Below are 446356 nucleotides of genomic sequence, written 5' to 3'. Positions count from 1 at the left end.
ACAGAAGCCTGGCCTCTGCCAGTCTCTTGAATATGCCAAGCACACTTGTTCCAGGGACTTTACCCTGATGGTTGCCCTGCTTGGGGTGATATCCCCCTAGATCTTGTCATGGCTCATTCCAGCACTTCCTCAGGTTTCTTCTCAAATGTCACCTTATTAAACACGCCTTAGCTGACTACCCTAACCACCTGCCTCTCTGCTCCACGACTCCCCTCATGCTGTGTTTACTGTATAAATTATGACAAAGTATGTATTTGTTTGTAGTCTTCCTACACTAGGCTGTAAACTCCACTGTCTTCCTACACTAGACTGTAAACTCCGCCAGAGCAGAGACTTGTTTTCCTTACCACTATGTTCTCAGTGCCTAGAATGGTTTCTGGAAAATGAAGCAGATGCTTGAAAAACACTGATTGAATGAATAAAAGAATTTTTAAACCTTGGCACTTTACTGTACAGATTTGTTTTTGTTTTCTGTAATGTACTTGATTCTTCTGTAGCATATGGGAATGTACTTGTCATTTAGCATTAGCAATCATTTGTGTCTGTAAAATGTTTTATAAATGTGAACAAAATATACTAGGATATTTGTAAAGATTCTGTAGGAAGGTGATTAGTAAAAAATGATGCTGAAGTTCTTAGAGTATATACTTTTGATTGTGGTTTCTGTCTTTTTCTGCCTGTCACACTCAACGTTAGGTAGACAAAGATAGACCGAAATAAGATACTCAGTTCTTCATTATCCATGCTAATGAACAAACTGTAACTATTATGCTTGCATTTGTTTCTATACTTTTCCTCAGTTAAAGAAGATCAGTATTTTGGTTGACAAAGTTTGGTTACAGACTATAAAAGGGGAAAGGTAAATATGAAATAATAAGCATTGTAGCAGATGGGTTTGTTATGTATTATACTTAATGATGCCCAAGAATTTGAAAGCAAGATTTTTTATGGATCACACTTCCCCTGTTTTTTCTCCCATTTCCAATAAAAATAGATAATTAAGTTTTTTTTTGTACATAAACAAAATAATTATTATCTTGCAAGTATACTGAATGATTATGCATTATTGAGAAAAATCAGTGCAAATGTAAATATTTATGTTAATCAAGTGTGAGTTTCAGAATAATGCCTGTTTAGATAGAATGGGTCTCTTTTTGTCTCATTACTTAGAAAAACCTTGATAAGGAAAAACAAGATTTTAGAAGCTCTAAGAAAAGAGGATGCATTCTATGCAGAAAAGATAGCATGAGGAATGATTTGAATATAGGAGCACAGTGTTTCCGTAAATGGGTTCCGGAAGTTAGCCAACTCATTATGGGCTCTCAAAATGCATGAAATCCTTGTTAAATGTACAGCTGGCATTTATTAGTTTATTCGTTAATTCATTCATTCTTCATTTACTTATCAGACACTATTGAATGTCCACTGTGCTCCACATTTTTTTTTTTTACTGAAGTATAGTTGATTTGCAATGTTTCGTTAGTTTCTGATGTATGACACAGGGATTCCCTGGTTGAGGAAGGGCCTCTTGGGATCCAACTTCCTCTATAGAGACTTTCAACTTATCTTTGTTTCAGCCACACTGAGGGACAGATTCAAAATTTTTGGAGCATAAATATTATGTAATTTAGAGGTTCAGCTTTAAGAAAAAGAATATAAAATTAGTTACTTGGCTTTGGTAGAGCCTATATAAGAGAGTAAACCTTGATTGACTTCCTTCCCTTTTACTCTCATAGGTACTAAGTGCCTTCAATTTCAGAGTGGTTCCAGTGTTGAATGGTGAATTAAATGGTTTCTGTGCAGCTACTTCAGTCTCTGCTCAGTTAAGTCAGTTTCATTGGTCCATATACTTTCTACTTTTGTTTATTTTGTTAACTTATGTATGTATGCAAGCTCAGTCATGTCCTACTCTTTGTGACCCTATGGACTGTGGCTGCCAGGCTCCTCTGTCCATGGGATTTCCCAGGCAAGAATACTGGAATGGGTTGCCATTTCCTATTCCAGAGGATCTTCTTTCACTCATTTATCATTATTTTTCTGGTTGGTATCATTTTCTTTTTAGGAGGGAGCCGAGCAAAACGAGATTGTTTAATCTGACAAGTTTAAACAGATCTTCCCTAAACTCATCTTGGAGTTGGAAGAAATCTCAAAAATCATCTAGTTCAGGGATTCTTAACCTAAATCTTAAGATTTGTGACTTACCTCCTAAAATTTGGAAAACTCAGCAGTGGCCACAGGACTGGAAAAGGTCAGTTTTCATTCCAATCCCTAAGAAAGGTAATGCCAAAGAATGCTCAAACTGCTGCACAATTGCACTCATCTCACACACTAGTAAAGCAATGCTCAAAATTCTCCAAGCCAGGCTTCAGCAATACGTGAACCATGAACTTCCAGATGGTCAAGCTGGTTTTAGAAAAGGCAGAGGAACCAGAGATCAAATTGCTAACATCCACAGGATCATCAAAAAAGCAAGAGAGTTCCAGAAAAACATCTATTTCTGCTTTATTGACTATGCCAAAGCCTTGACTGTGTGGATCACAATATACTGTGGAAAATTCTTCACAAGATGGGAATACCAGACCACCTGACCTGCCTCTTGAAAAACCTGTATGCAGGTCAAGAAGCAACAGTTAGAACTGGACTGAACAACAGACTGGTTCCAAATAGGAAAAGGAGTACGTCAAGGCTGTATGTTGTCACCCTGCTTATTTAACTTATATGTAGAGTACATCATGAGAAACGCTGGGCTGGAAGAAGCACAAGCTGGAATCAAGATTGCTGGGAGAAATATCAATAACCTCAGATATGCAGATGACACCACCCTTATGGCAGAAAGTGAAGAAGAACTAAAGAGCCTCTTGATGAAAGTAAAAGAGGAGAGTGAAAAAGTTGGCTTAAAGCTCAACATTCAGAAAACTAAGATCATGACATCCGGTCCCATCACTTTATGGCAAATAGATGGGGAAACAGTGGAAACAGTGGCTGACTTTATTTTGGGGGGCTCCAAAATCACTGCAGATGGTGATTGCAGCCATGAAATTAAAAGACGCTTACTCCTTGGAAGGAAAGTTATGACCAACCTAGACAGCATATTAAAAATCAGAGGCATTACTTTACCAAGAAAGGTCTGTCTAGTCAAGGCTATGTTTTTTCCAATAGTCATGTATGGATGTGAGAGTTGGACCATAAAGAAAGCTGAGCACCAAAGAATTTATGCTTTTGAACTATGGTGTTGGAGAAGACTCTCAAGAGTCCCTTGGACTGCAAGGAGATCCAACCAGTCCATCCTAAAGGAGATCAGTCCTGGGTGTTCATTGGAAGGACTGATGTTGAAGCTGAAACTCCAACACTTTGGCCACCTGATGTGGACAGCTGACTCATTGGAAAAGACCCTGATGCTGGGAGAGACTGAGGGCAGGAGGAGAAGGGGATGACAGAAGATGAGATGGTTGGATGGCATCACCGACTCAATGGACATGGGTTCAGGTGGACTCCGGGAGCTGGTGATGGACAGAGAGGCCTGGCGTGCTGCGGTTCATGGGATTGCAAAGAGTCGGACACAACTGAGCGACTGAACTGAACTGAACCTGCTAAAATTATGTGCAGAATTTTGTATGGAAGTGTTTGTGTTTTTTTTTCTAGGGAGAAGATCTATACCTCTTATCAGAGCCTCAAAAGTTAATATCCCTTGATATTCATAGTTGAGGAAGCTATGGTTAAGAGAGACAGATGTCAGACATCTCCTTGATTCTTTGGATCTGACAATAGAACAGCCTTGATTCTTAAAGAGGTCAATCAAAGGAGGAATGGTTCAAGCTGTGAGATTTCATACTCCAGTTTTCCTAAACACACGCCAGTCCTCTCTCTTGGGTGTGTGAATATGGACCTATGCAGAATTTTTGTTCTTGCTTAGTTGAAACCCTTTTCTCTTATTTAATGAGAGTTTTGTCTTCCTTTGTGAAGAAGTCATATTCCTTGAGAAAATGATGTACATGGTCATAAATCAAGTCACCTTAACTGTACTTATCCCAGGTTTGGCCATTCCGGGAGGCCTGTGTCTCAGGCTTCCTTAAATTTACAAGGTCTCTAGAAGTCTGTCTACAAAAGGGGCTGAGCAGCGTGCTCAGCAATAACTCATCCTGAAGAAATAAGGGCTGGAGGTGGTCGGGGGTTGGTAGGGGTGGGATACTTTGGGGGCACATTGAGGATGCTTTCTTCATCTCATACTCTGTCCAGTCCCCACACGTCCTTGTCTGAGTGCTAGGGAGGGCCTGTGGAACACTGGAAGAACGAAGTGTTGCTGTTTTGAGATCTGCGTGATAATTTATGAAGGAAGTTGTGGAGAACTATCCCCTACTCTGGGCTTCCCTGGTGTCTCAGTGGTAAAGAATCTGCCTGCGGTGCAGGAGCTGCAGGAGATGCGAGTTCGATTCCTGGGTTGGGATCCTCCCTTGGAGGAGGGCATGACAACCCACTCTAGTATTCTTGCCTGGAGAATCCCATGGACAGAGAAGCCTGGCAGGTTACAGCCCATAGGGTTGCAAAGAGTCATACATGACTGAAGTGACTTAGCCCATAGGCACATCCCCTACTTTGATGGAATTGTGATGTGATGTTTGTTCTTTATCAGCTTTCAGGTGCTTCTATGGCAGAGCTGAAGCTCTCAGTGGCTTTGGCAGTCATCTCAGGGAGCCAGGACTGCAGGAAGGTGGTTGTCAGTTGTTCATTGTTGAGAACTCTGGTATTTAGAGACACTTTCTGGGGAGAGAAGGGAGCTTTGGGGTCTTGTAATTGCTAGGCATTCCTGTTCCAAACCTATGATTTGGTCAAGGCAGGGGAAACCTGAGCACATATGCAATGTGTTAGGACACCTGATATGTCCTTTTGTACGTTGAATTTCAGGCATGCTATTCCTTTAAAAAGTCTGTAGGCAGGATGGTGTCCAGGTGTTATGAAACTCTCAGGTCCAATGATGACAGGATTTGAATTTCACCAAAAGGAAGTGCTGGCATTTGATGATGGACCATTTTTCCACAGAAGCCAGGCTGCCAGCAAGTCATTGTATGTCACTGCCTGGAGACAGCCTCCTCTGTGGGTACCGCCTTTATTGGAAGCAGAAAGAAGAAGTGAAGTGCAAGGGCTATGGGCTGTCCCCACAGCTGAGTGATGCTGACAGTCTTCTCCGGTGGGATTGATATATTGATCTGCTCTTTGGAGGGCAGTGGCCTCCTAGTGGGAGAAGTCTGGCTAATCCCTCAGCTTCTCTGACAGCAGGTCCGGAAGGATCCTGTTGCCAGGAATCGAAGGTAGCTGTTACCTTGACAGCAGGAGTGCAGCAAGCGTGCGTCTCTCCTGGTCCCCTTGTGGTCCTTCGCTGTCACACTTGTGTGTTTATACCTGGGCAGAGCTCAGGAAGGTAGAGCCCTCGGGTAGCCCACATGGGTGCCACCTGCCCTCTTCAGGAGGCCGGGCCAGGCCCACTGGGGTCAGTATGCAGTCTCTATTTGCTGCCCTGTCAGACAGCACCTGATGGGACTGCGTAAGCCAGAGGGGCACTTCTCATTGAAGCCAGCATGATTCCCGATACAGGCAAAGTACTGGGTGAGTAAAGGCACCTGAGCTTTCAATAAACCAATCAGCTAAGATGCTTCTCCACGTAGGACATGTGAGAGGATGGCTAACTGCCCTTTCCACCATGTTTCTGGGCATTACTGCATCAGAATTATCTCCAGTGTTTCTGCTGCTCCTGCCTTTCCCTCTTTCATTATTTTCCTTTATTCATATATTCACATACTTTGTAAATTGAGGACTGCTTGTATTATGGGCTTTTAAGTGTCTGGGAGTGATTTGGGGGGCTTTTTAGACTTGGGGCCAGCTCTGACATCACTGTTAAGGCTCAACTCCTCTTCATCTCACCTGGATTTATATCCACTGTCATCCCTGCTTCAGGGGTGGTGTCACGTCTCCCCTTAGACCATCAGGCTTCAGGCTAAAATTCTGGTTATTACATGAAATTTCATTTAAAACAGGCTCAAGTCTCACATGTTTCTCATTGTTTGCAATTGAAGCAATTGTCATCATGATGTATCATAAGTGGATATATTTGGTCATTTGCAGTTTCTTCTTTCTTTTCCTCTTCCCTTCCCTTTCTCCCTTTTAACCAAAAAAATTCCTCTTATAAGATTCCCTATCTTAAAAGTATACAAAAATGTTGGGAAGAATGATCTAATTCAGATGTGTGTTTTATTTAATCATGATTTTCTTCCTCTGAAGCATGAGCTTCCCTTGTAGCTCAGATGGTAAAATCTGCCTGCAGTGCAGGAGACCAAGGTTTGATTCCTGGGTCAGGAAAATGCCCTGAAGAAGGGAATGGCAGCCCACTTCAGTCTTCTGGCCTGGGAAATCCCATGGACAGAGGAGCCTGACAGGCTACAGTCCATGGAGTCGCCAAGAGTTGGATACGACTGAGCAAATAAACGCATCCTCTGAAGCACAGAGTCTTTCATAAACGTGCTGTCTTTCACAGTAGCAAGTGATGGTGACTTGAACATCTCAGCTTTTTCACCCTGGGAGCACAGAAGCATTCACGTCTCAGTTCCTCCATGCCTCACCTACCCATCCTGGTTAGTGTGGAGCTCCCCTCCTCCATGCACTTGTGGAAACTCCCTCACAAGATGCTTTTCCTTTCATCCATGCTGAGCCCAGCTGGAGCTCACTTCTGAGCATTCCTATACTGAGAACCACTGCTGCCAAAACTGAGACTCTGCCATTGCTACTGCAGTTGAGCTGCAGATCCCAGCAAAAGGCTTGGTCCTGCTGCCTCACTGGTGCCAGCCTGTCACAACGCTGCCATCACTGCCTTGGTGTGGTTTTCATTTCAGACACCGCAGCCAATGGAGCATCATTTGCAAAGTGAGAGAAAGAATGCTTCCTTGCTGTATGTGAACGGTGAAGACAAAGGGATCTAGAATAGGCTTGCTTAGCCGTAAAGCACGGTGAGTTAGATAAACAGCGCTGTCCCCCTGACTTGAATGGCATTCCTCCTGCTGCAGCCAGGACTTCCACCTGGAATTAATCTGGTTGGAACTCTGATGTTGCAGCTGTCTTTGAGCCTGGTAAGTTGGGACTTTGTGGCCGCCAACACCTTCTCGTTTGGGATCCTTGCTAATAGCTTCACCAATTTTGTTTTGGAGAATGAAAAGCTGTTTTTTTCCTTCAGTTTGGGGAATGGTGCAGAGGCCTGTGCCCTAAAGTTCCTCAGTTGTGAGCCAGATGTTAATTAATATGCACAGGGCTCCAACATGCTGCTGGAATACCTGGGTGCTCCTGGGTTCTGCTGTGAGTTGCTAAATTCTCTGCCCTCTATTCAGGTCCTTTTGCTGAATTTACTGTACCAGGCACTTAGCTCCCTTTGGTAAATTTTCTGTTGTCTCTTGTTGTTTCTGATTTTATTTGAGTTTCCCTCAATTAAACAGACATAGTTGTATATGTGTGAAACCTAACTGGGGTCAGAATTTAACTATTTGCCCAGGAGGATCCACAGTCTCAAGTAATTGAGTTTATTTCAGTAAATTCTATGTCTGAAGGAGGGGATAAGTGTGGTAGATGTCCTCTTATTCTCCCTAACTTGGATGTGTCTGAGCCTTGGCTCCGGCCCAGCATCTGCATTCAGTCATCGTTCATGTTTCAAACATTTCATTTACATATGGCTCCCCCTGCAACAGGACACTGTATCCTTTCAGCACCCCCTCTCCTCCCATGCTCTATCTAATCGTGACTTTGACATCTTCCCTCTTCCCAAACTGCCTGCTCAGAATAGCCACCAAACTGCTCCATATTCCTTGCATTTACCAATGGCTGGTCAATCTCTTTCCCATGGCCTTATTTCTGTTTTCTCAGAAGAGAGCATACATTGTTTATCAATACTTTCCCTACCTCACAGTATGTAATTGTTTATTTCTGACAACTTTTCCCACCTCAGTTGTGCAGTTGAAATGATAAACTATTTCACACAGTCAGAAAATTACATTGAAGTAAAAAACTTTCAAATATTCAGGAATTTATAGAAATGAATATAACAGATACCATTAACCATCTCTTTTTTTTCATTTATTTTTATTAGTTGGAGGCTAATTACTTTACAATATTGTAGTGGTTTTTGCCATACATTGACATGAATCAGCCATGGATTTACATGTGTTCCCCATCCTGATCCCCCCCTCCCACCTCCCTCCCCATCCCATCCCTCTGGGTCTTCCCAGTGCACCAGCCCTGAGCACTTGTCTCATGCATCCAACCTGGGCTGGCCATCTGTTTCACACTTGATAATATACATGTTTAAATGCTATTCTCTCAGATCATCGCCTTCTTCCACAGAGTCCCAAACTCTGTTCTATACATCTGTGTCTCTTTTTCTGTCCTGCATGTAAGGTTATTGTTACCATCTTTTAAAATTCCATATATATGCATTAGTATACTGTATTGGTGTTTATCTTTCTGGCTTACTTCACTCTGTATAATGGGCTCCAGTTTCATCCATCTCATTAGAACTGATTCAAATGTATTCTTTTTAATGGCTGAGTAATATTCCATTGTGTATATGTACCATAGCTTTCTTATCCACTCATCTGCTGATGGGCATCTAGGTTGCTTTCATCTCCTGGCTATTATAAACAGTGCCCTAAAGTTCATTTGGGTACACATGTACATTTGGGTACATGTGTCTCTTTCAGATCTAGTTTCCTCGGTGTGTATGCCCAGGAGTGGGATTGCTGGGTCATATGGCAGTTCTATTTCCAGTTTTTTAAGGAATCTCCACACTGTTCTCCATAGTGGCTGTACTAGTTTGCATTCCCATCAACAGTGTAAGAGGGTTCCCTTTTCTCCACACCCTCTCCAGCATTTATTGCTTGTAGACTTTTGGATAGCATCCATTCTGACTGGCGTGTAGTGGTACCTCATTGTGGTTTTGATTTGCATTTCTCTGATAATGAGTGATGTTGAACATCTTTTCAGGTGTTTGTTAGCCATTTGGAGAAATGTCTGTTTAGTTCTTTGGCCCATTTTTTGATTGGGTCATTTATTTTTCTGGAATTGAGTTGCAGGAGTTGCTTGTATATTTTTGAGATTAATCCTTTGTCTGTTTCTTCATTTGCTATTATTTTCTCCCATTCTGAAGTCTGTCTTTTCACTTTGCTTATAGTTTCCTTTGTTGTGCAAAAGCTTTTAAGTTTCATTAGGTCCCATTTGTTTATTTTTGCTTTTATTTTTAATATTCTGGGAGGTGAGTCATAGAGGATCCTGCTGTGATTTATGTTGGAGAGTGTTTTGCCGATGTTCTCCTCTAGGAGTTTTATAGTTTCCAGTCTTACATTTAGATCTTTAATCCATTTTGAGTTTATTTTTGTGTATGGTGTTAGAAAGTGTTCTAGTTTCATTCTTTTACAAGTGGTTGACCAGTTTCCCCAGCACCACTTGTTAAAGGGGTTGTCTTTTCTCCATTGTATATTCTTGCCTCCTTTGTCAATGATAAGGTGTCCATAGGTGCATGGATTTATCTCTGGGCTTTCTATTCTGTTCCATTGATCTATATTTCTGTCTTTGTGCCAGGACCATACTGTCTTGATGACTGTGGCTTTGTAGTAGAGCCTGAAGTCAGGCAGGTTGATTCCTCCAGTTCCATTCTTCTTTCTCAAGATTGCTTTGGCTACTCGAGGTTTTTTGTATTTCCATACAAATTGTGAAATTATTTGTTCTAGTTCTGTGAAAAATACCGTTGGTAGCTTGATAGGGATTGCATTGAATCAATAGATTGCTTTGGGTGGTATACTCATTTTCACAATATTGATTCTTCCAATCCATGAACACGGTATATTTCTCCATCTGTTTGTGTCCTCTTTGATTTCTTTCATCAGTGTTTTATAGTTTTCTAAATGTAGGTCTTTTGTTTCTTTAGGTAGATATACTCCTAAGTATTTTATTCTTTTTGTTGCAGTGGTGAATGGTATTATTTCCTTAATTTCTCTTTCTGTTTTCTCATTGTTAGTGTATAGGAATACAAGGGATTTCTGTGTGCTTTAACCATCTCTCTACAACAAATATTTACATTTTGCCATCTTTGTTTGAGATATTTTGAAATAAATGCAGCAAAGCAGGTATAAAGTCTTCTACTTACTCTCTAGCCCACAACTCCCTAAGTTGCCCAGAAGTAATTATTCCCAAGGTAGACTTTTTTCTGCTTCCCATCAAAGTTTTATGCATTTCATTTACATGTTTGTGTCCATATCAATACATAATGTTATATTATGGGTTTAAAAATTCAATGTATAGTATTATTCAGTACATAACACATTCCAACTTGATTTCTTCATTCAAGCTTAAGTTTTTCAGACTTTTTTCCCCATGTTGCTACATTATATACAATTAATTTGTTTTAACTACTATAAAGATTACATGTGAGAATATACCACAACTGGATATATCCATTTCTTAGTTGATAGGACAATGAGCTACTTTGAAAATAGAAGTTCCTTTCTTTCCCACTCTTCCACATTTTGTCTTCAGTTCAGTTCAGTTACTCAGTCATGTCCAATGCTGTGACCACATGGACTGCACCACGCCAGGCTTCCCTGTCCATCACCAACTCCCAGAGCTTACTCAAATTCGTGTCCATCTAGCCAGTGATGCCATCCAATCATCTCATCCTCTATTGTCCCCTTTTCCTGCATCAGACTCTTCTCCAATGAGTTGGTTCTTCACATCATGTGGCTAGATTATTGGAGTTTCAGCTTTAGCATCAGTCTTTCCAATGAATATTCAGGACTGATTTCCTTTAGGATGGACTGATTTGATCTCCTTGGAGTCCAAGGGACTCTCAAGAATCTTTTCCAACACTGTAGTTCAAAAGCATCAGTTCTTTGGTGCTCAGCTTTCTTTATAGTACAACTCTCACATCCATATATGACTTCTGGAAAAACCATAGCTTTGACTGGACAGACCTTTGTCTTACTACCACTTAAAATTTCATTATTACTTTCTAATTCTAATCATTGTAGTTGTTGTTCAGTCACTAACAGGCCATCTGGACAGGCTATCCAGACGAGCCATCAAGATTAAGGGGAATACCTTGTATTTGCATCTGCCTTCAATGCAGGAGACCCCGTTTCAATTCCTGGGTTGGGGAGATCCACTGAAGAAGGGATAGGCTACTCATTCCAGCATGCTGCTTCCCTGGTGACTCAGCTGGTAAAAGAATCCGCCTACAATGTGGGAGACCTGGGTTCGATCCCTGGGTTGGGAAGATCCCCTGGAGAAGGGAAAGGCTATCACTCCAGTATTCTGGCCTGGAGAATTCCATGGACTGGATAGTCCATGGGGTCACAAAGAGTAGGACACAACTGAGAAATTTTAATTTAATTTAATTTTGGCTTAAGGGATTTTAGTGACTGTCTTCATTCTCATAACTCCTGTGTTGTATCACTGCTCCCTTGGGGTATTATTCAGTCAAATACACACAGATGTTATTGAAAAAAACATGGCTTATTCTTTTATGGGAAAAATGCTAAGGCTAAAGGTAGTATGGGAACCTCTTCAGAGTGGTTCTTTTTTCCCAACTCTCAAATGATTTGTAGAGATTACTCAGAGATTGGTTATTTCAAGTGGTTCTGGGTGTGTTAAGTCATTTCAGTCATGTCCTACTCCACGACCCTGTGGACTAGGACCAGGCTCCTCTGTCCATGGGATTCTCCAGGCAAGAATACTGGAGTGGGTTGCCATTTCCTTCTGGGGATCCTCCCAACCCAGGAATTGAACCTGCATCTGTTGGCCCTGCATTGGCAGTTAGGTTCTTTATCACTAGCACCACCTAGGAAGCTTTACTAGGACAAAACAGTGACTGTAGTGATTATAGCCAGAGACAGTAGGGGAAATAATGCTAGACACTTGCACACAAGGAAGGCTGCTCATTGTGGATATACTTTAAACAACGATGCACTAACCCTGAGGATGAGCTGAGGGTACGTGTGCTGGTTAAGTCCCCAAATCTCAAGTAATCAGCAATGGGTCATGGTCCTTTCACAGTCTGGGTTCATATTTTCTTTACTCTGTGGGAATTTAATTTCTTTTACAGGGACAGAAAATAAAGAGCTATGAGCTTTGGGAAATACTGCATGTCTATGGCTCATAATATTAGTTTTGCACCTACTTTCCAAAACTGCATGCATTATGAAAAGACTTTCCCAAGTGTGAGAACACCTTTTATAACATCTAAAATAACATGAAAACATTTTATTGCATTTGTACAATAACTATTAAATCTTTGAGAACCATATGTAGACCATATGTAGAACTACACAGTAAAGCAATATAAAGATTTTCATTAAGGGACAAGATAGGAGATCATGTATGTAAACAGGAACTGGCAGTCTGCTAAGTAAGGGAAATCTGGTCACAAATTCTATGCTAAAATTCATTTTAAGTATGAATTATTTTTTAACAGAATCAAATCCTATGGTTAATGAATTCCAGTAGATTTCTATTGTTCTATATCTGAATAGGATTCTATTTTTGTACATCTTCTTATAGGGATTTTTCATTTTGACAAACATTTAAAAATAAATATTTGTATTTATGTGTTTTAAATCTTAGTAAGAGATTAGGAATAGATAACCTTATAGAAGTTCTTATAGAGATTTGTTATGGTAAATTTTCTATATATTTTCTAGAAATAAATCTTTGTTTTTTAAGTATTTTGCCAGTTAATGGAAATTTGCACATCATATTACCTCAGCAATGAGTATAGAAATCTAAAAATAGAATGCCAAAAACAGAACCTGAAAGGGGGGCAAAAGAGAAGAAATGAAGAAGAGATTCTTATATGGATTTAGGTATCATGAGCTATCATACTCTCAAAGAAAAATTTATATCATTTGAAATTTATCAAGTAATTGTTATTTTTCTTTTTACAGATACCTGCCCCTGTTTCATAACCTCTCCTGGCTATAAACCTGAGCACCGATGCTTGACCTATTGTAAGTCAGAAAGTTATGTATGGAAAAAAAAATAGCTTTGCATTTTAACCTCTTTCCTGTCTTTATTTTAAAAAAAAAATAAGATTTAAATCAAAAATGGTTAGGAAGAGAAAACCCTTTTTGTTTCTGTAAGCAAATGTCTGATCTTGTTCTGAATTGATAAACTGCATAGGTCTAGCTTTACTAAGTTAAACTCCCAGAGTTCCTCTTGTGATACTGGTGGGTACTCAATAAATCATTGCTATTGTTGTTGATAATGGATATAGGTAATAAAGAGGGTAGAGATGCATTTTTCCCTTTTGCGACTTGGTATAAAAAATTCCTTTTCAAACTACTGTAGGAGGATATCTCTGAGGACTTTATGGTGGGTCATTTATGCATCCTCGTATAATTTGTTCTAGATACAACAATTTTTATCTTCTCATGGAAACAAATTGGAAAGAAATAATGAGACACCATTTGGAATTGTTGGCAACTTTAAATGTTCACGAAAAAAAAAAATGAAGTCACAAAAGCAGGGGAACAAAAGGCCTCATCCTGGCTGATTAGATGATTTAACCAGCAGTTGTTGTTGGCACCAAAATGTCAGCTAGAATTTAAAAAAAAAAATCTCAGAGGCCTGGTAACTCTGTCCTCTGTGGGGAAAAGATCTAAAATGTATTCCTCAGTATATCTCTTGGTATACAGATTTCCCTTATGAATTTCTAATTGGAAGAAAAATATGAGGATATGGCATTGCAAGAAAAGCCAGCAGTGAGGCAAACAGTAGTAAAAAGCAGGACTCTGCTGCAAAGGAGCTTTATCCTTTGCAGTTTGGGAGCTATCAGCGTATCAAGTCTTGTTCTATTGTGGTGTCTCCTCCTGCTGGCATTGAAATTCCTGTGGCTTACATACTGATGTTCAGAGGGAAAGACCCCAGGAAAAGTAGACTGGCAATGTACTCATATGTATTGTAAAGAGCCTCTGCAGTGGAGTAGCACATATAAGATCTTTTTCCAAACATTAAGCAGTATCTGTCTATTTTGGGCATCACATTAAAAATAGGGCTCATGTTGTTGTGATATAGAAAAAGTGCTTTCAAGGAGAATTCACGTTCAACTGTATGTACCACTTTGAAACATTTAAGGCTGCAGTGCTTTTATAGATGATGCTCATTTGTTAGTGAAGTTTATTAGCTGTATGTGTCTCAGCCCTTAGTGTACATACAAGGATATGTGGTCAGGGGGAGCTCTGAGTGTCTTCTGACAAATCTCCACGTGTTAATAGGGAATATTAACCACACACAGCAAAGTTAATGAAGCTCTTTATTCTGTGTTTTTTGTTATTTATTTATTTAGCACTTGTTGGGGGGTTATAAGAAGCTGGATATCTTGTGCTTATGTCCAGCTCATGTGACAGTTTTCAGTCTCCCAGGAGAAGAAACGTTTCTTTCTTCTCCTGCACAGTCTTCAGTGAAGTCCCCCTGAGTCAAGTTCTACATTTCTCGCTTGACTCTGTTGACTTTTGTTTCAGCTATACTCTTATCAGTTTTCAATGAACAGGCTAAAAGGTAAGCAATTGAATTTTTTTTTTAATCTATACAGTTGGACTTGTTTCAAATTGTTGATCAGTAAAATCATATGTGTCAGTTTCACACACCGTATAATATGAGCATACTGTATATAATCTTCTTGGGAGAACATTATAAACCTAACCATGTTAAGTAGCAGTTGTAAGCTTCACAGTGAGCTCTTGTGAACTATCCAGCTTGAATCTCTTCCTTACTGCTGTGTGAAGCCATTCTGTACTACTCTCCAGTGAGATGCAAGAGCCAGCAAACAGCAAGTAAAACCCTACATCTTGGAAAAGATCAATAGACAAAGCATTTGATCACAGAAGAGCAGAAATGAGTTTCAGGGGGGATTCTAAAGGCCAGATGGCCCTGCAGAGGTATGCCAAGATTTCAGAGGTCCCAGGTCAGCCAAGCCAACAAATGGATTGCACTGTGCCTATTATACACTTAGTACTAGGGTAAGGGGGCTTTCCTGGTGGCTCAGACGGTAAAGCGTCTGCCTGCAATGTGGGAGACGGGGTTCGATCCCTGGGTTGGGAAGATCCCCTGGAGAAGGAAATGGCAACCCACTCCAGTACTCTTGCCTGGAAAATCCCATGGACAGAGGAGCCTGGGGTCGCAAAGAGTCTGACACGAACGAGCAACTTCACTTTCTTTCCTTAGGGTAAGGAGTCCTGGCTATTTAGCAGAAAAGATGTGTACAGGATTAGAAAAAAAAGCTGGGAGTTTCTACTTAGCTTTTTCCTAATAGTGGCTGGATTCTGTGATCTTTGTGTCTGCTGCCTTTTGCTGATTTGCTCTGTTGCTTATTGGTTGCACCGGTTCTGCTTAGATGCTGTGTGATTCTCTCTGACTACCCCCCTTTCCTTATAGAATTACTTACTGAGTTGCTGATAAATCCTGAGCAGTGTGCTAAAGCTGTATATACGATGAACAAGATGACCGTGGCTTTCGCCTTTCTGGAGTTTATGGTCTAGTGAGGAACAAAGGAAATGGGATGAGTAGTTACAATAACACATAGAAAGGGATAAAAAAGAGAAGGTACAGAGCCCTCTAGGCACACATAGCAGGGGAGCGTAATGTAATCTAGAGGGCAGAGGTCTCTCTGGAAGGGATATTCAGGATGAGGCTTGTAGGAAAAGTACAAGTTTACTAGCAAGTAAGGGAATATGCCAGATAGAGAACCCAGTGTGCATGAAGTTGTAAAGCTGAGAGAGACTTTGGCAGAGCTGAGCAGTTGGAGGGTGAAGTGGAGGGAAGGATAAAATGGAGGGTTCTGAAGGGTTTCTATTTCATTCTCTTCTGTCCTGTATACTAGAATATGAGGTAGGCATGGTGGAGGTGGGGAGCGGGTTTTGATGGGCACAGAAATTTAAATTTTGGCAAGAGGAAGTACTTCATTGGAAGTGGAAGTATGTCTCCAGAAATGCATCGTGGGAGCAGAAACTGAATGATCTACAAGAGCAGAGGATGGGGGTTAGACTAGGATTAAGTTATCGATATACTGTGGCTCCTAGTAGGCTGAAGGGTAAAGTGAAGGGGAAATAGTTTGACAAGCAATAGAATGTAGAAGTAACTGAGATAACCCAGACAATATGTGTAGAGAAAGGAAAGAAAACTTAAGAATCCTGAAGAACATTGGCCTTGAAGTGATAGACAGAGGAAGAGCTGCAAAGAAAAGATTGAGCAGGAAGGGCCAGAAAGCAAGGGGAAAAACTAGTGAACAATGACATCACAGAAGTGACAGGAAGAGTCCTTTCAAGGCTGGGACTTACCTCAGGACACAAAATTTAAGAGGGTACCAAAAATCCCAGTGATTATGATAGGTAATGTTTTAATGCAGTGTTTGGAAAAAACCGAATGAATGTAAAAAGCCATGATGAAACATCAAACTTTTAAATAAAGACAAGATTAGAATTATTGAATTTTCCTTTTTGCCTCAGGCTTCAATAGTCTCCTCGGGATACTATTACGCAATTAGATTTAGAAATCCTTCATATTTAGACATCTAATATTTTGATCGCATAGAAAGAGAAAGTGATAAGCCATATTAAATGTAGCTGAGAAGTCAGTCAGAAAATGGGTTGAAAAGAGCTCATTGGATATGGAGACAAGCAAGCTATTACTATTAGATCTTTTCTTTACTGTGTTTTAGTAAATCATAGTGGGGGTTATCTTATGTCTCTGCAAACATGATTACCATGTGACCTTTTCTGAATTAGGAGATTATATCGATACAAGCATTCATTTTTCCCCCTTAAAATAGTTTTTTATTCTGGTAAAATACATATAATATACAATTTGTTATCCTAAGCATTTTTAAGTGTACAGTTCAGTGTTAATAAGTACCTACATATTGTTGTACAACCATCACCACCATCCACTTTCAGAACTCTCTTCATCTTGCAAAACTGAAACTCTGTACCCATTAAAAACCTATTTTGATATAAAGTCTATTTTGTCTGATACAAAATAGTATAGCAATATTCTGCTCTCTTTTGGTTACTAATTGCATGGAATATCTTTTTCCATCCTTTCACTTTCCATCTGTTACTGTCTTTGAAGTCTCTTGTAGAAAGCATGAAATTGGATCATGGTATTTTTTCCCATACTGTCAATCTCTCTCTTTTGATGGGAGAATTTAATCCAGTTACGTTAAGTAGTTACTGATAAGGAAGGAGTACCATTATTCCGTTGTTTTCTGTTTATACTTAATAGTTCTTTTGTCTTTCAGTTCCTGTGGCAAGAGCTGAAATTGATTAATACCAATAGGACTGCAATTTATTGCCCAAGTCTTCTGAAAGTTACAAGCCTTCAGTAGACTCTGGAGTTCCAAAATAGTTAAATCAGACAGATTCTGCTAGTGTGATTGTTGTCTGTGAGAAGGCAGATTCCTGGCACTTCCTATTCCATCATATTCCCAGGATCCTTTCTCCCCAAACACACATTTTTAACCTCATGGAGTTTTTGTATCAACTCTAGGGCAAAGTGAAATAATTCCTTAATGTTAAGAATCCGTCTCTTTATAAGTTCTCTGAATGAATCCTCGTTCTTGCCTAAATACATGGAGCTTGCCAAAATCTATGACCCTGTTTATCTGAGGGTCAGAAATACAGGCTGGGAAGTCAGGTAAATAGGTACAATTACTAAGCACATACCCCTGTGAGAAGTCAATTGCTGTTTCATTTTTAGGCTTTTGTAACTGGGAGGCACTAGATTCCTACTAAATAATTCACTTCCTGATGGCCTCCCCAATTTGAAGTGCCATGTATAAACCAGTGCTATGTTCAATACAATCTCCACACCCTCTCTGATAAAGGTGTTACCCACATTCCTTCCCAAGTGCTCTGTTGCTTTTTATTCAGATCATACCTCGGGTCCTTTTATGCTCAAATGCTATTTTTATTTCAATCATGGTTTGGATACCTCAGATGATTAAAAATAACTTGTCATATCCCAGCCACCTGTCTAAAATCTGGGGAGCTCCATTTTCACCTCTCAATGTGTCAAAAGCTTAACTACATTTCCAAGGTAAACATTTTTTATTTATATCTCATGAACTCAATCTTTGGCTCTAGAATGACCAACCATTGTGGTTTGGCTATGACTGTCCAGGTTTTAGCACTAAAATCCTGTGTTGTGGTTAATCTCTCAGTAGTGAGTAAACCTGGACTATGGACCACCCTATTTGGCCTAAAAATATTTCCTGGATTCCTCTATTAAAGCCACCTCTTTCTTCCAGGTCTAAGAGTAACAGGTGACTTTGGTAATTTTACATGTTCATTTTCTTGTTAAATTTCTAAGGATGTCATTCTAGGATTATGAACATTCATGGACTGCTGACAGTTTACAGTGAGAAGAGAGTTAAGAGATCCTGTGCTACAAACCATCTCATTTTACAAATGAATAAAATTTCAATTGCATTAGGAAGCTTTTGCTATCTTTGTTCCACTCTGGCTGCCATGGTACCAGTTTTCTGCAATGTCTTCGAACATCTCCTTTCCCACTAATTAAAAACAAATGATTATGTTGGAACATCAGCTGCAGTAACAGGAAAAAGTAGTATTCTGTTAGTTTTAAATTGTCCAATAATCTTTTTCTATTGCCTCTATTTGCGTCATAGGCATTTTAACTTCCCTCGTGTCTAAAATTCAGTGTCTCTCATGGATTACTCATATTATCTGAGTGTGAAAGTAAATATGGTTGGGTTAATTAGCATCAACTTTAATAAGATCCCAAAGTAATTTTATACAATGCTTCCCAAGAAAAAAGAAATTAAGCTTGATAACTGAAATGATGGGATCTAAAATAAAAGCAGTACAAGGGGTTTGAAAGAAAGAAAATAAGCACAGAAAAGATGTTGTGAGTACTATGTGTGATGGATGAAGAAGGTCTTCTTTGCAAGTTCACACAATCAGTTAGTTCAGTCGCTCAGTTGTGTGTGACTTTGCCACCCCATGGACTGCAGCATGCCAGGCTTCCCTGTCCATCACCAACTCCCAGAGCTTACTCAAACTCATGTCTATTGAGTCGGTGATGCCATCCAACCATCTCATCCTCTGTCATCCCCTTCTCCTCTTGCCCTCAATCTTTTCCAGCATCAGGGTCTTTTCCAATGAGTCAATTCTTCACATCAGGTAGCCAAAGTATTGGAGTTTCAGCTTGAACATCAGTCCTTCCAAGAATATTCAGGATTGATTTCCTTTAGGATGGACTGGTTTGATCTCCTTGGAGTCCAAGGGACTCTCAAGAGTCTTCTCCAACACCACAGTTCAAAAGCATCAATTCTTTGGTGCTCAGCTTTCTCTATGGTCCAACTCTCACATCCATACATGACTACTGGAAAAACCATAGCTTTGACTAGATGGACCTTTGTTGGCAAAGTAATGTCTCTGCTTTTTAATTTGCTGTCTAGGTTGGTCATAGCTTTTCTTCCAAGGAGCAAGCATCTTTTAAATTTCATGGATGCAGTCACCATCTGCAGTGATTTTGGAGCCAAGAAAATAACATGTCTCTTTCCATTGTTTCCCCATCTGTTTCCCATGAAGTGATGGACCCGACGCCATGATCTTAGTTTTTTGAATGTTAAGTTCTAGGTCAACTTTTCACTCTCTTCTTTCACTCAATGGCCTTTATTATTTTGTCTCCAAAGAAAATCACACAATGACCTTTGTTATTTTGCCTCCAAAGAAAGTCAGAGTCCAGTGATTTTCAAAAAGTAAATTGATCTCACCAGCTGGTTGAAAACTCAAGTACCTGACTTCCATGGTTGGTCATTCTGATTCAGTGACTCTGGAGTGGGACCTGGAAATCTCTATTTTTAGACTCAGAGATGCAACTGGTCAATAGAGTGATGTCTGGAACCACTGGGCTAAGCTATTTGAAGAGGCTTTCCTAATTTCAACTTGAGAAAAATATTCCTGACTTCACTTTTTTTGCAATGGTGGGTATCTTTATGCTTCCTTTAAAGAGAGGAAATTTGAGAAAGTTAGAGTTACATTTTAATGTAAGAATAAGAGAATTTTTACCCTCCACTTTCACTTTTAAGAGTTTATTATTGTCCTGAAATGAGACCTGCTATAAAGAATGAGGGTACATACCTCCAGAGGGCATGTAGGACTATGCAAGGCAATTTGTACATTCTACACTTGACCATAATGAAGTGATAGGGTTGGCTCCTGGGAACTGCTGAAGAGCCCAGCATCTTCAATCTTGTCTGACTTGTGCTATAGAGATTACACAGTCCTAATAGGGTGGAGAAGAAATGTCTGACATCTCTCCTGTTCACTGTCTATGGTAGAAGTATCTCTTACCAAGAGAATGTTTACATGGCCATGAAAACATACCCTGAAAACTCATCTGGGAAACTAACAGGAGGCCCTAAGTTCTTAATTAGCAGAGTGGATTCTCCCGCCCTGTCACCTAATGGTATAGCAGAAGATGTGCTTGGCAATTAATTGGATGAGCTGTAAGACTGAAATCCTGACCACTTTGGTCATTAAAGATCCCAGGATACTCTCCTTATGGCAGGTGGAGTCCTGGAATAATTTCAGCCTTGATAATTAAATTAGATTCTGCCCAGCTTCCCTTTACACTTGCTGTTGGACTCCCTTCCCTTTCTATCTTTGATTGCAGTGAACTGGTACCTTAACAGAGAGCCACTAGATTCCACAGATGATTAAAATAAGTAACAATGTCTCTCAATTTATGGAGTGAGATTCCCTGAGTTATTGGGAGGTAGGGAGCACAATTTATACAAAGAGAAATTGTTGGGTTGGCATCTAAAGAGTCATAGTGAGTGAAAGTCACTCAGTCATGTCCGACTCTTTGCGACCCCATAGACTGTCCATGGAATTCTGTTCATGGACTCTCCGTAGAATTCTCCAGAGCAGAATACTGGAGTGGGTTGCCATTCCCTTCTCCAGGGGATCTTCCCAACTCAGGGATTGAACCCAAAGATACATAGTACTACTTTTGAAAAATTAAACCTGTTCAACATTTCAACTTGTTGATGCAGAATCTGACCTCATGTTTCTTCATTTCTTCACTATATACAGTTGATTCTAATCTTCTACTACATTCTTTCAAAGTGAGGAGGTTTGTAGTATAGCATGCTTTCTCTTAACAGTTGTTTTTCATTACCACAAACTGTTTCATTAATAAAGATTTTAAGAGCAGATTATTTATTTATTTTTGGTTTCACTGGTTTCTTTGTTGCTGCAGACTTTCTAGCGTTGCGGTGAGCTGGGGCTACCCTCTAGTTGCAGTGCATGGGCTTCTAATTGCAGTGCTTTTTCTTGTTGCAGAGCACAGGCTCTAGGGTGAATGGGCCTCACTAGCTGGAGCTTTTGGACTCAGTGGTTGTGGTCTCAAGCTCTAGAGCATGGGCTCAGTAGTTGTGGAGCACTGGCTTAATTGCCCACTGGGCCACCAGGGCAGTGTAGTACAGATTTTTTTTCAAGTAAATAAAAATTTAGTGAACTGAGTTGCTGAAAATAGAGTGCTTTTACTAATATGTAAGGTGAGCAAACTCCTACAAATTATTGTTTAGCAGGCTGTCTGCTTCTGGGAATTAAATTTTTCTCTGAAATATTTTTAAAGATATGAACGAAATATTATTTTCTCATTGTGGATAATAATTTTCCATTTGAAAAGTATTTAAGCCAGACTCTGTTAATGGACCAAAATAGTCCTTTATTTGGTATGCAGATTAACTCATACATATTTGGGAAAGCAAAATGTACTCTTCAATTCTATGGTTTGTCACCATGTTTGAGATGATATCCAGCGGTAGTTTGTTTTTGTCTGCTTTGTTATTATTGTTAAGATTATTTTATGTTTCAGATAATATACCTGGCTCAAAATTTCCTCCCTTTAACACAAAATGGGTCAACACACACACACACACACACACACACACAAATACATAGGATGTTAAAAATTTGAGAATTTTGTGACCATTTTCTGTGCATCTCTTCTCTAACTCATGATAAATGTTGCTTCACTTCCATTGGATAAGAGAAAAAAAATCAGGAGGTGGACACCAGCTGGTTTTCATTACCTGAGCTAATAGGAAGAAGATTTTTTTTTTTTTGAAAGTGCATTAAGGGTGCTTATAAAAATGTTTCAAGTATAAATATATTCTTTTAATGAAAATAAGTGGAATTTTATCCTTATAAGATTCTTTCAAAATAGTGAAAATTCTCAGAAATATAGACAGCTTGTGAATGAATCTGTCCTGTACTTGAAAATAAAAATGTAGATAGAACTGATGTTTAAATGGGAAAAATTTTAAAGCTGAAGAAGAGAAAAAGAGGGAGAAATAGTACATCATAATGTGTTATATCTTATACCTGTTTAAGCAAATTAGTGGAATTTTGGCTCCAAGAGGCTGACTGAAACATGTGTTCATCCCCTTTCCCTCTAGAGACTTCTCTAAAATGAAAGTAAGCAATAAAAATTCTTATACCTGCAATGTCAAAGAGAGTAAGATAGAGGCCATCATCTAGTGGGAGAATTCCTACATTATTAATTTGTTTACCCTTCTGTGGGTAAACAGCTAGCCCTTCCAAGAACAAAGGGTCTGATGTTGCAGTATATTGTAGTTCTAGTTTCTAGTATGATTTCTTCTTTGACCAATTCAAAATTCACAAGTTTATTTATTAACTTTTAAACATATTTTCTAGTTACTTCTGTTATTGATTTTTACCTTAATTGCATTTGGAAATCCTACACTCTCTTTCTTTTGTGGTTTCCTTAGAAATTACAACATGAATCTTTAATTCATCAGAGTCTAAAGTTAACCAATATCTTTATCCTTTTTTGGACAATACAAGGTCCTTAGGACACCTTCACCTCACATACCTCGCTTCTGTGTTACATGGTACTGTTGTCAAAAACTAATTAACCCACAGGATACTGCTATTATTGTATTATATAGAAAAATGTTTATTTAGCTTTATCTACATTTTTACCATTTATTGTGCTCTTCATTTCTTTTGTCTTCTTTAACCTATCTAGGAGCATTTTCCTTATGCTCAAATTGCACCCTTTAGAGGTTGTTTTTTTTAATTGAAGATCTACTTGTGGTAAAGTATCTCTGTTTTTGTTTTTCTGAAAGTATCTTTATTATGCCTATATTATTGAACAGTTACTAGTAGACCTCAAATGGGCAAATATTTACTTTTAGCATGTTAAAGATATTACTCCACTATCCTCTGGCTTCCATTGTTGTTTTTGTGAAGGTAACTGACAGTCTACTACTCATTTTAGTCTCCTTCTTACCTCTGGATTCTTTAATGATTTTTAAAATTTATTATTATCCTTGAGGTTCTGCTCTTTCACTAGGAAATATATTGGTTTGAGTTTCTTTTTATTTATCCCATTTGCCACCTCCCAAGAGAAGCTTTGCATTGTTTCTGTCAGGCAGCAACAAATACCAGTCTGGGATTGGCTCAGCCATGTGTGTAACTCTGGGTTCCTTGATTCATCCAGATGATAATACTTCAGTATTTTCTGATGTTGCAGTCCTTTGAAACCCTAGTTTAATGAGGAGAGCTTTTACTAGAAACTTCGCAGCATGTGGGTCCTGGGACTTGAGTTTAGTCCCTTTGGTGGTCAATGCCATCATGGCAATTCTGCTTCTGTGCTAGTTTATCTCTGGAGTCTCTGCATTTCTTTCAATTTGGCTTCAAAATTGCTTAATAACTTATGATTTCTAAATAATACTGAACAAATATTTGATCTGGTCATTTTAGTCATTTTCAGTAGGAGGATGGCCTGAATAGCATTTTCTGCCATTGCTGGAAACCGGGAAGATTTTAATGTAATTCTGGAATCAGAAAGTAGATGGAATAGAAATAATCAGTAAAACTAAGAGGTGGAATTTTACTACTGAGTGTTTTCAGAAGACATAGAATCATAGAAATTGGATTTGCCTCCATAGAATTTCACAAAAGCTTTAGACTCAGCAATGCCAGGTAAAGAGGGGAGTGGAGGTGAAATGGAGGGCCTAAAAGGGATTGATTGCACAACAGTGACCAAAGGTGCCTTTCCCCTGTAGAAGTTTCTCTGAAGAAATTCAACTGTCATAGACTTCCACATGCTGACCTTGGAATTTTCCCCAGAGTATTCTCTTGGACATCTCCTTGTACGTAGTTACTGCAAAGTGAAATCCACTGATTAAAACACTGTTAACATACACAGAACTCCCAGCCATTTTTAATGTGTTTGTGCCTCATGTCAATATGAACAGCAACCAAGGAACAGCAAAAAACTGTATAGTTTAATTTGTGAAAGAAGAGACAGAGATAAACGAATAACATAAAGTCAGAGAAAACAGCTGCCTGCAATGCAGGAGACCCAGGTTCAGTTCCTGGGTTGAGACGATCCCCTGGAGCAGGGATAGTCTATCCACTCCAGTATTCTTGGGCTTCCCTTGTGGTTCAGCTTGTGAAGAATCCGCCTGCAATGCAGAAGACCTGGGTTCGATCCCTGGGTTGGGACAATCCCCTGAAGAAGGGAAAAGGCTACCTACTCCAGTATTCTGGCCTGGAGAATTCCATGAACTGTATAGTCCATGGGGTGGCAAAGAGCTGGACAAGACTGAGTGACTTTCAGAGAAAACAGCAGCAGTGCAGAACCTCAAAAGAGTAAAAAACTAATGCCTTATAGAGATAAGAAAGATACTACTTTCATAAAACAAGAAAAGGATAAACTAAAAAGATAGAACAATGAAAGTCTTTTGAAAAGCAAAAATTTAATGGCTGAAAAATATCAGCAGAAGAGTATCTCTTAGACAGTATAGCAAAAAGTCAAAGATATGGAAAGTAGAGAAGGAAAGACTTAAAGGAGCAATAAACTAATCAGTGTTCTAGGAAGAGATAACAGAGCAAATGAGGGGGAATATATCAAATATGTAAGATAAGAGCTGGAGTAAGCAGGTTTCTGGACCTAAAGGCCATATTGAATACCTTATAAAATAAATCCAAAAGACACATATCAAGGAACGTAAGTTTACATTGCAATATCCTAGGGGAAAAGAGTCAGTAATGTCCCAGGATAACTCTTGTCCCATAAGTCTAGAAAATAATCAAATTGCAGTCAAGTGCCAGAGGGCTGTAAGAAGGAGTTGCTTCTCCCAATACCTATAAAAGACTCCATAGCATTACTGATAGAGCTTTCAGAAAGAAAAATGGAGAATTATTATAATAAAAATTCTACAAGAAAAAATAACCTTCAGGAAAAACATTTCTCCAAGAAAGAAAACATATCTAGCTCTTTGGTGAACTTTATGTTATCATATTATGTAAATACTGTTTATAAACTTAAAAATAGTTGTGTAACCAATAATGTACTAGTGAATGTTTAACAAATGGCTCTCAGAAATGCATGTATTTATATACATACATTTATTATAAATTTTACCTAAATCCAAAATTATATAAAAGATACATGGGGCTTCACCAGTGGCTCAGACAGTAAAGAATCTGCCTGCAATGGAGGAGGCCTGGGTTTGATCCCTGGGTTGGGGAGACCCCCTGGAGAAGGGAATGCCTACCCACTCCAATACAGGAGACATGAGAGAGGTGGGTTAGATCCCTGGGTTGGGAGGATCCCCTGGAGGAAAACACCACAACCCACTCCAGTATTCTGACCTGGAAAATCCCATGGACAGTGGAGCCTGGTGGGCTACAGTCCATGTGGTCTCAAAGAGGCATTCACCACTGAGCAATTAAGCACAAAGGATACATAGCCCACAATATACAAATAATGATAAAATGTAAAAAACTCTATTGTGTAAATTCCACAAAGCGATTGATTCTCATATAATGTTTTGTTGATTTTTGCTGAATTCTTGAACTATAGCAAACCTATGGTTGCAACTGACAAAGGAACATACTTTTAATGTGAATGGTAGTTGAGTTTTCTTTTACCCTAACAAGTAAGAAAAAAATGAAACAGTAAAGACATATGTCAGAACTTCACTCACCAATGACATGAACAACCTCTTTGCTGAGATGAAAAATATTCTTTGAATAATGGAAAAATATTCCTTCATTTTTGTCTATTCGTAACATAATGGGTGCAAATATAACACACTTCTACATTTTATCTAAATTATAAAAGTTTTTCTCCACTATTTTCCTGACTCTAAACAAGTCTAGACAATCATCAAGCCAATAAATCAAACCTGAGATTATGGCATTGGCTGACTTATGTGGTAAAATACTCCCACCATGAGTATTTTGTGATTTATGTGGTAAAATACTCCCACCATGATCAATATCAAGCTACTATTGTGACCTCACTAAACAGGGTTGGGAAGGTATGTGTAGTAACATGCCATTATGTAGTATTTCTACCATACAGATACAATAAATATGAGTAACCTCAGAAACATAGATAATAGTAATATAAAGTAACATAATTTAGTTCAGTTCAGTCGCTCAGTCATGTCCGACTCTTTGTGACCCCATGAATCGCAGCACCCCAGGCCTCCCTGTCCATCACCAACTCCCAGAGTTTACCCAAACTCATGTACCATTGAGTCAATGATGCCATCTAACCATCTCATCCTCTGTCATCCCCTTCTCCTCCTGCCCTCAATCTTTCCCAACATCAGGGTCTTTTCAAATGAGTCAGCTCTTTGCATCAGGTGGCCAAAGTATTGGAGTTTCAGCTTCAACATCAGTCCTTCCGATGAACACCCAGGACTGATCTCCTTTAGGATGGACTGGTTGGATCTCCTTGCAGTCCAAGGGACTCTCAAGAGTCTTTTCCAACACCACAGTTCAAAAGCATCAATTCTTTCGTGCTCAGTTTTCTTTATGGTCCAACTCTCACTTCCATACATGACTACTGGAAATACCATAGCCTTGACTAGACGGACCTTTGTTGGCAAAGTAATGTCTCTGCTTTTTAATATGCTATCTAGGTTGGTCATAACTTTCCTTCCAAGGAGTAAGCGTCTTTTAATTTCATGGCTGCAATCACCATCTGCAGTGATTTTGGAGCCCAGAAAAAGAAAGTCAGCCACTGTTTCCACTGTTTCCCCATCTATTTGCCATGAAGTGATGGGACTGGATGCCATGATCTTAGTTTTCTGAATGTTGAGCTTTAAGCCAACTTTTTCACTCTCCTCTTTCACTTTCATCAAGAGGCTCTTTAGTTCTTCTTCACTTTCTGCCAAAAGGGTGGTGTCATCTGCATATCTGAGGTTATTGAAATTTTTCCCAGCAATCTTGATTCCAGCTTGTGCTTCATTCAGCCCAGCATTTCTCATGGTGTCCTCTGCATATAAGTTAAATAAGCAGGGTGACAAGAAGTGTAAATTAAGTATTAATTGCTTTTGTTTTAAATATAATTTATTTAACTTTAAGTTTGTGTAATTTAATTTTTAATAATGGTTGTGTTTAATAGTTGGCTTGTGAAATTCCTAAAACAATGGGCTCTTGCTATCTGGCACAAGATGTTTCCACCATATCACCAGATATAGTGCTGTTGGGTGGACTGGGAATGGAACAAATAGATAAATATTCATTTCTCATAGCATAAAGCAAAAATATCATGACTGATGATGTTAAATGAAAAAATAACAGTTTTCTAAAGATTTTTATATAATCACTGAATTATTTAAATATGATTATAGGGAGAAGGATTGGGAGGTAAACTGGTTGTGGGGTAGGACAAAGCTGTTATTAGAAGCCTTTCATTTAATATTTAGCCCTGAATATTTACTGATTTGAAAATAATTAATCAAAATAAAATAACTAAATTAAAAATAAGGTTTAATGATATAGACATTTTGAAATAATGTGAGATGGTATTCTTGCTCCTTCTGTCCTGTCTTATTCAATGCTCCAGTCTATCAACAAGGAAAAAGGTCTAGTTTACTGTTTGAGAATCTTCTACATCAAATCACTCTGAAGATCTAAAATTTGATATAGCCTTTGGATATTCCTAGTTGAGCTGGTTTTAACTAGTGTTTTAAAATTTGCTAATTTTTGATAAGAAGTGTCAACTGGGACAAATCTGAGATGTTGCCATTTTGAGTGTCTAATTTGCTGTTTTCTTCGGCAGTTACTGAACTCTCACAGTTCTGGCTTTTGTTGGCTCACTGGGATTTTAATTAGTAGCTGAATCCCATATGTTTATGTGTGTTCCTGTAATTTCTCTAGTATGTGGTTGTAGCACTTTAACACTCTGCTTTCCCAGAGGACATGTAGTCTGCAGTCTGGTAATTTGATATATGATGTAATCACAGGAAATATTGCAGTTAATCAAATGTCCTAGACCCACCCACACCTTCAAAACCTGTCTGATAAATGAATGTATTGTAAATTCTGTTCATTCTTCTTTTATCAAGTCAGTTTGTTGTTTCTTCTTTCTTATTTTCCTTTTCACATGACTAATTTTCATTCATGTTACCTCATTTTTATTTCTTTTTTTAAAATTAATTTTTAAGTTGTTGGCCATGCCATGTGGGATGTTTATTCCACAACGAGGGATTGAACCCATACCGCCTACAGTGCAAGCATAGCACATTAACCACTGGGCCACCAAGGAAGTCCCTCACCTCATTTTTAGATTATTGTTCTGGCCTCCTAACTCATCTTTATACCTCCAAACTCAAGCATTCAATCCATCATAGAATAATTATCATAGAAAAAAATAATTTTCTAAAAATATTGCTCTAATATCTCTCAAAAATCTTCAGTGGTTTCTCTTTTTTTACAAAATAAGTTTACACCCATTCACTAGACCAGTAATCTCCAGAATCAGGTTGGGTATGCTTAGAGGATGTGAAAGACAATTCCCTGGAGTAGGAGAATGTGACAGAACTTTTTACTCCTGTTTCCACACTATATAAGCAATTGTAAATAATTTTAAGTAAAAAAGAAATTAGCCTTTGCTAACATGTCATAGGGCTTCCCTTGTGGGTAAGCTGGTAAAGAATCCAGCAACAATGCAGGAGACCTGGGTTCGATTCCTGGGTTGGGAAGATCCCTTGGAGAAAGAAAAGGCTACCCAGTCCAGTATTCTGGCCTGGAGAATTCCATGGATTATATAGTCCATGGGGTCTCAAAGAGTTGGACACAACTGAGCAACTTTCACTCACTCACTCAACATGTCATATACAGATTGATGCAGGGACTGTTTCAGATTCTATGGCAAGTGACCATGTCACTTATGGTATCTGAAGTGATATCTTGAAGTAATAGTTGAAGTTTCAAAGTGCTTAGAGGATAGTAGTTTATCTTGGGGATTAGCTTCCAGCATACTGTGGTATTTTTCTACTTAAATGTGTCTACTTACGATTTATTGATTGTATGGTTTAATGAATGAGCAAATGGCTTACAAAGATTTCAGGAGGAAATTTCACAAAATAAACTGGCTTCCATTTTCTGTTAGAAAAAAATAAAAAACAGAACATCTGAAAAAAAGAAATCACAGATTATAGAGAAGAGTAACTGTAAGTATGATAGAACAATAAAAACGGCCAAGCTGTTACTTTTCTTCATGTAAACACTTTGTAAGCCACGTTATGCAGTAAAAATAATGCAATTAATCAGGTCTGACAAGAATTTGGTCAAAATGATTCAAAATTACTGAACTAACAATTTGAAATATGAATTCTTACATCTAATTATATGTCTTACTTTAAGTGTACATTGTGGGTGAGTTCTTAGTAATAGTATGTGTGTGTGCATGCTTAGTCACTCAGTTGTGTGTGATTCTTTGTGACCCCATGGTTTGTAGCCCACTGGGCTCCTCTGTCCATGGAATTTTCCAGGCAAGAACACTGAAGTAGGTTGCCATTTCCTGCTCCAGGGGATTTTCCTGACCCAGAGACAGAACCTGCATCTCTTGCATCTCCTGCATTTGATTGGCAGGCAGGTTCTTTACCACTGCGCCACCTGGGAAACCCCTAGCAATAGTATAGAGCCATTAAATAAGGAAGATACTTGTAAACTGAGCATGAAAAAAGAGCAGATTCAGGTTTTGTGAAGCTTGAACCTGAGTTAGTTTTGGAGGCCTCTTTAAGAATAAAAAGACAAAATTGCATATGCAAAATCAAGTGTGAAAATGACATTTATTTAGAATGAGAAAAGAAATCACAACAGATTACTCATTTTAAAAAAAGTTAGAAATACCAAAATAAGACAAGATCCAGAAAAATAACATAATGTATTTTGTAAGTGAACTGCTAACATGACTCTATAATGCTTTTTTCATATGTGGTTTTAGCTGCATCTTCTTTGAGTTCCCGTTAGAATGACAATCATTTTTTAATATTTTCTAAAGAGAAAATAGAAAGATAATTCATGCTTTCCTTTAGCATGACTGATCAAAATTTGTTTTTTATTGTTGATAATAGTTGCTGTTAATAATGTTTCACAGATTTTTGTGTTGTAGTAACTTTGGGGAACCCTCTATCATGTTTATATTTGAGCTGTAAGATTTGGGGGAGTTTCATATTTTATTATTGGTGTGGGTTCCCATTTCGTTGCATGATATTTTAACATGCAAGACTAAATACTCTTTGAATTAACAATACTAACTTATTAGAGTAAATTCAAGTGCATTTAAAAATTGCCCTTATGTTGTAGTGAGCTATATAATTGTATAATCAAATTATTCTTATGCTGTATATCCTGACTTATTGATAAATATGTGTTGGAGCTCTGTCATAGGAAAACTACTTTGTGGCAATTTTGTATGCCACTTTATCCAGAACTGCCAGATTTCACCAGAACAGGATATGTGAGACATGATAAAACATGCTCTGATAGCTAAGAACACAAAATATGTGAGTTCACATGCAGACATACTCACTGATTGCAATATTGCTGTAGGTTTGTGCCTTGAAAACCCCTGAATTATGACAATTTTGTTTCACATTGTTAGGGGAAGCACACTGACTGAAACTGCCCACCCTGGCCAGGCACCATAGTAACCATTTGCATGAATTGTTTTACGACAGGAGGTCCTGGTAAGGAACACGGAACTAATAAGCCACCACCAACCGCAATAGTTCAGGAAAGGTCAAAAGGAGACACCATGTGTCCGTCCACCTCCCAGAATCCTTCTCTCTGGCACCCGTCTTGGCTGAACAAGGCGTGTACCACCAAGAAGGACTCAGTCAGAATGATTGGCTAAGGACAACCCGGAAAATAATCCCATCAACATAAAACCTTAGACTGCGAGTCACATGTCAGAGCTGTTCTCCTGATTTCCTTTACCCTACTGCTCTCCACCCGGGTGCCCTTTCCCAATAAAATCTCCTGCTTAGTCAGCACATGTGTCTCCTTGGACAATTCATTTCTGAGTGTTAGGCAAGAGCCCAGTTTTGGGCCCTGGAAGGGGTCCCCCTTCCTGCAACAACATGAATACAATAAAAAAACAAAACTATGATTTATTTAAAGTTGAATATGATGACAGAGATAATTCCTATGGAAAACCAAACCCTTCACTTATCATCTTACACATCTAGTGACTGGAAGAATATTTCACAGACTCGCTTCTGGTTCCATAATTTCAAACCTTGTTTCTCGTCCACTTTCAAATATTTTTGTCCCTGCACATCACAGAACACACTGATATTGCATCTTCATGTCACAATCACATATCAGTACAGTGGGCAGGAACATTCCTGAAAGGCATCTTCTATTGGGATGGCTAGTGTTAACCTGAGTTCATGGAAGAGACTGGGAACCGTATAAATATATCCTATTAAACCTGAGCTATGGGCTTCCCTAGTAGCTCATGTGGTAAAGCATCTTCCTGCAATGCAGGAGACCCGGGTTTGGTCCCTGAGTCGAGAAGACCCCCTGGAGAAGGAAATGGCAACCCACTGCAGAATTCTTGCCTGGAGAATTTCCCAGACAGAGAAGCCTGGTGGGCTACAGTCCATGGGGTCACAATGTGTCGGACATGACTGAATGACTAACACACACACACAAACCTGAGCTGGGACTTCCCTGGTGGCCCATTGGTTGAGAATATGCCTTGCAGTGTGGGGGCCATGGGTTCAATCCCTGGTGTGGGAAGATTCCACATGCTGTAGAGTGGCTCAGTCCATGTGTCCTAAGTACTGAACCTGTGCTCTAGAGCCTGGGAGCTGCAAGTATTGAACTCATGCCTAGAGCCTATGCTTCACAACAAGAGAGGCTACCACAATGAGAAGCCCACGCACCACAGCTAGAGAGTACCCCCTGATTGCCACAACTAGAGACGGCACATGTGTAGCAAAAAAGATCCAGCACAGCTAAAAATAAATAAATAAAAATTAGAAAAGCAAAACAAAACGTGAGCAAAGTGTGCTCCCAACTCTATTTCCCCTTATTCAGATCCAAAAAAATGCTGGCAGCCACTTATGCCTCTTCCAACAAAAAGGAAGTGTCACAGAGGCCGTCAGAATGTAAAGAAACACAGTCTTAATTGTGGTCAAAATGCCCTACCTTTATCTCACCTCTGCAACCTTTGCTGAAATATGTGACTACATCGCTACATTCCAGGGGAGATGTCAGTCAGGTGAGGGCTCTTAAACTCAAGCTTCATTAGTTTCGTAGTAAATTTGTCTCTGTCTTCAGAAAATAAAAATATTTTATGATGCTGGGAAAGATTGAAGGCGGGAGAAGGGGACAACAGAGGATGAGATGGTTGGATGGCATCACTGTTTCAATGGACATGAGTTTGACCAAGCTCCAGGAGTTGATGAAGAACAAGGAAGCCTGGCGTGCTTCTATAAGGTTGCAAAGAGTCAGACACAACTGAATGATTGAACAACACCAAAAAGGAAGTGAAACAATAAAACATAGGATGTTGCTGAACTTAATGGTAAATTCTATTGAGAGTCCTTTCTTATTTAAAAGTGAAAAAAAAACCAAACACCCACTCACATATCTTTTGCCACTTACATCAGCCACTAAAACCAACTATCAAAATAAATGTAGAGCCAGACTTTTGATCACTATGTCACCAAACATTATTAAAAGATTAACAAAGTGTATTAAATCATACTGTTTTCATTACAGATATTGATTTTTTACTAATGACAAAAAGAATTTTTGTACCACAATTACAAAATTTAAAGAAATATAATTTTATTTCAAAATAGAATAATTATATAATTATTCACAAAGAATAATTATATTCTTTGTGACCCCATGGACTACAGTCTACCAGACTCCTCTGTTTTTGGAATTCTCCAGGCAAGAATATTGGAGTGGGTTACCAATCCTTTCTCCAGGGGTTATTCCCGACCTAGGAATTGAACTCAGGTCTCTTGCATTTCAGGCAAATTCTTTACCACTGAGCCATCAGGGAAGCCCTCTATAAAGTACCTGATATACATGTATAACATGTATTATGTGTACATGTATTATATGTATTATGTGTATACATATAATTGGAGATGTGCTGAAATATTTGCTAATTAAGATGAGCAATCCAAACTATTTGAGTATCATTGAATTAGGCATTATATCTGAGTATCATTGAATTAAGCATTAAAGAGCCTCAAAATTTGACTGCAAAGGACTCCTTCTCTAGTCTTAATTATTCCCAGTCCCTAAAAAAACTCTTTATACTCTTGTTCTAGTGTCATTATCTGAGTGAATCCCACCCCAACTTCCAACTTGGAATATCCCCTTTTCTTCTGGCTAACTCAAATTTTGTCTATCTGCAATGACCTGTTCTTCAAACACTCCCTTGGGTTCTTCAGTTTTTAGAGTTCTCTCATTTTGATATATGAATAGTACTTACTATTTTTAATATGCTCTTAGCACCAGGTGATAACATACCTTAAGGAACCTCTTTTATTGTCTTATTTTTTTAATGCATGTATATCTTATTTTGCAGTGTCTCAAAGGTAAAACCTCTTGCTCAGACTTTTGTATCTCCTCAGCACCTTACACAAGACTATGCAAATAATAGATCCTCTCTGAAGATTTGTGGAATCAATACCATTTTTGGTAAAAAGCAAGTTAAGGGGAGATATCTTTGGTGTTCACAAAACCCTTGTGGGGGAGGGCGTGTGTCATAATGACAGATTTTTTTCATCCCAATGACACAGTGGGAGAAAGTTCTCCCCTTTACACATTTATCCCATGCTGAGAGTACAGTCATCATGAAGAATATCAAGTAAGTAGTATACACTCAAATTTCAGACTATGACACTAAAGGGAAAGAATGGCTTTATTTAGAGTCACAATGCCATTAATATATTCTCATTACCAAATGAGATAATTTTATCTTCTCAGCAATTTAGTTTTCTGCCTTATTCATTGCAAGATCATGTTCACTAACAGGAGCAGATGGGAGGCAGGGGTGTGTCTGTCCACCTCACGCTGGTTTGGCAACTCGGCAGAGAGGAAACAAATTGATAAAAAAAGAAATCCTGTTTCCTTTTTGAAATTTCTGTGATGGCTCCTTAGGGTTTTACCTTTTCAGAATTGAACTTTCAGTGTCTCTGAAGATGTTGGTTCTTTTTTAACAGCAGAGGTCCTCCTAACTCAGCAGTGCTCCAGGATCAAGTAACTACTCATCCTAAAAGCGTCAGCTAGTTGGGAACTGTGTGACTTAAACGGATTATTAAAAAGTCATTGTCTGTGCTGTAGCTGGGTTTATGATGTCTTTTCATCTCGACACCTGCCGACATCTCAAGGTTCTAATTAGCTGCCAATCAGGGTAAAAAAGCTCAGAATAGGCAGCATTGTGCCTAGAATTACTATGTGGAAGTATATGCAAATTACTTGGGTTAAAGAAGAAAGACTCTGTACTTTAGAGAAGGAAAAGCTATATTAATCTAGGATTATCAAACACTGGTAAATGTGTTACTGACCTTGTCATGACGCCAGACAGAGTAATACCATGATCCAGAGCCCAGATTTCCTGGACACTGGTAAAACATGCTGGCTGTGTCCTGGCTGGTTCCATCTGAATCACCAGGAGTGGAAAGAACTGAGCTTGTACTAATCTGAGTGTGTCTGAGGTCCCAAACCCATGAGATCAGGACAGGCTCTACCCTGTGCCACCCACCTTTTCCCATCTGTATCCATCTCCTACTGTGTTATCAGACGCTCCAGATGGAGCTTCCTGTGCAATTGTTAATTATTATTATTATTTTTATCTCTTTACCCATAATGTCTCTAAATCTCCTGGCACTGCAACTGTTGTCTTTGTTGGAATGAGATGATAGCCTTCTGAGATGGAGATGGCGGTGTTTCTTTGTGAGCTCTCAGAAGCAATGTGGGTACTATTTAAGTTTTAAAAAAATAATAATTATGTCCTGACACTTTAAAAAAGTGAATTTCATTGTAATTAGTTCTCCTGTTCTGGATTGCTTTGAAATTCACTAGGGCTTTTCCTTTATACAAGGAGATGAGATTCAGCTTGTTTCCCTTGTTTGGGATTCTTTGGGATGAAAAGCACTATAGAAATGTAAGCTATTATTAATCCGCCCCTTCTCAAGACACATGTTGATGGTGGCTTTAAAATGTATATCAGCTGACAGTATGTTTCGGCTCAAAGGAAGCTGCACAATTATTTTTAAGCATGTACTTTGAATTTGCCCAAAGTCTGTCTATTGCCATGGAAATAGAAGTGGCATCCTGTGGCTAAGCATCCTTGCTGGTTTTAGAAATTACTGCAAGTTCAGTCGGACCAGTGCTACCTCTTGGATAATACCTAATGCTTGTCTCTAAATGGGCTGTATAACAAGGAGGGAGGAGCCGGTTGGGCTCTGCCTGGATGCAGAGTGGTAGATGGATCTTGCGGATTTCCTCCAAAGCTTTGCATACAATAATAGGGCCTTGATAACTGTTATCCCTTTTGTGATCACTTACAGGTATTGCAGAGAAAGAGAAAGTCATCATGTCTTGCCCCATGTAGCTTTACCAACTGTGTACCTACTTGGAATTTTTAAGTCCCACTCCCTCCCGCAATGTTACTTCACAACTACCATTGACTGACCCCAAAACCATCCAGAAATCATGATCTTTGTTACCTTTGTCCTCTGTGGGATTTTAAGTGCCTGCACGTGTGTGCCACTGTGTTGGGCACTATAAAGACCAGAGAGTTCAAGACCCCCCCATGCTAATGGAGATGTGGAGAATGTGGTGGGAAGCAAGCTAGCAAGCTCTGAGCCCCAGAGGAATAGACACAGTTGTACATTTGTGTCACTTATCAGTTACTGTACATGACATTTGGTGATTTCCATGTTTATCAGGGTGAGCTTTATGGAAATTTGGGATATTGTCATCATAGTTTGGAAATGGTGAAAGCACTTGAGCTATTTTTAGTTCCTTGTCCCTGTACTCCCCAGGGAATATTTTAGGAGCCTTAGGTTAGTTGCATGGAAGTGTCCAGCCATCTTTTCAAGGTCCTCGTTCAGCTGCTAAGTCGTGTCCGACTTTTTGCAACCCCAGGGACTGAAGACGCCAGGCTTCCCTGTCCTTCACTGTCCCTGGAGTTTGCTCAGGCTCATGTTCCTTGAGCTGGTGATGCCATCCTAGCATCTCATCCCCCACTCTGCCACCTCCTTCTCCTGCCCTCAATCTTCCCCAGCTTCAGGGTCTACTCCAAAGAGTAGGCTCTTTGCATCAAGAGGCCAAAGTGTTGGAGTTTCAGCATGAGTCCTTCCAACAAATATTCAGAGTTGATTTTCTTTAGGATCAACTGGTTTGATCTCCTTGCAGTCCAAGGGACTCTCAAGAGTCTTCTCCAGACTTCTAGGTTAGTAGCATGGAAGCATCCATTCATCTTTTCAAGGTTCCACTTGGACTTTATTTCTGGCATAGCTCTTTAAGGCAAAATGTTTCACCTGGTGTTCCAGGTATCTATTCTCCCACAAACTCAATGGTTTAAACAACAATCATTTATTTGCTTCTGATTCTTCAGTCTTTGTTCTCTTGCTTTTAAGTTTTCAGGGATTCTATCAATATATATTCTAACTCAGAGATTCTTTCCTCAGCCATGTCCAGTCAACTCATAAGCCCATCAAAGGCATTCTCTGTTTCTGTTATAGCATTTTTGATCTCCAGCATTTCCTTTGGTTCTTTCTTAAAATTTCCATCTCTTTGCTTACATTGCCCATCTGTTTTTGCTTGCAGTTTATTTTATCCATTTGAGCCCGTAGCATATTAATCATAGTTGTAAATTCCTGATCTGATAATTCCAGCATCCTTGGCATGTCTAGTTCTGATGCTTGCTCTGTTTCTTCAAGATGTGTTTTTTTGTCTTTTGGTATGCCTTGTAATTTTTTTCTTGATCTTAGGGCATGTTGTACTGAGTAAAAAGAGCTGCTACAAGTCAACCTTAATAATGTGGTGGGGAGGTATGGGGAGGGAAGTGTTCTGTAATTTGATGATTAGGTCCAGTCTTTTAGAGAGCCTTTGTCTTTGGAATGTGAACTTCACAAACACTCTTCAGGGTTTTTCTCTCTCTTTTTTTTAACCCCTCTTCCCTGATATCTCAGTTAGTACAGAATCTGCTTACAATGCAGGAGACCCCGGTTTGATTCCTGGATCAGGAAGATCTGCTAGAGAAGGGATAGGCTACCCACTCCAGTATTCCTGGGCTTCCCTTGTGGCTCAGCTGGTAAAGAATTTGCCCGCAATGAGGGAGACCTGGGTTCAGTCCCTGGGCTGGGAAGATCCCCTAGAGAAGGGAAAGGCTATCTTTCCTACCTTGCAAAGAGTCAGACATGACTGAGTGACTTTCACTTTCACTTTAGGTGAAACTGGCTAGAGCTTTCCAGGTGGCTCAGCAGTTAAGAATCTGTCTGCATTGTAGGAGCTGCAGGAAATAGGGGTTTGACTCCTGGGTGGGAAGATTCCTTTGGAGGTGGGCACCCAATCCACTCCAGTATTCTTGCCTGGAGAATCCCATGGACAGAGGATCCTGGTAAGCTACAGTCTCATAGTGTTGCAAAGAGTCAGATATGACTGAAGTGACTTAGCATGCATACACTCAGGGTGGACTAGTATTGAGTATTTCCCTTCTCCCGAATGGAAGGCCAGAGCTGTTGGATTTGTGTATTACCCTGCCCCCAAATCAGTTAGGCTGTGCTAATACCCCAGCAGCCTGGACTCTGTTTAACTTGTTTTCCCTAAGAGCAGGCCTTACTAAGAAGAACAGAATGAGGATATTTCAGAATGGTTCCTTTTCCTCTTCTCCTGCAGGAAACAAGAGGAGATTTTTCTCCTGTATTTACTATGAGAATCTGTTTTGACCTTGGTGGTGAATCTCACAATATTGTGGGAGCCCCTCCCAGACCGGGTCCCCTTGGAGTCTTTAGCTCTCTGAGTTGTCTGCCCTGAGCCTCCAGCAAGTCCTCGATTACAGTTCAGGTCTTCCTACCCAGGCACGGGTTCCCATGCTGGTATCTGCCAGGAGTCTCTGCTCCGGTAAACTCTTATCCTCTGAACTCTCCTTTGGCTCTCTAATTTGGGGGGAAGTGGTTTGCCTCATGCCCTTTCCTGTTCTATGGATCCAAGAAGAGTTGTTGATTTTCAGTCTGTTTAGTTTATTGTTAGGACCGAGTGACAGCTTCCAAGTCTCTTACATGCTGAACTGGAAAACCTGCATATGATTCTTTATTTTGACCACTTCTTGACAAGGACAGTGTGATTCTGCCCCATGTGGTGTTATCTTCCAAGAGGGCTCACTCACATGGCTGGCAAATTGGTACTTAGCTGGCGATGCCAGCCAATGGCACCTCACCTGCCAGGTTTCCTGGCATCCTCTCCATGTGGCTGGTCTGAACTTCCTTATGGCGGGGTGGCCCAGGATTGTCAGGCGTCATGCATTTTGACTATCTTCCCACAGAGTACAAAAGCAGAAACTGCAGAACCTTCTTTTTTTATGTTTGTGTGGACCATTTTTTAAGTCTTTCTTGAATTTGTTACAAAATTGCTTCTGTTTTATGTTATGGTTTTTTGGCCATGAGGCATGTAGGATCTTAGTTCCTCGACCAGGGATCAATCCCGCACCCTCTGTTCAGGAAGGTGGATTCTTAACCACTGGACCACCAGGGAAGTCCCCTGCTTTCCTCTCATCAGAACTTCCAAAGACTGAAGCCCTTCTCTTCCAACTTTGTCCTCATACTTCTTTGATACTTGATGTGTGCTCAGTCATGTCCAATTCTTTGTGACCCTGTGGACTGTAGCCCACCAGGCTCCTCTATCCATGGGGTTTTCCAGGAATGAATATTGGAGGGGGTTGCCATTTCTTTCTCAAGAGGATATTGCAGGCCCAGGGATCGAACTCTCATCTCTTGCATCTCCTACCTTGGCAGGCGGATTCTTTACCACCAGCGCCACTGCTTGATGGACATAACCATTGATTTTTCTCTGTGAAGTTTTCTGGAGGCTGTCTACCAGATTGCCTGGACCTTCACCGTGTTCCTGACTCTGAGAGGCCTAAATATAGGCATACGGAACAGTGTGCCAAGGACGTGTGGGAATTGCACGAGAAAAGCATGAATCATTTTCCCTGCAAGTTGATTTTACTCAAAAATAAAGATTAAAAAAAATTCTCATTTCAATCATTACTTTTTACATAAAAGCACATGTGAATATGGAAGAAAATGTGGTTCTATTGAGTATTTAAGGTGGAAGACAAGGCTTCAAGGACATTCAAAGTATAGTGTGGCTACTGGGGTCATGGGTATATTCTTGTATGTCACTGTAGGTCTGTTGAGGTTTTCTTTTTTTTTTTTAGTATTTATTTACTTATTTATTTGGCAGTATCAGGTCTTAGTTGGGGCCCATGGTCCTTTTGATCTTTGTTGTGGCACTCAAGATCTTTAGTTGTGCTTCAGCTGTGGCACTCAAACTCTTAGTTGCGGCATGTGGGATCTAGTTCCATGACCAGGAATTGAACCCAGGCCCCATGCATTCGAACACAAAGTCTTAGTCACTGGACCACCACTTAGCGAAGTCTCGCTAAGTTTTTGTACTAGAGATTCTGCCTATCTTGCTCATCCTGCCATCCATCCAGGTCCTGGTTAAACTTTGTTATACTCTGGGCCCTGGCTGTGGTACATGCAATGCTTGTCTACAGCAGCTTCCCTATACAGGGAGAAAGTCGTTCCATGAAGGAGGAGGAGCAGTATATTGCTTCCATACCCTCTTTCTGGAGCCCAAATCCTGTTCTAAACATCACTCTATTAAAAGCAGACCCTACCATCTGCTCTGCATATCGCCCTTGACACTTGCTTTCTCAGTCTCTCAACACCACTGATTAAGGATACTCATTCATTGCAATGCTGAATTGTATCACTTTGAGTGGGAGCCCCGGAGGCCGGGGATTTTGTTCTCCATTACTGTCCTAAGCTTGACTAAGAGACTTCAGTCGTACTACTGGGAACTTCAGCAGCTCCTTCTGTCTCATTCTCAGGTGTTCCATGAAGTCTCTGAAGGCTCTTCTGCTCCACAGGCTGAGTCAGTTACCATGGACCGCAGTCCTGTTTCCCCAGGGGGGGAACAGTGGATCCTAGTGAGATTAGTTGTGAATATTAGACAGGCCTCAGGAAGGCCCACAAGCTTTCTCCTCTGTGTGTGGCAGAGGCTGGAGTCCTCACCTCACAGACATCCAGGATGATGGTACCTCTACTGAAATGGAAGACAGGAGGCAATGGACTGTGGTCAGTGCTCACTGGGGATCGTGGTTGCTATGAGTCCATTGCTGAGCTCATTTGAGATTGCTCTTTAACATAACTCAGAGATCTTCATAGAAGCCAGAAGTGATTACTTGTCTTCTTTGAGCTGTTGAGTGGTTGAAGCCCAACCCAGTGACCATGCCCTGATTGAGATGGCTTGATACACTGGAGTCAGCTGAGACCCTCAGCACTTTTAATGCTGTTCTGTCTGATTAAGTTTTCAAACCTTCAGAGCTTCTTTCCTTGTAGTTCATAGTGCTGCAGGGCTAGGCATGATGGGCACACAGACCTTGAACCTCCTTTTCTTGTCTGGACCTTGTCCTGTCACTTGGGATGGCTTGCTTGAGAGTCTGGTGTAGCCAAGCTGTTTGTAAGCACAGGCTCAGGTGTTCATCACAGACCCTGTGTTAATCCTTCTGGATTTAGTTAGTCTCATCCCAGGGCCTTTAGCTGAGTTCTCTGGGGCTTGGGAACTTAATGCTAAGTATGTCCTTGATAACCTGGATGCCAATAGAATTGGCTACAAGCCCAATGTAGTTAGGGAAGAGCCCTCACGCATAGCTGAATGTTCTCACAAATCTTGCACAGGAATATATGTCTTGAGTTCTCTTGAGAAAGAGCCAGAAGTTTACCTGTCACTTGGAACACATTAAAGCAGAGCTAATTATTGCCCTTTAGTAACTGAAGAGTTAGGATTAGGGTGGAGTTGCCTATAAACTCCATATGTTTTATGTACCATCCTCTGAGAAGCCATCTGGGAAGGGCCATTTGAGATTCTAAAGTGGACTCAAGACTCTATTATCATGTAATACTTTCAAGGATCAGTATATTATAAGAGCAAAGGTTCTGGGGTTAGACAAGCCGGTTTGAAATACCAGTTCTTCCGGTACTAAGTTATATAATCTCTTGGGGGTCTCACTTGTCTTGTTCACAGACATGTGGCAACAAGAGCACCTACTTCAAGGGATGTTGGGTGGGCTGAATGAGATAGGGTCTGGTATGTCATAAACCCTCTGAAGTAATAATAACAACACTTTTTTGGTATAACTTAGTGTAAGTCTGGCTTTACATACAAAGAGTCTTGATATCACCAGGGTCTTGATATTAACAGCAAATAGATGAGAAAGCTGAAACTTTTGTTTATCTCCAAAGCCTATGCTCTTACTCTTGGCCAAATAGGCAACATCTCTGGTAGTCTGGTAGTGCCTTCCCATAAAACTAGCTACAGGAATCCTTGAGAGGAAGATGGTATAATGACAAATCTGGTTTCCTTGGCATTTTAACTACCATTTCCCATAATTGGAGTAAATCTCACACTTATACTAGATCTGGCTCAGACTCTGACTCAGACTTTAATCAGGGAGAATGTTAGCTCTAGGCCAAGAGGCATCTTACTGCTGATTCTGCTCTGACTCTATACCATGTACCATGGTTGTGATAGAAGCTTCCATCTTGGACCCAAGTTCTGATAACTGTCGTATTTCCTTCTGGCCACACCTTATACTTCACCCTGCACCTTACTTCCTTAAGAGTCACCCTCCACTGATTGCTAATCTGTGGAATTTCTTATCCTGATCCTTTTTCTATCAGACATCAAGCTGTTCTTTGGACAAGATACCTCAACAGTTTGCTCAGCATTCCCTCTATAGTCTAGAAAGTGATGCTTCCTGGATTAGCTTCTTACTTTGAAGAGACCTTTTCATTCATTCAGTAATTCAATAATATTTAGTGAACATGACTATAAGCTTCCTGACCTCAACATACCCACAAACTACCCTCTCTTTTAGAGCCTTCTAATTGCTTGAACAAACCCTCACTTCTCCCGAGAAATAACTCCTGGTCACAACTTCATTCTTATTTGCTTTTCACCTATCTTCTGAACATCCAACCATCTTAGGATAGAAAATTCTCAAGTCATTTCTACCTGTCCCCTTTGACCTCTGAGAGTAAGGCTCACTGCTGGTCCCACCGGACAAAAGAAGTGGAGATGAGTAAAAGTGCTGTGTTAGTATGAGAGTCCCTTGGACAGCAAGGAGATCAAACTGGTCAATCCTGAATATTTATTGGAAGGACTGATGCTGAAGCTGAAGCTCCAATACTTGGGCCACCTGATGGGAAGAACCAACTCTTTGAAAAAGACTCTGATGCTGGGCAAGATTGATGGCAGGAGGAGAAGGGGGCAACAGAGGAGATGGTTGGATGGCATCATTAACTCAATGGACATGAGTTTGAGCAAACTCAGGGAGATAGTGAAGGACAGGGAAGCCTGGCATGCTGCTGCAGTCCACGGGTTCACAAAGAGTTGCACATGACTCAGTTACAGAACAACAACACATGTTAGTACAGAGAAAGACTCTCTTGTTTCTAGTTTGTTCTGCTCACCAGCTTAAAGGCAAAGGGTATACTTTACTAGCAAGTTTTACCTGCCAAGCAATTTCACGAAATAGGTCCCAATACTTTGGCAAGAGCAGTTGCTAGCACGCAGGGAAAATGCCCTGGAGACTTTGTTTTGCTGATACTGGACTCTAATTAGAAGATCTTGTTAGTTTTTCAATGTAAGAATGCTCCATGGATGTATTTGCCAAATTTGTTTCCATTTTTAACAAAGTCAGAGCAGGTTCTAAAAGACAGACTTTGTGCATGATGTCAGTGTGGCCTCGGAATGACAGACCAGGTAGTTAAGTTGATTAATGAGGGGAATGTTTAGTCACCAATTTGAATAAAAGGAAGTCAGAGGGGTCAATAAATGAACACTTTCTGGAGGCCAGTGGTATCACTTCTATGAAAATATTAACACTATCCATTCCCTAGCCTCACTAATCAATTCTTTTTTTCATCTATTAATTTAATTTTTAGGCTAAGTTCTTTCCCAAAGCTTGCCCAGGCAAGCAAGACAAACCACAGGTGGCAATCACATCAATAATGGTCATGGCTAGTGTTGACTCTTGCAAAATTCTAAATATGGTCTATGGGTAAGAACTGTCCTTAGGGGGGAAAGAAGGGGAAACCAAGGGCACACCAACACCTTCCATCTTTTCAGTTTGAGAAATCAGTTTATTATTAAATCTCACTCAATTCATATTATCTCCAAGGATCTGTACAGTCAGTGAGCAAAGTTCTCTTGAACAAGCATATCTCAAGGTTCACAGATTATCCAAACATTGCTTCTTCTCCATACTGATTGTATCCTTCTACCTTTGTTACAGTGATTCACACTTCCCTGCCTGTGAAACTGAATTTTCTGTTTTGCAGGGGTGAGGGGGCGGGCGGGAAGGAGACTGGTAAGGTACCTTGGGGCTAGAAAAAAGAGTATAGGTAAAAAAAAAAATCAAATAAGTCAATGATTGATCTGTCTTTCTATATTCAACACAAGGGACTATCCACTTTAAAGGAAAGTGGTGATTAATCTAATTCATCAGCACAACTGCTTCTTTGGGGGATAGTAGAGGTGCTTAATTTTCTATTTCCCTTTTCTTGGATTTTCCAGCAAAACTGTTTTAAAATAGGTTGTTTTTGAATTCATCGTAGCATTTAATGGTAATAAATAAAACCTGTTAATGGTCTCCAAACTTATTTCTCCAAGTTTGACTTCTCTTTGATCTCCAGACTTCTGTATTTAATTGCCTTGCATTTCCACTTGGATTCATAACAGACATCATAAACACATTGTTTTTATTTTCCCTCCAAAACTCCCTCCCTACCTCTAACTGCCTCATCTCATTAGACGATTTCATTTATACAGCACTAAAGTGCTCAGGTTCCAAACCTAAGACTCCTTCTTGTTTCCTTTCTCCCTCACTCCCCCACAACGTGGCCATCCATGGGTGGTTTACTTTCAGAATGTGTATTAAAAATGATCAGCCCTTATGATGTTATATGCTCACTTTCTGCTCTTTTTTCCCTCATTCATGCTGGTCTATCCACATGTCCTCAAACATTTCAAGATTTCCCTGTCTTAGAACCTGGTTGGATTCTACATGCCTGGTGAAGCACAACTCTGGCCTGGGTGTCCTGAGGGCAGTTCATATCTTCTCTCGGACATTCTTCCCTCACACCTTCACTTAACTTGAGCTCTCACTTCATTTGGATCTCAGCTCAAACATCTTCCTTTCAGAAATATCTTCTACAGCACTTTTTCATAAATAAGTTTTAAAACTTTGTTTATGATTTGTTTTCCCCACTGGGAATTCCAAGAAGTCTGCCTTGAGAGAACCCTGTCTACCTTCTTCATTAGTACTGCCAGCGCTTAGAACAGTGCCTGGGACATATGAGTACTTAATACATGCCGAATGAATGGGTGGATCCATTTGTGTACATCCTATACTGGGAACTCAACTAGAGAGAATCAAATGTATTAGAGATCAGCAAAGCTCTCAAGTCAGGGTTCAATGTTTATAGACTAATAGGAGAGTGAATAAGGAAGAAGAAAATCCTGCTTGATTAGGTAACACCTTTCTAACCTTACCTATCTTTTAATCAGAAGGCGTAAACTAAACTAAGATAACATTTATTGATAATTTATTATAACCAAAGCATGTGAGAAGGGAATACAAAGTTGCATAACACATGGCCCCACATGTTTATATGAGGGATGTGTTTGTGTAAGAGGGACAAGTCATATTCAAAAAGAAGAAAAGAAACTTCCCCAAACTACAGACAGTCTTTGAGAGTTTAGCTCCAGGATGGAACTTCCCTGTGAATTTGCCAGTTATAAGTGTGTCTCACGAGCAGCCTCATCCTTTTGTGCTAAAACCAAAATAAACATATTAAAAGTAAAACTAAACACTGCATCAAAAAAAGTGGAAAGCATTTAAGCATGAAAACAGTGGAGAAAGAGACATGATTTGGAACCTGCTGGGGTAACTTTACTGGGAACTCATGGGGCCATTTCTGGACATCTTTGACATTTGAACTTAACCGTGGTTCTTGCTGTCTCTCTATTTTAGAGGAAAATAGTTCTCAGTGATGTTCCCATTGTTAACTATCCACCTATGTCATTGAAAGCAGTGGTCTCATCCTATTACAGGTAATTCACCAACCTGGCCTGAGTCCCAGCCTCCTTCCAGCAACTTCCCATGTTCTGCTTGGAGATAATATCCCGTAGTTGGAAATACAGTAGAGTAAACTCAACTCTCTGCAGTCATTCCAAAGGGGTGATTATATATATATTTATTTTTAAAGAGCATTGCATAATGGGGGGCTGGGATTAGTGTGTGTGTTGTTAACAAAAAGCTTTTTTCTTCTTCGTCTTTCAAATTTCTCCACTGACATTTCTTTTATTCTTCTTCCTCTCCTTTATCTATGTTCTCTCTCTCTCCTTCCTCTGCTCTTCCTGTCCTCACCTCTGTCTGCCATCTCCTGAATTCTCCCAGGAGTTGGCGGTCAATGACAATCAATGAGTAATAAGCAGCTGGAGAGATGAACTCCAAAGTCACCTGTGAGAAACCAAACCACACACCACAGTGATGTTTTCCTTCTTCTTTCCTTGCCCTTCTGTCCTGTACAAGCCAAGGACTTGGGTTTTTCTGCTAGTGCCCTGTGATGGAGTGAAGCAGGAGAAAGAGGAAATAGGAAACAAATGGTAGGGCTTGACTTAATCACACCAGGAGTTCATTGTCAGAATACCAACTTAATTTATAGTCCTGTGACATGGAACGTCATATTTCAGGATGTGGAATTAAATCAAGGAGGATCTGGTGGTTTTTCAGGTGTAGTCTTTCTGAAGAGGGGTCCTGAAAAGGCACTGCAGCCATCTGTCTGCATGGTAGCCAGAAAAGTAGCTGTTTTCCACAGCCCGAAGGCAGGGTTTGTTTTGGCTAGATTCCGTGTGCCTGGTAAAGCACCCGTCTGGCCCAGTTGTCCTGAGGGAGGGGAGAGTTCTTTCAATAAGCTGTGACTCGAGAGGGAACAAGTCTGATCTCTAGAAAGCCCTGGGCTTGGCCCTTAAGAGAGTCTCTTCTTTCTTCCTAGTTCTTCCTTACTTTCTGCAGTTCAGATAGGAGACTTGTTTCAGAAGGCCGGGAGGGGAGGCTCATGGAATCACAGAAACTTAGGAGTGGAAATGACTTTAGAAACCCTCATTCTCACTGCTGAGCAAAGCTTCTTCCTTCCTCTCTGCTTCAGCCCTCTATCTGAACAGTGACAGAACGCTGAGATAGCACTTCTGGTATTTATAATTTTATAGATAGCTCTTCTTCCTCTTGAGTTAACCTCTCTCTTCTGCCTAAAGTTTTCCCAATGACCCTTCTTAATGCTCTTATGTGATCCTGTGAAATGAGTTTCAGGTCAGTCTAAAAGGAAATAGGGTCTGGAGACCCTCTAGAGGAATAAATCTCCTAAGGTCCTCGGTAGAAATAGCCTCAACTCGAAGCTGGGATAGAAGAAAGTGATTGAAGCCAGATGTACCATAAGCTCAGTGAGTGTAATCAGAATGGTAACACTTTTGTTGTTGACTTTTCTCACTATTAATTCTTTAGAAGATAGCATGGAGGCACTCTTTACTGTTACTATTAGTAGTTTAAAACTAAAGGACTAAAAATGGACTAATTCCACACTAAGAAAAAGATTACATGCAAGTTCTCTCCTCCAAATGATATTCTTTTTCTGGGCTCTCTTCTGATATGACTTCAGGGCATTGGTTCAGAAAGGACATATTAATAAGACATAGCTTTTTTTTTTTTTCCTAGCAAGGAAAGCAGCAGGTGTGAGAGCATTAAATTCCTTCAGCTACTGGATCACACTAGAGAGGAGACCTCTAGATTTCTTTAAGGTGTGAGTCTGAAGTTCTGTAACTACTCATAGGCACATGAGTGCATGCTAAGTCACCGTCATGTTTGACTCTTTGCGACCCCATGGACTCTGGCCCGCCAGGCTCCTCTGTCCACTGGGATTCTCTAGGCAAGAATACTGGAGTGGGTTGCCATGCCTTCCTCCAGGGATCTTCCCAGTCCAGGGATCAAACCCAAATCTCTTTTGTCTTTCCTGTATTGGCAGGCAGGTTCTTTACCACTAGCACCATCTGGGAAGACCACTCATAGGTATGGAGAGTTTCTATACTGTTTCTCATTATTTGTTCAACAAATATTTATTAAGCCCCAATCACCTGTCAGGTTCTGTGCTCCAAATGGATGGGGGTAGGATAGGGGCAGTGTTCTCATTAACCTTCTGAAGCTTAACTTGGAAGTAGTTTTGTCAATTCTGCTGATAGGTTTGGATGAGATTTGCTGTTACCTAATGGCTTTTCTCTTCCTATCACTATGAAAATGCAAAGGGGCCAGCGATTTCCTGGCCTGCTTTCAAAGATGGCATTATTTTTTGATTCATCAAATGGAGCCCTTAAATCCAATTAGCCATCTGGCTTAATTTAATTGTTCATAAATTGAAGTGTGAAATATATTACATATTTATATTACCTGCTTATAAATAGTTACATATAGTATATGTTCATAAGACCATTTTTTTAATGCTTCAGTATCCCTACAATTTTGTGCTTGAAAAAGAAAACGCGTCGTTAGTTTTGAGTATCGTTATAGAAATAAACGCTGAGCCCTGACAATCCTAGGAGCGTCCAAGCATTGAGTTTCTGTACACAGTGATGTTGCCTAGGGAAATAGAGAGTATCTGGGAACTGAGAAACCAAACTTGGGTTTGGCTGAGAGCGGAGGGGGAGGTAGCCACTAGGTTCTGGGGAGAACCAAGAGCCACATGTAAGATGTGGCTGAGAAAACAGATGCCCTTCTCATAAATGGAGATGCTCTGCAAGTTGCCTTCCTCTGGGAACCAAGGTTTAGTTTTAGCCAGAAATAGTGGAATATAAACACCCCGATTCCCTCATGTGCAGGCAGAGGACTGAGCCAGTAAATACACAGGACTTTTTTTTAAGCCCACAAAAGGCAAAGGAAAACTCAGTTACATGGGTTACCTAAATGGAAAGGTAAATTCAATTTGCAAAATGCTGTGAAAGTCCTGCCATCCAGCAGGACTAGCAGAAAAGATGATTTAAAAAATAAAATCCTTTGCCTTATCGCATCAACTGCTTTACACTAGTGACTCTTTAAATAAGTGCAGAGATGGGAATTGGAGGAGGGCAGGTGGGGGTGCTTTGTTGGTGGGGGAGGGGCAATCTGAACGCCCCCTTCGGCAGCTTGCTTTGTCCTTCAGGCTGGCAAGGACTCTGGGACCACACTCTGGCTTTAATTGACCACGCCTTTTCCATCAGCTCTTCTCATTTTTCTTCTTATGTTTTTCTTCTGTCTTCTCGTAAGTCTAAAGGAATGTAGGGGTGATGATAGAAGAAGAGTTATGCTGTGATTCAGGTGTGTTGGAGAAATATTTTGCTGCTTGGCAATGGAGAAACAGACATAGAGAACAGGCTTATGGACGTGGGGAGAGGGGAGGAGAGGGTGAAATGTATGGAGAGTAATGTGAAAACTTGCATTACCATATGTAAAACAGATAGCTAATGGGAATTTTCTGTATGGCTCAGGAAACTCAAATAGGGGCTCTGTATCAACCTAGAGGGGTGGGATGGGGAGGGAGATGGGAGGGAGGTTCAAAAGGGAGAGGATATGTGTATACCTATGGCTGAATCATGTTAAGGTTTGACAGAAAACAACAGAATTCTGTAAAGCAACTATCCTTCAATTAAAAAATACATAAATCAAAAAATAATTTTGCTGCTTGAAAGTCCATGCCTCAAATTGTTCTCACGTGATTTTATTTCATTCCTAGTTGTGGGGAGATAGGGATACCCTGCTCTGTCCGATACAGAAACCACTAGCCACATGTAGACATTGATCTGGCTATTAGACACTTAAAATATGTAACTAAAAAGCTGAGATTTTAAAAGAAATTAGAAAACCTAAAAAGTGAAAAAGCAAAAAAGTAAAATAGCCTGAACTTTTAATTTATTGACACATTTTAGAGGAATGAAGAAAAGATGTTTGTACAAGAGAGGATATAGGAAAGAATTCTCCTATTGAAAGGCCAGTGTACAATCAATAAAGAGTCTGGGTGAGTGTTCACAGTTGGGGTTCATAGAATTAGAAAATCATTATGAAAATGTATACCGGACTTGGTTACAGGGAAAACAGCAAGAGAATAATAAATACTGTAAGCACTAACACTCTGAGGTAAAGTAAAAATGCTCAGATACATTAGAGACAACACAGGAGGACAAAAGTCATATTGGTACATATTATAGATTAAGAAGAAACTAGGGGAAAAAAGCAAATCTATGCCAATTAATGGGAGAGTAGTTATAAATAATCATTTATTATTTCTTATATTTGTGAAGGAAAGTTGGATGATCCATACTACGGAAAAGATTGGTATATAAGTCCATTTTTGTATCATTTTTAAAATGAAAAGAATTGGATTTCATCTATAATTTATGTCACTCATATAAACTGCCAAAGGCTGGAGTATGGCCTAAATTTTTAAACTGTGGGTTGAAACCCACCAGTGGGTCACAAAATCAATTTATTCAGTGACAATGAGCATTTGAAAATATAATAGAAATTCTTAGTGCCTTTAATAGGGTAGGGGCACTTACTATTTTGTGACACTGTTGTGTGTGTGTGTATGGTTGAAAAAGTTTGAAAGCCACCAACCCACATGACATCTCATAAATCCTTCCAATTCTGGCATACAGCAACTCTGGATGTGTAACAGGTTGAGTTCTGTAGACAGGAATCCTTTTGCAGGATTTCAGGTACTTCTATCTGGGAATAACACTAGTTTCTGCTGAATGGAATTTGACTTAAGGTGTCTCTCCACTTTGGACTGAATAAAGAGAGCATTTAATTATTAAAGAACCAAGGAAAGAATAAACATCATTGGCCCTATCTTGAAGCCAGTCCAGAGCTATGGAGCTGGTAGATATAATTAAGGGGAAGCTCCATCACATGAAAATATTTCTGCTATGTTTCTCTGTATGAGTTTACCAGAATTATCCATTTAATTGGAGGCATTCTAAATACATAAATTAAGGTAAAAATAAGTGATCTTTTTTTAAAGTACATTGGTGTTGCAGGTATTGGAAACATTTATTTGCATTTCTTGGCTACATATATGCATAAACTTTGCACATCCTGATTCTTTATAGAGCAGTTGGTACAGAATTTATAAGAATACACATGAGCTCTGCTGGCTTTTCACACACTAATTTAATAAAAAGGAGCTCAGTCTATCCTTCCTTATTATATTTTTTTGTTACTATCCATAAGAGCCCATTTTTGGACTTGTGGGAAGGATGATGTGCTGTGTAAACAGGCCAGTCCTGTGGCATATAATTCCAGAGCACTACCATGGAGGCTGTGATGAGGGAAGTGAGTTGGGTTTCCTAACAGCCTGTTCTGCTTGCGCGCCGGTCAGAGATTCTGGTGAACCTCAGGAAGGATTCTTGACACCTGACCACAGTTGGGTGAGATTAATTTTTTTTTTTATTTATAGCCTTAACAAAATTTCATTACACTGATGAATTTTCACTTTGTGCACACCTCATGTATATATGACATTTTTTGGGGTATGTTTTATGGTCTTTGACCAGACTATGCTCTCAGCCTTGCAAGTAAAAATTGTAGGGGTTTCATTACAAGTGACTCTGATACGACCAAACATATTCATATAAAAACAATAAAATTAAACCTTGAGAGAGTTGGTTTATGTCCAAGCAAGCACACATAGAGTGATTCTATAGGCATCTGATATAAAAATACTTTATCAAAAAATAGGAGCCTTTGAAACAACACAAGGTTTATTTTATAGTGAAGCCATCTTTGCTACCTCTAGCATTCTCCTATGGATTTCTTGCCTTTCATCAGCAGTTTTTGACCTCATTTTAGTAATGCTGAGGCAACATTTTTTTTTGCTTCAACTTAACAGTTTTAATTAATAGTACTTATTCAGCTCATGCTTAGCAGTTTTATTTTTGTGAAGCAATTTATAATCATTTTTATTAGTTATTCTAAATTGAGATTTAGAATGGAATGTCATAAAGAAAGTGCTTCATGTTTGAAAAAAGACTATTCCTACCCAGCATTTGTCTAAATAGCATAATTATGGCAGTATTACTCATAGATTGTTAATTATCTAATCTGTAGATGTAAATACCTCACACTCCAACCTGCAATTATGGAAGGTCTGCTAACCTGAATTGTGATGTTCAACTTATACCTGTAAGAATTCTTCAGGTAAAGTTGACTATGTGTCTATGGCTAAAACACTATTAAAGGTAAAGGAAGTTAGAGTAATAATATAAATGATTAGACCCTAATGACAATCCAAATTAATAGTATGTATAATGCTGCCATACCATTAGAAATCAAGAGTATAGAATAATACAACTTTTAATGATGTAAAAGTAATACATGTTAATAGTCTATGTATTGATGTGTTTGTAGCAATATCAAACTGGTAGTTGGAAAACACCTTTTCCCGTGATATGAATCAAGATTGTCACTAGAATGTTTATTTTTAAATGGAATTGCTAGATTTTGCATACAAAAAGGCAAAAAATTACCATAAGCAATATTTTTAAAAATATTTATTTATTTATGTATTTATTTGGCTGCATCAGGTCTTAGTTGTGATATGTGGGCTTAATTTCTCCATGGCATGTGGGATCTTAGTTCTTCAACCAGGAATTGAGCCCAGGTCCTCTGCGGGGCGAGGCAGATTCTTAATCACTGGACCACTGGGGAAGTCCCAGCATAAGCAATATTTTAATGATCCTGCATTGCCTACCTTTGCATACATTATAGAATTCAATGTAAAAACTCAAAGCTCTGAAGTTAGACAGTTTGAAATGAAATGTGATGTTCTAATTACATTAACTCAGTACACAATTTTTGACTCTTCAGAGACCTGCTAATCTTTGGATTATGTGTACCGCAGTTTGCCTTTTGCACCTGCCTTTTGGGCTTTTACTCTACACCTGTAAGATTTTTATGAGAGAAACCCTCCAGAGAGAGATATGGGGAAACACTGACCAGCTTCCTTGCTTGCTGGTGTCTCTGTCAAGGAGGAATGGTGGGAAGAGGAAAGCAGGACCAACCAGGAAATCTTATATAAAGGAAAACTGGCACCTTCTGACTTAGAGCCATTTTTTTTTCCAATTTTAATGCAACTTTCAGACTATGGAATGATGAAAAATGAATGTCATGAAAAGTTTTCTTTCACTGATTACCATGGCGTTTATAAGAGAATGAAACTATAAATAACAACCGAGGTTTATGGGAAAAGACCCAATTAAAAAATTGGAATGCCAGGCAAACACATCCTCAACTGTGTCTCTTTTTTAAGGAAGGATTAATATAAACATGCAGCCACATGGTATCTGAATAGATATTAAATATGATAAAGGGATTTATGAATGTACAACTGTGACCTGAATGAAAGGGCATGTCTAAACATAATGAATCCAATTTTCTGCTTACACTGGCAAAGAAACCAACTACTGTGCCTAAAAAAACAGTTTAGTTTTATTAGCTAAATAAACAGACTAATCAACACCTCTGATCCCCTGCTCCCACTTACCCAAAGCTTTCTAAAAAAGCAGGGATGTTTCTCAAAGGCAAAGTATAGATGTTAAATGCTGAATTGAGGTTTTAAATACACCCAAATTCAAGTGATGGTTTCCATGGTGACCTTCTCACAGCTATTTACTTGGAATGGCAAAGCAACACCCCTTCAAATATCATTTCCCTAAGTCCCTTTCGCCCTGTAGCTATGTGCTGAAAAACGAGGCTGAAATGGAGAAGGGTATTTGGTGTTGGCAGGCACTTCTTCTGTCAATATGGATTCAGTTTCCTTCTCAGACCTGATTCTGGGATTCTACTGGAACTCCATCTCTTTTTTGCCACCCAGGGTGTTCTGGGTCTGGGCAGAGGAGAGTGTGGGTAAAGTGTGGGCGGGCCAGCAAGAGATGAGTTAGCTTGTGTGAGTCTCAGATTGAAAGAATCTAATGGGGAATCTTTGGAAGGAAAGTTATGACCAACCTAGACAGCATATTAAAAAGCAGAGACGTTACTTTGCCAACAAAGGTCCATCTAGTCAAGGCTATGGTTTTTCCAGTGGTCATGTATGGATGTGAGAGTTGGACTGTAAAGAAAGCTGAGCGTAGAAAAATTGATGCTTTTGAACTGTGGTGTTGGAGAATACTCTTGAGAGTCCCTTGGACAGCAAGGAGACCCAACCAGTCCATCCTAAAGGAGATCAGTCCTGGGTGTTCATTGGAAGGACTGATGTTGAAGCTGAAACTCCAATCCTTTGGCCACCTGATGCAAAGAGCTGACTCATTTGAAAAGACCCTGATACTGGGAAAGATTGAGGGCAGAAGGAGAAGGGGATGACAGAGGATGAGATGGCTGGATGGCATCACTGACTCAACTGACTTGGGTTTGGGTGGACTCTGGGAGATGGTGATGGACAGGGAGGCCTGGCGTGCTGTGGTTCATGGGGTCACAAAGAGTCGGAAATGACTGAGTCACTGAACTGAACTGAATGGGGAATCTGATGTGAATTGGAAAATGGAGTCCTGAAGTAACATGTTCCAGTATTTTTGCCTGGGACATCTTAAAAGTCCAGTGTTTTAACCCATGAAACACAAGAGATGCGGGTTCCATTCCTGGGTCAGGAAGATCCTCTGGAGAAGGAAATGGCAGCTAACTCCAGTATTCTTGCCTGGAAAATTCCATGGGCAGAGGAATCTGGTAGTCTACAGTCCATGGGATCTCAAAGAGTCAGAAACAACTGAGCAACTGAGCATGCATGCATGTGTAGTTTATTAGAAATATACATGTATAATAAAAAAAGACAAAATGAGATGTAACTTTAGTTATAACAGAGAAATATAAATACAAAGTGTGTGTGTGTTTGTGTGTGTGTGTGTGTGTGTGTGTGTAGAGTTGTATGTTTCTGTCTATATAATGAGAAAATACATAGGACTCTTCTGTACTGCTAAATGATGACCAATAAGCCACTCAAAAAATCTGAGTAGTTCTCCAATGCATTTATTTTCTATAGTATTAGGATTCAAAAAAGAAAGATGGGGATTTCTCCAATTTGGAATCTATTGTAATAATACAATCGCTAACATTTATTGAATGCTTCCTGTGTACCAGAACTTCTGAGCATTCTACATCTGTTTAATTAATGTAATCTTTACATCAACTAGATGAAGTAGATACCTCTTACTAGTGCAGAAGCTGAAACTCAGGGCCGTTAGGTAGCACTGACCAGGGTAAGCAGGTAGTAAGGAATGTTCCAGGATTTAAACCCATGTAATTTGATGCTAGAGTTTAGCCTCAATCATGACCCAATGCGTCCTTCTTCCTTGACGGTATCTCTATTTGGAATTTAACACATTCCCTGTTGTTTTCTCTTATACATATGTCCAGGTAAGTGTTAACTCTCACCCTTTTTCCCCCCAAGAACACAGGGACAGCCATTATAAATGTCAAATTTTGCTCGATGCCATTTTTTTGGTGCTTGGCAAAATTGTAATTCTGTTATATATGGAGTTTTTCTCATGTGGAATCCACTTTACAGCTATTTAATGGGAAGCAAAGGAACATTCACCTTACATATTCAGGAAACAGCTTATATAATGAGAAGAAGCTTGAAATTGGGGGGAGGATGTGGGCAGAGGGGAGGGAATGTAATATCTTGCATATCATAAGATGGAAGACAGCATAGATGAAGGATGAGGTAAAAGAAGGGAGCTATAAAAAAACCAAAAATCCCAAAAACCTTTGTCTAAGGAAAGTACATAAATGAAGACAGTTTGACAAAAATATCAGTGTTGGTGGCTTGGAATATATCTTTTAACCACATTTGAAAAGTAAAAACAATGCAACTACAATCCTAATAATTAGGAAAAAAGGGCTTTGACTAATTGTCTCCTTACAGTAACACTCTCCTTTCATATACAGGGTAGATGTTAAAAATGAGACTTTGATGAACTCTGAAGGGAGAGACCTATATTTCAGAGAAGCAGTACCTTCAGTAGTATTTACCTCCAGATAAATATAAAAATCCTAGGACTGCCTAAAATTGTGAAGAAACCATATTTCTGCAGTACCGACTAGGGCTGTGTGCCTGAGTGGGGTGGGGAGGGGGTTGTATTTATCAGAGGGCAGAAGGAGAGGAGACTTCAGTGTTTCCAACTAGATTTTCCTTTATGAAGATGAAAACATGAGAGAGTCACAGAGTTCTGATGGAAACATCACCCTGAGATCTCCTCCACAAAGCAAATAAGCTTCTCAGTGTGACTTAAATAAACAATTTGTGTGATTTCCCTGAAGGCAAGTACAGTGTTATAGGGTGAGAAAAGGTATCATGTGGCAATGTGATTATTTCATTTACCTACTCTACAGGAACATTTATTGCCCTACCTGGGCATCCTCATCCATCTCCCATTGTTGGGTTTTACTGAGGGGATGAGATCAGCAGCACGGAATGTGGAGACAGGAAAGTTGTCTTCAGTTGCCATCCCAGGAGGTGTAGAGGCAATAGCTCACCAGACTTCCTAGAGCAAATCTCCATCTATTCTCTCTCCATGAGGATTGTTGTCTGATCCTATCTGTAATTAGCAAATTGCTTATTTGTATATTTATTTAGTATCTCTTTTCCATGGGAACTCTACAGTAAGCACCATGAGAACAAGCATTGTGTCACATCGTTAGCTGTTGTTTATTCCCAATAACGAGCATGGTATTTGACATGTAAACTGTATAAATTGTTGAGTGAACAGAATTCAAAACAAAATTCAGAGTGAAGAGTAAAATCAACTAGAAGCGTGGCAGGTGATAAAAGACACCCTAACCCTAACCCTAACTCTAGGTCTAACATTGTGTTAGGACAGGGGTTTGCAGCCTCTGGGATCTAATGCCTGATGATCTGAAGTGGAGCTGATGAAATGATAATAGAAATAAAGTGCACAATAAGTGTAATGAGCTGGAATCATCTGCAAACCATTCCTTACCCTTCCTAACCCTCCACCCACCCTCTCATTCCCCCACCACCCCGCCACCCTCAGTCTAGAAAAATTGTCTTCTACGAAAATGGTCCCTGGTGTCCAAAGGTTGGAGACCACTTGGGTTAGAATATCTTTATAGGGACTTTTTAAGACACGAAAGACACCATGATATAATGGGAAAGAATACTGTCTGCTTTCATGATTTTTTAATTCTGTTCTCAGAGTTTAAGAAAGAAATAAAAATGTGTAGAAAGGCATCTATTTCTCTCTTCTTCTGACCTTACTCCCACCCCAATCTACTAATTGAGTGTAGGATTACAGTGAGGTTTGCAGTTCCATAGGAAATAAGAGGATGAATTTAATAGTGAAGACTATTCCAGTGCTTATTTCCATGCCAAGTTGTGACCTTAAATCAATCAATATCACTTTAAAGAGATAATATTCTTGCTCATTCGGTTGAAGATAGAATATGGATTGAGGCATCCAATATGTTTGATGGACCAAGAGGGCTATTTAATAATATTTTGGCACTATAATTGTCTTTTCTTTGCTTGGTTACTGAACTACCAGTAGTACCTCCACCTTTACCACCTGACTAAGAGCCCACCACCACCATAATAGTAGAGGGCTTCCCAGTTGGCGCTAGTGGTAAAGAACCCACCTGCCAATGCAGGAGACATAAGAGACCATGGGTTTGACCCCTGTCTCTTCTTGGGTCAGGAAGATCCCCTGGAGAAGGGAATGGCAACCCACTCCAGTATTCTTGCCTGCAAAATTCCATGGACAGAGGAGCCTGGAGGGCTACATTCCATGGGGTTGCAAAGAGTTGGGCTCTGAAGCGACCTAGCATGCAAGCACTCCTAGAATAAACAGTAGAGTGAAGCCTCAACCCCAGACTGGTCAGACTCCAAAGCTCATGCTCTTTCCTCTTTGACTCCAGTTACAAAGCAAATCTTCATAGCCAGACCGTCCTATCAACATAAGGATTAGGACAGTGACATCCCACTTGATACCAAAACTTTCAGGTAAGTGCCTGGTTGTTAATCAGATAATTCCAAGGTTTTAGTGGTCTCAGTTCAAGGCTAAGTGGTGGAACACCTGTGTTCAGTTCCGGCTAACCTTGCTCTGATCTCATCTTTATCTTCTAAACAGAGTTCATAGAAAGGTTGTGAATCATTAATGATTGTAGATTATTGTAGGGTAAAGTAGATTAGTGGATTCACTCAAGAAAAGAACTAAAGATTATTACTAAGAAAGAATATCTCACCATTGTGCTACATTTTGGTTCAAAACTTGGAAAGACTGTGGAAAAGAAAAATAATTACTTAAGACCACCATCTATGGTCAAAATTTCTTTATGTAAGATTAAGAAGACAAGACACTCAAGGATTCATTAGACATATTTATTTGATATTTCAGCTCCATTAATTTTTTCACCTCCTTTATTGCTCCTGATTTTATTGTTTATTACTTTCGGTAACATTATTTTTCAACTAAAACAATGTTCCTAAAATTGTTCTGTGCTTCTTTCTCAGTAATGATTCAATATTTGGCAGAGATTAGGGGTCATGGAGCTAGAAACCAGAGTCATACAGGTAGAAGGGAGATGACTTTTGTGGAAGTGATTAGTAACGCAAACTGGGAAAAAAAAATTAAGCTAGGTTGACCAGAGGAATGCAAATACTTTAGAAAGTTAATCTATTACTCTACCATTTTCTTTGACTTTTACTTCATCGTGAGAATGGTTAGGGTGTGGGCTCTGGGTTTGTTATTCTAGTTTTATTAGGTTGTCTAATTTAAGTGACATGGGAATGTCCACTTCATTGGATGTGCTTTTAGTGCCTCTGAGGAATTGACCCCACATCAACCATTATTTTAAATCTAGATGAACCTACACGAGGTAACAGGATGCTCTGCTAAATATTTTGAACTAGTACTTTCACACCTCCCTCCAGCTCTAAAATGCGAGATGTAGTCTTTTGGTCTGTTTCTTTCTGCAGTGGTGTCTCAAAGTAGTTTTGTGGCATTCCAATCATTGATGCAATATAATTGACTCAGTCTGCTGCAACCGCGAAGTTGGCTGAGTGAAGTGGCATGGTAGAGTCTGCAATAAAACAAGACAAGAGGTGTAAAGACATACTAACAAGACTTCAAAGGTAGATCTTTTCATAAATAAACATGTTTACATTCTGGTGTGTGTGTGTGAGTGCGCGTGCTTGGTCATGTCCAACTCGTTTCGACCCCATGGACCATAGCCGTTTTCTGTCCATGGAATTTTCCAGGCAAGAATACTGGAGTGGGTTACCATTTCCTCCTCCAGAGGATCTTCCCAACCCAGGGATTGAACACGCATCTCTTGTGTCTCCCTCATTGGCAGATGATTCTTTACCACTGAGCCACCTGGGAAGCCCTTACATTCCAGTATATTTTATTAATGTAGTCTGCCTTTAGTTTTAACCAGGGGTTGGCAAAGTGTGGGCTAAGTCTGGCCACAACCATTTATTTGCATATTACCCACAGCTGATTTCTCGCAACAGTGGCAGAGTTGAGAGTAGTTGAGACATAATGTATGGCTGTCAAAGCCAAAATCACTTACTATCTATACAGAAAAAGTCTGATGACCCCTGGCTTAAACTAATTTCTAATCCTATTTCTTATTGAGTGTACATTCATGAAATATAACAAGCCCCTAAATGTAAACTGTTTGGAAAACAGATATTTGTTTTGAAGCCATTAGAGCACATCATTCAAAAAAATGACATGACCCATAATTTCCTAAATAAAAACTTCCATATGGAAGCCAGGGCATTCTAAGGCTCTAAATACTGAGTATGTCAGTTTCTTTCTTTGAAAAGAAATGGAAAAAGATATATAAACACACGGTAGTTACAATTTTTTACTGCTAGAGTAAACACTCCTGCTAGAGTACCAATACTGGTATTAGCCATATGGCATAATAGTGAAGGCAGAGAGTAGGGTCAAGGGCCTTGAGTTCAGTTTATTTTACCCATGAAAGACTAAAAGTTTCATATTGATTATGGATCTGCAAGAGTAATCAAAACTTACTGGCTCACTAAGGAGTTAAATATGATCCAAGATCAACTAAAATAACTGCTGTCTCAGCGATGTAATTTATTGTTAGTGCTTGCGATAGTCACTCATATGAAAGAGTGACCACTCACTAAATATTTCTGATTGTTGTTGAGGTACAACAAATTGACTTTATTCACTCAAAGGATGGCAGGCGCTAATTCCTAGGAAAACAATTCACTTTTAAAATTCAGTACATTGTTTTAAGACAGTTTTAAAATCAAGGTATTATTTTGAAAAAAATATTGTTGGGACTTCCCTGGTGGTCCAGTGGTTAAGAGTCCACACGCCCAGTGCAGGGGCTCAGGTTCGATCCCTGGCGGGGGAACTAAGATCATGCCTCCTGCAAGGCACAGCCAAAAAACAAAACAAAACAAAAATCCTACTCTCCAAGGCCAAATTCTCTTGTGTCACACTTTTTGAAAGAAAGGTGAAGAGAAAACATTGATTGTTAAGAGAAGAAAAAAACATGTAGAGGGTTGTTTCTGAAAACAAAACAACTTTGTGTTCCAAGCCCCTAAGCATCATGCAGGAATTGTACCTATCAGCAGTCTATTCTATTGGTAGCTCTACTCATGTGAACCTAGCAATAGCTGTAGGAAAACTGCTTATGAAATACAGGGAAGTCACAAAATTTGAAATGTGGACATGTGCCTCAGGGCTTTAAAATATGGCCCCATTTGACTTCAGCTTTTATCAAAATTGAATATGCTTTACTACCAAACTTAATTTTACCAAGAATTAAGTGCCAGGTTTACGTCTGAACTTGATTCTTTGTCTGTCCCATAGTCACCAGTCATATGGCTACTCAACCTTTATTTGAAGAGGTAAAATGACAGTTTCAGAACTTTGAGAACTGCATGCTCCTCTCAGAATGTAGTATTCAACTGTACAAGTAGCATCTTGTAGGATTATAGCTTGTGTGTATTTATTCCCTGAATGTTTGATTAACAGGCTGACCTGGATACTACTGCTGCTTAATGAAATACCCCAACATTTAGTAGCTTACAATAATCATTTTATTATGCTCACAGGTTCTGTGGGTCAGGTCAAGGAACAGCAAGATTACTTGTCTCTGCTTCACAGTGTCTAGGATTTTAGTTGAGAAAATGAGAGGGCTGAGGGGTGATTCGATGACTGGGGGCTAGAATCATTTGGAGGCCCCTTCACTCCTATGAGTGGGGCCTGTGCTGGAAAGGCTAGAACCATCAACTGGACTGCCCATAGCTGGCCTCCTCATGTGGCGCTTCAAGTGGTTTGGCTTGGAGCCAAGCATGTTAGCCTTAGGACAGTTGGATTTCTTATGTGGCAGCTCAAGGCTCCAAGCATGACTGTTCTAGCAAACAAAGTGATAACTGCATCATCTCTTATGACCCAGCCTTGAAAGCATACAGCTTCACTTCCACTGTATTCTGTTGGTCAAAGTAGTCCCAAGACCATCCAGATTCCAGGAGAGGAGAGTTAGACTCTGCCTATTTATATGGGAGTGGTAAGGTTATATTGGGCTTCCCCGGTAGCTCAGCTGGTGAAGAATCTGCCTGCAATGCAGGAGAGCCCAGTTCGATTCCTGCATCAGGAAGATCCCCTGGAGAAGGGATAGTCTACTCCAATATTTTTGGGTTTCCTTGGTGGCTCAGACAGTAAAGATTCCACCTGCAATGTGGGAGACCTGGGTTCAATCCCTGGGCTGGAAGATCCCCTGGAGGAAGGCATGGCAACCCATCCAGTATTATTGCCTGGAGGATCGCATGGACAGAGAAGTCTGGCGAGCTACAGCTCATGGGGCCGCAGAGTTGGACATGAGTGAATGAGCACACACACGAGGTTACATTGGAGACGAGGATGTGGGAATGGGGATTTTTAAAAAGCTTTCTCCAAGACTAAACTTGTCGTAAAGTATACATATTTTAAGACTCTCAAGTCAACATACAAGCCAAAAAACTCAAGCAATATGGTAATCCCATTAGGTGAATGTAAAAAGGAACACATTTGAGTCAGTTCTAATGAGGTGGATGAACCTAGAGTCTATTATACACAGTGAAGTAAGTCAGAAAGAAAAATATAAATAGCATATATTAACACACATATGTGGAATCTGGAAAGTTAGTACTGATGATCCTACTAGGAGAGAGGCAAAGGACACAGACAATTTGGACACAGTGGGGGAAGGAGAGAGTGGGTTGATGTGAGAGAATAGCATTGAAACATATATACTACTGTGTGTAAGATAGCCAGTGGGAGTTCAATGTATAACACAAGGAACCCAAAGCCAGTGCTCTGTGACACCCTAGAGGGGTGGGATGGAGAGGGAGGTGGGAGAGGGGTTCAGGAGGGAGGGGGCATATACATACCTAATGCCGATTCATGTTGATGTATGGCAAAAACGATCACAGTATTGTAAAGTAATTATCCTCTAATTAGAAAAATGGATGAAAAAACCATTAGCTGAATACACTGTCTTTTTTTTTTCCAGAAAAGGAGAGAGACTTTTATTTCTTTTAATTGAACAAGGGCCACCATCTAACCTTTAGAGTAGAAACATCTTCTGCAAGCCTTTGAGCAAAGGGAGGTGTTGAATGTTAGAAGTGACTCAGTTCCTTGGCAATATTACTGAGACCCTCTTTGGGAAATATGCCCTGCCACACTGACCAAAAAAGGGGATACACAATTGAGAAAATACAAGTATTCAGTGAAATGTTAACATTTCTATGATTTGATATTTATAAGAATTGGATGTCTAGAAGTCATCTCAAACCAGCTATATTAAAAACAGTGTTCTCTTTCTTCTTCCTAAATCAAAACAGTGATTTTTGTCTTCTCCAAATTTGGTCTTCATCAGGTATTAGGAAATAGCACAATTTCTCAGTCAAAACTTAGGAGTCATCCTTGATTTTTCTTATCCTCCCAATTCTTCAATCTAATCTACCACGTCCACTTAGTTTTACCCCTAAAGTGCTTCTGAAATTCACCCACTTCTCCCCATCTCTAGTACTCTCTCCCTAATGCAAACCATCAGTTCCTTTCTAATCCATCTCCGTTTAGTATCTTTGTTCAGTCACTTAAGCCGTGTCTATCTCTTTGCCACCCCATGGACTGCAGCATGCCAGACCTCCTAGTCCTTCACCATCTCCCGGAGCTTGCTCAAGCTCATGTCCATTGAGTTGGTGATGCCATCCAACCATCTTGTCCTCTGTTGTCCCCTTCTCCTCCTGCCTTCAATCTTGCCCAGCATCAGGGTCTTTTCTGATGAGTCATTTAGTATTAAGAACACATTTTCCAAATCCTAAATTTGATCATGTGCTACCCTTGTTTATAAGTCTTTGGTGGCTTATGATTGCTCTTAGAATACGGTATTAATTTCTTTCTGGCCCTATGAAACTGCAATCTCTGGCTCCTGCCTTCCCCAAACCTCACTTCATACCTTCCTTTGCTCCTATACTCTACCCTCACCAACCCTCAGCTCCCAATAGTCTTTGAAACTGTTGTCTCTGTCTGTTTTCCTCACGGTTTTCCACATAGCGGACTCTTAAAGTCAGTTGTTACCTCCTCAAGTCTTTCCTGACCAGCCAATGTAAAGTACTATCTTATTACTCTCTCGTTTACCATCATATTAATTTCTGTAATAGAAATTATTTCGTACATTTGCTTACTTGTTTATTGCCTCTCTTCCCAACTAGAATTTAAGCTCCTTGAAGACAATTGCCTGGTCTGTCTTGCTCACCCCTGTTTCTTTAGTATTTCATTGGATCTTGTACATAATAGACATTCCCAAAATACTTTTTTGAAAAATAAATGAAAGATTTGTTTAAAACAATGAGAAATCATAGCTTAAGCCTAATTTCTCATGAAAACATATCCTTATTTTACTAAAGAATATGACTGAACACAAAAGATGGTTTTTAAATTAACAGCCACAGAAAAGTAAAAACTCACAAGTGCTTTCTGAGTTCAATCCAGTCTTTCAAGTGGGATCTTGCTATATTTGAAGTTGTAGTTGTCATCAACTCAGCCTAAGCTTCATTTATTCATTCTTTATTTATTCATTCAGTTTTTAGTGAGAGGATCCTATATTCATGGGATTGTACTAGAGGAGAAGAATGGGAAAATGTAACACATCCATCTCCTACTCTCACAGAACCTACAATTTTGTGGGGGAAATGAAGAACACATACTGAAAGCCTCATTACATTGAGACGTAAGTGGCACAACCTAAAAGCTATCCATACAGAAAAGAGAGAGCTCTTTTGTACTGAACTAATCAGAGAAGATAATATGGATTAGGTAGCACTGTAATTTGGTATTATTGCTAAATCGAGTCTGACTCTTCTTGACCCCATGGAGTGCAGCCCGCTGGGGTCCTCTGTCCATGGGATTTTTGGGGCAAGAATACTGGAGTGGGTGGCCATTTCTTCCTCCAGGAGATCTTCCCAACCCAGGGATCAAACCCTTATCTAGTGCATTGGCAGGCCGATTCTTTACTGCCCAGCCACCAGAGAAGCCCAGCACTTTAACTGGATGTTTAAAAATAAAAAGGCTTTCAATAGTTGGCGATGGAAGTGGAGGAAAGAAAGTCATTCCTGGTAAAATAAATTGGTCCCAGCCAGTAACCAGGACCAAGAAAATGAAATGCATGTTTAGGAAATGGTGAGATGCCCATACATCAAACTATGTATGGGGTCAGAAGCAAATACAGCTGGCTGAAACTTGGTCAAGCAAGGTCACTAAGTCAAATAATTTGGACTTTATTCAGTAGTTGATAAAGAGCTTTGAAAGTGTTGTTGTTTAGGGAGGGCAGGAGCTTAATAAAACAGTGCTTTAGGAGATTAACCTAATTATGTGCAGTTTAGGCTGAAAACAGGGGTGGGTGGGTTGTAAGGAGCCCAGACTTTTTCCACCAAAGACCATGTAATCTTAACTTTCTTCATGTATCTCCTAGGGATGGATTGAGGAATCATGGTAGAGTGGAAAATGTGGAAGTTTAGGCCTAGTTTCGGAACCCTGGCTCCACAACTTTGGCCCATGTTTCTGATCTTCTGTTTCCTTAACTGGATAATTTTTATCCTGTCTCACAAAGATTAGGAAGTTTTTGACACATGGTAGCTATTATTAGTTATTGAACACAGCATTGAATTTATTTGTTTAAAATATCTTAGCATCACACTGGACTACTTCCATCTGCTTGATTGGTGGTCTACGATAAAGCAAGATGATGAAAGCAGTTTGTTAGGATGGCACCACTATACCTAGTATGTCATATTTTCTTCTTTATTCTCTGAAAAATCACCTCCATCTACTTGATTACCCTGCTCTTTATTCCAAATAGTAACTGCAGCATCAGCAGAAACTTTTGAATAGTTGTTTCTCTAAATGGACTGTCTTTTACTCTTGCCAGGATAGACAAAGTGTTAAATAAGTACTCAATACTTATTGTATTTTAATTTAATCAAAGAAGCAGTAATGGAATTTGAGGGTCACTGGCTGGAGCAGCAAGAGCTGTCTAGCACCCTTTCTTTCCATTTTGTCCCTCTTTAGGGCTTATTTTAATACCATCCTTGGACCAGGATGCCACGGTACTGGTTCCAAGACATCAGTGCATCTATGAAGAAATGTGAGTATTGAGGAGTGATTTAGTGATTTATTTACTTAGTGATTTACTTTCCCTGAATCAAAGTTATCACAGTACTCAAATGGAAAATTGAGAGGAAAGGGATTTATCTTTTAATTATTTGAAAATTACCTTCCTCTTTCAGTTTCTGTCTTACCATTATAGATGCTAGCATAGAAGTTTCTGAATGATTTTTGCTAAATACTAAATGTGTTTGCTAATACTAACCTTTAAGCAAGTAAATGCTGAAGGAGTTTTTTTCTTTTACCTATTTCTGTGTAATGCTGGATGAAAAGTTCATTTATGGTAAACAGAGATGAAAGTCTTAACATTTAACTTAGAGATGAAGATTGCTATTACCAGCCTATATGCGTTTAGTCCCTTAGTCATGTCTGACTCTTTGCAACCTCATGGACGGTAGCCTGCCAGGCTCCTCTGTCCATGGGATTTTTCAGGCAAGAATACTGGAGTGGGTTGCCATTTCCTTCTCCATGGGATCTTCCTGACCCAGGGATCGAACCCACATCTGAATCGGCAGGCAGATTTTTTACCACTGAGCAACCAGGGAAGGCCAGGCCAGGGCCTATTTGGTATTTACTAAAATAACAATGACAATACCAGGATACCAAGAAAAAGATTTTCTTCTACCACTTATTTCAATATGAAAAATTAAAAAGTTAAGAAGGGAATGGAACAAACAAATACCATAGTGTTACCAGTTCATGGAGAGTTATTAATGGCCTTCAAACACATGTATGTTGTATGTCTATTTTATGCCCTAAAGGAACGATCGTGGCTAGAAAGCACATACATGTGATTGAAGTTAAAAGAAAACAGCACCAAAAAAAATCTCGTTTTAAATGTTGTGACTTAAAAAGCAGCCATGGTTAAAACAACAACAACGACAAAAAACAAACTCTAGTGCTTTAACTTCCCCAAATTCTGGTTTTGGATAACTGAGTTCTCAGAAGGTATACACAGGTGTTTATATTACTGTACATGTGCTCTGTCAGCTTTGATCGAAACTGGAGCAGCAGATGTAATTTAAGTATCACATTGTATAGATTTCTCCAACAATTAGCCAACTCTCTGGATCAGATGTTTAAGTTCACAGAGCAAGACCAACCCCCAACTCCAAACTTCCACCAATTTTGAGGAAATCTGGAACAGAGTTGATGTGTAAGAAACTGTGGAGTTCTGGTACTCACATTGCTTCTTTTGGTAATGGAAGTGATAACACTATGAGTGAGTAATAGGGTTGTTATGAAGATTAGGTGAGTTCACTTAAGTAATTAGTACAGTCCCTAGAACATGGTAATGACTATGTAGGTCTTGGCTATTAACAGTATTAGTGTTATTAGTGGGATAATTTCAATAATTTCAATATTTTCAGCCAGGTAATAGAAACTGTCAATAGAGAGAGTATTTCATATAAATTTTCATAAGCAGAAGGGCAGTTCTGGAACTGTGATGATGTAAGTGTGTAACGACTATCAACTGGGTTTAGGAAATGGAGCCAAATTCAGGCCCCACACCCCCTTTTTTCTAGCTGTGTTTGTTAAAGCTTGTGTTTAATGCCAAAAGAGATCATCTTGACTTAAAGTTAGCCTCGATGACCACATCATTAAAAAAAAATACACCATGATCAATCATCTTGAAACCTCAGACCTTAATTATGCAAAAGGAAAATATGCCAAAATATTAGCAGTCATCTCTGAAGGAGGGTATTTCTCATGCCATTCCATCTAATTTGTCTCTGTTGTACAACTTTTTAAAATAATAAGACTGTTACTATTATAACAGACAAAAAAGCAGCAGATTTTCATTTTTGAAAAGCAAACAGCTATAAGCAAAAGTACAGCAAGATGCCCAACAAAATGTTATTTGAAAACTTTGTACTGTATTTTTATTTGCCCAGGTGCAAGAAAAGCAGAAATATTGTAAGATCTTTTCAGACTTAAGATCAAATCAGACTCCATGACACTGATTTGAATGAAGCCCAAGTGGGCAGTGAGCAAACCCCATCAGCACGGAATGGCATTCAGTAACTGTGAAAGGGTTCAGACATTCCAGCGCTGTCACTGGTGTCAGAGTAGCCACTATTTCATAGTTTGTAAGGAGATTAATCTTACTGTCTATCAGAAGGGTTTCTTGTGAATTATATATTACAATAATATGTCATTATATATTACTTATATGGAAAATAGAAATAGGCAGGAAAATGAAATTATTTTTATATTTTAATTCAATCTTAGGTTAAAAAATAAGTCATTGATCTATAATGGCTCAAAATTCAAAAACTTGCAAGGGCTATAGTGAAAAGTCTTTCTCCCCTTGCCTACCCCACAATCACCTAGATCTTTTTCCTGGAGGTAAATACTGCTTTTAGTTGCTTTTATATCCTATCTTCCAGAGATGTTTTATGTACATGCAAATCAATACATAGATATGGTTCAAAAGTTATAGATTAGGAAAAGTGATGTTTTAAGGAATTTGTGGAGCCTGAATCTGTCTTAATAGGAATGTATTCTGGTTGAGTAAGCCTCTCTCTTTTTAATGCTCCACAAAAATGGATGTGATTGATCATTCTATAAATAATTATTGAGTTCCTACTATGTGTAAGACTCTGTGTCAAATGCTGTTTGTCCTGTCAAGTTGCCTTTAAAATTTTAAAATATATTCATCTTATCATTCAGATCTATGTGCTCAACCATCATGAAGTAAGAGAGGCCCTCTCTGACACCCACTTGCAAATGATTCTCCTTATCCTCTCACTGTGTTTCGTTTCTTTTGGAGTTAGGGTGAGTCTATAACTTCTGACCCATATCTCTTTTGAGAATGAAGGAGAGGGCTATTGCCATGACAAAGGAAAAGACAGGGGTAAACTGGAAGTATAAGCTGGGATGGTTGGTCACCCTATTTGTACCATTTACTGCATTTTGCATTCCAAGGAAATGGAGATTATCTTGTTAATTTGTTCACTTGTAAGTTCCACAAAATTGGAACTTCGCTTGTTTCAGGGACCCATCACTTCGAAGAAGTCCTTGACACATAGTAGGTTCGTAATAAATATTTGTGTGCTGAACAGATGACCCAATCAAACTTCACATTCTGTGTGGAAGTGAATCCCTTCTGGTCAGCAAGGGGAAATGGAAAAGTCATAAAGGGCAAATTTGCTCAGAATGTTTCCTCCCTCAGGATAGGGAGCTTTTAACACTCAAATTACAATCTTGCTGTGTTTCCTATAAAGAGATCAGTCTGGCAGATGTGCACTGGAAGTATCAGCTGTTCGGTTATTTGCAAAAGGATGGGTGTATTGTAGTCTCCAGGATAGGCCTGGTCTGGGGAGAGAATGGTCGTGGATCAGTTTGACCCAGTGGCTCATTAATCTGTAGAAAACCTGTCTCCACGCAGTGGAACAGCCATGTCCATGTGACTCAGTCCACAAGAGAAAAGGAAGAGCAAGTTTAGAGCGAGCAGCTGCCATCTGGGCTTGTTCATCCTCCAGGAGGCGAGAGGCCAGCAGGATACAAAGGAACAAGTACCTGTCTGTGCCTGGGACGGGGCTGGTGGGACACACACACACTGATTGACGGGGCTGGTGGGACACACACACACACACACACACACACACACACACACACTGATTGACGGGGGCTGGTGGGACACACACACACACACACACACACACACACTGATTGACGGGGCTGGTGGGACACACACACACACACACACACACACACACTGATTGACGGGGGCTGGTGGGACACACACACACATACACACACACACTGATTGACGGGGCTGGTGGGACACACACACACACACACACACACTGATTGATGGGGCTGGTGGGACACACACACACATACACACACACACTGATTGACGGGGCTGGTGGGACACACACACACACACACACACACTGATTGATGGGGCTGGTGGGACACACACACACAGACACACACACACACACTGATTGACGGGGGCTGGTGGGACACACACACATACACACACACACACTGATTGACAGGGGCTGGTGGGACACACACACACACACACACACACACACTGATTGACGGGGCTGGTGGGACACACACACACACACACACACTGATTGATGGGGCTGGTGGGACACACTCACACACACACATACACACACACACACTGATTGACGGGGCTGGTGGGACACACACACACACACACACATACACTGATTGACAGGGCTGGTGGGACACACACACACACTGATTGACGGGGCTGGTGGGACACACACACACACACACACACACACACACACACACTGATTGACGGGGCTGGTGGGACACACACACACACACACTGATTGACAGGGGCTGGTGGGACACACACACACTGATTGACGGGGCTGGTGGGACACACACACACACACACACACACTGATTGACGGGGCTGGTGGGACACACACACACAGACACACACACACACTGATTGACAGGGGCTGGTGGGACACACACACACTGATTGACGGGGCTGGTGGAACACACACACACACACACACACTGATTGACGGGGCTGGTGGGACACACACACACAGACACACACACACACTGATTGACAGGGGCTGGTGGGACACACACACGCAGACACACACACACACACACACACACTGATTGACGGGGCTGGTGGGACACACACACATACACACACACACACTGATTGACGGGGCTGGTGGGACACACACACACAGACACACACACACACACACTGATTGACAGGGGCTGGTGGGACACACACACGCAGACACACACACACACACACACACACTGATTGACGGGGCTGGTGGGACACACACACAGACACACACACACACACACTGATTGACGGGGCTGGTGGGACACACACACACACACACACACACTGATTGACAGGGCTGGTGGGACACACACACACACACACACACTGATTGACGGGGCTGGTGGAACACACACACAGACACACACTGATTGACGGGGCTGGTGGGAACACACACACACACACACACACACTGATTGACGGGGCTGGTGGGACACACACACACACACACACACACACACTGATTGACGGGGCTGGTGGGACACACACACACACACACACACACACACACTGATTGACGGGGCTGGTGGGACACACACACACAGACACAGACACACAGACACTGATTGACAGGGGCTGGTGGGACACACACACACACACACACACACACACACTGATTGACGGGGCTGGTGGAACACACACACACACACACACTGATTGACGGGGCTGGTGGGACACACACACACAGACACAGACACACACACACTGATTGACAGGGGCTGGTGGGACACACACACGCAGACACACACATACACACTGATTGACAGGGCTGGTGGGACACACACACACAGACACACACACACACACACACACACACACACACACACTGATTGACGGGGCTGGTGGGACACACACACACACACACACACACACACACTGATTGACGGGGCTGGTGGGACACACACACACACACACACACACACAATGATTGACGGGGCTGGTGGGACACACACACACATACACACACACACTGATTGACGGGGCTGGTGGGACACACACACACACACACACACACACACACTGATTGACGGGGGCTGGTGGGACACACACACACATACACACACACTGATTGACGGGGCTGGTGGGACACACACACACACACACACACACACACACTGATTGATGGGGCTGGTGGGACACACACACACAGACACACACACACACACACACACTGATTGACGGGGGCTGGTGGGACACACACACATACACACACACACACTGATTGACAGGGGCTGGTGGGACACACACACACACACACACACACACACACACACACTGATTGACGGGGCTGGTGGGACACACACACACACACACACACTGATTGATGGGGCTGGTGGGACACACTCACACACACACATACACACACACACACTGATTGACGGGGCTGGTGGGACACACACACACACACACACATACACTGATTGACAGGGCTGGTGGGACACACACACACACTGATTGACGGGGCTGGTGGGACACACACACACAGACACACACACACACACACTGATTGACGGGGCTGGTGGGACACACACACACACACACTGATTGACAGGGGCTGGTGGGACACACACACACTGATTGACGGGGCTGGTGGGACACACACACACACACACACACTGATTGACGGGGCTGGTGGGACACACACACACAGACACACACACACACTGATTGACAGGGGCTGGTGGGACACACACACACTGATTGACGGGGCTGGTGGAACACACACACACACACACTGATTGACGGGGCTGGTGGGACACACACACACAGACACACACACACACTGATTGACAGGGGCTGGTGGGACACACACACGCAGACACACACACACACACACACACACACTGATTGACGGGGCTGGTGGGACACACACACATACACACACACACACTGATTGACGGGGCTGGTGGGACACACACACACAGACACACACACACACACACTGATTGAGAGGGGCTGGTGGGACACACACATGCAGACACACACACACACACACACACTGATTGACGGGGCTGGTGGGACACACACACAGACACACACACACACACACTGATTGACGGGGCTGGTGGGATACACACACACACACACACACTGATTGACGGGGCTGGTGGGACACACACACACACACACACTGATTGACGGGGCTGGTGGAACACACATACAGACACACACTGATTGACGGGGCTGGTGGAACACACACACACACACACACACACTGATTGACGGGGCTGGTGGGACACACACACACACACACACACACACACTGATTGACGGGGCTGGTGGGACACACACACACAGACACAGACACACAGACACTGATTGACAGGGGCTGGTGGGACACACACACACACACACACACACACACACACACACACTGATTGACGGGGCTGGTGGAACACACACACACACACACACTGATTGACGGGGCTGGTGGGACACACACACACAGACACAGACACACACACACTGATTGACAGGGGCTGGTGGGACACACACACGCAGACACACACATACACACTGATTGACAGGGCTGGTGGGACACACACACACAGACACACACACACACACTGATTGACGGGGCTGGTGGGACACACACACACACACACACACACACACACACTGATTGACGGGGCTGGTGGGACACACACACATAAACACACACACACTGATTGACGGGGCTGGTGGGACACACACACACACACACACACACACACACACAATGATTGACGGGGCTGGTGGGACACACACACACATACACACACACACTGATTGACGGGGCTGGTGGGACACACACACACACACACACACACACACACACACACACTGATTGACGGGGGCTGGTGGGACACACACACACATACACACACACTGATTGATGGGGCTGGTGGGACACACACACACACACACACACACACACACTGATTGATGGGGCTGGTGGGACACACACACACAGACACACACACACACACACACACTGATTGACGGGGGCTGGTGGGACACACACACATACACACACACACACTGATTGACAGGGGCTGGTGGGACACACACACACACACACACACACACTGATTGACGGGGCTGGTGGGACACACACACACACACACACACACTGATTGATGGGGCTGGTGGGACACACACACACACACACACACACACACACTGATTGACGGGGCTGGTGGGACACACACACACACACACATACACTGATTGACAGGGCTGGTGGGACACACACACACACTGATTGACGGGGCTGGTGGGACACACACACACAGACACACACACACACACACTGATTGACGGGGCTGGTGGAACACACACACAGACACACACTGATTGACGGGGCTGGTGGGACACACACACACACACACACACACACTGATTGACGGGGCTGGTGGAACACACACACACACACACACACACTGATTCACGGGGCTGGTGGGACACAGGCACACAGACACAGACACACACACACTGATTGACAGGGGCTGGTGGGACACACACACGCAGACACACACATACACACTGATTGACGGGGCTGGTGGGACACACACACACACACACTGATTGACGGGGCTGGTGGGACACACACACACAGACAGACACACACACACACTGATTGACGGGGCTGGTGGGACACACACACATACACACACACACACTGATTGACGGGGCTGGTGGGACACACACACACAGACACACACACACACACACACACACACTGATTGACGGGGCTGGTGGGACACAGACACACAGACACACACACACATACTGATTGACGGGGCTGGTGGGACACACACACACACACACACACACACACACACTGATTGACGGGGCTGGTGGAACACACACACACACACACACTGATTGACGGGGCTGGTGGGACACACACACACAGACACAGACACACACACACTGATTGACAGGGGCTGGTGGGACACACACACGCAGACACACACATACACACTGATTGACGGGGCTGGTGGGACACACACACACACACACTGATTGACGGGGCTGGTGGGACACACACACACAGACACACACACACACACACTGATTGACGGGGCTGGTGGGACACACACACATACACACACACACACTGATTGACGGGGCTGGTGGGACACACACACACAGACACACACACACACACACACACACACACTGATTGACGGGGCTGGTGGGACACAGACACACAGACACACACACACATACTGATTGACGGGGCTGGTGGGACACACACACACACACACACACACACACTGATTGACGGGGCTGGTGGGACACACACACACAGACACACACACACACACACACACACTGATTGACGGGGCTGGTGGGACACAGACACACAGACACACACACACATACTGATTGACGGGGCTGGTGGGACACACACACACAGACACACACACACACACACACACACACTGATTGACAGGGGCTGGTGGGACACAGACACACAGACACACACACACATACTGATTGACGGGGCTGGTGGAACACACACACACACACACACTGATTGACGGGGCTGGTGGGACACACACACACAGACACAGACACACACACACTGATTGACAGGGGCTGGTGGGACACACACACGCAGACACACACATACACACTGATTGACGGGGCTGGTGGGACACACACACACACACACACACTGATTGACGGGGCTGGTGGGACACACACACACAGACACACACACACACACTGATTGACGGGGCTGGTGGGACACACACACATACACACACACACACTGATTGACGGGGCTGGTGGGACACACACACACAGACACACACACACACACACACACACACACACTGATTGACGGGGCTGGTGGGACACAGACACACAGACACACACACACATACTGATTGACGGGGCTGGTGGGACACACACACACACACACACACACACACACACTGATTAGCAGAGTCCAAGGGCCCTGGGAGTTTGTTTTGGTAGAGAAGTCTGATGTAACTCTCTATCTCACCTAAAACCGGACTAATCTTTTTAATCATAGAGGGCATAGGTTTCAGTGGCTTAGTAGCTCAATTTAATTTTCCTTTTTCCTTTTCAAACAGAGAGGCTGTGTCTTGTTGTTAGGCTGATATATACAGGATAATTCCTGTAGGGGAAAGAGGCTGAAACTCTGGCCTAAGGTTATTAAACAGAGCATTCATAATAAGTGTATCAATGCTATTTCTGAAATAGTTGCATGTTTCTCTATCACAAACATATTCACATTTTATTAAAAGAAAATATTCTGTATCTTGTTGAAATAGTTTTTTTGAGTGATTCACTCAAGCTTCTTGATTTTATTACTGAGGGAACTGAGGTTTAGAAGTGCTGAATAACTTGTCTTTCTTGACGTGAACAGAGAGAGGCTTCTGTTTTTAGATGCTAGAGCCTTTCTTAGTATTTGATGTTAGGTATGTGTTTTAAAAATGACAGTTGGATATGGTTGAGAGTTTAGCAGTTTAAGCTGTGAAGCAACTTATGACACGTTTAACCAAATAAAATTATTTTACCTAGCTCATGCCATGCTGACAGCTTACAAAAACAGTGTTCACCTTTCTTTACTCCTCTTAAAAAGGGACTATGTTTATTTTTAAACTTGGAATCTGAAGGAGGAAATACAGATTTTAATTGAGGTTGGCTGAATTTATTCAGGAATTTGCCAGACGGAATATGTAATTTCTGTAGTGTGAGTGAAACAAAAATGAAGTTTCTAAGTGATCTCTTTGTTTTTCTCTCTTTGTCTGTATCTTCAGTTTCATCCCTGACTAGTCCCAGGATGGAAAGACAGGTGATTTTCTCTCTCCTTACTCTTATATCCTGAAATGGTTAATGAAACCGATTCCAGATTGGCTACTTTAATGATCATTCGATGGCAATATTGTTTAATAACAAAATAACTACAAGTCAAAATACTAGCACAAAGAAAAATACCTATTCTATATGGCAAGATTTTTGTGATACTTTACTAATTAGTCATATATTTAAAAAGAAGCTGATAATGAGAAACATTACTGATCATTCTTTGAAGTTTATAATCTATACTGTCTCCTTTTGTTTAGGGCCCCAAATAAGATGTGTATGAATGTTGAAATTTTGTGTAACTCAGGGATAAGCATTCATTGATATCTTTTATCCTTTTTTCTTTTGTAAAATAGCATAATAAAAAACCTGAAATAATATTTATATTTATGGGCTCTATTTGTTGAACAAAATCCTTTATAGATAATATTCAGTGACGAGCCATCACTCTTTTTGATTTTATAATGAGGAAACTTAAATACAGAGGTCTTTAAATAAAAAAAAAAAACACTGAGGTCTTTATAAAGAGGTGTGACTATACGAAGTACACAAAGACTGAGAAAACTTTTTGTGGCAATAATTCTACCTGCAGGTCAGATTTGTAGCCTAATTCTTTGAATCATCATCATGGGGTGCATTAGTTGTATTGTTTTTCTATGTACAACCTTCTTGCTTTAGAATCAAAGAGCACCATGCTTCTTCAAGACCAGAAATGCTTGAACCACCTATTCAAAAACTTTCATCTTCATTCTTGCTGGAGACATCACGCTGACACAAGGTTTCATCACCTGCTGCCACTAGATGGTGCCTGTCATTGAGACAAAGGTTCTTCCTCCCATCTTTGTTTCCTTTAGGTGCCTATAAGGACCTTGGATGATATCAAAGAAACTTGATTGATAAGCTAAAAAGTAGTGGGTTAGTATCCTAGAAGGTCATTTGGCAGAGAGAGTTATTTATTAAACAAATAAATCATTATCAGTAAAGATTACTTATACTGTTTTTCTAATTCCATTATTTTTTTCTGTTCATTTTTCTTGTCACCAAGCTGTGTGAAAGCCAATATAAAATGAACAAATAAAGCTTTCTTTGGGCTCATGAGAATCAAGGGACATAGCGTGTTTTAGGATCAGTGAAAAAAGGTCTCAGAATTCATTGTCCTAGCTCTGAATAGCAATAGCAAAGGTGACCACACACAGATATAACGAGAAAAGTTAATCAATGACCTTTCAAAAGAAAAACACATGCATCTCAATTACGGGACAATAGTCAATAGGAAAGGAAATGGAACCTGTGCTTTTAATTGTGGGATAGCAAACATCAAGTAATGAGAATGATAACAGGTTGCTGGCTTTTTGCCAAAGACAACTCTTTTTTTTCTCATTAATATAAGGGACACACAACCCCTCACCATACAGTGCTCTAATTCTCTCCCTGCCTCCTACCCCACTCTCCAACTTTATACTCCTTTCAGGGTAAAATTTTGTCCATCTTGATAGATAAATGCCTTTAAGGGTTACATTTATGGTTTGTGTAAAGGCCTGTTTGATGTGTTTTGCAGCAGAATATTGGAAAATATAAGTTTCTTGGACTTTTCCTTTCCCAGTCACCAACGCTGACCATTCATGGCTGGTTCATGATGATAATGAGAAATTGCCAGCTATGTTGAAATACATAATCCACAGTGTGAAGAACAGCTGAACAACAATGGCAAATTCTTAATACAAAAGTGGCTTCTATTTTCCTGGGAACTTACTTTGGGGTTGCTGATTCTTGCTAACTGTGTGCTCAGGGACTGAAAGTTAATTTTAACATTAGTCTAAAAACAAAGTATAGTTATGTAGGCAAAATCTTTACATTATTTTTAAATAAAATAAAAACTTTTGAATTTCCCATGTTAGTGCAGTGGGTCATGTAAAATGTGTGAGCATAGACGTAACAACAGCCGGACACATGACATTAATGCATTTCAGTTTTAGACATTAGATAGTTTCTGGTCATTCCCAGTGTCTCCTGATCACTAACCAAGGATTTTAAACACACTAGGTTTTTTTTTTTTTAAAGGTGCAAGTATATACCTGTTTCGCAAGCATTGGTGAGGTACAATAAATAATGTCTATTCCAGTTTTAAATACTAGAAAGAAGACTTTTGTCCCCAAGTTATTTTCCTCCAGATTTTTTTCCCCACTAGGGGTCTTATTAATTATAGGTTAGTATTGAAGAAAGGGCTTCCCTTGTGACTCAGCTGGTAAAGAATCCGCCTGCAATGCGGGAGACCTGGGTTCTATCCCTGGGTTGGGAAGAGCCCCTGGTGAAGGGAAAGGCTACCCACTCCGACTGTATAGTCCATGGGGTCGCAAAGAGTCAGACGACTGGGCGACTTTTACTGGCTATTGAAGAAAGAATTTGGAAACAAATCTTTGGCGGAGGTAGTCAGCATGTGACATTATTTCTCTATGTGTTCCGGTGGTTACCCTCCGGATAACAGTTTGGTCAGTTTGGTCAGTTGCAGAGATGCAGTTTGGTCAGTGACTTCCACATGTATATTAAATATATAATATGTATTAATAGGAAATGCACATGGGCTTACATCATATATTGTGTGGCTCAAATCCATTAAGTGGCTCCTCTCTAGCAGTATTCAGAACATTAGACGGTGTCACTGCCGACAGTCTGTTCGTATATTTATGGTCTACTTCACTGATCAAAATGGGGCTGGGTCACTGATATATTATTAGTAGTATTATTTGCTTGGCCAAGAGAACTTAAACCTCTATTAGCCTTAGGAACAGAGTAAATACAATAATCCATTTATATCCTCAAGAAACTCCCTTGGATGACTAGAGATGTTTCCCAAACTGGTTAAGGAAGACAGAAGTCATCAGTGACAAGCGAAGGACAAGGCTGACAGCTGCGCTCTCCCCAGACATCCTGTGCTAGACGTGACCGACGACTTCACACTGCTGGCAGCGCGCTCTCTACCTGCTTCCCTCCACTTTTATAAAAGTAGCTTCAAGAGTGTTCTGTCCCAGTCACTTCGGTTCTGCAAGAGAGAGGAAGCTCTCCCCGGCGGGGAACTCTTGTAAACCGGACAAAAATGCTGGGACTTAGCAGCCGGTTCAGGGCACGAGAGAGAGAAAGAGAGACAGACAGAGGCAGAGGCAGAGACAGAGAGAGAGAGAGGGAGGGAACCCAGGGAAGCGGAGGCGGCGGGTCGGGAGCCGGGTCTTCGGTCAGTTCCAGCCGGACGCGGCGCGCAGAGCCCGGGCCCCCGGGGGCGGTGCGGCCCGAGGCCCCTCCCCGCCGCCGCGATGCCCGGGCTGGTGACGCCGAGCGGCGGCCCGGAGCGGTGGGGGCCGGGCGGGCGGGCGCGAGCGAGGGCAGGGCCGGGGGGCCGGCCGAGGCCAGTCGCGGCTTTAAATATGGATCGCTGGCTCGCGCTCGTGGCACTGCCTCCGCCACCGCCGCCCTCCCGATCCACCCCCCTCCCCGGGCTCGCTCCCGAGGGGCGTCCGGGCCGGGCGCCGCCGCTGCAGTGGTAGTTACCGGCAGGAACCTCGGCGATCCCCATAAATATGCAGGAGCTGCAGAAGGCAAAGTAGAGTAGACGCCCCGCGCTCTCACACACTCACCCGCCGCGCACCACGCGGGCCGTGTAGACATCTGCCCCCGCGCTCGCTCGCTCCCCTCTTTCAGGGTCCAGTCCCGCCGGCTCCGGAGACCCTCCCGCCCCCGCGCCCTCGCCCGGTCCTCGCCTCCCTCCGCCCCGGAGCGCGCACCCACCCGGGCGGCAAAGTTGTGACTACTTGGGCGGGGGTGGCTCGAGCCCCGCGCCTCGCGCCGACAACTTCCCGCGGTTCGGCCCCGCCGCGCCCCGGGCCCGCGCCTCCCGGGCTCCCGCGGGCTCCCGGCTTCCAGCCCCGGCGGCGCGCCGGGCAGCGCTTCGGAGGCGGCGGCAGCGGCGGCGGTGGCAGCGAAGGCGGCGGCGGCAGCGGTTGCTGCAGCCCCACACTCAACCGCCAAGCTGGACGAGCGACGGAAGCCGGACCCCAGGAGGTGAGCACCCGGCCGGGGCCGGGGAAGGAGGGTCAGCCCGGGGCAGATCCTGGAGGGGGCGCGGGCGGCCTGGGCGCGCGCGGGGAGCGAGCGAGCGAGAGAGAGAGAGAGGTCAGTTGCGGGCCGGGCATCTTCGGGGGCTGGGCGCCCGGCGGAGTGTGGAAGCAGATTCCGCAGGAAAAGTACTTTTTTCTTCTTAGGGTTCAGAGGGGGACGTTTGCTGCACCCGCAGGGTCAAGCCCGCCCCCGTCCCAGACCCCCCTTCGCAGCGCTCACCTGGCGTGCCTGCCCGGGCTGTGGGGCCATTGTATCCCGGGGGCTGGGCTCCGGCGCAGGACACGTGTGTTCCTGCCTGGGTGAGCTTTGGTGGCCTCAGCGTGGCCGGGCACCTGCCAGAGACGGAGACATCCCCAAACACAGTCGCGGGGGAGGCCGGCGGGTGGGGGGGAGGGGATTTTCGGGGCCACCGGGACCGCGGCCCCCACTTCACTGCCAGCCGGGAGACCGATCATTCACATCCCTCCCTGGCTCGCCGAAAACGGGGGTGAGTCAGGCGGATTCTCCGCAAGTGGCACGCATACACATACTTATTTGCAGTGGATTTGGAAAGGGGAGGTTAAACTGGAATTTCTCTTGGCCGGCGACCGTGGAGCTCTTTCTCAGGTACTGGACACATGTGCGTCTTGGCAAGAGGAGGTGATTTCTTCTTTCTTAAGTGCATTTTGCCCGGCCATTGCCAGTCCGTTAATAAGAGTCGCCAAAGGAAGGTAGAAGTTGGGCACTACATCAGCAAACTGCAGCAAGCTCCACAAGGAGGGAAGTTAATTAAAGAACAAAAGAATCGCAACAGCAAACCCCCCCACTCCCCCAATTTGACAGGAAAGATGGAGAAGGAAGCCATTCTACCTCTGTTTTACCATCGTAAACCATTTTTCAGAAGAGTTCCTTGTAAAACTTCGATTTTTTCCCCCCCATCCCTCACTCCTTCTCAAGGCCTTACCTTCACAACGTAATTGGCCCTCAGCGAGATCTTTCCAGACTTGACAATGAAGAGCATGTAACAGTTTTGGTTTATGTTCCTCATTTCTTTTGCCATTTCACTTCAGTGCTGGAGAAAGTTGTGGCTAATGGAAAATCGTGAACACTGGACTGTGCCAAACACACATTGTCTCAAATCCTGGAATGGTTCCTTTCCTGAGAGACACTCTTGTACCATGTTTCCCCTTTTCCTTGTATCTGGGACTTGGTGTTTGAATATTACCTGAGTTAAATTTAAGCATACTTTGCCCATTAGGGCTTATTTTTTCATGTTGATTTGAATCGATTGTTCACAGCAATGAGAGCAGTATCCAGTAGCTTCTTATGGCCAACATAATGTCTTTTGAAAGGTTTCTGTCTTAAGAGTTCTCTTCCTTGTATCTATCACATTAGCATTTAAGTGATATTCGTGGTCATAATGGCACTTAGATTGAGGTTATTGGTATAGCTTCAGTCAAAGGAAAATGTCTGCTTTTTTTTTTTTTATAGCTTTAACAACTGAGAAAAAAACTTTTACTTTCATTTTAAAGTTAAATGTAGTGATAGGATTCTGTTCTCTTGCTAGTGCATCTTGAGATTCAATAGTTTTTACTTTATCTTGGCGTCTCTGGTAAGATGACAAAAACCTGCCACATATATGGGTAGAGAGAGGAAAGCAGTGCTCTTATGAACTCTTGAGGCATAGCGCATTTATCAGGGTGTGAGGGTGGGAGGGATAAGATGGGATAGTCTGATAGTTCTAGGCATGTCCACCTTTGTGAAAACAAAACAGACGCCTTGAAGAAGGTGTCTTCAAAATGAGATTTGGAGTATCATTTAATGTTTCGGGGTCATTCTGTACCCTTAGTAGCATGTATAAGGCACGCCAGCCAATGAAATATCCAGAATGTACTGTTTATAGTGGTGTATTTCTTTTAGTTCATTTTGTTAACATGAAAGGACTTTAAATGTATGAATGTTAGTGTTATTATTTTCATCTTTTAAAGGATTAGAATATATTTTGAGTTTACAACCATGTGTGACACCACTACAGGGAATCATATTTAGAGAAAAAATGTGATAGAAATGGGTAACCTTTGGGACAAATTCCAGCACACTCTAGTGGTAATTTCATTTTTCACTGGCTCTGGCAAGTATAATTTTCAGTTTCTGATCCCTCGTTCTGATAATAAGATCGATAGTCTGGCCGTGGCTTACATCTTAAAGAAAACACAACACTTAAGGAAAGGGAATACACATTAGTTGGTGAATCACGTAGATAATCAGGTTTCTCCGCCTGCCTCTGAGGGCGCTGCAGTCCGCGAGGACTAGTGTTGTTAGTCTTGTGAGAATTCCCTGCTAAAGTGTGCCAATACACATCATCTGCCTGTTTCCTGGAGCGTTTTTTGTGTTCGTTTTTAATATGAATGAAAGCCGAGACTGGAGTTGATAGGTATGAAGATTGGAAGTGGAAGGAACAAACTCAGAAGAGAAAAATGTAGTAATGATGAAAGTTTTAAGGAGTCTTTCCTTTACATAGCTGAATGAAAAGGACCAGGGTACATGATTTGATGGGACAGAGGAAGCTGTGAGCGGAACACGTATCTGGGTTCTCACTGTGGCTGCAGTTTCTGAGGCCAACCTATGAATTGTGAAATTTATCTGTATTGGGGAAGCCATTTAGCCAATCACATAGTTTAGGAACATCCAGAAAGTTCGTAAGACTTTGCGAAACTAGATCTTGCTACTTTCAGGGATTTTTTGCATAATGTCGGAATTTGAAAGGAGGGAAAGAATAATATTTATTTCATACAAGATCAGGGCTCAGTTGTATTTCACGTACATGTTTGCCTTTCTCCCAATAGCTAAGAGTTTGATTTATGTCACGAATAGAAAATATGCTACTGTCCCTCTAACATTAATGTGATATTTTATATCCCTTGTAGTGCACACTGTTGGTTATTTTTCCAGCAGTGAAGATGGATTTTTCTAACCCACCATTTTACTCAGGGCTTTTGTCCGATGTACATCACACACAACACACGGGCACACACACAGGTGCACGCGTACTCCTCATTTGTAGACGTGGCCGATTTTATTTTATCTGAAGCCGTATTTATGGCTGTCATAATGATTTTGTGGCAATGACTTTTATTGCATTTCTCTAGTCTCCGCAGTGGAATGGCATTTCCAACAGGGCATCAGAAGGACAGCCAGCTATGAAATATGATGGATTTATTTACCTGCTGTGATGAGGAAGAGAGAAAACTTTTTCTTCCAATCTTCTTCATGATGTTCATAATTTCACCCTCGATGATACGGTCTTATTTGCCTTTGGATTAAGTTATGTGTTCGAAAAGATGGAGATAGACCTCATCATGGTGAAAGCCTGTACATCTATTGTTGTTTCTAGAAGCCAAAGCATCATCTTTTTCTGCAAATTAAGTAGATGTAAGGGAATATCATGTTTGTTTAAAAGATGAGGCAGCCAAGGCACAGGGACCTTTGTACGCTTTTGTTAAACTAAGCAGAAAATTATTGGTGAGGTGGGAATGAATATTTCATCTTTGAACTACTGATACCTGTTTCTGAAATGACTGTCCTCGAATGAGTGTTGTTTTAGTCACAGTTTTTAAGATACTAAATCAGATAAACATTGATCCTGATGTAAAGTGGGAGTTTCCGTTCCTTGTTTATCATTCATTGTAGTGGATGCACCCACCTGCCTCTTCTTTATTTCAGGACCTGCAGTGCCCGTGGGTGACTTTTTTCAGTTTGTGTGCCCCAGTTCTAGCTCTGGTCTTGAGAACTAACTTTTATTTTTCATAGAGAATGGAATACAGAAAGAAGTTACATAAATTAAGATGTAAAAGGGTTTTACAACTAATATTTCAGGTATTTTTTTTTTTTTTTTTTTACATTGGGGATTACTGTGTAGAAAGAGGCTATGTCTGTTGCACTTGAGTTTCTGTTTTGGAAACCTTAAAAAAAGTTTAAAATAAAACTTGCAGTATACTTTTTGGGAGGATTTAAAAAAATCAAAGTTAATAAAAATACAAAATGAGAAAGGAATATATTCTTTGAAACTGATAGGATATTCTGTGAGTGACCCAATTAGCGAAGCTGTTCATAATATCTTGGATAAGAAGTTAGCAGTTCTTTTCTTTTTTATAAATATATTCACTAGTGATATTTTCTTATACTATTTGCAAGTAAGTATACTCCTGGGATCTGGAATTTTATGTTGGTTGATTCTAGCTTTAGCCCAGAGACCTAGTATTCATGGGTAGAGCCCAGTGGATAAATGAAAGTGTTTGTTGCTCAATCATGTCTGACTCTTTGCGACCCCATGGACTGTAGCCCGCCAGGCTCCTCTGTCCACAGAATTCTCCAGGCCAGAACCCTGGAGTGGGTTGCCATTCCCTTCTGCAGGCGATCTTCCTGACCCAGGGATCGAACTGGGGTTGCCTGGGTTGTTGTTTTTCCTGTTGCTCAGTCGCTCAGTTGTGTCTGGCTGTTTGTGACCCCATGGACTGCAGCACTCCAGGCTTCCCTGTCTTTCACCATCTCCCGGAGCTTGCTCAACTCATGTGCATTGAGTCTGTGATGCCATCCAACCATCTTGTCCTCTGTCGTCCCCTTCTCCTCCTGCTGGGTTACAGACTGATTCTTTACCAGACATTTGGGCCACCAGGAAAGCCCTAGAGCCCAGGAACATCTCCATCTTTTGGTAACTCCTGTATCTGGCATATTCATCAGCAAAACAGCCTCTAAGCAGGCAAAACAGAGGTTAAAGAGAAAGATATACATTAAGGAGGATTCGCTTTACTCATAGGAGAGCCGTCACATGAGTGGCTGTTCACACGCAGTGTGGCTGATTATAACATTTCTAGCCCTGTGGTAAGTAGCAAACTACAGATTGGAAGATAGAAATGGCCTGGTGCTGGCAGCTGCATGGCTAACATTGAAAAGTGCCGAGAACAGCTTGGTAGTCAAGGAAGAGATCGACTAAGAGCTAAGAGACGTGAGAATGAAAACAAGCTTGGTGGTTGCGGACTCTTTCCACCATCCTGATAACATCACTTCATACATTTCCTTCTTCCTCCACCCTTCCTCCTTTCTTTCTTTCTTTTCTCCTACTCTTCTTCCTGCCTGTTTAAGTTTTTATGGAAATATAACGTGTATAGAAAAGTATGCTGGTGTTTAGTTGCTAAGTCCTGTCCAACTCTTTGCAACCTGCCAGGCTCCTCTGTCCATGGGATTCTCCAGGCAAGAATACTGGAGTGGGTTGCCATTTCTTTCTCCAGGGGATCTTCCCGACCTGGAGATTAAACCTGCGGCTATTGCATTGACAAGCGGATTCTTTACCACTGACCTACCAGGGAAAAGTATGGTATAGAAAATTATGCATGTCATTCAATGATAAGTAAACAGTTCATTGATTTACCTAAGTGAATAGAGCCCTGGGCATCAGCACCAAAGGCCAAGACATAGACCATTGTCAGCAGTTAGAAGCCCCACTCTCCTCCCCGCCAAGGGTAGCTTGCGTCCTGAAGTCCCTTCCAGGACTGCAGGTTACTTTTACCTGTTATTGAACTTTCTACCAGAATACATGTTCTCTATCCTTGGCCTCACTTCTTTTGCTCAGTGTTATGTGTGTGAGGTTCATTCTTGTTTTGCGTTTCACAACAGTTTGTTTTTTCTCATTGTATGGTCCTGTTTCATTTGATGAGAAGGCCACATTTATTTATCCATTTCACTCTTGATGGACATTGAGTTTTTTTTTTTCCAGTTTCTGGTTATTATGAAAAGCAGTGCTCTGAGCATTCTTACATATGTCTTTTGGTATGGGTAGGAATTTGGGATGTGTGTTATGGGTTGAATTGTTGAGCCAGTCTTAGTGATACCAGCATCTACTGAGAGTTTTGACTGCCCCATATCCTTAAAATCAGCTACTGTTATCTCTCTTTTTAATTGTAGCCATTCTAGTGGGTATGTAGTGGTATCGCATTGTGGTTTTAATTTGCATTTCCTGGAGTACCTTTTGTACTTTTTAATATGTTTATTGGCTTTGTTTTTCTTCTGTGAAGTTCTAGTTCAAGGTTTGGCTTATGAGTTTCTGTCCAGTATATTATCCCAAGTAAAAAACATTTTAGGACTTGGGGAGTAAACTTACCTTATTTGTCTAGAAAGCTCAGCTAACCAGGCAGACTCATTTCACCAGGGTTTTTATATAATAAGTAAAATAAATGGGTGAAGAGATTAGAGCAGTTTTTTTTAAGTGAAAATGAGTTTATTCAAAGAGATACATTTTCCATAGGCAGCAGGTGGCCATCTCAGAAGATGAGAGGGGCTCCAGAGCCCAGGGGCTATGGGGTTGTTGGTTTTTATGGGCTGGGTAATTTCATAGGCTAACAAGTGGGAGGAGAGTCCATCTATTTTGGGGACTGGGCAGGGATTTCCAGGAACTGGGCCACAGCCTACATTTTGGCCCTTTATGGACTGTTATGGCACCTGTGAGTGTGCCCTTTAGCATGTGCTGATGTATTAGATGAGCATATACTTAGCATGTTTACAGGGAAGTGGAATCTTGCAACATCTGGGCCTAGCTGGGGCTAACCAGTTTTTGTAGTATCTTGTTTGATTAGAAATATTTGAACTTGTACATGCCCTTGTCGGGATCTGTAAAACTTTTTCCTTGAAAGCTTTAACACAGTTCAAAACTGTACAGAATATATCCTCTGTGGTTACCATGAAACTAGAGCATCTTGTAATGTGATCCCGCCCAGTGACCGATGGAAATGTGCATTTGGAAGGTGTGAGCTGGAGACCCAGCTCTGTTACTTATAAGTACTTGATTTGGAGAATTTAGAAAAATCATCTAGCTCTCTTATTTTTTCATTATTATTAAAGTGGCTGTAAAACCGAATTCATTAGAGCTATTAGGGAAGACAATTGAGGTGTTATTTATAAAGCTTTCTTAAAAACTGTAAATGGCCAAACATATTTTAGTTATTTTATTATTGTTGTCATGTTCTAAACATACCTTACTCTTGAATTGTGCCAACAGTGAGAACAGTTCCTGACACAGTAATAGATGCTTGTTTGCTGAATGAATGAACTACACACTTAAGCAGTCTTTTGACCTGTTAACTCTGCATGCTTCACACTGTGTTTTTACATTTTTTTTCTCTAGGACTTTTACTTTTTATTGCTAAAGCTGAGCAGGGAACAGGATTTATTAAACATCAGCTTGAAAAATTGAGTCTAATAGCCAGCAGCTTGAGATCACCCGTTTCACTATATAGCTCATATCAAATTTATGCCTCCAAGTAACACACATAGGACCGGGAGAACCCTTGAAAATGATTAAAGTGCTCTTCACCCTATGGGTGAGCCCTCAGAGCTTACCCACTGAATATTTTTTGCTTCTATAATTAGAATGCTGGCCAACAATTTTCAGATTTAAAATCTTGTAGTGGGTTTTCCAGTGCTGATACCCTGGTAACCATGCTTCATGATAAATTGATTATTTAAAGCTAAACAGTCTGATAACTGGAGCTTGTAGAGCACCCTTTCAGCTTAGTATGGATAAGATCATTCTCAGATATGTTGATTATAATGTCAGAAGCAAACTTGCAGCATATACTTTATAAACTCTTGTGTAAAGCAATGATTCCTCATCCTTTGAAAGGTCTGACTCTCAACTATTGGTTTGACTTTCTGACCCTCTGTTTTTCTTCATTTGGAAAGGAGTTTAATGCCTATATTTATATTTAAATGAAATAGAACAAGAATTTGCATGATCTTTATTTTGGAGAATTACATGATAAACAATAGAAGGTATCCCTTTGCAAAACCAGACTTGCAGCAGAAGGAACTTGGAATTTGATGTGTAAATCTAGTTAGATTTTCTTACCCAAAGGCTGAATTTTCTTTTTTCTCATATTTGAGTCTTTTTCTTTTCTTTTGAGAGCTGGTGGTGGTAGTGTTGGCTGGTTGGCTTTTGTCGTTTGAGTAAAACTGTTTTGCGGTTCTGAGTACTGAGTATGTAACACATATTGCTTCAGAATAACATAAGTTAGTCTACATTTTATGAGGACGTTTACATTTTAGGTAGCATCCCTCATATGTGCTTGACCCGAATGTGGCTGCTTTAGGGTGATTTACTGGAAAAAGGGAATCATCTGGAATAACAAGACAGCTTTTGTTTTCTTGTTACAGACATAATGCTATGGAAAATTGAAATAAATACAAGGGGTAATTATGGTCTGCCTTGTTAAATTACTATTTTACAAATAGTGAATTTCAGAAAGCCTCATCTTCTGTTCTGGGTGATTTCATTCCTGTAAGAAGTTAAAGTGGGTCTTGTAAAAACAAAAAGCACCCAGGCATGACTGGTTATTGCTGTGTTAAATGCTGGATGCAAGGCTCTTCTCTTCTGTGTCTACTCAGCCCTTGTGACTTTTATTTTTTTATTTTTTTTCAAATTAGAATTTTTGTTCGTAACATCTAAATCAATCTTAATCAACATTAAGACAATTTCAATGCTAAATTAAAATGATAAACATGTCCATTACACAATTAGAGATAAGAACTAAAACATTAATAATTACAAATTAGAGCAATGTAAAATCCAAGAAAAAAGATTAATAGCAAATCAGACATTAGTGGAGCAGAATTGTTAATATATGGTAGAAAAGACAAAGAAATGCCAGTTAAAGTGTGAAATGCTGCATTTTACAGCACCAATCATTTGTCCTGCAGAGGCATGGCCTATGCCACCCTTGTGACTTTTAAAAGACATTGACGCTGTGGATTTAGGGAAGAGCAACTATTTAAAGAATAGGATCATGACAATGATAATATCTAAACTGATGTCCCAGGAGAGTGGAGTCAGATTAGCTCTTCCATTTCTCCTGCTCTTCAGGGTGGAAATCTGTTGTCTCTAATGGCCTCATGGGGAGATTCTTTTTTTTTTTTTTTTTCAATTTTTTTGACATGTACACACTGCTATATTTATTTATTTATTATACATTTAAAAAATTTAGTTTTGGCTGTGCTGGGTCTTCGTTGCTGCCTGCGGGCTTTCTCTAGCTGCAGAGAGCGGGGCTACTCTCTACTTGCGGTGCTTATGTTTCTCCTTGCAAGCTCTAGGGCGCAGGGGGCTTCGGATTTGTAGCATTGGGGCTCATTAGTCGTGGCTCGCAGGCTCTAGAGTGTGCAGGCTTAAGTGAGGGTGGCGCGTGGGCTCAGCAGTTGCGGTGCTGGGATTGAGTTGCTTTGCAGCCTGTGGAATCTTCTAGGATCAGGGATCGAACCCGTGTTCCCTGCATTGGCAGGCAGGTTCTTATCCACTGCGCCACCAGGGAAGTCCCTGGAGATTCTTAATGTCTTTAATACAAGGCAAGGCTTTGGTCCTTTTTGCCCCAGACTGACCATGAATGAAGTTCTGAAAGTTCTTTGTGAAACATGTTAGTTCAGAGTGAGGACCGAGTGAAGTTTGATGGGACCTCGTATGGATGGCTGCCCTCCTAGGACCCTCCCCTTGAGCGGTGCATGTCGACTGCAGCTGCAGTAAGCTCACACCGGAGCTGCTGCAGAAATGCCTTCATTCCTTTGACCTCTAGACATGTGTCCTTAGGAATGTGAGATGAGCACTCCTGATGTTCACAGAGAGTAAGAGATGGCAGGAGATGGCTAGCGTACTGATTACAATCGCCTTTAGAAAATTGCTGAGTGTTAACAGGTTGAGAAGAAACACACAGCTCACACATTTGCAGTTTTACAAGTTGAACTGCTTTGCCAGGGAAAAGAGAGAAGGCGGATAAGAAGCGTCTCAAAAGTTTTAGATAAATGGGATCAGATAATTTCCCTCGAAAAATACCTTAAGATATGTAACTAAAACATCTGTCCAGAAACATCAGAAGAAAATATTATTCAAGTACTCACACTTTGTATTGCCAAAATGTTCATCAGTGAATTGTACACTAATTGATCCCTTTATTGCCTACTGCCCTGCCGTGCCTTTGCTTTCATATGTATTCTTGTTGCTTTTGTACACTTTCTGTCTTCTCACTGTGAGAACTGTGTCAGAGTCGCTTTCGTGGTCCTCACAGTGGATAGCATATTTTCCACTAAGAAAATACTTACTTAGTGGAATGATAATTAGTCACCTAAAAAATCTGGACAGACCAGTCAGAGATGCCCAATCATTACACTCAAATTTAATCTAAAGTCTATTTCTTCTAGAGAAATTCCTGCACTGTAGTATCAATAGGTTTGATCATTGCTATTTGGTCTTTCAAATATTTCTTGTGAAATGTGTTGTCATGAGGTTTGGAATCCACTAACTTTGGGGATGAAACTTTTGTTATTAGAGTTTGTCATGTTTTATAGTTCCTTGGAAAAATTACCTAACCTTTTTATTTAGCTAGGACTCTATTTTATCTGTTTTCTGAATTGGATGCAGTTTTATGCACTAATTTCTTGAAATTAAAAATGAATTGTTAGCACTTAAAAAACCTTTTTGTTTTGAAATAATTGTAGGCTCAGAATAAATTAGAAAAATATAGTCCAGTTTTTACTTAGCTTTCATCCAGCTTATCCCAATGAGCATTGTTTTTAAGATTTCTAAAGAGACATTTACCTAAAAAAAAGTTTATAAGGAATTGTAATTTTTATGCCTTCTCTGAAGAATATATATAGAAATTATTGTTTAAAAAAAAACACCCCATGGTGAAATGAAGCACACCTAGTACTTTTGGGGTCAGTTCAGTCACTGAGTCATGTCCGACTCTTTGCCACCCATGGACTGCAGCATGCCAGGCTTCCCTGTCCATCATCAACTCCCGGAGCCTGCTCAAACTCATGTCCATCAAGTTGGTGATGCCATACAACCATCTCATCCTCTGTCATCCTCTTCTCCTGCCTTCAGTCTTTCCCAGTGTCAGGGTCTTTTCCATTGAGTCAGTTCTTCACATCAGGTGGCCAAAGTATTGGAGTTCAGCTTCAGTATCAATCCTTCCAATGAATATTCAGGACTGATCTCCTTTAGGATTGACTGGTTGGAACTCCTTGCAGTCCAAAGGACTCTCAAGAGTCTTCTCCAACACCACAGTTCAAAAGTGTAAGTTCTTTGGCACCCAGTTACTTTCTGAGTTATCATTTGACAAACCTGAATAGGTGCCTCCTGTGGTAGGCGATGGGGGAGTCATTCACTCACTTAGGTATTCATATCTGTGAATTTGGTGTTTGCCTCACTCAAATCATTCTTTTATAATATATTGAACTAGGAGTTTTAAATCCAGATGTTGTTCTCGTAAAATCTTTGGAAGATGTAACACAAATAAAAGTGAGGGAAAGTAAAACTTCTTTATGGTACAACTCTTAGGGCATTGTGCTATTACTGGGCTTTATATAAAGGTAAGAGAATATCATTACTATATATATCTGTGTATTATTTGATGTATATTATTTGCCTTATAGTATGTGTGCCTTATGATAGGAGCTAATGCACAATATATTGAGACATTAGAGAACAGATGTTTTATTTTTATTTGTTTATTTATTTGACTGTGTTGGGTCTTAGTTGCGCCATTGGGATCTTCTGTTGTGACTCACAGGCTCTTTAGTTGAGGCACTTGAATTTAGTCACTCTGTGCCATGTGGGAACTTAATTCCCCCACCAGGGATCGAGCCTGTGTCCCTTGCATGGCAAGGCAGATTCTTAATCACTGGACCACTGGAGAAGCCCCAGATGTTTTACTTATTATGTGTAACTGATATTTCCAGTGAAATCTCAAGAATTTCACTTTTCTTTGGTGTATTGATAAATATTGCATTTGAGCACATATTTGAGTTCAGTTAGCACCTCCTAGGACTTCCCTGGTGGCGCAGATGGTAAGAATCTGCCTCCAATGCTGGAGGCTTAGACTTGATCCCTGGGTCGGGAAGATCCCCTGGAGAAGGGAATGGCTATCCACTCTGGTATTCTTGCCTGGAGAACTCTGTGCACAGAGAAGCCTCACGAGCCACAGTTCATGGGATCACAGAGACTTGGACATGACTGAGTGACTAACACACACACACATCACCTCCTAATAGGGATCTTTTCATTCTGAAAGTCTATGTTCATCCATGTGTCTGAACCATGTGAGTTTTTCCTACATGGCTCCCTTGAAGGTTTGTTCTTGCACCTCAAGACAGACATACCTGGGAAAAGTCTAGAGAAGTGCACTGCATATCATGAGGGTAGGGGGGTGTCTTTAAATCGATGTGAATGCTGTAGTCTTAAACAGTGAAGTCTGAAAGGAGACCTCACCTTCACCTGAGTCCAAGTCTAAGGAAAGTCGTGAATTCTCTGCCGCAAATCAAGAACAGCAGTGCTCGGAGGACCACATACAACTGACAGACATAGGTTTAACATAAAAGAAGAGTTTAAATTTATGTAGTAGGTATTTCTGTGAGCAACATTTTACCCCAGGAGGAGAAACTGGCTTCTCAGGAGGCCCAGAATAAATCTTTAGGTAGATCAAGTATTTGTACAATTTAAAAGAAAAGATGGATATGTTTGATCTGTAGATCTCTTTGGACAGTCTTCTGTCTTGACTCAGAGCTCTGTCACAAGACTTTGTTTGAGTCACCTTTCATTTTGTAGAGTGATTTCTTGCTCTTTGATGTCGCTGTCAGATGTCACTGAAGGGTGGTCGTGGGTCTGGCGTCACATGACATTTCCTATAAAGTTAGCCTGCTTCATCTGGTCTTATCTCAGCTCTTGGCCTTGACCGGAAGGTACTAGTCTAAGTGCATTGTTTTACTTGAGGCTATAAAATGATCACATCATTTAACACTCCTTGTAAAATTTCTCTAAATCAAGTCCACACCTTGCTGCTGAGAAAATCAAATTGGGTGTTTCTGAATAATTAAAACCAACACTTTTGGTTCAGGGTTCGTTTGGGATAATTCCATTACTCTAAGAGTTTGCTTTCCCAACTAAGTGAAATTTTTTTGTAGATTTAAAAATAAGTGAGTTGGATACCCTAGATGTCATATTATATCCACAGATTAAATAGCTTGGAAAGTCCAGTGCCATGTATTCCTGTTTGACCCACAGCTCTTAGCTTCTGTGATGGAAGGACTCTAGTATAAGGGTTTGAATAATATGGTGTCCTTTATATAAAAACCAAAGTGGCAGAAAAAACCAGGCTAGAGTAGGTGGCCCAGGCTTTAAGCAGGTGGCTGCCTGAATCAGGAGCTGGTGGTATAACTTCTCAGTCTTATTTAGACAGTGAAGTGTTCAGTTCTAAGGTGGGTATCCAGGGATATGGGATCTAACAGGGCCCTGACGGCTAGGGGAGCGGTGATGGCAGGGTGTGAATGCCTGAAGATTGGGCAGTAGGTACCATGGGTCCCAGTCTGTGGAATCAAGGGAGGGGAAGTCATATTTTGGGAAGCCCATCTCTGGGAAATAATACTCTGTCTGCTTAAACTGCAGGAGTGATCTATTTATCTACTGTTATTACAGTATGAAGTATTCACTTTAATTGAATTTTCTGATAACTGAAGCTTACCTAATTAAGCATCCAGTAAATATTGTCTTAAAATATGTTTCTGATGTATATCATCCTAAAATGAATTGCACACACTTATCTCCTTTCTTAGCAGTCTATTGAAAATAATTTCCCATTTTGTTCATTTCTCATGGTCTTTATACAGTTCTGCAGTGCTCTTTGGGCTGGAGGTGTGTGGACCTATTGCTCCTGCCCCACGTGTTCTAATATTGCTGTGCTTTAGACGTTCTTTTGCTTATCTTTTATGTTTGTAAAGAGGGTGTCTGAGCTATGTCTAAACAAAGATTAAGGGTTTTGTTCTTTGCTTTCATGGTGGGCAGTGACCCTCAAAGTGTGTATTCTCGTGAATTGAGCATGTTTGAGCATGTTGAACAGTATTTTTGTTGTTGTTGTTGTTTTGGTTTGGCTTCTTTGGCAGTGCCACATGGCCTGTGGAATCTTAGTTCCCCACCCGGAGGTCGAACCCACACCCCATGAATTAGAAGTGCAGCGTGCTCAACACTGGACCGCAAGCAAAGTCCAGAGGCTGCGATGAGAGAGGGGCTGGACAGGTACTGTGCCCTAACAACGAAGCCTTAGCTGTATTGAGAGAGAGACTATGAGGCAGAGTGGAAGGACCCATTTCCATGAGGGAGTCTGAGAAGCGTGGGCCAGGGAGGGCTGCTTCAACCAGCTAGCAGAGTGGTGCTCTGGGGTGATGGAGCCTGAGGTGGTGGCTGTGTCTTCCTCAAAGGTTCTGAGGATTAGGAGACCAGGAGAGAGGGTTCTGGGCAGAATGGTGGCATTCTCCAGGAGTCAGTGGCCTTCAGTGGACAGTCATAAAAGGATTGATGGTGAGCACGGCTGTCAGACCCCAGAAATGAGGGAAGGTTGCGGAGATCCAGCGGTCCTGTGGCAAATTTTGGTTCTTGTTACCAAGACCTTTTTGTACCTACAGGTTCCGAGGCCTGTGGAAACACCCATGGAGTGTGTTTTCTGAATCTGCCTTACTGTCAGGATTTCAGTGTACTGTTTATGGGCATGGACTCTGGAGCCAGAGTGCCTGGACTTGAATCCTAGGACGGTTTTAGGTTGGTTCCTGGAAAGCAGGTTCTGACTGGGCAGGATGTTTATTGGGGCTTGTGCTGAGGTATATAATACCTGTGAGGGAGTGAAGGAAGTTGGATGGGGCAGGAGGAGGAGGTGAAGTCGATACGATGGCAGCCAAGGCCTCTGCTGATCCCCTTGGGAGCTCCGGAGTTGGGCAGACCCTTCAGAGTTGCCTTGTGTCGAGGTAAGGGAGCCAGGCCTTTCTGCCTCCTGTCAGCCGGTCGTGAGATGGGGGCTGTCCTTGGGCAGGGCCGTGACCTTGGCTCAGACTGAGCTGAGCATCATCAGTTACCCAGCATTCCCACTGGGGAAGCCCCTCCTTTGTGAGCAGATCCGGGTAGAGCAGCCCGGACGCCAAGTCTGTAGCGCTCCAGCTCTTCATCTGAACCTCCCTCCTTTAATTCCGAGGCTCTTAAGTGAGTTAATGAATGCGAAATGCTTAGAAGGGTTTGTAGCACACGGTGAGAATGATTTATTAGTTATTATCATCATACATGACTTTATCAGCTTTACATTTCCCTTATAATATGGTTCTTTTAGTACAATATGAGTTTAAAAGATAATGCTCTCTTTATTAATTTTTTCCCTTGCCAGAGGAAAAAATCTGACAATATCCTTGTAAGAAAAATAATTTAACGTGGTATGTGTCTTAGCATTCACAGTTTTAATTTTTACTGAAAGAAAGGAGCAAAAGAGATAGTCCCTGATGATGAAATTTGAAGGATTTGGACGTATGGTGAATGACATTTTTAGGTAGGTGCGTGTGTTAGTTTTAGCCTCTCTCAAAGTAACTTAGGTAAGGACCTTCCAAATATAGGGGCCATGGACTCAGCTCTGCTGTTGTGTTGGGGAGTGGCTGGATAAAGCAGTTCATGGCCAGGTGATAGTGTCCATCTCAGAAAGTCACCAGGCTTCATAGGTGGCTCTGTGGTAAGGAATTTGCCTGTAAATGCAAGAGACGCGAGTTCAGTCCCTGGGCTGGGAAGATTCCCTGGAGGAGGAAGTGGCAACCCACTCCAGTATTCTTGCCTGGAGACTCCCATGGACAGAGGAGCCTGGTGGGCTACAGTCCGTGGGGCTGCAAAGAGTCAGGCATGACTGAGTACACACACCCACATGCAGAAGATCACCAGAGTCTTGCTCTTTGTCTTTCCTCTCACTCTGGTTCTAGATCCGAACATTACAACACTATCGTAAATACAGCATTACCACTTAATTAAATTGCTTCATTTCTTAAGCCTTTCAGAATCGTTCTTTTCAACAGTCCAGTATTTAAGTTCCATAAATATAGAGCGGATCACCTGGAGTGTTTTAGAAATTTGGTTTTGATTCAAAATAATGTTCTCATGGAGGCTCAGTCCCTGCCAATTCCTTTCTCAGTCACTTGGGAACATAGCTAATTCCTTTGGACAGTTTCTGTCTTCTTCATATTTGTATGGATGGAAAACATTGCACTTGAAGTTACTTACTTCCCCTCCACCCCAACACCCCCAGGCAATTTTATTATAGTAAATTGTTTATTTTTAAGGAACTGTCCGGTTGCCCTGTTAACATTGAAACAGAGATAGCTAATCATGTCTGCCACAAAACACTTCTTTAAGACATAAAGTGTGCCCGTTTCTTCTGGTTGCACCAATAGTCCACTGTTGGCATATCTTATTAAAGCTGGCAGAGCAGAGGAGGAAATACTGTGATACTTCCTTTGAAGGAGTTTTTTTTTTTTTTTTTTTCCATTTATTTTTATTAGTTGGAGGCTAATTACTTTACATCTGAAGGAGTTTTTTTTTAAGAAAGGCCTTCCTTGGATTCATTTTCTTCCCTAGTTTGCAATTGTTTGAAAGTATTCTCAGTTTCTTTAAAATAAATGACAATATTAGGAGTGAACAATGAAAAATCGTTTGTCTGCCTTTTTATTACACAATGATTCATAGAAGTTGAAGATTATATGGAACACACAGTAAATATCAAGCTGAGTCAATAAGAAAATTTGTCTTTCGGTGTTACCTTATTTGGGGGTTGAGCACTTTATTGTGGGTTCCACGCAGAATTCCAGTTAGTTTTGTCCCGTGAGCCAGGAGCCTCATGGAGGACATCTCCTTCAGAAACCAGAAGGCTTTTTTTTTCCTATTGAGGTTAGGAATGTTGAGTACATTTAAGATTTTACATCCATGCTTTTTTTGGTTTTCTTGGTGGGGGAGATCTTGGGGAAGGAAGAATATGGATAAAAGACTTAAGACTGATAGATGGGTAGAAGGTATTCATGTTTAAAGTGGTGGAAACTCATCTCGTGATAAGCCCTTTCTAAAACCAAAAGATGACTTTTTAAAAACTGTGCATTTTGGGGATTAAAATGCATAAACCCTCTTTTTGGAGAAATGTTGTTGAGCTCAATGTAATGGAAATAAGTCTCAGATCCAAGAAGATTATGTCAGTACAGCTTTTAATTCTCTAAAACATGAAATTATGACATTTGTGTATATGATCTTTCACTGTGTAAGAGACAGAAAGTAAAAAAAAATAATATTCTGCACAAAATTGTTTCCAAAATGGACAGAGGTAAGAATGATTGTATCTTGTATGTTTTTATTTAATCCCAGAGTGACCACAATTACCACATGATGGCTTTGCAGAGTGTGGCCTGCTACTGTCTCATCGGGATTGACACATACACACTATTGATACTATGTATAAAATAATTAACTAATGAGAACATACTGTATAGCACAGGGAACTCTGTTCAGTGTTCTGGGGTGACCTAAATGGGAAGGAAGTTCGAAAAAGAAGGGATATGTGTCTCTGTATATCTGATTCACTTTTCTGTGCAGCAGAAGCTAACACGACGTTGTAAAGCAATCATGTGTGTGTTAGTCACTCAGTCGTGTCCGACTCTTTGCAGCCCATGGACTGTGGCCTGCCAGGCTCTGCTGTCCATGGAATTCTCCAGGAAAGAATACTGGAGTGGATAGCCAGTCCCTTCTCCAGGAGATCTTCCCATCCCAGGGATCGAACCTGGGTCTCCTGCATTGCAGGCAGATTCTTTACCGTCTGAGCCTCCAGGGAAGCCCGTGAAGCAACTATAATCCAATAAAAACTACTTGGAAAAAACTGCTTCATGATTTCTCCTTTTTTTTTTTTTTTTAGCGTGAACACAGGTGGGTTTTTTTAAAATTTATTATTGGAGTATAATTACTTTGCAATATGTGCTACAACAAAGTGAGTCACAACAAAGTGAATCAGCCATATGTATACATACATCCCGTTCATCTTGAGCCTTCCTCCCTGCCTCCCATCCACCCCTCTAGGTCATCACCGAACACTAAGCGAGGCTTCCTGTGCTATGCAACAGCTTCCCCACTGGCTATCTGTTTTATACCTGGGAGTGTATGTATGTCAATATTATCCTCCCAATTTGTCCCACCCGCCCCTTCTCCCTCCCTGTTCCATCTATCTGTCCTCTGCCTCTGTGTCTGTATTCCAGCCCTGCAAATAGGTTCATCGGTCCCATTTTTCTAGATTTCATGTATATGCATTAGTATATGGAATTTATTCTCCTTCTGACTTGCTTCGCTCTGTGTAACAGACTGTAGTCCACCCACATCACTGTAAGTGATCCAGTTTTGTCCCTTTTTATGGGTGAGTAATATTCCATTGCATATGTGCTTCACATCTTCTTTATCCATTCATCTGTCTGTGGACATTGAGATTGCTTCCATGTCCTGACTGTTGTAAAAATAGTGTGCAGTGAACACTGGGGTACGTGTGTCTTGAATTATGGCAGGTTGGCTTTTATGTAGGTTTTAGTTGTACTTTGGTAAAAATAATTTCCTAAATCTTGGACCACTGTTTTGAGTTTTAAAATGAATAGATTAAAACCAGAATATATTGTAAATAAGGAAAAATTCTTACCAAAACCTAATTTTTTTATTTAAACAGAATGACTTCTTGCCTTCACTAGAATATTAATCAAAGTTAATCAATTCTTAGATTGTTTATCTAAATTTTTATATGTGGTATAGTCATGAACATTAAATGTTTGCCTAAATGATCACTAATACAGTAGAAGTATGTTAAACTAGACTGTGATTACTCTCAAATTTTTACACATGAAATTTTTAGTAAATTAGCTGTTCATTGTTACTTAAATAAAAGGCAGAGAAGGAAGGATACTTAATAAGCATCTCACTGTGAATTCCAGTGAAACCACATTATTAGAATTTATATCTTTTAAGGACTAGTTTTTTACTCAGTGACATTCAAAGGTTGTCTGAAGGGAAAGGAAGGTTGCATGTGAGTGTCAGCTGTTTGCTCTAATGTTCTAAATGAAATGAGAAGAAAAGAAAAAGAAAAAAATCATGGACTTAGACTAATGGTTCAGTTTCCAACAGTAAACCTGGTGAGTTCACTTTAAGTGCGGTTTGCTGCAAATTGATGGTGGTTTTTAGCACTTAGCTTCTTATCTCTAAAGCACTTTCCAAATGTTGAATAATTAATTACCACAATCTCTGTGTGGGGGTAAAATAGCAAGCATGTCTTTCTGTTTACCAGGAAACCATTATGGCAGAGTCTGTAAATGTTGATTTTTATTTTTAGAGGTTTCTGTGCTTTCCAAGGTGACCAGCTTTTAAAATGCTGTCCTGATTTTCAGTCACAGGGTCATGGGAAAAGTAAGCAAGGATATTGAGTACTTGAAAACTTTTTCTTCTCACTGTTCTTGTTGTTTTCATTTCAGTTCTACCTGCTCATCATTTTGGAATACATTTTTTTAAATGGAATAATAAGTTTAGCCTCTGAAATTAATATAGTCTCAATCTCACCTGGTAAATTCAGAATTTGGGAGCCTGGTGGAAAGATGGCAGTAAATCTAAGTAGCAAAAAAGTCACATTTGGAGGACCTCTTTTTTAGCATTAAATCAAATTGTGTCTTTTAAAAAATTTATTTATTTTTGTCTCTGCTGTGTGGCATGTGGGATCTTAGTTCCCCAACCAGGGTTCGAACCCATTCCCGCTACAGTGGAAGTGTGGAGTCTTAACCACTGGACCACCAGGGGAGTCCCCAAAAATGGTTTTAATAAATTAATGAATCTCTCAAACACTAGTTTTTGTAATTTAAACTGAACCTTGGAGTCTGAGGAATAATGAATATATCAGTGTATGTTTTAGTAGTAGTTTATAGACAATTGAGCTGTGTGATATATAGAGAGGACAAACTTTTAAGAAACTAGAGAACAAGAAAGAGGATAAGAGGCTAATTTAGTGTAGAGTAAAATGTGTAATTGAACACTGCTTTTAAAAAATCCAAAGGGAATTTAAGAAGACAGCTGTCTTAAGTGACGGTGCAGGATGGCAAGAGCCTTGAGGAGGTGGGTGGCTGAGCAGCGCTGGTGAGACGGCTTCCGGTGGCGACCTCAGTCTACCAGATGGAAACACCGGCATTAGCAGGCTAATTCCTGGCTTGTTTATGTTGCCAGCGTCAGAGTGTCTACTGATTAGCTCTCTGGAGAGATGCAGTGTGAAGTCACTGTGGCTTAGGCAGGAGGCTCTCCATCCCTCAGCTTCTCAGCCTTCCAAACAGAAAAGAGCCAGAGCCTTCCTCTAAGAGGAGTTAACTAAACCGTTTCTGTTTTGAGAAACTGACCAGATAACAAAGAGAATGTGGTGGTGACTGTTTCTGATGAGTGCTGAGTTTCTTTGCATTGGATGCACACCTTTAAAGGCAGTGCAGAGTTCACTTCTTCATGTCATTTTCAAGGAGGTGAAGTCCTGGAACTCTTAGAGGTGTCTGCTCACACTTGTCTGCTGAATGCAGAGATAGGTTCTTTATTTTGAGATCTGGAGGCCACAGCTGGGCTTTAGGTGGGGGCTCATGATCACCCCAGATATTATATATAGAGTTTATATATGCATATGCTTTTGGAAGAGTGCATCCAGAGCATTCATGTTGCTAAAGTGGTGACATATACAAAAAATTTAATATTTAATAAGGACTAGTATCCCTCAACAGTGTTTACTTATTAATCCCATACAAATAACAAAACGTTATAGTTTTCAGGCTTATCTACTCCCCCCCCAGATCTGGGTGGAAAGGAAATGAGAGACTATCAGCTGTAAGGTTTCACCTCTAAAATCCAGTCTTTTTATGGTATCAGAAACATCAGAAAGTGCAATGATGCAGTTAAAACCACTGAACACGGTTGTTTAATTAGAGCACATTAAATTTGGAAAGGTAGCGATCAAGTCCAGCTTATCTACAATCAGTCATGGAGCTTTCTTCCTATCAGAGCTGAAGAAGGTGTGCCCATAAGAATAAGGCAGCTTTGACTATATTTTTGTGGTTTAGGTTACTTTCAGATGTGAGGTGCTTTGATAGCATTTTTTGTGGGAAACTGCTCACTGAATATGTGGTACATATGGGAAATAGGGAATTCTTTGCCCATGGGGTTCTTTTTATAAGCAATGGAGTTATTTTCCTGAATGTTTATAGGTTAATTTTTATAAATGAAATCATGTTTATGGGAAATTTTACAAATAAGATCTTGATTACAGCTCCTTAGGGGAATCTTGATATTTCAAGGAACGATGCAAGTACAAGAGAATTGGTAAATACTAGTGCAAAATAATGCCAGAAGATTAGGGATCTTTACTTAAGTTCATAGTTGGCCTTTGAGGGAGCAGAGGTTCAATAACCTCATGAAAATAGAGCACCATTTAAGTTACATACTCATATATCCATTTTATTTTGATATATTGACTACAGCTTTCATCAGATTTTCAAAAGGTATGTGGTTCCAAAAGCATTGTTAACTTATATAATGTCAGTCTTTATATATGCTTATCTAGAAAGAAGCCTTCTATATTGAAGATTTTCTTCAACCTCAGAAGTTTAAAATGGGTCGTTGATAAAGAATAAAATGGTGCAGCAGAATGGACCACAAACGTGTTTAGGACTGCTGTGGGCTGAATGTGTGTGTTCCTGTCTAAATTCATATGTTGTAATCTTAATTCTCAAAGGTTATAGTATTAGTAGATGTGGCCTTTGGGAGGTGGTTAGGTCATAGGGATGGAGCCCGTGTGAATGGGATTTGTGCTTTTGTAAGAGATTCCCAGAGCTCAGTAGCCCCTTCTGCCCTGAGAATGTACAGTGAGAAGTCTGGAAGAGGGTGACACGTGACTGCGCTAGTGGCCTGACCTCAGACTTCTGGTCTCCAAAACTGCAAATAGTACATTTCAGTTGTCTGTAAGCTTCTCCTCCATGATAATGTGTTACCGCAGCCTGAAGGGACTAAGACAAAGGCTGAAAGTTCTGGAGATTTATTACACAACAATGTAAATGTATTTAACACTACTGAACTGTGCACTTAAAAATGGCTAAGATGGAAATTTTTATGCAATTAAAAAAATAATTTAAGGCCGAGTACAGTGTTTGATAAATATGTATTAGATTTGACAAATACCCAAGAAGATAAGAAAGGTCAAACCAGTACCCTGCAATTAACTGAGGGCCTGGGATTGAATATGTGAGTTAAAATCTATGGATAATCCATGAATCTCATTATGATCGGTAGTTGGAAGCATTTCACCCATGAAATGCACATTCATTTTGATTATGTATATCGGAAAGGGATAGGGTGGTTTCTTAGTCTGTTGATCAGTTTGGATTTCGTTTCCTCTATCATGGTTATCTCTTGGAGGCAGATCTTGAAGTCCTTAAGTATTCAGTCTCTGGCATCAGACTTTAGTCCTTTTGCTTTGGACAAGTCATTTAGCTTCCTTGAGCCCCTCTTCTGGAAAGTAAGCATTGCAAGGGTACTGATCTCATAGAGCAGTTGTGGGAAATCATATGCTCTTGTATATATTGACAGCAGGGCCTGTCTCACGGTAAGGACTTAATAATTGCCAGTTTATTACTACTTTTGGAGTGATGCCTGCCAATAAGATAGATAAGATACAGCAGGCTGAAAGGACAGTGAGAAGAAATGAGGTGTTGGCCATGTTCCAAACGCTATAATCGTCCCTTGAATAAATGGAAATTGATGCTTTATGTTATTGACACTAGTGTGAAGGCACTTGGAGAGTTTTGATTTAATATGTCTAGACACATGGGCCTTCCAAATCGAATATTTCTAAGCTTCTTAATTCAGAATTATAGAAATTAAAACGAATCTATAACCATGTGTGAGGATAAATTTATAGGATATGCTCCCCAAACCTTAAAGGAAACTGTGCTTATAGGTATGTATCACTGTCGATTTTAAATCTAAATATGATTTCCCAATATTTCATGCACACATACAAACTAAATGAAGGCCACAGACTGTGAAATGCATTTTCAGATGTTGAGATCAGACTATTTAGTGAATAAACTTAGTTTTCATCTTTCTGCAGTGGTAAAGGAAAATCTGGAAGTGGGAAAGTGATGCAGAGTTTGCTTCTTCAGATTCTCCTTTATGGATCACTTCACGGTCTTCTAAACATCTTTGAATTTTTAAGAACCTCATGAAAGCCTTTTCCTCTTTATGTAGAAAAATTAGTGCTTGAATTCTGTTTTTTCCTCTTTCATTTACATTTGGGTTTAAGAAGTTTTTGGAAGGCTTCCTTCCTTGGGGAAATTAAAATAATTTGATATATCAAGGTTACTACTACAGATATCTTCTTACTATTGGCTAATTGCATCTCTAGAATTAAAAAAAAGATTATTGGAAATAAAATTTGACATTACACAGTTTATCACATTACATTAAAAGGGTTGTATTATAGTGTGTGGAAGCACACTTGGTTCCTTTTTTTTTGTACTAAAATCTTGTAATCTCATTTAATGATTTATCAATTATAGTTTTCCTTCCTGTTGTGGTATTAATATTTGCTTTCATTTATTATCATCTGGACTCTTCCATTTGAAGTCACCTTCCTGTTTACGCCTGTGAGAGCAAGCTAACCTCATTAATTTGAGTTCTAGTATGTCTGGATCGGTTTTTCAGGTCATTTGTACCATCTCTTGAGGATTGCAGATGGTACTCAGAAAACCCTCACTTGGCTCTAGGGTACCTTTCTTGTCATAACCAAAAAACACTTGCCTTGAGACGGATATCTCTCAGCTTTTTTCCTCCAGTTTGCAGACTTGATGTTGCTAGTAAGCAAGGGCAGAGTTATCTTTTTTTTTTTTTTTTGACTGTTGAATAGTCATTATTTGATTTCAGAAGAAATCATGGCATTTATGTAGTTACTGTCTAAAGAATGAATGACCTCAGTGTACGCAAAGTGACCATTGCAAGGAATGCTGAAGTGTGTTTGAGCTGAGTTTACAGTCAATGTATTGTTCATGTTTAAATGACTGTAATTTTTCAGGAAACATTTTCCTATGGGTTATTTCTCATAAAAAGAATCTTATTTGTGATCTCTCTCTTTTTCTGCCTCTTTCCTTCCACTCATCATCCTCATCCCAAGTAGAAGCTTAGGGAGATTAACCCAACTGAAGAGAAGGCTTTCTTCCTGCTGCTGGGAATGCCATCTTTGTAGACAGAAAGGACGAAGAAATAGCTCTGTTAATCTTGAACAAGTGTATTTCTTAGTGTTTGAAGCTATGCAGAATTGTCCGTAATGAGTCTTTCTGTCTCAGTTGACTAGACTCTCTCCTCTGTGAAGTGACTGTATTTTATTTATTTATTAACAGTAAAAAGATGTTTTCATAGTAAATATTTATTTTTTATGTCACTAATCCTTGACGTGGACTGCTCCAGAGTAGGTCTTCAATAAAAAGTTAAGTGAGCTGAACTGTAGGTGTGTACAGTTGCAGTCACAAAGGCGAAAAGTGAAAAAGAAAGAGTGTCGGATAATCAGAGTTCCAAAGAGTCGTCTAAAAAGTCTGGAGAGACTTCCAAATAAATATACGACAAAGCAAAGTCACATTCAGATTGTTTTTCTTTGTAATTTATCTTGGGAACATTTATTCATTTGCAGATCTGTGTGGTTTTTAGATTGCTTTCAAATAATATCTTTGTATGCCAGAGTGACTGCATCATCCCCTTTTACCACAAAAGCACCTTCATGAAACAGTTTATCTTTTCATAATCACCTTCCATCTTTTCCCTTGCTTGTGCCTACAGATTTTGGGCTTTGGCTGGTGATTTAAAAAGGATTTACAATTTATTAGCTTTTTAACAAGATAAAGGCATAGTGATACTCCTGTGTTTTTATACCAGGGTGAATTTAGATCTGTCATTACTGTTTCATTTAAAATGCAAAAGTTTTTACAGACTGCCTCTGAAACACCAAACAATTTGCAAGATTAAAACATCAAAATGGTGAATGATTGTTTACACCATTCCCTAGGTACTTTTATCAGGGAGATAGAAAGACACTTTCTATTCAAATTTCTTTTATATTTCTGTCCGAATTATTAACAGTTTACTGGCATTAATGTCACTGCATTTGGAGGTTTGCGTAACACAACTTCCTGATAAATGTGGGCATGAACCTGGAGAGTTGGGCCCCTGCCCCCATCAGGCAGACGGGCCTTTCCAAATCTCTCTTGCTAAGAGGGTGGAACATTTGGCAGTCTAAGCCTGCATAGGTTGGGAGTAAACACATGTTGGTGATACTATCTCTCAATTTTTTAAAAAAATTTTATTTGTTTTAATTGGAGGCTAATTACTTTACAATATTATAGTGGTTTTGCCATACACGTGGATCTGCCGTGGGTGTACATGTGTTCCCCATCCTGAGCCCCCCTCCCACCTCCCTCCCCATCCCATTTGTGTGTGTGAAGAGCTCACAGTGTTTTGTGGATCTTTTCAGAACACACATAACATCATCAGGCCTCAGGCTGTATGGAAAGTGAGCCTTGTCCCTTGAAGCTGAGGAAACAGATGCAGACAGCAGAGACTTGTTTGGAGTTACCTAAAAGAGGGGTTGTAAGACTTACAGTCAGCTTCATGGACGTGATGACTGCAGTGCCCCGTCACCAAGGAAGTCAGCCAACCTCCAGGATGTCTCATGGGCCATTTACAGAGACAACTTAGATGCCATCCAAGGAAAGTAAAGTGATGGGACCAGATGCTATGATCTTAGTTTTTTGAATGTTGAGTTTTAAGCTAGCATTAATCTTTCAACCTTTGCTTGTCCAAGTGTGTCTGCCCTTAGAGAGTCTGTCTTCCATCTGAAATAGTGAATTTAAGCCTCATTCCAAAATTGCCTAATTCCACCTGAAATTTTGAGATTCATGTTTCTATCCTTCCTTGATTTGGAATACTTTGGTACTTTCTTAGTATTCTATGCCCTGGATTTGGTTTCTTGGTTAGGTTCAGGGTTAGTTTTAATATAGTCTTCCTACTGTGTCTAATCCTCAGGAGAAGGAATGGATGTAGGCAACATTGTGTCTGGCTGGGAAAGCAGCAAGGCAGAGGCCCAGTGCTCTGAGGCTGGGTAGAAGGCAGGGTGGCCTTTGCTTAGAGCAGGTGGTGAAGAGCAGTGCTGACCTGCTCTGGTCCAAAGGTCTCACCAGAGATGAGAGAAGAGCCAGGAAGTCACTGAGGCCAGAATTGGGCTCCCCAGGGCAGAGTTACATCGGGATCGGAGACCTGTGGAATGTGCAGGTGAGAGGCAGAGGTTGAGACTGGGTGAATGAGGAAGTGTTGGCGTATATTCCAAACTGGTAATGATGTTGCCTGTGTGTGTGTGTGTGTGTGTGTGTGTGTGTGTGTGTGTACGTGTATGCGTGCACTTGTAGGGTGTACGTGTAGGGTGCCAGGTGCAATTTTGGGTAGGCCAGGTCACACTGTAGAAACTGGGATGAAATAGATACCAGAGAGCCAAGCAGAGTGATTTCCATGAGGCCCAAACTCCTCCAATGCTGGGGAGAGTTTTCTAATGAAATTGGAGTGTGAGACGTGATGATATCTCAGACTTTGGGATCATTCTACATGCATTGTTGCTAACTGGCATGTGATTTGTACCTTCTTTTATTCTCTAGCAGTAATCCTGAAATTTCGCGTCATAAAAGATTGGCCTGTGAATGCAGTTCTTGACATGTCAGGAGTCAGTGAGGCAGGAGTAAGGGGGTCTCTGTTCTTTGAGGTTTGCAGATGCAGGCGAGCGCTGCTGCCCCGCTGGTGGGCTTGAAGGCAGGGGCCACTTTTGCCACCACACAGGCTCATTGTCGCGTGCAGAGCTGAGTTTCCATCGCACATCCATTGCTCTTTAAAACAGTCATTCTGAGGCTGCCCTTACAGTGGGTATTGTTAGATACAGTGACAGATGAAAAGATAAGAAGGAAACCTGCCTCTTCTCTGCTCCCACTCAGGCTGCTGCTCCGCTGCAGTGTGGTCCTGATGCTTCACATAGCACTAACGCCTCCACGGCTGCTTTCTTTTTTAAACATTGAAATGTAGTTGATTTACAGTATTGTATTAGTTGCAGGTGTTCCCACAAAGTGGTTCAGTTATACACCAAATATATATATTTTCAGATTCTTTCCCATTACAGGTTACTACAAGATACTGAATATATTTGTGCCTTTATAGTAAATCCTTGTTTATCTACTTTATGTGTATTAGTATGTATCCGTTAATTGCATATAATTAATTTACTCTTGAGAGTACCTTGGACTGCAGGGAGACTCAACCAGTCCATCCTGAAGGAGGTCAGTCCTGGGTGTTCATTGGAAGGACTGATGCTGGAGCTGAAACTCCAATACTTAGGCCACCTGATGCAAAGAGCTGACTCAGTGGAAAAGACCCTGATGCTGGGAGGGATTGGGGGCAGGAGGAGAAGGGGACAACAGAGGATGAGATGGCTGGATGGCATCACCGACTCGATGGACATGAGTTTGAGTAGACTCTGGGAGTTGGTGATGGACAGGGAAGCCTGGTGTGCTGTGGTTCATGGGGTCGCAAAGAGTCAGACGCGACTGAGTGACTGAACTGAACTGAATTTATCCCTCCCTCCCACGCTTCCCCCTTTGTTAATCATAAGTTTGTTTTCTGTGTCTGTGGCTCTATTTCTGTTCTGTGAATAAATTCATTTGTATTATTTTTTAGATTCCATGTAGAAGTGACTGTCGTATAATACGTGTCTTTCTCTGCCTGCCTGACTTCACTTAGGTCTCAATCACTTGTTAATGTGGCTCCCAGCTACGCCCCAGCACAGTTTGTGAATGGTCTGTGTGCAGAACTGAGCCCCGTGGGGCTCCCCCTTGGGTGTCCGCTGACCCTGCACTGAGGGATGTAGAAGGGCCTTCTCCGTGGCCTCCCACCTTGGTTTACACAGCCTTGTATACAGTACTTCAGATAGCATGTCCTTCTCAGCCTGGGATGACGCTGGCCAACAGCTGTTAGAAAAATAATGGCCCCGTGGCGGAGGGACCAGGATGAAGGGGGAAGTGGTTATTCAGTGTTTCTCTAGGGACATTCTAGACTTTCTAAGCTGTTGACATTTCCTGATCAAAAAGTTGGTGAAATGATGGATTCATTTGCTAATGCCTTTTGACCTTTGTCACGTCATAGAATGCTTAGTAAGTAATAATATTTGTACGGTACTCTGGGTGAGCAGTCTAGACAGCTTGTGGATGGAGGTAACTGGCCTGGGGCCCTGTCTGGGCCTGACTCTGCCTGGAGTGAGGAAGGACATCTCAGCCCACCTGGAATACGGTCCCAGAGCACTGGCTGGGAACCATCAGGATTCCTGGTTGACACAGTGGAAGTCTTATCAGCAAAACAATTTCTGTGCTAGGAGCCTGGATTGCGATTTTTGCTTTTGCTGTGATTCCTTCATGTGCTTAGAACTTCCCTTTGAATTGTTATCAGTTCAGTCTCTCAGTCATGTCTGACTCTTTGTTATGTCTCTAACCTATTTCAGTAGAATAACCTATCTTATTAGCTATTAAGCATATTGAGAAGATAAACTGTGTGAACTCTTTGAGCACTAGAGTAATACCCTGGACGATTATGGTGGTATCACAGAAATTTGGAAATCCTTGTGTTTATTCTCCTGTGTTCCTCTCCGTCCTGTTGATTGTAGACTAAAACAAGATGGGCTTTTTTTTTTTTTTTTTTTTGGGCAGGGAGTTATGGGGGTGGGGGAATTCATTAATTTGCTTCTTACTGCTTTTTTTGGTTTACTAAGAACTTTGTATTCTGGCCCTGTCCAAGGTGCAGATAGTTGTGCTTTCAAAACAACTTAGCGTCATAATGGCACCCGTTTAAATGAATCAATATGTGCTCTCAGCTTCACTATATTTGGCATCATTTGCTGGGTCCCTGAGGGAAAGGTGATGCTCCTCCACTGATGCTCCAGGTCTGCTTTTCCAGGAGTCTCCATCCACTTTGTACCTTTCCCTCAACAGACTCTTGAGAGTCCCTTGGACTGCAAGGAGATTAAACCAATCAGTCCTAAAGGAAATCAACCTTGAGTTTTCATTGGAAGGACTGATGCTGAAGCTGAAGCTCTAATACCTTCTCCACCTGATGCTAAGAGCTGACTCATTGGAAAAGATGCTGATTCTGGGAAAGACTGAAAGCAAACGGAGAACGGGGCGGCAGAGATGAGATGGTTAGATAGCATCCGTGACTCAGTGGATTTGAATCTGACAAACTCTGGGAGATGGTGAAGGACAGGGACGCCTGGTGTGCTGCTGTCTACGGGGTCGCGAAGAGTCGGGCACGACTTGGAGACTGAACAGTAACAGTGACAAAGGGTGGGAGGACACAGGAAATGGACCCTGTACCGGGCACTTTCATAGCTAACAAGGGAGACGCTTAGTTTTCAAGTCAGATCTGAGTGTGAATTTCCACTCTTCCTCTCTTAATGTCTGCATTCTTGAGCCTTTCCCTTTATGGCTCTGAGACTAGATTTCTTCCTAAGAAAAATGAAGCTTAAAGTAACTTTAGTCCTTGTGCCTTGTTATGAAGAGCCACAACTGATCCATCTATATATGGATGAGAACTAAGTGTACGTGTAATTATCATTGTTGGTAATTCTTTTGCATTATAGAGAGTCAGTAGTTTAGTAACACAAGAAAAATTATTATTACTCATCTACCAAGTCTGTCATTTCTATTTTAGGAAATCATTAATCTTAGAAAATTAGTTCCTACCAAAGCTATATATTGGTAAAGACCCGGCAACACATTTTTTTTCTTTCTTTTCTTACCTACGTCCCTCTGTCACTTCTATTTTTTATTTTTCCTTTACTCTGATGGTTAAAAATTGGCATTTGGGATCATTTTCAACATTTTCCGAGCCTGAAAAATTGCACAAGCCAGTCTGTATTTCACAGGGTGACCACCTTTCAAAAATACTCCATTGGCTTATTTCCAGTCCTCAGGCACTTTTCCAGTGAGTCTGAGTGTTATCAACCAGTTGTGACCTCTGGCATGTGAAGAGGTGCAGGCCGATGACCTCTTTCCTTGCTGCCCCTGTGGGTCACTTAAGGTTTAGAAGAGGGAAACTCTTTCTTATTTCTGGCTCCCAAACTGGGACTCGAAAGTGTGGAGAGATTTTGGAAGAACTGCCTGGTTATTTATTCCTCCTGTTCCATGCAGGGGTGGAAGTGTGGCATGCGGGCATTGGGATCAGGCACAGCTGGGTTTGAATTCCCTCTCTGCCAGTTGTTAGCAAATGTAACCTTCATGAACTTGTGCCTGTCTGGGGAAAGCTAAGGGCCTTGCTGTGTAATAAAATCAGCTGCCTGGGTAGACTGAAGATCCATGACCAGCACCTATCATGTAGTGTGCTTTTGTAAAACAAATTATTTATCCTTTGTACTGTTTGATTTTTTAAAAATGATACTTACTTATTTAGTCTGTGCCAGGTCTTAGTTGTGACACCTGGGATTTTTGTTGCAGCATGCAGGATCTTTAGTTACAGCATGCAAAATTAGTTGTGGCTTGTGGGATCTAGTTCTCTGACCAGGGATCAAACCTGGGCCCCTGCAATGGAAGCAGTGAGTCTTAGCCACTAGACCACCAGAGAAGTTCCCAGTGTGCTTTTGTCTATATTATCTTGTAAGTTTCCCACAACTGAACAATGTAGGTATTCTTAAACCCATTTTTCAGATGAGGAAATTGAGACTTAGAGAGTTAATAACTTGAATTACTTTAATTCATAAAATATTCTTTTCTCTATTGAAGTATAGTTGATTTACAATATTGTATTAGTTTTAAGTGTTAACAATGATTCAGTATTTTTATGGATTATATTCCATATAAAGTTGGTATAACATACTGGCTCTTATTTCCTGGGCTGTGCAATATATCCGTATGGATTATTTATTTTATACATACATCCCCTACCCATATTTTACCCCTTCTCCTTCCTTTTACCCATTGGTAACCACTAGTTTGTTCTCTGTATCCGTTAGTCTGTTTCTATTTTGTTATAGTCATTTGTTTGTTTGATTCTTTAGATGCCACATATAAGTGATAATGTCTAGTGTTTATCTGGCTTATTCACTACAATTTATAGCCTCCAGGTCCATCCACATTGTTGCAAATGGCAGAATTTCATTCCATCCTTTTTAGGGCTGAATAATATTCCATTGTGCATACATCTTTTTTATTACATTCATCTGTTAATGGACACTTAGGCTGTATTCTTGGCTGTTGTAAATAATGCTGCTGTAAACATTGGTGTGCGTGAATCTTTTCAGGTTAGTGTGTTCATTTTCTGTAGATTATACTCAGGAGTGGGATTATTGGATCATATACTCGGTAGTTCTGTTTTTAGTTTTTGGAGGAACTTCCTTAGTGGCTGCGTTGTTTTACATTCCCACCAACAATGAAGGTACTGTGTTTCCTTTTTCTCTATCCTTGCCAGTGTTTTTCGTTTGTAAACTTCTTGATGACAGCCATTCTGGCAGGTGTGAAGTGATACCTCATTGTGCTTTTGATTTGTTTCTCTAATAATTAGTGATCTTGAGCATCTCCTAATGTACCTGTTGGCCATTTGTATATATTCTTTAGAAAAATGTTTCGGTCTTTCACTCATTAAAAAAAATTTTTTTTTGGCTGGATGGAATCTTCGTTTTGGTGCATAGGCTTCTCTAGCTTAAATGTGTGAGCTTAGTTGCCCCACAGCATGTATAATCTTAGTTCTCCAACCAGGGATTGAACCCATAACTCCTGCATTGGATGACAGATTCTTAACCACTCAGCCACCAGGGAAATCCCTCATTTTTAAACTGGACTGATTTTTTTTTTTTTTTAGAGAAATTGAGTGTGTGGAATAAGGCCAGGGGAACCAGAACTGGACAAACAATACTACTTGTAAGCTTGCCCAGACGTCAAAGTTTCTTCCCTTAAGTAGGCTAATCCTGACTGAGGGTGAATAAGACGTTTCCGCTAGTGGGTGGACCATCAGTGCCAATGACCACACAGTGCAAATCAATCTTGTAATGAAGTGATAAATGATTTTGCTACTAAGAAAACGGCATCTGTATAGGTTAGCAGATAGTTTTTAATCTGTGGGTGCTTATTATATGCTTGCCTTTCAAAGCCCATTGTAAACAAAAATGAGTCTATGAGGGTCGCAAAAACAGGCGGTGCTCAACTAGGCAGGGTTTCCCTTGGGCATGAGAACTATCACTTGTTCTTAGCTCGCCTTGCCCGCTGTTGACTCCTAGTTTTACAGAACTGTAAGCATAGGCAGGCAGACTTACAAAACAGACTCGAAGGTCTCCATCAAGGCTGGAATGTGGTAGTGACAGTCTGACTTGAGCTGTTTTTGACTCTTTCTTTTCAGCTTGGCTGCAACTAGTAAGCTGGGAGGACTGCAGAAGGACTATTAAAGCTCCAGGAGGACTGTAAAGTCTCCAAATGGAGATTGGAGAGAAAGTCGTCATAACTTCTAAGACTCTTCTTGGTGAAGGGAATTATCTTCTGCTATTTAAATGAAGAAATAATTCTTCCTTTTAAACTAGTGGTTTGTGAAATTGGTTCAAGTTGGTAAAAGTTCACAAGCTCCAGAGACAAAATATGACACTGAATAGATCTTTAAGAACTGACCGGTGTTTTACTTTGGTCTTTAGCGATCATGTGTTTATCTAGATAATTGATTTTTGAGATAAGGAGAAAAGCAAATTTAGAAAGTTGCCTTAGACAATATGTGTATGTAACTTCTTCTTGGAGTAGGTTTGTCTCAACTGATTGTAGTTCATTTATTTGTGATTATCTATTAAAGATAACACTGATATTTACCCTCTATTTCAGTTATTTGTTTGATGCCCTTTCTAACCAAATGCATGCTGCTTGCTACTCATTTTTGGAATGCCATCATTGAATATGGTTATTTGAAACTCAAGATGTATTTTTTTGATAGAAAATAATACCAGAATGATGCTTGGGGTTCCATTTAGCATCACTGAAGCCTATTTTACCCGTTCTCTACCTAAAACACTCTTTAGTACAATACAGTTATTAATTATTTCAATACTATTAGCTGATAATCTATGTGGATTCCATTATTATGTAACCTTGACAACTACTTACATCTTCATGTCTCACTTTCATCATCTGTAAAATGGGGATATTAATAGCACTTATTTCATGGACTGGTATTAGGTTTTAAATTATTCATACAGTGCACTTATTGTTATTAGCTTTTATTATTATTACTATAATTTGGCCACATTTGCAGTAAATAGCTTTTTGTGAGTTGTCTTTGGAACCTAACCAACAAACGTAATATTATTTCTTTGGGAAAAAATAGGTGCCCTGTGTTTGGCAAGAAGGGGATATTGTGTCACCAGGACATCCTTCTTCTGCTTTCTCCCTGCACCTCGCCTAGCAATAGAAGGGACTGTGCTGGCTTTGGATACTTTCTGTTCTTCCAGGATCCCAAAGAAAGCTTGCTGTCCTGTGCATGGACATCATTCATTTGTACATACAGGCAGCCCTGACTTTCATACCTTCAGCTTTGATGCAAACTATGTTTTAATATACAAAGAGCACCCCCCCACCCCACCTGGTAATTGCCGTTTCACACTGTGCTTGTGTTCTTTGCAGTGAGTGAGGAGCTGGAGGGAATTTGCAGAGGCGTCTCACACAGCCTGTGGTTCTGTTTTATCAATGTCTCCAGGTTTATTTGCACCTTAGTGTTTCTTGCTGCAGATATATGGATGTTTTGTTGCATTTTGTGTGTGCACTCAGTCGTGTCCGACTCTTTGCAACCCCATGGACTGTAGCCTGCGGGGCTCCTCTGTCTGTGGAATTTTTCAGGCAAGAATACTGGAGTGCGTTGCCATTTCCTACTCCACAGGATCTTCCCGACCCAGGGATCGAAACTGTGTCTCTTGTGTCTCCTGCTTGGCAAACGGATTTTTCTTTACCACTGTGCCACCCGGGAAGTCCCTGTTGAGTTTTTGATATGAAACTTTACACAGATGAGGGGAAAAGTTTCAAAATGCTGATGCTTGTATTGGGAAACATAAACATATCATAAATTTCATTTTGTTTTGACTAAAATGAGATTATTGGGTATGCTGAAGTCAATCCAGGACTTCTTGGATGAGAGCCTGTGGATTAAGGTGTGAAGGAAAAGAAAACACATGTTGAAATCTTCCTATACACTTTAATTTATTATGTCTAAAACGCGGGACGAGAATGTGGACATTCGAGTTTATAATAATCTTTGGGAACGGAACTGTCTCTATAACTTGTGAATATATTTGTTATAACTTTTCTATTAATACCTGTTTTCTGGAAGGCACTGGACATAGAAGAATGGAGACTTAAATAGGATAGTTAGGAATTTTTTTAAAAAACTTTTTATTTTGGAAAATATCACACATGAACAAAAAGGGGAGAGAATTGTACAGTGAACTCCCATCCATCATTACTTAGCTTTAGCAATTCCCAGTATGTTAACAATCTTGTCTCATAAACCTCCCCCCCCCCCGTTTTTTTTTTTTTTTTTGCTGAAGTATTTTCCTTTTTGCAAAATCTTTGCCGGAGTATAGTTAATTTACAATATTATGTTACTTTCAGTTCAGTTCAGTCTCTCAGTCACGTCCAACTCTTTACGACCCCATGGACCACAGCACACCAGGCCTCCCTGTCTATCACCAACTCCTGGAGTCCACCCAAACCCATGTCCATTGAGTTGGTGATGCCATCCAACCATCTCATCCTCTGTCATCCCCTTCTTCTCCTGCCCTCAGTCTTTCCCAGCATCAGGGTCTTTTCAAATGAGTCAGCTCTTTGCATCAGGTGGCCAAAGTATTGGAGTTTCAGCTTCAACATCAGTCCTTCCAGTGAACACTCGGGACTGATCTCCTTTAGGATGCACTGGTTGGACCCCTTTGCAGTCCAAGGGGCTCTCAAGAGTCTTCTCCAACACCATAGCTCAAAAGTATCAATTCTTTGGTGCTCAGCTTTCTTTATAGTCCAACTCTCACATCCATACATGACCCCTGGAAAAACCATAGCCTTGACCAGACAGGCCTTTGTTGGCAAAGTAATGTCTCTGCTTTTTAATATGCTGTTTATGTTGGTCATAACTTTCCTTCCAAGGACTATGTGTCTTTTAATTTCATGGCTGCAGTCATCATCTGCAGTGACTTTGGAGCCCAGAAAAATAAAGTCAGCCACTGTTTCCACTGTTTCCCCATCTATTTGCCATGAAGTCATGGGACTGGATGCCATGATCTTAGTTTTCTGCATGGTGAGCTTTAAGCCAACTTTTTCACTTTCCTCTTTCACTTTCATCAATAGGCTCTTTTGTTCTTCTTCACTTTCTGCCCAAAGGGTGGTATCATCTGCATATCTGAGGTTATTGATATTTCTCCCGACAGTCTTGATTCCAGCTTGTGCTTTTTCCAGCCCAGCGTTTCTCATGATGTACTCTGCATATAAGTTAAAAAAGCAGGGTGACAATATACAGCCTTGATGGACTCCTTTTCCTATTGGGAACCAGTCTGTTGTTCCATGTCCAGTTTGGTGCTTCCTGACCTGTTACTTTCAGGTGTACAGCAATGTGAATCAGTTGTATATATATGTGTGTGTGTATGTGTGTGTGTGTGTGTATGTGTGTGTGTATATGTGCATATGTGTGTATATGTGTGTGTATGTGCGCATGTGTGTATATATGTGTGTATATGTGTATATGTGTGCATATGTGTATACATGTGTGTATATGTGTGTGTATGTGTGCATATGTGTGTATATGTGTGCATATGTGTATATATATGTATATGTGTGTGTATATGTGTGTATGTGTGTGTGTATATGTGTGTGTATGTGTGTGTATATGTGTGTGTATGTGTGTGTATATGTGTGTGTGTATATGTGTGTGTGTATGTGTGTGTGTATATGTGTGTGTATGTGTGTGTATGTGTGTATATATATGTGTGTGTATGTGTGTGTATGTGTGTGTGTATGTGTGTGTATGTGTGCATATGTGTATATATGTGTGTATATATGTGTGTGTGTGTGTGTATATGTGTGTGTATGTGTGTATGTGTGTATACATATGTGTGTATGTGTGTGTATGTGTGTGTGTATGTGTGTATGTGTGTGTATATGTGCATGTATATGTGTGTATGTGTGTATATGTGTGTATACATGTGTGTGTATATGTGTGTGTATGCGTGTGTGTGTGTGTGTATGTGTGTGTATACACACACATATATCCACTCTTTTTAAGACTCTTTTCCCACATAGGTTATTATAGAACACTGAGTAGAATTCTATGTGCCATGCAGTAGGCTCCTATTAGTTATCTGTTTCACGTACAGCAGTGAGTACGTGTCAGTCCCCATCTCCCAATTTATCCTTATTCTCCCTTATTCCCTGGCAACCATTTTATTTTCTACATTTGTAACTCTATTTCTGTTTTGTAGATAAGTTCATTTGTACTCTTTTTCTGAGATTCCACGTATAAGCGATATCATACTGTATTTGTCTTTCTCTGTCTGAATTCACTTAGTATTGTCAGGGGAGTGTGTAATTTCGTCTGTTCTGTCTCATTGCAACAAAAATTTGAAGGGATGGACCAGTGTTCCAGCCCTTGGATGGAAACCAGTGTTACAGCTCTGTGTTACAGCTGAGTTTTATTTAAAAAGTAAAGGAAAATACATCCTCAAGGCATGAGGGCCTGCTGACCCAAAAGGCACGAAGAGAAGTGAGGCCCCCTGCCCAATTTTGGCTCCTCTTTTTATGTTTTTTCTCCTCCCCGTGGGCCTGCCCTGTGTAAATTGGGCCAGCCAGGAGTGCTGTTTATTTTACCTGAGGTCCTCACTCCAGTCCTTATCCTTCCTTTGTTCTATTTTCATGGGCTTTTCCTGTCCTTGTCTTTTAGCCACTGCCACTCTGGGCTCCTTTTCCTATTCTAACTGCCTAACAGTATGATGATCTCTAGGTTCATCCATGTTGCTGCAAATGGCATTATTTCATTCTTTGTTATGGCTAAGTAATATTCCATTATACATATATCATGTATTATTCTATTACATATGTATTTATATGTATATATATGTACACACACACCCCACAACTTATTTATCCTTTCATCTGTTGATGGACATTTAGATTGCTTCTAACAACTATTAAATAAAGACATTAAAAATATAACCCCAATGCCATTATTATACCTAATGGAAATTAACAGTAATTCCTTAATATCATCTAATACCTAATTAATATTCAAGCTTCCTTAGTTGTCCCCTCATTTTTTAAAAAACAGTTTGAATGGAACAGGATCTCAACTTGCATATTGCGTTTGAGAGTTACATATGGTAGATTCCTTTTTAATCTACCAGAGTAAAAGAGGGTGTTTTTAATTTGAGAGTACCATGCTTCTTTGGGATGGCCCACCCCTTGCTAAGAATCCACTAGAGCCAAGCAAGCATTTCTTCCTCCCTTAGGCAAAGGATGACAAACTGAGGGCATTTACCTTAAAATACAGTAGATGTTAACTAAGGAATTTGCAATCGTTCCCTGTCTTTCCTAGTCTCACAAAATTAACCCAGAAAATTTACTGTTAAAGACAATTTTAAACATTATTCCTTTATTATGTAAAACATAGATTTGAGTCACGGGTGTTAAAAAGCCACCAACAAATCAATTCCATTCTGTTCTCTTGACACGTACGTATTAGTCATCTGCTTTGGCATCTTCTAACACTGAGTTGCCATCCCTGGGGCACATTTGGGTAGGTGAGCATTCAGGTGGCAACTGCAGAAGTCATGAACTTTGAGGCTAGTTTGCAGAAGTTAATAAAGATTATATGAATGTAAAGTTAGTGCAGATCAGCCGTCGTTCGAGGACTGACCTGAGGCAGAAGTCAGCACACAGGCTTTGACCGCTGGGGATCCAGTCTTCACAGGTGGGTCTGCACCCAGGGGCCTGGCTGCTGTAGGAAGCTGCCCTGGCAGACCTGCTGGTAACTTTCATGCTGTGGCTTCTGGAAGACCTTCTGGGTAGAATCAGGTTCCAGGAAGGGCCTTCATGACAATGTTTATTTAATGACAGAGATTTAAAAAGTAAAGAAGACTGTAAGCTTGAGGAAATATCACGGCTGCTCAGAATCCCCCAGTGGTTTCTAGTTGCTCAGAGTAAATGGCTAAGCCCTCTGAGTGGACATCCAGGCCACGTCGGCTGCTCCTGTGTTAGCGCTCTCTCTCTGGACTTGATTCCCAGCCTGCTCTGCTCTAGCCACTGGCCTGCTTGATATTCTAAGAATCTGCCACTCTTTCCTGCCTCAGGGCCTCTGTATTTGTTGTTCCCTTGAATAATTACTTCCTCATCTCCTTCAAGTCTCTGCTGAAAGTGTCACTGAGGGAGATCTCTCCTAACTGCCTATTTAAAACGGACTCCCACCCCATCTCATCCCCCCAGCACCCCCTAAATCTCTTCCTTGCTTATGTTTTTTCCATAGCAGGATCACCTTCTAATGTATTATACAGTTTACTTTTTAATTTTACTTCTTGCCTGTTTTTCCACTATGGATTTATCCTTAGTGCCTAGAGTAAGGCCTATTCATAGGAGACACTCAGTTAATTGGTTCAAAGAATGAGTAGATGAATTAAGCTTTGGAAAATTTGATTACAAGTATACACTGAGAGATTCCTTGAGGAAACTGGAGGATAAACTTTGAACAGTACAGTAAGTCTACTTCATATGAATGAGTTCTGTTCTGAGAGCATGTTTGTAATTCCAGTTTGTTCTTAGGACCAACAAAGTTAGCCTAAGTACCCAACTAGCACCATTGGCTGTATAGTACTGTATAGTAATAGGTTCATAACACTTTTTTTTTAATACAAATAATGCATAAAAAACAAACACACACAAAAATAAAACATTTTTAATCTTATAGTTCCATACCTTGAAAAGTACAGTAGTATAGTACAACAGTTGGCATACGGCAGTAAACTGGTGGGAGATGGATGAAGGATTGTCAGCAATAGGAGGTGGAGGGCAAGCTGCAGTTTCACTCATGCCTGACATTGGTGCACAGGTTCTGGTCCCTTGCTTGATTCAACTCTATCTGTAAAGATACTGTACTCTTGTCGTCTATACAGTTCCGTACGGTAAACTACACAAGAGCCCAACTACTTGCAGAGATGCACACGTGTGACAGTGTACACCAGACACATGAATTACCTTATGTCATTGGACACTCAAATGCATATTCACATGTGATTGGACATGCAAATGCATATTCACATCTTTGAAAGTTTGCAACTTGAAGGTTTGTATGCAGGTGACTTACTGTTTTGTGGTAAGAGACATTGGTAAGGGAATGTGGATTACAGAAGTGCTTTCATTGTTGATGTAACAGTGAGCAGTGCTTATAAAGTTTATGAGATAAAGTAGTTTTTCTGCTTAGTAGTATAGGCCACATGGGAAGTGATGCATTCTTCTGACTTTTGATACAGTAGAACCCTTTGGCTATTGGCTGGTAGCCCTGAGAGGTCACACCATGGCGTCATTTGTGCTCTGCAGAGATGCTCATGGTGAGCCCTGTTTTACTGGTGAACCCAGGCTGAGCCTGGCAGATGGCACACGCCCTGACCTGCAGGTCATCCTGGTTTCCCTCTTTTTCTTGAATTCAGAAACTCATATAGGTACACTTGACCACATATTATATCAGAAATCATATGTTAACCGTGATATTTGTGAGTTTGACCATTGGCAGAATAGAATTGAGAGGAGGAGTTTTATGAATGTCTAGGGTCTGCATGCTCTGGAGGTGTTCTGGCGAGTCTGCTATTTCTCCAAAGATCTGTTTAATCTTTGTGAGCCTGGAGATTTGTGATTCTTTGTGAATCACAAAGATGAGCTTTGTGATTCCTGGAGAGTTTGGGAGAGATCAGTCAAATTAGGTGAAGGGAGGCAGCATGACATGTAGTGGCTAAGAGCACAGACTTGGAGACCTAGACAACCTGGGTTTGAATCCTGACTTTGACAATTATTAGCTGTGTGACTTTAGGTAGGTTACTTAATCTCTCTGAGCCTCAGAGTTAATGATGATAAAAATGATACATACTTCACTAGACTGTTGTAAGGATTAAATGATCTAATATTTGTAGCGGTTACAACAGTGACTGGCACATAGTAAGCTTGACCTCAGTGTTTACTCAATAAAGATATTTATTTGGAAAGCCTGTCATAGGGTCCTTCAACATTTGGCCAGTAGGTACACCCAGATAGGATAAGAGGTGAGTGTAAGTGGTAGAATCTGAAGTTATGAGAAGGCATATTGAAGTTAAGTAAGATAAAAAAAGATTCTTGAAGATAATCCCTGATAGACATCTGTTAGTTAATTATGAAGGGGTATAGGAGAGTGCTTAAGATAAACTTCCTGCCTGGGTCTTCTTGTCACACTTACTGTGTAATTTTGAGTAAATTATCAACTTAAAATTACTATTCTACATGGGTATGTTGAAAGTATTTACCTTATGGGGTTGTCATGAGGACTGAATCAGACAAGCATTATAAAGTGATGAGCCCAACACTTGGTATGTAGTACATGTTTTATACATGGTACTTTTGAAAAATTAATTGATAATCAGAGTCCTTATCCTCAGTCCCCACATGGTTATAGGTATTGAAGTCTTTTAACTAGAACCTTCAGCCCTGTCCTGTTATTAAGGCAGCTGGGCACAATTTTACAGCATCATGAATGAAATATTACATGCGTGATGCTTAACACAGTGCCTGGCATGTAGCAAGAACACAGTAGAATGCCAGGAGCCTCATCCTTGCTACGTGTTGTGGTGGTTCAGACGGAAAATGTGAGTGGGGTGACTGCCCCTTCAGGTAGAGGTGGGAAGGGAAGGCTGTTTTCTTCAGGGTCAGCTCTGGGTGTCAGAGGTGGGAGGTCACGGGCTGTACCTGCTCAGCTGCCCTTCAGCTGACTCCCAGAACTGTGTCCTGGAACAGACGCCTACTCTGGAGTCCCTGTCCACCTGCCAACCTGGATCTGACCTGAGGTCACTGTAAAAGCCGCAGTGAATGTCTGCCAAATCACAGACTCAGAGGAGAAGTACGAAATTAACTCTGGTTATCTGGGCTGGCCCTGTGCTAATTACTATAGGTAATTAACGTTGACTATGTATAATTTTAAAGTTAGGCTGCAATTTCCAGAGCTCAAAGTTTATGTTGACATTTCAAATCCTAATTTCCTTTTGCAGGTATTTGCTATCCAGCGTCTTTATTGGTTTACCTAAACACATTACAGAGTTTTATTTGTTCAGTTGCAGGCCGAGGAACAAAATTGAGCCTTCTCTTTATTTTTTTGGGCCCCAAAATCAGTGCAGATGGTGACTGCAGCCATGAAATTAAAAGACGCTGGCTCCTTGGGAGAAAAGCTATGACAAACCTAGACAGCATATTATAAAGCAGAGACATTACTTTGCCGACAAAGGTCCATCTAGTCAAAGCTATGATTATTCCAATAGTCATGTATGTATATGAGAGTTGGACCATAAAGAAAGCTGAGCGTTGAAGAATTGATGCTTTTGAACTGTGGTGTTGGAGAAGACTCTTCAGAGTCCCTTGGACTGCAAGGAGATCCAAGCTGTCAATCCTAAAGGAGATCAGTTCTGAATATTCATTGGACGGACTGATGCTGAAGCTGAAGCTCCAGTACTTTGGCCACTTGATGCTGAAGCTGAAACTCCAATACTTTGGCCACCTGATGCAAAGAACTTGACTCATTGGAAAAGACCCTGATGCTGGGAAAGATTGAAGACAGGAGGATGACAGAGGATGAGATGGTTGGATGGCATCACTAACAAGATGAATATGAATTTGAGCAAGCTCCAGAAGTTGGTGGTGGACAGGGAAGCCTGGCGTGCTGCACTCCATGGGGTCACAAATAATTGGACACCACTGAGTGACTGAACTGAACTAAACTGATGGCTTCTCATGCTTCTTTTGGATTTTTGAAGCAGTTTAAACTGTGATTTAAGTTTGTTCATTTATATAGTTATTAAGCAGATATTTGCTTTGAACCTATTGTGTGGCAGATCTAGATACTGCTTAACTTTAATAAATTAAAAAAAATTTATTTATTTTTAAACTTTTTTTCAAAAGTAGACAAAGAGAAATTCTCTTGATTTTAATTTTACATATTGCCGTGTAATTATAATTATAGTCTATAGAAAGGGTTAAGTTCTCAAGTTAGTTAATAAGGAGAAAATTAAATAATTTTGATTATTTAAAAAAAATCTCATAATTCACCCACGGACATAACATCATTCAGGGGATATAGTGTAGCCTCTTCCCCGCTCTAACTTTGGAGCAAATCTCTGTTTTGACAAGTGATTAAAAGTTAGCTTGCTCGGGGCTGGTGCACTGGGATGACCCAGAGGGATGGGATGGGGAGGGAGGTGGGAGGGGGCTTCAGGATGGGGAACACATGTAAATCCATGGCTGATTCATGTCAATGTATGGCAAGAACCACTACAATATTGTAAAGTAATTAGCCTCCAACTAATAAAAATAAATGAAAAAAAAAGTTAGCTGTGTATGGGGTTCATGTTTGAAAACTGCACTCAAGGTCTTTACATTTAGAGACGCACTTAATTCCAAACATGTGTGTGCAATCAGTGTACACCTTCCTCACTTGTTTTTTTTTTCCCCCCAAAGTACATATTTTATTTTCATAGAGTAGTGCAAGTGGAACGTGAGTAATGGTTTGTAATCCAATTTAAATTGCATCATATGCTGGCTAGCTGTCCTGACTATGGGTGGTAGCCGATGTGGTTGGCCTTTATAAGGCAAAGTCGTAGGTATAGCATCCTGGGTTAATTGACTGATCGATCCATTCATTCTTCAACATTTAAAGAGGAAATCACAACCCACTCCAGTACTCTTGTCTGGAAAATTTCCATGGGGGTTGCAAAGACTCGGACATGACTGTGCAACTTCACTTTCACTAGACTGTGTAGTGACTGTGCTTGCATCTGGAAGTAGAAAGACTTCAGAGGATGATATTTGTTCTCGAAGAGCTTATACGGTGGTGCGGAAGACTGCCATGATGTGTTCCAGGACAGTTGTATGAGGTTCAGTGATGGTGATGTTCTCTGTTGTACATGCTCCATGAGAAGCAGACACATTTAATGAGCTAGTGAAGAACGGGGAAAAGAGTGTGGCTCTTTTTGGGGAAGGGTGTGTCTAAGAATGTAGAGAGTGTTCTAGAGAGTAGGGTCTAGAAGAATAGGTTAACCAGGGCAACGTGTTATTTAGGGAAAACAGCATGTCCAAAAAGGCATGGTAGCCTGATCCGGGAGTGGGATGGTCTGGAGAGTGGCAGGAGCTCTGTGTAGAAAGCTCATGATAAGCCTTCAGTTCCATGTTGAGCACTTTTGACTTCATCTTCAATATAATGAATGATCTTTAAAAGGAGAATGATACCAGACTGTGTTCTCTAGATGGATGGATAAGTGGGGAGTGAGTTCAGAGCCAGGAACACCAGTTAGAAACCATCGGTGGGCGGGCAGGTAGCAATCCAGCCGTGATAGGCTCACTTCTAAGCCTGAAGTTGGTGTGTGGCAGGGTGGGTTCCCAGCTATGGAAGCCCTTGCTTCCACTTTTACCCTGTGGGTTGCTTCCCTTCTTCTCTTTACTCTGCCTTCTTGACACGACAGCTGGTTCAGTCCGGCTCTTGGCTGGAGACCTGGCAGTGGATTTGGGGGGACAGGATGGACCTGCTCAGTGCTACCCTCCTGACCCCTGAGGAGCAGCCCCAGTCTTCCCATTCCTGCCTCCCCCCTCTCTCTTAGGATCTTTCTGTTTTCACTCCAGGGCCTTTGAGGAAGGGCAATTGCAAGTTATGAGTTGGGAAGGGAGCCGTCATTTCCTGTCCCTCACAGTCAAAACTCCAGGAAAACTTTCAAAGTGCTGAATTTTTGATGTAGGAACTCTGATCAGAAGCTGTAGCATATGGTAGTCGGGGAAGCAAGTAGATCCATCCATTAAAATAAATTAAAGGATGTAAGGGTAATTCGGGCTCCCCTGGTGGCTCAGATGGTAAAGAATCTGCCTGCAATGCAGGAGACCCAGGTTCAATCCTTGGGTCAGGAAGATGCCCTGGAGGAGGGCATGGCAACCCACTCCAGTATTCTTGCCTGGAGAATCCTGTAGGCAGAGGAGCCTGGCGGCTACAGTCCATGGAGTCTCAAAGAGTCGGACGCGACTGAGTGACTAACACTTAACTTCACTTTTCAAGGGTAATTCAGGCGGGTGTCCTGGGGGTCAGATGAGCTGTTCCCTTTTCAGCACGTAATACCCTTTCCAGCAGATTCTCCTTTCATCTGTCACCACTCCTGAGCTTCCACGCCCTTCCTCACCCCAGAGTCCCTGTCTCCATCCTGTCACCAGTTCTTTTTTAAAAATTTTATGTATCTATTTTGCTGCACCGAGTCTTAATTGCAACATGCAGGATCTTTGATCTTTATTGCTGCATATGGGGCCTCTAGTTGTGGCATGTGGCATCTAGTTCCCTGACCAGGGACCGAACACAGGTCCCGGCCCGCCCGCCCCCCCCCCCCCCCCCCCCCCCCCGCCCCCTGCATTGGGAGAGTGGAGTTTTAGCCACTGGACCACCAGGGAAGTCCCATGCCACCAGTTCTTTTCTTGTCCTTTATTGCTGACCTGCTCCAGCCTTTCAGGACTCAGTCAGCCATCTGAAGACAGTGTAGGAGATTGTCCCCAACATGCAGAAGATGGGAGAGAGGAGTTTGATACCCAGCCTCGAGGGGCAGTTCATTGCTGCTCTCTCCAGTAGCTACTGCCATGCATTTGCTCATGGGGACAGAATTACAGCCTTTGGGATTGTAGGACTGTTAATTACTATACTTCCTGGGTCCTTGAAGCCTTAGATTTAGATTCAACTATAATTAATTAAATTTATTTACTCTGGGAACATATTTAATCCCCTGAATCACTTATCAAGTGTTTAAGGGTCATTTGTAAGGACAGTTGAAGCGAGTGGTTAGCTAACTTTCCCAAGGTTACAGTTACTAAAGTGCATGTCTGGGATTTGCACCATTTTACTTGATTCTGCATATGTGTGGATGGACCAGCTTCTGTAACTGACCATCATGTGAAATAAAGTTTTAAAAAAGCAGATTTGCAGATGAGCCTTTTTAATTGAAGCTTTTATTGAAATAAATATAGATTCATATGTATTTTTGAGAACTAATACAGAGAGATCACTTCTATGTTGCTAGTATTCCCCCACTGATGACTTTTTGCAAAACTTTAGTATAATATCACAACCAGGATTTTGGTATAATGTAACCATGATTTACTGACCACATGTAATGCAGTTATTCAGATCTCCTCAGTTTGTACTCATTTCTTTGTATGTGTGTTTCTGTTGTATATAGTTTAATTACTTGTGTAGATTCATGTATTCATCACCACAAGTGAGATGCTTAACAGGACCAAGTCAGCAAGGAGTTGGATTTGAAATTTCAAAATCTATTTTCTGTCACCTTTTTATAACAACGAACACCACCTCTGCCATCTCTGGACTCTGGTCACACTAACCTGTCCTTCGTATCTAAAATTTGGTCATTTCAAAAATACTGCAGTTCATAAATCCAGAATTATGTTTGATGTGATCCTGTTTGGGATTCAATTTTCACTGTTTATCCAATCTGCAGTCTGGTTTTGTGAGGGACTGTCACCCCTTTCTCCCTGGACCGGGGCCTGTGTATTGATGCATTTACAGCCTGATGAGGCATCACCGACTTGATGGACATGAGTTTGAGCAAGCCCCGGGAGGTGGTGATGGACAGGGAAGCCTGGCATGCTGTAGTCCATGGGGTCGCAAAGAATCAGACACGACTGAGCGAGTGAACTGAACTGAGGGCCCTTGTGAACTCTGCTGAGGGGACCTGTTTGGCTTTGTTGCCTCCTGATTGCTGGGACTCGCCTCTGCCATTAGTCATCTTTCGGGTTTGCCACATTGAAGTTTCTTTTCCCCAGCGGGTATGTCCAGAGCTCCAGCAATCTCCACGGTTACGCCAGCACGCACGCTCTTCTCTTTCCTCCCTGTGGAAGCCAAAGGCCCTCTCAGCAGGGGTGGGACTGGTGAAGTTAGGAAGGAAACAAGTTGCAACTTTTCCTCCGCTCCTGCCCGCCGCTTCCCTGTAGTGAACACGTGTGGCCGATAGATGGCAGTATTCTTTGCAGCGCTGGGATTGCTGGCCCCTGTCGCCTGTGCTTTTGGAGAACTAACCGATGCTGTTCTTTACGCGTGTGTTGAAAACGTGGACAGCAGATTTTCCAAAACAACAAAGACACCAGTAAAACACTGTGTGGTTTCCAAAGTTTGAAAAATTACACTGATAAATGATCGGTGATGCTAACGGTTCCCCACTTCTTACAGATGATTTGAATAGGAAATAGAGTTCAGAGAGATGTGTGTGTGTGTGTGTAAAAGACCTGTGAAAATACCAACTTTTTTGCCTCCCACGTGATCTAACCAGCTGAGGAGCAGGGGCATGTGTGTGTGTGTCTGTGTGTGTGTGTATACTTGTAAATGTCAGTACCGGTGGCTCCTGAAAAAGACCTGTGAAAATACCATTTTTTTTGCCTCCCACGTGATCTAACTAGCTGAGGAGCAGGGGCAACCTGCATTGAGCTCTGAGACTTGAGACAAACTCTTTGTACCCCTCAAGGAAAGGCCCTTACACACAGTGTAAATATAAATTTACAGCAGCAACAACTAATAACAGTGATAGCACAACTGTTCACTTCCTGGTACTTGTCCATCCCCCTGCGTGCGTCACTTTGGTGTGTGCGGGCATGTGTGTAAACATTTGCTGTGCATGGGAAAGCTGTTGTAAAGTGAGAGATTACAGGGTTCCCTGGCTCTTGTAAACAGATCAGGGTAGTGAGGATAAAGTGAGATGAGTTTAAATGTGAGGTTAAGTAGTAAATTTTAAGCTGTATTCACAGAAAGAGCCAGTTGTGTCGAGCTCAGATACAGACTTATGAACAAGTGGAGCTCCTCTGCTCCTGAGGGTGCCGTGCATGATCTGGTGCCTTCTTGGAAGGAGTCCGGAAGCCCCAGTATTCATTCGATCCCCGTGCAGCAAAGTGGAGCGCAGGGTGTGGAGGAGGGGAGTCGGCGGTGGGAGTGGGGCTGCAAGCTCCAGAATGATTCCTCTCTGTATGCATGAGCATGCCAAGGTGGAAGGGCTGCTTCCTGCTTCCCTGGGTCTGAGCGGTGCCGCTGCTGTGACCCCGTAGCTGAGAACATAGCCGCATTCCGGGGGGGTGACGAGGGAACATGTGGCTCCGCCTTAAGCAGCAGCCTTTTTGCTGCTGGTGCATCCTTTGGCAAGAGCCCTTGCTTTAGAGGGGAAGTGCTCTGCATAAAGTTATAACCCTGAAACCAGATGCTGTTACTATAGAGACGCGTGAAATGCTACCGTGGGAGGCAGAACCCGGGAGGGATGGGAGAAGGGAGGTGGGAGGGCAAGTGAGGCGAATCTAAAGGCTAGCACACAGAGACCTTCAACCTTTAGCAGCACTGTGGCGGGGCGTGCTCGCGTTCTGAAACTTGCGTGCTGGCGGCCTGCCACTTGCTGACTGGCTGAGTGGCAGCTGCGTGCGCTGTGTGGACTAGCTGGTGAGCACGTTGGCAGTTGGCGAGTGCTCTGGGGCTGGGAACTCAGAGGGCTGGAATGTAGATGGGTGCCCAGGGCCCAATGGCCGACAGTTTTGCACAAATGTTTCTCGTGCCAGGCTTAAGTCACCCTTACAAGCCTGTGGAGTGATTAGGACCGGCTGTTGAGGGCTGGTCCGTTTGGCAGCTGATTTGACATGGGTTACAGTTAAATCACTTGCAGCTCCCAGCATAACGGAGGATGGGAGAAGCCCCACCTTGGGTATGTGGATTGCTGGGGGAAGGGGTCTGACTTCTGCTGTCAGAGGTCCTGCTGAAGGAAGGCCGTGTTGGCCCCATGTGGATTTTATACTGACGGGTATGACCCTTCTCCCCGTGATGCTGGTGAGAAGCTTCCAAATCTATTCTGAACTTTGCCTCATGCTGGTGACAAGAGCAGCCTAGGGAACTGTTTAGAAGCATACTCCCTCCCTTCTTTGTTTTCAGCAAGTGAAGTTGGTGTGAAAGGAACATTTTAGCGTCGATTTTGGGGGCCTGATCAGGAACTGGAGGAGCTCATTTCTTCCTACTGATAGAGGGAAAAACTGGTTGGGTCAGACGGGTCATTTTGAAAGATATCTCTGTCTTACTAATAATAGCAAGCAACTGCTGAGAGGATTTGGTCTGGGGTGGGGGGTGCATGAACCCCAACAATAGACACTTGTGGTGTAAAGATGGAAGAAAGCTATCAAATCCCTGGACCCTGTGTCAAAGCGCAGATGTGCCGGGCTGCACTTGCTCTTGACGAGGAAAGGGCTGCTCTGGGCATGCAGGTTCTGTATTTTCAGTTTGCGTTTTCCTTTGCACTTTTTACAGGGACGAGGGTGCTTACAGATGCTCCGCATTGTCCACCAGAAAGAAGTAGGTTTCTAGTTACTTGCTATGTATAGTCTTGGAGGGAATGTGAAATATGTATCAAAGAGCCAAAGAATGCCCCTGCCATCATGCTCCCTCTAACCCGGAGCCTGCGGACAGGGCTTCAGTCAGGCTGGATGGTTTTCTCTGCCTAGGCAGTGATTCCGGCATTAGAGCTTGTCCGATCTCCTTCAGTTGTTACTGCTTACTTCCTTCACTTCTGCTTTGCTTGTTGTGTGCGATTTGGGGACGAGCTTAGGTGCAAAGGCTAACCTTTTCATTTAGGAAATGTGTGAAAAGTTAGTAAATGGCTTTGGGACCAGCTTGGTTAATGGTAGGGGTGCAGAAATGACTACAGGAGGTTGTGTTGGATTCTGTAGGTTTATAGGACCAGAAAGCGTGCACTTTGAGAAGAAATGTGGGCTGCACCACTCTTTGTTTCCTGAGGGGGAGATCGTAAGTACTAGGAGTATAAATGCGGTAGCATAGGATCCAGTATTTTGTTGTGTTTCCAGGGTCTTTTAAGGAGATTTCTCCATTAACCTGTCATCTTTATCTAGGTCTACAAATGCTGTATTACTGGTGGGTTCTTGCTCTTTGGATCAGCCCTCAGATTGCTAGGGGACGTCTTCAAGAAGGCGGATGTAATTACACTAGAGCCTTTGTCTGTCTTGCTCATCACTGTATGTCCAGTTCCCAGAAGGGCTCCTAGTAGGTACTAAGCAAATATTCACTAGTGAATGAATGGAGGATGTCAGGAAAGGGAAAAGGAGATGATTGAATGCTGTCTCTGTGTGTCTAGCACTGTGTATGGTATGTTTCAAGTGCTTTGGTCATCATCACCAATGGCCTCCCTCTGGCCAAACCCCTTTCTATTCTGATTCTTTCTCAGCCTCTCAGTAGCAGCACTCTCTTTTCTCAGCTTCCTTGACATCACTGTTTCCTGGTTTTCCTCTTACCTCATTGACTGCTTTTGTTCCTCTGCTGTGCTTGTAAATGTTGGCATGCCCGGCATGCCTGGCACTTGGTCTTAGGTCAGCCTCTCTATTTCTGCATTTTCTTCCTGGATGATATCATCTAGTAATAGCTTCAGACACCAGCTTTATTCATTGATTCCCAATTTTTATCCCCAGCCCTCGGCTCCTGAGCTCCAGACTCTGACCTCTAGTTGTGTGCCCGACAGTTCCTTTTTAATATATAATGAGCATCTCAACCATAACCTTTCCAGAAAAGAACTCTTGATTCCTTCTCTAAAACATGTTTTTCCTGTAGTCTTCCCTGGGCTCCTGAGATACCTGGAGACTTAAGAGATGCAGTTTCCATCCTTGGGTTGGGAAGATCCCCTAGAGGAGAAAACGGCAACCCACTCTAGTATTCTTGCCTGGAAAATTCCACGGACAGAGGAGCCTGGTGGGCTACAGTCCATGGGGTCGCAATGAGTTGGATACGACTGAAGTGACTTAACTCGCATGCATGAATTTTTTATATAACAGCCAGAGTGGTCTTTTAAAAGACAAAGCAGGTCAAGTCCCTTTCCATCTGAAAACTCTTCAGGGGCTGCCATAACACCTAAAATTCTAATTTCTTACCGTGGCCTGGGTGGCCCTGATTCCCTCCACATTGTTACTTCCCAGTGACCTTCCATCCCTCTGTCCAGTCTTTCTGGCCGCACTCTGTTCCTGAAACATGCTAAACTTCTTCCTCCTTTAGGGCCTTTGCATTGCTATTCCTTTTGCTTGGAATATTCTGCCCCCAGCTTGTTAAATGTCTGGTTCCTTCCTATCATTTTTCCTCTGCTCAAATGTCACCTCTTCAGAAGCCACATCTGAATCACCTAATGCTAAGTAGCCCACTACCTTATTACTTTTTTTACTGCATCACACTTAATCATATCTAAGATTATCTTGTTCATCTATTTATTATTAGCTTCTGAGGCATTTTGCCTGCCTTATTCAAAGATGTGTTCCTCTCCCTCCAAGAGTACCAGTTCCAATAGTGGCAGGAACGTAGCAGACACTAAATAAATATTTGCTGAATTGGTGAGTATGTTGGATGATTTAATTTTCATGGAAAACAGAGGCTCATGGAGGCTGGTAACTGATTTGACCTCTCAAGTCTTCGTGGCATTTTCTGTTTTACTGTGATCCTGCTTGCTGACCCATTTCCTGTTTGCATTTAGGTTTATATTTTTAGTTTGAGTATAGAAAAGGAAAAGATGAACTTCTGTGTGTAAGAGCCATATTCAAGAAGAGAAGGTTCTTCAACTTTCCACAGTAATGAGCTTCTTTATGCCATTGTCCACCAACCAAGATTAGGCAAAAAAGAAAAAAGGAAAGAAGACAGGAAAGAAACATAACTTTATTAAACATGTGATAGGTGCTAGGCATAAAACTGAGTGCTTTTCATGTGTGTTACCTGATTTTAACTTCAAAGCAATCCCACATAGTTGATATTATTACCTCCAGTTTCCTAGATGGAAAAGCTGAGGCTTAAAAATTTGGATACTTTGCTCCAGGTGATACAGGTATGAATAAGCTTTTTAAACTGGTGTCTTCCTGACACCAAATTTCTGACTTTTTAAGCTCAGATGGTTGCTGTGTGCTCCTGAAATAGAAAGGAAGAAAAAGTGAATTCAGTGCATTTCATATCGATGATAACAAATATGGGAAGCACAAGAATAAGTTACAAAGACAATATGGAAAACAGACCTGCAGTATTCAGTGCCCGAGCACATAACTGGATGAACAGAATACAGAGTGAACATTTGGTCCTCTGGCGGGGCTCATGCATGGTATGACATCGAGCAGCTGTCCCCAGAGAAAGTTCTTTGTTTCTAGGCCGGTACGACAGTAGCAGCATTTGAACAATTTGAGAGTTCTTTCTGCTTTCACTATAAATAGAGTTCATGGAATTCTGTATGTCAAAGTTGATGCAATGAGAAGGAGTCACCGAATATGGAAATCAGCCTTACCTCGTTCTATAAACCAGAGACACATTTGGCGTTGGGAGGCCGTACAAACGCTGTCATTACTTGGATGGATCCTGAGGTCTTATTTAGCCTAGGAAATTGCAGAGTAGATCCTATTATGTAAGGAGACAGGGGGACAGTATAATATGGTTACAAAATGCAGCACTTCATGCCCCTCAGGGAAGAGTTAACAGGACAGATATACATAGACAGAGACGTGTGTTAAGAATGTGGAAAATGAATGAATGGGCGGCATGTATATGTGACTGTTGCCGAAGCCGGGGTTGCTGGATAATCCTCAGATGTCAGATTTCCGTAAGGCCAACATGTGACTCAAAGCTTGCCACTCGACAGAGAATACTGGGCTGTGCTGGTATTAAGAGGCTGGCTGGAAGCTAGGCTCCCACTGTGCAGTAGTCTAACTCCCTGTCGCTTTCTGTGTGTGGGTGGGTGTGCATGTGTGTGTGTGTGTGTGTGAGGGTATACATTTTTATGCAGTGGGTGTTTAAAGAGCTAAGCACTGAAGCTGGATTTCCACAAACGACCATCACGAGCACTCCAGGCACACCACACTTCCTCTCTTGGTATTTTTTTTTTCTTTTCATCTTTTTTTGTTTTGGGGGCAGATCCCAAAGGGGAGAACCCCCAACATCCAGCCTCCAGGATTGAGATGCTTTTCTCTTACCTGTCCCTGCGGGGGCCCTGTCGAGGTTAGAACGGAAGCTATGTGGGACCGGCATATTCTGAAGCACCCGATGAGAGGAGCTGAAGGAGTGAAGGAGCAGCAGACGCCGAAGGAAGAGGGACTCTGCCCTGTTACCATGAGCAGCAGCTTGCAGGTTCACCTGCCCAGAAGCTGGGCTTCGTCCGGTGGCTCCCTCCAGGAGAAGTCTGAGCATTCTTTCTTTCTTTTTTATTACTATAGGATGGAGGATGAAGCTGTCCTGGACAGAGGGGCTTCCTTCCTTAAGCACGTGTGTGATGAAGAAGAAGTAGAAGGTGAGTTGGATGGGCCTGGGGAAGTCTGTATTTGTATACATAGGTCTTTGTAGATAACAGCACCCATACGTGGCATATATCTTATAATTTTGAAGTTAAAAAACCCAAGCTGATCCCTGGAGTTTCATTTCATCTCCACATTTTGCTTCAGCACAGAAAGTAATTCTAAGAACTTCCCTGGACTGTCAGAATCTGAATCAGTTTGGTCCTGCCTAGGTAACAACAAGAAATAAAGGTCTGACTTTGAAGCAGGTTTCTATGTTAACTGTGCTGCTCTGTCAAAAATAAATATTTTGCCAGATTATATGAACCACCATCCAATGACTAATTTAAGGAGGCTGCTAGTTTTATATAGATATATTTGGCAGTATCTTCTAATCTCTTCCTTGTAGCCTGCAGGATAGAGAAGCAGATGTTACAGACAGAGAATGATACCATTGCTGCAAGAAGCATGGGTCTAAGCTGAGGATATAAAGAGTGGTAATTACAGATGCATCTCTGTTAGGAAAAGATGGACAAGTATTTTTTTTTTTTCACTTAGAATCCCCAAGTAGCTCTTTTGCTAATCTTCCCCAGTGCCAGTTAAAAACCAAAGAAGGGTTAAATTTTAGCTGGTACCATGGGGCTTTCAGTATGCTTTCTCTTCTCTTGTCTCTTGACTTATCAGTAATATGGGAATAATCTTACTTATTTGATAGTGAGAAGGCAGGGTTTAATTAATAGTTATTAAAATAAGTATGCGAAGGCATCACAGATATACAGGGTATTACTAACATTTATAATGACAGTTTTAAAAATAAGCAAGGTTTTAGATAGTATTCCTAAAGTTTAGTAAAACTTACTGGTTAACCACATCATAAATTCTAGCCTTTAAAATCACCCGAGAGTGAATTCATATGTATTTGGAAAACTCCGTAGTCTGATTGGTACTGTTTGGTAAATTACTTAATGCCTACTAAAGACTGGGATCAGAGAGGTGGTGGGGTTGGGTAAAGAGGGTGGGTGCTGTGTGTTTTGGAATGATTCTTCAACCAGACTCAGTACCAGATTCCAGGCAAGTGATGCTCTTGTGCCACCTGGGGTAGTTTGAATAATGTGGCCATTAGGTCTCCTTGGTGTGTTTCTTCTGATTGTGTGGTGTTGGAGGGGGGGGTTCCCTGCACCCCCACCTTCCCACTTCCCGCATGTACGCTCTTGAGACTGACTAATTAGAAGTTGATGCCTATGTTTCTTAGGAAAAAGGAAACCACAATATTTTTGTTCTTATTGTTTTACGGGTTCCTTGCACTTTTACAGCATGACTGTGGGAAAATGCCAAGCTAGTGAAAGCAAAATAGTAAAACATTTGTCTTAAGATTCTTGTAACCCTTGATGCTAAGTCTCCATTGTGGTGATTCTGTCACTGTCCCAGTGTCAAAGAGGAGAGAAGAATCTTAAAGTCATAGAAGATAACTATAAGAAACACTGTAGGACTGAGCAAATATCTGATCATTTCAGAGCAATTAAAGTAGAAAAATCAGTGAGAGTTTGGGGATGACATGTACTCTGTGTGTGTGTATGTTCCTTGAGAATAACCCTGTAGCTAAGTTCTCAGGAGATGTTAATCACTTCTTGAGTTTGTAATATCTGTAGGATTGACAGCACTTTACTGGAGCAGGATATTATACATGGGTTTCTTAACACTTTGACTAAGACGTTTATTTCCTGCAGTTTTCCCCTTGATTTTTCAAGCAGAAAATTAAGACAGCAATGTAATGAATAGCACACAAATCTGTAGATAGATTTCTTTAAGGACAAACCAAAAAAGACAAGGATGATCAAAATATCTGTGAAATTGATTGGCTTTGTGGTGATTCACCTTGCTATGTGGATTTTGTGTATTTTCCTATTCTGGTGAAACTTCTATTTTAATGATAATCTTTCATGTTGAGTGGAGTGTGGGTTGGTTACATTTCTTTCAAAGCCTGTTTAGCTGGTTGCTGTTGTTGAATGCTGAGACTATGTAGGATGACTGCTTATGGCCATGATTTGGGGGAGGCATCCAACAGTGTGGGGTCCTTACAGTACAGGTCATGAAATATAATTAGGAAGTACTGTTTCTAATTCAGTGCCTTCCCAGTTGACCTTACCATTTTCTCACCTGGCTTCATCTGGTGAGGGTGGTAGCACTTAAATTTTACAGTAACTCTAGGTGACAGTGTAAAGAACTTGAAATGGAGATGGGTTTGAATGGCTTACCATGATTCCAGTGGTTGAGAATGAAGATACAATTGATTTGACTGTCAATACCTCTGATCAGGATTTTGATGGGATTATTTTCCTCAAGGACATAAGTCTGTCTCATATTTTTAATTGCATGGAGAAGAGTGTTCTTAAAGGAAAGAAGACTTATTTTTGTTGTGAAGTAGCTGAGTTTCTGGTACATTTATGTCCGAAGTAAGTGCTCTATTTTAAGTATCAGAAATTCAAACAGCAAGGAGCTGGAACACCTAGCATTTCTGTTATCAAACATATTTCCTTTTACCCAAACAGTATTTCTCTTGTTTCTGGAATAACTATGATTGAGGTATATTGCAGCACCCTTGGCAAAAGTGAACTTAAAATAAAACTTTGTTTTTTAAAGTAATTTGCACTAATAAGATGCACTCCCATTAAACAAGTATTAGGGTGACCTCCAGTAACTCTGGTTATTTTGATGTGATTATGCTTTAAAATTTTTTCTAAGGTCACTCAATTTGGGATGATTGGATTCATCTCAGCTTGAAGGCAAAAAGAGTCAAATGCTGCTTCATAGTTCTTTCTAATGTTGTAGTTCTGAGAAGGGTAGACAGTCTGAGACTTTCAACCACACCCTCAATTCACCTGGTTCAACTTTACTCTCAGAGGGTGGCATGACACTTCATCTGCATTCTAAAAACTCAATAGAAAACCATCAGCTGCAAACTCGCCAGGAATAGAGTGAATCAGAAGAGGAGGCATCTTCTGTTTAAATAGTGAATTTATCTATGTGGGATAAGTTTAAAGATCTAAAGCTCTTTTTCATGTAGTTTGCCTGATAAACCGGGCTTCCTGGGTGATGCCAGTGGTGAAGAACCCTCTTGCCAGTGCAGGAGACAAAAGAGACACGGGTTTGATCCCTGGGTCAGGAAGATTCCCTGGAGGAGGGCCTGGCAACCCACTCCAGTATTCTTGCCTGGAGAACCCCATGGACAGAGGAGCCTGGCGGGCTACAGTCCATAGGATATGGAGTCACATATGACTGAAGCGACTTAGCATGCAGGCCTCTTGTACATTTATAATAATGGTTTAAAAAGATACTCTTGAGAAAGGAAACTCGGTGTCAATTTTAATTTTTAAAATAAAGAGAAGCTTGCATGTCTGCTCTTTCAGTGGTTACCTTACAGTGTGTTTGTTGAAGCTAACATTTTTGGCATAGAGTGGTTACTGTGGGTAAACTCATTTAAAATTTGTAACATTTCAGATACCATGTTTGTGTTTATACCCAGAGGTTCCAGCTCCAGCCCAGGCATTCCTGTAGAATTGGTCTGTTAAATGACAAATTGACGTTACCAGTTGTTGTTCAGTCGCTAAGTCAGGTCCAGCTCTTTGTGACCCCATGGACTGCAGCGCTCCAGGCTTCCCTGTCATTCACTGTCTTCCTGAGTTTGCTCAAACTCATGTCCATTGGGTCAGTGATGCCATCCAACCCATCTCATCCTCTGTCGCCGCCTTCTCCTTCTGCCTTCAATCTTTCTCAGCATCAGGGTCTTTTCCAGTGAGTCAGCTCTGCATCAGGTGGCCAAAGTATTGGAGCTTCAGCTTCAGTCCTTCCAATGCATGTTCAGGGTTGATTTCCTTTAGGATTGACTGGTTTGATCTCCTTGCTTTTCAGGGGGACCCAGAAATGCCCACTCTGAGGAACAAGACTGATTTTTCATTTCAAACACACTTAGGGGAAATGGGCAAATTTTGTTGGGTGAACCAAGGTTGAGAGAGGAAGATCCCAGGTAGCTTTTTCTAAAGAGCAGGAAATTCTATGGATATTTTATCCTTTAAAAAGTCAGCCAGGGTTTTGGGTCTGTATGATATAAACAGATTACTTAATATTCTCATATTTCGCAATAGGGGGAAGAGATCAAGCTCCACCTTATCCTTTGAGATAAGGCCTTGGCTCTGCAAGGCTAGGTAACTCCCCAGCAAGCCTTGGCCACTCTGACTTCATGACGAGGGGCCCTTTTCTTAACATCAGTCCTAAGCCGTGACTCAGGAAACATAAAGTACAGAAATACAATATTGGCTGAAACTGGTCTGCGTTTCTGAAGTTTGATCAGTGCTCTCAAATCCATTATGATATATTGTAGTGGTTTTCCTCTTCCGCTCAAAACCCAGTCCAAGAGGAAATGCGCTCCCATCTGTCCAAATGGAAGAATAATTCTACAAATTCCCAGGTCTACTGTTGGACATTAAGAGAGTGTTGTTGAAAATTCCTGGAATTTACAGGAAGGTTATTTTTAGGGAAATAAAAGTAAAAAAGTAGGACAGGGTCAGGAACAAAGTAGTCACTAAATATTTGTTGAAAGAGTGAAGAAATGAATGTGTAAATAAACCAAATGAAGCATTCATAGAATTAATTTATATAGTTCTCTAAAGCCTTTGTTTAAATTTTCAGTTAGAAATCTGTTTTTCTTCTCTTAGTCAAATGAGATGATATAGTCTCTAATGATCCTAGTGCTTGCTATTAATCCTACTTGATTTTGCAAAGATCATTGTTATATGTACATCATTTATACTGATAAGAAAAAGAAGCCCCATAAACACATCCACCATATTCTTTTTCCTTCTTTTGCTTTGTATTTTGAAGAGAGAGACTGAAGTGATGAACTGGTGACTTTTGTGTTTTGGGAGGTCAAGATCTCAACATTTTACAGACATGAAATCATAATGACTTAAACTTATTTTTCACTGGAGGATACTGTGATGATATATTTATGTGTATTGGAGGAGGTAGTATTCTAAAGAAAAGGCGGGGCCTGGTGGACATTTGTTAATAATTACAATGGTCAAAAATCGTAATTGCCAAGAAGGAGTGAATGAGAATCTAGTGGATGGGAAGGAAGGAGATGGGAAGGGAGGGGCTGGTTGGGGTCAGCGCTATTCTGAGCGCTGCATGTTAAGTGTCGGGTTGCATTTTGCTGACCTCCTCTCTCCTGTTCTCTGTAATTGCCCAGAAAACAGTGTGTACAGAGGAAATACTTGGGCAAATATTGCTGAAGGAAAAGCCTTCTTAAAAGAAACAATATATCCACATGTTGGAGAGCTTGGAGGAAGTGTGGTCAGGTGTTTTAAGGGTTGACACTTAATAAGTAGCTTGGGTTCCCAGAGCACATTGAACCCACACAGGCCTTTCCCAGTGCCCTGCTTCTTTCTCATCATGGCCTCAGCTGGAAGCCTGCCAGAGGTCCTAAAGCAGGCAGCACCCAGCTCTCTGACACCTCCTTCTGTGTCACTGAAGTTAAGTATTTGTGTATAGATTTCTTGAGCTTCAAGGAAATCAGATGATAATCCATGGGGTTTGGAAGCAAGAATCAGACATGCCTTCTCAGAGTTTTCCAGTTATAGAGAATTCCCTGGCAGTACAGTATGGGCTAAAGCCTTCTGGAAGCCACTTTCTGTCCTAGGTGACTACATTCTTTTATGGCAAGAAGTTTGCAGAGTTGAACTTGGTACTTGAGTCATGTTTTCCAAGGATCCAGAAATTCTGAAATAATACACTTGCAGCAAATTTTGTCTACAGTTGAGTTTCTTTCTTGAAGCTTTGTATCTGCTCATATTTTTGAGACGAATTGTTTCATATTTATTTTGAGGAGTCTCTATCATTTGTATCAATCGTGTGTTGTTAAGGCAGAGTGACTAAACAAGCTTGGGAATAAAAGTTTAAAACTTGCTATATTGCTGAAGCATTGCATGAATGAAGAACAAAACTTAAAGTTTGGATTTTGAATTTCTCAGTTCTGCACAATGAGAATCAAACACATCATTCACCATAGAACTGCTTTAATAACAACCAGGGACGGTGCTGCTGCTGTCCTTGGCATTAGGCATAGGAGTACTTTATACAGTGTGTGTGTGCATGCTAAGTTGCTTCAGTTGTGGTCAGCTCTTTGCGACCCTATGGACTGTAGCCTGCCAGGCTCCTCTGTCCATGGGATTCTCCAGGCGAGAATACTGGAGTGGGTTGCCATGCCTTTCTCCAGGGGATCTTCCTGACCCAGAGATTGAACCCACATTTCCTGAGGCTCCTGCATTGCAGGTGGATTCTTTACTGTTGAGCCGTTGGGGAAGTCTACTTTAGACTGTATCACTGTCTTATTCTTTTGCTTTCTAATTGATACAGCCTCACCAATGGTCTTCAGTGATTAACATTCAAAAAAATTTGAACTACCAAAATGTTTGTTACTTTCTTTTTTAAAATTTTATTTATTTATTTTAATTGGAAGATAATTACTTTATGATATTATGATGGTTTTTGTCATACATCAGTATGAATCAGCTGTAGGCATATGTGTCCCCTCCATCCTGAACCCATTGTTTTCTTAATTCATCTTTACCAACATCTATCCCTTGCCTTCCTAATAACCATACTTACCTACTGCTTCTTGTTTTGGAAGAGGCAAGCCAGGAAGGTCAAGAGAATTTTCCTGAGGCCTGCTGCCTATTTCTCTTTGAACACGTTCTGATTCCCTTTAGGCTCTGGGTGTGAGATCTGGTTTCCATGGTTAGATTGCTCCAATAAGCAGTACCTCTAATTTGTGAAATTGTCTCCTCTTCCAAGAAAAGATATACTAACTATACTTGCATACAGGGTAAAGTACAAATGTGTGCCCATTATAATAAGGCCTGCAAAGTTACCCTTCTGGAAAGCAGATTTAAGTGTGTGGTAATTTCCTACCAATGAGGAGGATTCAAGTGTTTATTATATGTGTAACACACACAAACACAGTATATATATATTTTTCTTTTTTTCCTTTCCCCATATACAGCATGAACTAGAATAATTCTGTTCTCTACTGGCTGTTATATAATTTAGGTGCCAATTCAATGTGGTTATGCAATAGTATAGAAATAATACTAAGTGTTCAAACCTGAGCTGTTTCCCCATTTTTATCATTATAAGATTCAAAGTCATTGGGAATTGAAAATTGGGTTTGATAAGGGAGGGTAGAGTAAGAATAGAATAAAACTGAATAAGGCTCAGTGGAAGCTCTCCCGTTGCTGAAGGGGGCATGCTGATGGGATTTGGTTTTGTTCTGGCTCATTTCACCTTTTTGGCTGATAGCACATAGGGGACTGAGGTGAGAGCCTGCCCATGGAAGGAGTTCACGGGAGGCTCCAAATATTGTGCCTCTGACGCTGCTGATCGCCAGGTGGGATGAAGGTGAGGGAAGGAGGGTGGTGAGTGACACCCATTGAATCATTAGTAGAGGCGACTTAAATAACTCCCTTCCCTGAATAGCTGCAAAGGCTTTTAAATCTGATGAGTCGCTTTTACCTTTACCAAGAGTTAGAGTTAGAAGGCAGCCATCCTAAGTGCTTGCTACATCCGACATCTTCGCCTTTCTTGATGCTCTGTTGACTTTGAAAGAAGAGCGGACTCAAACCTCTCGGGGCATGGTTTTACTCCCTCTTGATGGTGGGTTACTCAATGCCTTTGACGAGGCCAGACCTTCTGGAAGTCAAAAGGAGTGTCTGAATTTTAGTGAAGTCAGCAACGTACCAGCTTGAGAGGGCCAGAGTCACACAGTTTATGAGTTAGTTAAGTCACAACCCTGCCCTCCAGCTGATCATTACATTTGTGATGTGATTCTACACCGGCTGAAAGATAAAGGCAGTGTCTTGGGTATAGAATGAAAGCACACAGTTCAATCCAATGGATACATGTATTTGGCGAATTCAGTCAGCGTCTGGTGTTTGAGGTACTTTAATCCAGTCTGTATTGTGGGTTAGAGAATGTGGTGGACAACCAGGAGTCTCAGGACGTATTTCTGTTCTTGGCTGTGCCCTGTCTTTCTGGGTGACATGAGGCTGATCATGTTTGTGTGGTTGTGTTTCCTTCATGCAGAGTGCAGTTAATAACCTGTCTTCTTCTCCACCTACTAGAGATGCTCAAAGGATTCTTGGATAATACCAGAAAAATACTTTGACATTTGCAGTAAGCCATTGTCCAATTACTTCATTTCTGAATCGCAGATTTTCGTGCAAAGAAATAGCATTGGTACTTCCTTGTCTCCTAGTTTTGCTAGGGGTATAAGGAAACTAATTTGAAATCCCCAGAATGAACCCTGTGAATTTAAATGTGTTAACTTCTTTGGATCTAGTCCTTGCCTGTGATTTACTTTTGTGTTTAACACTTTCTCAAGTGCTTACTTTGACTGCAGAGTACTTTCCGACTAAAGCTAGTACTGATATCCGGTAATCAGCAAGTTAGCTGATTATTATCTGTGTTAACTCTTCTCTTCCCTTGTGGTTCAGCTGGCAAAGAATCCGCCTGCAATGCGGGAGACCTGGATTCGATCCCTCGGTTGAGAAGATCCCCTGGAGAAGGGAACAGCTGCCCACTCCAGTATTCTGGCCTGGAGAATTCCATGGACTATATAGTCCATGGGGTTGCAAAGAGTCGGACACGACCGAGTGACTTTCATTAACTCTTCTCATTAACTTTGATGGACAATGCTTTTATTAATTTTTTTTAGCTTATAAAAATAGTAAGAACACTTGCTGATATATAAGCTCAAATATGTTGCTTTTCCAGTATTACTGAAAGTGATAACATATTCCAATTAGGTCAGTAATAATGTGTCATCAAATGAACTCATCATCATTTAAGGACACAAAGTTGGTTGATATGATAATTTAGAGAGTATATCATGCCTGTGGGTGAGTTTACATGGAGATCAAGATATGTCTCTCCTATAGAGTGATGTTAACTTGAGACCTAAAGGCTGAAGAGGGTTATCTAGGTCAAGAGGAGGGAAACCTCCCAAACCAGCATGCGTGAAGGCCCAGGGGTAAGAAGGCCTGTTTGAGAAGTGAAAATAAGGTCCATGCAGCTGGACCACATGAACCAGGAGAGAGTGGCCAAAAGTGGATGGAACCCAGATAATTCATGACTTTTGCTAAAGATTTAGGATTCATTTAGTGTGCACTGGGGGGCCACTACAGAGTGTTGTAAGCAGGAAAGTGACAAGACAAAATTTGCATTTTAAAAAACATCTCTTTGGCTGATGGGTGGAGAAAGCACCCCAAGAGGACAAAGATAAAAGTGGGGAGACTGTTGCTAAGATTCAACTGAGAGATGATTTTAGGGTTTAACCTGGGACAAAACAGATGGGTTGAAGTGCCAGCACTTGCTGATGGACAGATGTGCGGGTGGAGGGTGATTACTTTTGGATTTCTGCTTTGAGCAGTTTGGGGACTTACATGCCATTTGTGATGAGGGACACTGGAGGAATGGTAGTGAAGGACGGTAGGCATTCAGTTTTTTGACTTTCAGACCCCTGTGAGACATCCAGTAGAAATCTAAAGCAGGTACTTGGCCACACAAGCTGGAGCTAAAAAGAAAGGACGGGGATGGGGAAAGAAGTTGGGGAATCCCAGGGAGCTAGCTAGTATTTGAAGCCAGAGGGGGACTTCCTTTGCTGGTCCAGTGGCTAAGACTCCTTGCTACCAGTACAGGGGGCCTGCATTCGATTCCTAGTCGGGGAACTAGATCCCACATGTTGCAGTGAAGACCTGGCACAGCCAAATAAACTGATAAATAAATAAATATTTTTTAAAAATCCCCCAAACAAAATGTTAAGAAATAAAGCCACGTGAATGGATGACATTACCGAAGGAAGAGAAGAGGGTGGGAGGAGGACTGGTCTGTTCTTTGATGCCAACGTTTGAGAAGGAGCAATCCTAGAAGTCTTCTGAGGCCAAGAGAAGACTGTTTTCAACGAGGAGCAAGTGATGGACAGTGTTGAGTGCTGCCTGGAATCAAGTAGATGAGGAGCGAAAAGTAACTGGTAGATTTGGCAGAAAAAGGGTGATTGGTAGCTTTTAGCAGTCTAGGCGGCATTGTCAGGAAAGAGTCAAATCAGAGGAGATTGAAGAATGCCCAAAGAGAAAACTACCATCGTAAGTAGTTGTGGAGGGACTTTGAGAAATAATAGAAAAGCGTTTAGCCTTTCCCTTATGTGCTTTATTACACTTCACCAATTAAAATCCTTGGAATTATTATAGAATTTTTAGAGTTCAAAAGGATCTTTGAGAAAACGTAGCTTAGTGTTCTTACCTTACCGATGGAGAGACGAGCCCTGGAGAAGGTAAAGTGATTTGCTTGCAGTAACGCCGATGGTAATTTGGAACCCTTGGACAAGGAGCCAGACTTCTTAGCTTTACCAGGGCAGTGCTCCTTCCAAAAATGTGTGCTTGAGGTCTGATCCCTTTCCATCTTGGAAAGGAAGCTGGGTGAGAGCTGGAAGGAGCGCCTGGAAGAGCAGGGAGTAGGAAGAACTGGATGGAGAAGAATAAAAGGTGTTGGGAGAGCTTGTGAAAAGGTGCAAGAGAAAGCAGATGTAAGCCTGGCTGGCCTTGTTGTTTGCATGACCACAGGTGCTCTTGGGAGGACGGGTGTCTGCGAGTGTCTTCATATTCTGGGGCAGTTTACAGAGCTAAGGGTTGTAGATTTAAACTTGTCATTCTGTGATAATAAGACACATTTTCAGAGAATTCCTGAGCCTGTTTTGTCCTCTTTTGTAGCTGCTAAGTTGAAAGCTTAATCTTTTTTCTCCCCACTTGGCTGTATTTTGCAGACAGTGGATTATAGGGGGTAGGGTGGAGTGTAGGTACCATGGTAGTGGGGAAGTGAGAAAGGAAGCCTATAACCAGGAGCTCCAAGAGTCCCAGCCTCTGCTCATTAGCTATTTAGCTTTACTTGGTTCACTGGTGCATGAAGAGGTTTAATCGGGTGATATTTAAGGTCATTTCAGTTCTAAAAGTGTGATTATGTGCTGCTGTGTCAGTGAATGTTGTCCTGTTTTTATGGGTGCATATGGGAAATCACAGTCGTGACGATTCTGGGATCGGGCTTAACTATGCTAGTTTGAGTCATTTGTAGCACTTTCTCTATTTCTTGGTCATTGTTTTAGCCCCCCCAATCAGCCCCCCACTCCCCACTGCATGATCCAAATCTCATTTACCAATGTACAGGTGTGTGAGAGGAGGGAATTATGTGAACTAATATTAGATGTTTAATACCTGATTAGCTGTGAGTGCATTGACTATATAGTGGATTATCTGTCTATAGTGACTAAGTCTACTCTTCCTATTGCCCAGCAGGGCTTAGGCTAATGCTAAAAGGGAAGGCAGAATAGAGTCGCAGACGGACAATGTGGTTAGAAAGAGAGTGTGAATGTGTGCATTTATGTGTCTGTCTAAGCTGCCTCTCTGGCTGCAATTGCAAATCCGGTTATCAATGACCATTGGATTAGCCTTTGTTTTCTCTCTTCCAGCCCTACTTGCCATTCAGTTGTGCAAGTGGTGACCACAAGAGAGATAATGGAAACTGTCAGTTCTCTGCGTTTGGCTCACAGGTGGATTTTGTCTGACTGCATGTGTATTGCACATTAAAATTCTCCAGCTCTTTCAGGGTTCTGGGGTGTCAGGAGGAGTCAAGGGTTCATCTTTTCCTGTTAGGTGGTTCCTCTTGGCACTGCCCTGGCTGGCTCTGACCTTCCAGGCCTTTTGAATCCACTCTCCTCTGTGCTGTCAAGTAAAAAGGACGACAGACCTGAGCCCTGGGGGTTGGCACCCACAGTGTGAAAGCTGTGGGGAGACCCTCCCACAGCAGGGTGGGCATGGCCTGATACTGGCTCCTGGCAGGGGTAGGGCAGACTGAGGTTATGGAAGCGGTTGCCTCTGCTGCATAGTTAAACTCTGCGTAATGACTAGACAGCTAACTGAGGGGTGAGTTAGCCTTGATCTAAAAGTGAAAGTGTCCCACTCTTTGCGACCCCATGGACTGTAGCCCACCAGGCTCCTCTGTCCATGGGATGTTCCAGGCAAGAATACTGGAGTGGGTTGCCATTTCCTTCTCCAGGAGCCTTGATCTAAAGTTGGATTTTTTGGTCTTGCCCAGGGGGAGTGCTCTGAGGGAGTGCTCTGGAGTACCTTCTCTGGAGAACAGAGGGTGTTCACAAGTTATTATCAGGGCTCAAGGTGGGTGGGAAGGAAGAGAAATAGGGCTTTCTTTCCCCCCTTTGGGAATAGGAGGGAGAGATAAGAACAGCATTTGCTGTGCATCTTTGTGCTCTATACACAATGAAGGATATTTTATTGACATATCGGATTTGGATTGTCCATAAAAATGATACTTAGCCCTCTCTCTATGTAGAGATTTTTATATATTATATACATACATATACATATATATATATACACACACACACACACACACACACATCTCAATATAAATGTGTTAAAAAATGTTAGCTGCTCAGTCGTGTCTTGACTCTTTGCCACCCCATGGACTGTAGCCCGCCGAGCTCTTCTGTCCATGAAATTCTCTAGGCAAGAATACTGGAGTGGGTAGCCGTTCCCTTTTCCAGGGGATCTTCCCAATCTGGGGGTCGAACCCAGGTCTCCCTCATTACAGGTGGATTCTTTATTGTCTGAGCCACCAGGAAAACCCCATAAATATATATAGATATAGGTATAAATATAGATTATACTTTAAAACTGTGTGTGTGTGTGCTAAGTAGCTTCTGTCATGTCCGACTCTTTGTGACCCCATGGACTGGATAGCCCACAAAGCTCCTCTGTCCATGGGATTCTCCAGGCAAGAGTACTGGAGTGGGTTGCCATTCTCTTCTCCAGGACATCTTCCCCATCTAGGGATTGAACCTAGTCTGTTACATCCCCTGTGTTGGCAGGCAGATTCTTTACCATTAGTGCCAAAAGAGGTTTTGCTAGAGCAGAATTAAAATTACTTTGGAGAAGCAGTGTTTTAGAGATTGTAAAGCACTTCAGGAGCTGCAGTTTATAAAAGATAACATGATTTTTAGTCCTGTTTATTCATCAAGGTTGGCTCCCGTAGTGCCTTTAAATTGTCGTTGTGGCCTAGATATTTTCAAATAATGGATGATCACTAAATATAAGAAAGCTGTATTTCTTTAAAAATATTCACTCATTCAGATTTTATACAGCGCTGGTCAGTTTTAGCCTCTGGAATCAGCCGTAATGGAAGCTGTAATGAAAGGATAGCTTCAGTGTGTGGTCATAGGTTCCTCACCTTTGCTGCGCTATGCTTTGTCGCTCAGTTGTGTCCAACTCTTTGCAACCCCATGGACTGTAGCCCACCTACCTAAAGACTTTGATTAGAACTACTTTGCTAAAAATGAGCACTTGTAAAGCAGGTGCCAAAATTTTCTGAGCTTTAGCTTGTTCTTTAAGATAAGAGTTTAGCTAAGTTACCATAAGCTCAACTCCCCTTTGAGAACTTTTCCTTGTGCTGTTTGTTTTGCCTCGAGATTGTTATCATTTTCATCATCAAATATTAAATATTAAAAGTACTCTGCTCAGTAAATACCAGGTAACAAGCTGAGATTTCTTATCAGTCTTGCTTGGGGAACCTCAAGCTGCCTTAAGAATTTCTGGGAGGTTTTCAGTGGACAAAAGTCCCATGTCATTTCAGTGGGAAGAAAAGTATTTCCCTGTTTTTCATCACTCTGACTACTTATTCGCTTGCATGCCTGCTCCTAAGTGTAATTGGTAGCATTAATATTAAAATAGATTACTAATCAGCACTCAGAATGGCCTGTAAATAAATTACATATGTAGCATGCAATAATCTATTAAGAAACACGTGCATTATTTTTTTTTTTTTCTGTGTGAAAAGTTGACGCTATCCAAAATACAGGAATAGAAATGATCCCTTGTCTTGAGTAGTGGGATCTGTTTTGTGGACTGTCAAGCAAACATCTAACCAAAGGGGCTGACTTACCCCCTGTTAAATGCAAAATTATAACATGCCTTTCAAAGTGAGTTTTCTTTTCATGAACTGGTATTTATGCTGAAGTAAATTAGCCATGTTGCATTGACCATATCTTAATAGAACTGGTTACGGACACTCTTATGGGTCTGTGGGTAAAGCATTAATGAGTTACTTGTATTTCCTTTATTGAAGTATTTAGGATTAGACAGACTGATCTGTTTCTTATTATATAAAGTGCTAAACACACAACCTCTCTAGAGGGCATCTAGACTTGATACTATGATTCTCTGTAAGGTTTCTTATGCCTGCACTTCCAAAATACCTTTGAGATGCATTTTGGTACAAGATATAAAGTCTTTCCAGCATCTTTTAGATACTCTATCCCACATCCAGGGTCTCTGCCTCCTCTTCCAACATTTTTCTTTTCATAATTAAAAAGAAATAATAAATGTCTCTTTAATTTGTCTCCTTCCCCTATATCCTTCTTGGTAATAGCTACAACAAGTTTCAGGCACCTTGGCATAAGACCAGGTTACTTTAGATAAGCCAAGGAAGGCAGTATTTAACTTATGTTTGGGGAATATTGGTGATTAGTTCTGAAAGAACGATGTAAATTCCCAAGTGTTATAGAATCTTTGCTTTGAACCAGAGAAAACAGAAATCCCATTGATTATAGAAAGAGGAACAATGTGGATAAAAATCAAATTGGGAACATCCTTCAGAATTTAATTAGTGATGTTCTGTAGGAGACTGGGGCTGGCGGGGGGTGGGGTGGCCTTGGGGGAAGGTAGATTTCTGGACAAAGATTTAGACTTGTAGATTTCTTTGTACTTAAAGGACCACCAAGGATCACTGTGTACTTAAAGGACCACCAAGGATCGATTAATTCTCTGGTTGGAAATCTACATTCCCCCACAGCCATCCCCAGCCTCTACCCCTGGTACTGACATCTCAGGTTTTAAAAAATATTTATACACTGCCTTATTCTAAAAAGTTTCAACGCGAAGGGGAAATAACTATTGAAAAGTTGGAAGAGTGAGGTTAGTGTTTAAAATGCATGTCACAAAACTGTCTACCCATTGCAGGTTGGCCTGAGATTTGTCTCTTCTATTTCTAGCTGTCAACTTGAGAAAGGAAACATCAGTTATAAGATAGTATAAATATAGTGTCTATCACAAAAAAGCCCCCTAAAAACAGACAAAGCACCACCAAAGCAGTGGTGAAGCACTCACTATTTTTAATGTTGAGACCTCGGAGATATTTCTCCTGAGGGATTTTTAAAAAGAGATTAATATTTTTTTTTTAATTAATTTTTTTTTTTGTTCATGCTTTGCAGCATGTGGGATCTTAGTTCTCCAACCAGAGGTCGAAGCTCGGGTCCCTGCATTGGGAGCTGAGAGTCTTGACCATTGGACAATCAGGAAAGTCCCTTTTCTGTAGAATTTTATGAGTTAGCTGGTGACAGTATCCTTGACTTCCCTGAACCTTGGTTTCTTTGCCTGTACAATGGCGATGTTTTTGTTGTTCAGTCGCTAAGTCGTGTCCAACTCTTTGCTACCCCATGGACTGTAGCCTGCCAGGCTCCTCTGTCTTCCATGGTCACTCAGAGTTTGCACAAATTCATGTCCATTGAGTCAGTGATGCTATCTAACCATCTCATCCTCTGTCGTTCACTTAATTCATGCAGTGGTGAGGATGGCATGAGGTAGTAGAAAGAGGAGACCAGCCACAACCTGGCACATTTGTAAGAATTCCGTAAGTGGCTTCTTTCATCTGTATGTATATAAACATCGTACCATGTTTCCTAAGGGCTTCTGTGGAGACTCAGCTGGTAAAGAATCTACCTCCAATGTGGGAGATCTGGGTTCAGTCTCTGGGTTGGGAAGATCCCCTGGAGACGGGAAAGTCTAGCCACTCCAGTATTCTGGCCTGGAGAATTCCATGGACTGTATAGTTCATGGAGTCGCAAAGCGTTGGCACAACTGAGCAACTTTCACTTCCTCACTCATTCATGTTTCCTAAAGGAGCTGATGATCTGTGTTGCATAGAGAGGCATATATTGTTAACCACTCTGTTCTCTACAGAAATTTTAGCTTGACTCACTTGATGGGTTTTGTTCTTCAAAGTCCTAAATCATCTTTGGTAGTGAAGTGGGTATCTGTGGAAGCCTCTTTCACTTAAATGACTACAGTTATTAAGTGTAAGAGTTCTCTGGTGGCCTCAGATCACAATAGCAACTCTCAACGCCGTTAGTGTAGGAATATTTTAGTAATTGGGAGAAATGAACATGACAGCGTCTCAGGACTTCTGCTTGCCCCCGAGGGTGGAGCATGTGAAGACGGGAAGAAACATGGATCACCTAGTGATAATTTCCAAAGGCCAGAGATTACCAGAAAAGCTGTTTTCTTCCCAGGAGTACTGGCTAGGGATGGACTGTGAGATATTCGCAAGATATTTAGAGTTTGTTGAGAACTTGCACCATCTGTCACAGAAAGGTATGCAGGGTATTTATTTGAACACGTGATACTGAGGCCCTGCCAAATCTAGGACTGAGTGCCCTTTGACTCACACCTAAGTGAACACTGTCAAACGTAGATTCTAGTAGTTCTACTCTACAAAATTTTGAGTAGCAAGAATGTAACCTTTATTTTAATAACATTTAAACCAATCACCGCCTCCTTATGAATTATAGCTATTAAATTTCTTTGCTCCTTCTTCTTTTTACATTATCTTTGGAAGCAGTCTTTACTGACATTTGGTAGCTTAGCTGGTAAAGAATCCACCTGCAATGCAGGAGATCTCAGTTCGATTCCTGGGTTGGGAAGATCCGCCAGAGAAGGGATAGGCTTTCCACTCCAGCATTCTTGGGCCTCGCTGGTGGCTCGGCTGGTAAAGAATCTGCCTGCAATGCGAGAGACCCAAGTTCAATCCCTGGGTTGGGAAGATCCCCTGGAGATGGGAAAGGCTACCCACTCCAGTATCCTGGCCTGGAGAATTCCATGGACTATACCATGGGGTTGCAAAGAGTTGGACATGACTGAGAGGCTTTCACTCACTAGGGGAGAATTCTTTTCTTTTGAGCCTAAAACTTATTCCCTCATAAGTTAAACAGGTAGCTATCCCTGATTCTCCGAGCATCTTACTGTTTTGTAGACTCCTGCTGAATTGGAAGGCTTGTCTATCAAGTTTCCCCTTTTCATTTTACACTTAAATTAATACTATATCATCCACCTCTATGGCTTTTCTAAGAGCTTGCTGTCATTTGGTGACTTGTAATTTTAAAAATAGCCATCAGTCTTCATGGCACATCTCTGAAACAGGTAAAGATATTTTAATGAAAATAAATATTGAGATCAGCTATGATATTCTTATTAGTGATAGCGTTTAAAAAAAAATCAGTAACGCTGCTTCTATTGATCCTCAAGACAGGTATTTTGTGGGGGTGGTAAGAATGCTTTCATTCCAGCTCATTTTACTTTTGGTATGTTTGGTACTAGCATATACAGCTTATAAAAATATTTGGTCATCATTTTGAGAAAGCATGCCTTTCCCCTACTCCAAAGTGATGCTGCCTTCCTCTCTTCTGGTGGGCAAAGAAGCTGAAATGAAAAGAGGTTGAGAACTAATCGCTGAAACAGAGACACTGTTCCTTAGGTCCTAAAGGTTTGTTTAACCTTGGGACTCTATGCCTTTTCCTTTATCTGAACAAAGACAGAAAAGGAGCATTTAGTCACTAGTAATGTCTGAGAGGAAAAGGAGGATGCTTTGCCTTTAAAAAAAAAATTATTTATTTTTTTATTGAAGGATAATTGCTTTACAGAATTTTGCTGTTTTCTGTCAAACTTCAACATGACTCAGCCATAGGTATACATAATACCCCCTTCCTTTTGAACCTCCCTCCCATCTCCCTCCCCATCCCACCCCTCTCCATTGATACGGAGCCTCTGTTTGAGTTCCCTGATGCTTTGCTTTTGAATTACTCAGCTCAGTGATGTTTTCCTCTGGCCACTCTTGGAAGGAGAGAGCTTCCTTACCCAAAGCATATTCTATTTTACTATGCTGTAAGGGGTCCCGCAAAAGTTCATAGCCTGTGGGTACCAGAGAATTGTAGCTTCCTGGAGCCCATCCCTGACAGCATAAAAGATGCCTGAGAGGTAATAAGAGATGGGAGTGGGAACAGAGAGTGATTGTGGATGAGCATGAGGGGTGTGTGTTGATCGGTAGACAGGTTCTGAAATTGGATTATGGCGATGGGTGCACAGCTCTCTGTAAATATGCTAAAAATCATTCAATATATACTCTCCTTTTCTTTTACTTTATAAAATACTAGTTTTTATTCCAGAAAACTCTCAGACTTGTTAGAGATTAAAGTAGAAAGATAAACTCTTAAAATGAGTGAATTTTGTGGCATGTGAAGAACTGTACCTTAATAAAGCTGATAAAAATGTCTGGAATTGGAAATGTCTTAAAAGGAACCACTTTTGTGGTTGGTATATACTATGCAGATTTGGCTAAATATATTAAAAAAAACACATTTAACATCAATTTGACTCATGCAGTTTAATTACTATTTTTTTTCTTTTTGCTTAGTTACCATTCTTTAATAAGAAAATAGTTAATGTGACAGGTTAAAATTTTTTCTTTGACTTCTTAACATTTTTCATGATGTTTTCCTATTTCCTGACCCAAGGCAACCAAGTTTTCAGTGTTTGATTTACTAAAGAAACTGGATGCTTTGCTTACATAGATTGTGTGACTTGAGATAAAGCTTCAGGACTCCCTCAATAACTGGAGCGCAGGAAACAATTGACACTGTTTCTTAATTCACATTGTTTTTTAGACATTTCCTACTTCCTAGTATAATATAGCTTTCCCATGAGAACAATTTGCTTGTAAGTGGTTAGACATGATAAATTTCTCATTGGCACCACGTTCTGCAGGGAGAATTTCACTGTGCTTTTTAGTAGTTGAGTTGGCGTGTGTGTCTGGGTGTTTGTGTGTCTGTGTATGTGTTGGGGGCAGGGACTTCATGTTTTATATAGATGCCTCAAACTTCATTCCAAGTATCAGATTTTTTTTTTTTCACTGCTTATTCATTCACATGGGGTTCTGCATTCTTGGTTGGAACATCTTTCTTGATGTGATTGTTTTAATACTTCCAGTTTAAGGGAACACCCCTGCCAATTACAGTGCTTTTAGATGTGCCTGGTGAGTGACAGTGGAAAGGAATTCATGGTATTTGTGTATGTGTGTGTGTGTCTTGTATGTGTGTGTGTGTGTCTTGCATATGAGTGTGTGATATTTACTGTCTTTGGTGCTATGCAGTGGTCATTTAGGAATAATTCCAGAATGTGGAGGAAATCCCTAGATAATCTCATCTTTTTTTGCAATTCCCATTTACAATTCAAAAAGAAAAGAAGTTTTCACATTACTTCCGAAATGGTGGTTCCCACATTCAGAAGTTAGACTGCATATAAAGTGAAAGTAAAAGTTTTCCAATGGAAAAAAAAAAGCTGTAGAGCTTTGAGTACCTTTTTTCCCTGTCTTATCAGATTTTGTAAAAATAATGCCACTTGTCAGTATTGCAGTTCCTTCCATCTCGAAAACTAAAAGCATCTCACAATCTTTTTTCCTCATGCCCTTCTCTTCAAGGCAATCTTTACTGGGCTGGGTTTATTTTTATCACAGCAACAACCGGTTTTTAGAAACTTTTGCAAACGAAAAAAGAAAAATGAGAATGGCGCTGTAGCTGACATTCGTTTTAGCTGTTTCCTAGTGTGAACATTTGAGTATTTCTAAAATTTTCTCTCTAAGTATGTCTTATTTTTTCTTAGTTTGTCCCAGTTCTAAGTCTCTATTCTGCTGATTGGGTAAAAAAAGTTTTAGTGTAAAACCTTATACCCACAGAATGACTTTTTGAACTTTGAGTTAGGTCTTTTCCCCCTCTTTTTCCAATAACTCCTCTTTCATCACTCATTCAGTATAATCACAGGCTCCAGGAAAGTTGGCACTGGAGAGGACTCTTAAAGATTACCCAGTTTAAGAGCTTCATTATATAAATGAAGAAACTGAGGCCCAGAATGGTTAAGGGACATTCTCAAGGTCAGATAGCTCATTGATGGCAGAAGTTTGACCAGAATCAAGGATTCCTGATTTCTAGGTCAATATCCTTTGACTTGCCTAAACAAAAAAGAGTCTATCTAGATAGAATTAGAGCATGCCCTCACCGAATCCTGGTGCCAGCCAACAGGTTGAGTTACAATCCAGTTCAATGAAAATTGGAAGGCAGTTTTATTTTTCCAGTTTGTCAAATGTGAAATGGTAATGTTGAATTTATGGACATTTTTTTTTTCCTGACCTCCAGGTCTTGTGTGATTTCCGTGCAGCCGAGACTGTGGTTTGAAATGACTGGTGATTTGTGTTCCTTCCTCAGGCCACCACACCATCTACATTGGGGTCCATGTGCCAAAGAGCTACCGGAGAAGGAGACGTCACAAGAGAAAGACAGGCCATCGAGAAAAGAAGGAAAAGGAGAGAATCTCTGAGAACTATTCTGACAAGTCAGATGTGGAGAATGCGGATGAGTCCAGCAGCAGCATCCTGAAACCTCTCAGTGAGTTCCCCCTGGGTGGCTGGTGCCTCTCTCTGCCTCCCTCCCGTGGCCTTGGGAAAGACAAGTTTGAAGGTCTTAGGGCAAATGGATATGGGTGGAGCGATGCTGGGATGCTAGCCTCTAAAGTATAATGTCTCTGGAGATGATGCTTTTCTTGTTCCTGTAGGTTGGTCTAGGAGGAGACCTGGTGAAATTCTGAGCTGGTCAGAAGAGATCTGATAGCGTTTAGGCATTTAGCATCTTGTGTTTCCATTAGTGAAGTAGGACAGAGTATTATAGGTGGTATTTAACTGCAGTTATCAGCAGTAACTGGGAAATTTTTCAAGAAATTTTTGGATTGTTTCTGCTTAGAAGTAGGTTCTATTAAGAAAGTAGGTCAAGATGAGGGTTCTATATATATATATGTATAATCCATAGGGCTTCTCTGGTGGCTCAGTGGTAAAGAAGCCTTCTGTGAAGCAGGAGACACGGGCAGGAGACACAGTTCAATTCCTAGATCAGGAAGATCCCTTGGAGAAAGGAGATGGCAACTCACTCCAGTATCCTTGCCTGAAAAATCCCAATCTGGGATCACAAGAGAGTTGGACATGACTGGGCCAGTAAACAACAACAAAATATAATCCATAATGTCTTATGAAAAAACACAAATGAACTTTTGGCTATATATATATACACACATATATATGTATATGTATGTGTGTGTGTATAATGCATGTACTGTGCTGTCCTTAGCCACTCAGCTTTGTCCGACTCTTTGCAGCCCCACAGACTGTAGCCCACCAGGTTCCTCTGTCCATGGGGATTCTACAGGGAAGAATACTGGACTGGGTTGTCATGCCCTCCTCATATACACACATACATATTTACATGACATTTATAGGATTATAGGTTACATTTAGCCAGGTTGATTTGAATAAGAATAGTGGGAAAACATCCTGAAAATCAGAGGGTCATGTAGAGTGACACAGCTTTGAAAATGTTGAAACTATTAGCCATTAGACTTTGGATAGAGGTGTTATTTGGAACGGAGGAGCAGGAGGTCAAAGCACATCCTTGGATTCAAGTGGATGGATGTGTGCTTGGGTTTATGTGTCTGTTGCTTTGGTTTCTTTTGATGTGGAGAACATTGGGCTATCTGGGCAGCTTTGTGGCTAGAGTGAGAATAAATATATGCAGTAGAAGCGAAAAGCAGCAGAAACATATGCCAGTTTGGGAAGACTCCCCAACATGAGTTTCATAGTGACAGCTTTTCATGCTGGCGAGCTCAGCCCAGTTCTTCGTCTCTTTGCTACAGTTGCAGAAATCCAGAACCTGTAATAAAATCCATCATGGGTGGCAGAGATAAAGATCCAGCTCAGTCTTTGTAGGTGATGAGAGGCTAAATTAGAATTAACAGCTCAGAACTGTTGAAAGTGAGTTTACAGAGTTAAATATGAGGGTGTGAAATGTAGTGATGAGAATCTGTGAATTTTTTTTTATAGTCTGTCTACTGGAGCTGAGCAGGTGGCTTAGCAGCTAGGGAGGTACTTATGTGGAGAGGAGCCGTCAGCTGGACCACCGAATTAAAGAGGAATGTTTTGAGGACAGTTTGGGGATGGACCACTGAATTAAAAGTTTAAAGTGTTGGAGTAAATGTAAGACTTACATGGGACCAGAGGACAGGAGGCAGGAATTCCATGCTTTTCACTGGAACACTGGGCGAGAGCCTTTCTGAAAGGCATTGTTTGTATGTTGACTAAAAAAATGGGGTCTGTTTCAAGCAAAGTCCTTGAAATGCAGACAAAAAAGGTCACAGTTAATAGTCTGGAGGAACGAAAGATAACATTCCTTTCCAAATACATTACTAGTTTATCTCAATTTGCTATTGTTTTGGCAAGACCTGAGCCAGAATCAGAGGTGCTGTCTTCAGGGTGTGTGTGTATGTGTGTGTGTGTGTCTGTCTGTCTCTCGCATCATCTGTCATTCTGCAATTTAAGAACAAGAGTGCATCACCTCTATAAATACTGAAAGGGAAAGAGATGCTCACTTACACAAATGGGCCACAGGGTTTTGAGATGATAATTATGTAATAGCTTTTTAGAAAGGGCAGTGGAAACTATGCCAGTAATACTCAAGTAGGTAATAGGGAATGAACAGGTCAGAAAGGCACTGAGACTGAATCTCTGTCTTCCATGGAATGCTGTGACTTCTTGTGGTCTCTGGAGACCAGTTTGAGTAGAGCATGTGGAATGCAGAAGGCAGTACATGCTCTTTACCTTTAGAGGTCTCCTCCTTGGGTAGAACCGGTTGGGCTGTATACTTGGTTTCTGAAGCGATCCTACAGAGACATCATTGTGAAGGACAATGATAGCAAAGAAATGATGGATAAATTTGTATTTTACAGTTAGTTATGTTCTGCTAGTCAGTAAGTTATGCTCTCATATGCCTGTGACATATTTGACATGAGTCATCCAACGTGAGATGAAGATCTTCAAAAAAATGACTGTATTTTCTCCACTGCTTATCATGGAGACTAGATGGGTTGGTAGCTGGTTTATCTGGTGCAATTCTGTTTAAAAATCGTTGCACTCAGATGAAAAGGGGCATGTAAGCCTGTGATTTCGGGGAAACTATAGGGCTTTGGTGCCAATGTGAAGACAAAAGTTTCTCTTGTTCTTAGATCTGTGGTTTTTAAGTCACTTGTGTCTACAGACATGCCAGGCCCCCTAGGGCAGATTCTTGCATGGACCTGGCGTTATATCAGGTGATGCTTATCACTACTGAAAAAACCCACCTGGAAATAGAGCCCCTTGATGAGAATCATCTGATTTTTTCCTTCCTGTCACCCTCATCTGCAATATGTCAATAACTTTTGTTGGTTTTACGTCTAAAATACATCTGAATCTGTCTAATGTTTTTTGATGTGACTGCCATATCCTGATCCAGGGAATCCTACTCTCTTGCTTAAGACAACTGGAACAGCCTCTGCTTTTCATATCTTTTCCCACACAGAGGGACTAGTGATTATCACGAAGTGCAAATTGGGTCATATCATTCCCTCTTTAGAATGAAATCCCGGTCAAGCCTCAGGGCCCATGTGTCTCACCAGAGTCCTTTGCATTACTTGCTCCTTGTTCACTTTAATTCAGCCACACCACACCACAGTGGTGTCCAAACCTTTTCTGCCTCAGGACCTTTGCTTGTGCAATCCAGTCTTTCTAGAATGGTCCCTCATTCTTGCCCTAGTTAGCTTTTCTCTGCCTTTATGTTCCAGCTTTAAAGTGTTGTCTCTTCAGAGAGAGATGCTTTGCCCTGCTATTCTGTCTGATATATTAATAGCTTCTCCGGTGTTGGTCTTCCATAGTCCTCATATGTTTCCTTCATAATACATGTTTCACTTCGGGATTTTACTAAGCTACAGTTAGTAGAAAACCTACAGTTTTGTCTTGTGCTGATGGGACAGCGTAAGCTCCCTGAGAGCTTGGATCAGGTCTGTCTTGTTCACCTGTGTTATCTCTGGCACCTAGCACAGTGCCTGGTACATAGTATGTGTGTGTGTGTGTGTGCTAAGTCAATTCAGTCATGTCTGACTCTATGTGACCCTGTGAGCCTGCCAGGCTCCTCTGTCCATGGAATTCTCCAGGCAAGAATACTGGAGTGGCTTGTCATGCCCTTCCCCAGGGGATCTTCCCGACCCAGGGATCGAACCTGCGGTTCTTAGATCTCCTGCATTGGCAGGTGGGTTCTTCACTACTACTGGGTTCTTTACTTCCCACCTGGGAAGCCCAATCTATGTGCTTAATAGATGCTTATTGAGGAGCAGTTGAGTTGATGGATTACCACAGAGGAAGACATCGGCATTGCTTCTGTTGGTCTCACTCGTTTCCACTCTATAGATAAAGATCCAAGTGATTTTCTTGTTTGTAATCCTCATACATGATCTTTATATTTCCTATTTTTAATTACCCCACTTTGGAAAGTGCCTCATTATTTCAACTCTTGCTAAAGGACGACTTTGATCTGGGCACACGGCTCCCAAGGGTGTTGAGCTGCTTGTCACCCATAGCTGTTGGAAGAAATCAGTCCACAGAGCACATGGATTTATAATTTACATTTAAAAGTGCTCACTAGTCCACACAAGAGCTTTGGAAATAAAAGCTGAGGCGACTCAGCTTTGGAAACCATATTAAGGGGGCATAGGACAAATAGTAAAGGACATTTGTAATAAGCCATAAGCCAAATATCTTCCAGTATTCAGGCACATCGGGAAGATGACATAATTAATGGGTTTATTTAGTTTATAACACAGAAGCTTTTTCCCTCTTCCCTGTGGCTTTGGTGTCAAGTCAGGGCTTCTGAAAAGTGGATGCATGTTTTGACTTTCAGGCATCAGGAGCTTTGAGGAGGAAGCTAGCCAGCTTCTTCGTTCCCGTCCGCCTCTTCCCATCCCCAAGCTCAGCAGCAGCTCGGAGACCTCACACGGCTGTTTTTGTCAGTGTGGCGTTTGAGCTGGTGTCCCGAGGTGGGACACAGAGAAGAAAACGCCTGTGACAAGTGTGGGACACGCGCGATGGGGCGGGAGGCTGGGGAAGACAAGTGAAGTGGAAGAGCAGGCAGGAGGAGAGACAAGGGAACGAGGAGGTGGTGTGGAGTGGGTGGTGGAGAGAAAAGCTCGATTGTGCTCTTTCTTAAAAATAACCCTTTGCCTCCCCCACCGTGCACTTCTTTTTCCCCCCTAAGTTAGCAACTGCCGTCCTCCGAGGGTTGCCCATTCTGGATGGGGAGGTGGTCCTAGATGAGCTCAACTCCTACCATCGATGGAGTGACCTCTGCACTTCGCATTTTGTTAGTGTCCTGGGTGCTCGTGGGGGACTCACAGGCCGCTCTGTGACTGCAGAGACCCTGCAGATGTATAAGATGTTTGCAGACAGAGCTACAAGCAGAACATCCTGTTCAGTGTTTCGGTCTGATGTGTAATCTATCTCTTGACAAGCTCGCACATGCCTCGGCGCTGGGAGGTGCTAACTGCCTCTCACACATATGTCTTGCCCGTGCTAGGATCCTGTAGCTAGGTATGCGCACACAGACATTCATTCAGGCGTGTGGTCGTCTTTTTTAGCTCTTTGGATGAGCACCAGGACTGATGGATTTATGCTAGTGAGCTTTGTTCTGTGAGCCTGGAACAATGGATGCCCGTGGGTGATCCAGTTATAACCAGGAGACTGAAGCAGAGAAATGGGCAGCCGCTTTTGTTTGATGCTTCCAGGGAAATGAACAGAGTACCTTTGCATAAGAGCCAAGATTATTTGGGATTTTGTCATTTGACTTCCCCTTTTCCCAGCGCATACACCCCTGTGCCCTCCCCCCCACCTGACTTCATTCTTCTGGGTGCATTTCTACTTTTTCTTGATTCTTACATGTTTTCAGGCGAGGCCTTGAATACCGATATCTAAGATTCTTACAATTTTCTGTGTACCATTTGCATATCCCCCCAATGAACCAGTATGCAGGAGAGAAGGAAGTCTGAAATGTGCATGAAAGTAGGAGATTCTGTCCCTGTTAAGAAATAAAACACAAAAGAAATACACTGTCTTTTTCATCCTCCTGTTTTTCATCCTATATACATAGGAGGATGTACTTTATCTTTAGGTCTGAGACAAAGGCTTTTTGTATTAAAAAACAGATCACCAGCCCAGGTTGGGTGCATGAGACAAGTGCTCGGGCCTGGTGCACTGGGAAGACCCAGAGGGATCGGGTGGAGAGGGAGGTGGGAGGGGGGACCAGGATGGGGAATACATGTAAATCCATGGCTAATTCATTTCAATGTATGACAAAAACTACTGTAATGATGTTAAGTAATTAGCCTCCAACTAATAAAAATAAATGGAAAAAAAAATAATTGAAAACCTAAAAGTGGCCTTTTCAGAAGGGTCACTTGTGATGGAATTTTACTGAAAAGGCAGTGGATCTTGGCAGTTAGGAGCACATTTGAGCTAGACAGAGTTCGAATACCAGCTCATACCAGCAGCGTGATTTTGGCAAGATACTTAAGCTCTCAGTACTCCACTTTCCTCTCCTGTAAACAGGGAATAATGATAGAAGTTAATCCATAGTGCTCTGAGTGTTAAATGAGCAGTGTATCTGGTTAGCAATTATTATTTTGAGTTATTCTGAACACTTTCTTCAAGCTCATCTTTTCCCATCCACTGTACATAGATAATGCCAAGGCGTCAGACTAAAACTTTGCAGAGATTATTTCTTTAAGCTCTTCTGCCTTTTGTGCTGTCAATGCCCACTAGCTTTTCCTTTGCTTTGGCTGTCAGCTTGACTTCTGGATCCCAATGGCATCTTCAGGAGATCTAACTTAAATTCAGTCTCTTACTAATAACTTGCTGGTGGTGCAGCCTGGATGCTGCATAGCGTGAAAGGACCAAGGAAACAAGATGTTCACCAGGCAGAAGTGATACTGATCGTGCTCCTATTTTGTGTAAAAGACAGCCAGCAGCGCAAGTGACTGCTTATTACCAAGTGTGTCCTTGAATTCAGCCAGTAGTTGGAATTTCACTTCTGAGCCCCTGCGGGCAAATGGGCTGTCCCTTCTTTCCTGAGAAGGATCTCCTTTGTGCCTCTTTCTTTGTGTTTCTCAGTGAAATTAATCTGGCTAAGAAGGGCAGTTGGGTGGGACGAGTCAGCAACTTGAAGGCAGGGCTGTGCAAAGAGGAAAATGTTTGGCATGCTTGTGTTTTTGGTGGCATGAGGCAGGCTCAACAATGTTGTGTTTTGTGTGGTACACACAATTGCTGTTTCTCCCTCTGTGATGCTGATGAGTACAGGCGGGCTGTGTCACAACGCTTCCACCTTCTTTCACCGGTTAGCTATGTAAACCTCATGGGGAGCCTGGTGTTTTGGAAATGCAGTTCTCTTGAAGTCACCTTGTAGCTGCCTCCAAGTGGCAGTCCTTCACACTATGGAAGAGCGTCATTTCTCGCAGCCTCTCATTGCTCTATTACAATAGTTATTCCATTTTATCATGCCATGAGATGTTATGAATAGTGTGTTTAGGTGTCATGGGAGAGTTGATGTTGTTGCTATTTATAGTGACGCATGAGTTCTGGAGGCCTTAGAGGGCTCCACTGTGCCCCAGGGGCTGGGGTACGCAGGCTAAAAAGACTGTGACTTGGGGTGGAAAGTGGGAGAAAACCAGAGCCCCGGGTAGGATGTCAGATGTGAAGTATACTTTAATGAAGCGAAGAGGGTGTAAATGGCTGTGGGTCACAGGCCTTAGCTCCTCGGCAGAAGGCAGGACACATCCTGTGGTTTGGGTTCAAGGTTATAAGATAGGAATCTTGAGGGTGTGAGCGTATTTGTGAGTATGTGTGTGATTAAAACACAGTGAAAGAAAGATATCGGTAGGGATCTTCTTGAAATGGTAATTCTATTTAGGAAATTTCTCATATAAAAAGTTCCTGAAAGACTCTATGGGTTCTTAATTCCAGGGATTTAGATTCAGGACTTTATGGACTTGAACTGTTAATGCAGAAATTGCAATGAGGGGCCATAGGGGACCATGGGTATACTCTATAAATAAATTCTCTGGAATTCTTCCATGACCACAATCTGGAAGCAGGAATGTTGGGTTCTTTTAATAACTTTCCCATGGATGGGGAGTGTTACTTGACTTTTCATCACGTTTCTGTAGAGGTGTGGTGAGCACGGAGTCCCTGTCATCTTTGTTACCTATATAATCAAAATCTTCCTTATCTTTGGCTCTTAAGTATTCTTCTTCCATAGACAGCCACTCACTGAGTCCTGTTGGTTTTCCATCAAAGTGTCTCTTGTGTCTGCCGTTTCCTTTGCAGTCCTAAGGCATTATCTTCTTTGGGTTTTCTGCCTTTAGGGTCTGACTTGAAATAGAAGGGAGTTATTTCTGACAAGGTTTCCAGATTGCTAAAGTGTTAAACAAATAGTAATAATAATAAAACCCTTCCAGTGCTCCTCATTACTGAAAACAGTTTCCTAACTTGGGCTCCTCGGACATTTAAAAAGAGATTGAGACTCTAATGGAGCTTCCTCTACTGTTTTCAATATTTTAAGTAGTTTAATGAAAATTGTAGGTTTACTCTGCATCTGCAGGCCTTAAAGAGCATTTATAGCAGCACATAATGACTTTCCTAGTTTTTGAACTCCTGTGGCAAGTATTTTACATTATATTACAAGTATATTTCATGTTCTGATACTTAGACCTGTGATGGTTTGAGTATTGACTCACTTCTTTAATTCAAGTGTTTGTTGTCTCTCCAGCCATATCTCCCACTGGCAGGAGCAATATCTCATATTTAACTTCAGTCATGTTTTGAAGTAGCATATCCTTTGAGTGGGTGTACAAATAAAATGTCCAAAAATGATCAATTAGGTTAAAATATTCTGCTCTGTCTGCAAAAATAAAAACTGAAAAGTTTAATATTAACAACTACCTTAGTTAAAAAAAATGCGATTTTTCCCAACCTAAATCTGATTCAAATGTAGAAATCACTGGAGTTGTGCAGTAGAGTGAGTTGAATAATAGTGACACGAAAAGAGAGAAGGCCAGGAAAAGTTTTTTTTTTTCTCATGCTGTATAGTTCTGCAACTTTGCTTTGCAATGACTAATTAGCACATAAAAAAATAGAAATTGTTCATATTTTCAAAACAGAACTAAAAAGCGCTACCCTGCATGTATGCTTTCTCATGAGAAGATATTAAAGTGTGTGAAGATATGCATGTCAGTGCAAGAATGCAAAATGTTATTTAAGATGGCATTTCACTAAAGAACTGTATTAGCAAGTTGAGTTGGAGTAAGCTTCCCTCTGCATGAGACTGTTTGGGGTACATATTCCACTTTGCCGAGTGAGGTTTCTTATGATAGTGAGATTCGTTAATCACTTATGTCACCGAGGCTGTTTGTGGAGTGTCTTACATGGAGAATTTTAAGAATTGTTTATGTATGTTTATCATGGATAAACAGATTAATCCGTGTTGCTGCAGAGATGAACTTAGGTGACCTTTGTACATCCTTTTCAGAATTATGATGTAATAGTTTTGAAACAAGAATGTCCCTGAAATTTTTTATTCTTTTGCTGTTTGCCAATTGAGCCCCATTCCTTTTTTATTTTTAAAAGCAGAGTATACTCAGTACCCTTAGGAGTTACTTTTGGTAGTGTTGGTACTGTGTTCCAGCAATCTGTATTAAAATTATCCTTTGTCAGTTACCAAAATTTTAACACAGAAGCCACAGAGAAATTGCATTTAATTGATTCTGCTTCATTTACGAGGTTTTGGGAAGGAATAACTTAGGTGTAATGGAAAATGTGACTTCTGGAAGCAGATTTACAGGAAACATGCCGACCATATAGCTGGCTGTGTTTGTTCAAAACTGAATTTGTTTTCAGCAAAAAATAGGATGATTTCTTGTTACCAAGTCATGGGAATAGCAATTTCTGTAACTAGAAATTCGCTGCAGATTCATCTAGTATCCAGAATGCATGCATGAGCAGCTTATAAAATCCTAGGTCAGTTCTTTGACTCTGCTTTGTTATTTCTTGTGAAATTGCTGAATTCCCCAAATGAACAAAAACCAAGGAAACAAACAAGCAAAAAATTTCAGAGAGATTTTTGGATTATATTTTTATTGATGTCCACACCCAGAGATGGCTAATATTCTCCCTTGTTCCTCCAATTCTTAAATATAGATTTTGAACAAAAGATACTATGGTTAATGAAAACTGAAGGTAGATAACTGGTATTCCACTGACCACTCATTTAGATCAAATGCTAATCAAAGTTTTCTCAAGTGTGTGAGAAGTGTGTGGCTAAAGGAAACTTTTCCTGAGTTATTATTTGCTTGCTCAAACCAAACTTGGAAGGTTTATAGATTTTTTTTCCCCCTGTCAAATGGACTGGAAAATGTTTATGCCACATTCTCTTTAAGCTCCTTTTTTTCTATTGTTTTATGATTCTTTCTGACATTTGTAAAAACACCAAAGTGATGAATATAATGGGAAAATTTGAGTGTCTGCATTGCATATTTTTTGTGTACAGTAGAAGTGACAGGCTTTCCTTGTCTGGCAGGTGGGGAAAATGTTCTGCCTTTAAGTGTGAAGGTGGGGAATTTTAATAGAAGGCTCGTACTAGCTTGGATGAAAAAGAGATCAATCAAGGGCAACGTATAAGTAGAAAAACCAACCTGAAGCTTGTATTTATTTTAAGTAACAATTGATTTTTAAAAATGTCATTGAATTCCACATTTTGGCCAGTGAGGGGAACACAGGAAAAAAGTACATGAATGGCACTGAAGGTGAGGAGTGAGAAAAGTGTTAGACGCTCTGTTGTGTCCGATTCTTTGCAGTCCATGAACCGTATGTAGTCCACCAGGCTCCCCTGACCTTGGAATTATCCAGGGAGGAATACCGGAGTGTGTTGCCATTCCCTTCTCCAGGGGATCTTCACGACACAGGGATTGAACTCTGGTCTCCTGCATTGCAGGCAGATTCTTTACCATTTGACTCACTAGGGAAGCCCAAGGAGGGAGAGGAGATGACCAGTTCTGAGAAAGAGAGACTGTGGAGGGACCCTGTTGAGAAAGACAGTGAGACCAAAGAACAGAGAAATCACTGGGTGAGTGGCAGAGGCTAGCTTCTCACCCCTCAAAATAGAACCACATTTCTTAGCAGGACCAGATCTCTAATGCTGTCCTCAGACAAGTTTCAAGAGGCCTCTGCCCGTCTTATCTTTAATCCTCCAAGGGATAGTTTTTCTACTATGATTATGAAATGATTACGGTGATTCTCTAGCTTCTTTTCATTCTTCTGTTTACATTACCTCTTTGTATTGGTTTTGGAGTCCTCCCTAAGAAATGTGCCTTCTATCAAAAACTTGGGTCTTACTAGACCTTTTCTTAAAACTTGATTATTATTATTTTTTTAAAATTCCAGAACACTAAGGTATAAATAACCATATTTAGCATTCTGAAAAATTCTTTTGGTTAATCTTTAAGATTTCTAGTAGGCCATTTAAGATAGCTGCAATTCAACTTATGTTCCTTAGAGGAGATTACCCCCAGCATTTGTTCAGCCACGAGATAAAGCTGGGGGAAAGTACTTTCTACAAAGGTTGCCCTGAGTGTTCACATCTAATCCAAGACTGGTCCCTTAGTAATCTGCCTCATGACAGTGGAAATTAGTGAGGCAATGGGACTTTTTTGGAAGACAGCTGGATCTAGGGGAATTTTTGTAAGCAATAAACCATTCTTTAATTGAAACCACTGGATGTGGTTAGTAGTTTATTTTAAAAACACCATATGTTAGTTCATTCCTATATACTGTGACAATCGTAGTTTAATCAAAAGCTGCTTGTGACATTTCAGTTTAGTCCTGTTCATGAAAGAGTGGCCCACTTCCTTGAAATCCTGATCTCTGAGCCAAATGCCAGCACATTCACAGTTACAGTTTGGCTTTTAGGCAATTGTGCAACTTTTTTTTTGAGTATGTGGTAGGTTTTTATTTATTTTTGTCACTTTCACTAATTTGTCATATTCTTAAATGAGAAAATGTTTTCTCAGCCTTTTGTTTGGTAAACAGTGACTTTTACTCCTTTCTCCGTAGTTCCCCTGAGAGGAAATAAGCTAATGTAACTTTGTTTTTTGGACTCTCCTTTCTGGCCAGAAAGCCAAGCTAATGCATGATCTCATTGAGACATGATCTACTTGTATGAACCATAAGCTAGTAAGCTTGTTATCATCCTTCATGGTTCTGGGGCAGACACCCCATGCAGGGTGAGAGGAGAGATGCAGTCAGATCCCTGAGTCTCAGCGCCGTGCAATGCGAGTCAATTCAGTTTAATCCATTTTGATTCAGTCCAAGAAATATTTTGTTGTTGTTCAGTCGCTCAGTCGTGTCTGACTGTTTGCAACCCCATGGCCCGCAGCACCCAGGCTTCTCTGTCCTTAACCATCTCCTGGAATTTGCTCAAAGTCTGTTGAGTCGGTGATTCCATCCAACTATCTCGTCCTCTGTCATCCCCTCTCCTCTTTCCCTCAATCTTTCCTATCATCAGGGTCTTTTCTAATGAGCTGGCTCTTCACATCAGGTGGCCAAAGTATTGGAGCTTCAGCATCAGTCCTTCCAATGAATATTCAGGGTTGATTTCCTTTAGGATTGATTGGTTTGATCTTCTTGCAGTCCACGATACTCTCAAGAGTCTTCTCCAGCATCGCAGTTCAGAAGAAATATTTAGGGAGTACTTTTTCTTTTCAGGCATAGACCTGGGCGCTGGGCCTGCAGAGATGAAAATTGAAACCTGAGAAAATGACACAATTCAAATTGCAGAGACTATGGCAGTTACTATGGTAGAGCTGTACTCGAGGTGGTATGCGGGCATCAGGGAAGATGTCTTGGTTTGACACGGGGAGTAGGAAAAGGCATCACAGAGAAAGGAGCATTTGAGTTGAGCCTTGGAGCAACAGGAGGGTCCGGAGGAGGGGAGGGGAGGGGAGTGAGGCGCTGGTGAGGTTTCATGGCCTCTTCACCCAGGAATGGACCAGCACGGAGGGTGAGCAAACTGCAGGGCTTCTACCGAAAGATGCCTTCCCCCTTAGAAGAAAAGAATATGGTCATTATATTTTTGTCGTTAAACAACCATGTGGGACTTCCCTGGGTGTCCAGTGGTTAATAGTCCACACTTCCACTGAAGGGGGCACAGGTTTGCTATCGGGTCAGGGAACTAAGATCCCACATGCTGCATGATGGGGCCAGGCAAATAAAAGCCAAAAGGAAAAAAACAACCTTAGAAGTACATTTCAGGAGACCCTGCTTGGTAGCCTGCCTAGTATATATTCTCCTTTTCTTCTTTCTCCTCGAAATGCTGATTTCGTTCATGACAGCAGTGTGGCAGCTGAAAACATGGATTTCCCAGGGTCCCTTCAGGCTGGGGACTAAGCCATGTGACTTAGTCCTGACCAGTGAGATGTAAGCCTAGGTGGACTGGGTGGTGCTTGGAGAAATGCATGTTTCTTAATGGAAAGGGATAGCTGACTGACACTTATTTTAATGAATATTAGTGAGTGAATATTTTAGTTCCATTATTTACTCCATAAATGGTAAAAAAAAAAAAATCTTCTACTTAGGGGAAGTGAAGACCTGGAATCTCTTAATTTTGTCATTGTTGTTGGTGAGCCTGAGCAGCCCTCAGATTTTTGAGGTTGGTCTGTTTATGTGACTGCCTATTCTATGACACTCATCTTACAAAGGAGAGCTGTCAGAAGTAATGTGAATAAATCTGTGTAGAAGGTGACGAATTCTGTTGATGAAAATGATAACAATGTATATTTATTGGACACAATCTCTGCAATAGGTTCTCTGCAGGTACGTAAAAATTGTAATCTTCGTTTTCCTCTTCAAAGCCCTTGAGGTTAATGTCCTCATTTTTAGGGTTAGGGACCTGAAGCTTGCAGAAGTGAGTGACTCACCTGACATTACATGGTTTTGGCAAGTGGTATTGCTGGGACACTGGCGTCTGTCTGACTCCAGGCAAAGTTCTTAGCCATTGTGCTAGAGTGATTAGGATAAAGGTTAGATCAGGCTTTTCACAGCATCTAGCTAGAGTGAATGAAATTTGAAAGTCATTGTTCACATCCAAATTCACCTTGTGTAATATTATCAATATTGATTCCTTTTTCTTTCACTCTGGAGTGGTGATGAACTTAAGCACAATAGATGAAGTAGCCTTTCCTTTTCTCCCTTGAAGTCCTACATGGTTAATCCAGAAAGCTTAGCTTAGAATCAGAAGTCATATTATGTATCTTTTTATTACTTATTTTCTAAGTGATTACATTTATTAGTTGAGAAAGTATATAAAACAAACTTAAATAAAGTAGCTGACATTGACTGGATGAAATGGGTGGTGTGGCTAGATTTTGCTGCAGATACAGATAGTTTTCTTTTCTGGGTGAAGTGTCCACTTGTTTCTCATATTAAAATCTATTATCTGTCGATTGGTCATTCGATCATTTGTTCATTTGTTCTTTAATTTTTTTTTATTTTAAAGTTTTAAAATTTGTCAAATTTATCTTGCTTGCATGTTTTGAAACTATTTTGCTTTCAAGGGATTTTATGGTAAAATATTACTCAGCTTCCCTGCTCTAGGAGATCCTTAGCCCTCTAATCATTGTTCCTTGTGAACAAGTGAAGTCACAGGAAAGTTCTTCAGCACTGAAAACTCTAGAGAGAGTCTCTCAGTAAACCCCAGGACCACAACAGTATCAGAAAGACTGAGATACCTCATTCATACATCTGTCCCTTATTCCCTTCATATAGGATGTTTATTGACGATCTACTGTGTACTAAGTATGGTGCTGGATGCTGGAAATACTATGGTGAACAAAATTAAAGACTCTTTCTACCCTTAGGCAGCTAGTAGTCTTTTGGGAGAGACACTTACTAATCAAATACCATACAAATAAATGTTAAATTGTATCTATGGTAAGTGCTATGATGGAGTGACTCATGGTGCTATAAAAATCTGATAATAGTAGAATTTGCTAGGGAGGTCAGGGAATGACTTCTCTGAGAAAGTTATACTTGAGTTCCAAAGGATGAGAAAGAAAAAGATTGGGTGAAGGTTGAAGAGAACACTGCAGGTAAAAAGGAGAGCACAGAATCAAGCTCTGTGCTCAGAGGAGGAAGCATGATGAACATAAGCACTCTTATATAAGACATGCCGTTCAGCTCTATAGGGATTTGCAGGTGCTCAGTGGTAAAGAATCCCCCTGCCAATAAGGCGACACAGGAGGTGTGGGTTCGATCCTTGGGTTGGGAAGATCCCCTGGAGGAGGGCATGGCAACCCACTCCAGTATTCTTGCCAGAGAATCCCATGGACAGAGGAGCCAGTCCATGGGGTCCCAAACAGTTGGATACGACTGAGCACCTGAGTGTACACACGCACACGCACACACACACACACACACATGCACACACACACAGTCACACACGCACACATCCAGCTCTATTGAAAAAGAAAGCAGATTAGTGGTTGCCAGGGGCTGAGGGTTGGGAGAAAGAAGAATGAATACTAGTAAGCATGGCATTTCTTTTTGGGGTGATCAAAATCTGTTCTAAAATTGATTGTGGTGATAGTTGTACAATTCTGTGAACATGCAAGGAATGTGAAATTGCATACTTTAAATGGATGAATTGTATGCTGTATAAGTTATACTTTAACACAACTTTTTTTTTTTTAAAGCAGAGATCATGAAGGAAAAAATAAAATTAAAAAAAAAGACATGCCATCAACACTGCCCAAGTATGGGCATGCCTCACTAAGAAAATTTCCATCTAGAAAAGAATTCCATTTTGTTTGACTAATAAGTTGAGAAAATAAAAGGTGCCAATTTCAGTTTAATAATTAGGCATCTGAAATGTCAGAGGAGCAAATTAAAGCATCAGTTTTTTTAAATCTATATTTAAATAGAATTCCAACGTCATATTGTTTTCTCTCGTGCTGTTTTATATAGTAAATCACCTCCAACTTCTGTTTACAGGCTGTTACCTTCTCTTCTGCAAAGGTTGCTTCCTACTGTATCAGGGTGTCAAATAAAACATTTGTTTTTGAGCCACTGGCGAGTCCCAGTAAAAGCTTTTGGCCTTGGCAGGAGAAGTGCATTCCTACCTTCTCTAGTGACTCCATGGCTGGCCATGTTGACGTCATACCCTACTGGCAGTCATATCCTCCTCCAGTCCCGCAGTTTAGCGGGTAGAAGGGCAGAGGGGCACACCATTCTGGGGAAAATTTCAGGAGCTTTGACTTTAAATCATACATATGCCTTTTCTGTCTGTGACTCACATGATGTAAGGCAGAGAAGGAGGATTAAATGACAGGGTCAAGAGGATACAAAATCTCCGCCCTGTTTCTGCTTACTCAATGATTTCCTTCCAGAATGCCTTGCGTCTATCACTGGAGCATGGAATGGTATCTTACCATGACAGTTCATGCCATGGTTTTGGTTTGTTAGCTTATTCAGGGCGAGAAGGGAAATTTCCGATGCAAGGGAGATTTTGTTTGGCCAGAGGAGTTTTGAAGCTTTCATATATTTGAAACTTTCACATCAGTATATTTTTGTCCACTGTACTTTTAAAGCCTGTGATCAAGAAATGTGTGTCTTCCCTAAAAAGAAATCAGGAAAGGTCCCAGGAGGTCCTCATTGACTATAGCAAAATATATTTTTTATGGCACTTTTCATGTTTTTACACTTTGCTTTTTCCTCCTTTGCTCCAGCTTGCATTTTTCGATCAAAGTTATTTTAGATGGCATTGAAAGTTTCCCCTGGGCACAGTTCAAAGGGCATTCAGAGAGTTGAAGAAGCTGGATTGAGTATATGTTACAAAATACTTTATTTTTGTGTAGTGCTTTATAACTTATAGAGGCTTTTATACACTGTACAGTTGTTCCATAACCCTTGATGCAATTAGAGCAAGCATGATTTCTATTTTAGGAAGACAAATCAGAGCTTCCCACAGACTAGCAACTTGCCGGAGGTCACACACTCTGTATTGTCGGGGTCAGGCTTAGGACAAGGTCTTTAGACCCCCAGCCTGGCTCTCTTTGTACTGTATCATGCAGCTATGATACTGAAGTGGTTCAGCTGGGAATGAGAAGCATTTGATCAGGTACAGTCAAGTCCCAAGGATTCTATTATTCATTTCTCCAAAGCTTGGGTATTCAAAATTAGAAAGTCACAGCTATGAATAGTTGTTTTCCACTTGATTGGTCTAAAGTCAACTAAATCCTGGAGAAAACTCCTTTGCAAGTGGGTTGCCTTGGAAATGGATGTGCATTGCAATAGAACAGCTTTTACTGACTGAAATTCCAGGTATGGAGATGACAGTTGTGTCTTTCTGAAGGGCGCGGGAGGTCCTGGACGGGTTTTTCCCATTGCTCATCAGCTTGGCATCGGAGCTCTCATCTCCGAAGTCACACATTTTCACAGATGGCTTCTCAAAGTCTTTTTGTTGCTGTTGTTGTTTCTCTTCCATGTTCAGAATGTATGTAGAAGTAACTTCCTTCTAGCCCTGTAGTTGGTGTTTGGAAATGCATGCTGACTTGAGTAGGAACGTGTCCCGTTTGTGTAGCACTTTAGACTTCTTGAAGCACTGTCACCTCTGTGAGTGCATCTGATCCTTGGGACAACCTTGTGGGAAATCTACTGCCTGTTTTCTCATTCCCTTATCTTGCAAATGGAGAAAAGCAGGATTTACGAAAGCACTATGGCACAGTGGTCAAGACTCGGGGGCGGAGAGTCACAGTTTGAGTTCAGATCCTAGTGTGTCTTACTCCCCAGCTTTTTGATATGGGACAAGTCATTTGACTTTTGTAAGTCTCAGCTCTTACAGTCTGGACCATAAGGTGAGAAAGGTGTCTACCTCTCTGAGATGCTGTGAGGGTGAAAAGAGTCATGAGGCCCTCGAAGGGCGCTGGCAAATAATATGGCTCAGTATGGATGAGTTACTGGACTTCCCAGGTGGCACAGTGGTAAAGAATCTGCCTGCAGTGCAGGAGATGCAAGAGATGCGAGTTCGATCCCTGGGTCAGTAAGATCCCGTGGAGTAGGAAACAGCAACTCACTCTGGTATTCTTGCCTGGAAAATTCCATGGACAGAGGAGCCTTGCGAGTTACTGTCCCCGGGGTTGCAGAATCAAACGCGACTGAGCATAGCACAGCAGTAGCATGTATGAGTTATCAAGTGATAGGATCACATTAACTCATTCGTAAGGAGTGGAGGTGGGACTTGAACCCGTGCCTTTCAACTTCTCCCCCCTCATGATCTTCCCAACATGTCATTCTGTATCAGTTCCTCCCTCTCTCCTCCATGGGTAGGCAGCTGCTGCACCCAGTGGTTAGTGAGGGGATGGACTTTTGGAATAAAAGACTTAGAGATGTTAAGAAAACGTTTGAACTTCTTGGGATAAGTCAGCAAGTTATTCTAAAAATGGAGAAACACCTACTCTCACCTACTTACTAAGAGCTGCTTGATTATAGCCCAAATTTAACCTTAAAAAAAATTCCCCTCTCTGAATTACATTAATAGTGTATGAATACTTTTGTATGCAGCAGTTGGTGATATGTCCGCTGTCACTGGTAGATAGTTAAGGAGAGATGTGGGTTCCCGCAGTGTAGACCGCTGGTGAGCCACAGCCTGTTCCTGTGATGGGTCTGGTGAGAGAGACAGGTGTAGCCCACAGGTTCATGGGGAACAAGCCACGGTCTCATTCCCACTATAGTTTAAGCTGATCAATTCAGACTAATGACCAAAAACAAATTGACTTAAGATGTTTACTGAATTGGGATTGTTCCTGGAGGGGTTTGCACTCATTTCCACCAGGCCTCTTCCTTCTTGGGGAGTCCTGCTGAAGCATCCTAGCGAGCCTAGTATGGGGCTGCTTCGGTGCGCCCTCACTGCTCGTCCTGACTGCTTGCCTGCAGGGGTCCTCAGCGCTGCATCGGAGCCATGGGGAAGCGCACACCTTCGCTTGGGTGAACGTCCACCTCTTTTCTGATTGTGAAGATAATCATTCTTGACCTTACAGAGCACTTGACAAGCACACTTGTATATGTAAATGATTTTCAGAGGTCTTTAGAGATTCTTATTCCTACTTGACATGAGAAACTGTAGATCCGAAAGGTTAGATGAATTGCCGAAGGAGAGGGGATAAATGTGAAGAATAGTTAGGTCCTATTCTAACATCTAATATTCTAATATTCTTGAATATCGCCATTCAGGTGTTCTTTTCCTAACACTTAAGTCAATATTTTCCTCTTGAGTGAATTAGTTAGTAAATGGCTTCTCACATTCTATAGAAGATTTAGGTGTCTTGTAATTATTAAATATGGGTAAAATAGATGACAGAACCAGGGAGAACATAGACTACGCAAAGCCACTAGGATCAGTACTATATGGAGGTGAATTTTCTCTCTTAGCTTCCTTCTCATCTTAGCTTCCTCTCATCTTAGCCAAGATGAAAAGAGAGACACAATCACTAAGATATATATATATATTTTTTTATTAATTTATTTTTTATTGAAGGATAATTGCTTTACAGAATTTTGCTGTTTTCTGTCAAACCTCAACATGAATCAGCCATAGGTATACATATATCCCCTCCTTTTTGAACCTCCTTCCCATCTCCTGCCCCATCCCACCCCTCTAGGTTGATACAGAGTCCCTGTTTGAGTTTCCTGAGCCATACAGCAAATTCCCATTGGCTATCTATTTTACATATGGTGATGTGAGTTTCCATGTTACTCGTTCCATACATTTCACCCTCTCCTCCCCTCTCCCCATGTCCATAAGTCTGTTCTCTATGTCTATTTCTCCATTGCTGCCCTGTAAATAAAATTTTCAGTATCATTTTTCTAAATTCCATATATATGTTTTAGAATATGGTATTTATCTTTCTCTTTCTGACTCACTTCACTCTGTATAATAGGTTCTAGGTTCATCCACCTCATTAGAACTGACTCAAATGCGTTCCTTTTTATGGCTGAGCAATATTCCATTGTGTATACATACCACAACTTCTTTATCCATTCATCCATCGCTGGACATCTAAGTTGTTTCCATGTTCTAGCTATTGTAAATAGGGCTGCAAAGAACAGTGGGATACATGTGTCTCTTTCAGTTTTGGTTTCCTCAGGGTATATGCCTAGGAGTGGAATTGCTGGGTCATATGGTGGTTTTATTCCTAGTTTTTTAAGGAATCTCCATACTGTCTTCCATAGTGCCTGTATCAATTTACATTCCCACCACCAACAATGCAAGAGTGTTCCCTTTTCTCCACACCTTTTCCAGAATTTATTTGTAGACTTTTGATGAGGGCCATTCTGACCAGTGTGAGGTGATATCTCATTGTAGTTTTGATTTGCATTTCTCTCATAATGAGTGATGTTGGACATCTTTTCATGTGTTTGTTAGCCATCTGTATGTCTTTGGAGAAATGTCTGTTTAGGTCTTTTTCTCATTTTTTGATTGGGTTGTTTGTTTTTCTGGTATTGAGTTGTATGAGATGCTTGTATATTTTGGAAATTAATCCTTGTCAGTTGTTTAATTTGCTATTATTTTTTCCCATTCTGAGGGTTATCTTTTCACCTTGCTGATAGTTTTCCTTTGCTGTGCTGTGCAAAAGCATTTAAGTTTAATCAGGTCCCACTTGTTTACTTTTGTTTTTATTTCTAGGAGGTGGGTAGATTTAAGGGACTAGATCTGATAGACAATGCCTGATGAACAATGGATGGAGGTTCGTGACATTGTATAGGAGACAGGGATCAAGACCATCCCCAAGAAAAAGAAATGCAAAAAAGCAAAATGACTCTCTGAGGAGGCCTTACAAATAGCTGTGAAAAGAAGAGAAGTGAAAAGCAAAGGAGAAAAGGAAAGATATACCCCATTTGAATGCAGAGTTCCAAAGAATAGCAAGGAGAGATAAGAAAGCCTTCCTCAGTGATCAATGCAAAGAAATGGAGGAAAACAATAAAATAGAAAGATTAGCGATCTCTTCAAGGAAATTAGAGATACCAAGGGAACATTTCATGCAAAGATGGGCTCAATAAAGGGCAGAAACGGCATGGACCTAACAGAAGCAGAAGATATTAAGAAGAGGTGGCAAGAATACACAGAAGAACCATACAAAAAAGATCTTATGACCCAGATAATCATGATGGTGTGATCACTCACCTAGAGCCAGACATCCTGGAATGTGAAGTCAAGTGGGCCTTAGGAAGTATCACTATGAACAAAGCTAGTGGAGGTGATAGAATTCCAGTTGAGCTATTTCAAATTCTAAAAGATGATGCTGTGAAAGTGCTGCACTCAGTATGCCAGCAAATTTGGAAAACTCAGCAGTGGCCATACAGGACTGGAAAAGGTCAGTTTTCATTCCAATCTCAATGAAAGGCAATGCCAAAGAATGCTCAAACTACCACACAATTGCACTTGTCTCACACACTAGTAAAGTAATGCTCAAAATTCTCCAAGCCATGCTTCAGCAATACATGAACCGTGAACTTCCAGATGTTCAAGCTGGTTTTAGAAAAGGCAGAGGAACCAGAGATCAAATTGCCAACATACACTGGATCATCAAAAAAGCAAGAGAGTTCCAGAAAGCCATCTATTTCTGCTTTATTGCCTATTCCAAAGCTTTTGACTGTGTGGATCACAATAAACTGTGGAAAATTCTGAAAGAGATAGGAATACCAGACCACCTGACCTGCCTCTTGAGAAAGCTGTATGCAGGTCAGGAAGCAACAGTTAGAACTGGACATGGAACAACAGACTGGTTCCAAATAGGAAAAGGAGTACGTCAAGGCTGTATATTGTCACCCTGCTTATTTAACTTATATGCAGAGTACATCATGAGAAATGCTGGGCTGGATGAAGCACAAGCTGGAATCAAGATTGCTGGGACAAATATCAATAACCTAAGATATGCAGATGACACCACCTTATGGTAGAAAGTGAAGAAGAACTAAAGAGCCTCTTGATGAAAGTGAAAGAGGAGAGAGAAAAAGTTGGCTTAAAGCTCAACATTCAGAAAACTAAGACCATGGCATCTGGTCCCATCACTTCATGGCAAATAGATGGGTAAACAGCGGAAACAGTGGCTGACTTTATTTTTTTTTGGGCTCCAAAATCACTGCAGATGGTGATTGCAGCCATGAAATTAAAAGATAATTGCTCCTTGGAAGGAAAGTTATGACCAACCTAGACAGCATATTAAAAAGCAGAGACATTACTTTGTCAACAAAGGTCCATCTTGTCAAGGCTATGGTTTTTCCAGTAGTCATGTATGGATGTGAGGGTTGGACTATAAACAAAGCTGAGCACTGAAGAATTGATGCTTTTGAACTGTGGTGTTGGAGAATACTCTTGAGAGTCCCTTGGACTGCAAGGAGATCCATCCAGTCCTTCCTAAAGGAAATCAGTCCTGGGTGTTCATTGGAAGGACTGATGTTGAAGCTGAAACTTCAGTATTTTGGCCACCTGATGCAAAGAGCTGACTCGTTGGAAAAGACCCGGATGTTGGGAAAGATTGAAGGCAGGAGGAGAAGGGGATGACAGAGGGTGAGATGGTTAGATGGCATCACCGACTCAGTGGACATGAGTTTGGGTAAACTCTGGGAGTTGGTGATGGACAGGGAGGCCTAGCGTGCTGCGATTCATGGGGTTGCAAAGAGTCTGACACGACTGAGTGACTGAACTGAACTGGGGTGGTGGGTCATAGAGGATCTTGCTTTGATTTATGTCATTGAGTGTTCTGCCTGTGTTTTCCTCTTAAGAGTTTTATAGTTTATGGTCTTAAATTTAGGTCTTTAATCCATTTTGAGTTTATCTTTGTGCATGGTGTTAGGAAGTGTTCTAATTTCATTCTTTTACATGTAGCTGTCCAGTTTTCCCAGCACCATTTATTGAAGAGGCTGTCTTTGCTCCTTTGTGTATTCTTGCCTCCTTTGTCAAAAATAAGGTACCCATAGGTGCATGGGTTTATTTCTGGGCTTTACATCTTGTTCCATTGGTATATATTTCTGTTTTTGTGCCAGTACCATACTGTCTTGGTGACTGTAGCTTTGTAGTATAACCTGAAGTCTGGACGCTTGATTTCTCCAGCTCCATTCTTCTTTCTCAAGACTGCTTTGTCTATTCGGAGTCTTTTGTGTTTCCATATGAACTGTGAAATTTCTAGTTCTGTGAAACATACCATAGGTAATTTGATAGGGATTGCATTAAATCTATAGATTGCATTTGGTAGTATAGTCATTTTCACAATATTGATTCTTCCTACCCAGGAACATGGAATATCTCTCCATTTGTTTATGTCATCTTTGATTTCTTTCATTAGTGTCTTATAATTTTCTGTGTACAGTTCTTTTGTCTCCTTAGGTAAGTTTATTCCTAGATATTTAATTCTTTTTGTTGCAGTGGTGAATGGGATTGATTCCTCAATTGCTCTTTCTGATTTTTCATTGTTCGTATATAGAAATGCAAGTGATTTCTGTGTATTGATTAAACAATTGGTAAGATATTTTTTATCAGAAAAGGAAAAGCATGCTAAAGGGAAGTGAAGATTTTTCTGGATTTGTATTCTAAAAAGGAATGTTTCCCTTTAGATAAGGAGCAATAAGAAAAACTGAAAATAATGTTCTCAACCAAATTTTATAGCTATGCAGTGACATAAAATGCATTGCAAGGGGGCATTCGTTGAGTGCCTGTTATGTGTCAGGCACTGTACTAGGGAGTTTGCATGTCTAATTTAACCCTCATAAATATTTAGTTATTGCAACTATTGTTTAAAGTATTGTTATGCCCATTTAATGATAAGGAAACTCAGCCCCAGGGAATTTATAAACTTTCTCAGAGTCACATAGCTTGTAAGGAGTAAACCTGTGAGACCCAATCCTTGGTTATTCTGGAGCCCATGTTCTCCCCACTCTGTCTTGCTGTTACAATGCTTTACAGAGATAAATTAACTAAAAGCAGCTATTAATGTGTCATCCTTAGTGGTTCTTTGGACCTACATTGGAGGATCATCTTTTGTAAACTTCACTTCTCTCGTTTGAATTTAGTACGAAGTGGATGGTAGAAGATTCCTGCACTATTGCTGCTGACGGTGTTTCCCTCAACTGGGAATAGTGGTCTTTGTTGTTGTTGAATACTACGCACTTTATATACCCTGTCTTCGTTAGTCCTTCCCACAGCTCAGTGGAGAGGGTACCATTATTATTCTCATTTTGCAGATGAGGGAAGGAGGTTCACTGAGGTGAAGTAATTCAGAAAGTGTCATGTAGCTGCTCATGGGCAAGGCTGAAATACGGAACTGACTCGAATGAGCTCCTGCCTCACCATTGCACTAGTGGGCCTCCTGCTGAGCAAATGGTAAAGTTGTTCATGTCTTGAAAAGACCTGAGATCCTGATGTAGGTTCTTGTCTGGATGGAGGGTGCTCTCAGCTCAGCACTGTGATCGGTGCCGGAATAGCTATGGACAAGTGAAAGTTCTCCTTGACGTGCAGTCAGGTCAGTTTCAGCATGTGCCCAGGCTTTCATGTGCAGTTCCACATTGTGGAACATGAATGGGATGGTTTTGACCTGAAAAATTTCTAAAAAAGTGTTCCTGATGACTCTTAAAACCCACAGGAAAACCTTAAACACATTTCAATGAGTGTTATCTTATGGGGTGTCTGAGGAACTCGCCAGGGCGAATTAACTGCTAGATATAGGGGTGTCAAGAATTGATTCAGACAAGTTTAATTTTGGAACATGCACCCAAATATAATGACTTTAGTTGAGAATAGTTAATACAGAATTGTGCGTTTTGATAGTCCTTCAATACCATTATCAGTGATGTAAGTGAAGTCACTCCCAATTTTGTCATTATTCTAGTAGTAATAATGATCATGTATCCCATCACCATAGTAAGAACAGATAACATGCACTAAGTATTTTTCTGAATGCTTGGTAAGTAGTAGCCTCACTTAATTCTCATAACCAGCCTATGGGGGAGGGAGAACTATTAACTCCATTTTATAGATGAAGAAATGAAGAGATGTAGAGAAGTGAGTACCTCACCCAAGGCACATAGCTGATAAATGGTTTACTTACTGCAATATTCTGTTCTTTATATCTGGTGACTCAAATAAAGCTACTTACACCCCTCTTTTTGTTGCAGGTTACAATGCAACTAGTTCCTTTGTAAATGATGTAAAGTCCTTAAAAATAGAAATAAAAATAATGGGGACAGGGATGCAAAAAACAGTGTAAGAGTGCTAGGTCACTTAGGAGAGACCCTTCTTGCCCAGCCCAATTCTTGCAGTGGGGCAAGGACCAAATGACTAGGAGTCTCTGTTGAGTTCATGCAGTTTGGTTCTTAATTGGTATCAGTCCACAGTGTCAAAAGCTAATCCTGTGACATTGTCCTTGAGAGGTTTCTTCTTTAGGTAATGAACATTGTTTCAGTTATTGAAGGTAGCATATTTTTACCTGGAGTCCACTTTCTCCTTAAGCTGAATATTGCTCTGAGAATTCTACAAATGTATATTAATAAAGAAAAAATTAGCATAATGATTTGAAAGAATAGCTCAGTGATTAAGTAGTCTGTAGAAGCAGCTCTGAGAAACATATCGGGTAAGCCTTGGATGCTGAAATCAGACTGACCTGGATTAAATGTATATAGCCTTGAGCCATTTTCCTGACTTCTGTAAGTCTCAGATTTCTCATCTGAAAAATGGGAAGAAGACTCCCTAACTCAGAGTTTTTGTGATGATTAAATAGTATAAAATGCTTAGCCTAGTGACTTGAATAAATATGTGCCATCTTTATTCATTCTTTCATTAAAAATGGGGTAGACTGAATCCTGAGTCCATTCAGGTAGAATCACACATGAAGAATTAGAGGGAACACTTCGACAGGCATTCAGGGTCACCAAATAAAATATTTCTGAATAATTTAAGTGTCAGAATTTAATTTTCAATATGCAGTCAGTATCTTCGGAGGAGTTGGAGGCTCTTATTAACCACTGTGGAATTTTCTTTTCAGCCTGAGAGGGATGGAGTGTTCCTGTGATAGAGCAGAGAGAGCCTGGAGCTGATACTCAAGAGGTAGAGTTCTAGCCTGGCTGTGCCACTTACCACTCTCTGACACCGGGCACTTCATTGAACCTTTTTGGACTTCAGTTTACTGTGTCTTGGAATGAGGAGTTGGTGGTGGTGGCTGGTGTTCAGTCTCTCAGTTGCGTCCGACTCTTTGTGACCCCGTGAACTGCAGCATGCCAGGCTTCCCTGTCCCTCACTGTCTCCCGGAGTTTGCTCTCCTGGGGTTGGTATAGGCAATGTTTGAATTTTCTTCCAGCTCTCATATTCTGCTGTCAATTAACTTAGTTTTATGAAGCTAGATAAACTAACCAGTTAAAAAAAAAAAGAAGAGAAGTGGCCAGAAAAGAGCTTTTTTTCAGATAGTCGCAAATGAAATAGAGAGGAAATAAATGAAAACAAAACAGAAGCTCCCAAGTAGGTTGCTGGACATTGCAAAATGTCCCTTAGGCCAAAAAGACCCTTTATATTGTGTTTCATTGATTCCTTTGGAGAAATGTCCTCAGTTCATTCACAGGCTTAGAATCTTTTGCTTCCTTCCTTGACTGAAAAAAAAAAAAAAAATTCTTTTAAATTCTTTCAGTGCAGCAGCAGGAGTGGCCCCAAAGGATGGAGGCACAGGAAGCGTCTTTATTTTAATTGTTGCCAGTGGCAGAACAGCCCTTTTCTGAGTTGCCTTGAGCTGTCATCAGAGTGAACGTATGAATGAATCAAATGAATAGGGAAGATAAATCCAAATAACAGAACACAATTTTTTTTTTTTTTCCCTCCCAAAGAACAATTTTGTCTTGAGCAAAGGGTCATTTAAACTGGAGATATAGTTGGCACGGTGCCTTGGAAAGGCTTGTCACTTTCTTTCTACAATACTTCCTGAGAAGTTTCCCTTTCATTTGGGACTTGTTTAAACTGGCTGTCATAATTTTTTTTCACATAATGGTGACAGAGACTGATGATTAAAAAGTAGATTCTAGAACTGATTTTCTGCCTTTCAGCATTTTCAGGTAATAAGATTCTTCTCAGAAATTTAGCTCTTCTTTCTCTGATAGTGCTTTGAGAACAGTAATCATATTTAAGGAGTTAGTTAAACCTCCACATTTAATGTATGAGATGACTTGTGGAAAAGTGGACTTGGCCCAAAGGGTTAACTTCGGTTTCTAGCCCTCAAGTGAGTGTTTTCTCTCCCACGCCAAGTTTCCTTCCTATATTGGGCTGTGGCTTCCTAATTCTTACAGAATAACTTGAATTTGCCACAGCAGTGCCCATCCTCCACCAACATCAGAACTTTAGAGAGTTAAAAGACTTTCCATCTTTCTGAAGAGTCAAGTCCATGAGGGTATGGCTGTCAGACTCTCCTGAAAATAAGAGATACTGGAAGGGCAGTGTGAAAGCATACGTGACTGACTAAAGCTTCTGAGGCCATTAGTGAACAAGAGGGCTTTGGCTTCAGATAGAACTTTTCTAAGCTTGAGACTGTGACAGTCCATCTGGAATAACTCCATGGCAGTGAAACTGGAATAATGTGTTTTTTCCAAAACTTTTTTTTTTTTTTTAATTTTTGGCTACACTCATGGCATGTTGGAAATTAGTTCCCCGACCAGGGATTGAACCCATACCGCCTGTAGTGGAAGATAGAATCTTAACTATTGGACCACCGGGGAGAAATCCCTTTTCAAACTTTAAATTTGAAAAAATTCTAGATTTACAGGAAACCGCAAGAGATAGCACAGAGAAGTCCCATGTCCCCTCCATCCTATTTCCTCCAGTGATTACATCTTGTATAATTATAGTTTAGTATCAAAATCAGGTGTATACACACCGGTACAAGCTGTGTGTATAGTTCCAGGTCATTTTATCCCCTGTATAGATTTGTGTAATCACCACCACAATCAAGATATGAAATAGTTCCATCACCATAGAAACCTTCTGAGGGCTATTTCTTTATAGTTACACCCTCTCCTGCCACACTGTCCATAACCCTTGGCACCTACTAATCTGTTTTCTATCTCTGTAAGTTTTTAATTTTGTGAAAGTTATAGAAGTGAATCATACAGTATGTTAACTTTTTATATTGGCTATTTTTTTGAGCAACGTAACGCCCTTGAGATCTGTCCAAGTTGTTGCAAGTAGTTCACTTTTTATTGTTGAGTAAAAATCTCCAATATGGATATACTAGTTTGTTTAACTACTGACCTACTAAGAGGCATTTTCATTGTCTGCAGTTTCCGGTTATTACAAATAAAGGTGCCACGAGCGATTGTGTACATATAGGGTTTTGAAGAGATACTATTTCATGTCTGAGATAAATGCCAGGGAGTGTGATTGCTGGGCAGTATGGTAAATGTATTTTTAGTTTTTAAAGAAATTGCCAAACATTTTTTTCAGTGTGAGGGTAACATTTTACTCTCCTACCACCTACTTATGAGTGATCCAGTTTCTTTGATGATATCATTATTTTTTGTTTTAGTTGCTCTGATAGTTGTGTAGTGATAATCTTGTTTTGATCTTAACTTACATTTCCCTGAGGGCTAATGGTGTTGACAGCTTTTCACGTTCCTGTTTGCCATTTGTATACTCTCTTTCGTGTAATGTCCCTTTGTATCTTATGCCTATTTATTGTGAGACTGTTTAATTTTTTTTTCCAATTGAGTTTTGAGAGTTCTTGATATGTCTAGATATGAGTCCTTCATCAGATATGTGATCTGCAAATATTTTCTCCCAGTCTATAGTTTGTTTTTTCATTCTTTTAACAGAGTTTTTCACAGGGCAAAAGTTTTAAGTTTTAATAAATTCCAATTTATTGATGACTTTTTTTCTTTTATGGATCATACATTTCATGTCATTCTAGTAATTTCACTAAGCCCTAGTCCTGAAGATTTTCCTCTTTGTTATCATTTGAAATTTTTTAAAAAATTTACATTTAAAATCTATGCTTTGAGTTAATTTTTATATAGGATGTGAGGTTTAGATTAAGGTTTAGTTTTTACTTTATTTTTAAAATTTTTATTTAGTTTTTAGAGTTTTTCTATTCTGAGTAGTATTTTCATCGCATGCTTAGACTAAGAACCAGAATTTCTGAAAGCAATATTCTTTTCTTTTAAAAATTTTTTATTTTTTGTGTAGTTGTTGCAGAGTTGTAACAATATTGTGTTAGTTTCAGGTGTAAGTGAAATGATTCACTTACACATATACATTTATCTTTTCCTCTAAATAAAAAGATACCTGTATGAAAAGGCACATGTAATAAGTCCATGTAAAGTTATTATGTTGCCTGCTTTCTATATTAGACAGTATGTACTACAGAGAAGTGGTCACTGTGAAGAAATGAAAAGGAAGAAATTTACCTAAGTTGGATGCCTTTTAAGGGCCTGGGAAGTATTAAATAGGTGAGAGCAGATTTCAGGCAGAGCAGAAATCTAAAGGAGTGCATCTCCCACCCCGAATTTTATTTCCTGATTACCACTCGGATGCATGGTAGTTGGTTGGAAGTTGGATAGTAGATGCTAACTACAAAGTAGACCCTCAGGCTTGTATTACAGGCTGAAGATATCCTGCACTGGAGGCCCTATTGAGGGCTCTACTTAAGGGTTGCAAAGGGAGATCTGAGTTCAACTTTGTATTTGATACAGTGCTCAAGAATGACTAGGTAAGAAGATTATACTAGAATTTGATTTTGAGGGGGGACATAATGTAGCAGGAAAGCACTAGGGCAAGAGTCAGAAAGCTTGGGGTTTAATGTCAGTTCTTCAGTAAGTGGTTTTATGACTTTCTGCAGCTTAGATAACCAACACGAACCCCAATTTTCTCTTTCATGAAACAAGGGCTTAGACCCTAGGTGATTTCCAAAGTCTTTTCCAGATTTACATTTCATGGTTCTGCAAAAATAATTTCTTTTTCATTTATTTTTATTAGTTGGAGGCTAATTACTTTACAATATTGTAGTGGTTTTTGCCATACATTAACATGAATCAGCCATGGATTTACATGTGTTCCCTATCCTGATTCCCCCCTCCCGCCTCCCTCTCCACCCTATCCTCCTGGGTCTTCCCAGTGCACCAGCCCTGAGCACTTGTCTCATGCATCCAACCTGGTCTTGTGATCTGCTTCACCCTTGATAGTATACTTGTTTCAATGCTGTTCTCTCAGAACATCCCACCCTCACCTTCTCCCACAGAGTCTAAAAGTCTCTTCTGTACATCTGTGTCTCTTTTTCTGTTCTGCCTATAGGGTTAAATTCCATATATATGCGTTAGTATACTGCATTGGTATTTATCTTTCTGGCTTACTTCATTCTGTATAATGGGCTCCAGTTTCATCCATCTCATTAGAACTGATTCAAATGAATTCTTTTTAATGGCTGAGTAATATTCCATGGTGTATATGTACCACAGCTTCCTTATCCATTCGTCTGCTGATGGGCATCTAGGTTGCTTCCATGTCCTGGCTATTATAAACAGTGCCGCAATGAACATTGGGGTGCATGTCTCTTTCAGATCTAGTTTCCTCAGTGTGTATGCCCAGAAGTGGGATTGCTGGGTTATATGGCAGTTCTATTTCCAGCTTTTTAAGGAATCTCCACACTGTTCTCCATAGTGGCTATACTAGTTGCAAAAATAATTTAAGACAATAAATTGTACTATGGTATGATCTTTATTTTTGCTGGTTGGTTGGAGTATGAAACCTTGATATGAGAAATGATAATTGATGTTTAATAATGCATTTGTTAAATGTATAATGGATATGCCCCCTTTAATTTAAAATATGTATTAAATGTCTACATGTCTCTAGTACTACAGTGGGTTAATTGATTGACAGATTCTCTTTGAAAACTATTTGAGGACTTATAATGTGATGTTAAACATTGTGTGTCCACTTTGAAGGGCTTCCTAGGTAGCATTAGTGGTAAAGAACCCACCTGCCAATGCAGGTAGACATAAGAGATGCGGGTCCAGGGGAAGATCCCCTGGAAAAAGGAAAGGAGACCCACTCCAGTATTCTTGCCTGGAGTATCCCGTGAAGAGCCTATCCTCCTTGAATTGGCAGTCTGTTAGCAGTATCTTAGGCCTGCCTGTGAAATGTGAACTGTATTCTTTTTGAACAATACACAGTATCAGTGACTGATGGCAACGGGCATTCAGCTTATTTTCTCTTTTAAACATTTCCCTTTAATTTTCTAAATAAGGTGACTGCATGCTGCATGTTATTTCATTATTATATTTTGTGTTTAAATAATCTCAGTTCTTGCTCACTGGTAAAAGTTCTAAAAAAAGAGCAGGCTTTCCTTGCTCAGGTGGTAAAGAATCCACCTGCAATATTTGGGAGACCAGGGTTTGATCCCTAGGTTGGGAAGATCCCCTGGAGAAGGGAAAGGCTACCCACTCCAGTATTCTGGCCTGGAGAATTCCATGGACTGTATGACTGTACATGGGGTAGCAAAGAGTCAGACATGACTGAGTGACTTTCACTTCACTTTTAATGAACCCTATTTAAAAAAACCTTCAAAACTCTGATTTGGAATTTGAACAGAAAAGAAATGGGAGAATGATCTGAGTTCTTAGGGCAAAAAAGTAGCCATGGGTTGATAGGGTTACAAATAGGCTTTGTGGAAAGCCAGAAAACAACCTGCTTGGCCAGAGTATTATAGTGTATGGCAAGCAGACAGATACCTGAGTTAGGAAAAGGGCAGCTTTAAAGATGATTTTAACTGGACCAGAACTGTGTCAATCCATATTAATGAGTGGAACACCCATGACTGGTCACTGGATGCTTCAAATAAGCAAAGAAAGGGGGATCATTAAATTTTTTAATATATATTTGTAGTTTATTGAAGTATTATTGATTTACAGTGCTGTGTTAGTTTCAGGTATATAGCACAGTGACTCAGATACACACACACACTCACATATATATATGTACCTATACATATATATATATACTTTTCAAAATTTTTTCCCTTATTGGTTATTACAAAATATTGAGTATAGTTTCCTGGGCTGTACAATAAGGGAAATCGCATTACAGTTAAAGCTGAGGTCCGATGATGCCAAATGCACATGGTTTGTGAATCTGATGAGCAGAGTTCCATTAATGAGAATTCCTACCAAATGTGCCTTCATGCGTTTTTGGGAAAGTTCTATCACTCTTTGTCTTTTATGATAACCTAAAACTGTTTATCTGCATCAGTGCGGTGACAGACAGTGACTATGGCTTTGCTGATTTTGTATTTCTTTAATATCATGACAGTCTTCATTCCCCTCTCTCCTTCCGCCCCAGATCCTCATTTCTTTCTTATTGTCTTAGGGAAACCTTTGGATGAAAAACCCATTTCCATCTTTGATATGCTGTTGTATGGTGACATTTCCCAGAATAAGGCCTCTGGGTATAGAGTTGCCTGCAGTGGCTGCAGTCTGTGCAGTCCTGACCTTTGATTTGTAGAAGGAGCTTCTCCTCCTTGTCATCAGAGTCACACAGGGCCAAACTAGTTCTGCCTCAGTTGGTCTGAATAGCTTGCCTTTTTTCGGGGGGAAGTCAGCAGATCTCTACAGGACTGGGTGTGAAGGCCACTCTTGTGTCCTGCAGGCAAGGCCAGAGCCTCATTACCCTAAGTTCTGGGGAAGGGAATGTGAGGCTATTGGGGGAGTGGCATTTGAATCAACATTATTGCTATTTGATACCCACTTTCTTTCCTTAAGATTCATGACTGTGGATCACCAAATTGTACCCATTAAGATGTTACTGCTATGTAGGGAATTCAGGTTCGATGTGAAAGTGATTACTTGTCTTTTACAAAATTTCCATTGGTTTTGCAAACGTTCCAGGTCAGAGGGAACTTCTGTGCAGAGTTCAGTGTAAGCTGATCTCAGGCTGGTCCAGAGTGTCATCCTTTCAGACCCAAGTGAGCTTTTTATAGTCCTCTGGCTGCGGAGCCCTCCTTCTTTTGCTTCTTTATGCTGAATGAGGAGAGTCAATGACCATCTTAGAATTTTCTAGATAGTCAGCTTTCAGGAACAGAATCATGGTTTTTCTTTGTCTTGACTTATAAACTCTATAAACTTCTGTTGGAAACTTAACCCACAGTGATAAGGGTAACAGGAGTAAGGCTAATAGTAGTATGATGTCATAAGATAAAAATAAGCCTCTATCAGTTGTATTTCCCAGAATGGAAATGAAAGGCTTCTACTTGTAATTTGCCCTGGGGTCATTTTAGATGTTATGCTCTTTGCCAGTTTCATTGCTACTCCTTTAATGGTAGAAAGACTCAGTTTCTACCAAAAGTATTTTTTCATAGAATTTGAGCACAAACGGAGTTTTAGGGAAGTTGTTCTGTCTCTTGCCAAAGTAGAAATCCTTGCTATGACTTTTCTGACCGGTCCTAATTCACACTCTTAGGGCCAGAGAGCTTACTTCTTTCACTGTGGTCCATCCCATTTGTGGACAGTTTTAATCACTAAGATGCCTTTCATTACACTGGATCAAAATCCACCTTCCTGTGATGTTGACCTTTTGGTCTTAGTTGTATCCTGGATGATACAATTAATCCTTTCTCCTTTCCCCTCCATAACAGCTCTTGAAAACAGGAAGGAATCATAACATCTCTCAGCTTTGGGCGGCTTGATGTTATTATAAGCTATATTCTGTTTATCTTTTTTCTTCCGAGTCTTTGCTGATAATGTCAAATGTAGCAGTGCATTACATGTCCGGGCTGATCTTGCTTTGTCAGTCACCTCTCTTTGTGTTATGTCTTTCTGAACTGTAGCGTTTAAATGAGGACAGTGACGGTGCGTGTCCTGGTCTTGGAACCCCTTTAAGTCTCACTGGTGCCTTTGTTCCCCATCCGTTTGTTGCACGGGGACATGCTGTGTTTCCGATTCTTACACTTTGGGTTCCATTTCCAGTTGGAGGTTGTCCCTTGGTCACCTCTGGTTTCTGGTCTTTCCTGCCAACTTACATCTCTCACTGTTAAGATATCAGCCTGATGCCTCTGATGGGGAGTCTGATTAGGCGACTTTTTAGTCATGGAGTAATATTCGGTGGAGTGTTCCTGTTGGGTGTCCTGCAGCAGTGGGTTACAGATACACTGAGAGATTGAGCTTCAGTAGGGCCTCAATGGATCCAGTCTCCTCTCTTCAATTTCAGAGTGACATACCAGCATCATCCCTGTGTGTTCCATGATGGGACAGAGTCACAAGCATTGCTTCAAGGAATCGACTTGAGTACCACTAAGTCGTTGATGGGTTAGGGTTAGATATTTCACTTAAGATAAATGAGGCAGTCATTTAATCAGAAGAGGAAATGAGGCTTTCTTGGTGTAGCATATTCTTTGTGATCCCATCCTGGCTCCTGTTAACCTTTTGGGTTGAAAGAACTGGGTGCCCCCAGAGGTGGTCTGTGATGTCTCTGGGCTCAGAAGGTGGGTGCTAGTATTTCAGACAAGTTCAGTAAAAGCTGGGGCTTGATGAAACATTGGAGCTTGGAAGTCCACTGACTTTCACCTCCTGCTCATATTGCTGATGTCAGCACGTGGGCAAGCATAAGGGAAACAAAGTGAATATCCAGGACACTAGAGATACCAGACTGCTCAGTAATGACCAGTGGTAAAACAGTTCTTGTGTTACTCTATAAAATGTCATTGAAAAGATGTAGTTAAAGAAAAGTGAAATCTTGAGTTTTTTGAACTTTGTCTACCCTTTTCAGTTCAGAATTTGTACTTGAATTGAAATGTTTTGGTAAGGTCTATTTCCTTCTTTGTTTCTGGTAAATAGTTTTCCATAGTGACAAATGCTAGCTGTATTTATCATGATTTTTCATAATAAAAACTTTGAAGCAGAAGTATTGACACTTGACATCAGAATCCCTTGGAGGTCTTGTTAAAATTTCAGATTTTTGACTTTCACTCCCAGATATTGAGTAATAAATAAGTTGGGGGTGCTGCTTAGGAGTGTTTTATAAAATCAGCCACATGGTTTCTCTTGGAAGTGGTCAGAAGATCGAATATTGGAAAGCACTGAATGTGAAGGATGATGCTTCCCTACTTGCCTGCTGGTGGATCCTTTTTTTTTTGTATTGTCAAAGGATCATTTGCTTTGAAGGCTTGTATTTTTTCTCTAGCATGTGTTTCTTCTTATGCTGTGTTGAAATACAGGGACACTCAACCAAACTGGAATCATCACCAGCAGTTTCTGTAACTTTGTGCAAATTCAAATTGATCATTTTATGTTGCTTTTGGTTATGACATTCAGAAAACCTCAACTTACTAAGTTGGATGGACTAACATCACCTTACATTTGTGCATAGCTGTACAATTAAGTAGTATTTTCACTGACATTATCTTGGTTGATCTTTATGATAGTCTTGTGCAGTTGGTATTATTTCCGTTTTATGAAGTAGGAAGTTGAAGTTTGTGAGGGGATGTGGACGTGGGTACTTTAACCCACATCATTTATACTTCAACATTAGGCAGGATTTATTATGTGCCAGGGACTATGACGTACATTTTGTTCATTCTCTCTTTGAATCTTCATAAGAACACACTGTGAGGTATTATGATTATCTTTATTATTATCATGACCTTTAAAAAAAAGTTGGCCCTTGATGAGGTTAAGTAACAGTAACTTCTTGAGGTGACGCCTTTAAGTAAATGGCAGAGCCAGGATTTGAGTTATGTTTGTCTGACACCAGAGTTCATGCTCTGACTCTGGGTAGCATGAAGGCAGATTGCCTGGATTGATTAAAATCCTCTAATTAGATGTCTCAGTCCTCAGGAAGCTGAGCAGTAGTACTTCAGGCAAGTTACCAGTACAGATTACAGAAAGTTGCCAGTATACGTTGTACCAAAGCCCTGCTGCCCCTCATTCTAGAAAGAACGGAAAGTAACAGAAAGATCTAATAGGAAGCAAATCAGACATACAAAACGTAAAAATTAAAACCAAATGAAAGGAAACACAATTGCACATTTTTAGAAAACTTGATAAAAATAGCATTTTATGCTTTTGAGACACTGGAAGTACAGAAGGTTGGAAGGACATAAGTTCTAGTCTATACACACTCTGATAATGTTAACCATTCTTGAAGCAGTAGAGTTCTCCTGTGTTTTATGGCCTTTTGAGTGTGATTCAGTCTTTCATTTATGGGATCATGTTTCCATTACTGATACCAGCTGGCATTTGACCTTCATGTCTGTGCCCTTGACAATGATTATCTCTATATCTTCGCTGTACAGTATGGTCTTTGTGTTTTGAAGCAGAAGTTTGCTTTCATCAGATACATCTATTTTTTGTGCTAGAGTTTTTCTCCCATTGATAGAAAAGTCTCAGTGATGCTATATTTATCCTGGATTTCCTCTTGAAAGTTCAAAATGAAAATGTTTGGTTTTGGTAGCTTTGGTTAAAATCCAAGACCAGTTTTAACACATAAGAAATAAACAAAATGTTTAAATTTTTTTTTTTTTTTTTGCTCTGAATCTGTGAGGTAGAACAGAGTATTGAACTATGAGGTAAAACAGAGTATTTTCCGTTTACTAAATTTCATCAAGATTTGTGTGAATAAATGACACAAAACATTTTTTTTTTAATCTCAAGTCAAGCTTTTATCATGAGCTTGTATCATCTATTACTGATGGTGATGAAAATCCCCAGGCCATATTGCTTTGATATTTTAAAGTTCTCTATGTAACAAAGTGCATTTAGCAATTCTCCATGTCCATCTGATTTTTGATATGTAGTGATGGCATACTGACATCTTTTGGTTCTGATAGTCTAGAGGACTGGACCAGCAAGGGGCAACATTCAGGATGATGTCCTACTCAGACTGGTTCCGTCTCACATGGTGCCCTATTTGGAGCCATGGGTAAAGATCTTGGATACATCAGTTTAGCCCTGTGTTTTGTGAATGCATTTCTTTCAGAGGCCTTACTTTCTGATGGAGACAGTGAGTCCATGCAGCTCCTGATGGTTTGGCTTGAAAAAATTACTAATGCTTATATCATGGCTGACTAATGTCATTATCTTATACCCAAATCCTGTAACTATCAGAAACACTGTGCATCAAATGCACATCTCAACCAACAGTCCAAGAAGATACAATTTTCTTCAATAACAAGTCAGAGATATAATCTGAGATTAGTACATATTAAAAGTTGCGGTACACGTTAGGAGTTGGAGAGCAAAGGTAGACCAAGGCTTCTTGAGGAGCTTTCACAGGCATCTCATGTCATCAGGTCAGTATCTTAACTCAAGACATCTTGTGTAGTTCAGTCATTTATTCAGTTAAAAAAATTCTCCATGGAAATTCTATGGAGAGTACCCTACTTTTTTCTTCACTCCATGCTATAGATAAGAGAAAGTCAATTCTAATTCTTACTTTTTTCTCCTTTTGTATGACTGGCAAAATGTGTGTGACCTTTGTATCCTTCAATCAAATGCAGGCTGTTTCTTGACTTTGAGGGTGGCTCATTGAATTAGGTTCTAGGTTCTCAGACTTTAGAGACTCAAGCAGACGCCTCGGCTGACCTTGATAAGGTGCTTTCGTATTCCTTTGAGAACAGCACAGAGTAAAGTGGGTGGAGGAGCCAGGATTCCAATGCAGAGAGGAGTTAAGTATTTACATTAGGTAAGAAATGACTCCTGTTCCTTCTAGCAGGTAGACAAGCTAAAGAGGAAAGTATGAGGAAAGAAATAAAGCTCATTTGAAGAGGGAAAGTGTCTAGAATGGAATATTTTAAAACTTTTTATTGAAGGAAATTGTATCTTTTGGGGCTGTTAGTTGAAATCTGCATTGTAGTATTTCTTAGGATTTGTATACAGGATTATGACATCAGTCAGCCTTGACAACTATGTTATTAATTAACAGCTAGTTAGTGGATACCTGCTGGTACTGTACTGTATAGAGTACCACCATGTTCTAAATGTTTTTATGTATATTAACTAAAATATTATAAATCAGAGAGATTCCCTTTTTCCAGGGAATTTTATCATCTAGCAGTGATAAAGATAATGTGTACTTACGATGCAAGTGGAGAGTGCTCGCCAAGTAACGTTATCAGTAAGTGAAAAAAATAGTGTAAATAGAATATCTAAGTATTGAGTGACAAAAAGAGTCATGATGAAGATGTGGGGCTAACTGAGGCAGGAGATGAGTTTTGAACTGGATAAGAGAGAAGCATAAATTGGGAAATAAAAGTGAGGATGGCATTTTGAATGGGAAGAAAGGTAAATGTGAGGACACAGGTTTGCAAACAACAATAAGCAAGTTCTGTGGTGGTTCCTAAGCCCACTGGCTTGGATAAGATGCCGCTTTGCATGGTCATGGATCATTCGTGATGAATTTGATTTTGGCTTTGATGTGATAAGACACTAGGAACATGCCATAGATTCTTGAATACATGCAGTGTGCTGAAATATGGTAGTTATTAGGCAGCATAAATGTCTACAGTGGATTGGAGGGGTGGAGCTAGAGGTGGGGAGAGTGTTAAGGGGCTATTTTGTAACTAAGGCATAAGTAATGAGAGTTTGCGGGGGTTGTTATTGGGAAAGTCTGCTGGACTGGAAAAAATGAGCTTGGATTTTTGAGTTGTTACATTTTATTTTATTTTTAACTTTTAATTTTATATTGGAGTATAGCCAATTAACAATGTGATAGTTTCAGGTGGACAGCAAAGGGACTCAGCCATACATATACATGAATCCATTCTCCCCTAAAATTTCCCTCTCATCCAGGCTGCCACATCACATTGAGCAGAGTTCTCTGTACTATTCAATAGGTCCTTTTTGCTTATCCGTTTTATTTATTTATTTTTAAAACTTTTTATTTTGTATTAAAGTATAGGCTATTAGCAATGCTGTGGTAGTTTTGGTGGACAGCACAGAGGCTTAGCCATATACATGTACGTGTATCCATTTCCCCCCAAGCTCTCCTTCTGTCCAAACTGCCACATAATATTGAGCATACTTTCATGTGCTATTCAGTAGGTCCTTGTTGAAAGTGAGAGTCCTCAGTCATGTCCTACTCTTTGTGACCCCATGGACTGTACAGTCCATGAAATTTTCCAGGCCAGAATACTAGAGTGGGTAACTGTTCCCTTCTCCAGGGGATCTTCCCAACCCAGGATCAAACCCAGGTCTTCCCACATTGCAGGTGGGTTCTTTACCAACTGAGCCACAAGGGAAGCCCAAGAATACAGGAGTGGTTAGCCTATCCCTTCTCCAGGGAATCTTCCTGACACAGGAATTGAACTGGGGTCTCCTGCATTGCAGGCAGATTCTTTACCAGCTGAGCTACCAGGGAAGCCCTGGGTCCTTGTTGGTTATCTGTTATAAATATAGCAGTGTGTACATGTTGATCCCTAAGTGTTCCTCCCCCCCATCCTTTCCCCTGGTAGAGATGTTAATTTTAGGTGTCAGGGTCATAACCTGAGATGACCAGTCAGTAACTGGAGATGGATCACAATTTGAGAGGTCAAGCCTATTGATTTTTGAGGCATCCGTGTGAGATGATGGTCCAGTTGTGCAAGTGGTATATGCTTTAGAGTGGAGAATACAGAGAGAGAAATGCAGAAAGGCAGTTTCCAACCTTAGGAGCTGTTGCCAGCCAAGGGGGTGGAGGCAGGGAAAAAGGAAAGTCAGCAAATGAGACAAAGAGGTGGTGGAAGAACACAGAGAACATCCAGGGAAACCATGCGAGGAGAGAATTTCAACAGTGCTAAATGAAGCATAGAGGTCAAGGGGATTGAGAACCTGAGAAAGGCCTATCGGATTTGTTAAGGGAAAGGTCTTTGGAGTCTTAGAAAAATGTGTTTCCAGTGAAGTTTCAGTGCAAAAGTGCATCAGGGATTTTCTAGGTACTCTGCATGACAAGGGGATTAATATTTAATAAATAAATCCCTTCTGTAATTGCTTTAGCACATATGACTGGCTATCTGGGTCTTCAATATTTCAAGGGAAATTATGAGGTCATCTCAGGAAGAAGTTGAGGTTAGATTGCTTGTATTAAGCAAACCAGTCAGGTGATTTGGCGTGTTCCGTGAGAGAGAAGCTCTTGAAGCTAAACTGTTGGGCTTGGATTCACAAGGTCAAACTGGCTCTGGGGAAAATCCCTTGGTAAAAGGAAAATCCAATATTTGAAAGTCAACTCATGAGTACAATTATTTTTTCATTTTTATTTTATGCAGCTTTTAATTTTATATTGGAATGTAGCCGAATAACAATGTTGTGATAGTTTCAGGTGGACAGCAGAGGGACTCAGCCATACCTGTACATGTATCCATTCTCCCCCAAACTCCCCTCCCATCCAGGCTGCCACGTAACCCTGAGCAGAGTTCCATGGGCTGTACAGTAGGTCCTTGTTGGCTATCCATGTTAGATATGGCAGTGTCACGGATACTATTGTTTGGTGTATGGTAATGGACGAGTTTGAAAAGTATTTGTCAAAAATGTTGAGTTGTGGAAAACAATAAGTGTCCTATTAAAGGTTATGAAAAAATTAATATTAATTTACATGACCAAAGAAATTTTGGGCAACATTGCACCAACGCTCTAAATTTAGACTTATCAATGGAGGTGATAGGTTAGATATGGTGAAGACCTCAAATTTTCCACAACTCAAAGGAGAGGAGTTTGTAGAAAGAAAACAGATTTTCCAGTTTATCTCCTCTTTAACTGATTAGTGGTAGTCTCATTAGTTAGAAAATGTGGAACTTTAGGTATAGAATAGTGAGATGTAGATGTAAGTAGATGAAAATATACTGCCTTTTCTGGTGAGTTAAATATGTGATTTTGAATTTATAATCACAGCAAGCTACTTAAGAAGGGGTGAAGGTAGTGATAGGATGAATTTTTTTTTCTTTAGCTCATTTTTATTTCTCTTCTTAGGCATACACTTAGGTAGTAGATGCCCAGAAATAACTGGGGGCTAAATACAGTTTTGCTATAATTGAAGAAGTGACTTTAGTGTTTATACAGATTTTCATGTCTCTACAGCAAAACATGAACTGCTTGTGTTTTATCTCTGATATAAAATACAGTGTTTTTGAAGTACTTTATAAAATGTCATTTAGGTTGGTAAACTTGGAACTGTGCTTAAACGCAGATTGCATGGGACTCTGAAAATTTCCTGATTGTTCAAGTTGATACATGACTGTGATATTCATGATAGCATGTTTCATCTTGATTCCCCCGCTAAAGCTGTAGTATACAGTGCATATTGAATAGAGTCAATAGTTGTTGAAAGGTCTAGAAACTTTCGAAATTTACTTATTTGAACTCTACATTGTTACCAAAAACAGATGACAAATAGTTACTACATGAATGTAAAATAAATTATAAGTAAGTGGGAAACTGAAAGGGAAAAAAAAGATAGCAAATTAAAAGGAGTCAAGAAAGGACAAATGTAAATCAATGAATAGTCATGGCCATGTGGTATATGTAGGCCTTATTTTTGTTTTTAAATTTTCTATCAATAAGAAACTTGATTGCTTATTCCTCTTATAGAGACAATAAATTAGAAACAAATCAGTTGTTTAGGAGAGGCACAGGTATCACCAACCCAGACCCAGAAAGAAATAAAGAGCACTTTATATAATACAGTGAACAACAGCTTGGTTAGAGACCAGGCAAGTTTTCATGAGCTGACTCCGTGAGTCCATAGAATGCCGGTGTCACATGAAAAAGTCAATTCAGTGGTGGCTCTCCAGGGTCAGTTAGATCATTCTCTTGGTCCTTAAATTGAGGGTAACTGCCTTTCTTTCCATTTCATGTGTTTTGAGCTTTCTGGGTATCCATTTACAATCCAGGACGTAACCCTGTCACACTTAAGGTCAGAGCCCTCCTACTGAAAGCATTCACTCTATGCTCACGCTCAGTCATGCTTCAGTCATGGCCGACTCTTTGCGATCTCATGGACTGTAGCCCACCAGACTGTCCATGGAATTTTCCAGGCAGGAATACTGGAGTGGGTATGAGCTGTCCTCTTACTGTGAACCAGCGTAGAGGATGAGTTTTCATCACATCAGTGAAGGGTGAGGTAATGGTTACACAATAATTTTTTGGAGTAGATGATAAAGAAGTTCCAAGGAAGAAGTTAGGGTCTTTGGTTCCCCAGTGAATTTAAAGGAGAACTTAACCTGACAGAAATTTCCAGAAATAGTTTTCATGTTCCTTCCAAAAAACTAGGAGTATACTAGTAACCTCAGTAAATTCTTTCTGGAACCAGATGGAACATTTCAGAAAAATAACAGTAAGATTTCTGTGAGTTGAAGGGAGAAGCAAATTCTCCCTTCCGGAAAGGTTTCCCCTGTGAATCTGTTTAGTGCTTCAGTGGAACAGATTCCACTAACAGGTATGAAGTGTGTCTTCACCCTGGAGCTCCCTGCTCATCGTATTTTGCTTGGCACTTGATTTGGGTTCTTGGAGACCTTGGTAACCTCATCACATTAGATCATGGGTTGATGTAAGTTCATGTTGGGATGTTTTTATATTGGTTGGGACTTGGCTAGGGGAGGAATGTATGTCTTCAGCTGGTCCTGAAAGAGATTAAACTCATTTGAATTTTTTTTATGTGAGTGGAATGGGTAGTAATATTTCTTTTGCACTGAACTAGCAAGTGTGCCTGTTAGAATAACATTCCTGAGCACATGATGAATCAGTGACTGATTCAGGAAGGCATCTGGAAACCACTTTTGAGGGAAATTTTGCCATTAATTATAGATGATACACATGCCACTGATTTAAGGACAAAAGACAGAAATTACCCCTTAACAGGTTGATTTCTATCTATTGAATGTTCTCTTTTATTTTTACTTTTAAAAAGTTATTTATTTTAATTGAAAGATAATTGCTTTACAGCACTGTGTTGGTTTATACCAAATACCAACACGAATCAACCATAGGTTTACCCGTGTACCCTCCCGCTTGAACATCCCTCCCACCTTCTTCCCCATCCCACCCCTCTAGGTTGTGATCGAGCCCTGGTTTGAGTTCCCTGAGTCATGCAGTAGATTCCCATTGGCTGTCTATTTGCACATGGTAATGTATGTTTCAGTGTTACTCTTTCCATACAGCCCATCCTCTCCTTCCTCCCTCCCCCTCCAGTCGTGTCCATAAGTCTGTTTTCTATCTCAGCGTCTCCATTGCTGCTCTGCAAATAGGTTCATCAGTACCATCTTTCTAGACTGAGTGTTCTCTTTTAATTTAAACTTTAGGATGTGTCCTAAAACTAATTGGTTTTCTTCAACCAATGATATGGAAAGAACCAATGATACCCACAGTTGTTACAAATATTATATTTATAGGTATACTGAGATTAAAGCATAAGTCTCTAGTCAGAAGGGTAGCTTTTCCATTGCAAAAAGTTTATCTTTTTTCGTAAAACAGATTCTTTATGATGTACTGCCTTTTTTCTTTTTAAATTTCAGTTTTATTGAGATACATAATTGACATACAGGACTGTATATGTTTAAAGTGTGTACAGCATGATGACTTGACTTACATATATTGTGAAATGATCACCACAATATATAACTTAATGCTGTTATGAGACTATTTACCTTTCTACAGTTCTGACCATTTAGGTATGCTCAAGTTATAAAATATGCTTATTCAGACCTAAAGTTTTTAGGTATGGTTGACCGAGGGCAGTTAATTTCAATGACTGAATAGGGGAATAGAGCTCCTTTCTGTTAGAAATGATAATTGGAGACTAAAGTTTAGGAACAGCATAATTATAGATGTAGATTCAGGAGTTATCTATTTTACCTCAAAAACATTTTTTAATTGCAAAAGTAATGTATATGTGTGTGTATTGAAGAATATCTCCTAAATTTGTATATTACCATATATATTTTTGACAAAAATGGTAATGTGCTATAAATACATACTATCTTCAAAACCTACTGTTTCTTCCTAACACTGTCTCACAAATGTCTTCCTAGATTATGATATAGTTTTACAGCCAACCCAGTATCATTTTAAGGCTGTTGTACAGATGTACTGTAATTTACTTAACTGTTTCCCTGTTTGGGGATGTTAGGTTCTTCCTCATTTTGGTTACTATAAGCAGATATTTAACAAATATCTCTGCAGTTAAATTCTTGAAGCCATCCATAGTTATCTCCTTAGAATAAATTGCAAAAAGTGGAATTGCTGGGTCCAGAAGCAGAACTGGAAGCTTCTGCTACACATTATCACAGTTATTCTCCACAAAGTCTGTCTCAATTTGCAGTATGGTCAGTGGTATATGAGAGGGTATATGTAGGTGGCATTCTCTTAAGAGGTGATAACCAAGGCTTTGCCATCATAATGTAACTCGGAATGATTGACAATTTAGCTTAGCACCTGGGACCTCCTTCTGGGAACTGGACCATTCTTCAGCTTCTACTTTGTCGCGGTTGGCAATAGTTTAGGCTGAATCTATCCTGAGCCAGACTCCTCCTTCTTACAATTTAAAACGACATTGTTGGATCCAGACTCCTCCTTCTTACAATTTAAAATGATGTTGTTGGATCAATCATGGACGGTGGCGAAGGGAGGGCTCCTCCCACCCCCCAACACTTGCCTTTCTGTCAGATTCTTCTTCAGAGCTCACTACTGAGATTCTTGCCCTGCTCAGAGCTAGGTCATTTCCCATTCGAGTCCAGCACGCAGAAACTAGGGCCTGCTGCTCTGCCTCTGGACTGAGAGCTGGAGAAAAATTGTCACTTGATCCTATGGGACAGCTTAGACCCTGGAACTGCAAACCCAGGTATTTATGCTGCAATGCTGGACTGGCTGTTTCAACTCTAGTTGGAACACACAGGTCCTTTTTAATACCCATGTAAGGGATTTTCAGGGGATTTGCCTTGATTTTCCCAAGAGAGGAGGCAATCACAGAACCGAATCCCTTTTCAAAATTGATTGGAGAAGAAAATGTCTGTAGTCCCTCCTGCCTTTTCACGTTGAAAGAGTCTTCATTATGGGAGTGTGCTCAACCATGTCATGGTGGAAGCCGTCCACTCTTCCATTTCTAAAGCACTGTGCTATTGTGCACTTGTTTCCAGGTCTTTAGTTGTCCTACTTTGAACCAAATCTCTTAAACTTGTTTTTTTAAAAAATGTTCTTTCTTTAATTCATGCAAATAAAATTTTAACATATTTTTATTTCCATAGTCGAAGCAAAATGGAGTCAAAAGCAATATAATAAAGAACAAATATTGGAGCAGCAAGTCAAAGCCTCTTTTAATCCTTTTGCTCTTGAGTCCTTTCCAACGTTATCTTTCTTCTCTTTTCTCTTGGGATTTATATGCATTTAAATGCACATATAGAAAGATTAACTTGTGTTTTGTAATAGTTGGTAATTAACCTACCTTGTGTGTAATGGTCGATGAACTGTGAGCCTAAAATTTCAATTTGTACCTTTTAGTGGTATGCAACATTTCTGTGTTATAGGATATGTCTGGATAAATGGCAAAGCTGTAGGAGTCTCAGGTTTATTCTTATTTAGAGTTGGATGTGTTTTCTGTTTGGGGTCCATTAGTTACTTTTGAACATACTGTGTGCATGCTCAGTGGCTCAGTTTTTTCTGACTCTGCAAGCCCGTGGACTGTAGCATTCCAGGCTCTTAAGTCCATGGGGTTCTCCTGGCAAGAATACTGGAATGGGTTGCCATTTCCTTCTCCAGGGGATCTTCCCAGTCCAGGGATCCAACCTGCTTCTTCTTCATTGGCAGGTGGATTCTTTACCACTGAGCCATCTGGGAAACCCTTTAGGCACACTAAACTAAATCATAATGTTTTAAATATAAAAAAAGGCTTTGGAAGACTGAAATATAATTTGATAATTTCTATTGGTTCTTTGTATTGTCTCCTTAATGTTTTATTAATTTCAAAAGTGGCTTACTTCTGTATATTTGGCATGCCTTGGATTTGATCATTTCAAATGTTGCTCCACGTGTGACATATACTTAAAACTCTGCTCTCTCAGGTTAAAATGGAGAAGTAGTCGGTCTTTGTAGATATGTCATTTGCACAGACAAATCGGTTTGCAATATTGGCTGAGTGATAGGAAATAAAGGGTAGAAAATAAGAAATTATCCCCCATTGGCTTGTGTGCTGTTCTCTCAAATTATCTGGATTTTAAAGTATTATTGGGAAAAAATATTCCCTAATCTTTTATTAAAGATAAAAGACAAGCTCTTACAAAGTATAGGTTGTTTGCAGGACTGAGAAATATTGGAAATATGTCTTGGCTCAACTAGCTGGCCACCCTTGAGAGCCAGTAATACCAAGTGGCTCAGCTTAGTTTCTCTCAGTGGCAAGAGATATTCTGAGGTTTCCCATGTGTTGGGAGGGGGCCCAAGACAAAGAGGTCCTTGTAAAACTCAGCTAGAGACTTGGCCATGGGACAGAGTCCTTGAAGAATCTGCATTAACCGTGCCTTGCCCAGGGGCATGCCGCTACAGCCTCAGTACTGTAGACTGTCACTATCATGGACTGAGTCTGCATCTTCAGGTAGATACTTGGAGCTTCTTTAGCTTATTGACCTTACAATTATCCCTGAACCCTGGAGCTGCCCTTGTAACATCACGTGCTCTTTCTCCAGAATCATATCACACATTCATTGTTAAAAACTGCTTACTCTTTGTTTTCTCACATATGGTTTTTTTTTCCCTGTAGAAGATGATTACTTAGCCCCACATCTTACTTTCGTATTTGCCCTGTATATGTACATATTGTTGTGTAGTTGCTGAGTCACATCCAACTCTTCTGCGACCCCATGGACTGTAACCCACCAGGCTCCTCTGTCCATGGGATTTCTCAGGCATGAATACTAGAGTAAGTTGTCATTTCCTTCACCAGGGGATCTTCTGCACCCAGGGATCGAACCCATGTCTCCTGCATTGGCAGGTGGATTCTTTACCACTGAACCACTAGGGGATTTCCCATGCTGCACATATTAATAAAGTTTTAAAATCCACCAATACATTTGTTTCTTTTGCCATAGTAAAAAGAGAACATGGTATTGTAGTATTTGAAATAAGGGGACTGTGGGTTCAGGTTTTGCTTCTGCCACTTAATAGCACTCTGACCTGTTGATCCTTTCTTTCCATCACCCTTTCCCGTCTTGGTTGGGATTTGTGAGCTTCAAGTGAGGTAGTATAGTTAAAAGCATTTTGTGAACTGTAAACTGCCATGCAAATGTTAATTATTGTTATTATTTTAAATTTATTCTGTCTAGTGTAATCCAGCATTAGTAATGAATGCCTCATGAGTCCCCTTAACCCCAGAGAAGATATAAACTTAATATACCCTACTTTGGAGGTCAGAAGGTATATTCATTTAAGAGCTACTGATAAGGAGTGAAAGTTGCAGATATACTGGGGTTCTGCAAGCAGCCTTGGCTGGAGAAATGGAAAGAGGCTGAGAATAGAGATCAGTAGTGTCTTAGTTTCTGTACAGCCTGGTGAAAGACTACAGTTTGAAGGACTAAGTTCAGTGTTGAGGCTGATGGTGTTTTATACTTCACATTGATACTCCAAGGGTAGCATTTATCAACTATTAAAACAGTAATTTTGTGAATCACCAAATACACACATATGGTCAGATTTTTTCAGGGAAATTATCTAGATGTTTTGGTGAAAGTGAGAGTCCTTTGGTTACACAATCAACAGGATAGGAAGGAAGATTCAGGATTTCCAAAGGTGAGTTTCACATCCTGGAAAATGTGTTTCCCTCAGCTGGACTCCAGGGTCGTCTTCAGGTTAGAAAATGTCAACAGGAAACAGTTCCGGTTCAGGAAGAGATGGGTTCTGTTTCTCACTTTGCAGAAAGGCTTCTGGGGGTCAGTAGGGGGCTTGATTTTCTTCCAGCCAGCCTCATAGATAAGTGGCCGGTTTCATTCATTTTTTTGGCTTCTTCTTCAGTTTATTTCCTTGTTCTTTCCTTTGGAAACTTCTCTGCTAAACATGTGCTTTGGGGTTCAGCTTTAGTGAAATCTTGGCAAGTTTTATTTATGAGTCTAGTTCTTACATTTATCCTTATAACATCTTTTTTGAAGCAGGACATCTGACACATCTAAATGTCCACAATGTGAATGTCGTTTATAATCCTAAAGAGAAGTTTTGTTCTAGGTTTTCCTGAAGGGTTGAATTAGCCAAGTTATGAGATTCGGTTTTGCCGTCTCTGAGACAGAAAAGTGGCGGGAGAGTGTGCTGTGACTTCAGCCAACTGGCTGTCTACCAGCCTCCCTGATTTCTTGGCCATAGGAAATAGGGCATTTGGAGACAGGTGCTGAGGAAATGAATAACACTTACTATGACAAGTCTGACACATTCCCAGTTTTGTTCTCTATTTTTGGTGTTTGATGCTTTTGTTGTATTGGGAAAGATGGTATAGCTTAGTAAAGATGCTATTTTATTTTAGTTTCTAAGGTAGGAGTGATTACTATAGATGTGGCTAGGAGGCACGTATTTGAGTTGAGAACTGTATACTTATTCTTGTGGACTTGGAAATAATGGTGATTTTTTTTCAGTCTTCACAAAGGAAATATCTTAAAAACAACCTGGTTGTTGATAAAGTGTGTTGTTGTGGTAAAAAAAAAAGCAACGTTGCTGAGAGTAATGAATTGAAAAAATTCTTGCTGAACATGGATGTTTCCCTTAATGTCTCTAAACTTGTTTTCTTGTTTATAAAATGATATTTCTTTGTAATTTTTAAGGTCCTTTCTAGATCTCAAATTCTGTGACTCTGTGATTTTTCTCTGTAACTGTAATGACTGATTCCTCCCCCAGAATATGATGGTAAGAGATATTCCTTATTAATGAGAATTACCTTGAAAGATATAAGGCAGCACACTTTGTTGCAAAGGGAACGTATGGATACAGACCTCTGGGCTTGCACTTAGCTGGTTGTCTGTAGTTCACTCTCTGTGATGTGGGGACCACCTACTCTGTGAACTCTAGGCTATTTCTCCATGCCCAGGTGTGCTGAGATTCAGGAAGGCAGGCATTCTGTCCTCAATGTGTGGTTTTCAGTAGCCTGTCTCTGGGCAGGACGCATGTATTTCAGTGGTGACCTTCAGTGGCAGCCTTCATAGTATGACTCTGGTAACACGAAGCCTGGGACTTTGCAACCATATGGGAAAGGAGGAAGGTACTATGTTAGGCTCACACAGGGTGTTTTGGAGGTGGAATCATCACATACTCTAAGCACAGATTTTGGTAAATGGATTTTAGACAGATTGCTTTTCAGACTCTGTCATGTTTCTTTAAACTTTTTCACTTTTAGTGGTAATTGCATTTCTGGGGTTTATGGTAGGTATATTTTATTATAAATGAATTTTCCATCTACAAAAGTCTAAAAATCAGATTGCACCCATCTTTTACTCTAATTTCCATCAGATCTCATTTCCTCTGTTTTAGTCTCTGCTATGAATGTGGTGGTGATCTTGTGTGGTACATCTCATGAACTTGAGGCACAGTATGCTATAAATCTGAGGATTTAGCAGAAGAAGGGAGGGATAGGTAAATGCTCAGATGGGATGGTGGGGTCAGTTGATCTATCATTCATGTAATGGTTCCTTAGGAGTAAAGAAATGCATGCAGATTGGTTGTTGATAATAAAATTTAGCTCAAATGGCACTCACACAGTTGTAAGTTTCATTTCACAGCAGTGCAACAAGCCTCTTAATGTTTCACACATTTTTCTGTCCTACTGTCAGAATATCTGAAGATGATGTTGCTGCTCAGACTTAAAGGCGTTTTTTTGGTCTTCCAATGTCTTTCCCATGGACCATCACTTGAAAAACAACTCTCCTAGTATATATGGATGAAAAGTATCTGTTTATGACCCATCCCCTTTTACTTTTTGATTAGGAATCATAATTTCTGTTACCCTCAGCACAGAGAATAAAACGGGAGGTCCTAGTTTAACTATGTAAGCCAGGATCAGAATCACAAGATTTTGTATGAATTCAAAGGCTGCCTGTTCTTTCTCAACAGAGCTGCAGCTATAGCATCCCAGGTATTTATTTCTTTGTGGCTGCACTGAGTCTTCGTTGCTACGTGCAGGCTTTCTCTAGGTGCAGCAGGTGGGGGCTGCTGTCTAGTCACGGTGGGCAGGCTTCTTACTGTGGTGGCTTCTCTTGTTGCCAAACACGGGCTCTAGGGTGCATGGGCTTCAGTAGTTGAGGTCTGTGGGCTCAGTAGTTGCGTTGCGTGGCCTCAGCTGTGTCCTTTCTGAGTTTCATTTGTTCTTTCATTCGTCAGACATCTGTGATGGAGAGACACAGCAGCGTGCCCAGGCACGCCGTGCTAGGCATGCAGGTACTGGAGAAGGAGCTAAGACAGGATCCCTGTTCCAGCCTGGCCCATGGAACCTAACAACCTCATAGGAGGAGCGGCAGAGTTAGGAAGACCTAATTATAATTTTGCAGTGTCGAGAGTGATGTCATAGTGCTTGAGAGACACACAAGTACTTTGTGCATCTCCAGGAGACAGGAGACACTGATTAATTCTATCTGGACTTAGAGAAGGCTTTAGGAAGGCACTGACAATTAAATCAATCAGTGAAGATGAGAATGGGTTATGTCTTATTCATCTTGGTACTGATATTTCACAGGGTATTGAATGCAGTGCCTAACGGATAGTAGGCCCTCAGGAATAAACTGGATACTGATTTGCAAGCCTGACTTGGTTTGAAAATCTCTTCCTTCCCATGCTTCTCATCATAGCTCTGTACCACTCTCAAACCCAGTTCAAGCCCGTAATTCTTTTTCTGTCAGTACATCATTATGATTAAAAGCATTGACTCTGGTTTCAGTTCCTACTTCTGCTGCTTATTGGCTATTTGACCTTGGGCAGGTAATTTAACTACTCTGTGTCTCAGTTTCCTCATCTATAACATGGGGACAATAATGGAATCTAGCATTATAGTAAATGGAAAAAAATTAAATGCAAAGACTGAACTTTGATAATAGTAGTCATTTAATAGCTATTAACAATTGTTGTGTTTCATTTACACATCTTTGCCCTGGGCTTCCCTGGTGACCCAGTTGGTAATGAATCCACTTGCAATGCAGGAGACCCAGGTTCAATCCCTGGGTGGGGAAGATCTCCTGGAGAAGGAAATGGCAACCCACTCCAGTATTCTTGTCTGGAGAACCCCATGGACAGAGGAGCCTGGTGGGCTACAGTCCATGGGGTCGCAAAGAGTTGGACACGACTGAGCGACTAAACCAATTGCCCTGAGTTCATTTATCTCTAGTGTCACCTCACAAATGCTTGTTGTGACCAGAAAAAATAGCATTTTCCTGTACATATTTTGATTGACAGGGAAAAGAAGAGAAAGCAACTTATTTTAGGAAGCAAGCTGTTTATTCATGGTCTGCTCTTTCTTTAAACCTTTGATCATAAGGACCTGGTTAATGCCACAAGGAGCTCACTTGTGTTTTGCTAATTACAAATCATGCTTCTTGGCAGCCCCTTTAACTGTTAAAATGACCTCCAGATTCTGATTTTTCTTCACTCTTTATTAATAGTTAACAAACTGTTTAATGCACAGCGGGAAAGCCAAGTAAGCCTGAAGGGTTTAGAAAATGGCATGTGAAATAGTTGTAAACTGTTTCAGTAAACATTAAATGGGTAGCAATTACTTAACGTGATTGCCTAAGTTTCATTAAAGTATTTAAGAGGAAAATATGTGCTTAGTACTGCTTTAATTATACGGAACTCATTAGGGTAGCTTCGATCTAAGGTTTACCAAACCAACCTAATTCATAAACTCACCCAGGGGGTCTATTAAAAATACAGATTCCTGTCTCGCCTCTCTCCCTTCAGACCAACTGAAACTTGGGAACTTGGTAATCTGTATTTTTAATCACCTCAGGTAAATGTGATGATCAGGCCTATTTGGAAAACACAGCTCAGGTGTCATCTTGGCTAAAAGCCTGCTTTAGATTTTTGCTTTCAGCTGTCAGAAAAAGGACTTAAAGATGCTACCAGGGGTTAACAGTGGTGGATGTAGAATGAGAGTTGTGAAGATCTGAGCGTCGATTGCCTTCCTGAGCCATTGGCGTTGGGAGCCACACCACCATTATTTGACTACAGCCAGAACTGCTGTCTAGCTCAATTCACAAGTTAGTTTAGTTTTTTCAGGTTGGTGAAGACTATAGAATGAACATAAGGTAAGCCTATCAACGGAGAAGGCAATGGCAACCCACTGCAGTACTCTTGGCTGGGAAATCCCATGGATGGAGGAGCCTGGTGGGCTGCAGTCCATGGGGTCGCTAAGAGCCGGACACGACTGAGCGACTTCACTTTCACTTTTCACTTTCCTGCATTGGAGAAGGAAATGGCAACCCACTCCAGTGTTCTTGCCTGGAAAATCCCAGGGACGGCGGAGCCTGGTGGGCTGCTGTCTATGGGGTCGCACAGAGTGGACTGAAGCGACTTAGTAGTAGTAGTAAGCTTATCAGATGTTGTCTGATAAGTGGAAATGGTGTTTTTATGAACAGATTTGCAAAAGCTCAATACAGTTTTGAAGCCAGGTAGCTGGCCCACACATCGTTAAATTGTTAGAAACAAACAGAAGCAGCCACTATGTTCTCAAGGTGTGTGCAGCTAAGAAAACAAAGAAACTGAGATGCAAAAAGCAGTCAACTTGGATAGGTGTCCACAACTCCTTATCACAGCTTTGTAGGTATATTTATAGTTCTTTATAAGAACTACTGAATATCCTCCTTCCCCACCCCACCAGTTGGTACTGCCCTAAACAGCTTTCTAAAACACACACCTGGTTTAGCCACTCCCTGTTTGAGGCCCTCAGCACTTCCCTATTGGTATAAGAGGATAAAGTCTAAGTGTCTTATCAAAATATATAGGGCCATTCACAATTTATCATGTATCTATTTTTATACTCACCTCTTTCTTCTCTTACCACATTTTAATGCTCTGTGTTCCAACCACACTGTACTGTAGGCCTCTAGAATGCTTTAAGGAAAAAAAAACAACAGCATTTTTCTGTTAGGGCCCATAGCATAATACCTAGTGGGGGCTCAATACACAGTAGGTGTTTAATAAGCATCAATTGGATGAATGAATAAATCAAAAGCTCTTAACACAATTGCTGTAATTATCTGTTTACATGTGGCTTTTCCCCTTGTGAGATGTGAGCCCACTCAAAGCACTATGATATATAGTTTACTCATTGCAGTTATTTAGTATACTCATTACAAGTATGTAGAAGCTTGTTACAAATGTGAATGAATCAATAGCCTACCCGAAAGGATCACAGACGACATCTACTTTGCACATTCATGGTCAGCCCTTCGTTATCCATGCTATTGAAGGGAGATTGAATAAGCCAAACATATTAAATAATAGTATATTTGATTTTCTTGGAATTTATAAAATTATCAAGCCAAACAATGACTGATGAATCTTGAGAGACTGGAAATTTGGCTGACTTTCTAGGTTCCTCCCTTTTCAGTGGAATTCTTTGTTTTTTTGTTTCCTCTATTCTATGTCCAACAGCATCAAACATAAAACTCATGCAAATATCATATATTTAGGCAGAGCTGACCTGTCCAGAATCACATCTCATCAAGGTTGAGAAGGCAAGTAAGTGTGTTGAGCTGAGTAAGGATTGGGCTTGTGCGCTTGTGTTGATTTTCCTGGGAAAACAAAAATGGACAAGAGATTTTGAATAGTCATTGTATTACTTTATCCTGGCCAGTTTGGTTATGATGAGAAGCTGAAGGGAATGGATGAGAGTTGGTCTGAGTCACTTGGATGCATTTTGAGCCATTGCCAAGCTGTGTGCTGGCACTGACTTAGCCCTTCTAATAGATACAGAAAAGTCTTCCTTCTCAAACTGGGCTCCAGATGCTTCTGAGGTTGAGTGGTGTGGAACATAGGATAAATATATAATATTTACCTGACGCATCACTTTTATTTGTATATTTGGAAGGAAACATTTTATAATAAAATAAAACATAACTTTATTAATTTTAGGTGTAAAATCCATGAGAGTTTCAAGGCAAAGCATAGAGATTTACAGAGATATTTTGAGGCTGGGTGGATGCCTCAGTTTTCTCCCCTGATTTAAGTTTTAAGAACATATTAGCACATTAGACTAAAGTATTGGTTGGTAACATGGATGAGTTAATAATCATAGCATAGCAATTTTCAACTTAAAAGTGCACATTTTAAGGTCTTTGTTTTTGACTTCTTCACCGAGGGCCCTGCAGTTTTCTCTCACCACTTCTTGGGCACAGAGGACAGTGATAGGATCTTTAGCTTCACTTTGTTGCATGAAAAACCAGTTAGGACCCAAAGCTTCAGAGAGAGATGCCTTATTGCTTCTGAGAACAAGTTAAATCACAAACTGCTTTATTTAGAGCCAGTTGGGGGTAGCATACTGCTGGCAATTCCAAAGCATTAAAAAAACAAAAGTTATGGTTATTAATTTTTGAAGACACAAGAGCATGAATCAACATTATAGCAGTGTCAGTATCGCCATAGGAACTGGTTTCTACTGAGTGTGGTAGCAAAATAAACATTTGCAGATTGTTTTGACGGACCGTCATGCACCGGGCTTCAATTTATTCGCCCGGCAACCTTAATTTTGAAACAGAGTTGCTGCACTTGAAGTAGAGAAAAAATCCTTCCTCTGAACATTTCTGACATTTCTGGACTTAGCAAATAATTCTATTTGCAAGCATTTGTAATGTAGATCTGCAAATGTTTTCAATTGGAACTGAAAATGTTGCTAAGAGATGTGCCTCGAAACATGTCTGACATATTTCATTGAGGTGGAGATTAGGGAAATGAGTCCATAAAGCCTAGTGGTCAGCTGGTCGCCATGGTGGTACAGGCCATCTTAAAACACAGATTACATGTGTTTTTAAAAGTTCTTTAGACAGGGCTGTAAAATGGAAAGGTACTTTTTAAGCTCATGTGCTGAATTGTTGTAAGCAGTAATTGACCCTGACAGTTAGATAGGCTTAAAGATTGTACGTGAACTGACAGCTTCCAGATATTCAAGCTGGATTTAGAAAAGGTAGAGGAACCAGAGATCAAATTGCCAACATCTGTTGGCTCATAGAAAAAGCAAGAGAATTCCAGAAGAACATCTACTTCTGCTTCATTGACTATGCTAAAGCCTTTGACTGTGTGGATCACAACAAACTGTGGGAAATTCTTAAAGAGATGGGAATACCAGACCATGTTACCTGCCTCCTGAGAAATCTGTATGCAGGTCAAGAAGCAACAGTTAGAACTGGACATGGACAATGGACTGGTTCCAAATTGGGAAAGGAGTATGTCAAGACTGTATATGTGTCAACTCGCTTATTTAACTTGTATGCAGAGTACATCATGCGAAATGCTGGGCTGGATGAAGCACAAGCTGGAATCAAGGTTGCCAGGAGAAATATCAATAACCTCAGATATGCAGATGACACCACCCTTATGGTGCAAAGCGAAGAGGAATTGAAGAGCCTCTTGATGAAGGTGAAAGAAGAGAGTGAAAAAGTTGGCTTAAAACTCAACATTCAGAAAACAAAGATCATGGCATCTGGTCCCATCACTTCTTGGCCAATAAATGGGGTAACAGTGGAAACAGTGAGAGACTTTATTTTCCTGGGCTCCAAAATCTCTTCTGATGGTGACTATAGCCATGAAATTAAAAGATGCTTGCTCCTTGGAAGAAAAACTATGACCAACCTAGACAGTATATTAAAAAGCAGAGACATACTTTGCTGACAAAGGTCTGTCTAGTCAAAGCTATAGTTTTTCCAGTAGTCATGTATGGATATGAGAGTTGGACCATAAAGAAGGCTGAGTGCCAAAGAATTGATGCTTTTGATCTGTGGTGTTGGAGAAGACTCTTGAGAGTCCCTTGGACTGCAAGGAGATCAAACCAGTCAATCATAAAGGAAATTACTCCTGAATATTCACTGGAAGGACTGATGCTGATGCTGAAGCTGAAGCTCCAATACTTTGGTCATCTGATGTGAAGAACTGACTCAGTGGGAAAAGACCCTGCTGCTGGGAAAGACTGAAGGCAGGAGAAGGGGATGACAGAGGATGAGATGGTTGGATGGCATCACTGACTCAATGGACATGAGTTTGAACAAGCTCTGGGAGTTGGTGATGGACAAGGAAGCCTGGCGTGCTGCTGTCCATGGGGTCTCAAAGAGTCGGACATGACTGAGCAGCTGAACTGAACTGAAAGATTGTAATTCTCCTTGGCTAATTTTTATCGTATTCTGTTAGTTTTTTTTTAACCTCTAAGATTTTTATGAACATGCGTGTGTGTGTTGTTAGTTGATTTTATTCTTATTTTCCAGCATCCATTCATCACTGAAAGTTAGGCACATACAACCCTAGGAGGTTTGTTTATTCCCTGTAATGAGCGTTTTTTAAAAATATTTTTGAAAGTTGTTTGATGTGTTTGAAGAAAATAATTTTCCAAAGCAATTGCATTCATTTTATACAAAACTCTGCTTGTATGGGTTTGTACACATTTCCTCTGACTCTCAAACAGATCTGTAACCCTCAAAGTTAAAACTGACAAGTTTATAGGCTATGTTGTTTGAGCTCTGGAATGAATTTAGACAGCTCTTAAAGCCACTTATAATCAGAGGAAAATAAAAGTAATAGAATGGATGACTTGTTGAAAATTAAAGGAATAGTGGCTCTATCCAAAGCTTGGTGTAGCAAAAGTTGAGGACTCATTGGAAGGCACTTGGTATTATATAATGCTTGGTTACTTAAAAAAAAGAAAAAAATATGTGTTGTTATTATCAAGATTTTAACGTGATTCACTTTCACAGAGTTCAAGTCAGTGACTAGATATCTTTTTGAGTTATGGCTCATGGACTCTTGAAGGGTACCCTGTGTAAAGAAAGACAGTATAAATAGAAATAAAGTCTGTACTATAATAAAATATAATTACTATAATAATAAAATAGTGCAGACTTTATTTCTATAAAATAGTATATAATAAAATATTGCAGGCCTTGTAGTCAGCCAAATCTACATAACTGCATTCTGGCTTAGATTCCTCCATTACTAGGTTTGTGATCTGAGTACTGTTTGTAACCTCCTTGAACATATTTCATTTATGGATATAGAGATAATAATACTAGGTTATGAAAGTGTTCTTTAAAGAGATAATATGTTCCTAGTTTGTGCTACTTACTGATCAATGTTCTTATTAAGTAGTGTTTTCAATCAAGTGCCCTAACTAATGCAAATATTACAGTTTATACTGATTGACTGGAAAAAATAGAAAGCAAACTGAAGACTATTCCATAAACCCCATATTAGTAACTTTTTTGAAGTTCAACTTCTTTTGAAGAAGCTTGCCTGTGGTGCTCAGTTGACAGAGGAAGAATGAAATTTTTTGATCCTGGACAAATTTAGGAGTATAAATTTTGGAAGAAGAGACTGAACTGGATGTGTAGCCCAGTTTGCTTACATGTGATTATATCCCAAATGAGATTGTAAGCCAAATTTTTATTGTTCTCAAAGTCTTTGATCATTTAAAATAGTAATAGATTCAAGATAGAAGAGATACTCAATTCTGGATTGAGCTTATTTCAGCATGTGAAAGAATAAATATTTTTTGTCTCAGTTCAGAGCATACTAATTTATTTGGCAAATTAACCAATTGTCATTCATGGCAGGATATACCATACAAACATTTCATAAAAACTTTAATGGCAGTTGATGTTTCTGAAGTGAATTCTTGGACATAGCCATCCGTATGACTCAGATGAATTATTCTGTAGGAGAAAATTTAGTAGCCACTGATTTAATGTCCAAAAAATACAATATTAATATTTAGGTCTATTTTATAATAGTGGCCAGGAAAAATGATTATAAACTGACTTTCAGAATTTACTTTAGGAGATTTATTTAGCTGAGATCACAAGTAACTATTAGATGGCATTTTGGGGTGTGGTTTAAAGTAAAAGTAAATGAATATAACTTTATAAGAACTGGGCATTGTCCAGTTTTTCTTTGAGTATACAAGGCAGAAATTCAGAGAGTATTTTAATAACTATAATTTATTTTTATGTAAATCAGCAATGAAATATAGAAAAATATTTAGACCCTTGTTTTAAAAAACTAGACTTTTTAAAGGAACATGGTAACAAAACTTCCTAAATCTCTGTTAGGCAAGAGTAGAGACTGGTTATACCTTAGGGTATAATAATCTTCATGTGTGTGCTTTGGTGCAGCTCGGAAATAACCAGTGTTGTTTAATACTTATTGAACAGCTCTTGGGTTGCTGATGTATATTTAATTTGAAAACAGACACTACTTGAAGAGAAAAAAACTAGATGGTTGTCAGTAGGATCTGTGCATCAAAATGTATGTGCTACACAGAATTTCCACATTCATTTCAGTAAGTCACCCTTGTGCATAGTTTAGTTCCTTTCACCATGTCTTCTTTTTAATCTGTGACCCATCATGCATACCTTTCCGTTTCTGTGTTTGGAATACCTCATCCTTCCAGCCTTTGTTATTCTTCCAGTGAAGTCTTGGTTTTTAAAATCATCTTAGATATTTCATGCTCACTTAGGTCTCTGGGGTGGCTTATATGCTTTTACCTCTTTAGATCTTTTTAACAGGTTCATTTTTGTTGCCACTATTGATGATAAATTCATTGAAAAAGGAAGAGTAAATATTTTCATTGATTTTACAATTCCTTTATGTAGCTGGTGTTTAAATATTCCTAGTTCCTGCTCACCACATGTCTTTAACTGAAAAGAGGGATAAATAAAGGGTGAGGACATTGTTAAGGTTTACTAGTTTTTACCTTCAGGAATGCCAAATTTGGCTTTTTAGTCTTTGCATTTGAAATTTTGTTCATAGGTATTGTTTCTCAAAGGAAAGGTGAAATAAAAAATAACAGCATGAACAGTACTTTAGTAGACTGTTGAATCTAATAGCACTGTCTTGTATTTCTGAATAGATTTTGTAATGCAGAACAACAAAATTAAATTCCAGCATCCATGGATATACCTTGTAATGATCTCTTTCTTTTTCCTTTTCCTGTTGTTATTATATGTCAAACAGACAGGGAAGCTGAGTCAGAGGGTAAAGGGGGATTTGACCATTTGGAATTGGAGCCGAGCATGGGATCTGGGATTTATAATTCCGATTCCATCACTCCACCCATGATTACTGTTTACTCAGGGTTGTGTTGTCTCAATAATTAAGTTGCCTGGCAGTCATTAGACAGGAGGGCATGTGCAGAACTCCATCTGAACCATGAATGCTTCCTAAGCTATAAAGATATATTTCCCCTGAGATTGTGAGAAAAAGCTCCTGTGTACCTTTTGTTGATTACACGGGGGGAATTTGCCAATCTATCAGCAAGATTTGGAGAGTCTTTAGTATCTTACGTGGCTTCCCAGGTGATGCTGGTGGTAAAATATCTGCCTGCCAATGCAGGAGACACAGGAGATGTGGGTTCAGTCCCTGGGTCAGGAAGATGCCCTGGAGAAGGAATTGTCTATCCACTCCAGTGTTCTTGCCTGAAAAATTCCATGGACAAAGGAGCCTGATGGGCTACAGTCTATGAGACTGGAAGGAGTTGGACATGACTAAGTGACTTAGCACACATAGTTTTGTAAGTCCTCCTTAAAATATATTGAGAACAATCACCACATCTCATCATACCCCCCTAAAACAACAGTAGTTCTTTAGGTCATTTTCACACTATTAGTCAACTTGAGTATTTATATTTAATATTTGCTTTGACCTACTGACTCACTTACCTATTGATACTGTTGCTTTTATCTCAGTTTATCCTAGCTTTTCACTCTTAATTTGGTTACTTGATCTTGATTCTTTCTCCTGGTTCCTTTAGATTTGCTGTTTAGAGTTGCTCACTTTGGCATTTGGCCTTGGCTTCCTATCAGAGATTTTGACTTGTCTCATTTATTCAGACCCAGAGATCTTCTATTGCCTTATTAAGAGTTTCCTGTCTCATTCTTTGTGTCCCTTTATATCTGAATCCCGGATACCCCACTTTGTTCATGGCTCCTGCCTGCCCCTCCACATAAGGAAAGTGGCAAAGGGGTTGGACAATTTTGGGGTGAATGCATAATCTCTATAAGGTTACTAGAGCATTTTTTGAACATAGTTTTAGGAAAGACAGATTTGAGTTTATGTAGGTTTTCAAATGGAGAAGGCAATGGCAACCCACTCCAGTACTCTTGCCTGGAAAATCCCAGGGACAGTGGAGCCTGGTGGGCTGCAGTCCATGGGGTCACACAGAGTCAGACACGACTTAAGTGATTTAGCTCAGCAGGTTTTCAAAAATGTGATAAATTGACAAAAGTATTTCTAAACCAGCTTAGATCCATGATGGATCTAGAGAAAGAGTGGTCTGAGAAGGCAAAGGAACTCTAAATTTTGTGACTGATAATTAATTGGAAATTCTGCAGCTGATTAAGGAATGGCCAAGTCTTATACATCACCACAAGCCTTGGAAGTGACTACTCTCTTTGCCTATTCTTTCTGCAGACTCAGGCTGTTTATAATAAATGACTTTTGAAGTGGTGTTCATTTACTTTCTCCTCTGATGAACTGAGGTTATCTCCAGATGACTTGAAGTCATACATAGAATTTTTATATAAGGGGTAATGAAATGTCAGATAGAAGGATTATAGTGAAAACATACTATGTTGAAAAGGGTGACTTCCTTAGTTTGTTGATATTACTCTGTGAAATACATAGATGATTCGCAGCAGACCTTAATGGTTAATGAAAATCCCTAGTCAGCCCACACGCACAGTCTGATCTATGTTGGCCATCAGCTTTGTGTAGTTTAACTGTATGGATAACTCAGAAGGAAGTTTATTTCTATAACAAATGATGCTCTTCTCTTCTAAAATATGGTTCTCAAAACTTAGCTGATCTCATTTAATTGTCTGTTGAAAATGGATTTAGTAAATCTCTATTGATAATTTGGGAAGGTACTTAATGAAACAGCATGAAAGCTTATTGTTTATATTAATTGCACTTTGGTTATTCATGTGCCATTTTTGAAGTAGTTGAATTCAGGCTTTACCAGCAGTCTTTAAAATTTCGGCCTGGTTTTGAGATCTTTGCTGGCCAATGGACTTATGTTGCTAGTTGGCTTCAATAATGCAGAGCCTTCTGGGTAGATTTTGTTGTTGTTGTTCAGTTGTTAAGTTGTGTCTGACTGTGACCCCATGAACTGCAGCACACCAGGCCTCCTTGTCCTTCACCATCTCTCAGAATTTGCTCAAACCCATGTCCATTGAGTCAGTGATGCCATTCAACCATCTCATCCTCTGTCACCCCCTTTTCCTCTTGCCCTCAATCTTGCTGGCCAAAGTAGCATCAATCCTTCTAATAAATATTCAGGGTTGATTTCCTTTAGGATTGACTGGTTTGATGTCCTTGTAGTCCAAGGGACTCTCCAGAGTCTTCTCCAACACCACAATTTGAAAGCATCCATTCTTCAGTGTTCAGCCTTCTTTATGGTCCAACTCTCATATCCATATGTGACTACTGGAAAAACCATAGCTTTGACTATACGAACCTTTGTCAGCAAGGTGATGTCTCTGCTTTTTAATACATTGTCTAGGTTTGCCATAGCTTTTCTTTCAAGGTTAAAACAAGGCAAATGAAGCATCATGTTGTGTGAGAACAGTGAAACTGTTAAAGTCAGGTCTGTGAGGTTGGAGGACTTGCTGTATGTTTTTATTTACCAAGAATGGAATTAAGCTTTAAAGAAGTAGGAGATCACTTACCACCAATTTTGGATCTTCAAGTCAGAGCAGACTTAAGGCAGAAAACAAGAAAAGCTTACTATAGAATCTTGCTGATGTTTCTGTATTACATTCAGAGTTCTGTCAAAATCCTTAGAGCAGTGATATACCTGTGGAGAATGTGACTTTGTTTTTCTTTAGAAAGAATTAGAACCTATGTAATGTTTCCTTTTTGATGGGATTATGTTTTGAATCACTTTCTCAATATCACTATCCAGGAAAGATGGGTAGAATATTTTGGCCTTGTGGGTATGAGGTCAGAAGTCCTAAAGATTGTTTCAGGCCTGGTGCCTGTATATTCATAGGCATTTTGAAAGAGAGTCTACAGGAAAGAGGATGCCTTCTTTTGTATATGCAGGCATCTAATGGCAGCATTAGCCGTGGTGGTTGTGATGCTAATATTGGAGCAATAAATTTAGCTACTTTGCATAGAAAAGAGTTGCACTCGAGCAAGTCTGTAGAGGATATTTTGGGAATTGGGTAGATTTCTTAATGTTGATGAGAATTGAGTCTGACTTTAGGAACCTCAGGGTATAAATTGTGCTGATAATTGTTCTCAGTTGAACCTGGAGAAAATGCTGATGTATTCACTCTTAAGCAGAGTGATTCATCATGTAAAGCTTATCATGGACAGCTCTGGCAGAGCAAAGAGAAGTGAAGTAGGGAGCAAGAAATTAAAGGAAAATGGAAATGGAAACTGACATGCATTGGGAACTTTTTTGTCTTTTAGGAAGAGCATGCTGGTGGCCATTTTCTTTACTGTCTTAATTAGAGGGTGAGTTCCTCTTTACAGAAAGCATCTTGCTTTCCCAAGCCAATTGCATGAAGCCCCTCACCCCATCCCCATTCTTCTGTGTCCATGGAATTATTTTTAGAACTTTGTGGCTGCTCCATCAGCTTGCTTTCAGAACCATGGCCAGTCCTGTAACATGGTTCAGAAGTGGCTGTTTGAATCCCTAGACAGCAGTAAAGGCAAATGCATGAGGGTTATGCTTGTTTTGTTGAGAAAGATAATTGAGATTCTGCAATTTCAAGTATGGTAGGGAAGTGCTTGGCACTAATTTGGCATGACTGTCCTCAAGTTAGCAATTAAATATACCTTAATAGGTTTGTTTTCCTTATAATAATGACTTTAATGTTAATTTTAGAAAATTTGGAGATTACACATGAGCAAAATGAGGAAGACAAGAATCATCAATAATTCTATCATTTAGGGATATAATTGTTAACATTTGGTTCTGGTGTCTTTTCTATACATACTATATAAATCAGTAAGCCTGAAGAAGCCCAATTATAATTGGAATAAACAAAACGGAATGTATTGATTCACTGAAGGATCAGGATAAAGCTGGTTCTTTGGGGAAAGGAATTTGATCTGAACAAAAGACTAGAAGGGAGTTAAAAATAAGAACCAAAGTTAATGCTTATCCAAATGTGCAAGGCATTAGGTATCTTGTAACTTTAACAAGATAGATACACCCTCCTGGTTACATTTGAGTGAATAGGCATGGTTATAGGAATTCTTCCTTGCTTGAGTCGTTTTTTCATCTGGAAACTCTTTGGCATGTAATAGGTGTCAAAAGACATAACTTACGACTCTAGCAGGGGCCAAACAACACTCTGAACAATGTACTGACTCATCAGATCCACATTATTGGTCATGACATTCCATTCAGACTTGTTGGTCACTTGCTGTTTTTTTCACTACTGTGTTGCTTTGGCACCTTGGGTATTGCCTTGGGAACTCTGGATGCTGGCTTCCTTAGCAGGGTATTGATACTGTCATGCTGGGCCCTAGTGACTATGTCTACAGTGTAGTACCCTCTCTAGATGATTTTGCAGACAGAAGGCATCAACAATGGGGATAGAGCCAAAAGGATAAGTGTGAATCATCCCTTGGGGACCCAGAAAATACTTGGGAGGTAGATATATCAGTGGGGTGCAGACTACAGATTTTTCACGATATGCAACTGGGACAGTGTCAATGAAATTGGGTTATTACTTTTCTGTGAGCCCATTTCTTCCCCAAGGGCTCATGAATACCATGCAAACTTGGATTCAGTGAAGTAGGGAAAATGATAGGGTGATAAGTGAAGTCTAGAAAAAAAGTCAAAAAGTTCAGTTTTACCATTGATTAGTTTAGTTACTGTATTAGTTCAGGCTGCCATAACAAATTATAGTAGACTGTGTAGCTTGAACAATAGGAATTTATTCATCACAGTTATGGAGGCCAAGAAGTCAGGATCAAGGTACCAGGTGATTTTATCCCCTGGTCAGGGCCTAGTTCCAAGCTTCAGACGGCAGCTTTCTCCCTGTGTCTTCTTCATATGGCGGAGAGAAAGAGGAAGTAAATTCGCTGATGTCTCCTCCCATAAGTGCCCTAAGCACATTATCAGGGGTCCACTCTCATAACCTTATCTAAACTCAACTGTCTCCCTAATAATCTTCAGATATTATCACATCAGGCTCCCCTGATGGCTGAGGCAGTAAAGCATCCGCCTGCAATGTGGAAGACCTGGGTTCGATCTCTGGGTTGGGAAGATCCCCTGGAGAAGGAAACAGCAACCCACTCCAGTACTCTTGCCTGGAAAATCCCATGGACAGAGGAGCCTGGCAGGCTACAGACCATGGGGTCGCAAAGAGTCGGACATGACTGAGCGACTTCACTTTCACTTTCTATTATCACATTACAGACTAGAGTTTCCAACATATGAATATTGTCAGGGACACACTCCAGTCTCTAACAGTTACCTAATTTAGATCACTACTGAGCTTGCTAAAACCCAAAATGGCTGATTGAAATTTTATGTCTTTCTGATAGAGATTCTTGAAATATTGGAATAATGTTACTAATATAATTAGCATCAGCAGACCCAAAGACTTTGAGCCAATGTTTTTTTCAATATGATGTGCCCTGAAGTTTCATAGATAAAATTTGTTTGACTGCTAGGTCATCACTGGGACTACTTCTTTGTGAACGTCTTAGCAGCATTTATAATTTTTTATTGACTATGCTGTGGTTTTGTGAGATCTCAGTTCCCTGATCAGGGATTAAACCTAGACCATGGCAGTAAAAGCACTGAATCCTAAACATTGGACCACTGGGGAACCCCCAGCAGCATTGTAAATACACACAGCGACCCCGCTGAAAAGCCTAGTTTTAATTTTCCAACCCACCGTGTTAGCAGGGATTATGAAGGAGAAATGCAGAATAAGTTGGAGAATGTAAGGGCTACCACCTTTTTGTTCTAAAGAATTCTGAATAGCTTATAGACATGACTGGCATCCTGGTAACATTTTTGTAATGCTACCTGTAGGTAAATTATTTTTTTTCCCAACATTTTGAAGATGAAAGGCTAAGACACAGGTATTTTCCAACAATGTCTCAGCAAACTCCAGTTTTTATCACCTCTTGCTGGCTGAAATTGGTAGCATTCTGAAATCCAGGCTTTTACTGCTGTTGACTCTTTATAGCTGAGTAATAATGTCATGGCATATTACGGATAATTGTGATAATTGGCAGCTTTTCATGTGTGGGAGCTTAAAATACATGGATACCTAAGTATTTTAAAAAATTATCCACCTTAATGAATGCTATTTGGCTGTTTCAATTTCTTCACTAATTTGAAACAGAAAAAGTAACCGTCTAATTTACCTGTCTAGAGCCTGCCAGCATGTAAATCAATAGTCATTTTCTGGATATGTTGAAGAAGAGGTGAGTTCAGGCATGGAGAAAGTCTCATGACTTGAACAGATCACTCCAATAAAAGTTGGATTTATAAAAACAGATTCTTCAGTTAATTTGAGGGAGCTGATACATGGATGGCTAATATAGGTTCGCACTACCCTAACTCATTCAAATGGAAGCATAGACATCTATATCATAACTCTTTGGTTGCAAGTGACAAAAAAAATTGCCTCCTATTACTTTTAGCTTAAAGGGAATCCTTACATATGATTGAAAAGTTACTGACTTCAGGCCTGGTTGGATCTAGGTGCTTAAATGGTGATATCAGGAACCTGTTTTTGTCTTGGTTCTGAGTTCCTTATTTCCAGGCGGGCTTTTTGCCCTGAAGGTTGCAAGGTGGCCATCTACACTTTGCACGTTTTTTTTTTTTTTTCCATCTTTGCACCTTAAGCATAAAGTGAAGATTTATTTCTTGGAAGTTCAAAAAAAAAAAAAAAAAAAAAGCTAATGCTTATTTATTCTGTTTGGCCTGGATTAGATAAAATATCCAGTCAAAAATTAATTATTGTGGCCAAGAATCGTGATGTTCTTATTTTCCAGGCCTGGCCCACAGCGGGTAATTCAATCTCAGTGGACTTCTAAGTATAAAGATGTTTCTCCAAGGAAAATGAAGTGCTATTATTGGGAAAAAAAGGTCAGGGTTGCTAGGTTGGCCAGAGTAACAGATGCCATTGCAGTGTATGTGTGTATGTTGAAGATTTATATGAATATGGAGATTTATATATTTAGCTATTTAATCATTTCTTGTAGTTATGAATGTGAAAAGAAGTTTGAGGATTTGATATATACATTTAAGTGTATTTGAATACTACAGTGGCCTAATAGATAAATTGTGAAAGTTTTAACAACCATGATATCGACCTACAAACTTTTATCTCAGCATGAAGAAGAGAAGTGAATACTTAAAATGATAACTATATAAACCAGTTGGTGATAGCATATTAATAAGTTGGAGAAACAAATAGTTATTTCTTTTTATACTTTGGTTTGAGTGCTAAGACTTTACCAGATGGTGGACTTTGACAAGGAGAAAATACAAAATCCAGAAGTCCTCATTTAACCCACAGAAGGGAATTTGCATGTAAACTTGTCATGCTCAGTATGAATGTTCATTATGATCATTATTTCTATTGAAAAAAAGTTTTTTTGGGGTAGCCTGCAGGGTGACCACAGTGGGAGGTTTTACAGACCAAAAATAAAAGAGCACGTTCACAAATTGCCTTTCAGCAGATAATGAACCAAATGTTCAATTAATTTACTTTAGGACTATTTCAAATGCCATTATGATTTCTGCGTCTTCTGAAATCCAGTACATTTACTGTCTGTACTGTTCATATGGAAATCTGAGCATTTTTAAAGATGAGATCATCCATTAGGGTGTGGTGGCTAAGAAGTGTGCTTGGAAATAACACAAGTGGATTTGAGGTCATATCACTTATTGTTGTGTCAACTTGAAGAAGTCTCGTAGCTTCTTAATACTCAGTTTCCCTAGCTGTAGTGTGAGAGAAGGACAAGAGAATAATAGTAGTGGATATTTCATAGGCTTGTGTAAAATAAACTATGTAAATGAAAGTGCTTCACACAATGCCTAGTCCAATGTAACCATTCAGAAATCTTACGTATTATTACATTTTTATTGACAGCAGGTTTTCCATTATTATATGTTATCTTCCAGCATTAATTTCCTTGAAGATAGAGATCTTCGCTTAAAAATATTTGTATTATCTCAACAAATACCACGGCATGTTGCATACACTGAAAACTAATCAATTAAATTACCAAATGAAAGTGTAGGAACTATACTTCAAATCATGCTAATCCCACCACCCCCCGTTTTCCATTTTTTGCATTTTTCCATGATGTCATTTTCCTAGTTGAGCTTATTAACAAGAGGCAGAGGACAGAAGCATAGAATGATATCTTGTGAGGCACTGGGGCAGAATAGATGTTACTCATTTTTTTTCATTCATTCTTTTACTCAATATTCCATCCATTCTCTTTTGTATAACTTCACTGTGTATGTGATAGGTGCCAAGAACAGTTTAGGTAAGGCATGAAAAACTGTGAAGACAAAGTACAGCAATGAATAATGCACTGAGCCTTGGATCTCAAATGTCTTAATAGCTGTGCACAGTAAATGTTGTGGTCCCTCACGGTAGGAGGAGATTGCATCTAGCAGAGGAAAATAGTTCACCTGAAGTATTCATTCTTTTTTATGTGACATGACAGGAAATGGTGACTGTATTTTGGTACAGTTCATGCAGAGATGGATTAAGGGGAAGGGGAGAATAAGGGAAGTTTTCAAAATTTAGATATTTTCCATTTCAGAGTCCTTAATGTCAGCTGCTTTTTGCAAGAAGTTACATATTTGTGTGCTGGAAAATGTACAAGGTTTTTTAGCCATATCTAATTCATTAATACTCAGAGTGAGTCTTAACGGGCACAGTATTATATTAGTCTTTAAGGAGGGTGCATAAAACACAGTCCCTGTGTTCTAGGACCTCAGTGACCTAGTTAGAGAGACAAGGCACATCTAGAAATGTTAGGTGATAACAAGCAAGCCATGTATTGGTTGGTGCCTCAGTGAATAATTCAAAGTGTAGTTATGATTTCAGTAAAAGAGAGATTCACATTTCTGGGGAATGGTTACTATAGCTCATTGGAAAAGATAGAATTTTCAACTGGGCCTCAGAAATGGAATCAGAGAAGAAAGGAAAAGAATAGTGTAGTTGTATTCTGTCATGGGACACTTCTGGGTTGCTGTGGGAAGCAAGGATGGACACCCAGACTGAGGCCAGAGTGACAAGAAAGGCAAGTGGGGAGTAGACTGCCGTGTAGCCAAGGCATGGTGAAGAGGTTTCGTCGCATCTGCCATCGCGGATGAGTGGAGAGTGGCTGCCCAGATGAACGCGGAGGCCAAGCTCAAGCTCTGCAGGAGAGAGTTGTGAGGATGATGTCTGCTGTGGTGGCTGGTGGTGGCAGTGGGTGGACAGCATTCCTGCCATGCGTTTGCCTTCTTCCTGTCGGTAGCAGGGGTTTGATGGCACCGGGTGTCCCCAACCCCTGCAGACCATCACGTTGTCCGCCAACAGGTAGGCCTGGGTCAGAGGTAACCACATTCATGTTAGGACCCTCCAGGGAATTCTTGAACCACTCAAAAATCCAATATACATTTTAACCCAGAGGATGAATGAAAAAAGGAAAAAAAATCAAAGCAGATTAAAGGCATTAATTTCATTTTGATCTGCAGACCTTCTGTTCTGACAAAGGTGATTGGATGAATTTGACAGTTTCTCTTTCTCGTTCCTTTCTTTTTTCTTTTTTTTATTTTTTATTTATTTATTTATTTATTTTATTTATTTATTTTTTCACTTATTTTTATTAGTTGGAGGCTAATTACTTTACATCATTGCAGTGGTTTTTGTCATACATTGAAATGAATTAGCCATGGATTTACATATATTCCCCATCCCGGTCCCCCCCTCCCACCTCCCTCTCCACCTTATTCTCTCTCATTTTTTTCTCTCTAGGTTTTCTTTTATGATGAAACTAGATTGGTTATTACTTAGAATTGTAATCTGTTCATGTGTAAAGCAAGTTGATTTTCTAATATTCTTTTTTTTTTTTGGATTTTCTGATATTCTTAAACCCCCTACTCCTCTCGTATTAAATTAAGATCAAAAGGGCTTATTTATTTTCCCCTTGTTCTTTAATTGGCTGTTTCCTGGAATGTATGGACACCTTTGCATTCTCAATACTGAAGCCACTTAATTTACTAAAGTAAAATGTGCAAAACTTTGGCTATTTTCTTTCTTATCTGATATCTTTTCAACATAGAGGGGTTGTCAAGGCTAATATCTGTGAGAGCTTGCTTTCTTAGAAGCCAGGCAGGTTTTGCTGGTAAGGGCTGGCAATTTAAAAATGAATCTATACCTTGTATTTTAGCTACTCTGGTGATTATCATCATCCCAGTTTTTAGGTGGGGGAACTTGAGACACAGAGAGGATAACTAACTTGTATCAGATCACACAGTAAATATGTAATGGAGTTGGGATTCAAACCCAATTTGGCTCCAGAGTCTGAAAGTAGTGGTGTGGCTTGTATTTAGCTCATTTCTTTATCTGATCAAAAGTTATGGGGGAAAAATGAATTCCTGACATACTGCATTGCACCCTGCATATCTTTGCGTTAATAATGATGTTAGAAATTGGGGAGGGTGTTTGTTGGTCATGAAAGATGCCTCTCCCACATGTTGATATTGACAATACAATACCTCTTATTTCTGATTCTTGGAGAAGCTTTCTTTTGGTGAGGGGAGCAACTGAGGAAAGAAACTAGAGTGGCAAGCCAGTTTATGACATATGATTTTGGAATTTTATCCTGGAGATTGTTATACTGGTTGCTCAGAGACTATATTTAATAAATAAGACTTCTTATGAAAGGTGCTCAGTCGCGGTGCCCAGAGAGGAAGACCTGGAGGTAACAGGACATCTTTCTTTGATTCCGCTTTGCAGAGGTGCAGCGAGTTGCTGTCTGATAAGCCGTGAGCTGTACTTTGCCAACTTGAGAACATCAGGCCGCAGAGTAGGGCTCTGTGGGTCCCAGTTCAGCGCAGATGAGCTGTGCAGTGTCTGTGTAGGAGACTCTGTTCTTTAAGCGGGAGAGATGTTCATTCTTCTCTGTTAGAGGTGAAGACAAAGCCACACGGCATCTTTTAGAAATGAACAAATAGTTGATTCTCTAAACATAGACTTCTCTGAAAGCTCATTCTGTCTCAGGGATCTTTGATGTTGAATGTTGATGAAAAATCCGTCACATTTGTGACTGTCAGTTTCAGAACCACTGTGCTGAATAACTAGATATTTAGTAATGTGAACACTTTACTTGCTAGGAGTAGTACCTAGATTCCAAATTCTGCCAATCATTTCTTACCCTCCTATCATTTCTTTTATGTGTTCTCTGATCCTTTAAAATAATCACACATCCCATTTCTTGATTGGAAAGGCATTGCAAATGTTTTTACACAAAAGTCCTGGAACTTTAGTTTTTTTTTCTCCCAGAGATTTAGGAAATTTCAAAGCCACTTTTTTCTAATTACAAAAGTAAAACATCTTGTATCTTATATTATTATGTATTCAATTACCTTGTTTTAATGTTCCGCAAGCACAGAACAATTTGCAGATGTTTTTCTTGTTTGCTGGTTTATATACTAACTTACTTATTCACTTAACTAATTAATTAATTAGTTAATGTTTGTTTTCCCTCCAGCATATAAATTAGAATCTTTTTGCTAGGCTCTTTGCTTTATCTTGAAAGCCTGAAGCAAAACCTATTTAGAGCATAGACATTACTCAATAAATATTGCTGAATCAATACGTGAATGAATTATGCATGTAGAATTGATATGAAAGTGAAAAGAAGAAAATAGAAGCCCTAGAAATAAACTGAATAACATTTAAAAGATATGTATACAGGCAGTCCTTGCTTTGCATTGTATTGCAGGACCATAAAAATGACTATGCAAGCTGAACTTATATAAAACAATCCTAATGATGAATGAGTAAAGTTATTATTGTTCTTTGACATCTAAAAATTTTTCCAAATCATTAAAGTTTCTCTTAGTGTTGGCTGTAAAGGTAGAGGGAAATGAAGGAAATAATAAAACCAGTATTTATTTAGTACAAGCTAATTTAAAACATTAGAAGCATTGAGATTAAAGTGGTTCATTTCTTTGTAAAATCTTGTCCGAAGTAGTTTGCTCGTTTCCTGTAGTACAGTTTATGAAATGGAGTGAGCATCTTTTCTATGCCAAGAGGAATTGTCATATTCCTAAGTCTGGATCAGCTTCCAACATTTTATCCTTTGTGCTTTCCATGTCAGGAAATGTGTATGAGAGTTCCTTTAACGTGAAGGTCTTTTTTTTTTTTTCCAATATCACTTCCTCTGGGACATCATTATCATATTGTTACAACCACTTGCCTTACTGTTTATGTTAATGAGTTTGCTTTCACTAAGTTCCCCTGACTGTACATCTGGAGTCTCTCAAATGGGGAACGGCAGCATTATCTACATTCCCATAATCAGCTAGGTCTTAACTCCGTTTGTATTTGACGTAGGTTTCACTTCCAGCATTAGTACTTTTTGTTTCTGGGCTGTACTTCCATCTTTGTTGGCCAACTCCCTCTTTTGATTATTCATGTCATATGCATTTATCATTGCAAGAAAAGGAGGCCGCAGCACTATGCACTTTGCTGTCTGTGCATGAACTAGATAACAAATGTGTGGTGACCAGTCACTGGCAGACTTTGAAAGGGGTGCTATGATTGGTCATGATCATGATGCACGTGTGTTATTTACATGGTAGCTGATGGACTGAAGAGCTGGCAGTGAGCTTTGTATTTTATGCAATTACAGTTAATATACCACACAACTGAAACGTAAGCTGTGGTGCTGGGCTACTGGTGTTATTTAACTCAACTGTAGTAGCTGAAATTCACACTCATTAGAACCATGCAAACTGAGGGACCCCTCATTTCCAGACTATTCTTATGGATACATGTGTATTTTTTCTTTGGCAAAGTGGGGTTGCTTTATGCATGTGATTTTGTAGTTTTATTTTTTCAATTAATATTATATGATATGCATGTCAAAAAACAATAATCTCATCTTCATGCTTTATGATGACATCGTATTTGATTGAATGGGCTTAACCAATGGTTTGTTTAACCAATCCTCCTTTTTGGACATTTAGGCTTTTTCTATTTTTCTCAATTATAAAATATGCTACAGTGGTCACCTCTGTAGATAAGATGTTGAGACAGCAACTGTTATTTATTTGAAACGAACATCTTTCTAGGGGTAGAATTGCTGGCTCATAGGAAAGATATACTTTGAAAACATTTCCATATTTTTTTCAAATTTCCCTTCAGAAAGATGGTTCTGTTTGGACTCCTACCAGTGATGTAAATTGAAAAATGGTGGTGCATATGTCCTAAACCCTCGCCCACATTGAGAATGTCATTCTTTGAAGTTTTTGCCATTTTTATAGGCAAAACATGTATTTTGTTTTAATAATTAGTTTTGATTACTAGGTAGGTTGAATATTTTTCATGAGTTTGTAGTAAATGTATTTTGACCTATGGAATTTTATTCTGCCTAGTATTATAGCAGTTTTCAGATGGTAGGAATTTTTTTGTTTTATTAGGTTGAGAGCATATATTACTACATAGCTCTCCAGATGAATAAATCTGTGTACTTGGACCACAGTCACATGTATATACCATTCTTTGGACTTGGACCACAGTCACATGTATATGCCATTCTTTGGGGGTTATAAGAAGTATCCATGGGATTTATCTTATAACCGTCCGTTTCCAAAAGCTTTCCTTTTTTTTTTTTTTTTTTTTAATTTTAAAGAAAGAGAAAACAGCCCACATCCAGGAGGAGATTCTAGTTAATTTTTCATTACATGACTTTTAGGAGATGGGGTCAGAAGGAGCTAGTAGGGCATTCAATTATGTGCTCAAGCAAGTTGGAAGGTTTTTTCCCCTTCTGGTGTACAATATTTTACTTGGGCTTGTTTTTCAAGTGCACTGAAGTGTGACTAAACATTTTTGGGTACTGCCATTATGTAAAGAAGAGGCTCCGTCTTGTTAAATATTCCTTCATCAACTGTGCAGCTAGGCAGTTACCGGCAGTAAGGAGCCTGCAAGGGCATGGGCTTTGGGCATTGGGCATAGGGAGGGTGGCTGGGAGGCGGGGGGCCGGGGGGAACTTAGGATTGGGGTGCTCTCTTGTCCCCTCCCACTTCTGTAGAGAAAATGATTGGCCCCAGCTGGTTTCTGTCTCAGACTTTTGGATGGGTCATCAGTGGAGAAGGAGGGGAGCTCACGTGGCTGGGCCTCAGATCATCTGAGGGCTAAAGGTTCTCCGTCAGTCGGGAGGTGGGATCGGAGCTCTGTCCTTCTGGAGCGTGGTGGAGAGCTGAGACACTGCTCAGAAACAAAGGCGTAGAGAAGGCCTTGGATACCTTTTGTCTTTAGGTTGGGGACGAGGGAGGCTCGGCGAGGAAGATGTCCACTGAAAATGTGGAAGGGAAGCCCCCCAGCTCTGGGGACAGAGGAAGACCTCGGAGCTACACTTTGCTCAGGGTTGTCCAGCCGATGTTTAACCGCAGTATTTTCACTTCTGCAGTCTCTCCTGCCGCAGAACGCATCCGATTCATCTTGGGCGAGGAGGATGACAGCCCAGCACCCCCTCAGCTCTTCACGGAACTGGATGAACTGCTGGCCGTGGATGGGCAAGAGATGGAGTGGAAGGAGACGGCGAGGTGAGGCATGGCTGAGCGTTCAGGACTGAGCCAGGGAAACAGGGACGGGGCAAGATCCTTGACTGTAGCCCCTTTCTCTAACCTGAGCACTTTGAATGACCAGTGAGCCTGAGGTTGGCTGGTTAAAGAGTAAAAGAATTCTTTTTCTTCTCTTTGACATTGATGTGGATGCAGGGCACCCTTTATTTCACTGCTGGAGTCATTGGTCTGCATTTTAACCTTTATAAGATATTAGAAGTAAATTGCCATTTATAGGTATTTAACAATAAAATATTTTAAAAAGAGAAAGTCAGGCACCTAAAATGATGGCCTGGATATATATACCCATGGTCTCCACATGCCAAGGTATCTTGTGGTACCATGTCTTACTTGTTACCCATTCCCTGTTAGGGAGAGGTGGCAAAGACAATGACCGTTACCCACAAACTTGCTATTATTCCAAGTGAAAACCTGTCATCTTTTAAAAATAGAGTGAAAACAAGTAGAAGGTTCACTTGAATTGGGAGTGGTAGGGACCCAAGTTTAATTTCAGACCCTTGTCACCTGCCAGCTCATGACGTTCATCATCATATATAGATATACATATAATATATATATATGCAACTTAAGATATGCAATATATAAATATAATATATATGTTAAAATATGTAGTATTTATATTATATGTTTTATTTATAAGTATGTATAATATTTTATTAGATATATCATTATATCATGGACATTTACCTACATATATGTATATATGTGGAAATGCTTTATAAATTGTTAAGCACTGCACAAATATCTAAAGTCATTAATCTCACAACAGAGCTTTTCTTTCTTTCTTTCTACATGTAGATTTAGTTATATATACCACATTAAATCATCTATGACATATAAAAATCATTTAATACAAAGATGTTGATATAGTGGCAGTTATTGGTCTGTTGACATCACTATATGGAGGTTCAATGTATTTGACTTTCACCAACAAAATAATATTGACATATCCCTTTTATAGGCTGTAATTTAATTCACATCAATTAAATTCAGCCAGCATGCTTTTAATGACTCTAACCCAGGTCTCCTCCATTGGAGGCAGATTCTTTACTATCTGAGCCACCAGGGAAACCCAAACAATATGTCTTTTATAGGCTGTAATTTATTTCAAGTCAATTAAATTCAGCCAGTATGTTTTGAATATACAGTACATGTTGGGCACTGTTTTAGGTACTGGGAATACAGAAGTGAGCAATGACTCATTTCTGCTCCTCCATCTCAAATGCTCCCCCTTGAAGCTCTTCATTTGCTCTCTTGGGGACCTCTTTCCAGTCATTATCTCTTTTTCCCCTCTCTTAGCACCAGTCACCTGGATATTAAAAGTCTTTAATAAAGTGTGCTTTTAGTTCATAAATCATTCTCCCGAAGAATTCTCTTAAACTGAAAACTTGTACCAGTATCTCTATTTCATTATTTCTTTTTCTTCTTTCTAACAGAGAAGATCAGAGTGAGGATTATTCTGGTGCAGCATTAATTAAGTGTTGAGAAGATTTTGGTTTAGTTTTGACTTTGCTGCTAACTAGGGGTCGCAAGAGTCGGACACAACTTAGCGACTAAACCACCACCACCAGCAGGTCATATAGTCATGCAGTTTTCCTGAGCTTGTGTTTTCTATGTTGTCAAATGAGAGTCATATTGGGTTGCATTGTTTCTAGTATCATTGTATTTTATAGCTCTAAAATTCCATCCCTCCGTGTATATTGGTGTCATCAGCTGCAACTAGAAGAGTTCCATTTGTTATTAACTTTCATCTTAAAATTCTATGCAAGTACCTATATAGAGTAGAATTCAGGTACAGCATTCTGTTTTTAATTTCAGCCAAATGCAGACTGTACTTTATTTTATGTGACCCCTGGTCCCAGAAATGTGGAGGGATCACAGCTCATTGTATCAGTAGTTCAAAATTGGATGAGATGGACACAGTATTTTCATTTAAGATTCTTAAAGGTTAAGATGATCATGAATACTTTACCATCTTTAAAGGCTGGCTGTTTCCTTGGGAACAACATATGTGTCCTTTTGGTGATGTCATGGGTTCCTGAGAGACTGTACTGCTGGAGAAAAAGTGTGGTGTGTGTACACCATGTCATGGAGGAAACTGTCCAGAAAGAAATGTACTGACAGATAGTCTACCTTCTACAACTTCTCCTGTATAGGACTTGCCACAATTATTATTAATTAATTAATCATATATGTGATATTCTTTTTCTCATTTTGTCTACCTCATTATACTCATTCACCTGAAGGGAGAGATTATGATTATGATTAGTTGAGAACTGATTGCCTTAGTATCTACTGTTCTAAATATAATAATTTCTTAGAAATATTATGTGATCGAAGTTGGAGGTCTGTGATAATCCATTTCTTTCTGACTGATGTACAGCCCAGTGTACGCAGTACCCAGCCCAAGGTACCCAGCACACCACTGACAAAGCCTGAAAGAGGACCTTTGTTTGATGTTTCAAACTAATTCATCAATACACGGTTGCCATCTGCGTATAGTTCTCTAGCCCAGACTTCTTTCCTTGTTCGATTGAAAACAAATATTTGGATGGATAGTTGGCATCTCAAAGGGCTTCCCAGGAGGCGCTCGTGGTAAAGAACCTGCCTATCAATGCAGGAGATATAAGAACCACGTTCTTGTATCGATCCCAGGATTGGGATAGATCCCAGGATTGAGAAGATCCCCTGGAGTAGGGCATGGCAACCTACTCCCGTATTCTTGCCTGGAGAATCCCCAGGGACAGAGGAGCCTGGTGGGCTACAGTCCATAGGGTCACATAGAGTCAGACACAACTGAAGTGACTTAGCATGCATGCAGGCATCTCAAAGTAAAATGTCAAAACTGAGCTTCTGATCTTCCCACCTCAGACCTGCTCTTCCTACAAGGTTCCTCACCACAGTGAACAACTCAGTTTTTCTAGTTGCTCAAGCCAGAACAATTAGAGTCTTTTTGGACACCTCTCTTTCTCTGCATCCCTTACTTGATTCACTGGCAAAACCTATCTAGTTACCCTTGACGTTATTCAGATATTCAGAATCTCACCATTATATTGCATAGAGTGCTACCACCACCCTGGTCCAATCCACCATTCTTTTTCATCTAGATGACTGCAAATGCTTCGTAATTAGTGCATCTCCCTGAACCTGCCCTTACTTCCCTCATGAACTGTACGCTATGATCTCTTGACCTCATCTCCTACTTCTCTCCTCCTGGTTAGCTCTGCTCTGGCCTCGCTGGCTTGGTCATGGCGCCCGTATCAGGGCCTTTGCACTTGCGCTTCCCTTTGTCTGAAATGTTCTTCCTGTCTACCCCCTGTCATCTCTGTGGCCCATTTCCTCACCTCCTTCAGGTCTCTATTCAACCATGCCCTCCTCAGTGGAAACAAGCAGCTTTCCCCAAACCTTCCTATCCCTCATCCTTTATTCTGTTTGTCTTTAGTACTTATCAACGTTTGGCATGTTAACATATCTTGTTATTGTCTCTCCCCAATAAAAGTAAAGCTCCATGAGGGCAGGAATTGGGGGTTGTTTTGGTCACCGCTATATTCCTAGTGTTTTCAACTACCTGGGACACAGCCCACAGTTGAAAATTGTGTGTTTATAGAATGAATGGAGAAATAGGGCCTTGATTCTTAACTTACTGCTCCACCTAACTTCTGTTGGGAAGTTTGGAGATGGTTGCGTCTCCAGAAGCGATTCAGATTGTCAGTGGGTTTTATTTCCTGCAATGTGACTCTGCTTCTGAATATTATGATAGTAATTTATGACTGCCATTTATGATGTCCAGTTTCCAGGCACGATGGGGCTTTACTTCCCCACGAAAAGCTCTAAAACCTACCAGACTAATAAAAGTTTAAGACTTAAAAGGGACTCATTTTACATATGAAAATGCAGCATGAATTTTTTTTTTTGGCTAACATTCAAAAGAGAATTCTTTGCTTTTTTGTGAAAACTCCAATTAAAAGGACTATTTTATTCCATAGAGAACTAACCTGCCAGATCTCTCCAGTTCCATGTAGTTTCTGCTGAGTCCACACCCCATAGAACACAATAACACCCTCTTTAGTATTTTCCCTTGTAATGTTTTATGCTTTTTTTCAGTTGACTAATGATTTCATTTGACCAAGAATATCTTACATGGAGTCTCAGCATTACTGCAGTTTTAGTCCTACTTCAGGAAGTTCAGGTTAGCTCTGTGTCTTAAAAAATAAGGAAAATGCTTTCACTGGTAGGAAAAATATCCCCATTTAAGTCTCACAAAGTGCAGTAGTCATGTAAAACTATAAACAAGGGAAGTCTTTATTTATATGAAGTTTGAAGTATGGCCAACCCTACTACCATCTTTTTTCCCACATCTTTTCCCTGATTTTTTCTTTCCTGAAAGTCAGAACTTTGAATTTTCACTGGCTTTCCCAAAGGTAGAATGACCAGACCTGAGAAATATATATGATCAGTGGAATACAGGGAATATTATTTTTCAAAAGAGTATCCTTAGTGTTAGGTCATTAGAATACTGACATTCAGAGACTTCCCTGGTGGTCCAGTAGTTTAGACTCCATGCTTCCACTGCAGGATGTGCAGGTTTAGAGAACCCTGGTCAGAGAACTAAAACTCCCTGAGTGCACATGGTATGCAAAAAGTCAAAAACCCAAAACTTTAGTGCTGATTTTCAGTGATGCAGCAGTCGTTCTAGTGGAACCTTTGGTACTAGTGAATGATCCTGTGCTTCTCATTAATAATTTCTAGGTGACTGTTGTTGTTGTTCCGTTCCCAAGTTATGTCCAACTCTTTGCGACCTGGTGGACTACAGCACACCAGCCTTCTCTGTCCTTCACCATCTCCTGAAGCTCACTCAAATTCATGTCCATTGAGTGGGTGATGCTATCCAACCATCTTAACCTCTACTGCCCCCTTCTCCTTTTGCTTTCTTCCTTTCCCAGCATCAGGGTCTTTTCCAGTGAGTTGGCTTTTCACATCAGGTGGCCAAAGTATTGGTGCTTCAGCAACAGTCCATCCAGTGAATATTCAGGACTGATGTCCTTTAGGATTGACAGATTTGATCTCCTGCAGTCCAAGGGACTCTCAAGAGTCTTCTCTAACACAACAATTTGAGACCATCAATTCTTTGGCACTCAGTCTTCTTTATGATCCAACTCTTACATTCATACATTACTACTAGAAAAATCATAGCTTTGACTATATGAACTTTTTTCAGCAAAGTGATGTCTCCACTTTTTAATATGCTGCCTAGGTTTGTCATAGCTTTCCTTCTAGGTGACTAGGCATCAGTTAGTTGACTCATGAAGCAAACTGGTAAAAGAATAAGTCATGATCCAGTTTCGGTGATAGCCTTAAGCCAGCTAGAAAGGCTGTCACAACCCCCCATGACTCCAAACTCTTTATTTCTGTGAGTCAGTGGTGTTTGCCAACATGGTTTTTGGCTTTCATTTTTCCCTCAGTGATTATTCAGATGGACCCTGTTGGAATTCATCACTGTTATAAGAATCTGTGTTAAAGATCACTTCCCCAGTGAGACTCAAATTCTACTGCCAAACCTGCGTAAAAAGAAAGACATCACAAGTTTCAACAAACCCAAAAAGCCAACAAAGGAAAAGGGTACTGAATGTTTCAATTCTAGTGGGCCACATGGAGGAACAGCTTCTGCTTGGCCAAGTGACCTGGCCTCCCTTTGGAGAACCTGACTTCAGGGCCTGGCCATTAAACATAGCCACATGCCCGTACCCTGGGGTTTTGCAGAGGGACCCTAATCTACACTGAATCCACTATCTCTTCTTCACTGTGTTACTCTGGAAAATTCCATTTGAGACCAGGTTTATTTTTTCTGTAAGAAAAAGAAATTTACTCATCTATGTAATTATATGTGGTTACTACACTGTTTTGCAATAACTTTTGCAGTTGATCTAGAAATTTAAGAATTCACCTTAAAAACATCATTTATCCCAGATTCACACTAGCATTGGCATCTTTTATGTGCAATGAGACATTTATTAGTTAACAAGAACTTTTTTTTTCCAAGAAATTTATTATTGTTTTAATAGCTTTATGTAGTTGGATTATATTCTAGGGCAAAGGTCATGTCTATTTTCCTCTGTAAAACTGGCATGTTTTTAAGTTAGAGGTCTTCTCTTTTCTTAATTATATTTAATCACATGATTGGAAAGTTGCAAAATGTTCAGTGTTTCCCGTGGGCCTTCTATTTCTTCAACAAACTAGTGAAATACTGTTTGGTTGGCAGTCACTCAAAGTGTGTTAAACTGCAGTGTACTTTATCATTATTCTTATAAGACCTTGGAAAAAATAAAATTCACCTAATAAACTCTTTCTTCAAGGTTATAACAGTTTTGTGATTGCCAGCATTTAAAAAGCCAACTTCTAAAATTAATTTTTCTACAACATGTCAAGTAACTAAGACAAAAGGATAAGTAGGGAACTTATTGCAAATATATGGTTATTCATAGTTATTATGAAGGGTTAGATAGTAGCTTTTAGTACATTTTACAGTAAAAATGTCTGGTCTTTAGAACTGTAATTACATGGTTCTAAAGCACCTTTACAAATTCATTGACACATGAATAGGCTGAACTTCGGTACCTTTGCCTTAGCCTTTTCTTTAATGGGTTCTGATTTGAACTGAGTCATTTTCAGTTTTTTCTCAGATTTGTCCTTGATATGTGAGGAAGATAGACATAGCATGTATAGTTTCCGTAATGAAACTACCTGCAGTCTGTTTAAATGGGCAAACCATTACATTATGCCTGCATGTTTGAAGTACAGTTCCTTGAACAATTCAAGTAGTGTATTCTAAAAAATTCATTCATTCATTGGTTGGCTGCATCGGGTCTTTTAGTTCCGGTACACGGGGGTCTTTCACTGTGGCGCACAGACTCTCTAATTGTGGCGTGTGTGCTCAATAGTTGTGGTATGTGGGTTTAGCTGCCCCTCAGCATGTGGAATCTTAGTTCCCAGACCAGGGATTAAACCTGTGTTCCCTGCATGGCAAGGCAGATTCTTAACCACTGGACCACCAGGAAGTCCCTCAAGCAATGTGTTTTTTTTTAAAATATAAATTTATTTATTTTAATTGGAGGCTAATTACTTTACAATATTGTAGTGGTTTTGCCATACATTGACGTGGATCTGCCATGGATGTACATGTGTTCCCCATCCTGAACCCCCCTGCCACCTCCCTCCCCATCCCATCTCTCTGGGTCTTCCCAGTGCACCAGCCCCGAGCACTTGTCTCATGCATCCAACCTGGACTGGCGATCTGTTTCACGCTTGATAATATAAATGTTTCGATGCTGTTCTCTCAGATCATCCCACTCTTGTCCTCTCCCACAGAGTCCAAAAGACTTTTCTATACATCTGTGTCTCTTTTGCTGTCTCGCATATAGGGTTATCATAACCGTCTTTCTAAATTCCATATATATGCGTTAGTGTACTGTATTGGTGTTTTTCTTTCTGGCTTACTTTACTCTCTATAATAGGCTCCAGTTTCATCCATCTCATTAGAACTGTTTCAAATGTATTCTTTTTAATGGCTGAGTAATATTCCACTGTGTATATGTACCACAACTTTCTTATCCATTCGTCTGCTGATGGTCATCTAGGTTGCTTCCATGTCCTGGCTATTATAAACAGTGCTGCGATGAACATTGGGGTGCACGTGTCTCTTTCAGATCTGGTTTCCTCGGTGTGTATGCCCAGCAGTGGGATTTCTGGGTCATATGGCAGTTCTATTTCCAGTTTTTTTAAGGAATCTCCACACTGTTCTCCATAACGGCTGTACTAGTTTGCATTCCCACCAACAGTGTAAGAGGGTTCCCTTTTCTCCACACCCTCTCCAGCATTTATTACTTGTAGACTTCGGATAGCAGCCATTCTGACTGGTGTGAAATGGTACCTCATCGTGGTTTTGATTTGCATTTCTCTGATTATGAGTGATGTTGAGCATCTTTTCATGTGTTTGTTAGCCATCTGTATGTCTTCTTTGGAGAAATGTCTGTTTAGTTCTTTGGCCCATTTTTTGATTGGGTCATTTATTTTTCTGGAATTGAGCTGCAGGAGTTGCTTGTATATTTTTGAAGTTAATCCTTTGTCTGTTGCTTCGTTTGCTATTATTTTCTCCCATTCTGAAGGCTGTCTTTTCACCTTGTCAAGCAGTGTATTTTAAAGAAATTTAATAGTCATTATCCCAGAATTACCTTGTGCTATTTGCTATACTATGATATGACATCATCACAACATATAATATTTACTGAACTCAAAGTGAAATAGATACTTAAACTGAACTTTGAGACAATAGTTGTCTTTCGTATATTTTAAGGAACTGGCTAGTTTTGAGACTTGACATTTCCATTTCATTATGGTTAAATCTTGACCAAATCTTAACTGGTATAATTCAGGAGGTTGAATAATACTGTTTTCTAAATCCAAGCAGTTTGGGATTATTTCTAAATGTGCTTCTGAAACTCATTCAAAGTCATATTTAAGATGAACTATGGAGAGTAATTGGTCACAAAAGAATGCAATGGTTTTATTCCTTTTTTAAAAAAGAAGATTTTGTCAAACTTATATTGTTTGGACAATTGAAGATCATGGCAGAAAGAGCTCTTGTCATATACTGTATGTAAGTGAGGCTTAGTTTTCTTTTACAAAATGCATTTGACTATAAGGACTCATGACAACTGAACGAAGAGCAAGTGGTCATCATTCAGAGGAAATAAGAGGGAAGTAAAGGCTGAATGTATAGAATACTCCCATTGACTGACTTTCTAGCTGGCCCTTGTTATTTATATTGGACTTAAATTCTGTGACCAAAGATTCTATCCCTCAGATAATAAGAATACTCTTAGAAATAAAAGCAAGACCACTACTACCATCCTTATGGATAACATAATTATGTATTCTGACTAGGTTTCATATCCAATGGAATCTTCTAGAGTCTCATCTTGAGCGATAAATTATAACATCAAATAGAAATATGATTCACATACTGGTCACCAGTCAACGTGTTAGAGATTCTGTAAGTCTGAAAAGATAATATGCCTGAAGTTAGCCAATGTAATATACACTGTAACATGATTACTTTCAAAATAATCCAATTACCTTTTATCCTCTGGGCAAATTCATAGAATTCTATAAGATTGTGATGTGAAGTTGTCATTTTTCTCTCATTTCCATCTACTTTTGTGGTTCTAATACCAACAAAGGTGAAGAACTACTAATTAACACACACACACTTGCATGCACACATGCATGCACACACACACACACAGAATATTAAAGGTCTTTCAGAATGTTTCAAAGCCACTTTTGTAGAATAAACAAGGTCCAGATCTTAAGTTTTAGAACTTTTTTGGTGTTAGTTTTTTAATGTGAGGGAAAACATGTGAAAACCTTCACTCCTTACACTTTTGGGGATACTGGGGGAAGGAGGAGGGTCTTAGGGTGGAGGGTGAGGTTGGGGATAAGGTTGGCAATGAAGTGTGAGAATTTCCTGGGTGGGAGAGGAAAGAGGAAATTCAGAATGTAGCTAATATATTCATGAATCACATGAGTGTTGGGCTTGATTAAAATTCTGAATTTTCCTTGACATTGCGGCTGATCTGTTGACTTATTTTCACTCATGATTCTAATAATGTGTTCTTTTATTCCCCTTGGGAGTGGTGAGCAGTCTATAAATAATACCTTATGTAGAGCTTCCCCTGATCTCTGCCCTTTGTTCTCATCTTCAGTGAGCTGGATGAGTGTTTAGCTTTTCCTAGGAAAACATTTTTCAATCATTAAACTTTTGGATGAAGAGTGTAGGAAAAGAATTTTTAATCCCTTCTTTATCTTGTCCAATATCTTTCAGAGTTTTGAAGTGATAGAAAGCAACATTTTCTCTGGTCATGAATAGCAAAATCATGATGCTTTCCTGTTTTCCTTTACCAGTGTAGGAGGAGTCAGTATATATAATATGTGGGATATAAAGACTCTCAAATGTGTTTTGCTCTCATTTCCATTAAACTTTTTTCAGTCCTATATGTTGCTAAGTTATCAACATGTCTATAAATCTTGAAAAGAAGAAACTATAAAATAGGGTTATTTGTTCCATTACTAGAGTTAATAAGAGATCTGTTATCATCAGAGTAAATGCATTGTTTACTGAGCTTGTATATTTTTAAACACATGTGGAGCCAAGCTCAAGGGGTAAAAGCTTGTTAGCGTCTTGATCAGAGGGGAACTTGTGTCAACCTAGAGAGAGTTATTAATGTAAGATATTGCAACACATGCTGGCCCTCTTTAAGCATGAAAGGGGAACTTTATATTTGTCTGACCATTTTGCACACCATATTTTTAAATATTTGCAATTGGTTCATAACTGATTATGTCACCTTGTATAAACTTGCCTTGTGAAGTTACAACAGAATTCTCACAATAGTGATATTTTTACACACTGTAGGCTCTACCCCCATGAGAATTTGAAATGCATATTTTCCTACATTATTTAAAAAAAATTGGTTTAGTAATCATTCTTAAAGATTTCATGGTTACATGTAGATAGATATAAAGCCAAGGATGCATTGGTTTGTTTTTTTTCTCTCTAACATCAGGGAGAGGAGCAGTCTGGTGAGTCTGTTTGGTGTATTTATAAAGGTAATTCAGTTAATGATAGAATAAGCTTTTAAGACTCCACAAAAGGAGACATTTTGAAAGTGCTGGTGGGGGTGGAACTGGAGAGGTTGGTGTTGCTATTTCCAGAGGTGATGAGAACACTTTTAATTGCTCTTTACTTGATTCTCATGTTTCTAGGTGGATTAAGTTTGAAGAAAAAGTGGAACAGGGTGGAGAGAGATGGAGCAAGCCCCACGTGGCCACCTTGTCCCTTCACAGCTTATTTGAGCTGAGGACCTGTATGGAGAAAGGATCCATCATGCTGGACAGGGAAGCTTCGTCTCTCCCACAGTTGGTGGGTAAGTATGTTGTCTTAAGTTCTTAGCATTTTTTCTGCTCTATCTGCCTCTCCATGAATCTTTCTCAGTGCAGATGACTTCTGGGTGTAAGCAGAGCTGAATATTCTATAGCATTTAATCTCTCTCTCCTTTTAATTTTTATTATTATTTAAAAAATATTGCCTATTTATTTTTGACTGCATCAGGTCTTAGTTGTAGTACTTGTGATCTTCATTGCAGCCCATGGGATCTTTCATTGAGGTGCACAGGCTTTTCTCTAGTTGCCGAATGCGGGTTTTTAGTTGAAGTGCCTGTGTTTAGTAGTTGTAGCAAGTGGGCATAGTTGCCCTGTGACATGTAGGATCTTAGTTCCCCAAACAGGAATCCAACATGCATCCCCTGCACTGGAAGGCAGATTCTTAACCACTGGACCACGAGGGAAGTCTCTCTTTCTCTTAAGGTTTATTGCAGAAAATTTGGAAAGTACAGACAAATACTGAGAACAAAATTTTTAAAAATCATCCATTGTACTTCCATCTGAACATAGCTGTTGTTAATATTTTGGCATATTTCCATCCAGTTTTATTTCTAAGTCCTCTCTCTTATGCTTTTCACTTTTATGTTATTTTTAAAATTATAATTGGTACCATGTTTGCTTGTACAGATTGCATTCCTTCAGATATTAGCATAGATGGAGGTTTTTAAATAGAACTCTCCCCCCATATCCTTTGCTATAGTGGACTGGAAGTCTGCACACTAGATTTCTAGAGCTTCTTGATCTTAGGCATTGTGTTGAGCTTCTCTGTGCCTCAGTTTTGTCATCTGTAAAATAGGGTTTAAATCCTCTGTAAAAAGGAAGCTGGTCTATGTCTAGTCCCTCAGTTGGGTTGATTTTGTAGGTGACAGTCAAGCTTCTTTAGCTGCATGTAGAGAAAATTGTTTGGGCCAAGAAGCCCGTGGAACCTGATTGATTAGTGAATAGGTTGGGTTTCATTGCTGCTGAGGATCATTTGTAGAACCCCCGGCAAGGCACTGGCCTCAGGGTGCAGGGCAACTTTGGCATCTTTGTGATTAGTGCTGTGTGGTATTGAGTCCTGAATGTTAACTTATCATGTCAAACACCTTGTGCACGCATTGCTGCATGCCAGAGAGTAGTAGTTTTCATTTTCTAGCAAGCACCTGGCCTAAGCTGCCTTATCGTTCAGATTGATGTTCAGATTGATGTGCTCAGGACCATGTTTTCCTTAAGGAGAGGTGTAGGGGCTCTGCTTGTTATTCCAAGAAAAATTCCATAACTTGGTGACCTCTGCCCCTGTAGGGATGACTGCACTTTTTTTTTTTTTTTTTGACTGCACTTTTTTAAGGGGCCTGCAGTGTGCTTACTCTGGGACTGTGGGAAGAGGATGTGGATCATGGCCCCGCTGACCAGTGTAAAATTCTTGTGTAATATCAAAATTTCTTTGAATATCAGAAGGCAAAGGTTTGTCTGTGGCATCTGTCTTTATAGACAGCGGGAAGTCTATAGCATGTGTATTAGACAAGAAGATTAGTTCTCAAATTGGGTATATATCTTGCTGATCTATACATATCTATGTCCTCTTCAGAGGGCTTGTTAGATTTACAAGGAAGCTCTACATTTGACTTGTAGCTGAAGTGCTTATGGTGCAAGTAGGGAAGGGAGGAAGTCTAATGTGAAGATGCTCGGTGAATAGAATGAGGTAGTTTATGCATTTATTCAGCAGTGGTGCATGGCCTTCTACCATGTACCAGACACTATTCTGGGCCCTGGAATTAGGTTTGCAAATCTACCACTTTGTAAATGGAATATGTTTCAAATCCATGTTCACATAAGTAAGTAGTGAGAAGATAATGTAGGAAATACTGCTTTCTACAGAGTTTTTCATAGTTGACAAAGCAGGTGAAACTGAAAATGGACCTTTGATATGTGAGAAGAGATGTTGGATTATTGTATCCAGGGAAGATCTGCAGCGACGGAGAGAAGCAAAGGAAGGGAATACTTTTCCAGGTTATTTGTTTCACTGACTTACTTCCTTTTGTTAAGAGCTGCACATGAGATTGTTATCTAAAAATGTATCATGGTTAATGAAAAGCAATCCAATTTTTGAGTGAGAATCACAATTTCTGTATTTTAAGGTTTTAAGAACTAATCTGGAGCAAAGATATGTGAATTTAGAAATGCCTAAAGGCAGAGCCAAATGGAATTAAACTTGTGACTGGGCAATGGATCAGCAATCTAGGGGGAGAATATATGTTGTGGTTTAAGGGTCATTGAGGTTTCCTGTATTGAATAAAAAAGTCCTACCTTAGACCATGATTACTTCCTGTAATTCCAATATTGGGAGATTCATTTCACTGAATCCAGGGTTTCTTCTCTATTAAAAAATGCCTACTCTCTGGAAGAGGTATGTATTCATTCCATGACATGCAGAGTGGTATCATGAGAGAATGGTGGATTTAAAGTTGGGGAGTGGTTAATTAGGGTCTCCCTCTTGTAGCATGCATGACCATGGACAAGGCTCATTACTTAATTCTTTGTCATTCTCTGTATCTCATCCATGGAAGGTGGGTAAAGGTAGACCTCTCAGGGTTTTTGATAGAAATGAATGAGATCTCAGGTGTAATTGTTCTTACTTCCATGACTATTCCAGGATAAAGTTTACCTAGCAAGACCTGAGCATAGACTGAGTCAGGTCAAGAGATGCTCAGAGACTTCACAAACAGGAGAAAAGATTCTGAAAGGTATAGTGGATAGAGCTAGAAACAATCTCATACTTCTTTGCTTTGCCTGAAGGTGATCAACAAGGGTGATGTATGTTAAAGTTAAATTATATACTTGCGCTTTTTTATTAAACTGTCTTCGAGATCTTCAGAACCTGAAAACAGCCATCTTACAGAGTTTCTGGTCTTCAGTAATTTGCTGACCCTTTCCATATGGTAGGAGACCAAGTCTCACAGGATACTGGAGCCTCATTAACCAATAGCCAAAGAGAAAGTTTCTGGTATTTAGTACATTTAGGTAGCATAGTCGGTAAAGAATTTGCCTGCAGTGCAGGAGACCCTGGGTTTGATCCTTGAATTGGGAAGATACCCTGAAGAAGGAAGTGGCAAACCACTCCAGTATTCTTGCCTAGGAAATACCATGGACAGAGGAGCCCGGCAGGCTATAGTCCATGGGTCTAAGAGTTGGACATGACTTAGCCACTAAATCACCACCAGGAAAGGTTCATCAGGCAGTTTACAGTCTCACTTTAATTTTCCATTACTTTTTATTTATCAGTTGTGGCTTTTTTTCTCTAACCTCCACATGTTTGCTTTAATACTGCCATTCAGTTTTAAAACTGGACACCACTAGGTCACTTTGAGGTGTCATCACGTAGTATTAGGTTTGCTGTACCACCCCTGAGGCAAGTGGGCAGAGAGACAGCGCTGTCATTCTGGAGCAACACAGAAAAACAATTCAGAGGCAAATAACATACTTTACAAGGAAAAGAAAGAAAAAAAATGGACCAGATTTGGAGGAGTAGAGAAAGAAGCCTGTTTGAGAGAGTGTCAGTGACTGAAAGAAATACTTAAAAATCTTCTGAAAGAATCAAAGCTTTAGAGCAGATTAAACAACATGAAAGAAAAAAACTGCCATGGTTTCGAGTGATAAAAATTGGCGAGGTACCTTGAGTTACTGCCATTATTTGATTATTAAAAAGTCTTTTTCTAGCAGAGGATGCAGTGGATTTATTGTCTCCTGAATGGGGCTGTTATTCAGAGTTGAGAATTACAAGCAGCTAAGTCTTAAGATACATCTCTTCACCCCACTTTTATTTCCACAAAAGAGAAGAAAAAGAAATCATAGCAAGTGTAATAATGTGAAACAAATGGCTGCATGATTTTAATCTTTTTTGCAGTCTATCTGCTGCTCCTTCTCAGTCGCCTCCAAGGGGCAACCTCCCTTTGTAGGTGCAAAGTCATCACCATGTGAGGCCACAAGCAGTGGCTGAAGCTATGTCGCTTCTCACACTTGTGTACAAAATTCAGCCTCATTCCGATTCTTCCCAGGACCTACTTTTCTTCATGAAGATCCCCTTCTAAATGCTGATAGAAAATTTGTCTTATTTAAGGGATAAAATGTCATTGTATAGGTTATTTTGATAGTTTCATTATTGCAATCATATTATAATTTTACACTTAAAGAACGTTATTCACATATGAAGTCAAGTACATGGGAATTTTCCTCCCCTCTTAAGTTAAAAAAAAATTATAAGCCATTTCAGGTACTATGATGGGAAATGGATTAGGAAAATGTAGTTCTATTTTTGGAGCTCTCAGTTTTATATTTAAAGGCATTCCTGAGTTGTGCATGTTGGCAGATATATTAGTCATGTTGTTTCTTGCTTTTAACACCTTTTATATTTTCAAAATGGTAATATACTTATTTTTCATCACAAAAGTAAAATATGTTCATTTTTAGTAGTGCAGAAAAATGTAGCACATGAAAATCAAAATACCACTAATCTTATCTTAGAGATATTTTCTCAACAGTTTTTGGGAACATCTCTGTTTACACATATGAGATTTATTTTAGAGCTGAAATCATACTGTAACCCTCTAATCTGCCCTTCCTAACTGAAAAACATAGTATGAATATTTCCATGTTATTAAACATAAACATTTTAATAGCTGCAAACTAGTTAATAATCTATAATTGGGCTTTTAAGTTGCCATCAAGTTTTTATCATAAAGACAAGAAATGAACATTTTTGTTATTCTTTTGTGAAATTGGCTTATTTCCTGGTTATAGGTTTCTAATGGTGGAATATTCAAAGGGTTTGAACCATTGTAAAGGGTTTTGTTTTGTATTGGCCAAGTAGCCTTCAGGAAAGCTTGTCCTGGTTGTTAGTGTCATCATTGACACTGTCTATTACATAAGACATTCACATCGCTGGAGACTGGTCTTTTAAATTTTGCCAACTGGATAGATTAACATAAAATGGGTTCAGTCAGTGCAGTTCAGTTGCTCAGTCATGTCTGACTCTTTGCGACCCCATGAATCGCAGCATGCCAGGCCTCCCTGTCCATCACCAACTCTCGGAGTCCACCTAAACTCATGTGTATCGAGTCGGTGATGCCATCCAGCCATCTCATCCTCTGTCGTCCCCTTCTCCTCCTGCCCCCAATCCCTCCCAGTGTCAGGGTCTTTTCCAATGAGTCAACTCTTCGCATGAGGTGGCCAAAGTATTGGAGTTTTAGCCTCAGCATCAGTCCTTCCAATGAACACCCAGGACTGATCTCCTTTAGGATGGACTGGTTGGATCTCCTTGCAGTCCAAGGGACTCTCGAGAGTCTTCTCCAACACCACAGTTCAAAAGCATCAATTCTTCGGCACTCAGCTTTCTTCACAGTCCAACTCTCACGTCCATACATGACCACTGGAAAAACCATAGCCTTGACTAGACGGACCTTTGTTGGCAAAGTAATATTTCTGCTTTTTGATATGCTATCCAGGTTGGTCATAACTTTCCTTCCAAGGAGTGTCTTTTAATTTCATGGCTGCAATCACCATCTGCAGTGATTTTGGAGCCCCCCAAAATAAAGTCTGTCACTGTTTCCACTGTTTCCCCATCTATTTCTCATGAAGTGATGGGACCAGATGCCATGATCTTAGTTTTACATTTGTGTAAATCTGAGTTGTCTGTTAGTCTTGAAACTGTATATTTCTTGGGCCATTGTGTGCTTTTAAAAGAAACCCTTAATCTTTTTTGGGGGGTGCATGACCATCTTTCTCTTCCTTTTTTTTTTTCCTTTGGTCTAGAGTTTCCTTTTAAAAGAAAGAAAAGTGTTGTGTGATATGGAAAAAGATCTAAACTGTGGATGAGAAAACTTGGTTTAATTTTGCGGAGGGGGGGGCATTGCCCTACTAAGACTGTGTCTGTGAGTGTCTCCTCTCTCGTGCTTTTTCCCATCTGTTTAAGAGTTTGAACCTGATGCTTTTTGAATTTTCTTTCACCTCTGGGAGCATTTTGAGCAGGCGCTTTCTCTCCCTATTTGTAGTGTTTGTGGGATTTCAAATATTGAAGGCTTAATTTCAGTGTAACTGTGAAATGTTAACCGCCTCTACTTTCCTTGAAAGGTTTTGTAGTTTGTGCTTAAGAGACCCCTGTACTGTGGGCCATTTTTATGGAAAGTTAATAAAGGGCATAAGATACACAGATGTTTTAATGTGTTCTAACTGGTGATTTCCAGACATTAGTAACAGAGGGCTGGCTGTGCATTATATATGGATTAGCTTGAGATTACAGGGGAAGGCAAGAATAGGGGGAGGCCCTGCCAAGAAAGGGTAGATAAGAAACACTTTAATCCACAACCCTGGAATTAGAGTAGGAGTTTGATATGCTTGCAGTAGATATGCCAGGGCTGTATGTTTATTTTTATGGTTCTTCTGTAAAATGGACTTTCCACTTTGATTAAGACTTCAAGGGAAAGGAGAGAGGTTTGTGTTCAGTAGCACTTAATTATTTTAATATGGAACAGAGGTTAATTATGATTACAGGATCTGTTCTGAGAGTTTTATTGAGTAAGGGTTGTGTAGTTAAAAATACTGAGAGCTAAAGGCCACTCTCAAACCAAAACATTCCTATGGTAGAAACTCTTCCTGCCTTTCCCAGGCTGTCTACAAAGTGGTCCAGTGGTATGTGACATTGACAGCATCTGTGTAAGGCATGTGATGGAAAGTCTGAATTCAGCCTCTCCTTGGCTCCCAGGCAGTTGACTGTACACTGTGTGAACTGTCAGCTCTCACAGTGAGGTCAGTTCTGTGAGCTCTTGTTAGAAAGATGGACTCATGAGAGGTACAGTCGTGCTGAAGCAAAGCCCTTTGAACATCTGTAACTTCTGTTTGCAAAGAGATGGCAGTGTTTGGGAGATGCTGTTATCCTATCGATACCCATTAATTTTCTTGTCAGACTTTGGGAAAAGAAGAGCTTTTGTTCTCTCCTCCACTTTTGTATACAGAGAAGTTTGTGCAAGAGGAAACTAATTGGCGTGCGCTCGATGCAGCCACGTGTCTGAACAGATCAGTCCGGGACCCATTGTTCTGGCTGGGGACACAAACCCTAACCGCAGACATGAGGTGTTGTCCCACCACTGCCTATCTCATACAGATTCTGTGACAGTTTCTCCTGTGCCCCGTTTTGGACAAAGGCGTATCAACCTGCATTGTGACATGACAGGAGGATGCCACCAGGCTACATTTATGTCCTACTGCTGACATGTTGATTTGTGGGAAAGAGGACTTCTTGTTTTCTGTTCGAGTAAAACATGTCCTTCAGCAGACACACCCATGGAGCAATATCGATGAAGCACATTCATCCTTTCTAGTTAGAACCATTCTGGAACATAAGAGTGAATAGGAATTTGGGGGAAAGATTTTTCTAAGATTATTTTATTTTATTATTTTTTATTGGAGCATAGTTGACATACAATATTATATTGGTTTCAGGTGTACAACATTATTAATTGGCATTTATGTAGTTTTTATTTATTTTTTATTTTTTTTCCATTTATTTTTATTAGTTGGAGGCTAATTACTTTACATCATTGCAGTGGTTTTTGTCATACATTGAAATGAATTAGCCATGGATTTACATGTACTCCCCATCCCGGTCCCCCCTCCCACCTCCCTCTCCACCCCATCCCTCTGGGTCTTCCCAGTGCACCAGGCCCGAGCACTTGTCTCATGCACCCAACCTGGGCTGGTGATCTGTTTCACCCTAGATAATATACATGTTTCGATGCTGTTCTCTTGAAACATCCCACCCTCACCTTCTCCCAGAGTCCACAAGTCTGTTCTATACATCTGAGTCTCTTTTTCTGTTTTGCATATAGGGTTATCATTACCATCTTTCTAAATTCCATATATATGTGTTAGTATACTGTAATGGTCTTTATCTTTCTGGCTTACTTCGCTCTGTATAATGGGCTCCAGTTTCATCCATCTCATTAGAACTGATTCAAATGAATTCTTTTTAATGGCTGAGTAATAGTCCATGGTGTATATGTACCACAGCTTCCTCATCCATTCGTCTGCTGATGGGCATCTAGGTTGCTTCCATGTCCTGGCTATTATAAACAGTGCTGCGATGAACATTGGGGTGCACGTGTCTCTTTCAGATCTTTATGTAGTTTTTAAATTGACAATCACAAAAAGTTTAGTAACTATCTGCCAACATACAGAATTATTACCATATTATTATTGATGGTATTCCCTGTGCTATCATTACATTATGTGGTTTACTTATTTTAGAACAGAATTTTATACCTCTTAATCCCTTTCATCTTCATCGCCTACCCCTTCATGTCTCCCCCACTCTGGCAACCACTATTTTCTCTGTGTCTTTTGGTATTCTGTTTTGTTTGTTCATTTTGCTTTGTAGATTCCAGAAGTGAAATCTATTTTGTAGATTCCATAAATGACATCCTTTGGTATTTGTGTTTCTGTCTAACTTATTCCACCTAGTGTAATACCGTTTAGATCCATCCATATTGTTACAGAAGGCAAGATTTCAGTCCTTTTTTATGGCTAAGTAATACTTCATTATATATATGTATGTGTGTGTGTATATATATATATATAAGTTATATATCACATTTTCTTTGTCCATTCATCTGTCAATGCACACTTAGGTTGCTTTCATACCTTGGCTATTGTAAATAATGCTGCAGTGAATATAGGGGTGCTTATATCTTTTTGAATTAGTGTTTTGTTTTCTTTGTCCAAGAATCTAGAAATGGAATTGTTGAGCTGTGTGATTGTTCTATTTTTAATCTTTTGAGGAACCTCCATACCATTTTCTATACTGGCTGCACCAATTTACATTCCCACCAACAGTATACTAGGGTTCCCTTCTTGCCACATCCTCACTAACGCTTGCTAATTTGTTGTCTTTTTGATAGTAGCGTTCTGATAGGTGTGATATATTTTTGTGGTTTTGATTTGCATGCCCCTGATGATGAGTGATGTTGAACACCTTTTCAGGTGTCTGTTGGCCATCTATATGTCTTCTTGGAAAAATGTCTATTCTGATCTTCTGCCCATTTAAAAATGAAACTTTTTTTTTTTATATTGAGATATGTGAGTTCTTTAGTACTTTAAATGTTGTTGCTGCTGCTGCTAAGTCACTTTAGTCGTGTCCGACTCTGGGTGACCCCATAGACGGCAGCCCACTGGCTCCGCCGTCCCTGGGATTCTCCAGGCAAGAACACTGGAGTGGGTTGCCATTTCTTTCTTCAAGCTTTAGATGTTAACCCCTATTAAACATATTATTTTCAAATATCTTTTCCCATTCAGTAGGTTGTCTTTTTGTTTTGATGATGGTTTCTTTTACTGTGCAAAAGCTTTTTATTTTGATGTAGTTCCATTTGCTTATTTTTGCTTTTGTTGCCTTTGCCTGAGGAGACAGATCTAAAATAAATATTGCTGAGACTGATGTCAAAGAGTATCCTGCCTATGTTTTTCCCATGAGTTTTATGGTTTCAGGTCTTACATTTATGTCTTTAACCCCTTTGAGTTTGTTTTTGTAAATAGTGTGAGAGGGTGGTTTAAAGCTAGTAGAAATTCTAGGTTTTTGTTTTTTTTTTTTTGGAGAAAAACTAAGATATTAAACTTTGTAGAAAATTCTGGTCAGGTTATACTTTTTAATGACTAATAGAACATGTTGGATCTAAACAAGAAGAATAAACCTCCTTTCTTAGAAAAGACTAAGGTATAATTTTGTACTTTAACCTCTCTTTTGCTGGATTAATTAGTGTTCAAATAACCTGATATGCGCAAAGGTATTATCTTTTTTTTTACTTTGTCCTATTATAAAGAAATTACAGAAGAGGATTGGGAGAATAGATTAAGAAAATCAGTAATGACATGATGCTAAATTTTATATATTCTCTTCAAGATTTTTTCATATCATTTATATTTTTGGCACACTTCCTATGAAAGAGTACATGAAATTTTCTAATCTTACTTTTAAACAAAACAATTGGAAAGCGTAAATTATTTATTGTGTTACTCATAGAAGAATGTGATTAATATGAATTCACTCTCAACCAGGATTGAAAAAAATTTACAAGACAGTTCTTCTTCTCCAAAGATTTAATTAATACTGAAATATTTCTAACTCTCTTTAATGTCAAAAGCACTATACCCTGTATCTTTACCTTCACAGAAAGTGGGAAGTTGGAAATTGAAAAATAATATATTGAAAATAAATAAAATAAAATTAAAAAAAGAAAAATAATATATTGATATGAAATTTGAGGATAACATCCATAAAATTAGAGTTAAAAAATGTAGTTAAAAAATAACTTGTTAAAAAAATAAGTTAAAAGAATTTAACTTCGTGGTCTTGTGACTGAGTTTGTTTTTGGTTTTGCTTTGTTTTTATTTCAGAGATGATTGTTGACCATCAGATTGAGACAGGCCTATTGAAACCTGACCTTAAGGATAAGGTGACCTATACTTTGCTCCGGAAGCACCGGCATCAAACCAAGAAGTCCAACCTTCGATCCCTGGCTGACATTGGGAAGACCGTCTCCAGTGCAAGTAGGATGTTTACCAACCCTGATAATGGTAATGCAGGGGCCGCCTGGCTGCTGCTCTTTCTTACCTGCCTTACTCACTTTACTCCACCTCTTGTCACCTTTTTTTTTTTAAATCCCTCTTCTTATTTCTTCTTTTCTCAACTCATATGCCACAACCATTTCATAATGACATGTTTTAACCAATTGGGCAGGTTTGCAGTTCTGTTGGAAAGATTTTAGCAGTTACTGTAGGCTGCAAATGCCGACACCATGATTGCTCCGTATACCTATATTCTGACTGACTGAGAGGGTTTGGTAATAAGGCAGTGATGAAACAACTGAATGTTTCCAGTGAATCAGCATGCCTGTGAGTACATCAGGGAATATGCTTTTGACATGGTGGTTTGTCAGAATTAGGAGGACAGACTAAGCTTTGATAGGTACTCTGAAATCTCGTATTGTGAAGTGTTTGCTTGATATATTAGATGGTGTCCAGCCTATAAACGGTTGTTCATCAAGATAAGGTTCAATATTATTTTTACTGCTTAAAAAACTGGTCTGCTCTTTTACTCTGTGATAGATGTGAGAATAATTATTCAGGTAGGGTATTAGCCCCATTATGTAGCAATAGGAAAGGCACTATTTTTTATTTGTACTCTTTTACATTTACCAGAATTTCTTGCAAAGTGTCTGTCTTCTGTATCATTGTCTTTGTTTTGAATAAATTTCATAATCAGGTGTAGGCTGAGAAGGGAGAAGTTATTCTCATGAGGTATGGAAAATTAAGGTGTAAAGACTTGCTAAGCATTGGACTGGTCAAACTAGGCCTCTTCCCTCCCACCCCTAGTCTTTTTGGTGTTAAGAGAAATGAGTAGATAAGGGAACTTTTAATTTGCTGTTCTCAGCTGCACTTTCAGAATAATATAAAACATGTTGTCATAGAAAAGATGGACTAAGTGAAGTGTATAAACTGAATTCTAACTCAGTTCACTCTATCTCTGGAAATTGAGGTTTCTTACTTAATATTAAAATTAATGGCTTTCTGGGAGAGAGCTTACTATTAGCAAACTGTGCTATATTTTGGAATCATTTCACTTAGTTTTTTTAAATGAGTGTTTAGTAAGTAAGCAGAATCAGATAAAAAGTTCAATTCTGTTGAGTGACTTTTATATTTATGTAATTGCTGCTGTGTTTCTCTTTTTGAAGTGCAACAGGTTATAAATAATTAAAATAAGAATGCTCTTTATAAATGAGCATTCACAAAAGGAAGAATCTAGTCTAGAACATTCCTATGACAATTTGATGGTTCTACCATATCTGGAATATTGCTGCTGACAGGAATGTTTTGATTTCTTTGCATCTACCATTTTATTATTTTTTAAGTTGCATTTTGAATAATTTAATGGCTGGAAATGTTATGTGATAAACTGTTGAAACTGATGTCACAAATAATTTTAAGAACAAGTCATATTTTAAAAATGATGGCATTTAAACTATAGGTCTGTTTTTTAGTATCTTATTTATTAACCTCTGTCTCACATAAAATGAAATTTTATGATTTGAAGATTTATTTTTTACCATGAAGTCAGTGGTAGTATAAAGAAGCAAGCATTGTTTTCAAATGTTGCTTTATTTGCAATGAGAGGAGGAACGAGTATGGCAGAGCAAGGGTGCCTTCACCACTAGTGTGGTATGAGCTTAATTTTCCTGGACGTGTAGGTAGAGTGAAAATTAGGAACAGTTGGGTTTTTGTGGCAGTATCTTGTGCTTTAGGGGAGAGTATTTGTATATGAAATACAATTAATGAGTTGATATTGCTCATCATTCAATCGTTTATCCTATCAGTAGATCTTTGTACTTCAGAGAAAAGTTGAAATTGCCTTCATCACTCAGCTTCTCACATGTGAAATGCCACAGATGCTTGGCAGAAGGCAAGCAGGAAGTGCAGGTGATTCTTTTTCTTTCAGACTTGTCAGCTGATCAGCTAACACCCTCGAGCATGGAATATGACTAGGCCTTTAAAACATGTTGTTTTGGCCTTTTAAATATCTAGAGGCAAGTTTTGCCTTGAGAGATGCTATAAGAATGACTTTCAGGTGATTCCAAAATACTTTATTATGAACTATCAGATGGCAAATTTTTTATTTTCTAGAGGCACTTGTTCTTAACTTGCAAGTTTATACATATAGTTATCTTTATATGTTAGGATTTAAATACTTAATATCTTTAACAACTATGAAATGTTATTAGGATAAAATTCTAAAATAAGGTATAGAACATTTTCTACTACTTTAATAAATCAGAATCTTTTATCTATGGTAGTTGGAATAGATTCTAATATCTCCATGTAAAAATGTAGATAAACTTGTCACCTTGGTTTTCTATCACAGACTAGAAAATAGACTCAGAATGCTGCCAGCTTTTAGTTATAATAATACCAGTGCAGTTAATGGCTGAAATCTTTGGAATTACTCTAGAATTGGAAATTTTTTCATTCCCTGGTCATGTGCCACCTCTTACATGCTTGCAAGGGCCAGTTGTTACCAGGAATTTTGAGGACTATTTGTTAAACACAGCTACTATTAAAAATTAGATTACATAAACATACAATTAGATATTAATATTAAAAATGTTAACGAATACTCAAAATGCATTATCTCCTACTTATTTTGCTATAGGCTGCGCTATAAAATAGTGTGTTGCTGTTAACCTCTTCCCAAATCCACATTCAGGGACTTTATACTGGAAGCTTGCAGTCAGTCCTGATGGTGGTATAAACACCATAGACATCAGCAAATACTACAAATCATGACTTGATATAATGTTTTGTCAGTTATTTACAGCTTTAAAAAGGGTTAGAGAAAATGCTAATAATGCAGGTTAAGCTTACCTATGTAGTATCTATAGCCGACATCTTAGCTTGGGCTCCTATAATGTTACCAAAGATTGATATAAATACTTAAAGAACAAGCATTTATTTCTCATGGTTCTGGAAGCTGGGAAATCCAAGATCAAGAAGCCACAAATGCAGTTCTTGGTGAGGGTCCACTTTGGCTTGTAGATGGTCACCTTCTCATTCTATCTTCAGGTGGTGGAGAGAAATTGATCATCTTTCTCCTATTTCTTTTTATAAGGATGCTCTTTTGGAAGCCAAAATTTATATGCTGAAATGATAATGGATGTTCAACATCGGTGTTGGGCCTATGCTTGTTTGCCAGTTGCAACCATAAGTTAGCTACTGATAGAAGAGTTTGGTAAAAATCAACAAAAGCATTGAATGAGAATCAACTGGCTGTGTCCAGTTTACAATAGAGTATTGTATATTTATTATTTGTATGTATGCTATACATCTTTAAATCAGTAAAATTTACCACTCACACCCATTTGCGCTTGCATATACACACACACACACACATGCACAAGTTTTTTCACCAGAGAGCTGGTTCTCAAACATTTACCAAAACACCCACTACCAGCCCACCACTGTCTATCTGTGGCTAAATTTTTTAGGATCCTGATATGGCTTTGGATTCAAGATGGTTGAATGATTTTAAAAAGAAATGAAAAGCATTTTTATTTGTAATAAATTGGAGAATAATCAGATTTACAATACTTAATTATCATGAAATTTCCACTTATCCAAGACATCTGTGAATTCTGGTGGCTATATCTGCCAGGTATGAAATTTGAGGCAAATGCCATATTTTATATATGGAGGCAAGCTCAATATACTAATGGAGGCATTTCTATCAAGTTAGTGTCACAGGAAGAAAATTAATGAGATTTTCATTTCCTCTGGTGTTAGATTTTCCTTTACTTATTCTCATCTTCTTTCTCACTATTATTTTAGGCTGAATCATATAAAGTTGCCATTTTTGTGGGTAAAATATAGTTGACTACCAACAGTTTCATATGGTTCTATTTAATAATTTGGTCAGAGATACTTAGGTGATAATTCTGTATTATTTTAGTTTACTATGAAAGAATAACATTGAAGCCTAAGAATGTTCCTTAATAATGTTTAAAAGTCAAATAAGATATATTTAGTTTGCATTTTATTAGAAAGTGAAAGCTTAGGCCTAATTGATATTCTTTCAAAAATATTTAGTAAGATGTTTCTGACAAGGTTACCTGATAACTTGGTTTTAAAGAGCTATGTTTTATAGGATTATATGATTTTTTAAAATGTCATTTACCACTTAAATGGATACTTTTGATATGTACTCTCTAGTCTTACAAAAGATGGATAAGACCCAACTTTAAGACCAAGAACCTTAATTTGAGTATTCAGCTTTCACTGCCTTATGGAAATTTGGACAGTGCCATCATGAATTTGTCCCTGATTTTTTCCTGGTTTCATTTCTGCTCCCTAGACTCTCATAAAAATCCTTGCCCTCCGTGGTCTGGGAGATGCCTTTTACTGAGAAATGACTTTGGTTATCCAACTAGACCTAGACTATGAAGTTCATATTGTCCAATCCATTTTTATGACCCCAATTTTCATTATTTTTTTTAAGTGAAAAATTGTAAAGGTAATTTAGTACTCAGTTTCTATGTCTATAAAATAGAAAAATGAAAATTAAATGAGATAATCCATGTAAAATATTTTGAATGGTAATTGTACATAGTACCATCACTGATACTATATACGGTGGTACCATAGTACCATCACTCAACAAATAATATTAAATTATATGTAATATGTTTAAGCACAGGGTAAGGAAGAAAACTCTCATATTGTGTGAGGGTATTTTTTGGAATTATATTTGCTCTGTAACTTACCATTTGGGAAGAATCTTATGGATATATTGCTGATTTATTTCCTCTGCCCTTCAGTAAGTGATACCATTTCACTAGCAGTGGGAGAGGAGGAAACTCGTTCACATCACAGCCCTCTTGCAGAATAGTCTGTCCCCGTCATTGATTTTCCTCTTTGCTGGCTGACAGGGAAACCCTAAACCACACTGAGAATCTAAGACTTAAAGCTTCTCCAGTAGGTAGATGAGGGTTTGGAAAAGATGGCATGTCAGGGCAACTGCTTCTAGACCTCATCGGGTCACTTCTGGTGCACTGTGGCCTCCTGTAGTTACAAGGACCCAGGGCCTGCTCCTGATGGCGTCCCTGAATTTTATCTCAATTTACCTTCTTTTTTTCTATCAGTTATGAGAAATGCAGTACCACTTGCTCCTACCCCGTACTTTCTCTGCAAATTCCTCTTTTCATTGTTAACTTCCAGGCAGTATGCTGATTCCTAGATCTTTCCTACACTGCAGTTTCTAACATTAAAACACAGCAGTTTTCCAGGCATGAATCCTGGAGTGGGTTGCCATGCCCTCCTCCAGGGGATCTTCCCAACCCAAGGATTGAACCTGGGTCTCTTACATCTCCTGCATTGGCAGGCAGGTTCTTTACTGCTAGTGCCATCTGGGAAGCCCCTTAGAAAGTGTGAAAAGTGAAAGTTGCTAAGTTGTGTCTGACTCTTTGCGACCCCAAGCACTATAGGCTGCCAGGCTCCTCTGTCCATGGATTTCTCCAGGCCAGATTACTGGAGTGAGTAGCCGTTTCCTTCTCTAGGGGATCTTCCCACCCCAGGGATCAAACCCAGGTCTTCCACATTGCACGTGAATTCTTTACCATCTGAGTCACCAGGGAAGAAGTGTAGTCTCTTGCTATTACCAACAGTAACATAAATAGTGGTTAGCGACAGAACAAACAATGAAAAGAAATCAGTGTTTTTTTCTGTTAATTCTTGGCCCCATTGAATCGGAAGTGGAATTAGCTAGGCTCTCACTGCTTTGCACCCAATTGGAGGTTAGACATATTCCAGCTACTTGGTTTGGGTATTAGGTCAAGCTGCCTGGATGCTGGCACGTGGTGGATCTGGCTGGGACCACTGCCAGGTTTGGCAGCTTTCTCACTCCCTGTAGACATTCTTAGGTTTTATCTGGGTTTTGGATTCCAGCTTATCCCAGTCATCTCTGTCTGGGTTATTCTACTCTGCAGTTCCCCTCTCCCCTCCATACCCTTGAACTCAGACCTGATCCCTGAATCAGTGGGGTAGGCAGACATTTCCCTGACTTTCCTCAAAGGTTCTGTCCCAGAAGCGGTTGTTGTGGTTCTCCAGTTCTAAGACAGGTCAGCTTGCAGGCCTCCATCACCTTCAGAGGAGTGTCAGCTTCCCAGGTGCCTTTCTGTGTATAATCAGCTCTTTCCAAAGCCAGCAGCACACATCCGTCGGTTTTGTTCAGAACTCTAATTCTCCGTTCATTTGCACAGCACAGATGAATGTCCTGGCCAGAATTCAATGAATGACCAAGCTCTTCTCAGCCTTAGATTAAATGAACCCATCCATGGAAAGTTACTAGAAAAAGGCCTCCATAAATGTAATCTTTAATAACAGTGATGAAATAACAGTAGTATTTCTAAACCATCTATCAGACACTATTCTTATTTTCTTTTCCTGGGCAGGTGACTGATCATCCAGCTTTATAATGCTCAGATTGTTAAATAAACAGCACAGTTTTCTCCAAGAGTCACACTCTGTCAGTATTTGCTAGTCTAGTCTGCTCTTTATGGAAATGAAGAGTCAGGCTTAAGAGATACAACACAAGTAAGTGTTTAGGTTTTGATATTGAAGGCCTACTTTATATACAGTCACCTTGAAGACACACCGTCTTTTCCAAAGGCTTCATTCTAATCCAGGAGAAATACTTAGTAGCAGCATGAATTTGAGCAGTTTACATTATCATAGTCTTAAGCCTCAGTTTCTATACCTATAAAATAGGATAATAATGTCTCATACAACATATACAACCAGGAGTAAATGAGATATCTTTGTGAGAAGTATTTAATAATCATAATGTGAGATACCATTGTAAGGAAAATAATTATTCAGAAAGATTTTAAGGAGAAAATGTAGTGCCTTTCAGATTTAAAACTGAATACAGAGCTTCAGTTCCCCACCATTATTTTGTATTCTTTTAACTTCTGCATCTTTTAGTTTTTTTCCCCTACTACTCCATACGTGAAAGCATTCTTGGAGTTCTGTTTTTAAAACAGTGCTACTTTCGTTATCCACCTTACAGATGCCAAATAATACATAAGCAGATGCCACTCATGGGCTTTATAATATTTTTAACTTAGGAGTATGAAGATTGATTAATATGTCTGAGCAACAATAGTTCTTAGCTATCAGTAAATAATATTGCAGAAGGGCATGGCAACCCACTCCAGTATTCTTGCCTGGAGAACCCTATGGATTGAGGAGCCCTGTTGTTTGGCTACAGTCCATAGGGTTGCAAAGAGTTGGGCACGACCGAAGCAACTTAACATACACATAGTAAGTTTCATATATATATCAGGATGTTGAAATAAACGTATTTAAAATTTTTACTAATTACCAGTCTATTATACAAAACCAGGGTCTGTAATGGAGTAAAGGAATGTAATAATTCTCATTGTCTTATCTTACCACATAGGAATATTTCTTCTCCATTACTTTCTTTCTCTGAAAAGGAGTCCTTAACTGATTTTCTGCTGCCAAACCAGGCGTAAATCTTCTTCCGAGGCTTGAGGTCTTGATGGAGATGCCCTTGTGAAGTCTCACTCTCCCCAGCCTCCGGTTACTCTAAGAGCAGATGGGAGTGGTTGTATATCCTGCTCTCTGCCCCGGTCCCCATGAGAGAGAAGTAGGAGAGGAAAGGGAAGGACAGGAAAGCGTGGGGAATGAGGAAAGGCAAAATGGAGAGGTGAGATGGGCGCTCTGTGTACCCTCTGTCGTGCCTCCCAAGAAGAAAAGAGGGAGAAGAAAACCAGTCTTCTGAGAATAACTAAGTGTGTCTCATTTTACTCAAACCCTGCTTCAGTAAAAGTATAAAGGACAGAAAGATTTTTTTTCGGGTTTGTGAACCTGATTTCTTAAAAATCACATTTTGAAATTAAAGCTGCATCAAATGAGGCCAAGGTTGCTGCCTTCCATGTTTTCTAACACCCTTCAGGATGTTGAATGAAGGAAACATTGTTCCATCAGTGATAGTAGTAGTAATAGCAGAAACAGTATTACCTCCCATTAATTGAGCACCTATTATACACCAGGTATTGCTCTCTAGGATGTTTTTAAAGTTTGTATGTAGTATCTCCATTTGCACATGAAAAGCATGAAGAAATGTAAAATAAAGAAACCTTAGAAATGTGAAATAACTTACCCAAACACATAAAAATAGAGGAACCTAGTATACTTAATAACAGTATTCTAATTCAGCTACAGTGGTCATGAGCTTCCTCAACCACAATTTATTTCCCACACATCAGTGAGCCCAGGGCTCTCACTTGGTGATGTTAAAAGAGCTCTGAGGTCTTTCTGTGTCTAGGCAGAAATCTATGTGAAAGGTGGCGGTTGGACATCTTTATTGGCTTTCCTAATGGAGATTTCTAGGCAACATGTCATGTGTTTATGGGTGAAATAATGCTAAACTCCTGAGTTAAATTTCTTGGCTAAATAACAGTGTCGAATACATACAACATTGCAATCCTGAAAGAATCCTAAAATTTTAACAGTAGTTAAATTAATCATCTTTTTAATAAGATTGTTAAAAAAAATTGATAGGCTTTTTTTGGGGGGGGGTTATTTGCATGATTCAAGTAGGGACACTGTTACTTGAACAGATTTAGGATTGATGGTTTTAGACAAGTTGATTCACAAGGAAAAGATGAGTAATTACAAAAAAATTCCTGTTCAGAACACCTTTTTCTACAGTCTAGATATTGGGAACTGTCATTCAGCAATCTTCAGGGCTTTATTTTTCCTCATCAAGTCACAATAATATAAACCAGTTTCTACCTTGTTTATGCCCGAAGCCAGGTAAAAGTGATTTAAAAGAGAATATGTAAGATAGTAGCAAAGCTAAGTTGTTTATTTTGTAGCTTAAGTGTGGAAGAAGTACAATGAAAGCATTATTTGGAAAAGGCTTACATAATATATCATTATCATGGTGTAATCATAAAGTTTGGCTTGGCTTTAAGAACAGCTTTTTTAGCATTTTGTCTATGGAGTAAATTTGTGAAGAGAAGAAAAGCAACGTGAAAGGGTTACAGAGTTCGTATCCCTTCCTGCACAGAAGTACAGGGAGGATCTAACAATCCAAATGTTGGAATTTGCCAATACAAGTAATGGATGCTGTGAGCCTCCCAGTTTTCATGCGGGTAAGCAGCCAGATGGCTCCAATCAGCTTTACTAAAACACAGGTGCCAAGTCTCGATGGGCCGTTTCGTTTTTATGCTTGTCTTTGGAGCCAGGTTCTTTGCCAGTGTGCGCCAGGCTCCATTCCACTGTCCCTTTGATGGCGAGGTTCAGCAATCGTGGAGGCTGTATATGCAAAAAGGTGTTTCCATCTTTAGTTCCCAACTATTAACACCCTGACATGCTGTGAGGAAAGTAGAGGAAAGAGAAGCTGTTTGGGGAAGCCAGTCATCAGCATCTGAGTTTTGGAGCAGATTTATTTTAGGAGCAGGCCATGGTATTGGTGATAAAATTTGGGGATCTTTGTACTGTTCAGCCGCTGAAGAAAGTGAAGGCTCTTTTTAGTTTACTTTGCATTCTTAACCTCTGTCTGCTCTCACCGAACTGGAATTTTTGTTGGTCCTTTCTTGGGCCCAGATAAATGGCAGCCAGTAGTCTGGCCTCCTTCATTTCCTTTAGCTAAGCCTACAGGAATATTGGCTCACAAGCCGGTCCCCCCATTGTCAGAAGAAACAGGAGGTGAAAGTTAGTCTGTATGACAAAATATATTTCTAAATGCCTCCCTCTTAACAAAAGCAATTTTGGAATTATCTCAACTGGTTCATTTCCCTTTTTCATTTTTCTTAGTGCAATACAGACTTGCAAAGAAGTTCAATTATGGGAAACAATTAAAAATTCAGATTGCAAAGAAAAGATATCAGATTTGCCTCAAACAGGTGTTGGCACAGATGGCCCACTCACAAGTCCTGGCTTTATTTACAGCTTTTAAACGCAGACAGATAAATTGACAAAAGTGTTTCTAGATTTTATAATGTGCTGAATGCCCAAATTTGGCCATCAACTTACATTAATTTGTAATTGATTTAATTTAGAACTTGACCTCCCCAGTCACCAATAGCCTTAAGAGCACTATTTGCCTGCCCTGTCATTTGCATACTTGTGTGAATAGATTATCTAATGTTTGGTTCTGTTTGGTTATGCTTGCTTTGTTACTTTGATCATTTAACAACTATATTACTAAGGGGAAAAAACTCTCTCAAGTCAAATTGTATGTAGTCTGATGGTTTGTTATTTCCAACCTCATTGTTGTTCCTTGAAGGATAATTATGCTGCCTATTTCTTACTAGGAGTGGGGCATTTGATGAGAATAGCAAAACAGATGACATAAAACCCAAATGGAACTGTCTCCAGGCTGAAGTTGATGGTGTTCTCCAGTTGATTAAAAATATCTGGAGGAACCATACTATATATTTAGCCTACATCATTATTCAGTCTCTGATGTGGTCTAAGATTTGGCGTGGGTACACCACATATTAAAATTATAGTATAAATAAGAATTAAAGAGCAACAGAAAATGAGAACTAATATGCCATTCTAAATGGATTTGTATTACAATATTGATTTATCTATATCCTAGTCTCATGTTGCTGAAGGGCTAAAAAACAGGAGGCAAAGGGCATTAAAAACCAGTTTTATATTCATGAAGGAAAATATTTCCTAAGTCAAAATATGAGATGTTGCTTTCTGCTTTGGGTAGAAGATCCATAAAAGGGTATGTTGGACAGATCACAAGAGAGTGCCTTGCTAATTTAACACCCTGCTCCCTATGCCTTGCACAACTGTGTGTAACTTCCCTCTGTGTGTGCTTATGTGGTGCAAGATTATTAACAGTCTTGATCTTACATCTTGAGATTAGTGTTCATTATGTAAATCTTCTCTCTGGGTACAATCCATGTTTTGTGTTTTAGTACTTCAGGGCGGATCAGCCATTGGTAGCCGGGGAACTATGATGATTGAATGTAACTTGTTTCAGGCTCTGAAATTCTATGTTGGGATTTGTTCCATCTAAGAATGCAGGGTCATGGGAGGGGGTGTGTGTCAGCGTAATATGTCATTGTTCTCTTTTAACCCGCTTGTGTGATTTGCTTTAGTATTTTTTCTTCTTAATCAATGCTTTCATCCTCATCCTTGCTGTGGCTGCTCATGTGTCCTCCTCCTCCTGTCTTCTGCTTCTGGCACTAAAGCCCGCAGCCCGCTTGAGAACTCAGTGCCCTGCCTAGCAACCCGCACCTTGGACGATGACCCCCGAGTGCGGCGCACTCCCAGCGTGGGATGGCTAAGTAAGTCAATGACCGGGAGAGGGCAAGGATGGTGGCGGTGGTGGGCGTGGGAGGGCGTGAAGATGGGGCTTATGGTAACTAACTGCGTGAAAGCGTCCTCAAGGGTGCCTGAAAGGGTAAGGCTCACAGATTGCTAAATTCACAGTTATGCATTCATTTCTTCCACTAGCAAAGAGGACAGTAATAATGTATTCTCTGTGTGACCTGCCATCCTGAATTAAGTTGAGTCCCTTGTAAGCCAGTGGAAAGAGTTGGAGACGGAGGACTGGGCTTGGCCCTGGCAGTTTCCCTCCATGGAACATTTATCGGAACCTCAGTTTCCTCGTGGGGGTGATGATGTCATATTTTCTTATTTCAGAGGATTGTGAGGAAGATATCATGAAGATGAGGTCTCTACAGGAGGTTTGAAAGCATTCAAATGCTGGGCAAGAGGAAAAACTTACCAAGTTAGTGGTTTAAGAACCCCTCAAGTACTGCTTAAGTGCTGAAAGGGCAGTAGGTGCTACAGATGAAAATGTAGCATAAGATAGAATCTTTATGTTTTAAAATCATTTTGTAAAGAGATAGGATATACATGCCTAAAACCAAAAGAGAACATGTACCCACAACAATATGAAATTTCCCCCATGATTTCCAAATTTGATTATATGTGATATAAATTTCTTTTAATTGTGCAGAAGCCCACTCATGGTGACACCATTGGGCTTTTAGCTGTATACTGTTACCTTTCTTAAAATGAACCTATTGATTAAGCTGTTTGCTGTCTTAGTGTAAGGAAATTTCCCTTAGCAGAGAAGATGTTTTCTCAGATGACTTAATGGGGGAAGTTTTACTTCATCCCAAAGTGATGTTTGTTGTGGTCAATTCTTCCAGGATTTATTGGAGTGAATTTGATCTTTTTAGAAACTGTAGTCATGATCTCCATGTCCCATAGAAATATAAATATGTGTTGTCCATTACACCATGCCAGGCACGGTACTTGACACTGGGTATTTAGAAATGTATAAGTGAGTCCTCGCCCTCGGCAGGGCTTCCTTTTTAACGAAGAAGGCAGGTAAAATGGATACCAATTGTAGCATGTGTTAGGTAAAATGACTGAAAGTACACACCCACCCACACACACCCACACATACACAACCCCCCCCCCCCCAACACACACAAGATTATGGGAACATCTGCTGGGCCTGGGAGTTGTGGTGGTAGAAAAGGCTTTTGGACGAGATGATTCGGGGGCTAATCTTGAATAAAAAATAAGAATTTGGTGGCAGGAGAATTAGAAGGGCTACTTACTGAACTACTAACTTTGCAATTATTTCTGCTGTACAGTAGGCTGAAGAAGCTTGAATGATAATTTTGTACTGAATAATAATAAGTTTGCAAACATTAATTCATCACTTTCTTGGTACAGTCCTTGAGCTAAGAATTGGTACCTTTATGGGGTACCATTTAATTTTCTGAGCAATCCTGTGAAATGTCTATTGTTATCCATAGTGTACAGATGAAGAAATGGGGGTTAGGGAGGTTTAATAACTTGCCCAAATCATAGAGATCATTAAGTATCTTGGGCAGGAATTGAACTTCATCATGTAGTAGTTTCATCTATAACTTTGATGAATAGTGTCTTACTGAAATTAAAGTATAAGAAATTCACATGGTTACATTGCCAGAAAGACTTACTTACCTTGTAGTGAACCTTCAATAATCACTTGATTATCTCTGCAAAAGTCATGCATTTCTTTTAATAAACTTTTTTTCTCAATTGGGGAAAAATAAATTCAGCTACAGAGTTTAGTCACTAGAGTTTGGAGTCAGACAGAACTGGATTTGAATCCTACACCTACCATGTATTAGCTTCTTGACTTTGGGCAAGTTACTTCTCTACTGTACATTTGAGTTTACATAAAACCCAGCCATAAGACATAGGATTGTTGTGGGAATTAAATTAGAAAATGTATAATGATTAGTGTATTGCTCAGCCCTCAATAAAAAAGCATTTACTCTTATTAGCCAAGTGCTTATAGGAATTGCTTAAAACATTGTAACTGTTCTTATCCTTTTAAAGTTTTATTTATTCCATGTCAGGCATTTAGACATTGATATACTGTTGTGGATGAAGTATCAAGGAAATTGACCAAAATGTTCATTTTGTTCATGTTATGGAAATATGGCAACTATTTGGAAATTTTAACTTAAGACAACACCCTGGGCCAGTCCTTCTAAGAAAACATTTTAGTCATGAGAGAGTATTCTGTTCATTGTCTATTTATATGACATATTTTCTCCCTAAGCAAACAACTTTGATATATCATCTCAGTCACCTTCCCAGAGCTTCCTATTACCTACGACATCAGTTCAATACATTTAATATACACATATAAAAGAATAAAGATGTGCAAAGTGGTGTTATATCTTGCTAGTATCTTACCTGCCTAGCCAACCTCATTTTCATCTCTTCTCGGTACAAAGCTCTATCTAATCTGCTTGTCCTTTTTCTCTTGACTTATATTGTGGTGAGCCCCACTTCTGTGCCCTCTTGATCCCTTGACCCTTCTGAGAACACCTTTTTAAGTATGAGCATCCGAGACTATTCAGTAAGGCCCAAATGAAGTCCCATTTCCTTTTATAAAATTGTTCTCAAAAACACAAAAGATCTTTTCAGGTTCTATATGTCATAGTTCCTGATGTCTGTGCTTCACAGTTGAGGATTTACTGTGTGTTGTTTTATGTAGCTGTCTGATGTTTCATTATTTGCAATTTTTAATTTCAGTTATATAAAAAATCTCCTTTAGGTCAGGGGCCGGGTATCATGCTTTTGGATCCCCTGCAGTGCATTGTACATACTTGAAACATGGGAGTTGTACAGTAAATATTTATTAATCCTTGACACTCCATCATCTCATTAAGATTAACCAGCAGCCCAGTTTTCATTAGGGCCCATCTTGACCACAGTAACCAAAAGTGAATATTGTTTACCAGGGAAAATTATTTCCCCATATTTCTGCTCACTTCAGTTTGATGAGTTTTGATCAGTTCATTCTAATAGTCAACATAGAATTATTTTTCAATAATATAAACACTGCCCAAAATGTCACCTAACAACAGGTTTGTGGACAAGGTTCCATTAATTTAATCTTTTCGTATTCTTAGAAAAGATATTTGAAAAGATATTTTCAGACAGTGTTAACTTGAAATGACAGCTGCCTTTAACAAGCTACCTTTAAAGTTGTTTTTGGGAAGTAAGCTCTCATCATTTTTACTTTGTGTGTTTCTTATCTTAGTTGTCACCTGAGGCAGATGTGAGCTTACAACTCTTACTCATTTCCACTGCTGCTAAGGTATTGAATTAGAAGTTGGAAGAAAACCAAAAATGATTTCCTCTTAGAGATTCCCCCCGGCAGGTCTAAAACCAGTTTGGGCCACTGAGAACAAAAGAGAAGCTTTTACCTCTGCTTTTCAGGACAGGTTAATACCCACCTAAATGCCTTGCCATTATTAGAGCATAGGTGTGTACCCTGTCTTGCTAGATTCGGAATGGCTCTCCTCTCTGAGTGCTTATCTCTGAATTCAGTTTAATGGCTGATAGCCCACATCCTCTGAGCCCCTTAGAAAACACTTGTGTCCTTTTCAAGTAATGGGCTGTGGAGATCACCTGCTTCAGACTCTTAGGTCTGAACTTTAGAGAAGAAAAGGAGGTTTAGGGTTTTTTTCCTGCCGCCATCTGCAGATTCCGGCATCTGTCTTCACTTTGCTTTGTGTGTGTCTTTCTGTCTAGTTTGTAAATCTACCAGGCAAGGATCTCCTGGTTCAGCTCAGTGTTTTGTTTTGTTTTTTAATAGGTGCTTATCTAGTGGTGATATTATTATTATCCCAAGTATTAATATTAGATAATTTTTAAAAAATGAAACCATGGTGGTATAATTCTATAGATTCTTGTTTTGTCTTACAACCAGGTTATACAGTTAACATGAGAATTTAAAGAACTGAAATCTGAGCGGGGCTCTTTTGCTTTAGGAAAAAAAAATTTTTTTTATTCTCTTTGTGGGCATTTCTGGAATTAAGCAGTTCAAGTCTTTTAACTGTTGGAAAGTTTACTGATAAAATAAAAATTGTAATTTTCTGTGGCTCAAGAGTTTTCTTAAAGAGTTTTGGAACTTCTTTAGGAAAGTCTTGAGCCCAGAGATTTCACTTGAACAGGTTCAAGTCAACAAACATTCCCCAAGCTCTTCCTCTTCTAGTTTTGTAGTCCAGTGGGAGAGGAAGAGGTGAAGGAAGTTCCCAGCTGACAGCACTTTTGAGAGAAGCAGGGCCACCGCAGAAGTGTGAGGGCAGACCTGTTGTCTGCAGCATGTAACATAGTGGTACATGCTATACTCTGAAAATGCTTGTCGGGAGAATGGATAGTGGGCATAAAGAGCAAATTGGGGGAATTCGTCTTCTCAGGAAAGGTAGGCTTTTCAATGGGCCATAAAGGGTGGACCGTCCTTCCGTACATGAAAGTTGTAGTGAAAGCAGGGTGAGACGTGGAAAGGTGATATTACACTGAAGGAAAAGTATAAAAGCAACTAGATTGTTGAGAACAGAGAAGAGTTTGTGTGACATGGAATATATTCACACATTTAATTAGCAGACAGGGCATGAGAACTGAATATGTGAGTGTTAAGGTGGTGAAATCATGAAGCTGTTTTGTGGAAGGTCTGTGCACGTCAGTTAGCAAAGACACAGTATGATCAGAGGGCTTCCCCCATGGCTCAGTGGTAAAGAATCTGCTGCAATGCAGGAGGCATGGGTTTGATCCCTGGGTGGAGATCACCTGGAGAAGGGCATGGCAACCCACTCCAGTATTCTTGCCTGGAGAATCCCATGGACAGAGGAACTTGGCAGGCTACAGTCCATGGAGTTGCAAAGAGTTGGACACGCCCGCAGCAGCTGAGCACACACATAGAACTGTGCATTAGGGAATTAATTATTAGTAGGGGGACGCCTGGAAGTAGGGAGAGAGTTAGGTGATTGCAGGAGATCAGTTTGAGAGAATGCAGATCTGGGCTAGGATTGTGACTGTGGGGATGGAAAGGTGGTGATATTGCATGACATGTGAGGAGATGGCATCTGCAGGACTTGGCACCAATTGAAGGTCAGGGGAGGAGGAGAAAGGAGCTCAGAATTTGAACTTGCAACCAGGGAGATGCTAGGAAACCCACCTTAGAAAAGGGTGGTGGGGTGTACAGAAACACAGCAGTTCTGATTTCTGCCCCTTTCATGCTTGCTGTGACCATCTTTGAAGATGCGTTTCACTAGGTTTTGGGATTTTGGGTTGTGTTTTCTTTTTGGGGGGGCCATGCTGTGTGGCTTGTCAGATCTGAGTTTCCCCACCGGGGATTGAACCCCAGGCCCTTTGTCGTGAAAGTTTGGAGTCCTAACCACTGGCCTTCCAGGGATGTCCTCACTAGGAGAGTTTTAGATTATTTATCATGGGCCAATACTCTTTTAGAATTGTGCTTTGTTATCACATTCTCACCTTAGTTTAGGGGACCCATTTAAATTTACCTTTGGGGTACAGAGTGACAGCTTTCTTTAGGGAACTAATGAATTTAGAGCATTTTCATCTTGATTCACCTTCCATCCCTATGTTCGACATATGGACTTGTTCTTGATTGGGAATATTTATTTGGTCATTTACTGTATGGTTCTTACATACATTTTTTGGCCTTTAAAAGGGCAAAAGGAAATCCAAGTATAACTTTCAAAATCCTTTCACTGTAGCTTTTCATAGTTACAATTTTCAAAAGACCGTAGGAGGTGAAATCTTTCAAGAACCTGAAAGCTACCTTCAGATTTTTTAGTTAACATAGATGTTCAGTAAAGTTGTGTAGTATCCCAAGAATTAATTACAACATTCTTCAAATGCAGACAGCCCTTACCACTTTTAAAAAGAGGGGGTGTTGTTTACTGTTTATCCTGAGCTCCTTAAAGATGGCCCATTAGTTATTTCATTGATATATGATACTGCATTTATAATGGACTAAAGTACATGCTGACTCCTGAGGTTATTAATAGAATCAAGGTGGGAAAAGAATAAAAACTTAGAAATTCTGTTGTATTTTGGAGTTCTGGGGACTTGGAGGAGATTTTAAGAGACAAAGATTTCAAAAAACTTTGACCATCTACTTTAACTATAAAATAGAGTTTTTTTTCCCCCCAACAAGAAGAGCTTGAGACTTGTGAACATTCACACTTGTTTGCAAATGGTGGTATGTGGGATATGTTCACAATCAAACTCTTCTTCTCATCACCAAATCTGGCCATTTTCCTGACCTTGCTGTCTATTACCATCTTTCTCCCTTCTTTCAGGATTGGAACCTTAAAGTCATCTTTGATTATGCATTCTCTCTTCCCTTCTACCTGCAGTGGGAAGGGAAGAGATTAATTTAACAGAGTAACTGAGTCTGTTAAATGATACCTGTCATGTTGCTTACGTTTGTCTTCTTTCTGGTCTTACCGCTATTGCTTTTGTTCAGATTCTTATTTTCTCTTGCTTGTCCTGTTATCTGGGGTCACTGCTTATAACTGGGTACGGGGAAATGTGTCCTAATCTCTGCCTTCCAATTAATGTTATCATTCCTGGCTGACATCCTCATGTAGAAATGGTCAGTGGCACGTCAGTGCATTTCAGATCATATCCAGCCCCCCTGGGCCTGGCATTCAAGCCCATTGGACAGTGCCCTGAAGTTGAGGAAGCACCATCTTATGCTGCTGCATTTCCCTTTATCTGCATTAGATTTCAGAAGCTGCTTATCATTTCTTAAATTTGCCGAGTTCTTCCCTCTGTTTTTGTCTTTGTCCTGAACATTCTCTCCACTTGGAATACTCTCCTTCCTCCTGAGACTGTCTGTCGAAATTCTGCTGGTTGTTCAAGGTCCACATTCTCCTTGCAACCTTTCCAACCCGAGATACCCTCCGCTGACCTTGAACTCTGCAGGCACCTTTTTTGTGCCACCTTCTATGACCTTGTCTCATTCAGTTTTGTATTGTGTGAGGGTACATCTTACTTACTGTAGTGTGTGGTCTACAATAGAGGTAGGGCCCATATTCTTAAGCAGGACCCATATCGAATTGATTTAGGTATCGTCTATTGCAGGGGTGAACAGTTAAGGCCCATGGACCAAATCTGATATACTGCATGGTTTTGTGAATAAAATTTTATTAAAACACAGCCACGCTCTTTAGTTTATGTACTGTCTATGGCTGCTTTCATGCTTCAGTGATAGAGTTCAGTAGTTGCAAAGAGATTGTATGGCCTATAAAGCCTAAAATATTTACTATGTCCCCCTTTACAGAAAAAGTTTTCTGACTAATCACACTACAGAACTGACTCTCAAAATGGGGACTGGGGACCCCTGGGTAGCCCTGAGACTCCTTCAAAGAGTTTGAAAGGCCTTTGGATTTTCTCTGTGTCATTTTCAACCAAAACAATATATCTCAAAAGATTGAACACAGAATCAGACAAGAGAATCTAGATGTAGAGTAAACCATACATTGAAGAGATGTGTAAAAATGTGAAAGAATGCCATTCTTTTGTTTTGGAAAATGCAGTTATTTTTCATAAAATACATTACTTATGGCAACTTGCAGTGAGTTTATTATGTTATTGTAAATTAAAAAACAGAAAATTTAAAAACCTTAGTTTTAATTCCTGACATGGTTAAGGGTGTTATCTTAATTTTAAGGTCTTTCTACCCTTCTTTCTTTGCTGCTTTCAGGACAAGTAATAATAAGATGGGCTGGATTTTGCTACAGTGGCAACTAACCCCAAATGTCTCTCAGTTAACATCATAGAAGTTTCTTTCTCACACTATTACGTGTTTAATATGGGACTCCGGAGAGCTGTGTTTATCATCCTTAGATGATGATCATGGCCCATGATCCAGATCTAGATCATGATGCAGGCCAGCAGTAGCCTTATCTCAGTTCATGCTTCCACAGTCACTGTAGCATGGGGAAGAGTTATGGTGACTCATGGGTTGCCTCAATAACTTGTGTCCAGCAATGACGTGTTACTTTCACTCATATTTCATCCACCAGAGTGAGTCATATGTCCACACCTAATTTCAAAGAATTGTTATCCTACCATGTGCCTAGAGGGTGGAGATTAAGAAATCTTTGGTGAATAGCACCAATGACTCCCACCCAGTTGTAACAGAAATCGTGGGCTTGACTTTGGAGTGTGTCCTTTTGGGCAATGCTGAGAGCTATGTAAAGCTATGCAAGGCCAGTGTGAAGAAAATATTCACCTCCTGCATACCCTCATAGATGGAGGAAAAGAGCTTTTCTCATAGTGAGAAAGGACTGGGGTTACCAGTTCAAGGCCTCCCAAAGAACTGCTGAGGCTGTGGTTTTACGGGAGACTTCTGAGATAGAAGGGATTCATTCAAAACTGATGGAGAATGTTTCAAGCAGATACAGAGTAAACCACTTTTATGAGACCAAACAATGCCTGAATTTAATTCTTGGAGACCACTGAAGATCTAACTACTTGAATTAGTGTGTCTGTCTACATGTGAGCAAGAGAAACTGGAGGAAAAGCAAATGTAATATTCTAGCTGCAGATATCAATTCCAAAGTTAATAATGAAATTTCTTCTTGGCAGCAAGCAGTAGAATTTTACTTTGATGAAAATCACTGGCAGAATCTTCAGAAATAATGGCCTTTTTTTCTGTTGCAAACTGAATGCTTATGGTGTTTAGCATTGTCCTGGTAATTTGGGTCCCAACTGTATTCCTCTTACTGTGTCCCCCATCTCAGGAGCCTCCCATCCTTCACTTGTCAGGCCAGAAGCCCCTGTCATCTCATCCTCCTTGTTCTTCATCCCCTTCTGCTATTTTCCTTCCTAGTCATTCCTGCCTTTCCCTAACTCTCCATGACAATTTCCCTACTTTGTATCTGTATTATCTCTTGCATGAATTATTTTAATATCCTCTTCTTTTCCCAGCCTTCATTCTTACTCCTTGAAATCCATCTTTCACAACTGCCAGAAGGACCTGTGTAGTCACAGATGCAAACATATCACTCCCTTTGCTCAAAAACTTTAGTGCCCCCTCGCTGTCTTTTCAAGCCCAAGCTTCGTAGCCTTGCCAATGTTGAGAAGGTCAAGTTCTCTAAACTATGAGATGATGCTCCTTGCATTGGTCTCTGCTTAACTCTTCTTAATCATCTCTTGACATTTCCATTTTAATACTACAAGCTCCAGTAATATTTGGGGTCCTCATTTACTTAGGTTCCAGAACTTTCAATCTCTGTATCCCTTATTCATGCTGTTGCGACTTCTCCCATGCGACTGAATACATTTAATTAATCCTTGAAGTTCTTATTTCCTCCAGGAGATTCTTTCTTTTCTTTCCTTTCCTTCCCTCCCACCCATATACCTCTCCTTCATTTCTGTGCTCGTTCTCCCAGCCATTACTTTATCACCACACCATAGTACAAATACACTTCCTTCATGGTTGGCTGATTGCTCAAAGAGCCTGAACCACATCTCACTCATCTTTGAATCTCCTCTGCAAAGCAGAGTGCAGCACACTTAGTAGAAGTTTAGTAAATGTTGGGCTGGACTCATCTACCCACCTCTTGTTGTGGGTACATTATTTGCAAATCATGTGCTATCAGTCACACTTGTATCTCCTTTGCCCCATTAGATTTGTATGGACAAGATGGGCTCTCATCTTCTTTAAGAACTTAGTCAGTCTGAAAACAAATAAGAAAGGAAATAGAATAACTGTACCATCTACATAACTAGAATGTACAGAATCTATTTACCTGAGGCACACTTTCTCTTTTTTTCCATTTTAGTTTTTGACTGTTGGGTAGTCTTTTCAAATTCATCTACATTTCCTTATTTGTGTGACTTAGTTTTAACTTTTTTTTTTTTCTTTTGATGAGGGGTGTTGATAGTGTGTGGGCTGTGTCTAGAACATAAATGGGGATTCTTATTACCGAAATTGGTTCTTTTGGGAAAAAACTGTGGTTCGCTTCTAACTCAGTGGCTCAGTATAATTCTGGACACACAACACTTTGTGGGCCGTTTGTTGATTAATTGAGCACTTAACCTGAAAATGGGGGAAAAGACTGAAACGAGAGATAATGTGCAAATCCAGAGCGAGAATGACTGTTTTGAATGTGTTGGATCATAGTCTTCATAGCATCCCCAGCTCACCAGCTTCACTGGTATGGGAAGTCCTGCTGCCTCTTTGTGACTGCTAATAGTAGTAGAATTTGGGAATTCGATTCCTTGGCAAGGGCATCCATTTCTATCTGACTACATCATTCTATCCGTGGTTGAGATACCAGTACCAAAGTAACTAGAACTATTACCAGCTATCAGTTATTCAGCCACATGCCATCCCCATCAAATATTCTATGATGTAAGCATCCTTAAGCCTTGTTATAGATGAAATTGCTGAGGCTCAGTGAGGTCAGAGCTTCCGCGGTGGTTCAGCTGATAAAGAATCTGCCTGTGATGCAGGAGACCTGGGTTCATTCCCTGGGTCGGGAAGATCCCCTGGAGAAGGGAATGGCAACCCACTCCAGTATTTTTGCCTGGAGAATCCCGTGGACAGAGGAGCCTGGTGGGCTACAGTCCATGGGGTCGCAGAGTCAGACACGACTGAGGTTACATACTTATGCTGACATAGTGCTTTAGGGCTGTTCACAACTGCTGCAGCTCTTTTTTTTTTTCTGGGCATGTATGAATGCTGTCTTCCTCACCCACGTGAAGTTAGGTGTGACCACATGATTTGCTTCGGTTAATGGAGCATGAGCAGAAGGGATGGGTATCATTTCCAGGGAAAGCTGTGAGAGTCAATACGTGTCTTACGAGTTTCTTTTCTCTCAAACAAGCAGTGTGTCTTGTGAGGACTGCTCTGTGCATTTAGGTCCTGGCCTAAGGGCAGAGATGTAGAACAGAAACCCCAGAAAATCCATGTGGACATTATTATTATAAGGGAGAAATAAATGACCTTTGTTTTTAGCATTGAGAATCTGAGGTTGTTCTTTTGCCCTGACCTTGCCTGTCTGGTGGGGAGTGTTTGAGATCACGTGGTAAGTGGGGGACCAGGGTTTGAACTCAGGCGTGTGGACTCCGGATGACATAGTTCTTTTCTATTTCCTTCTCTGCTTGTCATTCTCTGTGCCCTCAGATCTCTCTGCTTTTAGCCACAGATAGTGCTTTTGTCTGCTAATAAGAGATGTGGACACTGATGACTTGGTTTTGTTGTTTCAGATCATAAAATGAAATTCCTGGTGTTTCTCAATGAGGGGCAACAAGGCAGCATTCAAAAGTATAATTTTCTGGGATGGTTCTATTTTCTCAGGCCCATTCTTGTCAACTCCAGGAAGCAGCTGGAACACACAGACTCTTATGGGCCATGATCAGCTTTTACCTCAAAAAAGAGCCATACACTATGATGGGTTCTTCAAGTAGTAACCATGGTTACAAATCAAAGAACAGTCTCGTTAGGTGCATATAGTGGAGAGACTAATATCAGCATCCTTTTTGAGGAGAAAGAGCAGGAGAAATCCAATTATAATGACAAAATTTTCCCTTAATAAAAATTTTCCTTTAAAAATCGATTCTTGTAGCATGTTCCTAAGCTGGGGTCTGGATTTTAGGAATTGCTGTGTCAAGATTGAATCATTTCCCCAGTTTCCAAAAGACATCTTTAAATAGTTTCTATCTGTGTTTCTAGGGAAGTGCCTCGCACCTATAAGAAAGTGGTATATCCTTTTAATCATCTAGAGGCTTAGGCTGTGTAGGTTGTTATGATATTTCGTAATTTCGGTGATAGCTGTGACTATTGTCTTTGTAAGAATGATGTTATCATCTTGGATTGGGAGTGTCCCATCCCCTTTGGTACTTCACTGGTAGCTCAGATGGTAAAAAATCTGTCTGGCAATGCAGGAGACTCAGATTCGATCCTTGGATTGGGAGGATCCCCTGGAGAAGGGAATGGCAACCCGTTCCAGTATTCTTGCTTGGAGAATTCCATGGACAGAGGCTACAGAAAATGGGGTTGTAGAGAGTCGGACATGACTGAGCAACTAACACTTCCACTTTAGTGGTGATAATTTTGTTATGTTCAGTTACAGTGATACAGTTTTGGGGTGTTACATTAAATCTTTTTCAAATGATCAGTTCACTCATTCACTTAAATAGTTTTAAGTACCTCTCTTGGCTGGTGCTCAGCTAGTCCTGGGAAAAATACATTGAACGAGGCAGACAACTACTTCACAGACCTACTCACTAGACCTGCTTTTGCCAAGGGGAGAGCGATGTTAGTGCTAAGCTGGTTCTCTTGAATAGAGTTGGAAATGCTTGTGGAGGAGGGTGGATCATATCTGAAGGCAGAGAATGAGAACCTAGAGATCTTTGGGGACTTGATCAGATAATGAGGAATCTTCCTCGGCCATCAGGGTATGTATGAGAGGAATCAGAGAAAGGGCAATGTAGTTGTTTCATGAGGTGGGCTTAATCCAAACACCTAGAGGAAGGTAGACTTTGCTGCTTCAAAGAACAGAACCAGAAACATTTTAGGGAATAAGATATTACTTGGACTCCTGGGAGACATTGAAGGCAAAAGGAAAAGGAAGCAGTAGAGGATGAGATGTTTAGATAGCATCACCAACCCAATATGAATGGGTCAGAAGTGAATTTGAGCAAACTCCAGGAGATAGTGAAGGACAGAGGAGCCTGGGATGCTACAATTTATGGGGTTGCAAAGAGTAGGACGTGACTTAGTGACTGAACAACAAAAATGTTTTAGATTGTTGTTTTAGGATTTGAGTGTAGTTTTTATCTTCATGATTCAACGATTCATGAAAGTCAATGATTTTTAAGAAGGATTGATAACTTGATCCAGGTTCAGTCCCTGTTGACAAGGATAGAGGTCCATCTCTCTTGTATGAGGATACACAGTTTTCTCACTAAGGGACCTTTGTTTACCAGCTTCTTGGGAGGGAATGAAGACTGCAGGGATCAACTTTGCAGTGTTAGGAAACATAAAGGATAAAGCAAGGGCTCTACCTTTATGAAAATGCTTAGTTAAGTCTGAGGGCATGTGTGACTGTACATTATCTCTAGGAAGTTCTGTGTGTTTAAATGAAATTCAGCTGTTTCTTAGCATATATGTGCTTTGATTGGCACATACTGTCTTTTGGTTCATCCAGATGCTACTACTAACCTGGGAAATCAGGTGTTTTACTGAATATAAGAATGAGTTTGTTACAATAGAATAGATCGCTTCATTAAGTGCCAAGTTCCCGGTCATCAAAAGTATACAAACAGACCTTAGGATATTAGCTATGTGTTGTTACAGGAGAAAAAGACATGGAAGACATATCTCCCAAATGTGGGAGAGAAGTCTGTTTATGTTCTCCCTGTCCTTTATCTCTGTGATTTCTCTGAGTTGCATCTATAATAACATAGCCACAGTGTATCTATCCTGTGGGGCATTTAACCTTCTTGTGCTTTCTGTATTATTTCCCTGTAAGAGACATGTATAACAGTGAGAAATTTCCACTAGTACTCTGTTGGAGGAATTTCTGAAGCTAACTTTTTGATACTGATTCAAGTTATTACTGACATGAGGTGTTTTTTTTTTCTCATCCTCTGCTTTTTTCCCCTTTTCATCTTGGTTCAGCAGAAAGTAGATTTTCTAGCAGGTACCTTTGCCCTCTGATTTAAGCAATCTTTAAACATCTTAACTAGACCCAGTGAAGTATTAGAGTCTCTGCATCTTTTTTGTTGTTGGTCAAGGCTTCATATAACAACGGAAGTGACTTAGCACAGCACACGGTACAACTTCATACATTTTATCACTGTCTGTTTTCCTACCCAAATCACCCTCCTTACCACTTGAGGAAGAAACAGATAAAGGCATTTATTACCCTCAATTCAGAATGACAGGTGCTAGATGGAACCTATGGTTCCAAGGAGACCAAGGCGTCCTTTGAACGCATTAGTGGTTACCTAAAGAACTTCCTTTCAGCATGATGGAACACGGCTAAACAAGTTAGGTACATGTTGCATAAGTTTCTCAAGTAAATAATTACTAATGGCCTCTGCTCAGGGAGACATGGTAATCACTTTCGCTAGATAGAAGTGCTCTAACTTTGGTTTACCAGAAGTCACTGCATACCCTCTGTGTGATGAGTGACACCTACGTTTGAGCCTCAGTCCTCATCTCTTGAACCAACTCAGATGCTTTTAACCTCCATCTACAACCTCTCAGATCTCTGGACTCACCTCCTTAGGCTGGAAAATGACAAATGGTAGGGTCCTAATCCTGGCAAATGTAGTTCATGTTCTCAGGATCTTGATTTCATAGGGAATTTATGCTTATGGTTATAGGCCAAAAGGGAAGAGAAGAAACTAGCATTTATTGAACACCTGTGTAGGACACTTGCTCATGCATTTCCTTGCTTAATTCTTTTTTTAAATGGGAGTATAATCGCTTTACAATGTTGTGTTAGTTTTCTGCTGTACACTTAATCCTTACAGCAATTCTATAGGGGATTATTATTTCATTTTATAATCTTTTCTTACTCTGCCTTTGACTTCTTTCCATCATGTCAGGCTGATATAAGTTATTCCTTGGATTCCTTTTATATTTTTCCTCATGGACCCATTAGGTTTATCTGAGCAAGATGAGGTGTGAGTTACCAGTCTGTACACCTCATCCACCAGCCAGAAAAATCATGACCAAGGCAGTCCGTGTCACACAGGTCTGTGTCAAGGAGTCAAAGACTCTCAGCCTTGGGATTTCTTAGAACAAGATAACTAGATGACATTTAGGAGTGAAACAGTATCAACTGGGCATTCAGTTCAACTTGCGCTTTCCAATACGAAGGAAATCCTAAGCCTGTATTAGTTCTGACCAGAATTCCCCAGAGTAACCCTGGGATCGCGTGAGGCCTCAAAGATATTTCATCATTTGGAACCTAGATGTCACTTTGGCTAAATTGTATACTAAACCTCTCCAAGGCAAAGAAAATGAGTATACGAGCCAGCATACACTGGGAAGGTTGTTGGCTTGGACCTGTTACCGAGTTCAAGTTAATATTGCTTGGTGCACGACAGACTGATAAATTGAGACACAAGGAACTGGGGCAAGGCAAGGCAACTTTATTCAGAAAGCCAGCTGACCAAGAAGATGGCAGACTAGTCTTCCGAAGAATCATCTTGTGTGCTAAGTCACTGCTGACTTAGTCACTAAGTCACGTCTGACCCTTTGCGACCCCGTGGACCACAGCCCACCAGGCTCCTCTGTCCCTGGGATTCTCCAGGCAAGAATACTGGAGTGGGTTGCCTTTTCCTTCTCTCGGGGATCTTCCCAACCCAGGGATCAAGCCTGCATCTCCTAGGTCTCTTGCATTGACAGGCAGGTTCTTTACCATTAGTGCCACCTGAAAAACCTGAGTTAGAATTCAGGCTTCTTTGATACTAAAGGGGGACAGGGTGTGGCAGGTTTTTTGCCCATCAGACCCTGGATGGAATGTGATAATCTTTTGTTCTTACAGCTATCCATGGAGGATCTGGTCATGATGTCCCTGTAAACCTTCAACAAGACAAATGTTATTTTCTGTTCTGCAGATTTTATCTCTGTATGAATGAAAAGCATTACGTTTCTGAAGGTCCAGCCTGGGAGGCAGAATTTTGCTATTGCTATTATGTATATTTCAGGATATAGGTAGCATTCTTTTACTGTTTGGCTAGGCCAAAGTGCAGAGCCGGCATGACCAAGCACAAACAACAGCGCACGCAGGTTAGAGCTGAAGGAGTAGATCCAACATGGAGTCAGGTTTGTTCTCCTCTGTTACACGCTGTGCTTTTGCTCTCACGCAGACACTCGGAGCCGTGTATGTGATAGTGGCATGATGGGCCCAAAGGTCCTTGTTCCCTTCTTTCCTGGAGGCTGCTCGCTGACTTGAGTGTGACCTGTGATCACCGATTGCCCAATGTGTATCAACTAGTTGGATGTGTATCAGCAGGGCCATGAGGAGTTACTGCACAAGGCTTTTCTCCAGGTCACATTTTGTGAGCCATAAATCAAGAGTGGTTAGGAGGAGCTGTGTTTGTAGCTGGAGGCCCAGAGAATGTGTCTGTTACTCTTTTAAAGTTTTATGTCTGTGTCTATGTCTATATATGATACTAATAAACTATTATCTATATCAACATTGATATTGACATCCTTATCTATATATTTGTTTGTCTGCAGATGTAGGACTGTGTTAAATGGCTTGCTTTTCTGCTCATACTTTTTTCTTCCTTCATAGACATTTTGGATATAAGGCCTTTTGTTGACTAAGGCTATTGATATGAATCTTTGATAATTCAGATAGAGCCTCCAGGAAAAATTTCCTTTGTCTTCATTTTAAAAATAATGTAAATATCACTCGATGGAGCATCTTAAAGCTACTTAAAAATGGATTTGGGGACTTCCCTGGTGGTCCAGAGGTTAAGACTCTGTGCTTCCAATGCAGAGGGTTGCAGGTTTAATCTCTGGTCAGGGAACTAAGATCCCATATGCCTTGCAACATGGCCAAAAAATAAAGAAAAAAAATGATTTTAAACTCTTCTAAAAAAATTGATTTTAAACTCTTCATGATCTCGATGTTTATATTAGAAATTTGATTTAATTAGAACTCCCAAGGTTGTCTACTAATCAACAGACAACTTAATATCAGGTATTTCAAAATAATAAAAGTAGATTTAATTAACAGTATCATATGATGCATAAACATATGTATTAAGAATTTTTATTAAAATATTATATGTAAATAATCATGAAATTGAAGTAAACAGAGGACTTCTAATGAGAAACAAGCGCCTTTGTATTATCTTCCCTATTTGCAGACCTTGCCCTTGTAGCAATCACTTTTAATGCTTTTAGTTGTTTCTGTTATTTTCTTTTGGCTTTGTCATGGTTATCTTCTTAACTTTATATCATAAGTTTATCCTGCTATCTCTGATTTATCAATCTTAGATATTTCCTATTAATTATTATTTTTTCAAAAGATCCTGGGCTTCCCAGGTAGCTCAATGGTAAAGAATCCTCTTGCCAGTTCAGGAGAAGCAAGAGATACGAGTGTGATCCCTGGGTCAGGATGATCCCTTGAAGAAAGGAATGGCAACCCACTCCATAATTCTTGCCTGGAAAGCTCCATGGACAGAGGAGCCTGGCAGGCTACAGTCCTTGGGGTTGCCAAGTCAGACACGACTGAGCGACTAAACAGCCGTTTGTCAGTAAAGGATGGTGGTTTCCTGCTAATCCCTCTCCTCGCCACTTTTACTTCGGGATTTCTGTCATTGGTGCTTTATTTATTGTCAATATGTGAAGGTCGCTCAGGCATGTCCGACTCTTTGTGAATCTATGGACTGTAGCCCGCCAGGCAACTCCGTCCTTGGGATTTTCCAGGCAAGAATTCTGGAGTGGGTTGCCATTCCCTTCTGCAGAGGATCTGCCCGACCCAGAGATCAAACCAGGTCTCCTGCATTGCAGACAGACTCTTTACCATCTGAGCCACAGGGGAAGCCCCTTTCTTGTCAGTATCGGTTAGATTTACATCCTTGACTTTATCTATCAGTTGTCTTTTTCTGTCAGTTGATGTTAAAGTCAGAAATTCATAAATAGTATTTACATTATTATGACAACAGGAATATAGTTTAAAGCTATGACATGGTTTATAATTACATCTTCTTTCTTGTACAGTTTTTTTAACCTGTAGTTTTAAATTGTACATTTATTGTATATTTAAATTGTATATTTTCAGATTGATATTGTTACTGTATCCCCAAGCTCTTTTAATATCTGAAGGGCACAGATAAACCCTATGACTGCCGTGTTCTCGCTGGTCTCTCCCTCCTTGCTGTCCCCCCTCTTCCCCACTCTGTTTTCCTGTGTCTTAAGGTACCACTGCCCCAAGACGTGCTGCACAGATTCTGTTCCAGCATTTACTCTCATTCCTCTCCTGAATTGGAGACCATCCATCTCTTTTTCTTTATTTTTTCATTTTGCCAAATCGCATTTCAGGTAACTTTGTATGAAAGGGCATATAAAGGTTGACATTTTGTTTGGTTTTCTTTTTTTTTTTTTTCCTGATCAAAAGTTTCCTTATTGTTTTTTCACACTTGATTGTTAGTTTAGATGAGTATACAGTTGAAGGTTGAAAATAATATTTCTTCCAGAACTCTGAAAGCGTAGTTTCATTCTCTTCTTCTGTTTTTGTGTTGCTTAAAAGAATTCCGAAGTGCAGTTCTTATTGCTTTTCTCTCTAGATAGAAAATTTTAGGGTATTCTCTTCACTTTAAGTGTTATGAAGTTTCCTAATGATTCATTTACATACAGTGCTGGATTGTGTCTATATGGTTTGTTTTGTTTACTTTCTCTAGGGACCTTTGTGATTGAAGAAATGTATCCTTAATTTAGCTGTAGGATATTCTCTGTAACAGCATTCTCTTTTTCATTTTCTTGTTCCAGCTTAGTAGGAGTTTTAATAGTCTTTCTAATTGGCCTTCATGGATTGATACTCTGTACTTTCATATTTTCTGGGCCTTTGCCCCCTTGACCATTACTTTTTTTAGAAGATTTGCTTGACTTTATTTTTCTAACCCATATATATGTACATATAACGTGTGCTTAGTCGCTCAGTCATGTCTGAAGCTTTGCCACCCCATGGACTGTAGTCCACCAGGCTCCTCTGTCCATGGAATTTTCCAGGTAAGAATACTGGAGTTGGTTGCTATTTCCCTCTCCAGCAGATCTTCCTGACCCAGGGGTCGAACCCACATCTCTTGCATCTCCTGCATTGGTAGGGGGATTCTTTACCACTGTGCCACCTGGCAAGCCCATATACATTTATTACTATCACATGTAATCTTGAAAATTGTTATAACTGTACAGCATTTTCCTTTTCTATTTTTTATAGCATTCTGTCCACACTTTATGGATACAGTATCTTCTCAAATCTCTTGGAAACTATTAAGAATCTTTATTTAAGTTTTCTAAATTATAATTCTTTTATTGAAGTTGTGTTTTGGTTGTGTGTGTGTGTGTGTGTGTTTAGTCTTGGGCTTCCTCTCATATATCTGATAATTCTCAATTGTTCATTTTTATTCAAGTAAGAGAATTTGTATTCAGGTAAATCAATCCTAAAGGAAATCAGTTCTGAATACTCATTGGAAGGACTGATGCCGAAGCTGAAGCTCCAATACTTTGGCCACCTGATGCGGAGAAGTGACCCTGATGCTGGGAAAGATTGAAGGCAGGAGGAGAAGGGGATGACAGAGGATGAGATGGTTGGATGGTATCACCGACTCGATGGACATGAGTTTGAACAAGCTCCAGGAAATGGTGAAGGACAGGGAGGCCTGGCGTGCTGCAGTCTATGGTGTAGCATAGTCGGAGACGACTGAGCAACTGAACTGAACTGAAAGAGGATTTGTTTTAGAGTGAGTAGGAAATGTCATCCTGTCATCCTGAATTCTAGAATTCAGAAGATTTTGCTATGAGGTACAAACTCCTGCTCTGATTCTCTGGTCTTTTCTAAAGCCCACTTCAGCAATGAACCCTGTGGGGTAAATGCCTCAGCTGCTGGGTGTGCACCCACTGGGATGGTAGCAAAGTTTGGTGCAGTGACTTTCCAGGAACTCATCCCTTTCTGCTTGTATCTTACTTGGGCCTCCATTGTACTTGGCCTCTTACAGTGTGGAGCTTCTTCCATGTTTTTCATGGAAGATCTCTTTTTTTGATTCCATGACTTTCTGCACATATTTCACACTGTAGTTTCTATGTAGCACAAATAGTATCAAGTTTTAATACTCTTTTTTTTTTCATTCTCTCCCTCTTGATCCTCTCTCAGGTTCTAATACACTTACCTATTCTTTTGCTTCTAGAAAGTTTTTGAAGTCTCTTGTCTCTGTTGGTCGTCTATTAGTTTTTTTAATTGATGTGATTTTATAATTTTTTGTTTTTAATATTTCTAACCTGTTACTTTAAAAGTATCTAGGAAGGGAGAAGGATAAACTCATTTACCAAGTCACATACTAAGTTGAATTGGTAGCTTTCTTAAATTGTTTTAAATTTAGACACTTCATCAATTCAGAGAATTTCTCTATTAATTAGTGAAATTTTTTCTATGTCTTGGACCCAGTATCAGCATATAGATATAAGAGAGTCCACATTAGGAAATCCGACACTGTTACATGTGCTTGGGATACTGTGGCTATGGGGACCTATCGCAGTTTCTCAACCTGATGAGAGAGTATTTAGTAAAATCACTTTGGGTCATGAAGGCAGTGAGATGTTCCTTTCCTTGTTTCTTAATCTTCCATCGATCTTTCTAACTTACCCTATTACTAAGTAGCATAGTCTTGCTGACATCACTGTTCTTTTCTTTTTCTACTTTCATGAGATAAGGTAACAAATTATTTTCTATGCTCCCACCTATATTCTTTGTACAGGTTAACTTCTGGTTCATAGTTTTATGTTTGTGTGTGTGCATGCACACATGTGCTGATGACACAAAAAATTACAAATACTATATGTAATCACAGGGACCACAGATGCCCTAAAGTCCTTTATGAGGACTTTCCTATTTTAGTATTTTTTTTAGTCCTTGTTTGTTTCTGAATGTTTCTGCAACTGATTAGAGCCTTTTCAGATGTCACGTGTGTGTTGTGTGTGCACAGAAAGAGAATGAAAAATGCCTTTAAAAATTTAACTATTTTAGATCATAAAGTGAAGTTGCTCAGTCGTGTCTGACTCTTTGTGAACTCATGGACTGTAGCCTGCCAGGCTCCTCTGTCCATGGGATTTTTCAGGCAAGAATACTGGAGTGGGTTGCCATTTCCTTCTTCAGGGGATCTTCCTGACCCAGAGATCAAACCCGGGTATCCTGCAGTGCACGCAGACTCTTTACCTTCTGAGCCACCAGGGAAGCCATTTTAGATCATAATAAATATTTAATTTTTACTTTAGATCATAATAAAAATTAAATATCCAGTGCAATATCATTGGAATGGGAACGGGAATCACTCTGGTGAGAGCATTTTGCTTTTGCTGGTTGAAATTTAAAAAGGCTTAGAAGAAATGAAGGCTGTGTGTTCAACATTGAGATGTTGAAGCCCTAACACTGAATCTTGGGAAAAGCCAACAGAGTAGTTCAGAAAATTCAAAAACACAGAAAATAGGGTCAAAGAAGTTGAGGGTGGGTAGATTATCAAGGGGCATGTGGACAGTGGAGATCCCAAAAAGAGAATGGTCTTTAAAATAGAGAATAGTCTTTGTGGTTGCACTGCCTTGGCCTCTGCTTTCTTCCATTTCTCTCTGTAAGGATGTCTTCTCCATCATCCTTGCCCCACACATTAGGGATGACTTCAGCTTTTGGCTAGAACTTGACTCACATACTTCCATAGTTATCTAGATCTTTTGATGTCTTCTTCCTCCAAATTTGCTTTGACTTTCCAAACCAAGCACATTCTTTATCTCTGGTCCCCAGACTTTTCTCTACCCAAGGCTGTCCTTTCCTCTCAGGGACGCCCTCGCTTGTGTCTCCTCTCATTCTTACCTGATTCTTCCTGCACACGGGGTGTCCCTTTCTCACTTCTGTCTTTTCTTACCTCTTTCTGCTGCTGACTGACAGGAATTTAGCCAGTTTGGCAGTGTGTTTCCATTCCGTTAGTTCTGGGCCAGCTACAAACTTCTTCCTTATTTACTCTAAGGCTTTCCAAGTCTGAAGTTTCTTGGAGTCTGCACATTGCATCTCCCGCCATAGGAAATAGACTTTGAACAGTAGTGTTTATAGTAGTAACTCCAAATGGAAGTAAAGTGATACCCAGTCGCTGTTATTCATTCATTCACAAATATTTATTAAGTGTCACTGGTGCCAAGCTCTGGGGCTGTAGCTGTGAACAAGACAAACCAAAGGCCTTGGCTTTCCGTTCTTGGAGTTTACATGATATTAAATCATGAGCAAACAACAGAAATCCTCTAAATAAAACAAAATAATTAAAAATTGTACAAGCAAAAATATCCAAACTGATTTTCTATTAATTATGAGATTCTTTCAAAGAGCTCCTGCTGATAAAATTTCAAACTTTCTTTAGCCTCATATTTATATTTTAAATATTTCTGCATTTTATTTGGAGGTGGGCACTGAGAATGGGTTGGAGGTCTTGATGACATGCTTTTCTTAAAATTACTTTTGGTGGGGACAGCTCTTGGTGGTCTGTTGCCATGGAAGACTGGGAAACTGATCTGACAAAATCCAAGCTTATCTCAGCCATTCCTTCTGGAATGACTTTCTCAGTCAAACTTGTTATATCTCAACAGATTTATTATCCCTGTCCTGTTATATTCCTGTTCTTAGTGGTTGAAATGGGAAGAAATTGCAATTTCTTGAAAGGTGGAAAACCAGTATGGAAATAGTGGAGCATTGACTGAATGTTCATTGTGGAATCTTACAAACACTTGGCTCTGACTGTGAATTAGGACATTCAGAAGTGTGTAGCATTACTGCTTTTATAATTATTTTGCTATTGCTTTTAGTATCCTTTCTCCTTTTTCACAGAGCTGTGGTTTTGGGCTAATCACTATGGCAAGCAGAGTAGCTGAGTTGAATATTTTTCTCCTTTACTTTATGAAAATGAAAAAGTAAAGAAATGCAATCTCCATCTTTGGGAGAAGCTAAATTGGAAACCAAGAACATTTTTGGCTTAAACCTCCTTGGTGATTTTATATTGCACATAATTGCCATGGAAATAGGATATATCTTTTGTGGTTGTACATTATATTTTCTCTTCATTAGAAATGATGATGTTTGTATGTTTATTTATGTAAATAACATAGAGAGACCAATCCCACCCCCCACGTCCCTAGATTGTTATTAAGAGATCTGGATTTAAACTGATACTTGTTGTGTGGTCATGAACTTGAAGTTCATTTTGTTTATGTGTAAGTGGTAATAATGATACTGATCTCAGAGTGTTTATCTGAGGATTAAGTAAGGTAATGTAAATTAAAGTACTTAGTGCTCAGAAAGATTAGTTGACTCTTAATCTTAGATATACACATCTTCTAGTAGATTTTTTATGTCAACAAAGGGGGAAAAAGTATCAGTAAGTCAGTGAGGTGTACAGAGAATATATCCTGTAGGCTCATTATGAGGGTATAAGATGGGGAGGTCAGTTTATGTGTCATTGCATCACATACACATTTACATTTTTACTTAACATGTGTACATATAAGTATCATCATTTTTATGCTGTACATTCTCCTACCTCTTTTTATAGTATCTAACAGATACAGTTGCAAAGGACTTTATGAATTGCTACATGTGTGCTAAAGAATAACAATGATTTTCAAACTTAGTACAGAATGTAATTAATTTTTATAGAAGACAGTATGTACCTGCCAAGTGGGTACTTTGAAAATGAAATTGTTTTCGATTGTGTGAAACAGCTTGAAAATGTGCTCCTCCAAGCTTTCTTTTTCTTATGGCCAAAATACAATGACATGGAAATTATTATGATTATTCACTCAAGGCGGGTTCTTCTTTTTCTGTTGTAAAAATCAGACTGGAAAAAACAAAGTTGCTTTAGACCAGGAGCGGTTATAAAACATTCATTTGCCCTGTGTATTAGATAGAAAGGGCCTACTAGTGGTGGTGGTGGTTCAGTTGCTAAGTTGCGCTCAACTCTTTGCAACCCCATGGACTGCAGCACACTAGGCCTCTCTGTCCTCCACTCTCTCCCAGAGTTGGCTCAAATTCATGTCTGTTGAGTCAGTGATGCCATCCAACCCACTGCATCCTCTGCTGCTCTGAGTAGATGAATCTTTACCTGCACAAGAAGTAGCATACTTTTGGGTACATTTCTCTTCCACCTTTTTGATTCACAGTGACATTTGCTTCTGCTACCGCCACTCACTCAATATTGCAGTATATTGAGTTTACATTATACGCCAAAACTCTAGAAAACACTGACTTAGCCAATGTGTCTTATTGACTAGAACAATGTTAGGGACTCTTGTGTAAGTTTCCCAGGTTTGCTGAAGTGCCACACGGCAATTTCTGATTCCCAAGTATAATCTGGTTTGTAATCTCTTGTCCTTGCCTTCTTTGATTTGGGTGATATGTTTCTAGAAAAGGCTGATTAAATAGTGAATTCTGATAACAAAGATATTCATTGAATGTGTGCATGCTAAAGTCACTTAGTCATGTCTGATTCTTTGCGACCCCATAGTCTGCAGCATGCTAGGCCTCCCTGTACCTCACAATCTCCCAAAGTTTGCCCAAGTTCATGCCCCTTGCATCGGTGATGTGATTCATCTTCCTCCATGAGATCCTTCTCCGTGAGATCTTCCCAAATCAGGGATTGAACCCAGGTCTCCTGCCTTGCAGGCAGATTCTTTCCCAGCTGAGCTACCAGGGAAGCTTGTATGTAGGCGAAGATTTAGAAGAAAGGCTGTGTACAGTTCTTTTTGTGTGTGTTTATGTGGCAAAGACGCTAACTCCATGATTTGCTTGAGATGTGACAGTTTGGAGCACTGGCTTGGAGGAGGACAAGGTTATCATATCTTCCTCTTTTGCTGTTTCAATTTGTGTATGTTTCATGCAGTTCAGTTCCAACTAGGACACGTTCTGTGGTTAAGAAACTTGTTTATTTAGAGTCGTGGTTCTCCAGCTTTCACTTACTTCAAAATCATTTCAAAGGTTTGGTAAAACCCACCTTGCTTGGCCCCATACCCAGCATTTGATAAAATTTGTCTGGGGTGAGTCAAAAGAATTTGCATTTCTAATACGTGCTCAGGTGATGCTGCTACTGCTGGTCTGGGGACCATACTTTGGGAACTACTGAATTGGAACACTGGGAAGCCTTTGTCTTTGGTTCAGGGTGTTGTGGAGGATAGAGGTGGAGAGTTTACTGGGGAAGGAGGTGGGAAAGGATGCAAGAATGCTGATCATCTTGCTTAAGGTTTACCTAGAAGTGTTGACTTCTGAATTCTTTCAGTCTGTTACAAAGTTAAACATCAGTGAAGCTGTTAATATTACTTTTATTAATGAGAATCAGATAAAGTTGGGAGGGACAATGGATGTGATTGTTTCTAACAGTGGCCTCTTCTTTCCCATCTGGTTCCTGCATCTTCCTTGGTCCTGTGCCTTTTCTATGCCCCCCCCACCCCCCCACCGCAATATAATACAAATACAGAGAGCTATCCTGTAACTATCTTTCAGAAATGAGAGAAATGTGGCAGTATATGAGCTTTCTTGGAAAAGTTGTAACGTCAGTCAGGATTACCATTATAATGGAAACTTTACTTGTTTGCTTCAGATTTTGCAGCAGTTAGGACAGTGCTTGGGTGAAATGTACCATCGCAGTATTTATGAAGAATTTCCGATGTAAATCAATGAGTTTAGAATTTTGCCTAGAAAATTTAAATTAATGGAAAATTGCTTTCAAATTCATTTCAGTATTAATGCTTATATACAGTTGATTTAATAATTAGAAATCAGTATACCTATTTATTTATATAAGCTGCTTTAAACTTAGGATTGCTAAGGCTTCATTGCTTTAAGAATATATAATTCAGTAAGTTAAGTCAGATTGAGAAGGAGAAAGATCATATGACATCCCTTATATGTGGGGTCTAAAATGAAATGATACAAATGAACTTACCTAAAAAACACAAAGAGACTCACAGACTTAGGAAAGGAACTTATGGTTGCTGGGGGCCGGGGGGGTGGGGGGGGGATAGTTAGGGGGTTTGGGATGGTCATTTACACACTGCTGTATTTAAAATGGATAACCAACAGGGACCTATTGTATAGCACATGGAGCATTGCCCAGTGTTATATGCCAGCCTGGATGGGAGAGGGGTTTGGGGGAGAATAGATATGTGTATATGTATGGCTGAGTCCCTCTGCCGTTCACCTGAAAACTACCACAACATTGTTAATCGGCTACACCCCAATACAAAATAAAAAGTTTAAAGTTCAGGGGAAAAAAGAATAAATAGTTCAGGTTTTTGTGATTTTTTTTTTTTGTTTATGTAGGTAGAATCTTCACCCGTTTAGTAAAAAAAAACAAACTGGTTTTGTTTTTTAATGTAAAGTACAAAATTGTATGTACTCATCAATTCCTGTTAGTTTCTAGCCCAGCATTATTTGGGGGCATTCGTGTTTGTGCCTGGTGTCTTTTGTATTGAATGGACCCTAGAAACCTTGTATGCGGTTCAGAGAAGAAAATGTGGCTTTCAAAGAGGTTCTTTTAATTGTGCTCGTAAAGCAGTTTTTTCAGATGTTGCTTTCCTTTGAAAAATGCCCTATGCTTAAATTTTCCTAGAATAAAACATCCTACCAGGTAAAGGGTTTAAGAGATCTAGGCCATGCTTACTCAATGAAATGCAGCAGAGTGGAAAATAATTCTGGTTTTGCCAGCTCAAGAAAATTGATCTAGTAGTTAAAGACAATTATATTATTTAAAGAGCAGCTGTTATATAGATATTAAATTATTAGGAGTAGATTTTAGTGTTTGGTAAAATTTTGTGCTGATGTTTTGGCCTGAAGGAATGGAAGTCTGTGATCTGAAGAATTATATGGAAGCAAGTATGAAGTTGTGTTCAAACTTGGGTGTTTGTTTTTCAACCCTTGTCCTCCTAGTGTGAAGACCAGACTGAGTCAGATCACTGAGGATTAAATGGGGAACATATTACTCAGCACCTTGCAGGGGTGGGTCAAATACCCTGCCTTTGAAAAGTTATTCTTTTGCTTAGTAAGCTGAGAAATTTCAAGTTCACCTGCAAAATGAAAGCTCAGTATTTTGTTGATTAACCAGTCTATTTGAAAATGGTCTCTCATCTACATGTCCCCTTCTCTGTTCTCGTGTGGTTGCATCTGAAGTCACTGGCTGATTTGCCAGTGGATTTTATCTACAGCAGCTGTACCTCTGGGGAGCTTGTCCATGGGGTATTCCTGATAAAATCTGTCCGTTGACTTGAATGAGAAGTTTGGCATTTTAGGGAGGAAGATGGGATATGCTTATTTTAATCTGGTAAATGGGAATGCAAGAAATAAGGGGAGCTGGGATAACACTGAGAAGTGTAGGGGTCCTGGCTCAGATGCCCACTAAGGAGAAATATTCTTGATCAAAATGTTAGCCAGAGAATGGAATACAGATGGTTTAGGGGGTTGATGGTGCCTAGGAAGGACTGCAGAGGCTGGCAGAGAGGAGGTTCAGGCCTTTTGTCCTGGGGCCAGCTTTGCTGAAATGAGGAAGGAGTCCACATCTATAGGCAAAGAAATAGATCGATTAGGATGTGTGTAAAGGGCAAGCCAAAACCAGGAGTAAATTTATTTTTATGCTTAGAAGTTTTATACCTTTCTTTCAAAGCTGAATTTATCTTGAAATAAAGCCAAGAAAGAAGACTTAAACAAGGTCCTTGAGATATTTTTTGTTTAACCATGTTAGGGCTCTCACCTTACTTTCCAACACTGGAAAACTCTTCGGGAGAGTCCTAACACAGCTCAAGCACCATCACCATTCCCATCATCATCTACTAGCGTTCATGAAGTGTACAACCAAAAGCTTTGTGCTTTTGACAAGAAGTCTTTAATGACGGGCCCCTTCTGTTTTTACAGGTAGCCCAGCCATGACCCACAGGAATCTGACTTCTTCCAGCCTGAATGATATCTCCGATAAACCAGAGAAGGACCAGGTAAGCCAGGAATTCTTGCCTCTTTAAAGTGTAATACTAAATGTATATCTAGAAAATGCTGGGAAGAGATGAGGAATGGTGGTCTCCTAACTTAAAATGAACCAGTATGTGTTGATGGCTTTTTTTTCCCCTCACCTCCTTGGAAAGAAGGGGAAGCAGTTTGTGAAGGGATCTGAAGTCCAGAAGATAAGAGTTAGCTTAGTCCAGAGATCTTCACTTGGGCAGTTTAAATATTGAAACTATAGTTCTTTCAGCTTTAAAATAGTAATAATAACTACTACCTCAGGTTCGTTGTAGTGCTTAAATAAGGTAATCTATGAAAAAAGTGCTCTGCTGAACTGTGAAGGGCTAGGGAATGCTGTCTGTTGTGAACTTTAGGGGGATACTTTAGGCAAAGGTAATGATAGTCTTGTTAGCTGTGTATTTGCCTATTAAAATATATGGTAAGTAACCTATTTGAAATGAAAAGCAATTAAGTTTTGAACCTCAATTTGTTTTCTTTTAAAAAGAATATAATAGAAACTGGATCATTTTCCTAGTTGAGTGAGTACCTGGACTTGAACAAGTTAAAAATGGTGACTAGGTATAATTTTGTACTTTGCTGTTGTTCAGTAGCTCAGTCGTGTCTGACTCTTTGCAACTCCATGGACTGCAGCACGCCAGGCTTCTCTGTCCTTCACCATCTCCCGGAGCTTGCTCAAACTCATGTCCATCGGGTCGGTGATGCCATCCAACCATCTCGTCCTCTGTCATTCCCTTCTCCTCCTGCCTTCAGTCTTTCCCAGCATCAGGGTCTTTTCCAATGAGTCAGTTCTTCACATCAGGTGGCCAAAGTATTGGAGCTTTAGCTTCAGCATCAGTCCTTCCAATGAATATTCAGGACTGATTTCCTTTATGATTGACTGGTTGGATCTCCTTGCTATCCAAGGGACTCTCAGGCTTCTTCAGCACCACAGTTGGAAGGCATCAATTCTTCAGCACTTTTGTACTTTGCATTAAAGAATAAAATGAGTTATTTGAGCTAATGGGTTGAAAATTCTACTTGAATAAATAAATAAATCTCAATTATATATTCCTAAGGCAGTGACGCCTTATTTACAACAGTGTTCCTCTTTAGACAGAGGTTTTCAGACCTTAGTGAATTCTCAAAAGTACTGGAAAGGTGAAATTATTTCTTTTTTGTAAAGTGACTTTTGGATTCTTTATTCTCCTTCTAACCAGCTTTAGAATAACCCTGTCCTCATTTTCTTCTAATTCAATACACTTTTCATATTATTGTTCTTATCTTTCCCCTCCACCCCCAGGTCAAAAGCTTGTACTCGCTTCTATCAAGTTAAGTTCAGAATATGCCACCTTTAAAGATTCTCTGAAATCTGGTATAATCTTTCTCATTTTAACTTACCTGTGTTTCCCGGAAGAGTGACTCTGCTTTGGTTAGGCTTAATTACTGCACCCCCCTCCCCAGCATTCAGATTAATTCTTGACTTCTAAAGTTGCCGCCTACTCTTAAATGCTAATATGGATAGCACTCCTCCCTACCATTGGCCTACCTCTTGATATACTGTGGAGGATGACTGTCTAAATATTGAATGCATTGGTAGGATCATAACAGTACTGAAAGGGAAAACTCAGTCCACTAGAACTTGTTGAGAATTTTACTCAAAACTAGTTTGTACATTTTGGCTCCATAGATTGACAAAGCAGCATTCTAATTGTGAGATTTATTGGAGCCTTGATACAGGATAAGGAAGTTAGGAATACCTGGCAATTTCTCAGGAAGACTTCTTTTACTGGGGACAGTTCTTCTCTTGTCAGGCATTTATCAATAGCTGCTGGTAAATGTTGAGAGAAATTTCTTACCTTCTTGGTTGTCTTCATATCTGAGCATATACAAAAGAAATTTGATGGTTTAAGATGTGTATTATATAAGATTTTGATTCCCGTGTTAGAAGAAATAGGTTGGAACTTTATGATTTGGGGTGTTGATTTAACTAAATAAAGCCTGTGTCGTCCTTAAAACCAGAATCTCTGATGCCTATCTCCAGTGTCTCCTATTCATCAAGGTTCATATGATATTGAAACCAGGAAGATTTAATTCAGGAATTTTGTTCTTTTTGTTTTCAAAGCTAGAAAATGCAGATGATGAGTATATCATTATAAAGAGCAACTGTCCATCTTCATTTATCTAATACAATAGCCATTGTTCATCCAATGAACCCTTCATCCCCTCAAAGAGAAAGAAACTTCATCTTTGCTTCCCACCAACGAGTTTGAAGAGGCGCTTTGTAACTGACCCACGATCTCCTCTATAATCAAAAGTAGAGTACAAATGCAAACTAATATTTCCAGCTTATATACCTACAGTCTTATTAACTTCAAATACAAAAGCTCCTGGATCATTTTCTGGTGAGGAGAAAATAGGCTTGCTAAGAAGATGAAACCCTGGCACACACACACATAAAACCCTGCAATAAATTCAGGCTTTTTATTTTTCAGCCTGCTTTTTCTCTGTTTGGGTAGGAAAAAAGGTTGCCAGGCTCAAATTTGTTTTGAAAAAGCTTTTATAATTAATTAGCCAATGTCCTGGAAATGATCTTGGCAATGAAGTCAAACTTGTTCAGTATGCTTTTCCAAGTTGGCCCAAAAAACTTCCATCCAACTGGAACTGAAGTTTTCTGATGGATTGATTATTCTGCCTGGATACAATCTGAACAGTTGCGATGGTGCTTCGCAGCTTCCTGGAGCTATATAAGTTCCCAGTAGCACAAGGAATGGGTTTAGTGTTCAGAGATACAAAGAGAAGCAGAATTTCTCTTTCTGACAGCTACATAGTGACACAATTTGAGGGCATATTTTTTATGAGATTCTGTTTTGGGAAAACAGAAGAAGCAGATCTGTGGACTGCACTTTTTCTCTTTGGCTCTACCAAGCCTAGTACTTAACGATTTCAGTAGCGGCTGCTTGAAAAATAGTTCACAATAGTTAACAGCAGAAGAAAGAGCATCGCCAAAATTTAGATGATGCAACACTTCAACAATATTCCAACTTGGATTTTATATTTATTAGGCAAAAAAAAGAAAACACCTGGGGAGAAGTAGATTTTTAAAAAATACATCTGGAGCTCATTGACTTGTAAATGTACATAAATAATCTCTATTTTGTTGCCATGGAGGATTTTTTTCTTCATTATCCAGTTATCTTCCCCAATTACCTTAGACTGATTTGTTTTTCTATTACCTTTTATTTCTTTTCTGTTCTTGAAAAAAAAATTTATAACTTCTGCAGGTGCTTATCAAATGCAGTGGGTTAGTTATAATTTTCACGTGAGTATGGACTCATATGTAAGGATAAGAAAATTCCTTCTTACTATTTTACCTTGTAGCTTTAACTCTCTGGACAAAATACTGTGTTCAGTGGTACAATAACTTTTTAATTTATTTTTATTTTTTATTTACTTTGTGTTTTTTAGATTTTTTTTTTTTTTTTTGGTGTGGATCTTTTCTTTTTTTTAAGTGCTTATTGAATTTGTTACACTATTGCTTCTGTTTTTTATGTTTTGGCATTTTGACTGTGAGTCACGTGGGGTCTTAGCTCCTAACCATAGATCAAACCTGTTCCCCTGAAGTGGAAGTGCAAAATCTTAACCACTGGATTGCCAGTGAAGTCTCTCTACAATGACTGTTTTAAAAGTGCTTTTTTTCCCCCCACATTTATCAGTAATGCAATAATATCTCACAATCACATAAATATTAAGTGAAATCAAAGTTTGTAGATTGCAGTGAAAGCAGTAGATAAATTTCTTGCAGACGCTTAGAGAGACACTTCTGCACACGTATCCTTGTAACTTTCTTAACTAGTCATCACTTCGTTGATACTGGTTATTTAGCCAGCTTACCTGAGAACTTATCCATGGGCCTAACGTTAATTTCTAAAGTGTACTGTAATCATTTTTTGCATTATCTTTAAGTATACTATTACCCTTAATATACTTTGTGATCTCTATTTTTGAAATCCTGGTCTTTGTAGAGATAGACCTGAATTAAAATTTTTTTTGTCAGGGGGTAAGAGGATGAAATCAGTAAACCATGTAGAACTTTGAAACTGCTCAGCCATGACTGTCTTAAAATGGAATCCAGAAAGATACATTTTGTGACTGGACAACCCCTTAATCCTTTTCTTACACACGTGAAATACAGGAGCAGGTCACCCTGGCGGCTCAGATGGTGAAGAATCCACCTGCAATGCAGGAGACCTGGGTTTAATCCTGGGGTCAGGAAGATCCCCTGGAGAAGGGAATGGCTACCCACTCCAGTCTTCTTGCCTGGAGAATTCCATGGACAGAGGAGCCTGGCAGGCTGCAGTTCAAGGTGTCTCAAAGGGTCTGACACGACTGAGCGACTGACACTTTCACTTTCATCTAAATTCAGCTGAGATGATGCTTTCATCATTTTGATTCCCATCCTGAGGCTCACATACAGCTTCCCTTAACATTCAGAGCTATTTCATTTTCATAGTGATGGAAAAGTACAATAGCACCTGCTTTTCTTTTTTCACCGCTCAGCCAGAAAACCCTCTGTTTCACACGGAGCACTGGGTGGTCTTGCTTTGCTCCTCAGAGAAGGCACAGCGGTGGGGAAAGGCTTGTATTTGCTCACGTTATGATACTGTCTTTTGCATGTGTTCAGGGAATGGTGAGACACTGCTGGGAAAGCTCCAGATGGAATCACATCTGTGAAAACCCGAGAAGAAAGGCATGTTGTGAGGAGGTGGTTACAGCTTTAGATGGTGCTTAGTTACTGTGGTGATAGTAACTGCAGAGAGGGTCTCTGTGGCTGCAAGTTTCCTTTGACCAGGAGTCCTTGATGAGAACTGGCATCACCACGGCAGCGGTTATCTTTGGAGTCCCTTTCCCGGGGGTTTAGCTTGTCACTGAGATAATTAACAAAACTGATATTTGTCATTCTCTTTTCTTTCTCTGCGAGAAGTTTAACCTTCTGTAGCCTTCTCCTCCCACTTTATGTTCTCTCCCATATTCTGAAAGAATTAACAAGTAATTGTTATTAGTAGAGTTTGAGAAGCACAAATATTCATAATGATTTTAAGAACCTGTGTCCCAATTGAAACTGACAGTTGAATTTTCCCATTTTCATACTGTTGTGTTTCCTGTGAAAGCCATTTATCTAGATCAGAATGCTAGCCTTCGTTTAAGAACAGGTTTTGTGTCAGCTTGAAAGTGAGGTAGATAAACTTGTCTCAGGTAATCTAAGCTCTATGTTGTGTTTTCAGGTGAGAAAAGAAGAAATCTTTTGTACAATTTAGAACCATGTAAAATTTAAAGCCAGCTGCAGCAAATTTGAACTTCTTAATCACCCCATAATTGTAGGCTGCTGAACTCACTGATCCATGTAAAGAGTATATTCTATGCTAGCAAATGTTCTTGGTGGTAGGGTTCCAGAAGTAAATGAGACAGATAGATCTTTTGACACATGGAACTTCTGTGCTTCAGGGGACAGATAGACAATAAATAACAAAGATAAGTAAATAAACAAGTAGGATAATGTTATGCAATGCTGAGTGTTATCTAGAAAATATAGTAGGATAATGTGGAGGGGTACAGCAAAGCTGGGTTAAGTAGGAGGGTTACCCAGAGAAGAGAAGTTCTGGACAAAGAGGAAAGCCTTGAGGCAGGAATGAGAGTGATGTATGCAAGACAGAGGAAGAAGAAAAATTCCAGAGTGACTGGAGCAGAGGAAGCAGGTATGTCAAGGTAGATGAGGCCAGGGAAGTACACAGAGGGACCTTTTAATTGTATTCTAAGTACCAAGAGACACTATTGTAGAAATTTCACCTAGAGAGTGGTGTGTTCTGATTTACTCTGAAGAAAGATCACTGAGAATAGTGTGTGATGGGATGGAAGAATCTGCTAATGTTCTGGATCATCTGGTGTTGTTCCTATAATTAAACACTGGATGAACACCACAGTGCAGTAAACAGCTCAACAGACCAGAGCCAGTTTCTTAAGGGGTTTGCCGTATAGGTGTCAAGACCTTATTCCTATCAACAAAGCAAGTTCTTCTGTACCATGAAAGTATTATAAGGGAGAAAGTGAGTTTTCTAGTTAGCATATTTTCCATGCACTATTAATAGATTTAACAGTCACTATTAATAAAAATTAAAATGTTTTAATGCACTAGAAGTGAACATAGGCCACCAAGAGTAGTGAGACTGAGCTTATGAGTGATTGTATCTGTTTACGTGCTTTTTTTGATGTTGCCTGGTAAAACGCATGGCTCATGAGACCTTCACCAGGGGTCTCTCTAAGAATTGAATGGTGATAAGCAACTTACTCCTTACTGTTCTGAAAGAGGCATCAGGATGTGTGGATGAAGGACAGAGCTGCCTAAGAGGTTCCTGAGCCTTGTTCTCATCTGTTCCTGTGAAGTGAGTGAGTGTTAGTCGCGCAGTTTGACTGTTTGTGACTCTTTGGGACCCTATGGACTTACTGTAGCCTGCCAGGCTCTTCTGTCCATGGGATTCTCCAGGCAAGAATATTGGAGTGGATAGCCATTTCCTTCTCCAGGGGCTCTTCCTGACCCTTCCCGGTCAAGGGTCTCCTGCATTGCAGGCAGATTCTTTACTGTCTGAGCCACAGGTACCCATGAAAGAATCTAAGAACTGCAGGAGCACCACAGGCCGATCCCACGTTCACCATTTAACAAATGGCATTGCTGGGTTTATATGCTTTAAATGGTTATCTGGCATGTTTTTTATTTGATGTCACTTTTTTCTCTTTTCAGTATGTAGCAGTTTGCTGTATCCCAATGCAAAGAATATACTTAGAATAGATTGCAGAGAGTAGTCGGATGTGATCAACAATTATCTTTGATGGATGTCTGCTCTCATGTCACATATTACCTACCTCTGATGAGAACATCATTAAAAAAAAACCCCCAAACCAAAAAACACCTTTTTCCCCCCTTGGAAGTGGAAAATCAGAAAGCAACAGCCCCTTTTGGTAAATACCCTAAGGGCATGTTTAAAAAACCTTTATAATAAGTGTAACTATAAACATTGACTTATTCTTTACCTGCTGTAGTAACATTTTTTACCTATAGTGTTTTTTAAACTTTAGTTTTTTTCTGATTCATAGTTATACAAAATTGCTGTAAAAATTCAAGCAGAACAAAAAAGAAAATCAAAGTTCACAAATTCTCACCCTCAAAATAACCAGTATTAGCAGGTTGATATAGTCTTCTAGACTTTTTCTAGGCATAAAAATGTATATGCTTACTTATATAAATTACAAATGAGATCATATTGTTCTGGAACTGGATTTTTTAGAAACCTAACAATACCACAGACATCTACCGTGTTTTCCTTAAAGGCTACATAGTACACATGAATCATGTTTCATGTAAATGATCTATTGATAGATATTTACTTATTTCTTTGTAATTACAAGCAGGCCTTTAAGAAATGTCCTCATTGTAACTGAGGTTTTTTTTTTCTTTCTTTTTTTTTTTTTTGCATTCTTTCATGAGTACTTCTGAAGGAGAAATTTTTGTAAGTGGAATTGCTGGATCACCTTGTATTGCCAATTACCTTCCCAAAAGATTATGTCAGTTTTGTCCTAGGTCTTTTAAACACTTGAATAAATCTTCCTCACTGCTGGGGTACTGTTTGCCAGTCAGATTTGAGTTTCTCCTTTGTGATTCACTCCACTAAAAGCTTAGCGACTGAATTCAAGTGAAAAGGACCCAGTTACTAGCATCTGCCTCCTAGTTCACTTTGGGGACTTTTTTTTGCAGAAGCTGAAAATATCAAGGCTAAATCTGGGTTTATTCTCCTGGTCTAATTGGATCTCTGAGCTGGCTAATCTGCCTGATATTTTGAGGTAAAGAGGTGAGAAATACAGTGGTTGTAGACTTGGCTGCCTGTGTTTCTGATTGCTTCTCCTTAAGGAGAAGCTATTCTCAGCTCTGAGAGACACCCCGTGACTTTGTGAGAATTTCCTTGGCAACCAAAAATGGCTTCCTCTTAAGAGCCCTTCTTGGTGGTCAGCGTTTGGAACAAAAAGGAAACTTGCAAGAAGGGCTGAACAAGTATTCTTTCTGAAGCCCTATCCAGCGTATTCGCAGCTTGGCCCTGCATCTCTTTCCTCTCCAGTCCTCTACCCTCAAGAGAATTCTAAGTGAACTTAACATACATAGTGTACAGCGAGTTAAATGAAAAGTTTATGCCTTTGAGAGGAGTGTTGTCGTCTAGGATAACTGATGAAAAGATCAGCAGACCATTCATCACATGTTGGGAGGTATTTGCAGATTTTGCTGTTTCCTTACTTCCTTTGCAACGGGGAATCTCTGTAGAGTAGACCAGTAGTGGCCATGTAGGGAGGTCAGGCCATGAGAGGAAGTGTTTCTTGCTCTTCTTCGCAAAGAGAAGGGTTTCCCACTGTTTCCGGCTCACTTGTCTGAGTGGTCAGTGGTAGTTGATTTTTTCACCTCCGTAGAATCTCATGACCTTATCAGTAGCCAGCAGGGCTTCCTGATATCTCCGGGTGTTACCACCAGTGCTCTGGTTTCGCCCCCTCGTGCTGATCTGAAATGGAAACTACCATCCTTCCATTTTCTCTGCTGCCATGTTAAAATGGTAGCCGTAATTCTTTCTACAATCTGAAGGCCAGTGGTTAATCCCTCCCAGTCGGTATTACTGCCTTATCAGTGTTCTATGTGTGTGCATACAAGAGGCTCGAAGTAATCAAGTCAATTTAGAGGATTCCATTGTAATTTCAGTATTAGTGGCACTGTTGACTATTTGGGGGCTGTCTCTGAAAGTGATGAGTCTGTTCCTCTCTAAAGAGTAATTAATAATGACAAACATACATTCAGCACTTTTTTATACTAGTGCTTTGGTTGGTATTAGCAACTCTGTTTTATATTAATATGTTGGTAAATGTAAGGTGCAAAGACATTAAGTAGTTTTTTCTGAAGTCAAGTAGCATCTGAGTGGTAGCACTGGCCCTGGGGTTGTGCTCTGAACAAGTACAGTGAATTCTGCTTCTTTGCCTTGTGGTCGGTTTTAGATCCTACGCCCCAGATGTTTGATTGATAATTTATGAGTTTAGGTTTGTCTTTGGGGCATGCATTGTGCTGAATAGGCTAATCACTGAAATTGTTATTAAATAAACCAACAATTTAAAAAAAATTATTGAGTCTTATGGTGATTGGATTTTTCTGCTGCCACAGTGATTAAAAGACTCTGTGGATTAACTGTTTGTTGTATGCTCATTCCCTGAATGGTGTTGGTGGAGGTCAATGAGGGCTGATAGAATAAAAATAAAGTATAAAATATGATTTCAGAATGTGAGTTTATATCTAGATGAAGAGACTGAATAAGCGTGTGGTACTGATAGTGAAGTGTAAGCATTTCAGGGAAAGGCAAGATAAATAACTGTGTGGGCCAGAACCGTCCATCAAAGAGGAACGAGAGATTTTAGAGGCATCTTTTCATTTTAGAGAACATAAATAACAGAAGATAAGAGTTTCAGTCAAATAAAACATTCTTCTTTGGAGAAGGAGTTACGTAGAAAATGTGAGAAATGCATTGGAATGTGACTTTCTGCAATTTACCAGGTACAAGTGAATGACTTGGTTTATCCAACAATCGGAATATAATGTGACTTTTAAAATTCTTTGAATAATGGCAATAATCCCCCAGATTTGATGAAATACAACAGGGTTTCAATGTTAACCTTTTACAAATTAAAAAAAATTATACTTACCTGTAGAATTAGCAAAAGTAGATGACATTAATTAACCAGTTGACTTGTCCACAGACATATGCTGGATACTCATTTGATGTACAAAATTTTACTTGTGCTTTGAGAAACACCCTACAGTCTCAACTTTCAGGCCGTTTGGTATTGTATTTGTTCTTATTATGGATATATGTTCACTTCTGTGGTCTGATAGATAAATATCACTGTAGCCTTCACTTTTTTTTCCTGGTAAAGAGGAAAAAGCAGTTATTATTGAACTGATCAGTAATAAGCTTTTTTTAAGCTGATCATAGGGATAGCTTTGAAGACTTAAATAAACATGTTGTACCTTAACTCCTCTAAACCTGTTTCCTGATTCATAATAAGGTGTTATAATTCAGTCTGAACTGCCTTCTTCACAGAGTTGTTACATGAAAAAGAATGTGCTTAGTATACTTTAAATATTATATATGTTTTAATTTATGTCCCTCATTTTCATTACTTACACTGCTTTTTGGGTTTCCCTGGTGGCTCAGACAGTTGAGAATCCGCCTGCAATGCAGGAGATCTGGGCTCAGTCTCTGGATCAGGAAGATCCCCCAGAGAAGTGAATGGCTGCCCACTCCAGTATTCTTGCCTGCAGAATTCCATGGACAGAGGAGCCTGGCGGGCTACAGCCCATGGGGGTCACAAAGAGTTGAACATGACTGAGTGACTCAGCACATACACATACTACTTTTTATTTTTGGTTTTGTTTGATGGGAAGGTTGGTTAGGAGGGAGGTCAGTTTCACTTTAGATGTCATTCCTCACTTCTCAGGTTTACGTTGCTAATCTGGCTTTTGGGGGGTTTCATGTTCTTAGCTTCTGCACTCCGCTGCTCCGCCTGCACACCCATGAAACGTGTCTGATTTGCTTTCCATGGATAGTGGCATGGCACACACATTTCTGTTGGACCCACATGTGTCTTTTCCCAGTTCTATCTTTCCTTCAGGATCTAAGTCAAGTGCCACTTTTTCCTTATATGCATCTTTGCATTTTCTGACTCATGTTAATTATAGCTGTCTCAGGGAGACCTGGGTTCCATCCCTGGGTTGGAAAGATGCCCTGGAGAAGGGAAAGGCTACCCACTCCAGTATTCTGGCCTGGAGAATTCCATGGAGTATGCAGTTCATGGGGTCACAAAGAGTCGGACACGACTGAGCGACTTTCACTTTCACTTTCTCAAATTCTAATACCATTAAGCACTTACTGTTTGTTGCTTCACAGGGACTCACTTGTTTGTTATTTTTTTTTATATGAATATCTAATGTTATTTATCAGGTGGGATTGGAAAGGCAGAGAGTTTGGGGTGGAGGGAGAGGCAGGAGTCATGGAAATTGTTGATGTCATGATGATGATGGCTAATTGGGGGAGAATCAGGTTCTAGTCATTCTTTTTCTCAAAAAATATTTTTTTTTAAAAAGGCTGAGAAAATGACTGTGACTCAGTTTCTCAGAGAAAGATGATTTCTGAAAGTATTGTTAAGGTTTTATATTTTCATTCTGGCAGTTTTGAAAATTAGTATTTCTTATAATGAGCATTGACAGAGTACTTCATTAGGTTAATCAGTTGCTTGAAATGAATATCCTTGCCTGTGTCATACATTAACATTTTTTTCAGCTAGAACAATCATATAAATGGTAACATTTCAAATATAGTTTGCTCTTTAATTTGTTAAAATTCATTTATACATTTTTTTTCTCATAATTGAAAGCTCAGTGAACATAGTTACCTGGCTGATTGACATAGCTTACAGAAAACACCAAATATTTTTCTTTCCTTTATTTAAAACAAAATACAGTTTATCATGAGGACATATTGGAAAAGTCAAATGTCAAGCACAGAAAGATGTTCCATTGCAAGATGACATGGTATTGCCAAGTTTTCCCAAGCGGAGAACATTTCAAATTGTGGACTGTCCAACACTCTGCTTTTAGACATGAGTTACTTTATTTTGCATGATATGAAATAGTGTGAAATTAGGTAGAGGTGAGGCATATCAGACTTAGGAAGGATTTATCATTGTGATTTATTATAGAATTCACTAGTTTTATACATTAGTGTTTTTTACAAGATACTGAATATAGTTCCCTGTAGTATACAGTGGGTCCTTGTTGTTTAATTTTTATATTCAGTATCTTTCAATGCCAGACTCCTAATTTATCCCTCTCCCCCCATTCCTCCTTTGGTCAACATGTTTGTTTTCCATGTCTGTGAGTCTGTTTCTGTTTTGTAAATAAGTTAATTTGTGTCATGTTTTTAGATCCCATGTGTAAGTGATACTGTATTTGTCTTTCTTTGACTTCACTTAGTATGATAACTTCTAGATCCATCCATGTTACCAGAGATGACATTATTTCATTCTTTTTATGGCTGAGTAACAGTCTATTGTATATTTCTACTCTATACATTGTTATAACTCTGTTTCACTTTAAATTTTTATTATAATTTCGAGTCCAAGAGTGCATTATGGTAAGATTCAAGTATATCATTAAAATTTAAGAAGAACAAGTCAATTTGAAATTCAAGTGTGTATCAGGATGACACATTTTCAGAAAGATGAGTGTTCAGAGGTGAAAGAAGTTTTTCTTCTTATAGTACCTTTGGCTGCATTACTGTTTCTCACATGACACTTAACGGATAAAGTCTGTTTCCGTATCAGCTTGTTTATGACAATGCGGAATAAGCAAAATAATTTCAGAAATTTCAGTGAGTAGCCTCTGCATTGAAGTTTTGTATGAAGAAAAACTGGGTGCATAATTCTTTGCCTGTTGAATGATCATCTCTAAGACGATATCCCCAGGCACTCACTCTGGAGGAAGACTTTGTTTAGAAAAATAGCAATTGTCACTACTGCTTAAAATGGTGATGAAACTCTTTTTCAAAGTGTGGAATTCTCTAGGAGTAGCTCTTTTCATCAGGACATCGTGAAAACATCTGTAAATATGTGTCATAAAGAGATTTGGGGGGATGATGGCAATGTTGTGCTTATTACCACCTGTCTTTGTGGAAGCCCTGACTGAAGTCCTGCTGAGAGAATGGAGTGTAATTCTGAAAGACCTTGACTCATGGCACATTTTGGTTTTCAGTTTAAAAAATTTTCTATAGTGTTTCATTTTTCAGAGATGTGCGAAAGTAGCACAGCATGCATGTTTTATTAAAATAAAAACCAAGAATAAATGAAAATAAAAGGCTTTTAGAAGATTCTCTCTTCTCTAATATTATCCTATGGGCTATGTGGTCCTGTGCTTGTATATTTCTTAACCTGAACTACACTATAGACTATGTTGTCTTCATTTTAGCTGTGGCTTCTTGATCTAAATCACAAATTGTAATACTTCAGTGTGGAAAAGATAGAAGAAAAAAATGTAAATCAAAGGAATGGAAGACTTAGAGCCCTTTTTGAGTTTTCTGGGTTAATAGGAAATGTAGTAGAAAAGCTTGGGTTGTATGTAATCCTAGAGGTGTTGGTTCAAATCCTGGCTTCCCTTCTTACTAGGTAAGTGATCTTGTATAGGCACTTAATGTCTCTAAGCCTTAGAAAAAGTTGGTAAAACTTACTTTTCCTGTTCTTATGAGGCAAGAAAGAGGTAAATAATATGTGAAGTATTCCAGGCACAGACTAATTAGGTGCTAAAAAAATATTACTTCCCTTTCCCCACCTGCTTTCTGCTGCCTCCTTGTGAATAGAAGAATAAGGCAAACTATGAAACAAAGTAAGGGGAAATGGAACCAGTGAAATAAATGAGACAATATATTTATTATTTTGGGAATGATTCAAGAGTAAGTATCAAAATAAAACACAGGAATTTCTAGCTCTTACTAGAATAGATCTTAACTTAGAATGATTTTATATTTAAATAAGAGTATACAGGTAAGATTTTATAGTGGTAATGTTTTCTTTTTCCTCTCTTCTTTCCTGAAAGTAACAAGCCACTAGCCAGTCTTCTGTAGTAGTATGTTAAAAATTATTTTTACATTCATGCAAACCATGTGATTTTTAAACCTAGGAATGTGTAAAGTTTGCAAAGCACTATGAAAGTGTTGAAGTTAGTTGCTCAGTCGTGTCCAACTCTTTGAGACCCCATGGACTGCAGCCCACTAGGCTATTCTGTCCTTGGGATTTTCCAGGCAAGAGTACTGAAATAGGTAGCCATTCCCTTCTCCAGGGGATCTTTCCAACTTAGGGATCGAACCTGGGTCTCCTGCATTGCAGGCAGATTCTTTACAATCTGAGCTACCAGATATACTTATAGATATACTTAATATACTTAATATCTATAAGTATATAGATATTACAAGAGAGGCTGTCTTGAAGGAGGATACAGAGAGCATCACTGATGACTTGAAACTGTTTTTGTGTGTGTGTGTGTGTGTGTGTGTGTGTGTGTGTGATGAGCCCAGAATCCTGAGCATGGTCTTCAAAGCTCTGTGTTATCTTGTTCAACATCTCTCTCCAGAGGCCTTTTGCAAGGTTCTTTCCCTCGTCGATTTTACTCTGACCATGCATGTGTACTTTCCAGGTCCACTATTATGCCAGTCTTCCCCTTCCCCAGGCCCTTTGCACATACTGTTTCCACTGACTGAAGTGCTCTTCCTGCCCAGGCAACTGGGGTTCCCCCATAATTTCTCAGTCTGAGTCACCTCAGAGCTCACTGTGAGCGCTCTCTTCACACATTGTGCTGCTCCATCATGGTGCCCACCACATCTGTCATCCTGTTTGTCTTCACCAATAGGGCATTTGCTTCAAAGTTGCAAAGATGATATCTGGCAAACTGTGGCTCGCTGGTAGGGGATCTGTTTTTGTATGATTGGCAATCTAAGTTTTAAAGGGTGTTGGGGAAAAAAAGAATGTATGACTGGAACCGTATGTTGCCTACAAAGCCTAATTTGGCCTCTTTAAAAGAAAGTTTGCCAACCTGTGATCTGAATTATTGCCCCATATTTTTAAATAGAGGAACAAAAGTATAGTTATATATCACCTTTTTTTTTTTCTGGGCAGGCCACTTGGATGTATGGTAGTAAGGCATCCATAAGGTTCCTGATGATATAGTGGTAAACACTTTGATGAACCGAGGGCTTGCAACTATCAGAGGTTCTCAGCTAGAGAATAATTGTACTCAAGTGTGTGGATTAATAACCAATGTAGATGTGGAAGGAACTTCTAAAACCATGGTACTTTTAGCATCCTGCTGAGCAGATTTATTAGCAGTTTGGTTTAAGACACCATGCATTGCTTATCAGATTCTCAGAGGACACAAAACAGACATGGCTAGCTACTTAAATTTTAAATGATTAGAATCATGTACCCAACCTGGGCTGGTTATCTGTTTCACCCTAGATAATATACATGTTTCAATGCTGTTCTCTTGAAACATCCCACCCTCGCCTTCTCCCAGAGTCCACAAGTCTGTTCTATACATCTGAGTCTCTTTTTCTGTTTTGCATATAGGGTTATCGTTACCATAATGATTAGAATCAAGATGGAGAATGATCTTGATGGGCTAAACCCACAAAGAATTTAATAGGAATGATTATATGCTATGTAAGTTCAAGCATGAGGTGAGTAATGGAGAAAATTCCACTGTATTTGGAAAGAAAATTTGTAACTTTAATTGGATTCAGATTTTTTTTTAAGGTATTCATTTTCTTTTTAAAACTGTTTATTTTATTATTAGTAGTAGGATTTTGTTTTGGCTGCACTGTGCTGCTTGTGGGATCTTTGTTTCCCTACCAGGGATTGAACCCGTGCCCTCAGCAGTGGAAGTGTGAAGTCCTAACCGTTGGTCCACAAGGGAGTTCCCCAAAGGTGCCCATTTTCAAAGACAGTTGAGGAGACGTAGTTATGGGAACTAGGATGATGAGGTTCCTGGGCACTAGCCAGAGAAGAATAATTGAAATAACTCACCCTTAACTTGTAGCAATGAGAAGGTTTGAGGGATAGGAAGTTCATGAAGCCTACGTTCCAGTAAAAGAGAATAGATTTATTGTCTGTTGTTCTTGTCATAAACTTGTGTTTGTGGGGACATGTTTCATGGAGGCAGTTTTTATTTTTAATACTAGTATGAATTAGATAGGAGCCAGAACTTCATTACAAACTTATTAATGAAGTTTTATTAAGTCCCTCTTGGCTAAGCATTGCATTTGAAATCAGGGCTATAGAAATAATAGGATACAATTTCTGTCTTTTAGGGGTTCTGATTATAGACTGTGGGAGAAGTCTGTAAATAATGTAGAGTCTGCCTGCCTGTTCAGTTGCTCAGTCATGTCCGACTCTTTGTGACCTCTGCACTGTAGCCCGCCAGGCTCCTCTGTTCATGGGGATTCTCCAGGCAAGAATACTGGAGTGGGTTGCCATTTCCTCCTCCAGGATGTCTTTGACCAGAGAGAGGACAATGAATTATGCCAGGGGCTGGGGAGTGGACACAGGTGATATTTGAAGTAATTCCTGAGTTGAATGCTTTTTTCTTTCACTATCACATTCCAAAAAAAAAAAAAAATACAAGTGACTTGATGTTAGGAATATAGTTATTGGATGGAAGTTGCACTAAATCATTTTCGAGTTCTTTTTAAGATTTTCTGATTTGATGAGTGTCAAATGAATGATACATAGGGATTCAAAATTCAAAGAGGTAGACCTTTGCAGTGGAGTGTACCGTGGAACAAAGGAGTGAACAGACCCTTGGGCTTCGTGACTCATGTCAGTAAAGTGATCATCGCCTCCTGGTGCGCAGCCAGGTACAAGTGAAGAGTCTCTCGGGGAGATTTTCGGAAAGCTGTTGCCTGTGGCTTTGTCAGCCCCGTTCCCCTTTCTCTGCTTCTTCAGTATTTTCTATTGTTCTAATTTGGTGTATGTTCTCAGAGACCTCGGTGAAGGGTACATTTAAAAAAATCTGCTAAATAAATAATAGCATGACTACTACAGATTTAATTATAACTGTACAGCTGCCTGTTTGAGTGTTCTCCTGGGACCATATGGTCCTGTGTACATCCTAGCCCTGCGAGGACCTGGTTTGAATGTTTCCTGGCTGATTGTACTAAATTCTCAGAGAACTGCCGGCAGCCATTCAGAAGTCTGTAGATGGTATGCTTTCCCTCAGTTGTCTCCATGCGGATGGACATTTTATCCATAATTTATTAGACCCCAAGCAATCAGATATTGAAGCACCCACCCAGACAGGTCTCAAGAGTTATGTCTACTTGTTAGTTTCCCGGTCTGATTTTTGTTAACCACATTTGATGTGTGAAGTGAAAGGTACTTATGCATTTATTCAGTTTCACTCAATTTTTTCCCAGGTATTTCAGTGAATGGTTCTTTTAATTGCTTTCTGTTCCAGTGATGTGGTGGAAACAGAATAAAGGAGGGCTTAGGAGAGGGCATCTTTTCTACTCCTGTCTGTGTTCTGGGAGTGTGATCTTGAATGAATTTTAGCTTCTCTGGACCTTAAAGAGCCAGAACTGGCCCTTTTAGGTCCCTTCCAGTTCCAAAATTCTGGGAAAATCAGTTGGGGGCCATGTTCTTTCCAAGGACATATATTCTGAGGGCATTTTTCCATTGTGGCATTCTGTGTGTCTCTTTCCCTATTGCTTAGAAATCCCAAATTTCCCATTCCTTGGGTCACAAAAATTGTTCAGTATGAACATTGTATAAAAGCCTACACCCCAGTAACAGTCTAGGTCTTCATAGGTACGTTTTTGGTTCAAACACTGTCTAGTGCAGTGGTTTTCAAGCTTCTTCCATGTCAAGAATCCATTTGAGTTTGTAATGAAACACTGGGGGCTTTCACCAGAGAAATGAACGGTAACTGTGTAGGCCTAACGATGTGCGTGTAATTTCAAAGTGCCCATGGGCTCCCTGGGCTCCTGACAGGGACCCCAAGTTCAGAACCGCCACTCTGTACTTTGATGTGTTTTTTATTAGCTATCCTGACTGGGGTGAGTGCAGAAGAGAACGCACATGAAACATTTCCCCTTAAACTAAATTTTCTCCTGAAGTCACTAACCCCTTGATGCTAATTTTTGTTTGTTTTGTCTTCTTCAGTCCCTCTCTCCCAGTGGCAGCTGGAGCAGAAAGACCGAAAGAAACCCCGTGTTTAGCATCTTTCCTTTTGGGATGGGAGAAGGAAAGCTATAAATGGATATTACTTTTAAGATATTAATAGGTAGGGTGAGAGTTAGAAGTAAACCATGTCATGTATTTTTTTGTTTTCCTGCTGAAAACACAGTCATTCAAGGACAAGTGGGGATGTAGATAAATTGATGTTGTTATTGTGAATAATTCTATTTGTTTTACAGTATAGCTGCACCGGTCATGCTCACCTTAGCCTTTGATTTATCTGTTCTTTTTTTTTTAATTTTTATTTCTTCAGCCTTACCATAGTGAAGATAGCTCTGCAAACTTTTTAAGTCAAAACGCATGCAGCTATACATTTGGTAGAATGAACTTACGTAGAGAGGCACTGTACTGGATGAATATATGCTTTTAAGTCCACAATACAAACTGGGGAGAGAGAGTTCTATCTGAAATTCAGGGAATTGAGTATTTGAATTAAATGTAGTGCCAATGTAACTTTATTCATTTAGGAGAGAAAATTTTTTTCTTATTTTGCCCATCATCTATTTCTGGTAGATCCTAGGATTATATTAAAACTGTCAAGATGATTATTGTTACCAGTTATGGAATAGCCACTGTGCTATTCAGCCACTGTACTAGGAGCTTTTTACATATTATTTATAACATGTGATATATTATTATCAACTCGACTTTACAGATTGAAGAGGCTAAATGCAAAAGATAAGTAACTGACATCTTCTCAGTGACTATTGCTTTGGTTAAAATACAGTGAAAATTGAGGACACCTATTTTTAGTGCTGGGCCAGACTCATGGGTACATCTGTTATTCACCTGTATTGGTGAAGTATTTGCTCTTGATGTCAGGGAGCATTGGGCATTTGAAGAAGTGCAATTCTAGTCTTGTGTGTCATTCTGGACCCTTCCTTCTGCTTCACTCCTTTGATCCAGTCTTCAGCATGTCCTATACATTCTGTCTTTTAATTTTTCTCAAATCTCTTTTCATCATTCTGAACCCACTGATGTTCCCTTGCTTCAGAGCCTTATAATATTCCTACATTTAACACATGTATTGAGGGCCTATTACTTGCTCAGTCCTGGGCTTAAACACTTTCAGACATCATCTCAATAACTTATCATAACCATAAAGGAGTTACTTATTAGTTATTCCCATTTGAAAGATTTTAAAGATTCCCATTTTAAAGGGGTCACTCATTATTCTCATTTTATTCCCATTCAGCTTAAAGAGGTGAAATAATTTGCCCCAGGTAACCACAGCTAGTAAGAAGAAGAACTGAGATTTGCTGATAACTCTGACTCTAAAGCATCATTCTCTTTTTCTCCACTTGAATTTAATGAACTGGAGGACTTCTTTGGAGGTCCAGTGGTTAAGACTCCATGCTTCCAATGAAGAGGGTGTGGATTCTCGGGTAACTGGATTCCCACATGTCATGTGGCATGAAAGAAAAAAAAATTAAATGAACTGGAGAATAATCGCTAAACTTAGCATGGTGAAGCTTGGTCTGGAGACACAGTCTTTGCTTTGCATCCTCTCCCTGCCTTTCCTACTTTCTTGACTTTAGCCAAGTTGTGTCATCTCTAAATCTCATTTCCTCAAGTGTCAACAATGACAACAGTAACTTCTTGTAGAAAAGGGATGAGAATTCAATAAAATAGCACATGCAAAGTTCCTGGTCTGGTGCCAGTTGATTAAAAAATAATTATTAGTATTACTACTAATCATTTTAAAATGTATTACTGGAGGCTTTGAGGCCTCTTGATAACAACAGTGTCTTCAGAGTACAGTTTTACTAATCAGAGATTTGAAATCTTAAGTTAGGAAGGGTGCAACATGCAGTTATTCTCCAAAAGCAGGACTCCCTTTAAAAATCTCACTGATAAATCCTGGAGAAGGTAGGATTTTAAGGCATTTTGGCAGGGATATTTTTTTTTTTAAAGTCACAATGAATGGTAGCTACCAGGCAACCCAAAAGTAAAAGTTATTTTTCATTGACCTACGCTCATGAGTTTTAGAATTGATAAAGGCTCTTCATGTTATGCCCAACCTAGACAGCATATTAAAAAGCAGAGACATTACTTTGCCAACAAAGGTCTAACTAGGCAAAGCTATGGTTTTTCCAGTAGTCATGTATGGATGTGAGAGTTGGACTATAAAGAAAGCTGAGTGCTGAAGAATTGATGGTTTTGAACTGTGGTGTTGGAGAAGACTCTTGAGAGTCCCTTGGACTGCAAGGAGATCCAACCAGTCCATCCTAAAGGAAATCAGTACTGAATATTTATTGGAAGGACTGATGCTGAAGCTTTTGCTCCAATCCTTTGGCCACCTGATGCAAAGAACTGACTCATTTGAAAAGACCCTGATTCTGAAAGATTGAAATCAAGAGAAGGGGCCGACAGAGGATGAGATGGTTGGATGGCATCACCGACTCAATGGACATGAGTTTGTGTAAACTCTGGGAGTTGGTGATAGACAGGGAGGCCTGGGGTGCTGCAGTCCATGGGGTTGCAAAGTGTCAGACACGACTGAGTGACTGAACTGAACTTCGTGTCTCGCCAGAGACCTTTCTTAAGTTTGCTTCCACCAAATGGAGGACTTTTCCTGGCACCTTCAGTATCCTTGCTTTTATCTTTGCAGATTGTAAAGATGACACCTCACAGGTATGATCACATGGATTCCATGCATAAAGAAATGTGGAGTGAACACTTACTGCTAGGCAGTGTCTTTATAAGCCACTGGGGAAACACAATTGAATAATATGTAGTTTCTTTTTATAGGGTGCTTTAGAACCCTTTTTAAAAAAGATACTTTTCATCTAATAAGAATCACAGTCAAGCCAGCTGGTGAATGCATTGGTGAAAAGTATATTATCACAGAGGGAAGGCAAGGGCCCTATAAAGGAAATCAGAGAAAACTGGGTCAGTCAGGGTCAGACTCGGCTAGAGAGGTATAGGTTACAGGTACCATCTAAGAGACATCCAGGTAGAGAGCCTTTTCCACCAGGTAGATTGATAAGTGTTTCAAGTTTCCTTCCCTGACCTGTGTTTATGTGTGGTGGGGTTCATGACACAGCAATGAAAGAGGAAAAAAAAAAAGAACATTACTTAACTCCCAGAATCTGGAACTTGCAGGTTCCTGATTTTCTTTAATTGCTTTTTAAAGTGCAGTGTTTATGTGACTTTCTGCTTTCCCCCTTTCTGTGTGGCTTCTTTTTATTTTATGTAATTAAATCCTGTTGAATATCCTAAATGTGCTTCTTAACAATTTTAAAGGATATGTTTCCAGAGCCTAAACCGTTGTTGGGTTTCCCTGGTGGCACAGATGGTAAAGACTCTGCCTGCAATGCAGGAGACCTGGGTTCGATCCCTGGGTTGGGAAGATTCCCTGGAGGAGGGCATGGCAGCCCACTCCAGTGTTCTGGCCTGGAGAATCCCTGTGGACAGAGGAGTCTGCTGGGCTACAGTCCATGGGGTCACAAAGAGTCAGACACGACTGAGCAACTAAGCACGTAAACCATTGTCTATACTTAGCATTAGTGCACTATATGAAAAGGTTAGAAGTTTTAGGACAATTTTTTTCTGAACTTCAGGTAGTAAAATATATTCATCAGAAATGGGAAAGTTTCATGGTGTAGCACAGTGGACATAATTCACGTTCTGGCTCAGACATTTAGCTGTATGAATTTCGTGAAGTCCTTTAAAATGCTTGGACTTTTGTTTCCCTCATCTATAAAATAATTAAATAGTACATTTCTTGTAAACTTGCTGTGAGAATTCAAGTGAAATAGTAAATGTGAAAATGTTTTAAACACTGTATATAGCTGGCAACATATTGATGTTTTTTAGTGATGCAGGATATAAGAAAATGTGACTAGAGATTTTGACAAGTTGATTTTTAAACTAGGTCAGTACTTGAAGTTTCATCCTGTTTAGGAAATCAGAACTGATGGATTGTGCTTAATGTTTTATTTAGTTTAATAGCTGTTTGTAAATGTGCTGCTTTGGAGAATCATTTGCATTAATGGTGGTGAGATGGCTATATTTGAAAGGAAAAATTAGAAAATCAGATTTTCACCCTCAGGGCACTGTTTTCATTTTTTATTTTTTAAAAATGGGATAAGTAAAAGTAGAAAAGTTTTCAAGGAGTAAGAACATGTAGCCACAGCCTTTTGACATTTTGTCTTATTTAATGACTTTGTCTTCCTTCTTTCATATTATATACACTCTGGAAATCTCAGACCATATTACAGAAATTCAGTACTAACAACATCGTAAGTGTCTAAATTTTGGATTCTGTAGGCAATCAAGCGAGAGCTCCTCTTTTTAGGCCTCTTAGACATTGGGCTGATGGTTTTTAAATTTAGCCAGTGGAAATATTCTTCTAAATTACAGCTTGAAGATAACCTAAAGGGCAATCATTAAAGACAAAATAAAAAACGTTTAAACTAATTTATTCCAGCAATTCTGTGTATCACACCAAAAAAATCCTATCCCACAAATTTACTTAGGGGTTGATTAAAGACTGTCTTTATTTAACAGGAAAGTTTTGAAATAATTTTTCTTATGTAGTCTTGAAATAAAAAGCAGTACTCTATTAAGCTTATAAAACAGCAGTTCCTATTTTTTTTTTCCTTCCTCTGACATTTCTTTGTTGGGAAATTATACAGTTTACAGAAAAGAAGTGAGATTTAGGAATGGAACGGTGGGGTGTGTTTAAAACGGTATTTGTCCAGGCTACTGAGGAACACCCAAACCTGTTCTCAGTCCAACACTCCTGAGAAGGTCAGGGTGAGAAATGTGTACACAGATAATCAAAGGTCAGGGAACTCTTACAGACTGAGACTTTGACTGCAAACCCCACAGTAGAACCTGGTTGACTTAGGCAGAGCCTTCTGCCTCATCTTGGTAGCTGGAAAGAGCCTTGAAGCAAAAGATACTCCTTGCACTTGGGACTTGAGTAGACATGCTCTTTTTACCGAGAATCCCTACCACAAAGAGAGGCCAGAGTAGAGCTTTCAGTGAAAAGAACTATTTTCCTAGTGCCTGAGAAAAGCTCATGTAAGCTTATTGACTTAGAATTTAATTTGTTCAGATCAGTCCTCTTCTTTCTTAGATATGGGATGAGAGGGCTGCTGGAAAACTGGGAGAGGATGGGCAATAGTGTCAGTCTTCAATTAACCATAGAAGCCAACTATAGCCAGTGCCTAGTCTCCACTTCTCGTACTCCAGGATTCCCAGAATTTGAGATGGTAGTTATGTTCCAAATATATACACATAGAACTTGCTAGGTCAAACCTATTTCAGAATTATCTCAGGGATTAGTTTTCACAAGGCTGTTTTTGATGGACTGCTCCTTCTTCCCACCCCTGTTGGAGGCTAATTTTAACCCAAGGGAAGTGTACTGGGTTAAGTTATGTTTATGTTGCATAGGGTTCACACACCTTTGGAAGGTAAAAGCAGGAATATGTTACCTACCAACATAGCACAATCAGGTAGTCTTCTGGATATGCATGGTAGGAGGAAAGAAGGCAGTAGAGAGGTTTACTTTCCATGTTAGAGAAACTAAAAAGAAGCCAGGAGGAGTGAGCCTTATATTTGTTTGTGTCTTGCTAGGCATTTTACCTCTTATCTTTTCTTATCTTTACAAAAGTCTTTGACATATGAGGTAGGGCTATGGAATACAGTTTTGTTTTTCACTATCCTTGATTTCTTTTAAAAGTTTCCTGCCAAGGGAGCACCACATGTAAGCAGTATTGAAATGAAATAACAGTTTATTTATTAAGACACTGTTTGTAGTATAATTGTTTTATTAAAGTAAAACATATTTGTGATAAAATCTACTTGATAATTTTTTAGAATGTGGACACTTGTATAATTGTCATACAGATTATGAAATAGAACATGATCAACATAGTATACTTGTTTTTTAATGCCATATTTCCTCTCATTTTTAATTCCTTCTTTATACCTTCTATGAGTTTCATTTGCTATTTTAGTCTTAATCCATGAAATACAGATTTAGATCATCACACTTTAGCTTTTGTTCTTTTGAAATATTTGCACTTCGGCTATGAATTTTACTCAGTGCACATGTTTAGCTGCATTCCACAAATGTCCCATTTTTATATTATGAATAATATTGACTTTAACAAGTCATTGATGTTATTAATGTTAAAATAACAAGTCATTTTAATCTCTAGGACATCTACTTTGTGTTTTAAATGGTTCTTCTGAAAGTCTTCATCTCATCAGTACTTTAAAACTATTAAGTTATTTCAGAGTCTACCTCTGGTACCTAGTATATAGCTCCTTTAAATTTCTTTCTAATTTCTGTGTTTTGTTTTTTTCTCTTGTGTTCTCATCATTCAGTCTTGTCTACTAGTATGCCTAGTAATTTCTGATTGAATGTCAGATGTTATATTAGAACTAGGTTGATACTTTAGATAACATTTTCTTCAGAGATTATTTCTTTTGCTTTTGGCTGGCATTTAGGCTGGGGGAAGACCAACTTACTATTTAGTCTGGAATTGAACTGATTGGAACTTAGGTTTTGGTATTTATGTGTGTGTTAGTAACTTAGTTGTGTCCGACTCTTTGCGACCCCATAGACTGTGACTTGCTAGGCTCTTCTGTCCATGGGATTCTCCAGGCAAGAATACTTGAGTGGATTGACATTTCCTTCTTTATGTGGGTTGATTTATTACTAGTTTTTCCTTTTACCTTTAATCTTGTCTTTTAGGGGTCCCAACTGAATGCTTGGCATGTTTGCCCATCACTTTGAGACTGCTGAAGGCTCTACTCAATTTCTGAATCTCTACAGCTACTTAGGAGTCATCAGATGCCTTTAGAAGAAACAGAGGAGCTGATTTTAGCCTCACCTTCATGCAGTTTTCTTCTTTAGGGACACTGGCTGCTTAGGTTTTTGTTTTTTTTTTTTTAATGTCATAGTGATTTTCCGATTCCTTTAAACAGATTACGGAAATCTAGCTTTTCAGTTTTTCTTACTGGAAGGGTTAGTATGATACAAGCTAATTTATAATAGCTGGAGCTGAAGTCTCTTAAAAACATCAATTAGGTCAGAAATTTCTAGTTCACCAAATATACAGCTCCATGCCTAAAACCACCCATAAACAGAATATAAATTCTGGGATTGATAGACTCAAAGAGACATGAGTTCTGGTAGTTAACTGAGCATATGAAACTGACTCTGAATCTATTTATTTAATCAGCTACATGGATTAAGATGTAACTCTCTGTTTTTCTGTTCATTTGCCTTGCTTAAGAGAAAATAGCGTACTTCTTGTCTTCATCACTACGACCTTCTCATTAGGAAAAATCCCAGTGAATTTTGTCAAACTTTAAGCCATCAAATTGGCTACTTTTCCCAAGGTGTAGAAAAAGGGAGGGGGCAGAGGAAGAATCATTTCATTTATGGTGAGCAAGAGAATACTGTTTTCCTGCCCCAGCAGTTAGTATTGTTTGCATATAGTAAACAAATAAATTCATACTCAGCATAGCTTACTAAGATGCTGTTTGATCCATTCGTTTCCTCATACTTTTGAGTTCCTTGAATTTTATGCCTTCATAGCATATAATTATTTTTCAATGCCATATCCTAGGCACTGCTCAGGAGCTGCCCTCAGTGAGCTTAAAATGTGGGGTGATCATATAGTTTTTTTCCTTTTCCCGAGACACTTTTGAGAATGAAAGAAGGTAATATTAATATCTGCCCCAATACAATGGGGGTAAACTGGGCCTTTCATACACGTCACTCAACTCGTAAGTATGGTGCCCTTGCTTTACCACTAACACAGATAGATACCTTTGCACTGGAAGGACATGGTAGTAGGGTGAACCTAGCAGGATTTTGAGATTGCCAGAGGAGTTTGTTTGGCAAAGAATAAGAGCTGCCAATTTTCAAAGAGAATGGAAGGGAGGAGATCAGCAGGAAAAAGGGAAGCTAAGGAGAACAGAAGAGAGGAAAGAATAACAGGAAGAAAGCTGGGCATCAGCTCTTTGCCCAGGTAGCCTGCTGACATGAGGCATTAGGCTAATTGAGAATAAATATAGATTGGAAGATTAAAATCATTCTTCTTGAGAGTAAAAGAGAATGTATGTAATGGGGGATAGCTTTGGAAAAATGAGAAAATATACTCAAATTTAGATGAGTTTTGGTTTTTATTTTTTTCAAGTATTATCAAACTTTATTTTTATTTAACTATGAAGAGAAACTAATGTGATGTAAATATACATGACATTGGCAATTATGTTTTTATTTTCTATTTTTTGTAATTCATGTAAGTTTCCATCTTTTTTTTTTTTTAGTTTATTTTTAAAAAGGGTATTGACCAGCCTATAGGGTCACCTTCTAATAAATCAGACTCAAATGACAAATTGTGAGTACTCCTGGTTACAAATGACACTTTATTACATTTATTTTAGCATATGCTGCTAATGGCAAAGAATGATAGGTAGGGTTTAAATACTTGCCTAGTGACTGCATTAATATGATAGCCTGAACCTACTTACCAGGTGATGCTGAAGGTCTGAGGGTGATGGTATGAGTGAGAGGATATAATGTTACCCCAGTCAGTTGAGATTGATTACAGTATAATTTTTTCAGTTAGCTATATGTGATGCATATCACTTGAGTATGAGTAACTTTCCCATCATCACATGTGATCATTCCAAGAAGCTATCACTTGTTACAATCGGTCCACTTGTTCTGCTTTATCTGTTTATAATCTCTAGTTTCTTGTTATGCTAGTACTGTGATCACTGGGTTGTTAGAAAGCCAATCAGAAAGTAAAGAAGTTAACTGAATTATTGGAAGAAAGAATACAGGTTAGCATTAAAGGAACCTGAAATGTACATCCCCGGACTCACAGAGTTGGGATTGTTACCTGGTAGACAAAAAAGTGTTCCCAATTGCTAAGATGGTCAAATTGCATGTGTGCATGCTGTCATGACCGACTCTTCACAACCCCATGGACTGTAACCCTCCAGGGTTGATGGAGGGTTGATGGGATTCCCAGGCAAGAATACTGGAGTGGGTTGCCACTTCCTCCTCCAGAGGATCTTCCTGACCCAGAGATAAAACTTGCATCTCTTGCACCTCCTGCAGTGGCAGTTAGATTCTTTACCCCTGCACCACCTGGGAAGCCCCTGAGCTAGCCAAATTATCTCTTACCAGATGCAGCCCTTTGAAATTCATTTCCTTGGAATCAAGGTTGTCTAAAGCAGTTTTTTTCCGCTGTATGTTCTCGTAGTTGGCCCTGCATGAAATCCAGGCTATGTATCCCTTGGAGCCTCAGCTGGTAATCTATAAGAAAGAAATGTCAGACTGTCTTCGGAATTCAATCCAGATTAGCTTGTTGGGTGATCTTCAACCTGATTTTGTTCTTATTTTCATTTTGCTATTCTTATTTTGCTGTTCCTTGTAATTCCTGAGTTGTTCTTCACCATTCTATGTAATGTTAATAATGTTTTTGTTAGTACTTTATTACTGTTCACATTCTATTGTGTAAGCCCACAGTTGCTTTTTATACTTCAGTCATTACTTTTTCCTTTATCAGGTATTGTTGAGGTACTTGAAAAAGGAAACCTGTATGAATCAATATTTGATGAGCCACCTTTATGAGAGGAATCTGTAAACTTTGATTCATAGAAAAACTTTCTTTGAACTCTATTGCTATATTTTGTGACCTCATTAAACAATATACTTTTCATATTATCTTTATGTGTCTTATTTCATCAGAGCTATATTTGCTTCTCTTCATTGGATTTTAAACTTTAGGCGAGCAGTCTGTTTGTTCCTTGCAGTGCCCACATCAGGCCTTGAACATTTGAGGCACCCGTTAAATTTAAAGAGAATTAAATGGAGCTGAGAGTAGGATTAAATAGGAGATGACAAAATTTCTGTCCCAAACAGCATTTTAAAATCTGTTTTCATATCAAAATGTGCCTTATTTATCTCCGAGTGGGAGATAAAGCATTCTTTGGCATACATGCCTATTCAAAGCTCTAAGAGAATGTATAGCATAGAAACGTATTTAATTCTGTCTGACATGGTACTCCTCAAATTTATTTGACAAAAACACTTTTTTGTGAAGGATCTGGACTGCAGTAGACAGAAATCACCTCAAATTAATTTAAGCCCCAAATGGAATTTTCTGGCTTATATAAGTAGTAATAATTCTTGATGAGTTCACAGAATGGAGAGGCTACAGGACCTCAGGGCCTGAGGCTGGGGACTCAGCAGTCTCTCTTTTCATCCATTTTTCTCTCCTGATTTTGTGTTTCATTTTGGGCATTGACCTCATTCTCTCCTAGTGTGGACAATCCTGTGACAGGCCCTTCCAGCAAAGAGGGTAACAACCTTAGGTGAAAGGGAAACATTGATTTTTACACATTTATTTGAATGTTAATTTCCCAAAATGTTTTGGTCCCTGTGTAGATGGTGCATCCATCCTTTGGACCAATCACTGTTATCAGTAGGGGAGTTTACTAAGATGAGTCCTATCTAGGCCTTTTGTCCACTTAGATGGCCTGGGGGGTGGTGGGATGCCCAGAAACCCCTGCTTTAAGAGAAGAGTTAGGAAAGCTTATTGGAAAGAGCAGAAATAATAACCACCATTCCTTCACTGAACAAACATTTATTTCATCTTTTCTTCTAGGCATTAAGGATATAACACTAAGCAAAAGAGATGGATATTATCCTACTATTAGTGAACTTACATTCTAGTGAGGAGGCAGATAAGAAGGAGGATAAGTAAAAATTATAGCATGTTTGACTGTAATAAGTACAAAGAAAAACATAAGGTAGGACAGAGGAGTAAGAAGAACCTGTGGGGAAAGGGAGGTGGAAATTTTAACAATGTGGCCAGGGAAGGTCTCAGTGTTGAGAAGTGACTTAAGTAAAGATCTGAAGGAAGTGAGGGAGGGAGCCCTGCAGACTTTCCTTGCAGACACACAGCAGATATGAAGGCCCTGAGGGACGAGTGTGCCTGGTGTGTCAGAGGGAAGGTTTGGACCCTGGGATGGTGGGTCTGAAGAAGACTGGGAAAAAGCAGTTGGAAACGAGGTCAGGGAGCTGATGGGGAGCCCGATGGAGCTGGAGTTGTGGCTTGTCATAATGAGATTGCCTTCTCTCTTAGTGAAATGGGGACCAACAGAGGGTTTTATCTGACTCCTGCTTTGATTGCTCTGGCTGCTTTGGTGAACAGACTGGAGTGGGGCGGGGGGCAAGGGCAGAAGCAAGCAATCCAGCTGGGGACCAATGCCATAACCCAGGAGGGAAGTGCTTGCAACGTGGCCCAGGGTGGTGGCAGTGAAGATGGTGAGAAATGATTGGACATCTCCGAAGGTGGATCCAACAGTATTCACTGATAGAATGGACATGGGGTGTGAGAGGAGGAGAAGTGTGGAAGATGACAGCAAGTTCTGGGCCTGGGCATTGGAAAAATGGGGCTGCCATGAACCAGAGGAGCAAGTTTGAGGGGACTCTTGGGAGGGGGGCTCGGTTTTGGATTTGTAAAATTTGCAATGCCTATTAGACATCTGAGTAGAGATGTTATAAGACTGGACTGCAGGGAAGAGGTCCTGGCTGAAATAAATCTGTTCAACTTTTTGTGACCCCTTGGACTGTAGCCTGCCTGGCTCCTCTGTCCATGGAATTCTCCAGGCAAGAATACCGGAGTGGGTCCCTTCTCCAGGGGATCTTCCTTATCTAGGGATTGAACCTGGATCTCTTGCATTGCAGGCAGATTCTTAACCATCTGAGTCACCAGGAAAACCCATAGATCTGTGAGCCATTAGGACACAGATGGAATTTAAAGGCAGGGGGCTTGACAAGATCACCCAGGAGTGTGTGTAGAGAAGAGTCATCTGAGGACTAAGTTTCAGGGCACTTCAGGCACCACACATTTTTATTTTGGAATAGCTACGAGTTTCTCCAAGAACATTAGTGTCTCACAAACACAGTGTGAGGTTTGCTGATCTCAAAGAATATATCTTTATAACTACTTCTCTTCTGAGCACATAGGATGCAGTTCCTCTAGCTTTAAAAACATGCTTCAGTTTTTCCAAAATGGTATAGTCATCTTAGTAAAGGTACCATACAAGTAAAACATTTTGTGGAAGAATATAACTGTGGGATATTCTGCATGTTTTGTGAGTCAGTAGTTGCTTAGTGATAGATCCAGACAGTTAGTATGTTCTAGAATGGGCCTCTAAAACCTCTTGAACTTTGCTGGGCATTTAATGTTCTTATGGTCTGATTGTAAATTCTGCAGAGCTCATTCCTTCCATTCAAAATATTTACGACAGCTGAATTATGTGCAAAGGAAGCAATCAGTTCTGTGGGGGATAAACTGTTCTAACCCTCAGGGAGTTCAGAGCAAAGACTTCAACCTTGGCAAAAGCATGATTCCAACATGAATGCTCCTGGGACAAATTGAGAGTAGGATTGACATATATATACTGCCATGTGTGGAACAGATAGCTGGTTCCTGAAGCTGCTCTACAGGTCAGGGAGCTCAGCTCAGGTTCTGTGACCTGGAGAGGTGGGATATAGAGAGGGGGCTATAAGGGATGCTCAAGACGGAGGGGAGGTATGTGTCCATATAGCTGATTGACCTTGTACAGTAGAAACACAACATTGTAAAGCAATTACACTCCAATTTAATAAACAAATGAGTGCTTCAAGGAGTTCCCTAGAAGCAGTGCTGAGAGAGTGGAAAGACTTGTTCTGAGCTCTGAAGGAGGTTTAGAAAAGGTAGAAATGAGGAACGGACAGTTTTTTGGTCCTGTGTGGGAGGCTAAGTACCGAAAACAGGAGATTATGATCAGATTACCTACCTAACTACAGCAAAGAGTGTTGGCGAGAATGGCAAGTACAATCAAATGATTATAGAGCTTCATGGCCTGTGTTGGTAATGGGAGCTCTCTCTGGAAAGAGTCGGAAAGATTACTCTAGCGTGGTATTTCTTTATTCCTTTGGGTCATTTGACCATATCCCACACTCTACTCCATGTTACACAGAGCAATTCATTACTGCAACTTCCTTTGACTATAATAACAGTTTGATGGTTTTAGACTATTCCCATGGCTGTTCTTTTCATACCTGTAGAAATAAACAGACTTTTTGGAAATATTAGTATTGCTTGAAGGATTAATGGTATAAACTTTGGAAAAGTCTTTTACTGCTAGAAGTAGTCATGTTTCTAACATCCAAAAATATGTAATCTTGCCTTTGTGGGTTTTTTTTTTTCTGGTTTCCACTAAATTATTAGTTCCAACTTCCTTCTTTTCTTTTTTGCCTCGCAGTTTTCTTCTTGTATGAAGTTCCAAAGACAAGAATCTTGTTAAAATGCTACTGAAGATGATGGTTTTGGGGATCAGTTTTCATGGCACTTATTCTCCCTTATTGAGAACTATTTATATGGAAATAGAAAATAAAACTCTACTGTAATTTTTCATTACTGGGGAAAATTGGGCCACACCTCCCACTTCCCATATAGGTGATAACCCCTGGCATAAAAATGTTCACTGGTAACTTTGAACTTAAGTGGGGAGACATTCATATTGGTGATATGTGTATATCAGAAGTCTTCTTGCAAAATTCTTATCTCTATCTATTTGTGATTTTTGAGATGTTTTCCTTGAGTTATTGGAAGACATTTCCCACTCATTGAAGGATACTTGAACAAGCCTATTCTAGAAGACATTTCCCACTCATTGAAGGATACTTGAACAAGCCTATTCTAAGTGGGAGCTGGGTTGGGAGGGGAGAGGAATGAATAACACCTACAGGATAAGGTTTCAAAGTGACTGTTAGGCAACCTTTCAGTTCAGTTCAGTTTAGTCGCTCAGCTGTGTCCAGCTCTGCGACCCCATGGACTGCAGCACGTCAGGCCTCCCTATCCATCACCAACTCCCAGAGTTTACCCAAACTCATGTCCATTGAGTCGGTGATGCCATCTAGCCATCTCATCCTTTGTCATCCCCTTCTCCTCCTGCCCTCAATCTTTCCCAGCATCAGGGTCTTTTCAAATAAGTCAGTTCTTTGCATCAGGTGGCCAAAGTATTGGAGTTTCAGCTTCAGCATCAGTCCTTCCAATGAACACTCAGGACTGATCTCCTTTAGGATGGACTGGTTGGATCTCTTTGCAGTCCAAGGGACTCTCAATAGTCTTCTCCAACACCACAGTTCAAAAGCATCAATTCTTCAGTGCTTAGCTTTCTTTATAGTCCAACTCTCACATCCACACATGACCTCTGGAAGAACCTTAGCCTTGACTAGACAGACCTTTGTTGGCAAAGGCAACCTTTACTCTCCAAGAAAAGCACTTTACACCTTTACCTTTCTCCTCAAGCTCCCATGTACATCCGTCTTCCTCCTCCTCACCCTCAGGTCATTCATATTTCACTGAAAAAATGTAAGTCCTTGGAATCCTCATCTTCACCCCACAGACTTCCCAGATCACCCCTGACTATACCTAGAGTCTGCATTGCCTGGTTAGAATGGATGAGCTGTGTTCCATCTGGATTCAATCCCTCTAGCTATACATGGACATCTCTCTTCTCAATAGTTCAAGGTTGCTTGAGCTGATTTGCAGTTATGCCCATTTCTCCTACAGGAGTAATCTGTCTTTACTAGATCATCTTCATGAACATTCCAAATTGTGATCATATTCCCCATGAAAAATAATTCTCCATTTTATCCCTTTCTTCACCTACCTCCTTAATTCTTGGCTTTTCTTGGTAGCAACATTTCTCAGAAGAATTCTCTCTACTCTCTGTCTCCATTTTTTCACATCTTATTCTTTCTTGGGTAGGCTGGTGTCCACTCTTGTATGGATCACCCAGCACTTCCATCTTGTCAAATTCATTGGTCTTTACTTTCTTTTAAAAAACATTTTTTTAATAATTTGGCTGTGCTGGGTCTTTTAGTTGCTGCATGTGGGATCTTTTTAGTTGTGATTCTTTTTATAGCTGCTGCTGCTAAGTCGCTTCAGTTGTGTCCGACTCTGTGTGACCCCATAGACGGCAGCCCACCAGGCTCCCCTGTCCCTGGGATTCTCCAGGCAAGAACACTGGAATGGGTTGCTATTTCCTTCCCCAATGCATGAAAGTGAAAAGTGAAAGTGAAGTCGCTCAGTCGTGTCCCACTCTTAGCCACCCCATGGACTGCAGCCCACCAGGCTCCTCCATCCATGGGATTTTCCAGGCAAGAGTACTGGAGTGGGGTGCCATTGACTTCTCTGTTTTTATAGCTACAGCATGACAACTCTTAGCTGCCACATGTGAGATCTAGTTCTCTGACAAGGGATTGAACCCAAGCCCCTTCCATTGGGAGTATGGAGTCTCCCATAAGACCACTGGGACTACCCTCATTGTCCAGGTCCCATCATTAGTCCTTTCTTAGTTTTCATCTTATTTGAACTTCCAGCAGCCTTTAACACTGAAGCAGATAATCCTCTCCTCATTGGTCCCTTTCTTCACCTAAAGTCCTGGTTGGTGAAGGCCTGCTTTTATTCCTACCTATTCCTACCTCACAGGCTGCTCTGTTTCAGTATCCTCTGCCAATATTTGCTTCCATTCCATTCCAAGGTAGCCCAAGGTTTAGGGTCAATGGACAGATGTTGAGGGTCAATAGACAGCCCTTTCCTCTGTCTACACTTACTCCCGAGGTTGTGTCATCCTATCGCATGGTCTTAAAGCCTGATTACATGGGGATTTCTCCTAAATTTAGGTCTTTCTACTCCACCTTGCCATGGACTTTTCTTTAGTGGGTAAGTTCTATTTAAAACATCTGAAACTCCATACTGTGGCCTTCATGACCCTCACCCGCTGGCCCCCCTCACGCCTGCACCTTCATCTGCTGCGGTTTTCTCTCCTGTGCTTCATCTGCTCCCACACACTTGGCCACCTATTGCTGCTGTAAATGCCCAGCTTTTGCCTGGTTCAGAGGCTTTGCACTTTCTCTTGTCTTTGCCTAGAATTTTCTTTGCCCAGATCTTTACTTGGCTTGTCCCCTTACCCCAGTGTCAATGTGCTTCTTCAGAGGCCTTCCCTGACCTCCTTGTCTAAAGATGTATCCTCTTACATGTCTCACTTTTTCTTCTCACCACTTACCACTACTTTAAGTTCTATTTTACTTCTGCCCTGCTGGAATATGAGCTCAAGAAGGCCGTGTCATTAGTTGACACCTCCCTTATCATCAGGGCTTAGATCAGTTCCTGGCTCCCAGGAGACTCTTAAACTCATGTTTATTGAGTGAATAAGTAAATGAATTGATATGTATGTAAATATTGTTTTATGTGTAAACCACATGACTATACGCTTAATGTTTTTGCATCCAAAATACAGAGAAATGCTTATTAAAATAGAATGGTTAGACATAATAGAAGAATGGCTAGCTAGGGCCTGCCTGGTGCACATAGACTCATAAAGAAATTTCTTTGAGTTCCCTTCTCTGGAAATAAGCTGTGTCTTCTTGGCTCTTCCCATGCAGCTGAAGAATAAGTTCATGAAAAAACTGCCACGTGATGCAGAAGCTTCCAACGTGCTTGTTGGCGAGGTAGACTTCTTGGATTCTCCTTTCATTGCTTTTGTTCGGCTGCAGCAGGCAGTCATGCTGGGTGCCCTGACTGAGGTCCCTGTGCCCACAAGGTAAGCTGCTCCCTGACCTGCTGGGGTCCATAGTGTGGTCATAGGGAAACTCCTGCCCCTCAGGCTAGAGAGCCAATAGGATGAGGATACATCCAAAGCAAGCATGTTAGAAAGGTTTAACTTGAAATAATGGTTCAGTCTGACTTTCATGCTCTCAATTGACTTGGCACGTGTATAGTAGTAATAATGATTATGATAATTCATTGGACTATGGAATAAGTTTCTGATGGATTAGCCTATTTAATACTCATAATAATTTTTAAAGTATAAACTATAAGGGATTTTATAGATGAAGAAACAGTTTGAAAATTTAAGTAACTTCTCCAAGATCATATAGATGGTAAATGGTTCAGAGGTCTGAGTTGCTTTCATTTGCTCTCTGTTTTATTAGAAAATTGATAGTGGGTATGTTCATACATACATATACACATTATATATATCAATATATATAAATGTGTCCGTGTGTACATATATAGACATGTATATATGTGTTTTGACTCAGTGGTGAAGAATCCTCCTGCCAGTGTAGGAGATACAGATTTGATCCCTGGGTCGGGAAGATCCCCTGGAGAAGGAAATGGTAGTCCACTCCAGTACTCTTGCCTGGAGAATGACATGGACAAAGGACCCTGGTAGGCTACAGTCCATGGGGTCGCAAAAGAGTTGGACACAACTGAGCGACTAAATAACAATGTGTGTTTATTATCTATATGCACAAAAGTAAAAATCATTAAGTTGTATACTTAAGTTTGTACATTTTACTGTTATATGTTAGGACTAATAAAGTTTTATTTTAAAAGAAAGTATACTACTGTTATTACAATCATGTACTCATACTGCACAGTACCTTAGAAGTCATCCTTTTTTATTTCCCCCTGTAACTGAGCCCAATAGAAGAAGCTTAACTTCTACGTCAAGTGTAGTAGGTAAACAGAAGCTAATGCTTCAGATAAACTTGTGCTTAGGAATAGGTTAAAGAGAAGTCTATACTCTTCAGGTTGACATTAGAAAATTATTATAAACTAGGGCCTTTTTTGGGGGGAGTGCCCAGGGCAAGGGCAGGGAACTTTTCTTTAGGTTTCTCCAGGTGAGCAGGAGAGGCTATGGATTTCCAGTGGTCTCAGATGGTCTGAGCAAGGTAAACCAACAAGGTAAGGGGCTCAAGGTTTGTTCTGAGCCAATTCAGGAGGAAAATTAGGAGAACATTTCCTTAGGGCCTTCCATTTTATACATGACAGGCCATTCTTTTTTACACGGGCATTTTTATCCCATTTTTCTATTTCTTAGACTCTAACAACAGGGAGAATGCTTGTCATATTACAATATAGGAATAATATAAGCAGTTGTTGGACAAATAGCAGAGGAAAGGGGATAGTTATAGCTTATTCAGTTAATGGGATTATTATGATTTGTGTTTTCTAGAACTTAGCTTTTTGCTTGAAAACATTCCCGCAGAGCCTTGCAGGTCCATCTGAGCAATCACCTGGCGAACAGCTAGCTGACTCAGTCATGGCCGAACTCCAGCTTGCATGTCCCTTTGGTTTTATTTATGTCTCTTTGGACCAACTTTTCTGGAGCTTGAAAGAAAAAGACATGCCAAGAAGTGTTCAGTTGCTCTTTTTCATTTTTTTAATTCTTTTTCTCTAGAAGCTACACATAAAAATATTTTTAAAGGCTTTTATTTAAACAATAACACAAGCTCATTGAGTAGCAAGTCATGACCATTTTGGAGTCTGTCTTATCATCTTCTCCTGTCTGGCTCATGTTTTTCTGTCCTGGACAGTGGTACTAGTCTAGAGGTAAAATAAAGCATCATTTGAATTGAGAAAAGGAGCCCAGTCTATTCAAGGGAATGTAATTCAATAATGTCATAAAGCTATTTCAGGGCAGTAATCTGAATAATATATCCTAGCATGTTAACGTTTTTTCCAGGAAATAGTTTTATCCATTTGCTATCCTCTGAACCAGGGCATGCTGTAATCACTGAGAAGGGAGTCTCATTAGCTTTTTTGTGTGTGAGTAATACAGGGCCACTTACAATGGCTGCATCCTGTGAAATCCAATAAAGGAAATCCCGCAAGGAGCATGGTGGTCATTGTGGAGGATGTCTCTGCACATGTGCTTTAACATGCATGCCACCCCGCTAGCCTGCGCAGAGACCTGAGAAATCTGTTTCTGTGCACATCTTGTAATGACAGTCATTTTTTTCTTTCGAAAAATTTTTCCATTTTTCCTTTCCTTTTGAAGGTGGAAGACACCTTTTGCTTATTATTTTGCTTATTATTATTATTCTTACTATTTATAATAAGTAGCATTACTACCATGTGTCTTTTAAGAAATATGATTATAGCCACTCCCTTTGTATAGAGTTCATGAATTTCTCTATCCACTCTGCTCTTTGCTTGATCTAGTTTAGCTTTCTGTTTGCAGCTGGACTCCTACAAACTGGGTAAATGTTTTCCACATAGAGGACCTTCTTGCCATCCATGTGAAAGCAGATAAACTCTGTTCTTTGGTGACTTAGTTGGATATGTTTATGATTTTCTTAGTGTCTTAACAGGCACTTTGCTTTGCTATCATCTTACATCTGTTCCATTGAGGCTGCCACTCAGTCATATTTACGGGCCACATGGAGATGAATATAATTCCCATTTTACAGTTCAGGGATGGAGCCACATGGATGACGCACTGTCAGTGCAGATTTCTGACTCTGAAGCAAGGCTCTTAGGGAAAATCTAAGGAGACTCCTAGAATGGATTGCAATAAAATGCTTTAGGGTTTCCCCATGAAGACTAATCAAAGCCCTTGATCAATCTGTGCTTTTCTTACCTTGATTTTCACATCTGAGGCAAATAATTATAAAGAGAGCTCTAGCCCTCCATAAAATTAGAATATTTACCCCTTTCTGTTACTCTTAGTTAGTATCTGTTTTATGTTATAAATAATGATCTGCCTGAAAGCAGTTGTTTGTGCCTGATTGTCAAAACTGTAAAAATTCTATTAGAGGAATTGGGATGGAGGTCTTGCCAGTTCAGTTCTGTCTTGTGTAACAGTCTTCCAGTGACTCACTGCTGTTTACTATGTGCAATATGGTTGGTTATGATGGGTTTGTGGTCCTTATGAATTTATTGAGGAAACTACAGTTTAGCCACTTTTTCCAAAGCCACTAAATATGAATAATGGGTTATTTGATTCACCGTTGTTTTAAGAAAAGGGAGTTAGGGATTGGTACATGCAGAGTTTATTTTAGAATGGCTGTGATATATCAGGAAGGAGGAGGGGTGCACATCTCTGAAAAGATGGAGTAGTTTAGGAAGGCTGATTCTTTTTCTGATATTATGCTCTGTTTCTGCCTATAATTATTTTGTGAATATGAGTATAGTCCATTGGTTCTGGACGCAGATCATCTGGTACTGATTTTTGTTGTGGTGAACACTAAAGGCATTCTCCCCAGGCACGATAAGTGAGCACAGCAGAGTGGAAGGGCCTCATGAAGATTCTCAAGACAGCCAGGCACTATTTTAAATTCTGTGACTTGTGTCTAGTTACAAGCGAATACAAAGAACTCAGCAACTTAAATTATGTCCCCCAAGCCAGCAATGTGGACTGTGCCCTTTCAACCACACAAATGTGATGTTTACTCTAATTCGTTAATAAAGAAAAAAAACTTCTGGTTAAAAATAACATTTGTCCATTGACCAAAAAAAAAAAAAAAAAAAACCAACAAAACACTTGAGTCATGAAAGAAGTTTTCAGTACAATATAAAAGCTGAGTTTGGCAAGATGTACTTCTGTCATAAAAGTTGTAACAGCTTTTGCGTCTTGGAGGCTTAAAGAGGAGAGAACATGTTTCAGGCAGAGGGAGCTTGAGTTGTTCTGTGTTGTTAGTTTTCCCAGATCTCTCATCCCCATTTCAACAGAGCACTTCAAATTATAGTCTTCCTAAGGGTCTGCTTTCCTACAGATGAAATTCTTGACCTGAGGTGATGTTTCCTGCTGCTTGTGGGTGTCCAGAGTTCCTCTCTATGCATTTTGAGAAAATGGATTTACTCAGTGTTTCCTGACTGAAGTAATGTGAAAATTGTAACTGATATGTAACTTTTTATTTCTATTTGGCACTTGATGATTTTCTTTATATTTTATATATATATATATGAACAAATATATATGTGTTTTAATAAAAATCACATTACTCAGGAAAGAGGAGTTGTACCTTTATACCTAATATAATGAAAACACTATAGCTCTCATATACTGGTTTTGCTCCTATGATAAATGGTTTTTTTATTGTCACCACTGGTCTGTTACTGCCATTTCTTCTTTGGTGCTATTTAGTAAAGAGCAGAGTAAATATTCGTAGAAAATGTATGCCCTCATCTCATAGGATTTAAGGTGGAGGATCCATTACTCTGTCATCCCTTGGACTATAGCTGCCCATTGTCTGCCAGAATTTATACTTGAGGACTATTAATGACTGAGAGCATTTTCTGCACTCTCTAATAAGACACTATTTTGGCTTTGTTGCCATATAGTTAACCTGATAATTAATTCATGTGTCAGTTGATAAATGTGCATTTCCATATTGTTTATTTATAAATGTAAAATAATCATGATGCAGATACTAGGGAGAGGTAGGAGGATGTAGACAGAGGCTCTGGAAAGGGTTAGATATTGTATAGTGCTTAGATGCTAATATTTGGATGTGTCAGATGCTCAGTTGTGTCTGACCCTTTGAGACCCTTTGGACTGTAGCCCGTCTGGCTCCTCTGTTCACGGGGTTCTCCCAGCAAGAATATTGGAGTGAGTTGCCATTTCCTTCTCCAGAGGATCTTCCTGACCCAGGGATCAAATCTGTGTCTCTTGAGTCTCCTGCATTGACAGGTGGATTCTTTACCACTGTGCCAGCTGGGAAGCCTGAAATAATAAAAAATGACAGGCAAAGGAAATACATTATTTAAAGACGTATTAAGTAAAGCATCCAGGTGTTACACATGTTCTCTTGCTCTACCACATTTGCCCACTTCTGTCTAAAGCTATGCCCTGTTGTCCTGCCTGACAACTGGCCCTTGGTAGACAAGTAAATAGAATTGGGACATATGACAAGTACTGCAGGTGTTTCTTAATGAGATTTCTATTTTACTTTAGTTGTTAAATATTTTTTTCAGGTGTGGCACTCATTCAGTGAGCCATCCCTTCAGAAAAGTGCATTGTACTTTTCTGTCAATAAAAAAAGCTTTTGATAATACTATATGTGGTGGCGTATAATTTAGGTTCAGCTTTGGAAAAAGGCAAGTTCCAGTTAGACAAATTAAAACCCAGTTCTAATAATGACTTCCTTCATACTTGAATGACTTTCGTGCCTGCTGATTGCTTTTGCCCATTTCATCTACTGTGATAACACTTGAAAGCAAGTGCACCGCTCCACTCCAGAACTGGTTTCTAAGCAAATAAATACTGAATGGTTTTATGGTTATTCTGGTATAAACCCTGAGTATTCAGATATTCAGATTTACCTTCTTACATTCTCAATTTGGTTTTTTTTCTTTACTCTTTAGATTAAATTTTATGATGAAAAATGGAATTGTCTTTTTAAGGGCATTTGAGAACAGACCCTAATACCCTGAAGAGTGTTGGCTATCAATAGCCCTTTCTTAACAAAAATATGAATAAATTAGTAAAAAAGAAAATTTTACCAACAAAAGTCCTAAGCCATTCATGGTTTCATAAGATCTTACTTAAGCTTTCTTGTCCCCAGCTAAGTATCCACAACCTCTTTCCCCAGAGTGGCCTATGGAAGTCATAGTTGGATAGCTTTTCTCTGGTGTATAGGTTGTGCAGGTATTATTAAGCAGAATTGTGTGCGGAAAAAAAACAGGAGGTAAAAAGTCCTATCTGTCTTGCTGTTCTTCAGTTGCTTAGTCATGTCCAACGCTTTGTGACCCCGTGGACTGTAGCACAGCGTTCCTCTGTGTCCTATACTACATCCAAGAGTTTGCTCAAACTCATGTTCATTGAGTCCATGATGCCATCCAACCATCTACTCTGTCATTCATTAGGGACAGTCTTTGAGCCCATCCATTACCTTCCTTGAGCCTAGGTTTCTTCACCATTAAATGGGAGTAAGATACGTGTCCTTATAGCAAAGGATAGTAGGAGTTTAAATGATATGTGAGTGTGAAATGCTTTGCAAGCTTTAGAAAGCTGTGCAAACATAGGATGTGATCATTTTTATTGTCCTATTATCTCCATGTTAGGTAAGATATGATCGTAAATAAGCAAGGCAGGGATTTTTCTACTATTGCCTTTTGTCTATTTTTTAATTCATTTACCTCCTGCTCCCTGGTTGAGAGTTGCATCTTTGCCCTTGTGATCAGTGAGGGATTCCTTCCAACATGATAAGGGGTGAACTTGAGTGGAGATAAGCTCGTTACTGCAAGTTTCAGGACCTAAGTACTATGGAACAGTGCATGATCAAGAAAACAAGTTTGGAAAAGAAAATGAGGAATCCTGTAAAAGGATTTTAACTGTGAATGATGTTTTATATTGATTTCTCTCATATTCTTCCTCCTTTACTTTGGTTGTCAGCATGTGGCTTATTGTAGAGGAGTTGGATTTTGCTGACTCCCAGCCACTTCTGAGTAGAAATATTTCTTTAAAATATGGAGAGGATCATTTGTCACCATCAATATTGGGTGAAGAAAAGTCAGAAAAATCAGAGGATGTGCTAAGTCTTCCTAGTTATTGTGCTTAATGGGTTTTCTCTAAAGTTTCTGAAAAGTCAGAAGAAAGAGAAAGAAAATAAAGTTTAGAAAAGAAAGACTTACTCATATAGTGAACCTTTCCTTCTTCATGCAGAAGCTTTTTAGGGTTCCATGCTCAATTCTCCCTTGCTTCCAAATAAAATGAACAACAATTTGTGTTTCACAATAGTGTGGAAGAGTGCCTTTCATATTACCAAGACTATAACCTTTGTTTTAAAGATGAATTCTAGACCTAACCTTTTTATGAATTAGGATTAAACATGTCTCAGTGTTACGTGTATTGAGTTTGATGAAATATGTGTTACAGCCTTTGCTTCTTTCCTCTCCCATTAGGTTCTTATTCATTCTCTTAGGTCCCAAGGGGAAAGCCAAGTCTTACCATGAGATTGGCAGAGCCATTGCCACGTTGATGTCTGATGAGGTAGGGAATCGGGAAGACGGTGATCTGTGAATGTCATTCTTGTGTTCTCATACTGTGAGTTGGCTATCACAATGTATTCAGTTAGAATTATGTAGTTACCAACCTTCTTTAAAACATGAGGGGCAGTCATTTGTGCAAATGAGCTGACATCTGCTTTTAATAGTTTTCAAAAAATAAATTTTGTGTTAGAATAAGTCATATTTTCCTTTCTCTAAACATTTGCATTTCTGAAAACCGAAGTATGTTAAATAGTATTTAAAAGATTCAAGTCCCTGTATTAACATAATCTCTTAAAATGTTTAATATATTCATCCTGCAAATTCAAGTGTTTTGTTTCAGAAATGGGTTTTATAAAAATAATGCATAGTAAAATGCATTTTCCCTTAGGTATCAGAAAGCACCTGTTTTTGTGGTTTGCTTATCTTGTGGGAAGGAATGATACACATACTAAAATGCATTAGCAACCATTGCTGCAAAGTATCTAGCACTTTGGAATTTTGACTGTACTCTCATAATAGCTTAAATGTCGCTACACACATCTTAGACATTTTGAAACTCCAAACTAGTCTCATAGGAGGAGAAATACTAATAGAATATAGGATCACTGATTTCTGCTTTTATGCCTTTCTAGCTTGCTATTTTGCCAAATGTTTTGTTTTTGCTTCATTGCTTGATATGTTAGCTTCTCCATGTGTTGAGTGGAGAATAGAGCATTTAGTTATGGAGGTTCTATTTGGTGATTACTCAGATGGTTGCTTAATTTGGGAACACTGATGAATAGCAATACTGTTTTTTTTTCCTTTGAGGCAACTAAACATCTCAGTGGGTTCTTTTATTTATTTCTGCATATTTATAATTTCTTAATTCTTGCCCTAAGATGTATTGATTAGAAATGCTTTAGGCAAAAAAGAAAAAGAAGAACAAGAAATGCTTTAGGCTGCAAATGACAGAAAATCTGACTTGTTGTGGCTTAAACAATTTAGGGTTTGTTTTGTACACGTGCTAGGAAATTTGGAGGTAAGTAGTTGCTGGAGTTGGTTTACCTTAACTGCTTAATGGTAAATCAAGTACCAAGGCTCTTGCTTTGTGGTCTTAAGATGGCTAGTGCTGTCAACTCCAGTCACACCATCTGTAGCAAAGCAGGAAGGAGGAGGCAGGGTATATTAGCTGTGTCTTTCTTTTTGAACTGGTATTTTAATGCTCCACACACACATTTTTTTTTTTTTCTTTTTTTCTAATCCCATGAGTCAGAACTGCCCATCCTTACCTGCAGGCTAGTCTAAGAAAGTGACTGACTTTCCAGCCTCCATAGTGGGAAGTAGCAAGAGAAAATAAGGCTGTAGACAGTTGTGTCCACTGCAGATGCTATGCTTACACTTTGAATGACCTCCCGTAAACCCCAAAACCCCCACACCATTATGTGTTGTTTGATAGCTTTTACAAATTCTACTGAGGAGAAAAGACTTAGTAGCAATCTTTAAGAATAGCCAAAGGTATCAAACAGGAGCCACCTTCTTCCCTGGAGACTGAAGAATTTGACTTATGAGGTGTGAAAGGCTTGGGTTAGGTATTAAAGACTTTCAGATTATCAGGCACGTTAGAAGAATGGAATGATTGACAAAGAGTATGATACACATCTGGAAGCTCCTGCTTTGGATATTTGCATAAAACACATGGAACACTTGCTGCCTTGGAGGGTTTGGTTATTGGCTTCCTAAAAGACAGACAGATGATCACCTACTTAAAACTCCTTTGCTTTAACTCACATTATTTGTGTGCTTCAGAGCTGCAGAGTTTGAGTGTTAACCAGTCTTAACACTCAGTTTGAACTTTTCCTTCTTGAATTAGAAGCAGTGGTTTGGCCCAGTAGTTTTTATTTCAGGGAATGATTGTGTATTTCTCTAAACTATTTTCATCTGGCTTCCATAGCAACCGTATCAGTAATAGTACATACCAGTGGGAGATGAAAGGCAATGCTATTTTATGGTATTGTTAGGAAAAAATCATATAAAAGAAGCGCAGCTGTTTTCTCATGCCTCTACCTATATTCTTTGGGTTCATAATCTGGATACTGAACTATTTTGGATTAAGCTGAACAGTAGGAAGCATGAGGCTATGGTCACAGTAATGTTAAAATAGATTTTGGATTGCATTCTTCAGCCTCAACATCTGAGGCATGTGGAGAGTTCTCTTGTTGGATCAGCACATCTCTTCTTATTCTTTAGGTGTTCCATGACATTGCTTATAAAGCAAAAGATAGGCAGGACCTGATTGCTGGCATAGATGAGTTCCTAGACGAAGTCATTGTCCTTCCACCTGGGGAATGGGATCCAGCGATCAGGATAGAGCCTCCTAAGAGTCTTCCATCGTCTGACAAAAGGTAAGATGATCAGGCCATTGAGAGTTTTAATCTTTGAGAAGGAGATTTTTTTTTTTTTTTTGGAAGAGGAAAGAGGTTCTGTCTAGTGCCTTAATATTGACAGATTTCCATTCAACTTGAGGTATTATCTCAAATGAATCACACATGTGCCTTTGTTTGACATTTGGTTGACACTGGAAAATGAGCACGTGGTGATATTCTTCAGTGATTACAAATTAGAGATCTCAGATTACAATATTGGAATACACTGTAGAGATTCTTTGGGGATGTTTCTGGGACCCCTATATAGGTGGAAAGATCAGTTTATTCGAGGTGACTCCCTGTAGATTTAAGAGGTTAAGAAATTGGGTGAGATAGTTGAGGGGAAGCCATTTTCTAGAAATCTGTGATTTTCCAGATGAAACAATTTCCCTTTCATACAACATACAGTTTATTCAACTTTTTATTCATCTACTCATGTTTCTTGGCTCTAACTGGAACACTTTAAAGTTGTCTACTTCCCTGGTAAAGAATCTGCTTGGAATGCAAGGAGACCCCGGTTCAATTCATGGGTCAGAAAGATCCCCTGGAGAAGGGATAGTCTATCCACTCCAGTATTCACGGGATTCTCTGGTGGCTCAGATGGTAAAGAATCTGCCTGAAATACGCGAGACCTGGGTTCGATCCCTCAGTTGGGAAGATCCCCTGGAGGAGGGCACGGCAAGCTAGGCCAGTATTCTTGCCTAGAGAATCCCCATGGGCAGAGGAACCAACAGCCCATGGGGTTGCAACGAGTCATAGACACCAGTGAGCGATTAAGCACACACATGATGATGGCAGGAAATAATGATCTTTCTCCCAAAGGGTTTTCGGTCCATCTCTTCATTAGTTAGTGCATGATGTAGCTAAGAGGCAGGTGAATAAAATAAAACTAATCATCTCTTGGGCTCTGTTGTCTTGATTAGAAAGAATATGTACTCAGGTGGAGAGAATGTTCAGATGAATGGGGACACACCCCACGATGGAGGCCATGGAGGAGGAGGACATGCAGATTGTGAGGAATTGCAGCGCACTGGAAGGTAACTGATGGATTCTTCTGTCGTTCATGATGAGGTTCCCTTCTGGTCTGAATTCCCCTTAATCTTTCTATCAGTGCTTTGCTCACTGGTTTGTATGTTTGGTCAGCCAACACAAGTTTATGGTGTATATATCAGTCACAGGTGCTTGGGCTGCAGCAGTGAACGAATGGAAAACCTGTCTTACTGTGTAGTGGTGGGAGACAAACAATGAGCAAATAACGAAATGTGAATCTGATTGTGCGGGGCAAAGTAAAGCGGAAGTAGGGAGTTTTGCAACAGGTGAAAGGTACTAGGTAATACCATTTTACATAGTGTGGTCTGTACGGGAAGGCCATAAAGGGAATTGCAGCATTTGAGGAAAGTCCTGAAGAAGTGGGGAGGCAGATCCTAGGGTTGGGAAGGGGAATGGAGAGCAGCAGGGTGCCTAGTGGGTGCTGGGTTGGCACAGAGGCCAGTGTGATGGTGATGGCATGAGTGAGAGCTGTTACGGAGAGAGACGGGGGGTGGTGTGGCAGAAAGGCCAGTCTCCCCTGCCTCCTTGACTTTCTTGATTTCATCTCTTCCTGATACATTTACTCAGAAATGTACCCATATTACAGAACAGAGTACAGAGTCACAGAACATGTACAGAGTTACATGTTACAGAAATGAGTGACTGCCAGGCCACCATCTCCTCGACCTGCAGTGGGGTTTCTCAGGAAGCTTTGGCTAAATCTCTTTTTATTAGAATTATGCCTGAACTATTATGTTCTCCATTTCAATCTGAGTTAACTACAGTTTTAAGTAGGATACTCATTTATGAAGATATGACTTTTTAAAAAACACTTCAGATTTTTGAAAACACAGAGGTATGTCATTTTAACAGACAATTGAATCTGAATGAAATGACTTTCTTTTCTTCCTCCAGTGACCCACTTGGGCTTGTTTCCCAAATGAAGAGGATGTTATTTCTCTCCTCTTCCTTCTTAAAGACTAGAGAACAGAACCTTCTCTCTCCCCCATTTTTTCCCTGAATAGTTCTTTACAAACTATTCCCATTAGAACTATCCTTTTCCTTTTCTATAGATACAATTTCTGAGATTTAACTTCTTTATTTAATCAGACTGTAATCTTTGATATTTTAACTTTCCTAAGTGCATTGCATGTCTGCAGTATGTCTGCTGCCATGTAATATGTCTGCACATAGCAAGAAAACTGAAGCAGGGCATTGAATGCAGCTAAGACAGTTAGACAGACACACAATCCTGAGAATATGTGAGAACCATGAGTGGAGGATCAAGACTTCCAAGGGTTGTAGAGCTCAGAGAGGACATCAAAGGCAGAAGGCACAACGTGGGGAAAGCTGAGTGAGGTTTGGTTGAGGGAGTGAGCTGACACGTGACAGGCAGCTGACCTGCATGTGGACATGAGGAGGCTCAGCTTGCTACGCTCCTCCGTGACACATCTGCATGGCTCTCTCCCTTCATTCTTTCCAATCCTCACCCCAAAGTCACGGGTTAGGAGTCCTGTTCTGGCCACTCTGATATTTCAGCCATAGCAACTCTAGCATATAACCCAGATCCCCACTTAATTTTTACTTTGATTTTCAGCCCCATGCATTTTACTTATTTTGTTCACCTCACTCAGAAAATAACTCCATGAGGGTGGGTGTTTTTTTCCTGTGTTATTCACTGCTGTATTGCCAACATTCAGAATAGTGCTGGGCCTATCCCAAATGACCAATACACGTTTGTGGAATGAGTGAATGAATGAATGAATGAATGAGGCTGGGATGGAAGTTCTGACAAGATTAGAAAGGGCCTTATATGATTGGCTCACACGTTGGGATGTTTTCCTTTAGACAATGACACCAAATTCATCTACCCAATTCACTCTCATCTAAAGACCAACAGTCTAGGGAATGTGACTGCCTAATTTGGTGATCAATACAGAAGAAACTGTATTCCTTTACAGTTTTCTGATTTTATCTTAAGGGCTGAAATAGTATCTTGCTGATTGAAACACTTTAAATACACCTTCTCTGTGATTAAATAAGTTATCTCTTGGTTCATTGCATGATACTTTATTTTACATTGTCACGTTTGCTTTTTCCCTACCCAGGTTCTGTGGTGGATTAATTAAGGACATAAAGAGGAAAGCACCATTTTTTGCCAGTGATTTTTATGATGCTTTAAATATTCAGGCTCTTTCAGCAATTCTCTTCATTTATCTGGCAACTGTAACTAATGCTATCACTTTTGGAGGACTGCTTGGGGATGCCACTGACAACATGCAGGTGGGTTTGGTTTGGGAAGACACAAATAGTACAGCCAGATTGCCTTCCTCACCCCTACAGCTCAGCGAGAAGCAGATGGCCTTTCAGTTACTCAGCGTGATTTTCTTTCTTTTGCTGGATGCTGCATTTTACTTTGCTTCTGGTCTGCTGCTGTATTTCCAGCATTTTAGTAGTTACAAAAATAGCTCGATGAAATCTGGCTTGAGTCACAAGTGGGGAAAAGAAGGGAAGGAAATGAGGATATATAGCTCTATTTGGGCAAAAGCAGATCAGCTGCTTTAATTTTGTGTCGGGTATAAGGTTTCGATCTTCTATTACCTTGAATGTATGGACCACACTGTTAAACTTGATGTATCAAGTTTTGGGGGAATGCCTGGTTAGCTTCCTTTTACATGTGAGCAGACGATGGGTGTTTTGCTCAAGACTGAATTTGTATCTTTGTGAGAAGAACTCAGCTTTAAGGATAAAAGCTATGAGTTGGTTTTCCTATTCTTGGATCTGCCTCTCATTAAGCCATTAAGACTCTAGCTTATTTTTTTGGTTGCTTTGCAGGTGGCATTTGCCCTTCTTTTGTAGCCATAATAGGGAAGTTTTAGTGATAGAAAGATATTTTTAATTCCCATAATCAGAAAGATATGTACAAAACCTCTTTTAGTTGATCCAATCATTATGGAAAAAAATAGGCATTGTGCTAGTTGCTGAGTACAGAGTAGTGAGTGAAGCTGAAAAGAACCAGATTCAAGCCCTTTTCAAACACTGTTCTTCTGTGTTACTACTTATTACTGTTTAACCTATGTGACATTAATAAGTGCTGCCAACCAGCTTATTTGAAATAATAGAGCTGCTTCCAAAGGATTGCTTTCCTTCTACATCTGTTTTCTCCCCTGGGCACATTTCATGTTTTAGATTTCTGCTTAAACACAAAATTAATATGGAGAAGCTCTGTGACACCTGTGTTGACCCAAGTAAAAAGGGAGACATTGCTTTAAGCAATTAATTTCACTTGTTCAGAGCACTTTCATCTTTAGTCTGTATCTATTACTGCATAGCATGTTATCCCCAAATCTGAGGCTTCAAACAACCATTTTTTCCTTTTCTCTCATGGTTTTGGTGGTTGATGGACTCTGGTGGCTGATTCCCTTTGGTCCTTGTAGACTTACAGTGTTTTGGCAGCTGAGTTTGGAGTTGCCTGAGGGCTTCTTTCCTCACGTGACTGCTGGTGGGGCTGGGGGCTCCCCCTGTGACTGTTCCAAGGCTGGCTCGGGTTTTCTCACAGCTGGGCACTGTGATGCCTCCCGTGACCTGCTGCTCCTTTGAAAGGGGGCAGTTGCCACTTGGCTTTCCTTGTTGCCATGTGAATATGCACTCATTATTCATTTTCTGATTTTCAATTCTTAAGTGAAATCTGGTGATTCTGAAATATTGGCTTCTGAAATATTGGCCAGTGATTAACATTTTATTTTTTTTTTTAACATTTAAAAAATTACATTGTGCTGGCCAGAAAGCACTTAGCTGTGTATTCCCAAGTATGGGGAATAGAAGCCAAGCATGATGAAGTATACAAAGAGAGTGTCTTCCCCTTTTTCCTCATTCATAGACAAAAATGAGTAAATGTAACAGTAAGTCAGTAATGATATTTCTACAAAATCTGTTCTGAATTCAAATTGCATGGTATTTCTTCATCTAAATGAAAGTCTAATGATAATTAAAATACATCATTCAAAAGAACAAAGTGGGGGAAAAGGCACTGGGGAAGTACCCTGAGGCTAACACGAAGAAGATAATACAGGCAACCTCGTGTTAAGTGAAGGACAGGGAAGCCTGGCATGCTGCAATCCATGGGGTCGCAAAGAGTTGGACACAACTGAGCGACGGAACAATATTTTAAGAAAAATCACAGAAAGCTGTGATTTTGAAAGGGCAACAAGAGCAAAACCTCCTTCTGTCTTGCACAATATAGCGAGACCTTCTGGTGAAGATAATTTTTCAACATTTTTTTTTTAATGTTCTTATTGAGATGGAGACATAATGACACTTCCTATGTGTTAGCCTTTTGCTTTTTAAGCTGAATAGAACTCTTCAACTTCATGAGACTTAGCTTAATAAAGTTGCATCAGAGAGAGAAATCTGTTCAAGTCTACTGTTGATCCCTCCTGGTACATTATTTTGCATATGAGCGAGTTCTGTAAAGATTCAGTTGTGTAACATACGTAGTTACTGTGGGTTTTTCCCCTGTGACAAGTGTTATAGGAAAGGCCTTGCTGGTGGAGTAAGCTGTTTTCTGGATTCTAAAGATTTTGGGAGAAATGCCAATGCTTTCAGTGTCCATTAAAATGACCATTTGCTGGATGTTACTTCTGGGAGTTGACTTAATCAAGTATCTAATTGAAACCAAATTATGAGGATAATTTGTCAGACATAATGGACCATTGTATCAGTAAATTATGTAACCTCCATTGATAGTTTCACTGAAACGGAATTTGTTTTTTTAAAACTTTTTCTGAATAAAAATAGTGTTGGATATATTTAACACTCATATATACATATATTTAGTCTTCATGTCATTTCTGAAGACTTTTGTTTTAAGAAATATGTTGATGAAATACTGCAATTTGGTACTTTCAGTGGGTGGCAGAAACATTGAAAAACAGGGATTAAAAAATTAATGATCATTAATAAATATTTCTTGAACAGAATGCTTTCTTATCAATTTCTTTCGGGTGGAATGTTGCTGTTAGTAAATGAGTTCATAAATTCAGTGGGTTTTTTTTATATAATATGTGTAAATATAGTTTGACTAGGGCGTGCACACGCATACCCAACTCAATAGTTACATAGTAATTTTACATATCCTAGAATTTAAATATGGAAAAATTTTGCTTAGAGTCATCTAATTAGGTTTTCTTGCAGTGGTAGATGACTTAGATGGGTGTATCTATTGGTTTTATCTATTTTGAAGACCAGGGAATAAGGTGAATTTAATATGTTGACGACTGTCTCAAAACTGAAAGGGTATATTCTTTAACATACAGAGGTTTTTTTTGCAATATGAACATTGGGGTGCATGCATCTTTTTGGAACTACATTTTTTTTCGCTAAATATATGCCCAGGAGTGGGATTGCTGGATCATATGTCAACTCTGTTCCTAATTTTTTGAGGAACCTGCATACTGTTTTCCACAGTGCCACACAGTTTACATTCCCACTAACAGTGTAAGAGGGTTCCATTTTCTCCATACCCTTTCTACTATTTGTTATTTGTAGACTTTTTAAATGATAGCCATTCTGACCAGTGTGAAGTGAAGCTCTCATTGTAGTTTTGGTTTGCATTTCTTTAATAATTAGTGATGTTGACCATCGCTTCGTGTGCCTGTTGGCCATCTTATAACATACAGAGGTCTTGATGCTCTGGCAGTAAATGTCTTCTTGACTTGGCATCAGGAAAAGAAAATACTTTGTGGATTTGGTGTCAAGGCCCAGATTATCTTACCAGTCTAAGGCAGACATTGATACATTCCTTTGTGAATATTTATTGTGTGTCTAATGTGTTCCAGGCATTATTTTAAGTGCTGGGGATACAGATAACATGACCAAAGTAGCTAAGAATCCCTATTCTGATGGAATTTGCGATCTACAGTTGATAAAGCAATCTTTTTTATGCCCCCCAGAGATACCAGTAGTGGTCTTTAGTGGACTTATTTAAAGGGGTGAAATCTTCTTTCTTCACTAAACTTTCTAAACACTAGATCAGGGCTGAGCAGAAAAGCATTGGCACAGCCTGAGATAATCTTCAGTTATATCACATGCCTTCATAAATGTGGCAGTGGGTTATTCACAAAAGCACAGGCAGCTCAAATGAGTCAACCGGGTACAGTGTCCTTGCTTTTAGAGGCGGGCAGCTGAGAGACGTTCACGTAGGACCTTTATTGTGAGGCTACAAATAGACATGGATGCTGGGCAGAAGCATGTTGTGAAAACACGAATGAGTCACCCACACTGGTGTTGTTGAAGCAAACTCTTCTGCCAACTTCTCTTCAGGAGGTCTTGCCTACTCAATGACAAGAATTTACATTTAAGCATTCATTTCAGAGCAGAAATATATAGATATATGCATATATATGTAATTAGTATTCACACACATTCTCAGTTATATAAATTCAATAATCACACACATATATGTAATGATATAAATACCACATTATGTGTGTGTGTGTTTGTGTATATACATATGCACACACCTATTTTGAAGCAAATCTTGGGAGGCATATGGATCATTTCCCATGGAACTGTTCAGAATAAATCAGTTGAGGCTCCAGAGGCTCCAGTCAGTTCTGTTCAGTCATTTAGTCATGCCCAACTCTTTGTGACCCCTTGGACTGCAGCACACCAGGCTTTCCTGTCCATCACCAACTCCTGGAATTTACTCAAACTCATGTCCATTGAGTCGATGATGCCATCCAACCATCTCATCCTCTGTCGGCCTCTTCTCCTCCCACCTTCAATCTTTTCCAGCATCGGGGTCTTTTCAAATGAATCAGTTCTTCACATTAGGTGGCCAAAGTATTGGAATTTCAGCTTCAGCATCAGTCCTTCCAATGAATGTTCAGTACTGATTTCCTTTAGGATGGACTGGTTGGATCTCTTTGCAGTCCAAGGGACTCTCAAGAATCTACTCCAACACCACAGTTCAAAAGCATCAATTCTTCAGCGCTCAGCTTTCTTTATAGTCCAACTCTCAACATCCATATGTGACCACTGGAAGAACCATAGCTTTGACAAGGTGCACCTTTGTTGGCAAAGTAATGTCTCTGCTTTTTAATATGCTGTCTAGGTTGTCATAGCTTTTCTTCCAAGGAGTAAGCATCTTTTAATTTCATGGCTGTAGTCACCATCTGCAGTGATTTTGGATCCCAGGAAAATAAAGTCTCTCAGTGTTTCCATTATTTCCTCATCTATTTGCCATGAAGTGATGGGACCAGATGCCATGATGATCTTAGTTTTCTGAATGTTGAGTTTTAAGCCAACTTTTTCACTCTCCTTTTTCACTTTCATCAAAAGGCTCTTTAGTTCTTCGTTGCTTTCTGTGGGTTGTGTCATCTGCATATCTGAGGTTATTTATATTTATCCCAGCAGTCTTGATTCCAGCTTGTTCTTCATCCAGCCTGGCATTTCACATGTAAATTAAATAAGCGGTGTGACAATATACAGCTTTGACATATCCTTTCCTAATTTGGAACCAGTCTGTTGTTCCATGTCCAGTTAACTGCTGCTTCTTGACCTGCATACAGATGTCTCAGGAGGCAGGTCAGGTGTTCTCATATTCCCATCTCTTGAAGAATTTTCCACAGTTTGTTGTGATCCCTTGTGGCTCAGCTGGTAAAGAATCTGCCTGTAATGCAGGAGACCTGGGTTCGACCCCTGGGTTGGGAAGATGCATTGGAGAAGGGAAAGGCTACCCACTCCAGTATTCTGGCCTAGAGAATTCCATGGACTGTATAGTCCATGGTGTCACAAAGAGTCGGACATGACTGAGCAACTTTCGCTTTCACTTTCTCTTAGTCAAAGGCTTTGGTGTAGTCAATAAAGCAGAAATAGATGTTTTTCTGGAACTTTCTCCAGATATAATCAAATTATAATGGCAGCATAGATAGCTGTATGAATTCTCCAGCTTGCCACATACATTTGAGCCATCATGCTTCTCTGAGAGGATTCTGAGGCTTCCAGAGTGGGTGTGCATGGATTTCTTAAGTGTAGGCAATTAAAGTTTAGCCTGGGCTTCTGGGAGTAACTGAACTGCTTTGCCAAGAGTTGACCTTATGTTCTTCTGGGATCTAGCCCTGGCTTGTTTCCTGTTCTTAAGCAACAAAGTACTAGAGCTTTGGCTTTCTGAGGTCCAAGAATATGCAGTGCTCTCATTGCCCTTTTCAGTAAGCGCCGCTGTAATAATGCTCTATTCCCCTTGCCATGAAGTGGAAGTGTGTTAGTCCGTCCGTCATGTCTGACACTTTGTGACCCCATGGACTGTAGTCCACCAGGCTCCTATATCCATGGAATTCTCTAGGCAAGAATACTGGAGTGGGTAGCCATTCCCTTCTCCAGGGGATCTTCCCAGCCAAGGGATCCAACCCGTGTATTCTGCATTGCAGGCAAATTCTTTACCATCTGAGGGAAGCCCTCCCCTGCCATGAGGATGCATACATGCTCAGTTATGTCCAACTCTTTGCAGCCCTATGAACTGTAGCCTGTCAGACTCCTCTGTCCATAGGATTTTCCAGGCAAGAATACTAAAGTGAAAGTGAAGTTGCTCAGTTGTGTCCGACTTTTTGTGACCCCATGGACTGTAGCCCACCAGACTCCTCCATCCATGGAATTTTCTGGGCAAGAGTAACGGAGTGGGTTGCCGTTTCCTTCTCCAGGGGATCTTCCCAACTCAGGGATCGAACCTGGGTCTCCCGCATCTCAGGCAGATGCTTTCCTGTCTGAACCACCAGGGAATCACGAATACTGGAGTGGGTTGCAGTTTCCTCCTCCAGGGGATCTTCCTGACCCCAGACTGAATTCATGTCTCCTGCATTGGCAGGTGGATTCTTTACCACTGAGCCCTGCCATACTGTTAAGTAAAAATAAGGGCTTTTACCTTCACTATCCTAAAAACATGTCCTTTCCACAACTAAAGTCTCTTATGACCATGCATGTGAACTCATTGCATTAGATTTATATTCTTGGCTGCCAAGTGGGTATACTGTTCTATTAATTAAATTGTTAAATGTCGATTTAACAAATATTTATGGATAGGTTAGTCTATGGGTAAGATATTGATATAAGGGACACTGTTTTGATACTGTGTGGCAAGTCTTTGTTATTTAAAAGCTGTCCTTCTTAGCTTTATGGAACACAGAGAAGTGCTTTCTTTTAAATCAACTGTTGTTGGTTATGAATGACTGAGTACAGTCTAGAGTGAAGACTGAGTGAAGAAAGTCATTTAAATTTTTTTCAAGAATAAATATAAAAAAAAAGAATAAATATAATCCTATTTTCACAAACCTTTTAGTAAAAGAAGACAGATTTTTAGGATTTTAGAATTTGTTGAATTTTGTGATATTTATGGAGCCTAACAGCACATTTTAAGGGAACTTGTTTCATAATAAGGAACATTTATAAATATAAATTTGGCATCTCCAACTTTGAGGCTTTATTTTAACATACTGCTATGCTGAGAATATTGGATCAATCTGCTTAAGTTGGAAATGTATCATTTCTTACTCATATATGATGTTCCTCAATAAGATAGACACTTCTTTACAAAGCATCATGCACAATTTGTAACAGCAGGATTAAAGCAACTGATAATTACTGCATGAAGACTATATAATTTCATCTTCCCTGAATGTTAAGGTGACGTGTTAATCTGCACCAAAAACATATTCCAGTTTGGGCAGGGTTGTCTGTTGGAATGATCCAATTAGGATGTGTTGGTAAGAAAACAATAAGTGTGTATTCAGTTACAAAGTAAAGGGTACTGCACTGTTTTCTTGCCTCCAGGGTATACTGGTCATTCCTTTTCCCTGGAAGAAACTTTAACTTTAGATAATTTGCTTTATTTTATGTATAAGTTTTGAATGAAACCTGTTTGAAGTTTGGTTTTTTTTGTTTTATCAAATTCCATTTAGCAGAAACCTATTTGGTGATTTTTTTCATGTGAATGACCTCTGTCAACTCTATTTTCTTGGTGGTCAGAAAATGATGGTCATTTGAGCAGCGGTGAAGATCCCAAACAATGCTAAATTCTAAAAAATATTTTGTATTTAGCTTGAAATCATTTTGAAATAGCTTTGTTGTGAATAAGATAAAATTAAGCATTGTATGAAATTCAAATAGTATAGAAACACTGCATAGAAGATCGTTTTGCCCTTAAAGCCATGACTCAGGAATAACCATTATTAACCTGTTCATGAATGTCTTTCTGTGTGTCTTGCAATGCTTGTGTAAACAGATCACTGTACAGGATTTTCTGTAAATGAGATCATATATGCGATTATCTATGAAACTAGCATTTCAAGAAAATCTTTCCACCTCAATGTGGGTCTTGAACACAGTATTTTTAATGGCTGCATTTCTTTATACACATGGTGTACGTGCTGTGATTTGCTTAATAAATTCTCTTTTAGTGGACTTTTAGGTTTTTTTTCAGCCTTTTCATTTGTAAACAGTCTTGGTGCTAAACTCCACTTTCCTTCTTTGTTGTTACCTCTTTAGCTAAATTTTTAGCAGAATGTGATGGTAGTATATACTTATTTTATTTTTGATATTGATTTCAGATTACACTCCACAAAGGTATACTGATTTAAACTTCTACCAGTAATGAACAAGAGAGCTGGCTTGCTCAGTTTCTTGCAAAAACAGGATTTGTCTCATATTCTCATTTTTGTCATTCTGTGGCTTAAAAATGACGGCTCATTTTTATTCCATTTACATTTCTTTGATTTTTACTGAGAGGTAACATCCTTGCATACTTATTGCTTACTTATGTGATGGATCATTTTTATTCCATTAACATTTCTTTGATTTTTAGTGAGAGGTTAACATCCTTGCGTACTTATTGCTTACCTGTGTGTCTTTATATTTGTACACTTGGGATATTTCTCTTTGGGGCATTCATTTTTTCTCATTGACTTATAAGAACTCTTTGTATAATAAGGAGATTTTCCCTTTGCTTGTCAGAAGTATCACAAATATATTTTTCCTAGATCTGCTATATGTCTTTTAATCTTATTTATGATTTTTTTTTGCTGTAAAGACCTCAATTCTTATGTAGTCAAAAATCTTCAGTCTTTTATAGTTTCTTATATTCATGATATATTTAGAGAAGTTTTCCCACCCCAAGATTAGAAAAATATTTACCCACATATCTTAGTTCTTTTATGTTTTCATTTACATTTTTCATCCATCTGGACTTAATTTTTGTGTAAGGTTATACTGGTATTTGATGTTTGGACACTTCAGAGCATATGGATACATATTCATAGCTCTTCAAACAAAACAATATTGTAAAGCCTCCCTTTCTTGCTATCCATTCTATTGGACTTGGAACTGAAGCTCTTTAGTAGAGATTTTGGCTCATGCTTTTCTTCAAGCAGAGAGATAATTTGTTTTTCAAGTCTTGCCTTCTTTTTTCTGTTCCTGCTGGGCAGTGTAAACAGAAATCCTGTTTATTACGACAAAGCAATTTTAGGCAGAGATGGCGCACTAAGGATTTGGCAGCTGTGATCTGTCAGGAGAGAAATCACTGATTTATAGTCTGTAGCTACACAGGTGAAGTAAAAAATGAGGGTTGTATATCCAGTCTTCCTTCCTAGTGTAGATGAATGGTCTGTGTAACTGCTGGTTATTAACCATGCTAGCAGGTAGTTCTTGTTTTGATAGAAGAAGGAAGATTGCCTGAATGGGTGCACCTCAGATTTGGACCATATAAAAATCAGTTTGGAAACTTTGAAAACCTATGGATTCCTGAGACCTGATCTTTGGAGATCCTGATTTAGTTGTTCAAAGTGAAAATGTGTTTAGTTGCTCAGTCGTGTCTGACTCTTTTGCAACCCTATGCAAAAGCCCGTCAGGCTCTGTCCATGGGATTCTCCAGCAAGAATACTGGAGTGGGTTGCCATTTCTTCTCCTTCTCCAGGGGATCTTTCCCGCATGTGTCTCCTGCACTCATGCACTGACAGGCAGATTCTTTCCCGCAAAGCCACCCGGGAAGCCCAAAGTGGAAATAAAAATTCAGTATTTCTTTTCCCTAAAAAACAAAAAACAAACAAAAAAACAATCCTCCCAGATATCTTTCATGTGACTCAAATTTGATTAGGTACTTACTTGCATCATCTCATCACTTATTTTTGATCTTGTGGCTTTATGTTGGGGATCTGATACCAAACTCCTGCAGGTAAGTCAGGTTTGTTTGCTTATTTCCAGTGGCCATGTTTAAAAGTCATTAGGATGCATTGTTTTTCTTGGTTAAATTTCAGATTCAAATGCTAGAGAAGTTTAATTTTATTGATCAACATTCTACACAGTTTCAATAGATTACAACCAACACAGGCTGAAATTTCTTTTTATGGTTAGTAGACATTTTTTTTTAAGTCTTGAAATCTAACAATAATGTTGGTGAATATTTTAGCATTTATTGCCCCCTAAATATTCTTTTCTCATTTTATTTGGTTGATAATTGTCAAAGAGACAAAAAATCTTTTGTTTTTTAAGGCAGTTTGGGGTTAATTATTAATCCAAGTAATACATTTCTTAATAAAAAGGACAAAAAACAACAAAGGTCATTCTCTAGTGTTATATGAAGATATTAAATGTACTAAATTGCAATAAAGTCAAAGTTGACAGCATAAATGTTGAATGTTTTGTCCTTGAATGCATTTGCTTTGTGTTAGCCATGACAGGTTTGATGGCCTTATCACAAGTAGCTCACAGACAAAAAGCTGGTGCTACCAATTGTAGTTGGATTTTTTTTCTAAAGAATCTTGCTCCTATGGTGAGATTTCTTCCTTTTTTTCATGTTCGTATCACTCTTTAAATGCTTATTTATGTGTAATTAGAGGGTAATTGCTTTATAGTACTGTGTTGGTTTCTGCCACACATCAACATGAATCAGCCATAGGTATACATATGCCCCCTCCCTCTTGAACCTCCCTCCCTCAAATTTCTTTTATGCTTGATCTTTCTGAGACTTCAGGTGACTTTCTTGGCCCTTCTATAAAACAAGGACCATCTTTGGTTTAACGTTATACCCTCATGTGAGCAGAAAAATGTTCACACATTGTTTTACACGTGGATTTTGACTTCATTGTTATAAAGGGAAATAAGCCATTTTGTTTTATTATGGTTGATTCTGTATGTTTGATACTCAGTCAGTCAGTCACTCAGTCGTGTCCGACTCTTTGCGACCCCATGAATCGCAGCACGCCAGGCCTCCCTGTCCATCACCAACTCCCAGAGTTTACTCAAACTCATGCCCATCGAGTCAGTGATGCCATCCAGCCATCTCATCCTCTGTCGTCCCCTTCTCCTCCTGCCGTCAATCCCTCCCAGCATCAGAGTCTTTTCCAATGAGTCAACTCTTCTCATGAGGTGGCCAAAGTATTGGAGTTTCAGCTTCAGCATCAGTCCCTCCAATGAACACCCTACAAGGAGTGAAAAGAAGCAACATCGGTGGCTGTAACATTGCTGTCTAAGGCTTCTGTGGATTCCAGGTGGCGCTAGTGGTAGACTCCACTTGCCAATGTAGGAGACACAGAGAGCTGTTTGATCCCTGGGAAGATGCCCTGGAGTAGGACGTGACAACTCACTCCAGTACGCTTGCCTGTAAAATTCCACGGACAGAGGAGCCTGGAGGGTTACAGTGCCTGGGATCGCAGAGCTGGACGTGACTGAACAGCACACCTGAAGCCGGGGAAACACTGAGAATCTAGAGGCCTTTGCCCCCTTTTCGTCTGAGGACCAATCTTCATGTTTTCCTCTCACTCCTATTGACTGTCACACTCCATCTCCTTCCTCTGTTGAAGGAGAGAGAAGTAATTGAGGCAGGCTGGGAAGAAGGAGACGGGAAGCAGGAAGAAAAGAAAACCAGCATCTTATCGTCTTTCTGCTTTATTCTTAGCTTTTTATATGGTATGATCATATTCAGTTCCATACATGACCACTGGAAAAACCATAGCCTTGATCAGACGAACCTTTGTTGGCAAAGTAATGTCTCTGCTTTTTTCATATGCTGTCTAGGTTGGTCATAACTTTCCTTCCAAGGAGTAAGCGTCTTTTAATTTCATGGCTGCAGTCACCATCCACAGTGATTTTAGAGCCCCCAAAAATAAAGTCTGACACTGTTTCCACTGTCTCCCCATCTATTTCCCATGAGGTGATGGGACCAGATGCTATGATCTTAGGTTTCTGAATGTTAAGCTTTAAGCCAACTTTTTCACTCTCCTCTTTCACTTTCATTAAGAGGCTTTTTAGTTCCTCTTCACTCTGGATGTGAGAGTTGGACTGTGAAGAAAGCTGAGCGCCGAAAAATTGATGCTTTTGAACTGTGGTGTTGGAGAAGACTTGAGAGTCCCTTGGACTGCAAGGAGATTCAACCAGTCCATCCTAAAGGAGATCAGTCCTGGGTGTTCATTGGAAGGACTGATATTGAAGCTGAAACTCCAATACTTTGGCCACCTCATGTGAAGAGTTGACTCATTGGAAAAGACCCTGATGCTGGGAGGGATTGCGGGCAGGAGGAGAAGGGGACGACAGAGGATGAGATGGCTGGATGGCATCACTGACTCGATGGGCATGAGTTTAAGTAAACTCTGGGAGTTGGTGATGGACAGGGAGGCCTGGCATGCTGCGATTCATGGGGTCGCAAAGAGTCAGACAACTGAGTGACTGAACTGAACTGAACTGAACTGATCATATTCAGTCCAAATAATTATCCTGTGAAATAGCTGTTCATTTTACAGAGGAGAGAATTAGGATTTAGAGAAGTTCATAAGTAGTGGACCTGAGATGAAACTCCAATATCCCTGACTCCAAGACTTGCTCTGTGTGCTGAGCCACCTGGAGGAGACCTTGGAAGAGGCCTAGTTCAGCCTCTTCATCTCTTGTCTGAGTAGATTCATTATGAATACGTTGTTGTTGTTGAGTCACCGCGTTGTGTCCAGCTCTTTGAGATCCCACGGACTGTAGCATGACAAGCCTCTCTGTCCCTCACCTTCTCCTGAAGTTTACCCAAGTTCATGTCCATTGATTCAGTGATGCCATCTGGCCATCTCATCCTCTGACGCCCTCTTCTCCTTCTGCCCTCCATCTTTCCCAGCCTCAGGGGCTGATGTATATGTTACTGTTCATCAAAAGCACATCTATCAATGACTGTGATAAACACGCTATCTAATCTGATGTTCAGGTTATAAGGCACAGTTTAAGTAACTTGTTTAAGTCATTACAGAGTAAATGGTATACAGTCTGGATGTCAACTTGAGGTAATCTGACTCCAGAGTCTGTTTTTATACTATACAGTATGTGCACTATGCCTCGATGTTTTCCTCCTACATGAAGGAATTGAAATTGACAGAGGTTAAGTGATGTTCCCCGGAGAAGGCAATGGCACCCCACTCCAGCACTCTTGCCTGGAAAATCCTATGGACGGAGGAGCCTGTGGGCTGCAGTCCATGGGGTCGCTAAGAGTCAGACACGACCCTGCGACTTCACTTTCACTTTTCACCTTCATTCATTGGAGAAGGAAATGGCAACCCACTCCAGTGTTCTTGCCTGGAGAATCCGAGAGATGGGGGAACCTGGTGGGCTGCCGTGTATGGGGTCGCACAGAGTTGGACACGACTGAAGTGACTTAGCAGCAGCAAGTGACGTTCCCAAGGCCATCAGCTCTTTGGTGGCAGAACAGAGTCCAGTCTCTGGGTTTTCCAAGGGCAGGTTGTTAGCTACTTCTTCTGTTGTGTGGTGGGTATCATCTGATCAGAAATGGAATAAAATAAAAACCAAATTGAAATGGAGCTGAAGTACTTTGCTGCACCTGATCCTGCCCCCTCAGAGTTCAGCCATGCACATTACATTCTCATGAATTGCTAGGGAGTGTGTTCCTCTGTGGGGAATTAGATGTAGAAGTGTTTTTATGAGCCATAGCTATTAAAAATGCACACATCCACACATTATTTCCTTTTTATATTCATGAACACTGACTATAATATATCAAAAAAAGGCTTTTTTGATAGTTCACTTTACAAATTGCTTTAAATTCTAGTTAAAGTTATTCATTGCATGAGATTATTTTTTAAAATTTCTGTATTGTCAAGACCAACATGTCAAAATGTGGTGAAAATAGTTCTTTTCTCAGAAACACTGGAAACACCTCTGAGTTTAAGCAAGTTTCCAGTGTAATGTGTATAATAAATCATCTGTCTCTGTTTTAAAATTGTCAGCAACAGAATGGAAACTGTAGCACTTAGCAAAGGATCAAGTACTGAAATAAAAATAATCTTAACTTTTTAACAATCACATGACTTTCCATAAATCAAAGCTGTTTTCGGGAAGAGATTAGTTGTTATCTTTATTGGATGAGCAATCATGGCTGTTGGCCTTTGATAAGTGGGACCTAGGGTGTGATTTGGGCGTCTTCTTAGATTCCTTTAGTGTTTCCTGGGTGCCTGGAGAGCATGTGGGGAATGGTCTGTAGCATGATGAGGGAAGAGAAATACAGATGACGCTGGAGACCTTGCTCTTGCCCTCACAGAGGTTAATCGCTATGTGAAATCAAATTTGTTGTTGTTGTTATTTAGTTACTGAGTCACGTTTAACTCTTTTACAACCCTATGGACTGTAGCCTGCCGGGCTCCTCTGTCCGTGGAATTTTCCTGGCAAGAACACTGGAGTCGGTAGCTATTTCCTCCTCCAGAGGATCTTCCAGACCCAGAGATCAAACCCGCATCTCCCACATTGGCAGGCAGATTCTTTACTGCTAAGCCACCTGGGAAGCCCATCAAGTCAAATAGAGTATTCTTAATCTCATATTCCTCCTTTTTTCACTGTGTTCTCTCTTACCCCCAGGCTCTGCGCTTTAGTTTGATCCTGCAGTAGTGGTGAGAAATAGTCACTCATCCATACTTGAGAGAGAACGATGTAGTGACACTTGGCCTGTCACCTCTGCCCAGAGCATGGCTTGTCCTGCCATGAGGAGCCTTCCAGCCCCTGCTCTTTGATGTCACACACACTAAAATAAGGCACACGCACACAAAAAGATAAATGACAAAGACATAAAACGCCCAGTGTCAATGCACAGGAGGTAAAAACAAGTGCAGGTCTGAGAAAATCCCAGCCGCATGCATGCCTTTTCCCTTTGCCAAGGATGCAGTAGTAGCTGGGCAGGTAACCATACTCCAAAGACTTGTGCCACAGTGACCATGGATTTGTGCATATCATTTAACCCCCTGAAACTCAGTACCTTCAGGGCTAAGAGATCAAGACTGATACTATTTAGTGGGCACTGGGGAACCTTTTTCTCTCTTCTCTGCATAAATGCAGTCTGGTTCTACTGGCTTTGTTTATCATTCTGCTTGCTGCTCCCCTAGGAAGAATGAACTGGAAACAATGATTATGTGTGCAAAGGCTGTAAATAACAAGATGGTACCCTTCGGCCATGCAGTAAGAGTTTATGTAAATGGGGTCCTCTTGAAACACTCACCTGCCAGACTTCAGACCTAAACATCTTGGGCAAAAGTAGGTGTACTGAGGTATTTAGAATGTGTCTGCACACTGTGTGAGGAGCTAGTCTTTTTACTTGTCAACTCTTGCTTTTTTATGCCATCTCCACCCCAACCTCATTATTACATAGTGCTGTGCTAAAGGATTTTTGTGTTTTCCCAGTTGAATCCTACCCTTTAAAAGAGAAGGATGTACTATTGTTCATGTCATTCTGAAGAGAATATTACTAGCTCTAAAGCCACATAAAAAAGTATTTCAAGTAATCATCTTAATGAGAGTCTTCTGGGATGGCTTTTTAGTTGGGATAGCACTTAAAGTTCTGTAAATCAATTTTAAAAGACCAATTTCTTTATAATAATTACATTATATGTGTACATTATATGATTATATGATATTATATATGTGTGTATGTATATATGTATATTTATAATCCTTTGTTCTTATGCTAAGGGGCAATAATGGGTTGATTCTCAGAGATACATCTATGGGGCAGTGTGGCCACAAAGGTTTAGTTACTCATGTCTCCACGTGTTCATTACTTCTAGAGAGAAAGTAATTTGAGGCTCTTGTGTACATTTACACTGGACAATGAATATGCAGTAGAATATTTTTTGGAATTGATGTCTTAGAGACTGCAGGATAGAAGGCAGATCATTTTCTTCTATTCTCTTTGCTCTCCTTTCCCCTTAAAAAGCTTTCCTCTGTAGAAAATCGCTATTGTGCATAAAATGTAGCTAGTTATAAATACCTGCTGTGCGCAAAGTGAAATTCAGTTAAAACAAACACTGAAAGTACCCATAGAGAGAACAACTCCAGAAGTACTAAATCACTTCTAGACACTTGGTGGGATTGTAATAGTGTGATTTTATGTGTGGAAGCGTCAATGAATATTTTTTTAAAGAGTATTGGAGTCACCGTTTGCCTTCTGTAGTCAACTGCTAGTCATTACAGTCATTATAGTACTTAGGAGCAGTTCAACCCTTGGAATAGGCAGGAATGGCTAAATCATATGTGTGTGAAGTAGAAGGTGGTATCCATATTGGTAAAAATCAATATTCTTTACATTTGTTTGATGTGTTTGGGACAGCCCTCGAAATAGCATGCTCATGTGCCTTAGTTCCGCTGGTGACGTCACACGTGAAAGAAAAAAGGCATGTTTCTATTAACACCTCTGTTTTCTCTCTATTAGGGCGTGTTGGAGAGCTTCCTGGGCACCGCTGTCTCCGGAGCCATCTTTTGCCTCTTTGCTGGTCAACCACTCACTATTTTGAGCAGCACGGGACCTGTTCTCGTTTTTGAGAGGCTTCTATTTAATTTCAGCAAGTATGTATATAGATATCAAATTATAAATTAGAGTTGTTGAGTTGTAGAACATTCACAGTCTAGACAGAGCACAGAATAGCGAATTGAAAGTTCCTCAGTCGTATCCGACTCTTTGCAACCCCATGAACTATAGATCACCAGGCTTCTCTGTTCGTGGGATTCCCCAGGCGAGGATACTGGAGTGGGTTGCCACGTCCTTCTCCAGAGCATCTGTGTGACCCAGGGGTCAAACCCAGGTCTTCTGCATTGCCCGTGGATTCTTTACTGTCTGCGCCACTGGGGAAGCCCACACAGAATAGCAGTGAAGTGGAATTTGGAACTTGTAGCATCTGGAGATTGAGAGGCCCTCAGAGATTAAGTCACCCAGCAGGTGCTGACATGTGATTCAGTGGAGATCCCTCTGTCGCATAACCTCTCCTCAGCCCTCTGGCTTCCTGTTGGGTTTGGCGAGAGCGGAGCCTCAGGAGCTCGGGAAGGCAGAGAGGTCAGGGGGTGTCTGCCGCCCCCGCCCCGCTCAGCCACGGCTCTCCCGGGCCGCCTGGCAGTGGCTTGTTCCTTCCGGTGGCTCCTCCGCCCTGGCTCCGCCCTCACCAGCCTCTGGTGACTCTTCTTTCCTTGGCCTTTCTAAGCTGGGGGGACGGGGGCGGGCAGAAGTGGCTTCCTGGCATCTCTAGTCACCGAGAACCTTGCCATTTCTGTTACTCATTCCTCTGTAAATAGTTCACATAGTGAAAGTTTTTCCTCAGAATCCCATCTGAGGTTGTCTTCTATTTCCTGCTATGATCCTGACTGACACTAGAGAAGTGAAGTGACTTGTTCAAGGCGACATAGCTTGTCTATGAAAGAGGCCGGGTCTCCTGTGGCACTGCTCCTAAACCCCGCTCCTGTGTTCTTAACTAATGATAGAGTTCCAGAATCAACTGAGTAACAGCTAACGTTTATTGAGTGCTTGGCCGTGTTCCAAGTATTGTCCTCAATGCATTACACGTACTGCCTCATTTATTTCTTGTAGCAGTCCTGTCAAGTAGGGACTGTATCCTGTTTTATCGATGAGAAAGCAGGCACAGAGTGGGTAATAAATTGCTGAAGGTTGCATCAGCCAGTTATTGGCAGGGCGGGGATTTGAATTCCTGCTTTGTGACTGCAGCGCCTAAGCCTCTTGTGGAATCACTGGATATTACTAATGGGCTTGGCAGTTGTGGTACCAGTATTTTCTTTTAGAAATTGATGGATCATTTTAAGATGTGGAAAATTAAATTAACCAAATTATCTAAATAGCCGCATTAGTGCACAAATGGCTTCAAAATCAAATTGGGAATTCTAGCTTCTTTCTAATGAACCTGATACCTCTGAGAGAGAACTGCCTTTACCGGTAGATCTCAGTCCACAGATAGATTGCAGAACTTCATATGGCTTGCTAGCATTCCTTGTTGGAATTTCCATATACTTCTACCATTAGACAGTTTTAGGATTTTAATGTTAGAAATGTTATTACCCACTTAATGCCTCATAGACTTAAGGACTCAAATAGTAGGCTTTGCAATTGTGTGGGGACTTCCCTGGTGTTCCAGTGGCTAAGAATCTGCCTGCCAGTGCAGGGCACATGAGTTGAATCCATAGTCCAGGAAGACCCCACATGCCTTGGAGCGACTAAGCCCATGAACCACAACTAATTCTATGTGCCTAGAGCCGGGGCTCCACAACTAGAGAAGGCCCTTGCACTGCAGCGAAGACACAGTGCAGTCACAAATAACTAATAAATGGGTAAATAAAACCTTAAAAAATGAACTTAGAGGGATAACAATTATTAAAAGGAAAAAAAAAGAAAGAAACCAGGTATGTTGTCAAAAGTGATCACGAGAGAGGAGGGAATGAGAATTTGAAACTAGCGTTTTGAAAAAACTGGGTTGAGGGGAAAAAATTGAAGGTCTTCCAAGCATTTAAAGCTTCAAATTTTAAGTAGCGTTATGTTCTCTATAGATCATTACCACAAATTCCTCCATTACAATTCTCAGGAGACCACTGGAAAAAATTCTGCTCCTGTCAGTTTATAGAAAGAGTCAAACAGTTTTTATATGTTTAAGAAAACATCGTGTGAGACAAGAAAGCCTTTGTGGGAAGATTAAACAAGCATGTACTATAAACAGGGACAAATGTGCAACCTTTGCAGTGCAACCTTTGTGGAAAGATTTATTGTATACAATGTGATCAGAGCCTTAATCTACAGAAAATGTTTGCAACCTGGTTTGATTTAGATAATTGTAGGATCGAGATTATTTCCTTTTGCTAAACAAGTTCCTTTCTCATTTTCCCTTCTGTTTCATCAAAATTGGAAACTTAAACATAGTTTCAAGTGATTTATTTGAAAATAGTTGTAAAGCAGCAAAAAACATTTGAGGAACTGTGCTTTAAATCCATCACCTAGTAACATATGACACTTATGTGGCAAACCTTATTCTTTTATTCACAATACTATATCATTTCCTTATATATGGTAATAGCAGTGCTGATATGTCTAGATACAGAGTATTTGTATAGACCACTGTTTCCCAAAGTGTGTTTCATCATTTACTAGTTCCATTAGATTCTCAATGATAAAAGAAAAATCTGTGACTCCAATAATTCTAGGAAGTGCTGTACATTATTTATTATATCCTCCTATTGATAATTCACTTTACCCTTCAGTTTACTAAGGTATCTGGTAAGTCCTTCAGTAAAGAAAGTGTTTTACTATCTTTTGCCCAGGTTTTCCCCATCATATTTTACCTTCTTTATTTTTTTGAGAAATAGATAAATCCTTGTTTTGTGAGTTTAGTGGACTCAAACAGTAGCTCCAAATAATCCACAGATTTATCTCTGACTTGGAATACAGGATTTAATATTTGCCTTATCAACTGGAGAACCATAAAAAGGCATATGAATGATATGCTGTCACTTTTTAAAATTAGTAACAAAATGAAAGAATAGCTCACAACTTTCCAAAACACACATAGTTTTGTTTCTTCAGTCCTGCAGTCTCTTTTGAACTATTTTTCCACACTGTATTTCAATAAGGGGCTTCCCTCCTGGCTCAGTGGTAAAGAACCTGCCTGCCAATGCAGGAGGCATGGGTTTGATCCTTAAGTCAGGAAGATTCCCTGGAGAAGGAAAAGGCAACCCATTCCAGTATTCTTGCCAGGGAAATCCCATGGACAGAGGAGCCTGGTGGGCTACAGTCCGTTGAGTTGGAAAAGAGTTGGGCATGATTTAGCAAATAAACAACAATCCCAATGATAGAGAATTGGATTCCTTTTCCTTGTCTTCGGGAGAAATCTGAAGGGAGTTTAAGCAGTGTGGCCTAAGTTGTATAGAAACTTCATGATTAAAGTTGGATTTTATCCTGTTTGGCATTTGGTTATTTATTAATTTATTTCTTATATTATTTGAGCAGTTTACTTGTAGGCCTTCAAACTATTATCATCTTCTATTAAGTACCTGGGTTTGTTCATTCAGTTTCGGGAGTTTATATTTGTCAGTGACTGATTTCTGAAACATGCTTCGAAGGTTAGTTCTTCGGTTTTCTTGTACCCTTGGGTTTATGCTGCTCAAAACTATCTTGTAAATCTCTGGAAACATTGAGTGTTACCAAAAAAATGTACACTGATTTTGTCCTTCTAACTCACCATAGTTTCTTTAGTCTCTCCTGTCATTTCCTTTCTATAGCTTATAACTTTTTATAATTTTTTTTTTTAGCCTTAACAGAGAATTCTTTATTTTGTCCAAACAGCAGAATGAAAACATCCTCAATAATACACAAACCTATATATAAAATATAGAACATCTCCAGTATATTTCCTTTTTATGGGATCATGCCAAATAAAGGCAAAAGAAAGTACTGTTGACAGGGTAAGACAAAAACTGACTTAGGCAATGATCTCATTAGCTGGGCATTAACATTCAAAGACCAGGTAAACAATGATTTTAACCAGAAAAGCAGTATGAAAGAGATCCTATGAAGCTGAGATTCACACACTATATTCCCCATTCCTGGTCACTTCATGCACAGGTTGACTCTTCTCAACCGTGGCTCTCTGACGTCTTTCACAGAAGAAAGATAATTTGGAGAGTGCTATTATAAAGGTACAGGGAATATGTATCCCAATACCAAATTTTCACCATAAAAAATTATAATGACAAAGCTTAAAAAGAAAAAAAAGAATGCGTGGAATTTCAGAAGTACACACCCTAATAATTTTTAAGAAAGCTCACCGTAAATATTTCCAGAAACAACAGGCTTTACAGAAGATTGTACAATGTCCTGTGTACAGGAGTAAACATCTATTCAGGCCATTTGCCAAATTTGTTTAGTAGTATGTTTCTGGTGTATCCTTTCATTTCAGGAAGGTCAATAACATGCTGTTGAAATGCAATAGAAACTTTTTATAATTTAATTGCTATTTAAACTTGGCACCAAAGGGCCTGATAGTCTTATTGGACATTAACATTGCCTTTTATTGTAGTTATTATTGTTGATTGGCTTGTTTAAAGTTTCTCATCTTTTATTCCTCTTTCTTCTTTCTGCTGTAAACATATCACTTTCCTAATGGAGTGATTGGTATTAGTGAATTTATTTGGGTTATTCTTACAGAGACACTCTGGGAGTATTTAAGTATTTTAGAGGAGTTGTTTTGGGCATCCTGTTTAGGTCCTAAGATTCAAGTTTGTACATTTTTCCCTTTTGTACTCAAACTGATAGTGTTCCTGACCGTTAGCTGATGACTAGATTATTTCTTATCCCATCCTGTAAATATCAGTTCTGTAAACAAACATTAGCATTCTTAGAACACATTAAGATTGTTCTAACTTTAATCTTGGTAGGAAAGCAAAACTAGGTAATTGTTTAAAACTTTATTTTAAGGCAAATGTCTGTTGACTCAGAAGTAATAAAACTGTTTCTAGGTTCTGACTCATTGTGTGATAGTGTAAATTATAGTGTAAATTCCTAGAATTTAGCTTTTTCTAGAGTCTACTTATCTCAGAAAGACATGATAGGATTAAATACTGAGGTTCCAGACATGAAGGGAACTGTGAAAGGAATGCCAAAGATGTCTTTAGAAAGATTTTGGGAAATCTGTAGAAGATAACTTTCTACCCAAGTGTTACTAATCTCCTGCTTTGGTAATGTATTCCAATGTGTGTGATTTGATAAGAAGGAAATAAAGGACAGTGACTTTAAAGCCCACTCTACCACGTGCTGGGGCTTCCCTGGTAGCTCAGATGGTAAAGAATCCTCCTGCAATGCAGGAGACCCAAAGTTAATTCCTGGGTCAGGGAGATCCCCTGGAGCAGGAAATGGCAACTCACTCTAGTATTCTTACCTGGAGAATTCCATGGACAGAGGGGGCTGATGGGCTATAGTCCATGGGGACGCAGAGTCAGACACGATGAGCAACTAACGCACACAGACCACACACTGAATATGAATTGAACAGGAAGAACCATGCTGTAATTTTTAAAGGACCTGTCCAGTAGCACAGAGAATTGGTTTCTGGTCCAGCTGTGCCATTAAAGCCTTGACATTGGATAAATGGCTTAGTTTCCATTGGCCTTGGTATCTTCATCCATAAAGTGAGGCACATGTGACCACTTGGTGATTAATCAGGATTCTCCAGAGAAACAGAACCAATATGATGTGTATATTCATCTATAAGAGATTTATCCTAATTGGCTCACACAGTGCTAGAGGCTGGCAAGTCCAAAACCTGCAAGGTGGCCTAGCAACCTGAAGACCCAGGAGAACTTATGTTCCAGTTCCAAGGCCTTCTGCTGGAGAACTAGGCAGAGCCTATGTTATCGATCAAGTCCAAAGGCAGCCTGTCTGCTGGAGAGTCTTCTCTTGCTTGAGGGAAGCTGACCTTTTTGTTCTTTTCAGTTGAAGAATTGACTGGATGCAGCACACTCTCATTATGGAAGGCAATCTGCTTTACTCAGGTCTACCAATTTAAATGTTAACCTTACCCAAACCATCCTTAAACACCCAGAATAATGTATGACCCAGTACCTGAGTACCTCTTGGCCTAGTCCAGTTGACATATGAAATCAAGCAGCTTTTAATTCTAATATTCACTAAAAGTTTTGGTGTCATCACTTGGTTACCTGTGATAGCTCATAATCCAGTGTCAGTAACTTTCTGTCAAGTTGTAGCCTGCAGGTATGGCTTTATTGGAAACTTTTTATGTACCAGACATTGTGTTAGGAAGAGAATTTGAATTTTTATTCTAAGAGCAGTGCAAAGCCACCAAAAGACTTTAAACTAGGACATTTGATTTACATTTGAAAAGGTTATTTTGGCTGTGATGTGGAAAACAGCTTTGAGCAGGGGAAGCATGGATATTGGTAAGGAGGTTCTTACAAGAATCAGGGAAAGGCTGCTTGGTGGCCTAGAGTAGGCTGTTGGTAGTGGACATGTTGACACAATGTCTTTGGGGAAGCATTAAAATATGTGGCTGTCAGTTATCAGAAACTCATTGTATAAAAGGAAAGCCATAGAGCTTTAAGCATGCATGATCCTTGATTTATTTTTTCTCATACAAGAAATATGATTACCAATATCTGTTCTTTTCATTGCAAATGATGATAAAAAAAACTATTTTAGTGCACTGTCCACATAATTGTAAAATAATCAGTGTGAAATGGTAAAATGTCAACATTGGACCCATGTTTTCCTAAATATGAATCTTGAACTAATTCACTTGTAAGAAGTGAAAAGGATATAGCAAAATGGCCTTCTTAAATGGAGGCATCCTATTCTTTTTCAAAATATGGAATGATTTGTTTATTTTTACTTTTTAATTGGAGGACAGTTGCTTTACAGTGTTGTGTTGGTTTCTGCTGTACAACAGAGGGAATCATCATAATTATATATTTTATATATATCTCCTCTCCCTCTTGAGCTCCCTCCCTGCTCCCATCCCATTCCTCTAGGTCATCACAGAGACCCAGGCTGGGTTCCCTGCGTATATAGCAGCTTCCAACTAGTTATCTATTTTATACCTGATCGTGTATATATGTCAATATTACTTTCTCAATTTGTCCTACCCTCTTCTTCCCCAGCTGTGTCCTAAGTCCATTCTCTACTTCTGCATCTCCATTCCTTCCCTGCAAATAGATTCATTAGTACTATTTTTCTCGATTCCCCATTTAGCCATTAATATGTGATATTTATTTTTCTCTTTCTGATTTACTTTACTCTGTATAACAGGGTCTAGGTTTGTCCACCTCGCTACAGCTGACTCATATCCATCTGATCCCATTTCCCTGTATTGGTGACACTCAGTTCACAAAGGGCGTTGCATGCAGTTCACGCAAAATCTTCTTGAGTACTTTTTTGTCTTCCTGACCTGACCCTCCCTGGTCCATCTCAAAAGTTCCTGCTTATCCTTAAATACTTTTAGTTTTTTCTGCAACATTATCTATCCCCACCACCCTGAGCCCAGATTAGTTCCACTTCTGTGACTGTGGGAACTTTAGGTATCACTTAGTATTTTGCAGTGTGTTTATGTTTATCAGTTTGTCTTTCTCAGTAGACTTTGATGATTTGGGGAAGAGAAAATACTTTCTTAGTGTCTTCCTTAACCAGAAAGCTCACAAAGCATTTCTTGAACATGTGCTGGGTACCAGTTTTATGTTTTCAAACTGTTTATTTTGTAAATTCTACATAGGGATCATCTTTTTTGAATGAGAAGATTGAGTGAGGGGCTAGAGAAAGATATTTCATGCAGACAGAAATGACCAGAAAGTGGGGGTCACAGTATTCATATCGGACAAAATAGACTTTAAAACAAAGACTATAAAGAATGATAAAGGACACTCTCTAATGATAAAAGAATCAATACAAGAAGAAAATTAATGAGTCATTTACATTCAAATGGTACGACTACTTCTGTTGTGCTTTTCTCAAACACCTGAAATTATTTCTTAGGCTAATATCACTAGGCCAAATCCTAAAGATAATACTTTCTGGATAAAATTAAGAATGATATTTATATCTAATAGCTATAAGTGATCTTATATTTTTACCAATCACTCTACAGTCATTTGGTAGTTTTGTATTGCAGTTTGTGTTCCATGGAGGAGGAGTCTAAATACCTTTTTTTTTCTTCTTTCCAGGGACCATAATTTTGACTATTTGGAGTTTCGCCTTTGGATTGGCCTCTGGTCGGCCTTTCTGTGTCTCATTTTAGTAGCTACTGATGCCAGCTTCCTGGTTCAGTACTTCACTCGCTTCACTGAAGAGGGCTTTTCTTCTCTGATTAGCTTCATTTTTATCTACGATGCTTTCAAGAAGATGATCAAGCTAGCTGATTACTACCCCATCAACTCCAACTTCAAAGTGGGCTACAATACTCAATTTTCCTGTGTTTGTATGCCGCCCGAACCAGGTCAGAACATCCCTCTTAGTGTTTATGCTTACCTTGTGTTTGGAGGAAGCTGGAGGCTCCATGCATGCAAAATTTCAACCTGGTATTATGGTCCTCAAAAAAAGGTTTTATTTTATTTTCTCTGAGAAACCATGCAGCTGAATGTATAGTCTCTTTGCCTGAGGTGTCTTAGCCATGTGATTCAACCAGGAGGTGTAACTAGGAGCTCTGGAATGTGAACATACATTCACATTAGCTCAATACTTTAACTAACTCAAGCGACAGAATTTGCAAGGAAATTTTGTGTACCTTATTCTTGATCTTCTCTGATAGGTGAGAAATAATTTTGTGTACCTTATTCTTGACATTCTCTGTATCTCTATAACAGATATAAGAACCAGACAAACCTAGTCCTCTGAACTCCTGTTCATTATTTCACAATTCCTTATTTCTTCCCCCCCCCCCCCCATTTCTATAGGAATCTCCTTCTTAAGCAAATTCTAAGTAGGTTATTTTAAACTTACAGAATAAACAAATATTAATTCACTTTATATAATTTGAAACAAGAAATTAAAATGAAATTCAGACTAGAATCACCTAGTGATAAAATAGAGGTTTATAGTTCATCTGTGCTAGACAATGTAAATAAGAAAGGAAAGGGAAAGAAGGAACAAAAGAAAGAAAAGGAGAATATTATGGTCTTGGAGAAGATTTATATTCTAGAGCTAGGAAAGCTATAAAAGTAACTTCTTAGCAAAGAATATGAATCTATAAAACCTAGCACTTTAATATCCATCTTGCTAAACCTGAGTCAGCATAAGAACTTTATCACAAAAAAAGTGCTCAATTTGGTCTTTGGAAATTTTTTCTTGACATTATTTTTCTTGGAATTTTTTCTTTGGAATTATAAAATTCATCATATTTTATAATATGGAAGGTATTTGGGAAAAAAGATTCACTTTTGGGAAAGTTGCTTTAACATCTGCTTTAGTCAAATGAGGCTTCCCTGGTGGCTCAGATGGTCAAGAATCTGCCGGCGATGTGGGAGACCCGGGTTCGGTCCCTGGGTCGGGAAGATCCCCTGGAGGAGGGCACGGCAACCCGCTCCAGTATTCTGGCCTGGAGAGTCCCCAAGGACAGAGGAGTCTGGCGGGCTACAGTCTATGGTGTCCAAAGATTGAGACACGACTGAGTGACCAAGCACAGCACAGTAGAATGAGGAGTAAATATTTGTGCCAGTCAATTAATGCTAACAGTCCTCGTGATCCTTGGTTGTGACGTTAGCTACATTAGCTTAAAATAAAAATTAGTGCACAATCCATGCTTTTGTGACTAAGGTCCTGTAGCACCAGAAGCCCAGCAGTGTTTTGAGGGTTGTGTACCCCTGGGCTTAATTCGGGCAAGTCAAAGTCAAAGTGTTAGTTGCACAGTTGTGTCTGACTCCTTGCGACCCCGTGGACTGTAGCCCACCAGGCTCCTCTGTCCATGGAATTCTCCTCTGTCCATGGAATTCTCCAGGCCAGAATACTGGAGTGGGTTGCCATTCCCTTCTCCAGGGGATCTTCCCGATCCATGGATCAAACCCAGGTCTTCTGCATTGAGGGAAGATTCTTAACCACTAAGCCATCAGGGAAGCCCATTAAAAGTTGGACACATTCATGTAATAGCCACTTTGATCTATAGGTTCTAAGGAAAAACCACTTACTCGTCACAGTAAAACAGACATGGTTATATTATAGACTAGAATGAATAATGCTTATGAATTGAAAAACGCAACTAGATCTTATAAAGAGTTTCAGAGCCTGTGCAGGCTGTGTCCTATGACTCTCAGATATTTTGGTGATGCCTGTGCAGGCTGTGTCCTATGACTCTCAGATATTTCGGTGATGTATCTGTGTTGTTCTCTACCATTTTGGTGGAGAAGTCTTACAAGACCTATGTGCATCTTGAGAGATGGAAAAGAGCAGCATCTCTCTACAAATGGGTCGGTCAGTGACACTGGTGAGAAGATGGGGCCTTGTTGGGCTTTGCACTCATGGTTTCTTTTTCTCTTTTTAAGGGAAAAGTCAGTTCACATTAAAATAAAACCCGATGCTTAAAAGCAAGGAGAAACAAGTGAAAAGTGGAAATTTAAAGATTTGGGCAACATGAGTACCGTAGATATAAAAGCCTGTTACCATTAAGATGTACACTGTTTAGAAGTACTTCAGAACTTTAAAAGTGCTTGGAAAGAGTAAACAATACATGATAGATATGATTAGAATAAATTAAATATGCTTCCCAGAGTAACCCAGAAAGCATGTATTACCACTACACAAGTCTTAGAGCTCTTCCTAGGAGAGGAGGTGATAAGACCTCTTTTAGTCATGCATCCTAGACTTTGAGAGGAAGCCTAAACTACACATGTGCAAAATCCTGGATCATAGGCATATTTAATAGTGGGATTTTGGACTTTTATTTTTACTCATTTCTATGCATTTATATGTCTCTTTATTTACTTGTGGAAAAGTCTGTATGCTGACTTTTTAGGCATTCTGAGTAATTGTATGTTAAAAATTTCTAGAGGAAAGAAAATACTACCAGCTGTTTTGAGGTTTGAAGTATTCATAAAGCCAGATGAGGGCTTTGTTAGCACACCTGCCACAAAGATCTCCCTAGTGTCAGCCCCACACCGACCTGAGGCTAATGGAAAAACTTGCATGTATTGTTTTAATTGGATGCTGGTGGAGTAGGTCATTTGGAACCAGGAAGACATACCTGAATTCATTTTCACTGCAAAAAATACAACAAAGATTTTACATGTAATTTTCCTTTCAGGAAGGATCTCTGTTTTCTTGAGACACTGGTATTGAGGCTTGAACTGATTTTACCCATGTATAGCAACTGCTGACTGAAGTGGTGATAATCCTTCCTTTGACATGTTTCCCCTTGGTTGTGTAACAAGCCTGTCTTAAATAGCCAGCTTTTGTCTTGGAAGGATTTTGGCAACTCCCACTGCCTCTATAGGGTACCAGTAAAGCAGGGTAGCAGGACTTTGAAGTCAGAAAATCTTATGTTCAAGTCCTGCTTGGCTAAGGCCCCGTGTATAACTTTGGACAAATTCCTTTCTCCAAGGTAGCTTTGCCTCACCTCCTTCATGTATAAAATGGGGTTAATAATACCGCTACCTTATGGAATTGTTTTGAAGGAAAAAAAATGAGGCATTACATAATATTTAGGACAGTTTCTAATAAGTAATTAAATGTTAGCCATTTAACAACCATTATAATTGTGTTGTTATTAAAATTTAGGGTTTGTAAGTATGAGCAATAGGACAAACAAACCAGTCTTCATCATCTTCCCTTCTAAGCAAATGTTGCACAGTTGGCTCATTCTGCAACAAGACTGTTGCTTACACCCCTTAGTTTTAGAATCATTCAGATAAGTGGCGCTCATGGAAGATATGTACATAAATGTGAGGGAGTATGGGCTTCCTCTGTTGCTCAAACAGTCAAGAATCTGCCTGCTAATGCAGGAGACCAGGGTTTAATCCCTGGGTCAGGATGATCCCCTGGACAAGGGCATAGCAATCCACTCTGGAATTCTTTCCTAGAGAATCCCATGGACAGAGGAGTATGGCGGGCTGTAGTTCGTGGGATTGCAGGGATTTGGACACGACTGAGTAACACACACACACGGAGATGAAATCTGTTTCTGGTGTGGACAAAGGCACATGCATTTCCAGGACAATCTCATGTTTTACAAAACTTTTGAGATTAGTGATTGTGTTATTTCTCTCACAACCTTAATACTTTTTGATAGAAGACTGCATAGACCCACAATATATTTAGTACTTCGACAACAAACTGAAAACCAATAGTGAGAGAATAATACAGTTGCATGTACAGCTAGAGTAAGTGTTCTAAAAACAACAGGAGACTAGCCTTTCATCGCAACATGCACTCCTAGTAAAAGAATTCAATCAATGAGTCAATAATATTTAAACTGGCGGATGACTTGTTTTTCAACACTGGTACAGTCTGTAACAATGAACCAGCAACTGCGCAGGTGGAGTCATGATCCTGCAAACTGAGAAATGATTTTACAGGAAAGGAAATCAGGGTCATTTAATCACTAAGAAAACTATTTTCATGGCCACAATAACATTGTGGGGTTTTTTTTTTTTTTGGTGCTTTGTGAAGACAGCTCTTTCTCCTCCCTCCCTGATCTTTCTTGTTCTCACTTGCATAAAACTTTATCACTTCCTGAGTTTCCATTTCTTAAGGCACCTTTCCCTCCCTTCTTCCTGCCCCCATCTGTTGCTCAGTAAACCCAAGTCATATACTCAGCTTCTTACATACTGAAAGACTAGGGAACCTCAGTCTTCAATTGCCAAAAAGAAAGTTAGCTGTGGCATTTGACACATTAGGTTTTCAGCACGTGGTTTTTGGGCTTACATTCACTTTTCTTAGAAATATGAGTTATTAATTAATGCAGAGGGAATAGGTGTTCTGTTTCCCACTATGCCTTGATGGTTACATTGCAGAGGTGTATAAGGAAGAAGATGGTTCAGAAAACCCAAAGTGGGATGAATTGGGAGACTAGGATTGACAGGTATGCATGATCGATACTATGCATAAGATAGATAACTAATGAGAACCTGTTAGTTCCCTAACCTATAGCTCAGGGAACTCTACGCAGTGCTCTGTGGTGACCTAAACGGGAAGGAAATCCAGAACAGAGGGACTGTCAGTATATGGATAGTTGTTTCACTGTGCTGTGCGATAGAAACTAACAACACATTGTAAAGCAACTATGCTGCTGCTGTTTCATCGCTTCAGGCGTGTCTGACTCTTTGTGACCCCATGGACTGTAGCCCGCCAGACTCCACTGTCCGTGGGATTCTTCAGGCAAGAATATTGGAGTGGGTTGCCATACCCTCCTCCAGGGGATCTTCTTGACCCAGGGATCGAACCCACATCTCATGTCTCTTAAACCGGCAGGTGGGTTCTTAGCCACTAGCGCCACTTGGGAAGTACAAAACAGCTGTTACTTCAATAATTTTTTTTTTTAAAGGCCACAGTGAAAACTGAAACATATCCACTTGAAAGGCAACTCATAATATTTTATTTGTCACCAAAATCCCAATTTAGAAAATTGTTAGTGTGATAAAGTGTAAACCAGAAGTGCGCCTAGAGTAAAGAAAACTGAGTTTGAATTTTAGCTCTAGTGAGCAGTGTGACCTTGGACCAAGCTAATTTCCTAATCTCTTTGTTTCATAACCTGTGAGCCGGGTTAGTAATTGTGCCTACTCTTAGAGGTTACTATAAGTATTAAATGAAATAGTGTATGTAAAATTATTTGGCTCATAATAGACACTGAGGAAAATTTTGTTCTTTTTCTCATTCCCATTATCCCACAAAAGATGCCCCAACAGTTAAATCTTTTAGTTGTGTTCTTTTAAAGGGATTCAAGCATTTAACTTCCCCTGAAATTTCCTAGAAAAAGACTCTGACTAGGCTTCCACTGGAAGCTTACCAACCAACAAACAAAAACCAAGGAACTGTTGTAGATAAATATGAAGCATTATAGCAAAATTGTTAGAAAAAAATGTTAAGAATTTCAGTGCATCATAGTTAGACCATTTACTACTATTCCCCTGACTCTCAGGACTATAGCAGTGTTGTACACTATACATAGTCATGTAGAAAAAGGCTTTCAAGCCCCCAGAGATGAGATATTTCCTTCCTTTAAGAAAAAACTATCTATTCAAAAATGTAAATGCTAGAATTCTAAATAGGGACCAGGAAGTAGACTTGACTCCCTTTTTTTTCCCCACTCCTTTTCTTCTTTCTTCTGACTTTTCTTTCCCTTCCGCTTCTGCCATCAACAAAAACTCACTAAGTTTCTACTTCATTGCTTAAGAATTGTGCTACTCTCAATGAAGGAGAACACATGCCCCCTCACATGCACGTTGCTTTTTATAAAATCTACTTTTAAGATAGTGTTAATTACCTTTAGAATGAATTAAGTTCAGAAATACATTTGACCTAGACTTTAGAAATCAATTTCTACTGTAATACCTGTGTTCATTTACCTAATGTGTCAAGGGTGGCACTGAATATACACCTAAGGGCATGGTTAATGTTTTGGAAAGGGTCAAAATAAATTTTCTGAGCAGGTGTTGGTTTTGTATCTGGAGAGAAAAAAAGGCTTGTTAAATATGACAAGCAAATTAGATAGGCAAGAAAAATCGCCTCAAGGGGACAGACACGATACTTTACTCTTAACAGAAGGGATATATTTTATTGTTTCACTGTTGACTGTTCCAGGGAGAACATGCTTAATAATGGATGAATGATGAAGAGGAATAAAGCCTCTCGCAGGCACCCAGTGCATCACTGTCTAGTATTTCTAAGTAAAACATGGTCTTTTCCCTGGCGTGAAACTGTCAGACCAAGTCAAGTGATGGTAGTAAGCATGGCTTCCATTAGCTTGAGGAGGTTTCCAAATGCTCTAAAACAGTTCTCTCTCAAGTGGAATTTTATTACTATTTTTTTGTGTATAATTTTTCTATTATCTTAGCAAATGCTGTACACCTATATGTCATAACCATTAAAAAAGAACTGCTGCCTCATTGTCTCCTGTGGCCCCATAATAGTCAGTGAAGGAAATGCAGGAGACACAGGAGATGTGGGTTTGATCCCTGATTCAGGAAGATCCCCCGGGGGAGGAAATGGAAGTCCACTCCAGTATTCTTGCCTGGAGAATCTCGTGGACAGAGGAGCCTGGTGGGCTGTGTCCATGGGGTGGCAAAGAGTCTGACACAACTGAGCATGCGCACATGCATGTAAGTGCTTCACGGTTAGCCCATTAAAAGAAAATTAGGACATAAAAGGTAATCCTAATTCATCTTCCATATAATCTTCCTGCGTCATATTATATGCAGTTTGACTTTTATTCTGTGTTATTCCCTCTTTAGATAAGGTAGATTTAAATTGCAGTCTGAGGGTTGAAGAGGAAGGGCAGAGCCTTCTGGTGTAGTCTTGTTTAGGTCTGCATTTGCCGTGCTACTTTACCAGCGCAACTGACATTTTGTTTTTCATGGTGACATGGTCTTTTGAGATAACCATGGACATTTGAAAGACCCATCATTTTAATTTCCTTTAACTGACCTAATTATGTTTCAGTAGCATCTGTATAACACTTGCAAGAATGGGAAAAGCAGAAGCAGTGAGTTTGGATAACCACCCGACCTGGTTAATTCTCTAGCTTTGGGTTTGTGTAAAATCCAGACTTGGAAAATGGACCCCAGAATAATGTCTTATGTATTTTGCAGATATAAAGATGGGTGGGGATGGGAGAGAAGTTTTTGTGTAAGTAGTGGCTAAATATATCCAGCTTAATGCCAGATAGTAGCTCAGCTCCAGGGCAACATCATAAGTATGTGAATAGTGTTCATGGAATAAAGAGCGTCATAACTTAAACTTGTCCATTGACCTTGAAAATCTCAAGCATGACGCTCGGTTAACACAGGAAAACAAAGGATAATAACAAGAAATAGTGAATAAAAACTTTCTGTTAATTTTAAGACTTCAGGCTGGGACAATGACAGATAACTTCCCAAAAGTTACTCCTCCCAAAGTTTTCCTCCTTCACTTTGTCATCCTTGAAAATCCGTATTTGCCCTTTTATTTGCCCTGGACACTTAAACCCTAAATATGTGAGTCATCGAAAGGCACTCATGTGCTCAAGTTTTTCAGAACCCTTAAGTAAATCTGACATGAGCATGCTGGCAAGAAACATATTCTATTTTATTCTGTACTTATTTTCCAGTTACTCTGTTGCCTTAAGATGTTGCTTAAATAGAATGTGAATACAGCATTAAAGTTTCATTGTCAAGGAGAATATTGTTAAATTTTTTCTTATTCAGAGCAAGTTAATCAGTTCCCCCCTAAGAAGCTAGGTTGAAGATACAAATTCAGATTTGACTAACATTTACTAAGTGCCTTTCAAATGCAACACATTTTATTGATATATAGTTGATTTATAGTGTGTTAATTTCTACTGTACAGCAAAGAGATTCAGTTATATATATATATGTATGTATCTATATATATACACACACACATTCTTTTGGTTTGTCACACATTTTGGTTTATCACAGAATACTGAATACAGTTCCTTGCGCTATGCAGGAGGAGCTTGTTGCTTATCTATTCTCTATGTGATAGTTTGCATCTACTATCCCCAAACTCCCAGTCCTTCCCTCCTCCACTCCCACTCGGTAACCACAAGTGTGTTCTCCATGTCTGTGTTTGTTTCTGTTTTATAAATAATTTCATTTGTGTCATATTTTAGACTCCACATATAAGTGGTATCATATGGTCTTTGCTTTCTTCTTCCTGATTTCCTTCACTTAGGGTGATAATCTCTAGGTTCATTTATATTGCAGCAAATGGTATTATTTCATTCTTTTTATGGCTGAGTAGTATTCCATTATACCACATCTTCTTTATTCATCTATCAATGGACATTTAGGTTTTTACATGTCTTGTAGATAATGCTGCAGTCAACATTGGGGTGCATGTGTCTTTTGGAATTATAGTTTTGTTTGGATATGTGCGCAGCTTCCCTCGTAGCTTGGTTGGTAAAGGATCTGCCTGTAATGCGGGAGACGTGGGTTGGGAAGATACCCTGGAGAAGGGAAAGGCTACCCACTCCAGTATTCTGGCCTGGAGAATTCCATGGACTGTAAAGTCTAGGGGGTTTCAAAGAGTCGGACATGACTAAGTGACTTGCACTTTCACTGGATTTGTGTGCAGGAATGGGATTACAGAGTCATATGCCAACTCTGTTTTTAGTTATTTGAGGACCTCCAAATTGTTTTCCATAGTGTCTGTGCAAATTTACATTCCCACCAACAATGTAGGAAGGTTTTTCTTTCCAGCATTTATTATTTGTAGACTTTTTAATGACTTCCCAGGTGGCACTAATGGTGAAGAATCCTCCTGCCAATGCAGAAGATGCCAGAGATGCAGATTTGATCCCTGGGTTGGGAAGATCCCCTGGAGTAGGAAATGGCAACCTACTCCAGTATTTTTTAATAACAGCCATTTTGACCAGTGTGAGGTGGTACCTCATTGTAGTTTTGATTTACTTTTCTCTAATAATTAGCTATGTTGAGCATCTTTTCATGTAACTGTTGGTCATCTGTGTAACAGACACATTTTTAAATGTCTATTACTATCTATGTTCCTTTATCCATTCCAGAGGATCAGTTAGCATTTGATACACAGAAAAGAGGATCAAGCTGTGAAAGTTCAAGGAATATAAAATGACCAACCTGTGTAAATTACCTGAAAGCAAGTATGGGTCACAGACTGTCCCAGTGATAACTGGCTCATTCTAAATTAGCCAGGTTCCTAGGGCAAAGTGTTCTTTGCTTCATAAGCTGAGGTGCTGAGCAAATAGTGAAGACACAGAATGAAGTGTTTTGGCTTTTCCGTTTCACCTTTCCAGAATCCTAATTAAGGATATTACAGATTCTGTATGCACAGATCATTCTGCAGTTGGTTGCCAAAATATTTGCATTTTTTGTGTCTGGATCCAAGTGGTGATCAAGGGCTCCTGTAGACCAAGTTCCCAATTGGAATTGATCATTTTCTCGCCTGTGAGCTTATAGAAATTTACTTTTAATCTTATTTATGGGCTCTACCATATTTTGCCAATGTGTATTTATAGAAGTGCTTGCTTATATATTTATTTTGAAGTCTCTCTTTTGAAGCAACTACTTATTGTAATAAGTAGGAAAAGTATATTATTCTTACCATCATTTTGATACTGGTCTTTTGGGATTTGGGGAGCCAGTATGCATAGCTTGTCTCAGAGGAAAACCAAAAGGACAAAAGGTATTTAGATGAGCAAATTGACATATATCAAGAACTGGAGAGCAGTTACTGAAAGTTCAGATTGGAACTCAATGGTCTTTATTATCTGTCATTTATTTCACACACACACGCAAAGGAGCCTGGAATATCATCCTCCTCCCCTTCTTACTCCTTCAGTTTAGGCAGAAAAGTATGTTACAAAATGACCTTCACTCTCTTATGACAGGAAGCTCACAAAAATGCATTAAAGAATCTAGCTCAGAAAGGACAGCTTCACAGACACCAGCTAAATAGTGCCTTTGAATTCACATATGCTGTTTTTCTTCAAATGCTCAGACAGGTCAGACATTTCAGTTTACAGTAGACAGAGCCATCTAACATGGGTGAATTGTAATTCCCCACCTTGAATTCAGTGGCCGACATAAATAATTTTGATTCTGATGAATAGAAATGCAAGGTGGGGAAAAAAAGGGTGAACAAGGTTTAAGTATCAGCTCTCCTTCTGGTTGATTCTGTAATCCTGGGCAACAAACCTGGCATATCTTGCCTCAGAGTCCCATCCAGTGTAAAACAGGTGTCAAAGTATACCTGCTACATGTGTCTTCTATGTTTTAAAATGAACAAATGGAATAATGTAAGAAAATCTACTTGAAGTTTTTTACAACATAACAGTAATAGACTTCTAGGCTTTATTAGTAATAATTTACTAACATCTTCTTTCTTTGGGCCAAGCATCCTCTCTCCTATTTTGATTCTTTCTGTGACCTGCAGGGAAACAGTAAAAATGAGAAAACTGAGTCTGCAAGTGTGCTAGTTTTACTGATGAAGTAGCGAAGCCCTCCCTGGCCGCAGCTAGAATTAAGTTAAAAGTTTAACAATTCCAAAGCCTTCAAAGATAAGAATGGGTTGAGAAATGGACTGAAGCTAAGTATTTTCTTCCCTTTTATTTGTTTTCCGTATTTCAGTTCTTTGGCCTTTATCTGCTGTGATTCATTTGTAGTCACTACATGACCCCATTCCTAGCTTCTTTTATTGTTAGTAAACAAATATTTTTTCAGCTTTATTGAAGTATGTGTGTGTGTGTGTGTGTGTTTAGTCGTGTCTGACTCTTTTTCGATCCCATGGACTGTAGCCCGCCAGGCTCCTCTGTCCATGAAATTTTTCAGACAAGAATAGTGGAGTGGGTTGCCGTTTCTTACTGCAGGAGATCTTCCCAACCCAGGGATCGAACCTGTGTCTCTTGCGTCTCCTTCATTGGTGGGCAGGTTCTTTACCACAAGTGCCACCAGGGAAGCCCTTATTGAAGTATAAATGACAAATAAAATTATATATAAAGTGTACAACTTGATGATCTCATTATCCATATACATTGGGAAGGGATTTCCATTAAGTTAATTAACATATCCATCACTTCACATATTTATATGTGTTTGGTGAGAACACTTAAGTTATACTCTCTTTGGAAATTTCAGTGATATAGCATAGTATTACCAACTATAGTTATCATCTTATAATTAGATCCTCAGACCTTAGTTCTCTTACCACTGGAAATTTGTACCCTTTTACCAACTATCCCTATTTCTCTTACCCCGAGGCTCTGGGAAACACCATTCTATTCTTTCTATCTGTTTGACTTTTCCTTTTTTTTTTTTTTCATATTCCCCACATAAATGATATCATGCAGTTTTGTCTTTCCGTGTATGACTTATGTTACTTAGCATACATAATGTCCTACAGGTTCATCCATTTTTGAAAGTGGCAGGATTTGCTTTTTTTAAGGTTGAATAATCAACAAATATTTTTGAGCTCCTGTTAGTTAAGTGCCAGATTGGGCAGATTCTGGGGAAAAACAGTGAATAGGGCATGCCCCCTTTCACCTTCCTTCAGAGCTCTTATGTCCTTACTTTCATCAGTCAAATAAACCTGTTTGTTTCCTCTAAAAAGTTTATATAAGTGAGACCTAAAACACGGCAAACTAAGAAGACAAGTTACAGATGTTGGGGCCTGGGTTGGGAGTGAGAATGATCTGGGACCAAACAGTAATTAGCAGTTTGGATATTGAATGAACTTTGTGATCCTCAAAAACAAAAACTTGATGTGCTTTTTCATATTTCCATATATTAGAGATAGTCTCTGCATAATGATATATTTTCTAATACATAAAGCTCCATGTAATAGGAAAAGGGCTTATCTGATAAAGAAATATCATAATTATAGAATACTTTTGAAATAATATGTTTTAATTTTGGACTCATAAATGGAAAGAAAACAATGAAATATTTCAAAGAGGAGTGTTGGTTTAATAAATAATTAAGGTTCTTCTACAGTTCAGTTCAGTTCAGTCATTCAGTCGTGTCCAACTCTTTGTGACCCCATGAACTGCAGCATACCAGCCTTCCCTGTCCATCACTAACTCCCAGAGCTTGCTCAAACTCATGTCCAACTAGTTGGTACTGCCATCAAACCATCTCATCCTCTCTTGTCCCTTTCTTCTCCTGCCTTCAGTCTTGCCCAGCAACAGGGTCTTTTCCAATGAGTCAGTTCTTTGCATCAGGTGGCTGAAGTCTTGGAGCTTCAGCTTCAGCACCAGTCCTTCCAATGAATATTCAGGGTTGATTTCCTTTAGGATTAACTGTTTTGATCTCCTTGCAGTCTGAGGGACCCTCAGGAGTCTTCTCTAACACCACAGTTCAAAAGCATCAATTTTTCAGTGCTCAGCTTTCTTTATGGTTCAATTCTCACATCCATACATGACTACTGGAAAAACCGTAGCTTTAATCAGACAGACCCTTGTCAGCAAAGTAATATTTCTGCTTTTTAATATGCTGTCTAGGTTTGTCTTAGCTTTTCTTCCAAGGAGCAAGTGTCTTTTAATTTCATGGCTGCAGTCACCATCTGCAGTGATTTTGGAGCCCAAGAAGTTGTTATGCAAGTGACATTTTATTAATTCCATAAATGATGGCAAACTATATGAAAATAATTTAAAATTAGATTAAATGTGCATGCCCATTATAATAAATTATATATAATTTACTATTTAGTACTTTTTTGTTTGTGCACATTTTGCAGAGATATACTGCCTCCTATGAATTCCACAGTTCCAAAATCAGATGATTCTTAATTAGTAAAGCCTCAATTTATAAGATTTAACTGTATGTGAAGCCATACTCAACCAATTTTCTCACTTATTAACAGTCATTTTTTTCCACTAGGTAAAATATGTTGAATGCCTTTTTGTAATAGAGGAGATTTCTTTTTCTTTTGAAACCTTAAACAAATTACAATACCACTTCCTTAAATACTTGTCATTCTTTCTTATCAGATTAGAGCATAAAAGACGTGTCCAAATTTTTGGTTATTTTATCTAGGTGAAAGGTAAATACAGTTATAATAAAGAAAAATTTATTGTGCCTTTATGTTTTTGTTAAGACATTTTTAAAATGCTTAATCCTGCTTTTTTAAATTACTGATTATGAATTTGGGTCACTTTAATCTTATTTTTATAGTAAAAAATGGTGTTTTTCTTACAGTTAATATCTCAGTGTCTAATGATACCACATTGGCTCCTGAAGATTTGCCAACTGTTTCTTCTTCTGATATGGTAAGTGACTTACTATTTTAAATCATTTGCATATTGTATATTATAATTATAATATTCATGATATGGTGTTTCCTACCAATCAGCAATCCTAGTCTGAACACATATTTAATAGTCAGTGATATTGTAGGGAATGAAAAAACAGTTTCTGTGTTCTGATCAACTGTTTTTTTTCCTTTTCCTTTTTTCTTTCAAACTTAAGTATTTATTACTATAACACAATTTTCAAACCTTCTCAGGAATTTGACTGCTATCTCCATTAATTATCAGCTTGAAATATTTTCACAAGGGAAAGTGAGGTACGTTGTGAAGTGAGAGCATGGAATCCTCTCTTTGTTTCTAGCACGATTACAAATTCTTCTGATGACCAGATGGTACTGTGTTCCCTTCACTGAGGGTGATTGTAGCAGGACATTTCCCGTGTCACTTAGAAAGGACTGTGCCTCTGTCACATGATATCCTTTCCCATGGCTTGTAACCAAGGCTCTTTAAGAGACTGGAACTAAGGTTTAAAAGTGAGCTGTTTTGCATGGAAGGTCACACACTGGAAGAAGACTTTTGTGCTGGAGAAAAAGGGGCAAGTGCTGTTTCAGACTCGCAATTGTGTTCCTTCTGCACTGGATATGGAATCTTACCAAGGAATATCAATCTCTCAGTTATAAAGACAGAAACCATAATACTTTGTATTGATAGAGTGCCCATCTCTCAGGAGACCAGAACACTTCTGGAGATGTTATATAATCAGTGCCCACAACATCCCTTTCAAAGATGACGCTTTGTATCTTTCCTGAATATCTCTCACTTGACCCTGTTTCTCTCGTTTTCACATTCAGTGGCTCTCTTGACTTCTTTCCTTACTGTTTTCTCTGCCTTTCTCCAAACTGCCTCTCTAGTTCATCCATGTTTGAGAGCATACGTGCATGCACAACTGTGTGTGTGTGTGTGTGTGTGTGTGTGTGTGTGTGTGTGTGTGAAAGAGATATGTATATGTCTTAAGGGCCACATAACTGAAAAAAATTAAGTTTTCAATGTTTGAGCCAGCTGACCTGGTGCCTAAAAGGATATAACTTAAAACAGAGAAAAATACTTCCTTCTAGACTTTTAAGAAACTTATTTAAAACCTAATTAAAATATATATGTAACTAATTAAGATGGTTAATTTGGAATAAAAATTAATAAAACATTTACTTCCAATGAGTTGAAAAGAGATTGTTTCCTAACTTAATCCTTTTTGTAACTAATCAAGTAAAGTTTTAAAATGAAAGTGTGAGTCACTCAGTCATGTTTGACTTTTTGTGACCCCATGGACTGTAGCTCGCAAGGCTCCTCTGGCCATGGAATTATCCAGGCAAGAATGCTTGAGTGGGTTGCCATTTCCCTCTCTAGGGAATTGTCCCGACCCAGGGATTGAACCTGGATCTCCTGAATTACCAGCTGGTTCTTTACCATCTGAGCCACCAAGGAAGCCCTGAACTAAGAAATTTTTAAGTACTGTCTTTGGGCAAGTCCTGGAGAGACTCTAGTTATTGACATGTAATTATACTAAGATGTCACTATAAGATTCATGGAAAACAAATGAAAGTTGTGGTTGACTTCTGATATGACTGTGACATACACTCACACTAATGATAATAATTTAGCCACCATTTATAAAGCATCTACAAGAGACCAGGTGTTTTATACATATTATCATTATTATGAACCTTTATTTGTATTGTGATCATTTACACAACCTACCAGGCATAATTATCTCCATTTTATAAATGAGAGCGATTGAAGCCCCAGAAGGTAAATAACCTTTTCTTGCTTTAGGTCATGTAGCCATAAATTAGTACAACAAAGATTGAACTGAAATTTGGGTGGTTCCATAACCTGTGGTATTGCTAGTGCACCATGATGCTTCAAAGTTTTCAAATTGGAATGTTTACTATTGTTTACTCTTTTCATCCCTATGAATGCTCTATACTCCAGGGCAATAGTTCCCTCGTGTGTGTATCAATTACATACCTTAACTAATATGTTCAGTTTCTATGTCCAGCTTCTCTAGAGAAGACATTAGGGCAAAATATGTAATGTGTGTGTGTATGTAATTATAAAGGACAACTTTTTTTCTAGTCTTCATTTCTTCTTTTCTATCTGTATCAATCCCTTTATATATACTTCGCAAACACACACACACACACACACACACATATATATATTTACATGATCCAGGAATGAATGTTAGAAAGGTAATATGATTTATTATCATCAATTATATCACCTACTAGGGGTCAGGCTATTTACATTAATTGTCTATAATCCTCACAATACCTTTATGAATTATGGTGTTACCTGTATTTTATAGATGAATCAGAGGCTTATAAAGCTTAGCTAACTTTTCAAAGGCCATATGACCAGTATACAGTAAAATCAGAATTTGAACTCAGGCTTTCTAACTCCAAAATCTGCCTATTTCCATTCTTTGGGGAAGCAGAACAACATGTCATGTAGAAGGACTTACAGATACTGAGTCCTCATGTCAGACTGCCTGGTTGCAAATGCAGGACTCCACTACTTTAATCACGAGCTGTGGAACCTTCTCAGCTTCCCATCTGTAAAATGATGATGAGAAGAGTATTTCCTTCAGAGACACAAGAAGAGCCAGATTAATAAATAGGTGGCCAGCTAAGTGGCTGGCACGTACTTGTCTTTCGGTCAATGTTTGGTGCTGTTTTTATTCTTTGCAGGTGTTCTTATCATTCCACTAGGCCATTTGCCACCATCACTCAGGTTGGTGGAGAGAAGAAATTGATAGCTACTGCTTCTGACCACCTACTGGGTCCTCTGTGTGTTTGGCCATCCTAGCTCAGCGAGCCTGAACCTTTCCTAGGACCTACAGTCAACAGGGCTTCATTTCCTTCTTTTCATTCAGCAATAATTAGGTCAGGAAAGAAGATGCAGTAAAAGTGACATGCAGCCCTGGGGCACCATGAGACTCCCTCTCATGGGCCCCAGGAACATCCTGTCAGAGCAAGGGAGGCCTTTGCTCTTTAGCTTCATTAGCCTGAAGATGGGCTTTCTTCTTCCTAGTGGTGTGGGTGTGTTTTCAGGGGAAAGAGCAGGAAAAACAGGCCATGAGCGCATTTAGACAGAGGCGAGAACACTAGAATAACAGCCCTTCGAGAATAAAAAGCCAGGTTTTCCACATCTCCTTTTATTGTTGGAATCATTGTGTCTTTGTTTAAATTAATTTTTATTGGCGTATAGTTGCTTTACAATGTTGCGTGTTGGTTTCTACTATACAGCAAAATGGATCAGCTGTATGTGTACATATATCTGCCCCCTTTGGGATTTCCTTCCGATTTAGGTCACCACCGTGTGTTAAGTAGAGTTCCCTGTGCCGTACAGTAGGTTCGCGTTCATTACCTATTTTATACATGGTGTCAATAGTATATATGTGTTAACTCCAGTCTCCCAATTCCTCTCACTCCTCATCTCCTGCTTTCTTCCTTAGTGTCCATGCATTTGTTTTCTACATCTGTGTTTCTATCATTGTGTCTTTAAATTTTCCCTCTTTGATCAGTTTTCCCATGGATTTCTCACTTGGAATATCCCTTTAACCTGCAAACGAAATTCCTGCAAAGGTCTCTCTAAGTCTTTGAGACCAGCCACAATTTATCCACACTCTATCTGAACAGTCACTGTTGAGATTGGCTGGGAATTGAGATTACCAGCTCTCAGAGGCAGAGAACAGATTTCAGAATCTAATGTCAGAAGCTTCTCTTATGAAGACATGATTGAAGGGATCAGTTGGTATTTGTTTTTCATGAGAGATTTATTTTTATAATTTGATTTTTTATTAAATTCAGTCATACGTTAAGATTCACAGTTCTTAATGTGCTCATTGCAATGAGTTTTGACAATTTTATACCTCATGTAACTACCGCCTGAAACAACATAGAAAACATTTCCATCATCCCAGAAAGTCCTCTGAAATGCCCTATTTCTTGTTTTATGCCCCAGCTTTTTGAGCCTTGGGAGATCTTTGCCCAACTGCTCTGCTCACTCCATTCCTTCAGAGGGCAGATACCTTAAACATTTCAGAAGTGCTTGAAAGCCTCACAGGGATTTCTCTTGCCTGTCCTTTCCTGCTTCCTGTCTTAGGAAAGTGTCATTCTTGCATTTGATGGAGATTCTGTGTCTAAGTGGTGTTTCTCTCAGCTGTTTTGTCAAATCTCCAGCCTTTTATGAACTCTCTGTGCATTTGGCAAAGACCATTAGAAAGTTTGGTGGATGGATGCAGGCTTGGTTGATGCCTAGGGAGGGCTTCACAGAATTCTAACCTGTCTCCCAGACTACAGAATCATTAAAAATTCATGAAAGATGTGGCTCATTTCTCCAGACCTCCAGTGCATTGATCTTCCACCTGCATTGATCTTCCACCTGCATTGATCTTCCACCTGCAACTCTGCCAGGGATGAGGCAGCCATGGACCTCTTCTCTCCTATGAAGATCTTGTAGCTTTTTGGCATTTAATTTACTTAGGATTTTTACTTCCTTATCTTGTTGGTGGAATTTTTAAAACTATGACCTTATGAGAACTTCCCTGGTGATTCAGATTATAAAAGATCCACCTGCAATGCAAGAGACCTGGGTTTGATCCCTGGGTCAGGAAGATCCCCTGAAGAAGGGAATGGCTATCTACTCCAGTTTTTATCCTTGTGTTTTGGTTGTTAGGTTGGGACTACTAACCGTCTCCTGCAACTTTCTATATCTTAATCATAAGTAGGATAACCAATTACTTTTGATATTTCACAACAATATATGTAACTACAGTTGCAGCTCATATACGTCCCATAGATCATAAAGTAAGATTGCAGATCACTGCAAATCTGGCTTACCCACTGCAGGGAAAAAATCCTAAATGAGTACTTTAACTTCTTAAGCTTGAGACTTTTATTTGTAGCGTTACCCATAGGTGTGTAAACGCATACACATATACTGTTTAAAGACATGTATTTTACCAGTTGATACTCAGAGAGCAATGTAGAATCTTTAATTTTTATGTCTGAATTTTTGCTTATTGTATTGCCCAGTGACACATATTATGTCTACATGGAGATGCTGTTAATCATGGGCCTAAGAACTATTACAGTCTCATAAATTCCACTTGGCAGTCAGACATAGAAGCAAAAGTGCTTTGATTTGATATACCTTCAGGGTGATTCTAGGAGTTAACATTCTTTTCATGGGAAATGGAATATCATATTAATCTTCCTGTGCATAACATTTTTGTGATTTTATCTCATTAAGAAAGTCAAGTGCACAAACCATTCTGTCCTTAAATCTCCTTAAAGATTACATGTTTCTACTTTTAAAAATATTATGGAAAATTTCAAACATGCCCTAAAATAGAATAGTACAATAAATCCTCATATATACATATCACTTAGCTTCAATGACTGTCAAACATTTGCCCATTCTCACTCATATATCCCCCACTTTTGTCTTTGTGGAGGATGCTGTGGTATTTTAAATCTTAAAATGAACCCTTCAGTATACATTTTACTTTTAAGGTTTATGAATGTATTCACTCAGTACAAATAGGGTCATTCTCTAGAAAATGAGATTCAAAAAAAATAGGTTGAAATCTCCTTTCATGAGATTGAGCTCAGTTAAGACCCTCAGCAACTCAGTCCCATTTCCTTTGTATCTTTTCTCTCACTGCCCATTTACATAGACACTCAGCTCTAGCCCACCTGGTCCATTCACTCTGAGTTCCTCCTCATGGTGAACATTTCATAAGTGGTACCTAAAGGACTTATTAAGTGAATGAAGCATCATATGTCCCCAGATCCACATCTTTGCTCATGGTGTCTATCTAATGCTATACCTCTCTGTTTCTGCTAGTACAGAAGAAATATACACCCAAAGTTTGTCACATTTATTCCCCTCTCCACGGGCTTTCGTTACTCTCTCTGCATTCCTTTCTAGTTCTGTTGTCTTGCCGCACTTCTGCCTACTGCCTTTTGAGTATGAGAGTTCTATAGAGACCAGTCATTTTTTCAAGGTGCAGTTTAACTTTTGTTTTCCCTATGCTCAATGAAATTAATTAGTCCCTCTTCTGATCTACTAATCTCTGTACTATTTGTTTAGACACTTTCTTTTACTGGCTTGCATTGTTAATATATAAGTGGACATATTTTATTTCTCTAATAATAAAATGTTTTTATTCTTCTTTATTGCTCCCTTAAAGCTTAACATAGTTATCCATGTAATAGGGACCCAATGCATTTTTTGTTTTCTTTAGGCTAAATTTTCCACTTTTTGTTTTATTACTCAAAATAGCCTGTGTCTAAGTGAAGTTGCATCATCAGAGTTAGAAAAAAATAGAGTCCCAGTTACATTTGCATTTCAGAGAAATAATGAACAAAATTTTTTTTAGTGTATGTCCTGCATACTACATGTATGTGTGTGTATAGTTGTGTGTGTGCTCAGTCGTGTCCAACTTTCTGAACCCATGGACTGTGGCCCACCAGGCTCCTCTGTCCATGGAATTTCCCAGGCAAGAATACTGGAGTGGGTCTCTGTTTCCTACCTTAGGGTATCTTCCAGATCCAAGGATAGAACCCCTGTCTCTTGCCTCTCTCGCATTGGTAGGCAGATTCTTTACCACAAGCACCACCTTGGGAAGCCCCACATATTACATGGGACATACTAAAAATGTTATTCGTTGTTTACTTGAAATTCATATATAACTGGAAATACTTTATTTTACCTGATAATCTAAATTGAAAGTTTATTTTACTTTAACTTTGTCCTTCAGATAGAAAGAGTAGCTATATTCATAGATAATCTTCCTTAAATATGTCAGATATTAGGATCTTGATGAGTGATTTCACTCATCCAGTTAACTAAGATTTCTTTTGGTGCCTGCTGTATCCTAAACTGAATTCTGTCCCTGCCTTGGTCCACTCATTCTTATTTTTTTGTTGACACACAGTCCCTTCAGTCTGCAGACACTCTATTTTAGTCTTTTCTGGGCTTACCCATCTGTGGTCCAGAGAGGCCAGAACCTAGTCAATCTTCCTCTCTCTCCATCTTAATCTTTCACCTTCCTCCATTCTTGTTTTTACCCACACCCCATTTTTCCTTCCAGACCCATAACTGGGTTCTTTCTCCACCACAAACATCTTCATGTCCAAAGGAAATGGCAACCTCCAGTATTATGGCCTGGAAAATTCCATGGACAGAGGAGCCTGGCGGGCTACAGTCCATCGGGTCGCAAAGAGTCAGACATGACTGAGGAACTGAGCATACATTTATTAGTTAGAGTTTAAGTTCTATGGGAGTAGGAAACTGAGTGTTAAGGTGTAGATACCAAGGTTTATACATGCTACCTAAAGATTTTATGCTGGAGCCCTTAGTGAAGATGATGTCAGAGGCTATATTTTCTGTACAATGACACAAAGAATCATTTGAGACATGCAAAAAATGTGATACTAGCATTTTAAGGTGACATAAGTAAGAAACATGTCTATCATTTCATGCACATCTGTATAGTTCTCATCTCTGTAAGAAAGTCAGTAAAGCTTCCTGTTGAGATTGTTTTAATGCACCTCACCTCTTTGGGGAGTTGCAGCTGTAATGAAGGATTCTGCTGATATTAAAGTGCTGAAATTATGGTAAATTTTTGTTTATTTTAAACCAAAAAAATCTGTTACCTGTTAATGACCTCTAAACTTTAATGGTATTGGGCTTAGAAATATCCATTTATAGAAATCTGAAAAACAAAATGAAACATGATTAATCACCTCTCAGAAACAGAGTTTGATAAAAGAGTAATTTTGCAATTCAGCTGTTTACAAGATGAAACTAATATTTCAGGGAAAAATCTAGAGTTTATTTTTTTTTTCCTGACTTACATAAGATCCTTACCTTTTGAGCACTATAAAAATATGAACTCTTTCTGGCCAGAGATTCTTCTTTAATGTGTATGATCTTCTTTTATTACTAGATTAGTTATATCAAGAAACTGCATGAATAATAAAGGATATTGATGATGCATTTGGTGTGAGGTAGAACTCCTGCCTTCAAAGGACAGGAAAAATTTATCTTTTTGTATTTATTTGAGAAGTATCCTGGAATTACTCTTCTGTTAGTACATGACATACACATTAGCCTTGCACCTAAGAGGAAGTCTGATCTCCCAGGACCAGCAGATTCAGTGTCTGGTGAAGCTTTGCTTCCTGGTTCTAGATAGTCTCCTCATTGTGTCTTCATGTGGCAGAAGGGACAAGGAGCTCTCTGTTTTGCAGGGGCACAAATCCCATTCGTGAAAGCTTCCCTCTTGACCTAATCACTTCCCAAAGGCTCCACCTCCGAATACCATCACATATGAGGGTAAGGTTTCAGCATATGAATGTTAGGAGAGCCCAGATATTCGGACAGTAGCACCGCATTAGTGTTGGTCAGTAAGCGGCTGCAAGAGAGCATAATCTTCCAAATGAGGCCGCTGTTAGGTCATGAAAGGCAGTTTTCAAGAGAAGACAACTGTTATAGAAAACTCAGCGTCTGGAGAATGGGTGTCCTGGCCTTATCTAGTACCATAGCTAAAGGATACTCCTGCATTTTAGGAACAGTGAATAGGAACAGAATTACAGTGCTATCGAGAGGTGCGGCACTGACAATGTGACCGCAATTCATGAGATAGAAGAAAATTTGAAAATGGCCTTGTGAGCTTGAGGCCATGAAGCAGAGGGGTGGAGATCCCATACCCTGCTCCTCAGCCCATCACAACACATTCCAGTAATGGATGCTCGTGATGCTGACCCTGGAGTCAGAAAGAAAAGCTGTGTTTCATTAGGATAGACAATTGGAAAAGCAGAGCTCTCCAACATTTTTAGAGTTTAGTTCCTCAAGTCACCAGTCTCTAGTTATTTTGAAAAGAAATAGCTCATTTGTGAAAGTGTGGGGTTAATTAGTTAGCCAGATATAAACTTTAGAGTGCTGAATCTGGGGCCATCAGATTGAAGCCTAAGAAGCTGTGCACCGCAGAAGTCAGGGCTTTTTGGACATTAGAGATGTTTCAGAGTCTCACGTTTAGAGACTTAGGAGATTACTGTGTCTTGGTTTACTCTTAGGAAGGTTCACAGACAAGGACTTTGTGGTTTGTGTCTGTTGAACAGATGGGTGATTGTAGGGTTGTAGTACAACCAGGTTTGCATGGATTGCATCATTCTCACTGTATTTTCAATAACTGCCAGCCTCCTGGCCCCCCTTACCTGTTATTCCATTAACACCTCCTCAGATTTCACCCTTCAGTGGTTTATCCTTGGACTGTTTTACAGAAACTTCTAGCATAAATCCCCGAATAGCCCATCAAGGATCAAAAGCTGCTTTTGATGTATCACAGTGTTCTCCAGAAAAATTTTCATGTTTTTCTTCTGCAGTACCATAATGCTACCTTTGACTGGGCATTTCTGACGACAAAGGAGTGTTTGAAATATGGAGGAAAGCTTGTGGGCAACAACTGTGGTTTTGTTCCTGATATCACACTCATGTCTTTCATCCTCTTCTTGGGCACTTACACTTCTTCTATGGCTTTGAAAAAATTCAAAACCAGTCCTTACTTTCCAACCACGGTGAGTACTTGAGCTTTAAATAATTTTCATTGAATTCCCACTGTTTCAATAATAATACAGTTTTACAAAATGAAAAAGGCACCTGTAATTCAACCTTTCCAATATGATTTCGTGTGTTAAAAATTGCTTTCCAGTCTCTGTGCATAAGTATTTTTGACACAATTATAGTCTAGCTTCAAAAAACCTTTTGGGATTTTGCTCACATAATTCTATCCTAAATTGTGCCAGTCTGAATTCTGACTACTGAAAGGAAAAAGCAGGTGTATTCTATATAAAAATGCATGAAGACTGGAGTGCTCAGCCTTCCACTGAAGATTGGTCTGCAGCTCCCACCGCTCAAGCCACTGAATGGGTAGGAACCACCACTGAGTGGTCGTAAGCTGTTCTTCAACAGACTTCCACCAAAATGGAAAATAAACTGTTTCTAAAAAAAAAAAAAAAAAATGCATGATACCATTTAGATCCATGGATCTTTGAGATCCATGGTGTGTTTTAAGTACGTAAGCAAAAACTCTTTCCATATTAATTAGGAATTTTGACATAGAATTCTTTGTTCATCAGCTGTACTTGTGAGTAATTTAGTAGTTGGACTATGGGCTGTGGGAATAAATGTAAACCATGTTGTTACACAAGTACTGGTGTAAGATATGGTGTCATCTGAACCAGCCTTCCCTTCCCACAGTGACGAATGCCACGGTAGAGAAACACAGGTAATTGAGCTGGCTTGTCTTGTGCAGACATCCTGTCTCCCATTAATATGCTTGGGTGAGCGTCAAGTCAAAACTGTGCTTCCTGGAGAGACTACAAGATAAGACCAACATTTAGTTAATGGCATTTTGTTTTCTTACTTGCAGAACGAAGCTAATCCTTTGCTTTACAGTTCAATTCTCACTGTTTAGGATGTCAGTAGTTCTTGATTATACTTGATTTTTATCAGTAAGCTGCTCTCTACAACTGGAATCTCATGAATCTTTCCTCCTGAGTTCTGTGTAGAAGGAGCAGGAGAACTTGGAAGACATGAGATGTGGTTGATAAAATTCCTTTTTTATTCCTGGGAAATGAGACTGAAAATTAATATATTCACTTTCAGCTAGGAAATGTTTTGTTCCTGATATCTCTTATGAAATAGAAAATGAAGGCAAGAGTTGATGATTTTCTCAGTCTGTCTGGGTGGCTATAACAGAATACTAGAGACTAGAGGACTTGTAAACCACACAGATTTATTTTTTATGGTTCGGGAAGCTGGGGAGTCCAAGATCAGGTGCCATCACGGTTGGGTGAGCTGCTCCCTTCCTGGTTCTTAGGCAGCGTCTTTTTCACTGTGTCCTCAGGTGGCAGAAGGGCTGGGGAGCTCTGTGGGGTGTCCTTTATAGGAACATTAATGCCATTCCGAAGACTCCATCCTCATGGTCTTCCGGGGGCCCCACCTTCTAATATCATCTTCTTTGTGGATTAGAATTCCAACATGTGGATTTTGGAAGGACAGCCTTCAGACCACTGCAGGTTACTGTGGTCTGCAGATTTCATTAGAAATGTCCCGAACTATCTGGCCCAAAGGATGAAAAATTTCCTCAAAGTGAAGTGTAGCAAGAAGTGTTCAACTTTGTCTGCCTTGAAAGGGCATCACAAAGTGGTGGTCCTTAGGCAGAATTCAACCCTCATCCATTCTTTGTTTAGCCCATAGTTTGTACACACACAAGCACACTCACACTTGAGGGCATAGGCGGAAACTGGCCTCTGCAGGCAGATAATTGTTCTCACTCCTACTGCTCTTTATTGTCTAAGACTTGTCTGCTGCACACATTCAGGTTAAGTGCTTGTCCCTGAGACTTTGAGCGTGTAACACCAGCTCCCATACTGGGAAATGTGCTTACTTGGTTCACCTCTTCAGTGGTATGTTACGTGTAGAACAGTTTCCTGGGTAAAGGTCTTTGAGGATGATTTCTTCTTCTATATTGAGATTTTTCCTTCTTGATTATTAATTTATGGGACATCTTTTTTTTGGCTCACACTTTGGGAATCATCACCCTTTTTATCTCTCTCATTTGCCATAGTGTGAAAATTAAAGAATTTGTGAAGCACTTGTAAATCATAGTTAGCAAAATAATTTCAGCCTTAAGATGAATAGTGATCATTTTAACTGTTTATGTAAACATCACCTTTTCTTTCCCAGCAAATTCCAAAATCGATAATAGCTCTTTGGACTTAAAGAAATTTCTCCTTATAAGAGCCCAAGCAGGTAGTTTCTCAGACATTGATAAATGCTGTTGAGAAAAGTTGGAAAAGTATTGAATATGTGAAAATAAAATAATGAAGGCATTCTAGTTACAATTCCTATTGAGAAGGTTCTCAACTTTGCTTACAGCTGCTTACCCCAAATTATAAAATAAACAGGTAGGAGGACATAGATTTGATTTCCAAGGAGTAATGTTTAAGTGTGTAGGCTTTCACACTATCATCTCCCTCCCCTACTCACTTCACAGTTATAGCTAACTAATAATACCTACATACATAAATTATAAGAACATCTTTTTTTCCTTTCATTTGCCAAAATATGTTTTCATTTAAGCTGTCACTTAGAAGTATGATCTCTGTAGGTAGGAGCAAATATGTTTATAGATTCATATACTTGTATTTAGGGCTTCCCAGGTGGTGTTAGTGGTAAAGAACCCACCTGCCAATGCAGGAGACTTGAGGCACAGGTTCTATCCCTGGGTCAGGAAGATCCCCTGAAGGAGAGCTTGGCAGCCCACTCCAGTATCCTTGCCTGGAGAATCCCAAGGACAGAGGATCCTGGCAGGCTAGAGTCCATAAGGTTGCAAAGAGTTGGGACACAACTGACTTGACTTAGCATAGCACATACTTGTATTTTATATTCTACAGTTGAAACTTACATGCTTAAATGTGGTTACTGTGCTGACACTCGAGCCTAACTGTTAACTACTTCCTCAGTCTCACCAACAATTCACCTGAAACCTCTAAAATCGCAAAATGCTAGTCCTGGATGGCAGTGCCCTTGCCATAAAAGTGTCCACTTCTCCTTTAATTTACACAGCCACCGCTCTCTTTTTGTACTTCTGTTTCTAAATGTTTGTATGAGTTGTTAGTCGATCAAGACTGAGAATTGGTGGGAAACCCTTACACTTCTGTTTTATTCCTCACATCAGTTAGCACCGGATTGGATGCAGGCTAGGCCCTCAATACTTGTTGGCTAGTGGAGACCAGTCAAGTAGAGGTAAATGCTGCAATTTATGGAAAGAGCACAAATGCAGGAACCCAGATGCTGTGGATGCTAAGGCCAGCACTGCCAGTAACTAACAGTGCACCCTTTGATAGATAACTGTGGACTTTAGTCCACACCCATAACAGGGGAGCCCAGCTAGATGGCAGTTAACATCCTTTAAACTCTAATATTCTATAATCTTAAAGAGAGTTTTCTGATTCCATCTCCTAAAATAAAATTCTCTATGTTTAACTTCTGCTTATAGTAGTGAGAGGGAAGTACGGATTCCCCAGAGTCCATTATTATCTCCATTTTTATGCCAGGTCTGCCTTTGCAGCTGCTGCCAGCCTCTGTCTGTGGATGATTCACAGTTGTCATCTGTCAAATTCAAAATTATACACTCAGATTAGGATGGTCTGAGGGGTTTAATGAAAGCATGATATACAAAGGTGACACTAGGTTGAAGGAAACTCCAAGGGAGCATGTAATGTCCAGTGATAATAACAGTGGAATTGTTATGATCTCTGACTCAAAGGATGTGGAATGGGAGTGGTTGCTAGAACCTGGGAGAAGAGAGGGTGGTAGAGCTTTCCAGAGAGGCCCCATGACCTCCTTTGGATTGAGGAATTTAGCCAGCCTGAGGCAACCTCAAAGGGATATAGCTATGGGAATCAATAATCTGATCTCTCTCTCCTGGACAGGCTGAAATCTTCTGAAATCTGGAGAGCAAGGGAGCCTATTGTAGACCACACAGGTCAGCTTCCCAAGGCAGTGAGCTTGGTAGAGAAGAGTAGAAAAGGTTCTGATATGACAAAAATGACATCCATCATATTTACCTTTCTAGGATTTTATCAAGTTAAACTCATCAGTCCACGTGATTATCCTGCTCTAATAGCTTCTCTGATGGCTCAGATGATGAAGAATCTGTGTGCAATGCAGGAGACCTGGGTTCAATCCTTGCGTTGGAAAGATCACCTGGAGAAGGGAATGGCTACCTACTCCAGTATTCTTGCCTGGAGAATTCCATGGACAGAGGAGCCTTGGCAGGCTACAGTCCATAGGATTGCAAAGAGTCAGATACTTCTGAGTGACTAACACTTTCACTTCACTTACATGTATACCTCTGTCCCCGAGTTCAGTCTCTCTCATTGTCTTTGCCCACTTCAGGGTTGTTTATCCGCTCTCACCTTCCCTCATGAAGCCAGCCGCTGGCAGTCCATCAGTTTGAGCACTTAAGATGAAACAGTTTGTCTTTGCTAACTAATAGTCCATCAGGAATTTTGCTAATTAATAGTCTTTGTTAACTAATAGTCTTTTGCTAACTAATAGTCCATCAGGAATTTTTTTTATTTTTGATGTGGACCATTTAAAAACTCTTTATTGAATTTATTACAGTATTGCTTCTGTTTTATGTTTTTGTTTTTGGCCCTGAGGCATGTGGGATCTTAGCTCTCTGAGCAAGGATCAAACTTACATCACTTGCATTGAAAGGTGAAGTCTTCCAAAAAAAAAAGAAAAGAAAGGTGAAGTCTTAACCAGTGGGCTGCCAAGGAAGTCCCAGGAATTTAATCTATCAGATACTTTCAGATGTTCAGTGGAATACGGTAGAGTAGCGATATCCCGCTGACTGCCCCCTGCGCTTCCCATCCTTTTAGGAGGGGTGCAGTGGGATCTGTTGTCCCATATAGTTCCTGTTATATCGGCCTCAAGCCTTTCACCAGTATTTTGTCTTCAAAACTTCCTGAAGGAGCATCACAGCATAATCTTGATCTTCTCTAGCAGATGCCTCAGGGCTTTAATAGGAAATGTTCTTCCAGAGTCCCCTACCAACCAGTGATGCTACTCCTGGAGCATAGATGCCATCACTGCAACATATGGTGGCAAAATGAAAGCAGTCAGCTTAAGGATAGAGGAGGATTGTGATTAGAAGAACTCATAAATCTATCAGTGCAGTTCAGTCGCTCAGTCATATCTGACTCTTTGCGACCCCATGAATTGCAGCACGCCAGGCCTCCCTGTCCATCACCAAGTCCCGGAGTTTACTCAGACTCACATCCATCGAGTTGGTGATGCCATCCAGCCATCTCATTCTCTCTCGTCCCCTTCTCCTCCTGCCCTTAATCCCTTCCAGCATCAGGGTCTTTTCCAATGAGTCAACTCTTCACATGAGGTGGCCAAAGTATTGGAGTTTCAGCTTCAGCATCAGTCCTTCCAATGAACACCCAGGACTGATCTCCTTTTGGATGGATGGTTGGATCTCCTTGCAGTCCAAGGGACTCTCAAGAGTCTTCTCCAACACCACAGTTCAAAAGCATCAATTCTTTGGCGCTCAGCTTTCTTCACAGTTCAACTCTCACATCCATACATGATCACTGGAAAAACCATAGCCTTGACTAGATGGACCTTTGTTGGCAAAGTAATGTCTCTGATTTTTAATATGCTATCTAGGTTGGTCATAACTTTCCTTCCAAGGAGTAAGCGTCTTTTAATTTCATGGCCACAGTCACCATCTGCCGTGATTTTGGAGCCCAGAAAAATAAAGTCAGCCACTGTTTCCACTGTTTCCCCATCTATTTCCCATGAAGTGATGGGACCAGATCTATAGAGCCTCTGAATTAGGCAGAATTGTTGGTACTTTGTCATAGTCAAATGCAGTGTGCCGACTGATGTATGTAATTGGCATAAAAGTGTTTTTCTCAAGGATCTACTTAATTTCCTCTTTTTCCTCTCTTAGAATAAGCAACGGTGCTAATGCTCCCTTGCATTGATAATAATGATGAGATTCTTTAATATCCTCCTGGTTGTTATTGTCATTTAAATAGAGAAAATCTGTAATTTCCATGTACTATTAATAGCTTTGACAATTTCTTTGCTTTATTTAGATGACATTGGAGCAGAATGTTACTTGATATCCTTCTTTTTTTAAATAGTATTCTATATCCTATAGTTAATATATTCATTCAATATTGAAAAAATTGTTTTGACTCTGTGTGCTTGATACAATACTAGATGATAAGGATACAAAGAGAAGTAATTTGTGGGTTTGGAATATAGTAGGAACTTAATATATATTTGTTGAATAAGTTCAAGTTTTGCATTTTTAAATGAGATGATTCAATTTAACCCTTTGCCCCATTCATGCTTACAGTGGGATCACACTTTGGTGACTTCATGTGACCTAAATAAATTGATGGTGGTCTTTGAGGTCTTGGCTTTGTGGATAAGAAAAAATTGTAGGGCTTCAGGAATTTGAATGAAAACATAATGAGCATGTTTGTTAGGTAACATACCTAGTTTTTATCCATGTAAAACAGTCTGGATTCCACAATTAGCTATATTTTGGAAACTTGATTCTTATTTGTCATTTTGGCCCATAACAATTCTATGAATGTTGTCTGGGTTTACTTAATAAACAGCTCTTTACAAGAATAAGATGACACCCCTACTCTCTTTTTCTCTCAGAAACTTTCTTGGTGAATAGTAAAAACTGTCAAACTGAAATAAATAATGTATCCAAATATGAGGAAGAAATAATGGGCCCGTACTCTTTGTCACATTCTAGCGTTGATAACACTGGATGATAATTTGGCTAGTTCTTATAGAACTATCAGACTACATCCTGCCATTGAAACTCATTTAAAAAATGACTTTGCTCTTATTGAAGGGGAATCAGATTTTCAAATTCTTGTGTTATTTTGTACCAAGAACAATAATTTTTAAAGTAAAATTTGTTTTTAATCCAAAACTGGTTTTCATATTTTTCCCTTAAGAATGACAAAGGGATATTTGGTTTTGAACACAACCCAATCTGTTCAATATTCAACAAAGATTTTGGACATATGACAAAAATTACAGTTAACCTAAATTGAGAAAAACCCAAAGGAAAAAATAATATTGGGAGCATTGATTGGCTGGACTGTTTTTTGAGTTTTTCTTTGTCTGTTTTTTGCAAAGTCCATTTTGCTATGTGATGCGGGAGATTTTAATGATTGCATAGAGGTAATCTGTGGAAAGAAGAAGCCTTTTTGGCCCTGGTAACTTGTTGGTCAGAAGCACTATCAACTTACTTATCCATCGTAGAAAAGTCCCCAGCATTGAAATCTATCCATTAATACAAAATGGTCTCCTCTCCATTTCTAGATTGTTTAATTTATACACGCGTGCATGCATGCTAAGTCATTTCAGTCATGTCTGACTCTTTGTGACCCTATGTACTGCAGCCTGCCAGGCTCCACTGTCCATGGGATTCTCCAGGCAAGAATACTGGAGTGGGTTGCCATGGCCTCCTCCAGGGGATCTTCCTGACCCAGGGATCAAACCCAAGTCTCTCATGTCTCCCGCATAGGCAGGCAGATTCTATACCTCTAGTGCCACCAGGAAAGCCCTTAATTTATACATATGACTTACTAACTATTCTTTTAAGATGTTTAATTTTTATACCTTAATATTAAATTATAGAACCACCTTCTTTTAAAGTCCTGGAACCCTTTATTTTAATGGTTTGAGGACGAGGAGATATAGCCAAGACAGCCCTATTAGAAGATCAAGAAGTTTTGATAACTGAGTCTTAATCATAGAATTTTAGTGTTAGGGCTTTAAACAGCATTGAGTCCAATGTTGCCTCTTCTTTCCTGACAAGTGCCCATTTGTGGGCTGCTTGAATGCCTCTCAGATAGGGAACTTCACATCTCCAAGGCATTCCTGATAGAAACACAAATCTATCTTTCCATGGCCTCTGTCCTCCGGGTCTGCCCTCACCTTCTGAAGCTACACAGAACAAGTGTAGTGTTTCTTTTCTGTGACAGATTTCACATGTGTGAAGGTAGTTTACTCATAACTTCTTGAGGTCTCTCATCATCTTTTTATGGGGGGGAGGGGTATGTTTTCTGGAGTCCTATTCTACTGGTCATCCTTGTCTGAGTCAATTCCAAATTTTCAGTTTCAACTTAGAATATAGTGACCAGACTGGGACTCCAGGTGATTTACTTACTTGGGTCTGGCCGTCATTCATGTGGGTCTTTTTCTTCTGCACAGTTTCAGGCAGAATGGAGGAAGAGGCTGTGACTGCTGAAGTCTCCTTAGCTTCCCTACTGAACCACTTTCTTAGGCCCACTCCCCTCTGCCCCTACTTGGAAAAACAATCTCTTTCTGGTGTACGCTTGGTAGGCTCTGAGGTCCTCCTAGATAAGTAACACAATCCAATTCCCTTCTTAGTTCCCTGAATCTCTCTGAGTCTGGAGCTTTTGACATAGAAATCCTGGAGTCTAAATCAGACTTTCCTTTTAGTGAACTCTAAGTATATGTGTGTGTGTGTGTGTGTGTGTGTGTGCACACGTGCACACACTCAGTCTTATCTGACTCTTTGAGACCCCGTGGACGGTAGCCCACTAGGCTCCTCTGTCCATGGAATTTTCCAGGCAAGAATACTGGAATGGGTTGCCATTTCCTCCTTCAGGGAATCTTCCTGACCCAGGGATCAAATGTGAGTCTCTTGTATTTCCTGCATTAGCAGGCAGATTCTTTACCAACTGCACCACTTGGGAAGCCCAAATTCTAATTCTATTTGGGGGGATCAAATTTTAAATTTTTTTATGATATTTTCTGCCTTTTCATGACTGCCAAAAGGCACATATTTGTCTGACATACTTTTTTTTTCCATCTAGAATAAATGCTTTTTTACAGTGTTGTTTAGCGTTTTCCATGCACTGCAGTCATGAAAAGAATTGACATCGTGAATTAATATTTATTGAGAACCCACAGGGTGCCTGCTGCTGTGCTTGTCTCTTTGTAAGCGCTCCATCCATTGAGAACCGCTCTGTAGGCTCACAGCCTCTCCCCAAGTTAATTTGGGAGCAGCTGCAGTCCTCGCAAAGTGAAAACCAAATACCCTCTGGGGCTTCCAAGGAACCCAATTCATTTTTCATCCCTGTAAATTAACTAGCTTCTCACTGTTGGTGTCTCAACGATTATGACTCTCTTAATAATTAATACAGTATCATCCTTCATGAAGAGTATGTGTATAATAGATTTATTGGGTTGTTTTTGCCCAGGAACAAGAGAATAGCATATGGTTATTTGAATTTCCCTTCCCATCAACTTAATTTCTTCTTTGCTTTGGTAGTTTAAATATTTAAACCAGGTTGCTTTTTATTAGATTCATTGAGATATTTTGTAAGTCTGCAGAGGACAGAAATATTTTTCTTTTCATTTTTATAATTAAAAAATGGTAAATAAAAATATAAAAACTCAAGACTGTTCTGATATAAAAGAGTCTTCATTGAAATATGTTTTGCTTTTCACCATTCATGAGTGGAGGGATTATCATATGTCATAGCACATCTGAGTACCATTCAAAACAGAGCAAACTTTTTTTTTTTATAGTTAGTTCTTGATATATGAGTCAACTTGTGTTTCACTTAGATTGTAATAGTTTATATTCCTAGGATGTTGAAATTTGAGCCTGGAGAGACTTAGCATTTAACTGGATAGACCCATTAGTTATGATGTTTGTCCAAGCTAAATTTGAGGCCTCTGAATCCACAGGGTTGGCATGAAATCTTGTGGGAAGTTTTCTCATGAAAACTTTAGCCCTTCTACTTCTAAGCATTATCAGTAATAGCTAGTAGGAAATTAGGAACTATGGGTTTCTAATTTGATTTCTTTATTTATATAAAAGAGTACTATTTTGGTGTTTTTGAAGGAGATCAACTTTGGTGAAAAGGAAGGATAAAATAAACTAAAAATGAAAGGAAATCCATACATGTTGCTTTTGCTAACTATGTTTGGAAATGTGAGAAAAGCCCAAAGAGGGAGATTCTTATTCCTTAAAGTCAGATGCCACGCCCTTGTATCTGAGTCCTAGAAAATATCTGGTAAACAGGGTGTACTCAGTGCTTGACATTTTTAGGGCATTTTTAATGCTTGTGTTTGTAGTTTCTGCTGTTGGTTTTGCCTCATTCAAATTAAAGATTAATTTTAGTATAGGATAAGAAGAGCCTGCTAAAATAGCACCCCTACCTACCTTCGCTAATTAGAAGATTTAGAGTTGAATAGAAAAGTGGCCAGGGAAAAATCAATTTCCTTGACTATGAAGTTTAAATTAGATCCAATATCTTAGAAATGAATGTCTTACAATAAACACCCTCCAGGGGCGATTTCTGCTGTTCTGAACAGTATTGTACAATTTAATGGGAAGGAAGGGGAAATAGAAGCCAGTTTATTGTACAGAGCATATCACCCTGGCTGTGATTTTTAATGGGGTTAAGCAATATTTATGAATAGAGTAGCATTTTTTTCCCCATACATTTTAAGAAATGTAATCCTGAATTATTAGCATTTGACTTCTTAGGTACTGTTACACACGTAATATGGGCTTCCCTGGTTGCTCAAGGGTAAAAAATCCGCCTGCTAATGCAGGAGACGCAAGTTCAATCCCTGGGTCAGAAAGATTCCCCTGGAGAAGGAAATGGCAACCCACTCCAGTATTCTTGCCTGGAGAATCCCATGGACAGAGGAGCCTGGTGGGCTGTAGTCCATGGTGTTGTAAGAGATCAGACATGATTTGGAGACTGAACAACAATGATACATATAGTATAATATTGCCACACTTCACAAGAATGCCATTGCCAAGGGGTTCTTACAAATTTATATGTAATATATGAATTTGTGAAACTAATGATTAAACTAAAATAGATAAATTATCTTTTTATTTATATTATTTTCCCATGGCTGCTATATCAAATTACCACAAACATAATGGCTGAAACACATTTATTGTCTTTAGATCAGGTGGTCAGAAATCTGAAATGTGTCTCAGTGGCTAAAAATCAAGGTGTTGGCAGGACTGTTTTTTCTGAAGGCTTTGGGGGAGACTGTTTCCCTGCCTTTTCCAGCTTCTAGAGGCTGCCCACATTCCTTGGCTCTTGGGCCCTTTCCTCCATCTTCAAAGCCAGCAGTGATCAGTCCAGTCTTTCTCATGCTGCATCACTCTCTCCTGCCCCCTTTTGCACTTAATGGGAATTCTTGTGATTGCTCTGGACCCACTGGGATAATCCTAGATAGTTTCACCAATCGCACGATCATCTGATTAGTACCCTTAATTTCTACCTGCAACTCGAATTCTCCCTACCCATGTTACATTACATATTCACAAAGTCAAGAAATTAGGCATCTTTAGAGGGGCATTATTCTACCTTCCACATTATCTGACCTAAATTTTTGCATAATTATCCTGGGTGATATCTTGGCAATGTCTTGAAGCAGGTGAGCAGAGAGACAGGAAGATGGGACGCAGGAACCATATGAGATAACACAGTGGTTTAGATAAGGGTGGGAATAGCAATGGAGGTGATGAGAAGAGACAGGATCTTTGAAGGTAATTGGCTGACCTGTTAGATGTAGGATGTGAGAGGAAGAGAAGAGTTGTTTGGATGGTCCAGGTTTTTGGTCTAAGCAATAGGAAGAAAAAAAATTGCCATTAATGAAGATGGAGAAAACTACTGAAAGAGCAGTTTTAGGGCTTTGGTGCTTAGTGTGTGGAAGGTTGAGAATGCCTCCTCTCCTCAGTAAAGAAGCAACATTTCTCTGGTACTTGGTAGTGATTCCAGTCGGGCAGGTCTTTCCCCTAGGAGGGCCAGAGGTGCGGGCCTTATGGAATTTCTACCAAGAAATGGCAGATTGGACTCATTGCTAGCCTCTGCTTCCCTCCTCCTGTTTATGGAGGGGGCTGAGATGAGGGGAAACACTGACTTTTTAATAGCCATTACCCTCTTTTGGAGCAATTTCTAGGATATCAGAGTTGTCAAAAACTTGGACTTGCTAAGTAAGGATTGGGAGGGTGATAAAGAAGAGAGAACTCCTTTTTTGCCTTTGCTGTGACCTCTGGTCTTCAGTGATTCACAACCTACTAGACCAGAGCAGTTGTAACATCTTGATATTAAACCTGCTTCACAATGACCATCACTTGCCAGACCATCCCGAATTGCCTGTGTCAAAACTTAACTCGCACAAACTGAAGAAATGAGTGTTTCTTCCATTATTGAGCCCCTGGAAACATCCTTTTTTCTGCAGGGATTCCAGATACTTCCAACCAAAATGAGCTCTGCGTGGCAGTTTCATGTTATTACTGGGCTTTTATTTCTTGTTTCTTGGAATTCAAGATTCCTTTCAAAGACCTCCTGACAGTAGATTAGTTATTCCAGTGGTTTCTGCAGCCAAAGAGACTTTGTGGAACTTGAAATAACCCGAGTTAATGTATATGAGGAGAGTTTATGGCATTGCAGGTGTTATGCTAAGCACTTGCATGGCTTATCCTATTTAATTCTTATAACAAACTGATGAAGTCATAGGGATTACTTTGGCTACATTTTGTGGTTGGAGTAATTAAAGCTAAGAAAGGATAAGTATTTACAACTAGGAAATAATGATGCTGGAGTTCCACGCCAGACAATCTGATTATAAAAACTGTGTTTCTAACTGCTGTACTATATGTTCCCCAAATTGATCCCTGCCGTCTATTTATGCTTGTATTATTGTGTGTGATTGGTGTTAAATTGCCCCTAAAGTCTCATAGCTGGCTCTCTGCTCCTCTGTGTGGACTTGTCCAGAAAGCTAGACCAGTCCTCCAAGAGGGAAAGGAACTCCTGGTCAAAAGGGTCATCTTTGATCCTGCTGCTGGTGAGTCCTCAAGGCGCCTGCCTCCCAGTCACAGTCAAGAATTGAGCATGACTCTGCCTTCATTGAAGGCAAAAGGAGAAAAGGGCGACAAAGGATGAGATGGTTAGATAGCATGAACTTTAGCAAACTCTGGGAGAAAGGGAAGCCGGGTGTGCTGCAGTCCATGGGGTCACAAAGAGTCGGACTCAACTGAGCGACTGAACAACTACAACTTGTCCTGCACACCCACATTGCCAAGTAATTGCATTCTCCACTTTAGTTTCTGTTGAATACCTGCTTGCTCTAGTCATCCTGCTCTTTCAAAAGACCCTCTGTCCTAAGAACTGTGAAGCCACTAAGCCCTATCACTGCTCGCTCTCCATCTAGCAGCATCAGAAAGCTGACTGCGCACCCTGAGATCATGTGACCACTGCTGAATCAATCCTGATTTTGTTTAGGAGCAGGCTGCCTCGAGAATGACTTGACTGTGAACTTCATGAGGACATGGATTGTATCTGTTTTGTTCCCTGGTATCCCTGGCACCAGGCAAAGTATTAGGTTCAGTTGGTCCATCATTTTCATGAAAGCAGAAGTTGTGAATAGAGAGAGCTGAATGTGCTAAGTAAATTTCTGTTGAACGATCAAACTATGTACTGCCGTGAATACATACCTTACTGGGAAACTCAGCTGTTCGCGCTCCAGTAATGCTTCTAGGCCATTGTCAGTTCCACTAGTCACTGCAGAGGCCCTGACAATCAACTCAGTGGCCTCATGCTCCCTGCTGAATCAGATATGGCCATTCTGCACCCACTCCACGTGACTTGAGTTTAATGCACATCCCACAAAGCCCAGCCCTTGCCCTAGCCAGAGGCAGGTACTTAGGAAGTTTAAAGGCTGTAAGCTAATGGTAACCACAGTTAAGAAGTAGTGGAGAGAGAGAGGCTCCACATACAGGAAATTTTAAGCACTAGCCTAGAGTAAAAAAATACTTTCTTTGGCCAATTTCGTGAAGCCATCAGATTTCTGTCTTCCTTCACTTTTTGTTTCTCCGAGGTCTTCAGTCCACTCATTACCCTGAAACTGTAACCCTTTCTCTGCTAAGTTCATGGAGTTTTCAGGTTACCTTGTGGAATTTATCTTGCTCTGTACTCATCATTGTTTTTATTTAGCCACTCAGTCATGTCCAGCTCTTTCTTACCTCTTGGATTATAGCCCACCAGGGTCCTCTGTCCATGGGATTTTCCAGGCAAGACTACTAGAGTGGGTTGCCATTTCCTTCTCCAGTGCATTTAGACAATACGACCTCCCAAATAGTAAAAAAAAGAATTCTGTGTCTCTGTGCAGATTTTTATATGTCTTAAAATTTCATCCTTATCGAGCTCTCCTTTCTGTGACATACAGGAAGAGAGTACAGTACTTCAAGGATAAATTTTCTTTGATTCCCTTCCTTGATCTAAACACACACACACATGCACACACACGCAACATACACACCTGCTTGGTGCAATTAGATTATTTCTGGCCAGGTAAGAAACTGATGCAAAAGCAACTTAAAAAAAAATCTCCCGGCAGTATGACACCTCCTTTAATTTGTTGATGACACTGTTACTAGAAACTGTTAGCAAATAACAGAATTCTTCATTCACTTCAAACAGAGACATACACACACACACACACACACACACACACACACACACACACATATCCAGTGCTTAAAGCTTCCTGTTTCTTTTTTCTCTTCCCAGGCAAGAAAGCTCATCAGTGACTTTGCCATTATCTTGTCCATTCTCATCTTTTGTGTAATAGATGCTCTAGTAGGTGTGGACACTCCAAAACTAATTGTGCCAAGTGAGTTCAAGGTAGGTGAATTTCTGTCTTTTGGTCATTCCCTGATTTTCTTTCCTTTCCCTTATTCTATTTCATCTTATCTCTGAGTTAGTTTTGTATTGTTACCCATTTCTTTGTTATAACTGGACTCTTGCTATGCATTTTGTCTATTCTTTCACTAAAATGAAATGCCTGACTAGAACTAAATGCAAGGTTCACATTATACTGATTTTGATTGAAAATACATGCATTATAAAATCTGTTTTATCTATTTAGAGTATTTAAAGTATCCAAAACGTTTTCAAACAACTTGTAACCTTGATGCATATAATAATTCTAGGATGCAATATAACTATCATCATCCTGATTTTGTGAAGTTGAGATTGAAGCTTATAAAAGTTAAATAAACTTTCCAAGGTTACATTACTAATTCAGTGCTGTTTTCCTGCTACCAAACAGCTTGCTATAACACACGTTTCTATATAATGTGCATTTTAATTATTACAAAGACAATATGGGAATTATTCATTTTATAAACCTATTGGTATGTGAAGACCTAATGGGTAGAATTTACATTTCAGTCATTCTTGAATATCCCTGTCTAAAGTTTCCATTTTAAGTCTTTCACTTATTTTCTAGAACACCCGTAATCTTTCTCTTCATATATAACCATATATTTGCTAAGAAAAATTAAACTAACAGCAGCTTTAGCTTCATGACTACCTAATGAGAAAGGGATATTAGTGTTATAGCAAACAAAATTTTTTTTTTTTGCATTTTCTCTGCCATTAGCAAAGATAAGTTCTCATTTATTCAGTTATTTAAGTCAGCATTTATTGAATGTTTGCTTTAAGTCAGGCCCTGTACTGGGGATTTGAAATACATTGAAAAGCAAGACAGAGTTCCTTTCTTTCTAAGCTCACAGCCTGGTAAATGTAGTAAAATGTATTAGGTTCAGTGATGGAGTTATGAACAAAGCGAAGCAGAAATATCTTTAGAAGTGGGGATTTCTTAATAGTAAATGTGGAGAAAATAATTCATAGATAGAATTCTATTTTAGTTTATTTGTATTGTTTAAAATTTGGAAAAGAATAGGAAAATATGAAAATAAGACATATTTGGTATAACATTAAATATTTGTAGCTTTTAATGTATTAATTATGAAACCATTTCAATTTGGCAGTAGTAGACTCAACTTCAGTGCAATTGCTAAGACTTATGGACAAAATTCAAGGTGATTTTGTAGTTTCTTGTCTGCCTCATTACTGAATATTGCATTTGGGTTTTTCTTATGGCCATCCCTTAAATCACTTTCTTCCCTCCTGAGTCTTATCTTAGATCATCCTGAACATGCAAAATGACATTTGCTTCTTTTCCATCACCCTATATTCTTAGTTTTCCTTCATTTAAAACATTGCCTTAAAAATAACCTCCTTTAGGAAGTTTTTGGTGACTAGTCTAACCTGTCAGTAAAACTGTTTCTGTTGTTTTAACTTGTTGACTCTCCAAATAGAAAACTGTCTTCCCCCACTTATTTTTCATCATGGAGTATGTATTAGTATTGTTCCAAATAACGTTTTCTCTCTTTCAAGCCAACGAGTCCAAACCGAGGGTGGTTTGTTGCCCCCTTTGGTGGGAACCCCTGGTGGGTGTATCTTGCAGCTGCCATACCTGCTTTATTGGTCACCATCCTGATTTTCATGGACCAGCAAATCACAGCTGTGATTGTGAACAGGAAAGAACACAAACTCAAGGTAAACGTTCATATCAACAGCTATCATTGCCTTCTCCTTCCTTTGTACGTGCTACCGAAAAATACCGACTACTTCAAAAGCAAAATAGTTTAATTGGCATGTTATTTAAGACTTGACAGAGTCACAGATCACCCTGTGTGGACACATCTCCTCGGTGTACTACTTTTGGAAGACCTTCTTTAATCCTGGAAAAGATTGTTTCAAATCATGTTTTCTTCACCACCGGAGAGGGCAACATTAGCTGTTTACCACTAAGCCACTGTTATCCTTCTGATTTTAACTTGGTAACTGTCCTTAATGAAGGCAAAGACAAATGCTTTTTCTAAAAAACTACTGAAATAAAAGTGTGGGTTTTTTCAACCTTTGCCAGAGTCAGTTGGTCAAAATAGTCAGTGTCATCCTCCATTCAAGGAGGTGCAGATGGACTCTGCTGTTTGATGGAGGGATGGTAATGTTATGCTGCAGGACAATATGTGGCAAAGAAGGTACTGTTGATTGCTTAGATGCTTGGTGGATATAGTGTCCATACTTTATATCCATTGATATATTTTTGAAGGGGTGGTGGTAAGACTAATTCATGGAAGGCCAGGATCCCTTCACACTGCATTTTAGGCTTGAAGTTTTCCAAACTGCAAAGGTAATGGGAATTCCAGCCCCAAACTCAGCTGTAGTTTTATGGTTAGGAATATCTTTAGAGATTTTTTGTAATGGCATTATATCTAGTGGCAAGGCAAAAAGAAGTATGTGTCTTCACTGTCTCTCTCTGAGCGGGGGGGTGTTTTGGTCTTTTTTCCTGGTTGACCAAATGGCTATACTGTGTTTAGAGTATCCTAGTTTTATTTCAGAGGATGTCTCCCATCTATACCCTTACCCCATATGTCCCTAGGCTTGGTGTTCAGTCCCTAGGATCCATCTGGTCCTTCTAACTCATGCCTGAGCCCCCCAAGGATTAGCCCAGTGTTATAGGGCAGGCTCAAGCTCTTGGGTTTACTGATGTGGTAGATTTATTCTTTCTTGTTGCCATTATTTTTTGTTTCCAGCATTTCTCTTACTTTATGACAGATAGACCATGATTTCTATGAGACATTTTCTGTATTTTGCTGAGCATTTTTAGATGTTCTATACTGGGAGGCATTTCAGTCTTTGTTTAGTTTGAAAGGCTGGAAATGGATGTTGACTAATATATTTTATTCCTAAAATATTTGGAAACATCTTCTTACTTTTGGGATCTAGTTGGTCAGATTTGGTATGTGTCCTTGAAGGCAAACACCTATTCTTTTTGCCCATTAAGTTTTCTTACTAATAAAATGCAGAATTTTGAGTTTAGCAAGTTTAGGATAGATAAAATATTGAAATTTTATTCTTCTATTCCCTGTAGAAAACATTGGAAAATCAAGGCATATTAGGATTTACCTCTTAAAATAGGAGCTGGATATATTTAAAAGTGTTTTCATCACCATTGGAATTGAGTATTTGAAGTTTTTCCTTTGAAGGACAGTAGTTATAGAATAAGTGCCAGTGTTTTGACACAAATCTAAAGATAACCAGTTGAGCCATGATCATGAATTGAAGGCTTCTCACTCTGGATATTGCTTTGTTCAGATTTTGTTTGGAAAGAGGCTGTGGAATGTGAAAATTGAAAATTCTGTCTAAAACGATGAAGAGCCCTGACTGCTATGAAATTGATTCAAAAGAGAAACCTGAAACAGTGAGAGAGGTGGACACATTGTGATGTGAAAAGCGGCATGTTCAGGGGTGGTGTTTGCTTTGGCTCTGAGTCCAGTGGCCCTGGCCAGCAGATTGCTCTGTTTGGAATGGGACCCACCTTTCCATTGTGCAGATCAGCTCTGTGCTGATGAGGAACACCAAGGCACTTGGCTTTTTGTGGCCATCGTTTTGCTTAGTTATGTTCCACATTGTTCCTGCAGAGCTCTCAAAAGCAAACGAGGTTCAGCAAGGTCACAACTTCTTCAAGGCTTTTCCCTGAGTCATTGGCAGAAGCAGAAAGAGAGTTTGAGCTTCAGACCTCAAAGCTAGGGATACTCCTCATAAGGAAAGTGATTTTAAGTGTAACGATAGGACGTGGGAGGGAAAATCGTTTGGAATCAGTATCTAGAAATAGATATTAGATCATTGTAGCAGTAAATTTTGTGTGAGATACTCTATGGTAAAACCTTTGAGTGTGTTTTCTTGGATAACTACAAAAGGTGCCTTGTTGTAACTTTTTCCTCTCTATTCCTTCTCTCATACCTTAGATTCAGTCCTTTAATCTCATGTCTAGACTATTCTAATGGTTTAACCATGAGTTAATGACTGATCTCCTTTGCGTCATTTCAAAACCTGGAACTTTTTTAAAAAAGCTTTGTTCTTAGATGTCAGTCCTATAGTTCTAAATGTTTATGTACTTTATTTCCTCTAAACCTTTCCCCCTTGAAGAATGTCCATTTGCCCTAGCTTGGAACTTAAGTGATATGATCTCACCCGAAATTTAAAATGATTCTGCATCCTATTCAATGTACTGATCAGATGAATTATTGGCATCAAATCTGCCAGTTTCTTCTGCTGGTTATTCAAACTTTCCTCTCTACTCCTCAGTAATTACCACCTATCAAAATCATCTCCATCCTTGTAAAAACTTGTCAGTGAAATCTTCACTCATAATGTAATTTCCATTGCATTATGTAACCACATATACAATATATAATTTCTATTACACCTATTTTTGCTCTTATTATGTTTGTACTACTCTATGCATTGGTCTTCCCTGGTTTCTCAGCGGTAAAGAATCTGCCTGCAATGCAGGAGACGCAAGTTTGATCCTTGGGTTGGGAAGATTCCCTGGAAGAGGAAATGGCAACCTATTCCAGTATTCTTGCCTGGGAAATCCAATGGACAGAGGAGCCTGGCGGGCTACAGTCCACTGGGTCATAAAGAGTCAGACACGACTGAGAAACTGACCCACACATACACGCTGTACATTGGTCACGTAATATCTTGTGCAGTAGTTTTTTAGTATAACTTCCTTTTCTTCTTTTCTGAGCCAAAACATTTGCAAGGCAAGGACCATGTTTTAGTCCTTTTTCCAGCTCTCATGTGGCCCATCACACTGATTTCCATAAGGCAGGTAAACTAAACACATACTGAAGAATTTTGTTATCTGGGGCTACATGGTCCTCAGAGTTGTACTCAATGTGTAAGGTGGGTAATAACCGAGAACCTTCCAACCCATCTCTGGTTCTCATAGGCAATGTGAGAACTTTAATACTAGTCAAAGCCCCGTTGAGATGTCATCACTGCAGGAAGATTTTTTGGGTTCACACTGGACATGCTTAAACACATCTGTAGTCTTGGGTGTCTTTTTCAGACCTCTTTGAATCTCGGTTTAGAATACATTATAATTTATGTACGAATCTGTGTCCCTTCCCTTGGTGGGAAAAACTGTGTCCTGGTTTTCAGTGTCCCCATAAACCACCTTGCTCTCTGATTCCAGGGGGGCTTTTAGCATGAATGTTTATTCTGTATCTGTTCTTATGTGTGTACTGCCCCTGACCCCTTTGTTATCATCTCTCTATCAAATACACTGTCGGGCTTGTCATTTTCTCTCAAGAGATTTTTTATTTCTGTGGATTTACTCCTGAATGACTGGTGTCTATGTTGGCAAAGTACGTATAGTATCAAAAGGAAGTGAAAGTTTCAATGCCTATCCTTGCACTCAAACTATTCTCCAGTTTAAGAAAGCAGAACATCCTTTGGATTCATATCCATGAAGATAAAAACTTTTATAAACTTTAGAGGACAGACTTAACCTTTTGCAAGCATACTGAGTCCTTGCTATGTATAGAACAGTTGCATTAGATATTAAAGATTAAAATTGTTCTCAGTCATGGTCTCTACCCTGAAGGAGTTTCATGGATTTCCCTACTTCACTACTCATATCCACTGCTAGGTTGGAATTAACTTTGTACTTGTATCTTGGACAAACCATAAGTTCTTTTCTTCCACCTCTGACTTCAACTAATAATCTATAAACCTTTCAAGGGAAGGTATTCTGTCTTATTGTTTTTATCTAACACAAGATCTAGCATAGGTGTCCAATGAATGTTTATTTAAAGAATAGTTTTTTAAGCAAAGATATGAGCATATGCAAAGGCCCTGGGGTGAGGACGAGTTGGTGTGTTGGGAAACAAGTAATCAACTAGTGTGACTAGAGCCTCTGGGAATTAGTGATTCAAGATAAGGTCAGTGGAAGTGGGGCCCAATCACCACTGAACAGACACTCTCAACTTCGGCATTATTGTCTTTCTGAATAATCCTTTGTTGGTCTTGTGTATTGTAGGCTATTTAGCAACATCTCCGGCCTCTATTCCAGTCACACTCTTTCTCCCAAGTTGTCATGACCAAAGATATATCTCCAGACATTACTACCTGTCTCCTGGTGGGCAAAATGGTTATGGTAAGAAACACTGGTATAGGAGAATTTTATAGTGCTTAGGTGTTACATTCTAAGTGAAACAAGAAGCCACTGAAGGGTTTAGGGCAGGGAAGTACCATGCAATGACTGAGATTTTAAAGAGATTACTCTATGAGGAGAGTGAACTGTCAGGGACGAGTATAAAGCAGAGGTTTCTGTGGCTAGAGCTGCATTGAGGGCCAAGGGTTGCTGAGTGAATGTGAAGGAAGCCAGGAAGCTGAAAAAGGCAGTGGCCCTTGGGACGAGGGGTGAGGAGAAGATGTCACATGGCATTTTACAAAAATGCTTCCCATTGCTCTTATGATTAAAACTTCCAAAGCCTTTAACAAAACATGAAAGTTCTTAACTTCTTTAGCCTTATTTTATACCTTTCCCATCTCCTAAGCACCAGCTCAACTTAATTTTCTCAGAATGGCAGCCCATTTGCCTGTTGTTTTCCCCCTGACTCCCTATATCTTGTCTTCCAGCTGATTATGGCTCATGTTTTAGGGCTCAACTTGGATACCACCTCTATGTAAACCATCCCTGACTTTAAGCTGAGTTGAATGAATAAAGGTGCTTCCCCTCTCATGGCATCCCAAGCTCACCCTTACTATCGACCTTTAGCACTGTGATATTGAGAATGCCTGTTGATTTCTCCCGCTCTTTTATTACTCTCTGAACCATTTGAGGACAAGGACTGTGTATTAACTGTAATTATATTTCTAGGATCTAGCAGAGTGCCACTGAACAGATGAATTAACCTGCATTCATTTATCCAACAGACACTTATCTAGTGTCCACGCTGTGGTGGGCTCTGTGTCATGTGCTGGAGTTTCGGTAGTAGAGAAAAGCTTTGCATATGGTCCGTGTCCTCATGGACCTTCTAGTCCCTGAGGGAGATGTGTCATTCCAATAATCAATCACATTGTCGCATTGCAGATAAGTATGGTGCTGTGTAATCAGGGCAGGGTGCTTGAAGAGTCTGTAAGAGAGGGTTTGATCAGTCCAGAGGTACTGGGGGTTCCAAGGTAGCAGCACTTACCCGAGATCTCACAGGTCATCAGTACGGTTAGCTGAGTGAGCCTGGGTAGTGAGAGGAACACAGGCGGGCCCAGGACTCATTACGTAGGAACAGGCTTTAGGGAGCCAGTAACCTGCTGAGAATGAATGACTTAAATAATTGAGTGTGGCTGCAGTGAGAGAAGGAGGGTTGGGTCTGGAGAGAGAACAGTGTGGAAACAAACCATGTAGGGCCTTCGGGTCAAGTTGATGATTTTCCCTTCCTTTTAAGAGCATCAGGTACTCTTGGCCTAGTTAAGGGAAAAGAAGACTTTTTGAAGGGGGTGATGTCAAGAGGCAGGGTAATTATGTGTTTATAATTACTTTGTCCCAGAACTTTTATTTGTTCTGATGGTTTTGCAGTTACCTTTGTATTCTACTTTCCACAGTCCTCATTCCACCCTCTTTGGTATTATGTGGCCCCTTTTTGCTAGTCTCCAGGATATCTAGTTCAGACTTGTTTTACTTGAAATAGTTTAAGAAACCCTGGAGGGACTTCTCTGGTGGTTCAGTGGTTGAGAATCCACCTGTTGAGACATGGGTGTGATCCCTGATCCGGGAAGATCCCACATGCCGAGGGGCAGCTAAGCCCGTGTGCCGCAGCCGCTGAGCCCACACTCTAGAGCCCGGGCCACTCCACAAGATAAGCCACTGCAATGAGAAGCCCATGTACTGCAACTCGAGAGTTAGCCCCTGCATATCACAACTAGAGAAAGCCCATGCAACGCAATGAAGACCCAGCACAGCCAAAAATAAATAATTTTCTTTCTTTTAAAAAAAAAGGGTTAAAAAGCTGGTTTGATTTAAAAAAATAGAGAGAAAGCATGTGGGTAGCTCACCTCCATGACTTTTTCTGCAACCACTATACTTTTGACCCATTGGTCTGGTCAGTGTGCACATCCTTAGGTTATTACAGTTTCCATGGTGACAAGATATGGGGATTCTGCCCATCAAGTACCATGTTGGTACTTCTAATATAGTCTTGAGTGATTTAGTCTAAATAGAACTTGTAGCTATGTGATATTTCCAGATGTTGTCCACCTCCCCCTTATCCCCACAAAAGGTTCAGATTTCTGCCAATAAGCAAGTAAGTTTTAATTTTTTGTATTGCTAACTAAGAGTTTATATTTGCCACTCAAAAGAATGTACACATTCTACTTGTCATTCACTTTTTAATAAACTTCAGTTGAGCATTGACTATACATCATGTGCTCTGCTTAGATATTCAAGATGCAGTCCAGTTCCTCATGTTACTTATAGTCAAATATCAAAGACAAATAAACACACCTACAATTTCAAAACATCATGATGAATGCTGTGATAGAGGAAAGCATAATTTAACAGGGAAACGTAAAGGAAGAGACCTAACCTAACCAAACTCACCTATCTCACCTGGGATAAGAAAGGAAAAACAATCAGGAAAAAAAAAATTTCCTGAAGGCTGATTTATGAATGAGTAGGACTGAGCCAAGGGAAGAATATAGGCTTTTCTAGGGAGGGATGTTACGTGGGCAAAGACGCCAAAGGCATCAGTAAGACGTATTTGAGGAATTGGTTGAAAGTGGCTGTAACATAAGATCCAAGTAGGACAGAGGTCAAAGATGAGGCTGTTGATGTGAACAGAAGCCAGGTTGTGAATGGCCAACACACCCACAGGCAGAAGTCAGCAAACCCTCTATGTCCCACCTCAATATAAAGCCAGAATGCATACAGTTTTTACCCTGTTCACTGGTGCCGCCCTGATTCCAACCACGACAGTCACTTGCACGGGTCATAGCAGCCGCCTCTTCGTGGTTACTGTTCTCTTCCATCTGCTTCTAACACAGCATCCATGGCATTTAGAATGTAAGCCAGTCATGTCATTCTTTGCTTTGAAACCCTACAATGGCTTCCTGCAGTATTCAGCATACAAATCCAACTTTAGTTCTCCTTAGTGCTTTCCACTGTTTTAGATACTGTGTAGATTACTTGTTTATGTTGTTTACCAGTGCTTCCTTTGGTAGAATGGAAACTCCACTAGTGCAGGAATTTTTGTCTGGTTTATTTGCAAATATGTCACCAACACCTAAGCCTGTGTCTGTTCATAAGTTGGCAGTCAGAGTTTGTTGACAGAGTGAATGACTGAGACCCCCAGATGTAGCATATATTCGCCTCATTAGTCACTCCCTTGCCCTCCTCTCCCCTACCTTAAACTAGTCCCAGTTCAAACCCTTATGCTTCTTACTGCAATGAACTGGTTTTATGAGTATATATTAACCTATTTGTCTCTCAAGGAGGCTTTCATTCTTAGTTAAACCTGGACAAAGTAAAAATATGCTTTTCTTTCTTGTGTCAGTTATCCTTCCCTGTGATGCGTTCTCTGAGAACATGATGAGACCCATGTGTGCAAGCCAGGGGAAAATCTTGGCATTTCGGTGAGAAGAGCGTAGTGTTCTGAATAATGTAACAGGATCTGAATGATGGGGTCGCCGGGCTCCTGGTGAAAAGCCCACTCTCATTTCTCACAGTCAGCCTCCCCATTCCCTCAGGTTGCTCACACACTGGCTTCTGGCGCCGCTGCTTTCATGCTGTGAAAATGGACTGCTCTGTTTTCTCAGGCTCTGTAGGGGGGTCAGGCATTTGGTTTCTTCACAAACAGAGCAGAGAAATATAATCATAGAGTAACATCGTGGACGCATTAAACAATATTTATTTAGTGAGTAAAAGAGCTAGACCTTTTGTTACATCGTCTGCTCTTCCAGTCAGTAAATGTTATGGTGACTCTCTGGCAGTGTTTGAAATCAGCCTATTCTTATTAAGGGAGTATAATTACCTTAAGTGTAATGTTTCAGAGGTTGTTAAACCATTATTTTCGTGTACTATGAGAGGTGAGAGATGGTCTTTTATGTACTTCTTTGTCTTTATTTTTTAATTGAAGTACAGTTGATTACAATGTTGTGTTAGCTTAAGGTGTTCAGCAGTGATTCAGTTTTTCATATTATATATTTATATATATATATACATACATACATATATATATAAATCTTCCTTTTTAAGATTCATTATTGGTTGTGCGGTCAGCTGCTGTTGGTTATCTACTTTATATATATTACTGTGTTTATGTTAATCCCAAACTCCTAATTCCCAACCCCCATTTTTCCATTAGTAACCATAAATGTGTCTTCTATGTCTGTGAGTCTATTTTTGTCATGTAAATAAGTTGTTATATCATTTTTTTAGATTCCACATAAAGTGCCAAGGTTGCTTTTCTTAAGGCTGCTTTCAGATCTCTAGTCTACATGTGCTGAGTACTCTGTGAGTGAACAGCGTACTTCGAAATAGTCAAGCAAAGAATGCATTGTGTCTGTTTTTAAGGAGCTGATGGTGCTTACGTTAAAACAACCAGTATCACTGTTGCTACTATCATCATTCATTGGGCTCCTACTCTATATCCATCACTACCATTTATGCTCCCACAAGAAACTTTGCCTCAGTTACTTTATTAGGGGATCTCAGTATCTCCTCAAGGTAGTTGTATATGTCTGTTTTTCCAATTATGTGATTGGATGCAGAGAGGATAATTAACAATAAACAAACAAGCTGTGACTCAAGCTCAAGGAGGTATATCATGTGACAGCTTTGCATTCGATTATTGAGAGATAGCCTGAGGAAGATGAAGCCTGGTTCAAGGAGCTCACCTTCCGGTAGATATGCATTCCAAGCAGAGTACATTGGTTTCTTTCGTAATCTTAACTCCCATCTGGAAGCATGACTAAATAGAAGTATGTGTGCTTTCTCCACATGGCTTTGCTACCTCTTGCTGCAGAAAGGAGCCGGCTATCACCTGGACCTCTTTTGGGTGGCTATCCTCATGGTGGTGTGCTCCTTCATGGCCCTTCCGTGGTATGTGGCTGCGACTGTCATCTCCATCGCTCACATTGACAGTTTGAAGATGGAGACCGAGACTTCTGCACCTGGAGAACAGCCCAAGTTCCTAGGAGTGAGGTATGTTAAATCAGAAAAAAATGGCTCTGCAAACCATGCCACTCCCACACCCATGTGTCAGTCACAAGGAGATGGGCCCGTGTGGAGCAGAAAGGACTGGTGACAAATGATTTATTTTGGACTCGCTGTTCTAGAAAGGGCTAAGTTTTCATTCGAAAGAGAGTCTTCAACAATTTCTTGAGTTCACTTCTCAAGTTACATATATTTCCTTTGAGTAGCAAAAGGCTAAATGGTACAGAGTAAAATCTCCAACAGGTCATTCCATTTCTTCAACATGCAGGTAATTTTGGAACTGTGGTGTGTACTATATCACGATCATAACTAAAGGCTAAAGCCTTTCATTTTTCAGCTCTGTTGAGACTTTCTAAAACTCTTGAGTCTGCTTGTGATTTTCAAGATTCTATGAAAGGAAAGGAATTTTTATTTTCCACTTAATTTTCTTTCTCATAAGCACTGAGAAACCTTGACCGCCAGCTGTTCAATCTGGGTAGCCATGAAGGGCTTCTATGAGACCTTTATACTCTCCTGTGTATTTTTTGCAACAGACTCTGCTCCTAAGTGCTCAGGCGACTAGCTCACATGACCGGGCCATCAGTTCCCACGCCACAACAGTGGGTGATTCTTTCTTGGGAGCTGGGGAAGGGGGTTGTTGTATGAGAATCATATTTGTTAAAAATTACTTTTGTTGTTGTTGATTGGAAATGAGACTGATGGGATTTACTGCATTTGGGAAATTCCCTGAGCTGTTTGTTAATTAGAATGTGGGGCAATGTAATAACTGTCTCCTGTGAAGGAAGGTGTAATTATATAACAGTACAACTTGTTTAAAAAATAAGGGTTTCATATAGGCCAGTAACTGATTGACCAAGAGCAAGGGATTTTTTAACCCTGATTCTAAAAGGACAAAGGATTTAGCGGAATTACTTTTTTCCCTTGATGAATTCAGATCACATACTGCAATAGTTTTAAGAGAATTTTATAGTTCTGTTGAGCCTGTAAGCTGCCCTTGAGGTGTTAATTACATATGATATCCACACCTTTGTGAAATATCGATTTGGTCAATGTAGAGTCTTTTTTTTTTTTTGAAGGTGAAAAGACAAGAGCATGTTTATGAAAATAAGAGGTAGATTGGTAATCTTTTGATTTGGTTTCAGGGAACAAAGAGTCACTGGAACCCTTGTGTTTATTCTGACTGGTCTGTCAGTCTTTATGGCTCCCATCTTGAAGGTAAATATATGAAATACTCACCTTCCCCTCCTTCTCAGAATACTGACAGATAATTGGATATGTGAAGAATAGAATTCTCCAGGAAGTATCAACGAGTTTTCTTATCACATGCATAACACACTGAATGAAGCAGGGATCAGGTAGAATGAAGACTTTAAAACCTTTTATCTTTATCTTCTTCTCACTCCTTCATTCCTTCTATTATTATTATTATTATTATTATTGCAGTAATTTGGTTGAACCATATTAAATTACCACGATTCTAATTTTTTGACCTATAGCTAGGGCAGTTTCGTATAGTTCACTTACTACCTGAACTCCACTCCCAACATTTTTCATTCTGCTAGTCTCTCTATATCCTTTCTTCCATCACTTCCCATTTACTTGTCTTTAAATCATACCCTCCCTTCCCACATTAGACTCCTGGATAACATGAATGACTCAGGATGATCATTTTGTAATTGTTCTCTTATTCTTAATGATTGCTGACTGTTTCTTTTTTCTTCAAATCACAAGACCTAATATCCACAAAGAGAGACTGAAATTAATGATTTATAACTGGAAAACTTTAGAAATGAACTTTTGAGGAATAAAAATGATAGATTATTTAGAAAGTTAGGGTCAATATGCAGGTTTGACTGGTGGGGTGAATGTCTCTCTAACAGATGACTATAAACTGTATATGAAAGCCTATTTAGAAGTAGAGATGGTACTAAAAAGTGTAATATATATATGTATATATATGTATGTCATGAAACTTTCCATTTTCTTTTGTGACACAAATATTTTATTCTTTTTTATTATAGAAACAATACTTGCCAATGATTGATAATTTGTATCATAGAGCTTGGCATTACAGAACAAAGCATGAATATCACCTATGGACCTAATAATAACTGTCAATAAACTCTGTTAGCAGTATCCTTCCAAATTTTTCTCTGAAAATTTTTGTTTGCTTTTAAACAATTCTCATTTTTAAATTGGTTTTTTAAATGCCTATTTAATTATACAAGTAATGAAACAGTACATTTAAAGAACTCAAACAATTCAGAAGTTACAGGGCAAGGCAAAACTTCATTTCTTTCAAGTTCACACATTTATATGACAATTGCCACCTAGATGAACTCATGAAAAGTAGAAATATAATCCCAGCTTACAGCTTGGACTGACTTTACCTTCAGAATAATTAGATTAATGCACGCAATATGCACACAACAGTTTGTAAACAGTAAAAAAGGCTTAAGTATTCATCCTTTGCCCTTGATTTCCACAATGTCAGTTAATCATATAATTAATTTTTGACTGGAATCATGAAGGAATATGTATCTCATGTAACGTGTGGGGAAGTAATAGTAACTGCAAGGAATTTGTTTCTGGTTACATACAGAGGACCTTAAAAAAGGACAGATCTTATGTTCTGTGGGGACAGAGGGAATCTGTTGTCCCTTTGCCAATACAGAGCAGGCTGTCGGGTAGATTTGAGTTGTTGTGTTTCATAGCGTCGAATTCTCTGCTAAAGTGCTGTGTGTCTTCTGTCGCCCCATAGACCCCAGCACATCAGCTGGTGGAAAGTCTAATGACAGTTTTTTCCCACATGGCCAATGGAACCTCATGTGGACAGGGCAGCTCTTAGAGAGATCATTGTACCTCAAGTTGTGGAAGGCTCTACTCAAGTTCCTCAAGTTGTGGAAGGCTCTGCTCAAGTTCCTCAAGTTGTGGAAGGCTCTGCTCAAGTTCCTCAAGTTGTGGAAGGCTCTGCTCAAGTTCCTCAAGTTGTGGAAGGCTCTGCTCAAGTTCCTCAAGTTGTGGAAGGCTCTGCTCAAGTTCCTCAAGTTGTGGAAGGTTCTACTCAAGTTCCTCAAGTTGTGGAAGGCTCTGCTCAAGCTCCTCAAGTTGTGGAAGGCTCTGCTCAAGTTCCTCAAGTTGTGGAAGGCTCTACTAGGAAGGAATTTGCCCCTGGAGCCCCTGAAGGTGGACTCACATAACACAACTGCAGAGTTTCTTTTATAGGATCTCTTAATACATCAGTTCAGTTCAGTCGCTGAGTCGTGTCCGACTCTTTGCGTAGGACATAGCCACTAATAAAGATAAGTCAAAATCTTCCCATCAGTTCCTATGTACTCATCACTACCCACTGTTTTTTCATTTATTTTTATATTATTTCTTTTCATGAATGCAGTATAAAATCCTAACTCAAAAAAGTCAGATGTGTTTAAATTTTTTTGTTTGTTATAGCAGATTGGCTTTAACTTGGAGAATCTGTCAACTGAGTAATTATGCCTGATTCCAAAGGGACACAGAGAACAGTGTATAAACTGCTATTTTTAGGAAGAAATGCAAAGTCTCTTCCTAACTCTTTTCTCATCCAAGTATGACTGCAGGGAAGTTAAAGCTGAAAGAACTTTATTTCTTCGTTTTATGCTGATTCTTTTTGCCCCTGATTTGTAAAGCATGTTACTATCTACAGGAACAGATTACAGTGCAGAGAAAGGAGTGATATAGATACAAGGGATCACTGAGCATAGCTTGCTTTTCCTTTGACCTTCCTTAAGTACTCATGTTCTGGCTCCCCCTCATTCGGGTACTAGTATCCATGATTGTGGCTATTTCCACCTGGCAACTTTGGGTCAATACAAAGGAGTCAATAGGAGAATCAGTGAAAAGTGAAAAAGGAGTTCAACAACATTTGTGCTGGGCAAAATTTTGCCCAAAATGTGGAAAATGAAATTGTTTTGCTAATGTAGTTTCCATCATATTGTAGGAAATATAGACTTAAAAACAAGGGTTCAATAGTCTAGCACTGACTATTGCAATTCATTGCTTCAGTTAGTGAGGCTATTCCTTACTTCAGGAACCACATCTGAAAAGGTCAGCCAGTTTCAGATCAGGTGCCTTTCTTAGCACTGAAGTTTGCTAAATTACATGCATTTCACTACAGGAACCTTGTTAGCTCATTTGAAAAGTCAACACAGGAAAAAAAACAGATGTTGAGAGTAGTTTAACTGAAACCTAAGTTATGACTGAGAAAAGTCAAGATTAACAATTAACCTCTGAATTCACTTAGAAAGTGGTATTAGCACCTAACTTGGAGGAGGGAATGTGACTGTGTCTATATAACTGTGTGTTTTAACGAAACACATGACAACTTTAAGGAATGGTTTTACTTCAAAGAGCTGCCTTTGAAAGGTAGATCAAATGAATGAAACAGAAAGAAACATGTGACTTTTTAAAATTTCCTCCCAACTCCCTTCCACCTTTTCCTCCCAACTCCCAGGACCCCTCACAGGTTTGGTGGCCTCCGGTGATGCTAGTTATAATATTTTCTGCCATGCATTAAGTAGTCTGGGTAGTCGCTCCCCATGCCCATGTAGGCAGACTTACTGTGAACATTGATTACTTTGAAGTTGATGACTTCTGTTTTGATCTCTTTGCCAAACTCTGTCTTTTTACTGAGAAGAGTGCAATGCAGGGAATCGTGGTGTACTAGCTTTAAGTTCAGGAGGATACCCCTTGACCTTGGCCAGCAACCAGTGGTACATGCTTCACATCTCACCACTGGTTCAGTACAAAACTGCTGAGAAGCAGGAATAGCCGACTTCCCAGGCTAGCTAGACAGTTTAGATCTGTGTTTCTGCAGCGGAAATACTGACTGTTAAGCTAGTGTTCTATATGGGGAGACTCAGGGAGACCAAAGAGCAGGAAGGAGATGAAAGGCAGTTTCTGCAGCTTACTTTTTCCATTCTTCTGGCTAGCCTAAAGCAATAAAGATCAAGAAAAGTTCACTGCTATTTCTGTTGCCTTTGCTTGAATTAGTTTATCTTTAACATGAAGACTGACCAGAATTTATCCTTCAGATTTGTTCAGTGATCTAGAATGTGGAGGAGAGCATTTAATTTGTGTTTGGCAGACATTTGTTGAGCTCCTGCTATATGCTGTACACTCTGCTCAGTAACAGGGAAACATGGAGAAGTGATAATGAAGATGATGATGTTGATGATAAAGATGATTGTATTCATAGCTCCCATTTATTGAACTTGGCTTTGAACTAAGGACTCTGCACATACTTTTTATATTTAGTTCTCCAATAACACCTACCAAAAGTATACTCACTTAGAATTTTTTTAATCTTAAAAAAGCTTTTAATTGGATTTCTTCACCAACCATATAATACACAGTTACTATGTTGTTAACATCTCAAATTTCTTTTTTTTTTAAATTTTGTATTGGGGAATAGCTATTTAACAAACAGTGTTGTGATAGATTCAGGCAAACAACGAAGGGATTCAGCCAAACATAGACATGCATCCATTCTCTCCCAAACTCCCCTCCCATCCAGGCTGCCACATAACATTGAGCAGAGTTCCATGTGCTATACAGTAGGTCCATGTTGGTTATCCATTTTAAATATATAGTGTGTACATTTCCATCAAAAACTCCCTAACTATCCCTTCCTATATCTACTTTATAGTTAAGAAAAATTGTGAGTAACTTGCCAGGTCACAAAGTTCTTGAATTGTTCAAGCCAAGATTTGAACTCAGGCAGTTCTGAGTCCAAAGCCTGATCTCATAACCACATGGTGTATCACCTTTGAGATAAAACAGTATTTGCCCTCAAAGAACTATTCACTTTCATTTTCCTTGAGATGATCTTCCCCAGCTTTTCCGACCCAATATCTAATTCTCTCAAGTATAGAGAAAGATAGCCGTTTTACAAACTTCTTCATCATAGCTCGCTCCACAACTTCAATGCTTACGGACCAGATTGCAAACCTGCGGCTTCCTTATGTTGATTTTTCAGGCTTAAGGGTGTGAAGATATTGTTTTAATAATATGTCCCTGAAGACAGTTGTTCGTGTTGAAAAAGCAATATTGTAAAACTTCGATAAAACCAAGGCTCATATTCTGACCTTTGTAGCCCTTCTTCTGTCTTAAACTCTGCCATGTCAGGCCCAGCACAGAGGAGCCAAGGAAACTTGAGCTTTGCACTTGTAGGCTTCTCGACCTGCCACTAAAAGCCCTCTTGATAATGATTTCAGTACTACGTTCATTGAGGAGGGCATGACAACCCACTCCAGTATGCCTGCCTGGAGAATCCCCATGGACAGAGGTACCTGGCTGGCTACAGACCATGGGGTCTCAAAGAGTTGGACACAACTGAGCAACTCAGCCCAGCACATCTCTACATTCGTCAGCTATCTCTGATGATCCAGACCCTGAACTAAATATCTGTGCTATGCAGTCTTTGTTATGGGGCTTTCCTGGTGGCTCAGCAGTAAAGAATCTGCCTGCCAGTGAAGGAGAGGTGGACTCAGTCCTTGGATCGGGAAGATCCCTTGGAGAAGGAAGCTCCAGTATTCTTGCCTGGGAAATCCCATGAACAGAGGAGCCTGGTAGGCTACAGTCCATGGGTCTCACAAAGAGCTGGACACGACTGAGTGACTAAACAACAGCAAATAAGCTCTATATGGATGAAAATACTGAAGACTGGGGAAGTTATTCATTTTCTCTGGGTTGCACAAGTACCAGAATTGTAACCCAGGTCTGTCTAACTTCTGTGCCCCTGCTCTTATCAAGATCTCATCCTCGGTTTTATACACACACACACTGACTGTGATTCTGCTGGGAGACCTCATTCTCGTACTGAAATCTGTGCTATGGACAACTGCAGACCCCCCTCCCTCCCCTTCTTTTTAAAATTACATTTACCTTTTTAACATTTTTTTTCTTATGGGGATAATCTAACAGTATCAAAATCAAAGGGAGGAATATGTCACCAGAATTTGAAAATTTTGGTAACATTGTCTGAATATGTTAATATTGATCTCATCTCTGTTTCATTATTCTACCTAGTGATAGGATCAAGCATTTAATTTTTTTCATTTTTAATGTTTATTGAAAGCATTGTGCAATAATATTTATCTACAACTATGCTTTTTGGCATTCTGGGTATGATTGCTTATTTGTATGATTTTTGGCATAATTTTATCATTTGACACTTCTTGATATGCCTGTGAATTTAGTATACCTTGTGTTCTATGTTTTAATTTCTCTTGTCTTACTTTATAATAGTGTCTCCCTGCTATTACTATGTATATCATAGTAGTTAAAATGGGATCCTATCTTTTTAAAGCACATTCTTCTTTTCCTTTCTTTGGGAAATTTCTATTGTGATTAATGATTATATTGTGATGAATTTTTAGGGATTGACCTTCTGATATGACTCATAAATCAAATCCAATAAAAAATATCCTTTAACCCAGTAATTCTGTTATGTTTCATCAGAATTTCCAAACTGAAAGATTTTTACTGAGATACCACACTACCATAAGAAAATGGTGGATTTAATAAGACATTTGTATCACACTGAACTTAGCTAAAAATCAAATTAATAGCCTTCTTCATATGTACTGTTTTCACCACAGAATAATTTTTAAAAAATATCATATCTAAAGCTATTTTCCTCCTCATACCATATTCTGAGTTAATGCTACCTTCTGATTTCATCTTGTGATTAATTTGGCAATATGTGTCATCATCAGTTCAGAAAAAACAGACCTAGGCACAGGCGCAAATTGCTTTCACTCTGGCATTAGAACCACGTTCAAGAAAATGCTTAGCTAAGCTTAGGTGACAGGTGGGGATAAGGTCCAAGATCATCTTTGTGATTACTTTCTTTTAAGCCAGATTAAAAAGTAACTATGGCAGGATTTCTAACAAGTTTCCCATGAATGATACACTTCTTTTCTCTCCTTCCACCTTTCATTTCTTCTCAAGAAATTAGAAATGAAATGATAAGAAATCATCATAGATTAAGGAAGAATGGAAGTGACCTTGTCTGTGGAAGATATTTTAAAAATTAAGAAATAAGTCAAAACAAAACAATAAGTCAAAAAATAAAAAGAGGTGATAATATGTATACAAATAACTGCTTCACTTTGCTGCATAGCAGAAACTAGCACAATATTGTAAAACAACTATACGCCAATAAAATTTAATTTATAAAAACAAGTCAAAAATATGAAAGGGTCTTTTCGTTAGTTTCATTTTGTATTTTCTTAATAAATTTGTATGGAGGCATCATACGGAATGAAAACACGCATGTTCTAAGGAAAATGAAAACAACTGTCCAGACTCAAGTGTCTGGAACATGATACATTCACTTCTGTGGTGACTGTTGGGTATTGCAATAAGCACAGCTTCACTGCCACTCACACTGTCCCTCCACCACCTTCAACTTTCGAAGTCATTTAATTTTCTGGGTTCAAGATCAAATTAGCTATGTTAAAATTGTTAGTCTTTTTTAGAAGAGGCACATAATGTTTTCATAAATTGGTATATTTGCTCTATATAAATTTTAACAGTTTTTATAGCTAATCAATAACAGTTGGCAGTTATGACCTATTTTGGAATTTATCCTATTTCTCTAGTAGTCGCCAAAGGGTCTCAGATACAGAAATGTTTGAGGTAATCACAAGGAAAGGCTGATAAACATTTTGCTTCAATTTCTTAATACATGTGATAGTTCTTTAAAAATTACTCTAAAGTCATACTGTTTTCTGGCTACAATAGCCTCCTTTGTGCAGATTTGGTAAGACTGGACTTAATTGACGGTGGTTTTAGTATTTGAGCTTTGAGAACTCCTGAACTTGAACTTCTTTTCAAAATCCAAGCTTGAGAACCCTTTTTTGTTGGTGTTCGGATAGAAGACTTCCCAGAAACAGTCATCCCTGATTTGATTTGTTTCCATAGCGCTAGGAACATTTCAAAGGTTTAGGAATAGACAAAAGTTACAAACATCATATTGGAACTTCCCTTACATTACTGTAAAAATTCTTGATAACTGATGCATGAAAATGTATTAATTCATCATTAAAAGATGTGTATTAATCTGTGTGTGATTAATTGCTTCCAGATGCTCCATGCTCCTTTCAAGCAGCATTTTCATTAGTTAGTCCTCTTAATATTCCCAAGAAGAAGAAAGGAGACAGTCATTTGATGTTTACTTAATTGAAAGAGGCATTTATACACCGAGCTGATATTTGGTGTATAAATACTGCAATTTTCACTTGATGAAAATTATTTAGAGAAAATTCAGCAGACTCTTGGGACAGAAATTTGGTCTCAGGAGTGGGGCAACCCTCTGCCTTTCTTTCTACTGCACAGTTCATGCAAACTTCTGATTTACATGGTCATTCCTTTTAAGGGGAAAGGGAAACAGACTTTTTCTCCATTAAAAAAGTCATTTTAAGGTCATGCATGCTAATTGTTTTTAAAAAGTGCCAACAAGCATCAGATGCAATATGAGTCTCCTTCACCCCCCTTTATTTCTTTCTAGGACAAAGTGTTTAGAAGTTGGTCAATGATGAGTTCAGCACACTGATTAGTGGTCACTGTGTTACTAAGTCCTGTCTTTTAGTTTCAGATTTAGCTTTTATTTAAACTAACCCTCTCTTTTACTGTTTTTATTATTATTATTATTATTATTATTATTATTATTATTATTGTTTTTAAACTTTCTCCAATTTTTTTTTCCATCCTAGTTTATTCCCATGCCTGTACTCTATGGTGTGTTCCTGTATATGGGGGTAGCATCTCTTAATGGTGTGCAGGTAAGTTTTCCATAGCAATCTAAGCATAGTTTACGTTTTCTAGTAGTAGTATAAACAGTCCAGTAATAGATCATTGAAAAAAGTGCTAATTAACTGCTGTTTTAAAATTCATTTATTTTCTGTTTTTGCCACCATTCACCTGTGTCTCTGATTTAGTTAACAAAGTAAATTTGTTAACGAATGTCATACATAATCATCCTTGAAATAAGCTGTTAAAGGCCATTTGACTAGGAAAGTAGGAAATCTCTCTGTGATCTCCCTCCCTCCCTCCCTTCTTTCCTGAGAAGGAAGTCTAACCTTTGAATGTGCTCGGGGCACTATTTATCCATTTGCCTTTACCCTATACTAAGAGCAACCTACTCTTACGTGATTTGCTTTTCACATGGCCGAGATCACTGATCAAGGGTTTGGACCAATAAAAGGATCAAGTCAACATGGTTAATGTGCTACTTTTGTCCAAAACTTCAGTTTGTCGCATCTTGGGTAAAACTGGCCCCCCTTTTTAAAAATTCGTTAAGGAAAACTTTGTAAGGGACTTTGTCTTTCAGTTGAGGTTTAATTTAATTGGCACCAGGAAACTGGAGGTACTGCTTTCTGGCGCCTTGTTAACTGTAGCCTTATTTAGCACTTAGTGATGTTTTAATGGAAAAGACTGTATGTCCTGTGAGGATCATAAAAATTTATTTAAACCCCTTTGTAATAATCCTTGTTTTCATTTATAGAATTTAGATTAATTTGATTTTAGAGTCCGATAGAATGGCCAGAACTCCAAAAAGAGAAAGGCTATTTTATTGAGTAGAGTTCCTTGCTTAGAGTTCTTCACCATTTGTATATTTATTACAAATACAAGGTGGTTCTTCATAGATTAGACTAGAAGAATGTGAATGTGGGTTTATTTCATGAATGTCCATGAAATTTCTGAGAAGTATAAATGTGTAAAAATATTTTTACCTAACATAGTAAATATTCTTTCTTACTTTAAATGGAAAAATGAAACAAACATGGTCCCCAAACAAATATTTCATATTTTTGTTTGGCCTAAATAAGTCAGTCTAGATCAAAAGTTTGATTTATGTGTTCTAGATGTATAATCAATGGTTGGAGCTACATGCTTATTAAGTCAAACAGAAAGGGAAAAAAAATCAGTGAATTTGTAACAGTAGGGGAAAAAAGATCACTTGCCGAAAGGACAGCTAGTGGATTTTTAAAATTATACTGTGATATTGCCCTATTGTCGTTTCTCTTAACTTTTTCTCTTGACTCTCCCTCTTTTATTTTTATTTATTTATTATTTTGGCCATACTGTGCAGCTTGTGGGATCTTAGTTCCTCTACCAGGGATTGAACCTGTGCTCTCTGCAGTGAAAGCTCAGTGAACTATCCCTGGACCTCCAGGGAATTCCCAGCTCTTCTTCTTTTAGACCTTTTTGGCAAGATTCGAGTTAGTAAAAAATTTTGTTACCTCAATCTTCATAGGTGGGACTGCTCCTATCAGTCAAAAATAACTTTGGAGGAAGGAAGAAAACTCTTTAAATAGGAAATCACTTCAGGGAAGATCGTGGTAGCCTATTTACTTTACATTTTCCTCTTTTCTCTAGAGAGAAAGTAGAGATATTATTTCAGAGTTCGTATTAAATGATCATTCGATTCAGCAGATGTTTAGTAAGCATCTTCCATGTGAAAATTCCTATGATAGGTATTAAATATCATCCTTATTATCATCATTGATGTAAACTCAGCAGTTATCCTTTGAACCACAACACCTGGCACATAGGTGCTCAGTAGTCATTTTAATACCTGTCTATACATAACAGTGTGATAGCTTTTGCTAGATCAGGTATCTAGTTGTTGGTGATCTGAAAGTCACTACGATAATCACATGGCTTTTCTCTGGGAAATGGTAATTTATTGCTGAATATATTAGTGAAATTATGCCATAGATAAATAATGTGAAATTTATGAAAATACCAATGCATTCCCATTTTCAGGTCAGATGCTTCTTTTATATCCTTAAAACAGTATTGTAATATACATGATACATAGCGTCTCCTCTTCTTTTCAGATAAGACAGCTTAGGCACAGCTAACACATGAGTTCGCTATCTTTCTTCAACACGTTATTAGTAGCATAGACCCAGGCACATCTCTCCTAAGGTGTAGACAGTACATGTAGAAAATAGGAGCTGAGGACTTCCTTGGTGGTCCAGTGGTTAAGAATCTGCCTGCCAATGCAGGGGACATGGGTTCGATCCCTGCTCTGGGAAGATCCCACATGCCATGGAGCAACTAAGCCTGCACACCACATCTATGAGAGTGTGCTCCAGAGCTGGCAAGCCACAACAAGAGAAGCCACTGCTCACTGCAACCAAGGAAGTTCATGCACAGCAATGAAGACCCAGCACAACCAAAAATCAATAAAGTGTAAAAAAATGAAAGGAAAACTCCAAGATCTTAAAAAAAAATGTCAGAGATGAGCATCTTGAGTTTATATTTGACTTTGAGAGTTTATTCTTCCGTGGCCACTTTGTCTCATATTGTCCTATAACTGCATAACTTCCCTGCAAAGTAACAAAAACCGGAAGAGTCGTACTATGTCTTACTGTGAGAGATGATGCTTCTTCTCTTCCTGACCAGTGTCCTCTAACAAGGCCCCTGCTTGCCTAAAATATAGACTATAAAGCACCAGTGGTTAGTTAGACGGAAAGAAATGACTTGGTGCGTCAGCCCTTGCAGTGATGTGCTTCTCCTCTCCCTCCCTTTTCTCCCCAGTTCATGGATCGTCTGAAGCTGCTCCTGATGCCTCTGAAGCATCAGCCTGACTTCATCTACCTGCGCCACGTGCCGCTGCGGCGAGTGCACTTGTTCACTTTCCTGCAGGTGCTCTGTCTAGCCTTGCTCTGGATCCTCAAGTCCACCGTGGCTGCTATCATCTTTCCAGTCATGGTAGGGATTGTTCTGATTGAACCCACCCGTGAGATCACACCAACATCATGTAGTCATTGTAATTTTGATGACACATGTGTCTTTTATGGATAGTTCCAGTTTTTTGGGTTTTTTTTTTTTTTTTTGAGTTTTGACCTAACCAGTTTGGTGGGTATAACTTAAGGTTCCTAGGACACTGGTTGTCTAGGCTGGACCTTGTAGCCAGCTGAGTTCAGGTACTGGCTCTGGTTCATGCTGGCCCGTGAACTTCCCTGAGCCCCCATTAACTCATCAGTAAAATGAGAATGGCATCTTTGTTTTATTCTGTGCATCAATAATGAATATAAAGTGGATAGCACAATGCCTGACACATGGTAGACACAAGTACACATGAATTAGTTATTTTTAAAATATTGCTGTACATTGAAGTCAACCAGAATACTCTTCAGGCACACTTCAGGTCAAATAATAGAGGACCAGTTTGGCAACTTACAAGAGGTCAATGAGTGAATTAGAAAAAATGGAGAGATGAGCTTAGTTTTTGAAGCTCTTCAAATTTGTATCATGCTAAATTTAAGGGTAAGTCTGGGCTCTCCTCACCACGTTATGATGTGAAGGAAGGTGAAATAGCTAATGTTCAGCTCTGAATCACAAATGAAGAAGGACATAAGGAAATGCTAGCTCTGTATTTGACTTCATCATTGAATTTGTGTGTGTGGGAAACAATGCTATGGTAGCTTTACTTTTTTTTTTTTTTTTTGCTTTTTTTCTTTTTAATTAAGTTGTTATTTCTCTAAGAGATGCAGAGGCTGACATAGAGCATAATATAAAGACAACTGTTAATTCGAAGTAGAGTCAGGACTTCCAGGTCCTACTGCATATTAATTTTACTGTTGAGCAAAAGCATCTTTAATATACCTTCAAGAGCAGTTCATAAAATCAAAGATACAAAGCTCAAGAGTCCTGGGGTTAGAGTTAGAAAGCTGGGACCTTTTGTATTCTCCCATTATCTGGCTTTGTAATCTTAGATAACCTACGTGTGTCCCCTAGCTTCAGTTTTCTCTGCTTTTGGGTTAGAGGTATTAACATTTACTTTTTGGGTTGGTCGTCATGGGAATAAATGAGAAAATATTGTCTAAGAGTTTACCACAGTGTCTGACTAAGGGTAAATATTCAGTTAAAGGTGGTGATTAAAGTCAGCCCATTGGAATAAATGGTCTGAGCAAACTAAGTACTCCCCCATTATTAATATTTTGGAGATGTCTCTGTGAACTGTGCATTGTACAGATTTTTTAACTTTCAAAAACCTGTATAATGTTTTAATTTTGAACAATTAGCAACCATATGCAGGCTGTTTTTCCTTTGAAACTTTATTTTATTAGAAATCTGAAGAAAGAAATCTGAAGAAAATGCTTTAGAAAATAATGCTTTCACACAGAAATTCCAAATGGAGGGGTCACACATGACAGTGAACAAAATTAAGTGAGCCAAAGTAAGACTTCTATGAACCAACTTTCCCCGTGAAGAAAATGTTTATGGTCCACTTAATATAAGTCCATACAAGCCAGACAAGTTCTGTCATACTTCAGCCTTGTTCAAAAACGTTTCTACTGGTTTTGGTAGAGCAGTATTAATATGCACTCAGACTTCTCTGACATGCATTCTTTCCTACCCTTTATATCTGTCCTTCCAGATCTTGGCACTTGTAGCTGTCAGAAAAGGCATGGACTACCTCTTCTCCCAGCACGACCTCAGCTTCCTCGATGATGTCATTCCAGAAAAGGATAAGAAAAAGAAGGAGGATGAGAAGAAAAAGAAAAAGAAGAAAGGAAGTCTGGACAGTGACAATGATGATGTAAGGGGCTTTCTAAAATTCCGAAGTAAAATTCCAAAGTTGGTTAAACAAATGTGAAAATTGTAATTTTTTTTTTAACCCTTCTGTGTGATGTATGTCTGGTCATGCTCTTTGTCATTTTTCACCTTCCTTTGCGGTTTATTTTCTTTCTTTGTTTTTTAAAAATATTTTCTGAAATCTTCTGTAACTGAGAATATGCTAATAATGATATAATGACTTCTGAAAAATCAAGCCCACCATATTTAAAAAACTTTAACCTCTGATGACCTAGATAAAAAAAAGGAAGCTTGCTTTGTAGCTATAAAATGTATTGGGTTTATTATTGATAACCCAGGATTTAAATATGAGATAATAACTCAGTTTTATATAATTTTAAGCCTGATGAGGACAAATGCTGGTGACCTCCCATCCTTGATCTCTGTATCTACTTGAGTGGGCCCTCAAACAAGCTTCTCAGCTATTTTATTTATCCTTGCATTGGACTTTGACATAATTTTTAAAACTTTATTGGGGTACAGTTGCTTTACAATGCTGTGTTAGTTTCTGCTAGACAGTGAAGTGAGTCAGCTATATGCATACATACAGCCCCTCCCTCTCGGACCTCTCTCCCAGCCCATCCTTCTAGGTCACCAGACAGCACCAAGCTGAATTCGCTGTGCCATCCAGCAGGTTCACACTAGCTGTTTGTTTCACACATGGCAGTGTATGTCTGTCTGTCTTACTTCCAATCTGTCCCACGCTCCCTTGGCCACACTGTGTCCACATGTCCATTCTTTACTTCTGCATCGCTGTTCCTACCCTGTGAATAGGTTCATCTGTACCATTTTCTAGATTCCACACATTGCGTTAATATACGATATGCTATTTTTTGTTTCTCTCTGACTTCACTCTGTATACAGACTAGATCCATCCATGTCTCTTCAGATGATCCAACTCTGTTCCTTTTTCTGGCTTAGTAATATTCCATTTTATGTATATACTACGTCTTCTTTATCCATTCATCTGTCTGGGCATTTAGGTTGCTTCCATGTCCTGGCTATTGTAAATAGTGCTGCAGTAATGAACATTGGGATGCATGTGTCTTTTTAAATTATGGTTTTCTCAGGGTATAGTCCCAGTAGTGAGATTGCTGGGTTATATGGACTTAAGCATAATTTGAGATTGCTTTTCTATAACCCTTCAATAAAATGGAAAGGAAATTGGCATTTGGGGTCTTTTTAACATAATTATAATAGTCAGTGTTGTAATTTAGGTGATCCTCTTGCAATTGTATGACTAAGCTAAAGAATAAAATCATTATCCACTTTTTAGGAAAACATTTCACAGAAATCTTGGTGTCTCACTAGAGTCTGTAATCAGGACTGGGAGAAAATCTGGGATTTGCTTTTCTTTCACACACACTCACACACTCACACTCACACAAGTAGCTTATTTCAATAGCTTTCTGAAAGGACAGCCAAAATGACACCTTTTACATGAAGATTTGTAGAGTTGTTCTAGGTTTTACACAGTGCAGTATCCCCACTCTAATGGAATCCCCAGTATCCTTCTAACATGAGTCTTGTTAGTTTTTGTTGTCTGGTCTGTACTTGATCATTTTGATGGATCGGGCATACCTTGTCCTTAATTGCCAAAACAGCTCTTTACTTTTGTTCCTGTTCTATGGATGAGGAACTTTAGATTGAGAAATGTTAAGTCATTTTTCTAAGCATACACATATTGGCAAAAGCAAAGCTCTCATCCAGGCCTGTCTGGTTATTTTCGATTGGTCAAGCTGTCTGGTATTGTATTCCTTTTGGAGAACTTGGAAAGAGTACAGCGAAGGAAGGCAACAGATGAAATTGGATTTCAGATAAATTGATCCAATAAGAAAAGGCTAAATACATGAAGCACATTTAGCTAAAGAGAAAAGGAGTCTGAGGGAGATTTTGTGACCATCATCATCCATCTTCAATGAGAACAGGTGTATAGATGTTCTGTTTCCAATGATGACAGAAAAAGAGAGAATGTGCTTAAACTGCAGAACAGATTAAGGTGCAGTGTTAACAAGAACGATGCATTTACACATTGAATAGAAATCAAATTTTGAAATAAATGTCTAGGCTACTCAAGGCAAAGAAAAGATTGCCTGAAATACTGAGATAATTAAAGCAGTATTTCATCTTTAATTTTCAAGATCAGTACCTCAGTTTATGTACATGGACACCAAACTTAAAATTCATTACATGTTACAAATGTAAGAAATAATTTTATGGAATCATCTTCTCTAATGAATTTTAAGGAAAAAATAGTAATAAAATATCTACTTTTAAGAATGTTTTAAATTTAGCGCTCTCTAATGTCGGAGGTTGGATCAAATGAGCTCCTGAGATGGTCTTCTAATTCTTAGATTTGATTTTCAGCAAATCACATTTTATTTAAGCAGTGCTATTCTTTTACTAACAATATTTATCATTTTCAATCCACATTTCCAACAGATTTCTTGACAATAATGTGTACTAAGTGTTTCTTTTCCTCTTTCTCCTCTTTCCCCTACCCCCTTACCCCCACAAAAAACAAACAAACAAGCTTATATATGTATCCTAGACAGTGAATCCAGCCAGAGTATATCTGTGCCATAAGTTCTGAGTATTGAGCCCATTATTGGGGATTCTCCATTTGAAATGTGGCTTTCCTAATGTTCACTTGGTCATTGTGTGGTTTGGCATCCATGGATATAGGGAGCCACACGAGGGTTTGAGAATTCCAACTCTAATATTTGTGAGCAAAAGTAGTGAAAATTATGGCTTGCCCACCTTTTGAGCCACTCAGTCATTTATGAACCCACCCATTAGGCTATGTATGATTAACGGTGAGCTGCCAATCTGTTCATCTATAAATGCTATTATTTGGGACAACTTTGAAATACTGTACCAAAACCTGTTCTTGACATTTTCATTTTTTTTCAATTCCAGTGCAATATTTTAATCTTTTGAAATATTTTAATTCAATATTTTAATTTAATATTTAAGGCTCATTATCCTCTTTAGATTTATCATAAAGGAGTTTTCTATATATGTAGTAGTTTTATGATAAGATTTGTTTTTTATTTTCTTTAATCCCTAGTTCCCATTTTTCCCGTTTCAACTAAATGTCGTCTCCTTGGTACTTTCAGTGAAGAGCTGAATTCCATCTTTTGGGTTCAGGCATAGCCATGGATTCAGTATAATGAATCCTGAAAAACAGTAAAGTGTTAATCCTATAGAAATCTGTTACAGTTTTGTTTGGCTTAAGTGGTCCGTTCTTTAAGAAGCTTCATGATTTTTTATTTTGGTGATGCTTCTTTTCTGCTTATGTGACCATCTCAGGCACCTTCCTTTTGACTTTATCTTCTCATGTTTTGCTAAATTTCCAAATATATTTGGAATAAGCTAGTGAAGATGAACCTTTATGTACAAAATAGTTTTGATAGAGTATTACAGTAAAGGACAGAGGGTTATTTTCAGGTCTATATGGATGACTCTTTGAGAGTGAATATTAGAGAAAGTATTCTTATGTGTCTTGGAAGGAAAGATAAGTCATCATTTTCCTGTGGGTAGTGTTGGAAAGTGTAAATGAAACAAAATTTCAAGAACATATAGTTTAGGAAGTCTCCTAACTTTAATCTTTCACACTTAACTGTTTGTTTCAAAGACACATACAGTTAACCCATAAATATTTGATTGTGAATCCAGCTTATGGAAAACTTTACAATTGTTTTCATTTGTGATGGGCTCCATTTGTGTGGTTCTAGTTTTAACTGACTTAATTCCCTTAATCTAGAAGAAAGGAAAATAAGTGTGATGGGAAGATGCCATAGGACTTGAAAAGTCAGCAGAGAAGTGATTATATCTAAGGCTGTTCTCCTTGGTACAGTGTAAATGATAATGTGATAGGTTTAATCCATCCTGGGAGGTCTGTGTAGTAAAAACTTTCTAAAAACTGTTGTAAATTTCTTTCACAGTCTGACTGCCCATACTCAGAAAAAGTTCCAAGTATTAAAATTCCAATGGACATCATGGAACAGCAACCTTTCCTAAGTGATAGCAAACCTTCCGACAGTGAGTAGAACTAACTTCTTGCATGCCGGCTGGAATATGATTTGCACTTTACAGAGAAAAAACTTAAGGACTGTCATCTCCATTCACTTCCCCTGTTTTCTTTTTTTTTTTCCTATACAGATTTATACTTAATTATTATGAAATTTCATTTTTACATTCCTTGATCTTTATTCTTTACTTTTTCCTTTTATCCGTAACCATTTAAGTTTTTATTTGGTTGTCTTCTCTGATCCAAGTCATCGCCAGTTTCTTTGAATTGCTAAACTCATAACCATGTTTTTAATTGATTTCCTTTTTTTCTGCTGGTATGTAGAATGGCAGCTTCTAGTACTACCTCACTGTCTGTTACTGTTTGTCTTCCTTAGGTTTCCACCAATGATCAAATCAGCTCAAAAGAGAGATTGCATCGTGGGTTTCTCAAAAATCAATGAGTCAATTGTTAATACTGAGAATTTGGCATAAATGTTATTTCAATTAAATTGGCAATCATTAAATATTACTACCCGTCTTTGGGTATAGCCTATAAGATATTTGCATTTTCTTCCTAATTTCTTCATTCTCCTCCTGCTATTTCAAAATCATCTTTGTAATTGTACTGACCTTTCTGGGAGTAATAGCCTGGTGGCAAAGGTGTAATGCTTTTTGACATGTCATCTTCTTTTTTTTTTTTGTAATTAACAGGCCAATTGAAAAGGGTAAACACTTTTGTGGTAACATTAGTGACTATATCAAGCTTTTTCAATAGCAAGTACCAATTGCCTCCACACTATTTTGAGTTTTCATTTGAAGAAAACATACTCTTTTAGCTCCAGATGCACTTCAGAGTATCCTGATCTGTTACAGGAAAAGACAGTTGAAGCATTTTTATTTCTATTTGACAGTGCTATTTCAGCTTCAATAAGAAGTTACCAAGAAAAGTTTGAAATGAATGAATATTTATGGAAAATGGGTATTTTAAATTATCTCTTGGTGCTTATCACAAAGCTCAGCAGCTTAAAACCACAGACCTGGATCTCCTCACGTAGTTCCTGATGTTTAGGAGCCACTGGTTTGGTGATTCTGGCTCAAGGGCTCTCTTGAGGTGGCAGCTCTCAAGCTCTTTTCTGGGTCTAAGTCTGAAGGCTTGACCAGAATTGGGGATCCTCGTCCAGGCTCAGCACAGGGCAGTTGGCAGGAGATTTTAGTTCCTTGGCTCATGGATATCTGCTTGGGCTGTCCCTGTCATGGCTGCCAGCAATAACAGAGAAAGAAACCAGAACAGAAACTGCGGTCTTTTATAATAACGTCTCAAGACTGCTGTACCATCTCCTGAGCATATTCTATGGGTTACACAAACCAACCCTGGTACAGTGTTCGGAGGAATTATATAAGGACATGAATACCAGAAGGTAGGCAGCATTGGTGGAGAAGGAAATGGCAACCCACTCCAGTGTTCTTGCCTGGAGAATCCCAGGGACAGGGAAGCCTGGTGGGCTGCTGTCTATGGAGTCGCTCAGAGTCAGACACGACTGATGTGACTTAGCAGCAGCAGGCAGCATTGGGAGCCATCTTAGAGACTGGTTCCCACACTGGTTTAAAGAAAAGAGAATAAAAGCGATCTCACCTTTGGTGTCCAATCTGTAATCTGTGACTGAGACTACTTTCTTCTCGATCCTATCAGCAACATTTAGTTGAATATTTTCTTTTTAAGTTCAAGCTCCCCAAACCATTATTTGGTTTCATTTTTCATTTCCAGAGCATTAAAGAACAAAAAGAGACTGTAGAAGTCTTCTATTGGTATCATGACCTGGCACACCTCTTCCAAATACAATTTTAAAACCGCTTTTAAAAAATCAGAATGGTGGCTCAGAATGTAAAGAATCTGCCTACAGTGCAGAAGACCTGGGTTCATCCCTGGGTCAGGAAGATCCCCTCGAGAAGGGGATGGCTGCTCACTGCAGGATTCTTGCCTGGAGAATTCAATGGCCAAAGGAGCCTGGTGGGCCCCAGCTCAAGGGGTAACAAAGAGTCAGGCATGCCTGAGTGACTGACGCTTTTACTTTACACTTTTTAAAAAATCACCAGATAGAATTTGAGGCTCCTGGAAAAAGTGTATGGCAGATTGATTATTTATTGCTAGTTGTTCTTCATTTTCTCAAAAACCTTTAAAAGGGTATTTTGAAAGTAGTGGATATGACATGAGAAATTTACTTAAGCAAAATACCCATGATCATTCTAAAATCTTTTCTAGTATCATAGAAATCCATGAAAGAACAAAATTGATAGTGGATTTGCAGTAGAAGAAAGTTCCTCAAAATCTTTATTTTACCCCCACGAATAGTAGCAGGACAAAGTTGTGAATGCTAAAGATGGCAGGAAATCCAAGGGCAAAGACTTAGGCATTCAGTAGATGTTATCATCCTCAAAATTCTTTAGCTTGCCCTCTCACTGAAAACAACAGTGGCCCATTCCAGAAAACCTAGAATAAAGGAAACTGAGTGATTTTGGCTTCATCACACTCACACTACTTAGATTCTTGATACAGTGTTTATTTAAATCATGTAAACTTGTCTTTCTTACTATTCCCAGTTGTGAAAGATGTATCCAATTTTTGTAAAGACTTAAAATTTTTTCCTTTTAGTGTTATACTTTACCAATGACTATTTATGATTAAAAATTTTTTTCTTTTTAGGAGAAAGATCACCAACATTCCTTGAACGCCATACATCATGCTGATAAAATTCCTTTCCCTCAGTCACTCGGTATGCCAAGGTAAAGGACAGCCCAGTATCTTACGTTGTTCTGTGGGGTGATTGTCCTGCAGACATGGAATCAATGGCAGGTTATTGGCAGGACACCCTGTTCTCCATCCTCCCTACAAATTTATCTTAGAAAAATTATCGAGACATCAGACCTCATCCAAGCTTTTACTGGTAGAAAACATTCTAAGAGACCTATTCCACCTACTCTTAGAAATAATGAAATCTTTCAGGATCGTTCAAGTCCAGGATCATACCAGTGTCCTCTCTGATTTGAGGGTAGCTGGCATTTCCTGGTGGCTCTTCTCTAGTAGTTTCCTTCCTTTTTAACACAGCTCTAGAGAGTTCAGATCCTCCTTGATTTTCAAAATCGTGAAATCTCTGAGTATTTTTCACATCAGTCTTTTGGTCCTTTAACTCCTGACAGTGTCAGCTACCTGGTAGTTCTTTCTTAGTTGCTGGCTTTTTTCCTAACCTAGGTATGAGAGCTTATGAAACTCTTACTTGAATTTCTTAACTCCCATTTGGTAACTTCATCCCATTTTTGAAGTGTTTATTTTTAATACAGAAGGAGGAGATAAGTATTTAAAAAGAACAAAGAAGGACCCACTTGACTTCTGTACAACGCATAAACATTTGACAGATGGTAAAGGAATTCTGTTGTACTTACTATTTCCTTTTCTTTTTCTTTTTTCTTTTTCTTTTCCTCTAGTCCTCCTAGAACTCCAGTAAAAGTCGTGCCTCAAATTAGAATAGAACTTGAGCCTGAAGACAATGATTACTTCTGGAGGAGCAAGGGAACAGAAACTACATTGTAACCTGTTTGTCTTTCTTAAAACTGACCGTTTTTGTTGTTTATGTTCTCGTTTTTTGTCTGATTATTTTTTAATTTTTGTTTTCTTTTGGTTTTTGGTCACTGGCCAAACACTACAGCTCCCTCTCTGCTTCTCTCTTGCATAGGTAAAATCCAGACAGTAGTGCACCATTCCTTAAAAACAACATCTGAAGAACCCCTTTTTATTCCTACACTTTCAGATATGTCCTCTGACAACCAAATTCCTCTGTCACTCAAGACATGCACAGACCCTGTCATTTTCCTTTATTGAGCAGAGGGCAAAAGCATTAAGGATTTTATAATACCTTTTATTAAAATATTGAAGGAACTTCCAACATTAGCTTTGGAGCTGTGCTTACTGGCTTGTGTTTCTGTCTGGTTGAACAAACCTTGACCTCCAGACAGTCCCTTCTTGCTTGTATTGCTCTCCAGGACTGGACAACGTGCTGCTATTCTAACTTGCTCTTGCTTTTAAACCCTAATCTTAGAATTATCAAAAGAAGGAAAACTAAAGGTACTTTATTCCCATTAGAGAAACTATTGCCATCATTGTAGCAAGTGCTGGAATGTCCCTTTTTTCCTATGCAAACTTTTTTTAACCCTTTAATGAACTTATCTGTTGAGTACATTGAAAAATATTTTTCTTCCTAGATTTTGTTGTTTAAATTATGGGGCCTAACCTGCAACTTATTTTTTGTCAATTTTTTAAACTTTTTTTTAATTACTGTAAAGAAAATGAATTTTTTCCTGCAGCAGGAAACATAGTTTTGAGTAGTTCTACCTCTTATTTGTAGCTGCCAGGCTTTCTGTAAAAATTGTATTGTATATAATGTGATTTTTACATACACACACACACACACACACCATCTCTAGGGTATGCCTGAGGGCTAGATTGGACTAAAAACACCATGTTTCTAAGCATCCATTTTTCCCTTTCTTTAAGAGAAATTTAACTGTTCTATGAAGGAGATTGGGGGAGGAAGGAGACGCTCCTTTGTGATGGGAATAACTGATGTTTTGATCCAGGCACAGATGCTGATGGTATTACCATGTCAGTGTCCGATGCAGTATTGTTAGACTTTTTTTCATTTGGAAAATATCTGTGTGTTTGTGTCTGTGCTCTGTGTGTGGCTGGTGCACATACGTGCAAAGTTAGAACGAGACAGAGTTATGGTAGGGAAAAGGCAAAGTTGCTAGCCTCTTGTGTCAGTTTTTATAAAATCCAAACCACTTATGAAAAATCTACCAGAGGTCCAAGATTTACCATTATGCAAATGAGGGTAAATATATTTTATTACCCAGATAGCAGTCACTATCACTGATACAGTAACCCTTATTTACAATACAAAATCCATAAGACTATATAATAGACCATTTACACATTTAAAAAGTGTTTATGGGAATGCAGATAGATCTCAGAGGTATTATATATGTATACATTTTAACAATACTCACATTGTCTTTAAGATTGAAAGGCAATTATTCTTTGTTATTGGGGCGTTTAGAATATTTGTCTATATATGTGTATATGTGTATTTCAAAGTACCATATTGAAAATTAGACAAATGAAAATTAGATCTTTAACCAAATTTAGCATGTTATCTAAATGTAATATCTTAATAGTCTGCATTATATATTATGAATTTGCATTAAAAATAGCATTTTAAATAGTGAATCCATACTTTTGGATTCCTAAAACCATATTTGTGATGTATCCTGACTAAAACAGGTTATTAGAGGAGTACTAGAAGCAGAATGAAACCACTTATTTTGGTTTCATAATATGTACATATTGACTCCCACTCATTCTTATATTAATTAAATTATAATTCTGTCCTTTTGAAATTTTCATTATAAAAATTTTATTGTCCTAAATTAACTGTTAGTTTTATAGTATCTGATAATCTTAAAACTTTTAATTTTATACAAAACAGACATAAATGACCTACAGATTTTTCATTAAAATGAAGGTGGCAGAATAAATGTTATTTGTTAAAACCTCACGTGCCAAATTTTGGCATCATGTCTGTATTTAGAGCTGTCCTTAAAATGATGATATTATCTTGTTTTTCATTATCCTAATTTAAAACTGTATGAAGCTTTTCTCTGTCTTTCTTATGGGAGCATTGATAAAATGTTTAAATGCCATGCATATTAAGATTAGCCTAACCTAGGATCTTGTTAAATTAAAGACACATTTGTTCACTTTTATATTCTAGATAGAATAATTTATATTTCTGATCATGAATCAAGTATCTGAGGGTTCGTGTCCCTTTCTGTCCCTTTCAAAGAACTCCTGAAGCAACTTAACTCAGTATTTCAGCCTTTGAGTAGATAAAGCTACCTGTACCTTCATTTATTATCCGTATTCTGTGATGGAAGGTTGATACTCATGAATGCAGAGAAGCACCTTGTATTTGCTAAAAGGAATAGTTAGTATCAAATCTTTTCAATATTTTGGAACCCAGGGAAATATTTTAAAAGTCACTTACTTTCAGAGGAGCACAAGTAGTTACCAACCTAACAAACAAACAAACCCTGAGGTCCACACAGAGCTACCAAATTATCTGTATTTTAACTGAATGTGGGCTTCCCTGGTAGCTCAGATGGTAAAGAATCTACCTGCAATGCGGGAGACCTGGGTTCAGTCCCTGGGTTTGGAAGATCCCCTGCCTGGAGAAGGGAACAGCTGCCCATTCCCAGTATTCTGGCCTGGAGAATTCTATGGACTATATATAGTCCATGGCGTTGCAAAGAGTCAGACACACGACTGAGCGACTTACCCTTTCACTAACTGAATGTACTATCAAAGAACTAAGGCAGATTTGGGGGTGGTTTTGTTTTTATGTAAACTGGACACACAGACTACAATAGTAAATTTGTTTTACCAAGTGTTTCTCCCTGATGTAAACACAGAGATAAAAGATTTATGTTGTTAGAAGTAAAGGACTAAGTGTACATGCAGAGTTGTTAAAAGTCCTATGGTTGTACTGACTTGGTGTTGGAAGGAGAGCATCTGCTTTATCAGAGCGTGAAGACTTGTGGTCTTGCATTGGAGAGATGTTTTAGAGACACTGTTTTCCTGGATAAAAGTCACTCTACTGTGTAAAATAATGATCAAGTTGGGATCCTAATTGTTTTGTGTGCCGTACTGGGTACAGTTCCTGCCTCTTTTTCCAGTCAGGCAGTGGAGTAGGGTAGGGGGGTGGAGGAAGTCAGACAAGTAGGAAGACAAACCTCTAGTCAGCCCCCAACCAATTCAAAGAATGGAGAGACGAGAAACAATTGTCTGCCATCAGAAATTCAGTTTGAATGTATTCTATGCACATGCACCAACACACACAGAGTAAATCTTTAATCAGCTATATATTGGTGTTTAAAACAAAGAACGATTGTCTTCCAAGTTTTTGGTTCTTTTTTAAAAAACTGTGTTAAGTACTTGAAATGTGTTGACTGCTGACTATCTTTCAAAGACAAAAACAAAACCGTTTGAGTTGTATTACAGAGGTTGACATTGTGCAGGGATGGGACAAAGCTTTCTTCAATCCTTTTCATACCACTTCATGATTTTGGTGCAGGAACTTGAGATGTTCTTGTTTATTCCATGAGATTTCACATCTACTCTTCACAGTATGAGCATGAAGCCCAGTGGCACCAAGTGGCTGAATACAATTGAATGATACTTTGCTTGGGCCTTGGGAGTTTTCAGATGATGATTTCATCGAGCCTCATTGTAGCCTGAAATAAAGAAGTTGTGTGATATATGCTAACCAGTCAAGTTGCTTTTTGACCAGAAATTTAGATATGTTCTATTTTTTGGCTCTCATTTTTTTTGTGCTCTATGGGTACATACAAAAATCCTGAATTCTGTTTCTTAGGCAAATATTGCAACTCAGGGCTAAAGTCATCCAGTGAAACTTTTAGAGCCAGAAGTAACTTTGTCCCAGTCCTACAATGTGAAAAGAATGAATAGTTGCCTCTTTTTAGCCATTTTCATGGCTGGTACATATCCGTACACATTACTTTTCAGAATCAATACGCACTTTCAGATATTCTTATTTTTATTCTCTTAAGTCTTTATTAACTTTGGAGAAATGATGCATCTTTTTATTTTAAATGAAGTAGATCAACATGGTGGAACAATGATAAAGAACAGAAAACATTTCAATATATTACTAATAATTTTTTTCCAATATAAAACCTAAAATTCCTATAACATTATAGTATTTTACAGTTTTATGAAGCTTTCTATTGTGACTTTTATGGAATTAAGAGATGAAGAAGATGAGATATTTTAGCATTTATATTTTTCAAAATTAAATGTATACTTAAAATAAAGTAACTTTATGCATTTATGAGTGTCAAGTGCTTCTGTTCAACTTCTAAAATAATTAAGTGCCTGTTATTTTCCTCCTTTGGAAGATGTGGGAAATACAAAGATGAGTAAGTTCAAACCCCTGACCTCTGATTGCTTTTCATTACTCTAGGCAAGAGGATAAAATAGATGTCTAAATTATGTAAAATAAAAAATTGTAAGAATTATCTATTCAAGTCTTAATGAAGGGCTATGATGCAAGGGCTCAAAGCAAGAAAAAGTATGTCCACTAAGAGCAATGAAATGGTTTATTGAAAAGGTGACATTGTTATTCTTCTTTAATATAGTTAGTGAAATAGAAGATGAGTCTATATGTGATATTGATGTATACAGTCAATTCTCAAAGCAGAAAAATTGCTAAGCATAAGCACTTACTAAAAAGTATTCAAATTAAAATCCTGGAATGGTGCTCCATAGAAGATACATAATACATCCTCCCCAGGGTTCCATGTAATATTTACAACTGTCAAGGAAATTTCAGTTGAGCCCTAACTTATAATCAGAGAATGGTAGTGGGTGGGGAGGTGATGTCAGGGGAACAAATATGAGGGATGAAAAAGAACCATTGGTAGCAATAAGCAGTTACATTTTTTTAAAAAGGTCATGACATTTCAACATGACAAAAGTTCTTTTTGTCAACCACAGCTTGACATTGGGACACTGGTTAAGACAGACTTTTAATCTGGAAACATGTAGAGACAGTGGCTCCAAGCATCTTGATAGTGGTGGTGACAGTGGACATAGGATGAGGTTTAAATTATATCACTGAGCTGGAAGCAGCAGCAGAAAACATACTCAGAATAGATCATATTATGGGAGAATTTGGTTTTTCAACATACCCACCAATGATGCAGTAAATGAGTCAAGAAATTAGGTTCACATTATACTTAGCATGTTATGAAAAGGAAATGTGTACTTCAGCAACCCTTCATTATGCTGCCTGACCTACAAGAGAACAGGGGACTAAAACACGGAAACCTCTGAAATACCAAGCCATCTATGCCAATGTCTAGAACCACAGCTTGAGCACCATGGTTCTGAGAGAAGAGCTCAAATCCTCATTCAAAATGTTTCCACTTATTTTTTTCAAAATGCTTGGATTTGTGAAGCTTAATAATCTACGGATTTCTCATAAGAAAGCTGAAATAGTAAGAATCAATAACTTGGTCTTGGTAGGAAGAGAGATGATACGAAAACTATATATAACATACTCAAGAAGTCAAGAATCAGGCTATTTATTACACAGGCAAGGACACCACAGCAGGTCTTACAGGTAAAATGTATTGGTTTTATACTGATTGAAATCAATTGATTAAATGTTTAAAGGTAAAAATATATTGCAATTAATATTCAAAATGATTTGGGGCCACCAAAAATATTAACTATGTTCCATTTTTGTTCATTCATTTACAGTTGTTGAATAGGGTATTTGTTGGAGAAACAAAAATTAGATATGATTCCTAATTTAAATTAACTTACAGTCAAGTGTGAAAGAAAGACATGTAGACAAAGTAGTGAAATGAAAACTTGTAAGTGCTATGACAGAAATATGTGTCAGGTTCAGTGAAGGCCCATATGAGGAAGTTATCAATTTCTTTTGAGAGTAAGAGACCAAAATGTCAGGAAAGGTTTCTAAGGCAACGGTTCAGTTTGGGTGAGAAAATGTTTGCTGGACAAATGGTATCAGTGGAATTAAGAAAATGGATGAAGGCCTCCCAAATCTGGGGGGTATAGAAGAGAATGATGCAGGGCAGAGAATTGCTATGTGTGTATTCACCATGTACCAGATTCTCTACTTGGTCAAAGCAGTGAATAAAACAGTTTATGCCCTAATGAAGTGTGTGGTCTGGGAGATACACAATGAAGAAATAAAAAATAACTTGAGTTGTGAATTATGAATAGTACCATGAATAAAGAAGATGGGGTAATACAAGAGTAAAATGGAACTAATGGAGGTTGGCTGAACAGGGAAGGCCTCTCTGGGAAGAGATGGCTGAGTGGAGGATCAGGTGGACAGTGAGCAGAAGATGGCCTTAGACAGAGGAATCAGCAGTGAAGGCACAAGGGGTCCCAGGATCGGGAAGAGGTTAAAGGTTCATGGGACAGGGTGTGACCACACAGACATAGTGAGGAACACGTGGGCTGGTGAGGAGGTTTGAGGTTTTCTGAGGTTTGAGGTTTGTCCTCTGTTGTTTGAGAGGACAAGGTTTACATGTTAATTTATTTCATTATTTCTATAACATCTTTATAGAGTTGGAGCACAACGTACCCTAAATTTAATTATTCAACTCAAACTTTACATTTTTATACACAAGTAACCACCACTTAGATCAAGATGTAGGATATATATATTAGAACACATAAAACATCCCCTCTTGCCTCTGCTTGCTGATGAGCCTAATACCAAGCTCTTAGCTTCAGGTTGAAAAAAAAAAATAATCAAAGGGTTCTTCTCTAAGATAACAAAACAAATTTCCTGAGGAAAACTTCAAAACTTCTGTTTAAAAAGATCTCCTTACCTGACATTAATGAGTAATTATCTTTCTTTACATACAGGCAAAGCCTGAGAGTCAACAAGACTCACCCACAGACATAAAGCCCCCTGTCAAATATTCTCTTTCTAAAATGTGAAGTATAGACAATAAGAATTACAAAATGTTTGAAGAAATCCTATAGGCATTACCAAGAAAGACTGAGATTAGTAGAAAACATCAATTCTCTGAAAACAAGTATTTCAAAGACTAGGACATAACTTCAGAAAAATCCTAATTTGTTTTATGTTTTAGAGAACACCTGTACAAAATTTGAACAGGATCATTTAAAATAGAACAATCAAGAAAGAAAACACTTGGAAATTTAAAATTCCATTCCAAATCTAAAACAAAATAGCAGTTGAAAGATAAAGTTTATGAAATATCTCAAAGTATATTAATAGAATCAAAAATAAAAATAGGCAAGAAAAAGTATACAGTAACAATATATAATTTCTCAGAAATGAAGGTTGTTACACATCTTGGTATACAAATCTGAACAACTCTGAACAAATAATTTAAAATACACATTCATAGCACTATTGGATTTCAGATTACCAAGAATAAAGTTTTAGAACACACACAAAAAGAGGGTATCTTTAAATTTTCTAGAAAAAGGGGCCACACATAGAGAAATAAAAACCAAGGTGAAGTCAATCTTTTCAACTGAAAAATTGGAAGCTAGTCAAAGCTATGGTTTTTCCAGTAGTCATGTATAGATGTGAGAGTTGGCCCATGAAGAAGGCTGAGCGTCGAAGAATTGATGCTTTTTGAACTGTATTGTTAGAAAAGACTCTTCAGAGTCCCTTGGACTGCAAGGAGATCCAACCAGTCCATCCTAAAGGAGATCAGTCCTAGGTGTTCATTGGAAGGACTGATGTTGAAGCTGAAGCTCCAATACTTCGGCCACCTGATGCAAAGAGCTGACTCATTGGAAGACCCTGATTCTGGGAAAGACTGAGGGCAGGAGGAAGAAGATGACAGATGATGGGATGGTGGGATGGCATCACCAGCTCAATAGACACGAGTTTGAGCAATCTCTGGGAGACAGTGAAGGACAGGGAAGCCTGGCGTGCTGCCGTCCATGGGGTTGCAAAGAATCCAACATGACTGAGGGACTGAAAAACAACAAAGAAGACATTAGTGCAATGTCTTTAAAAAACTCTGAAGGAAAATAATTTTAAACCTAAGATTTTTGACCCAACCAGCCTATCAATCAAGTGTAAGGCAGAATAGAATATTTAGAAACCAAATACCAAACTGTTAATCTTCAGTTCAACTGCTTCTAGGAAATTACTTACAAAGGTACTTCGCTGTGAGGGATTTAACTGAGGCAGAGTCAAGGTCACAGAAAGCAACTGATCCAACCTTATTGAACAGCCAAGTCACAGAGTAACAGATCTACTTCAGGCTTAGAGATCAATCAAGACTAATGAGGCAGGACAGAGGGCTTTGGGAGAGCACCTAGGAAAAGTACTCCATGGCATGGCTATAATGACTAGAATGTTGGAAAACTTGGGGCTTCCCTGGTGGCTCAGATGATGAAGAATCTGCCTGCCTTTAGGTCACCACAGAGCACTGAATAGAGTTCCCTGCACTACACAATGTGCTCTCATTACTCCTGCAAGGCCGGAGACCCAGGTTCAATCCCTGGGTCAGGAAGATCCGCTGGAGAAGGGAATGGCTACCCACGCCAGTATTCTTGCCTGGAGAATCCCATGGTCAGAGGAACCTGGTGGGCTACAGTTCATGAGTGTAAGATAAAAGCACTGAAAAAAAGGTGCATTTGCAAAATTCTGGGAAAAGAAAAGTTGGACAAGAAAATCATGGTCCAAAAATTAAGAAAGCAGTCCAAATTGGAATGGAAGTTACCAGACATCAAGGAAGAGAATGTGCAAGATTCTTAGAAGGAGTAAGAATCTGGAAGATATTAGGGATATGGTGAAGAAGGCATATGTTTATCTTCCCAAATTAAAAATGGAGAACACACTTGTGGACACAGTGGGGGAGGAAGAAGGTGGGATGGATTGAGAGAGTAGCATTGAAACATACACATTACCATATGCAAAATAAATGGCCAGTGGGAATTTGCTGTATGCCTCAGGCAGCTCAAACCCTCGGTGTTCTGTGGTAACCTAGAGGGGTGGGATGGGCTGGGAGGTGGGAGGGAGTTTCAAGAGGGAGGGGACATATGTACACTTGTGGCTGAAACCAACACAGTATTGTAAAGCAATTATCCTCCAATTAAAAGTAAATAATTTTTTAAAAAAACTAATTAGAGATGTCAGGAAAAATAAATGCTGCATGAGCAGTAAATACTCCAAATATGTACAAGTTTTGAGCTATTGCTGGAATATAAGGAAAGAGAATTTACTTGAACTTGACATTCTCCTTTGAGTGACTCAGGCGTAATTATATTGAATTTGTAATTATACCCCACTACTTGGTTCTACTGGGCTTCCCTGGTAGCTCTGATGGTAAAGCGTCTGCCTACCATGCAGGAGACCCAGGTTCGATCCCTAGGTGAGGAAGATCCCCTAGAGAAGGAAATGGCAACCCACTCCAGTGTTCTTGCCTGGAAAATCCCATGGACTGAGGAGCCTGGTAGGCTACAGTCCATGGGGTTGCAAAGAGTCGCACACGACTGAGCGACTTCACCTCACTTGGTTCTACTAGAATATTAACATAGCCATTGTGCTAACATAGAATATTACCACAGTCATAACAATGGAAACACTATTTATTGGTTTCAATATTCAGAACCAGCGCATAGAAATAGCATGGAGCATCAAAAAATGTGAGAGAACCACTGACATCACCCCTGACAATATAAAAGGAGACTGAAGGAATGCTGGGAAGAAGGGAAGAAGAAAGGTGGAGAGAAGTGTGGGAACACAGTATCCGTTAGCAGTATGTTTGGAAGAAGTGGCAAATTTTAACTGTGGCTTAAACAGTCTGGGGTTAGGCAGCTCCAGGCTTTTGTTCAGTGTCCAGATGCTGTCAGGGTCGGCATCTCTGTGATTCTCTTGGTTGTTGCATTCATATTCACAAGAGAACTATTATACTTTCAGTCATTATACCAAAGCTAGAAAAATGGTATGTGCTCAGTCACTTCAGTCGTGTCCAACTCTTATAGATGATGTTACTTGCAAAGCAGAAATAGACACACAGACATAGAGAACTGGATGAAATGGGTGGATACCGTGGTGGGAAGGGGGTGGGGTCAGATGAATTGGGACATCGAGATTGACATATATACACTGCTATGTATAAAATAGATAGGTAATGAGAGCCTCCTGTATAGGGCAGGGAACTCTATATTCAGTGCTCTGTGGTGACCTAAACGGAAAGGAAATCCAGAAAAAAGGGGATATATGTATAGGTACTGCTGATTCACTTTGCTGTAGGGCAGAAACACACACAGTTTCTGTGTGACAATCCAACTAAAAAAAAAAAAAGAATTCAAATTGTTTCAGGAGAAATAAATGGAAAGATTGGAAAAAAAAAAAAAACACGGTAAAAGCAAGTAGACAAAGGACTCTCTCTTAGCTAGACTCTACCTTCATATTTGAGAAAGGAAGCTCTACCCAGCAGACTTCCCCTGTGACTCTTTGGATAGATCTGAATGACTCCCCACATTTAGATCAACCACCATCTAATGGGAAACTGATCAGCATCTTCTGGGCCCAGGTTGTGGTTGAGGTCTCTCTTTCCTGAGTTCAAAGTCTCTCAGTCTACCATCTGAACCAACTGGGGCTGGTGTCAAAGGGCGGGGAGAATGGATGCTGAAAGTTACAGAAGCACAGTGATAGATTCAGTTCTGGAAACAAGCCATTCTCTAGTATCTGCAATGCTGTTGTTCTTCTTTTACCCTGCTTGACCTTAAATGTCAGGCTGACCTGGTAAAAACTGAGCTTAGTCAGGATATTTCAAGCACTGAGACTCAGTGAGAGAAGTTTCAAGGTGTTGCATCAGCTGAGCATTAGCCATGGTGGAGCTTCAATTATTGATTAGGTTTCTCAACTGGCAGACACAATTGCTAACTTTGGGCAGAACTACAAGTAAGTATGAATAGATTAGTAACTATATATAGGCTGTTTTTAAAAGATCAGCTTTTTGAAGGGTGAGACTGTGATTAGATGCTATTATTAGAAAAGTGCTGAGTATGTTTTTGATGCCATGATACATATCCTCATACTAAAATATGCAATTTGATACAAAATGTATCTTTTTACATAATGCTTCTAGAATACCATGAAAGCTGACATCTTCATTATGAATACAAGTTAGATTTAACATTTCAAGATCTTAATTATTTATTATTATGAAGTGGGAAGCTTGAGCCTTCCATTCAGTTCAGTTCAGTGCAGTTGCTCAGTCGTGTCCAACTCTTTGCGACCCCTGAGTCTTCTTGCAAAATGATGCTGTTGAGTTATTTATAAATCTTTTGAAGGATAACACTGGCAGGCTACTTCTTTTGAGTGCAATGCTTAAGAGATCAAATATATTTCAAAAACTTAAACAACTGAGTATGTGGGTAACTTAAATGGAGCAAGTGGAGTACAGGAGTTATGCATCAAGGCTTTGAGGTCAGCTTTGAATTCCAGCCTTGCAAAACCTGAATCTCAGTTTCCCTTCTGTACATAGAGGTAATAACAGTACAGTTATCTCTTAAGGTGGTTGGAATGAAAGAAAAGATGTGTAAGATATGTGAGGTGTTTAGTACAGTAACTGTCAGAAATCATACCTCTTTGATTCATATTTTAGCAAGTCAAAATCTATCATCATTTGAATAAAGCCTGAGATAAATTTTAGATTTGCACGATTGCTAAAATGTAGATTCCAAGCAAATTCATGCTTTTCTTAAGGTTTCTATGGAGAACTTCTAAACTATTTGAGAATTAACTGATTTCAAACAGGTCAAGGGCTTCCCAGGTGGTGCTAGTGGTAAAGAACCCACTTGCCAATGCAGGAGACCTAAGAGATGCAGATTCAATCCCTGGGTTGGGAAGATTCCCCAGGAAGAGGGCGTGGCAACCCACTCTAGCATTCTTGTCTGGAGAATCCCATGCTCTGAGAAGCTTGGCGGGCTACAGTCATAGGGTCACAAAGGTTTGTACATGACTGAAGTGACTTAACACACACACACACACACACACACACACAAACATATCAAGGCAGGCTGACTATCAGCCTGACAGATCCCCATAGGAACAATGAATAGACTAATTATAATAACTTATTCCCTGACAACCTTCACTAGACAATTATTACTTAACAATCAAATATGTAGCCTCACTATGTGATAGCAACATTGCACATGCCTTACAAAATTAATTTGTCCTCATAACAACCCTGTGAGAGAGGTGCTATTGTTTTTCCCATTTGATAGTCGAAGAAACCAAGGACTAGAGAAGTTAAGTGATTGCCCATGGTAACTGCAGTGCTGGGATGAACTTCCCAGCACTCCTTCCGGATACAACTTCTCATTCGAGGTGAATTGGCTGCTGACAGTTACAGATGAGTCCCTCCTCAGAAATTTCCTTCAGCCACAGGAATACTGGGGACCCCCAGGGTCATTTTTAGATAAGAACAGTCGCAATCATATTTAGTCTCAACTAATACTTTCAGAATAAGGCTTTTATGTTTATTTGATTCTAGCAGTTTCACATGCTATAACCTCATCTGCAATTCTTTTTAAGACATGCCTATTTCTCTAAACTTAATTAAGGTGATGAGCTAATCAGGTTTATTGGAAGTGGGTAGACTGACGCTTTTAAGCTCTTATCCATGAGCTAGTTCATCCAACTGAAACGACTCCATCTTAATTAATTAAAAAATTTTAACAAAGGACATTATGGTCATATTTGATTTGGTCTTTGGAATGAAGTGAATTTTATTTATCCTTTTTTTAGGACATTTTTCAAATGTCCTCTCAATTTTACCTTTTGGGAAATAATGTTTGGGAAAGAGAAAACAAATGCATCTTTTAATTATATTCCCTCTTTGATTGCAAATTGACTTTTTTCTTAAACAAATTAATCTGTCTTGTATATATGAGAAGGAAGAAGTACCACCAACTTTGTTTACTAACTTCTCTGCAGAATTTCAAAGATCACTCAAAACATTAATTGTCTTCCAAGTTAATGCAAGCAACAGTTTTACCAAATGTTTTGCCAATGCATAATATGTATTGTCATCTTTCCAGACTCCATTTACAAAATTTCCTCACCACCATAGGCTGGCCTCGGAACTAAAGTCACATAACAGGTTTTTATCAGAGTAGCACTGCATTTCTAGGCACCAAATAGATGATGAAACAGTGACAGATTTTATTTTCTTGGGTTCCAAAATCACTGCAGACGGTGACTGCAGCCATAAAATTAAAAGAAGCTTGCTCCTTGGAAGAAAAGCTCTGGCAAACCTGGACAGCGTATTAAAAAGCGGAGACATCAGTTTGCCAACAGAAGTCCGTATATTCAAAGCTATGATTTTTGGTAGTCATGTATGACAGTTGGACCATAAAGAAAGCTAAGCACTGAAGAATTGATGCTTTTGAACTGTAGTGCTGAAAAAGACTCCTGAGAGTCCCTTACACAGCAAGGAGGTCAAATCAATCAATTCTAAAGGAAATCAACCCTGAATATTCTTTGGAAGGACTGAAGCTGAAACTGAAGCTGAAGCTCCTAGACTTTGGCCACCTGATGAGAAGAGCATTGGAAAAGACCCTGATGCTGGGAAAGATTGAAGGCAGGAGAAGGGGATGACAGAGGATGAGGTGTTTGAATAGCATCACTGATTCAGTGGACATGAGTTTGAGCAAACTCTGGGAGACAGTGAAGGACAGGGAAGCCTGGCATGTTCCAGTTCATGGTGTCGCAGAGAGTCAGATGTGACTGAGCAAGCAAGCAAGCAAGCAATTTCTATATAAATCAGCTTAAGGTAAATTATGCTAACAATCTTAACAGGTAGTGGGTTTTAACATCAAAGATTAATTTCTCAGGGTACAAATCAGTTTGGTCCTGCACCAGACTATCTTCATTCCAGAATGTAGACTGATAGAGCAGCCTCTGTCAAAACATGGCCAGTCATGGTAGAGGGACTGGAGAACCTGGCACATGCAACAGCTCTTGGATAATATGCTCACAAGTGACCCACCTCTCTGCCAATCACTTTTCTGACCAAGACTGGACGTGGTAAAGTATAATCTTTCTAAATGGAGGAAGGACACATGAAATCTAATACAACTTTAACCTTGTCAGCTCTGTAGTAGAAAGCTAAAGAGAGACACATTTTATCCATCTTATGTACATCTGTTGCAAGACTGCTTTGTTTTGGCTGATTAAGAGCATTGATATAATCCATGGGGTTGGAGACTTGGTGTGGTTGATAAGGTGGTTCTTAGTGAAGGAAGATTGCTGGTAAAAGTACCGCTTGCTTGTGAGATTTTGCTGGTTTCTTTTGGAATATTTTATCTAGCATGGTTTCTATTTTCCATGTAAGATAACCTATATGTTATTTATTTCATTATTTCCATAACATCTTTATGGAGTTGAAGCATAAAGTGAACTACATTTAATTATTAGTTCAATGAAAATTTACATTTGTATACATATGTGTAACCACCACTTAGATCAAGATGTAGAATATTTTCCAGTATGCCAAAAGGTGCCCTTGTGAGTTTCTGTCAATGCTATCCTATCTTTAAGTAACACTACTCTGACATCTCTTGCCTTTGATCACCTTAGTTTTGTCTCTTCTTAATTTCATGTAAAGAAGTCCATGTATACTCTTTTCTATTTAGTTTCTTTGGCTGTACATAATATCTGTGAAAACTATCCATGTTGTAGTGTATATCATTAATTTCCTTTTTTTAGTGTTGTATAGTTTTCTATGATATGAATATATGTGTGTATGCATATTTATTTATCATTCTTCCATTGATGGGGCTTGCTTTTTCATTGTACTAATAGTGTCTTTGATTAGTGAAAGCTTTAAAATTTGAGGCCAACATATTGATTTTTTTCTTTTAGATATTTTGGAGTTTTTTTGTGGTGCATGTAAGAAATCTTTAGCAAACCTAAGATATTTGAGCTTTTAGAAGTTTTATAATTTTAGCTCTTACCTTTAGCTCTGTGATCTATTTCTAGTATATAATATGAGGTAACAGTCAAAGTTCATTTTTTTGCATGTGGGTATACAATTGTTTCAGCACTGTTTGTCAAAAAACTGTTCTTCCCTGATGGATTGCTTTGTATCTGCTAAAAATCAATTCACAGTACGTGTGGGTGTATTTCCAGACTCTATATTCTGTTCCATTGATCTATTTGCCTAT

At 39.6% G+C, this 446356-nt stretch overlaps 1 protein-coding gene across 6 annotated transcripts; it reads left to right on the top strand.

Annotated features, from left to right (window-relative positions):
- Nucleotides 1–12965: 12965 nt before the first annotated feature.
- On the top strand, nucleotides 12966–435468 carry SLC4A4 (solute carrier family 4 member 4). 6 transcript variants are annotated; one of them, XM_070458311.1, is made up of 26 exons: nucleotides 131961–132112; nucleotides 132454–132527; nucleotides 152993–153172; nucleotides 226534–226669; nucleotides 237530–237690; nucleotides 248123–248275; nucleotides 287296–287372; nucleotides 321776–321933; nucleotides 329028–329115; nucleotides 331341–331495; nucleotides 332440–332553; nucleotides 334654–334828; nucleotides 351273–351406; nucleotides 359555–359826; nucleotides 373205–373275; nucleotides 382707–382898; nucleotides 397521–397634; nucleotides 399195–399356; nucleotides 408674–408852; nucleotides 410007–410079; nucleotides 418620–418688; nucleotides 421456–421629; nucleotides 423302–423463; nucleotides 427446–427542; nucleotides 430214–430293; nucleotides 430993–431138. In XM_070458311.1, exons 1-25 carry the CDS (start codon nucleotides 131985–131987, stop codon nucleotides 430255–430257), a joined length of 3342 nt encoding a protein of 1113 aa, XP_070314412.1. In that variant the 5' UTR covers nucleotides 131961–131984; the 3' UTR covers nucleotides 430258–430293; nucleotides 430993–431138. The 6 variants fall into 6 exon arrangements, with proteins under 6 accessions (XP_070314413.1, XP_070314414.1, XP_070314411.1 ...); XM_020905822.2 differs by having other exon boundaries at nucleotides 131962–132112; nucleotides 248123–248302; XM_070458312.1 differs by lacking the exons at nucleotides 131961–132112; nucleotides 427446–427542 and adding an exon at nucleotides 12966–13028 and having other exon boundaries at nucleotides 248123–248302; nucleotides 430993–435468.
- Nucleotides 435469–446356: the final 10888 nt, after the last annotated feature.

The sequence above is a fragment of the Odocoileus virginianus genome, chromosome 29, assembly GCF_023699985.2.
Source record: "Odocoileus virginianus isolate 20LAN1187 ecotype Illinois chromosome 29, Ovbor_1.2, whole genome shotgun sequence".
NCBI lineage: Eukaryota > Metazoa > Chordata > Mammalia > Artiodactyla > Cervidae > Odocoileus > Odocoileus virginianus.
The sequence above is the reverse complement of the archived record's forward strand: the minus strand, read 5'-3'. Positions and strand labels throughout refer to the sequence as shown.

Bases quoted from the DNA above. Each gene is read 5' to 3' on its own strand.
- SLC4A4 (XM_020905823.2), top strand. From the start codon at position 131,985: ATGTGTGTGTGTGTGTGTGTGAGGGTATACATTTTTATGCAGTGGGTG. The intron at 132,113-132,453 runs GTATTTTTTTTT...TTATTACTATAG, and splicing joins ACACCACACTTCCTCTCTTG to GATGGAGGATGAAGCTGTCC. The intron at 321,934-329,027 runs GTAAGCTGCTCC...CTCTCCCATTAG, and splicing joins GAGGTCCCTGTGCCCACAAG to GTTCTTATTCATTCTCTTAG.